The sequence below is a fragment of the Nothobranchius furzeri genome, chromosome 13 (genome assembly GCF_043380555.1).
Source record: "Nothobranchius furzeri strain GRZ-AD chromosome 13, NfurGRZ-RIMD1, whole genome shotgun sequence".
In the NCBI taxonomy this organism is placed as follows: Eukaryota; Metazoa; Chordata; class Actinopteri; order Cyprinodontiformes; family Nothobranchiidae; genus Nothobranchius; species Nothobranchius furzeri.
The window spans coordinates 45,767,003-46,239,502 of record NC_091753.1 but is presented as its reverse complement, the minus strand read 5'-3'; the positions used below and the strand labels follow the sequence as shown (position 1 = coordinate 46,239,502).

The window sequence follows — 472,500 nt, the reverse complement described above, 5'->3', positions numbered from 1 at the left end:
TGCCGAAACAGTGGAGGTGATGGATCTTTATCACGTCGTCTTGGGCTAAGACTAAAAACCACAATTTCACAGCCTGATGTAGGTGCTAACAAAAATCTTTCAGGTTTCTTCCTTTCTGTGTTCATGCAGCTTCGCAGTGAACCGTGGCCTTCGCTAATTGTAAACCCAATGAAGCATTCTTAAACAGATGCTGGTGGAACGGCTCCATTAGGTCTTACAGGCGGGCTGTCATCCTCATATCAAACCCATGAAATGTCAAACTGTCATTATCACCCAGCTCCAACCCCGTCTATCCAGCCGGCAATTTAATTCTTATTAAATGCACATTACAAGTGGAGATGGATGGTCTTGGTCCAGTGGAGATGGAGCTTTGAGTGACTTTTTGGAGAGCGAGAAGTCAACACGATGGTTCTCAAAAGCCAACTTTATCCAATAATGAAAACAAAATTTCACAAGTGATGGAAAATTTGGGATGTTTTTAATTAAATAAATGAATTCAAAGTTGCTCTGGTCTGTGCCGAGGCCCTCATGAGACTTTTGCAGCTCTGCTTGCTTACATGACAGCAAGCAGGCGTTGAAACGCCGAGGTTCAACCACATGCCCCCCAAACCACAGACCTTTATTCCCGTGTGGCTTTACATTTTACACAAACAGAGGTTTAATTAACGCTTCTTAAAAGGCAGAAGGACCTGCATTCAGAAGATAAATCTTCTGTCATGGCTGACCCCTGAGGTATGGGGTGTGTGGCAGATAAATAAAAAAGAAGCAAAACACAAATTAGCACATTTTCCTCTCTAATCAGCAAACGCACACAATTAGTCCCGCAAATTTCCAAAAACCTGCGAGGGGCGAGTATTAAATGCAGTTATTTACTGCCTGCTTACATGATTAATTAATGCACTTTGCACACTAATTAGCATGCAGTAATCACTTTCAGTTTCAGCTGTCCAAAGCTAATCAAAGTGATTATAAACTTCTTTGTAGTGTGTGTGTAAATGTCATTGTGTTGTCTTTGCGTCCTCGTTTGCGATTCTGCCCACGTGGCGTCCCTGAGTCACCTGTGAAGAGGCCTCTTCATGACTTACAGCACCGGCGGTATTTTAAACTGCTGTGATAGTGACATGGTGCGACGCACGCCTCCCAAACGCCTGTAACAACAAGCAATCTGCTCCTAAGGGACACTCCTGCAGACGGTCCCTGTTGAATATTCATGAAGCACTTTTCCAGGCACACAGACACACACACTCAATGATCACAAACAATAATGCTCCACCGATCAAAGGGAGCTCATTATCTGCCTGTAAAGCTGTGAAGTTCTGTTGAAATAACCAATCAGTTAAAGCTTTTAGAGCTTGGGTCTCTTTCTGCCCGTCTCAGCACATCAGCTCCTTTAGCTTGGCAACACTTTAACTAACGCACATCTGATTTTCTTCCTCTCACCCAACGTTGATTCAAGAGTCTGCTCGGAGAGAGGCTTTTGATTGCATTAACAGTAAACGAGAAAGTGTTTCTGATTTATCTCTAGTGAGGTGTTTGATTCATCCAGGATGATTTCTGGATGATAATCAGCCTCTCAAAGTCAGTGGTCGATTCTTTTTTTTCTTTTTCTTCGAGATTTCCTGTTTGATGTGTGGAGAGGAGAGCGCTGGTGCATATGCAGTGGCTGTCTTTGAGTGAGAAGTGGGAGATTTGACCCAGATTAGCCACTTTTGAATTGCAGTGATAATCATAAAGCAGATATGTCAATTGACCCTTTCTCTTGTCAGAGAAACCTGCAGTCGATATGCTCATGATGACACCCGCAGGCAGGCAGGCGGTTTTCTTTTTTGTAACAGCAATTTAGTGACGTCTTGTTCCCATTGTCTGAGTTTCAGAAAGAGAATGTAGAATGTGAATCACATAATCAAACAGGCGACATATAACACACAGATTTAACAGAGTTTATTAAAGTGATAATGTGTATTTTCCCTGTTGACTGGGGGCAGTACGTACCTAAATCTTTGCAAGCAAGCAGTATTTTTGTGTTCGAGGCAAGGGGTCACCCCCCAAATCCAGACCTGCAAGGAACAATCAAAGATTGCAGTTCTACCCTCATCCACTAGGGGCTGGCACCAAAACAGAGCAAGTTGTTATTGACTCCTATGTTAAAAATGCTAATGTCACAGCAGAAATAAACATATAAATCATATTTCTGTAGTTTATTTTACTGGTAGAATGAGGGGAAATGCTGTGAATTTAACTTGAGACTGCTTGGTCAAAGATGGGTTGAAATCTAACGTATTGGTTAGGCCGGCTGGCTGACTGGGTTCCGAAACTCTAAGCTGACCAAAACTAACTAACAGAGGCTTTAGGGCTTCGCTGGTCCACTACAGTCGCCGCTGCAGAGAGGTTTGCTGAGTGTCTGTAACGCGTCCGGCAGTCCTGCTATCAAAGATCCGCAAATCTGCCACTTCATCCTTTGGAGGCAGCCCAGCAAGGCGGGCGCCCGGCGTCTCCATCTCTCGGCTGGGAACAGCTGCTTCACACAGGCTGCATGCTCCCGTCCCCCGAGGGTACCGCCGAGACGCGCCACGTGTCCACCTGGCTTTCATGCCAGGCTGTAGTTGTGCTGCTTGCCTGTGGAGCTCTCTGAGGGAGATTACAAAAGCACAGCTGCTCTTTGAGTTGGTTTTGGAGTCACTTTACCGCGTTTCTCACTAAAAGCACCTGAAAACCCTCCGTTAACTTGAGTTAGCATGTAGCTAATTTCCTGGGGCCTCATTTATAAAGCTTGCTTACACACAAAACGGGGTCGGAAAACTGCGTAAGCAACTTTCCACGCAAACTTTGGGATTTATGAAAGAAAACTTAGCGGAAAAGTGTGCACAACTTTAAGTTGACTAAGAACCTGGCTTACGCACATTTTGGACATGGAGAGCACCTGCAGTGCTGCTGCTGAGAAGGATAAAATTATGAATTCCAGCAGCATCGTCACTTGTACTGCTTCGTGTGCACACAAACCCCCCCCCCCCCCCCCCCCACACACACACACACACAGCCTGACGCAGAATACAGAATACAGAATATCAGCAGGGGGGCAATGACAGAATGTCATGCATCTGTGACAGTGTGAGCGTCCTTCACTGTGGCCCGATTGATGATGCGCCCTGGCTATTTGGTCAAGGGAGATGTCCATTTGGCTGACTGATTAGCATGTGTGACTGTCACTTGGGAGTCTGGGGATTGAATCCTGATTGGACCATTTTTTTAATATCCGCCACAGATCTCTCTGAATAACTCACAACATTGACGGCTTCAGCAACGCTGTGCCACTCCATGACTTTTCTCTTATTTGTTTAGCAAAAGCACTTCCTTTCATTTTTCCACCTCACCCACAAGTACATCAATTTCTGCTTTGGTGAAGTAGCGATTCCTTGATCTGCCTTGATCTACAGTCACCATCGTTAACAGTGGAGTGTTGCAACGAGCTGGCTTATCTATATGCATGAGATCCACAAGGCACTTTGCATTGACTCTTTATGGCAGAAAGTGGGCGTTTTGAGGGCGGGATGTGATTCAGAAACACCTGAGAACATTTCTAGGTAGTTTGTAATTTATAAAGCAGAGATTGCGTGAAGCTGTGCGTACTCCATGCTTTATAGGTCACAAACCTACTTGGCGTAAGTAAAATTATTTTTTTAATATCTGAGCTTATGTATGGTTTTAGTAAGGATTCTACGCAATGTTTTATAAATGAGACGCCTGCTGATCTCTAACCCGCTCCGACCGAGGCGGAGCATGACCTCACATAAGCGGCCAGGGTGCCCGGCTCTGATTGCAGCAGTCTGAGACTCTGCTTGTATTGTAACAGTCCAAATAACAGCTCCACAGGCGACCAGCAGGACTACAGCCTCGCATGGAAGCCAAGCGGCCACACGGGGCAGCTACACCGTAGATCCTTCTTAGCATATTGGGTTAGCTAAGTTAGCTAGTAGTTACATTGGTTCATTTGTTCCAATTGTAACAGCCCTACCCTCATCTCCACCTCTTTGGCCATTTTTGGATTGTCTGGGCGTGACAAGACGTGTGATGTGGTCAAAATGGTGGGGGTGGGAACCTCCCATCTTATATTAAAACCATATTAATCGAGCCAATGGGCATTATCTGTCCATGTATACACATGTCGATGGCTCGAGAATGACTTTACTAACAGAAAGCAATTAGGGTAAAAAAAAAATCCCTGCGTGCGCAATTTTCGAACAATTTCTTCATCAGATAACAAATATATGGGTCGCAAAATAACAAGCTCATCAAAATCACTTTCATCACTGGCAACGAGTGAAGAGGTAAATGGGTAAAACAACAACATTTATGAATGGCGAATGCATTTTGTCCTCCATGTAGTAGGAAACATGGTGTCTGTTATGCCATTGACTAGCGACTTAGACCCGCTCCCATGTATTTTAGACCAAATGTTTATAGTTATATGTTACGAAGCCACCAACATTTTTAAATAACCGTGTATCATTTAATTCATTTTCAACTATTCGAGGGATATTTCCAGAGATTAATGGTGAAAACTACACACTGTATCTTTAAAAATTATGTTTCGATTAAGAAATAAGTATAAGAAATAAAATTCACGTACAAACCAATTTCCTTTACAGGAATGTATTTATTTTCTTAAATGCCTACAAGAAAAAGTGATTATTGGGGCCTTCCATAGAAACACATTGCGCCATGGCAGATAGTGGTAACAACACAGAAGATCATCGAATGTCCTCCCACCGACCTGATGGTCATCTACACCACCTGCTGACCTGACAGAGATAAAGAATATCATCAACGACAGTTCCCACCAGGGCCATGACCTGTTTCACACGCTGCCCTCAGGAAGGCATTTCAGGACCAAACAGACAGATCACCACTGTAAACTCAAACATGAGCTGAAGAGCTGTTTACTTTGTAATATTCAGTTATGTGCAATAACTCCATAAATCAAACACACATCATTTATTTTCATCAAAATTGAAGTACAACATATGTGCGATCCAGGGCGCAAGGCAAAGCAGATTAGAACATAGCTCTTTTAGCCCCGTTGACTTGCACTCCTTTTGTCGTCCTTCCAGTGACCAATGAGCCGACTGGAAAGGGAAAAGACTCCTTTAGGGCAGCAGTTTGGTTTTGGTGTCTCAGCTTCTGCACGCCTACTCTTATATTTGCATTGCCTTCTCAGGAAGACATACACGGCTGCAGAAGCTTGTTAATCACTCATTCACTGAAAAAACTATTCAGATAATAGTTTGTTCGGTCACTCTCTACTATGGAAGTGCAAAATTTCCACACATTTTTCTCCAATTCCAATCAAAAACTAAAATATTACATTATTGTTGCAAAAATAGCTGCAGAAATGCTATTTTCTCAACATTCACAAAATATTAAGACATCAAAAGCTAGCAGCAAGGAAGCTATTGTAATGTATTGTAATGTAATTTCCCTCTGGGATTAATAAAGTATCTTTGATTTGATTTGATTTGACACAAAAATAAAAAACAGCAATAGTCCTCAAATATTACATGACCCCTTTAAAAATGTCTAAGTCAAGAACCAGGAGTCTGAGGTGGTGGGGCTGCGCAACACCAACATGTGCAGCATGGCAGATAAGTGACAAATGTGATGTTTTTATATATATTTAGTGACATTTTAGGATTTCTACCAAGCTTTTTTAAATACTGGGGTAGCTGCTGTAACATTTTATAAATAGATTATTTTAGAGAAAGAGTATAACAAGGCATAACTGAAAGGAGGCAACAGACTGGTATTATTTTTAAAATGTCAAGATTTCAATAAGTGTTCAGAGTTTAGAAGTGGGGTAAAAAAAGAAAGAGTGGAGAAATGAAGAGGAATTTGTCAGTTGTAGATTAAATTTTTTATTTTTAGTTGAAATTGTCTAATTAGTCTGAGACCAGATGTAAAACGTTTTATTCTGCAGCATTTTTTTAAACCAGTTATATTATATAACACCTAAAGTCATGGCTTAGGATATCAATTCTCATTTTGTTGCTCTTTGCATATAATTTCACACCTGGTGGTCTCGAGGGACGAAACCCTGACTTAAGCCTAAACCCTAAATTATTTTAGTCATTTAAAGGAATAAGAACGATGCACAGAAAATACTAAAATGCATAAAAATTACATGCAAAAGGTGCTTTGCTACTATATTCAATAAACAGGTGGAAATGCTTGCTGCACCGCACGGTGTTCAGGATGTGGGCTATGGTGGCTGCCACCTGAAGGACCAGCAAACGTCCTTTAGAGAGCAGATAAATTATAATTGGATATAAATATCTTATCTAATTCCTAACAGGAAGAGCCAGAACTACAATTAAAAACCAAAAATTCTGCTTTTGGACCTACAAAGGAAAAACTCAGAGGAAAGTTTTCTATGAAAATAAGATAACCATGAAACCATTTAAGGGGAGAAAGAAAAAGAACAAAACAGCGATGCACCGAGACAAAGAGCCCTCCGAGGTCATCAATAACCTCAACAGTGACCACGGCAATCTGAACATTTCAGCCTACCTAAACTATTATCTCCAGGCTGCAACATCTACTTGGAGACCCTCCCTTCAAAGTCGATTAATATTGATTGTGCATTTGAGTAAGCATGTGTGTCTCTTCAGGTGGAACCAAATTACTTCGCTTGTGGGAGAATACTGAAAACCATTAGCTGACTGGACTGAAAAAATAAAACTAAATTAAGGCAAATAAACAATAATAAAAAGCTTGCTGTTTCAAAAAGGCAGAGAATTAGTTAAGAGTAGCCCTAAAAAAGCCTGAAGTCATGTAAAATACCAGATGGATGCTTCTGTTGGATTAACTAATGTGACTTTCAGTTTCTACTCATGTGAACCAATGAAAGTGAGTTTATGCCTCAAACACACATGCAAAGTTTCTGAATACGGTTTATTGAGCATGACTCAATGAATTAGTAAATGTGTCCGTTTTTTTGTAGACTTCCTGTTTGCCATTTTGGAGAAAACAATAGGCTGATAATGGTTGATAAAGTCACCCTTTTTTTGTTTAATCAACGCACAACGCCAGATGTTTGTACTGATGTCACAATCGGGGAGGTTCTAGACTAACACTAGAGGGGGCTACAGACAGGGGTCCCCTGCTCTGTTAGAGAGGCACAATAGTAAGGAAACATTACAAACCTGTCTTAAATATTTAAAATACTAATCCATTACTTTCGTTTATTTTTTTTTACACATCATCCTCTAATGCCTGTGTATAAATGGAAGTGATGCCACCAACACCGGCTAACTCTGACGATGGCTAGAAATACTACCCGAAACATTCAATTCAATTCAATTCAATTCAATGCGATTCAATTCAATTCAATTTTATTTATATAGCGCCAAATCACGACAAGAGTCATCTCAATGCACTTCACATAATAAACATTCCAATTCAGGTCAGTTCATTAAGCCAATCAGAAAAAATGTTTCCTATATAAGGAACCCAGCAGGTTACATCAAGTCACTGACTAGTGTCAGTGACTTTACAGCAATCCTCATACTAAGCAAGCATAAAGCGACAGTGGAGAGGAAAACTCCCTTTTAACAGGAAGAAACCTCCAGAGGATCCTGGCTCAGTATAAGCAGCCATCCTCCACGACTCACTGGGGATCGAGAAGACAGAGCAGACACACATACACACACACACACACACGCACGCACGCACACACACACACACGCACGCGCGCACGCACGCACGCACACGCACACGCACACACACACACACCAAGCAATGTTTCTATGGTTACATTGTGATTTCTTAGTAAATATTCTATTTGGTGAGAGATAAACTTTATTGTATTTATCCTAGTGAATCTATATTTAAACGGGTAAACTAGTAGTAGCACATTCAATGTCAAGGAAAGCAAAAAGTTATTATCAGGAGAGGGAGAATGTTTAAGTGGTTAGCAGCAGTGTGCTAGACGATGGCCCCCTCCATGAGGCCACCACAGCTCAGCAGAACATCATTGTAGCTTCTTCTGGGGAGAAAAACACTTATGGAAAAAATAAAGTTAACAGCTGAAATTGCAGAAGATAATACAGTTAAAGAGTAGATTGTAGAAGAAAGTAGTAGAGTGTGGAAAGTGGTCAGTGTATCCTCCAGCAGTCTAAGCCTATAGCAGCATAACTACAGAGATAACTCTGGATAACCTAGCCTTTTTAGATGGAGGCGTGTTGGACGCAGGGCAAGGGAGAGCCGTCTTTACCGACTGTACACTCCACCTCCCTCTACTCCCCCACTTTTCCAGATCTAGGCTAACATCAGATTTTAACCATAGGCCCTATCAAATAATAATGGTTAAAGCCTAGTCTTAAAAGTAGACAAGGTGTCTGCCTCACGGACTAAAGCTGGGAGTTGGTTCCACAGGAGAGGAGCCTGATAGCTAAAAGATCTGCCTCCCATCCTAATTTTAGATATTCTTGGAACCACCAGTAGACCTGCAGTCTGAGAGCAAAGTGCTCGGTTAGGAACGTATGGAACAATCCGATCACTGATGTATGATGGAGCTTGATTATTGAGAGCTTTTTATGTGAGAAGGAAGATGTTAAAATCTATTCTGAATTTAACAGGTAGCCAGTGTAGGGAAGCTAAGACAGGAGAGTTATGATCTCTCTTTTTAATTCTCATCAGCCTGTGCTCCACCTGGTGGAGATACCTGTCGTAGCTGTCGTCACACCAGCTGACAATCCTCTTGTTGCTGGTGCAGCTTTTCTTTACTGGTTAAAACAATCTGTTCCTTTATTCATTTTAAACAACATTAATATGACTTATGAGACAACATGTAAGGAAAAACATTATTTTTTACTAAGCTGTGTAAAAAAGAACAAAAATAATGGATTATAAAGTTACACACAGAACTAACGTACAAAAGAGTTTTTCAAACATTAGTTTAGAATTAAAACAAAAATAATTACAGCAAATCTGTTTCAGTTAATTTAGAGACAACCGATTTCAATTAGTTTTGAAATAAGACTGTTTTACAAAAAACTGTTATTCATCTCAGTGACGACATGGGAATATTTTTCTGTTTACTTTCTATCCTGCATGATTTAGGTGTTTCCCTGCTGCCACACACCTATTTAAGACAATTCTGGCCCTGAAAGAATGGGAAGCAACTACCTTTTAACATTTGTGTCTTTCTCATGTAGAAACAACATGCTATGGTTTTAAATATTTAAGGCAAATTTGCTCGTATTTCTAATACATTTGCATTCATCCCAAGTAAGAAAAAAGCTCTGGTGTGCCTGTTTGAGGACATAGAAGTCAGCTGGAGGATGAAGTGGCAGCAGACGGCAGGATTTGGTGTCTTATTTTCTGATATTTGAGCCTTTGGTCAAAGTTACAAGGAGCCACATCAGATGGGTTGAAGTGCTACATGTTGCTTCAGGTTTCAGACCTCTGGTCTCCACGTAAAACAATAATAATAATAATTCATTGAACTTATATAGCGCTTTTCTAGACACCCAAAGGCGCTTTCACACACTCTCACATTCACACACTGCTAGTGATGGTAAGCTACTTGTAGCCACAGCCGCCCTGGGGAGGTCTGACAGAGGCGAGGCTGCCATTTGGCGCCGTCGGCCCCTCTGACCACCACTAACACAGGCAAGTTGGGTGAAGTGTCTTGCCCAAGGACACAACAGCAGGATACCCCTGGCGGGAGCTGGAATCGAACACATGACCCTCCGATCATGAGGCAGCCCGCTCTACCACCTGAGCTACTGCTGCCCCAGTAATGGACACATCTTTTCCGATTTCCCCACTTAAGTAGCAAAAAGATTATAAAACGTTATAATGGTACATCCCATTTTGGTTTTTGAAGCCATACCAGATGATTAGACATTACAGATTTTTTTCATCCAGGACAAAAAGTCATCATTTAAGTATTTTGAACCCCAAAGCTGAGTCAGGAAGTGATGGCCTTTAAGGTCATTTATTCTGAGGGATGGAGTTTTGAGGGAAAACAGCAAATCGCATATCGATCCAGATGCTGTAGAATCAGCTGAAGGAGAGGTCAAATCCAGGTCGTTCCAGGAGAAAGAAGAGGTCAATAGTTTTAATGAAAACTTGAACTGTAACGCTTACACGGTGAGCTGGCCAAACAAACTGCAGAGGGCAGAGCGCGGTCTAGCATTGAGTAGTAGCAGATACCGGATGTATACGGAAGGAGAAGAGATGACTGATGATTCACAGCTGAGCTTGCGTCGTGGAAACCAGTTCAGAAAGCCTTTAGAAAGAGGGAGGGGGAAGGAGAAGACCAGACTTTCTCATGGCTCCAAGAAGACATGCTTTATAGATTTAAAAAACAATCAATGTTCACCACAGAGAGAAATTCACAGCCTGACAGAAACTTCAATAGCTCATACTTCAGGGTGGCCAAATAAGATGTTATGTTTAGATTAACAGGTAGGTCTGAGCTGTCTCCTTCAGTTCTTGCAAAACAGTCCCTTTAAACTATTGATCTTCCTGTCAGGAGCGTGCCGACACCCTCTCCTTTGTTTGGGAAGTGGTGACAGTCCTCCTCTGACATGTTCCACTTTAACGCACCAGAAGTCTGTTATTAACAGAAAGTGAAAATAGAAAACCAGAACACATCCCCGGATGAGATTTAACCCAGGAAGAATATTCTCAGGGGTGGAATTTTCTTTCTCTTTCCCAGTGCCTTGCTCAGAGGCACATAACTTTTACAAAGCAGTGAAGGATTTAGCTGAGGCACTAACTTGGATTTTTGCTCTCAGTCTGCAGCAGATCTGAAATGAGGATTTCTTTGGGTTGTGGCCCACATTTCTAACCTTTAGATCCAGGATTTCCAGGATTTCTGAACAGGATTTTTCCACTTGGCATGGCACTCGATGCTTCTGTTATAAATCACAAAGAAACATTAACTTGCATAATATGACCACAAAATAGTACATTTTGTGTTTTAAAATGTTTCCTGCTGACAGTTATAATTAGCAGTTAGTTGGGCCCCTCTTCTCTCTTTTCCCAGATCCAGGGCCCGTGTGCCACCTGGTGGAGTTACCTGACGTAGCTGTCGTCACACCAGCTGACAATCCTCTTATTACTGGTGCAGCTTTTCTTTACTGGTTAAAACAGTCTCTTCCTTTATTAATTTTAAACAACATTAATATGACTTATTAAAGAACACTGGTCATCCCTGGGTGTGGACAGTGGGGTGGCCAGCAATTTTCCACCACTTGGGGGCGCCACTGCATGTCACACTTGTTTCTGTATATCTGACCGAGACTATCAAACAAGTTTCAAAACCAGGATGTGTTCCGAGTGGTCCCTAAATCCTTTCAAGTGGCTCGTAAGACACCACACAAGGTAGGGAGATCTCAAAAGATGATCTTAATAGCATCATTGTGCATAGATCTAAGATTGTCAAGCAGGGATGGGTGGGTCAAAAATCAACATGATTGTCCTGCCAGGCTCTATTTGGGTCCTTGGATCTCAGGATCTAAACCTGCAAAGAAACAAGTTTCAATAAAACATTAAAGGACACTAAAATATGTCAAGCTACTTTTAAAATGACCAACAATTCAATACAGTGAAATGTTTTTTATGTACTTACCAACTTACTGTGACTCGTCGCTGGTGATCTAATCTTCTGGCGCTGATCCGTAGCTGACAACAGTTGCTCAAAGCGGACTCGTTTGTTTTGAAACAGGGACTGCAATAACCACATTTCACCACATTTGTAATTTTTACTTCATGAAACATTTAAGTGCTTTACAGTCAACACATTATTTTACAACACATTATTTTACTAACAGTTGTAGCTTTAACCTGCTTTTATCATTTACTTGTGGCTCTTAATGTGATAACTGTTCATCCTTCCTGTAAAAATGAAACCTGACCTGCTTTTTTGTGTCAAAAGTTGAATATTAATTTTCCCTCCGCCAAATAAACACTTAGATCTCCAAATGTCTGCCAGCCACATCCTGACAAATTCCCATTTAGCGCAGCACAACACGTCAATGGCTGAAGCTTGTGATTGACGGGTCGGATCCATTCAGGAACCTCTCAGAGCCTCCAGCTCTGTCGACAGGTGAAGGTAAAATCCTGTCACTCAACACTCCAGCTTCCATTACTGATTCAGCTCTCCTGCATTTGGCTGCTGCAAAGGAGGGGAGGATGAACCCCATTAATGAAGCTATCTCTTCAGGATTAACCACACGTGGCTTTCGCTTCAGATGCCACTACCTAATATAGATCTTTACTGTAAAATATTCCAACGTCCTCAAACCTAAATTCATGTCATCGCCGTGGAAGAATGCCTGGAGGATAAACGGCTTCTCCTGCTCTTTAGGCAAAGCTTATTGGTCTTAACATTTGTTTCAAGATGAGTCAGTCTGCACAAGACGCAGAAAGTCGGAAGTGTCGGGGTGGAAGCTCGCAACCTTCTCAGGGATGCATGAGTTGGGTGTGATGTAGCCTTGTGTTTGTGCTGTTTGTGTGAGATAAGACCAGGCCAATTTCATCTTTTTACCCAGTCGACAGGAGCTGGCAAGTTGAATTTCTGCTGTATGGTTTGGCAATAGTTCATGTGTCAGAAGTGAATTCCACTTGGCAAAGAGTTACCAGCTTACAGTTTATTTTCTCTTTGGTTTGGATTCTTCATGAAACTCTTCTGATGAGGAGCAAATCTAGCGTCACCTAAATAATCTACACATAGGAGTTACAGTAATGACACAAATGCAGGAAATTTAAATTTTAATGACACAATGTTTTTATGTGAATTATAATGAAATATTTTTTAATTAACACCTGAAACTATGAGCTGTTAATTGAGAAAAAAATATGGCTTGTTCTTCAACTTTAAAATAAGAAGCTGACGAAGAATCTTGCATCTTATGAAATGTATACAGTTGTTTAAACATCCGCCCATTTGACCATTTCATTCAGACATGTATTAAGTGCAGCCCGGGGCCCATTTGTGGCAGCCCAGTAGGCTGCTCGTGTACAATTTATAGTTTGACATTTTTATGGTCAATATGTACCGATATCTTAGGTGAGTTCTTGCTGTGTCGTATTTCTAATTCCATGCTGTAGTTCTTTTTTAAAACACAGAACAGTTTTGTTACCTGTTTTCCCGCTACGTTTCGTTTGCGGCTGCAAACGTCCTCAGGCTGACGCGTCAACGCGAAAGGTAGCGTGAAAACGGGTAACAAAACTGTTCTGTGTTTTAAAAAAGAACTACAGGGTGGAATGTACCAATATATTTACTTTAGGCCAAAATAAAAAAGAGTACAAAGAAATAAGGCACAATATAATAATTTCGGGATTTAGAGATGGCCTACATTTGTATTTTAAATAAGTGCTGTGGTCTCTCATATGAAGGATTATGAAGGAATGCCTTGTTTTCTGTAAAAAAAAAAAAGCTCTGGCGCTCTTGTTTCAGAGAGCAGAATTATTACATATTGCCTCTGATTGGCTAAAAGCATTGCGACCCAGTGCTTCCCAGGGCCGATAGCATCCAGCCAGCAGCTAAAAGGGGTGTTTTGTTTTGTAAACGAGAACACCCCCTTCAAAAACAGAAACGCCTCTTTCTTCCTATTCGCTCCTGAGCTGTCGCACATCCGATATTTCCAAAAAAGATATTTCTTCTGCTCATCTGTCTGTTCTCCATCTCCTTTCATACATTTATTGATACTCTGTGCTCACCCTACCCTTTCATTTTGTGTTGCTGGTTTGATGTGAGCGTGCTCCACGCTCTCTGAACTCGAACCTGCATTTAAGCCCCGCCTCCTGCTTTATCCACAGTTTACACAAATGTTAAACTCGAAATGGGTGACTGTCAATAAGTTAGGACACAGGCATTTCTCCTCTATTTTGGACTGTCTCTCATGAGAAGTGCACCCGAAGCACTGCAGCTAGAAAGGAAGAAGCCAGTGGCTTTTCAAAATAAAATAAAATTTAAACATTTCATGATATTTAAATTAACTTCAAACTACGATCATGGTTAGTATAAGTGCCATAGAGTAACTGGTTACGATTTGTTAGGGTTGGACTTTTATGTTGAAGGGGGTGTTCTTGGCTGGTTGCGTGTAAAGTTTTGTTGTTTAGAAAGAGAAAACAAGATCATTTTAATGGAGATTGTTGATGTTGTTTTTCATGGACTTAAGACATGGGCTGCGCCAACGGTAACCCGGAATAAAGATCCGAAACGCAAAGAACAACTTGGAGTCATTACAATGTCTTAACAAAATGAACAATAGGTTATTGTGTGGCGGCACGATACGATCAATTAGTGTAGATTATCATTTATGTCTTGCAGGGAAAATTACGTATTTTGATGCCCATTCTGATTGGTTGGTGAAAAGCTACAGTAACCCCCACTAGTGTATTTTTGTTGCCCAAGCAGTATCACCCTGCGGCTGGCTGGACCCTGCTCTCCAAGGCTATAGTAGCTGTGTTGAAGTTTATCACCACCAGCGCGTGAAAGTGTGTGTGTGTGTGTGTGTGTGTGTGTGTGTGTGTGTGTGTGTGTGTGTGTGTGTGTGTGTGTGTGTGTGTGTGTGTGTGTGTGTGTGTGTGTGTGTGTGTGAAGGACTGTCTATATCAGGCGTGGGGAACCCTGGTCCTCCAGGGCCGGTATCCTGCATGTCTATGCTCCAACACTTCTGATTCAGTGGTTGATTCACCTGTTCAACAGCTCATCGGGATCTGCAGAAGCCTGTTAATCACCTGCTGATTGAAATCAGGTGTGATGAAGCAGGGTTGGAACTAAAATATGCTGGATAGCAGCCCTCCATGGACCAGGGTTCCCCACCCCTGGTCTAGATTTTAAAATGCCATGAAGGGCTGTAGAAGCATAGAAGTCACTATAATAAATGCAGGCCATTTTTGTGTTTTTAGCTGTAGCCATTTTTCCGTTTGCTGTTGTTACGATGTCCATAATCAACTGAGTCTATCAGTTGTAGGTGTGCATTTAAAAAAAGTTTAAAGGTGCTTTATGAAATGTTTTGCACTAATAGACAAACGCAGATGAAAGTATGATCAACTGTCCCTTGTCTTTGGGCAAAAAGTAAATAAGAAAAATATCTAAGTCTAGATCCTAAAATAATTAAAAACATTAGTGATATTTTCAGATGCAAACTTAAACAAAACAAATATTTGCACACTTTATATTTGATTTGATTAAAACGCAGGTTTACTCAGTGTGGTTAGATGCACACTGACCGACATCTACGGTAAGTCGATCCAGGTCGATTGTATTGCAATAAGATGAGAGTCTTTATCCTAGTTTACATGCGCATTAGAAAACCAGCCTCTCAAGTAAAGCTCATTCCACTCTGGTACAGTAGGTGGCGACATGTCCCCTTTTATGTTGGCATTCTTCCGGTTGACTCTTAGCAACAGAATGTAAATGGTAAATGGCCTATATTTGTATAGCGCCGTCTTGAGGTTCTACAACCCCCCAATGCGGTTCACAACGCTATCAGTCATTCACACATTCACACGCTGGTGGGAATGAGCTATGATGTAGCTAAAGCTGCCCTGGGGCACACTGGCACCACCACCAGCAGGCAATTGTCTTGCCCCAGCAACATCAGTTAGATTAAGGTGTTAAAACCACAAACGTAACAGCGAAGAGGAGAGTTTCAGTTTCAGGACAGTGAATTAAAGGTTTGGTTTATTACATGTGAATTAAAGGTTTGGTTTACTACATTTGCAGTGTTCTCTAGTGTAAATCAATACCTTATAAGTCATTAAAAACAAAAATGCTACGATGCTCCTCATCTGAGATGCAGCATGTTGCTGGTGCAGAAGTGGGCTGTAAGCAGTAGGGTTGTTCATTATTATTAATGTTATGTACACTCCTCAAAACGCACACTGGTCAGAGCCAAGATCGAACCTGCAACCTTCAGATTACCGGACGACCCGCTCTACCTCCTGAGATACTGCTGTCCCCAAGAAGCAGGAAACAGAGGCTGGTGGGGGTGAAGCAGATGGAACTGAAACAGGATACGCACAATGGCTGAAGGCATGTACAACAACAACAACGCTGCAGCACATTGTTTAAGGTAGGTACTGTCCTGTTTTAAGGTGTGATGCGTGTTGCTTTGTGATGATGGTCTTGTCACTTCCGGAACACGAGCATCCTACCGGTTTAGTTTGGCTGACGTGTTTACAAGCACATTGCTACTGCATTAACTCGGTGCTGCAGCTCGATTTGAACCAGCTCACCTTCAACCAGACTAAAGCCTGGTTTATGCTTCTCCGTCAGCTCCGCAAGGGACAGACACGCACGGATTGACGGAAGCGTTTTGCTCTCATACTTCTCCGTCTCCTATGGAGTGTTGCAAAGCAATTGCCCGGCAGGACAGCAGAGGATGTAGCACTGTTCTGTGGTATCCTGTCATGTATCGGTCCAAGATCGTATGTTTATATTGTGTTTTTTGTGTATAAGAGACTTTTAACACGGACATATTTGTCTCTCATTCTCCCACCGCTTCATGCGCTCCCCACCTCTAAACCCACGTTTCCTGTCATTTCTGTCCACAAATAAAACGCTTGCTGTGCATCTTTTCACTCCTCCATTCACGGAAGGATGAAACGTTCATATTTTTAGAGTTTTTTCGCGAGGTATTCTTCAAGCTTCTCCGTGTCTGCCGCTAGTTATCCTCGGCTCTCTTTGCAATGGCGGCGCTGTAAACAACAGCGGCGTCCTGACCAATCACAAGCTTGCGTAATCCGTTTCGTTCGACGGATGTTTAAAAAAGTGGGCTAGACTCCGCACGTACTTGCGTGCCCTACGCAAGGACGGATAATGGCGTTGCGTGTCTCCGCACTGACGCAGACGGAGAAGCATAAATCAGGCTTAACACGTTTACATGCAATAAAAAATAAAATAAAAAACTGACATGAGTCTTTTTAGGGCAATATTTCGGTTTTCTGATGTGAATGTAAACTCACTGACTGAGGAATCAGTTTTATTTATTTTTCAAAACGATCGCTTAGTGAGTTTAACACGCAGGCTGAATGTGGCAATAGTCTTCTACACATATTTCCTGCATTCATTTAGAAAATGGATGGAAAAACGTTTGGATCTCGGACAGATCTACGTCACACTGTCCCTTAACACTCATAGACTCACCCATCTTGGCTCGTGATGGGGAAGGCTGTTGTTGGTTTAGTGTCCAGGAAACGGCAGGGAACAGAAAAGCTAACCATTAGCGTTAACAACTTCACCGCACAGCATAACTCCTCCAGGCTTGTGCTATTTGTGACAATGAAAGATCAACGCTGCAAATCAAACAGAGGCAGCCAATTAGAGGAGAGATGTCCAAGATTCCAAATCCTGATGTCTGCTTCCACTTTCTCCGCTAGTTGACTTCTACATCCTTAAATAGAAGCATATGAGCTTTTTTTCTCCAAAGAACGACTTACAAGCAGAGACAGACAGGCAATCTGTGAGTTCTGGAGAATCTCAGAACAGCCTCCCCCCGCTAATGCACGCGTGACCGGACAAACGGGCTCAGTCATCATCCCAGTCCGCCCCTGCTTACAACGCATTCATTCCTACTAGAGGTAACTTCAGATGTATTAAAAATTGGAGTAAATATTAGCAGACAAAAAGGAAAATAAATGCATTTTGACACAAGCTAAAAGCTGATCAATGTTTGCTTGTTTAATTTTTCCATCCAAGTAAAGACAATGAGGAACCAACATGTTCTAAATTAGCATTCCACATCAAGGCCTTGCAGATTTTCAGTAAACTGAAAAGACGCATGCTTCCAGGAATCCGAACATCCTCTTTTGGTGCAAATATGTGTGCCTTTTGCTGTGTTTGGCAGGTGAAGCTGCGGTCTCGTTAAGCCTTTGCAGTGTGTCTTCTTGCTGGATCGGATTCAACACCTGTAAGTAATCATACGAAGCCACGCACAGCAGATGGGTTAAGCCTTCAGTTTCATCAGTAATTGCCTCAAGGTTGACAGTTGCCAATCTGCTGTATATTGTAAATAATAATCTCCGTAAGCACGTTTGCGTGGATTCGGTTTCCTGTCAGAGAGGCTTTAAGGGTGCTCCACGCACCTGTTTTGGAAAATTTGTCTCAGCACTCAGCAGCCGCAGCACTGCCCCTGCTGCCTGACAAGAAAGGAAATCGTTCCACATTCGATTCAGCATGTATGAGTGCATCATTCGTTTATTTATTTTTTTGATCAATGCATCCATTCATCACGCTGCTGTTGGTTTGTATAACTGAGATCTTTAAATGGCATCTGTGGTTGACACTCCGGTTCTTCGTTATCAGTTGATGCTCACAAAAATCCCGAGAGCAGTGAACCTTGCATGCAGCTTCAGTCAGGGGAAAGAATGAGATCCTATTTCCTTTATCTTATACATATTTCCATTTTTTAAGGTTGAAGAAATTACCTCCCAATTCTGAGTAAATGTGATGGAAATGTGAAATTGCTGCAAAGTCGTCGTGTTCTTTTGACTGTAGAGCCAAAAAGCTAAACAGAAATGGGCTTTTCAGAATAAAACACTGATTACATGTTTGGGAGAGCAGGTAATTGACAGTCATGGTGTTAAACCTCCTTTATGCACTGTTGAGTTAGTTTGTTGACTGTATTTCTAATGAGGAATATTGTTAACTTGAGATGCCAAACTGACCGACACAACACCCTCTGATGCAGACCCAGGCTGTGCCTTTCGCTCATGCAGGAAGATAAGCCCTCGTGGGTTGAGGCTGCTGACATAGTTACCAGCAGGAGCTTTCCAGGATTACCGAGTCTCGCTGTCTTCTGTTTGAACTGACCCAACGAGACCTCGGTAAAATGGTTTGATCCTAAAACCGGACCTTTCATCGCTGACGTTACTCAGACTGACCTCCAAGCTGAGTGTCTGTGGTACCTTTGGACATGCAGCAAAGACAGGCCTGAATTACAGCTCAGACAGTGAGGGCCAAATGTATTATTTTCAACTCTGGCACTTGTGGGTTTCGTTATGCATTCGGATGCCCAAATGGACGCGTTTCTGGAATTTAACCAAACGTGATTTAAATGAAGAATTGGAGTCTTAGAATGAACTGAAAAATTTTCAAGAAGAAAAGAGGAAAATGATCAAGCTTCACTGCTGAGTTTTTATGCAACAAGAGATGGGAACAAAGTGACTATTTATTGAGCCTAAACATGAATTCAAACATGCAGAAAGAAAATGATTTTTTTCAGTTTTACACAAAAACAATTCCTTAAATTAGTTATTTGAAATCGAGTGTGCTTGTTTGTGAAGATCAGAGCAAATGTGCAGTAAGAGATTCTCAAAATTCCAATTTCTCATTTACTCCTACTTACATATTCTCTCCTGTTTTATTACAAAACCAAAGCCTTCAGCTTTCTGAACTTAACAGAACACTTGGCAGTTTTGGCTTGCTTGTAGCACCCCCGTCATTAAAGGTGTGCTTGACTGAAAAGCTAATATTTAATGATTATTTCTGATTATAATCAGTCACTCTGAGTTTTTCTTACAGGGTGAACATCTCCTGCGTTAGTTTCTGATAGAAAATATATGGTGAAATGCTAGGATTTGAATATCCTTACACTGTGATGTCAAGTGTGAATTAGCATTAATGGTCTCGCCCATTTGAAGGCCTTTTATATTTATTTTTAATTTATTTTAATTTTTTTGCAGCAAGTAGAGAGAGTGGAAAGTGTGTTGGTGATGGCTATGTAACATGACTGAACACATTCTGCTAGCCAATCAGAAGTGAGGAGTGTGCATTTCATCAATAATAATGAACAACCCTACTTTTTTCAGCCCACTTCTGCACCAGCAAAATTCTGCATCTCAGAAGAGGAGCATCGTAGCTTATTTGTTTTTAATGACTTATAAGGCATTGATTTACACTAGAGAACACTGCAAATGTAATAAACCAAACCTTTCATTCACTGTCCTGAAACTGAAACTCGCCTCCTCGCTGTTGCGTTTGTGTTTTAACCCTCTGGAGGCAGGCGTTGCAGATTTGCAACGGTAAAACCTACCAACCTGGTTACTCCACATGCGAATTTCATGAGCATTTTTAAACTCAGAAGTACCCCTGAAGGACGTGGTTGTTCGTCCTTTTATCAAATCTTATTTTGAGCCTGAGAGGGTCAGCACCTCAATCTAACTGCTGGAATGTCTCCTCAGCCTTCATTAATTTCTACTGGAGTGGTACATCTCTAAATGAAACAAATCATTTGTTCACAATTTAAAACACACAGGAAACATGCTAGAAGCAGACTAACCCTAGCTAAAACAGGTTGCACATAAACATCTGTCACTGAAAATGTAAACATTTCCACAATATGTCTCATATTTGGTTTTCTGTCTCTTTCCTCACAGCTTTGGCTTTTTGAAGGAGCTTCTTTTGTTCCCAAATGCTTGATTACATGATTTTTTTCTTCTGATTTGTAACCATGAAATCAAATATCTGCAAATGTATGAGCTGGTTCTGATATTATACCATTCAATAATATGAATTAAGTGTTTTGCAGTAACAACCAGCAGAATCTAAAGCTAAGCTTAAGACTCGGAGTCATCTGGCTTGTTCTGTGGCAGTCCCAGATTGTGGAACAGACTTCCTGCAAATATTAGGGCTGCCTAGACTCTGATTAATATTAAAACTTAATTAAAGACACATTTTTTATGAGCTGACTTTTAATTAGGAACAGATGTGGTGTTTTCTACCTCTTTCTAACTTTGATTCTTTGGGTTATTTTAAAATGATTTATGATGGCCAGCTTTTAGGAGCCAGCTTTTATCAAGTGGTGCACTAAACATTTTATCTTACCATTAAAATTTTAGTTTGAATATTTAATTCTAGTAATTTTGTTCTTATTTCATTTTTATTAATGTGTTATAATTTGTTCTCCATGTTGGTAAGCACTTTGGTCAGCAACAGCTGTTTAAAATGAGCCATACGAACAAAACTGTTTTTGACTTTAGAGACTAAAGGAAGGTTCTAAAGGTTCTAAATCAATCGATAATTATTATAGATCAGGAGAGATGTTGAACTGGTCTGTTCTCATTGGACATCTTTGAGTGGATTATCTCATTCCCAAATGTTCGGAGCAGACACGAAGATTGAAGATTTCACTCCGACTGGACTGAGGTCATATATAGCATTTCACAGCAGTCGGACCGATTGACCAGTAAATTGAGTTTTACTGATAGCTGAGCTCTTGATATGATACTTTCAACAAAAGGCAGTTGAGCCACCTCTCAGTCCCTTGGTCCTGTTTATCACCATATGTGGAGATGTCACAAATAGATGTGAACTTCTTCACTTCAGGCAGCAGCACACATGGGTGATATTGTCCAGTTGGCTTCATCGGACCGTGAACTGTGATGTGCAGTGGAGGGACTTCAAGCTGCGGAACGGTGCATCTTGAAACGAAGAGCTGCACCTCGATGTCTGAGACTTTCTTACAAATGCCTGCTGCAGTTTTGTAAAACACAACTATTGTTAACAATCCCTTTTCAGCAGTTCTGACTATAAATATAACGCAGTGGGTGCAAGTTGTGCTGCATTCCTTTTCAATTTTTGCAGGCAAATGTTACAAATCACCAAAGATGTAAATTCTCAATATATAACAGGTAAAGGTGAGGTCACATATTTTTGTTTTAACAGAAAATACAAAGAAATTTACAAAATAAAAAGCAAGCCAGTTTTTCCATTTCCAATGATGCAGTGATGAAAGGCCTAATTTAAACATATATAATAATAATAATAATAATAATAATAATAATAATAATAATGATAATACTTCGATAATACATCAAACTTATATAGCGCTTTTAGGACACTCAAAGACGCTTTCATGCACTCTCACTTTCACACACTGCTAGTGATGGGGAGGCTGCCATTTGGCACCATCAGCCCCTCTGACCACCACCAACACAGGCAAGTTGAGTGAAGTGTCTTGCCCAAGGACACAATAACAGGATACCCCTGGCGGGAGCTGGAATCGAGCTCGTGACCCTCCGATCATGAGGCAACCCGCTCTACCTCCTGAGCTACTGCTGCCCCAATAATAATAATAATAATAATAATAATAATAATAATAATAATAATTTAGCCCGTTTTAATGAAAATGACACAACACCCCTGTATTTCTTGAACCCAATAATAATAATAATAATAATAATAATTATTATTATTATTATTTAGCCGGTATTAATGAAAAATGACACAACACCCCTGTATTTCTTGAATTTTGTCAACAAGATTCAGCCTAATCTGCAGTTAAAAAAATAATCCATCTTAGATTTTAAATCCATCTGGCCACTTATCCAGGGTCAGGTCGTGGGGATCAGTAGCCTAAGCAGGGAGGCCCAGACTTCCCTCTCGCCAGCCACTTAGGCCAGCACCTCTGAGGTGATCCCAACATGTCCCCTGGCCTGCTGAAAGACATAGTCCCTTCAGCGTGCCCTGGGTCTTCCTTTAGGTCTCCTCCTGGTTGGACCTGCCCAGAAAACCTCACCAGGGAGAAGTCCAGAGGGCATCTGAGGGCACTGAGCCCTTCTGGATGACCGAGCTTCTCACCCTATCTCTAAGGGAGAGCCCAGACACCCTGCATAGAAAACTAATTTCAGCCGCTTGTGTCCGCAATCTCATTCTTTTGGTCATTGGAAAACATTTTGGAAGTTCTGCCGTAGTTGGGAAATGAAGTTCCTTCTGACAGGAAACTCCACCAGACATTCCGAGCAAACCCACACAATATGTTTGGGCCTGCCAGGTCTGAAGATTTTACATTCAGTCTTGTGCAATAAGTTAAGCATCATACTTATAGTGCAATGGAGTTTAAGCAAACCTCCAAACGGCCCCCAAATCTTGAAACAACATGGATTGTAATACATTACTCCAAAATTTTACATTCCAAAATTCCATGTTTAGACATGTCTGCAATTTTGAACTATCCCGGTCAAGCCCCCAATGGATTGGATCACTCAAGTTGTTGGGTATCAACAACCAGGAAGGGTGTAATCCAGACACTGAGTGTAACAAACAACTAAAAACATCATTGTGTTGATTGTTTCAGTTTGTTGCCATAGAGATTACTAACTAGGGATGATTTTGTTACTTGCAGAAGATCCATGTGGCACATCTTCTGAACCATGTAACACTGTATTTATGTCAATAAAAATTCAGAGAAGTCACTATTTTGTCATTTATTCAATTATGATTTTTTAGTATAGCGTGTGTTGTTTTTACTTCATACTCTTTAAAAGAACTCAAGGATTGACAGCTAGGAGATTTCTTGGTTATTTCAATGGCAGGATTGTGAAAAACACATTTTCATAATATTAGGAAACACCTTGACATGTTTTCCCTCGACAGTTAGACATTGACTACCATTTGTAAACATGACATTTTCAATGGCTCCTCTTGGACAGGAGTCACCAACCCAAGTCCTTAAGGCAGGCTGGGATAAAAATTAGAGGACCCATGATGCAGGATTTACATCAAATTATTATAAAACTATTTCTTGTGAGTACTGGAGAAACGAACATGGAGTGTAGGGAAAGACCACCAGGTCACTGATTTAAGGCCACTCTCTCAAACAGCAACCTGAGAACTACCACTGCATTAATCTGATCAATTACCACTGAGGACAACAATCAGCCCACCCACCGAACAGCAGCAAAGAACTCCGTCAGCTGAAGCACAACGTTTGTTTTAAAGGGATCAAACCTGCGTCTTCATTCTATTCATCTTTATATCTGTGTCTTTGAGACACATAAATGACATCATCAATCCATTAAAGAGATGCAGTGCCATTCAGACGCTGGTCACTTTTGTATTAATGTTTGCCATACTTCATTCAGGCTTCCCCACGAACACAGTGGTGCGTGAATGTCCCATTGAGGTTAAAATGAACTGTACGTCAGGTGAAGTGTAACAGCGGAAGTCCTGACAGACCCACGGTTCTCTCATAACGTGATTCTTCCGGCTCTTGGAGAGTACAGACACTTTTTTCTCCTCTCCCTCTGTCCTTGTCCCAAGGCTCTTTGTCCTGTCTGTGCATGGCGCTTTCTGCATTTTTTTCTGAAACTGGAAATGATTAAAAATGGTTCTGGTCAGTTGGTCTCTCAACGCGATTGACAAAAATTTTTCAACGATGAGAACGAGAGAAGGGTCTCCCGGATGCCCCTCTGGGACAGAGCCAGCTGGGTATATCATGGACTCCTGGAAAAAGTGGAACCTGATATGCCTCTCTCAACTGTCTGTAGAGGATTCTGAAGATGTTTGGATATTCGTCGTTTTGGTGTCGGGATTCCTGCTGTTTGGCCTGAGCGGTTACCTGGCTTAACGGAAAATTAACGAGCTTTCGAGGAATATTTGCTCAATCCCAGAGCTCAGGGATGGAATGCTTCGTGCTGTGAACTCACAAACTCATATAATTGTCGAGATGAGTCATAAGCTTGGAACTTTGGCTGAGATTCAGGCTCTGGTACAAAAGGTGGATACCATCAGGGAGCGAATGGACGGATCAGCACGGATTGGGATTGATTAATTACGCCATTATTGGATCTGGAGGGGTTGTAGACCAACAGAACACTAAGGCAGAGAGGAAATTATCTCTGTCTGGCCCCAAAACAATTTTTATCTGAATCTGGTGCCCTTGGAGCCTGTGAGGCTGAAGTGATAACTCCCCCCTCAGAAGAAATGTGGAATGCTGTCGTTGCTATGGAAACTCTTTCTCCCTATCCCAGTCTGGGCGGGACTGTGACCGGTGAAGGCCGTGGAACCGTATCTAGGAGTCATTGTGCTCTCTAACCCATTATCTCCCTCCCCTGTCCAAACAGAGGTGATGAGCACTGCCCCATGCGGCTGCACGCACTGAAGTGAGGAGAGTCCCAACCATACCTCCCCACCTAGTGGACACTTATGTTGTGTAATGTCTGAAGTCTGTGTGCATATCTGTCTGAGGTGTTTTTTTTTTTTTTCATAGCAAAGCTTCCCTCTGTAGAGGGTAATTCTGAAGTGCCTTTTTCCCCCCTCCCCCTGACTCTATCCTCATATAAACCCTCTTGATCTATTATGGTAGTGCGATTCAGGTTGCGAATTACCACAGTCACCAATTCTTGTCATGTGTCTATGTATGTATGTCTGATATCAGAATTGTGTGTACTGAAACTCTAATTTCCCTCTGGGATTAATAAAGTATTTTGAATTGAATTTTAATTGAGTAACAGTATACATTAGCATACCTATTGCTTGTGTAAAATGGGTGGAAGGAAGCGCTGACAGGACACATGCCACAGACATCATCCGAATTATTTTCCCTACTATAATAGGAACTGTGGTATTCATTGATGAATAAATCACTAAAGTACTCCTCAGATTGTGTCTCTTCCCTCATACGTGACACAAAGCATTAGAACCACTAAATATACATTTATGATACTTAAAACCTTCTGTGAGATCTCAAAAATTTAATAGTCATCAAAATCCTTTTTTTAAATTCCTAGTGACTTTAACTGGTACCCATTGTAAGCTTGATGATGCCTTTAGGTGTTCAGTTGTGTGTAATAAATAATTAAAAAAGCTCTCACCAAAACTGCCTGGAGTTACTGAATATACGATCGAAAGCCTGTGGCTTTCTACAGGAGGAATAAATTCAGGCTTTCCCTGTCAGCTTGACTGCTTGAGATAAAGCTGTACTTTGAACTAACTATGTTCTACTACATTATATGATCTTTCTGTCTACAGATATGCTGAAACATTGTATTTAAGTGTATTTTTTTGGTTGCACAAGGACATGATTTGGGTTGAGAAACAGAAACATGTGAAAGAAACATAGGTGCTTTCACCTGCCAACGTTGGAGATATTTCTCATAAAAAAGCCCCTTCCATCAAATCGGATGTATGTCTGCCTGATTGTATGTGAGTTGAGCTACTTGTGTTTTTCTGTTGCTTATTTCTAAACAAGCAAGCCGCTCCAGAACAACTTTATTTTGACAGCTGTTCCAGTTGTTGCTGAAGAAATCTACCGAGAAGCTGAACAGCGAGATACTGCTGGAGTGAAGTGCAGGGTAATGCTTAGTTTAAACGTCAGAGCTTCAGTTCTGCACGTCATTCAATTCAATTCAAGTTTATTTACATTGCACCAAATCATGACAAGAGTCGTCTCAAGGCACTTCACATAATAAAACATTCCAATACAGGTCCGTTCATTAAGCCAATCAGAAAAAAGTTTCCTGTATAAAGAACCTAGCAAATTGCATCAAGTCACTGACTAGTTTCAGTGACTTTACAGCAATCCTCACACTAAGCAAGCATTTAGCGACAGTGGAGAGGAAACCTCCCTTTTAACAGGAAGAGACCTCCAGAGGATCCTGGCTCAGTGTAAGCAGCCATCCGCCACGACTCACTGGGGATCAAGAAGACAGAGCAAACACACACATACACCAACACCAGCCCACCCCCACACACACACATCTACACACACAACTAGGGTTGGGCATCGAGCATTGATTGGAACTGTTTCCACCTGTTAGTTTTTCCCGGAATCGTTCAGTGTTTTATTTTTTTTTCGATTCCTAGAATGCAGATGGAAGAGGAATCCGCGGCCGATATCCGTGAAAAATAAACATGATCTGCAAATTATGATCAACGCTTTTCAGAGCTGATCACACCAGCTGTCTGTTGGCCCAGTCATCAGCGATCCACTCACAGAAGGCGGCATAAGTCAATCGGCGCTGCCTGCCCGTCTTGGTGAACGTGTGTTCGCCATCAGTCATCCAGCGCTCCCACGCTGCTCGGACATTCACTTTGAAGGACCAGTTCTCCGCGATGTCCAGCGGCTGGAGTTCTTTGGTTAATCCACTTGGTATGATGGTGAGCTTTGTGTTCATCCTCTTCACCTGGATTTTAACGGCGTCAGTGAGATGGGCCCGCATGGAGTCGCAGATCAGCATGGCTGGAGACGTGTGGAAGAAGCCGTCCCGTCTTTTGGTGTACACCTCCCGCAGTCACGCCGCCATCATGTCCTCATCCATCCAGCCCTTCGGGTTCACCTTGATAATCACGCCAGCAGGAAACTTTTCTTTGGGTAAAGTTTTCCGCTTGAAGATGACCATCGGTGGCAGCTTCTGGCCATCAGCCTGGTAGGCGTGCATGACGGTGAAGTAAGACTTCTCTTGGCCGGTCGTCCACACAGACACCGTGCTGGTCCCCATTTTCTCCACGGTCCGGTTCACCGGGATGTTGAAGGTAAGCGGGACCTTGTCCATGTTGGTGATGTGCTGGGACGGGATGTTTTTGTCTGCCATCTTCTCAGTGTAATAGGAGCGGAACAACTCTAGCTTCTTAGCTTCACCTTTTATTTGGTGAGGGTGGGTGGTGCTACGGGCCGGCTCTTTTTTTTCCTGTGGACGTAGGTGTGGCTGGCTTCACTTACGTCCTTAATACATGTAAAAAAGGCACATCCGTATTAAAAGGCGCACTGCCGGTTCAGGGGAAGATCAAAGGTTTTTAATAATGCCTTATGGTGTGGAAAATACGGTAGTAGAGTGTGGAAAGTGGTCAGTATGCCCTCCAGCAGTCTAAACCTTTGAGACACATAAAGGAAGGGCTTTAATGCAAATACATTTACAGTCCAGTAAAACTACTTTGCTAAGTGCAAAAAGCTGAATGAAATAGGTATAAAAATTCATATGACTGTCGTACAGTTCCTTCTCAAAAAATTTGCATATTGTGATAAAGTTCATTATTGTCTGCAATGTACTGATAAACATTAGACTTTCATATATATTAGATTATTACACACAACTGAAGTAGTTCAAACATTTTATTGTTTCTAATATTTATGATTTTGGCAGACAGCTCGTGAAAACCCAAAATTCCTATCTAAAAAAATTAGCATATCATGAAAAGGTTCTCTAAACGAGTTATTAACCTAATCATCTGAATCAACTAATTAACTCTAAACACCTGCAAAAGATTCCCGAGGCTTTTAAAAACTCCCAGCCTGGTTTATTACTCAAAACCGCAATCATGGGTAAGACTGCCGACCTGACTGCTGGCCAGATGGCCATCATTGACACCCTCAAGCAAGAGGGTAAGGCACAGAAAGAAATTTCTGAACGAATAGGCTGTTCCCAGAGTGCTGTATCAAGGCACCTCAGTGGGAAGTCTGTGGGAATGAAAAAGTGTGGCAGAAAACGCTGCACAACGAGAAAAGGTGACCGGACCCTGAGGAAGATTGTGGAGAAGGACCGATTCCAGACCTTGGGGGACCTGCGGAAGCAGTGGACTGAGTCTGGAGTAGAAACATCCAGAGCCACCGTGTACAGGCGTGTGCAGGAAATGGGCTACAGGTGCCGCATTCCCCAGGTCAAGCCACCTTTGAACCAGAAACAGCAGCAGAAGCGCCTGACCCGGGCTACAGAGAAGCAGCACTGGACTGGTGCTCAGTGGTCCAAGGTACTTTTTCGGATGAAAGCAAATTTTGCATGTCATTCGGAAATCAAGGTGCCAGAGTCTGGAGAAAGACTTGGCAGAAGGAAATGCCAAAATGCCTGAAGTCCAGTGTCAAGTACCCACAGTCAGTGATGGTCTGGGGTGCCATGTCAGCTGCTGGTGTTGGCCCACTGTGTTTTATCAAGGGCAGGGGCAATGCAGCTAGCTATCAGGAGATTTTGGAGCACTTCATGCTTCCGTCTGCTGAAAAGCTTTGTGGAGATGAAGATTTCATTTTTCAGCACAACCTGGCACCTGCTCACAGTGCCCAAACCACTGGTAAATGGTTTACTGACCATGGTATTGCTGTGCTCAACTGGCCTGCCAACTCTCCTGACCTGAACCCCATAGAGAATCTGTGGGATATTGTGAAGAGAAAGTTGAGAGACGCAAGACCCAACACTCTGGATGAGCTTAAGGCCGCTATCGAAGCATCCTGGGCCTCCATAATACCTCAGCAGTACCACAGGTTGATTGCCTCCATGCCACGCCACATTGAAGCAGTCATTTATGCAGAAGGATTCCTGACCAAGTATTGAATGCATAACTGAACATAATTATTTGAAGGTTGACTTTTTCTTTTATTGGTCGGATGAAATATGCAAATTTTTCTAGATAGGAATTTTGGGTTTTCATGAGCTGTCTGCCAAAATCATCAATATTAGAAACAATAAAAGGCTTGAACTACTTCAGTTGTGTGTAATGAATCTAATATATAAAGTCTAATGTTTATCAGTACATTGCAGAAAATAATGAACTTCATCACAATATGCAAATTTTTTGAGAAGGACCTGTATTTGTTTTTCTTTCTTCTAAAGTAATAAATAAAAAAGAAAATCAGGAAAATTTGTAGTTTCAACACAGAAAGAAGTCACCAACACTTCAAATTTATTTCTATAAAAATGGTCATAACCAAAGATAAAATGTTAAATGCCACAGGAAAAGTACAAATGTGTCTATTGACCTGTCACTGATATTGTTTTCTGATCTCAGGTCAAACCTATCTGACCATCTGAAGGCAGACATATTTCTAGTATTGTCTTTTCTCAAGGATCTCTAACCCTCTCAGACTCAAAATAAGTTTTGATAAAAGGACGAACAACAAAGTCCTTCAGGGGTACTTTAAAATGCTCATGAAATACGTATGTGGAGTAACCAGGTAGGTAGGTTTTAACGTTGCCAATCTGTAACGTCTGCCTTGAGAGGGTTAAAACAGATAAAAATTGAGGATTAATAATGTATATGTTAATATCCAAATATCCAATGCATATATTCTAGGTAAATTGAATCTATTCATCCACCGAGTTCTGGGTTTGCCTCTGAGTCTCCTCCCAACGGGACATGCCTATATAACATCCAGTAGAAAGGCAGCCATGAAAAAAATCTAAGTGATGTACTTAAAACACCTCAGCTAACTCTGTTTTTTGGGTCTGCAGCCCTACTCTAAACTTTTTTTAAATAGTAGACCTGCTCAACTTGTAGCCAGGTGCGTCCCCAAGGTGGGACCAGGGGTGGCCACAACCAACCGTTTGAAATTTTTTTTGCCACCATAATGTCCCCCATCCATGGATATTCACACACACTCACACATGCACCAAATACAGTCAGTGATGCTGACCAATTAAAAAAAAAAATAAAACAGTAACTGATAGAAATTGCATTATTTTTCTCCTGAGGTGTTTATGTTCTTCAATTTTGAGGTATCTGTGTTTAGTTTTTTAATGAAAAAGAATGAAGGAGCAATGCAATGCACAGCTACAGGCTAAACTCTACCTGAGTTACTAAACAAAACCAATTTGGCGTGCCCCCCTAAATTTTCACTGGCCCCCATGAAAGTTTTCTAGGTGCATCACTGCTTGGACATGAGGCTAAACCTGACCACCCTACTGCACACTGGAAGCAAAAGCGGCACGAAACGGCAGTGGAAAGGTTTACGCGTGACAATCACTGCACTCAAGTGAACACTGGGAGAGTCTCAGCAGCGAAGCGGCTTCTCTGCCGTGCTCCTCACTTGACTCCCACTAACCTCCTCATGAGATCACAGGATCTCTTGAGACTTCAAAGGTTATAGTTTGTTTATGCCGTCCGCCATTAAACCAAAAATAAGGGAATCACGTTTTATCTGTTTGATGTCATATATGATGTTGTTCCTCTGTACTGCCAAGAATAAAGCTGTGAAAAACACGCCGCTGCACTTCTGGAACAATGCTGTGAGTAAATAAGCCGGTAGGTCACTCGTAATTGCCTCATATGTATGAAATTGCATCACTGCAATACTTTTATTTTGAAAATTACTGGGGGATTTTACACTGAAACCATGTGTGATTTCCTGTCTAGCCCAATGTTAACTGCAGAAAATGATGCCTCCCAGAAGCGGCTTGCGGACAAAACAGAACCCGATCCCATCTTTAGCAACACGGTGTGCCACTTCTGGGTTGTGCCTAAAAATTGCCGCGTCGCGACTGGTTTGTTACACTCCATAGACTATAATGTATTCTATTTGAAGCGGCGCCGTTTCGTTGCCATTCCGCACCGCTTTTGCTCCCAGAGATTAGTCATTTGACTGGATCCCCCCATCTCTACCAGACGTGCCAGTTTGACTCCAGCCACAAGCGGAAACAAAGATTTACTTTAGCAAAATTTGTAAGGAAGTTGTTTGAAAATGGAACAAAGTCATATTACGTAGGCAAACCTGATAAGCTTTTCAAAACTGAAAAAATGTCTCATTTTAGTTTTTTTCCCCTTTAGAATTAGATTTAACAGTCAAATTTGCCAGTAGTAATAATGTTATGTTTGTATTCCTTTAGAGTTTTCCACCAAATAGCCCTTCCATTTCAGAAATCTCTTCCTGTGAATTAAACACTTTGCTCCAGTGATCAGCAATGCATTACACGCTGTTGAAGGAAATGTGTTTTTCAGATGACAATTTTGGAAAATGAGTTTCCCCTCTTTGTTTACAAATATATGATAAAACAGAACAAGGCAAACATAACAAAATAGGGAGACAGGATGGAAATAGCCTGGTGTCAAATTAAAGGCATCAAGCAGTTTTCTGTTCAGATTAATTTTCATTCTAATTTCCAAAAAGCATTTTCTGTCACTGTTTATTGCTTCAACATTGATGAGTGAAATCGCTTCAGGTTTTGCTTTGTTTTTCTGTCACTTTCTTTTGAAGCTGTTCAAAAAAAGGACAAGAAAGTCAGATTGCAGCTATTTTATTTGTCACATGCATGAAGATAACTGTTTAGTATTAATAACTTATTAAAAATACAAACGTCTAAAAACCTTGACCATATGTCTTGTGAATTGTTTCATCTGAAGGAGCACAAAGAGCTAAAACAACAACTTTTCATCTCGAGCTTCTCTCTATCATTGGTGACAAAATACCTCCCCTAAAGTCTCAGGTAGCTAATAAAGCCTGACAAACTATCCCAAAAGAAAAAAACACGTATTTTACGGAGGTGGAAATGGGATCGTTTTCGTTTGACGGTGGTGCAGTTTTCCTGGAGTGAGGCTTTGGCTGCCATTAAAAGAAATGCAGCTGCAGAAGTTGTCATTTGCTTGAGACAACTAAATAACATGTCGTTTTCTTTTTGCCTTTCTCTTCTGAACTTTGAAAGTGACAGTCACCACTGTAATTTAAGTGTGACAAATAAGAGTTTCACTGCTGCAAATGCAACTTTTGTGGCAGCCGGTTCTCATTAGAGTGCAACAGGAGGAGGACAAACACTCTTCATGTACAAAGTTGTCTGTATTTTTCTGACTCCCCACTATGTTTTACTGTGGTAATCCACAATCGATGGCCTTTTGCATCAAAAGTGGTGTAGTCTTTCACCTCTGATTTTCACATAATGCTGAAACTATATTCATGAAAAATGTCATCTCTCTACGTGATTTTGCAGAGCTGGAAATGAATATAGATGAAAGGTAACGATGAACATCCAGAAGAAAAAAGTGCAGGAAAAGGCTTAAATCAGATTTCAGTAGAGGTAAATGTTGTTTCTGTTGTAGTTTATAATAGAATGTGTTTAGACAAGTAAATGATCAGTTTCATTGTCTATTTCCAGAAGCTAATGCAGGAGATAGGTGTAGGAGATCTGTTCAACCTGCATGAATAACTCAGAGTGACCGATTATAATCAGAAAAAAACACAAAAAAATGTTTTTTTAATGAATCACACCTTTAAATAAAAAACATTACTCTCTCACTACCGTTATGTGAGTTTCATGGCTGTTGCCTGTAGAGGATCAGTACCAGAAGATTCTAGAAGACACGCACAGAGGAGTCATACACAGTTAGTTGATGGGTAGATGCGTTGTCTCATTTGTTACGGCACTCATTGGGTATTTTACAGTAGAGATCACTTACTTTACTTATTACTATAGGTTGTGTCTGACCTTACACCAGCAGTGCTGGTGTTTGCTGTCTTGCTGTTAGCTTTCTGCAATAGTGCTTAATGACTCATTAAAGGAAGTAAAACGCAACAATTGACTCATTATTCACTTCACACACACATTTCACTGTAATATCGAGTTGTTTGTGGTGGAAAAAGTCGCTTGAGACATTGTTAGAGCACACTATTTGCTTCTAATTTACCATTAGCATTGTTAGCACAATGTTAGCCTGTAGCCTGTTTCCCCCGATATTAGAGTGAAATAGAAATATGCCGTGGCTTTTTAGGGGTACAACAAATAACATCTTTGTTTATGTTTATGTTTATTTATTTGGCAGACGCTTTTATCCAAAGCGATGAACAATTGTTAACCTATGGGGCATCTGTTGGGGAAACCGGAGTACCTGGAGGAAACCTACGCATGCATGGGGAGAGCATGCAACTCCACGCAGAAAGACTGCAGCCAAGTTTCAAAACTGCAACCTTCGTGCTGTGAGGCAACGGTGCTAACAATTGCGCCACCATGCAGCCCTTCCGGGTCACTCCTGTTTTCTGCCTGTGGTTCTTTTAAAAACTCTGGATCTTTTTACCTGCCAGTGTTGAAATATTGCCAGCGTTGGCTCGCTGCTGATTCGACAACCTCGCACACTCAAAAAGTGTAAAAAGTAATAACGTCTCGCTTAAAAAAAATTTTTTGAAAGGAGAAAAAATGACAACCGCCCCTGCCGGCTAAGAATGAAATCTATTTCAGTATTAAATTCCTTCCAACATGACTGAGACATTAAACAGTTTTGAGATTATTTCACAGTAGAATTCTTACAAATTGCACCTTTAAGGGTAAAAAAATCTTTTTTTTACCTCATCACACCAAAAATAATTTAAAAATGATAATAAAGAAACACATAAATCCTTCCCTACAAGATAGCCTCTAGCTGGATTACATCAAACACGACAGAGAGAGTGTGCATTTATTAAGTAAAAGATTAGTCCGCTTCCTGAATCACCACAGCCTTCAAGCATTTTTATGAAACTGACAATGTAATTACTGCTGCCACTGATGTCTCCACTGATATAAGAGCCAGGGACAGATTCTGTTGCTCTCTTCTCTTATTGCAGCAGTAATACACCCCAGACCTTTTCTTTTGTGGGGTATTACAGAGCCACGCTTCAAAGAAATGAGTCATTTTACTTCATATCTGACAATATGAGTCCAATAATAAACAGAGTAAGAGTGGAGATGGAGCCATGGGGACACATCCCACACACAGCTCAAGGCTGTTCTATCACAACAGACCCACGATGCTTTGGTAACAGTATGATGTGTATTTATTGGGACATCAAAACACTCACATAAAACGCAGTAAAAACTTTGACAGCTAAGCTCTGTCTTGCTGGGTCTGCGGATACAGAGAAAATTCAAAAATGTTTTGCAGAATTAGCTTCCAGCTCTGTGATTATTGTGCACATCACAACGGTCTGCAGCACAAGCCACAGATATTGTTGACTGTTATATTTAGAGGATGTCTCCAAGGACAAATCGTCTTTTTTTCTGAGCAGTGAATGAAAAATGCTTTAAAGTGTGTGTGTGTGTGTTTTTTTTAACTGCAGCTCTGTGGGGAAGCCCCCCGCAGGAACCGAGGCTGCTGGGCTGAAAGCAGAAGGAATACATGATTAGACTGATGATCTGATAAAAGGTCAGGATCTGTGGTAGGCCAGAGACAAACACAGATGCTATCGGGATCTTTCTGGAGAGCAGTGATAGTCCTCCAAGGCTGACTGACAATACTGTCACTGCTGTCCCAGCTGGAGATAACGGCTAATCGATGATGCGAGCCACATTTTCTCTGCTCAGCTTTAACCCTCTCAGGCTCAAAATAAGTTTTGATAAAAGGACGAACAACCAAGTCCTTCAGGGGTACTTCTGAGTTAAAAAATGCTCATGAAACACGTATGTGGAGTAAGCAGGTAGGTAGGTTTTAACGTTGCAAATCTGCAACGCCTGCCTCCAGAGGGTTGAATGTAAATGTTGTGAATTTAACTAAAAAGACTCAGAGGTTTGATAAGAAGCTTCCGAACTACAAACTGGGTCGATTCTGGGCATTCCTAGCTGGTTTATGTCAAAACAATTAAATTAACAATTAGAGTAAGTTAATATGGTTCAGTTAAATATAATCCTGTTTAATTTGTTTCAGTTAAAGGTATCAAATTCTGAGCTTAAACGGGTACAAAAACATTGATTGAACTAAGATATAATAAAAAATTTTGTTATTCAATACGGTGTTGATATTGCAACAATTTCACAAAAATGCAACGTTTCTCCATCCACATTATTATGCACAGTATCCTCTTAATACAATCCCAGAATATCTCCTGCAGAGCTAAACTTCTGCAGTGTTTTAAAAAGGAACAAATATAACCTGCAGAAAAGAACGTCTGAGAATTCAAACTTTATTACTTCAGCAATTTTCATAAACATGAGAGTAGAGATAATGTTCCGATTACAGCTTTGGGTCAAAAATCAAACGGAGAACGACCAATTTGCTTTGTGTAAAAACGGTTTCATTAACAATAACATTTCCCCACACACATGTCAGCATTATGCCTGGGTCATACAGAAGGATTTTAAATAGCAAAGCAAGAGAGACCACATAGAGATGAAAAAAAAAATCAAAGATACACCAGCTCGCTCGTTCTCCGACACCACTTTGACCTTGGGATTTGTACCTTTTCTACTTATTTACTTATTTCAATGTGATTGCACCGAGACATGCATCAAATTATACTACAGACAGATGACATTGGCTGTGAACTGGAATTTTATTAAAGTAACACTAGATAGGTTTTGGGCTGTACAGTGGTGCAGTGGCTAGCATTGTTGCCTTGCAGCAAGATGGTCCTGGGTTTACATCCCAGCCTGGGGTCTTTCTGCATGGAGTCTGCATGTTCTCCCTGTGCATGCGTGGGTTCTCTCCAGGTACTCTAGCTTCCACCCACATTCCAAAAACATGACTATCAGCCCCTCTATAAGGCCGTCTCTAAGTTATTTGGCGTGTGTGTGTGTGTGTGTGTGTGTGAGTGTGTGTGTGTGTGTGTGTGTGTGTGTGTGTGTGTGTGTGTGTGTGTGTGTTTGTGGTACAAGGCAACTAGTAGCACTGCATCTACAGAAAAACTAAAAATGGTCCGAGTGCAGGTCATCCAGATCATTTTGAAAGCATCATTAACGTTTCATCATCATACGTTCAGTTTAGCTTGACTTTTGCTAAAAAAAAGCATCAAACTGCATCCATAACATTTAAAAAACAACATCCAATGATTTTCTTTAATTTCTGTTTAGTCTGAAAATATATATGAATGAATGAATGAATGAATGAATGAATGAATGACTTTATTTACAGAGCACATTTCCTGCATGGTAACAACTCAATATGCTTAACAGTAAGAGAGACTAAATAAAACAATCAATTATAAAATTTGTACACACTTAAACAGCAAATGGTGTTTACATACACAAAATAATTCCCAACATATAGGAAAGTGATGAGTTATCTTCCATCTCATCAGAGAGGACAGCTACTCGCTTGACTTTGGACAAGGACATACAGAAACAGACCAGCGCCACATGGGACATGTGGATTTTCACACTTCTCGACACCCGAGTGTAATCGACAGCGACAGGCAGTGAGTGACGGCATCAACGGCAAGCCTGAATACTCAGGTGGACAATGATTCCTCAATCAGGGCTGTGACTGGAACCGATCGTCGTCCTCTCTACTTTAGTCACACGAGTTGGACCGGAGTCCCTTTGGTGGATTTTGTGTCGGAACCAAACACGTTTACTTTGTTTATCAGGAGCTGGCAGGTTATTTAGCAGACGGGCAACAGCTGCATGGCGATGATAAGGTTTTCATGAAAATGGGTCCACATACAATCACAACCAATAATGAAACATCTCTTCTCATATATCACAAGAGAGGAGGGGTTAACCTGATCAAAGTTACGGGGATGATAGCCTCATACATTCACAAATAAAGTGCATCTGGAATTATATTGAAAGAGATTTGTATGTTATACATTTATTTTGGTCACAAAACAAAAGCTTTATTGCTGATAAACTAGAAGTTTTTCAGCAATGTTTTACACTGGGTTTTTATCAGGGATATTGACTGATATTGACTTTTTCTTTACCAATATGCAAATAGAATCTAACTCTTAATTTCCAATACAAGAGAAACTGATACAGATAGGTGCTCCTAAAACAAAGAAAATTAGATTAACATCACACATCTCCATACTTGAACTTTAAAGGTGCATAATCAATCAATCAATCAATCAATCAATCAATCAATCAATCAATCAACCAACCAACCAATCAATCAATCAATCAATCAATCAATCAATCAATAAATCAATCATCAATCAATCAATCAACTTTATTTATGTAGCGCCTTCACATGGCCCAAGGGCCAAACAATGCACTGCACAACAAAAGTGACACAAAATGACATAAAGAGTAAACTATTTTAGAGCTATTAAAAGAACAGACAAAAACTTGTAGGTAAAAATCCGGGTGAGACGCCGCAAGGATTCAGCAATTCCCCATTAACTAGACTCTTTGTCTGCAAAAGCCATTGAATAAAGGTGTGTTTTAAGACGGCTCTTAAAATAGCTTAGCGAGGGGGCCTGTTTGAACAAACAGGCAGCTCATTCCAGAGCTTCGGCCCCAGTATTGAGAAGGCACGATCCCCTCGTGATTAGTGTCTGTGCTTGGGCACAACCAACAGTCCCTGCTCCGCCGACTGAAGAGGCCTTGCTGGAATGTGAGTATGAATCAGATCTGATAGATATCTTAGAACCAACTCATTTAAACATTTAAAACCAAACCATAAATGAAATTCTAAAAAAGACTGGAAGCCATTGTATGGATGCTAAGATAGGCGTGATGTGCTCAGACCTCCTGATACTAGTCAATAACCTGGCCGCCACATTCTGAGCCATCTGAAGTTTTGCTATGGAGGCCTGTTTGATGCCTGCATAAAACAAGTTACAACAGTCCATTCTGGAGGTGATGAAGGCGTGGATGACAGTTTACAAATGTTTGTGTGGAACAAGTGGCTTAATTCTAGCTATTCCCCTAAGATGGAAGTAGCAGGATCTAGTTGTTCTATTGACCTGACTGTCCTGTCTGAGCTCCACATCCAACTTCACACGCAAATTGGTGACCACCACCTTCTCAAAAGGTGCTAATGACAGAGAATCAACCCCTTGGGCACTTCCATGTCTGCTTGTCGGGCCAAACCAGATAGTTTCAGTTTTTGAAGCACAGAAAATACAGAGCCATCCATAATTTGAACTCCTTCAAGCGGTCCAAGAGTGGTTGAAATGAGCCGGTATCATTGCGTGTTACTGGTAAATAGATTTCAGAATCATCCCCATACAAGTGAAACTTGACATTGTGCCCACAAAACAATTCACCCAACGGCAGCAGATAGAGGGAGAAGAGGATGGGGGCCAGGATGGATCCCTGGGGTACTCCTCAATGTAAATCAGCAGTATCAGGTGTATTATGGAAGAGTGAAGTAAGAATTACATTCTGTGGTAAAATGTGGGTACTGCAGCCCATTTTCAAGGTGAAACAAATGACTGTCTGATTGTCATTGATAAGTAGATGAACACATTTTAATCTAATACCAAGTCATAGGCAAAAGAAAAAGTATCTTGAGATACTTTTAGAGCATTATCCATATTAGCAGTGTTAGCCTCTAGCCTTTTTAACCTTCTTTAAAACAAAAAGACACCATGTCTTCTTGGAAGTACAAGAAAAAACTTCTGGGTAGGCTCCTGTTACTGGCTTACCCCTACAGCAAACGGACCCCGGGACGGATCCACGGCAGACCTACCGTAGCCTCCGGAACAGATCAGCAAAACGGTTCCGCAGCGGGGTCACTATAAGCGGCGCGTGGAATCTGGAATGGATCCAGGTCGTGGATCCAGATAGGGTCCGGACCGGGTCCGTGCCGGATGTAGTCAGATACAGTCTAGTCCTAAACTGGTCTGTTTCGGATCTGCCCGGGTCCAAAACGAATCAGTTTTGGATCCAGAACGGGTCCGTCACTGATATAGATCATTTCTCTCCACCCCCAGGCCACCCATTCATAGCCATATATATATATATATATATATGTATATATAGAGAGAGAGAGAGAGAGAGAGAGAGAATATATATATATATATATATATATATATATATATATATATATATATATATATATATAGAGAGAGAGAGAGAGAGAGAGAGAGAGAGAGAGAGAGAGAGAGAATTATATATATATATATATATATATATATATATATATATATAGAGAGAGAGAGAGAGAGAGAGAGAGAGAGAGAGAGAGAGAGAGAGAGAGAGAATTATATATATATATATATATATATATATAGAGAGAGAGAGAGAGAGAGAGAGAGAGAGAGAGAGAGAGAGAGAGAGAGAGAGAGAGAGAGAGAGAGAGAGAGAGAGAGAGAGAGAGAGAGAATTTTTTTTTTTACTCAAAATGCAATATCCTTAAAATACCCATTACTAGTCCACATGGTGGAAATACGGTTACAGCAGCATCAGCATGATAAGTAGCACATTTGGAAATAAAAATTGTACATAAGTTACCATCTGGGAAAAATAACACCAAACTGTTCAAGATTCAAACATTTATTCACATGTAGGCACATGTCAATGCAATTTCCATTAAAACAAACAAGCAAACAAACAAACAAACAAACAAACAAACAAAAACAACAGGATGAATGAATGATAATGTAATTATAACCAGGGGAGAAAACTATGTGGAAGGGAAAAAACCTAATACTTCAACAGAAAAAAATTAGGGAAACCACAGTCAAAACTGATGGGATCCTAACAGTTAAAAATTTTTTACATCATTATCCCGTGCCAAGCTCACATACCTGATTTGACCATAGACATTTGTTGGCTATGGTTAAAATTTACAACAGGAACATTCAGCGTGCAAATGAGGTAGAAACAATTGTAAGTAATAGCAGTAGCAGGAGTGAATACAATATAGTTCCATGTATTGAGTAAATGGGCAAATCAAGACATGAAACTTACGGCAGTTGCATAAAACCAAGACAGCAGCAGGATTATTACTCTATCCAATGTGCAAACATAATAGCAGGATTATAAATATTTAAATTACACAAGTCCAATGTGCAAGTTTGCTCATAGTTAGACAAGCATCCAGTACAGAGATTACTCTCAGGATTGTAAACAGTTCTTTGGTTGTAGTTTGCTGGAAACAGAGATGATTTTGCATGGATGATTTAAAAATGAGAGCTCCATGAAGGTTCCTAAAATGATGCGCTGTCGTCAGCTGGTTGAGCTTCTTGCAACCCAGGACGTCTCCTTGCGACGCCCCTATCTGCAGCCAAGTTGAACCAGCGGATCGCGTGCGCGTGTAAACACACACACACACACACACACACACACACACACACACACACACACACACACACACACACACACACATACATACATACATACATACATACACACACACACACACACACACACCTGAAAAAATTATGAAAAATATGTTCTGGACGCTTGAGCTTTAATTGTATTCAGGTATTCACAATTTGATAATGAATTAATTTAACATTGTTCTATTGTTGGGAGGTAAAGTCTGTAAAATTGCTTTAAACGCTCTTTTACAAGTGTGCCTCTGCCACATGCAATGAAGATGTTTCCACTAAGACTCTTGTTTATGAGAAGATCAGCCATTTTGAAACTGAACTCCCAGAAAAACATCTCACCCCCTCCTAAGCCGAAACCACCCCTCACCCCCGGACCCCTTTCATTTATTTTTTTTTTATTTTTTTTTCAATGGAACTGAGGCCTAGTGTTGCCTACTGTCCTTAACGCCCATCTTCATTTCGCGTATGAAAGTTACCTAACCACCGCATTAACTTTGACCATAGGCCTTTCTAAAACTGGTAAAGCTACAAACGCAAACATATTACAATACAAAAAAAAAATGCACCCATTATACAGTTTAACTTTGCATGAAAACCAGAGGACAACGTTAGTATTCTCTGGCATGGTTTCCATTGTTTACAAGTACGCCGATATTTTAAACAATAGGCCCACACATTTAAGTAACATGATATTTCCCAGAAACTTTTTTGTAGTTATTACCATGCGGGGTGTTTTAAACTATGTAAAACATATTCTATAATGTGTCAAACCGAACAATTCGCTAGGGCTAAGCTACATTTGAGCTAGCACGGTAGCTAATGTCGCTGGGCCATGCGTCATCTTTATCATTCTGGCTACACCCTACAATGGGGGATACTTCTCAGACAATTATCTAGTTAATATTATGCTAGATTTTATTAGATAATGTAAAATCTTTGGTGAACCGTAGTTTGGGCTGAATGCGAGTTACATTGCAGGCTTCGCTAGCTAGCAGGCTTAACTGGGCCACGAGGTCTTTATCAACAAGCCAGAGACAACATTGATAAATAAGAATATAAACTGCTCTACAGTATGTTTATATGTTTCATCTGCAGAAACAAAGTACATTTGAAGAGTTTTAGCAACTACTCACTGTGAAAGATGGGTTCTGTTGCTGGGATCCAACGGGAAAACGACAACAACAAAGCATGATCTGTATGCATGCAAGCTCCGCTGTGGGTCCGGATTTTGTGGGGGGTGGGGCCGGAGGTGGGGGGGACCTATAGGCAGAACAGGGGCGCAGGTGAGAAATCCGCGCCCGACATGCGGATCTGAGGCGGCTTTGTGACGAGTCAGAATTTAGTTTGGGAGGAGGGGTGAACCCGTTAGCGGATCACGCGGACCTGAGGCGGATGAAGGCAGATACGCGACGGAATCCTCTGCTGTCTGGGTAGGGTCTTTTGAGAACGCTGCTGTATTTTGCCGACCTTGTCGAATTGCAAATATGGGCGCTGCAGCTCAGACTCAAACCTGCAGGCTCACAGACTGTAAACAAAGACTCATACCTCTTTAGCTTTTTTGAAAAGAGAAAAACTGAGAATCCCCCAACCAGCTTGTTAAACCAAACAAACTAGGTCAGTTCAGTGATATTATTGTGATTTATGACTTCAGCCGGTCACCAACAGTTGCAGAAAGGCCTAGCTGAATTTTGAACCTGGAATCATTTGCCAACATGCAGCCTGCAGTTTTTGACATTTTTAACGGACTGATTTTTCGTGCTCAGTTTATTCACAATGTGTCATAAATGAAAAGCAAAGAGGCTAAGAGAATCAACTGGTCCAAGCAGAAGTGCAAAGCGACGCGCCATTTAGAAGGCAGCAAGTGAGACCAAAATCAATTTAGTCTTACCTGGTGGAGCATGTCTCTCTGTTCTATCCTTTCTGCTGTTTACCAGCTGCTGCTGAGCCAAAAGATGCCAATGCCACAGTTCTCCATGACAGCACTGCCTGGTTACTAGAATTTACAGGATATTATGAGATGCTTCAATTGGGATCCTCGACACTGACAGTGTTAATCTGTGAAGCATCTCTCATGTTCAACCTAATATGGTGAAATAAATCGAATGCCAGGTTTAGATGTTCATACAAAAGTAGAAAAAGCATCAAAGTGACCTCACAAGTTTTGGGGTCAAACTCTTGGATCGGGGGGAGTGTTTTGGCAGCTTCACCTGTTTGAGGTCTGGGAATTTGTCCAGAGCTTTTGCCCTTTAAACACATCTGTAAATAAGCTCACATAATATTGGTCCTGAAATCAAATTAAATCAGTAAAGTAGTTTAAAACAACAAATTCTTGTCGGTTGCCTACTGGGTTACAATCCAAAGCTGCTGGAAACTCACAGAAAACAAAGTTTTGTTAGTTTGTGCTTCCAAAAGGGACAACGAAAGGCCTTTTTTGCTTTCAAACTAGTTTCAGAAGGTCAATAAAATACAAATGAATCAGTCTAAACCTGACGGGGTGGGGGTGTAGACCCTATATTGGGACCCCTTATTAGGGGTCTATAACCCTAAGCCTTTGTGGACAATGTAAAGCCAATGGAACTCAATGGTAGCCAATAAAAGACTCCAAGTGTGGCATGTGCTACCCCAGGCATGGACACACCCCTTCTTGATGGGAATTGGGAACACCTCCTGGACCCTTTTTGTGGGTCAGAAAGTCAGAATTGTATTTGTTGGCATTTACAGGTGCTGGCCAGTAAATTAGAATATCATCAAAAGGTTGAAAATATTTCAGTAATTCCATTCAAAACGTGAAACTTGTACATTATATTCATGCAATGCACACAGACCAATGTATTTCCGATGTTTATTACGTTTAATTTTGATATTTATAGGTGACAACCAATGAAAACATCAAATCTGGTATCTCAGAAAATTAGAATATTCTAAAGGCCAATGAAAAAATGTTTGTTTCTCTAATGTTGGCCAACTGAAAAGAATGAACATGAAAAGAATGTGCATGTATAGCACTCAATACTTAGTTGGGGCTCCTTTTGCCTCAATAACTGCAGTAATGCGGCGTGGCATGGACTCGATCAGTCTGTGGCACTGCTCAGGTGTTATGAGAGCCCAGGTTGCTCTGATAGTCGTCTTCAGCTCCTCTGCATTGTTGGGTCTAGCGTATTGCATCCTCCGCTTCACAATACCCCATAGATTTTCTATGGGGTTAAGGTCAGGCGAGTTTGCTGGCCAGTCAAGGACAGGGATACCATGGTCCTTGAACCAGGTGCTGGTGGTTTTGGCACTGTGTGCAGGTGCCAAGTCCTGTTGAAAGGTGAAGTCTGCATCCCCATAAAGTTGGTCAGCAGCAGGAAGCATGAAGTGCTCTAAAACTTCCTGGTAGATGGCTGCATTGACCCTGGACCTCAGGAAACAGAGTGGGCCAACACCGGCAGATGACATGGCACCCCACACCATCACTGACGGTGGAAACTTTACACTGGACCTCATGCAACGTGGATTCTGTGCTTCTCCGCTCTTCCTCCAGACTCTGGGTCCTTGATTTCCAAAGGAAATGCAGAACTTGCTTTCATCAGAAAACATAACTTTGGACCACTCAGCATCAGTCCAGTCCTTTTTGTCCTTGGCCCAGGCGAGACGCTTCTTGCGCTGTTTCATGTTCAAGAGTGGCTTGACACACGGAATGCGACACCTGAATCCCATGTCTTTCATGAGTCTCCTCGTGGTGGTTCTTGAAGCGCTGACTCCAGCTGCAGTCCACTCTTTGTGGATCTCCCCCACATTTTTGAATGGGTTTGTCGTCACAATTCTCTGCAGGGTGCGGTTATCCCTAGAGCTTGTACACTTTTTTCTACCACATTTTTTCCGTCCCTTCGCCTGTCTGTTAATGTGCTTGGACACAGAGCTCTGCGAACAGCCAGCTTCTTTAGCAATCACCTTTTGTGTCTTGCCCTCCTTGTGCAAGGTGTCAATGATTGTCTTTTGGACAGCTGTTAAGTCAGAAGTCTTCCCCATGATTGTGGTGCCTTCAAAACAAGACTGAGGGACCTTTTAAAGGCCTTTGCAGGTGTTTTGAGTAAATCAGCTGATTAGAGTGGCAGCAGGTGTCTTCTATATTCAGCCTTTTCAGAATATTCTAATTTTTTGAGATACCAAATTTGGAGTTTTCATTAGTTGTCACTTATGAATATCAAATTTAAATGTAATGAACATTGGAAATACATTGGTCTGTGTGCATTGCATGAATATAATGTACAAGTTTCACGTTTTGAATGGAATTACTGAAATATTTTCAACCTTTTGATGATATTCTAATTTACTGGCCAGCACCTGTTTTTAGCAAAAGGCAACAGATTTTTTTGAAAAATCTTATTAAAAAATTAAAGAGGATCTAAGCAGTTTTGGCTGAAATGTCTCCCCAGCCTTCATTAGTGTCTATATAAGTGGTTCATGAATAAATTAAACAAATCAGCTGTGTTCATAATCTAAAACATGCAGGAAACGAGCTGGAAGCAGACTGCAGTGACAAGTATGTCAACTAAACTGGGAAAAATACTTTGAACAACAAAGTCTTTTTCAAATTGCATTTTAAGACACACTAAAGCACAACTTTTTCTACAATGCATAAGTGTAAAAAACCTGCAAGGAACATCCAGGAGTTTCAACATCATATAATCTCCTTTTAACCAGTTTAATAAGCTCAAAAGAGTTTTAGTTGACGCTGAGCAAAAAACCAGGAACCCCACTGATTACCCAAGTACTCATTAATTTAAAAAGACGTGCTGCAGCTCCCCTCATGAAATATTTCACTTTAGGAAAATTACAAATTACAGCACCAAGTTTAATACTGATAATTGAACAGTAGAATAAAAAAGACCTGAATGCTTGTGCCAATCAAGATGTCAAGACTCAGACCAGCAGCAGCTGAAGCAGCAGAGACGCAGAGCTTTTGAAAGATTTACAGATTTAAATTGATGTGTTATGGGGCTTGAAATGGAGGAGGAAAATGGAAAAAGTCAAAACTCTGGAGGAAATAAAGTGAAGCACACTGGCCAGTATGCCCCTAGTAATTCCCCACCATTGTCTGTTTACATAGAGGGGAAACCGTGCGCTCACATGTTGGTTTCTGAAGAGCTGAATTGAAGCCCAGTGGTCGGTTCCCACCACTGCCATCATGGCCGCCTGAAGTCTCTCGTCATTCTCGGAAAATACAAAAATGGAGCTGAGGGGGGGCTGTGAGTGTGGGGGCAGATGACTGACACCCATCAAACTCCAAGCCGAGTAGCTAGGAGCTAACCAAAGCTTACAAAGTTTGGCAGACTCTTTTAAACAAAAAAAGCCATGGTTGAGCATACCGTAAATCCTCTAATACAGGCCCGGGCCTGTATTTGACTCAAGCTCATCAAGCTCCAGGCCTTTATTGGAAGGAGGACCAGAATTAGAGGCGGGCCTCAATTTCTATTTGAGCAAAATTAACTAATGGTTCGCTGGAGTTTTTGACAATTAAGATTGCGCCCACATTTTCAAAGTTAAACACATTTCTTTTAACAACGGTAGTTTCTGCTTCAGCCCTCTCCCCCCTCCCCCTGCGCAGCAGCCGCAAACTCACTGATGCGCCTGCAGCCTCTCAGAGTTCCTGCTGCTCTAAACATTAAAATACGGTAATTATTTCATTTTCTGTTCCTCTCTTCTGATTACCTTCAATGGTGTCTGTTTGTTGCAACCAGCAGGTACAAAAACTAACTTGTTTTTATTTGACTATTTTTCTGTCCTGTCTGTTTATTATCTTCCCGCATCTCCTCTCAATCCTAAAGAAAAACTGCTACCTGGGTTCATATATATTCACCTTATGAGTTACCTTTGAACTGCAGTTCTAAAAGATCTACCGACCGCAAAAACAGCGGAGTGCTCGCTGCTTGCCGGCCGCACCAGTGGTACTTCACCGGAGGACAAAACAGGTGATGCGCCCCGCTTCACAGCAGCGAAAAGCATCAAGTAAAAGACAGAAAACATAAAAGGAAATGAGCCGACATGAACGATCGTGTGTTAAATTAGTTTTTGAGGTGGCGACACCTGATATGATAATGTTACTGTGGCCGTGCTCAGGACGCAGATGTCTGGAGCGCGTCAACAATCAGAGCTTTGTATACTCAAGCTGGTTAAGGTTAGGATGGGGGTGAGGGGAAGGTTAAATTGCAAGAGGGTAAAGGTCACAATTTGGTTAAATGTCCGTCTAAAGGCGTGTGCCAGTACCGACGCTCTGGCACAATGCGTTGCCTCCCGATGCGCAGGAGCTTGTCACCTGCTGACAGCAGGCTGCTGTCTTTTCCGTGGACTGCATCTTGCCGGTCATTATCACGTGACAGCGACTAGTCGATGACAGGCATAAAAAGTCACTATAGAGCGGTGAAGTCGACTAGTGACTGGTTCATACAACCCCTACTGCTCCCCAGAGTGTTCTGCAGCATAATCAGCACGTTCTCTTTAAACTTGATATCAAATTTTCGCCTCCTCTTTGTCTCCGCACGGTTAAAGTTACTCTCGCGGTCTACCACTGACAAATCAAAAGTGAGACGGATGACACAACCGCCTGGCCACAATAAAAAAAAAAACGGCCAATATTCACCTCCGCCGACTCCGACCAAAATGTGATACCCGGCCGTTAATTGAATACAGGCTAATATTAGAGGATTTACGGTATGTTGGCTTGACTCACTAGAGTCCAATGGGAGGGCTCAAATGCAACAATATCTTCAACAGCTGTGCTTAATAGCAGAAAAACTCAAAAACAAGTTTGAGTAGCTGTCCGCTGTAGTGACCGTTATGTATGAAAGAGTTAAAATAATCATGACTTTTAAACTTCCATGGAAGGTGGTAGGTGAAATGGATTACTTGAAGCAAAGCCAGGCCTTTAACTGGGGTAGTTTTTAAAATTAAACCATTTAGTTTTATTCTACTCTCACTTGGCCTGCAGGTTTGGGATCAACATCAGGGTTAACTGTTTTTAAGTAAAGCATTGTTTGTGCCACTCGAAACGGACTTTTAATCTCAACAAAAGCTGTGAATCTCATTTTTAGAGCAGCCCTCAAGAGATATCGATAAACAAAACAGCAAAGATTGTGCAGTGTCGTGACAGATTTTCCTTTACTTTATAAATCATTTCTTTTTCAGGAATAACACAATCCCTTAAAGTTTCCAATTTTTTGCTGCAAATAAGAAAAATTATCTGGGTCTAATCAATAAAAGCAAAGAAAAGAAAAGTAAAATCACTAAATTTCAATTCAAAAATCATCAAAAGAAAAGAAAAAGATTAGAAAAAGAACATTGTGTGTTTTTCCCGCTGAAGTAATGATAAAAGCAACCAGAAAAGCAGGTAAACTGTTGACAGGTTTAAACCTGCTGGCCACACAGCTGGTCAGCAATCTCAGAGCCACATCCTTCCTGTTGTGAGGAAGTAAACTTAACCACCACACAGCACATCATCAGATGCTGAGAATCCATTTTCTCTCTTAGTTTACAACCAGTTACAAAACATTCAACTGACCCAAAATTATGTTGCAACATCTCCAAATAAAAATGATGAAATTTAGTCTAGAAATTGGATCTAAAAACATATTTTGTGTTGCTTACATTAGAGAGGAAGAAAACATTTTTAAACATGTTTAAACTCCGGACCGTTTTGATTGTTAGAAAGCACAGGGACGTTCCCGGTGGACATTGTGTCCTTCAGGAGGGACACGGGGGTTAAGTGGTGGTGAGAGTCAGTATTTTGACCTGCAGGAACGAAAGGCTTTGAGAGTGGAGAGAATGCAGCTGTGTCTGGAGAGCTGCTGGAAGCAGCAAATAGAAATGGTGAAATGGAGGTAAAACTCATTTGGACTATTTTCCAAAAAGAACTGCTGCTCTTGTGCTGCCAAACTTTTCAGCTGAGTGCTGATGTCATCTGTGAAAAGGCAGCAGAAGACACTCCGCCACTGTGGCAGCGCTATTTTATAGATGCCATTTTGTGTTGCTTGCTGCTTTCAGTATGCATGCTTTGTTTAACACAGCTCTTTTGTTCAACTTCAGATTCCTGTCAAAACATCTTTTGCTGATGCCAACGCATTGTGGAGCTAAATGCAATTCTGCACCAAGCACTGAAGAGCTTTTTTTTCAGACTCTCACTTGATTTTCCGAGTGTGAAGGTTGAGTTTGTTTTATTGATCGTGGCCTCCTTCAAACTACATAAAGATTGCACCGTGACATAGAAAAGGTCAGCCAGAATATGACTGGCCTCTGCATTGCTTTGAGGAGGTTTTCATCTGAATGTTGAAAATGGGAAAACCTCACAATTGTGTGATAAAGCATTATGACCACAATGATTTGGGGCATGCACAATGAACGACAAACAATAACCGATGCACAAGAATCTGCTTCTAGATCTGCAGAAGGAGAGAGAGAGAAAAAAGGGCGCACACAAAAAAATGCAACAGAACCAAAACATCACTGCGCCAACAGCATGAAAAGCACACCGCAATAATTCACAGTGCATTTAGTGCCAACCACAGCCCTAGGTCATGTGTCAAAAACGCCTGAGTCCATACTTGTGAGGGCACCATGCTGTGGTAGCTTTTCAGAGGCAGCATTCTGTGTTGAACCATGAGGGAGTTTAGTGGCAGCCTATCCATTAAAGTGGGTCGAAAAGAACCATTATGCTTTAAACCTAGTTTACACTTCTCCATCAGCAACTTTGTGCTCACACTCACATGTACTGATGGAGACATTTTCCTTTTGTACTTCTCCGTTGGTGTGTCAGTGTTGTAAAGCAATTTTCCACCAGGACTGTAGAGGGCGTAGCACTTTTCTGGAGTAACTTGCCATCATTTTTAGTCACATTTCTAGTGTGTTCATATGATGTTTATGCATTTGAGAAACTTTTTACTACAGTCAAATATGTCCTCCACCTCTTCATGCAGTCGCCACCTCCAAACCCACGTTTCACATCATTTTCAGACACAAATAAAAAGTCACAATACTTTTCTAATTCTGTCAGACATGGTTGCAATAACGTTGTTATCGTTGGACTTCTTCCATGAGCTGCAAGATATCGTCAGCTCTCCTTTTACTTGTTTAAGTGGGAACGGCGGTGCTCTTGATGAAGTTAAAGGACGAGGAGTCCCAACCAATCAGGGGCTTGCAGTCTCCAATGCTTTCAACGGATAGTTAGAACACTGGTCTTCCAACCCTGTCGGAGAGCCTTTGTGACCACAGATTATGGCCCAGGCTGTGGAAGAAGAAAACTTCATTTTAATGATTTAGAAGATTCAGTTTTTTACATTTTCTCATGCTTCTTCTTCTTTATCTGTTTCATTCTATTTTAGTAGATTTACACACTTAGATTTATTTGTTGCAGCTTTAGATTTACAGATGTGAGGATGAGGATGAATCAAAGGAGATTTTTCCTAACTATCCTACATCCATCCACATCCTGATGGGTCATGTAGGTCATGGAGAGCATAGAGCAGTCCTAATCCAGCATGGAGAAAGCTTCAGTCTCACTATTTAAGCACATGCATGAATACTGTTATTTTTCTCTTTTTCATGAAACCCAGTTTTCACTCGGTGAAAGTATAAAAAGTTCCAAAGGAGATGCACGCTGTATAAGACCAGATTATCAGCCGTGATATGTTAAATAAAAACTGGAACAAATCAAGTAAGAGTCTTTCTGGTGTTCCATTGAATATTAATTGGGGGTAATTAACTGAGGTGAATTGCTATTTAGAATGTAATTGGTGATGAGATGACATTTGAAGTTCAAACAGAACTGAAGTGCAGTCACCCTTAACCGTATGTTAATGGAGTTTCCAAAATCTTCAACTTCATTTTTTGAATAGATTGGATTTTACTGTCCAATTAGTTTTGACCAAACATCCTTTGAGTCGGGGATGGAGTGTAAGTGCTGCTGCATCATCATGGCAAGATGAAGGGAGGTGGTATATATGAGTGGAAGGAAACTGCAGGAAAAGTGCAGAGAGCAAATACAACGCGTGTGCTAACCCGCACGGGTGCAAGCTTTTACATTGTTCGTGATTGAAGACAATCATAGAGAACGGATCTGCTGTTCTGTCAAAAGCGTTCTCTGTTCTCAGGATTTAGGCCCAGAGAAAAGAGGTGGTTGTCTGTTCTTTTAGACTGTAAAGTGGTCACTCCAGAATAGGAATGACTTGATAAATAAAAATTTTTTCTCCTGAGAGGACAGAATATAAACCAGACAGATATTTTGTAGTTGACTCCCTGATTGTGGACCTGTGGAAAGAAATAAATGAAACACGGGACCAACAATGATGAATACCGAACGCAAATTTGAGACAAAGCAGGTCTCACACTCTTTTTAAAATATTAGTGCAGTATTTTCTGGTATGAATGAATGTCATGTGATTCATTTTCTGTGAAAAAAAAACAATAAAGCTCTGGCGCCCCGGTTTCAGAGGGTAGACATCTGTCCCGTTGATATCCATGACATGCAAAAGATATTTGTGTCTGCTTAACTTTCTCAGTGGCCGCCCAGTGACTGGGAGATCGGGGTTTAAATCCGCTTGGGTCATACCAATGACTAAAAATGGAACCCAATGCCTCCCTGCTTGACACTCAGCATTAAAGCCTAATTTTACATCACCCACAATGCAATTATGCGTTGATGCAGCAGGCCTGCGGAGGAAGACAGAGACATGTCCCAAATTTTAATTATCCATCGAAAGATACAGAGACTGCAAGCTTGTGATTGGTCAGTGCGCTGCTTCCTGTTTTCATTTGTCTTTCCCACTTCAAACCATAAAGAGATATTTAGCAGCAGACACGGGACAGATTGAAAAATGCATCATGGAAAACATCTGAAAATATGATCGTTTATTCACCCGTGACTGAAGGAGTGCAAAGATAAGCAGCAAGTGTTTTATTCGTGGACGGAAAAGACGAGAAACGTGAGTTTAGAGGTGCCGATCGCATGGAGAGGTGGAGGGGAATTAGGGACAAATTTGTCCATGTGAAAAAGTCTCTGAATTACATTTAAACAATGTAAACATGATAGTAAATACACTATCGTGGGCTGACTACATGACTGTGATGGTGAGCACGAATGCTCTGGACGCAACGGCGTGGTGAGTTGAGCTGCTGCACTGAACACGTAAAAATACGGCTAAAGTAAAACACGCTACCGAGCGAGGCACCGTAAGATCCGACACAAGCGGAAAAGGCCCAGACAGAGCTAAGGAGCTAAGATGTCTGAGCACGGACTGTTGTGCAGGGCGTCCTGAAGGGTAAGCGTGATGACCTGTAGAGGCGGAAACCGGTGGGGAAATGCTGGGAAGTGGAGTTCTAGGTGTCTGATGTAAAGTGGATGCCTGAAAGGCTGGAATCATGATAACTTGGCCTTTAAGAATTAGAGATTTTATCACAGATAACTGTATGTTTTTAACAAGATAAAAGCTTTCCTTTTGTTTAGAACAAATTGAAAGCATGAATTGAAGCAGAAACATGTTTTACTAGCTCAAAATCTAAGTGCATGTTTATTTCTCCTGCTATATGTTTTACTTCAGAAATGGGTTTGCGGTACTTCTATCTCTGATGATGTCAATGATGAGAAGAAAGAGGCTGCAAATAAAGATTTGTTTCTTTTCAGCCAGCGAATAACAACATTCTCTTTGAGTGCTCTGGAACAGAAATACATGTTCGGATGATGCCTTGGCATTTCAGATACACTCGATGATTTTGTCCTTTTTAAGAGTCCCTGCATGGCTGAGAAAGATAGAGAGGCTGGGGCAGGAGCGGGGGCTTTATGACGCAAGGCACAGCCATTTCTTCTCTAACATTAACTTTCACAGAAGTGATGCCTTAATTAGGAAAAAAAAAAAAAACACCTGACGTTGTTAGCCTTGTGTGCACAAAGGTGCCAGATAGTTGGATTTTAATATGGTGGGTTAATTCTACTTCCAGAAGAACCAGGAGAGACAAAGATCTGCAGCTTCGACATGCATATGTTACTCGTTTTTGTTACGTGTTGTTTTAAGCATCTTTAGAAAATGAAAAACAAAGATTAAAAAAAAGCATTCAAGACTTTTTTTGGTAAAGTTGCACTCTGATAGAAGGGTTTACAACTCTCTCACCAAAAGGAAGGAACAGACGAAGGCATCCCAGTAACTGATGGTACACCGACCTTTGTGAAAAGACATAAAAAGCTTTTAACCTATAATGTATTAATCCTAGCTCATCATTCTATCACATACATGAAATTTGAAATGAAAGAAGCAGACATTCTCAGTAAAAGCTAGACAAAAATCATGAAACAGAGTCCATTTACCTGAATTCTTTTTTCCAAGTGCTCCTCTGAAAAAATTCAAGTACCGGTAAACTCATATTAATGTATTTAGTGCAAAACCAGAAAACACCATTTTCTGTTGCTCCAGTTCTTACTTTGTACGTTTACCTGCAGCTGTTCGTTCACCTACTTTTGACAACACTCACTGCCCAAGCAGTCGCAACATGCTGAAAAAAGATAAAGGTATGTAGCTCTCATGATGCATGTTTTCAATTTTTTGAACCAGTTAACTGGGATTTTAACGGTTAAATGCGGTCAACTAATGGCTAACAGAGCTAATAGGGCTGAAATATTGAAACGAATATTCAAATGGTTCGAAAAAAGTCCTTGAATCGTTTTTTACTGATTCAAACTAGGATTTGTTAAATGCTCACTGCAGCCTGTTGCCTGCCTGAACAACAACAAACACATGTTGATCATGTTCACATAATAAATAAAACAACTCTACAAGCAGAAGAAAACACCCCAGTCACCACTAACTATTCTGTTTATTTATTGCAGATGGCTGCACTGATTATTTTTTACATGATTTGTTCTGTAAAAGTTGGTATTTTTGGTAGTCTACAGTTTTTTTATGTCAGTTTAAATTACAATTTCAGAGGCAATTCTAAAATATTATGGATCATGAGATCTATTGGAGATCTACCCCAACTTTTGGACTGCTCTGCCAGTCACTGTGGCTCAAGCTGAGAGGAGCTTTTCAAAACTTGATCAAGTCATACCTGAGGTCACCTATGTTTCAGGGGCGGCTCACTAACCTGGCTCTGATTAGTATCAGTCACTCAGTAGGGGAGCAGATTTCATGTGATGACATTATTGATGACGTTGCATCAAGGTTAGGTTTTAATTTTAGTTTGTGTTTTCTGTTCTAAGTGCAATGCTGTAGTGATTATCTTTAGTTTGTTATGTGTGAAACATTTTTGCTATGTAGAATATTTATTATCTATTATGTTCATATATTCTTAATATTTAGTTATTGTTTGTTTTTGTATATTTGATTCTATATATTTTGATACAGTATATAATGTATAGTGCTTTACATTCTGACAACTTCATAGTAATTAATGTAAATATGTGCAACTTAGAAAAATGAATGTTCAATAGTCGTTCTAATAAAACATGCCTGTTTGTAGAAAACATGCGTGTGTTCATGCAGGTGGGGTGGTGTGGTGGTGGTGGTGGGGGGGGGGGGGGGGTTGGGGGGGGGCGCTCAAAGGGGGCCTCGCCCGGGGAGTAATTCGATGTAGAACCGCCACTGACTGACCACCTCCAGCAGGAAATGTGGGTTACGTGTCTTTCCCAGTCACATGACATCGAAAGACTGAGCAGGGCTTGAGCCTGCTACCTTCCGATTACAGGGCGGACACTTAACTCCTCCACCACCATCGCCCCACTTAAGAGTTCAATACATTTTGGTGTAGGTTAACTTTACAGTTCCCAGAGTGGGAATTATTGGAATCACAACTTTAAATAGATAAAGCAAAATATAAAAACATGAATCATGACTCAACTTCTTTACAAAGTGATCTGTTCAGCAAACAAGAAGCAATAGCAATAGACCAACCCCTATTTCACACTGGAATCCTCAGGAATGGCAGCGGAATGGTTTCCTCACGAGCTTCAATGCGGTCCAGTACACACACTCTGGCTGCAGAGCAGCTTATAGATGTACATAGATATGAAACGGGATCACTGTAATAGTCTTTTATTTTGAAAAGTAACAGCAGTTTTCCACTGAAACTGTACATGATTTCCTGTCTAGCCCTATGTTAACTGCGGAAATTGACGTGTCCCAGAAGCGGGAGCGTCCAAAATAGATCCCGGTCCTATCCTTAGTAGCATGGCTGGTTTGAATCAACCCCACATGGATTCTATTTGAAGCAGTGATGCTCCACTGCCGTTCCACGCCGCTGATGCTGCGGTTTGAAATAGGGAACAAACAGGTCGGTACACCAAGAAGTATAAACATAAAAAAGTTGAAATGGAAAATTCTATTGCAAACTCAATGAAATGTTGGTGCTAGAATTTATGGAGCCCTAATTTGCTCATTGATCGGCCTTATTGATGACTGAAGACCAGAAAGAATGAACCTTAACCAAACCCACTTTAATCAGCTCTGACTACATTCAGAAACCCATCTTGTGACATTTACAATTAGCACTTAGTCTGAACTGATGATCCATCTGCCTGTCAGCACTCACTGGAGGTGACTCAGCCTGCACACAGATCCTATAGAGTCACCAAAGTAACCGTCTAGAAACGAGACATTAATTTCCAACATGCTCTAGAGCAATAAGAAACACACACGAGTCATGCTGTGTGGATGAAATGAAAAAGTGCATACATCTAAAATTAGTTTTATCACCTTTTTTTTTCTTTTCAGAGACTGAAGGAGACAAGATCTCTGAGATGGAGGACGTTAAATGAGGCAGCAAATTATGCTCGGGCCCCTGATACCATCAAAACCCTCCTTGATTATACACAGCATAATGTTGAATTCTAAATGTGTGAGGTGTCACTGCAGGGCAAAAATCACCTGCAGTCCTTAATTATTCATTAAACCCATGTAAAGTATTCCTGGGTGCCTGCGAAAGTGAAAGTCCTTGCCTTTGCTGAAAGGCCCTTGGTAGTTTCCAAAGCATCAAAGGTTTGCTGACTGCTAAATAGCAGCTGAAATTATATTCCATCGTATACTTGTGAAAAGGAGGTAATTAACTACCCATTTAATCTGTTTGTTGTCTGTGTTTCATTGGCTTTGTGCCACACATGAAGCAGAAATAACGCTTCTTGTGTTTACAATGATTTGACTGTAAGATTTGATCTATGAACGTGTGAGGTAAAGCTTCACAAAGACCAGTTAAACACACACGTCCCAGTTCACAGCCCCACAGGTCCCTGTCGAGTGCCCTGCTGAGATTAAAGCAAATTTAATGCAATTCTCTTCAAACTACACACAGATTTGTCTTTGGATGTCCTAAAATATATCTAAAAATCCTGCATTTAGATCAAAACACTGAAAACATGTTAGCTGACTTAAACACATGCACACACATACAGGACTGTGCAATTTTTAATCAGGTGTGAATGCTTTCAAAAATGGAAGTTTTAATCATTTATTTTCACCTACCAACAAAAAGCAGAGGGTGAATAAAAGAGAAATCAAATCGACATCTGGTGTGACCACTTTGCCTTCAACACAGCATCGGTTCTTCTAGCTGCACTGGCACACAGGTGTTGAAGGCACTAGGTTGGTAGGTTGTTCCAGACATCTTGGAGAACCAACCACAGATTCTCTGTGGATGTAGATTTCATCACATCCTTCTCTCTGTGTGTAATCCCAGATTAGGGCTCTGTTGGGGGCAGGGCCATCACTGCCAGGACTTCTTGTTCATCTTGTTCATGTTTGGGGTCAGTCACTTTGCATTTAGAAAACTGTAAAAAAAATACATATATATATATCTGAAAGCATTTCTTGGTTTACACCATTTTTTGGCACCTGACTAAACTTTAGCACAGTTCTGTATGTTTTCAAATTTACAAAAATTGTGTTTCTGATAATATTAATGCACATTTCATTGGAGTATTGCAGCTAAAATGCTTTAAGAGCTGCTAGTTCATGGATTAATGACCTTTAGTTGCTTATTTTAAGTTTAGTTTGAATGATAAAACTTCTGCTAACTATGTAATCCCAGGGGTAAAGGAATGCATAGTGAACATTTGTGTGCTCCTTGCACAACAGTCAGACGGTTGTTTCACGGACTGCCAGTCGGTTTAAAGTCCAGCAAATGTCCAGATTTAGAGATGATGCAGTAGAGATGAAAAAGGGTCCCTAGAGATGCTCGTTTGAGTCCAGCGAGGGACCGGTTTAGTGCGTTTGACCGTTTCATTGCTTTGGTTTTTGACCACAGTGGAGTTGGTGCTGATGTGAGGATTTCTATGATCCCAGGCGGCTATGTCTCACGGAGGTGACAAAGCTGCTGGAAAAGGTGGTGTTATGGAACAAATTCCTGCACATCATGTAACTGTTCTTGTTATGAATGGTTTAGCTGAACTGAAGTGTCAAATAACAACTTTTGTCAGCAGGAGTTAATTAATAACACAATGTTGAGTGTTCATATTTTTATACTCACACTGAGCAGATATTACATGAAACATTGTGTCATGAAACAGAAATAGAAAAAGGTTCACAGTATTTTTGAGGGAAAATTGCTAACAAGCTCCCTGGTTAAGACAACGTGGTAAAGCTGAGCTCCCTCATGCTGTATGGGAAACAACACACCTGCAATATATCTGAGACCAATTACGCTGCTGCACTCGAGGCATCGAGTGTGTGTACAGGCTTTAAAGAGAAACCAGACAAGAGTGACCAGCAGCAGGTTAACGGGACTTGATGTGATTTCTCATTTTCTGTTGTGTTAGAAGAAGCAGAAAATAAGCATCTATAGCGACAAGTGTTGAGTAAATGCATAAACAATCCCATCTCATTACATTCTTCGATAATTTGCACGAGGCAATTTCCTTTGAAAGCTCAGCCTTTAGACAAGCATATTACCGGCGTCCGTTTTGCTCTGCACCTGCGCGCGCGCGCGTGTGTGTGTGTGTGTAAGATGACTATTTCTGCATCATAAAGCAGATTTCTACTTTTACCTAAAACTACAGCCGTCAGAGTCAATTCAGCCGGTGTGGAAACTGGGACCTGGACAGGTAGCGAAATCCGTGACTGAGATGGGCATTACCGTCATTTTTTCTCATCACTGCTCTGCCACATTTTAGAATTATGTTAAGCTCATTGGGATGCATAGAAAAGAGGGGGGGGGGGGGGGGGCTGAAATGAAACTGACTGATTTCCTGCCCTGCACAAATGGAAACAAATTCTATGTGACACTCCTCAGCCAATGGAGATGAGCTCCTTCCACACAAAGGTTGCAGCCAATACAGCACAGTGAGTGCAAGACGTATCATATAAGGTCCCTACAGAGACGCATGTTTCCTTTTCCTTAATGTGTGTTATTTGTTGGCCCCGTAGCTCAGATGTTTTAAAATGTATTGTCAAACATGAAAATGGTGAGTTGCAACCCAAAAAGTGGAATTATTAAGGTTATCCGAGTTACTCAAAATATGGTTCACTGTTATGGTGACTCTGCAGAAAAGCTAGGTTTAGAGCAGAAATGCTGTAACGGAAAACTCACCCCCACCTTTGGGTATGTTCCTTGAAATGCTTCTGTCGGAAACTCAAACCTGCAATGCAGGAAGAAACAAGATAGTGCTAAACACCAGTCACCAATTTTTAGGTCCAAACATCTTTAGTTGTCCGTGTCTTCAAATGATGTTTTTCTTCTTGGGACTCTGGTAGTTTGTACTAAAGTGAAAGTGGTAGCTGCCGGCTGTTTCTCCTCTGATATTTCTGAGCGGAGAGCATCTCACACCAGTGGTGTTCTGTTGCTAAATATGTGAGTGCGTCATGAGTGAAGGACCCAGGGAAGTGCAGCGATTCGGTGAGGCCGGCAACCAGATGGTCCAATGGTTGACTTCAGTCCAAAACATGTCCTTGGCAAAGGTTTTTAGACAAATGCAAAAGAACCACTTCATTAAATGTTTTCATTTTTTTTTTATCTCCACAATTTATTTATGGCTATCCCTTGTTATAAAATTGCTAAGAGGCATGAAAAAATGTTTTAAGTGAAGGTTTTTTATTGAATTTGCCATTTCAGCCAACAAAACAAGTAATATAAGTACATTTTATTTATACAGCACTCATCACAGACAGAACATCCCAAAGTGCTTCACATAGTTCAAAACAAAACAAAACAAATAAGGAAATCATAAAATCATAATGATCTTAAAACAAAAATGAATTAAAAATCAAAAAACTAAATCATACAATTAAAAATACCATAAACAAATGAAAGATGATTAGAAATTCAAGTTACAAACAAGAAAACAAAAGATTTAAGTAAAATAATCAGAATCAGAAAAGGTTTATTGCCATTGTTAGTGAACAAACAATTCACAAACTAGGAACTTGCTTCGGTACTAACGTGCTACATATAACATGAATAATATAATTAAAAATTAAAAGCAGCTGTTTTTTAAAAGTGTTCAAAAGCGCTCTATCACTGCCTCAGTGCATTTCTCAGTCTGCCAGGCGACGCCTCATTCAGAAGATTTTTCCTAACAGGAAGTGTGGATGAAATAAGTCTCCACCCATGCCTTGAATCCCACTTTAAGCCTCATTTATACTTTCCGTCTGCGTCGGGACAGACACACGCAAGAGACCTTGACGGACTTGCGGAGAGAGACGGAGACATGCCCCAAATATTAACTATACGTGATTGGTCAGGACCTTGCTTCCTGTTTTCATTTGTTGATGTAGTGATGAACCACTCCCATGGACACCAATGAAGACCAAGCAGTTAGGTCAGGGGTTGGCAACTTTTTCCCATCAAAGAGCCATTATTACCTTTTTCCCACAGTAAAGAAAACACTGGGAGTCACAGCTGCCACGGTGTTGTGGGTGGGCCTACCGGGCCTGGGCCCACCCCGGGCCTGGGCCCACCCTAAAACAGCCGAGAGCTGCCTCAACCGATCACAGCAGGTGACAGCAACCAATACCGTTCGCTCATGTGCATCAAAGTTATCTTACAACAGAAGATAAGTAATTAAACTATTTGTATAAAATTAATCCAGAAGTTGTAACCCGTCTCTGCCTACAATGTTTTGATATCTTTCACCCTATTAGTGGTTTTGAGTTGAGCAGGTGCTGATTTTTGACGTGTCGCATATGTCTCCATTTAAAACACTTTTAAACTATTCAGAATACAAATCCAGGTTCTGCCTTGTTGGCAGAGCCGGATTAAATAAATGGACTACACTAGGCAGGCTGCATTTTTAGACCCCCCCCCCCCCCCCCCCCTCCATCGATGTTATGTAATGAATTGAAATCTGAAACTTACAAAATTTACTTATAAAAGTTCATTCACATTTTACATAGCCTAGTTTTTGGTTACAAATTGGTTGTTTGTATGCCAAAATAAGTCAGGTGTTGTAGGCTGTTGCCTCTGCTGAATCAGAAATTCTGTCAATTTTCTGAGTGTGAACTTATTGTTTTGCTATTTGAACATTAATAAAATTATTTGACAAATAATTAATAAAACCAGCAACACTTACCAAGGAAACCATTTAGCATTATCTACTCCGGGATAATCTTCAGCCTTCCAGCATCACATGGCCTCAATCACAGCAGAAACACGTCTAAAGAAATGTTCCTTGGTTAAGCTTCGGTTTATGTCTCCAGATTTCCTCTGTGATGCAGAAGAATATCCAATATTTTGAGAGGGATAGTTTAGTGCAAAGTACTCATCAGTTTGGTACCACTTTGCAGGATCAGATGGGTAGCTAGTTGTTAATACCCTGTCTGGGTCTAGAGGCTCCTGTAAGACTATATTGGGCTCACTTCTGGCTGGCTGCTGTTCTTCCAGTTTGTTCTTCTGTGAAGGCGTTGATGTTGACGGCGTTGGCGCTACATCGTCTTCCGCCGCATCTTCCACTGCGTCTTCGGGTTGTGTCTCCTCCGGGTCTGACTTGGGCCCGGCCTCTGGCTCTGCTGACTCCAGCATGTTCACAGCTGTCGGACGGCTGCCCGAGCAGCCCGACAGAAACTTCTGTAAAGTCCCCCGGCTGTCTCTTCTTTAGTTCCTCTTCATTATTTTTTTTTTTTTACGTTTTGCCACATCCGAAAGCATCGTGAACGTTAGCCTACTCAAAAACACCTGCTAGCTTTGTTGTGTCCCGCTCTAACTCTGACCGCTTCTCTGACGTCCTTAATTGGGTGGCGCCTTAACCCTCTGGGGTCCAGGGTGTAATTTGCCGTGAGTTTCCCTTTGTATTTCCAAAATAAAAACCATAACCACTGCCTTATGTGGTATCAATCTTTTCAGCACAACCTGGACTTTATGAATCTATACTTATTTTTTATATTTGGACATAAAGGGGTTGCATATTAAACCTTAAATCGCTCAAAAACATAAAATCTGAATAGGAAAAAAGTTGTTTATTTTACTGTGAAACCAACAAACATTTATGACGAATGTTTTTTATCATTTAGACTGGTAATCTAGACTGTACATTTATAAAAAATATGACTAAATATAGCAAATAACTAATTAAAAAAAGTATTAGCTCTCTGGAATCCAGAGTGTAAATCACCGTTTTTGACTCATTTTGGTTTTTCTTTTGTATTTTCTAATAAAAACAATAAATATTGCCTTATGGGGTATCATTAATTTCAGGACAACCTGGACTATCTGAATTTATACTTATTTTATTAATTTGGCAATAATATACATGGATTTTGGAGAGAGAAGAGTGGCTCCGTCTCACGCCGAGATCTGACAGTTGCGCGGCGCCGCCCACTCCTCTTGTTGGATCTCTGAGGAGCTGGATCTCTGCCTTCATCCTCTACCTCATCATGACCCAACTCTTCTATGAGGAAGGATGGATTTGCCACATCGTCATCAACATCCTCGCTGTTTGCCTCAGACTCCGGCTGTGAGTCTCCGTCCACTTCCTCTGCTTCCAGTTCAAAAAACAGCCGTACTATCTGAACTGCCTGGTGGACATTTATCCTTCTCATCATCCTTTATATAAGCCTAATAAAAGCCTACTAAACTGCAGAGACTATATATCTGTCCGGATCACTTCAAAATACAAAGTTTACCGTCAATATCTGTCTAAATGTTTGTTGTTACTCTGTTCGCGCCACTACTTTCCCTGCGAAGCGGCTCCTTTTTGCGCACATCTCTTTACTCGTGCAGCCTTCCTTTCTCTCTCTCAGCTACATAATGATGCTTTTTATCAACTGAATATGTGAGACTTCCACCAACAGCAAAAGGATCTCATGTTTTTGTGGGTTTTTAATGTTCACAAGCACATTCCCGCTCACGGATTACTAAACTGCTGTTTTGACAAGTTATCAGATTGTCTAAAAATAGGTCGTTTTTTAGTTTAGTATAACTCCGCTTTACGTTGCCTATTAACAAAATTTAAAAACTGGGGTGTAGTTTATAATCTCCTTTTTAAAGCCGAATTGAAACCGAAACTCAGGGAGGCGGAGTCTTGCTCCCACAGCGTCCCAAATAAGACCTGTTCAAAAGACGCGTATACTCGTCCGTGGACCCCAGAGGTTTAATGTGACGTAGCCAATGAAACGGTCTATGGTTATGATAAACATTGTCACTATTTTTAGTTAATTAATAAATATTGAAACAAATTGTAGATAGGAGTCCTAGCTACAAATTCTATCATAGGACATTTGTACATTTAATTTTTAATTTATTTATTTATAATTTTGTTCCTCTGTCTGGGCCCCATCCAGCCAATCAGGCCCTAGGCACGTGCCTACTTTGCCTTTGCGTTAATCCGGCTCTGCTTGTTGGATTGTTGTAACTAAACTTTGTACTGATTGAAACTTTACAGTAAACAATGTTGAAAAGGTAAGAAAAGGTTCAGATTAAAACATTTTTCCCCTCATTTACAATGCCAGAGCTAACGGCGCAGTGTGCATGGCTCTGGAGTTAATCAAGTTTAATTGTCTCTATTTGCAACAATCTTCACAAGAAGGCCAAACAGTTAAAGTATCTTTCTGGAGTTTTCCCCTTTCAGGAATTATGTATGATTTTTCATAAATCCTTAAAAGCGAGGAGAAACAGGAAGGGGTGGGGGGGTGGGGGGGGGGTGGGGGTGTTAAATCACAAAGATCACACTTGGAGAAAAGGGGCCTGCTACAGTGGAGGGGGAGTTTTGGTGCTGCAAAAACAAAATATCAGTCTTCCTGTTAAGAAGTTGATCTTTGATTAGAGACTGTGATACAAAGAAGAAAAAATAAACAGCCCAGAAGAATGAGAAATAAATTATTATGATGCATTTGACAGATGCTTTTATCCAAAGCGACATACAATTTTTAACTTGTAGGGCATATTGTGATCTGTAGGGGAAACCGGAGTACCCGGAGGAAACCAACCAATCAATCAATCAATCAATCAATCAATCAATCAATCAATCAATCAATCAATACTTTATTAATCCCAGAGGGAAATTAGAGTTTCAGTACACACAATTCAGAGAAGAACTGTGGTCATTCGCAACCCGAGTCGTGCTACCTTAATACACATGCATGGGGAGAACATGCGACTCCACGCAGAAAGGCCACAGCCGAGTTTTAAACCTGCAGCCTTTTTGCTGCGAGGCAATAGTGCTAACAACTGCGCCACCATGCAGCCCCTCAAATCATTTACTTGAGCCAGTATGTGCTAAAATGACCCCCACCACCCTCCGTGGCCAGAACACCACACTTGCAACTTCAAACTACCGGTCTGGTCTGTTGAATTTAGAAAAAGATTGAGCTGACATACCTGGCGCTGCAGTCTGCTTCCAGCACATTTCCTGCATGTTTTAGATCATGAACTCAGCTGATTTGTTCGATTTAGTGATGAATCACTCCTGTAGACACTAATGAAAGCTGAGAGATATTTTAGCTGTAAGGTGTTAAAAAGACAAGAGAAAAGCGCGGAGATGGGTTTTGCTTTAGGTTCTACTAAACTGACACTAAGGGGGGCTAAAAGCAGGCAAGTGTCAAGTGTGCCTTTCAAAGCTAGAAAATAAAAACGTGAACAAACGAGGGAAAATAACAGAAACCAATGGAAATCAAAAATGCAGAAGACACACAATCAAAACAAGAATTTCAGAAAACAAGTCATTTTTCATTGATTTCTGTGTTTTTGTTCTATTTTGTCCAATTATGTCATGTGCTTATGTCTACTACAATTAATAAATAGTGCTGGATTTATTTATAATTAAAAACAACTATATTCTTGTACTTTTTACCCTCTTGCATTAAATTCCATGATAAAATGTATGGTTTGTAAATGCGTTAGCTTTTAAATAATAAATCATTTGTTGAACATGTTTAAACTTCATGAACTCAAATAATAGGTTATTTGCATTTTGCTTGTTTTATCTTAAACGGCCCTGAAGACTGACAGTCAGGGTCAGAGCTGCAGACGAGAGAGTGGCAGGAAATGACACTTCCATAAATTTTGGATCATATACCCATCTCCACCGGGATTTTCTGACAGGAGAGGGGAGAAAAATTGCTTTAACAGAAAAGCCACAGAAACTAATTTCTATGAGATCAAAAGCATGAAAAGTACTTCTGTGGAGAGATGATAAGCCTTCAAGGCCTCTGCCAGAGCCACAGGACTGCACTCAGGTCTGAGCCGTGCGGACGCCATCTCCTACCACCTGTGTCCATCATTGTCCAAGAGACAAATCATGGAATGCCTTAGCAGAAATGCCAGAGAAGCTGATAAACAGAGAGCTGTGGTGAGAAGGCAGATAAACAAAACACACTCAGAGATAAGGGGATTGGGAGAGTGATGCACGCTATCGTGTAAAAGTAATTTTCATACATTACTCTTCAAAAGGCCTAATCTGTGTGTGTCTGTGTGTGTGTGTGTGTGTGTGTGTGTGTGATATTTTTAGCTATATAAACTATTAAAAGTTCAAGATGTTTTAAGGTATTTCACCTTTTCCCGTTGCAGTTTGCATTGAATAGACATAAAATATATGGATGCTGCATCGTTTTCTAACTGACGGATGCTGTCTATGAACACATATACGTCATATACATAGATGCGACGAGGACCGGCACTAACTATTGGATCTGGTGCAACAGCGAGTCGCCATCTTGCATGGGTCTCTAATTACCCCCGGTGCATTCATTTCCACTGAGGAAGGAGTTTACCCAACTAAAAAACACATTTTATTTAGCTTTCCACTAAATCAGACACATGGTACAACATTTTAAAATAAATGAAAATATAAAATCCCAACAGGTAGGCTAGAAACGTTAATAGCAATCCCATGTGATCTATTATAAATAGAGCACAAAAACAGGCATAGTTGCTCACCCTGTGTTGACTCCAGTTGGGTTTGGGGAGTAAAGAACCCATCCAATATGGCGGTGATGCTGTTATGTTCTCCACCACCCAATGGCGCATCTACATATTCATGTATGTATGAACATTTAAACATAGGAATGAAATGTTTATCCTGAAACCATACAAGCGTCTGCCCTTGTGGCCAGCTCCAGTAAATGCTTTCATTTTTGTCAACAGTTGGTCCCTTACAATAAGTGGCCTTTATTTGTCCAGCGCCTTCTAGAGTCCAAGACTTGTCACTTTGTCAACTAATTTTATGAATTTTCTTAATTTAAATATTTATTATTCATCAACTCAAACCACTTGCTTTCCCATTCATTTCAATGGAATTTTCTTCCAGTCTATGGAATTCCTGAAAAAGACAGAAGTGATTTGAATTAGGGGTAGTAAAAAAATTTATCCTGCAACATGAACATGAAATACTAATTTTGAGCTTTGAATTGCTGCTTATGTGTGTGTAATTTATCACCAATTTACGGTGCTTGAAAATATTAAAAAGTTGAAAAACACTTTAAGAACAATTTCTACAGAGAAAAACAATTGACTTGGTGACCAAATACAGTACATACAGGTTATTAGTTTAATCTTAATCAAAAGTTTATTAAAAACAATTAACTTCAAATTAATGAAGTACAATTTCAACTCATTTCATTATAAGACAATTCAATGGTTTTAATTACCTTTTTAAATATCTTTGTCATGTTTTTCTATTTCTTAATCTTGGTGTTTAATCTCTGCTTTTTTGTGAAGCACATTGTTTTTCTGTAAAAGATGCAAAATAAATGAAATCAGTTTAAATTAGATTTCAGTTTGAGTCAGTTTTTAAACAAGGCATGGCTATATTTTATCTAAATAAACAATGGACCTAAATACCAACCCATCCGTTTTCATTGGTTTATCCAGGGATGGGTCACGGGGCAGCAGCCTAAGCAGAGAGGCCCAGACTTCCCTCCCACCAGCCACCTGGGCCACCTCCGCTGGGAGAATCCCAAGGTGTTCCCTGGCCAGAAACATGGTCCCTCCAGCATGTCCTGGGTCTTCCTTTGTGTCTCCTCTCAGTTGGACATTCCCAGAAAACATCACCAGGCAGCCACCTCAACCAGTTCCTCTTGATGTGGAGGGGAAGCAGATCTACTCCGAGCCCCTCCCGGATGACAGGGCTTCTCACGCTATTTCTGAGGCAGAGCCCAGACACCTTCTCATTATTTTAGTCACTGTCCAAAGCTCGTGACCATAGGTGGGGGTTGGAACGTAGATCGACTGATAAATCGAGAGCTCTGCTTTCCGCACTAGAACGCTAATGTTAGAAAATATAGATCTGCTTTGAAAAAAAAATCATCTTTTATATATTTTTCATCAAACCCATTCGTAACATTCAAGCTCAAGGGTGTATCGTTGCAGAGGAGTACCTTTTTAGGTTACTTCTTTATCAAACTGACACTTTTTGTCTTTTTTTGTGTCAATCACATTTTCTCTTTTGTCAAATTCACCCGTCAGTCATTTTCACTGATGATCTGCAGAATTTGCATTTTCTACATGTTTTTCTGAATCACGAAGAAGCAACCAAGGAGGCCTTTTGACCAAATGTTTAAAATGTTCTTCTGTGGCATGTTCTCAGATGTGGTGGCGGAGTGACGCACTTTCATACAGCACAAAATGACAGCAGCAGTAGGGAGTCCACACAAAGAAAAATAATTCAAAAATACAGAAATATTTGATATTTTCTTATTTTTTCCCCTTTTCTAATCATCGTTCTGTTCCGTTTTACCAGACCAACCACTAGTATGCAGAGGGGGGAAAGGAGAAGTTACAGAGCCCACTGATCAAATAAACTTCCTCCTTCAATCTATCTGTTTTGATGCACAGCTCCGTGCACGCTCTGCAGGAGTCCCAACTCCATCAACCAGATTCACAACCGCTTTCATCAATCTCATGGTTTTATTTGAAGGTGAAATGAAAAATCTTTTTAAATACGTCACAAATATCCAACTTGTGTCATGATTAAAAAGCTAAAACTGTCTGTATAATGAAGCGGCTAACTGCACTGTAAGTCTTGATCAAGATATTCACTACAGTTGATGTAATCCATAAAAATCTGCTGCAGATGCAGCAGTATTTTTAAATGAAACAAAATAGTTTTACTGTTAACTATAAAAAAATAAAAACACACAGCTCGAGACCTGGATGTAAACCTGCCACAAAGTCATTGAAAAAAGTAAGATAAAGCAGAAATCATCACATTTCAATGAATTTATCCGACTCTCAGTTACACAGTGGGCATAAAGTGATTGCATCATTAGACATACACTGTAAACCTTTATAAGTTCACAGAACTCAAAGTTTACATGAAATAAAAATCACATTTGCAGTTGCCTTAAATGATCTCAGTGTTATCTTATAAATATTGATGTTCCTCAACTTATAATTAGGGAGTAATTCACTTAAGATTTTCAACATTTTTCAACTCATAATATTTGGAAAATATACTCAAAATGCTAATGGTTTTTAACTCAGTCTTGATCAGTTGATATAACTCAAAAATATGTTGTACTACACTAACCAAGATAAGTTGCTCTCAGCATATGATTCACTCACCCAGCCAGTGACAGTGAAGCATCCAAAGCCAAGTCAAGAACATCCAGTGTGAACCATGACAGTATTTATTAAAGTAGAATGGCACAGGATGGTCATTCAATTGACCAACCTCCTCACGTATGGTGCCAACATGATACCAACAATAACTCCACATTTTCAGCACTGAATGAAGTAATAACTAAGAACATCAATGTCCCACAATAAACATGCATAAACACCCCACAATAGAACAAAATAACTAAAAACATGACTACCCACAATCCGCCTCACCCACCAGTTTTTTGTTGTGCCTGAAATCCACCAGAATTGCTTGTTTGTGTTTGTTTTTTTCCTATAGATCCACAAATATGTTAAGAAATATATAAGTCTGTTTATCAGACACACTTTAAGTTGACATAAAGATTAATAGAATAATATAGAAACATAAAATAATAAATGGACAATTTAGTTCATATTCCTCATTCAAGTTAAGTTGGGCTATAGGAATTAGTCTGTGGCAGTATTCCTTCTTATCCCTATTTCGGTTTTTAAAGCTATTACAATTTATTTAAGAGTCATTTAACATTGAACATTTTAGCCTTTCCACTATATTTCAAATGTGAATGGAAGCCGGCTAGGTTAACTTAATTTCAGACCAGCCATTGACCTGCTGGGACTAAATAGATTCATATCTCCCTCTTTTTTCATAATTTCTACAAATGGAAGTCAACATTAAAATTCCACAGAGACTTTTGCTTCCTATCAAGGAGCTAAAATGGACACCGCTCTAATCTCAAACTAACTTTAGCCAATACAGTTTAGCTAATATAAGCTGATTGTGTTAAAGTTGTAGGTGTTAAATTAAACTTGTCCTTGTGTTAAAACCATCTTTTAAAAGGTTTCATGACACTGCATCAGCTCTTTTTATAGCCACCTTATTACTTACAGTATCTGCCATGAAACATAATGTAGACTTAACATAATTGGTAACAGGAAACCAGGGGGTTTGCGGAATTGCATTGGACATGCATTCATGTTCATAACCTTACACTACAACAACATTTTTAAACAACATCCTGTGAGTCATCATTGAGAGGTGAGGTTGTGCTGTGACGTGAAGCTTTTGTCCTTAATGGCATTGTTTTGACTTACATTACTTTTTCTTTAATACTTTAAGTAGTTTCGAAAAATATACTTTTAAATGTTAGAGTAAAAAGCTTGATTTGATACTTTAGCTTCATTAGTCTTTTTATCTGTACATCTCCCTGAGGAACAAAGGTACACCAAAGTGTTGTGTGATGAAGCATAAACAACATAGACAGTCATAAGTATAATCTAGAAGTAACAACTGATAGGAATAAAAACAGACAAAATAAATGTTGTGGGCCTCATTTTTGGGACAACCAAAAGCAGCTGGTCCCCTGATCCTGATCCTCAACCATGACAAAAGCTTGTGAATGACTGTAAGAGGAGGAGGATCATTCAGGCATTTAAAAAGAAAGATGTTTAAGTCAGTTCTGTGGCTCACAGGGAGCCAGTGAAAGAGGAGCTGGTGAATTGTGCTTGTGTCTTATGTGTTACACTTAAAACATGCACTGCAGAGTTTTGAACAAGCTGGAGACAGCACATTAAAGTAGTCCAGACAAGTTGTGATAAAAGTATTTTAGTATTATTCTCTTTAGGTCTCGCCTCGTTTGGATATCAGCCTTAACTGAAATAAGCTTTTCTACAGAACAAAGCAGATCTGTTTAATATTATAAAGTCTGGATCTATAATCAACCCTCGTTTGATGTGTGGCTCCAGACAACCGAGGTTAGCAAAAGGAATAAATATATGAGAATAACTCAGTGAAAGTGTCACCCGGTATGTTTCTGATATAAATGTCTGGTTAAATGCAAAGTTTTCTTCAGGATTTGTTTTATTGATATACTGATAAAAGTATGTGATCTGGGGGTAGTGTAAAACGCTTTGGAGTCCTCTGACTGAAAAAAAGTATGCACTTACCTGTGAAGCCTCCATAGCTGCAGTAAACAGAGCAGGAAATAAACCTGACCTATCTAGATACATGCAGGGGCGTGTCCAGGGAGTGGCCTGGGGTTGAACATACCACCTACAAAATCTGATTGACCACCCCACTATAATTTAAATTTACTTTACATTGTCCATAAAATACTTGGTGTTATAAACCCTAAATTAGTAGATGGTTGCATGTAATTTTACAGTTTTTTTCCAACCTCACCCTACAGAACAGCCCTGTATTAGTTTTATTCCTTTTTATTTTTTCATATTGACAAATACAATCCCAGTCCGAGTCCCACACCAGATGGTGGCAGTAATGCACCAAGAAGAGGCTTGCTAGCCAACACAAACAGCTAGAAGACGAAGAAGAATGATTTGCACCCTACGTGATGTACATGACTATTTTGGCTTGTGTTTTTTATTTATTTGTTATATTTGCAGTGCTTTGGTCTAGAGCCCTGCACGGGCCTAAAATCTGAGCCTGTGTCCGGCCTGGCCCGAGGGGGTGGAGCCAAAAACCGACCCGGTCCAAAAAGGTTTTCAGGATTCTCTGGCCCGACCCGAGCCCGACTTTTTTTTTTAACCTTTCATAATGTTTTAGCGCGATAGAATGCTCCACATTCTACTTATCTGTGAGAAGCGTTCGGCAGTAAAAAAAAAAAAAAAGAAAAAAAAAAAAAGAAAAAGAAAGAAAGAAAAACAGCATCAATGCAGCTTTTTTTTCTAACAGAGCGTATTTTTCAAGCGGCAGATGAAATTTACGAACACTATATTAATTTGATGTGTATTATAAATTTAATCTGCTCTGAAAATGCGCTCTTTGTTCTCTTGTTCGCTCTTCCTTCTTCCATCTCAGGAACATTGCTAAGCTGAGTCCCATTCTGTCCCGCTCTGAACTTGAGACAGTTCTCCACACCTTCATCTCCTCACGCTTAGACTACTGTAACTCTCTTTTCACGTGTCTGAGCAGAACCTCCCAGAACCGTCTACAGGTGGTTCAGAATGCCTGTGCTCGGCTTCTGACCAAGTCCTCCAAACACACCCACATCACCCCGCTTCTCCTCCAGCTTCACTGGCTGCCAGTCAACTTCAGGGTTCATTTCAAGATCCTGGTTCTGGTCTATAGGGCCTTACATGGACAAGCACCATCTTACATTGGTGATCTTCTTAGTCCCTACACCCCCAGCAGGTCCCTGAGGTCCAGTGATCAAAGCCTACTGGTTGTGCAGCACCAGGCTAAAGACCAAAGGTGACAGATAATTTGCTGCTGTGGCCCCCAGACTCTGGAACTCTCTGCCCCTAAGCCTGAGATCAATGGACTCAGTGGTCTCCTTTAAAAAGCAGCTGAAGACTCACTTGTTCAAGCTGGCTTTTGTATGACCTTCTTCATCACTCTCTTTATTCTGCTCTCCCCACCTACTCCACCTTCCTCAGGATCCACTGATTTCCCTCTTTCTTATTCACTCTCTCTCTCTTAAGAGTTTTTCTTTTAATCCCAATTGCCTATTTTTGCTCATTTTAAATATATTTGTAAACATTTTCTAAATGCTTTTTTATATTTTAACAATTTTTTTTTGTTTTTGTGAAGCGCCTCGTGATTTTTATCTTGAGAGGCGCTATAGAAATGATATTTTCTTCTTCTTCTTCTTCTTCTTGTGCGATTAGAAAAAAAAGGAGCATTCTAATTTTCCAACTGCAGAGCGCATTTTCAGAGCGGCAGATTAAATAAACGCCCCCAATTAATATAGCGTTTGTAAATTTAATCTGCCGCTCTGAAAATGCACTCTCCAGTTATAAAAAACCCAGCAATGAATGCTGTATTTTTTAACTGCAGAGCGAATTTATTCACAGAAAAATAGAAAGCTGCCGTTTTCATGAGAATAAACGAATGGTTTCTGACATATCAAAGTGGACATAAAGCGGCATATTAGAATAGGGGCACATGTTTCAATCAGCAGTTTGAGAATTTGTTTATATAGGCGCATTTATAAACCGCACAGACCTTAACTAACGGGTGCCGGTGCGTGAGAAGCAGGCAGGTGCTGCTGCGTTTAAGTGTTTCAGTTTTTTTCAATGAATTCGATTAAAAATAAAGGCGCCCGGCCCGGGTCCGAGGTAATTACACAGTTGTTGGCCCGAAGTCCGGCCCTCGGGCCGTCCCCCGGGCCTAGGGCTCCTGTGCAGGGCTCTATTTTGGTCGGTTGTAATGCCGTGTTAAAAATGCTCTACAAATAAAGTGGCATGGTATGGAACCTCAAACAAAAGCATAGCTGTTGTTGCCACCCACTCATAAGCAAGTGCCCTAGACACATGCTGTCATCTTTCTTTTTGCTGATTATCACGTGAAATGCTGAAATCAATCATGGTTTTGCAATTTGCCTAGAATTTTGTGACTTTGCGGGACCAGCTGTGTGGAACGTTCTCGCTGCAGTTTCACGTCTGAAACGCTCCTGGTGGAAAGGGAGCTTGTGGGTAAACGACACCTATTACATGCCTATTACACGCGTATAGGCTTTTGCAACCAGTGGAAATCTTGGGTAAGAAATATTCAATATGAATATAAATGCATTTTGATCATTAAATCAGGTTTTCACTCTTGACCTAAACACTGTTTCAGGGATTAGATTGAGACATGTCAGCTCATTTTTTCTTAACAGAGTAGATTCTAAACAAATTGAGGAGCAATTTTTTCTCAGAGTTTTATATATATATATATATATATATATATATATATATATATATATATATTGTTTATTTTCAAAGATGCAGTGTGATGAACCATTAGTTATTTTAATAGCACTCAATTAACGAGAGCTTGATTTGAAATTTTGTAATATAGGAGCTATAAATGTGGCGCTCATTACGTCCACATTAACACTTGATTTCGTTCATCGATGTCATGTCCTGAGGTGCCACGGTGGAAGGGTCACATAATGTGATGGGTTGCTAATGCTGCCATTTGAGCCCATTTCTTTGTAGGCTGAAAGAGCACAGTCGCAACACAAGAGCCAATATCGAGGCCTTTCAATGTTCCGCTGACCGGATGTCTGAGAGAGGCTTTTAACGTTGTTGCTCCAACTATTTTATTCACAGCAAACAGCTTTTTGTCCACAAACTGTGCTCCTTACAGACTTCAGCAGGTAGCCGAGCACACGGTAGCCCAAGAAATCCCAGCCTGTCTGGAACTTTAGGGAATTTTTTTACAAGGCTTTTTAACTTAGTTCAGACTTGAACTTGTTATTGTAAAAACAGAAACCTTTCACTGACAAATGATGTTAGAGATAGTTTAATAATTAAAATTTGAGCCATAATTCTACTTGTTTTGGTTTGTTTAGACACAACTTAAATTAGCTGTCTGTAGTTTTTCTTTTATCTGATGGCTAGTGGCTGACATGTGTATTACATCATGACCTACTTTCATTTCTGTATTTAAGGCCGAAAGCAACGCCTATCGTTCATGAACACACTCCTCTAGCCACAAAAACAGAGCTAAAACATATTGTTTTACAATTGGTATGCTCATGTTATGTTGTGTTTTCATATGTTTATATTTTAAAGACTTACTTGTCCATGAGAAATGTTGCAAGCGGTAATCCAATGCTATTGATTAGTGCTGACCAGCACTCATTTCATATTGCATTGAGCTCTATGGGGGCAAGCTTACCAAAAAAATTGCCTTTACCTACACTATATCACAGTACATGATAAAACAACCATTTTCATGTATTTCTGAAAAATCATACATAACTCCTGAAAGGGGGAAACTCTGGATAACAACTTTAAATGTGTCCTATATATTAAAAAAAAATTTAAAAAGTCATTTTTAGATGGACACAACTGGGTCTAAATTTCAGTTATTATGAGTTAATTTTGGTAAAAATTAAATGTCGTGTTAGCAACCATTTAGACTTTTCTGAAGAAACAGCTTTAAAGGTACAGTATGTACAATGTCTACAGTGAAATAATCACACAACTCAACCATGATGGAAGGAAGTTTGTACTAAAACAGATTTAAATCTCAGCCGGCTGGGGGGGTTGTCAGTTTTGCTTTTTAAAACAAATGAATACAATAATTAAAACTAAAGATGGCTGTATACTGTTAACAATTGTTGAGCTTGTGAGGTTGTCAGGTTTGTACTGACTCAACGCTGATATGCCGGCGTTTGTGATTCGACACCATGCAGGTAAAAAGCTCCAGTTGTTTAAAGAGCAAGTCACCCCCTACAAGAAACTTAATTCACTCCCACTTCATGTTTGAAAAATGCAACAAATGCTGTTGCTTGGCAGATCAAGAGGGCGGAGCCGCTAACAAATACACACACACACACACACACACAGGCTCACAATGGCATTATGACATCATAATATACCAGATGACATCATAGCATACCTCTTAGCCAATAGCGGTGGCAGATTTAAATTCAAATACAGTGCAGAATTTTCCCCTGACGACGGCGCAACACTGACAGTTTTAGGCAGAATATTTGAATTTTAACCAAGATGCACTGAACTGCCAAATTATTGACTACACGTGTCTGTAGCATGATTAGACACTCCTTTATATAGTTTATCAGCAAAAAAAATGTGATTTGGAGGTGACTTGCTCTTTAAAGAACCGGAGCCAGTAAACAGGAGCAGCCCAGAAGTTCTTGTACCCTTAAGAAGCCACAGAATTATTTTGTTTTACTCAAATATTGGGTGAAGCAGGCAAGAGGCTAACGTTAAGCTAACAATGTTAATGGGTGAATTAGAGGCAAAAACTGAAAACCTGGGAGTTTTTGAACACATGTCAGGCGTGGTGTAAAATTTTGTATTTTAAAGGTCTCAAAAAATTGCAATAAAACTAGCTCTACAGCGCCCCCTACAATGTGAAAAATACCCCCTCTATAAACCTTAGTTTGTCATACAGTTATAAAATTTTGTACACTTGTAGTACTCAACAGTCTGCACAGAAAAGCCTCTTGCAACCATGGTCAACATATAACAGGAAGTCGGCCATTTTGGTTTGAAGTGGTGATTTTGACCCTGTTTTGACCATTTCTAGGGTCCGCTTTTGATTGATTTACTCAATCACTTTTTGCACAATCATCTTGAAAGTTGTGGGAAATTTCTCAGAAGGTATGGGCGATCAAATAGAAAAATACAACTGACTTTTCATACATGCTGGGGGGCGTGACCAGGCCTCAAATTTCGACTACTCGTTAAAAATATAAATGGCCATAACTTCATACTCAAATAGAGTAGAGTTACAAAAATGTCTGTGGTCATTTAACATCCAGCCACAAACTAAATTGAATGGTCGGATGATGACATCACACAAGCCCCGCCCCCTCAGGACCAAAAAGGTCAAGTTTTACTGTGATATGTGCCAAATCACCCCATTTCACTTAATCACCATAAATGTGTAGCTGGTAACTCAAGATAAGTGGGTGTTTCTTGGCGTCACTTTATGGGAGTTTTCAAAAGACTGTGGCGGCACGCCGAAGTCAGGCGTACCACTGTGGCCATACGTTTGCCTCCCATTTCGTAATTTCTAAAGATATCACCACAAAACTTCTGGTGAGTGATCCTAGTATGGCCCCCAAAAAATCTTATGTGAAAATCCGGTGGGCGTGGCCTAATTTCTTAAATAGCACAAAGCTATGCTTTGACTGAGGATTACGAAATTTGGTACACTAATGTAGTGTCTCAGGACCTACAAAAAAGTCTCTTGGAGCCAAGGTCAATGTTGTCCAGGAAGTCGGCCATTTTGGTCCAAGTACTTGATTTAGTGGTTTTTGCACACGTCTTTTGGAAAGTGATGCCCCATCGCCCTTTACACCAATCCCCTTCAACCTTCTGCTATAGACTCTTAAGAAATAGGGGAAAAATTCAACCGTTGGATTTTTCAAAAGTTGAAAGGTGTGGGCGTGGCTAAGCCTCAAGTTTTGACGTGTTGCCACGCCACTCTTTTTTTTCACAGCTCCCTATTGGACTCATTTCACCCAGTCACCAGCAATCTCTGGCAAATAGCAGTAGACAAGTTGAGGTCACTTGGTCTCCAGTACTGGCAGGTTTCGAAAATAGGCGGGGCTTTGGGAGCATGGCGAAATTCGCCATCACGCCATGGAAATACATTTGCCTCTCATTTCCTCAGTTATCGTGATATCATTACAAATTATCTGGTGAATGATCCTAGTCAGACCACCAATAGAAATAATTATGGCCTATTTTCTGAAATAGCGCCACCTAGGACCATTAAAACTGTCAGCCCCAAGCCATGCTTTGACTGAGGATTACGAAATTTGGTACACTAATGTGGTGTCTCAGGACCTACAACAAAGTATCTTGTAGCCAAGCGCAAAGTCGCACAGGTCGGCCATTTTGGTCCAAGTACTCGATTTAGTGGTTTTCGCACACGTAGTTTGGACAGTGATGCCCCATCGCCCTTTTCACCAATCACCTTCAAACTTCTGCTATATACTCTTAAAGGAGACATAACATGAAAAACCCACTTTTTTATCCGTTAACACGGTGTGTTTCACATTTTAAGTGTCTAAGTGAGCAAAAAGGCTTATATTATTCACTGGAGTTGCTATTTAGATATTTAATAATTAAGTTTTGGGCATATTTGTCCACCCGTTCAGTTTTTCAAATTATCTATTAAATCAGTAATTTATTTCGTCAGGATAACTACCAAATATGGTAATGGCCCTCGGCTAAACACAGAGCCAATCCGCCATTTTTTCATCTCGCTAAGATTTTTTGTAGTCCTATTGGAAAAATGCAGAATGTCTGGTTATTTTAGCCATACATAGCTCAAAACTGTTCCTCGTTTTAAGGAAGGGTGGTGTGGCAGTATTTAAACCCAGGAGCTGATGACACTACTGCTAAAAAAAACAGAAGAAAAAGTAGTGTGTGTGTGTGTGTGTGTGTGTGTGTGTGTGTGTGTGTGTGTGTGTGTGTGTGTGCGCGCGCGCGCGTGGTTCGTTCGTGTCTCCTGGCTAGTAAGTACTGAGGGCTTCATCTATCTAAAAGGAGTCATTAATGTGACAGCACCGGGACACAGCAGCAGAGCGGTAAGCTTCATATCACTCTAAAATGTCGACGAACTTTACTTTAGGTTTACGGGCATTAGCAGCACTAAAGCGTTAGCGTCCGGCTTGCTATCGCTAGCACAGTATGCTAGTAAAGTTAGCACCCAGATTAATGTGGATTTGGCTGATTTTCGTGGAATAAAACGTGATTTCTGATCAACGCCTTCTTTTACACCAGATGTACATCCACTGATTGTAGCAGCAGAGAGCCTGTGTGTTATTTTACGTGAGTGTGATGTAATCTTAGCATCCAGTAAATAAAGTCCCATATCAGCTAAAATGCAGCGTGACAAAGTCATTAAAGTGCGTCAACACAGTGGATTTAATAGTTTTAAAGAACAATCTCTGAGTGAAGTGAGGTTAGTTTTTTGTCTCACTGCAGATATAAAAACTAACTCTGCATCAGTCAGACGCAGCAAAGCTCACCGTCTGTATGAGCGTGAGCATCGGAAAGCTGATCAAATCGGCTGTAAATTAATTAAAACAAAGTAAAAATGTTCCTTTGCTTTTTAGAGTCCACATCCAGAATGCTGGAGCCGTGTTTCACTGACAGGCTGTCAGACTAACGCCCTGATGAGCTCAGCTGGGACAAACTGGTCTGATGTTTAGGTAAGTGAAGATCTGCTTCTCCAAGTCCTTGAGATGCTAGTAAAAATAATTTAGCCAGCTTGCTAATGTTACTTTTCTTCTCCTCTAAGGAACACAGAACGCTCAGATGTTGGAGCTCACGTCACCTACTGAGGAAGGAGACCCACCAGTAAAGAGACGGTCTGGACCAGACCAAAGTGAGTGATGACACACCTCAGCCACCCTCATCATTAAGAACACCTCACCCCCTGAATCCCTCCGTCTGATGACAGCAGAGTGATTTATTTGATGTTTTACTTGTTTAGTCTGTTTAGAAATTATTGAATTACATTATTTTCTGTAATCGACCATCTGATCTGGATGTGTGCAGAATAACTTTCCCCAAATTCAGCAGCAGCTGGCCTACAAAAACAGCTGCAGCATGTAGTAAGTCTGTCTGCACTGCTCTCTAATGAGCTTCCTTTCATAAGGAATCATTTGTATAATTTTTGTGTTACTATTTTATTACATTTGTAAGAATATGAAGTCACTGCAGCAACACAAACGTGACTATAAACATGAAAGCTAAAGAAACAACTTTCCTAAAGCTGCTTGTAAACAAAATATGTCATTAAAGTTATCGTCTATCATTGCAGAATATGGCGATGACATCATGGAAGTGGTCTTTGGAAAAGTTTTCCCTGAACCAACTCCGTTTCTAGATGAGGTAGAGAAGATCTGCATCTCACCAACTCTCTGGTCTCAGTATTCAGACAACGGAGGTCTCCCACTGTTATCCAGGACCAGTTTGAAGCCCACATACTTCCCCTCCCTCATCATCAGGAAACATCAATCCGTATCCTGAGGACAACAGAAGACGGCAGGAGGACAGGAACTCTGAGACCTAGACACCACCAGCACCGAGACACAAAGCACCTGTGTGCACGCCTGTTTAACTACTAAAACCTGTTTATTATATAGTTCTACTTATTTGCTGTGAGGTTAATACTTAGAAAATTTGTATATTAATGTAAACAATAAAAAAATCACTGATTGTATGCTTTCTTTTAGATGTAATGGTCCAAACTCCGCCTTGTAGACATTTATTGCATCCTGTAGGTAAATACACAGAACAGGCTCAGATCCAGGATGACCCAGCATGCACTTCTTCCATTCTGGCTGTTAGGGATTGTATCAATAACTCAATGCCTACTGATGTTTCCACCTAACGGTATTTATTTAGAATGCAGGTAAGATTTAACTATATTTGTTAGCAAAGCAGACTGATCTTGGGAATTTCACTGCAGCACTGATGTCCACCTCTCTGTACACATTAGAGAGAATTACCACTTTACAGCTAAACACATTTAATAAAGATATAGGCTATGCATTGCAGACAATAAAAACAAAGTTCTAAGCATTAGAATTATAGTGATCATATTAAAGAACATTTGGAGGAATGTTCTTTATTTTTGACTAGAATCTCAAATCTTTAAATTAAAATGTAACTGCTTTTTATCCATTTTCAGCCATTAAGACACCCAATATTAAATACGACTACTTATAAAATTATTTATAATTATATGTATGTATATATATAGATAGAGATCTTAATAAAATATATTTTAATGGTGTTTTAATTAGCTGTATCATTTTTTAAACATTTTTTATAGAAATAAATAAGCAAGCAGCATTCCTTGTGTGTGTGCGCGTGCGCGAGCCTGCTCGCTTGTCTCGTCGGCCGTGACGGATGTGTGTGTGTGTGTGTGCGCGCACGTGCCTGCTCACTTGTCCCTCCGTCGGCCGTGACGGGTGTGTGTGAGTGACTACAGACAAATGCATGAGAGAGTTAGCAGCCTTGGAACAGCTTGATGAACTACTCTCCCCATATGTTTTAAAAATGCTAATATGCTATGCTAAATTTGCTATGCTAAATAATGATTTCTCTATAGAACTACAAAGTCCGACTGGGGGAGGAGAGTACAGGTCTGCACTATGGAGGGGGGCGGAGTTTACAGCTCCTCCTCCAGTTTAAAGAGACAGTACCCAAAAACGGCTCGTTCTCAAGACTCTCCTCAGAACAGGGGTAGATGAGGGTCTGTAGAGCAACAATAATGAGGAAATCAGACCAAAGAACTGCAGTTCCACTGTTTTTAGACCCCCAACTGAAGGATTTAGATGTAAAAAGGAATAACTTAAAAGCATGTTATGTCTCCTTTAAGACATACGGGAAAAAATTCAACTGTCTGCTTTTTCAAAAGTTGAAAGGTTTGGGCGTGGCTAAGCCTCAAACTTTGACCTTTCACCATTACATTACTTGACGTAATAACTCCCATGTGCATGATCAGATCCATATCAAACTTTGTCTATGTGATCACTGACCACATCTCAAGACAGTGACAATGTGTACAGCTGACATCACCTAAGCCCCACCCCCTGACAACAGGAAGTTGATTGTTTGATGGTGAAATGCCCATATTTGTCCCCTCTAATTTAGTCAACATGGCACTAAGGTCATGCACTGACTTCATGATGCTGTAATGACCATTCAGTTCTGATAGCTTTCCAGAAAGGGAGGGGCTTTGATGCCATGGCGAATTCTGGCATGACGCCGTGACCTTTCGTTTGACTGTAACTTCCACAAACAGCCTCCGATCTGCACGAGACCTAACATGGCAATCAACAATCATGCCCTTTAGCCAATGAGGCACAAACGATTGGTGAACATTGTACAATATCACCACAGTATGCCATCACACAAAGGCACCCAACACAATCCTGTGGTCATTGGTTGATATTGCTTTAGCTCCGCCCCCTGACAGATTTTAGGCCCTGAATAACACATGCATGATGCAATTCATACCAAACTGCACACAAATGATTGTTGTCAACCTACAAACTGCTTCATGGAATGTTTCCTAAAATTGGGACGGTACCCCCTAGATACAATAAAACCTTTGTAACTTCTGCAAAAACCCTGCAAACTATATCAAACATGGTGGGAGTCATCACACAACTGCAATCAACACATGTATGTGCTCACTTGTTCAAATCACTTTAACTCCGCCCACTTACAGCCTTTTGGCTCTAGATGACCCATGCAACTTTTGATTGATGCCAAATTAACAGAAAGCCATCTTTGATGACCAAAGATGACCTCTATGGGATTTAGTTGTAAATGGCCACAGCGTCCCCTAGATAGGTTCAAACTTTATCAACTTCTGAAGACAAGGTCAGAATGGCATTATACTTGGCTTGTGTCATCACGTGACTGCACCAAACGCATTGATGTGGTTGTTGCTTCAAATCTCTTTAGCCCCGCCCCCTTTCAGCTATATGGCTCTAGAAAGCACACACAACATCTGATTGATGCCAAACTACCACAAAACCATTTTTGACTCCCTAAGAGGACCTCAATGGAATTTTTATGTAATTGGTCTCAACGCCCCCTAAATAAGATTAAGAGTTAATTACTTCCTAATATAAGGTCAGAATGGCATTAAACTTGGCTTGTGTCATCTTATGACTGCACCAAACACATTGATGTGGTTGGTGGTTCAAACCCTTGTAGCTCCACCTGCTTTCGGCTCTCTGGTTCTAGATAACACACACAATGTCTGATTGATGCCAAAATAATAGAGAACCATGTTTGTCAACCAGAGCCAACCTCAATGGGATTTTTCTGTAGTTGGTCACAGCGCCCCCTAGATAGTTTCAACATTCAATGACTTCAAAAAACGTGGTCAGAATAGCATTAAACTTGGTCTGTGTCATCACACCGCCAGTGTGGTAAAGATAGAATATCCTCTAGTGGTTAGATGTATAATTTAATGGTGGACTCAGAGAAGATGCTGAGTCAGGGTGAGGTGCAGACGAGGAGACCGTTCGTGGTTTCTGGTGTCGGGGTGGTCGATGTTTATGTTCAACAGACGTGCCCGGGTGCACCAGACTGCCGGCCAGGCCGGAGCTGCCCGGGGCTGTGAGGGACGAACGACGCTGCTTGCAGCTTTAATTTTTTAATTTTGTTTCAGGCAATGGCTCAGAAGCCGATCCAGACATTATTTACCTGACATTGATCATTTATTGCTGAAGCTTCTGTCTCAAAATGTTGGAACAATTTGCAAACATTTCTTTGATTAGAGATACAGAATCATTGATGAGATGAAATATATGCGTCACATTCCACTTATATATCGTCGTCGTCGTCGTCGTCTTCCTCCGCTTATCCGGGTCCGGGTCGCGGGGGCAGCATCCCAACTAGGGAGCTCCAGGCCGTCCTCTCCCCGGCCTTGTCCACCAGCTCCTCCGGCAGGACCCCAAGGCGTTCCCGGACCAGATTGGAGATGTAACCTCTCCAACGTGTCCTGGGTCGACCCGGGGGCCTTCTGCCGGCAGGACATGCCCGAAACACCTCCCCGGGGAGGCGTCCAGGAGGCATCCTGACCAGATGCCCAAACCACCTCAACTGGCTCCTTTCGATCCGGAGGAGCAGCGGTTCTACTCCGAGTCCCTCCCGAATGTCCGAGCTCCTCACCCTATCTCTAAGGCTGAGCCCGGCCACTCTACGGAGGAAACTCATTTCGGCCGCTTGTATCCGCGATCTCGTTCTTTCGGTCATTACCCAAAGCTCATGACCATAGGTGAGGATTGGGACGTAGATCGACCGGTAAATCGAGAGCCTGGCTTTCTGGCTCAGCTCCCTCTTCCCCACGACAGATCGGCTCAGCGTCCGCATCACTGCATACGCCGAACCAATCCGCCTGTCGATCTCCCGATCCCTCCTACCCTCACTCGTGAACAAGACCCCGAGATACTTAAACTCCTCCACTTGAGGTAGGACCTCTCCCCCGACCCGGAGGTGGCAAGCCACCCTTTTCCGGTCGAGAACCATGGTCTCAGATTTGGAGGTGCTGATCCTCATCCCAGCCGCTTCACATTCAGCCGCGAACCTACCCAGCAAGAGCTGAAGGTCAGAGCTGGATGAAGCTAGGAGGACCACATCATCCGCAAAAAGCAGAGACGAGATTCTCCTGCCACCAAACTCGACACACTCCACACCACGGCTGCGTCTAGAAATTCTATCCATAAAAGTGATGAACAGAACCGGTGACAAAGGGCAGCCCTGGCGGAGTCCAACCCTCACTGGGAACAGGTCCGACTTACTACCGGCTATGCGGACCAAACTCACGCTCCTCTGGTAAAGGGACTGAATGGCCCTTAACAGAAAGCCACCCACCCCATACTCCTGGAGCATCCCCCACAGGGTGCCCCTGGGGACACGGTCATAAGCCTTCTCCAAATCCACAAAGCACATGTGGATTGGTTGGGCAAACTCCCATGCCCCCTCAATATAACTAAACAAGAGGACTATGTTAGCTTAAACGAGTCGACTCCTTCAAATTATTTAAATCATCACATTGCTCGAAGTACAGGGCGAGGAGGAGGAGTGGCAACCATTTTTCATTCGGACTTATTAATCAGTCCCTTACAGATTAATAGCTACAGTTCGTTTGAACATCTTATTCTTAGTTTTCCTAATCCAGATTGCAAAACTGTAAAACCACTCTTGTTTGTAGTTTTATATCGTCCACCAGGCCCTTACTCTGAGTTTTTGGATCAGATCTCTGATTTTTTATCTGATTTGGTGCTAAATACTGATAAGGTCATTGTAGTGGGGGATTTCAACATTCATGTGGACATCGAAAATGATTGCCTCATTGTAGCCTTTAGTAATATCTTAGACTCAATTGGTTTTACTCAAAGAATACATAGCTCCACCCACTCCTGCCATCATACATTGGACCTTGTTCTGACTTATGGCATTGAGTGTGAGGAAATAACAATCTTTCCACATAATCCAGTCCTCTCGGACCACTTTCTGATAACTTTTGAGTTTTTTATAACCGAGTTCTCGAGACATGAAAGTAAATTTCATTATAGTCGGTCTCTATCTGACAACGCTGTTGCATCTTTTAAATCAACTGTTCCATCTTTACTGTCCTCAGCATCTCAGAGGCATGTAGCAGAGGGCAATATTTTCAGTTCTAGCCCCTCACAAATTGATGCCTTAGTTCATCATGTGAATTCCTCTTTACGTGTGGCATTAGATGATGTTGCCCCTTTAAAAAAGAAGGTAATTAGGGACAGGAATTTGGCTCCCTGGTTTAACTCTCATCTACGAGCCTTAAAACAAAACTCTAGGAAATTGGAGAGAACATGGCGCTCTACGCACCATGAGGAGGCCTACCTGTCCTGGAAAAATAGTCTTGTGCTTTATAAAAATAAGCTTCAACAAACTAGAACTGCTTATTTTTCAGCATTAATTGAGGAGAATAAGCATAATCCTAAATTTCTTTTCAGTACAGTTGCTAAACTTACACAGAATCGTAGCTCTGAGCCATCTATTCCCTTAGCCCTCAGCAGCAATGACTTCATGGGATTTTTTACAAGTAAAATTAATTCTATTAGAAACAAAATCTTTAGCATCCTCCCTAATGCGATTTCTTCTTCCTCAGTGAATGAGGCAGCTTCAGAGGTGACTCTAGAACCTCATCTGTGCTTGAACCGTTTTGATCCAGTTGAGCTTTCAGAGTTATCTAAAATATTAGCTTCATCTAAACCTTCAACTTGCATTTTGGATCCAATCCCAACCAAATTATTTAAAGAAGCATTTCCTTTGGTTACTGCCCCCATTCTAGATATAATCAATCTATCCTTAGTAAATGGGTATGTACCACAAGATTTTAAGGTTGCTGTAATCAAACCTTCACTTAAGAAGCCTTCTCTGGATCCAGATGACCCAATGAATTACAGACCAATATCTAACCTTCCATTTTTATCCAAAGTCCTGGAGAAAATAGTGGCCATCCAAGTATGTCAGCATTTAAACACTAATGCTCTGTTTGAGGAATTTCAGTCTGGTTTTAGAGAGTATCACAGCACTGAAACTGCATTAGTGAGAGTTACAAATGATATTCTTATGGCCTCAGATAAGAATCTTGTGTCTGTTCTAGTCTTGTTAGATCTCAGTGCTGCCTTTGACACAGTTGATCACAATGTTCTTTTAGAAAGACTTGAACATGTTGTAGGGATCAAAGGAACAGCGTTAGGCTGGTTTAAATCCTACCTGTCTGACAGATTTCATTTTGTAAATGTACATGACAAATCTTCTTCATACTCCAGGGTTACTTGCGGAGTACCACAGGGTTCAGTGCTTGGACCAATTCTTTTTACTATATATATGCTCCCAATTGGTAAAATCATTAGACAGCATGGGATAAACTTCCACTGTTATGCTGACGATACTCAGTTATATCTATCCATTGACCCTGATGAACCTAATCGGTTGGGTAGATTACAGGCTTGTCTTGAGGACATAAAAAATTGGATGACTCTTAACTTCTTGCTTTTAAATCAAGACAAGACGGAAGCTCTCATCTTTGGACCAGAAATCCAGAAAAGGAAATTGCTTAGCCAATCGCCTGACCTTAATGGCATTACATTAATCTCCGAGAACAAAGCAAGGAACCTTGGTGTTATCTTTGACCAGGACATGTCATTCAAATCCCAGGTTTCACAAGTTTGTCGGATTTCCTTTTTCCACCTTCGGAATATTGCTAAGATTAGAAGCATACTTTCCAGGAGTGATGCTGAAAAACTAGTTCATGCATTTATTACATCAAGACTGGATTACTGTAATTCACTACTCTCAGGAAGTCCACAGAATGTAGTTAAAAGTCTTCAGCTTGTCCAAAATGCTGCAGCTAGAATTCTGATGAGAATTAAAAAGAGAGATCTTATCTCTCCTGTCTTAGCTTCCCTACATTGGCTACCTGTTAAATTCAGAATAGATTTTAAGATCCTTCTTCTCACATATAAAGCTCTTAATAATCAAGGTCCATCATACATCAGTAATCTGATTGTTCCATATGTTCCTAACCGAGCACTTCGCTCTCAGACTGCAGGTCTACTGGTGGTTCCAAGAATATCTAAACTTAGGATGGGAGGCAGATCTTTTAGTTATCAGGCTCCTCTCCTGTGGAACCAGCTCCCAGCTTTAGTCCGTGAGGCAGACACTTTGTCTACTTTTAAGAATAGACTTAAAACATTTTTATTTGATAGGGCTTATAGTTAAAATCTGATGTTAGCCTAAATCTGGACAAGTGGGGGATTACAGGGAGGTGGAGTGTACAGTCGGTAAAGACGGCTCTCCCTTGCCCTGCCTCCAACATGCCTACATCTAAATAGGATAGGTTATCCAGAGTTAACTCTGTAGTTATGCTGCTATAGGCTTAGACTGCTGGAGGACACACTGACCACTTTTCACACTCTACTGCTTTCTTCTACAGTCTGCTCTTTAACTGTACTATTTTGTGCAATTTCAGCTGTTAACTTTATTTTCTCTGTAAGTGTTTTTCTCCCCAGAAGAAGCTACAATGACGTTCTGCTGAGCTGTGGTGGCCTCATGGAGGGGGCCATCGACTAGCACACTGCTGCTAACCACTAATACATTCTCTCTTCTGATAATAACTTTTTGTTTTCATTGACTTTTGATGTGCTAACACTAGTTTATCCGTTTAATTATAGATCAACTAGGATAAATACAATAAAGTTTATCTTTCACCAAATACAATATTTACTAAGACATCACAATATAACTATAGACACATTACTTGTCTTTGTGTGTGTGTGTGTGTGTGTGTGTGTGTGTGTGTGCGTGCGTGCGTGCGTGCGTGTGTGTGTGTGTGTGTGTGTGTCTGCCTGCTCTGTCTCCTCGATCCCCAGTGAGTCGTGGAGGATGGCTGCTTATACTGAGCCAGGATTCTCTGGAGGTTTCTTCCTGTTAAAAGGCAGTTTTCCTCTCCACTGTCGCTGCATGCTTGCTTAGTATGAGGATTGCTGTATAGTCACTGACACTAGTCAGTGACTTGATGCAATTTGCTGGGTTCCTTATATAGTAAACATTATTTCTGATTGGCTTAATGAACTGTGAATTTCAATGTTTATTATGTGAAGTGCCTTGAGACGACTCTTGTCGTGATTTGGCGCTATATAAATAAACTTGAATTGAATTGAATTGAATTACAGACAAATAGTGTTTTGATTGTTTCCATATATTCCCATAAGAGGTTTTGGTTTCCACTCGTTCCTTTGATAAAAACTGTCACAACCCAATTAAGCCCCGTCAGGTTGCTCACCTCCTGTAGTCGTTTCCTCCCTCATTATCCCTGACTTGTGCCTCTAATAGTGTCACCTCCTGGCTAAAAACAAAACTGCCTCAGATCTGACAGCAATTAACAACGTTTAGAAGATGTTAATGTGTCAAAATCAAGACAATCAACAACTTTTTTCTATTGTTCTTTGTTCCATTTGCCTCCATTGAGTCTCACATTCAGAGTCAGAGAAAATCAGGTCTCTATGGAGAGAATGTTTATTTAAACAATATTACAGCCATCTTGTTTTATATGCAAAATTACGATGTGGGAATAAAGATGAAATGGTTGGATGAATAGATACAAAACCCAAATAAGTTGTAAAATTTGATAAAGGAAGCTTCTCATAACAATCAATCAGTTAAATTTAACAATAAGCAAGATGTGTCAACATTTTCATCCTCAACAGGGTCTAGATGTAATGAATTGGCTGCCGCTGTGGGACATGTGTGTCCCAAATGTGGACCATATGGACAAACTGTGAGACTTTGGACATTATGATCTACTCTTGGCGTCTTCATCAGCTGGTGTGAGCCAGTAATGATTTTCTGCCTTTTTCATCAATCACTTGACTAAAATATTCCTAACTTTTTCCTGATGGTTTAGACATGTGGGCTGACAGGTCCTTGAGCTTTTAGGGCAGATGCATTTACTCCTATACATCAAATCATATATACTGGAGCTTACTGCCCATGCTCGCCACAGACCCTGAGCAGTGCAGATGTAATGATAAACATTCTGAGAAAGCACAATACAACAAATAAAACTGCAATAACACCGCATTTGGTTACCACATTTAAACACTTTAAACTACAACCCCAAATCTCTGAATAACTGAGACTTTCAGTGGCCACAAATGAGGCCCAGGTGAGTGTTTATGCAGATCAGCACAGGTGTGGGTGATCACGTAATTAGGTCAAGAGTGCTGCAAACAACAGAGTTCTGCATGCGCTGCACAAATGTGACATGATCAAACTGCCACACACACAAAATTGGTGACAGAGGAGTTGAGTGCCTATCTTGTAACCGTAGGGGTGTGGGATCAAGTCCCACTTAGTCTGTCGCAGTCGTGTTCTTGGGCAAGATACTTCATCCTCCTTGCCTGCTTGTGTTTAGCAGCCTTACTTTTGTCAGTGCGCCCCACGGCAGCTGCATCACTAGCATATGAATGTGTGTGTGCATGGGTGACTGATTGTGTTGTGAAGCACTTTGGGGGGTTGTAGAACCCTAGATGGTGCTATACAAAAACAAGCCATTTACCATTTACCAAAGCAGACTGAGGTGTTTACACATCTTTTAGTACCCCCCAAAAGCAAAGTGACTAGATATGGTAGCATATGAAGTGCGAATCGACCTGCTGCCTTAGATATTTGTCCCATTCTGAATAAAATTTAAAAAAGGGAAATTAAATCAAATTAAGAACCATGTGTGGATTAGAGTATAGTAAATGCCACTTGGATAAAGAGCGAGTTCACTTAGAAACCATTTTTTACAAATTTTCTTTTAAATAGTCACTCAAACTCAAAGGAATAGATCACTCCATTATTCAGTACATTTGGAGTGGTCTCTAGTAGGAATGTAAGTCAGGTGTAAAAATATACCGGTGCACCATTTCCAGGAACTAGAAGTGAGCCCCATCACAGCTGAGCATCAGACGGAAGGTTTTGGAGTCTTTTTCCCTGATACTTGGACATCTTTCTTCGGACTGGATAACAGGAACACAACTCTACCACGGCCTTGAAACATACCATACCACTTTACTTCTAGAGCGGTTTTAACACGGCATTATAATAATAATAAAACAACACAGGCAAAAATAGACAAAGGGGATAAAAACAATTAAAAGAATGTGGATATTTTGCCTCCACAAATAACATAAGCCTGGAGGAGCATCTGCCATGTGTTGAAGTTGCTAATGCTAACGGTTAGCTTCTATCCGAGTTGGTCGCTGCTGATTCCTGGACGTTAAAACAACAACAGCCTTCCCCGTCGTGAGTCAAGATGGGTGAGTCCATGGTTGTTCTGTGACAGTGTGACGTAGATCTGTCAGGCTTTTCTAATCCGAGCGTTTCACCATCTATTTTCCATCAGAAGCTAATGCAGAAGATTGGTGTAGGAGACTATTTTCATGTTCAGCCTGCACGAAAAACTCAGAGTGACCGATTATAATCAGAAATTAAAGCTGCAAGCAGCGTCGTTCGGCCCTCGCAGCTCCGTGCCGCTCCGGCCTGGCCGGCAGTCTCGTGCACCCGGGCACGTCCGCTGAACATAAACATCGACCACTCTGACACCAGAAACCGTGAACGTTCTCCTCGTCTGCACCTCACCCTGACTCGGCATCTTCTCTAAGCCCAGCATTAAATTATACATCTAACCACTAGGGGATACTCTAGCTTTACCACACTGGTGGTGTGATGACACAGACCAAGTTTAATGCTATTCTGACCACGTTTTTTGAAGTCATTGAAGGTTAAAGTTATTAGGGGGCGCTGTGACCAACTACAGAAAAATCCCATTGAGGTCAACTTTGGTTGACAAACATGGTTTTCTGTTATTTTGGCATCAATCAGACATTGTGTGTGTTATCTAGAGCCAGAGATCCGAAAGGGGGTGGAGCTACAAGGGTTTGAACCAACAACCACATCAATGTGTTTGGTGCAGTCACGTGATGACACAAGCCAAGTTTAATGCTTTCGCTGCTCGGGCCTAATAATCATTAAAAATGCGTTTTCAGTGAACCACACCTTTAACATGCAGGACATGTCCAAACCATCTCAGTTCAGCCTCTTTGACTTTATCTCCATAACATCTCCATGTCGCTCTGATGGTCCTATCAGTCTCCGTCACACCCTTAAAAACTGCAACAATTTTGCAGCCTCCGGTTCTGCATCCTGTCTTTTCCTTATGGACACAGGCAACATGGTTGTCTTCTAAACTTTTCCATTCGTTTTTGCTGAAACCCTTTTATCAAACATCACACCTGACACTTCTCCACCCATTCCAGCCCGCTTGCACAATGCAAGCGCATCATCATGTGGTTTTTTTACATTGTGCCATTAACCCTGACACAATCTACAGATGAAAAGCAGCGTACATGGCTAAATCTGGCACAATTAGACTGAGTATGGTAATCATAAAACAATTTCTTGTTGCCTTCTACTTCTAGACAAATCAACTCAACTTAAAAATACCTGCAAACTTGATTGTTCAGTGTGTCATTCCTGATTACTGTGGAAACTTTGAAGCTTTATTTCCACATTTTAGTCGTATTTTTGTCACATGGCATGTGTTCCATTTACTAAATCAAAGTTTCAAGGAAGACAAAACAAATAAGCATGGTAGGAAGAGCCTTGCACACCTGTTGAAGTCAACCAGGGGTTCTCTGGAGAACATACCTCCGACTTTACACGCGTGTGAAAAAAACATGGCAGCTTCTTACTGGGTTACTTCCACCAAAAACTCTCTGGAGTCTTTGGCTGTAAAGCAACTCTCTGAAGCGTTTTATGGGGCAGCAGCTGTTCAAGTGAGGAGCAGTGGAGGCTGCTGACAGCTCTCTTGACTCTTCATCCTCTCATAGACGGTTGGGTTTGATTGACTGAATGTCATTATGTCATTTGAATGGCGAAACATAGAAAGGAAAGGTCTGCATCTACATTTTGTGTGATTTCATCTTGTTGTGAAATGTGAGGGTGTCGCCTGCGATGACATGTGAGCTGCTGGAGGTGTCACACATCATTTTGAATAAAAAGCTGCCAAGGGAGATGGAGAAAAAAAAGCGCATCAGGGGAGTGTGAAACAACATTACGGGGTGTCAAGGGAGTAGGAGAAAGATTTTAAATCTATAGTTTTGTGAACAGTTTTTTAAATATAGATGTTTAGAGCAGGGGTGGGGAACCCTGGTCCATCAAGGGTCGCTATCCAGCATATCTTAGTTTCAATCCTGCATCATCCCACCTGATTTCAATCAGCAGGTGATTAACAAGCTTCTGCAGAGCCTGAAAAGCTGCAGAATGTGTGAATCAACCGCTGAATCAGAAGGGTTGGAGCAAAGACATGCAGGATACCGGCCCTCGAGGACCAGGGTTCCCCACTCCTGGTTTAGAGGAACAATTTCACATTCAATCACAACTTTAGTGCTGAGAAAATTATTTTAGTTAACTCTGTTGATCAGAGACAAGGTGAGGTTAACCTTATTCTCAATATAATTTGATACTTTCACCAATACAAGAGTTATTTTTCAGCCATTGCTTTCAAACTGGTTTGAATGGTTCTAGAGCCAGAAACTTGAACAGCTTCATATTGGACAGCACCATCTGCTGACCAGAAACTGCACTGTATAGTTTCGTAGTTTGGTTAAGTTCAATAGTGGGAGGTCTCTTCCTGCTTTACAGCAACAGCTGTTTACTGTGCAGGTAGCTAACAGAAAGCTAGCAGTTAGCTTTTTTCAGTTCATCAATCAATTAAAAAAAAAAAAAAACAAGACGAAGAAAAACAGGTTTCTTCTTTGTCTGCATCATGGTGGAGCCTGAAAGCAAGACAATGATGTAGTGAATTCAGCCAGGGGTTGTCATCTTTGAGTCAGCTGATGAGTACGCTCTGAATAAAGGCTGCCTGAGGCAGACTCTTTGACATCAGAAATCTTTATTAACAAGTCCAGGTCATTACAGGTTAGATACACCAGGAACCAGGAGGAATTCAGGCAAAAGAAATCCTCCAAACAACCCCCAAACCTTCCTTTTATTTACTTTGGGGTACAATGTTCCACTCCCATAGGAGGGGATAGGATCTTCACAGATACGGAGAACCAATACCTTCACCATATCATCTTTAAATAGCTAAAGTCTCTTCTTCTATAAAAGGCAAACTTTCTGCCCATAAGGAATGTTTACGTTGGCCAGAGGGACTCCTTCGACCACATATAGTTACCAAGTTCTGCAGCTGCAGTGTTTTCTTTAGATACCAGAATGTCTTTGGAGGTGAAGCAAAGAGCTAAAACCAGAATAACCATCGGTGCGGCCTGCACTAGTTTGACTGAGCTACAAAAGGCTACGAAATCACAGCCTGATGGTGACCTGGCTTTGTTGCTTCTGGACTTATACAATTTTTACTTATGTAATACCATTCTCACTCCCAGCGCGTCAAAAACAAACGCTTGGTCAGCCACCCTCCGCCTCAGACCCATGAAGCCAAAAGTGCCTTTTTTTGTTACTTATGTGCGAAAAGGGGTTTTTCCCTTATTTGACTGCAGATCCCAATGCAGCGTTACACTGACGCGGTGGGATGTCTGCAGCCAGGGCACCAAACAAGCTCATTGTACCTCACCTTAAACTTATCCTCTTATTTAACCTTCCCCTCACCCCTATCCTAACCTTAACCATCTTGCTAGCGAACACGTTAGTGATGTGTCGATCGCTCTAAAAGCCGGCTCTATGAAGTGAACGGCGGGAGCCGCCTCGTCATTGGTCGGGTTTGGACCGAGCCAACGCGAGGGGGAGGTTTCAACTACCAAGGTGGAGGTTAAAAGTAGAGGGTATTTGTAACCTCCCCCTCGCCAGATGGTATGTTCTAACGTTCCCCTTGGGCGGCAAATACGAAAATTGACAGTCAGACTGACTGTCAGAGTCAGAATGCATGGGAAACAAACGCTTGATCACAGTGAGAGTAACGTTTTAGGTAGCAAGAGGGTTAAGGTTAGGATGAGGGAGAGGGGAAGCATATAAATAGTGAAACGTTAAGGTTTAGGTGTGGTTAAACGAGCTGGTTTGGTGCCGCATCAGCGGATATCTAATCACGTCAGTTTTACGCTGCATTGGGATCTGCAGTTACAAACGGGAAAAACCCCTTTTTGCACATAAGTAACGAAAAAGGGCACTTTTGGCGTCAGGGGTCTGACGTGGAGGGTGGCTGACCAAGCGTTTGTTTCCGACGCTTAGGGTGTGAGAGTGTGAGGGTCGAGCCAACACACTCAAATGTTCTGTTAGCTCAAACACTGACCTCACCTACCTGGATTGTAACATCGAGGAACTATTTTCTCCCAAAAGCTTTAGATGAAAACACGTACTAACATAAAACTCTGGTTTTTATTTTTCTAAATGTTTTATTAGAGAAGCAGATGGTGATAGAAGGCTAGATTATCCAGAGTTTTCTCTGTAGTTATGCTGCTATAGGCTTAGACTGCTGGAGGATACACTGACCACTTTCCACACTCTACTACTTTCTTCTACAATCTGCTCTTTTACTGTATTACTTTCTGCAATTTCAGCTGTTAACTTTATTTTCTCTCTTAAGTGTTTTTCTCCCCAGAAGAAGCTACAACGATGTTCTGCTGAGCTGTGGTAGCCTCATGGAGGGGGCCATCGTCTAACACACTGCTGCTAACCACTTAAACATTCTCCCTCTCCTGATAGTAGCTTTTTGCTTTCCTTGACATTGGACGTGTTACTGCTAGTTTACCCATTTAATTAGAGATTCACTAGGATAAATACAATAAAGTTTATCTCACCAAATAGAATATTTACTAAGACATCACAATAGAACTATAGACACATTATTTTGTGTGTGTGTGTGTGTGTGTGTGTGTGTGTGTGTGTGTGTGTGTGTGTGTGTGTGTGTGTGTGTGTGTGAGTGTGTGTGTGTGTGTGTGTGCTCTCTCTTCTTGATCCCCAGTGAGTCGTGGAGGATGGCTGCTTATACTGAGTCAGGATCCTCTGGAGGTTTCTTCCTGTTAAAAGGGAGTTTTCCTCTCCACTGTTGCTGCATGCTTGCTTAGTATGAGGATTGCTGTATAGCCACTGACGCTAGTCAGTGACTTGATGCAATTTGCTGGGTTCCTTATATAGGACTCATTATTTCTGATTGGCTTAATGAACTGTGAATTTGAATGTTTATTATGTGAAGTGCCTTGAGACGACTCTTGTCGTGATTTGGCGCTATATAAATAAACTTGAATTGAATTGAATTGATTGTTCAAAGTCGGGTTCTCTCGATGTGTGCGTTGCCCTGAGTGGCGTTTAAACACAAAGCTGTGCTGTTTTGGATATTATGCCAAATTGTCACTGAGATGTTGTTTTGTTGTTTCTGTTCCACTTTGATCTGATCCTCCCCACAATCAGCCAGGGTCAGGTTTCTGTGATGTGTCAGAGAACATTTAACACAAAGGTCCGCAGCATTTTCTTAACACTCACTTTGAGTTTTGTCCACAATACAAATAACCCAATGGAGATGGGTCAGGGTTAGGGTGTGTTTTTTATTGATTGAATGCACTAAACAGCTGAAACTGTTCCCTAAAAGTATTCCCTTCCATACTTCTGTGGCATTTGTGCTTACATGACTTGCATGCTTACATGACCAAATATTTAGGACTCCCAGTGGTGGTCCTTTTGTTTAATTAGGAGATGTTGGTTCATTGTGTCTGAACACTGGCTGCTAATTATTTGTCATTGTGCATAAACAACAAAATAAAAGCAGGCACATTTTCATTAACAACAGCCTTCAAATGCCGCAGCTGTGGAACAATGTGCGTGATTACCTGCAGACATACAGAACATTATTTCTGTGTGAAATAAGAGCTCTTACGGATATCATTTCTGGAGGAAACGCAAGGATGAATAAAGGTTTATTTGAATTTGCATAAATATATATTTGAAGAAGTTGCAAACCAAACTGATACAGTGCTGTGATTGGCCAGGCACTAGATGGCCAGGGCTGCAGAGGTTCTAATGGAGCATGGCTAGACCATCCCTTTCCTTCGGGCAAACTGATGAAGGGCCGGTATCCAGCATGTTTTAGTTTTAACTCTGTTTCAACACACCTGATTTCAATCAGCAGGGGATTAACTCATTCACTGCCAATGACAACAAAAGTCGTCCTTTTAAAGCCAACCGTTCACTTAGCATTGTTTTAATGTGAGGGCGTCGGAACGAGCCCCCGCTCCGTGAGAACAAACATCCCAACTCTAAAGCTGATCTTCATCCGCATACGCCACACGTCACATGATCAGGAAGCAGAAAATCCATGTGTTAGGAGATCGTTTTGGGCCGCTGCTGTAAAAAAATTGAGAAGCGAAACAGAAAAGCGAAAGAACGGATAACGCTCGAAACGCACAGATCCTTCCCGATGAAAGAGGTGAGTCTCCACTTTGGAGACTCATCCTAACCCTAACCCTAACCCATCATAGCGCACAACATTCTGTGACTCTTAAAACAACAGAAAACGCTGATGGTGGGCGGTGGTGTTGGTTTTGCTTAGCGCTGTTGGCGGTTCATTACACCAGCCCTCTATGTGACAGCAAACCACCCGTTCGCTCGCCGTTCGGGGTACGCGCGGGGTCTGGGGACCACGAAGAGGGGGCTCGCGGGCCGCCTATGAGGACCACTGCCCTACGCACTCTGGCCCATGGCTGGGATCACGCAACTGAAGGGCACAACAGCAAATGGTTTCAGCATTCCCCACTAGTTTTAAGATGTGCTAGAAGGACTTTATATTAGCTTGTTTTGATAAAAAGCTCACAAAGTTTTATATCTTCTTGGATAAAATCTTTTTTTCCCACAGATTCTTTGCCTTTTCATTCAGATTTTTCAAACAAAGAAATTCATTTACATATTCTCCTGACATTTGTGTGATGGAAGAGTCTTTCATTGGTGAATATAAAAGAAGGCAACGCACTTCCTTCCTGCCAGCAGTGTAGCAGATAATACTGAATAAAACACCAAGGAATAGTGTTCTTTTGCATCCATTAAAGCTCTTTCTGATCCCTGACGTCCGTCTTCACTCCAGGCTCCATTGACAACAAGTCTCTGACTCAGCTCACACCAACCTTCAATTACATACACATTTGAACAAGAGCTAGATGAAAAGCCAAAACCATTTCTTAAGAGGTCCTTTTTTAAATTTCCTCTCTTGCACGAGAACAAAAAGTGCCGTGTCCGTCTCTGGATCTGCTGTAAAGCACAAAGTCAAAAATCTGAGCTCTCGACAAAGTTTGAGACTAGTTTCAGGTATTGATCCGAATCTGAACCAAACATGTTGTGCTGATAAATAGTTGTTACATTGCTTTGGACAGTAAAAATTTAGCCAAATGCACTTTTTATCAACTCTGTGACACAAGCGGAGGGGATAGTCGCAGTCCAGATCTCCAGATGACAGATTTCCAAGCATAAGCGGCTGTGTGAGCAGAGCAGAATGTCAGCGACACTGAATCTTCTCACATGTTTGACTGGATAAATGCATTTTTAAAGCCTTTTCAAAAAGCCCCACGCACAATAGCTCATTCTGAAGCAGCAATCTGTGGGCATATTGGCCGTGTCACCCAGAAAAATGTGGTCCAGAGAGAGATGATTTTTTTTCTTCTCCTTTTGTCTGTGGTATCAGGGATGTTGCACAAAGCATTTCATCTTTTCTATCCTTAAAGGAGATATTGCACTGCATCATTGTATTCCAGCCACCACATCACTGCAGACTATTTCCCTAAATAATAGGCTTGTCAAGTATATCTTTCCTGTTTCCCTCCCTTCACTTCATCCCCAGCAGAAGCTTGTACGCAAAACAACCCAATCCTGCCAGTGGATGCTAGGTGCTCGAGGTTAATGCACTTCATTAGCGGCTTGGTTTTGCATGTACGGCTTAATTTAACAGGCCAGAAAGCCTTGGGACAAATCTTCTGACATTTCAAGAATGCCAAGTCCTGGCAGAGGAGGCTGACGTTTGTTTGGAACTACAAACAGAAAAAGAGAAAGAGGTTGTGAGAGGCTATCGGCTGCCTGTTAATATTGATGTCGAGCCTTGGGTGGCGGCGCACAGTCGGACTCATGGAGCACCCAGCTGTAGCAAGGGGACCAAACGCAGCCATAGGTGTGTCTGTGTGTGTGGTGGTGGTGGGGGGAGGGGGGGGGGGGGTGTCACACCTATATTCCCCAGCAGCTATTCACACAGTTTACTCTGAGAGCTCTATCTTTGTAATACAGAGCATAATCACGCACAGATCAAAACAACAAATTCAACTCTATTTGCTGTTTTCATACGCAGCTCAGAAGCGGGACAATTAATATTTAGTGACGTGACAACTTTTTATTTGATATTTCTTCAAATCTGGCACATTTAGCTGTGAAATGTGTGCAGCGTTAAATTATGCACAGTCATGAGGGTTTTCAACTACCAAAAGAGCTTTGATAGTTTACTGTGACGTTCTGGAAAAGACAGGATGCGTTAATGTAATGGGCTTTGTCTGCGCCCCTCAAAACGTTGCTTTTGTTTAAAAATGAAGCAGAAAGATTTGTTAACATCAAAGCTGCGAGTCTTGACCGCCAATGGGGAGCCTAGAGAATCAGTTGGAAAATAGATGGTATATTTAGTGCAGATACAGTTTAAATATATTTAAATGCATATTTGCTAGAACATCTTTTAAAAATGGACACAAAAAGCCTTTTGTTGCTGTGAGATTGGAGAAGACCTGTTGTGTACAGGGTTTGAAATTAGGCTAAAGACAAGGACTTCACATTGATTTAGGAAACAGCGTTTTACACAACAGGATTATAAACCATCTCCAACAATGATTCTCTCTTTTCCTTGTAGCATAACCGATATGTTTGATAAAAAAAATGTCTGCATGCATTGCACTATGTCTACAAACTTGTGATGGAATATTTAGAAAACCATGAATGCTAATTCTTAATCTAGCAGACTTTTTCTAATCTGAGCATTTTCTATCAGCAGCGAATACAGGAAATAGGGGTAGAAGACTGTTTTCAATTCAGGCTGCATGCGAAACTCAGAATGGGAATCATATTTCAAAAATAAGTGAAAAGCAGTTTGTCAGTGAACTTGGTCTTGATAACAGGATATGACATGATTAAAGGGATGCTAGAGACTTTTGCTTGCTTTTAGCACCCCCTAGTGTCCGTTATTAATTATCTGTGGTTAAACCAAAAGTGAAACTTATCTTCTCAGTGTGCATTCATGTTCTTAACACCTTAATCTAACTGATGAAATGTCTCTGCAGCCTTCATTAATTTCTACAAGAGTGATTCATCACTAAATCAAACAATCCAGCTGTGTTCATGGTCTAAAACAGGGGTCCCCAACCAAAACAGCAAGAGGTTCACTACCTCCATCACCAAATTTATCCTGAGTCTGAAGATTTTAAATCAATTGACAATTTTTTTCTTTCAGTTTTATTCAACATATGTGATTAACAATATAGATTTTTGTCTCAACTTAGAACAATTATTCATATGCTTATTAAATAATCTGGCTAGCTGAAAATACCATCTACTGGAATCAATCAATCAATCAACTTTTATTTGTATAGCACTTTATCCTACAATACATGCAACTCAAAGTGCTTAACAAATTAAAAAGGCCCCGCATACCCACATTCCCTCCCATCCCCAGAATTTTAAAAACAGTCTAACAATAAAAACCCCTTCACAACACCCATCCTCCGGCACACACGCACACACACACACATGCACACACACATACATATATGCCCCCTTCCCCATTGTAAAAAACACGACTGACTGAGATCAGATGAGCCAGACCAGCTAAGATAAGGAAACACCATCAGGGGAGCCATCCGCCCCGGCAGCAGCAGATCCACAGCAGCAGCCGAGGCACTGACACAGGGCGCCCAGGGCAGGGAGAGCAGAGACCCCCACCTCCACCTAGGCACACCTAGAAAGCACCCAGGCCACCACAGCCGACCACCGCCGCCGGGGCAGAGGGCTCCCACAGAGGAAGCACTGGAAAAAGGTTAAATTAAGGTTAAAATATAAAATCAAAAGAGCTAAAATGAGAATTGTAATATAAACATTTATATAGATATTAAAATAATGTTGATCATAAATCATGGTAAAAAACTGTTTAAAAAGCACGTATAAAGAAAGAATACATTAAATAAATAAAAAAAGATAAATAAATAACCTAAGTAATTAAATCATTTAAAAAGGGAGAGTATTCAAGCTAAGCTAAAAAGATGAGTCTTGAGCCTGTTTCTAAAAACATGAACGTTCTCAGCAGCCCTGAGGTCCCCTGGCAGCTCGTTCCAGAGGCGAGGACCGTAGTACTGGAAGGACGCCTTGCAGTGAATATGTGTCCTGACTTTAGGGATGACAAGGAGACGGCTGCCAGAGGAGCGCAGAGACCGCGTGGGTTCATACGGTAAAAGCACTTCTGAAAGATAAGGAGGCCCAAGACCATTAAGACACTTAAAAACTGTTAAAAGTATTTTGAAATCGGAAAAACTAATAAGGAAAAGAACAGGTGACATTGAAATTATTACATTGAAATTTCACCAGAAAGGGATTGTTTATGAAAAGTTGAAGCTGATCATCCAAAACAAAGCCATCAAAGCGATCCTTAAAGTTTTCAATCAGTTTTGTACAAATGCAGCATGTGAGGTGATGTTGGCACCCTGGATCACATTCACTGATGGAAAATGTGTACAGTCCTGCTGGAGATCCTGTTTTAGAATGTCGAGTTTTCTCTGAAATGACCGGACTGTTATTATCAAGTCACACACACTTTCCTTGTAATCTCAAATTCAGATCGTTGAGATGCCCTGTGATGTCAACAAAAAATGCTACTTTGTCCATGTTTTTCTCATCCTCCAGAAACTGCAAAAAAACACTGGCTTTGTGACTTTCTTGTTGTGACAAAAACTGTTGTAGTTCGTGTCGTAGACCCCAGAAGCGTGCAAGCACTCTGCCTTTGCTTAGCCACCTAACATTGGAATGCAAGAGTAAGTCATTGGCCTCTGCATTCACCTCTGCTAAAAATTCTCGAAGCAGACGATGGTGATGAGATGAAGAAGCACGGAGAAAGTTTAGTGGCTGTGTTCATTACCTCACCATATTCCTCTGAGAGGGAGGAACACAGAACAGACATATGAGTAATACAGTGATATGACAACAGGTCCGGTTCGTCCTCTTTTATTCGACTAACTGCTCCTTTTTCTCGTCCTATCATTGAAGGTGCCCCATCAGTAGTAACAGAGACAACATCTTTTGGATTAATCCCTCTTTTAATCAACATTTCTTTAATTGCTAAGTAAATATCCTACCCTCTGGTGTGTGTTTTTAGTGCTGTGATGCCTAAAAGATCCTCCACAAAAGCTTTACTGTCCTCATGATAGAATCTGACGTGTACCAGAAGCTGGGCATTGTCATTCACATCTGTTGATTCATCAGCTGCTAACGATATGCGTGGAGCACTCTGAATAGCACAGTCAAGCTGGGTCTGCACATCTTGGGATAAAACTTCTGCTCTCTTCGTTGTGCTTGTGGCCGACGTGGGAATTTGCCTGACCTTTTCTTTCAGTTGTTGTCCTTCTTTTCCATCCAGAAGTGTTTCTGCCACAGCTTCCATTCACTCCTTGATCATTTCTGAATCCGTGAAAGGCTTTTAATGTTTTCCTAAAATCTACTCGCAGTGAACACTCATATGCTCGCTGTCGTGCTGTAAGAGACTGAGTTATTAACCGAGTAGCTCTCTCATACTGTCCCCGCAGTTCATTTATTCTCCGTGTCCTAACCTCAGACCCAGGTGGAAAGTTCTGGTGGAAGTGTTTATGTTTGGTTTCGTAATGTCTCTTCAGATTTCCACTCTTTATTAGTCCGACTGTTTCAGAACATATAAGGCAGACTGGCCGTACAACTGACGGAGGTAAAATAAAGGCATAAGCTTCAACCCATTCATCTTTAAATGTCCGATTTTCATAGTCCACTTTACGTATTTTTGACAAAGCCATCTTCATTTACTCACTCGTGTTTGCAAGTCGTCCTCATTTTATTAGCAAGTGTGAGCATCCAAGCTAGTTACTGAGCAAACAACTTTAAATGAAACGTCTATGCTGTTTACTACTGCCACCTGCAGTCGCTGATCTGCATAGCAGCCTGGTGCTGACAGCCACTGCAGCCGATAGGAAGCAAAGCAAATAAGAAAAGGCTTTGAGGTCTGGACAAAACCCTCTTGGGGTCCGGATTTGGACCGGAGTCCGGGGGTTGCTGACCCCTGGTCTTAAACATGCAGGAAACGCCACAGCTCCTTCCACCAGCCTGGCAACTCTGAAGTTGCAAGTGCGTTATTCTAGCCACAGGCGGTGGTGTCTAAGTAACATCTCATTAATCTTGTAAAGGGTCATTTTAGCACATACTGACTGAAGAAAAGTATTTAAAAACATTCAAAAGCAGCAAAGTATCCCTTTAAATGGATATTTCATTTGCATTTTTTTAAACATTTCTGTAAATAAATTTATCTACTTTTGCAAACAAATGCTTCAAATTCAAAGACGCTACACATACTTCCTTTTTATTTTAATGGGAGAACAAAGAAGTCTACAAGAAATGGCGTTCAAATCTGGATGTTTGGTTTGGGGTGAAAAAGATCAAAGACTTCAAGGTGAAGAAGAATCAGATTAATGGACTCTTGGACCGAGTCAATGAGTTTGACACATCTTCCAGCAGGTTCTACTCAGGTGAAGTCTCCAACCACACACCAACCTCCTAACCTCCCTGAACTCACAGCCTTCCTTTCACGCTGCTACTGCAACAACACCTCCTGCTGCTCCTTCTCACCTGCTGAAGAAACCCAACTGAACGGGTGCAGAACTAGCCAGATTTGTGTTCTCTCCATTGAGCAGCTATGTGAGACTTCTACCTCATCTCATCGACCTTAAAATCATACATGGGTGATGTTTCAGGTCTGCTGAGGATGTTTAATCTGTTCCTTAGCACACAAACATCTTATTGACCTTTTCTTGTTAAATCTAAAAAAGTTAATTTGACATTCCTCCTCGAATCACCAAGAAAGCTTTTTTTTTGCTCATTTAGAAAAGAAAACAAAGACCCTATTGGTATCTGACGGGGGAAAATAAACAATGACCCAGATCCAAGAGACTGCTAAGACAGGTTTGTTTTATTTTCAGTTTTCTAATTCCATTTGGGATAATTTACTAAGAAGAAGAAAATATCATTTCTTTAGCGCCTCTCAAGATAAAAATCACGAGGCGCTTCTCAAAAACAAAAAAAAATGTAAAAATATAAAAACAATTTCTAAAATGGTAAAAAATATATTTAAAATTAGCAAAAAAATAGACAATTGTGATAAAAAATGTGAAGAAAGAGAGAGAGTGAATAGGAAAGAGGGAAATCAGTGGATCCTGAAGAAGGTGGAATAGGTGGGGAGAGCAAAATAAAGAGAGAGTGGTTGAAGAAGGTCATACAAAAGCCACTTTGAACAAGTGTCTTCAGCTGCTTTTTAAAGGAGACCACTGAGTCCACTGATCTCAGACTCAGGGGGAGAGAGTTCCAGAGTCTGGGGACCACAGCAGCAAATGATCTGTCATCTTTGGTCTTTAGCCTGGTGCTGCACAACCAGTAAGCTTAGATCACTGGACCTCAGGGACCTGCTGGGGGTGTAGGGACTAAGAAGATCACCAATGTAAGATGGTGCTTGTCCATGTAAGGCCCTATAGACCAGAACCAGGATCTTGAAATGGTCTCTTAAGTTGACTGGCAGCCAGTGAAGCTGGAGGAGAAGCGGGGTGATGTGGGTGTATTTGGAGGACTTGGTCAGAAGCCGAGCACAGGCATTCTGAACCACCTGTTCAGGTTCAGGGAGGTTCTGCTCAGACACGTGAAAAGAGAGTTACAGTAGTCTAAGCGTAAGGAGATGAAGGAGTGGATAACAGTCTCAAGTTCAGAGCGGGACAGAATGGGACTCAGTTTAGCAATGTTCCTGAGATGGAAGAAGGAAGAGCGAACAAGAGAACTGACATGAGAATCCAGGGTGAGGGCTGGGTCAAAGGTCACACCAAGATTCCTGACAGAAAGTTTGGTGTGAGAAGCAAGCTGACCAAGAAAGTCTCTGACTTTGGGAACCAGCTTGTCTGGGGTACAGATGAGGATCTCAGTATTATCTTCATTCAGCTGTAGAAAGCTCCCAGCCATCCAGGTTTTACTGGATTCTAAGCAGGTACCGTACCATCCTGACGTACCATCCTGTTTGTTTACCTGAGTGGCACGCTGGCCCGGAGCCAAACGACGGTCCCGACCTGCGCACCTCCAGCAATGTTTGTCCGTTCCCGGGAAAACGTCGGAGGAAAAGAGGTAAACGAGCAGGAATCCAGGTGAGAATAATACTTCTCTTAGAGTGTGGTTTATCTAGTAAACATCGGCGTGATCTTCTAGCTTTTCTTCCTTTGTTTGGCGACTTAAGCGCCACTTCCACATTTCCGCCAGGCCGCTGTAACGTGAGGAAATAGCACCACCATTGTGACAGAAAACCCATATTTCCTCACGTTACACCGCTTTGCGATGCGTTTCATCCGTCCAAGTTTTTTAAGGTTGGTTTATCCTCATTCCTCAGTGGTTTCTCCTCCTGTTCCCTCCATAAGTGGTTTTTATAAACACCATGGATCTAACCCCGCTAATTTACGCCCACTAACTCCAGCTGTTTCTGTAGTTTCTGATTCCTCCACCTCACTCAGCATGGCTCTATTAAATGCCCGCTCTGTTAACAATAAGTCCTTCCTGCTCAATCATCTAATTCCCTCCAAAAACCTGGATTTTCTGTTTCTGACTGAAGTTTGGCAGCAAACATCTGATTATTCTGGTCTGATTGAACTTTGCCCGAGTGGTTATTATTTTCTTAGCCAGCCTCGGGGTTCTGGTCGTGGTGGAGGCCTAGCTGTTGTTTTCAGAGACCATCTTCCATGTAGCTCTACAACCTCTGGTCACTTCGCTTCCTTTGAACTGCAGCTGACTAAAGTCGGGCGTAAGGACCCGTTCTACTGTGCTGTGGTTTATCGTCCACCTGGTCCAAACAGTTCTTTCCTTCAGGAGTTTGGTGATTTTCTATCCTCCACTGTGAAGCTGTCCAGACTGGTGATTGTTGGTGACTTTAACATCCACGTTGATGATCCCTCTGATCACTTTGCCATAAATTTCTCCAGCCTTATGGACTCCTTCAGCTTAACCCAGCATGTTTCTGGCCCCACACACACCAGGGCACACACTCTAGACCTTGTTTTTACCCTGAGTCTAAATGCTGACAGTGTTTGTCCTGAGGACTTTTATATTTCAGATCACCATTGCATTTTCTTTAACTTGTCAGTTTCTGTGTCCCCATCTCCTGCTCGCCATATGGTTAGTTCTAGTTTCCTTAATGAGAGCACAGCTAGAAATGTTTCTGCTGCTTTTGATCCACCCTGTTCTTCTGATAACGACCCAGATTCCTTAACTTCTCAGTTTAACGAGCACTGCCTCTCCATTCTGGACAAGATCTGTCCTATCAGAACCAGATCAGTTCCTGCAGTGAACCCTACTCCCTGGTTTAATGACAGCCTTCGCAGCCTGAAGCGCCAATGCAGAAAAATTGAGCGCTTGTGGAAGAAAACCCATCTCCACGTCCATCTGCTGCACCTAAAGGACATTCTTAACTCTGCAGTCAGAGATGCAAGGGTTTCCTATTTCTCCAACCTGGTGTCCCAGAGCAAAGGAAACCCCAAGGTGCTGTTTAACACCATCAGCAGCATCGTCTCTCCTGCCTCTCCTACAGCATCCGTCCACTCTGTTACAGACTGTGAGAACTTTCTGTCTTTCTTTGTGGACAAAGTCAGTAAGGTTAGTTCTAGCATCTCTCCATCAGCCTTATTGCTGCCTCTCCCGACTCCAACCAGGCCCATCATCCTAGATAGCTTTGCTCCTGTTTCTTTGCCTGAGTTAACCAAACTAGTTAACTCTATGAAGACCTCTGCATGTCCCCTCGACATCTTACCCTCATCTTTGTTTAAAAGTGCTTTTCAGTCCATCGGTCCAGCGTGCTCTATATGATTAATGCTTCTCTGGTCTCTGGTCAGGTCCCTGCTTCATAGGTCTTCATAGAGCTATGTCATAGTAACTTTTGTCATTCTTAAATGTTGTTGTTTTACACCTTTACCTCTTCACTTGTTGCCAGTGATAAACAGGAGTCTGATATGCTTGTTATTTTGCTAAAGTTTGCACTCTCCAGGGCTTTTTTACCCTAATGGGCATCCATTGGTAAGGTCTTGCTCCAACACAAAAATGCTGCTAGCTTGCAATAATTTAGGTATCTAGTGCCCCTTTTCGCCAGCGAAAATACACACTGTCACTTTAAAGAAAGCCTTTGTATTGGCGATGGAACAAACACTATGGTTAAGGTTCAGGGTTCACTTAAGAAATTCAAATATAAAGCTAATGCTATTTGTATTATATTTGCTACATAAGTTCTTAGACCTCTATCTCATTGACATGATCAACATTTGTGCTAAAAAACTTGTTGTATATAATATGATACATGTACTCTACCCCCTACTGGATTATTATGCCTCTACAAGCAGCTTAGGTTTAGTTTTGATCATTCCCAACATGGCTGCTCCCAGTAAGTGATCCACTTGTCTTTTTCAGGTAAATCATTACTAATTTTTGAGAAGTTATGGTAAGAATAACATCAAAAGTCTACATAATTTAGAATAGAATAAAATAGAATAGAATAGAATAGAATAGACTTTATTGTAATTGTTCATGGCAATTAAATTACAGATGGTCCGCCATCAACAGTGCACAAGACAATAAATGTCAATAAATGTCAAAAACCATAAAGGACTAAAAACAATTTAAAAACATTTAGCAAACAACAAGAAAGTACAACCAGTGATTCAGATCTGCTAAAACAACAATTTAAAAGGATTTAAAACAGATTAGTCCACATTACTGATGGGGATGTTGGGGGTTGAATGGTGCTGTTGTGTTGAATGTTCTGATGGCCCAAGGGAAGAAGCTGTTGGAAGTCTGGTGGTATGTGATTTAACTGACCTGAAGCGGCGCCCTGAGGTCAACAGGTCTAAAAGGCAGTGGGTTCTGGAGTTGGCCTCCAGGGATGGCAGGGTGCAGCCAGTAATCTTCTGGGCAGTGTTTATTGTCCTCTGAACAACCTTCCTGTCCTCAGCAGTGGCACCTGCATACCACACACTCAGAGAGTAGGTGAAGGTGCTCTCCACGGAGCAGTGGTAGAAAGCCAGCAGCAGTTTCTGATCCAGGCCACACCTTCTCAAGACCCGGAGAAAGTGCAGCCGCTGCTGAGCCTTTTTAACCAGAGCTCTGGTGTTGGCAGACCAGGACAGGACAGCAGAGATGTTGGTGCCAAGGAACCTGATGGAGGGGACACAGTCCACACGCTCTCCATTTATGAGGAGAGGGGCGTGTGTGTGACTGTGTCTTCTGAAATCCAGAATAAGCTCTTTTGTTTTTTGTATATTCAGAGTGAGGTTGTTATCTAAGCACCACCTTGACAGATTACTGACCTCTGCCCGGTATGCTGCCTCATCTCCGTCTGTGATGAGGCCGACCACAGTGGTGTCATCAGCAAACTTAAAGATGGCAGTGGATGGGTGGGATGCGGTACAGTCCGATGTGTACAGAGTGTACAGTAGGGGGATTAGTACACAGCCCTGAGGAGAGCCAGTACTGAGCAGGATGGAGGAGGACAGATGGGAACCAAGTTTAACATGCTGTGGTCGATTTGTGAGAAAGTCTTTTATCCAGTGGAGGGAGGGATCTGAAGGCTCAGCAGTTTTGAGATAAGAATGTCTGGGATGATGGTATTGAAAGCTGAGCTGAAGTCAACAAAGAACATCCTGACGTAGCTTCCTCTGGTCTCTAGGTGGCTCAGTGTTGTGTGCAGCGTCAGGGCGATGGCATCCTCTGTTGAGCTGTTTCCCCGGTAGGCAAACTGAAGGGGGTCGAAGGAGGTGGGGAGACAGGCTTGGATGTGATTGGAGATAAGTCGCTCCAGACACTTTGTTATTACAGGTGTGAGGGCAACCGGCCGATAGTCATTTAAGCAGTCTCTGGAAGATTTTTTGGGGATGGGAATAATTGTTGCAGACTTGAGGCAGCTTGGGACTGAAGCATGAGACAGGGAGAGGTTAAACAACTTGGTGAGGATACCTGCCAGCTCATTGGCACACTCCTTGACCACGATCCCTGGTATGCAGTCTGGTCCGGCAGCTTTCCTGAGGTTTACTGCTCTCAGTGTTCTTCTCACCTCATGTTCCTGGAGGATGAGAGAGGGAGGAGTGGGGTTGCTCACGTTGTGGGGCGGTTGAAAAGTGGGTGGGCAGTGGTTTCAAAACGAGCAAAGAAGTTGTTTGGCTCCTCTGCCTGTGTTCTGCTGCCGCCAGTGTTGGACAGAGTGTGGCCTACATAAGTAGTTTAACTATTGAAAGATGGCATTTTTATTAAGTAGCTCATTCTTTATATTACAATTAAATCATGTTAAAATGTCTGTATCAAATTTGATAGTGCAGGTATAAAATGTGCTAGTTCCCGAACTGTCATTTTATAATTTAATCTAAATAATAAAATACAAACACACTCTATTTTGATGACCTAATTATTCTAATGATTCACTGAAATTACATCTTTAAATACAATTAGAGTATTTCCACAAAAACACTTCCTCAGAAATAACAATGCCTATGCTATATTTACATATATATCTAGTTTTAGATGTAAAACATGTTGCAATATTTCAGGTTCAAATATTGAATCAATATATTAAAGCAGTGTATAGATTTTTATTGAGAATTTACATGAAAAAACAATTATTTAGTTCGCTTTTGTTCTTCATTTCAAGACCAACTGCTAGGTAGCAGGTTGTAAAAGGTTTATGTGAAAAAGAATAAAAGAGGAAAAGCTTTAAAATGCATTCTATACCTTCAAAAAGTTACAGAGAAAAGTCTTTTTTTTCTCTAAAATGAACATTGTTCTGAATAAAAATTTGCCAAAAACACCTAATGTTTCAAATGTGATACAAAAAATATATAATAAACAACATGATATAGGTAAACAATTGTGGATTTTGTTATAAAGATTCATATTCATCTCAGTTCCCAAATATCAAAATTTTCTGGCTATTATTTGATGGATCGGGTCTTACAGGGTTGAGTTCACAGAAAACTTTACTTCTTGAGGAGGTTGAAGCTCATATCTGGGATGAGATTTGTGGAAACCAGTGGAACAGCAAATCTGAGACATTTTATTCAAATAAAGTGTAGAATTCGCACCACATTCCAGCACGTTGTGATATTTTTCTTCTTTTCTCAAGTTGGCTTGTTCAGATTCGTGTGACGTTCTCTTCTAATGCCTTATCACTAGAGGTGATAATAGGACAAAGCACAGTTACCAAAATAAAGTGTAAAGCCTTCTTCAGATAAAGAACTTTCCTCGGGTCAGTTATATGACCTTAGGCTTTCTACGAGAAGACAGAACACTAATTTACAACAAAATGGAATAATCGACTTCTGTGGCTTCTTGTATTTATTTATGTGCTAAAAGGTGAGGGGAACTTGTTTAATGAACATTTGCAGTGGTTTCTGGAATGAATGCGTTGTAAGCTGTACTCAGGGTCAAGGTTGCCACATCAGAGGAGAGCTTGATACGACAGGATGTGGACTCTTATTTCCTGATATTTGGACATTTTGCATCGGATTGGATGACAGCAGCACAACTCTGCCACTAACTCTGCCTGCTCTGCGACATTGATGCTTTATCTCCACAAATGACATTGATTGGAGGAGCTTCTGCCGTGTGGTTGAGTTGTTAATGCTAATGTTAGCTTCTGCTAGCCGAGACCTTCCCTGCTGATTCTGGAGGCTAAAACAACAACAGCCTTCCCCGTTGAGAGCCAGTATGAGTGAGACCATGGTGAGACCATGCGATTGACAGATGTAGATTCATCAGGCTTTACAAATCCTAGAGTTTCATCGACTATTTTCTATCCGAAGCTAAAGCAGGAGATAGATGTAGGAGACTATTGTCATGTCTGGTCTGCATAAAACACTCAGAGTGTCTGTTTCTAATCAGAAATAATCATAAAAAAAAGATTTTCAGTGAACTACACCTTTAAAATGAACTCATGTTGTTCCAAAAACATGAACCTTCTTTCATCTAGCTTATCTTAAATATTTGAAGTACCAGTTTTGGAGCAGTAAAAGGAAGAATTGTGCTTTTTTTCCCCTTTAATGCATCATAAAAACTCCCCTCATGCTGATCCTCTGCAGCAGAGGTCAGGACACTAAATGGTTCACTGCCTCTCTTGATAACCATCAGAACCATATCTAATGTTTTTAAGCATCAATTTCAAAATGATATACGTTCTTTCCATCTCATTGACCAAGATTAAAAATAAAAATACACTCCAAGCCTTGAAGTTTGCACATCTGCCCATGCTGCTTATGAATGAGTTAGGTTAGAATTGGTGCACAAGAATCCTTAAAATGAGGTTGATATAAAACACACACACACACACACACACACACACACACACACACACACACACACACACACACACACACACATACACACACACACACAATCAAACCATTAAAGTATTACACAGTATAGTAAAAAAAATGGCTTTCAGTAGTAATGGAATGCATTAATTTAAAATCAAACTGAAGCTAAATGACATAGTATAAAATAGATAATAATGCGGTTTTTTGAGAATTACCTACAGTCAGATTCCAACTGGGAATCTTTGGGATTGTTGCCAAATCTGGTAAAGAAAAAGCCAAAAGGATGTTTGAGGACAATGACCGGAGATTTTTTTCTAATTTTAAGTCAAACAAACATGAAACAAATCTGCTACTACAACGTCATCATCATGTCCCCTAAACACAACCTTTACAGCCTGCTAAACATAATTATAAGCTGAATTTGAAAGTTTCGAGGTGAAAACCAACCCTACGACCAAATGACACCAGAACATTTTAATCATGGTGTGATGTCACGTTGAAAATGTGTTTCAGACGTAAGGAAAACAGCGAAGTTTTCACTGAGCACCAGACTAAACACAAATCCACTGAACTTAAACCTTTGAGGAAAATTGTGGCCTGAGTTCTGGACGGGTCAGGTAAGTTCTGCTTCATTTAATCACAACACAGGCCCAAACATTCAGGTCAGTCAAGAAGAAAATTATAATCCTCAGTTAAGTGCGGCACCCTGATCCATTTTTCTTCTCCTTTTTCACCTCGCCCGTTGCTGCTTCAGTCAGACTCTCTTTAGGAGGATTTTCTTTTTTCTTTCTGTAAACAAAACACAATAATAAATCAACAAGGTCGATCCTGATTTCCATTTGCTTTATTCACTGTAGTTTATGAACATTTTGATAAGACGGCACAGAACAAAAAGCCGGAGTAGGAGTTTTACAAAGACGTTTCTGATTCAGGTGAAGAAGAATTTTTGTAATCTAATTTATTTAGATTTTCTTACATAAACTAAATTCTTAAAATAAATTGATTGTATTTTGTCAGTTTTTTTTGTGTAAAAAAATCGTATTCCGTCACTTTTCCTGGTTTAGATTCCTGACTGGTCCAAGTTCAGAGAAAACCAAAATGATGTTTAAAGGTGTGGTTCCCTGAAAATCATTTTTAATTATTATTTCTGATTAGAATTGGTCACTCTGACTTTTTTGTTGAGATAAAACATCAACGCTGCAGAGCAAACAAAGTCAGTGTTTCAGTTATTCAGTCCAAGACAAGATGTCTGAATTTCAAGAAATAAGAGTCCTACTTCTGTATGTGGCTCACTTCTAACTCCTCAAACAGGTGCACTGGTGCTTTTTTTCTCCAAAATGTGACTTACAATGCATTCATTCCTGTTAGAGACCACTGCAAATGTGTTGATTAAATAAGGGTTCACAATGATTCACATTTTAAAGATTACATATCGATCATAGTTCCCTTCTTACAAGCGCTGGGAATTAGTTTATGAATTAAAAAAACATTTTTTAACTCTTGAGAGCAAAGGTAGGCACAATATATGAAAAAAATATTACTGTTGGCACTATTTGGATGTCATATATCCTAAATATGAGGTATTTTTGTCAGCCTGAACTTATACCCTATATACTTATACTTTTAGCAAAGCTCTGCCCATACCCTCAAACACACCTACAACAGCGTCTTGGGCAAAGCTGTTAATCTATTGGGTAGTGCAGTGGTTTAAGCAGCTGCTTTGGCTCTCTAACTTCTGGACTACCACGTCTGTTACAAAATATCCCGAGCTGCCCAGTGCATGCATCTTTATATACAGGACACAGTGTTTTGTCCCCAGTGCAGAAGCAATTTTCCAGAATATCAAAAGAATGTCCAGGTTTCAGAACCGAGACCAGAACAGGTTCAGAGGAGGAGAAATACCTGGTGACGTAAGTGGGCTACTTTCTCCTGATGTTGGAAAAATCTTTACATGGACCAAGTAGAAGCTGAGGCAGGAATTTTTTTTTTGTTTATGTTTATGTATTTAGCAGACGCTTTTGTCTAAAGCGACTTACAGGTAATCAAGCCATCAGATTGACCTTGAGGCTAACAACAAACACTATTCAGTCAATCCTAGGCGGCAGTGAGGCAACATAATCAATCATAGAGGGAAGCGAATATGGAGTGTGTATTAAAGTGGCGGACGGGTGCAGGGAGGTTGCTAGTTTAGGAAATGCTTTCTGAAGAGCTGGGTCTTCAGAAGTTTCTTGAAAATCGACAAGAAAGCCCCTGTTCGAGTAGTGCTGGTAGGTCATTCCACATCTGTGGAACGACACATGAAGAGTCTGGATTGCCCTGAGTGTGGTGTAGGCACTGCTAGCCGACGATCCATCGGTGACCAGAGCGGCCGGGCCGTGACGTAAGCCTTTGCAAGAGGATTCAGGTAAATAGGAGCCGTACCATCCAGGACTTTGTATGCTAGTGCTAGCAATTTGAATTGAATGTGTGCAGTTAGCGGTACCCAGTGGAGCTCAATGAACAGAGGGGTGACGTGTGCTCTTTTAGGCTGATTGAAGACCAGACGCGCTGCTGAATTCTGGACTCAGCTTCTAGATATCTTTTACCCTTTTTGTATAATTAGTCAGACAGCAACCAAGCCCAAGCATGAGGGGTTTCAGTTCTGGTCAGAAGGAAGAAGAAGAAGAAAGAAGAAGAAAATATATTTTCTATAGCACCTGTCAAGATAAAAATCATGAGGCGCTTCAGGGAAGGAATGAGGGAATGAAGGAAGCAATGATTGAATGAATGAATGAATGAGTGAACGAATGAATTTTACAGAAAACCAAGACCAGAACCACTCACTCACTCACTCACTCACTCACTCACTCACCTATTACTCATCCATAACTCACCCATCACTCTCACTCTCAACCCATTAAATTTTCTGGTTTATTGCATGCAATGGGGGTTTTGTCTCATCGGCAGGATGCTGGAATGCTAAGGGGTTAAATGTCCCACAGTCACCTTTATGTTTGAATGCTAAAACATATGCTGCTTAAGTCACAGTTCAGCTAATTGTGAAAATATTACTACCTAGTCCTACTCAAACACCAGCTGTTTAAACTTGTCAGCTTATTAGTGATTTGTACTTCTTAATCTTCAAATACATTCAGCTAATTATTTGCTTAGTTTCAACTTTAGTTAAGCTATTCTGCAGCTTCAGCTATAGATTTCGGCATCCAGCATTCAAACAGCATTTCTACAAGAAATGCATTTTATCTAGTCAATTATGACTTTCACTCAGAAACAGACTTCAAAATTACTCAAAAAGTATTTTTAATGGTAGAAATTTTAAAAAGGGTACATTTACTGTTTTTTAGCCAACCGTGTGTCACTCAGCTGTAACTATTAATTTATATAACTCACCACACAGATGGATTTATGGCTATATTGACAGTTTTATATTTATGAACAATTACATTTGTCCCATCTGTTTGAGAGCAACTGGGGCTACGGTCTCTGCAGGGTTTGCCGGCCTCTGTCCCACATCCAGAAGACATCTCAGGTTTAAATCACCATGTTAACAAGACCAAATCAGACACCTTTTTCCTGCATACGCCTCAGGCTGTTCTATGTTGTTTATTTGGGTTCCATTTCCATAATGTGTCCATTAGAGTAGTTCATCATTGTGAAAAGTAACTTAACAGTGAAGAAAGTCACCTCTACTCTAACACATAAAGAGGGAAATTATGTTGTTTTTTATGCTTTTCTGTATTAATTATGTAAGTTAATGCATTTTGGAGCAAATCTCATCAAAATAGGTTCGTTAGTCATTCTGTTTACAAGTGACATGTTGTGTCCCCTGTTGAGTTGGGAGATCTGTCGTAAACCAAAGGTAGTCAAATGGAGGCAACTGGACTTATTTGGTTTTTTTGGAGACGTTTCGCTTTTCATCCAAGGAAAATTGCAGTTTCTGGCTGGAATATGAGAAGAGTAAAGGAAGTTATCTATGTCAAATGGGAAAACCCTATATTGAACAGAGGAGGAGGCCTCAGGTCTCACTTTTCCAGCACCTGTAATGCAGCTCTGAACCTAATTCTGAAAAGGTTTTAATTCGGGTCATGCTATCCTGCATCTAATCAAAACAACCATTCCCACACAATAGAGGGTAATGACGCCAACGACTCCTCAGGCGTTAGGGAGGAGGGCTATTCATAGGTAGCATCAGCTCGTTCAGCAACAATTGACAGCTACAATTTATACGCTTGGTTCTCCCATATTCCAGTCAGAACTGATAGAGCTCTTCGGATTTGAGTCAACAGGTAAGTAACAGGCTTTTGGGGAAGATAAGATGAGGACATGCTGAATTAAATAGCCAAAATACATCTTGAAGGCATTTTTGTGAAGCACTTTGTGATTTTTACTCGAGAGGCACTATAAAAGCAATTCTGCTGCTTCTTCTGCTTCTTCTATTTTGTGGCTTTAATGGTCAGTGTCTGCTGTTTATACCCCCCCCCCCCCCCCCCCGGCTTGCTTACTAATGGACTTTTTTCATTGCTTTTACCCAGTTATTTATTTATTTATTTTGCACTAATCCAGGTCTGATGAACTCTCCTGTGAGCATTGGCAGGAACTTGATCCAAATATAGCCCCTGGCAGTCCTGGCGGGGTCCAATGGACACCATGTATGCTGTTTAGAGTTCTGTCAAATTCTAGTCCTGCAGCCACACCAACATGTTACTCTACAAACCTCCGGTTAAAAAACTGATTTAAATATGTTTAATGAAAAAAGAATCTGCTCTGCAGATGCTTGAAGGATTTACTGTCTTTTAATTAATGTAAAACAGATAGCAACCGACTAATGACCTATCATTTTTGAATCAACCACTTAACAGAAATTATTCAACAGAAACAGCTGCCACTTTATTTTCACTCATTTAATATTTGATACCAAATTTTAGGTTCAGTTTCACCTATGAAATGGTGAATTCTACAGGATCAGCGAGCACTGAATGTTAAAAATGTTTATTGTTTAGTAAATCTGACTTTGGTGATATCCATGTTCCACAGCATCTCTTTCCTAATAAAAGTCACTGCTGCTGTACAAAGAGATTTGTTTACATTTGCTGCCCCTGTGGGAGTATTACTGGGGTTCCAGTACTCAGAGGAGAACCTCTGGATGCCTCTGACCTCTGATCTCCATCAGTGTCACCCCCAAAGGGGGGCCAGGGGTGGCCATGGCAATCCCTAGAAAAATGCTGGCCCTCCAGGGAGGACTAGTGTTAATAAATCATATTAATGTTCACTCAAACTATAAATTCTTCTCATTTATTCCAGACATAAATGTAAAACCTAATTATAATTTATACAATTAATGAGAAAAGAAAAAAAATCAGAACAAAAAAAGTATACATGTTTCTGCTGCTCGGTGCTCACCATTTAAAAAAATGTTTCTCCGTTGTTGTATTATTATTTGTGTGTGTGTGTGTGTGTGTGTGTGTGTGTGTGTGTGTGTGTGTGTGTGTGTGTGTGTGTGTCTGTGTGTGAATTAAACATAACATTCTAAAATAGAATTTGAAATAAAATTTCAAATACCTAAAAAAAATTCTGAAATGTTTGTGTTTCTCAAAATGGAATCATGTGTTTTGGACACATATAATTTTTTTAATACAAAAGAATAAAGGAGCAATGCATCGTCACATGCTGGACTCTCTTAGGGTTACCACAAGGACCAATATGGTGTGCCACCCCAAAATTTTCTTTGGCCCTGTCTGGCCACCCTTACCAAAAATTTCTGGGGGCACCCCTGTCCTCCAAGCCTTTCATGGGTCTTGGGAGGCAGGCCGGTGGCCCCTCACTCACTACTGGACATTCCTGTAGAGAAATTGTACCAGCACTTGTACGCACACAGGTGCCCACATGGTATTTCAAAAGTATGGACTCTGGTGTTTGCCACATTAACTTAGGCCGTGGTTGGTATTACATGCACCGTGAATTAATTAGCCTGTGCTTTTCAGCAAACATTATAACCGTTGTTCGGTGCTGTGAAATCTCAGTTGTGTTGTATTTTTGTGTGTGTCTGCTTTTCTCTCCCTTTCTGTGGGCCTAAGAGTGGTTTCTTTTATTATTTCTTTTTGTGAGCTCCCACCTCCACACCCCTTCCTTAATTGTTCCTCCGTTCTCTTTCATTGTTATCTCTGTGGCCGTTGGGACAAATATATATATATTTTAATTTTAATAAAGTACAGCTTCAGCTGTAATGCCCCGCCTGTGAGAGTTAAACTGTAATGCTTGTTTTGACACCTAGACAACAAACCTGATTGCTTTACAGCCGAACAAGACATAGGGGTATATATATATATATATGTATATATGTATGTATATATATATATATATATATATATATATATATATATATATATATATATATATATATATATATATGATGCAGTCAGGATAATCCCAGTAACACATCTGATTGGATTGAAATAAAGTTAGGATTATGTGTCCAACATTCCTTTCACCATTCCTTATTGTCACTTGCTTAGTAACAATATTGCTATACCTCAGAATAAAATTTGCTAAAGCAAAATGCCATGTCATGGATGCTTGTCATGCTGACAGTTGTTTAATCTGTTGACTTCTGCTACTGAGCACCTGGAACAGCCTCCACCTTGCTTCCTGCTCGCCATCATGCTGCACTGAACACACACTATAACTATATTTTTTTCAGAAATTTATTACTTGTATGACAAGGGAAATACCTTCTGATGAGGATTCTTTAAAGTAAATTTTTCTTTCTTGGCATCAAACCGAGGCAGAACTCATGTTTTGATTTTACTCGGCACTGCAGCGCTCCATAAAGCCTCACTATCACCTTCTCTAAAAACATATCACAGCATCTCACACCATAACAACTCAAATTCAATTCAAATTCAAAGATACTTTATTAATCCCAGAAGGATAGTGTGTTTAAATGACACATGATGCCCCTGCTGAACACATGTTACAGACTGCATAACAGAACACTGCAGTGGGACTGGGATGCTGTAGCTGCTGTGGGACCCAACGCAAATCTTGTGGGAACAGGTTGTCATGACGCTCCTGCAGGTGGGAATTGGCAGTCGTCAAGCTGCTGAAGGAGGCAAAAAATACGGCACGTCCCAAGATTGCTGATGGTGGACAAATGACACTTGCATCGAGACTGCAGTTTTGGGACTGCTGTGGGTGACTAAAAATAAAGCTCAGGTCCCAAGATTGTCATTCAGGTGGTAAGTATAATTGAGGTTCGTAATTAAATTAGGACTTGAGAGTATTAAATGATGAAAAATCTGAAATGCAAAAGGGTGGTCTGCAAATAAGCATAATTGATAATGAAATAGTTATTTTTGCTTATTTTAGTTAACATGTATGCAGGTGGGGACAGGTGGGATGCAAATACCGCCAGCACAGGTAGTGATGATCAGAAAATAAGAGGAAGTAATATTATTTTTTAATTGTCCTGTGCAGGTCAGAAACAAAAACCTACAGCATGCATTTTCATTCCCTTAAAGCTCTGCTTGGTCAGACAGAGAACTAGTAAAACTCCTATAAATGGTTTTCAATAAACATATATTTGTATCTTGCAAGTTTTTATAAACTTTCAGTCATTTCAATTTTAGGAAAGTGAAAAATATATGTAAATGTGGCCATAGGCTTGAGCTTTAGCATCACTAAGCCGAGAATATAAGTTAATGTCGCGGAGGCAGGAACATCCATAAAGTTCATTTAGTAGTTTACAATTTGGGTTTGTTAGTTGATCCAACCCTGAACAAACTGACACCTGAGGGCAAAGTGTTTAGTTTCCAGTCACAGGATGATTAGACGAGACAGGGCAAAAGAAATCTGCACAGTCACTTCTCTGTGTTTATGTGGTGTGAAGAGCAAATGGAAGGCAAGAAAGGATTTTCTACATCAAAAGCAGTAAAGAAAACTCGGTTTGCCCATGGTTTATGGCTGTTCAAAGCTACAAATCACGAAGTTTTTATCAAGAAGCTACAGGGAGCGGGGAGAAGGAAAACGCTCCACAATAAAAAAGTTTCAAACTTTTATCACTTTGAGTTTCATGCTCTTTGTTATTCATTAAGCTTCATTAGAAAGAGGGTTTTCATATTTTGCACCAGCAACTCAGATCCTCGCTTGGTTGAAGAGTGCATTTGTTTAAAAGAATGAAATGATAAGGCTTTGTGTTTGTCTTAGCACATTTCTGCTGCACACTTAAATGACCAACTCATCTCTCTGTTATTCTGCTGTAACCCGTACTTTTTAATGGAACTATCAGTCTGATCAAACGTGCACTGTTAAGAAAACGACAAGGGTATCAAGAAACTCTTAAATGTTACATATTTTTGTCGGTCAATGGAAAAAAGTGTGTGTGCAAGTTCAGTCATGGTTTAGGTACACAGGTCAGCACTACCTCCTTCCTGTATGAAGGTCCATTTCACAATGTGTGGATTCCATCCAAAATGGCAACGAGGATAAAAAGACAACATCTACACTGACGGAGTTCTACATGACAATGACATGGTTTTTGCTGCTGTGCCATACCCACCCCAGGCGAGCTGAGTATACTGCTGGAGAGGTGGGAGAGAATGTTCCAGAATTATTTGTTGGTGCTTGCTATGTCGAAGACAACTGACCATGGGACAGAAAAAAACTAAACAAAAAAAAAACGCTTGCCCTGCCTCAAGGTAATAAATGAAGGATGTTATTAAGACTTTGAATGCTCACTTAAATGGAAGGCTGTTGCTGAGCACCATTTCTTCAGAAAACGGGTCAAAGCACAGACTGAAACTATTATGCAGAGTTTTAGCTTCAACATGTGACTTTGAAGGTCACCAGGATGAAATGATACAGGACCAACTCGATGTGCAAAGTCAGCGTTAACATTAGCGACTGTTGCTGGAAGCTGATTTTACACCTGATAAAGTGTTACTCTGGGAACACAACTAAAAGCAGCCACAGAGCAGCCAAGTCACCTGTTCCGGCTGTCCACAGAAAACCACCAGGTGTCCGACAGCAGTTTTCATATATCTTTCTTCATTTCTTTGGGGGCTCAGCCATGATGCTAACGAGACAGTAAATGTCAACAATCTTTACCTTGTCTGTTCTGAGATACATATTTGTATCCCGGACAAGCCCCCATATATTGCAACCCAGGTGTGTAGGGGACCTGGGGTAACACTGAGGACGCATGACACTAATGATAAAAGGTTTTTAATTTCTTTCTACGTGTTTCCTGTTCCTTTACAAAGGTTCAAACGACCAAATGAACGCTAAACATTTAAAGTATTTTGTTAGTCCTATTATTGTGTGTGTGTGTGTGTGTGTGTGTGTGTGTGTGTGTGTGTGTGTGTTGTTTATATTAGGCTTGTGCTGGCACTTTCTTCTGTGAATGAAGTTCCTAACAAACAAATTAAGTGGATTTTAATTTGACTGACTTGATACTCTTCCCCATGGAAGAGCTGGCCCAAGTGGCTGGAGAGAGGGAAGTCTGGGCCTCTTGACTTAAGCCACTGCCCCCACAACCCGACTTCAGATAAGCGGAAGAAAATGGATGGAAGGATGGATGATTTGATGCTTCCAATTTAAGATCCAGGGTGCAGAATATTAAACCTTTATGTAGTCTGATTTCTGTATATTTTAACCCTAAAATCTTAGGTTCTTTTAATATTTTTGTAATATTTGACAAACATATTAAAGGACAAGCTAATTTCAAAATCTTTATTATATTCCAGGTGTTGATTTTCAGCAATCCAACTCATCTGATACTGACCTTTTACTGAAACTCTAATTTCCCTCTGGGATTAATAAAGTATCTTTGATTTGATTTCATTATAAATAGAATGATTGATTTCTGCCTTAATCTGTTTTAAAAATGTGAATTTTTGTGAAAGCTCGATAAAGATGCCTTACTTTTCACTGAAGGAGCTGTCCTTAGTGCTGAAATGCTGCATTGAGCCTGAGTGCTGCTGCTTTTCAGACATGTGTTAATTAGACTCACAAAGCGTCATGATTGTAAATTGTGATTAGAAATTCTCAGGTGAATTGAGCCTTTGAGGGACAGAGTGAGGACATAAAACTAAGAGAGAAATTACATCGCTTTTTAATGTCAAGAACAAGATTCTTGTGAGTTGTGTTGGCTAAAATCCTGGGAAGAGTGTAAAACAGCTTTATTTTCAAGCATTAATCTATTTGTTTTTAGGACAGCCAGGTGTGGCATCACTGACTTGACTCAAATCTTCTTCAGAGGCTTCATGTTTAGATATTAGCAGTAATCAACAGAAGGACACTGAGGCCATGGTCCTCATCTGAAGTAAGGTGGAAAGCTCCAGCAGTGTCTTCAAAACATTCTGATAAAGAAAAGTCTGCAGAAATGAGAGAAATCCTCCGGACTTCAAAGGTTAAAAATGAAATGAGTCCGTCTGAGATCTTTGATGAAAATAACAATTTTCCTTGTTAGAGTGATGATCTCCATCTTAGAAGCAGAGCTGCTGCTCCTCCACATCAAAGGGGTTGATGTGGTTTGATGGTTTGAGCATCTAAAATCCTGTGAATTATTTCTGGGCTCATCCCACTGGGAGGAGACCCCAGGATGAGCTTGTAACTTTCCCAGATACCCAGGAATCCTCCAAGAGGAGAGAGAAAGACCTCAGATGGCTAAACAACTGACAGATTTGTTTGTGAGTACTGTCAGGTTTACCTTCCTCTGTGGTTGGTTTAACCTTTTGAAGAGCTAAACACAAATATGATATTTAAATATTTAAGCCGAAAGAACCAACGACAAGCTGGATTAAATCTTTTGCATGTTCCACCTGCTGCAACGGTTCCTTCAGAATAAAAGCTGAACCCTCACGACCCTTCAGGGTCTCGCTGATGCCAATAAACTGTCGTGACCTTGGAGTATCTCAAGACGGGACTGGTCGGCAACTGCGGCTTCGGTTCCAGACAAGGTCCAAGCTGGACCTCAACACCTCCTGATGTAAACGGGGACTTCCGCTGGGTGCGTAGGCCGACAGATGGCATCTCAATGTGTGTTATAATCTCAAACCAAAGTTTAGAGCAAAACACCATTTCACCCCCACTCAGAACTAATAGTCTCTCTGGATTAGCTGGTTCTGAACATATTTCACACACACACACACACACCATCCTCAGTCTTACTCTACCTTAGTTCATCATACACATAGTGTTTAAAGTTAGTCTTGTTTAATTTGTTTAGAAATTAATCTTTTAACTTTTTAAACCTGACTCTCTCTTTCTTGGAGTTGATACGAAGTGTTGCTCAATCCCTGCAATAAAAAGATCCGATCTTCTGGTAAAATTTATTCAAAGATCCATTAAGGTGATATTTCATATTTTATGATATTTCACATTCCATGGTTTCTAATTAAATGTAAGAACATCTTCTCTACATCAACAACGCTCAAAATTCATTCTTACAGCTTTTATTTTCTTGTGTTTCCTTATTTGATTTTGCAGCAAGCATAAGTGGCTTCATTTTTCCAGAATCTGACCTAAAAGAAGACAGTGAGCAGAAAGCATTGGCTCATTAGCTGTTCAATGTTATGAGAATATTTCTCAAGAGCAGAAATATTTCTTTTAAAGTGTTAATTAATCAAACTCACAAGCTCCTTAAATGTTAAAGATTTAAACAAATGAAGGCTGGGTGACATAATGTAGCATTTTTGTTTGAAATAAATGCAGTAATTAAGTGTTCCATTACTTTAGGTTAAAGTTCAAACAAATTAGAAAATGTTCTGTCAAAACTAATCTCTTTAGAAACGTGGAAAAAATAAACACTCATCTTTTTTTAGTGACGGTGCTTGCTTGTTCTTGTCCAGTGTCACCTAAGAAACCAAAGACAAAGCCCTCAGACGGACACTAATTACTCAAGTGTAAATGACCTGAAATATTTAGTGTCACTAAGCCAATATTTAACAATGTCAAGGCCAGTTAAATTTACGAGACCATTAGACTTCACAGCCAATATGATGGATTTCACCAACCACAAATCTTTGGGCATGAGAGAGTAATGAGTGTAATTAGAAATCCTGGAAACATGGACATGTTGACAAAGATCAGACAACGTGACAGATCTACTGCCTTCATTAGGAGATTTTATCCATTTCTCACTATCAGAAATCCTCGTGCTTTAATCTGCAGCTCTACAAGGAAATATAAAAATCTGAGACCATGGATGGCACTGAAATGTATTTAAAACTATTTATTTTAGCAGCCTGGTAAACGAAGGAGTTACTGTTTACATTCTGTGAGTTTGTGAAGTTGCCAAATCTGTCGCGAGCAAACACTGCAGATGCAGATTTCGTAATTTGGCACCAGCAGGTAAACGGTTCAGAGTTGTTAAAAGAACTGAAGCCCATAAACAGGAGCGACCCAGAAGTTATTTCTTGTACCCCTAATGAGCCACGACATCTTTTTGTTTTACTCTACCTTCTCAGTGTCTGCCCAGGGACTGGGAAATCAGGGTTCAAATCCTTGGTTGAGTCATCCCAAAGGCTATAAAGCTGGGAACCAATGCCTCCCTGTTTGGTGAAGCAAAATACTTAAATGGCTCTAAAAATATCTCTTCTTTTAATTACTTTTTTAATCACCAAAAACTCTGTGTTACAGTGAAATGTGTGTGTGACGTGAATAAAGAGTCAATCGTGGTGTTTCACCTCCGTTAAAGAGCCGTTCAGAACTACAACAGCAATCTAACAGCAATACAGCAAACAACCACACTTCCTGTTGTGCCAGAGACAAACTACCGTAATAAGTGTGGTAAGTGCTCCCTACTGAAAACACCCAAGAGTGCTAACACCAGATGTAATGGTGTACTTACTTATCAACTTACTGTGTATGACTCCTTTTTGCTTTTCATCTAGAATCATCTGGCGCTGAGCCGTTTCTGGTGACCGCCATAACGCATCAGCAGTGAGATGGTAACTTTTTGCTTAGATAAATGTCCTGCAGTACAAAAATTTGACTACAGGAAGCCAGCTGTACTTTATTTTTACAAAATGCACTTTAAAGTAATAATGGACCATAACTCGGTGTGGCCCCATCTGGAACTCCATCACGTCAGAACTCATGTCACCCAGTTCCGCTATATATATATGAAAGTCAGCTCATCCACTCCTTCAGTCATCGATTCATTCAATCCATGCGGAGAGTTCTGAGCCTCATCGCTCACCTACCAGTCACTAAAGCCTGGAGTACACCGGAGACAGACGCGCCACGCCCGTAGAAGCCTATATAATAAATGAGGGGGGCTACACGGAGAGCGCCGCGCCGCGCCCCAGAAGCGCCGCCAGTTCTATTTCAAGTGCTGCCGCGCTTCAGCTGTTTACAACATTGTGGAGCACTTTACAACAGACATTACGACACAGAACAGGTTTAAAGCACAAATCCAACTGCAGTTTTGATAACTTTAAAGTACTATTGATCTTAAAATGTTCTAATAAATAGCGTGCTTTTCCATTTTTAATGAAGTTGAGTCACAAAACATGATGGCAAGTCTGACCATGTATAAACATAGAGTCACATTCCACTTCCTGTTCTCAAGTCCCGCGGGATGTTTTGACTATGGCATGACTTTCCAAGGAGCGCTCAGCAGCGCCGCGCGCCCTGTGTGACCAAATGAATTCCCAAAACTGCAGTTCGTCGGTCTCCGGTGTGCCCCAGGCCACCAGTTAACCAGCTGTTTACTCTTTTCGCAACAGCTGCACATGTGTTTCCCTTCGAGAAACGTACCAGCAATCCTAGGTCTGCAGCTCCCAGCGCTCATTCCTCCACGCTCGGGTCTCACCAACACGTTACAAACAAACTCGTTGGTCCGTCTCAGTCCACTTCCAGAGATACTTTTGTTTTTGTTATTTGATCAACTCTCCAATAAATTCTCCACAAGAAATGATCTCTGTTTAAAATGCTGGTATATAAGACAACAAAGAGTCTTCATTCCTTCCTGCAGAGAATTTAACTGGGTCGTTTTTTGTTATTTTTCCATTCCATTGTTTTGTTTTTCTGAATTGGGCCACAAGTTATTTAGATATCCAAAGGGTCACACAGCTGCATGGGACCTTCATGTGTGTGACTACAGAGCTCATCTTAAATCTCACATTCTAGATGCACCAACATTCACATCCAAGCTTAATTTAGGTCCCTGTTTTTGATTTGACTTTTTAAAATAAACTGTCTTTTATAACATTATTGCACCACTACATTTCAGGTATTTTACTCCAATCAGCATTAGAATGATCAATCGTTTCAATTAACCATCTCCCGTCTTCATGTCTGTTCCAAATTGAAAGCCGGACCCTTGAAAGTATTCGTTTCTGTTTTCTGGAGCCAATATTGTGACTGTTGACAATGGCTGCATTGTGTGCTTGGCTGAGTGCTATGATTAGTGGACTCATTATATTGTCATGCTCTGATGCTCTTTGGTCCCCATCTGGTCACGCACAGAAAGCTGTACGAACTCACAGAACTCATCAGCACCTCTTAAACACGTCCAAGAAGTAAACGGGATCGAAACACTAAGTGAATTACATCTAAGGTTATTTTTGTGGATTTTTTAACATTTTTATTTCATTTTTTTTATCAGAAGACATCATAACATAAAAGCATTTCTTCTTGTGCAAACTGTTCTTCTGTGTACAAAAAAAGAGAAGAAAAAAACAGATTAACAAAAACTATAAAGTATTGAGCAGCCTGCTCTTTTGAGGGCTGTTATGTTTGGTAATTGCTGACTGTAACAAGGCCTTCACTCTCCATTACACCCTGTGGATGCTGTCTCTTCAAAACAGAGTAGGTGTTGCTCACACCCACTCCCTTCTTTTCAACGATTCTCTGCTTTACTCATCTCATTTTTGCTATGCTTTTCAGTTAGCCCTGATCTTATTGTTGCATGCTAATTTGGATAGTTTTAATTTTTGTTGCTTTCTGGAGCTGCCTCTCCAAAATAAATAAATAAATAAAATGCACAGAGAAGTAGAGGCAGAGGGCACAGCTGCAAATACTTAACCTCACTTTTAGGTACGAGTTTTATACTCTGAGTGGAATTAATTTGAGATGATGGTACATAATTTGAGCCTGCAGTTGTCTAGATTCATTTGCATGTGCAACTGATGTCCTTTGTGTTGAACTTTGTGATGAAACAGATGAAAAAAAAGTCCTTCTATAAACGCAATAAAACACACTCACAAAGATCATTGCACTTTTTATTCTATGACACTAAACCTTACTGCTGCAGCAATGAAGGAGGAACACACACACACACACACACACACACACACACACTCACACACTCACACACACACACACACACACACACACACACACACACACACACACACACACACACACACACACACACACACACACACACACACACACACACACACACACACACACACAAAATGAGAGATCCCATTGTTTAGAATGATGTTAGCTGAGCTGGGGGCCAAAGCTTTTGCCGATGATTTATCACTGAAGCGTCGCCATATTTGCCAATAGGCAAACACTTTCACAGGAGCCAGGAGGATACAGAGATGGATGAGTAAAAAAATGTAATAACATTTCTTCTGTGCTCACATTACAATTCCTCCAGTCCTCTCTATTTTTGCAAATAGAACCCTCCCAAAAATTTATTCCTTTTGTGCACGTGCAGCTTTTTTGCAGATAATTTAATGCCATTGTTGCATCTGGCTGTGTTGTCTTTCAGGTTTTCTTCGTTCTTCTGTGTCCTGCTGGGTTTCTGGATACAGTGCTCTCAGACCAGAGGTAGAATCTGTCCTGGGTATTTGCAGCCGATCTCAGCAGTGAAGGCACCAGAGTATCACTTCCTTTTCCACTCTGAAAGAAAATAAGAATCCTCTGATGTCGAGAGTGGCTATTTTTTATTTTATTTATTTCTTCTTTATTTATTTCATTGCCTCCCCTGTTTCCTGCATTCTAGCAGCCTCTAATTCATACATGTGGCTGTTTGAGTGTGATGTGGGGTTGTTTGTCCAGCTGTTTCCACTGAACATAATCTACTAACCAGAATTCACCACACAAAACGCAGACAGAAAAGGAAAGACGCAGGTACAAAAGGCAAATTACAGTGATGGGACAGTCATTCATATTCTTTTCTTTTCATCAAGGTACTCGAGGAGTACAGACGCTTCTCTCTTTCGCTCCCTTATCTTTTTTTCCCAAGGCTCTTTGTCCTGTCTGCCCACAGAGCGCTTCTCTGCATTTCTTCTGAAAAGCTCAACTTTTTTTTTTACTAACCATGGATTTGATGAACTGGTGATTCAATGCGATCGATAAGATTTTTTCAACAATGAGAACGGAGCAGGGGGCTCCCACATGTCCACAGGGAACACACCCGGTGGGATATATGTTGGATTCCTGGAAGGAGTGGAAGATCATTTGCCTCTCCCAGCTGTCCATTGAGGACATCGAAGACGTGTGGATATTTGGCCTGATGATCACTGGATTTCTCCTGATTGGAGTGGGAGGATATCTGGTTTTCTGGAAATTTGGGAAGACGGGAACGATTGGAAGGCGACCCGCACCCACAGAAAGCACCGTCCGTGTGGAGACTTCTCAGACTGGGACGTTGCTCAAGGTGAATTGTAAGCTGGACAATGTTCTAGCTGCGATAGAGGTCTGTTATGTTTGGTAATTGCTGACTGTGCGCAAAATGGATGTCATCTAAGAAGAGAGTCACCGGACGGTATGGACAAGCTTAAAACCCCAAATTGGCTTCACTGAAGGTCTGGAAATGATCAGTTTGAAGACTGAAGGCAAAGAGGAAAATTTTCTCAGCTTGACCCAAACAAATTCTTGTTATCTGAATCTGACGCCCTGGTAGCCTTGAGCTGCAAGCAAATAAAACCCCCCCGCGAAGGAATGCAGGCAGATGCTGTGAAAACCCGACCTATCTGTAGGAGTCAATGTACTCTTTGCTTCTCCCAAGATCTCCCTCCCACCAGTGACTGTACAGTAGATGAGCGCCGTAGATGGCTGCTCTCATGGGGGAAACAGGATTCCCCCCCCCCCCCCCCCCACACACACACACACACACCTTCCTATTGGAGTCTCATGTTATGTTGTGTTGTCTGAAGTTTGTTGCATGTCTGTTGAGGTGTTTTTTTGCAGAGCAAAGCTGCCCTCCTGGTGGAGGGTAACTCTGAAGTGCCTTTTTTTCCCTCCACCTGAACTAATCCTCATGTAACCCTCCTGTCTCTATTAAGGTAGCGCGACTAGGGTTGCGAATGACCACAGTCACCAATTCTTGGCATGTGTCTTGCCCATGTATATCTGATCTCTGAATTGTGTGTACTGAAACTCTAATTTCCCTCTGGGATTAATAAAGTATTGATTGATTGATTGATTGATTGATTGATTGATTGATTGATTGATATAAACACAAAAAGAAGGGACTGAGATGGATTGCATTGTGTGTGTTTATTATGACAATTCCTCACTGTGCAAAACAAATAAATTACATTTACAAGCAGCAAAGTGATTAAATTCTGAAACTCTCACAGTTTCCTTGTGTTTGTCTCATGAGAGCAAAACGATGATGCATCACAGTGCAAATATTCTACAAATCTGGTTATAACTACAGCAATGAAAAATCACCCAATAATCAGTTTTATTTTTATGTGATTGGGGGCAATTTATGCATTAAAGGTGTGGAACACTGAAAAACCCTTTTTTAATGATTATTTCTGATTATAATTAGTCACTCTGAGTTTTTCATGCAGGCTAAACATGATCCTACACCTATCTCCTGTGTTAGCTTCTGATAGAAAGCATATGCTGAAATGCTAGGATTTGAAAATCCCCACACTGTGATGTCACACCGTGAATTTTAATTTGCATTCATGGCCTCGCCTATCTTGGCTCACGCCCACCCACATGAAGACTGTTTGAAAAAAATGTTTCCAGCGAGGAAAGAGCCGAGAGTGTGTTGGCGATAGTGACTTTGCGACATGGCTGAACGCGTTCTGTCAGCCAATCAGAAGCGATGTGTGTACATATCGTTTACACTATAGAACTCTGCAAATGTATTGAATAAATGAGTAAACCACACCTTTAATCAGGGCTAACTTGTTCAGAAAGTAGGGCTGAAGTTTAAAGGTAAAATATAGCTAATTAAATGATCTATTTTAAAAATAGAAAAAACTGTAAATGAATGAAATTCAAAAATCAAACACTCCGCACAGACTGTTTAATCTACTCCAAACTGGTTTCCATCTCTTCAGAAATAAAAGTGGCACTTGTGGCAGCATTTCTATGGAAATGTGGCATTTGCTTTGTTTCCAACCATCTAATGAGCCAGTTAACATTCAGTTGTTTGCCCTAATTGACTCCTGCACTAACCGGATGGAGGAACAGAACCCCAAATAATTACTCTCTTTATGAGCAAATGTCTAATGAATTTAAGAGGCATATTTACCAGCTGACTGAATCTGGGTAAAAAAATGATTAAATGAAAAGATGTCTGCACTCAATGAAAGACTCGTTCGCTTGTCTGCAAATGTGATTTAGAACAAAGTCTAGAGAATTTCTGATTACGCTTTATGACAACATAATCGAAGCCTTTGGTGTTTTTCTGTGCAGCTGTAAGGTAATGGATATGTTGTCATTTTGTCATCTGCATTAATGCAACTTGACAGGTAAAGCACAAACAAGCAACACCCTGATGTCCAACAGGAGGAGAAATAAAGGATTTTTTTTAATAAAGAAGCAGAGTTTTCACAGAAGAAAATAAAAATCTGAATCAGAAGGTTTTATTTTCATATGTGAAAATCACAACATTAGAAAATGTTGATGTATGGTAGGGTTATCACTGGTTTTGGTTCTTGTCTTTCTGGGTTTCTGGTTTTTTTCTTTCTGTTGTTTGTTGTTTTCCGTTGTTTATTGCCTATGTCAGGTATCCGCAGGTCTTTAACTTGAATAACACTGACGACACAGGCAACATAAAGTTCACATATGAGTCAGAAATAAAAGGCAGTGCAGCATTTATGGACATGAAAATAACCAGACAGGCAGACGGGACCCTAAACATAAACACAACTAGGAAATCAACACACACAGACCGATATGTATTATGAACATCAGAACACCCTACCATACACAAAATGTCAGTAATTAGAACATTAAATCACTGAGCAAACTTGATAACTGAAGAATGAGAATGTAAATAAGAGGACAAACACACAAAACGCTTTAAAGACCTGCAGATACCCGACATGGGCAACAAACAAAGGAAAACAACAAACAACAGAAAGAAAAGAACAACCAAAGCAAAGAACCAGAAACCCAGAAAGACAAGAACCAAAACCAGTCATAAGCCTACCATACATTAAAAAGAGATAACAGAAAAAACAAGAGCAACAATGAAAAAACACAACATAAACACACCGACAAAACCATACACGACAGTTAGAAACAGACTAGTACACCCAAAAGACAAGATACCAGCTGGACATAAATGTGGAGTCGATTACGAAATCCCATGCAAACTTTGCAGTAAAACATACATAGGAGAAACTGGACGCCAACTCAACACACGAACAATAGAACATAGAAAGGAGTGCGAGAAAGAGGCAAGCAAACGACACACAAGAGCAGCAAAACAAGCAGCAGAAAGTGCAATAAAGAAGTCAGCTGTAACAGATCACTTCACAAGAGAAAACCATATAATGGACTGGGACAACACAAGGATCATAAACACCGAATAACAAAAATACAAAAGATGGATAAAGGAAGCCATAGAGATAAGGAGACGTGGATGTGGGACCATGAACAGAGACGATGGAGTTTACTCGTTGATCGCACGAGACTGCATCATCAGAGAGGGGAGAGTGGGCAGCAGAGGGCGATAACGTCCTCTGCTGCCCACAGATAAATGGAGTAGGAAGTGACGCCACCATTAGCGTCAGCTCTGAGGAAGTCTGCAGGCGCGAACGAAGCGTCAGCGGCAAAAAAGAAACCTTTTCTGTGTTTTAAAAAAGAACCAACAATGCAGTTAGAAAAGCAACACAGCAAGAATATACTAAAGATGAATTACTGCAGTACGTGGTGCAAGAAAAAAAAGCAAAATTAGAATTAAGAAATAAACACAATGAAATGATAATAATATAGAGAGGCAATAATTAGAGAAGCAGTCATTATGTACAAGTCAGTGTAGGAACTGGTCAGAGCGGATCAGTTCAGGTGCAAACACACCACAGGGTCATGTGACTGAAACAACTGGAGTGGGTAGTTCTACGATTGATATTCATGAAATCGACTGCAGAGGAGAAGAAACAGTTTCTGTGTCGAGAGGTTCTGATCCGAATGGATCTGAGCCTCCTGTCTGATGGAAGCAAGTCAAAGAGACTGACTGTGTCCAGAGTGAGACAGGTCAGCTGTGATCCGACCTGCACGCCTCAACGTCCTGGAGGAACAGAGTTTCAAACTGAGGTTATCTTCTGCTGAAAATCAACAGAATTGTGTTTGTTTTGGTCAAATCTTTCAAATAATAATCTCATGCAGCATTGAGGAATTCCATGCAATCTTTTGGCAGTCAGAGTCCAACACCCATTCATTATGGATGAGTAGCTGTTTCCAAACTTTTGACTGGTTCAGTGTTTGTTAGTGTAGCATCATGAAATGTCCTGTTTTTCACCTAAAGGTCATGATCTGCTGCATTTGCTCGAGTTGAGGCATAAAGTCTCTGACACAGGCCTAACCTACATGATATATTGGCCAAGGTCTTTCATGCCCTCTGCATCTGAACTGCTTCACCTCTGTTACAGCTCAAGATGAACACGAAGAACTCTCTTGATAAATACATAACCAAACAACTTTGTTGTTACCAATAATAATGTGAGCTCAATGTTCAATCAATCTGTGAAATGACAACGTTATTACTTGATATTATAATCATGTGATCAGTAGTATTTTAAAGTAATTATAATCTTGGACAGCTGCACTAGACACTGATGACACAGAGTAATGCTAAAGTCACAAGACACATTTCCTTTTGTCTGATCCAATCAGAACCTTCGTTTCTGACGCGATGCGTGGTTTTCTGTGGTGTTTGTATAAACCCTCTTTTGCATGTCAAATTCTGATTCGCCAGTAAACCAAAATATGACAATTATGAAAACTATTCCACGCCACCTTTTCTTTAGTTCAAAGCGCTCTAGAGAAGTCTCGGACAGGCCATCCGGGCTTCCTCTTCAGCCAAAAGAACCTCGAAGTTACACCTGACCGCAACGGTTCCTTCAGAACAAAAGTTGAACCTCACAACCCCTTCAGGGTCTCGCTGACACCAATGAGAACCTGTCATGACCTGGAAGCATTCCAAGACTAGTTTGGTTGGCACCGCTGCTTTTCTACCGGCTTCGGTTCCAAGGAGGGTCCAAGACAACCTTGGCATTCTGGATCTAAACGGAGGCTTTCCCTGGGTACGTAGATGACAGATGGCGTCTCATGTGTTATAAATCTCCAACTATAGTTTAGAGTGAAACATTCACTCCCACTCAGAACTAAATGCTTCTCCGGATCCGTTGGTTCTGATAGCCACATTCCACACATACACCATCATCTCACATCTCATTCCACCTTAGTCCATCAGTACACAGAGTGTTTAAAGTTAGTCTTGTTTAAACTGTGTAGAAATAAATGTCTTAACTATTATAAACCTGACTCTCTCTCTTTCCTCGGAGTTAATACAAAGGGTCAAGCAATCCCTGCAATAAAAAGTTCTGATCTTCTGGTTAAAATATTCAAGGATCCATCAGATAGATATTTCATATTTCTATGGAATCTCACATTTAATGGTTCATAAGTAAGATGTAAACTACCCATCGTTACATTAGCTACTACACTGGTATCTGTAAATTCAATAGAGTTTTTGCCAGTTTTTTGTGTTCACCAAGTTGATTTGGCTGTAGCAGCCATCTTGAATGACAATAACTCTAAAATGTGTAAAACCAGTGAATACGAACAGTTCCTAGTAGTTTTGTAAAAAGCCATATGGTGGATCATGAGATATTTATCTAAACAGACAAATGGATAAAGTAGAAGTAAATACTTGGCTGTGTCATAGCACACTCACAGGACGTGTTCTGATTGGCTCTCAGCCACTTTAGAGACCCATCACCTAATCATGTAAAGCCCAGGTCACATGGCAGGATCATTGTGTGTGTGTGTGTGTGTGTGTGTGTGTGTGTGATTGTTGCGCACCAATTTTTGCACACTGCACGCTGCAGGATCAAAACTAATGTAGCCATGATTTTTTATCACTAGGTGTGTGGTCTCTGCTGTGTGAGCTGGGCTTCACACAACACAAAATTGTCTTGGTTTATTTATGTATTTTTTATTTTTTATTTTTTTTGTAAGGCCAGTTGGTTGAGGTGGCCATCTTGAACTGGATTTACTTCAAAAATTGATGAAGTACAAATGAGGAGCTAGTTATTACCTTATGAAGTTTCATTAAATCCAGTGATTTATGATATATTTCACTAAGACCACACACACGCACACACACACACTCACACGCACACTCACACGCACACACACACACACACACACACACACACACACACACACACACACACACACACACACACACACACACACACACACACACACACACACACACACACACACACACACACACTTTTTGCCTCCAGGCTAGAAAACTAACAAATCATTACAATAAACACTTCGTTGGTGAAAAGCACGTACTTTACAACCAGACCTAGAAGCCACCTGCTCTGCTCAAGTGTCCTTGAGCCAGGTATGACTTGTCCACAAAAATCTATGAATCTTTTTCTGTTGCTATTAAATAATAACATTCTTTAGCAGGCTGTGAAGGACCAGAAAAGGGAAAAAATGCTAAAGAAAAAAAAAACTTCTCCATAAAAAAAACCTCTGAGATGAAATAAATGAATTATTTGTGCAAACATTCCTGCCTTTTTTTAAATTAAAACAAGACACGTTATTCTTTAATAGATTCCTGTTGTTCTGATGTTGTACTTATTGACATGAGATAAGTCCAAGTTGTCTCTGAAATGGTCCCTTAAGGAAAGACCCTTTACTAATTAAAGCTTTCCTCCAAAACTGAAACAGGAAGCAAGTGTGTCGACTTTGATGTAGATATGAATTAAAACTTTAAAGGAGAAATATAAAATTCCCAAAGGTAGAAATTATTAAAACATTACAAGAGGAATCCTATTTACCAAGCCTCTGGCCAGTCAGCACTGGCTGAATCAGACCACTGATCAGGTCAGATGAATGACTTTTCACTGACCTGTATACTTCAAAACTATTTATATTTCACAAAGGTCTTTGCTGCAGCTTTTGAAGTCATTACTGCACACTTTGCACTGCTGAGAGGGAGACTTTTTTAGATGAGCCTTTCTAAGCATATCAGAGGATCCTGTTCATGCTCAGTAAAATGTTGAACAGAGAAGTGCTGCTTATTCCCAACGTGCATCCGGCTGGTTCAGATTTACTGCAGATTATCAGCAGTCAGGTCTCTGCATGCTAACGGATTATTCTGTCTGTCCTTCATCAGACCGCCAATCACACTGTTATCACAGGTGGAAGGCTGATGGTGCAGAGTTACTGTGAGAAGGCTGGAGACTAGTGGGAAACTCATAGAAATAGTATGTGTGAAACTTTCATGAGAAGCATCTGCCCGGGTCACTTAACAGGACTTGATGGTTTTGTTCACATATTGAAACATTTTATTGCTGCAGTTTAGTTGCAAAGTGTTCACGTTCTTGTCAATTTCTCAAACTCGTGTTTGAGTTTTAGCACAAAACAGAACGGATTAAAAAGAAGCTTAACAAGCATGGCTGACCAGTTTGCGGGAGACATGACTGTACAATGCTCAGATGTGATGCACTCTTGCCGATAATTTTGAAATGTGAAAGAAAATGCCAACATTATATATTTGAGTTCATATTGTTTACCCGTGTATTCCTGCTGATATGCTAGTTTGACGCCAATCCAAAGTTCCTGGACTCTGCTTCCTGACTGGAAGACCGGTGGGTTTGAAGTATTCTGTCCACCGATCCACAACATCCCGAGTAGAGGTCAGCAGCACACGTCACCACTGTAAACAGTGTTGGTAGCACACTGCTCTCCCCTCCTGAGATGCCGGATGGTGGACCAGAATATCCTCGAAGCTCGAAGATACGTGAAGTTAGTTACCTAAAACTATTTCGTTTTTCTTTTCTTATATGAGGGGGGGGTGGGGGGTGGGGTGGGGGGGGGGTTGCACACATTCATTTTGGTATCATAGATTGAGAGTTAGACTATAAACTGATATCAAACATTTCTAATAAAAGTGCAAATTGTTTATTTCAAAGTAAAACCTGTTTTGTGTGATCAATGATTCTGGTTTTTGAGTTTGCTTTTGTTTCTTTTTGTTATTTTGGTAAATGGTAAATGGCCTGTATTTGATATAGTGCCTTCTAGAGTCCTGGAACCCCCCAAGGCGCTTTACAACACAATCAGTCATTCACCCATTCACACACACATTCACACACTGGTGGAGATGAGCTACGATGTAGCCACAGCTGCCCTGGGGCGCACTGACAGAGGCGAGGCTGCCGAGCACAGGCGCCACCGGTCCCTCTGACCACCACCGGCAGGCAACGTGGGTTAAGTGTCTTGCCCAAGGACACAACGACAGCGACAGACTGAGCAGGGCTCGAACTTGCAACCTTCCGATTATGGGGCGAGCACTTAACTCCTGTGCCACCGTCGCCCCGTTCTAACTCTCCAAGTTCAGCCTGATTTCCTCATTTCTCCAGTTTGTGTTCAGCCACTGTCCCCTTTTTGTTTAATTTCAAAGCTCTTGATTATTGTCTTTCATCCAAATAGTTTTTAACGTCTGGATTTCAGCCTTTTGATTGTAATAAACCCTTTTGAATTTTTGTTCCTCGTCTTGTTGTTTGCTGAGATGATTTTGTTCAACGTCTTATTTTAGATGTTGTTTTTTGTTTGTTTTGTAGCTGCTGCTGGATTTTGTTGTATGTTGTTCTCTACATTGAACCACATTTATGTTGTTGTTTTAGCCTCAATTATTTCCATTGCACAAGGATCCTTATCCCTTTGTTACATCCAAGACACGATTCCTGCCTCTTTTAATAAATTATTACTGACCAAAACTGCTTTTTCTACAATAAATATGAAGAAAATACACAAATGCTCAGGCTGAATTAGAAAATATTCACATGCATCCATGTGAAATATGGTATCGTAACACATTTCTCTTTTTGTCTGAACGTTCTGTCGGGTTGATGTGATACGTGCACTATTCCCTCCTGGGAAAGAAAGGAAAATCTATGTTCTCGTGCATCTGAGCTTTAGCAGGAAGACGAGAAGAACCGGCCAAGTCAAACATCTGAGCATGCATTGTTATTATTAAAGTAACATATGAGTAGAGTGACTGAGTGGCCATATCACTCAAGGCTTTTAGAAATGAACTAGTTATCAGTGCTGAAAGGTAAATCTTTGCGATAAATGGCTCTGCGGCTCAAAGGTCATCCAGACACAGAGCGGTGTGGTGAGTAGAACCAATGAGCTGTTGGCTTTCATGTTGGAGTTCAACACTCTAGTGTGGAAGCTTTCAAGCAACCCGATCAGACATGCGGGTCCTTTATTCACACTTATTGAGTGAGTTTTACAGAAGCAGGCGTTGGATATGTTTGTGAAGATAAAAATACTTTGATTAAAATGAGATTAAATCTTTCTTGCAAGAGGATTTCTAATCCTGAAATATCAGTGAGCTCCTTTTTCTTTTGACAACATGAGAGATTTGGTGAAAGAGAGGAACGTTGTGAAGTAGCTTTTGACAGTTTGGTGTTTATTAAGGTTACACTAACTCTGATGTAACTCTGATGAAGACGCATGGGGCCGAAACATCAGAAGCAGTTTCTATTTGAAGCTAATGAACACACACTTACCTAGGTGCTCCAGCCTCCCACCTTCATATTGAAACATACTGTTGGGGCGACGGTGGCACAGGAGTTAAGTGCTTGCCCCGTAATCAGAAGGTTGCAGGTTTGAGCCTCACTCAGTCACTGTCATTGTGTCCTTGGGCAAGACAACTCCCCTTGCCTGCGGGTGGTGGTCGGAGGGACCGGTGGCGCCAGCGCTCAGTGGCCTCGTCTCGGTCAGTGCGCCCCAGGGCAACTGTGGCTACATCGTAGCTCATCCCCACCAGAGTGTGAGTGAGTGAACGACTGAGGGTTCCGGGACTCAAATACAGACCATTTGGTTAGTTGTTCTTGTTTTTGGTACAAATGTTCATCTCGTTTTTCCTTCTGAGTTTTTACGTCATGGTTTATTTCAGCGTTAGTTAAATGGCCTGTGTGTGTTTAGCACCTTCGTAGGGTTCTACAACCCCCCAAAGAGCTTCACAACATACTCATTCACACCCTGCTGATGGTGAGCTACATAGGCCCAGCTGCCCTGGGGCGCACTGATGGAAGCAAGAACGCACTGGCACCACTGGTTCCTCCAACCACCACCAGCAGGCAGGGTGGGTTAAGTGTCTTGCCCAAGGACACAACAGCAGCATTCTCTGGCGGGAGCTGAGATTGAAGCTAAAATCTTCTGATTACTGGAAAACCTGCTCTACGTCCTGAGCTACTGTTGCTCCCATTAGTTAACTCTTGTCAGTGTTAGCTCGTTGCTAGCACAAGCTACAGCCGGCTACAGCAGGGTTGTTTCTGACAGTTGTAACTCCACTTTCAACCAGTAGGGCAGAGGAGCAGGAAACTCCTGTTACTTTAAAACAGGGGTGTCAAACTCAAACTCACACGGGGCCGAAATGAAACTCTGGGACGGAGTCGAGGGCCAAACTTAATATTTTTTGAAAAAGTGACGGCAAATTTGCACATTTTCTTTATCAACATATATGCAATTTTGAACCTTTATATTTGGAAACAAACTTATTTCTGCATTAACACTGAATGTGGAATAACCAAATTACACACGAGCAAGTGAGTTTTAAATAAAACACATCAGTGGTATTCATTACTTGTGGTATATTCAGCATTTTATAAATCTATTCAGGATTTATGTTTTCTTGCTTATTCATTTTTCTTATTTTTTATTCTCCTTTTTTCTCCTGTAATACGTGTCATCGCTGCTGTGACGTCTAGCTTTCCCCACTGAGGAACAATAAAGGGATTTTCTATTCTATTCATCTATCTGCAGCCTTTCCACTTCCTGTTTACTGTAGGTTAAATCTTTTCTCACAGGCCAACAACTAATAAAAATGTAATTTTATCTTAAATGAAAATGCAACATCTCACCTGTTAACTTTCATGTTTTGGAGCAGAAAAAGAGCATAAAACCAGCATATTTAAAGCTCAGTTTGCTCCACTGGTTTACTGTGATGCTCACCTGTTCCAGCCAGGTACCTGCATCATGGGGTTGATCTGAGCTGAGGAGGAGACTCCTGTTGTTTTGTTCATCTTCATCATAATAATGACAACATTAGATGACAACAGGTGCTCACATAGGTTTGTGCTGATGAACATGTCTGAGCAGCTTGACCACGTTGTTGTGTGTCGGGGAGGAAACACGACGACAGCAGCCACAGAGTCATGCTGGTTTGAGCGTGTCGCTGTTCGCTGGAGTTATATCAGCTCTGTCTGGACGTTAGTTGGAAAACTTTCTCTTTCAGTCGTGAACACATTACTGAGCGGCTAGAATCTCCGTTTCTGGGCTTCAACGCCAGAAAATAGCTGAGTGAACTTGGCGCTGAGTGAGAGGAGTGTAATCTGTCCGAGACAGCGGAGCTGCAGACACTCGGCAGCAGGCGCTGGAAAAAACACAAAGGAGGGGGCGCGTCGGCTCCGCGCTGACGCCGCAAAGCATCATGGGAATTGACGTCTTTGCGGTAAAATCGGCCAGCGGGCCAGTTTTAATATTTCTTTTGATATTTATCTCGCGGGCCACATAAAAATGCTCCGCGGGCCTTGAGTCTGACACATGTGCTTTAAAACATCGACTACGTCTTAGATTATGAACAAGCTGATATGATGACATATACATTTTGAGTAGTACCGTTTATTGACACCTTTTCACAATGTAATATTTATTATTTAGTACTTTATTTATCTGTATCTTGATCATTTGGTTCCAAAGCTTAATAAAAACAACCACTCTATGCCTCTTTAAGGCAGACTGATGGAGAGAGCTGAAGTCCAGAGACCTGTGGAGGTTAACCAGCAGAAACAGCCAGGCCCTGTGCCTTTTCTAATTACTTAGAGGCCGTCTAAGCCTCCGTGTCAGCACCGACCTCACACTGATCCAGTTTGACCCCTACGGCCCAAACAAGAAGGTCTCTGGTGTCTGAAGGAGGTCACTGAGTCCCACCTTGATACTCTTCAGTTACAGACCATCACCGAGGAACTATGAATAATCCCCATCATCTCATTTACAGACAGGCCATGTAACCTCAGCAGGAGGATAATAGCTTGTTTCATCATATAAAAATAAATAGGCTGCAAAAACCTCTGCACCAGGGAAAGAAACGATATTCCTTAGTCTTACTCACTTTATCTTTTTGTCAGAGATGAACCTTTGTGATCCGTTATGAATTAATCCCACACCTTTAATTATGTACATGTACATAAAGTGGATTGTAAAGTTCTGAGGGTTTAGCATTTTTGATGAATTACATACTGGAACACAAAGTATAAATCAGCTCAAATCTTAAGATAGACACACACACATTTTAAAATGTTTGATACTTAAGTTTTAAACAGTATCCAATATGGCCGAACACGTAATTTCTAAAACCGATACAAATTGATATCAGTATTTGGGTGGACACTACCCCTCATAAAAACAAAACTGAATCATTCTAAGTAAGTGACATCACACATCACCTATCATTCATACGCAAACTTTTCTAATACTTCAATTTGAGGAAGGCCAGATGTGCCAAATGAACAAAACTATCTCAAAAAATAAACCTCAGATCTGCCATATTGTGACTTTTGGAGTTAGAAGAGAAGTTGAAGAGTTTGATGAATAATATGTCTGTGGTATAAAAAAGCTGTTATTAAAATATGAAAATCAATACCAATCATTTCCTATATTACATTTTGATAACAATAACAGCCAACAGTATGTGATATCTCTGCTAAAAATACATTTTCTGAAAAGGGTCCTGAAATCAAGTTTGGTGAATCTTGTACATTATGAGATTTATTAGGAAAAAATAAAAATACCAGTGTTAACTGAACTTAACTCAATTAAATAGCATATGGATATGAGGAAAGGCATGGTAACGTTTATATAACGTCATTACTGGAACATTTTTAAATGTATATAAAGAAAACATTGGACTTAAATCACTAATAAGGGGAAGTTCTTCTACTCATTTTATTACTTTTCTTTTTCTATATTTTCCTTCATTTCTTTTGCTTCTGCAACAACTTCTTCTTGTTCAAGTGTATCTTGTGATTACTAATATTACTGCAACTACTTTTCCCTCTACTCTTTATTCCACTTTTACTACTACTACTACTACTACTACTACTACTTCTACTACTACTACTACTATTACTACTACTTCTACTCTTTCTTCTTTGACTACTAACTACTTTTTCTTATTCTACTACTTTTTCTTCTACTACTACTGTTTTTTGTTATACTCTTCATTTTTTATTACTTCTGCTACTACTACTATTACTACTACTACTACTACTACAACTACTTCCACAGTTTTTCCCAATTTTTACTACTGCTACTATTTTTATTTTATTACTTTTTCTTCTACTACTACTATGACTACATTTGGTAACACTACAATCAGGGTCCCTTTATTAACATTACTTAGTGCCTTATCAAGCCTTAACAAGCAAATGATCGCTTTATCAATGTTCCCAGTATTGTTAACTATTAAGTGTCCTTAAGGTTAGGACAAAGGCCCAGAAGGGGTGTCTGCTTAGTAATGCATTACTTAATGTTTGCATTAGTATTAAGCAGTTGTTAATACGTTAATAGATTATTAATGCTTAGTAATGCACTAAGTAACAGTAATAAAGGGACCATTATTGTAAAGTGCTACCCAACTTTTTTCTGGTTCTAATAATACTTCTTGTTCTTGTCCGTCTTCGTATTCTTGTTTGCACATTTACTGCCATCCCTAAATTTGCAACACCCCAGTGCATTGTTACCACATGCAAGCGTAAGCAAATGCTGTTCTCTCATTCACATTTGTAACAATGTTGTTAGTAAACTTCTAGTAAGTCCGGGAAACCCTGACAGTAAGGCTCGTAAAAAACATCTAAGATCTCTTTACCAAGTGAAGGCAGCAGTGCACCGAGTCATCCACAACACCACCAACTCAAATAGTAGCTTTTACTTTAGAGACAAGTTTCTTTTTCAGTTGACTGAGTTTAGAGATGAAAAAGGAGTTGAGGTGAGACGGCGCTGGAGCCGCACAGAGACCAGTCCCCTGAGAGATTCTGGTCCGACTCAGTTCTGGGACCCATTCAGAGTTTTGGCACTAAATGAGGTTTGTGCTCATTTCATGTATTTCTGTGAACCTACAGTGCCGTAATGTGCCACAGAGGTGATACAAGTACTGAGGGTAGTTGAGATGTTATTGTACAAGATTGCAGTATATAATATACCTGTTCAGGCTGCTGACTTCATTTATTACTTTTGATACAACATTTCATCGACACAACTTGCTCCTAAAGCCACTGGGGAGCATGGTCTAAAAGAACAAACAAACTGGTAGAGCATACCTAAAGTGTGAACCTGCAGAATGGTTCTGCTGAAATCTGTTGTCCTATGCCTGTTAAACAACAGGAACACCTTATTTAAAAGGCACAATGAAGCATTTGTTCCACCAGTCTGCAATCAATCCAATCAAGTGGGCTTTTCTGGATGACTTCTCTAGTGATTTTTTTTCATCCTTCAGTAAAAAGAACTTGAATTAACCTGTCCTTCAATAATGAGGAAATTCGTTATTTTAGTAACACAAGTATAATATTTAGCCTTTTTCTGCAGCTCTTTTTATTCCTGCCCTCACTTTGCTTTCCACACGGAAGCTATTCAACTCTAATAAAATAATTTCATGCAAAACATTGCTGAAGGGAAATTATGCTACAATATAAAGTTAATATTCACTCTGATACATTTGGAGCCTCTAGTGTTTATATTTTGTCATTAATGCACAAATTTTAATAGCATGTGTTTTGGGGGACAATGCATTTTCTGAGAGCTGATGCACAAATTGGTTGCAGGTATCTCTCAGCGCGTGTCTTCTTTTGACACGAGGTATGCAAAGATGAACAGGACTAATTGGAAGCTTTGTGCATTTTTGCATTGATAACAAATTTACATCTAATTCAAAGTCAGACATGTTTGCATTAAAACAAGATTTAATAACCAGGGTAAATTACAAGGTCTTGTCTGCAGCTTTACTCCAACACACGATTCCCTATCAGTTTAATGCAACAGAGGCACACTGACCTGAACAAGAAACTACCAACAATTCCAAAAGGAAGGTGTTTTCTTCATTTAAGGCACTATTCTGTGTCATGGTCGGTGGTATATGCCTAACCCACGACATACAGAATCAATCCACAAGTCAGAATTAGAGTTAAATAATGATTTATTATAAAGGAGAAATGGCAGGAACAAAATGTCAGGCTGTACTGCTGGGATCCGGTGGGGGGAGTCTGAAGGACGAAAAAATGTCAGGACTGGTTGCAGAAAAATGGGAATAATGGATCAGTTAAGACTTACGGTCTGAAGGTTCAGTTAGAATGTTCGGGAGAGGTTGGTTGTCTGGTCTGGGGGTGAAGCAGATGGCTTACTGAGTTAGAGGAAGCTGAGAGTCCAGGCGAGGAGGGAGCTGAGCAATTACTGAGCAGGAGATCCAGGAGGAAGGTGGGGAGCTGGCGTGGGGGAGACCATGGGAGGACGCTGAGAGGCGAATGGCAGGTTGACCAGGTAGTTATTGTAACAGGATGTCTGGGTGAAAAGGTAGGAAGACAAGTGGTCAAAAATCATGAAGAGCTCAAAATCCAGATAAAAGTCAAATCACTAGGAGATACAAGTTGTTCGGCTGTTAGTTGAGTACCCAAGTAGAGTTAATCATCCAGCAAAGTGAAGCCGCTTCTCAGGTGCTTAAATATCCCCTGGCAGGTGATGAGTGGATTGCTTGCAGCTGCTAGCAACTTCCCCACAACCGGACACGCCCACCTGCAGAGGAAAGGAAGCTCAAAAAGTAAATCAGAGAAAGATGACACCCCCAGACCGTGACATTCTGACCCACATTAGGGATTATTCATTAGCACACCTCTAATGATATTGTAACTGAATAACACTTTTAATTTAAAACCAGTGAATAACAAACACAGACCGTTTCTTATCACTTGTTGTCAACTAAATGTGTGAAATGAATTGTGTGCTGCTAATTAATGTGCATTTAAAGATAAAGAGGTGGTTAAAGAGGGGAAGATGAACAAAATTGGGACACTTTTTGTGTAACAACATAACACATTCTGTCGCCTCATAGTACAGGGATTTTTCTCAAACCATTTAAATGTTTTTGTTTATTCATATCAGTGAAAAAACTGACTTTTAACCAGATGAAAGCTAACATGTATTCAAAAACGGTGTCTTGTGTGTTCTAACACTCTTTTACATCTAACCTTGTTTTTTTTTTTCGACTTAGTTTTTACAAATAAACAGTTTAAACCTGAAAGAAAGGTTCATAGTTCCGGCCTCATAGTTGCGTCTAACCCTTCATTTCCACCTTAAAGGTGTGTTCCTGTAACGGCGTAACGGCCGCAAAACAAACTTAGCAGCAATTAGCCACATTTGTCTTTTATTTACACTTTATGCTTCTACAACGCATCAACTCCAGTTTAGATCAGGTCAGACAGGAAGTCAAACATGAAGGCAGTGGATTACATCGAGAGACTTTCAAAATAAAAGTCACATGCAGCTTTCAAGTTGCTTCACTAGTAAAGAAACCTGTGAAACCTCTGTAGCCGAGGTAAACAGAACAGAAAATAAACCACAGACCCTTTTTGGATACATCTCTTTCTCCTAGCTTGTTGTTGTGTGAACTTCCATAATCATGCATGGTGTGGCAACTCTGCTGTGATTTCGTGACCTCATGGGACCAGTCGCGTGGAACACTTTTACTTTCATTTCACGTCTGAAACAATCCCGATTGGAGCAGAGCTCGTACGTTACGTGCCACTACACATCCAGTGAGGGTTCGAGTCCTGGAACTGCCAAAGACACCTTAGAACACAGCAGTTATCTTCAGTAGGCATGTGAATTAGGTGTTGCGTTTAGAATAGCTGTAGAAAAGAACACATTCGATTGAAGTTTGTTCAATAGCTGTAGAAAAGAACACATTCGATTGAAGTTTGTTCAACAGGAGCATTTAAACATACGTAAAACGAAAATAAATATTTGAACAGATGGTTAATGACTGCCCAACATTTGTTCTCAACCATGAATCCAAACCTAGAAAACAACAAACTGTAGTCTTTAGGATTGTGAAAGTGTTGAAAGACAAGAAATGTTTTCTAGATCGAATATTTGAGTTAGTTAAACTAATGCAATGCGCCCAAATTACTGATCAAAATAGTACTAAACAAACCACACACAGCAGGGATATCTGATAAGATTATCTTTAGGCAAACAGGAGCAGACTGTTGGAAAAGGTGAATCGAGTCAAAAACTGACTAAATTATCTTCCCACGTGTAAAGATTAGCAGCAATTTTGCTGTTGATTCCAAAAATGTCTAGCAAAACTTAAACAGACAATAGAAAAGAAAACAACAAGCATAACTTGGGTAGTTTGTGAAGTTTAATGTTAAACTGCATGACTCGTATTTTTTTTATTTTATTTTTTTTAACATCAGATACATTATTAATATTTACATCAAACATAATCTGGAAAAAAAATGCAAAACAAAGTAAACACAACACATTGTTTCATTGTTTCAACCTGGGCAACAACCGAACTAAATAAATAAACAGAAAAAAATCTCACAAGCCAATTTTTTGTTCTTGTCCTGCCGTCGATATTAAAATAAAAGTGCTGTAGATTTATACTGTGTGTATGCAAAAGGTAAAAAATAATAGAAATTGAATGCTGTGGTTTTACAAAAACACCAAACAAAACCGTTCAGGATGAAAAAGCCGAACATGGCCATTATTTTACAACATTTGAAAGAAACGGAAACATTAGTACATGTAAATGCCTGAGTCGGCATCTTCTGCCGCAGGACATAGCACTTACACATAATAATAGTAACAACGAGAATCATCAAATAAAAAAGAAAGAAAATATATGTCATTAACATTAATTGTGTCACAAAAAGATGTGTTTAAGTGTTTTTTCACACAGCAGGTACAGCACTAATAAACTCCTTCAGCGGTTCAAACCAGACTAAATGCTAGGACACAAATCGAGCCGATGCAAACAACAAGGTGAGCGCAGGAGAAAGTCTCACGAGCTTTAACTCTGTCCCACTGACCACCGCCATTAAGAGTAAACACTAAAGTACCTTTCAACATCTTCAGGATTTATTTTTTCACATCAAGCACAAACACAACACATCTCCTTTAGTTATTATTTTTTTCCCAAACATTTATATTCAACATGGCAGAAAGAAAATGTGAACTTTCAGTTGATGCTAATTTGCTGTGTCTGGAGGGCTTGTGTGTAGGAGGCAGTATCCTGAAATCGGCTCATTAAACACATTAGCTTATGTATGGTCTGAAATCAACAGTCACTATGTAACATGGACTCTGAAAATAAGTGTTTCTGTATATCGTTAAGCATTCTTTCAAAAAAATACAGTCACAAGCTTTTATTTTCATTTGTCTTCTAGACGGATTTGAAACTTTTATTATAACAAATTATTTTCATAAAATACTAAATTATGTTAAATATGTGGCTGCCTTTGAAGAAAAAAATTTGGGGATGTTTTGTAACAATTTTGAAGTGTTTTTGTGTAAAAGTTGTAAATAAACCAGATCTTACAAGTTTTAGCAAGTTCCCCGTACTGCCTCAGCGTGGGGAAATGGAGAGTATGTGCAGTAGGAGCTGCCTCTTCATACCCAGAATTTCCTTTTTTTCCTCTGATGTGCTTAATTTTTCTTTCTGTCCTTGACCCAAAACATTAGACTCTGTCTTAATGGCATTGACCCCCAAACCTCAACCCCTCTATATAATGGTGTGACACTAGCCTGGCAAGCCATCCTGTATTTGTAAATATATAGTTTGGCTATGACTCATAGACAGAAATCAGTCGTGTGGGTGGAATCTATGGCCTAATCCCAATGCTCGCACTCAAACTCATGCACTCTTCAATTGTGCGTTCCAGTGCAGTGATCCTAGTGCATAGGGTGTTCTGGTCGTCAAGTGAGAAAGTTGGCCACGCCCCTTTTGCACCCTTGATCCACACTTCTCCTAAGTCCCCATTGATGCAAATTGGCCAAAGGGTACTTTGAGATTTTTGATCCAACAATGGCTTAAGTGCCGTTTCCTTAAAATGTGCATTTTCAAATGACAGAAATACTTTAAGACGATTAATCATTTTTATTCATGCTCTGAATGTTTTAGACTAATATTGAATCTGGACAGCAGTGAATGTAAATTTTGTCAACTGTTTGAAAGTTGTCAATGAAGATTCTTAAAAAAAAAACTTGCAAAAACAGCAACCGGCATCCTGGCAAGTGTTGTGGTCGATGATGCAACGCTCACTGTCCCAATTCGGAAATTATTTGAACACTCATGTACTACGCACTTGAAGCCTTACCGCACACTTCCTCCAAGTGCACTTCACAGAGGACCGTAGGGCCCAGTGCGAGCATTGGGAGCATGGTCTTTTCAACAGTCTCGTCACGCAGCTGCCATCTTGGTTATTTTGCTCTGCCGTCATTGTAAAATAAGAGCTCTGCTGTAACGGTGCTAAGCCTGGCCAACGTCTCTCTACAAACAGAGCTCTGTGATTGGCCCAGCCTAAACTTGCCAATGATTGAATTGCTGAAGGTATAATGGAGTGTGGGTTAGGGTTATTTTGCTACTAGGGTTTGTCTAGATTTCTAACATGATACCAGAGTGTCTTCACGTGGTCCGCCCATCAAACACAATCTTTCCCTCAGGGTTTCTTTTTCAGTTTACCAGAGTGACTGCAAAGACGGATGCACGTTGTTGCAAGAATTAGCCCAGACACACTCTGGTCTTGGTTTTGCTTGAACTAGTCGATAGCTTATCAGTCCTAAACAACATAAACTCCATTTCCCCAATTTGAATCCATTCATGAAGTCCTTTACAACATGTGGGATATTATTTTTTAAGCTCTAACACCAACACTTCAAAATTACCCCAAACCTTTTAATACCATATTTTTTTTCAAAGGGCAAGCCCAGCGTGTGATTGTCTTCACTTAATACACCTGCATTTAGAAAAAATCTGTTAGCAGATAACCGTGCAAATGCAAAGATACAAAACGAGCATCAACAAATGTTGAAAACTATAGTTTTTTTGTGTGTGTTTTTCTCTTTTGCATGAGGACATGGAAAATGCAACATGTGGTAAATAGGATTGTTGAAACCGGGATAGCAGAGCACATGGCTATAGTTTATTTCCTACTTGAATGTAAACTCTGGCAAGAAAGCAAATGAACGAAAAAACTGACAAAATGAATGTCTTTGGCAACTACTGGTAGATAATAAACATTATTGATCTGCATGTAGAATGAAACATGGAGGATGAGAAGAAACTAGATGCGGTTGGTGTTCAAGCCCTTTGATTGTTTTGTCTTTAACAAGGATAACATTCTCTTCTAATGGTCCGAAATAGTTTAACAGCAAAACTCTTGTGAACATTGTTGAACTGTTGCCAATTCACACAGCAACCCTGTCATTAACTGCAATTAACGGGGTAGTCCATGTCACTCTAGATGATTGGTTTTAAAGATGAAATAGCATTGAATTTGTTTTTTTTCCCCACAAAAATAACCTGATCACAAATACATTTTAGTACTTAAGCAAGCAAAAATAACAACAAAAATTAAGCAACAAAAATAACAAAAGAAGCACATTCCTATAGAGGAGTGACTTATGGGCCATTTCCATCTGTACCGGGTCGGCCCGGGCCGGGTAGCGTAGGTTGTTTACATATCTGGGTGGCCTGGTATTTTTCCGGGCCAACCAAGGCTCATTCTCAGCCCTCTTCTCGAGGGGGTCTGCTTCAGGCCGACCAGGGCCAACACACCCACTGCTGACAGCAAATTCACACCTTCCATTAGAGCAAGCCTCTGATTGGTGGGTAGAATCAGCCCACATGGGCTTAAGACAAGGATGTGTGGAATCAACCGGGCCAGGCTGGGGCCGACTGGGGCTACCCGGCCCGGGCCGACCCGGTACAGATGGGAATGGCCCATTACAATGTTTAAAATTGTTAAAAAAAAAAAAAGAGCCAAAATCTTGAGTGGAATATTCTGTACATGATGAGATGGTTGGCCAAAAAAAATAATCAAATAAAATCCAAAGGTGAGGAAGCAATCAAGAGCAAACAGGACATGTGGGCAAATTAAGCAGGGTGGTGGATGCAGGTGGTTGGTGGCGGCTACGCTATCATCACAAAGGGACCAGGGTCCTACAGCTTCAGTGGAGCAAGCGGCGCACAACACACGGGAGACCGAGGGACACTAGAGAATAAACAAAAGCACGGTAGGGGGGGTGGATGCACATCTGTTCAGCACAGTTTCAATTTCCAGAAACATTAGTGGGGGCTATCAAGTATTGAGATAGTTAGGTGGTATGTCACACAGATTGCTCTTTGGGGAAGGTGAACGTAGCTCGAGGGGCTTGGGTGGGAAAGCTGGTGTTGGAGTACATGGGCTCGTTGGAGGGGTGCTGAGAGTAGGGGTGCTGAGGCAGGAAAGTAACAGGAGGATAAGCAGGAGCGGGCTGAGACTCGGGGACATGTTCCACATTGCAGGCGCGTTGGTAGCTCATGTACTCAGCTGGGTTCAGCAGCTCTTCTGGATGCTTCCCAGATTCCTGCAAAGAGGAGACAAACCATGAGGACAAGGAATTAAAAACACTTAAGAATGATTGTGACTGGACCCAGAAGTAGAGTGGCTTCACACCGGCTCATTTTACAAACACAAATTCAACATGGTCTAATTCTGCATCTGTGAACTGAGTAACTGTGAATCTGGATGATTTAGTTTTAATATCCCTAATCAGTGTTCATAATAAGTATGGGGGCTGTAAATTGCATTCAATTAAGTTTATGTTGCAGTAAAAGGATTATTGTTCGAGCAAAATCACAATAAGCCCTGATGTGTCGTTAGATGTTGCATACGTGCACAAACAGTTTGCTCTTAGGGGCCCGTCCTCCATAAATTCTGAAAGTATAGATACAAATTAATGAGTACACTGGCTAACGTGTCATCCAAGTGCGTTTGAATACAGGCTGGATGAATCGTTTGTCCAAACTTGCTTGTATCTAAAAAAAAAACTAATCAGTTATTATTAGGCCCGAGCAGCGAAAGCGCTGCGAAGGCCTCTTGTTTTTGCTCTGATTATTATTCTTTCATTTTTTGTTATTCCGTGCCCCCTTTGAACGGCTTTTTGGGGACCTTACATACCCCAAAACTCACAATATTTTGCAAACTTCTCAGGCCTGGTGAAAAATTTGATATTTTAAAGGTCACAAAGAAATCGCAAAGAAAATGGCTGAACAGCGTCCCCTAGAAGGTGAAAAATACCCCTCTCCATAAAGCTTAGTTTATCGTACAGTTATGAAATTTGGTACACTTGTAGGACTCAACAATCCGCACAGAAAAGTCTCTTGCAAGCATGGTCAATATCAAACAGGAAGTCGGCCATTTTGGGTTGAAATGGCGATTTTTAGCCGTTTTTGCCGTTTTTAGGGTCCGTTTCTGACTATATTGCTCTATCTTTTTTCGCACGATCGTCTCAAAAATGGTGTAAAATTGCTAAGAAGGGATGGGCGAACAAAATGAGACAAGGATTCTGAGTTTTCGTATATGTTGAAGGGGCGGGGCCAGGCCTCGAAGTTTGACCACTCGCCAAAAAAATTTAAACTGCTATAACTTTATAATTGAATGGAATAGAGTTACCAAACTTTCTGTGGTCATTCGTCATCCACCCACAAAGTAAATTGAATGGTCGGTTGATGACATCACACAAGCCCCGCCCCCTCAGGACCAAAAAGGTCAAGTTTTACTGTGAAAGGTCCCAAATGCCCCATTTCACTTAATCACCACAACTTTGTAGCTGGTAGCTCAAGACAAGTGGGGGTTGCTTGGCGCCACTTTATGGGAGTTTTCGGCAGAGGGCGGGGCTGTGGCGGCGCGGCGAAGTCAGGCGTACCGCCGTGGCCTTATGTTTGCCTCCCATTTCGTCGTTTCTAAAGATATCATCACAAAACTTCTTGTGAGTGATCCTAGTCCGGTCCCCCAAAACATCTGATGTGAAACATCTGGTGGGCGTGGCCTATTTTCTGAAATAGCGCCCCCTAGGTCCAGTAAAACTGTCAGCCCCAAGCCATGCTTTGACTGAGGATTACGAAATTTGGTACACTAATGTGGTGTCTCAGAAACTACAAAAAAGTCTCTTGGGGTCAAGTGCAAAGTCGTACAGGAAGTCGGCCATTTTGGATCAAGTACGCGATTTAGTGGTTTTCTCACACGTTGTTTGGAGAGTGATGCTCCGTCGCCCTTTTCACCAATCTCCTTCAAACTTCTGCTATATACTCTTAAGACATAGGGGAAAAAATTCAACTGTCGGATTTTTCAAAAGTTGAAAGGTGTGGGCGTGGCTAAGCCTCAAACTTTGACCTGTCGCCACGCCACTCTTTTTTTCACAGCTCCCTACTGGACTCCTTTTACCCAATCACCAGGATTCTCTGGCAAATAGCAGTAGAAAAGTTGAGGTTACTGGGTCTCCAGTACTGGCAGGTTTCGAAAAAAGGCGGGGCTTTGGGAGCATGGCGAATGTCGCCATCACACCATGGAAATACGTTTGCCTCTCATTTCTTCAGTTATCGTGATATCGCTACGAAACTTCTGGTGAGTGATTCTAGTCTGACCCCCAAGAGAAATAGACAGCTGAAGTTTGTGGGCGTGGCCTAATTTCTTAAATAGCGCCCCCTAGAGCCATTAAAACGGTTAGCCCCAAGCCAAGCTTTGACTGAGGATTACGAAATTTGGTACACTAATGTGGGGTCTCAGGACCTACAAAAAAGTCTCTTGGAGCCAAGCGCAAAGTCGCACAGGAAGTCGGCCATTTTGGTCTAAGTACGCGATTTAGTGGTTTTCGCACACGTTGTTTGGAGAGTGATGCTCTGTCGCCCTTTTCACCAATCACCTTCAAACTTCTGCAATATACTCTTAAGACATAGGGGGGAAAATTCAACCGTCGGATTTTTCAAAAGTTGAAAGGTGTGGGCGTGGCTAAGCCTCAAACTTTAACCTTTTGCCACGCCACTCTTTTTTTCCACATCTTCCTATTGGACTCCTTTTACCCAATCACCAATAATCTCTGGCAAATAGCAGTAGACAACTTGAGGTCACTTGGTATCCAGTACTGGCAGGTTTCGAGTAAAGGCGGGGCTTTGGCAGCATGGCGAAAATCGCCATCACGCCATGGAAATACGTTTGCCTCTCATTTCTTTAGTTATCGTGATATCGCTACGAAACTTCTTGTGAGTGATCCTAGTCTAACCCCCAAGAGATATACACAGCTGAAATTTGTGGGCGTGGCCTATTTTCTTAAATAGCGCCCCCTAGGACCATTTAAACTAATAGCCCCAAGCCATGCTTTGACTGTGGATTACGAAATTTGGTACACTAATGTGGGGTCTCAGGATATACAAAAAAGTCTCTTGGAGCCAAGCGCAAAGTCGCACAGGAAGTCGGCCATTTTGGTCCAAGTACGTGATTTAGTGGTTTTCACACACGTTGTTTGGAGAGTGATGCTCCGTTGCCCTTTTCACCAATCGCCTTCAGACTTCTGCAATATACTCTTAAGACGTAGGGAAAAAAATTCAACAGTCGGATTTTTCAAAAGTTGAAAGGTGTGGGCGTGGCTAAGCCTCAAACTTTGACCTTTCGCCATTACTTTACTTGACTTAATAACTCCGATGTGCATGATCAGATCTTTTTCGAACTTTGTCTGTGTGATCATTGACCATATCTGTAAACAATGACAATGTGGACAGCTGACATCACCTAAGCCCCGCCCCCTGACTACAGGAAGATATTTTTTTATGCTGAAATGCCCATATTTGTCCCCTCTAATTTAGTCAACATGACACCAAGGTCATGCACTGTCTTCATGATGCTGTAATGACCATTCAGATCTGACAGCTTTCCAGAAAGGGAGGGGCTTTGATGCCATGGCGAATTCTGGCGTAACGCCGTAACCTTACAATTCAATTTAATGGTGAGCTCAGAGGGGATGCTGAGTCAGGGTGAGGTGCGGACTAGGAGGCCATTTGCGGTTTCTGGTGTCGGGGTGGTTGACGTTTCTGTTCTGCCAGACGTGCCCTGGTGCCCCGGGCTGCCAGCCAGGCCGGAGCGGTGCGGAGCTGCGAGGGCCGAACGACGCTGCTTGCAGCTTTAATTTTAGTTGTTTTCGTTGACTCGCTCATTTACATTTTTCACTTGACAAGCTGTTGTTTTTCTGCAATCTTCCTTATACTTTTGTAACTTAAAACTAAAACCTCCAGGAATGCGTTTAAACCTTGCCTCGTAGAAAATCATTTATTAAGTAAAAATGTAGCAAAATATTTGGATATTTTTTCATAATCAAGAGGTTCTCTGATCCAAAAATACTCATGTTGAAACCTTTATCTTGCCTGACTTAAAGGGGCAACACACAACAGTGAACACAGGTGAAACAATCACAAAACAGTCTAACGTCTCAGTCAAGTTGGATGAAAGGTTGCATTGAAATGGATTTCCTTCAGGGTTCAGTTATTCTCCTTTCAGAAAAACAAAAGCGGGACATAGTCACTATTTACAATCTATGAGCCTGCAAGGGTGCAGAGTTTTCGCCGAGGTAACACTTAAGCGCCGGCATTTGTATTTCCACACCGGCAGGCCAAAAGCTCCAGAGTAGAACCGAAGCCAGTAAATAGGAGCGACCTAGAAGTACTTTATTGTACCCCTAAGAAGCCACAAAATCCTTTTGTTTTACTCCAACATAGCCGAAACAGGCTAGAGGCTAACATTGAGCTAACAATGCAAACTGTGAATTAGAAGCAAATAGTCAGCTCTCTATATAGCTACTTCTTCAATCACCAACAACTCAGTATTACAGTGAAATGTGTGTGATGTAAATCATGGGTCAATCGTGTAGTTAAACTTCTTATAATGAGTCGTTCAGAACTGCTACAGCAAGCTAACAGCAACTCCCTCTAATGCCGGGGGCGTACTCCCAAAATAAGTGTATTAAGTGCTCCCTACCATAAAACACCCAACAGTGCTAACACTACATATTGAAATGTACTTATCTATTTATCAACTTATTGTTTATGAGACCTCTTTGCTTTTTATCTAGAATTTACTAGTGCTGATCTAAAACTGGCAACAGCCATAAAACTCACGCTACAGTAGTAAGAAAGTGAGCTTTTGTTTAGAAAAATGGGCAGCAGTACCCAAATTTGTCCACAAAGATGTCATTCTTACTTCATTCTTACATATTGTACCTTTAATTCTATTCATTTTAAAGCAGGGGTGGGGAACCCTGGTCATTCAAGGGCCGCTGTCCAGCATATTTTAGTTTCAACGCTGCATCATCACACCTGATTTCAATCAGCAGGTGATTAACAAGCTTCTGCAGAGCCTGATGAGCTGCAGAACAGGTGAACCAACCACTGAATCAGAAGTGTTGGAGCAAAGACACGCAGGATACCGACCCTCGAGGACCAAGGTTCCCCACTCCTGTTTCAAAGCATAATTTGGTTCATAAACTCTCATAAATAGCAATTTTAACTCAAACCCAAAGTTCACAGCAAGGCTAATAATACATGATACATGGTATTGAAAGGGACATGAAAAACACAAAACACAATGATAAAGCTTGATTCTCCCAAATGGTAAAACATGAATAAAGTAGTGAAAGAAATTCTATTACATTTTGCATCTTTCTTTTTTCTGGAATCATGAACAAAAACACCACTTTTGAATTCAGAGAAAACACACAAAAAGCAGGATTTAGCATGACAGGTTTACAGATGAGGACATTGCGGTGGTAATGACGAGAAAGGGTTCGAAACTAGGAGATTAAAAAAACATAATCTGGCTCAGATGCACAAAGAATGTTGAATTTCATTCAATAAAAAATATCAAAACACATCACTAAATCCACGACTTCAGGTGTTCCAATAGGCATGATGGGCAGTTATGAGGAAGAACTGGCCTGACCTCCACTTTATAGAAAACCTTTGAGATTATTCAGAGCAGAGACCGTGATTCAAGACCAAACTTCCCATAAACACACTCCTAAACCTTGGAAAGTCTTCCCAGAGAGGTTAAAACGGTTATAGCTGCAACTTAAACCCGAGAGATTAAGACTGGGGTGTCATTGAAGTTCATGAGAGCATAAAGGCAGATATCCTAGTACTTTTGAAAAATATTGAAGATCAAGATGAAACATCTCAAAAGTGCTTTGACAAACTAAAACCAAGTGAAGGAAAAATAAATCGTCATGTATTTTCTTCTCAAAGTCTAATTATAATGATTTTTTCTTTAAAATGCACAACTTTTACAATCAATGTTAGCATGCATTATGAAAGACCTATACACAAATAAAATTAACAAAAAAACATAATCACTTGTTGTTTATGTATAAACTTTAATTCTATTTGTTTACACAATCAAAATGAAACTCATTTGACTTCCCGGTGTTATTTCGTCCCTTAGCATTTCCTCCACATGTAATTATTGTTGTTTAGCATCTAATACCAGACTTAGTTTTGTATTTTTAAACCACTTCTCCTGCAGACGTTCTTTCTGTGTGGTTTAATGCAGCCTGAAGTGTTCATTGTTGATCATTTCAAGCAGCTGGACCTCATTTCAGAGCTTTAATGAAGCCGTGTGTCATCCCGGTTCTCGTCTCACTAATAAATATTGTTTAAACTCTGACTTCTAACGACTTACTTCAACTTGAGGACCTTAGTAAAAGTCAGCTGTTTCAATTACACACAGATTTATACTTTTACAGTTTAAATTTGTTTTATTTTTTCTAAATTCCAGCTATTCCCATTCAAGATGTGTTACTCCATATTACTCTTCTTAAATCCATTCCAGATTGTTAGAAGATTAAAATCATTCCCAGAACATCCCATCATGTGTACATATTAGACTAATATCAGTAAATACTCCCATGCTTACTGACTTTAATCTAACATGTACAGGGATGTTCTGGGAATGATTTTAATTATTGTGTTTTCCACATTGAGTCAAGCACCAACCTGTGTTTCAGGGGGGTGGGGAGTCAAGTTTCCAACATTACATTTGTATTTTGTGATTGTTTTTGTTGACATCATTTGGCAGATTTGTAATGGCATCGATATTTGAGTTCTTTAATTTTTTTTCTAAATTAGAACATAATTATTCAAACACTGACTGTGAAAATAGATTAAACCAATTTATGAATGGGATTTCCACATCTTCTCAGAAGCTGGCAAACATTTCCTTCTCCCTTGGCCAAAATGTATAAAGGTACATCTAAAGGTACATTATTTTTGTTTATGGAACAAAAATCATTTATCTGACTGCTGAACGGTTAGACACAACAAGGCAGTAAGGGGAACACAAACAGGGCTTATAAGAAGATGACACTTGCATTGTTTATCCTGTTTAACTCAAAGCTCGGTTCTATTTCCACCTGTACGTCCATTAAAGCGTGCCACACACCCGCCCCTGTCGGCAAGGAAAGAAATCTACACCTCCATGTTGATCCGCTGTGTTTGTCTGTTAATTGCCAATAAACAGAGAAAAAAAGCAGCAAAATAAAATCTATTAGCATGGTGAACACATGTAGAGCTGTAGGCTGCACAAGTAGACAAGAGGACAGAAGTTATTACAGGTTTTCAGCTGATAAAATACACAAAGGCCAATTCTAGTGGATAAACCATCCATGTCATGGCAGTTAAAGTCTCATCGCAGAATAAAAAAGTCAAATATCTGCTTCACATGTCCAGACACGAACAAGGTATAGCCATCTAATGGCTTATGTGATTTGTTCTATCACTATGTGCGACTGCAGGGGTGAAGAGCTGGCCGGGGGAGAGCCGACCACCCGAGCACAGGCAGCAGCAGGATGTGCTGCTAATCAGTCCTGAGAAATAAACGTGTGTGAAAGTGACACTGCCGGTGTGGTGTGTAGTTCTGTGTGTGACCCGCGGTAACGGTGTTGTTACAATAATTACACAAAGTGAGTTGTGTCATTCGTGTTCCTGTTTACGTTGCTCAGAATAAATGGAGCACCCAATAATCTCTGAAGACAAGCGATGATCCTTTAGGATTGACCTGCAAAACGTAGAAGAGATCCGGTTACACCTTCGGTTTAGCTGTAAAGTCCAGAAGGTCGGTTCTGAGAAGGGCTGTCATCCCCACACCTAGCTATTTCAAACGTGGATCTGGAAGCTTTATGCTAAACACTGTTAGCTTTCAGATGTTTGTATTCTTGATCATCAGCACAAAGATGATCTAGGGATGAATATCTAAATCCCTAGGTTTAATTTTGTTGGATTAAAACATGGAGATTCAGCTCTGCATAATGGCCGGAGACGGGCCTTCCAACGTGTGTGGATGTGTGCAATTACCCGGATGAAAACAATAACTTTCAGTGGGTTCTTAGCTGAGGTTCTTTTGCACAGATGTGAACACATCAATCTTTTTGGCAAATTAAAGTAGCTATCCGGAGTTTTCCCCTTTCACGATATATGTGTGATTTTTCAGAAATCCATAAAAGTTAAGTCTTATTGTGTGATGTGATAATCTAGGAAATACGCCATCTTTTGTTTTATTTTTATTTTTTGCTATGCTTGCCCCTGTCCCGTAGAGCTCCATGCAATATAAAATGAGCGCCGGTCAGCATTAACCAATAGCAAAAGACTACCGTTTACGTACAGATGTTAATCACAGAGCGTGCTTGAGCGTTTGCGGATGTACCTCAATTACTGCAGAGGTGGCGACCTTTCTCGTGGACAAGTAAGTCTTTAAAATATAAATATATGAAAATGTGAATAAGAAAGCAATGTATTAGTGTGATATGCGTGTCAGCCACTAGATCAGGGGTGTCAAACTCAAACTCACAAGGGGCCGAAATGAAACTCTGGGACGGAGTCGAGGGCCAAACTCAATATTTTTTGAAAAAGTGACGGCAAATTTGCACATTTTCTTTATCAACATATATCCAATTTTGAACCTTTAAATTAGGAAACAAACAAACGTATTTCAGCATTAACACTGAATGTGGAATAACCAAATTACACACGAGCAAGTCAGTTTTAAATAAAAGGCATCAGTGGTATTCATTACTTGTGGTATATTCAGCATTTTTAAAATCTATTCAGGATTTATGTTTTCTTGTTTATTCATTTTTCTTATTTTTTATTCTCCTTTTTTTCTCCTGTAATTCGTGTCATCGCTGCTGTGACATCTAGCTTCCCCCCTGAGGAACAATAAAGGGATTTTCTATTCTATTCATCTATCTGCAGCCTTTCCACTTCCTGTTTACTGTAGGTTAAATCTTTTCTCACAGGCCAACAACTAATAAAAATGTAATTTTATCTTAAATGAAAATGCAACATCTCACCTGTTAACTTTCATGTTTTGGAGCAGAAAAAGAGCATAAAACCAACATATTTAAAGCTCAGTTTGCTCCACTGGTTTACTGTGATGCTCACCTGTTCCAGCCAGGTACCTGCATCATGGGGTTGATCTGAGCTGAGGAGGAGATTCCTGTTGTTTTGTTCATCTTCATCATAATAATGACAACATTAGATGACAACAGGTGCTCACATAGGTTTGTGCTGCTGAACATGTCTGAGCAGCTTGACCACGTTGTTGTGTGTCGGGGAGGAAACACGACGACAGCAGCCACAGAGTCATGCTGGTTTGAGCGTGTCGCTGTTCGCTGGAGTTATATCAGCTCTGTCTGGATGTTAGTTGGAAAACTTTCTCTTTCAGTCGTGAACACATTACTGAGCGGCTAGAATCTCCGTTTCTGGGCTTCAAAATCAGAAAATAGCTGAGTGAACTCGGCGCTGAGTGAGAGGAATGTAGTTTGTCCGAGACAGCGGAGCTGCAGACACCGGCAGCAGACGCTGGAAAAAACACAAAGGAGGGGGCGCGTCGGCTCCGCGCTAACGCCGCAAAGCATCATGGGAGTTGAAGTCTTTGCGGTAAAATCGGCCAGCGGGCCAGTTTTAATATATTTTTGATATTTATCTTGCGGGTCACATAAAAATGCTCCGCGGGCCGCATCTGGCCCGCGGGCCTTGTGTCTGACACATGTGCACTAGATGGTGCCATCAGACAAAATAAATACAGACATCAACTTTAAAGCAAAGCCAAACAACAGGGAAGGCACACAAATGTCAATAGCTACTGAGAAGCTTTTGGCTAGCAGAAAAAAAAAACTAAAGGCTCACTCGATTAACTAGATCAATTATCTCACTGATTTTAAGGCAGATGACAAGATTCATCCAGCCTGGCAAGCCTAGTTTGGCCATGACCTATAGACAGAGCTCGGTCGTCGAGCAGAATCCATGGTTGTCTTTTAAACTGTCTCTGCATACAACTGGACAGCACAAGGACCATGAACAATGTGTCATATTTATATGGAAATCAGTCCATCTTACACCACCAAGAAGACGAAGGAAATACATTATTTTTCCTAATTTCCCATGTGTGAATGTATGTGTATGGGTGAATGAATGATTGTGTTGTTACGTTCCTTAAGGTTTGTAGAATCCTAGAAGGCGCTGTCAAACAAAAGCCATTTCCCATTTACAGGCCAAATAAATGATGTAATTTCCTCTACCTGCTCACGTCTCAAAGAGCAGCCCATATCTAAACAGTCCAAAGTTGACGCCAAAGCAGTTTCAAATGAGCGCCGTTCCTGGGCCGACGCCATCTTTGTGATCTTTATCTGTCACTGCCCCGGCGCCAAGCCCACACATCGTCTCTCTAAAAACACAGAGCGCTGTTATTGGCTAGACAGAAATGTGTTCAGACCAATGGTAGACCTGCTGAGGCTACCATTGAGTGGGCTAAACCAACCTGCTACAGGTGGTCAAGATTTCTAGGCTACGATTTATCAGTTTTGACTCCTGAAAGCATTGAATAGTTCAAATTAGACCGCTCAGGTGTAGAGGGCTAGACAGTGTTTTCAACCAGTTTAGGATTAGAACACAGATATTTTAGTATTAGTTTTTAGTAGCCCCGCCCCATAATGATCTGACCATTCAGCACACTAGATGTTCTAACCTGGTTTGTTGTGATGCATTGCAGTTAATTATTTGTTGTTAAAGTGACAGTGTGTATTTTCCTGGCGATAGGGATCAGGAGATACCTGAGGCAAGCAAGCAGTATTTTTGTGTTGGAGTAAGACCTTACCAACGGATGCCCATTAGGGTCAAAAAGCCCTGGGGAGTGCAAACTTTAGCAAAATAACAAGCACATCAGACTCCCTTTCATCACTGGCAACAAGTGAAGAGGTAAATTAGTAAAACAACAACGTTTAAGAATGACGAAAGTTTTGCAACCTCTCGTCACAAATCAGTGAATGCATTTTGTCCTCAAGGGCTCCCGTAGAAGGAAACATGGCATCTAATATGGCGTCGTGCAGAGACTTAGGCTACGTTTACACTGCAGGCCTTGATGCTCAATTCTGATTTTTGAGTAAATCTGATTTTTTTGTGTGGCTGTTCACACTATGACTAAAATGCAACACCAAACTCTCTCCAGTGTGAACGATCCACGGCACCAAAGCGACCCGCATGCGCAGAAGACAAGAAGTCACTCTCAGTGGAGCTGAAACCAGGAGGGGCGGAGCTGTGATGTAATCCTGATCCTGTGGATAAACTATCAGTGAAAACTTTCACACCTGTTAATTCTTCCGTTTTTAAAACTGTAAACTATTTTATTTCTTGCTCCCGCCGTCTTCCTGAATTATTATTCACCGAAAATGTTTCGGTATTACTTCATTCATGAAGAATCCCCCTCTCACAGAGACAAACCCCCTCCCCCCTTCCTTCACGGAGACGCAGATCGGTGAGACGCTTTGCACCAGCAGCACCTCCAGCTCCTGTTCACATTCGTTCTTGAATTTTTGATTCCAAAACCTAAAACAGGATGTCCAGACAGACTCCAGAAGCCTTCTGTCAGCGCTTCTCCTCAAGAACATCCACACACAACGCTCGCCTCCGCTGACTCAGTGACGCAGGAGACTGATTTAATGCGACATGACCGTTCAGACTGCAGTCGCATTCACAAACATCAGATATGTGTTGGAATCAGTACTACATATTCAAGTGACACGGATCACATTTGAAAAAATCAGATCTGTGCATTCAGACTGTCATTAAAAAATCAGATATGGCTCGCATGTGGGGAAAAAAGCAGATTTAATGCACTTTGCCTGCAGTGTGAGCGTAGCCTTACACCCCTCCATGTATTTTAGACCTGATTTTTATGGTTATATGTTATAGAGCCCTGCACGGGCCTGAAATCTGAGCCCATGTCTGGCCCAGCCTGAGGGGGTGGAGTCCCAGCCCGACCCGGTCCGAAAAGGTTTTCAGGATTCTCTGGCCCGGCCCGAGCCCGACTTTTTTTTAACCTTTCATAATGTTTTTGCGAGAAGCGTTCTGCAGTAAAAAAAAAAAAAAAAGAAAACAAAAGAAAGAAAAACAGCATTCAATGCAGCTTTTTTTTCTAACAGAGCGTATTTTCAGAGCGGTAGATTAAATTTACAAATGCTATATTAATTGGGGGCGTTTATTTAATCTGCCGTTAGAAAAAAACCAGCAATTAATGCTGTATTTTTTTAACTGCAGAGCGAATTTATTTACAGAAAAATAGAATGCTGCCATTTTCATGAGAATAAACAAATGGTTTTTGACATATCAAAGTGGACATAAAATGGCATATTAGAATAGGGGCACATGTTTCAATCAGCAGTTTGAGAATTTGTTTATATAGGCGCATTTATAAACCACACAGACCTTAACTGAGCTAACGGGTGCCGGTGCGTGAGAAGCAGGCAGGTGCTGCTGCGTTTAAGTGTTTCAGTTTTTTTTAATGAATTCGATTAAAAATAAAGCCGCCCGGCCCGGGTCCGAGGTAATTACACAGTCGTTGGCCCGAAGCCCGGCCCTCGGGCCGACCCGCGGGCCTAGGGCTTCAGTGCAGGGCTCTAATATGTTACAAAGCAGCCAATAGTTTTCAACAACTGGGCATCGTTTAATTCCTTTTGAACAACATTTTGATGGATATTTCCTGAAATAATGGTAAAAGCTACATGTTGTCTCTTCAAGGAAAAACAAAAACAAAAAACTGAACCTCTAACAAGAAAGAACAACTAATAATCAACTACTGATGTATTTGGACCTGAAAAACCAAACTACATTTGTGAAAACTTCATTGAATATTTTATTTTTATCAGTAAGACTCCGTTTAACACAGGATGATGATAACACTGCCATGTATAAAAGAAAGGAAAAACATCTAGAACAAAGTATCTATGTGAAGTCTTAATGAAGACGACTTTGGCATTCGGCGGTTGTCCTCAGAAATAAGAACCAATTCCTTGTTTATTCCACAAAATGTTGAATAGTCATAATGTCCATGAGTGGATCCAGACTTAAGTGGAAGACTATTTTAGGGAGGTTTTAGGGGAATTATGACTCAGGTTTTGTGAAAACACTTGAACTAAAGTCCTTCAGTTTTTGCAGCCCCCAGTGAGCCTAGATTAAATCAATACACTCAGCTTTGGGTACAAGTGAAACAACAGTGATAAATGGCAGCCATGCAAACATAACAGTGAAATGAAACTCACGAGTTTTCCTCAAGTATCTCTACATCTACGAAAACGATGATCCCAACTCTGAAAATGTTTGGTGAGGCATTAGAACAACAAGAAAAAATAACTTTAGCTTCCTGATTAAAAATAAAACAACATGGACAAACGCAGACATTATGTGGACACATATAGGGAAGTTGCTAAGGGAGAATTAAAGGGAGTGCTAAAGCAAACAGTGAAGCTGTTCATTGATTAAATGCTGGATTGTACATTTTAAGTCTCAACAAACAAAGAGTCCAGATGCTGGTGAAGGTCCTCAGAAGAATCTGGAATACCAAAGGAATGCTGAGAGATTAAGAGTGACGTAAACGTGGTGAATCCAAAAGACAAAAGTGGGAAGTAACTATTTGTGAAGCTGAATTGGTATTTTCCCAGCTGGGGACACATACGTTCACTTGTCCTGATATGAACGCTGTGTTCACTGACTGAGGTCTAAAAGGCTTATTTGTTCCTGAGCCACTCAAGCTGCTGAAGATTTTTTTGTCACCTTATTAATGCCCCTGCTCTCTGAGAAATCCTCAGTGAATGTGAGAAGAAACAAGCTAGAGTGTGTTGATCAGGTTCTATATTATCCTTTATTGTCTGCTTATCCAGGGTCACGTCGCGGGGGCAGCAGCCTAAGCACGGAGGCCCAGACGCCTGGGCCAGCTCCTCTGGGGCATCCCAAGGCGTTTCCTGGCCAGGAGAGAGACATGGTCCCTCCAGCGTGTCCTAGGTCTGTCCTTGGGTCTCCTCCTCCTTGACGTGCTCGAAAAACCTCACCAGGGAGCATCCAGAAGGCATCCTAACTAGATGCCCGAGCCACCTTAACTGGCTCCTCTTGATGTGAAGGAGCGGTGGATGGCCTCTGAGCCCCTCCCGGATGACTGAGCTTCTCACCCTATCTCTAACAGATAGCCAAGACATGAGATAACTCATTTCGGCCGCTGATATCCGCAATTTCATTCTTTTGGTCATCACCCAAAGCTCGTGACCAAAGGGAAGGGTAGGAAAGTAGATCAACCAGTTAATTGAGAGTTTTGCCTTCCAGCTCAGCTCTCTCTTCGTAACAGTACTGGTTCAACACCCGCATCGCTGACGAAGCAGCACCAATCCATCTGGTGATCTCCCGCTTCATCTTTCTCTCACTCATGAACAAGACCCAGAGATTCTTAAACACCTCTGCTTAGGGCAGGACCTCATCCCTGCCCTGGAGACGGCATTCTACCCTTTTCTGATTCAAGACTCATCCCAACAGCTTCACACTCGGCTGCGAACCGCTCAAGCAAAAGTTGCAGATCATGGTCTGGTGAAGCCAGCGGCACCACCTCATCTGCAAAAAGCAGAGATTTGATCCTTAAGCGACCAAAACGCGACCGCCTTAACACCTTGGCTTCACCTAGAAATCCATAAAAGTTATGAACAGAATCCGTGGCAAAGGACAACCTTGGCAGAGTCCAACTCTCACTGGGTATGAGCCCGACTCACTGCCAGCAATGCTGACCAAGCTCTGACACTGATAACAGCTCTGAGGTTCAACTATCTGATGGACCCTCCTCTCCAGAACCACTCAATAGACGTTAATAGGGAGACTCAGGAGTGTGATCCCCCTGTAGTTGGAACACACCCTGTGGTTCCCCTGTTAAAATAGAGGGACCACCACCTTAGTCTGCCAGTCCAGTGGAAATGCCCCCAATTCTAAATATTTAAACTGCAAAACTCCTCACTGAAGAAATATAAAATTACACAAAACCTGCATCAACTGCCCAGTCTAAAGACCTTTTAAGGACTAAACTCCATTTAATCCACATTTTACATCCCTTAATCCTGGGCTGTCCAAACTTTTTAAGACAAGGGCCAATTAGTCATGTTTAACCCTCCCACTGTCCTAATGGGTGTGACCCCGTGTGGAAAGTTGACCATTGAGCAGAGTTGATGGTTTATCCCTTGGGTCCATGCGGCAGGGGTGAGGAGTGAGCACCACCTCACCCCTGCCATATGGACCTCAAGCGATAAACCATTAATCCTGCTCAATGGTCAACTTTCCTCGCGGGGTCACACCCATAGACAATGGGAGGGTTAAAGTCCTTTTGGGCCACAAAAATGTGACATTCATAATTTTAAAAGATGCAATCATCATTTCATGTACGTAATTGTAATACTTGTAGGTCCAAAATAAGTAAATAAATAAGAATCCAAATATAAAAATGTTTTAAAGTATCTATTTATGTCAACAGCCTGCTGGAGAGATAAAGCTCATCATTTTAGAAATTTAAGTGTTGGACACAAACAAGTTCATCAAACCTTTGTGGGTTTTTTTTTATTTTTTATCTGAGCTCCTTAATTGAAGGTGGACAGATTTTTCATCCTCCACAAAAGGAAGGACCAACTACAAATACAAGAATGATTTTCTCCACTCACATATTGTGTGGGAATGGTCAAGTAGCCATTGACTTAAATCTTAATTTAGTTAAATCAAACCTTCATACTTGTTCTTATTTAGGTATTTGTTAAATGTTTTAGCGCTAAGCCTTAGCCCTTTTTCTCTTCATGACCTATTTTTGTAGTTTGCATTCTGGTCAGTTTCATTTTGTTTAGTTAAGCCTCGTCTCCAAGGAAGAGCTAATAAAGACAAAAACAGGAGGAAAGTAAAATCTTTATGTGCAATAATGTAATCAGATAAAATTTTACAATAGCAGTAAACTGGTATCTGCAAAGCTTTTCCTGCAGGGAAATGAAGTGGAATACCAGGAAATAAAAATACTGGGAGTGGTTCATGAAACAGATTCAGCGGTGTTTGCACGTGCCTTCATGCACGTATAACATGCATTTTGCTGCTAGCCGCATTGCTTCAATGCCTGCATTGTCCTGTAAAAAAACAAGTGTTGTTTTAGTTTTCCTTTAAACTCTTTGCAGGAATAAAAATGCAGCATCGGCTTCAAAATGTCACATTAGTCATTTATAAAACTGCAGCTTTGCTAAGATAAACAGAACTATTTCATATCTGCAGGAAATGTTGACATTTCAAACATGGCAGTTTTTCGTCTGAGACACACATTTATTTATTTGTTTATTTATTTATGTACTATGTTTCATTTTGACAGTGAAATCATCACCTTTAGTTGCATTGATTATTATTATTATTATTATTATTATAAATATCAATTTCAAAGTGCTTTTTAAACATTTTTGTGGCTATCCAGTTTTTTTTAATAATTTGCTTAATACAGTACTTTGCTGTTAATTGATTTGAGCAGCAAAACTGGCCTTGTTGCAATCACCAATGTTAAAAACTTGACTAAAAAAAACGGATATTTTATTATATCCCATCATTATTTTGATGAGCAGAAGACTAAATAGCTTCAGGTGTAGGTAATCGGAAGGCTGCAGGTTCGATCCCGGCTCCGGACAGAGAATTCTGCTGTTGTGTCCTTGGGCAAGACACTTAACTCACGTTGCCTGCTGGTGGTGGTCGGAGAGACCGGTGGCGCCTGTGCTCGGCAGCCTCGCCTCTGTCAGTGCGCCCCAGGGCAGCTGTGGCTACATTGTAGCTCATCACCACCAGTGTGTGAATGTGTGTGTGAATGGATGAATGATACACTGTAGTGTAAAGCGCTTTGGAGTCCTTACTCTGAGAGGCACTATACAAGTGCGGATCATTTATCATTATCATTTATGTGCCCAGCATGTCTTATGCTTTTTACCACTGGTTTTCAATAATAAAAGCATATTTTTGCATGGTAGTTGTTAGTTAAATTCAGGTGTAACATTATCTGGACTTTTGCCATTTTTTTGAATGTTTTTCTTAAAAATGAAAAAGGTTAGCATTTGATGGGTGAAACATCAAACCAGGGAGGTAAAATCAGTGGATGTAATAGGAATCAGTATTTTTTCTTCCATGAAAAAACTTTTAAACAGCAAAAGTTAGAATCATGGATGCCTTTATGTGAGCACACCTTTTCTATAAACCACTAACAGAAAATAAAAATCTAAATATTTACTAACTAGCTTGATTTTTGGTCCAAATTTTGCGATTGAAATTCAGTAAAATAGTTAACGTAATTTGCATATTGGTTTTGTTTTCAATTTTTTGTTTGTTGACATGAAAATAATTTGAAAGTCTAAAGACTCAGTCTGACCTTTTCTTTTATTTGCATCAGTAAATTTTCTCTTGTCCTTTCCACCTCAGGCTGATCTCATGCAGATGCATTTATTTATTGTATTTTTGTGCATCAGAAGCTGGCCTGTAAGCCCAGTTTGACACATCAGGTCCATCAGACATGCACAAAATAACAAGCTGGTGCGACATTTAAGGCATAGTCCACTCCTAAGTTAAAAAGTCAAGAAAATAATTCATTAGTGATCCTAATTTTTCTTGATGACCTCAATAATCATAAAGACAGCAAATGAAAGGAATTACAGGAGCCAATTCAGACTATGTTGGAGCTAAAAGCTGTGTTTGTAAGGTCCCTTTCCTGGTTTTGCAAGGCTGACGTCAGCAACATATTGAAATTGCCTCTGATTTGATGTGAGAGAGGCTTTTTTGAGGAGGTTCGGCCGAAGGCTCTCGGCAACCCGCTGTCCTAAAGAACTTGTTTGTATAACTGAAAATAAAGGCCCACGCTGTGACAGACAATTGTCTAATCTTTAGTGTCTTATTGAATCCATAAAAGGATCCCACAACTACATAACAGCAAATAACCGCTGTAAGGACACGGGGCAGCAGCCCCCCCAAAAACACCTACTTTGTCTAACATGTATTTGGCCATTTTTTATGTTACATTTTTTTTTCTTTCAAAAAACTGTAGCAGTTTTAAGTCAGTGGTCCAGCCTTTGTGTTTACGGTGTGTTTTTGAATTTGAGTGATAGAAATGCTAGCTGTTACCATTGACTTACATTGCTTATGCTAAGCTAAAGCTAACAAATCACTGCAGGATCAGGAGAATGATGCTCTCCCCCACTTATCTAACTATGGAGAATGTGGCAACAGACTAAATTTTATTTAGGGGGGAATGTCCCTTTAAAGGTTTTGCAGGGCAAAGCTCAAATATTTATTCAAATTTCGAGAATAAACCAGAATGAAGTGGGAGTTTTGCTTATTGTTGTTATCTTTAAAAAGAGTAAATTAAACCAAGGATCAAAAATAGGATGACTATAAATGATTTAAACACACAAAAAGTCTAAAGATTAAATCTCCTGAAGGGTAATGACTGTTTGAGTCTCTCATACATAAAGACCTTGTCTCTAAAACTAAATATTTCACTGAAATGTTCACTGACAACCTCTTTAATTAGCTGTCAGGTTTAAAATAATGGGTCTGGTCAGAGTGACAGCTTTATTACAACGTTTTAGAGTTATAATAAAGGACTTACGGTAGTTCTTGGTGAAGGCTGGGGAGAGAATATGTGGTATTAATGAACGCAGCTCCATTTCTTGTCAGTTATGCATTCAAACACTTTCAGCTTTGACTTATTTTCTCAGTACTCCTTCAGTTAAATCCCATGTATGTAAAAAGGGTCGGTGTGGGAAAAGCCTTCATAACTTTGATTGATGAAATAGAAAATCAGTTTAAAGTTATTTTAAATAGATAGAATTAAACATTCACTTAATCAGTGTTTCCCAACCCGTTTTGATTCGTGGAGCCATTTTCTCATACCACGGGTAGCCTCTTCGTCAGTCGTGTTGACAATTTCCCAAAAGTAAAACGTACAACTTTGTTTCTGCCTTAACTGTTTGGGCCAAAAGCAACTTTTCTACCCTAAAGGCCTCACATCCACACACTCTTACAAAATGCCAACAACAACGGATTTATGGTAGCGTATAACATAAGTGCAATAAATAAATAAAAATGACATAAACACAGTATCTTGTAATGACGAGAACTTTTTTGTTAAAGCAATATTTATATTGCATTGTAAAGAGAAATGTTCTTGTCAGTCGCCTACAAGGTTACTGCTTCCATGTTTTTTGACAATAATAAGCTTCCATACATAAAGCTTAGTGAACTCAACAACTTTGCAAAGTTTGTACCATTTAACATAAAACTAGAAAAGTTTTAGGATTTCCATTCAACATTGTACAAAGCTAAAAAGAAAAGAATCATACATGCATACATTTAATAGCAAGGATTAATCTAAATGAAATCTGACTCACCTTGAAGCCATTTTAAGCACCAGTATATTGAGTTGATAACATAACCTTGGGGAGGTAAGGCTCAAATAAGTTTTCATATCAGATAATGTAATAAGTCTGTCACAGCCAAAGGATGCAGGTAAAATACATGATTTAACATTGGCTGATTCATTTCACTGATTACTTTGGAGTCACAGACTAAAGGTTAATTTCTACTTCCTGCTTTTCTTGCAAAATATGTGAATTTTGTCACTTTGCTTTAGTGGTTCAGAGTTTGGTTCAGTAAACATCACGGACGGTGTAGAGCCGAACAAGATCATAACCGTTACAAATACTGACGGCTACAAATCCAGATGTTCTTTCACATTTTGGTCACAAAAAGCCATAAAAGTTGATGTAAGAATAGAAAATTCAACAGCTGATTTGTTTTGCTTTGTGTCGATTGGAAAAGTTTGTATCAGCTTTGACGTCATATTTCTGCTCAAAGGTGAAAACCACTAAAAAAAATTTATTTTGAAAAAAATAAGCATTTTATATATAAAAAGTCCCATAAAGATTAATTAACGTCTCATATTTAAATAGCAAAAAGGCAATTATGGATCTTTTTGACAACTTCCACCCACATGCAGATGCCAAAGGTTTATTATCAGATATAAAAATTGAATATTAATGTAGAGAGTGTAAATGCTGCTGCTCTCTTAAACTATAATGCAGTAAACAAAAATATTCATATTTTACCATTTTTTTGTGCCAGTCTGAGTATGTTAGGTTGGAAATACATGAATATTTGTTATATTAACTGTATAACATTGACAACATTTTATAAGTAATTAAGAGGGTTCTGCTTTGGAGGTCACTTGGAGCCCTTTTTAGTTTATAATTAGTGTTATGGAGTCAAATAAAATATTAAATATGTTTGTTTGTGTGAATAATCAGTCAAGTAGTTTTTCTAAATTTTTGTGTGGAGTGGCACATAAAGAATTATTTCGTATTTCACATTCTCTCTTTGTGGAAATAATCATAATTTCATTTAAAAAGCAAATAAATAAAAAACTAAGATACAAAACAAAAAAAATAACATGCTGTATAAATATAATTGTCTATTGTTAAATTGATGTAATGTTTTTTTTTTATTGTTTTATAAGTGGACAATTTTAATAAATTTGCTGTGGTCTCTAGTAATGAAAGCCGCATGAGTAATTTTCTGGGGGAAAAAAAGCTCTGGTGCTTCTGTTTCAAGGAGTAGAAGTTAGTCAGAGAAGTGGGGAGCAGAAATCGGCAAGATGTCTTACTCACTAATATTCATGTTATGCAAATGTATCGCCTCTGATTGGCTAACAGCTGTCTGACTCTTCCACTACTTTTGTTTGCGTGGTTTTTTTGAGTAAAAAAAGCTACATTGATGCTTTGTCAGGACTTCATCATGCCCAACTCTCGCTACTGGGTAGACACCACTCACCGCTTAGCTCAGTCATTCTTTCCTCATTCTTTCCGCTGCAGCGCTTGAGTTTGCCGTCTTAGCTGATTATGTTTAAAAAGCAAAACTGTGTTTTCTGTCATTTTCAACACAGCTGCCGGCCGGAACTCGGCACTAACTCCCTATGTCATCTTGACACCTCCCTCTGTTGCACCAAGGCACAATTGCCATTTATATGACAATTACCGCAATTTTACTACCAAGCAAGGTGGAATGAATGCCGCAAAATTCGTGCAACGCCATGGCGGCTTGGCGCCTTTATAAGACACGTTGTTGCGGTAATATTACGCTGATTTGCCGGCCTGCGTGCCTCGTAAAAAGAGCTGCAATGAACCTTACTGAACTTCTGCTGGGTCTATTCCGGATGAACTACTGTAATGACATGTACCAATAAATCCAAATCAGTATTGTATTGTTGCAAAAATTAAAGGCTCTGATCTCCAAACATTTCCAGCAACTCATGTGAAGTAAAGTTACAAAGCCATTTAGGTGGAATTCTGCAGTAGAATCACTATAAAGCTGTTTCAAAGCCACAAACAGCCTAGTTCTACTTTAACAGGTCTCCATACATATGTGTGTGTGTGTGTGTGTGTGTGTGTGTGTGTGTGTGTGTGTGTGTGTGTGTGCATGTGTGTGTTCTGCCTGCACATGGATCGTAGTGCTCTTCTGCAACAGGAAGTTGTGTATCTAAACTGTCAATGCTCTTGATATCCCCATTAGAATTGGAAGACGATGCTTGTCTGCTAATTTGTCGAACCGCTACAACAGATTGGAGCTTTCACAGCTGTGGCAGCACCTCACATGTAGGTTTTAATTAGCCTTCTTCACCCAGCCTCCACCTGCAGAAAATGACATTATTCCATCACTCATTAGCTGTGGCGGCCTGTGCTTTCTGTGGGCTCACTGCAATGCCACTTACTCTTTTAAGACTTTATTTAAAAAAAGATTAAATTTCAATAATGGTTACTGTTTTGCAATTATATGGACTTAAAATGATAACGAATGTTTGTTTTACCTTTATTGCCACGTTAATGCTTATGTTTATGTATTCAGCAGATGCATGTTGCCCTTGAGGCTAACAACAGCAATAACAAAGTTAATGTCAGGTAAATTAGTTTCTTCTCTAACTTTAACAAGATGTGCAAAATGAAAATCTTAGACTTATACCTGATCACTTATGCACACATTACAATCAGTTCTAAAGACATAACAATACAGATCCGTCAACTTTACTCATAGCTTTAAAACATTTGCAGCGGTATCCAGTAGGAATGAATGCCTTGTAAGTTGTTTTCTGGGGAAACAAGCTCAGGTGCGCCTGTTTGATGACGTAGAAGTGAACCGGAGGAGAAAGTAGCTTCAGATGACAGCATTTGGGGTCCTATATCCTGTCATTTGGACATCTCACCTATAGTCCTGCTTTGCAACGCTGATGTTTTATCTCCATAAAAAACACACGCCAGGAGGAGTTCTGGCATGTGGTGGAGTTGCTAATGTGAACGATTAGCTTCTACTAGCTGAGACCTTCTCTGCTGTTACCTGGACTTTAAAACTAAAACATCCTTCCCCGTTGTGAGTCAAGATGGGTAAGTCCATGAATGCTAAATGACAGTGTGACGTAGGCTTTCTGAACCGAGCGTTGTTCTGCCTATTTTCTATCATGAAATAGGTGTAGGAGACCATTTTCACCTTCAGACTGCATTTTAAACTCAGAGTGACTGATTATAATCAGAAATAATAACCAAAAGACGGTTTCTCAGAGAATCTGCTCTTTAATAAAACAAAATGTGCACGAAATTAATTCCTCAAAGACACACATCTTTAACTGATGATGTTTGAATTGTTTGTGCTGCTTTGAAAACAAAATGCTGCATGCAAGTTAGCTGACTGACACGTGTTTTCTCTGGTACCTTGTTTATTATTTAGATCCTCTGAGGAGGAGGATATCATTATTATTCCTCATGTGTGTTGCGTCTTTTTTAAACAAACTGACTTATGTACATGTCTTCATTATTAATAGCACGGAGAGGAATTTTAAATTTATCATTGCTGTAAGGTTGGATGAGCCTGTCGTAAAGAGTGAATAATTAGAACCACTGTAAGTACAAACTGTCTCCTAGCAACCAGCTGCTTTGTCTGCGAGGAACTGCTAGTTTATTCTCTCCGTTTTGTTTTGGAGCAAAGCATCACAATGTTGCAGGCTGTTTGTACTTACTAGAGCATCAGGTTGGATCGTTTCAGGTTTCGTATCAGTTTTAAACAATATCTGCTGATGCAACCTGTTACTGTTGGTAAATAAATACATGATGGGGTTTTATAGTGTGTGTGTGTGTGTGTGTGTGTGTGTGTGTGTGTGTGTGTGTGTGTGTGTGTGTGTGTGTGTGTGTGTGTGTGCAAAACCTGCAAATAAGCTCAACACTGACTATAAACTTGTGTCTCTGACATCAGCTACCGTTTTTATTTAGCTCTGAGTCAATTAGAATTTGTTTAATACATTTTACAGTCATATCTGGATGTTCTGCAACTTATCAAATGTTTGTACTCTATAGAAGAGGGTAATAATGTTTTTGCCTGCATCTGTGTGTGAGCAAGAGAGAAAATGATTAGGAAAGAGGGAAATCAGTGGATCGTGGGAAAAAGGCAGAATAAGAACAGAAGAAGGAGAGGGTGATGAAGGTCAGACCAAAGCCAGCTTGAACAAGTGGGTCTTCAGCTGCTTTTTAAAGGAGACCACTGAGTCCACTGATCTCGGGCTCAGGGGGAGAAAGGTCCAGAGTCTGGGGGCCACAGCAGCAAATGATCTGTCACCATTGGTCTTTAGCCTGGTGCTGCACAACCAGTAGGCTTTGGTCACTGGACCTCAAGGACCTGCTGGGGGTGTAGGGACTGAGAAGATAATGTGAGTGTACATATACTGGCCCTTCGCACCTACGTCACCTGATGACGTGGGTCTACCATGAGGGCAAAAACATAGTAAACAGTGAGTGAAAGAAGTATCGAACAACGGGAAAAGTAGCACCTTAGATTGTTTTTTTAGTTGTTGTTTTTTGCTTTTTGCAATGTTTAGCATGGTTTCAACTAGTTTTGAGCCCAGTTATGTTATCAGCAATAGTAGTGCGCCTAGGTGGGGCTACAGTTAATTACGGGAGTATTGAATGGAGAGCAAACGTTGTGACTGAGGTTGTTTCTTTCCCAGTTTAGTTTGGTCTCTACTGGTTCAAGCCCAGTTCACTTATGGGAAGGTTTAGCAAACCTATATGAGGCTCACAGAGACCAGCATTTACAAAAATCATGTGTTTATATCTGCTTACGTTCTCCCTGCTGCTGTTCATCAATGTAACAAGTTGCTGACTTTGCCAGAGTTCCCCGTGCTCCAGCCTAAAGCCCAGTTTATGCTTCAGCGTCTGAGTCAGCGAAGACACGCGACGCCATTATCCGTCCCTGCGAGGACTCTCAAGCAGGCTCGCAAGGACACACAGTCGAGCCCACTTTTCTAAGCATCTGTCCAACGAGACGGAGAATGCAAGTTTGTGATTGGTCAGGATGCCAAATTAGTCAACAGCACTGCCATTATGCCCTCAAAAAAAATATATATATATATATATATATAAATAAAAGAGTTGAAGATATTTAGTGACAAACACCGAGCAGCCTGAAGAATACCTTGTGGAAAAACTGTAAAATAGGAATGTTTTATGCACCAGTGACTGGAGGAGTAAAAAGTAGCGCAGCAAGAGTTTTATTCGTTTATGGAAATGACGGGAAACGTGGGTTTAGAGGTAGCAAGCCCATGGAGAGGTGGAGGAAGGTTCTGAAATACAAAAAACACAATATAATCTAGAGTAAATGCACTATCCTGGACCGGACACATGACAGGATACCCCAGAACAGCGCTACACCCTCTGTTGTCCTGGCGGGGAATTGCTTAGCAACACTCCCCAGGAGACGGAGAAGTCCAACAGCAAAACGTTTCTGTCAAAGCGTGTGTCTCTCCGTTGTGGAGCTGGTGCAGAAGCATAAACTAGGCTTTACTCCATCAGCCGGCCGCTAATGCAGGGAATCGGGGTAAACACTATTTTCACGTTTAGCCTGCATTATTTACGCATAAATAACAACAAGCTTTCTCAGGGAACTTGGTCTTTACTCGTGCTTTTACTTTGTACAGTGACTCCCCATAAATTGTGACAAGGATTTTCTGCAAAGATCTCTTTTTTTTCTTGCATTTGCACCATAATACATTACCAGCTATAACGGTCAGCTTCATGGATTACCATAGAAACCAATGTCACCAGTCTAGCAACACAGTGATTTCCACTCCCTTACACCCCACTTTTCTCTGTTTATGATGACAATTTCAAGAGATGTGTGTGTGTGTGTGTGTGTGTGTGTGTGTGTGTGTGTGTGTGTGTGTGTGTGTGTGTGTGTGTGTGTGTGTGTGTGTGTGTGTGTGTGTGTGTGTGTGCGTGCGTGTGTGTGTGTGTGTGTGTGTGTGTGTGTGTGTGTGCGTGTGCGTGTGTGTGTGTGTGTGTGTGTGTGTGTGTGTGTGTGTGTGTGTTCTCCAGACTCTCTCCTGTGGGGTTCAGATGACATACCAGAGTACAGTCTTTTAGACGAGAGTGTGTTTTGCTCTGCTACCAATCAAGGCTGACGAGAGGTCAATTGAGAGACTCGTTATGGACATTTGTGACAGCTCACATAAAAACATTGGGCTTGTGTTTGCAAGCCCAAAAGTGATTTTGAGATTTTCTGAAGCATCTGTAGAAGCAACATTTGTCTAAAATGCAGAGTCAAGTGGCAAATCCCCGCGTGTTATATGAATCCTGTTTAAGTCACACAAGCTGAAAGGAATCATAAAAATAGGATCAAATGTGAAAAAAAAAGATAAAATACTTGCTGGTAAGCCTCAATTAAATACATATTTTATGATTTTACTAGAGGACTTGAATGGCTGACCTCAAATCTCTCTCAATCCATCCTGTTTCTGTTGCACCAAAGAACTGCACGCCTCTGCTCGAGTGCTATTGTGTTTGATAAAAGTCTGGAAAAAATCTCTGCTTCGATCAAATGTTCGGCACGGCACCAAAGAGGGAAGGAGGAAAAGGGGGAAGCATGTGGATCACAGAGGGGGAAGTCATTGCATGTGAACAGGGGATGAACGGAGGGTTGGAGTGCATCGGTCTGTGTACCTTGAGGCCAAAGTCTGAGGGGAAAGGGCCTACAATGGCATGCGTTAGTGTGAGCTAGGCTGGATGGTTGCATACTCGACAAGGTCCCCAGGGCCAGTTAGAGCAGAGCTTCGTGGGCTGGGAGACGAGGCCAAAGCTGCAGTATCCAGCTCCGCATACTGGACATCGCAGTCCTTGTGGCCAGAGTTCTGGAGACAAGAGAGGTGAAAGGTGTGTGAGGAGTGATGCAGCCAAATAATGACATAGTGAGAACGACAGACAAGCAGACAGAGAGCGGGATCCAGACAGATGAGAGACGTCTTGACTGAAGGTTGGACTGGGACAGTCTGAGCCCCCGTGTCAGAGAACAGGGTGCAGAAAAATGTGCTTGAATGGAACATGCACAGAAAAATAAAACACATGAAAATGATAGAAAGTGACAAGTCAACAGGAGGATGGGGATGTTAGACTGAAAATCACAACCCAAATCAAAACTGAGTGTTAAAGAAAAGATGGAGAAGGGCTGTGTTTACTGGGTACGTCGACATGTTTTTTCTTGGTTTTGAATAACAGAACAGTTTAACTCAAGTGTTTGCACAAAAAATTAATATGTAGTCACAGATGTGTCTGCAGCCTAATGTGCATTTCTCCGAAATTATGCAATGTGCAGAGTTGAGGGGTGTGAAAAATGGAATGAAACAAAAACAAAAGTTGTGGCTAAACAAACTGGCTGCGTGCAGCTCAGACGCTCGGATTATGGTGAATGCATGTCCACACGATCTTTTAAAGAGCAAGTCACCCCCTACAAGAAACTTACTTCACTCCCACTTCATGTTTGAAAAATGCAACAAATGCTGTTGCTTGGCAGACCAAGAGGGCGGAGCCGCTAAGAAATACACACACACACAGGCTCACAATGGCATTATGACATCATAATGTACCAGATGACATCATACCATACCTCTTAGCCAATAGCGGTGGCAGATTTAAATTCAAATACAGTGCAGAATTTTCCCCTGACGACGGCGCAACACTGACAGTTTTAGGCAGAATATTTGAATTTTAACCAAGATGCACTGAACTGCCAAATTATTGACTGCACGTGTCTGCAGCACGATTAGACACTCATTTATTTAGTTTATCAGCAAAAAAATGTGATTTAGGGGTGACTTGCTCTTTAAACTACACGTACTGCAAGCAATGCATTCAGATCATTATGGGGTTCTAGATTACGGTTGTTAAGCATGGATACTGCAACACACACAGATGCACCTAGAAACATTTGAATGAAAATGATGGGATGTTTTCTGTTATAATCTAAAATATCAGTGTGCATGGAAACCATGCAGCCTCTGATCAGTCCAGTGATTGTTTAATTATTTGACTTGATGAGTTATTTGGCCTGGCTAATAACAGGCAAATCATTTTAATTAGAAGTAATAATAAGTGACAAAAATGATCTACGCCTAACAATGATTTTCTTAAAGTCTTCTCAGGTTGTTGTGGTTTTTAATGAAAAACTTGTAAACAAACCAAAGAAAATGCTATTTCATGACAATTTACACCTAATTAAAACAAGCACCACCGCCCTAGAAGGCCCCTATTCACAGCCACCCAAATGGATAAAATTATAAGGTGCTTTGACAGGAAAAGCCTTTTCAATAATGTCCCTGGATGACTTTTGGCGCTGGTCAGTGACGTCACTCACAGCTGAAACGATCAGGATACGCTGACGTCTTCGCAAAGTCCTGAAAGGGCCAATAAGAGGGCAGAGCCATCGTATTTTCCCTATCACCTTTCCTCCTGTCAGAAATTTCCCAGAACTCCTACAGTGGAAACACAGCTTTTAATAAATAAATAAATAAATAATTAGCTTGTAAAATGAGTAAAGTTATGCTTGACTTTTTTTGTTACAGATCCAGTTTAATTTGTATATTGTTTACAAAAACACACCAAAAGGACTAAACGGGACCTAAGATGGGAGACAGAAGTGGAAAGACCGAGACGGGACTGAACGCAGCTGCTTTAATTCAAACATATTTTCTTTGGTGATGAAATCCATGTAGCAAAATGAGAGAGGTATGTAAAAATAAAGTAGAGACAACGAAGGAGAAGAAATCCTGTATCTGTCTAGGATGAAGCCCAGTTTTCCACTTGAGAAAGAAAAACTCAGAGGAGATCACAGCTTTGGCAGGAAGTTCTGCTATTATTTAAAATCTGCATTGCAATCTTACTGCCGCCCCACCCTGCACACCCGCTGGATGTTTAAATATGTGGAATATCTGTCATGACCAGAGTGCAATCAGGGGGAAAATTACAGCCACATCGCCTTCAAATTTTTGCACACTGTTTTCTCCCATGAGAATTGTCATTAGTAACACTCGAAGCCGAGCAGTCAGTGCATGTCTCTCACAAATGGTGTTTTGAAGACCTCAGTCACATCCTACTCATCTTAAGTGCAGCCCCTAAATTTTTATTTGACTGGAATGTTACAGTTGATGAAATGAATATGATCTCCGCTCTGTGTCCATGGACGATCGGAATTAAGCATTTAGCCCCTTTGAGGAAACATTTTAATAAAAACTGCACCAAAAAATCAAAATCAACTCGCCTAAAGATAGAATAAATAATAAAAAAGAAAAGAACAGAGTTATTGCTGCAGGTTTGCAGAGATGGAGGAGTCATTTATAAAATAAATCGTCGATTCAAAGCAGCTTTAGCAAGCTTGACTGATGGGCCGATAAATGAAGCACAATATGCACTTCAGCAGCTAAGTAAAGCACATAATTAGAAAACTTAAACTTTATTTTCTCAGGGGGTATTCAGATATTATTTATTAAAGAAAAGCAGCTTGATTAAGCGCAAATAAATTCCTCTAAATTATTCATAGAATACACTTCTCAGATCAAGCTGCAGCACACTTTAGTTTAACCTACACACTTACAGAAAAACATCTGCTGAAGAATAATGAACTGGTAAACCTCAGAAGTGATAATTAAAATTTAAAAGATCAGTTCAAGGTTCAGGACTAAAAACTGTTTACGAATCATTAAGTAGAGAATGCAGTCGAGTAAAACAGAATCCCACCAACAAGCAGCACGTTCTACATTAATGAAGACATTATATATATATATATATATATATATATATATATATATATATATACATATATATATATATATATATATATATATATATATATATATATATATATATATATATATATATACATATACGTACATATATATATACATATATATATATATATACATATACATACATATATATATACATATACATGTATACATATACATGTATACATATACATATATATATATATATATATATATATATATATATATATATATATATATATATATATATATATATATATATATATATATATATATATATATATATATATATATGTATATATATATATATATATATATATATATATATATATATATATATATACATATATGTATATATATATATATATATATATATATATATATATATATATATATATACATATATGTATATATATATATATATATATATATATATATATATATATATATATATATATATACATATACATATATATATATATATATATATATATATATATATATATATATATGTACATATATATACATATATATATATACATATACATATATATATATATATATATACGTACATATATATACATATACATATATACATATACATACATATATATACATATACATATATACATATACATATATACATATATATATATATACATATATATATATATATATATACATATATATATATATATATATATATATATATATATATATATATATATATATATATACATACATATATATATACATATATATATATATACACATATATATATATATATATATATATATATATATATATATATATGATTCAGTCTGGTGCCCCGAGGAAAGAAGCAGCTATAAAGTTTGTCAGAACAACAACAGCAGAAAAATCAAGTTGTTGCTGCTGAAACAAACCTCCCCTGGCTGATGGAACAGATGTACCTCGAGGGCTTAAGGTAGCATTTAGCATCCTGAAGTTTCGGGAAAAAAACTACGGTTGTTTCTCATCTTTCTATAACATTTTTGACATTTATGGCAGTTGCTTTATTAGCAGCTCATTTAGGGCGATGTGTAGCCTAGTGAACTAGACCAAATTCTTGCTTTGCAAAGTTTGGTCTAGGAACGCTCCACTGGAACCTCTGCAGCCCCAAGCAGCATTCTGGCTGGCCAATCACAGCTCTCTAGAGGGGTTTCAAACACATAAAGAGCTGTGATTGGTCCATAATGGTGGGCGAATCATAGTGCTCTATCTGCTTAGTGAACAAATCACAGAGCTTTATCGGCTTTGTGGGCCAATCAGGGCACTCTATATGCATGGTGGGTGGGATGATGCAACAGAATGAAACAAGATGGCGACAGCTTGTTTGAAATGGCTTTTACATCAGTTTTGGACTATTAGAACTTGGGCTCCATTAGAATCAGGAGCAGATAGATGTATTTAAGTGCTTTTTTTTTTTTAGAAAAAATGATGTTTTCTCCTTCTTCAACTGCAGACCACCTCATTTACCGATAGCTGTTGTGGTAAGTATGTCACATTCATTGTCCAGTAGCATGCGGAGATCATTTGAAAGACAATGGTAGAGCCCACCCCACAACCGAGAGCCGACAATGGAGCGTTGCCAGGCTAGGAGATGTGGGTTTGTGTACCACCATTAGCGATCAGTGTTAAAACTTCTAACCACATTCAAAATAATCTATCGTATAATGCTGATTAAGGTGGATTATGGAGTTATGATAAATGATAAATGACCCGCACTTGTATAGCTTGTCTCAGAGTAAGGACTCCAAAGCGCTTTACACTACAGTTTATCATTCATCCTTTCACACACACATTCACACACTGATGGTGATGAGCTACCATGTAGCCACAGCTGCCCTGGGGCACACTGACAGTTCCACAAGGCCTTGTGTTAGGAATAAAACTTTACATTTTTTGCATGCTTCCTTTGGTAAGCTTGGGTGATAAATAACATTTAAAACTGTATTTCTTTTTGAAACAATAAAAATTTCTTATGTTTTTTTTCTAATAATTAAAAGTTGGAGTAGCGTTTTGGGGGTTTGTGTTTATTTAACCCTCCCACTGTCCTAATGGTTGTGACCCCGCGAGGAAAGCTGACCATTGAGCAGGATTGATGGTTTATCCCTTGAGGTCCACGTGGTAGGGGTGAGGTGGTGCTCACTCCTCACCCCTGCTACATGGACCCAAGGGATAAATCATCAACCCTGCTCAATGGTCAGCTTTCCTCGCGGGGTCACAACCATTAGGACAGTGGGAGGGTTAAAGGTGTAGAACACTGAAAACCCATTTTCAAACTTTATTTCTGATTATAATCAGTCACTCTGAGTTTCTTTTTAATGGAATTTGTCATTAAACCTATTTTTTAAAATGAAGGTCAGAATATGATGGTTGTAAAAACTCCAATCCACTCAAGGAGCAATGGCCGACAGAGACAGTTTTCACTGAGCTGGAAGTGAGTAACCTCGAGGAACAAAAATGTTTGTTACAACTAATTCAAAAAGAGGAAAGGGAATAACAGCGTCAGTGGAATGTCTGTCCTCCACCACCGCGGTTGTTGGATGGACCAATCACAGACATGTGCTTTTCTGTCACGCTTTGAGTGATCGGGCTCTTCTCTGCCCTTGCGCGCCTGTCAGAGAGCCCTTGCATCAATGGATAATAACGCTGCGTGTGTCCGCACCTCCACAGTCGTAGGAGTACAAATAAAGCTTAAGACGAGATATGAAAAGCTCAGAGCTCTGAAATTAAATTACAACACTATATTTTGTATAATCTGTGTTTTGACAAGGCTGCGCAGTGACGCAGTGGCTAGAGCTGTTGCCTTGCAGCGAGAAGGTCCTGGGTTCGCTTCCCGGTCTGGGATCTTTCTGCATGGAGTTTGCATGTTCTCCCTGTGCATGCGTGGGTTCTCTCCGGGTACTCCGGCTTCCTCCCACAGTCCAAAAACATGACTGTTAGGCTAATTGGTCTGTCTAAATTGTCCTTAGGTGTGTGTGTGTGTGTGTGTGTGTGTGTGTGTGTGTGTGTGTGTGTGTGTGTGTGTGTGTGTGTGTGTGTGTGTGTGTGTGTGCATGATTGTTTGTCCTGTGTGTCTCTGTGTTACCCTGCGATGGACTGGCTCTCTGTCCAGGGTGTACCCCACCTGATTGCCCACTGACCGCTGGAGATAGCACCAGCCCCCCCGACCCTACGTGGACAAGCGGGTTCAGAAAATGGATGAATGATGTGTTTTGACAAGCTTCAAAATTAAAATGTAAAATATCACCATTGTCTGTATTTAGTGTTTGATGTTTGCAGAAACAAACTAAATCTAACACGCAAACCAATCAAATATAAAAAGCTCTCCTTGCTCTTAAGTTAGTAATGATTTTAATGATGTGGGAGAATAAAAACAACTTTGCAATGCTTTCTTTTGATTCTTTTGTTGTTTGTGTGTGTGTGTGTGTGTGTGTGTGTGTGTGTGTGTGTGTGTGTGTGTGTGTGTGTGTGTGTGTGTGTGTGTGTGTGTGTGTATGTGTGTGTGTGTGTGTGTGTGTGTGTGTGTGTGTGTGTGTGTGTGTGTGTGTGTGTGTGAAATTTTCACTGACAAATGTGTACACTCATATTTAGAGATTTTGACCCAACAGTCTAAATATGAGACTGTTATGTGTCTTCACACTTGCCTGCTGGATGAAGTCTAACCTTTTTATCATCTGTAGTTCCAGGAAAAATCTCACCTAATCCAATTATGAAATCTTCTTTTTTGTACATGTGGAAAATAATATAAAAAGAGACTACTTGACTCTTTGAAATCACCTCCTAATTATAAATCGTTAACCGGCTTTAAACTACACATGTACTAAACAAAAATAGGATATTCTAGGAAACCCTAAATCACTTTCTGCATAGATAAATCATGAACTTTGTTAGAGCAGCAGATGTTTGTTGCATGGCACCTCCTATCTTTGTTAGCATTGCAAGGAGAAACACCAATTCAATGAAAACAGCTATTGCTAGATTACGTAAGCAGAAGGTGCTCCCATTAACCTGCAACGTGGTTGAAGACGTTCCTGCTGGTTTACACTGCAACATACACACACAAGACATGCATTTTCGCCTAAAAGCACTCCAGCCAAAGCAATTGACCACTTAACAGTTTCAGCCCATGCAGCTGCGGGAGGCGTGACCACAGCTAAAGACAGCAAAGGCAACAAGACAAACACTTCATAAACAAATGGTAACTTCCAGAAATGGTGATGTTCGTTTGACCATCATGTAGTTCTAGCAGATAACATGGAATGGGGGGGGGGGGGGGGGGAGCAGGAATGGTGGGCAATAGGGGTCAGGGCAACAGACAGAGAGAATGCTGATCAGCCATGGTTTACACTACAGATAGGAAGCGCTGACGTAAATGGTGACGTAAGAAGCACAGCCGAAAGCACCCTGTGGATTCACAAGCCAACACCAGGCAAGCAAAAACTAAAGAGCCTCTCGGACGTCACGGCAGCTTTGTGAAGCCCCATTCTCAAGCACCTGCAGTAACAAAAGCTTTCACCAGCAATTACACCTGACCGAACATTGCAGCTGTGAAGGCCCTCTCACAGAGACGAGCCTGTGACCCGATCGTGTTACTCACCGGTTTATCAGTGAAGGGGGTCGACTCGGAGGGTGCCATGTCGTAATAAGGGGGCTGAAGAGGAAGCTTCTGAATCTCCTCATCCTTGTCGATATGAACCACCTGCAGGAGAAAGCGAGAGCTCAGCATGACAGAAGCTCCTCTGCAGGTTGACTTTGCAATTAGCCCATCAGTGAAGCCTCCACCTTTTTGTTGTGGACATTTTAGTTCAAAGCAACAGCCGTTCAGAAGCAGCAGAAAACATCATGCTAATTGTTTATGACTTATTTTGATCACGCTATTATATTTTTTAGTGCTAATGAGCAGAAGCTGGCATGACTCATCTCAAATCTGACGAGGCTGCTTGGCAGTTTAAACTTTGACTGCTAAGGTTGAACTCTATGTACACCCAAGTTATTTAGTCCAATTAATCACTCCCACATCACACAGATGCATGATGCAAACCTTTGAAATAGCTGAACAGAAATGCTAAATCAAGTGTAAAATCTGGAAAAGAGTTGCACAGCACGGCCACGAGGATCCAATCCCACACCTAGAGGTGAAAAGTGATTGAAAAAAGACACACGGTGAGATATTCAGAGCTCTGTAGTTCCAGGTTTCTTGCATCCGTGTGTTCATTCCCAATTAATATCAAACGTCTTGAGCTTTCCTCAAATAAATTGAAACATGTTTAAGTATTTACACATAAGATTTGTTTTGACTGGTTGATGTAACTGAACTAAAATGATGTAAAAGCATTTTTTTTCTTATCACTGTTATAGCCAAACATGTGCTGCACCGGATTTAAAAGATGCATTAGTGTTTTTCTAATTTATTTGTAGAAAGGTAAACCTAGAATTCCCCATTAACAGGCCTGGATAGGTAGAATTTTTGGAACCAGAGTCTGCAAATCCAGGATGTGGGGCTGAAAGACAGGGTTGGTGGATCCACTGATTTCCCTCTTTCCTGTTCACTCTCTCTCTTCCTTAACATTTTTTAATCACAATTGCCTATTTCTGCTCATTTTAATATTTTTTAAAACATTTTCTAAATGCTTTTTTATATTTTTACATGTTTTGTTTCTGTGGAGCACCTCGTGATTTTTATCTTGAGAGGCGCTATAGATATGATATTTTCTTCTTCTTCTGCCTACTCACCTGCACTTACTCATGGGGTTTTAACTCTTAAGAACCCAAACCTTTGTCAGATGGAAAACAGAATGGAATAAATACATCAAAATGTAGAAAAAGATCAAATTAAATAAATAAGTAAAATAATTGTTGATATATGCATGGATAGAATGTCACATGGGGTTGTCAAACTTGCAGAAGCTTGAAATGTGCTGTGACACCAGTATCGCTACAGGGCCGGGGTAAAATATCACATGGCTATAACTAATTAGAGCTAAACATATTAGAGCAATGGAAGTTGAATAGTATTTGAAGACAACTGATTTAATTATAAAAGCCTCAAGTTTAGAGATTAAAATGTCCTTTCCACTGCATGTGAAAGCGTCACGAAGCGGCTGTGAAACGTACGTCAGCAATTAGCTGCCGTTAGTGCATGAGCTCCTTTCCACTGGCAGAGAAAGAGTGAGGTTTTGGATGCGCCCCAGAAGCGAGGGCATGCTATCGTTATGTTTCGAGTCTTTTATTGACGCTCTATGCCAAACTCCGCAGTTTAGATCGCACCAGACAGGAAATCAAACACAAAGCAGTGTAAAATGCATCTGAAAACTTTCAAAGTTAAAGTCACATGCAGATTCACGGGGGAACTATTTTTCACTCATCATTTTTGAAAAAAAAACCGTTCACTTTAAGGTTAACATGCAGGCTGAACATGAAAATAGTATTCTTCGCTCGGTTCAGAAAAGCCTGACAGATTTATGTCACGCTGTCACTAAGCACTCATGGACTCACCCATCCTGGCCCCAGACGGGGGAGGCTGTTGTTGGTTTATCATCCAGGAAACAGCAGAGAACGCCTGAGCTAACTGTAGAAGCTAACTGTTAGCATTAGCAGCTCCATCACATAGCAGACGTGTGGAATTTGTGGAGGTAAAACATCGTTACATGTCAAACTGAATCAGTGGTACAGTCCGTTGCTTTTAGCCAATCAGAGGCAAAATGTCAGAATATCAGGAAATAAGACTGAAAATCCTGCCATCTGCTTCCACTTTCTCCTCCAGCTGACTTACGTCCTCACACAGGAACATCTGAGTTTGTTTTTCTCAACAAACTCAACAACTCACAAGCGCTCACAAGGCAGCCATCACTACTAGAGATCACTGCTAATGCACTAAATATACAAGTAAAGTTGACCTTTAAAACATAAAATGCAGCCATCCACTAGGGGGAGCGTGTTTAGTTTAACAGAAACTAAACGCTATTCTAAAAGTTTGAAACGGCAAAAACGAAACAAACTCCTTTGAACTAAAGTTCAAGCCTTACGTTTTTCATGTCTTTGTTGTCCCTCAGAAAAAAAATCATTAGATATTTTAAAAATTATGTAGCATTATGGAAATGTTTGATAAAAATGGTCACATATGACAGTTTGTGCAGAAATGAGTCTTTTGCACATCATCACGTTGCATTTTTGATTGTGTGTTATATTTTGCATAGTCTAAAAATATAATTTCTATTCAATGTTGATAAATCAGTACAATTCTAAATAATTATAAGACAGTAATAGTAGATTTAGTTATTTTTGTGGAGAGCTTTTATTTGTGAAAAGAGCTGTATAAACACATTTCTTCTTGTTTGTCAGTAAAATATTCTATGCATCTGAAAAAAAATCTGAAAAATACTTGATGCAAGACAAAAGCAAAGCCACATAAATGCAGTATATTTGACACTAAATGCTGAGTCATGTTGTTAATTTTGTTAGTGTATTGAAAGCAATTTTTTAACCCGAGTGAAGGTCTTTTTTCTAAAGACAATGAAGAAAATGATCCTTTTTAAATCTAAATAATGTGACTTTGTAACGTTTTTTTTATTTATTTTTAGGGATGCCAGTCAGGTCTCCCTCCTGACGTATAGCATGTTTTAATAAATAAAGGAAAACCCGCTACACAAGGACATATATTACTAGATATATACAACCTCGGTGCTTGGTAAGAAAATTTAAACAATCGTTCTTTGCTTTCCAGCTCCTTCACAGCATGCTGCTGCTCGCAGGAGACTGAGAGAGATGAGCGAGACAGGTAGGCAGTTAAAGGGCGGAGTGGAGTAACACAGGTGCGCAGGGAATTGCAATCAGGATGGTGGCTTGGCGTAAGTGCTGGGAGGAACCGTGTCGTGAGGTGACAATCGCAGGTTGTTACAAGTTTTCAGAAGACATTGGAGGTTGAGTCATACACCTGCTGCTCTCTTTAAAATTCAATCTTCAGCTGTTTTACACGTGACACAGCAGAAGCAGAGAATGCACAAAAGGAACACATAATTTTCCCTTTTCAAGATGTTGTCCATCTTAAATTTCCCCCCCAGCGTCGTGCTAATGGCTCCATCACCCTGCAGAGTCTGAGACCTCTGACAGCGAAGGGCTTTTTAAGGGTTTTAAGGCCGTGCACTCACAACAGGCTCTCAACGAACACGGTGACAGGGAGGCATTAATTATTATTCTTACAGCTCCCAAAACCTCTATTGAATAATTGTCTTAAATTTTCTGTGAAAAGTGAAACTAGGGAAAAGGAGAAGGGAAGAAGTCAAAGAACAATAAAGTTTTCAGAAAAAGTTTGTCACATAATTGTATTCGAACAATGAATTTGTCGCTCTACCACAATGTCCCGTTCAATTTAAAGGATCAAAAGGCCGCCCGGTGGCCTTTGATTTACTTTTTCTTCCAGTCAGCAGTGGCTTTTGAACTCCAGTCAATACACACTCGGGTACCAGGAACCTTTTTCACGTCAAATGGAGGAGAATTTAATGCCTGAGTGGTCATACAGGGAGCTGAGCCACCAGACTTCAGTTTCAATTAGATGGAGGTAAGACTTGTTCAAACAACAAATGCTTCGGCCTTCTGGATGGACTTGGTCCATTTGGCTCTGACAGCAGCGTACATCCAGGCTGGTTACATGCTTTCTGCAGCAGGTAAAAAATTTTCATTTTGGATCAGCTGCACCAAAGGACATGCCACTGTCTTTCACTGAGACCTTGAAAAGGTGGGAATCTATCTCATTGTCTCATACACTCGTTATTTAAAGCCATACGTTGCAACTTTTTCATATTTTTGTCATGTTCTGTGTCCCTGTGGTCCCCAGCCCCTTCCAGGTTCCCTCATGTGTCCCCTTGTGTTCTCCATCCCTCTCTAGGTTCCCCTTATGTGTCTCCTTGTGTTACTCATGTGTCTCCTTGTCTGCGTCCCCCCTCAGGTGCCTCCTTGTGTTCCCCAGTCCACTCCAGGTTTTCCCCTTAGGGGTTCCCCTTAGGTTTCTGTGTCCTTGTGGTCCCCAGTCCCCTCCAGGTTTCCTCTCAGGTTCCCTTCTATTCACTCCCCGTAGTTTTCTATAGGTTCAGGTTTTCAGTAGTCTCATTTAGTGTGTGTGTTTTCCTTCTCCACTTGTTTACTTCTCCCTCACTCCTCGGGTCTTTAGTTATTTATATTTTGGTTCTCCTGTGCCCTGAGTCTTTTAGGTTTATTTATGTAGTCTCATAGGTTACGGTTAGGGTTGTGTATAAAACCCTGTCTCGTCTCTCAGTGTGTGTCGGTCCATTGTTGTTGTCAGTGTTGTTCTGTTCCTCCTCGTGAAACTCTAGGTTTTGCTCATCAAAGAGCTTTTTGTTTTTGTCAGTCGGGTTACTGACTTTAGGCTTGGCTTCCTGCCCCTTCTTGGATTTTTGGACATTGACTCCTAATAAAATGATTTGTTTTACTACGCTCCTGGTCCCACTGGACTGGCAGACTGGGGTGGTGGTCCCCTTATTTAAAAAGGGGGACCGCAGGGTGTGTTCCAACTACAGGGGGATCATACTCCTGAGCCTTCCTGGTAAGGTCTATTCAGGGGTTCTGGAGAGGAGGGTCTGTCAGATTGTTGAACCTCAGATTCAGGAGGAGCAATTTGGTTTTCGTCCCGGCCGTGGAACACTGGACCAGCTCTATACCCTTAGGGGGATCCTGGAGGGTGCGTGGGAATTCGTCCAACCAGTCTGCATGTGGTTTGTGGATCTGGAGAAGGCGTTTGACCGCATCCCTCGGGGGGCCCTGTGGGGGGTACTCCGGGAGTATGGGGTACCAGGCCCACTGATTCGGGCTGTTAGGTCCCTGAATGACCGGTGTCAGAGCTTGGTCCGCATTGCCGGTAGTACATCGGGCTCGTTCCCAGTGAGAGTTGGACTCGGCCAAGGCTGCCCTTTGTCACCAATTCTGTTCATAACCTTTATGGACAAGATTTCGAGATGCGGCCAAGGTGTGGAAGGCATCCGTTTTGGTGGCCTGAGGATCAGGTCTCTGCTTTTTGCAGACGAAGTGTCCTGTTGGCTTCATCAGAATGTGATCTTCAGCTTTCGCTGGAGCGGTTTGCAGCCGAGTGTGAAGCAGCTGGGATGAGAATCATCTCCTCTAAATCTGAGACCATGGTCTTGATTTGGAAAAGGGTAGAATGCCTTCTTTGGCTCAGGGATGAGGTCCTGCCCCAAGTGGAGGAGTTTAAGTATCTCGGGGTCTTGCTCACGAGTGAGGGAAAACTGGAGCGTGAGATCGATAGGCGGATTTGTGCTCATCTGCAGTGATGCGGGCGTTGTACCAGTCTGTCGTGGTGAAGAGAGAGCTGAGTCAGAAGGAAAAGCTCTCAATTTACCAGTCGATCTACGTTCCTACCCTCACCTATGGTCATGAGCTTTGGGTAGTGACCGAAAGAACGAGATCACGGATACAAGCGGCCAAAATGAGTTTTCTCTGAAGAGTGGCTGGGCTCTCCTTTAGAGATAGGGTGAGAGGCTCGGTCATCTGGGAGGGGCTCAGAGTAGACCCACTGTTCTTCCACATCAAGAGGAGCCAGTTGAGGTGGCTCGGGCATCTGGTCAGGATGCCTCCTGGACGCCTCCTTGGTGAGGTTTTCCGGGCACGTCCAACCGGGAGGAGACCTAAAGGTAGACCCAGGACACGGTGGAGGGACTATGTCTCTCACCTGGCCAGGGAACGCCTTGGGATTCCCCCGGAGGAGCTGGCCCAAGTGGCTGGGGAGAGGGAAGTCTGGGCCTCTCGCCTTAGGCTACTGTCCCCACGACCCGACTCCGGATAAGCGGATGAAAATGGATGGATGGATGGACTACGCTCCTGCCTTGTGTCATTCTGGGTTTCTGCATCTTGGGTCCTGACCTCTTCCTGGCTCAAACATGACAATTTTAAATAGTTTTCTTGAGCCAGTATGAGCTAAAATGATATTTTACAAAGTTAATAAAATGTCTCTCAGACCCCTCCACCCCCTGTGGCCAGAATACCACATTTGCTACTTCGGACTGGCGAGCCACTCTGTTGAGAAAATTGAGCTGATATGCATGGTGCTGCAGTCTGCTTCCAGCATGTTTCCTGCATGTTTTAAATAATGAACAAAGCTGATTTGTTTAATTTAGTGATGAATCACTCCTGAAGGCACTAAGTAAGACTGAGGAGACATTTCAGCAGTTAGATTAAGATGTTAAAAGTTGAAAGCACAGCAAGGAAATAGGATAAATTTTTGGGTTGACCACAACGAATAATAACAGACACTAGGGGGTGATAAAAGCAAGCAAAGTGACCAAGTGTGACTTTAAATATATCTGCTGTGGTCTCTAATATGAACAAATGCCTTGTGAGTTGTTCTCTGTGGAAAAAAAAAAGCTCTAGCACTCTTGGGGGGTGGTCAGAAAATGGCAGAATTTAGAGACTTACTCATTAATATTAATGATATTCAAACATGCTGCCTCTGGCTGGCTGACAACAATCAAACTCTTCCACTGCCTTCATTCGCTCTTCTTTCTTGGGTAAAAAATGCAACATTGATGTTTTACCTTCACTAATAACACAAGCATGAAGGAGATTTGCCATGTTGTCAAATTGCTAATGCTAACAGTTAGCTTCTACTAGCAGAGATGCACTCTGCTCTCTCCTGGAGTCTAAATCAACAAATCCTTCTGGGATTGCAAATCAAGGTGGGTGAGGCCATGAATGCAAATATTCCCCTTTGATGTTAAAAGAAACGGGCTTTTCATGACCCGAGTGTTTCTCCAACTATTTTCCTTCTATGGCAAATGCAGGAAATGGGGACAGAAGGCTAATTTCATGTTCAGCTTGCACATGAACTGTATTTAAAAAAGAAAAAAGAAATTTTGGGGCTTTGCAAAATGTTCATGCTGCATGCACTCAGCAGGAAGTGTGATTTATGTCTCACAGGATACAAAGTAAAATAGAAACCTGCAGAAACTGCATTCAGGTATTTGTAACAAAGTGAATAGAGATGTTGAAGCGTTGGCTCTGTCACCACTTTGCTCCATTTCTTTGACATTGATAAAGGATAATGGCAAAAGCATAATGCTGCCAAAACTCTGAAACCAACTTGTGCTCAACGCTACTGCATATGAAGTCCCATCGTTTGACTTAATGAAGAGATCTTTTTCTGCCTTTGAAGGTAATTAATTTTACACTGAGTTTCTGTAACATCAAAACAGATGACAGGTAAAGTGAGCAACATTAATCTTGGCTTCTTGCATTCATGTGGGTTTTGTTTTGACATGTAACACCCACTGGAACACTGACAGTTCTGATAGGCTTATGGCCTTTTTTACCGTGTGCAGGGAGAAGTCTGAAGCTGTGATGGTGGCAACAGGAAGATCTACATAGCTGGATCTGAAATGCTGAGACCTGTTGTGCTCACTGAGCACAGATAAAATGAGGCAAAGATTCCTCTTTGATCTTTCAAGAAGGATAAAACAAAGTTTTTCTGGGCAAAACCTAAAGTAATTTGAAGAAGTACAGCGAAGAATAATTAGAAGTGTGTCATTACAAGAAGCCTGGTGGCTGTGCAGATGCTGATTATCTCCGTGTCGTTTAAGGAAACTGCTCATCATCATGACTGACAGGATTTGGGGCAGGAAATTGCCCAGCTGAGAGGAGGAAATCATCTCTAAAGATGTTTTTTTCTGATTTCATATTTAAAGTTGTTGCTCACATACCCACTTCATTCATTTTAGTTTCACTAAAGTGGTGGATTAGATTTTTATTTTTACAATTTTAATGGCATCTATTGATTTTTGCTTCCAACATCTATTTAAATCTCACCTAAGCGTTTATGTTGTTTCATCAACAGTCATCTTGTATTTATGCAGAATTCAAACTAAATGTAATTAATCTGCTGAAACAGTTTCAGTTTGTTGTCTTTTCTTTTAATAAACACAAGTCCAACAATTCATGACCAATTTAATCCAGTAGAGCTTCGTCATTGTATTAATCACATCATTGTCACTCCAGCACACAGTTAAGCAGTCAGGACTCAGGTCCTGTAATTCTTTTCTACATCATTAAGTGTCCTGATTTCTGGCTGTTTGACTTTATAACCTAAACTTTAAAAATGTTCAGAAACCTGCTTCTTAAAGTCAAAGTTGTGTCACTGAATACATTTCCAGGTTCTAATAGCATATTATGGAAGAAATACAGTTTCACCAGCATATGACTATTTTAGACATTGAATGCATGACATTGAATTTAGATTCTGTGAAATTGGGCATTTGATTCATTTTTTACCAGATAATTCAACTGCAAAATTTCATTTTCAAACATTCAGCAACATAATTTTAGAGTAAAAATTCCATTAGATAAAGTTCAACAGCAGATATTCAGCTGCACCATAACTGTTGTACTCCTCCTAATCACTAGGTGTCACTACTAAAAAACAAAATTTGCTGTTATACGGCAAAGAGACAAGACGCCACACAAGTTTTTTGTTGTTGTTGTTGTTTTTATCTGCACAAGCAAGGCATTGGCTGTATTTCACTCTCAAGAAGTTTTAGAAATTTTTATATTATTTTTGTAAAAATTCATAGGTTTTGTTTAATTGTAGAAGTTGTTTTGGTGGGAACACCAGAAGATTTGTGGTATGCAATGAACAACAATATGCAAAGATCAGGTGGTGCAAATCAATCACAGGGGAAGACTTGTGATGTCAGTTTTGAAGCTGTCACACGCTGTCCTGTCTCCCTGTTTAGTTCAGCTTTGTCTCTTTAATTACCCCCACCTGCCTCTTGTTTCCCAATCACCTTAGCTCACGGTCCTCCTGTATTTAAACCCCGTCTGTTTTGTGTCCTGTGTGGAGTCATTGTTTCAGTGTCCAGCGTGTCTCTTTAATAAACTAATGTTAAATGGACTGACCTGTTCGCCTTCTTCCTCCCTGCGCTTGGATCCTCCTCTGATCACCACCTCGCTACCTGGCAAGCTCGTGACAGAAGCAGCACTAACCCCGGGTATCCACGGGAGCCGTCAGCAGCACGTTACTGCAGCAGCACGTCTTGCTCGCGTAAGCTGCTGCTTGGCCCTTCCCACGAGACGCGAAGCAGCAGGGGAGCAGCTGTCACCGACCGAGCACAAAGTCACACGAGTGACTTCGTCAGTAAACACAACAACAAGCAGGAGAAAACTACAACATGGTTTGTGTTTTATGTTCTGTCCGTTTTATAATCGCCAATACGGACCTGAAAAACAAAGGAGACCGCTAGCTAGGTGATAACTTCTCACGGGGCCGCACAGTTAGTAACCTTTTTTAAAATTAAAGCAACCGGAAGGCAGTACGTTCTTTATTCTGAAAATTTCGGGAGCTTCTCTCCATTTCCGCGTCCGATTTCCTGTCTTTCCTTCCCCAAAAATGTCGAACTTGACCCGTTTCAGAGGCGTCACGCGTAGAAAATGGAACCGGCGCGTAAAGGCCGCGACATGCTGCTCCTGAGACGCGGCCGACTCGCGCTGCTGACGGCTGCCGACGGCTCCGGTGGAAAAGGTTCTGTTGACCACAGCGGTTCCTATCAGCAGCTATGACGTGCTGCTGCAGTAACGTGCTGCTGACGGCTCCTGTGGAAAGCTGGGGTAAATCATTTTCAACACGTTAAGCTATTGCTTTCAAAATGGTTTTAGTTGTTTTTGAGCCAGAAACTTGAGCAACTTCACACCGGACAGCAATCTGTAGCTTTCTGCTGACCAGAAACTGCACTTTACCTTTTTCTGGCATGGGCAGAAACACACGTGGAAAGTCTGTACCTGCTTTACGACAATATTTGTTTACCGTAGATGGTAGCTAATATATAGGCTAGCAGTTAGCTTTTTCAGTTTGCTGACTGTCAATAAACAGCAGCAGAAGAAGAAAAATAATTTTGCTTATTTTCTTGGCATCATGGGGGAGTCTGGAGTTAAAAGTGAGAGTAATATATTTGGAGGCGGAGCAAAGAGCTAAAACCAGAGTGAACATTGGCACAGCCTAAACTAGTTTGAGGGACCTATAGGAGGCTGTGAAATCATGGACTGATGGTGACCTGGCTTTGTTGCCACTGATTTGTAAGTAATATTTTTATGTCCAACAGTGTGGATCTTTTTAATTAATGGCTTATTTAAGTATAATTTGGCTGCGGCAGGGTCGTTTACGACAGTTATAATTCTGCTTTTGGAGGAAGAAGTGGGACACTGATTAAGAGTTGCTTTAACATGTTTTCATTTAGCTCAAAAACAGCAACAGCATAAGTGTGACCATGCAAGCCCTTGGATTTTAACTCCAAGTATCAAACAAGTAAAAAATAAACAACACTGTTTTATGGGTATTTTGTTCATCATGGAATCATTTACAAGTTTGCTTTATTTTTCTCAGAAATGCAAATTTTGTTTCAGCTGAATGCATTTTTAAATATCACAGAGATACAACCCCTCCACGTTTGTTGTGTCTTTTCCAAAGGGAACAGACTTGTGAGTTTTATTGATCTGTGTCATCCTGTGCAACCTGTTTATTCAAAATGCAAATAAGTAACCAAACCAGTGGCAGCAACAGGAAGACGAACAGACAAGTTTGCACAACCACTCGAGCATCTGCATCCAGAAAGAATCCCTGCCAAGATGTGAACAAGAGTCTCTGCTGTGTGGGCGAGTGTGTGGCTTGTTTTCCACATATTAGTACTATGAAAGAAAAAAGACGTTTTTTTTCAGCAAATTTTTCTCACACAACCTCTCAGTGTTGACAATCACTGTGTGTCTGATTACCTGTTGAGATGATGAGGTCTTGAGGTTTAAGAAAAATGGTGAAAAACAAAGCTGTTTACCAGACCTGAGTGGTACTTTGGTGCTGATATCGCTCACTGATCAAAAATTAACACATTTTATAGGAATAAGGACTGCAGGATGTATTAATGCTGACCCAATTTCAATTGGAAATTAAAGCTGCTTTTATCACAAGAAAAAAAAACGATTTTTTTGCCAAAAAATTACAAGCATTAACTTACTAATTAGAAGGGAAACGAACTGGTGTTAGAGCTCTAATTATTCAAGTCATTGCTTTGGCTTCAGAACAACATGTTTCTGTTTTAAAATATTCAAAATTCGCAGCTAACTGTGCTGCAACTAAACTTCATTAGAAAGACATCTGCAGGACTAGAAGTGCCCATGTGGCCGGGTCGAACTTTATTGTGATTAAAGCACCAGCTGGAAATATCCAGATGACTCAACCCAACAGAACATTTTGAGAAAATAGAACATGAAAGACTCACACTGCAACAACTGATTTCTAAGAAAGTCATACAAGTCCATTTTTTTGACATTGAAATTTATTTTGGCCTAAAAAGAAAATCAGTTCTTCTCTAGAAAAATAGCATTACTTAAAATAAAGTATATATTCTTAAATCTGATGCAAATGTTCTTGTTTTGGGTAAAAACAAAACAGACAAAAGTTATTTGACTAGAATTCCTGAAACTAGCTAATAAACCTAAAAGTAGATTGTTTTGCTTTAAGATTTCTAGCAACAACAAGATTAAATGTCTAAAAAATTTGGATTTCTTTCACTTTCTTAGAAATCATTTTTGCTACGTGTTTGTTTTATTGCATGAAAACAAACTTGCATTGATCCGATTTATACTTTTGCTTTTAATTTCGGGTAAAATTGTTCTCCAGAAGGTGACGATTCAGCCAGGACAAACAGCATAATCTATGAAAATGAGGGCATGAGTCTCACCTGGATGTCATCAGATGCCAGGTGACCCTTCATGTCACTGTTCTTCTTTTTGGGAGGGGGCGGGGCTGGCTTATGGGCGGGTGGGAGGTCAGTCCTGTTAAGAGAGCAAAAAGACAACGTGACACTCAGCACGGTAAGGGATGGCCACTCTTAACGTCCCTCACCTTCTACAGCACTCTATCATGAGAAGTCCTGCCTGCACTTGCCTTTTTTCACTCTTTCCTTGGATTTTGAAAGATCTCGTGTTGGTGGCTTTGCTGCAGCGGCAGTCATCCCTGCCCTTGCAAAGGCTCTCGCTGGAGAGACACTGTGCTAATGAGAGTGGGCTGTAATTGGACACTGAGGTGAGGAGATGGGAATGGAGGGGGTGTAGAGGGCAGGGAGAAGGGCATGTGTGAGTCAGGTCCTCAGGACTGAATCTCATCCAGAGCGCCACGTTGGATAAACACCCTGCAGACCGTGCAGCCACTGTTTGTTTGACATGTCATCGTGAGCTGTGACACAGAGAGCTCAGCAGGTACCTCCTGCTCTCAGCCTTCCTCTGAGTCACCAGCACTAACATCGTTAATCCCACTAGCCCCGCCCCTCTGACCGTACACCTGGGGAACAGCGAACCCTCATCACCTAAGCTCCTCATCCCCCAACATCTCAACATTTTAAATCCTGTCCTCAAATGAACAATAAAAGGAAAATGAAATTGTGAAAAGGAATGACGGCTTTAATTTATGTTGAAATGGTTCGAAGTAAATCTGGGTAATTATTTCAGACGGGCTGCTGCCGCAGAACGATTCAGTGGAAAATCCCTTCCCTCAAACGCGCTGGCAGTCAGATGTCATCTGCTGCACTCTGACATGATATCAGGAGTGATCAAAGATAATGAAGTGCAGCACAGATACTAAGCTGTGTACCTACACGCATTATCTCCAGCCTCTCCCGCCTCCCATTCGCACTGGTTCACGTCCTTATTGAATAACATGACCTTTCCGCAAGGCCATGCTGGCGTTTTAATGTGCAGAAAATTTGTGCATGAGTGCACCTCTTAACTCTTTCTTTCACGCTCATTATTTCCAGTCCGTATCACCTTGTCTCCAGACAGGGCCGCCGTGCCGCTGCCAGATTCATGTGGCACCCTGTTCAGTGAGCCTGCAGCAGCGAGGCGCGGCAAACGCGCAAGAAGGCAGCGAGCAACACATTACCTTTTCTACACGGCAGCACCTACCGCTTTCTCTGAGGAAGTTAATGATGGTGTGTGCATGGGGAGGGGGGGTCATTTGTGCAGGGTACAGCAGTGTGCTTATTGAAAAAGTACTTGATGTCACTGCTAGGTATTGATGGAATATTTTGTAAAGTGAGAAAAATGCATTTCACAAAACAAATGTTTCATCTTCTATTCGTAGATGCGGTGAAACTGAAAGTTATGGGTTTTTTCAGAGTAAAAGACAACTTTTTACAATTTAGAGAATGTAGCTATAAACAAACCCTCAAGTCCACAATGGAGGCAATCAGTGGTGCAGAACAGCAGTGGAACAGCTTACCCACATGCTCTGCAGCATCAATCTATATCGGGGGAGCAGCTTCTCTGCCGTCCTCCTCGCTGGACTCATGAGGTCACAAAATCCCTAGAGACCTCAAAGGTCATGGCTTGTCTATGCCTAGCTTTAGCTGTGTGGCGCGGCGAGGCGAGCCGCTTCTGAGACGCACCTGAAACGTTCCGCGCCGCTGCCGACGTGGATCAGACAATCAACTATCATGAATTCTATATGAAGCAGAGATGTTTAGCTGGCTGTTGCCTTCTCTGTTGGGCCACTTCGGATTTTCTATCCACTTGAAAACGTTAGCATAAAAACATGTTCCTCTCAGAACATTGACAGTGGCATCTGAAACTAGTCTTAAACCTTTCTCAATCTACTTTCTGAGAATCAGAAAAAGCAAAAAAAGAAAAATATGTGAGACCGCTTTGGGAGTGGTTGGTGACCAAATTTCAATTAAAATGTGAAATGGATGTTCTAAAGCATCACATGTTTCACAAGACCTAATCATGTATTAGGCTTGTTGTAAAAGTGTCATGCAAAGCTAATCCGAGTGATTTCAGCAGAAAAATTATGCATTTTCTCACATTTCTGTTTCCACTCACAGCCCAGCGAGATCGCAGGCTTTGAGTTGACACAGTTTCTGCATGTTTTTAAATAAATATGTTTGGCTTCATCAGGACTGAGCAAATATATTCCAGCAGGATGGAACCATGCAATATTTATGCAAGTTGCAACTTTCAGTTCTGCTTCCTACTGCGTTTCCTAATTTATATTAGATCTCAAAGCTCTTCTGATTATTACATTTTGTTGCGAGAAGCCAAATAAGTTTGCTCAGAGAGGTTTATTAAATCTGACCAAACGTGGAGATATTCACTCATCTCACGATTCCCACCCCCATGGCAACATGAGTTATCGTGTTACACATGTGAGCATCAAGAGAGCGTCGTCGATGCTGCTGATGGCGGGCGGGGTCCTGAGAGGAGGGGGACAAAATTTACCAGCGGTGCTTGATCAAGTGCTTGGTGTGCAAAGTGTACAAGCTGGTGGTGGGGATGGTGCTCAGAAAACCAGCTGCCAAGACAAACACAGTCTTATGTTTGTAACTAGAGTAACGTTTCAACTGCATGCATTCTCAGTTGGATATATATATATATATATATATATATATATATATACATACTGTGAAGAATTTTAGAAAGTCAAATAATCTATGATGTTTTGTTTTTGCAGATGCTGAGATCCAGCTGTTTACGTGTTTTAGATGCTAGTTGTGTCTAAAAACTTTTAGAGGGTGAATGTCTGCTAATATTATGAAAATATGTTTGAAATGACAATGTTGTGTTAATGCTTTCAAAATATGTTGTTTCTCACAAAGGGCGAGAGAACCTTTGTGAATAATATCTGAAAACAGAAATTATGTGTTCAATTAAATCTCCCAGCTGTCAATCCTCGAGTCATTTGTTTAAATATGAAGCTGCCACAATGTTAACAGCTTTGCTTTTAATGCTAATCCTAGAACAACTTTGTTTTAGAATTGGAAACTCGTGTTTTAATTTTTACATATCAAATGAAACTTTGTTGGGGCTCAAAATGGCCCAGGAGCCTTGATATTTGCCAATATAAAATGAGCTGCATGCTGATTGGCTGGTTAACCTTGATGTCTCTATAACACTGCCTGAAGCTAGAAATTTGGTGTTTATCTGGAAAACTCAATAGGTGAGCTACGGATCCATCTGGCATCCATTCATGTTCTGGATATTCCCAGTACTGGAATATTACACGGGTGTTCCGACATTGTTTTCCTCTCGTCCAACAGGGACATTAACAGTAGCTCGGGCTAGCATTAGCAATATCTCAGGCTAACGTTAGAGGTGGCCTGGGTTAGAGTTAGCAGTAGCTCATGCTAGCATTAGCAGTATCTCAGGCTAATGTTAGAGGCGGCTCGGGTTAGAGTTAGCAGTAGCTTGGGCTAGCATTAGCAGTATCTCAGGTTAGCATTAGCAGTATCTTAGGCTAACATTAAAGGTTGGCTTAGGTTAGCGTTAGCAGTAGCTCAGGCTAGCATTAGCAGTATTTCAGGCTAGTGTTAGCAGTATCTCAGGCTACCATTAAAGACTGCTCAGGTTAGAGTTAGCAGTAGCTTGGGCTAGCATTAGCAGTATCTCAGGCTAGCATTAGCAGTATCTCAGGCTAGCATTAGCAGTATCTTAGGCTAACATTAGAGGATGGCTTAGGTTAGAGTTAGCAGTAGCTCGGGCTAGTGTTTTTCTGTAGTTAGATTTAGATCGGCCAACATTTATATAATGCTGATGTTAAAGTGGGTTGGGCCTTGCTTTTTTAAGGTGGTATGTCCAAGCTTATAACCAGTTTTTCTCAGAACAAACCGTTCCTCAGCGGCCATTACAACATCAATAAGGGACATGGGAAAGCAGGTCACACACACACACACACACACACACACACACACACACACACACACACACACACACACACACACACACACACGCACACACACGCACACACACACACACACACAGGCTTTTTGACACATTTAATTCCCCAGGCTGCCCTCATTCAACAAAAACAAGGTAAAGTGGTTTTGAATTCCAGGATCCCCTTTAATGTAATGGGCAAAGCTTTCGATGAAGACATTTTAATGTAAATTTTTGGAGTCATTTGTAGATGATTAAATTAGGTTTCACCATGAGTTTCACAGAATTACACTAGTATCGTGCTGCACTAAGTAGCAAAAAAGCTCCCAGATGATCAAAAGACAAAGAAGCCACCAGTTTAGCTTTAGTATATTTTAAAAAAGAAGCTTATTTTACGTGATATCTGCGCCTTATTGGGTCAAGTACCTTATTGGGTCAAGTAACGCTTTTTGGTAATAACTATTACAAGAAAGAAGGCCATAATGATTAAAAAATGGTCTGAGGTCTTATAAATTGAGAAACTAATGACATTTTTCTTATTCAAAAATGTTCCAGAGACTTTAGAGGCATGATAGGATTTTTAAAATGTACTTTTATGCTTTTAGTTTTCAAAATTCTGCCATTTTAAAAGGTCAGCATCTTACATGTGAGTGCTCAGAATGTAGAAGCATTTTGACCCAGAGTTAGCAGCACTTGCAAAACACTGAGAAAATAAACTCACATGAACATGTTGCACTAATTAGAGCTGGACTTGAATGCATACTGTTTTATAGTCTGAATACATCATTAGAAAGGAAAAAGGAGGTCACAGGGGGCATTTATGGTGTAATTTAGATAGTGCTAGCTTCACAGGCAGTCACTCATAAAGAAGTGTAATGGTTACAGTGTGTTGGTGAGCACTATAACAGGTGTAGATTGGAAGAGTTCACTAATTATTTTGGCTGCAGCTTTGGTGAGAGAGTCTACTTTTTTAGGAATGTGCCATGTGATGAAACTATGTGCTGATGTTTTTGATCGCCAAGCAAATGTCGGGTAATGGGATTTGTAGTGCTGCGTTATAGTCTGGACAGTGTTAGCTGCAACAAGACACTGATACCATATCTGCTGCCAAAACCACAAAGTATGTTGGGTGCCAAAAGCAGGTTTCTGAACAGATCTACCCAAACAAGATGCATGTGAGAGGAGGTGTAGGAGATCTAGAGCAGCACGTTATCAGGGTTTTACATTAGGACTAAAACATCTCCTGTAATCTGCGGAAGTTGAATCTTAGTTCTGTCCAGATTGAGCTAATTACCCCAATAAGTGTCACTTTGATCATGTTCTCTGTATTCTTCTCCCCTTTTGGTTCTGGTAGATTTCTAAATGTTTAATTAGTTCAAATACTAGCATTTTAACACCAAATTAACAGTATGGGGGATGCATTTCGTTCTTAAATTAAACTTTTCTAAAGAGATTTCTTTCTTTAACTCATTCACTGCCATTGACGAAAAAGTCGTCCTTTTAAATCCAAATTTTGAAAATTGCTGGCAGCAAAGGGCTTTACTGATCAGCAAACGTCTGGAAGTGAATGAGTTAATAAACACAAATGTAATGAACACATGCGCCATAAACACTGAACAAAGGCGCAATGAACATGCTTAAAAAAACGATTTATTAACATTCACTGCCATTGATTACAAAAGTCGTCATTTTAAATCCACATTTTAAAAATTGCTGGCAGCAAAGGGCTTTACTGATCAGGAATGTCTGGCAGTGAATGAGTTAATCTTCTTTTTTGGGGTCAAAATCAGGAATGCACTTCACAGATTTGCAAATTTGCCAGCGTGTTTCCCCAAACATAAGGATTAGCCGATGCTGACAAAAATGTGGGGTTTTCACAAAGGAAAAAAAAATTGTGAAATTTGCTAATAAATTGTCAACTTTACGGTGGCAAACAAAAATTAAAATCACAAAATTTGACCTTTACATCAAGAATTAATTAGCGTGTTGTTTCTGGTTTTCCTAAGAGAAAAATGCAGATTTGATGCAGCTTTAACACGCTGTGGTAGACTCCTACAGCTACAATCCTGGAATCAGCTTCAGCTGTGCTAAATCAGCCCATGGCATGATTCAAGACAATATGTTTTTATTTAACCATTCATTGAGCAATACTAATAACAATTTTCTATCATTGCATGGGACACATTTTATAACAGAGCCTGTTTTGATTTTGGTTTGGTTTATTTTACTTGTACTTTTAGTTTATTGGGTTCCATTTTTCCTTCAAATTGCTCAATTTATATCTGTATTTCTGTGATTTTCTTTCCCCATCAGCTCATTCTTGGTCATGTTTCTTTTCTGTTCAACTATTTTCACGTGCAGTGGTCAGATCAGAGTCCACTCAGAATGCAGGTATGTTGTGTTCTGCTGCATGCATATGTCTCTGCTCTGCCTTGTTGGGACTATGAAGTCATTGTCAGAAAACAAATTGTGACAGCAAGGGAAGGCTCCACCCAAATGACCCACAACCAACAGCTTATGAACTTATGAGTGAAATCAGCTAAGACAAAATCTAGAACTATATTTTTCTGTGACCAAAGCTGGAATTTGATCCCAGGCAAAGAAAGGTGAAGATGTGTAGATTAAATTTCAGAAAATATTTAGAACATATGCTTGTTGAAGCAAGGTTTTTTTTCCTATGAAATCATGTCAAAAGCTTTTTGAGATAACGGATGTCAAAGCAGTAGCACATCTAAGGGGTGGCCAGGGGTGGCCACTCAACTTGGTGCCCCAGGGGAGACCAGTGCTGTTTAATGAATCATATTAATGTTCACACAAACCATAAATTCATCGTATTTAATCAATACATTAATGTAAAACACAAAGAGAAATATACAATTAATGAGTAAATAAACAATTAAATGAAAAACATGAATATAAGTCACTGCTGTTCACCAGTTCAAAATAAAACTGTAAAACTTCAAAGTTTGTGTGTGTATCAAATTTTAGGTAAGCATGTTGGATGCATTATTTTTTTTAGTGAAAGATGAAAAGAGAAAAAAATGCAAAGCATCGCCACAGGGTGAACTTTCCCAGAGTTACTACAAGGACCAATTTGGTGTGCCACCCTAAATTATTCTCGGGCCCCATGGGCATTTTTTCTGTGGGCGCCACTGTGTTAAAGCCCTTTTCCCTCCTAGCCTGTAGTTTGACCTTAAATATTTCAAAAGGGTTCCTTACCCATAAAAATCTCTACGATTTTGCACCACAGGTTTCCATCGGTTATTTCGGCTTCAGTGATGTAGCCTAATGCGTGAGCTTGGTCATAATTTTAGCTCCATCAGTCATTCGTCCGATTCAGTGACGCTGTCCTCAGCACGATCACCTCATGCGCATCTCAGCTGTGTGATCAAACAGACTTCCTCAGAGCTGAATGTGATTTGGCACCACGGGGGCGTTGGCTCTGCGAGGTGCGGACATAAATGAAAGCTGACAAGCACCGCAAGCCTGTGGGGAGCAGGAAGCAGTGGGCAGGGAACCATAAGCTACTATCCAGTTTGCAGCATTTCCTGCTCAGACATCCACCTTGAAGACCTTTCTCCTCCTCGCTCGGCTGGCTACAAAAGGCTCAGGGCAGCTTAAGGGGAGATTTGAAGGGGATAGTGACGAGAAAACATAACTAATCCTTAAACTGAGCAGAGTAATCTGTGAGGGAAGATTTACAGCCAAGAAAATAACTTTTACGACGGAATCACAAAGAAAGTGACCTTCCTATTAAAATTGTTGTCTTTTTTTTGTGTGCGGTCAGAGTAAAGCCGTTTCTCACTGTGACAGTTAGAAAACACTCTTTGTCCCTCCTGCAGGACGAGAGTTGGTAAAGCGTTGCATCCCCAGAAGCGTTTGGATCACAGAGCCACCTCATGACTGCAGCCCTGCCCGTTCAAAACAACCTGAAGTCTTGGAGCTGATCCTCGGCGCACCCATTGATTTCTGTTGATCACAATCTTATTTGGCAATTTAAATGCTAATGATACTTTTAATTGCAAGACGGGATAAATGTGATTTGATCTTTAGGAGGCAATTACTTTCATGCTTTGTCTTGCGCTGATCTTTCTCAAAAAGGCAGACAACAATTACTCTGCAGAGCTCGGCTCAAGGAATCAAAGAAAAAGACCAAAACAAAGTGATGCTTTTTTTGTTGTTCTTTGACAAGTTTATGAAAAACTATTTCATTTGTTGGATGAGTTATTTTCTTCTTTAAACATTTACTGTGCAATCATTCAAAACCAGTTTCCAAACCTTTCTCAACACTTAGGACATTGTACTCATATACATACAAAAATCAAGGGAACACGGTGAATGCTACAGACATTTATACTGCATGTTTCATATTCTGTACAGAAAAAACAACAAAGCACCATTTGTACTTATTAAAATAAAAGCAAAAGACTCTAATTCACATCCTGTACAAGAACAGTTCATGTGTGAAGTCTAGGAGTCACATTAGAGACGATGCTACTTTGGTTACAGCCTAAAGCAAGAAGGTGTCCAACAAGAACCGTACATTTATCACATTTAAAAGGTCTCTATACAGCAGTGGTGAAGGGAACGGTGACAAGAATCTCTCTCTACATTTCACTTCTGCCAAACTGCGATGCTACAGCAAACAACTTTTGTCCACCTGTGATTTTTTTAAATTTTAATCCTGAAGAAAAAAAAGGTGTAAGGTTTAAAGAGCTCTTTCACTGAGAAGCCATTTATTACCTATTTTTGAAAATGATCTGTCACTCTGAGTTTAGCATCAGCAGAACAGAAAAATGGTGTCCAACACCTTTTTCCTGCATTAGCCGTGTTCACAAAAATCTTTGAGACAAACTAGCAGAAGCGAGCGTCTCATGCAGGACATTTTTGGACCATGTATCTTTTGAAAAGTAGGTTTTGTAGTGGCTGCTGATATTTTGATATTGCACATATTTAGATTGCAACAATAATCTGTTAAAAAAGAAACATGAATGTGATTTTCAACTAAATGCTAAATATGTTTTAGCATGAGGTTTAGACAGACACTCTCCTCAATAATAATAAAAATAAACTACAGCATTGTTCAGAAATGTATTAGAGATCATCATGTAATTATTATGAGTTATTATGAAACACCAGAAAACAAAGAATCTAAATATAATCTATTATCTAATATTGTAATGTTGCCACCATATTGGGTGGGTTCCTCACTCTCTGAACCCAACAGGAGTCAACGCAGGATGAACAACTGTTTGGTTTTGGTGCAGACTAAGGTTGCAAGAACCGGCGTACTATTGAAAACAGTTCACGAGGGATTTCTATTGACTTTTGTAGCCTCTATTGGAACTTTATATCTTCATTTATTTTGTTTAATTATATTTACATTTTAATTATATAATAAAATGTGGGTTTTGTTTAGGTGGGTAAACACCTCCTCCAGTAGAAATAAATGCACACGGGGTGAATGGCCTGCTGCTACGCAAGCTCCAGTAGGCTGTGCCAGACCACGGGGTGCATACGTCGTATAAGATGACTGTGGTTTGTACTAATATTCTAATAAAACACTTAGAAGAGCTACGTGTCTTTCTGTCTACTGTTGTAATAGTGCAATAATAAGACATTATCCTGATTCATCTCACTTTTGTAATGCAGCTGCTGAAAACTTCCAGTGTGCAGATCCAAGTAAAATGCTCAAAAGAACGTTCTCCTGCAGGCAGAGACCAGAGATGATCTCTGATGGATTACTGAACAACATGTCTTTGTCACGGACGCAGAGCAAATTGTCAACAGACAGTCTGCCGTTTGTGGTCTTCAGGAAGTTAATTTTAGTTTAGCAAGGTAACAAAAGACATACGTCGGTCAATATTTACAACAATTTCAAGTTTTTTGTAAGACATTTTTGAAACACGTTGATAAAACTGTCTGATGTGTTCCAGCAAACACTGATTAGCTTTTGATGGAAATAAGACAGTGAAACTAGGATTTGAAAGATCTATGTCACACTGTCCCTTCACATTCATGGACTCACCCATCTTTACTCAGTTGTCTTGCGTCCAGGAAACAGCTTGTAGAAGCTAACCATTAGCATTAGCGACTCCACCACACAGCAGAACTCCTTCAGTCTTGTGTTAATTGTGAAGATAAAACATCAACGATGCAAAGCAAATGGCGTCAGTGGTAGAGTTGTTGTTGTCCAATCCGAGGAGAGACATAAGACTCCAAACCCTGAAGTTTATTTTCTCCTCGGATTAGGCAGTCTTCTAGTTCCTCAAACAGGAGCACTGGAGGGGTTTTCACCAGAGTAAGACTCACAAGGTATTCATTCCTACTAGAGACCACTGCAAGTGTATTAAAAACATGAGTGAAGGATATCTTTAAAGAACGATTTTTTTTTCAATACAATTGCATTTGCAATACAATGTCTCTGTGGAAAAAAGCTCTGGTGCCTCAAAATAGACCAAAGTTGAAGCTAAAGGCGTTTCAAACGAGCAGTCGCTGACTCGCCATCTTTATTTTTTTTTCCAGTGACATCCCGCCTACCAAGAGCTGTGATTGGCCCACCAAACCAATAGAGAGCTATGATTGGACTGCAATGGAGACTAGGGCCTCAGGGATTAACCGGTTTTACTATTAACCCCGGTTAAACCCCTGTAAAAACGTCTCCAACGCCGCTTATAAAAAACAAAGACAACAGTGTGACCCCGCATGGACAAACACAAAAGTGAAACGCGCGCACGCAGCAGAAGCAGGACCAGTGACAACAACCATCAGGACGGCTCTATTTTCACTTAGGAAGCGGTTGAAGTCTCCTAAGTGGGAACATATGGAATACATCTGAAATATTCCCACACCGGAGACTTCAACTGCTTTCAAGGTGAAGAGGGAGTCTCAGTGGTTGTTGTCACTGGCTCTGCTTCTGCTGCGTGCGTCAAGTTCCACCTTTGTTTTTGTCCATGCGGGTCGCACTACTGTCTTTTTGTTTTTTATAAGTGGCGTTGGAGACGGTTTTACGGGGGGCTAACCAGAGTTAATAGTCAAACCAGTTAGGGATGTGACCATCTTGGGTCTTGGTAACATCCTGCCCACCTGGCTGATGGAGTATGGCGGGGTATGGGGGCCAAAATTAAGACTACTGCCCAGCAGCAGGAGGCTATATAAATTCCGAAGCAAACTACTGATCTGATTAATGATAAGCTGGCGCTGGTAACTGAGAGGCTGGCGCTGCTTACTGAGGAATAGCACTTTTACCGGTGTTACTAATAGATACGCTAGGGACTAGCAGCCCTCGGCTGGTCATTGACTGGTTCACACACTCCCTCTGCTGTCTATTAGCATGGGTAGGCTAACGTTAGCCTGGACGGGCTGGTGTTAGCATTGGAGAGGCTTGCCATTAGTGTGCCTAGGCTGGCCACTAGATGGATTTCCTATCTCCTCGATGGACCATTAGCATGGATAGGCTGGCGTTAGCATCGGAGAGGCTAGCCATTAGCGTGCCTAGGCATGCCACTAGATGGATTTCCTATGCCCTTGACGGACCTTAAGCATGGATAGGCTGGCATTGGCATAGGAGAGGCTAGCCATTAGCATGTCTCGGAGAGTCACTAGTCAGCTGGTGGCCAGCCTAGGCATGCTAATGGCTAGCCTCTCCGATGCTAATGTCGGCCTATCCATGCTAATGGTCCATCAAGGGGGTAGGAAATCCAGCTAGTGGCCAGCCTAGGCACGCTAATGGCTAGCCTCTCCAATGCTATTGTCAACCCGTCCAGGCTAACGTTAGCCTATCCATGCTAATAGACAGCAGAGGGAGTGTGTGAACCAGTCAATGACCAGCCGAGGGCTGCTAGTCCCTAGCGTATCTAGTAGTAACGCCAGTAAATGTGCTATTCCTCAGTAAGCAGCACCAGCCTCTCAGTTACCGGCGCCAGCTTATCATTAATCAGGTCGGTAGTTTGCTTCAGAATTTATATAGCCTCCTGCTGCTGGGCAGTAGTCTTAATTTTGGCCCCCATACCGCACCATAGATGGAGCTCTGTGGTTGGCCCACAAAACCAATACAGCGTTGTGATTGGATTGCCTTGGATATCCGTCAATGGGGCAGTCTGCTATTACATTGTATAAGAAATACATAAATACTTAAAAAATATGTAAAACAACAAATATTTTTTCTAAATAAATGCGCTGTGATTGGTCTGCAATAATCCTGGCTGTGCTTGCAAAGGTTCCAATGGAGCATGCCTAGACCAAGTGCAAAGCAAATGTATTTTGCTTCGGCAAATGACGGTCTAGATTCTAGACTAGGAACTATTTTCATGATTAGCTTGCATGTTAAACCCAGAGTGGCCGATCATATTTCAAAAGTAACAAGTAAATCACTGTTTCTCTGTGAACTTGGTCTTTGAATGATAATTTGCCCATTCTGAAGATATTTTATCCTGTTTAGAGAACAGTTTATGTCCCACATGACAGATAGCATGATGGTCAGTTTGAGTTCAGCCAAGCCCAAACATAATGATCTCCAGCTCCACAGCTCCACTCTCCTAGCTTTCATACCACTTCATTTTTCAAACTGTTGTCAACTTTAGACTACATATGAAAACTTAAGATAACAAAATATCAACTTTAAAGTTTACTTTCTTTAACTTTTGTTCATAAAAAATGATATTCAAGATCTCAGTTCAACAGTGACCTGGGCCAGATGCACAGCAGCTCAGTCAACTCTGTACAACAACACGCCATACAGAGACAGCTCACGTATCACAAAACTACATATAAATGTCATTTAATACATTAACTAACTAAATCACAAAAAAGATATGTTCAGCATCTTTGAGGAGCAGTCCTTATAGTCGACAACAAACAATAAGTCAAACAATTTATAACCAGATTTTTGTCCATTAAAAAATAAATAAATAAATAAATAAAAACCCGCACTTGTATAGCGCCTCTCAGAGTAAGGACTCCAAAGCGCTTTACACTACAGTGTATCATTCATCCATTCACACACTCATTCACACACTGATGGTGATGAGCTACGATGTAGCCACAGCTGCCCTGGGGCGCACTGACAGAGGCAAGGCTGCCGAGCACTGGCCCTCTGACCACCACCAGCAGGCAAGGTGGGTTAAGTGTCTTGCCCAAGGACACAACAGCAGAATTCTCTGTCCGGAGCCGGGATCGAACCTGCAACCTTCCGATTACTGGACAACCCGCTCAACCTGTTGAGCTACTGCTGCCCCTAAATAGTTTTTCATTCATATTCAAAACTAGCATGTCTCTGAAGGGGGTTTTGGATGGGTTAGAGTTAGATTCCAGGAATGAGAAGCAGATCGTTTCTTTTCTCTGACTCAACACAAGCCCTTGGTGCGTTCAAAAGGATAAAGTCATGCAAAAAGGTTGCTATGAAATTCATTAGTTTAAAGCTGTTTTAAGACGGCAGCTATCTACTTCCACTAGCTGTAAGCTAATCAGTCATGTGGGATGTAAGCTCTCTTTCATCTAATTGAGGCTGTTCACAAAGCTATATAAACTTGGCAAGCAGCTGAGTTATTATAACTTCTACACAGAAAAACACTTCAAAATGTGCAAAATATCGTTTTATGCCGAAAAAAAAGTTCTTTACATATGTTTAATAATCTATTAAAATTTCAGCTCAAAAGTCAAATAAACATTTTAGAAGGTTGCCGGGGTTTTCCTCTGTGTTGTTGGAAATACGTCCAGTAAGTTGGCCTCAAAGGAACATACACCAGCAAGCGCGGACAACTGTGAACTCCAGCTGTTGTCAGGAACACGGAACAACATTCTGGTACTTTTCAGGATTTTGGAGGTCATACATCATGCATGGGGCAGGAAAACAGAGCAATGAACACTTTATTCTGAGAAAGTCCCCTCTGACAATGCCCATCTATTTTGATAATCAGTTGACTATTGTGCATGTGCAGCCTCTAAAAGGGGCTGGTGATTTATTAGGATTGACCAATTTTGAGTCACATCATGTGCTGCTTTGTGAGGGCAAACAGAGGCGTGACTGGCAGTGCAGTCAGGCATGTTATCAAATGCCCAAGCTTGATTAACAGCTCATCAACATGCAGAATTAAACAGTCTGGCTAAACGCTTCCCGCTTTCACCTCCACGTTACACACTCATGGAAACATCTAGCGCATTTGAACAAACCCAACACATTCTCTCATTGCAACGTATCACATTACTGGATATTTCAATTCAGAAGTACACACTTTCCTTATAAGACGCTGAACAAGATTAAATGACGAGCCACAGAAGACGGACACAAAAGCTCGGATTCACATTTCACTATATTGAGCATTCCATGCTGAAAAGTGGGAAACAATAACACAACACTGACACAACAACGACTCTTGTCATGCATATTTGATGAGAATCGTGCACAAAAGGAGAAAAAAGAGCAAGAGGTGGAGGAGAGAGGTTGGACAACATGATCTGTTGATAAAGATGTTTTAACCAAGTGTCAGCTTAGGTGATTCAAAGCCTCTTTAGTGTTAAAGAACTCTTGATTTACGTCTCAGTCGGCCTGGTGTGTTGTGTCCAAACTCCCTGATTCTGATAAAGTGGAGCTGGATACTGTAAATCACCAGTTTGTTTCAGATTAGGTTTGATAAATCCTGGAACTGTTTTAATCCAGACTTTTTTTTTTATCACAATCTTGTTTATCAAAATAATGCATTGTCAAATATCATTTAAACCCTTGTCTCACTGGGCTGCAACTCTTGGCAACAACATGCGGACAGGAATTCTGAGGAGGTTCTCAAAATGTTCTGAAACATTTGCAAAGGTTTTCTCAAATGAGCTGCAGGGCATTACTTATGTGTATCATTGAATATTTGAACATGTTAAAAACATCTGCGAGGGAAAAAATCTCTCAGAAAAGCCACAAAGTCTTTGTAGGAATCCTGTTCCTGTCTGAAATCCATCTCAGGAAGTCACTGCATTGTGACTGGAGCTAACAGATAGTAGCACATGATCAAGCCCTTGTCTACAGAAATAACAAATTTAAAAGTAAGTTTGAAAAATTAGATTGTCTGTTACTTTTGGATCCTCGATCACAACTAACACCAGCTTTCTCATGGACATTTAAAGTTAGCGAATCATAGAATGCAGTGAATAGCTGCTGTTATAGCCAATAGACGTGTTTTCACCAGCTGTGTTATTAGAAATGTCCCAAAAAGGAACTTATTTTTTTTACGTGTTACGCTTCCAGAACTCATAAATCTCAGCAGTTCAGAACTATTAAGTTACGTGCCACATACGCATCCAGTGGAATCCTGGGTAAAAATACCAAGATTTCCAGATTCATTTAAGTAAAAACCTGTGTCGCTAATGCCTTCGGATAAAATCCCCAAAAGAACAGAACTGTTACCAGTGCTGCTCTGTTTGTATCTCTTTTGATAAATAGGCCATTCCCATCTGTACCGGGTCGGCCCGGGCCGGGTAGCGTAGGTTGTTTACATATCTGGGTGGCCTGGTATTTTTCCGGGCCAACCAAGGCTCATTCTCAGCCCTCTTCTCGAGGGGGTCTGCTTCAGGCCGACCAGGGCCAACACACCCACTGCTGACAGCAAATTCACACCTTCCATTAGAGCAAGCCTCTGATTGGTGGGTAGAATCAGCCCACATGGGCTTAAGACAAGGATGTGTGGAATCAACCGGGCCAGGCTGGGGCCGACTGGGGCTACCCGGCCCGGGCCGACCCGGTACAGATGGGAATGGCCCATTAGTTGCCTTAACGGTCCTGTGTCATGTAAAACCCAGCCTTTGACCCATGCTACATTGTTATTCCTTCATGAACAACACCCCAAAACAGTTGCTGACTTCATGCATGCATTTTTCTGTCTTGGCTGCTTCTGTCCTAACTGAGTTAAGCTATTGCAGACGTCTGGATGGGGCCGGATTTGTATCATCATTGCCCTGCTCCTCCCGATAAAGGTAGTTTTGAGTCTGTCTCTAACTTCTCCCTGGACTGTAATAACTAACGCCCAGTCCCTCCGTGTAGTTAGCAGAGAGTTTTTAATGGGGAATCACTGAGTGGGACATGTCAGCTTGAATCTGGAATAAGCGTGAATCTGTGGCCTCCAGGTCTGCAGCTGGTGGAATTCACATGAAGACATGGTTTGATCAAATCCAAGCGTCCTTTTGTTGTATGTTGAAAGAATGGCTCATGCAAATAACTTCGATTAATAGAAAATTACATCTAAATAGTGCCAGTGGTAATCTATCATCTTGTATGGGGCTGACCTTTGCTTCAGAAGGTGTAAAAAAGCATGTCATACGTGTCTTTTAAAACTTTGGTTCTGCAACAAAATGGAAAATAAAAGTGAAATTGTGAAAAAAATTTGAGTTTTGGGAGAATATGTAATCAATGTTTTTTCTCTATATTTCAATGTGCTGTTTTAGATGCTCTTGCCCTCATGGTTAGGCAAATTTGAATAAACATTTCAATAAATGAATAAAATAAATATACAGTAGTGTTGATGAAGCCTACAATAATTCAAGACTAAGTTTAAGAATTTATGAAATTTGAATAACAGTTGTAGGAAGTCCAACTGAGATTTCTCCCATTTTTTACAATTTAATGTCTCCAACAGTTGTAGTCCAGTGAGTTCAACTTCAGTTTAAAAGTTTCAAGTTTAGACTTTGATCAAAAACAAAACCACTGCAGTTTAAAAATTCCATTTCTTTTCAGACATCAAGTCCAGCGCTTCAGACTCATCATCGATGAAAGTTTGTTGCTTTCATTGTTCACAGCGGTGTGCTTAAGTATGTCACTTGCAGGCCACCATTACATGCAGGCAACAGAATAGAGGATCCAGGAGAACAGGGATCAGTGGGGGACAGACTGGGATCAGGTGCCTCTACTTTCCTTGTGGGGGACTCTGGCTTCTCTGGAGCCTGTGTCACACAACTATCAGCAACAGCAGCAACAGCAATGCTGAAGGGGTGGAGTGGGAGACAAAGAGCAGTTACTTTTGGCATCAGAGAGAGAAAGAAAGATAGATTAGCAAGGAAGGAGGAAGAGACAGAAAGCAATGGGAGCGGTAAGAGCCTGTGTGATTCATCTCTCTTGGAAAAAGCACAGCTGAGAGTTGGTAGAAAAGAGGTTTCTGGGTATCTGTTTAAACCTGCAGCAACCAAAACCTCAAGGTAGGTGGAGAACAAGAACCTGCCAGAGTGGCGTGTCACTGCTAGGTGGGATTTCTAATATATTCACTTCAATCTTGGTAAAGGCACTTGTGCACCCTTATCTGGATTCTGTAGCACCCTAACCTAGTGATTTAGATAATTTTCTAAGCTCTTACCCACAGATGTATAATTTCCAAGAGAGTTTTGAAAATGCAGCAAAGCATCATGGTAACCTCGGCAACCAGTGAGCTATTTGTTGTCCTTGTTTCATCACTCCTTTCAATTTTCAGTTTCAGCACATTTCTTTTACATGTTCCTAAACTTTTGTGAAAACACAAAATGCTCATTAAGATTTTTTTTCACGGTTTTGTCGGTCCTTGGTCTGCACCCAGTGGCCATTTTCTTTTTCTTTTTTTCCCCCACTCCCTCGGTGTGCGGGCAGCAGCTGGCAGAGTTAAAAACTGTCATGGGGCTTGAATTGCAGGCACAACAAAATTACCGAGCTGGCTGGAGGTGAAGTTGCAGAAGTAAACAAAACCAGAGTTAAAAGTTCCCTAAATCTGCCTTCAACAGCAGTTTCACAGAAGTACTGCGACAAAGAGGAATCTTGTTTATTTTATTCTCTAAAAAATGATTAAACTGTTACATTACTGTATGTGATTCATACAGAATTTGATCGATATTTTGAATCCATCATTTCAATGCATTGAAACTGTGTCTTTGTTTCCAGATTTCTTACAGATTTCTAACTAATTCTAATTCCATTTATCTTCTTTCTTCCCAGAATTACATTTAAGAAGCTGTGCAAATAATGCAGCCTGAATGATGATAAAACTGTCCAACATGGATGAATCCCATGGTGTGCAAGTTGGAAAGTAGTGTTTTAGTTATTTAGCCTGTCACATGAAAAAAATGAGAGTTAATTTTTCTAATTCATATTTTCAGCATTCATACATTTATAAATGTTAAAGTTCTCAATTTAATGTTTAGTTTGGAAGCTGAATATTCAAATTAGATTTAAATGTTTGTTTTACAAACTGTTTAGTTTGCAAAATAAATATTTAATTCACTGAGTAAATGTTTAATTTGAAGCTAAAACTTTAGTGCCAAATTGCTAAGTTTTCACAAACAAAATCAATATTTAGGTTTAGGTTGTAAACTAAATATTTAGCTCTAAATTAAATATTTTTCTATTCATCCATCCACCCATCCATCCATTCATCCATTTTCATCCGCTTATCCGGAGTCGGGTCGTGGGGGCAGTAGCCTAAGGCGAGAGGCCCAGACTTCCCTCTCCCCAGTCACTTGGGCCAGCTCCTCCGGGGGAATCCCAAGGCGTTCCCTGACCAGGTTAGAGACATAGTCCCTCCACCGTGTCCTGGGTCTACCTTTAGGTCTCCTCCTGGTTGGACGTGCCCGGAAAACCTCACCAGGAAGGCGTGCAGGAGGCATCCTGACCAGATGCCCGAGCCACCTCAACTGGCTCCTCTCGATGTGGATGAGTAGCGGGTCTACTCCGAGCCCCTCCCGAATGACCGAGCTTCTCACCCTATCTCTAAGGGAGAGCCCAGCCACTTTTCAGAGAAAACTCATTTCGGCCGCTTGTATCTGCGATCTCATTCTTTTGGTCCCTACCCAAAGCTCATGACCATAGGTGAGGGTAGGAACGTAGATGGATCTGTAAATCGAGAGCTTCACCTTCTGACTCAGCTCTCTCTTCACCACGACAGACCGGTACAACGCCCGCATCACTGCAGATGCAGCACCAATCCGCCTATCGATCTCACGCTCCAGTTTTCCCTCACTCGTTAACAAGACCCCAAGATACTTAAACACCTCCACTTGGGGCAGGACCTCATCCCTGACCTGGAGAAGGCATTCTACCCTTTTCTGATTCGAGACCATGGTCTCAGATTTAGAGGAGCCGATTCTCATCCCAGCTGCTTCACACTCGGCTGCGAACCGCTCCAGCGAAAGCTGAAGATCACGTTCTGATGAAGCCAACAGGACACTTAATCTGCAAAAAGCAGAGACCTGATCCTCAGGCTACCAAAACGGATGCCCTCCACACCTTGGCTGCGCCTACAAATCCTGTCCATAAAGGTTATGAACAGAATCTGTGACAAAGGGCAGCCTTGGCGGAGTCCAGCAGACACTTTGACGCTCCACCTCAGAGTAAATCTGTAAGGCTTGTTACCAGCATTCAGACATCAATTCTGTTTGCTTCACAGCCAGCCAGGACACGGTGAAAAAAAAAAAAAAAAAAAAAGTTACGAACAGAATCTGTGACAAAGAGCAGCCTTGGCACAGTCCAACTCTCACTGGGAACGAGCCCGACTTACTGCCGGCAATGCGGACCAAGCTCTGACACCGGTCGACCTAAAAGCCAGAATCAGAGGGCCTGGTACCCCAATCTCCCGGAGTACACCCCACAGGGCCCCCAGAGGGATGCGGTCAAACGCCTTCTCCAAATCCACAAAACACATGTAGACTGGTTGAGCAAATTCCCACGCACCATCCAGGATCCCCCTAAGGGTATTGAGCTTCTCCAGTGTTCCACGGCCAGGACAAAAACCACATTGCTCCTCCTGAATCCGAGGTTCAACAATCCGACGGACCCTCCTCTCCAGAACCCCTGAATAGACCTTAACAGGAAGGCTCAGGAGTGAGATCCCCCTGTAGTTGGAACACACCCTGCGGTCCCCCTTTTTAAATAAGGGGACCACCTCCAATGTCCACGCGATATTGCAGAGCCACGTCAGCCAACACAGCCCCACAACATCCAGAACCTTCAGGAACTCTGGGCAGATCTCATCCACCCCTGGAGCCTTGCCACTGAGGAGCTTTTTCACCACCTCAGTGACCTAAGCACCAGCGATTTGAGAGGCCAACCCAAAGTCCCCAGACTCTGCTTCCTCCCTGGAAGACGTGTCGGTGGGATTGAGGAGGTCTTCGAAGTATTCTGCCCACCAATCCACAACGTCCTGAGTAGAGGTCAGCAGGACAACGTCCCCACTATAGATAGTGTTGGTAGCGCATCCACCCCTGGAGCCTTGCCACTGAGGAGCTTTTTCACCACCTCAGTGACCTAAGCACCAGCGATTTGAGAGGCCAACCCAAAGTCCCCAGACTCTGCTTCCTCCCTGGAAGACGTGTCGGTGGGATTGAGGAGGTCTTCGAAGTATTCTGCCCACCAATCCACAACGTCCTGAGTAGAGGTCAGCAGGACAACGTCCCCACTATAGATAGTGTTGGTAGCGCACTGCCCCCCCCCCCCCCCCCAACAACCCCCCCCCCCCCCGCCCCACCACCCACCCCCCTCCCCGAGGCGCCAGATGGTGGACCAGAATCTCCTCGAAGCCGTACGGAAGTCTTGCTCCGTGGTCTCACCGAACTCCTCCCATGCCCGGGTTTTTGCCTCGGCGACCACCTGAGCTGCGTTCCGCTTGGACTGCCGGTACCGGTCAGCTGCCTCTGGAGTCCCACAGGCCAAAAAGACATGACAGGACTCTTTCTTCAGCTTGACAGCAGCCCTAGCGGGTTCGGGGGTTGCCACCACGACAGGCACCGACGATCCTGCGACCACAGCTCCAGTCGGCCGCCTCAACATTGGAGGCACGGAACAGGGTCCGTTCAGACTCAATGTCCCTGCCTCCCCGTAACATTTTGGAAGTTCTGTCGGAGGTGGGAATTGAAGCTCCTTCTGGCAGGAGACTCTGACAGAAGTTCCCAGCAGACCCTCGCAATGCGTTTGGGCCTGCTTGGTCAGACCGGCATCCTCCCCCACCATCTTAGCCAACTCACAACCAGGTAGTGGTCAGTTGACAGCTCCGCCTCTCTCTTCACCCGTTAATATTTTTCTAGTGAATAAATATTAGTTTTACAGACTAAATATTTGGTTTGTAAAATAAATATTTAACTCTAAATTAAATATTTAGCTTGCTAACTAAATATTTAGTTGTTATAAATGTATATATGTCTTTGAAAAATGAACTCCCATATTTTTTCTGATGATATGATACCCAAAATTCTGCAGTTAAATAATGACTCTTTGGCTTTACAAATGACATTCCATAGAAGTTCTCCTAAGAAAAACTGCAGTTCATGTTCCTGCAATCAGCCGTGATTAGGACAATAACGTTTCAGTCTCAGCCCACATTACAATCTGGAAGCTTCTTAGTAGCCATAATCATCGATTCCATGTGCTCTCGACAGAGAAGACGATGCGTTTTCGTCCCAAATTTTTAATACAGGTTCAATTACATTATTTTTCACAGAGGGATGTAAAGGAAATGAGAATATCGGCTCCCAGAATTGATGAGAATAAGGAAGGGGAATTGTTTGATTCGTTTTCTGTCTCCTGACAAAAATTGTCGTTCTTATCAAAGTGTTTTTCTCCTGTGGACTGACAAGAGTGCACACCTAATCTCCCAACCTGTCCAGCCCCCCTGCAATATTGTGTGGTGGTGGCTTGGTACTCACAGGTCATTATCTGTCTCTGTGCGAGTCTTCTGCTGCCGCCGATGGACCATGAAAACAGTAACAGCCACGCCGATGATGAGTCCAATTGCAACAACACCTCCAAGGATCCCGACAACACCACCCGGGGGACCCTGCGCCATTGGCTTCTCTGCAGACAAGACAAGAAACAACAGTGTCAGTCTTGGTGCTCTTTTGATGGTGTTGTGTTGTTATATATTTTTTTAATACAATGAAGAATCCCACAAGAACCACCAGTGAGAAAAAAACAGCATTTATTATTGTTGCAAAATCATTTTAAAGCTGTGTTTTTAAGTTTTAGTCCATTACAGAAAATGTTTATTAAAGCTGCAGTCCATAGTGTGACAACACCAAGGAGAGGAGGAGGAGTTTGGTTCGCTCCCCTTTTGGAAGGAGCTGAAAGCTACGCCTCATACCGTGCACGCACACTACAGCCTTGTAGCACTGAAAATGTTTTCAGTATGTTCCTGCTCAGGCACGCCTGATTGTAACTGGTGAATTATCTCATCAGCCTTCATCGGGTTCTGCTTATCAGTCGATTCAATCAAATCTGCAGTGTTCAAGCAGGGAAACGTATAAAACCAGCAGGAAACAGGCAGCCGTGATAAAGCTAATGCTGCAACAAGCTAAAACAAAAGTTTGATGCAGCGAAAGGCTGAATGCTACGCTAATTACTTAGCCCCAGTGTAAACAAAAGATAAATCCCTTTTTGTTCCCCTCCCCCTCATTCCACAGTTAGGTTAACACACTGACATTAAGTGAATGCAGGTTGAGATAGCGTTCAAGCTAGGTTGGTGTGCTAAGCTATCTGAGGCCATGGACATCATATCCCCATAGACTGGCGCAGCCTATTGCAGCTATATATATATATACATATATATTGATCTCACACGACCTGTTATCAGTAGTACGCCGGTTGTAACTACCTACCCAGTTTTAATGTAAAAGTATGGTTCTTCCAAACTTCTTCAACATTAAAACCAGGGGGATTTCCAACAAAACAACAGAGTTCTGGGAAAGGAAAAAATACAATTTTTAAACCATTTGACACAGCTTTTCCCTGGCATCAGACTTTCTGTCATAAAACACATTCAAATCCATTTTCCAGAGCCTAATTTCAGCGTGAGCCCATTGTCCTGTCTGTCCTGGCACCGCATGAATACCACACTGTTGTGGTCACGCTGCAGCTGCTGCCACTGTTGCATTTTTAATGTGCGCTCCATCAACCATTCAAAAGGAGCCCAAATTGACTTGGTTTTGACAGCGAACCCAAATGCACTCTTAAGAGCATGTCAAGGCTAATATATTCAGAGCACCTTGCCATCATTATGTAACAAATGTAATATATTGTAGGTTTTTCAGCTCTGCACAGAAACAATTTGCGTCATTTTGCTGATAACAAACGTGGAAAAGTTAGTCTACAAATGCTACTTTAGCTGACTAATGGAAGAGACACAGAGGTCCAACTTGACACAGAAAACACTGAAGATTGCTCATGTTACTCTTTTCCTCTACAGCTGATAAAAACACTGAGGGCATTTATTTTAAAAACTGACTCAGGGAATGCAGTTAAAGGTGTGGAACACCGAAAAACCATTTTACAATCTTATTAGGCCCGAGCAGCGAAAACTCAGGAATTTTTGCACACATGGTGTAAAATTTTGTATTTTAAAGGTCCCAAAAAAATCGCAATAAATCTAGCTCCACAGCGCCCTCAGAATGTGAAAAATACCCCCCTCCATAAACCTTAGTTTGTCATACAGTTATGAAATTTTGTACACTTGTAGTACTCAACAGTCCGCACAGAAAAGCCTACTGCAACCATGGTCAACATCAAACAAGAAGTCGGCCATTTTGGTTTGAAGTGGTGATTTTGACCCCGTTTTGGCCGTTTCTAGGGTCCGCTTCTGATTGATTTACTCAATCATTTTTCACATGATAGTCTCAAAAGTTGTGGGAAATTACTCAGAAGGGATGGGCGATCAAATAGAAAAAATAAAATTGACTTTCGTATATGCTGAGGGGGCGTGACCAGGCCTCGAAGTTCGACTACTCACCAAAAAATATAAATAGCTATAACTTCATACTCGAATAGAGTAGGGTTACAAAAATGTTTGTGGTCATTTGACATCCAGCCACAAACTAAACTGAATGGTCAGATGATGACATCACACAAGCCCCACTCCTTAGGACCAAAAAGGTCTAGTTTTACTGCGATAGGTCCCAAATCGCCCCGTTTCACTTAATCACCCCAAATTTGTAGCTAGCAACTCAAGACAAGTGGATGTTTCTTGGCATCACTTTATGGGAGTTTTCAAAAGAGGGCGGGGCTGTGGCGGCACTGCGAATTCAGGCGTACCGCCGTGGCCATACATTTGCCTCCCATTTCGTCATTTCTAAAGATATCGCCACAGAACTTCTGGTGAGTGATCCTAGTCTGGCCCCCAAAAAAATCTGATGTGAAAATCCAGTGAGCGTGGCCTATTTTCTTAAATAGTGGCCCCAGGACCATTAAAAATTGTCAGCCCCAAGCTGTGCTTTGACTGAGGATTACGGAATTTGATACACTAATGCAGTGTCTCAGGACCTACAAAAAAGTCTCTAGGAGCCAAGCGCAAAGTCGCACAGGAGGTCAGCCATTTTGGTCTACTGTAAGTACACGATTTAGTGGTTTTTGCACACGTTGTTTGGAGAATGATGCCCCGTCGCCCTTTTCACCGATTACCTTCAAACTTCTGCTATATACTCTTAAGCTATAGGGGAAAAATTTTTACTGTTGGATTTTTCAAAAGTCGAAAGGTGTGGGCGTGGCAAAGCCTCAAACCTTGACCTGTCACAACGCCACTCTTTTTCACAGCTCCCTATTGGACTCCTTTCATCCAATCACCAGCAATCTCTGGCAAATAGCAGTAGACAAGTTGAGGTAACCTAGTGTCCAGTACTGGCAGGTTTCAAGAAAAGGCGGGCTTTGGGAGCATTGCAAAATTCACCATCACACCATGTACATATGTTTGCCTCTCATTTCCTCAGTTATCATGATATCGCCACAAAATCTCTGGTGAGTGATCCTAGTCTGATCCCCAATAGAAATGGATGTGATAGGTTGGTGGGTGTGGCCTATTTTCTGAAACAGCGCCCCCTAGACTCATTAAAACTGTCAGCCCCAAGCCGTGCTTTAATTGAGAACTACGAAATTTGGTGCACTAATGTAGTGCCTTGGGACCTACAAAAAAGTCTCTTGTGCCAAGGTCAATGTTGCACAGGAAGTCGGCCATTTTGGTCCAAGTACTCGATTTAGTGGTTTTCGCACACGTCGTTTGGAAAGTGATGCCCCATCGCCCTTTTCACCAATCACCTTCAAACTTCTGCTATAGACTCTTAAGACATAGGGGGAAAATTTCAACTGTCGGATTTTTCAAAAGTTGAAAGGTATGGGCGTGGCTAAGCCTCAAATTTAACCTGTTGCCACGCCACTCTTTTTTCACAACTCCCTATTGGACTCCTTTAACCCAATCACCAGCAATCTCTGGCAAATAGCAGTAGACAAGTTGAGGTCACTTGGTCTCCAGTACTGGCAGGTTTCAAAAAAAGGCGGGGCTTTGGGAGCATGGCGAAATTCGCCATCACGCCATGGAAGTACATTTGCCTCTCATTTCCTCAGTTATCGTGATATCATTACAAATTATCGGGTTAATGATCCTAGTCAGACCACCAATAGAAATGGATGTGATAGGTTTGTGGGTGTGGCCTATTTTCAGAAATAGCGCCCCCTAGGACCATTAAAACTGTCAGCCCCAAGCCATGCTTTGACTGGGGATTACGAAATTTGGTACACTAATGTAGTGTCTCAGGATCTACAAAAAAGTCTCCTGGGGCCAAGCGCAAAGTCGCACAGGAGGTCGGCCATTTTAGTCCAAGTACTCAATTTAGTGGTTTTCGCACACGTCGTTTGGAAAGTGATGCCCCATCGCCCTTTTCACCAATCGCCTTCAAACTTCTGCTATAGACTCTTAAGACATAGGGGGAAAAGTTGAACTGTCGGATTTTTCAAAAGTTGAAAGGTATGGGCATGGCTAAGCCTCAAACTTTAACCTGTTGCCCCGCCACTCTTTTTTTCACAACTCCCTATTGGGCTCCTTTAACCCAATCACCAGCAATCTCTGGCAAATAGCAGTAGACAAGTTGAGGTCACTTGGTCTCCAGTACTGGCAGGTTTCAAAAAAAGGCGGGGCTTTGGGAGCATGGCGAAATTCGCCATCACGCCATGGAAGTACATCTGCCTCTCATTTCCTCAGTTATCGTGATATCATTACAAATTATCTGGTTAATGATCCTAGTCAAACCTCCAATAGAAATGGATGTGATAGGTTTGTGGGCGTGACCTATTTTCAGAAATAGCGCCCCCTAGGACCATTAAAACTGTCAGCCCCAAGCCATGCTTTGACTGGGGATTACGAAATTTGGTACACTAATGTAGTGTCTCAGGATCTACAAAAAAGTCTCCTGGGGCCAAGCGCAAAGTCGCACAGGAGGTCGGCCATTTTAGTCCAAGTACTCAATTTAGTGGTTTTCGCACACGTCGTTTGGAAAGTGATGCCCCATCGCCCTTTTCACCAATCGCCTTCAAACTTCTGCTATAGACTCTTAAGACATAGGGGGAAAAGTTGAACTGTCGGATTTTTCAAAAGTTGAAAGGTATGGGCATGGCTAAGCCTCAAACTTTAACCTGTTGCCCCGCCACTCTTTTTTTCACAACTCCCTATTGGGCTCCTTTAACCCAATCACCAGCAATCTCTGGCAAATAGCAGTAGACAAGTTGAGGTCACTTGGTCTCCAGTACTGGCAGGTTTCAAAAAAAGGCGGGGCTTTGGGAGCATGGCGAAATTCGCCATCACGCCATGGAAGTACATCTGCCTCTCATTTCCTCAGTTATCGTGATATCATTACAAATTATCTGGTTAATGATCCTAGTCAAACCTCCAATAGAAATGGATGTGATAGGTTTGTGGGCGTGACCTATTTTCAGAAATAGCGCCCCCTAGGACCATTAAAACTGTCAGCCCCAAGCCATGCTTTGACTGGGGATTACAAAATTTGGTACACTAATGCAGTGTCTCAGGATCTACAAAAAAGTCTCTTGGGGCCAAGCGCAAAGTCGCACAGGAGGCCGGCCATTTTGGTCCAAGTACTCAATTTAGTGGTTTTTGCACACATAGTTTGGAGAGTGATGCCCCATCGCCCTTTTCACCAATCGCCTTCACACTTCTGCTATATACTCTTAAGACATGGGCAAAAAAAATCAACCGTCGGATTTGTCAAAAGTTGAAAGGTGTGGGCGTGGCTAAGCCTCAAAATTTGACCTTTCACCATTACATTACTTGACGTAATAACTTCCATGTGCATGATCAGATCCATATCAAACTTTGTGTGTGATCCCTGACCACATCTCAAGACAGTTACAATGTGGACAGCCAACATCACCTAAGCCCCGCCCCCTGACAACAGGAAGTTGATTGTTTTATGGTGTAATGCCCATATTTGTCCCCCTGACAGATATTAGGCCCTGAATAATACATGCATGATGCAATTCACACCAAACTGCACACAAATGATTGTTGTCAACCTACAAACTTCTTCATGGAATATTTCTTAAAATTGGGACAGTACCCCCGAGATACAATAAAACCTTTGTAACTTCTGCAAAAAAAAGCTCCAAACTATATCAAACATCGTGGGAGTCATCACACAACTGCAATCAACACATGTATGTGCTCACACGTTCAAATCACTTTAACTCTGCCCACTTACAGCCTTGGCTCTAGATGACCCATGCAACGTTTGATTGATGCCAGATTAACAGGAAACCATCTTTGATGACCAAAGATGACCTCTATGGGATTTAGTTATAAATGGTCACAGAGCCCCCTAGATAGGTTCAAACTTTATCAACTTCTAAAGACAAGGTCAGAATGGCATTGTACTTGGCTTGTGACATCACGTGACTGCACCAAACACATTAATGTGGTTGTTGATTCAATCCCCTGTAGCTCCACTCCTTTCAGATCTCTGGCTCTAGATAACACACTCAATGTCTGATTGATGCCAAAATAACAGAAAACCATCTTTGTCAACCAAAGTTGACCTCTATGGGATTTTTCTGTGGTTAGTCACAGTGCCCCGTAGATAACCTTAACCTTCAATAACTTCAAAAAACGTAGTCAGAATAGCATTAAACTTGGTCTGTGTCATCACACCACCAGTGTGGTAAAGCTAGAGTATCCCCTAGTGGTTAGATGTGTAATTTAATGGTGGGCTCAGAGAAGATGCTGAGTCAGGGTGAGGAGCAGACGAGGAGACCATTTGTGGTTTCTGGTGTCGGGGTGGTTGATGTTTATGTTCAGCGGACGTGCCCGGGTGCACCAGACTGCCGGCCAGGCCGGAGCGGCGTGGAGCTGTAAGGGCCGAACAACGCTGCTTGCAGCTTTAATCTCTGATTATAATCGGTCACTCTGGGTTTTTCATGCAGGCTGTACAAGAAAATAGTCTCATATACCTATCGCCTACATTAGCTTCTGATAGAAAATAGACAGTAAAACTCTAGGACTTGATAAGACTGACAGATCTACATCACACTGTCACGTAACACTCATGGATTCACCCAGTGTGACTCATGAAGGGAAAAAGTAAAAGACCAGAAAACAACAGAAAACGTCCCGGCTAGAAGAAGATAACTGTTAGCATTAGCAACTCCACCACACAGCAGAACTCCTCCAGGCTTGTGTTATCTGTGGGGATTGAGCATCCACATTGCAAAGCAGTGGTAGAGTCACATTGCCATTATCCAATCCAGTGAGAGATGTCCAAATATCAGGAAACAAGACTCCAAAACCTGCCGTCTGAAGCTCAGCTGTGATGTGGATCATTTCTAGATCCTACAAATGGTGCACCGGTGTGCCCCAAACCCAGTACGACTTACAAGGCATTCGTTCCTACTAGAGACCACTGCTGCTGTATTGATTAAACAAGTGCTCCAAACCTTTAAAGCAGCTGTTTTCTGTGGCCTGCATCAGTAAACAGCATCAGATGCTCACAGGAAGAAAATGAGTATCTTTAGAGGCCAATCTATAATTTTCTCTTGTAACTACATTGAACTAAACAAGATATGTTTTATCATTCTTTGCACAAAGGTACGTTGGTTTTATTTTAAGCCGTATGGACAATGACTGCTTTATTTGATCAGAACATCAGAAAAAATAACATCTGTTGTCACAGATAAAAAGCTAAATTACCACAAGCCTGTGAGAATTCCTTTTGCTTTGTTCCTGATGATGTCAGGTACTACTGAAATAGAAGGGTTGTGCTTATTTAGATGCATTGTGATTTTTTTAGGAGGAAAGAAAAACCTGCTGTGTCGTTTTTCGTTGACAAGAGTAATTAAAGCTGTCGTTTTAAACACAAGCCAGGAACTAATCAATGTCTTTCAGCCTGTCCTGATGGGACGCTGCAAAACCTCACTATCTTCCAATTTGAAAAGAGAAGCCTATCTCCTGCCCTCATGATGTCTTCATTATTATCTGTATGTCCCTCCCCATAGTGACAGGACAAGGCCTCAGTCCCAGGGGGGCTGCTTCTCCACCCCCCTCCTCCAGCTCAGCTGATTCACTGCTCATAATGATGGATCCACAGAGGGCCGCCACACAATAGAAGCATGCTAGCCCAACACGCACAAAGCACTCGCCGCCTCCAAGTCAGCAATTAGACGTCAGCTCTGTCAGGTTGTCACGTCACGGTCGCTGAAGCTGATCAGATGTTCTGTCTTCTCGTCCCTAAAAGTCACACAGTGTCAACACCTTTTCTCCAACAGGCAGTAAATAGAACTTTTTTGCAGCCGCATAACATTTTTCTTTTGATGCATTTCAATATGATTCCTGTGGAATAGCTCTAAAGAGCGAGCGTGACGCTGTAGTGACGAGGGTGCAGATAAAACCTACTCTTGTCTCATCAAGCTGCAGCGTGAAAGCCAGGGGGCTGAATTTCATGGCCCTAATGCAAATGCCAGACACAATAGTGTGTTGTGTAACACTAATACATAGAGGAGTGGACTGGATCAGAATGCAATTTCCCCTGTTGTGGAGCCGTAGGCTCAGGATTTACACTGTCACCTCCTCACACATAAAGTTGGGTGAGCCATCTGCTCCACAGTCTGAGCGCTTTGGCTGCTTCCCGTGTGGCTGGAGAATCGTCAAAAACCCAAGCTTTAATTTTCCCTACATGAGTTTTACATTAAAGCGTCCCACATGCCGCCACTCTTCACATATTTGTGCCGTTTGGTTTTGGCTCGGTTTGCAGAATGCTGCAGTCACAGGTGCGGACGACGAGTTTCGTCCGTGGTGAAATGATCATTTACAGTGCACGGACCGTTAGGCTCGGAGCATCTACAATTATGCTGAGCTGGGGTAATTTTATTGCAGAAGGGAGAGTATGTGCAGCCAACAACACACCTTCAAATTCAATTAGCCCAAGAACGTGGCGTTAACTGTACCTGGTAACTGGTGCCTGACCAGTAAATTAGTGCACACAATCTGTTTAAGGGAAATAATTATGTGAATTATAACCCCCTGTGGTCCAACTGCGAAGGTCAGTTTTGTTAAATAAAACTTGTGAATGGCTCATGGCATGATTAAATTCCAACATGCAAGAAACTCGTGAACCCGATTTTCAGATGAAAGCAATTAAGGAGAAAAGTCCCTGAGACTAGGAGTGAAGTTAAAGTGAAGTGAGTCACCGATGTGTGTTTTTGACTTAACTTCTTCTCTGCATTATAAATTTGATCTTCTTTAGCATTATCGTGTGTGGATGGATGCAGCTGGAACACGTCGGCAATTGACGTTCTGGAGAACATGGAGGAAAGAACGTTCTCCCATCTCGACACATTTTGACGCTTGGTCAGGCTTCAGCTTTGACATATTTTCCTGCTTCTCTGAATAAATGCAGTCATTTATTTTCATCTGGTTTGGATAAAAAAACATTTTTTATGTTTATTTTTAACAACAGAAAACTGGAAGTGATGTGTGATGTGTTTCCTGAAATAAACAAAACCACCAGTGTATTATCTTTTATTGAGAAAGTACCAGAAGTATTTGTTTATGCCGGCCCCAAGCTTCCTGTTACCTTCATCTGTTGTGTCCAGCCTGACACTATTTCAGCTCGTTTTCATTAAACTGATCCATCTGAAACAAATTTAAGAGACCAGTGTGTGTCCTGCTTCCACCTCAGCTGCTACACCTGTGGGGAAAGCCTCTCACCCTGCTCCCCCCACCTGTGAGGTCAGTCTACCGCCAGTTCAGTGATGATTAAAATGGCGTATCTGGGGAGATTTATAAAGAAAGAACCAAACTCCAGAAAACACTAAACAACAGAGGTGTGGACTCGAGTCACATGACTTGGACTCAAGTCAGACTTGAGTCATTATTTTTGTGACTCTGGCTTGACTTGATAAAATCTATAAAGACTTAAGACTTGACTCGGACTTGAAAGCCTACTTGCTACTTGAATCAACTTGACCATCTGTTGACTTGATGATGACTTGAGCATATTTGATATTGTAGCACAAAAGTGGCACGACATGGACAAAAATCATAAATCATTCTTCGTTCTGGGTTTGATCTTGTTCTGCTAAATGCAGCAGCACTTTGTTTATAATCAGTTTCAGTTTCTGCTTGTTTAAGCAAATAAATTAAGCTTTAAGAAGCTTTATTTCTGGAACTTATTTGTTATCAATGTCATTAAATTAAAGTTGGGCAGATGACTTGATAATGACTTGAAAATTCAAAGTTAAGGACATCGAATTCCACATTATTGACTTTGGACTCGACTTGGACTTGATTGTCGTTGAAATTGACTTGACTGGACATTCTTGTGACTTACTTGTGACTTGCAAAGCAGTGACTTGGTCACACCTCTGGTAAACAAAGCTTACTGCACGTAGCATGACCAAGAACAAGGTTGTTGCCAGAAAACCATTTACCACCACATGCAGTTTGCTTAATCAAAAGCAGAATGCACAGTTTTTTTGGGGCCAATGACAATATAAGCACACCAAGCGACTGACACATGGACCGTCACAGGACATGGTTATATGAAGCTGCTGTCCATGGTGCTGAAAGAAAAAAAGACCAGGGGCTTCATTTCTAAAACTCTGTGTAGAATCCTTACTCAAACCAAACTTAAGCTTAGCAAAACATTGTTATGCAAACTAATTATCTAAACTATAAAACTGCTTATGTACAGCTCCACGTAGTTTCTACTTTATAAGTCACACCTGTCCTAGAACCATGACAACCGAGATGGAAGTCCAGGCATTGGGTCTGATGTAGACATAAAAAATATGTTTTATATCCTTTGAGTGGCACCGTGCTGCTACAGCGGTAAGCTTTGGAGCAGCAGAGCGATCAGTGAATGTAAATAAACAAATAAAAACATTTTTAAAATGTGGTCAGATGGAGTCTAAGTTTGCAATAACCAATCACACTGTCAAAAAAATCATTTTAGGAAGGACCCAACCTAGATCAAGTACTCACAAGAGTAATACCCTTAAATTAGGACGTAGCTATTACCCTGGACCTGCTGCTTGGATGCAACATAGATATAAACAAAATGCAACAAAAGAGGAAAGTTGAAAGTTATTAGAAAAACTAAAGATAAAAGTCTCCTTCACTTCAGCTGCTGATGACACAAACTATAATGTGAAGCCACAGAAGACCTTAATTGCAAGGGCACTTGTGTTAGCATTGCTAATGCTAATTAGGTGTGCAGAAATTTGTATTTTATGTTATGTAGATCCAAAAAGTATCACAATTTAGGCTAAGTCATGTTAAGATATTTAAACGAATAAACATGTTGTTTTAGAAACAAATACAAATAGTTACAATAAACAACAAATCTAAAGACAAAACAAATGTAAAATGAAGAACTGCAGGGAAAAACCCAAAATAAAACAAATGTGAGTTGGAAAATAAGAATGGAAGAGCAGGGCTGCATGCATGTTCTTCACCGTGAGCACCACAATGATAAAATTCACTTCTGCATTTGGTATGAATCTACTTTATTCTTTCACAGCATCCAGAAGTGCAGCAACTCACCCAGCCACAGAAGCAAAAACAACTAAAATGTACAGTTTTTATCTACAACCACACACATACAAAAATAACAATTTTTTTTCTCTGTTCATTCAAATTTGAACTGATTTGTATTAATCTCACATTATTATAGGCAGCTATCATTATACTATTGCAGTACTGTAAGGATTTGAGAAAGTCTGTGCATCTTTTATTGACACATCACCAAAATAAAGATTATAACAGACCAAGACCTGTCGTTCGCCTGCGGCACTGAAATCCAGCTCGAAAGATTGTTACTCAGCCTGAGGCTTCAACCAAACCTCCAAACTAGAAGCTACTCTCTTGGTTTGGTTCGGAGGTACCTGTGTAGCATCATGTAAAAGTTTGTCATCAGTGGCTTTGGTCAGAGTAGCTCTGCTTGTCTCTTCTGTTCTGCTTTTGTTTTACTTCATGTTAAAAAATAACAATTTTGAAAATGGTCCTTTTCTTTAGTGCATATTTGGAAAGAACTAGTATGACATTTCTCCTGACTAGAATAGGAGATAGAGAGAGAGAGAGAGAGAGAGAGAGAGAGAGAGAGAGAGAGAGAGAGAGAGAGAGAGAGAGAGAGAGAGAGAGAGAGAGAGAGAGAGAGAGAGAGAGAGAGAGAGAGAGAGAGAGAGAGAGAGAGAGAGAGAGAGAGAGATATGCTCCAATATCCAGGAGGGGCTCAGAGTAGAGCAGCTGCTCCTGAGAGGTGGTTCTATGCAAACTACCCCCTTTATATGGTTTGATTACTTGTGGGTGCTTACATTCATTTTTTACAGCATGAAATAAATAAAAAAATACAAATTAATAATAATAATAATAATAATAACAATAATAATAATAATAATAATAATAATAATAATAATAAGACAGATTGGAGGCAGAGGACTTACACAACTTGAGATGGCTTACAAAACAACAACAATGGCATTGAAAACCTACCTTGAAACAACAGACGATGCCCTACTGATCCTCGTTTGTCAACATGAAGCTCGAAAGAAGCTCTACTCTGTTACAAAAGAAGCTATAAGATATGCACAGGAACTAAACATCCCAGAGGTGGCAAGAATAGAGAAAGAAACAGTGACAAGCTTTGCCAAGAGGACCAGAAGGGAGGCAAAGAAATGGGCACAAAAAAGGATGAGAGAAACATGGGAGGAAAAACCAATGCATGGACAATACCCCTTGAGAGTAAAAAAAAAGCTGATGTAGAACAAGATCATACTCATCAGTGGCTACGCAGTGCAGGACTGAAGGCAGAAACTGAAGGATTGTTGATAGCAGCACAAGACCAGAGCCTGTCAACGAGATCATATCACCACAAGATCATTAAAGACGGAACAGACCCCATGTGTAGAATGTGCAGCCAATATGAAGAAACCATTGACCACATTGTCTCAGGCTGCCCCACTTTAGCCAGAACTGAGTACATCCACATACACGACAGGGCAGCAAGCTATATCCACTGGAAGATTTGCAAAAATTTCCATCTACCAGCTGCAGATAAGTGGTATGAACACCAACCACCAACAGTGACTGAAAACAACAACATCGCAGTGTTGTGGGACATGCCAATCAACACAGACAGAGAAATCATGGCCAACAGACCAGACATAGTCATCAAAAACAAAGAAGAGAAGACCTGCCTCATGATTGATATGACCATCCCATCTGAAAAAAATGTCACCACCAAGGACCAAAGTACAAGGACCTGGAAATAGAAGTCACAAGAATGCGGGGGATGAAGACAACAACAATACCCGTCGTAGTGGGTGCACTTGGCCTCATCAAGAAGGGACTGGAAAAGAGAACAAAACAGATTCCTGGAAACCCAACAGTCCAAATAATCCAGAAGATTGTTCTTCTCGGAAGTGCCCACATCATCAGAAGGACGCTTTCCATAAACTAACCCTGAAACTGCCTTAGAAGCATGGATTGATTCTGGCACTTCAGTGAAAGCATACAAATATACAAAAAAAATATAATAATAATAATAATAATAATAATAATAATAATAATTTTTTAAGACGGAACAATCTAAAAAATATTTTTTCAAAAAAGTTTAAAGAAATTTTTCTTGAAGAAAAATGTATTTGAATAGACTAATAACATCTAAAAGTTAACACTACAATTCTAAGTATTTAATTTAGTGCAAGAGTTAAAAAATAACTAGTTAATGTGTGGGCTGTATGGTGAACCAAATATATGGAGAATGAAGCTGTTCATGATTCGGACTCTTCAGTGACGTAATAGCTCGAATCAGAAAGCAGGTTCAGCAGCTCAGAAATGGGATGTGAAAGGTTTTTCACATCAAACATTATCAAAACCTTTCTGAAAATAACCTTCTTTGAGGCTGAATGTTAAATGAATTCATCACTTCACTGATGTCATTAATAAAACCTTCATTATGATTGGAATTGTTTCTGGCAGCAATCATAAAAACACTGCGATGAAAAATCACCAAAGATGATGTAGTGAAGTTCTTTTTACAAATGCTGGATGTTCTACACCCTCACATTGTAATGCAGAACATCAGAATTTAGACAAAGGCAAATAAGAAAGCCTGGAATAAACTCTAATTTTTCACCACTTATGAGCAAAATATAACATGAAACTATTTGTTATTTGATAGACATTTGTGCATTTTCCAGTTTCGAGCTCAAAACCATGTTGACAAGTTACTAAAACCTCGCAACAATATCTCGTCTTTATTTTCCTATCTACGGTAAGGCATTCTTACACAAAGCAATGTAAGAACATAACTTTCAGGACTAAAAACAAAAAGCTTTGTAAAGTTTCAAATTGCTGACCAGGAATGGCACAAAAACAGTCTTATATTTTAGAAAAAAATGGCCATTGTTTCACACAGAGGTTCTTCTAATTTACAAACCAATTCCTCTGTTAGGGCTTTAAACTAAAATGAAACACACACACACACACACACACACACACACACACACACACACACACACACACACATTTAAAAAAAAAATAAGACTGAAAATAATACAAGAAGGGGAAAAACAAACAGCTGTTTAGATAAGTTAAACAAGACACATTATGACTTTTTAAAATCAAAAACATGTTTGTGAAGTTTTGTACAAAATCCCTCTCACATAAAACAATTTCAGCTGTTTTATTCTTGACATTTTCAATACCTTCCAGAATGAATTGTTTTAGGGCTCTGTCACTTCAAGCTGTTACTGGCCCCGCCCACTCACCCCCCACTGAGGCTGCTATAGGCTGTGAAGCTCTGATATCCAAGATGGGGCTAGGAGTAGAGCCGCTGCTCCTGCAAGATGTTTCTGTGTAAATTACCCCATTTGTGATGTCACAATCTGGAACTTTTAGAAATGGCTCGTTTTAGGTGCATAATTTCAAAAACCAAGCATTGACAAAAAAGATGGAAGGACTACTCTTTTTTCACAATTGGAGATACCCACAAAAGGATGCAACAAGTGAGTTTTGCACCTTTTGACAAACTGACCATTCTTTTTTCATTCCACAAATCTGACCACATTAAATGACATTTGCTGTATGTTTTGAAGCTGCCACTGAAAGACTACTATTGATTTACTATAAGTGAGAAGCATCCATGCAGTCTCTCTCTCTCTCTCTCTCTCTCTCTCTCTCTCTCTCTCTCTCTCTCTCTCTCTCTCTCTCTCTCTCTCTCTCTCTCTCTCTCTCTCTCTCTCTCTCTCTCTCTCTCTCTCTCTCTCTCTCTCTCTCTCTCTCTCTCTCTCTCTCTCTCTCTCTCTCTCTCTCTCTCTCTCTCTCTCTCTCTCTCTCTCTCTCTCTCTCTCTCTGTGTGTGTGTGTGTGTGCTGCCAGCCTACCTCTGTGGTGAATGTAAGATGACAAACATGACCTTGGGTTTTTGTAGCTGCAGCTCTCTCTGATGTGGTGGTAACTTTTGTTCTCACATCTACTCTTCGGTGTTCATTCAGCAGCACCAGGTGTATGTGCTGGTGTTGTGTTTTGTCTACTGCAGTGTTCAGACCGACTGGAGTCTCGGGCCTTCCTCCAGTCCTCTGTCAGCTTTGATAGGCTCTATAGAGTTGGGATTTGTTGTCAGCTGGTGGCTAACTGGGAATCAAATTTCCCTGACTATTCATCAAGGCATCATTGACTGAGCGCAGCGTCTACGCAGCAGGTTCTTCTATTTTCTGCTGCACTCAGACATGTAGCCAGTCAGAGCTCTCTTGGGTTATGTAGAGAGGAAACAATGAATAAGTGTTGTGTGATGTTTTTATTCCCCAGGCAGACCCTATGGATTCTAATGCACGGCTTCAATAGGGTAGGAGATGTGTGAGGGCCTCACGGAGAACACACAACTGATGAGGAGCCCTAAAAATCTGTAGCTATCACACTTTCAGGCCTTTTTGAGTAAATGTGCACCACATGTGGACTGACGCCGCAATCTACCATCGGGCTGCTCCTGTGTGTGCAAAACAGTTAAATCACAGGCACCGGTGGCAGACAGGACATGCGGGCTCTTGTGTTACGTCCCCCCATGCATGTTAGTCACACATACCAGAGCAGGAAGAGTTCAGGTGGGAGGTCAGAAGGTTGATCCTTTTCCAGCTGGAGAGGACCGTGCTATCTCCAAAGCCAATCTGTCACAGAATGCAGGACTTAAATGGAAGCAGGTTTATTTCAGGGGGATCGCTGCCACGTACCTGCTGTGGCTCAGTGTGCATCATCAAGCGCTGGCACAGTGAAGACAATTCACAGCTTAATGATGTCATTAAATGTAAAGTCACCCCTGGCGAAATGATAAAAGACGGGAGAAAAAAGGGAGCGTATTAAAACAGAGGCGTCACACTGATGGAATTAAGAGGACATTTGTGTGGCGGCGTTTCGTAAAAAGCAGTCCAAGCATTAGTCTGATCGTATTCCAGGAAGCGCTGTAGCTCCTGGCGCTTTTTCTCTATCCCATCGGAAATTGTAATTGCTATCACCTCCATGGGGGCCAGAAAACTTTCCAGCCATGCTGGGGGAGTTTTCTGGTGGACAGATTGAGAGTCTGGCTTCTAACCCATGCCAGCTTTACACCACCGATGCCCGTCTGAGACAACCACCTGTTCCAAAGACCACACTGACTGCCTCCCTGCCTCAGCACAGTGTACCAGTCGAGCTTGCTTTTATCTTTTTATTCATGAGTTTTTCAAGCTACCTTATGTTGAATAAAACGCCCATGCTGTTAGTCGTTTATCAGGGTGAGTTATTTTTCCCTCTTTACTAAACATTTTTCCACATTGGGTAAGTTCTAGGCTCAGTTTAACGGAGCCCATAAATCTATGTTTCGTGCAGCCAAATCCAAGTGGTGCATGGCGCTTCGCCTCCCCCCTTACACACCCATGCCAAATACGTGATCTCGTTAAATTTCAGTGTTCCCAGATCTTTGTCCTGTTGGGATCTGGAGTTCCTCCACAGCAGTCCACCCTCTGGAGAGGTCTGCATCCAAGTCCACCTGAAACCCCACTGATGGTCTGTTTCATCACCAACTACGTTAGACCAGAAAAAAGGGGGAGGGTGGGTGAAGCAGAAAGAAGCTGGGAGATTGTGATTTGAGGTGGGATTTGCTGTTGGGCATCACTCCACAGAGGGCAGCACTTCATTAAGGACAAATTGTCAACACATGGGGCGCTTGTGTGAGCCGAGATGGAAGCGAGCTCTTTATAAACAGAAACACTCCGCGCTCCCGCTGTGCTGCCATGAAAACCACCTGAGCTACATGACCTAATATTGTTTTTGCTTTACCATGTTTTCCAGCTTTACTTACATTTTCACTAATCGTGACCGACACTTGAAGCAAACAGAGTTACGGACGGATGTCATTGTGATGGCTGAACGAGCTCCCGCTGAGCCGCTCTGTTTCTATTTATTGCCGCTCCCCTTCCTGTGTAAACATTTTACGACTCAATGACACCTTAAGTCAATCTATGGGAGTAATCACCAGCCTTCAGTAAATGAGAAAAAAAACACTTTTTCTTTTGCACCGAAATTCCACGTGAACCTTTTGGTTTACCTCCGAGTCGGCTGAGGGAGATGAATCGGCGACATCCAAAGCCCCATCGGTGAATATGAGATTGCAGGATGCCAAGCTGATACCGACGCTGTCACGAGGTATTACCTCCTGTGACAGCTCAAATAACAACAGCTCTAATTAAAGAACGATTGGAAGGGGTGGACCACTGCCTCCTAATGGGGGAATAAACCGCAACGTCGCTCCAGGAAGTGGATTGCATTCATTTATTAACTTGGGGATGCCTGTAGCTGCTGTCAGGAGGTAATAGCTTATTTTAAAAGCAACATAACTTTCCATTCATTCTGCCCATTGGTCTGAGCACACATTTACCTAGAAAACAAAAAAAATACATGAGCGTATTGTAGCAGATTATTGGAGTCTTTGACGTTTGCATCGTTAACTCCGGCTTCTTAAAAGGATTCGGCCCTGCAGCGCTGCCTCTCGGTTTGCTTTAGCAGCCACTCTCACGCTCTCCAGCCCTTTTATGCCTCAGCTGACCTGCTGTATGTGTTGAATGTTAATTTAATGGCTGCTCGCAGCTCTACACATCACGAACCGTAACGCTTGTGTCGATCTCTTCTCTACCTTCTTCACTCTGCAAGCAAAATTACTCCGGTCTCTCTCTCTTGCAGCAGCCATGAGGTCATGGCTGTAATTTTCTTTGCCTGGTTAAAAGCTGACAGAGCAATGCACCCAGTCGGTCTGGACATGTTCAAGAGAAGGTTTTTCAATTTAGCAACTCTCTGTGTGGAGGGAATCTGCAGATGTCATCCTAACGGCTTTCCCCTCTTACCACCCCTGCTGCTAAGTGAGCGTTTCATCTCCAGACTGTATTCAAATAATCACTGCAGGCCTCAGCATTTGATCTGAAATACGATATATTCATATTCCTTGACTAGACTGCTTGTGTTCTCTCTGGAAAATTACCATTGATCCGTGATGCACACAGTAGACCGCAGGATTTCAGGACAGGAATATGAATTTGCTTTTCAGCATTCATTTGTGAAACTCCTCCCTGTTGTCTGGCATTCCAACGTTTAATTCTTGATCAGAGGGGTTTTCTCAGGTTGACTATCATCAACTCTCGTGTATTTGCATTTTAATGTGTAGCTATTTGTTTTAGGGGTTTTATACTCTGGTATTTTCAATGCTTATGCAAATTAACACCATTAACAAGGTGACACTCTACAAAAATGACACCTGCATGCAAATCTTACCTTCAACACAACTTCAAGACCTTTAAAACTTTTATCGTTTTGTTGAGACTCTTTTCTGTAGGTTTGAAATTGTTTTGCTTTCCAACCAGATAATTAAATAATAAAATGTAAATTCATTATAGCAGCTCTGTGGCGTTCTGTTGTTTGTATAAAAATAATCAGTGAACTGTAATTAATTGCAAAGTTCCCTTTTTGCCGAAAAATTGAAATTAATCCCCTTTCTGGAAGCAAGACCAGGACCAGCTCTGACTAAATGGTAAATGGTAAATGGCCTGTATTTGATATAGTGCCTTCTAGAGTCCTGGAACCCCCCAAGGCGCTTTACAACACAATCAGTCATTCACCCATTCACACCCACATTCACACACTGGTGGGGATGAGCTACGATGTAGCCACAGCCGCCCTGGGGCGCACTGACAGAGGTGAGACTGCCGAACACTGGCGCCACCGGTCCCTCCGACCACCACCAGCAGGCAATGTGGGTTAAGTGTCTTGCCCAAGGACACAGCGACAGACTGAGCGGGGCTCGAACCTGCAACCTTCCAATTATGGGGGCGAGCACTTAGCTCCTGTGCCACCATTGCCCAACGCTAGACTATTGATCTAGCGTTGTGCAGCAGAGCTTTGTTAGGTGTGGGCGCTTCTGCAGCACAATGAGGAGAACATTTTTGAGGATGGTCTGGCCAGAAGGACAGAAAAGAAGCCTTTTTTTTGTTTCTCTAAGACAAACACCACAGACAGACTAACCACCTGCTAAAGGTCCAGGTGTCTGACAGCTGAGGATTGAAGGAAAGTAAATTTTCTGATTGTTTGTGGCATTCAGAAACAAGTTGGGTGCTACCATCATTCATGTGTCCTGTCGAATGTAGTGCATCCACAAGGAAGTAGGCTCACTAAAGAATGGTACCGAATGGTACTCCAACAGGCACGCCTCCCAATTATGAAATAATTATGAAACGCCTGGCTCTCTCCTGATCTAAGATCTGATTGGTTCATATTTTGATCCAAACATCCGGTGGTTGAATGCAAAATGTTAGTTGGTCACATGTATTCTTTAAATCATGTAATGTTGATGATGACACCTATATGGGCCATAAAGAGAAATGTGATTTGTGTTATTTCGTCACGTTTCCTATGAGCACACTAAACCTACAGCTGTTAACCTTTACTTATTATTACAGTCATGTCTCCATATATATTATATGATATCCACAAGCATGTGAGGATGTGTTTCCGTTGCTAACAGGCACCAGAATTAAAATAATTAATTAAACAAGTATGAACGCTAACACGATATCTTCATCCGTCGTCACCCGTGGGCTACACATGTAGGGAAATCTGTCCGACTTAAACGCCGGCTTTCAGCCACTCCCCCTGCTGCGTCTGTCTGCTCTTGTCCGTTTTCCAGGCGAGGTGCTGCTCAACTCGAACAAGGCCTTTATATCTGAAGTCTGTCAATCAAGCCAATCGGGGCAGAGCTAGTTTGTGATTGGCTGCTAATTCAGTCATATATGAACAATCAAATACGAAGTATCGAATACTCTTGTGCGCAAATGACCAAATTGGTGTCTGGCGAGCCGATATCCAGGAAGACTAAACGATGTTTAAAGATTAGCCAATATTTTTGCTCGTCATACTCACTGTCGTGATTGACAGACTAAAACATTCTGCAGAAAAATGTCATTGTGAAATAAATCAGCCTACTGAAAAATCTCCATTACAAAAATCAAAACTGAATTTCTGAAAACAACGTATGAACACTTTGGAGCTCCATAGTTAATTAAATCCAACAATTATTGTACGTTTCAGAAGGATTTAAAATTGTATTTTCTCGTCTTAAACCTGCAGATGACTTTCGAATTCTCCAAACATAAACTCATCCGTCTGAGGCTACAACAGGGTCTGACTTGTAGAAATGAAATGTCCCTTTAGGCTGTTACTTTTTCCCTCTTTTCAAAACAAAACAAGTTAAAAAATGCTTGTACAAACACTCAAGAGATGACCGTTTCGGAGATAACCATCTTGTCTGTCTTTGTAAGTTTAGAGAAGAAACAGAAACAGAAAAACACTGTCGGTTTAAACAGGAGGAGACCTGTCTGCAGGTGATTCATCCTGTTTGACTTGGAAAACAGGAGAATTTCTGGAATGATGTCTACCTCAAGTTAAAATTTCCGGTTCCGGTTGAGTGAACGCTGGCGCGTCTCGCTGCCGCTGCTCGCTGGCAAACAAACTTTTTGTATTTTTTTTTCTTCTTTTTCACCCTGGTCACATCCCTGTGTCGGTGAAAACTCATTTTCACCTACCTGCTCAGCTTGCGTTCTGGTTGCACATCACCACCTCCCTGCTCCACTCCATAATGTGGTCCAGCAGGATTTCTGTGTGCCTCGCACTGGCCTGGATCATCCTGTCGCTCATTCTTCTGTCCGTGGATGGCCTTCTCCAGTACTCGGCGGCGGAGCTCTTCAACCTCCGCTTTCGCTACTCCGGATCTCCACCACCAGCTCTGTGCCTCTTCCCCGACATCACCTTCCAGCCTCGCCGTCGGTATATCCATCGGGGGTCCCGGCGGAACCTCCATCTCGACGGCTCCAAAGGAATACCCTCCTTCTGGTCCACGACTAGCCGGCGGCTACCCAGGAATACCTGCCGAGCTGCCGACTCCAGCGTGTTAGCCCGGCTGGCTAGTCGGACTAATGCTCCTGTCGCCAGGGACTTCCGCACTGCTAATTTTGGTCTTCTCAACATTCGCTCCCTCTCTGGTAAAGGACATCTCCTCCAAGATACCATCAGTGACCATAAGCTAGACTTTCTTTGTCTGAACGAAACATGGCAACAACCCAGCGATTTCTCACAACTCAATGACTGTACTCCTCCCGGATTTGTTTACCTCTCCAAACCCCGTGGGTCGGGCCGCGGCGGTGGTCTCGCGATACTGTATCGCGAGACTTGGAAGGTCCTTCCCGTAAACCTTCCTCCTCTCACCACTCTGGAATGCCTCGCCTGTCAACTCTCCGGCCCGACCCCCACAATAATTGTCACTGTTTATCGTCCCCCCAAGTTCAGCCCTGAGTTTTTAAATGAACTCTCTGCTCTTTTATCCCATCTGTCCGCCCTTTCCCCAAATGTAATTTTACTTGGTGATTTTAATATTCATATGGACAATATGGCCCTCCCCCTCAGCAAAGACTTCTCCTCATCTTTGGACAGCCTCAGTTTTCATCAATATGCCAATTTTCCCACTCACATTAAAGGTCACACCCTGGATTTAATCTGCTGCTCCGGCCTGACCCCCTCCAACTGTACAGCTGACCCGCTCCCTTTCACGGACCACTTCCTCATCTCCTTTTCTGTTCCCCTCCGTCTCTCCATCATCAAGTCACCACATATCATTTCTTTTCGTAATATTAAGGACATTGATCTAGCCTCCCTGTCCTCCAGTTTTGCCACCTTGACCCCTAATTTGTCCTCTACTCCCGATGATCTTGTCATTCAGTACAATAACGGTCTGGTTTCTATCCTTAATTCATTTGCTCCCATCAAATCCCGCTCTGTATATTTTACTCGGTCTGCTCCATGGTTCACCCCTGCCCTTCGCTCCTTGAAAGCTACCAACCGGAGGCTTGAAAGACTCTACAAGAAAACCGGTCTCACCATCCATAAAGACTTATATTCTGCTCAGATTTCTCTCTACAAGGACTCCATCTCCCATGCCAAATCTCAGTATTACTCCGGTCTCATCTCGTCCAACTCCAGCAACACTAAAACATTATTTTCCATCATGAACAGCATTTTTCAGCCTCCCGACTCCTTACCCATCCATCTTTACTCTTCAGAAACCTGTAACTCTCTCCTTCAGTTTTTTAATGAGAAGGTCAATAGAATCCATCTCTCTTTACCTCATTCCTCCCCTCCCTCTCCTGATTTATTTGAACCCACCATTCCGTTCTCCTCCTTTGAACTTCCCCATCCCTCAGAAATATTAGATTACATCACCAAATCCAAACCTTCCACCTGTCAACTGGACCCTATTCCAACTGTTTTAGTTAAATCCTGCCTTTCTTCTCTGCTCCCTTTTATAACAGCCATTATTCATTCCTCACTATCCTCTGGTACGGTCCCATCCCTATTCAAATCCGCTTCAGTCAGCCCTATTCTAAAAAAACCTGGTTTAGATCCCAATGATTTCAATAACCTCCGTCCCATTTCCCATCTTCCCTTCATTTCCAAAGTCCTTGAGAAAACTGTTGCATCTCAGCTCCATTCACATCTCACCCGCAATAACCTTTATGAACAGTTTCAGTCTGGCTTCCGTCCCCACCACAGCACAGAAACAGCACTTATTAAGATCACTAACGACCTACTCATTGCTGCTGATTCTGGTTTAATCTCTATTCTTATTCTCCTCGATCTGAGTGCGGCCTTTGACACCATTTCTCATCCCATCCTCCTTAATAGACTCTCTTCCTTAGGCATCACTCACACCCCCCTCCGCTGGTTTCAATCTTACATTACTGGCCGCACTCAGTTCATCCAGTTAAAATCCTTTACCTCAGAACCCTCCCCAGTCAAGTCAGGTGTGCCCCAGGGCTCTGTCCTGGGGCCCCTCCTCTTCATAGTATATCTCCTCCCTATCGGCAAAATCTTCCGCAAATTCAATATCCAGTTTCACTGCTTTGCAGATGACACCCAGCTCTACATTTCCAGTAAGCCCAACTCAACTCTCCCACCATCCTCCCTTACACTCTGCCTCTCTGAAATCAAATCATGGTTCACCTCTAATTTCCTCAAACTCAACGGCAATAAAACTGAACTTCTTCTAGTTGGCACTAACTCCACCCTCTCAACATCTGACAGCTTTTCTTTAACTATTGACAGTGCCACAGTCTCCCCCTCACCTCATGTCAAGAGTCTGGGTGTCATTCTCGACAGCTCCCTTTCTTTTCAGGCTCACATTAATAACTTAATTCGGTCAGCATACTTCCATCTACGTTCCATAAACCGTCTTCGTCCCTCACTGACCCCTCACACTGCCGCCATTCTCGTCCACAGCCTCGTCACCTCCCGTCTCGACTATTGCAATTCACTTCTTTATGGTCTCCCCAACAAACTCCTTCATAAACTGCAACTGGTCCAGAATTCAGCAGCCCGTATTATCACCAGAACCCCTTCCTTTCACCACATCACGCCGGTTCTCCAGCAGCTCCACTGGCTCCCAGTTAAATTCAGGCCCATCTTCAAAATTCTCCTCCATACCTTCAAAGCAATCCACAACCTCTCTCCTCCATATATCTCAGACCTTATAAGTATTCACACCCCGTCCCGTTCACTCAGATCTTCTTCTTCCATCCATCTTGCGGTTCCTTCTGCCCGTCTCGCTACCATGGGGAGCAGAGCTTTCAGCCGCTCTGCTCCTCGACTCTGGAACTCACTTCCCCCAGACATCAGGAACATCGACAGTTTTACCCTTTTCCAATCAAAACTCAAAACACACATGTTTAAATCTGCCTACAACCTCTGATTTTATTGAAATGTTTCTCTCTGTTTTTTCTTCTTTGGGTTTTATTATTGTTTTATTGTATTTTATTACGTGTGTTGTGTAAAGTGACCTTGGGTGTCCTGAAAGGCGCTTTGAAATAAAATGTATTATTATTATTATTATTATTAAATGGAAGTTTGATCCTCATTTTAGAAGCAGAAATAGCATCTTCATAAGACCTCATTAAGGCAGCTCATGACATGTAGAGTAAAATATTTCCTGAATTTTTCACAGGCTCAGTGCAATCTAACATATTAATGGTGTTGCCCTGGAAAAAAATTCACCCCAATTCCATTTTCAGAACTTTATATCAACTGTTATCTGTGCAGAAGTCTTGGGTGCTTTAATGACCCTCAACAACTGGAAAAAAAGTGACATTTTAAAATATTAACTCACCAGTTATGACATTTACCATCCGGGTTTTGCAGGAGATATTTTAATTTGTTTATTAAGAAGTAAATATTTGAAGTGGGACAATAATCCATGCATACATTAGCAGATGGAGCGAGGCGCTGTTTGTGGTCCCACTTGTGGTTGAGGAAGAATGCAGCTAAATTCAACAGAGATGGGGAGACTTGAATAGTTTTATTATAAAAAAAGATGTTGACAAAGTATTTATAGCTAGAGCACATGACGATGATTAAGAATCAGGATTTGTTTTGTTTTTGTGTGTGTGTGTGTGTGTGTGCTTTTAAACCTTGCAAAATTGGGTAGATTTCAAATGAGCTATAAAGCTTTTGTACACCATGTGCCTAAAATATTTAGTCCAGAACTCCGATTGTCTTTGATACCTTTTGATATGTGAGAAATAATCAAAAGAATCTTTACAAAATCAACCTCGCATGAAAGCAAAATAAATCTTCAAGAATACAAAAAGTTTATTACTTCCAACTTTTCCCAGAACTTCAACTGTGAGATTAAATTCCAATTAAAATGATGTGAAACGTGTTGAGATTGGTTATGATTATATAGAGCCACCATAAACCACTTGGATGAGCATGTTGATCACTTCTGCTAGGTTTAGATACGAGCAAATCTGTGAAAGACAGACATCTGTGCTGATTGCAGTAAAAGAAACGATCCCTTCATCTTACAAAAGAGATCTTCCTGTGATTTAGTTGCAGGTTAGTTTACTCAGATTATTTCTAAAGGAACAACTGTGCTTTTTAGGGATGCTCCAATCCCATCATGTGATCAAAAATCAGGTGTGATTTTTGAATGATCAGAATTAGGTGGAAAAGACCGGATTTAACCTTAAACAACAAGAATCATCTTATAAATTCATCCTAAGTTAGAGATTGCTAAATGGAAGGACAATGGCTTAGTGACATGGCTAATGGCTCAGTTCCACTACGTCATTATTCACGGTTGCGTACAACAACACCATAATTTCACACAGTTTGCCGCAAGCAGGGATTTCAGTCAGGAAAACGTAGCTGTTAGCTAGCAGGCTAATGCAGCTAATGCGTCGCCTCAGAGGAACAAAACTATTAGCAGTTTAGAAGTAAAGCAAACTGTGAACAAGCAGAGCTGCGTTCAACACTACAAATCTAATACACCACCTTAAAAATAAACATCTTTCTCTTTGGGCTTATCCTTATAACGAATCGTTGGCCACCTCAAAAATACCGTACTCCGAGTGCACAGCAGCAACTCGGACAAAAACACAGTCGGCAGACTTGGATGACTCGGACTGGATCGGGGACAAAAACAGATCAGAACACTCCTAGATTTATTTTTCTCTACAAACTACTCAGACTCAAGATCCCTAAACTTTCCCTACACTTAACTCATTCACTGCCATTGACAACTAAAGTTGTCAACTGCGTTTTTTTTTTTAATGGAGCAGGCGTGGAAACAAGCTCCCGCACCTCTAGAGAAAACATCATGGCTCTAAAGTTGTCAAGCCGTGATCATGAAGCAGATAATCCATGTATTAGGAGCTCTGCTATGCCTAAAGCAAAGCGCTAACCGGAAAAGCTTCTAGAGCTCACACTTCAACAATGGATTGTGAAAGAATGGAAAAAAGCTAGAAACAAACAATTCGCCCTGATGTAAGAAGGGAGTCTAGTCTTTCTTTTGGTAGTTTTTGGTGTTTACATGTTCATAGAGGGCAGAATTCTCATAGTCATAACGGCTGGCAGTGAATGAGTTCAATCAACTTTATATTAGCATTGTACAAAATATGAGCTTTAACTCATTCACTGCCAATGACAATTAAAGTCGTCATTTGCATTTTTTTACTGTTCGGGCATCGGAACGAGCGCCCGCGCAGAGAGAACAAACATCTCAGCTCTGAAGCCGATCGTCATCTGCATATGTCACATGTCACGTGATCAGGAAGCAGAAAATCCATGTGTTAGGAGATCGTTTTGGGCCGTTCCTGTAAAAAACAAAAGTGAGGCGCGAACCGGAAAAGCGTCTGCCGATCACAATTCGACAACGGATTATGAAAGAACGGATAACGCTCGAAACAAGCAGATTCTTCCTGATGTAAGAGGTGAGTCTCCTCTTTGTTTTGGTTGTTTTTGCGTCAACATCATCCTAGCGCGCAACATTCTGACTCTTAAAAAAACCTGTAAAAACAGTAAAAATGGCGAGAAACGCTGGCAACGAAGGCCTTTAGCAATCAGGAAATGGCTGGCAGTGAATTAGTTAATTATGACACATCTATTCATTTTGCCACACTTCTCTAACTGATCTGTGTTGCTATGCTAACTGGATGCACGGGACACTTAAAATATCCCATCTCTAATGAGTTGAATTTGCCAGGAGTTTCTCTGCCTGCCTCACATCTTACATTCTTAAACAACATATTCCATCAACATTTTTCATAATCACTCGTTTTTACTTTATATTTTAGTGCGTTGTTTTCAAACTGAACCAGAAAATCTACTTTTGTTTTCAGCTAATTGGTTTTAAGATATGTTCACAAACATTGTATAGTAGGAAAATTACTGGCAAAAGAAAAAAAAAAAAAACCTTGCATTGGAAGTCTGTTGGGGAGTTGCTTCAGATGGTGCAAATGTGTCCTCAAACAGGCCCTGCTTTCCATACCTGGAACAATGTGTTCAGGATTATTTTGCAAAATTAAACACTTCCAGTCACTCAGACTTCTGTAGCTAAGATACTGGTCGAAATTTCATCCCTAATAGCCACATTGCCTTTGGTTAATTTTATTCCCTAATAAATAACACATTTCACAGACTGGTGTTAAATTACCTTTTGCTTGAAATCTGATGGTTTCATTTTTAAAGTAACAAAGGAGGCAACGATTAAAGGACGTACAGATGAAAGAATCATATAGAATTAACGTTGAGTGACTAATATTGCTTCTCTTTGCCAAAAAATCAACCCGCTAACCCTAACGCTCCTCATGAAGGTCACCAAAAGCTGAAGACTGAAGCTCAATTAGCAAAATATAAGAATAATCAAACATAAAGCATAATATATATTGATCCTAACTGTTGTGCCTATTGATGTATTCCTGCTTTAGCTTGGGTCACCAGGCCCCCTCATTTGTTATTTGAAAGGGTCTTGAAATTCTGTAGAAGTTCTTGAAGACGGTATTCTTTTACAGATGACACTTTTGCTGGTGTATTTCTAAAACGTAAATTCACAGAATAAAAATTAAATGTCTAAAAAAATCATTTTCTGGCATTTGTTCCATAAATTCATGCTATCTGATTCTACAAACTGGGGCTATCTCTCCCAGGTTATGACTTCTGTTGAATCGCGTGGTTCTAATCTTGCTTCTGCATGTTCATTGTGTCGTTGTTCTAATAACATTAAATGTAATTGCTTACCTGACTCTTTAAAACCATCTTGATTGTGTTCAGGATACATTTCTACCCCAGAATGCACAGAATGTAAAACCTAAATGAACCCCAGAATGTACAGTTGGATGTTTAGAATTATAACGTGGCTGTTCTTAAAATACAATAATTTCAAAAGCATCTTGCAGCAGATTGTGAGAAGAGGATACAAAATGTTTTAGCTCTGTCATTTAGCAAGATGCTGGTAGTCGGAATACGCCAGAACATTTACAGAAGAACATTTAAACTTGACATTAGGGTCATTCTTAAAGGTGTGGGACACTGAAAACCCATTTTAATGGTTATTAGGCCCGAGCAGTGAAGCTGCGAAGGCCTATTGTATCTGCTCCGTTTCTTCTTTCTTTCTTTCTTTTTTCTTTTTCTTCCGCGTCTTTGGATGGTCTTTAGGGGGTCTTAGCATATCCAAAAACTCACCAAATTCTGGCCCAATATAGAAAGTGCGTGAAATTTACGTATTTCACTGGCAACGTGAAAGTTGGTAAAAAAATGTTTCGACAGCGCCCCCTGGAAAATTAAAAATACCCCTCCGCTTTGACCTTTTTTCATAGTAGAGTGATGAAATTTGGTACACTTGTAGAACTCAACAATACGCACAGAAAAGCCTCTTGCACCCATGGTCAATATCAAACAGGAAGTCGTCCATTTTGGACTAAAGTGGCCATTTTGACCCCGTTTTGGCCATTTCTAGGGTCTATATTTGGTTGAACAGTTTGGTCATTTTTCGCACGATTGATTCAAAAATAGTGTGCGATCGAACAGAAGCGATGGACGAATCAAATGAGCAAATAAAATTGACTTTTCGTAAATAGTGAAGGGGCGGGGCCAGGCCTCAAAGTTCGAGCACTCGCCAAAAAAATTCAAATTGCTTTAATTTCATAAATAAAATAATTACAGTTAAAGTAATTATCTATGGACAATTGTCATCGCCCCCCGAAGACAAATGAATGGTCGATTGATGATGTCACATAAGCCCCGTCCCCTCAGGCCTTAAAAGGTCAAGTTTTACTGGGAAATTTTCCAAAATTCGCCCTTTCAAATAATCACCCCAAATTTGTAGCAGGTAACTGAAGACAAGTTGGGGTTGCTTGGCGTCACTTTATGGGAGTTTTCTGCGGAAGGCGGGGCTGTGGCGGCACGGCAAAGTCAGGCGTACCGATGTGGCCTTACGTTTGCCTCCCATTTCGTCACTTCTAAAGATATCACCACAAAACCTCTTGGGAGTGATCCTAGTTCGGCCCCCCACAAAATGGGATGTGAACATCCGGTGGGCGTGGCCTATTTTCTGAAATAGCGCCCCCTAGGACCATTAAAACTGACAGCCCCAAGTCATGCTATGACTGAGGATTACGAAATTTGGTATACTAATGTGGTGTCTCAGGACCTACAAAAAAGTCTCTTGGAGCCAAGTGCAAAGTCGCACAGGAAGTCGGCCATTTTGGTCCAAGTACTCGATTTAGTGGTTTTCGCACACGTTGTTTGGAGAGTGATGCTCCATCGCCCTTTTCACCAATCGCCTTCAAACTTCTGCTATATACTCTTAAGACATAAAGGAAAAATTTAACCGTCGGATTTTAAATAAGTATAAAGGTGTGGGCGTGGCTAAGCCTCAAACTTTGACCTGTCACCACGCCACTCTTTTTTTCACAGCTCCCTATTGGACTCCTTTTACCCAATCACCAGCAATCTCTGGCAAATAGCAGCTGACAAGTTGAGGTCACTTAGTCTCCAGAACTGGCAGGTTTTGAAAAAAGGCGGGGCTTTGGGAGCATGGCAAAATTCACCATCACGCCATGGCAATACGTTTGCCTCTCATTTCTTCACTTATCGTGCCATCGCCACAAAATGTCTGGTGAGTGATCCTAGTCTGTCCCCCAATAGAACTGGACAGCTGTAGTTTGTGGGCGTGGCCTATTTTCTGAAATAGCGCCCCCTAGGGCCATTAAAACTGCCAGCCCCAAGCCATGCTTTGACTGAGGAGTACGAAATTTGGTACACTAATGTGGTGTCTCAGGCCCTACAAAAAAGTCTCTTGGAGCCAAGAGCAAAGTCGCACAGGAAGTCGGCCATTTTGGTCCAAGTACTCGATTTAGTGGTTTTCGCACACGTTGTTTGGATAAGGATTCTCCATCACCCTTTTCAACAATCACCTTCAAACATCTGCTATACACTCTTAAGACATAGATGAAAAAATTCAACCGTCGGATTTTAAATAAGTATAAAGGTGTGGGCGTGGCTAAGCCTCAAACTTTGACCTGTCGCCACGCCACTCTTTTTTTCACAGCTCCCTATTGGACTCCTTTTAACCAATCACCAGCAATCACTGGCAAATAGCAGCAGACAAGGTGAGGTCACTTGGTCTATAGTACTGGCAGGTTTCGAATAAAGGCGGGGCTTTGGGCGCATGGCGAAATTCGCCATCACGCCATGGAAATACGTTTGTCTCTCATTTTTTCAATCATTGCGACATTACCACACAATTTCTGATGAGTGATCCTACTCTGACCCCTAATAGAATTGGACAGCTGAAGTTTGTGGGCGTGGCCTATTTTCCGAAACAGTGCCCCCTAGGACCATTAAAACAGTCAGCCCCAAGCCATGCTTTGACTGAGGATCACAAAATTTGGCACACTAATGTAGTGTCTCAGGACCTATAAAAAAGTCTCTTGGAGCCAAGCGCATTGTCACACAGGAGGTTGGCCATTTTGGTCCAAATACTCGATTTAGTGGTTTTCGCACACGTTATTAGGAGAATGATGTCTCGTCGTCCTTTCCACCGATCACCTTCAAACTTCTGCTATATACTCTTAAGACATAGAGGGAAAAATTCAACCGTCAGATTTTAAATAAGTATAAAGGTGTGGGCGTGGCTAAGCCTCAAACTTTGACCAGTCCCCATTACGTTACTTGACTTAGTAACTCCCATGTGCATGATCAGATCAATTTCAAACTTTGTCTGTGTGATCACTGACCACATCTGAAGACAGTGACAATGTGGACAGCTGACATCACCTAGCCCCGCCCCCTGACTACAGGAAGTCTACTGTTTTATGGTGAAATGCCCATATTTGTCCCCTCTAATTTAGTCAACATGACACTAAGGTCATGCACTGTCTTCATGATGTTGTAATGACCGTTCAAAACTGATAGCTTTCAGAAAGGGTGGGGCTTTGATGCCATGGCAAATTCTGTTCTGGTGGACGTTTCTGTTCCGCGGACGTGCCCTGGTGTCCCGGGCAGCCGGCCAGGAAGGAGCGGCGGGGAGCTGGGTTTGGAGAGCATCGGGGATGGAGCGGAGGGGGTGCGGACGGAGGGCGAGCAGCTTCGCTGCGAGGGCCGAACGACGCTGCTTGCAGCTTTAATTTCTTATTGTAATCAGTTTGGTATGCAGGCTGAACATGAAAATAGTCTCCTACACCTATCTCCTGCATCAGCTTCTGACAGAAAATAGGTGGTGAAGCTCTGGGATTTGAAAAGACTGACAGAAATAGAGCACACTAACGTCACACTAACACTCAACATTCATGGATTCACCCATCTCGACTCGCCACGGGGAAGGATGCTGCTGGTTTAGCGTCCAGGAAACAGCAGATAACGTCTCGGCTAGTTTAAGCTAACCGTTAGCATTAGTGACGCCACCACATGGCAAGACTCCTCAAGGCTTGAGTTATTTGTGGAGATTAAACATCAGACCACTGCAAATGTATTGATTAAACAAGTGCCCCACACGAGGGCTGCACAGTGGTGCAGTGGTTAGCGCTGTTGCCTTGCAGCAAGAAGGTCCTGGGTTGAAATCCTGACCTGGGGTCTTTCTGCATGGAGTTTACATGTTCTCCCTGTGCATGCGTGGGTTCTCTCTGGGTGCTCTGGCTTCCTCCCACAGTCCGAAAACACGACTGCTAAGATCATTGGTCTCTCTAAATTGTCCTCAGGTGTGTGAGTGTGTGTGTGCTTGGTTGTTTGTCCTGTATTTCTCTGTGTTGCCCTGGGATGGACTGGCGACCTGTCCAGGGTGTGCCCTGCCTGCATGCCCGGAGACAGCTGGAGATAGGCACCCTCTCTTGCTCAAATTAAAGTAGCTGGAGATGTGGCACCCATCTTTATATCTAATGCAGTTTCTTTTTCAGGCATGTGATGTCAAATGTTGTAAACTTCAACAGATTTTCCACTTGGAAAAAGAAAAAATTAACAAAAGTGGATCAGGCAGGTCCTAACTATACTAAAGACATTAAAAAACTCTGCTGACAGTGCAAGGAATGGTTGCTGAGACCAACGTTGCCATCGCCACAAACCATGATTTTTATAGCTTAAATGTTAAATGAGGAGGAGAGCTACTTGAGAAGATTTCTGTAGGAAGGGCAGCCAAATGAAAATCACTGACTAAGCTGAACAGGGAATTCAAGTTTCCTTAGATTCACGATGAAAGAAAAATCCACATTTCTCTACAAGAGTTGATGAGAACACAAACCTGACCCGCCTCCTGGTCTCAGGCACAAGTTAAAAGGAGGCGGTGAATCCTCTTCACCGCATTTAGGAGAAACTGCCTAACTGAAGCTGCCTGACCTAAGATCCGCCACAGACCGTGTAACAGGGGCGACGGGTGTGATTCTGCACGCATACCATCACCCACTCACCCAGGTCGGACGCAGCTTTGCTCCCAGCATTCACCGCTTAGACTGACACCAGCGCCAGAGTTTCAAAGGCGTTTTATCAAGCTGCTGAAACCAGTTAAAGAAATCCCACCGCTAAATACTGCAGGCAAATCTCAAGACGCTGCTGCGGTCGCTTGGAAATGATCTGTGGTTGGAAATCAGTGCAGAGAAAGAGCGCACGTGGAGGAGGTGAAGAAGAAAATGAGACAATGATTTCAAGGTTACGCAAGTCATCAGAAAGAAAATGAGAGCATTTGTTTCTTCATCACTGTTGCACGAGCTGCCGCCCCTTGCTGAGGTGACATTTGAGATGTTTACCAGGTTGTTTTGACACAAATACAGTAAACTTTTCAAAAATAAGCTCATGCATGTGCACACAACTGAAAATCTACCCGTTTTAAATATTTACTATATTTGCATTCCTTGGGCTAAGTTTGTTGCTTTTGGAAACCACTAACTTGTGGCTGGAGAGACAAAGGAGAAAAAATAAAAGATGTCAGCACAGCTCAGTAAAAACACTTCATTATTCTCCAAGCACCACCGACTCATGCAGCTCGTTCCTGAATCCAAAGCAAACACGTCTAACCTTAACCCTACCTTGGCAGCAGCGGAGCAGTTCAGGCAAGTTCATCTGCACTGAATGAAGATTTGAAGATTTAGTCAGGACTCCTCACATCACAGCTTTCTTTTGAGAAAGTGTGTTTTTTTAACCTTTTTGCTGCTTTTGCGTGTGCATAACAATAATCCTGCATCTTGATCAGCAACGTTTAAAGGAGGGGTTTACTGAAAACCCATTTTTTAAAGAGTCAATGTGTAGTTTTTAACCATTATTCTCTGGAAACATCTATGAAATTGTTTATAACCATAAAAACCAGGTCTAACATACATTGGAGTGGGAATAAGTCTCTGGGCAACACCATATTAGACGTAATGTTTCCTTCTACGGGAGCCCATGAGGACAAAACATTTTTACTGATTTGTAAAAAGCGGTTTCTCCATTCATAAACATTGTTGGGTTAAACATTTACCTCTTCGCTTGTTGCCAGTGATGAAAAGGAGTCTGATATGCATCATTTTGCTTGAGGTTGAACAATCTGATGAAGTACCCGTCTAAAAATTGCACTCGCAGAGATCATTGACCCTGATGGCCATCTGTTGGTGAGGTCTTACTCGAACAAAAAAATACTGCTTGCTTGTAATGATTTAGGTATGCACTGCCTCCTATCTGCTATAAAGCACATCGAATTGCCTCTGTTTGAAATGTGCTATCTAAACAAAGCTGCCTTGCCTTTAATTAGGGAAAATCAATCAATCAATCAAACTTTATTTCAGACAAGGGATATGTCCATAACAAGAATATAAAAAAATAAAATAAAATACACATTCTAATTACAAACCGTATAGGCAGTTGTTCCAATGTTTAAAAAGGACTGAGGAGTACCTTGTGTCACTGTAAGATAAAGATGACAGCGCTCTAACAACAGCGTTAGCTGACAAACTCAGTCGGCGGATGAATTTGTACATGAAGAGCCTCAGAAGCGCATGAAAAGTAGGGATGTTACTCACAACAAACATATGACTTGCCGAAGTCCATCTAGGGAGCTTCATGAGGATTCTAAAAGCATCCTGATAAGCCACTTGAAGCTTCTTCATTACAACCTTACTATAGTTGCACCACAAGTGGGCTGTATAGAAAGGAGTACAAAAGGAACGGAAGAGGGACACTTTAACGGGATCTGAGCACATACCAAAGTTACGTGCCAGTGTGTTAGCCTGCATGTAGGAAATGCAGGAAAACACACACAGTCCCTTTAAAGATTATTTCTGATTACAATCGATCACTCTGGGTTTTTCATGCAGGTTGAACATGAAAATAGTCTCCTACATCTACCTCCTGTATTAGCTTCTGATTGAAAATAGACGATGAAACTCTATGATTAGAAAAACCTGACAGATCTTTGTCACACTGTGACTTAACATTCATGGACTCATCCATCTTGACTCACGATGGGGAAGGTTGTTGTTGTTGGATTAGCATCCTGGAAACCGCTGAGAATGTCCCAAGTAGTTTAAGCTAACCGTTAACATTACCAACTGCAGCACACTGCGCATGCGTCCAGGCTTGTGTTATTTGTGGAGATAAACCATCCACATTATAAGTCAGTGGTAGAGCCGTGTTGCTATTCCGAGAAAGGATGTCCAAATATCAGGTAATAAGAGTCCAAAACCTGCAGTCTGAAGCTCAGCTGTGATGTGGGTCACTGCTAGTTCCTGGAAATGGTGCACCAGTGTTACCCCCCTCAGTACGACTTACAAGGAATTCATTCTTTTTTAGAGATCACAGCAAATGTATTGATTGAAAGCAGAAAACAGATCAAATGACACCTCCATCATGAAAAAAAATCGCAATGGCTTTTTTTAAACCGACCAGTTTTTCTGACACTTGCAGCAAAACCTCGCTGAGGATTAATGCTTTATTTCATAGAGTGACTTTGTGCGATTTGACACTGGATTAGTTAGAGATCAAAGTGATGCCACTAACCACAACGCCATGCTGTGAGAGGAGACGACAACACAAGACTGCTAAGTGAAGTTGTGACTTCCAACCAAGTGAGGATCAGAGGAACCAATCAGGAGATGAGTCGCTAAATGGCTCCATCCACAAAACGTTTCCACATGGAGGTTTCCAGCGCCATTTACAACCAAATGTTGCTTTGTTCAGTTGCCATGGAGCTGCAACTGTGTCATTTCATAGGGGCTTGGAGGCGAGGACGCTGGCAGGGAGCAGATTTTATTAAACCAATGATCCGTCTAGTTCAGATGAATATTTTCTTTGAGGTTTGCCTTTGTTTGTGTGGAAATAATTGCTCTATAAATAGTTTTAACAAACATGGAGACATGATTTTTCCCCCTCAGTCCTAGTAAGGTGCACGATAATTTGTAAATGTGTCAAAAACGCCCCAAAAAATATATTTACCTGCTAATATATGGGGAAAAAAACTTTACACAGAGCACCAATCTTAATTAACACGTTGTCAGTATAATTTATCAGACAGTGACACACAAACAAAGCAGCTCATGCAGAAACTGTGTTTCTCTGTAAGATAAGTGTTTTCTGCACTGCGCTGTTCTGATATGATCGGGGATGGCTGATCTATTTCTGCCCAGCAGCCTGAAAGGATCTTTGTGTTGTTCACTGAACAAATCCATGCTAACGATGTTTCAGGGTCAAGCTAGACACTAGTTTTAAGTATTCAAAGTCTGGTCAGATTGCAATGTTTGATCTTCAGTGATCTGCAAAAACGTGACGACTTTGTTGCTTCTGCTGCTTTTGTGTTCTGCAGCTTCCTTAATAGGTAACATGACACAAAAATCAAAGTGTTTGTCCACTTTTTTGTTGTGAAACTGCACTGCTCTTCAGGACACGCATTTCAGGAGGTTTTGTTTGTGTCTGCACTGCATTTGTGTATTTTGCAGAGGTGGTAGAATTCATCACCCAGTGATTCAGAAAACGCTGTTTATCCACATTTGCTAGCTGTGGCGAGGTACCCTGTTTAGAGAAAAATCAGCTTTTCCATAACCTTACTGACTTAAACCCCAAACCAAACAGTATGTGAAAGTGGAAATAAACTCTGACTGAAAACAAAAGCAGGGTCTAAATTGAAATGAAGTGTGAAAAGTATTGGACCAGATGGGAGCTTCCCCTCCGTGCCCACACTGTTCAGAGTAAAACTGAAGTTTTGGCTTATAGCAGAACTAGTAAACCATCTTTTTTGACAAAATGACATCATGGTTTTGGCTTAAACATTGCTGTTCGTCACTCCTACATGTCCCCAATCCCTCATTATAGCTGCTGAGATCGACTTCATGATCGATGACTAGTTCTCCCCCCACATTGCTAAGTCTTTGAACCACCCTGCCTTTCAAAACATGAGACAAACTGGGCCAAGTAGAAACCAAGTTTCCCACCAAATCTTGTAACGGGCCATAGTTATCCTCAGCATATATAACAGCAACACATTTTGAATACAAACAATCAGAAAATACTCCATTTCTCACTGTTCTCCACTGATTACCATTGACCCCCCCCAAAGCAAATTCAACTCATCCTGATGAACTCAGTCACACAGACCTATGAGTTGCTGTCAGGACTGGCATTCTTGAGCCAGTGTCCGTTACACGTTTGTTGTTCTGCTTCCAGAGCAGGACTGTCCCACTAAACCACTAAATACCGCTAAAGACTCTATTTCTAATTTATTTATTTATCTATTTATTTATTTGCCTTTTTCTAACAGTCAAACATCTTTTGACTAGGGATGGAGACATTCACTGTTCTGATTCTGTGGTTCGTTTACGATGTTAGCAACGAAACTGCACCGGTAGCTTCAGCGTGACGCTAAATCACAACGTACCTTTCCGTGCGTGTCTAGTTTGTAAAAAAACATGGTTACATTGATTACTTCATAGTTTCTGTTATGCCCTTGTTTTTTTCAAGGTGCATCATCAGTATCTTTTAGAGGAAGCTAGGTGGTGTGCAGCTGCATTAGAAAAAAACAAACCATCGTCGGACATATTAACCTACAAACGAGTTTCCTGTCTTAACTTGCCAAAATTAAATAAACTTTGTGAAAACCACAAACTGCAGACTCTTGACAATTTGCACACAGGGAGTCTGTGACACAGCATCTGGTTTCTGCCGCAGCGTGTTGTTCTGAGTGAGTTAATTAAAGATAAACATTTATTAGTGTAACAGTTGTAAAACTAAAAACAGACAAAATGACATTTTGCTCGTAACAGAAGAAACAAACTTAAATCTTCCTGCATCTCCAGCATTAACTTTCCTCTTAAAGGAGCAGTAGCATTAGACCACAACAGCTTTTACAATAACGGATTGTTACTTTATTTAGAAATATTTACAGATGTCGTCTTCCTCCGCTTATCCGGGTCCGGGTCGCGGGGGCAGCATCCCAACTAGGGAGCTCCAGACCGTCCTCTCCCCGGCCTTCTCCACCAGCTCCTCCGGCAGGACCCCAAGGCGTTCCCGGACCAGATTGGAGATGTGACCTCTCCAACGTTTCCTGGGTCGACCCGGGGGCCTCCTGCCGGCAGGACATGCACGAAACACCTCCCCGGGGAGGCGTCCAGGAGGCATCCTGACCAGATGCCCAAACCACCTCAACTGACTCCTTTCAATCTAGAGGAGCAGCGGTTCTACTCCGAGTCCCTCCCGAAGGTCCGAGCTCCTCACTCTATCTCTAAGGCTGAGCCCGGCCACCCTACGGAGGAAACTCATTTCGGCCGCTTTTATCCGCGATCTCGTTCTTTCGGTCATTACCCAAAGCTCATGACCATAGGTGAGGATTGGGACGTAGATCGACCGGTAAATCGAGAGTCTGGCTTTCTGGCTCAGCTCCCTCTTCACCACGACAGATCGGCTCAGCGTCCGCATCACTGCAGACGCCGAACCAATCCGCCTGTCGATCTCCCGATCCCTCCTACCCTCACTCGTGAACAAGACCCCGAGATACTTAAACTCCTCCACTTGAGGTAGGACCTCTCCCCCGACCCGGAGTTGGCAATACTGATTTTTACAGATGTTTCATAATAATTCCTAATGATGATCGAATGATTTTCTGACTGTGTTGGTTTATTTTTCTGAGCAGAGCAACTGTCTAAACCTCATTTCAACCCCTTATTTCAATAGACTATTGTAGCAATAAAAATATGTACTTTATGTAAATAACACTCATGAAGTGCATTTTCTTTTCATGTTGAATTTATTGATCAATCACAAACAAAGGATCAAAACACCCTTCACAGAGAAATAGAGAGGGAACAATAACTGTGGTGTCGTTTAAAAATCAGATGCGGGCGTGTAAATTATTTGTGTTGAATTGTTTCAAACCGCATCATGAATTGTCTCAAATCAAAAATTGAATCAAAAGCCACTTCAAACAGAGAGTTTATTTATATTTATACTTATACATCCAAAAAAATCCATTCAGAGTGAAGTGATCCTTAAAAATTTCTCCCAATCCAAACTTTGGGCCGTTGACATTCCGAGAGCACCGTCCTGATTAATCCCAACAACAAAAGAACAGATAGAGAAGCTACAGTATGTTCCAATTAGCTTTAGCACTCACTGTCTCTCTCCCAAACAACTCGACCGCTCCTCCTGGATTATCTCCTGGATGTGAGACCACGAGAGCTTGATTGTGTGAACCTGTGTGCCCAATGTGCATGCAAGTGTGTGATTTAATTAAAGTTTGAGGCAGACTGGGGAAAAGTTTGATTCGGCATTGGCAGGGTGAAAAATTGTCTCGTTTTCTTGTCTTCGTTCCTGTGTCGTCTCTTATCCTCCTTTAAGCTCGGCCACTGCACAGGTTATCTCCAAATTACAAACAGAACTCATTTATTCTTCAATTGAATTAGGTCCTGCAGAGAACACTTGCACAACCGTCACTTCTTTAAAAAACAACCCACAACCACTGGCTCTCCACCGTTACAATGATTAAACTGCAACACGGCCTGGATCAAATACCTCAATCAGGAAGGCTGTGCTCGTTCTCGTTCTTTGTCTCTCTAACCATTCTTCTTCCTCTCATCCTTCCCCCCTGAGCCTTAGCAGCAACCAGATCAGGTTTTTACAGAATGTATTCCAGTCTGCACAATGCACAGCTTAACAGAAACACCACAAGCATACAATATGTTTGTTGTCATGTCACATATGGTTTTTCTTCAGTGGTGAAAAGATTGATTGGGAAAAAATAGAAACTGTTTTGTGAATATTCGAGGAAAAGTGTAATTTGTTTTGAAAAATGTGTGCTGGAAATACAACAATGTTCTGGTCAAATGTTATCATTTAGAAGGATGCTGTTTTGTTCCTCCGCAACAATAAACAGTTTATTGTTTACCCATTTAATGTCCACAACAAGAAAAATTATATATTTACTTTCTTTTCTTTCTTTATTTATTGCATTTTTATTTGTGTGTTGGAACAAAGGTTAAAGCATTATTTATCTAGGGACATGTTCTTATACAAATATATCAAATTAAGCATAATAATGAGTAAAAAGTCACTTTTAGTGATGTATTATTATTTCATCTCATTTTTTATAATATTTTCATCTTTTCCAGTTGCCTTCTATTTTTCACAGACATAGGGACTCAAACATGCTCTATATAGAGAGAGATAATCTGATTTACTTTGCTTGGAAAAAAGTCTGGTCAAAGATAAATAAGCTTTGTTTATTGAAGAGAAATTTGGGGGAATTTGTATATTTTTGTCTTACACCCATTTTTTTTCTTTTTTTTTCCAGTAAATTTGTTGAGGTCTCTAGTTTGAAAGAATATGACTGGAGTGGGCTGGTGGGAAACGGCAGGATTATTTATTAATATTCATCTCGCTTCTGACTGGTTAACAGCAACACAACTCTTTCACCGGGAAAAAATGCAACATTGATGTTTTATCTCAACAAATTGCACACACCTGAAGGAGTTCTGCCACGTTGTGGAGTTGCTAATGCTAATGGCTTCTACTAGCTGATTTCACTATGTGACGTAGATCTGTGTGGCTTTTTTGACACAAGCGTTTCTATGGCTAGTGCAGGAGGTAGGGGTAGTTTTGTGAACATTTTTATGTCCACAATCATAATTCATAAACACGTATTATACGTTTCTCAGTGAACCTCTGCTTTAAAATAGCACTCAATAGTTTGTTAAACTTTAAGCTAGCGCTTTAACATTGATCTCGGTGATTGTTGAGTTAGACCAGCTTTATTTCTGACACCACTCTGCAGCCCTCTACTGGCCAGATACTGCACTTAACAGTTTTGTAGAGTAGTTATAGGCTCTTTACCTACTTTAGGGCTGTTAGCTGTTATGCCAGCAGTTAGCATTTTCAGTTTGCTGACCGTCAATAAAAAACACAAGAAGAAGATGAATTTGGCGTTTTTTGTTGATATCATGGCGCAGCGTACAAGTACAAGTAAGGGGGTAATGTCTTTGGAGGAGAAGCAAAGAGCTAACACCACTGTGAACATCAACACGACCTACACTAGTTTGAGGGAGCTAAAGAAGGCTACAAAATCATAGACTGATGGTGACCTGGCTTTGTTGCTACTGGGCTTGTAAGTAATATTTTTTGTCCAACAGAGTGGATCTTTTTACTTCATGGTTTATTTTAGTATTAGATGGTTAGTTAGTGTTAGCTCGTTGCTAACGCTAGCCACAGAAGGGTTGTTTACGACAATTGTAAACACACACACACACACACACACACACACACACACACACACACACACAGAATGAGCTCAAGTCAGAGAGGCCTGGAGGCCATAAAAGCAAACAGAACATCTAAATTATCTTGGTTCAAATACAAGCTGAAAGACAAAACAAATCTCTTAGACTATAATCAATGTACAATTGTGGATTTATGGTTTTTATATTTGAACAGGAGTTGAAATACAAAAACCATTTTATGAAAACTTCTATATGCCAGCAGCACTGACATACAAACAATATTAAATATGAATCCTCCCAAGATGCTTATTTTTTTGTTTATACCATTATTTCCATCCTCGTCGTGTCTGTCGTTCTTCCTGCTCATACACCGTGGTTAAAACAGGTAAGTCCTATGAATAAGTGTTGTCTGGAAATGAGATTTATAATGGCATTCCTGAGACCATAAATAATTCTTTATCACATTGCTAGCTGGCTCCAGAAAAGATGAATCTTTGATATTTCACTGAAACATGATTCTTTATTACAATGGAAATTAGCATTTTTCCATCAATTGGTCGTGAAGTTGAACATCTGCTGTCCCTCCTGAGTGAACGCTTGTACGAGTAACACAGTTTGATTCCCCCTTGCTGTCGTTTTTTATTCTTTTTAGGAATAAAGTCCCTGATTATCAGGTTTTGTGTCTCTTCATATTCTCACAGTTAATGAAAGGACACAGCTGTGACAGATCCCTGCTAAATGTGACAGAGCCAGAGAAAACCGAGAAGTCTTTGTGTTTAAAAATGTATGTTCGAAGACACTGACGATCGCGAGGAAGAAACAAAATCTAAATAATGAATTTGGAGAATGTTGGTGGAGAAGAAGAATACACACTCAACATTTTCAAGAGAGTATGAGCCGTTCAAAAGCCACTGAAACAATCACAAACCTCTGAGGTGACCTTAATTTAACTTATTTGAAAAGAGATCTTTTCAACAATAAGTCCAGGTTACAGAGCGTGTTCTTTCTCTTTCGAGGATTTGATTTTAAATTCATCTTGGTCTATATGACTGGTTGCAACTGATTTTGTATTATGTCCATAAAGGCCAAGTTTACTCCTTTTTTTAAACAGATTTGTAGTGGTCTCTAATATAAATGAATGCCATGTGAGTCAAGCTCTGCAGGCAAAAAGCTCCGGTGCTCCTGTTTCAGGAAGTAGAATTTGGCAAGAACAGAGTAGAACATTCAGATTTGCTCTTCACAACCACAAATGCTCATTGCTCTCCAAATGAGAATTCTGCATCGTGAAGAAATACCACAGATAAGATTAGCATCTGCCTTCACAAGATTAAAGCCAAACAAGTTACACAGCCCATAAACAGGTCAAACGTACAAAAGTGTAAACACACGTATATGTGTTGTTACCGTTAGCTCCTAGCTTAGCATATTAAACCAGTTTTTGTCTTTGAAGATGGCGGTTTGAAATGTTTCACATTTAGTCTGACTGAAAGGCAGGGGTGCCTCCGGAAACCTTTCAGGGTGGTCATTTGGGCCAAAGAAAATGTTGGGGTGGCACAATTGGTCCTTGTGGTAACTCCGGGAGAGTTTAGCCTGTGGCGAAGCAGCGCATTGCTTCTTTATTCAGTTTATTACAAAAATAAAAAATAAAATGTTATGTCAAATTTTATTTTAAAATACATTTTTTTTGTTTAAATCAACTGTCGCTGTCTTCACAAAATGCTAACCACTTGTTTAATCAGTACATTTTCAGTGGTCTCAAGTAGGAACTAATGCCTTTGAAGTGGTACTTAGAGGGAGAAAAACATTAGTGTACCTTTTTCAGGAGCTAGAAGTGAGTCACATCACTCCTGAGCTTCAGACAGCAGGATCTGGAGTCTTATTTCCCAACACACTCTCACACCCGAAGCGGCTGAAACTGACGAAGCGTCGGGAGGCGAAGCGTTATGCCAGAGCGTCGCTTCCGACTCCCGCGGTAAAATGGACATTTCAACAACTTTTAACCACTAACCTCTGGCGATTAAACCTTCCCCTCACCCCCATTCTAACCTTAACCTTGTTTCTCGTTCTAAATTTCCCATTAACCGTGTTTGAGAGGAATGTTACAACTAGAAACAAAGTTTGCATGCGCAAGTGAGTTTAGGTTAGGATGGGTGTGAGGGGAAGTTTAAATTACAAGAGGGTAAAGGTCACAATTCTGTAAATCTTCATTTTACCGTGGGTGTCAGAAAGCGATGCTCTGGCACAGCTCATCGCCTGCCGACTTGGGGCTTGTAACGCATCAGAAACAAACACTTGGTCACCCTTTGTCAGTTTTAGCCGCTTCGAGTGTGAGAATGTGTTGTATTTTCTGATATTGGGACACCTCTCCTCTAAGTGGCTAACAGCAACACAACTCTACCACAGACTCGTTTTTCTCTGCAATGCTGATGTTTTATCTCCACAAATACCACAAGCCTGGAGGAGATTGGCCATATTGTAGAGTTGCTAATGCTAACCGTTAGCTTCCACTATCCAAGATGTTCTCTGCTGTTTTCCTGGACGCTAAACCAACAACAGCCTTCCCGTCGTGAGCCAAGATGGATGATCCATGAACACTAATTTACAGCGTGATGAGCAGTTTATGTATGTATGTTCAAACAATTAAAAAGAGTTATGACAACACTTTAATTTCCCTGTGGGGATAACACAGGTTTTTTTTTTCTATTGAATTTAACTCTTGTTTTGAATTGACAGTCTTTTATTCGAAACTTTTCACTGTCTAATTTCTATTGGTGGCTAATGCAGGACATAGGGGTAGAAGACTATTTTCACATTTAGCCTTTATGTGAAAATGGATCAAGTAAAAAAACTGTTTTCTGGGTGAACTTGGGCTTTAAAAACAGGTTTTCCTATAGTATGATTTGGGTTTTTGACATGGAAATAATTAAGTGAAACAAACACTTCTAAACGAAGAGAAAGAAATAATTGTCTTGAAGAAAATAATATTATGTGAAATGTTTTAAACTCCAGAATCTGCAAGAACGTACGCTAAATTAGCACACTTTTATTTTTATATAGAGATCCAGGATGGAGGCGTTATTATCATGTATCAGAAAGATGTATACAAGTGGGAAAAGGAGAGAAAAATCTCTTTCCAAAGTGTGAAGGACAGTCGGTGAGGGCATCTTCGGTTGAGGCCAGTGTGTTCTTTCAGTTTTGTAAAAAGGAGAGATTTTAATCCTCACCAAGATTCAAGTTTTTTTGTTGGTCGTGCTCCAACCTTTCAAGTATTTTCATCAAAATTGGTCTTGTAGCAGGTTTTAAAGAGATCCTATTAAAAAACTTGACAAAATTGTGTTTTAAAAGGCAATTTTGGCTTCTTGGTGAAACAATATTTACATTTGCATTTTTGAAACTTGTAGGTAGGCGACGCTGCATGAAATGTTAATGGGAATCTTTGCCGTTTTGGCTTGCTGTTAGCACCCCCTAGTGTCTGTTTTAATTCCCCATTGTAAAAACGATACAAACTCCACTTGCTGCGTGCTCGTACTTTTAACATCTTAATCTAACAGCTGAAATGTCTACTCAGCCTTCATTAGTTTCTACAAGGGCAGTTCAGCAAACAAACACATAAAACTAAACAATCCAACTGTGTTTATGATTTAAACCATGCAGGAATCGTGTGTCTGAGCTCTCACGGTTCAGAAAACTCCCGATGTTGACTTGTCTTTGACTCCTATTGTGGTCGGACATTATTTATTTATTTATTTGTTGTTGTTTTTTTTAGCTTGAGCGGGTAAATCTTTTGTCTCTTCTGAGGCTTCATGATAAACACGTTACAATAAATGCTAACCAGGTATAACTTGTCTATTTTGAGGTGTAAACACAGGTTATCGTAAAGCGTGACTTCATGAGACTTTAGGGCAGTGGTCCAGAGAGGCTGAAGTTGCGGGGTACCACACTCACATAGAGCAGAAGGAGCTGAGAGTCTGTTCATTCACCCTGTAGTGTCATTTTAGCATACTGGCTCGAGAAAAATATTTAAAAATATGGAAAAAAGTTGCTTAATCTGCCTTTAAAGCTTGGGTCCACTGTTTATAATGTTCACAGTAACTTTAGAAATGCTTACATTTTACTATCTGGCCCTGTTCTATAATATAAGGTAACACATTTTTCATAATTTATATTCCCCTAAGTCCTTCTCATAGACCTCTACAGTAAAATGAACCATTTACACAAGCCAGGAGCGTTGACTCATATAGTTGTGTATCCACAATATCAACTAGATCAACGAGAATGTGCCCCAGTTCCCAGCATGAACCATGGACTGACACTGGAAGAAGCTGGAAGTTTGCAGTGGAACAACTAAATCAACTACAAAGGTTTCAGATTCCACAACTGCCTCCTACTTTTCAAGGAAAATTCTAACTGTTCAAAACTCCTTTTGCAAAAGTCGTGAGACATTTATGACAGACGCGTAGAATTTAGATTGAAGATGATTTTAAAAGTTGGAGGGTTTTGACCACTGTAGTTTAAGCGCAACGCAACCTTTACCGTCATATTTGTGTATCCCATTTCTCCTATTCCCATTTTAAAATGGCTTTGGGCTTCATTAAGACTTTAGGCAAATATTTTTGGGTTTTGTCAACATTACTCTGAAAAAGGGCTGCATGGCGGCACGGTTGGTTAGTGTTGTTTCTTTGCAGCAAGAAGCTCCTTGGGAGACTCCGTTTGGGGGCTTTCTGTGGAGAGTTTCCCCCAGTGCGTGCACTGGTTTTCTGCAGGTACTCTGGTTTCTCGCCACAGACCAAGAACATTCCTGTTACTTTAATTGGCAAGGCTAAATTGGCCCTTAGTGTGAGTGTGTGGATGGTTGATGTTCATGTTCAGAGTGCACCCCAGCTTTTGGCCAATGACTGCTTATGGTAGGTACCAGCTAACGGCGACCCTGCTCAAAAGCGAAGAGGTAAAGAAAACAGATAGATGGATAAAGAATCTGCTGGATGTTGCTTCCTGGAAACGTTCAATTCAGTGTCATGAAAACGAAAAATGAAGCTTGAACCTACTACACTTTGGCATCGTTTCTGTCCTTCACTAATCGTGAATTTGAAAAGTTTTGACTCCCCGTTTATTCAAGAACCATGAACTCACTGGATACAATAAAACTGAGCAACTGAGGGCTCAAATGTGAGTTGAAATTGCAACACTGAGACAATCCCTGTGGGTTCATCAGTTTAAGCAATCCTATTCACATTACACACTGTCATCCTGCCAGTACAGCAAACATCATTCCTTCTCCTCCCATGTAATTATAATATAAGTGGGGCTTTAATGCAACTTGGCTTGTTAGCCAGAAAAACTGTGGTTGTCGAGCCTGGACCACTATGTGTTTAGCTCAGCCAATAAAAGTGTTTGTGCCTCGCGAGAAATGTTTGTGTAGTTTAAACCCCACTCGCCTGGTCGTTCTCCGTAGCGCGCATATTCCTCCATAAATATTGCTTCAGATTTTCTCCTACAGTATCTGTTGCCTAAGAGACCTCTCGTCTTTGATGATTGCCTCTCTCTCCCCTCTTCAGCCCCTCTCCCTCTGCTCCTACATCTGCTTTCATTTTTCTCAGAGTGTATGACAAACAGCAAAGAAATTCCAAACTGTGGTCATCGTAAGCCAGCAGCCCCTCCTCTCCGTGCTTTCTCTTGGCAGGATGGCTCGTGTCTCACATTTAATCATGAATGCTTGGCCAGGCAGCCAGGCCTGAGGGGGATTCGGTGGGGGAACTGTGGAAACCCGATCCGTTAAAGCAGGCGGCGTACAGTTAAACCTTCCCATATAGACCCAAAGCTCAGGCTGCAACAGCAGCATCGTTGGTAGATTTGGCAGAAATGAAATAACATCCAACACCGTTTTGGGTTTGCAGGATCGAATTAGCAAAAGGTGGGAAAACAGGCACACACATTTGAGGAGAGCATCAAATTCTCTTTCAAAGGCTAATTAATTGAACAGATGGGAAAATAAAATGTTCTTTGGGCATGCTGTTCTTGTTTTTTGCCTTATTTTCCACATGAAGAATATGACTCTTTTCTACTGAATGAAAATAAAAACATTGCCAGGACATATGGATTCTATTTAGCTTTCCAAATTGAAAGTGCCACTAGTGGCCAGCCCCACATCACAGTGTCAAACATTCTCATTCACATCCATTCTGTATAATTTCATCCTCAAAGACAGAGCTTTAAGGGAACAGATAATTGAGTGCCACATGAACCTAATCTTTTCTGCAGAGTCTCCTGAGGGCATTGGGAGTGACAAACTCTTTATCTCTCCAGTCTCAAAGGAGAACATTTCTCTTAATTTCAGTCTGGACTCAAATCAGTCAGTCCTCTGGTGGCTGAAATCTCCTGCTTTTTGGCTCATCACGTCCGCTCTGACTAAAGGAAATCATGTCTTTGGCTCTTGTAAAGTCAGCCACAGATGTCAGAAATGTTCTGAAGGTTCAGTTTTACCCTTCAGTAACATCTTGGCAGTGACACGTGCAAGTGCAAAAATACATGTTTAGTCAACAGAAGCAGCGCTGATTCTGAACAGGCAACAACTTCATGCAGTTGCAGGCATCTACGATTTCAAACCCGTTCCCCAAGTAACTAGAATTAGCTCTGGAAATAATCATATTCAAATATATTTGGCACATGAAAACAGTGAAAAATGGTCCAATATTTTCCGAAAAGCCTCAAATCTGAATTTTACTTTTGAACATTTACAAGTAACTTACAGTAACAATGTCCACTAGTGAGGATGCAGCTGTGCAGGGTCACCTGCTAAGCCTAGAAAGCACATTTTAGCAGCCTGCGTCACAGTCATCATATACATAGACATGATGTGGACTGGCGCTGCCTATTGGAGCTAGCATAGCTGTGGGCCGCCATCTTGGATGAGTCCCCATTCGCCCCCAAGTGCATTTATTTATACTTAGGACGATGCTTACCCAACTGAAAAACACATTTTACTATGCTTTTCACAAAGTCAAACATACGATATGGCATAAATATAATTAAACAAAATTAAATAAAATTTTTAATCCCAACAGGTAGACTAGAAACATCAACAGTAATCCGACGTGATCTGTTTTCAAAAGTGAGCAGATTGTTGCAACCGTAGACTGCACAAAACACGGGGCATAGTTGCTTCCCCTACGTTGACTCCAGTTGGGTTTCAAGAGGGAGGAACCCATCCAATATGGTGGCAATAATGTTACACTTCTCAGCATCAAATGGGGTGTCTATGTTCTTTTGTACATTCGTTCCATGCATGACATCATAAAGTAGTGGTAATAAAGTAATGGGATGTCTATGTATTCATGCCGATGGCCTGCATGCTATGCCGGAGACACAGTCTTGAATAGACTTATGGACACATTGATGTTAGAAAATATTTTAGCCTAAAAGTACAACAAAAGAGTGGGAACAACAGCTGTGATGATTCAGGCTCGTGAATCTTGTTTTAAAGTGTCAGTCAAGTTGTGCTACAGAGGAATTGAATTATAGCAAATTAATGTTATGTAGGTGGTTTAATGGGGAGAATCCACACAAGCTGGGATAATTATAAACGTGAATTAATAACACAAAAGCTGAGGCTCTCTGGATGACTGAGTAACAAGTGTAAAAGAGCAAAGTAGATTAATACATGGAAAAAATCAAATGAAATGACAAAATTTAGTATTTAGTTCAGAATCAGGTTTTATTGCCATATAATAATAATAATAATAATAATAATAATAATAATAATAATACATTTTATTTCAAGCGCCTTTCAAAGCTCTCAAGGTCACTGTACAAGACAAAATATAACAAGTAAGCAATACAAACAACTAGAAATAAATGCTAAGAGTAATTCCCAAGGGTAGAGTCGGAGCAGTGCAATGGATAATAGACTAAAAAGAGTAGATGGAAGGAGGACAGTTACAGTGAGTAAGCCAGGTGGAACATGTGAGTTTTGAGTTGAGACTTGAAGGTTGAGAAGCAGTTTATATTGCGGAGGTCAGGCGGTAGAGTGTTCCAGAGTTTTGGAGCTGAGTGGCTGAAAGCTCTGGCTCCCATAGTACAGAGACGAGTGCGAGGAGCAGACAGGGAAGGTGAAGATGATGATCGGAGAGAGCGAGTGGGAGTGACCATGTGGAGGAGATTAGAAAGATATGGGGGAGCGAGATTATGGACGGCTTTAAAGGAATGAAGAAGTATCTTATAGTCAATTCTGTATTTGACAGGGAGCCAGTGAAGTTGCTGCAGGACAGGGGTGATGTGCTCAAAAGTGGAGGTCTTGGTGATTACCCGGGCAGCTGAATTTTGGACTAACTGTAGCTTGTTGAGTGATTTGATATGTGCGAGAATCACAACATTAGGAAATTGCTGCAATACTTGGTGCCAAAAAAAAGGAAGATAAAAATAAGATATAAGACAAACAGGAAGTAGGAATATAATCATGATGAGATAATTATTAATGGAATGATAAAAATGAAACAAATTTGAGGAGTAAACTATAGAAGCCTAACCCCCGCAGCCGCTCGCTTCCGAACTCAATTTTTACTGGTACCCACTCTACAACGGCTCCGCTCCGGTGCGGAGACCTGAGGTGGGCAAACAAGCATGCGCAGGATTTTCGAGATCTTGCGATACAGTCCGAGCAATAAACGCGGAAGTTAGATCCAAGCACCCGTAGTGTGGGAGAAGCATCGGCATGAACTGTTTAATCTGCCCATCATTTGTGTTGAGAGATCAGCAGTGTTTGGATCAACAAAGTGTGACTACTTTGATAGTAGAAACTGTATTTATGGCTTACTTTTGTGCCTTTAAACTTCAGCCGCCATTGATAGTTGTTAAAAGTTGTTAAACCTGTGCATATGAAACAAAAAACTCCTTTTGTTTATCGATTTATTGTGAAAAACGGAAAGTGTGCTAGCTCCTTTTCCTGTTGGACGGTTGTGATTTCTGTCCATTTACTGCGGAGGTGCTCCGGCGTCCGGCGAAAATAGGATCGATTCTATTTTTGCCGGACGCCGGAACAGAGGGCGGCGCCGCACTGCCGGAGCACAGCCGCAGTAGTGGAATTGCTCTGATTGACTACAACGGGACCGATTTTGCTCCGGCGTTCGTGTCGGAGCAGAGCGGAGGTAGTGGAATTTGGGGGTAAGTCACACCCATCTACTTCCAGACCATGGATCCTCAACGGCTACGAAAAATTAATGAGATTCTATGAGAGGATAACATTTTCATGATCCTGTGCTATATGTGCCATGGATTTAACATATGGTGTCCGTGAATTGGAAAAATGCAGTTTGATGCCAAGAAAGCTCTTATTTTCAAATGGCAGCAACAGTTATGTTAGGTTTCATGTGAAAATTCATAGTAGACTGCAAATGCTTGTCTCACCAAATTGATGTCATCGAACCAGACCAGATGCAACGTCTGTCTTGTAGTTATTTGTATTATGATTTTTTACAAAGTAATAAATCCCAAGATACGTGACACAAATAGTCAAATTTAAATTGAAGTACAACATATGTGTGATTTGGAGTGTAAGGCAAAGCGGATTAGAAAATAGCTTTTCTAGCTCCGTTCACTTCCATTCTTTTTTTCTTTCTTCTGAAGACTCATGAGCCGACCGGAAGGGGAGGATTATTATATCATCATCTCAGTTCATAACCATAATCCAGTGCTTTTTGTCTGCTTTAATGTGGTCAAAATTAGTAAAAGAAAATGTATCATAAAAAATAAATAAAATTATTTGCACATGCTAAAAATTCCATCACTCATATGGGCTAAGCCCTGGATCTTTTTCCATCTTACATCCACCCCTGGTCACAGCTGAACTGAGTCTAAAATTAGACCTATGCAGTTAAAACTGTTCTGTCTTTTTATTCCTAATTTTCTCGATAGAAGGCTGCAAATCAGTCAGTGTTCCTGTCTGCACCAACGGAGATCATTTGAGCATCAAAACTGGAACACAAAAGGAAGGAAAACATGAGCAGGTCTGATGGATTCACATCTCCTCTTACATGTAGCGGACAGACAGGTCTGCATGCATCACTTTAATGGAGCAGAAACGGCACCCGTATGCAGCACGAGGGGAAAATGAGCCAGCGGTGAGGTGGTGGTGTGATGAACTGAGAAATATTCTGAGAAATCTGAGGTCCCGAACTCCAAGTGGACACAAAGACCTGAACATTGATGCTGAGGAAATACATGGAAACTGTTTTCCCTCATGGCAAGGGGTCCTCTAACAGAAGAGAAATCCTCCATGCCACACTGAAGAAATAGTACTTGGAAGAAATAGTTTTAAAAAAACAAATGAAAGGTTGTGGTGGAGCGACTTCACAACCTCACAGAAACAAGTCATATTTATTTAAACCGATCATAAATCTGCACTCTCCAAATCATAGGTTTACCATTTTACATTGCAGTCAAGTGGAAAACACTGATTCCAAAATCTAGAATATAATCAAAATAATTACTTTTAACTTATAAAGCTGTCAAATATGAAAATGTATCATATTAAAGATTGTATTGTTCCAATTTTTCCCAACAAAGCACCTTGCTCTCAGGCTGCAGGCAGAGGCACCATGTGCCAGCAGGCAGGGCAGACAATTGGTTGGGGCCTCCAAGCCACAAGGGCCCCCCAGAGAGCTGAAAAACGTTGAAGTCAAAATAAAAGAATGAGCAAAAAGCTGGAATTTGACAGCACCGTTGGCCATCTCACACTCCCTCACTGGGGCCCTTTCCCTCTCTTTAATTGTAGAACCTGCACCACCACACACACACACACACACACACACACACACACACACACACACACACACACACACACACACTTCCTAGTCTGTGCTGAGCAGCAGGTCTTTTGCTAAAGGGGCCCCATGACAGTGCCACTGACTGCAGGCCCATCCCTTTGGTTATGCTAAAAGCTCAGACAGCTGGAGGATATACTGACCAAGTTTACGTTTATGTTTTTAGCAGACACTTTTGTCCAAAGCGACTTACAAGTGATAATCGGCTTGTTGCCCTTGAGGCTAACAACAACAATAACAACAACAACTTGACATCAGTCTGAACTCAGCTGCCTTTCCTTCTATACAGTCCATGTTCTGCATGCTTGTATTCAGTTATTGCTTCCATTTACTCTTTTTTTCAGTTCATCTTCCATAGAAACATCGCACAGTCCTTCAGTGTTTGTGTCTCTTTCTTTAATTTGGTGATGCATGTTTCTCATTTTCTAATGTCACCCATTGTATAGCATTGCTCAGGATACTGGATTGCACTTAAGTCATGATTCACTGTAACTGGCTGGTTTCCTTAAATGCAGCAATATTTAACAGCCATTCTATTCCTTTCTATTTCTAATGAAATTGCCTTGAATCTGGGACTATTTTGACTGAATTAATCTGAAAACAGCTTTAAAGCATTGATTTTGTCCCCCCTTGTAATACTCTTTAAAATGCAGTTCAGTCATCTGGACTACAACTTTGCAAATGAAGCCTTGTCCAGTGAAATTAATTAAAACTGCTGGGCTCTAATGATTGCCTGTCATGACTTATAAGGGACATCTGTCGTAAGCATGAAATTACTCACTTCTGCAGAACTTGGAGCAGATACTGTGTTGGTACCATGTTGGCCTGATTTGGCATGGTTTATGTTTAAAGTGTGAGCCTGAATTATGATCAGGCATCATCCTAACAAATGCCGTGTCATTATATGAACTCAACTCATTGGTGGTTATGGTGTAAAAATGACAATCACCAAATGAGAATTTTTAATAGCAACTAGAGAGATAAAGCATATTTTAAACAGAAAAGCAAAGAAACAGCTCATGTTGTTTGACATCTTTCTCTATCCCTCTATCTATCTCATGCCTCTTTTTGTCTTTGGCATCTCAAATGTTAGCAAACACCCATTCTGAACTTGGGAAGACATCATGTAATAACTGGGATTACATCAGTCTACAAAACATGTCACTGAGCCACTTTTCTGGTTGACATTTGAAATAATTTGTGAAGAAAATAAAAAAATACTAAAAGAAAACTGGTTCAGCTTGCTCTGATTAAAGAAAAAAATGTTCAGACGTTTATGATTCGTTAAAAAAACTGTATTGTTACTGCAAGTTTTTTGTTTTCCTGAAACAATCCCATATGAGGAAAAAAAAGGTATCAATAGGTTTGGAGGGATTCAGAAATTATTGAAAAATTCTCTGGAAAAATCACAACATCCATATAATATTGATGCATTTTTGAATAAATGAAAAGGTCTTTTTGTTTTTCCCGGGTAAGACAAATTTGCATTTCTTTCCAAAGTGCTCTGCAGCAAAAAAATCACACCACAGGACCAAATCTCACCTAAATCATCGTTGTGCTTTTGGTTTTCCGCTACCCATGACTCTGTAAACAGAGCCTGTTTGTATTTATGCTTCGACTCAGCACTCTCCACCTGATGAAAACAGGCACTGACTGACAATTGCAACGAATTAAGACGTACAAAGTCCTTTCCCAGTTACAATCCGCTCTTTGAAACGAGAAGTGCATTCACCCTCGCCTACTTCAACTCATCAGTCAGCAGGAGCATCGAGGGTAATGTTCAGATCCAATCCAACTCCCTTTGCTGATCCCCTTTTTCACCACAGTACAAACGTTCACCAAATCTTGACCCAGAGGCTCATTTTTTAACAACTATTACAAAAATATAAAATAAATATGTAGAGACATAAATGTGTGGATATGGTGAGGTTAGCCGTTTTATATATGTAAAAAATATGGTCCTTGACCCACAAACCGAGCTCAGTTGGTTGTTTATCAAACTGTCTCCACAAACAATTAGACTGCTCTAGGATCAATCAGGGCAATGTGAACGGGGCAGCCCACCAGTGTTCATTTTGACAAAAATCTTTAATTTAGTTTAGTCATTTGGCTAAAATTCATTTATATTTTAGTCACAATTTAGTCATCCAATTTGTTTTAGTTTTAGTCGTATTTTAGTCGACTAAAATAAATGTGTTTTTCTTTTTAACTACGGAAAACTGTAGCAGTAGCTTGTCCAAACAGTGGCTGGCTCCGGCCTCTGGTTGGTTCTTTTCTCGTCTAGTCCCACCTCTTCCATTGGCTGACTGGTTATTTTTGCTGGTCGTCCATCTTTTTCGTTTTCTGATTGGGTTTTTGATCCTGTCAATTTTCATTGTCGTCTTTAATTTATCAGCAAAACTGCTGTAACTGAGGTTACAACAGAGCAAGACTAGACTAACCAGCAGAGATCTTTTTTTTTGCTTCTGCTACAGTTTGTCTACGGTGCAGTTTTAAAGGAGACGTAGTGTGCAAAACACCTTATTTGCATCCTTTTTTGCTGCCATGTGGTTCTCTACCGCCTCTATAAACACCCCAAAATATGAAAAATATCCTTCCATCTGTTCTCTGTCAGTGTTTGGTTTTAGAAATGATGTGCCTAAAACAGGTCATTACAAACAGTTCCGGTTCAGGCTGGCTATGAGAGGAGCCACTCCATGGTGCTCCATTGCAGATGGGAGAAGACAGAGAAAGGGGGTGATATCGGGCAGGGGAGGGAGAGTAAAACTGGCCCCGCTCCCAACCCAACAGGATTCAGAAAAAGCACCTCAAACATAAAAGCACATTTTCAGGCATTCACAACGTAAATCCACTAGTAGTGAGTGGGAGGGGCAGGGATTACCTTTGCAACCGAGAGGGTTTGCACCCCAACCTCCGCTGCTTGGGTGTGAGAGAGATCCAGGGTGTGAGAGAGAGCATCGAGTCCAAGGTGGTGTGTTTATATGAGGCTTGTGAGGGTGTTCGTGCATGCGTGTTATGTTAGCGATTCGTGGCCCTATGAGCTTTGTCCTAGATCAAGTTCCAGTTTGTAACATCACAAAAGGGGAAATTAACACTACCTCTCACCAGAAGGCAAGCAGGTGCTGCTGGAGGAGCAGTGGCTTTACTGTTGCCCCTCCCAGATATCTGAGCTTCTAAGCTAATAGCAGCCTGAGTGGGGGATGGGTTGGCATGAGTTTGTGTTCTTAAAGTGACAGAGCCCTGAAATGGCTCGTTCTACTAAAATAATTGAACTACAGAAAAATTGATCATAGAATTATTAATAAGCTTGAAAAATCATAATAAATCATTTTCAGCAGATTTTTTCCCCTTTGTCTTTCAGTTCTTCCATTTTCAATCTGGGTTCACTTACAATTACTGAACGAAGCTTTATAATCATAAAGTCTCCTTTTGTTTTTGAAAAAATCGCTTAAGCACCTCATGATCTGTGCAAGAATATTGGTGTAATATAAATTCTGTAAAAGCCAAGTCTCGGGCTCAGTGGACCACCTCATTCTGACACATAAACTGGCAGCAAAATCATTATGAAGCAGAACCCCTTGTTTTCCATCATGGCTCCCTCACATCACACTATAATGTACCCCGCAAACTTTCAATACCTTTGTTGCATCTGCTTTTTTTAGCTAGTCGGGAATTCAATAGAGAAAGGTCTCTTTCTAACACAATCCATCACCTGATTGATGGCCATTTCTGAAAGAGCTGCCAGAACAAAACAAGACCCTCAACTCCAATTCCCTCAGAGGCGATGAGTTTTGTCGGGTGTCAAAATGAACAAAAAAAGCTAGCAGAAGCTGATCCATTCAGACCTGAAAATAGGAGACGGATGAAAACGACGGGAAGAGGAGAAACACACGGCGGCACATGAGCCTTGTGAAAATAAAACAACACCTGATGAACAGGCATTTAATTAAGAGGCACACGAAATTGCATCGAGCAACTCGACAATAATGTCCCCCTAAAACATTATTGGAGCTGTCAGTGTTCAAATGGGCTCATCTACTTTGATACACGTCTCTGTCAGTCACACAAATAACAACATCTAAGAACACATTTCAAGAAAACGGCAGCAGCAAAAGTAAATTGCAGCGTTTTACTGTATTTGGCTTTAAAGCTCTCTTACATTTTCTAAATATAACTATTTCATATGAATCTTCTATGATTTTGGTGCTTTGGTCACACTGAGTCCGTAAACCTCGCCCACTAATCCAAATCTTTGACTTTGTTTACTTTTTTCTGAAAATGTTCAAGCTCAAATAAACAAGTTTTCTCCCTAAGTGGCTTCACTTTTCCAAGTGGACGCCACGCTGGAAGTCAAGTTAAAAGAATCAACTTCACTGTTGAGGATGTTTGTCTCAAAAGGTGATTCCATTTCATTTCTCTTTTGTTTGTATCTCCAGTGGAGCTTTTCCTAGTCCTGTTGGTATTTCAGACTCTTCCTGCAGCTTTGCTCACGTGCAACCACTTTAGCTTTCTGATTTATTTATTTGTTTGTTCATTTTACTGATACTGGAGAGAGCAGCGTGGTTTTTATTTTAATGAATGCGTCCCGAGACTTCAGTAAAAAAAACTGCTCGGTTAGAAATGAATATCAAAGTTTTAATTAGTCAATTAAAATCAAACAGTTTAAAGTCATTATTTATCTTCTTTATTCTTAATTCTCTCCAGAAGTATTCTGTATCCAGTGCAGTAATTCTGTCACATTACTGAAAAACGTGGATGTAAATAATTACAAACATACAAGTTCATATTTCTCTTTATTACTTCTCTCTACATTGTTTAAGACTCATACTTATCAGTGCAGGTTCACTGAGAAGGCGTGTAATATTTGTTCTTTTCAAAATACGATTGTTCTCTTTTAGTTTGAAATTCCTGCTCAACATGAAAATGGTCTTCTACGCCAATTTCCTGCATTAGTCACCAAAAGAAAATAAATGGGGAAACACTCGGGTCGGACAAAGCCATTAGCATTATCCACTCCACAGCAGCCCAACGTTGGGAATCCTCTGGTGTAAAAACCTGGCAGCAGGTCTAGCAGGTCAGTCTAGCCACACTACGTTACAGCCTCATAAGGTCTACCATTGGACCAACGAGCAACAGCGCTCTATATTTGTAGAGACACTAAAAGAGCTTAGCACAAGAGCTGCTTCAGAGAAAAATTACCAAGTTGGCATCAGCTCAGGACTGACGCTGGTTTAAAACGGCTTTGGCATCAACTTGGGAGGATTTAGACTTGAGCTTTTCTTTGAGACACGAGCTGATAGAGATACATAAGTCCTTTATTTTGAAAATGCTGCTTCTTCTTTGATGGTGTATGGTGGAATGCTTGTTGGCTGATTTCTGCAGTGATGATGTCACGTTGTTTGTTGCTCTGATTGGTTCCTGTGCTGTCCAATTGCGTGCAGGGACAGTCTGAAAGACAACCATAGATTCTGCCTCACGACTGAGCTCTGTCTTTGGGTCATGGCCCGACTACATATTGACATATATTGGACGGCTTGCCAGGCTAACACTTAATAATTATTGAAATAATGTGTATGCTCTCTAAACAATAATAAATATGCCTATATTCAAGCGTAACCTAAACTCAGCTCACACTCTTGGCCTAACCCAACCCTGAACTCAAATATAACATAAGACCATATTAGAATCAGGCTTTGGCTCCATAGGGACTATTGGTCCTGACAAGGTAGGCGATTATGCCAGAAAAAGTCGAAGCAAAATCAAGCACCCACAAAGACACAAATTAAGAACGGTACACAGGTCAGTAGTCTACAATGCCAAACAGAGGCAGAATGAAAACATTGCACTCACAGATTTTCTGAGCTAACACCACAAAACCTGCAATTGTTTCTTAACCTGTTGCTGATAAAAAAAAAATAAAAATCTAAAATATCAATGCTATCCTCCAAGTTCTGCATCAGTGCAGCATTTAATCAGATTCCAAAGTTTATCCAACTCAGGACCACAAACATCCCCTCAGGTATTGTAAAGAAGCATCAATCAAACAAGCTGTGAGTCTATTAAGCAACAAAGAATTCCTCTGAACCAAGTTTCCTGCAAGTCAAACCACCGTGTTTGCTTGTGCCCTGAAGGCTGTACTTACTGAGTATCACTGCCTATGAAAGATGTGTTTAGCTGATGCACTCTTGTGTACCGCAGCGATTTTGTGCACGTGAGGATAAATGTTTATCGAACACAAATATTTTTTTCTGTCATTGCAGGGTGTTGCAGCATGAACCCTACACCCACCACCCCCTTTTTTGCCAGTGAGCATGAATATGAGTTCTGTTTCAACAAATCTGGTGTAAACAGTGAAGGAATTGTTCTGCTATTGGAAAGCCATACGTGTCAGTTCTGCAGGAACAATGTCCATGCTTGTGTTAGACAAATGAAGGATGAGTTAGATTCTTTCAGTTTAGATATAACAACATTTGTATCAGTGTGTAATAATTAAGATTAATAATTAGAAAAAATAGCATGCAAGAATTTTACCCCCTTCCACTTATGTTACTGACTGAACAATTATTCCATCAAAAGTTTTCTTTATTATTTAAAAAAAAGGTCAAAATAAGTCGGATAAACGACATTTGACACAGTTGGCTCCAGAGGAAAGAAACCTGATCCTCCTGTAAGACTTCACCCTAGCGATTTCTCGTTCACACTTTAAAGTGGAGGTCATCATTCTTGTGCATGTTGTTAAAAGAACAACTGGGCAAAGACACTTGTGAAGCAATCAGCCAGACTGCTGGTGAATGCCTTCTCTTCAAAGAGGAAGCTTTTACACCACACGGCTATTCATTAGAAGAAGGAAAACCAGTTAAATCAACACCGCGGTCTCGTATTTCCCATTGATACTTTAAGCCAGGAAGTCCTTCAGTCAATACCGGCGCACGTTTTAGTGACTCATTCTTATCTTTTGTTCTGCTTTCAGAAAGACGTCAGGGTGGCTGTGTGAGAAAGTGCATGGAAAGTTCCTGAGCTTTCATCAGAGGCTGCTTGGTGTTATTTATGTTGGTGTCGCAGATGTCAACATTAGAACTGGTGGGGAAATGGAACTGGAGGAAGTGTTTAATGAAAAGAACAAACGTTTTAAATTAGTTAGTATGTGCGGGACACTTGTTTAATCAATACAATACACCGGTGTGCCATTTCTAGGAAATAGTAGTGACCCATAATACAGCCGAGTTTCAGACGGCAGGTTTTGGAGTCTTATTTCCTGATATTTGGAGATCTCACCTTGACTAGATGACAGCAATGTGACTACCACTGACGTGCAACGTGGATGTTTTATCTCTGCAAAACACACAAGCCAGGAGGAGTTCTGCTATGTGGTGAAGTTGCTAATGCTAATTTTTAGCTTCTGCTAGCTGAGACGTTCTCTGTTTCCTGGATGCTATTCCAACAACAGCCTCCCCCGTCATGAGTCAAGATGGTTGAGTCCATGAACGTCAAGTGACAGTGTGACGTAGATCTGTCGGGCTTTTCAAATCCTAGAGTTTCGCTATCTATTTTCTGTCAGAAGATAACAAACTCAGTGACTGATTATAATCAGGAATAATCATTTTAAAAATGGGTTTTCGGTGAACCACTCCTTTAAAGGATCCAGCCTAACCCTCAAACTCCAAAGCGAAATTTAGCGAAATGTAAAAGTAAATTTACATCTGAGTACAGAGAAAACATCAAATAAAACTCCAAAACACTCAACATACACATTGAGATTCATAAATGAAGTCTGACAGAAAGAAAAGTTAATTATAGATGCTTTTCAAGGCTGCGTTTTTTGCCAGCTTCTCAGCAAAACAAGATGGCAATTTTCTACAGAAAAAGGCTCAAGTGATTATCAATGTGCGTCTTTTTAACCTTCAACAAGAGACGTAAAGAAACGTGTCATCATTGAGCATTAAATTAGGCTGGAACATTTCGAACTTTCAACAGCAATTTTAATCAAAAAAAAAAAAAAGAAAACAACACATTAACCAGAAAAATCAAGCATCTGTCTTGGAACTGTTTGTATTTTGGAAAATGTGTTCTTCCTAAGCCGAGCTGGTTTCTAAAACTGTGGCACTGATGGTTATTAAATGGTTTGGCCACACAACTGTATCCTCACAGAAGCCGCTCAACAGAGGGCTGTGCATGCAATGCTAGAGGCAACACAGTTTCCTCATGGGGTCTGTAAAAGCTGTAATTGGCTTTTTGTGTTTTCTCATACAAGCTTCTGTTGCTGGAAGAGATTATTGATGGTGAGGAGGATGCCTTCAAAGAAAACAGAGGCAGAAAAAGTAGCTGCTTTTTGCACTAACAATCCTAAACAAAGAAAGAACGCTTATAAAGGGGGAAAGAGAGTGTCCAGATGAAGCAGATGTGTTGTTGTTCTTCTTACTTAGGCATTGGTTTGGTTTAATAATAAAATAAAAGAAGAACATAAACTAAAACTGGACCTGAAGCAAAAAAAAAAAGTCTCATGGAATGAAGAGGAGGAAGAAAATATCGCCTCTCAAGATAAAAGTCACGAGGTGCTTCACAAAAAATGTAAAAATATATAAAAGCATTTAGAAAATGTTTAAAAATATATTTCAAATGAGCAAAAATAGACAATTGTGATTTTAAAAAAAGTTAAGAAAGAAAGAGAGAGTGAAAAGGAAAGAGGGAAATGGATCCTGAGGAAGGTGGAATAGGTGGGAGAGCAGAATAAAGAGAGAGGGGTTGAAGCACATTAAGATTCAGAATTTCTACAGATAAAATCTAATCACACTTTTTTTCATGACATCCAGCACAAGATTGAATCTAGAGCTTTCATTTTACTTGTGTACTGTTAGTGTTTGTTACAGATGGGCAGCACTTTCACTCCACAAGCCAGAAATTACAACACAATACAAAACGATCTATTTAAATCTGGGCTGTGATTTCTAATCCTTACTAAATACAATGCATGTCTAAATTCATTGACTATGAAAATGTGTGCCTTTGCATGATACTTTGTGAAAAATGTGTCTAATTTTTACTGTTAAAGGGGTCATATCATGGAAAATCCACTTTCTGGAGTTTTTTTTAATCATGTCATATTGTTATTTCCTCATTAAAAAACAAACAAACCAATTTTTGGCTGCATTCATGCATTTTCCTGTTTCAGCTGCAAATGCTGAGTTTTACTTTGAAAATTCTGTAAGTGTCAACCTTGTCATCAATCAGTCAACCAGATTTATTTATAATGCACCCCCCACCACCTTATCGGAGGCCCAAGGAGCTGAACAGCACATAAAAACAAGGATAAAACAACACGGTAAATAAAAGAAAGTAAAATTGCTAAAATATAAGTAGAAAAGTACAAGTAAAAGTAATTAAAAAGCATACAGTACAAAAAGTAAAAATACAAAAGCCAGGGTCAACGATGTTGGAGGAAGCTAGTAGATACAAGTGAGTTTTCAGGCGAGACTTAAACTCCTGTAGAGAAGGAGCTTGCTTCACTTCCAGAGGGAGCTCATTCCATAGTGTAGGGACCATTACTGAGAAGGCCCAGTCCCTCCTTGATGAGTTTAGAGCGGGGGACTTCCAGCAACTCCTGCTCAGCAGAGCAAAGGGCCCAAGTGGGGACACGCTGCTGCAACAGTTCAGCAAGATAAGCGGGAGCACTACCCTACAGCACCCTGAACACATATCTTACCAGATAAAACACTGGGAGCCAGTGCAGAGAAGCTAGCACTGGCGTGATGCGGTCATCAGGCCCTGCTCCTCTCCCAGAAGGTAGTCTCTGGTCTGAAACCTGCCTCCCCTGGCCCGCATGAGATAAGTGAATTAGGTGACTAGTGTCCCATGACAGATTTGGAAGTCCAGTGGTTAGAGTGCTCAAACTTATGCCTTAACCACTCAACTACCATAGCCATTACAACAACTGACTCACCTTGTAGGTGCGTGTTTGTCAGAGCAGGTGTGGGCAGAGTTTCACTGAAAAAGACCGTTTTCATTTTTGGTATAAATTCAGGCTGACAAAAATAACTCGTATTTAAAATAAATGACATCTCAATAGTGCCAACAGTAATATTTTATCAAATATTGCACCTACCTTCGCTGTTAAACATTTAAAATTGCATGGAACCTTTAGGTGCCATATAAATGTCAGTGTGGAAAGTTGCGTGCAGCTTCTTCTCCAGTCATCAAAATATATTACAAACCAAACATTTGCATTTAAAAGGTAAACATTACACATCAGTTAAAAAGAAGAGGCAATTAACCTCGGGAGTGAAGTTGAAAAATAATTGTCTTTAACTATTTTTATTGAAAAATCATAGAAAATACAAAAAATAATAATAACATATGAAAGGAGAGTAGTGAGGTAAGAAAATAACAATAAAAACTAACTTACAGGGGCTAGAATGAAAAAAAAAAACGCACAAACATTCAGATTCATAGTTGCAGTGGAGTTGCTTCCTACATGTCTAAAAACATGTTCTAGAAAATCTGAAGTGGGTCATTAGCCAATCATCATTTGGTGACAAGAAATCAATTGGCAAGAGCTTCTGTACTTCCAAACATGACATTGACATACTTGCTGTTATAAGCATCAGCTTCACCGCAAACATTTATTCAATGGACTGAATGAAAATGCATGTAATTAGATTTAGATTGAGTCGGGAAATTTGTATTGCACCCTGATATGACTTTGGTTGTGTGGCAATGCTATATAAATAAACGGGTTTGTAATAAATGGTATGACAATCAATAAAAAAAGAAAATCTATGTAATTCTAAGAAGTAATGTCCATGAAACAGCATTGGGTTTTAAATTGTGTTTCTATTTTAATACATTTAGCCTTTATATGAATCTTAAGTCCCTCCATGGTACGTGTCACAATCTCAACCATGTAGATGTTTTCTTAACCCAATCAGATTTTTAATTGGACCAATTTGTATGAAGAAATACATGAAATTTGTGTTTCTCCACATCATCCATGCATGTTACAATATGTTGTGTTACACCAAAACCCAATATGTTTTATTAGGGCAACGGGGCACAGGAGTTAAGAGCTTGCCCCGTAATCGGAATGTTGCAGGTTCGAGCCCCACTCAGTCTGCCGCTGCTGTTGTGTCCTTGGGCAAGACACTTAACCCCCCTTGCCTGCTGGTGGTGGTCGGGGGAACCGGTGGCACCAGTGCTCAGCAGCCTCACCTCTGTCGGTGCGCCCCAGGGCAGCTGTGGCTACGTCGTAGATCATCCTCACCAGCGTGTGAATGTGTGTGTGAATGGGTGAATGACTGATTCACTCTGGTTCCAGGACTCTAGAAGGCACTATATCAAATACAGGCCATTTACATTTATGTTTGATCCTAACAAAACAACAATGCCTACCCCATTTCTTGCCAAAATTTAACAATGACATCCTTTGGTACTGAAGTTAATTTGGTGAAATCATGAACATAAACCCATGTGATACTGGAAGTGATACTGTGTGATTTATTTAAGTCTTAAAGGTACACTAATGCCAAGTCCAATCATAAATACAAACAAGCAAAACTAATCAGTAAGTTTGTGGCTTTCCAGTGAGTCTGTGCCGCCCAATAACTCCAGTGAGGATAAACCAGAAATTAAAGTGATGCCTGATAAGAGCGTAAACTGCAGAATTTGGCTGAGTCAGGTGACTGATTTCACCAGCTCTCCTCCATCTTCCAGCCCCTGAGTGTGGGGCTGTTTACTGGCTGATAAGTGCAGCATTTGCGTGGGATAAGCCAGGCGCTTATGCTTGTTGAAGGACTATCTGTGGAAAAATGTTGACTTTTAAACATATTTGGAGTTTAAAAATTTTGAATTGCACACTAAATAAATCAGCAGTCTGAATCGTTTGTGTAATTAAAATAGGAATAGCTTCATTTTTAGAGCTTTTTGTACTATTGATATTCATTATTCAATATTATCCCCTCACACTTCTGGGCATTTACATCAAAATTCTTTAATTCAACTTCTTTCAGCCTCAGATTCAATTCACGTTTTCTTTTTTAAAATAAGATTATATTTGGGGCAGCAGTAGCTCAGGTGGTAGATCGGAGGGTCATGGGCTTGATTCCAGCTCCCGCCAGGGGGATCCTGCTGTTGTGTCCTTGGGCAAGACACTTCACCCAACTTGCCTGTGTTAGTGGTGGTCAGAGGGGCCGACGGCGGCAAATGGCAGCCTCGCCTCTGTCAGACCTCCCCAGGGCGGCTGTGGCTACACGTAGCTTACGATCACTAGCAGTGTGTGAATGTGAGAGTGTGTGAACGCGTCTTTGGGTGTCTAAAAAGTGCTACATAAATTCAATGCATTATTATTATTATTATTATATTTATGTTTTTACAAAAAAAGGCAATACCTGCCTCCATGTTGTTGACTCAGTGGCTAACTCTATGTTTGAGGATTGAAAATTGCCGCTGGTGAAAGCAAATCCTACTGAAGGAGCTAACCAGTTGTGACGCATGAGATTTAAGTAGAAATAGTCACAAGAGGTGGTGTTAGAATCAGTTAGAGAGCTGTTTATTTATTTATTTATTTTGCATGAATCAGCATTTCAGAGAAGCTGCACTGTAATCCGATCAATGGGCTGTTCTGCATATGCATTTGTAGCTAATTAAGAGCTTCGTTAAACTTTCAAACACCAGAGTTTATAGGAGAGCGACATGGTTCAACCAGCTCACAGGTCAGAAGGTGTAAAAAGTAGAACTTTGGACTCAGTTAAAAGTTTTTTGATTATTTCTGGTGCCACAGAATTATTGAGCGGTTAAGTCAGCAGCAGCTACCTGCTCATGTCTCTGCTGGTGTTTAATCGGATCCCACTGCTTCCTTTTACCTCCACTTTAATCTCTTTGTCAAACTTTTTTTGAGTTATTGTAAAACATTTCCTAAAGGTGCCAAAGCACAACCACTGAGGCACCCCAGTTATCCATTATTCTCCTTTTTCATGGTTTTGTCACAATTTTAGGTTCAGATCTTTTTCCACAGATTTAGGAAAAACTAAAAAAAAATGCATCTTAAATGGCAAAGTTGTGCTATGATTTTTGATAGAAGTACATCTTTTTTCACAAAAAACCATCAGATTTAAGCAAACGGATAAAGAAAGTCACATTACTTCGAGTTTTATAGACAGACTTTACAGTAGAAACTTGACTGAACAGACAGGTCTCATATAATTAAACTTTTTGGGGGTCTAAAATAGCATTTATTTCTTTTTTAGAGTTTTTCCTCAGTCAAGTTTGAACTTTTGGATAATTAACAAAGATTAAATATTGTGTCAATCTCATGAACTTAATTGTTATCAAATAGTTTCTATTCTTACCACATTCTGGACAGAGATAATGCTAAAATACATCTGCTTATGTACAGATGTCAATCACAGAGCGTGTGTGCGTGATTGAGGCTGTACCTAGTCTGATGCAGAGTTGGCAACATTTCTTTTGAACAAGTGTCTTCAAAAATATCTACAAAAATATATGTATGTGTAAACAAACAGCCTAATGGGCTCGACACACGGGAGGCGACAAACGACCGCGATCAGCGAAATTTGTCGCCGTCACTTTTATTACCTGACACACGGGAGGCGATCCGCGGCAGCGACCAGCGGCAAAGCCGTCTACGCGTTCTGTTCCATGGCGAAATCGAAACTTCTGTTGTTTTGTTTGACTGTGTCACGTTGGAGGGAATTAAGGCGGTTCAGAGTTAATAAAGTGGTAGATATGATGTTTCACAAGGTGCTGCTAGAGTTATGTGAAATCTTACTTGTGATTTTACTTAATAAAACATAATAATAATCAACTTATCCTTCATGTTTGCTCGGAGATGTACGGAGCACCTTGTCCGCTCATTGGTCAGTGAATGAAACCTCCGTTGATTGGTCCTCGTCCGAGCGACAGCAATGAAAAGTTGAAAATGTTTCAACTTTCTGGGATCGTGTCGCTGGGTCGTGCCGTGCACGGCACGTGCACGAGTGCAAAATTTCACACGCACGTTTTTCGCGTTTCGCTTAGTAGGAGAGAGACCCGCGATTATCGCTTTGTCGCGCATGTCTCATTGAAAATGAATGGAGGAGAGGCGATGTCGCCTCCGGAGTGTCGAGCCCATTACAAGGGAATAATAGTTGTAAAACAAGGTGTTTTTGCCCTGTTGCCTGGCTAAGTGTGTGATCACGAACAAGTGGTGTTGCTTCCAGCTGTAATCCCAGAAGTAGGGAGAGGGGCTTAAGGTATAATTCACTTTTTCCACCTTTAGATGGTGCCCACAAAAAAACAAATAAATAAATAAAAAACTCTGGATTTCTACGTTAAGACACAATTAAAACTACAGAGTTGCACAAATAAAACAATTAGAAGCTTTCCCTCTGATTAAGAGAAGAATAAATGTCTGACATGATGCAGTTCAATAACCTAAAAAATAAAACTATAGATAAAACTCGATATAATTGACCAGCCATATTTGCTTAGTTTCCAGTGATTGGAACAAATTGAAGTCAGTATGAGAGTGTATTATATATATAAATAAATAAATAAATATATATATATAAATAAATATAAATAAAAAAAAAATATATATATATACACACACACACACACACACACACACACATGTTGTGTTGAGGATGGTCTCAGATCCCTGTGCACCGGACAGGACTGCCTCCCCTTGGCTGATAAGGATTGTTTCTGACAAAGGGTCATTGGCTCCATGTGACGACAGACATGCCTGCACACGCTGATGGGCTGCCTCTTCTTGCACGGTTTGTCTAAATGCAGACTGGCACTGACTCTAATGTACACTGATGAAGCTGTGAGAGTCAATCGTCAGGGAGAGAGAGTGGGGTGGGGGACACGCTGCATTCTTAATTTACCCCATTTGTCCCATTTGTCAGATACTGGACCCCTCTGGTAACAGGGTTGATTAATCATTCTGGAGGTGCACCAAAGAGCTCTTTGGTCAGTCCACCCGGTCAGTGACTGAACAGGTGAAGGTTCATGCGATTTCTGCAGGGAAAGGAACTTTTGTATTTTATCTGACACAGTGATGCAGTGAGATTTGACTCAGCTGATGATGCATTATCTTTCCCAGAGGGAGCTGCAGGTTTGTGTTGGATTATCTCCCAAAAAAGAAAAATGTGGATTTAGTTTGATTATTCAGAAGAAACTGAAGAGATCTAATCCATGCTTTTATTACTAATATTACTGGCCAATTTTGACATTAAAATGTAATATCAAAAATGATCGGTATTGGATTTTGATGACACAACTTTTACATACCATGCACACTTTCTACACCAAGCTCTTGAGCTATGTCTCCTCCTATATGACATGTTTGAGGTATTTTTTTAGACGTTGTTTTATTAGCACAGCTGGACTAACTGTATGCACGATAGCAGATGCCATGTTAATTGTGTAAAACCATACAGTTATCTTTATAAGGTGGGGGACGTTGCATTTACTGGTATCGGTTTATACCGGCTTCAGAAATGAAGAGTTATAGACCCCATATATTTTATTGTTTACATTCAGCTGTGGCGTGATGAATTGTCCATTTCTGACCTAAAAGGCCCTGCTCTGATTTGCTTTGCTCAAAGCAAAACCAGAAGTTTCTGACACAAACCTAATCTGCATGAGATATTGCTCAAGGTCTCAAGCATCTGCTTCTAAACTGTTTCCTTTCCAGCTCAAGAGAAGAATGAAGACAAAGGACTCTTTCTTTTAATAAATCAGAAGAACTATTTTTTAACAAAGCTAATCAAACAAAGTGTTAGTCAAATCATAAAATGTGAACCAATCTGTCAAATGAAAATGTTTATATCAGTAGTTATAATTAGTAATATAACTTTAAATGTTCCCACTAGAGACTGATCCACGTAATGTTAAGTCACATGACACATTTCCTTTTCTGATCCAATCAGAATCTTCCAGATCTGATGGAGGTGTGGTTTTGTTGGTGCTTGGTAAATCTGTCCCTTTTTGATTCGATCGTAAATCAAAACATCCAAATGATAAAACTATGCCCACGTCATCTTACCCCCGCTCCGCTCCGCTGCGGTCCGCCCCCGCCTTCCGCAGCCGCTCGCTTCCGAACTCAATTTTTACTGGTATGCGCTCTACAACGGCTCCGCTCCGGTGCGGAGACCTGAGGTGCGCAAACAAGCATGCGTGGGATTTTCAAGATCTTGCGATACAGTCCGAGCAATAAACGCGGAAGTTAGATCCAAACACCCGTTGTATGGGAGAAGCATCGAAATGAACTGTTTAATCTGCCCATCATTTGTGTTGAGAGATTAGCAGTGGTTGGATCAACAAAGTGTGACTACTTTGATAGTAGAAACTGTATTTATGGCTTATTTTTGTGCATTTAAACTTCAGCCGCCATTGATAGTTGTTAAAAGTTGTTAAACCTGTGCATATGAAACAAAAAACGCCTTTTGTTTATCGATTTATTGTGAAAAACGGAAGTTGTGCTTTCTCCTTTTCCTGTTGGGCGGTGGTGATTTCTGTCCATTGACTGCGGAGGTGCTCCGGCGAAAATAGGATCGATTCTATTTTTGCCGGACGCCGGAACAGAGGGCGGCGCACGGCGCCGCACTGCCGGAGCACGGCCGCAGTAGTGGAATTGCTCTGATTGACTACAACGGGACCGATTTTGCTCCGGCGTTCGTGTCGGAGCGGAGCGGAGCAGAGGTAGTGGAATTTGGGGGTTAAACTTCAGTTCAAAGCTTTCTAGAGAAGTTGTCGGAGTGGCCAATCCGTAACTTTCCTCTTCAGCCGAAAGAACCAACGACAAGCTGGATAAAATCTGTTGCTTTTCCACCTGCTGCAACGGTTCCTTTCAGAATAAAAGCTGAACCATCACAACTCCCTTTTGGGGTCTTGCTAGATGCCAATAAAACTGTCGTGACCCGGGAGTATCTCAAGACTGGACTGGCCGGCAGCCGCGGCTGTGCTACAGGCTTCGGCTCCAGAAAGGTCCAAGCTGGACCTCTACACCTCCTGATCTAACGGGGACTTCTGCCAAGGGTACGTAGACGGCAGAATGGCATCTCAATGTGTGTTATAAATCTCCAAACCAAAAGCTTAGCGCGAAACATCATCTTCACTCCCATCAAAACTAATCGTTTCTCCGGATTTGCTGGTTCTGAACATTTCACACATTCACCATCTTCAGTCCTACTTCACCTAGTTACACCATACATTTAGTGTTTAAAGTTAGTTTAGTTTTAATTTGTTTAGTAATAAATCTTTAAACTTTTAAAACTTGACTCTTTCTTTTGTCTCCGAGTTAATACGAAGTGGTTGCATAATCCCTGCAATAAAAAGTTCCAATCTTCTGGTTTAAGTAATCCAAAGATCCATAAGATTGATTTCATATTTCCTATGGAATCTCACATCTTATGGCTCATTAAATAAAATGTAAATTTAATCATTACACAGCTAATTGTTCACATCTGCTCAGAGCTGGGGGGCAAAAAGACCCTCTGCAGCTGCTTTCCAGACCTGCGTCTCTGCGCCTTAAGCTAACAAAATATAACCTAGGGATACAGATATTACTATTTTAGATCATCCAACACATCTTTGTGCATATGATTACAAAGTTACATCTCAAAGCTAACTGTGTTTAGCGCAAAGCTTACAGATCTGTTTGAAATAGCTAACGAGCTGTGGGATGACAGTCTTCAGAGCTGGCTGCTTGTACGGGACTATCTACAATTATTTCATTAACACACCAGGACTTTCACACAGCTGAAGCAACGAAGGGTGTGAACGGATCTTATCGCAGTGTGTGGATTAACGCTGAAGGATCGCCGTGACGTGGTGTGTCTACAGGTGCTCCGTTTATTCTGTGAACAGATCCTGTTTATTTTGATGAGCTCAGTAAACAGAAACATTGGCTATTTTACTTTTTATTCTGTCATGAGTTTTTGGCTCCGACGAAACCTTAATGCCTTCGGTGTATTTTATCATTGGGAAACCTGTAAAACTGAACTTAACTGTCCTTCTTTCATCTACTTGTGCAGCCTACAGCCCTACGTGTGTCAACCATGCTGATGGTTATTCATTTGCCGCAACTTAACTCAATTTATTGACAACTGACAGATAACGACAGTGGTCAGCGGGGGCTTGGGTGAATGATGTCACTGTATCTAATATTCATTAAAAAGTTGATACTGAACATCCCTTCAAATAATGTGAAATTCTAGTGTTTATAGTGCCAAAATCCTCGTATGAAATAGAGTTTGTCGTATTTTAAGCAGAAAAAAGCATGTTGATTTTTTTTGTTTATTTTGAAATGTAATTTCTACTTTGCATCATATAGCAAACCTAAGGGATGTAAATCGCTCTTTAAAGCAAACAGCATTAGAAAATGAAAACAGAGATGTATCATGCCGTTGTGTGTTAGCATCTCTGTTTTCAGAGAAATTCCAGTTACATTTAGTTCTCACTTAAATCGTTCATGTTCCAAAAGGTTTTTAATTCTAAATTTCAACAAGTCGAGCACAAAAACAAAACCCACATTTTCACAAGTCTGACAAGCACATTTCAGGAGTCTCTTGTGAAATTAACAGTCAAAGCAAAAATTCCATGAGTCAGAGGTCACTCAGACTCAGTGAAGATGTAATAATAACAAAGAGATGAAACCTCTCCAACCAACAATCACTCAGCACTTTGATGCTTCGTTAAAAGGGACAATGTGTTCCCAGTGGGACTTTACAGAGTTGGGTCGTCAGCGCTTTCTCACCTCGAATGTTTAAGGCCTTTCACTCGTCTGTGGGACTCTGGAGTTTAATAGAAGGATGTTAATGCACAGCTGGACATCAGAGTTTCTCATTTCATGACTGACTCATTTAATGTGTGTGTGTATGTGTGTGTGAAAGCACGTCCGAGTGTTTGTGTGTCCCCACGCGGCATGCATCCCTCAATATGCCGACAAATTTATTCATAGCATCCGAGCAGTTTGTTTGGGAGCTGTCTCATTTACAAAACAACAGGCGATAATAATTTCAGCGAGTTGATCCTGGGTTAATCCAAATAATTGCCAATTCATTATAAGTTCACATTTTCTGGAAATCGCACTGACTTGTTCTGTCTATCAGCAGGGAATGAAGTGCATGCCCAATTGATCAAGCTACACTGTATGCAGAATGTTTTATGAAACAACGCCAAAAAACTGAGCCGACAATGGCAGGAAACATTTAGCACAATGGGAAACAAATTGGAAAATGTTTGCCTATGTCACAGTTTGACTGTGAATTTCTACAGAGTCCACTGAGGGATTATATAGCTACAAATGATAAATTGTACATAGAGCTGATCAGAGAAGAATCATGTCTTTATGATTTTGTGCTCATATTTGGTTTTGACAGATTGTCAGGAGAAAAGCAACATGATCTGCATTTTCTTTCATACATCTATGTTTTGGGAATGACATGAATGTTAAAGCTGCAAATTTGCAAAACACATTAGCCTAAAACCTTTTTTCTCATGCCTCTTAAGTTCTAACATAGTGTAGCTATAAATATATTATGGAGATTAAAAACATTTGTAAAGTGGTTCTCTCACATTTGTCTAAAAACCTCCACCAATGCTTTCAGACCCGAACGCAACCATTGAACCATTCGGTTGTCGGTCTCGCAGAACCTCCACGCTTCATTGGGTCTTGTTTTCATTAGTATTCTCACGCATTTAGCAAAACGCCACTGGTGTGAAAGGATCATGGCTCAATAATATCAGAAAAGGAGTAACAATCAGCTTCTACCACAAACTACCAGAGTCCCAAAAAGAAAAACACCATATGAAGTCACGGACAACAAAAGACGTTTGGGCATAGAAAACTGCAACCGGTGTTTAGCCCTCTCTAGTTTCCTCCGGCAATGTGGGTTTCTGGTTCCAGCAGGATCTCAAGGAAGATACCCGTGGGGAGGGATGAGTGTTCTGTAACCGTGTTTGCGTTCAAAACCTAGCTTATTCTGTAGATTTGCTATAGCAGCTTTAAAGAAACAATGTGTAGTTTTTACCGTTAATATCTGGAAATATTCAACAAAATGTTGTTAAAAATTATTAAATGATGGTTAATTGTTGAAAAATATTGGTGGCTTTGTAACATATAACAAAAAAAAGGAGTCTAAAATACATGAGAGTGGGTCTAAAGGTGTTTCTCTATATCAAGGCGCCTGGCCTCGCAAGACAGGAGCCTTGCTTACAAGGACACGGTCCTTCTTTGGTCAACGAAAATTATTAAATGGAACAGAGTTGCATCACGTGACCACGGCTTCCGCAGCGGCCACGTAACATCACGAGACACGGGAGATAACGTTATATTTTACACATACAGTAAATAAGTAAGTAAGTATATTTTATTTGTATAGCACTTATCACAGACATAGAATCAGAAAGTGCTTCACATAGATCAAAACAAAATAAAACAAAGTCATAAAATCATAAAAAGATTAACATCATAAAATCAAAATGCTCTCAAAACAAAATTAGATTAACATCAGAAAAAATTAAGTAATACAATTATAAAATTTCATAAACAGATGGATGATTAAAAATGTGAGTTAAAAATAAGAAATTTAAATATTTAGTTAAAAGCAGCTTTAAATAAAAGGGTCTTTAGCTGTTTTTTTTTTTAAGTGTCCAGACTGTCAACGCTGCATAAGGATAAAGGAAGATCATTCCAGAGTCGGGGTGCAACAGTCTGGAAGGAGCGATCACCTCGACTTTTGTATCTGGTCTTTGGAACTTCTAGCAGGTTCTGGTGTGTGGACCTGAGGGCTCGGGTTGGAGCATAAGGCTTTAACAGTTCAGTAATATAGGGAGGAGCTTGACCACGTAGAGCATTGAAAGTTATATAATCAGGATTGTAAAATGAACTCTAAAGTTTATGGGTAACCAGTGCAGAGACATTAGAATAGGAGTGATGTGTGCTCTTCTGTTTGCTCCAGTTAGGAGCCTCGCTGCAGATAAATGTCACAATGAGAGTTGGGAGGAGGTTAGGACCCAAGATGCAGAACCAGGATGACACAAAGGCAGGAGTAGTGTAAACGTAAAATCCTTTATTAAGGGGTAAATCCAAAGGGGCTGGAAGCCGAAAAGCAAAAATCCAAAAGTTCAAGAGGCAAAAACTGGGAACATCCAAAAACCACAAGAGACCTAGTGAATATCCAAATACCTAGAGAGGGGGCGGCGAGACAAGGCTGACACAAACAATGGACAAACACTACACTGGACAGGGTTATATACACAGAGGGAGACAATCAGAGAAACAGGTGACAGGTGTGTGGGGAGTGATACGAAGGGATCAGGTGAGACTAATTAGCTGAGTGGGGAAAACTGACTAGGTAAAATAAATCTACAGAGAAACTACAGATAAGTGAACTCTTAAAACCTGAAAACAAACCTGAAAACAACCATAAGAAAAATCAGGGATGAATTTCTAAATCTGAAAACACTACGGGGAAACCTGAGGAACACCTGGAGGGAGCTGGAGACCTAAAGGGGCACAGAAACCTAAAAAGAACACCTAAGGGGAAAACCTGGAGTGGGCTGGGGAACACAAGGAGACACATTAGGAACACAAGGAGACACATAAGGGAAACCTAGAGAGGGATGGAAAACACAAAGAGACACATGAGGGAGACGCAGGACGCAGACCATGACAATAAATTTCAATATAAATATATAACGAGCCTTTTACATTTTAAATTGTGTTTATATTTGTAAAATTAAATATGTAAGAAAGTTACTAACTGCTAGCCACCGAAGCTGCAACTACTAAGCTAACTAACCAACCATAGAGAACTGCTTTGGATCTAAAAAAAAACATACATATTTCATATTACCCCAATAGCTACAATTAGTTGACTTACATTTAAACTTGAAAATTTCCCCTGAAGTAGCTGCCGGCTTCTGATCCGCCATCCTTTAGAAAATATTGCATGTATTCTGGGAAATTTTTGACCACGGCTAGGCTCCAAGACACCTAACCCTAACCCTAGACCAAGTTAAAAATGTTGTGATTTCCCCAATACTCACTGATTTATAATTTAACACAATTTCAACATATATTTATTTTATTTTGAGCACTCTGTGGGTGGGGTTTATTGAGCGAATCAAATGTTTGAGAATCGATATATAAGTTGGAAAACCCTTTCCTGATGTGAGACAATATGAAGTAATGGCATCCGTTTGCAAATGCTACATCAGGTAGAAGAAAACTGGTAAGGGACCGGTTTAGTTCATACAGGCTGTTACCATGGTGATAGACTTAGATTCACTTACTTCTTCTTGTTAATGGTAACACATAATCTAATTTTGGGAAAACTCTCTTAGTTTTGTGCTCCAGATTAAATGTACATCATATTTCAAATGATTCAAATGATTACTCCTGAAATGCCTCAAGTAAAGACCAAATTTTGAACCGAAAACCTCAATTTTAGCTGTATTTCACTTACATTTTATTTAATAAAAAACAGGATTTGTTTTGTTGACAAGTCGAGCTGTTTGAAGGTTTGAAGTCAGCAATTTGTTACAGTTTAAGGGGGCACCGAGTTGTAAAGGTTATAATTCTCACTGGAATACAGTCAGATGACTGTAATTTTAGCAGCCTTTGATTTAACTTTGCTTGAAACCTGGAGGGATTCAAAGTTGTGTGCTGCTGTTATAAGGTCTCTGGTGAGAAGGCGTCTCAGGGGAAACAATCAGCTCCCCTGGGACTTATGTAAGATAAGCAGTAGGATTCACAAGGAAGAGGAGGAGGAGGAGGGATGATGTCACTGCTTCTGAACGACTCCAACGGGCAGTCAGCTCAGTCTGACAGCTGAAATGTCTCTCTTGTGGCAATGCTTCACTGAGATGACAGGGTACAGCTTCACGAGACGGAGGGGCAGAGAACACAAAACGACGCGCGGGAACAGAGACAACGAGACGACAGATACAGATTATTTCGAGCCATCGTAAACACAGATACCGAGAGATTAAATCGGCTCTAAACTCGATAAGAGCACTCGGCCAGGTGTGAATGATTTAAGAAGCAACACCTGGGATCTATTCGTTTAGCTTTCATCAGATCATCCAGTCAGCTGCCGTGTTATGAAATTTAAAGCAGGCTCTTTGTCGAGAGCGCTTAAGAGGATGGAAAGAACAGTGTGGGCTTGTTCTGAAATGTAAAATTGCCTTTCTCTGATTTCGTTTCATTGGTTTGGTCTTGGCAGGAATGTGCCTCGGTGGTTTGGATGGCACTCAATGTGAAATGTTTTTTCCCTTTGTCGCTCCCTTTTTTGTCTAAAAATAGGATTAAAAACAAAAACCATACAACCAGAACACCAAGAGTCAGAAAAAAGGACATCAGTTGTGTTTTAGTAGCTAGAGTTAGTTTTGTTAGTAGGCAAAAGAGAGATACCAGATCAGGGTCCATTTCTGGGATTTAAAACTGAAAATATGAACTTCTTATGGTTCAGGTCACTTTTGTGCCTTGAAATTTCTTTTTTCACGAATCTCGCTAATGAAAAATGTTTGTGTTGTTTTGCTAACTGTGGTTACCGAATGCATTCCAGAACAGATCCAAAGCTGTTCTGCCTCTTTAATCGGTGGTTCGTCCCCTATTTATTTTGACTCACACCGTTATCAGTCTCTTAGTTTTGTAATCACACTGTTTAACAGTCTGTAATTGTTGTTTTGGAATTTGACCAGCAGTACTGCAAGTCCCAACTGATGCAAAGCAAGACACAATTAGAGCACATGAATCACAGCAACATGAATCATAGCAACACCAATATTTGACACATCCATGCATTAGAGACAAGGTGTCAAAATACTTCTTTCAGTATTTGATGGAACTGCTGGAAAATTGTTTAAATAGGGAGGCTAAGTCTACTTCCGCATCATGGGTCCCCAGAAGAACGGAAAAATGAATGCAAGTCAACGGGGCTAAAAACGCTATTTTCTAATCCGCTTAGCCTTATGCCCTGGATCGCACATATGTTGTACTGCAATTTAAATGAGAAGTAATGATGGGTGTTTTGGCCACGCCAGTCACGCACTTTGAGATTTATCAACTTGTAAACGTTCATAATTAGCATGACTACAAACAAGAAATCGGCACGTCGCATTTGTGACATCACCACATAGTCTCCTCTCCCCTAACGTAGCTGCTACTTACCAAATCAATTCAATTCAATTCAAATTCAAAGATACTTTATTAATCCCAGAGGGAAATGAGAGAATCCCAGATCCAGATTCATGGTGGTTCTTTCCTCCTGTGGGAAGTTTGCTGAACTTGCAGCCTTTTTCCCTCAGTTTTCTCCATGTCCGGTTCGATGACGTCACTTTCGTGAAGCGCATTTGTAGTCCTGGACTTATTTTCACACAAAACCTAAAATAGCGTTTCCCCCTGTTTGAAAATAAGTGCGTTCTTGGTATCAAAATGTGTTTAAAATTCAGGGAGATCAGATGTGAAATCTATGGCACAAAACAAGCAGAGTTGGAAAATAGCGTTTTTAGCCCCATTGACTTGCATTCATTTTTTCGTTCTTCCGGGGACCCATGGTGCAGAAGTATGTGGGTGTGACTTGGCTCCCTATATTGAGGGATTAAACTCTGGAATGGGCCCTGCGCTGCTGCCACTGCAGGCTAAACTATACCTTTCTCAGTCCCACAAATAGAGCACATCTTGTATATTTTCCTAAAATTAAATGTAAAACCAACCAGTTGGATTATCAGGGGCAGCAGCTCTGGTTGTTCTTTTCAGATGACACATTCTTCAATTTCATATTTAAATTTTTTGAGAGCTTTAAATTGTCCCGCACATCAGGTACGCCAAATGGTGCAAAGTGAGAAGGTTGGATTTATTAGCAAATGAAAAACTCAAAAATCTTTAAGAATCAGCCTACCTACTTCCAGCTGTAATAGCAAATCTGTAAAACAACCTACACAAACAAGGTCATGGAACACTCAGCCCCCCTGCTCGCTATCATCCCTGGTCCACGTCTACCTGATACCAGAACCTGCACTGCCAGAGGAAACAAATTAGTGCTTAACACCTTTCACCGTTTACTAGGGCCAAGCATCTTTAGTTGTCCATGACTTCAAATGGTGTTTTTCTTTTTGTGACTCTGGCAGTTTGTCCTGAAGCAGGAGTGGTAGCAGCCGGCTGTTTCTCCTCTGATATTATTGAATGGAGAACCACTAACACCAGTGGTGTTCTGTAGCAAAATGTGCGAGTGCATAATGAGTGGAGGACCCAGGTAAATGTAGTGTGGTTGTTCAATGAGAACAACAACCAGTTGGTCCAATCGTTGCTTTCAGACCTAGCCATGTTATTGGATGAGGTTTTTACATGAATCCAAGACAAGCACTTTTTTTTCCATTTTATTTTTTACCTCCACAATATATGTATAGTTTTACTATGTTAGAACATTGTCAAGATGCTACGTTGTAGCTTTAAGCCTTTTATTGTCTAAGTGAAACTCAAAAATTTTGAATACGAGAAAAAGGTAATTTATTTCAGTAATTGAACTTGAAGGGTTGCCCTGCGATGGACTGGCAATCTGTCCAGGGTGTACCCTGCTTGTTTGCCTGGCAACAGCTGGAGATAGGCACCAGGCTCCCCATTGCAAGCCTGTGTAGAAAAGCGGGTATAGAAAATGGATGAATGAGGTATATTTCGGTCCAGTTAAGTTTATTTGGTATAATTGTGGTGATTATGGCTTACAGCTTATGAAACCCCAAATTCAGAATCTCAGGCAATCAGAATATTGTGAAAAGGTTAAAAGTTTCACACTATAATCAGCTAATTTACCCAAACACATGTAAAAGCTTCCTGAACCTTTAGATAGTCTCTCAGTCTAAGATGGATTACTGAAAGTGGAATTTTACACCATATTCTAATTTTTCAGGTTTTGACAAACTAGACAAGATAATGGATTTAAAAAAAAGATGTGTTTAGTTTACAATTTTTTTTACTTGGTAAGCTGTAAAATAAGAATTTGAAGCACCTTAAAGAAGAACAATACACATAGAATGATTGTTATGCCCCTTCATGTTGTTCAAGGACAACACACTGTGACATTTTAATTAGACTGCAATGGCCGACCACTACGACAACTAATAAATTCATTAATAATATAGCACCTTTAAATAAACACGTGTGTGCCTTTATTACTTTTACTTCTGGTATCTTACATGCCATTTTTTTAGCCTGTTCAAGTGTCATTACTAAATGAGGAGTAATGGGTTCAAAGCAGCAACATTTAGGCAACACGCAGGTTAGTTTAGAGCACATTACATTATAACATTACAGCATATCGTCTCTCGAAAGTGTCCAATAAATCTTACAGGACACACTAAGTAGCACAACACTCCTGCTTGTGTGGAGTTGGCAGCATATTACCAAATGTGTTGCTATGGATATTTTTAAACATGCATTATAATTTTAATATTGTGGCCATCAGCACGGTGCGCCGCACAGAATTGAGGTCACTTTATGTAGATTTATGTTTCCCACATTATTTATCTTCTTACTCATTAAAACAACATTGGCAATGGCTATTAGTTTTGATTATCACTAGGTGAAGTAAACAAACAGATATGATAAGTCAATTTAACGATGGCATAAGGACGGCACTTAGAGCCTCGACAGGAGGATTTCTGCTTTTAAATCAATTTGTGGCAAACATATGTTGCTCTTGTGACAATTACATTAAAAACAGGTCACAGGCAATCGTTAAATTGTATTTGACATTCAGAGATCATCTCAGGAAATGTACAACACACGATGGGTCTGACCTCAACTTTGGAAACCGCTGATGCAGAAAGTCCAGGTTTGCTTTGGGAAATATTTAGTGTCGGTTGGAGGGGCTACACTGCTGAAAACCATGAAATGTTGCAAAACAGTATTAGACAGATGATCAGAAAAAAGTAAAAGATGAAGTTAAATAAAAACAATAACTGGCTGTACAGCAAGTACGACCATCCCAGGGCTGTTAGCAAACTCAGCTTTTGTTGAAGCAGAAGGCAGGCTGTTTCCTGACATTTCAAAACAAATCACTCTACCTCAGCTTTGGAATGACATATTCTATCTTTTAACATGCGAGGACTACATTAACTTTTCAAGACCTGTAGGGAAAAACATATTAACAGAACCTTTTATGATGGTGTAGTCGATTAAACGCTGTCTTCTGTGTCTGTGTGCGCGACCCCGAGGTGAAATGTTTGGGAACCATGAGAGAAAAATGCCATTTCTTTGCCTCTAGGATGACTTCATATGAACCAAGCTGATGCAATCTTATAGTGTACACAGTAGGAACAAGATTTAAAATAAAAAAGCATATTTTTTTTCTAGAAGCCATGAACAATCGGTTTACCCAAAGAAAATGTTATTAGAGTGAACAGGGGTACAGGGGTGACAGAACACCGCACTGCCTCCGACACCGGCGAGTTTCAGGGTTTTTGACAGTGAGAGCATTTAATAAAAAAAACATTTCATAATGTGACCAAAACAACAGAATTGACTTAACACACAGCATTAGTTAAAGATATACCTGCTATTTAATTAGTTTTTAAATCGGTTTACATATCCTGCCAAGTGAATCAGTATGGGGTGCCATAAAGTCAAACAGTCATAATTTAACAGCAGTTTTTTGAGTTATTTGGATTAGCACAAGATTTTAGAAAACAGGAGTTACATTTTCAAAGTCATATTTTCACGGTGTTATTCATTCATTTTTAAATGTTAAAGTACCAAACTAAATATTTAGTTAACAAGCTAAAAGAAAAATAATCTCTATATTAAAAGCTAAATATTAAGGTCAGATCTAAATATTTTGTTTTTAAAATAATTACTCCATTTACTAAATAATTATTTAGTTTACTAAATAAATATTCAATTTGGAGTAATAACATCCAAAATAAATATTTAGCAGGTATTTAAATTATCATCATCTTCATCATCTAAATCAACCTTTATTTATAAAGCACATTTAAATGGCGACAACGCCAACGCTGTACAAGACAATACATCACCAAAATAGATAAAACAAATAAAAACTAGTAAAAGAAATCCCCAGGAAAAAAACAAGGGTTACACAGTCTCAGCTGGGAAGGCCAAGGAATAGAAATATGTCTTCAAACGTTCTTTAAAAGTGGGAAGGGAGGGAGCAAGTCGGACCGTCAGGGGGAGTTGGTTCCAAAGTTTAGGTGCACAAACTGAAAAAGCCCGTTCACCACGGGCCATATAGCGGGCAGGAGGGACAAGCAGAAGGTGCTGGTCAGAGGACCTCAGGGTTCGCGCTGGAACATAGGGACTCAAAAGATGTGCCAAATAGGAGGGGGCCATTTCATGAATAGATTTGTAAACCAACAGGAGAATTTTAAACTTAATCTGAAACCGAACTGGAAGCCAGTGTAAATTTGCCAAAACAGGGGTGATATGCTGCCGTCGGTCTATGCCCGTAAGAAACCTTGCAGCAGCATTCTGTACCAACTGGAGGCGTACCACTGAAGAGGAGGGAATACCATATAAAAGAGAATTGACATGGTCCAGATGTGACGTTAAAAAAGCATGAACAACTGACTGAAGATCTTTATTGTTCAGGACAGATTTTAGTTTGGCCAGTCGGCGAAGATGAAAGAAGCACGACCTGACTACCTGATTTATCTGTGTATCCATTTTAAAAAAAGCATCCAGAGTGACCCCCAAATTTGTAATTGTCGGCTTCACCAAACTGACAATAAAGGGGGCAGAGATGGCTCCACAGCAGAGGGGGAGCAGGGGCAAAGAAAATAGCCTCCAGTTTGGAGCTATTAAGATGGAGAAAATTAGCCGAGAGCCAGGACCTGACTTCACTCAGGCAGTCAGTCAGTGGTTGCACAGTGTCAGCAGATTTTAGGGCCAAATAAAGCTGACAATCGTCAGCGTAGAGATGAAAATTTACCCGGAATTTTCTAAAAATGGCTGCCAAGGGTAAAATATATAGATTAAAAAGAAGCAGACCTAAAACGGACCCCTGGGGAACCCCACAAAAACTCTAGAGGCGCAGTTTCCCAGGGCAACATTAAAACAATAATAGGATTATACATATATATATATATATATATATATATATATATATATATATATATATATATATATATATATATATATATATATATATATATATTGGGGGGGGGGGAATAAATATTTAATTTGAAGCAAAATATTTAGTTTGTAAACTAAATATTTAGCTCCCAAATAAATATTTAGTTGGTAAATTAAATATTTATTTTAGAACCTAAATATTTACGTATGACCAAAATATTTACTTTGTTAAATAAATATTTACCTCTAAATTAAATATGTAGCTTTCAAACTAAACATTTAGTTGGGAACCATGACATTTATGAATGTATAAATAACATGGTAAAAATATGACAGTGAAAAATTACCTCCAATTTTTTGTCTTATGATAGCCTGTATAATTTAAAATACTGCTGCTAAGTTATGACTGACTTTTCAAATGGCACCCCATAAATTAGGTGTGCAAACATAAAATGACCATTAACCATTCAATCACTGTAAAGATTTGTAACATTGGCAGCAGGAGATCACCTTTTAAGTCGTTTGGGTGGATTATCTTTTGTTATATTGGACATTGGTCAGTTCACATCAGCAAAAATAGTCCTGCTAGAAAAGAAGGACCCTCACAAATTTAAATGTCTAATCAGTGAGACGTTCCAGCATAAAAAACCTCTAAGTGATTTCCAGAGAGAAACACAAAATTAAATGGCAACGTGATTCACTCAAAGATTTATTAATTCATGGGGATTGATATTTACTCACCCGTTGTTTTAATACCCGTCTGAACTCGCTAGCACCACAAACTATGAAAAGTATGCCCCAAAAAACTCATTTACATAATTTGTAGCAAGTGTGGTAAAGTAATTTCAATGTTGCTTTGTGGGCACTTCTATCTTCGGCTGTGTGATATCACCATTTGTATTCTCTGATTTCACATGGCAAAGTAAAAATCACACACGCTGCAAGGTGCTTTAACAAACTTGCTTTTGAATTTACGGCCCAAAATGGGTACATTTTAAAACAGAAAGGCTCCAGTATTTTATCCTAGAGGGACTTTGATGGAGAAAACGTTATAAAAGTCTACTCACGGATCTGTAAAGCAGGAAAAAAATTGAGACGGCCATGCATGTTAAAAGCCTATGTGCCATCAAAGGCCCTTGGGCTACAAAGGGCTCTTATAGCAAATGGATGGCAACAGCTGCAAACTCTGAGCTGTTCCTTAATGCGCGCCATGCAGATGTCTGCACTCCAGTCCCACAGTCTGAGACTGATCTGTCTCACTCTACATTGAGCTATGTCTTACCATATCGCCGCAGCTTCATTAATGTCATATCAACATCTGGTTGAAAGTTTTTGACTCTCCAATTAAAGTAATAAAAGAGACATCCATTCCCATCAAAGTGACTTCTTACAAACTGTATGTATCTCTCAGTCTTAACATTGTTTTTCTCTCACAGACATTTTAATCCAACATGAGTAACTTTCCTCTTAGACAAACTGTATTACTGAGGGGGATAATATGAAATAGACTAATTATATGACTTTTAAAAAGTTCACATTTGTTTGTGTTTGTTTAGAGACCTAAGAAGCAGGGACAACAATCCTTAGCACCACATTCTAAAACGTGATTTTAAATGCTGCAAGAAGAGAGATCATTATTCTACGTTCTTGTCTTTAGGTGCATAACACTGTAATCCAATAGAAGTACCTGCATTAGGCCAGTATCTCACAGGGCAGCGACTGTTGGTGACAAATGTCGATTCACAAGGGGCTTTGCATTAAGTCTTCAAACATTCTCAAGGTGTCTCGATGAGGTTTCTCTTGCATCATTGGAATTTTGAAGCAATCTGAAATTCGTGCAAGACTAAATGTGGCTCCAAATCATCATGGAGTTGTCGTTTGCATCTGGAACCTGTTGCTAATCCTTCTTGATTTAATTTTTGTAAGAAATGTGAGACAACGTTTGGAGCAGTTGGTGACTTAAGCCTGCAATGACAGATCTACAAACAAGCTAGCTTTTAAACACAAACACGGTCATGGAACTCTCACCCTCCCGTCGACTATCATCATAGGCCACTTCCGTCTTATTACCGGAGCATGCATTGTCAGAGTAAATGAAAAAGCACTAAACACCAGTTACCGTTTTCCAGGTCCAAACATCTTTTGTTTTCCACAACTTCAAATGATGTTTCTATTTGTGGGATTCTCATGTTTTATCCTAAAGTTAAAGTGGTCGCAGATGACGATTTCTCCTTCTCTAATATTATTGAGAGAATCTCTCACACCACTGCTGTTCTCTTGCAAAATGCACGAGTGTGTAATGACTGGAGGAACCAGGGAAATGCATTGGTTTGGAAAAACTGACAACCGAATGGTCCAATAGTCTGAGCTGTTATTTAGACAAATTCAAGAGAACCACTTCATTTTTCCCCTCCTTTTTTGCTATAATATTTTAGAATGTTGGTAAGAGGCATGACAAAAATGTTTTTAAGCTAGCTTGTTTTGCAGATTAGCCAATTTAGCTTTGAGTTTGGTTCTCATGGCGGGATTTTTAAAAAATCGGCTGTTTTGGTCCTGCAGTGTGTTCTCTGCAGCAACTTAGTAAGTATAACACACACTACACACTAACTGCTTTCACTCACAGAGATTTCTTGCAAGATAAAAGAAAATGTGGTGGAGGACGAGCGTAAATATGCTTCTGTCACCTTCCTTTTTAGTTTGTCCCAAAAAATCTGCCAAAGAAAATCAAACATATTTCAAGTCCTGGATTTATGATCCGAGCGGTCCCTTTGGCACATACAAGAGTGCTCGTAACACACGTCACACTGTAGGATAATCTGATGAGATAATCTCTAGAGCCATTACGGTAATCATGTACAACTTTAAGACTTGCGTGTGTCTTACAGGGGGTGTCTGTCAAATTTTACTGGAACATCTAAAGGCATCCCTCAAGGTTCTTCCTTGGGACCTTCATTGCTTCCTATTTACTGTATGTTAATGTTATGCCCCTGTGCTGCACAGACTGTAATATTCATCTTTATGCTGATGACACAGTTATTTATTGTAGTAAGCCAACTCTCACTGAGATACATTTTTCGCTACAATGACTCTAATTCTATTCAGCAGTGGCTGTTGGCCAATAAACTTCTTCTTAATAAGTCCAAATCACATTCCTTACTGTTTCACAAGAAAGCCCTAGATATTGGCAAAAAAAAACCTGAAGCTTTGTTTTCTCGACGCCTCTCCTCTGGAGACCACGGAGACCATAAAATATCTTGGTGTTTGGCTGGAACCTGATTTATCCTTTAAAACACAAATACAATCAACTACAAAAAAAAAAAAAATCAATTCTCGTCTTAAAATCCTCTATCAAGCTGTTAATTGTTTTAACTTTCTGGTTAGGAAAGAATCGCCACACAGCTGCTTCTGCCTGTTCTGGTCTATGCTGGCATTATCTATCAGAACACTTCATCCTCCTGCTTACACTCTATTGATGTTGCCTGCCGTTTTGTTCTTCGTTGTCCATTTAGGACACATAGAAGTGTGATGTATCGACAGTTGTCCTAGTTCGCACCTGCTGTCAGGAGACAGTTTCACTAGTTTCAGTTCATTTTTAAAACTTTTTACTTTAATTATCTGGATTATCTTAAAATACATTTAATTCCCTAAAGTTCACTTTACAGCCTACGGCATAATGACCAGCTCTTTTTTGTTGTTCCTAGAGTGAAAAGAGAGATAGGGAAACATGTACTACTACATGTACTACAGTTGTAAGTCGCTTTGGACAAAAGCGTCTGCTAAATACATAACCATAAACATGCTTTTGGTTTTAAGGCTCCATGTGATTGGAATAATCTTCCTTTATCTATTCGTTCTTTATCATCATTCACAACTTTTCGAAGGGCTCTGGTCGATCATCTTCGGAATAATTGCCTGTTACTAATTGTATTTGTTCAACTGGCTGTTGATTTTGTTTTTTCCTTGTCAGTTGGGGTCGTGTCATGTGGGGTGAAGTATTGTGAGCCTTTGAGGGTGTGTGTGTGTGTGTGTGTGTGTGTGTGTGTGTCTGTAAATGATTGTTGTAATGTTTTGATTTAGATTTTTGCTCTGCTGTCTTGCTCTTAACTTTTTTCTTCTTTTTGTTGTAAAGGAGGACCCACTCGAAAACGAGATGTTTCATCTCAAGTGGTTATTCCTCCATATAAAATTATGTTTAAATAAATAAATAATCATGTACAACTTTAAGACTTTTGGAAGGGGTGGGGCTGGTCAAATATTAGCATGATTATCCTGGGGTGACTGATTAGAAACAACAATAAAATTTGAGATCTAGGTGAAAATACTGAACAGATAAAGGGCTTAGAAGGTTCTGATATGAATTCCACGGTGTGAAAAGGAACACCAGAACCGCTTGAAGTGCTAACCCTAACCCCCAAACCCTGACTCTAAATAAATAAACCAATGAGAGCTTAAAATAGTGGTATTAGTTGAGTGGTTAAATGTATTTGATCTAAACTGTGTTGATAAATAAAGTTGCTTTGATCAATTAGAGCAGCTGTTAACTCCTTATACTAAATGTTGCTGGAAATTTCATCTACTTAAATAAAATGACAACAGAAAATAAATAAATATGACTGAATTAACCTCCTGAGACTCTGTGTCCTCATGGGGACTTTTTGCATTGTAATCTTTTACCCTGTTTAACTCAGACTCTTTCATTTATACCTTTTTAATCCTTTATATAATTTGAGATTAAATTATCTGATTAAATCTTGTAAACATTTTGAAACAAGGTATTTTTTATGTTTATGATGTCCTACAAATCCATAATAGCTAGGTCAAAGTAAAACCAGAGGTTAGAACACCTCATGACTAAAATGTGGTGAAAAGAATATTTGCACGATTGTGGCAAAAAGTGTCAGAATTTATTTGAAGCTTGACATATGTAGAAAGATCGTAAGCATGGATTCAGGGTGATTCAAGATAAAAATGTGTACGTTTTCTTGCAATTGTTTTGCAACAGTCACAGCCCAATGAGATACAGGATTTAGACAACCATACATGGTAGATTAAATTGACCGGGCAACAGTTGCAATTACTAAATTCAGTACACAGAGATTAGTAATGAATCATATTCAATCATATAACAAACATGTATCCAATCAGTGAACTGGGACAGACTGTTGTTGACTATAGAACTGATTTAATGCTTAAAACAAATACAAGTTACTTTACTGGGTCATCACAATTGAACAAGATTTTTTTTTCAATTTTTTTTACATGTGTAACACCCTCAGAAATATACATTCACATGGCTGCATACAAAAACAGTTTCTCATTTTAGAGTTTCGTTCAATAACACCGTCATCGTCACACCCGTGTACGACAGTAAAAGTCACTATCGGCATGTTGAAAATGAACCAGGGAGCCTTTTCTGGTGTGACTTTGGAAAACGAAGCGAGCTTCATCTATCCATCATCGAGTCTCCATGTTTGCAGACAAAATAAGGTGTATTTTACACGACAGCCTCCCAACACAGATGCCCCGAAATAAAACCCACACTATAATCTCATCCTTATGTACAATATTTACAGTGGAATGTTGAACATACTGGATACAAAACGTAAATTAGGATGGAACAAAGTTACACTCACATTTTATAAAATAAAATTTAAAAAATGATAAAACCCCAGCATTATGAAGGCAATGTTGACCCGAAACTGAAATGCTTTTTCTTTCTCTCTCGCTCTCTCTTGCACCATGATTAAGAAGCAAACATGGCAGTGGTTTCATAACGATTGTGGCAAAATTGTCAAATAAAACCTTGTGTTTGTGCTTTCAAATGAGGGTAATGTTGATTAATTTAGATGTACATGTTAAATTCATTGGATTACTGTTTCGACTGTTGTGCTTAAGAAAGTCAGCAATGTGTGACTAATTTGTAGAAATTAGATCTCTTTATGACCTAAACCCCTCAATATCGAGTGCTGCGTCAACATTTAGCCATCATTTGTTTGAACAGTAACAAATGCAGCTTTTAATTTGATTTAACCATGAAGTGTAGACGCGGTGTTAATAAAGTGCTGGAGCAGGGATGGACTACGCTAACTCAAAACGCACTGCATGTAAACAACTGTCTGAAATTTCACTGGGTTTGCTGCCTGTTTATATTCAGCTCTGTTTATTTAGCTATTCGGGGCATGAACAACTGGAATGATGGGGAAGTGACTGCTCAGACTACCTAATGCCTCCCTACTCTGATAGGCACAGAATGCAAGAAAACAAAAGATTAATCCGTGCTTTTGTGTCAGTGATGTTGTGGTGCAAACAATCTGAAATTGGAAAATTCTAACAAAGCAGTCCCCTCTGCCTGTGAAGTATAGATTACAAAACTCTAACCCCTTCTCTCCACCGGCCGTGAAAGCGGTGACGTAACGTAATAGTAGCGTTTTGCCCACGCGCTCATTCCCAACTGGGAACAATTCTGACACGAAACGGGAGCGAAAGCGTTCCACACAGCTGATCCCAAAAGATAACAAAATCACGGGAGAATAGCAACACCACGCGCAAATTCAGAAGTACACAATAATTAGCAAGGTGAAAGACAGCTACGCATATCAAAAAAAAGTCTGCGGTTTATTTTCTGTTCCGTTTACATCAGCTACGGGGTTTTTTACAGGAAATGATGTACCGTAAATCCTCTAATACAGGCCCAGGCCTGTATTTGACTCAAGCTCATCAAGCTCCAGGCCTTTATTGGAAGGAGAGCCAGAATTAGAAGCAGGCCTCAATTTCTATTTGAGCAAAATGAACTTATGGTTCGCTGGAGTTTTTGACAATTAAAATTGCGCCCACATTTTCAAAGTTAAACACATTTCTTTTAACAACGGTAGTTTCTGCTTCAGCCCTCCCCCCCCTCCCCCTGTGCAGCGGCCGCAAACTCACTGATGCGCCTGCAGCCTCTCGGAGTTCCTGCTGCTCTAAACATTAAAATAATTATTTCATTTTCTGTTCCTCACTTCTGATTACCTCAATGGTGTCTGTTTGTTGCAACCACAGGTACAAAAACTAACTTGTTTTTATTTGACTATTTTTCTGTCCTGCCAGTTTATTATCTTCCTGCATCTCCTCTCAATCCTAAAGAAAAACTGCTACCTGGGTTCATATATATTCACCTCATGAGTTACCTTTGAACTGCAGTTCTAAGAGATCTACCGACCGCAAAAACAGCGGAGTGCTCGCTGCTTGGCGGCCGCATCAGTGATCGGTGCGTTACCGGTGGACAAGGTGATGCGCACCGCTCCACAGCGAAACGCATCAGGCGCAAATAAAAGACAGAAAACATTAAAGGAAATGAGCCGACATAAACGATCGCGTGTTAAATCCGTTTTTGAGGTGGCGACACCTAATTTGATAATGTTACCGTGGCCGTGCTCAGGACGCAAATCTACCGACCGCAAAAACAGCGGAGTGCTCGCTGCTTGGCGGCCGCATCAGTGATCGGTGCGTCGGAGGACAAGGTGATGCGCCCCGCTCCACAGCAGCGAAACGCATCAGGTGCAAATAAAAGACAGAAAACATTAAAGGAAATGAGCTGACATGAACGATCGCGTGTCAGTACCGACGCTCTGGCACAGCGCGTTGCCCCTCCCGACGCGCAGGAGCTTGTCACCTGCTGACAGCAGGCTGCTGTCTTTTCCGAGGGCTGCATCTTGCCGGTCATTGTCACGTGACAGCAACTAGTCGATGACAGGCATAAAAAGTCACTATAGTAAAGTCGACTAGTTCATACAACCCCTGCTACTGCTCCCCAGTGTTCTGCAGCATAATCAGCACGTTCTCTTTGAACTTGATATCAAATTTTCGCCTCCTCTTCGTCTCCGCGGTTAAAGTTACCCTCACGGTCTTTCACTGGCAAATCAAAAGTGAGACAGATGACACAACCACCCCCCGTACTTGCTTGTTACCACATTCCACCCAGCCACAATAAAAAACCGGCCATTATTCACCTCCGCCGACTCCGGCACCGGCCAAACTATGATGCCCGGCCGTTAATTGAATACAGGCCAATATTAGAGGATTTACGGTATGTTTACCTGAATGTGATGTTTATTTGGAAAGTTTTGGGATGTTTTACATTGCTTTTGTGATTGACTTCCTGTCTGGCGTGATCTAAACTGTGGAGTTTGACGTGTTTTTGAAGCGTAGTGCATTAAGAAATAGACTCAAAACTCAATTATATTGTCCCTTTCCTTCTGGGAAGCGTCCAAAACGTCATAATTTGCTGCCGGTGGAAAGGAACTCATCTGCTATAACGGCAGCTACTTGCCGCGTAGTATGTTTCACCCCGCTTTCATGTGCAGTGGAAAGAAGGGGTAAGGCCTGGAATAGACTTGCTTTTTAACCTCGCGTTGATGCAGGCAGCAAGCCGTGTCTTTGTTCACACGTGCTACTGCACTACATGTAGTACTGGAGCTTTCCACTAGGTGGTACAGTAGAGAAATCAGACCAGTTAGATAAGAGTCCCAGGTTTGTGGGTGCAACCCAAACATTGCATCAGTGGAAGATATCAGTAACTTGTTACTTCTGAGAACACGACAGAACCTCTAAACCAGAGACGGAGTGATCATGGCGAGTGTGTCTCTCTCGTTTGTCAACTCCACCTACTGGTGACTCTTATATTGCAGCATGCAATATATGAGTTGTGACATACAAGTCACGGCGCATTCATTTGCAGGGACACGCACAAGCAACACTTCAAATCAAGGCAAGTTACGCAAGGCAGCCATTTTAAACACACGTATGAGTCGATAAAAGCAAGTATATTCCAGGCCTGAAGTTCTTTTTGTCCAATGAAAGCAGAGTCCCCGCCATCAATTAGGTTCTTCTTGACTTGAATTACAGTACAGCGGAAAAAAAGGCCACAGAAAGATGACATGGAACAGAGCTAAACTCAGTTCTACGGACGTTGAATTAGATTTTTTCACCCCCGTGTTTAGATGCTAAATTGTGTTTATTATACAATATATTCTGAGGCTCATGATTAACATGCTCACCTAAAAGCATACAATAGACAAGCATGGACTGTAAAACATTCACATTTGTGAGATCTGTTCCCCCAAATGTGTTTTTTTCATCATTATTATTTAACATATATATTTATACACATATTTTCTGTGTTGACTGCAGAATTGTCGCTGCGTACCGAAACTCGGATCTCTGTCAGTACCGGCGACAAAAAAAGTGTCACCTTTTAAGCTGCAGATGAAGATACACACACTGGAATTGAATGAAAAAAAAATTAACAAATGCACTTCCACTCCCACACACGAAACATGCATAAAATAAGGCTTAATACAGTTTTTATATTGTTCAGAGCCAGTCAGATATGTTGTTTACATCCACAGATTTACTAAAATGCTTCTCTTATCTCAGATTTTTCACATTGAGCCTTTTTTTTATTGGAAGCAAATACATTTTGCGGTCTGCTGCTGTACTAGCATCCACTGGCACCTTTTACTGACAATTTAAAAAACATAACACCTGCAGACATGGCCGTCGTGTCCGTGTATGCAGATCCAGATCCCAATAAAGAAATGGCATTATTTCTTTTTTTTAAAAATCACCAGAAAAGCAAATAAAATTCATTTAGAAAGTAGAAAACAATAAAAGAAAGTATAATAAAAGCATCGGTTGACTTATTTGCGCCACTTACTTAATATGCGGCATGGCCACCAGTGCCTTTTCAATTCCCTTTACTTGTTAAAGTATTTCCTGTTGGCGTAAATACAAGCATCAGTTGACATTTCCCTCTCATTCGAGTCCTTTCTGTCCACGGATGACTCATAAGGAGAAAGCAGCTGATGTGAGCCAGTTCTTCAGTAAACAGTCACAACTGTAGAAGAAGAGTCATTATTGGGAAATTCCTCAGACACTTTTCACGGACATCCGTTTGATAAAAAATAAAAAAGTGTGTGTGTGTGTGGGGGGGGGGGGTGTGGGGGTGGGGGGGGGGGGTTAGGAACAAAACGTAATCATGACAGCTCAACACACAAAAATACCCCAGACGTTTCATTATAGTGGTAATATTTCCAGCGTGTGCACACAGGTCAAACTGTTCAAGTCGAGAGACAATCATGACATTTCAGCGCATTATTAGAGAGCTTCCTGTGAGACTCACCGAATGTCTCATGGACATAATTGTGATGCACCACTGAAAAGTTGAAATTGTTGTTTACGACAAGTTCAGCCCTTCTCTCCCCTGCTATTCCGAATCACTGATAAGGGCAACTGCTTTAACAGGTTTTTGTAAAAGGAAAAAAAAACTCGTATTTGCCACTGCCATGTTTATATGGCTCAGTACACTGACACCCTTTTAGTGAGAAAACAAATAATGCACATAAACACAAGGGGCCAGGAAATATGCATCGTCTTTGGAGAACAGAGATATACGGCGCTGGTATGTACAGCTTCGTTTTTTTTTTTATTCTGAAACATTTGACCAAAGACTTCAAATACTCCACCTGTAACAACGCCAGACACTTAACACTCTGCTCACTTAAAGGTCAAATGGAAAAGAGGTTATAAAAAGACAAAACTGCAATGCTGATAGAAACGAAAAACAAACCATACATCCAGTGTAGGACTTTCACAAATGTGCTCAGCAAACCCTCAACCTGCTTTCCTGTTATTTTTTTTTTTTTTTTATACATTTAATACATTTATAACATAAACAAAAATACACAAAAAGAAGAAAACACCAGTATTAACCAATCACCGTTCTGGCCTCGGAGCCACATAGAGTCAATGTACATACCTTGGTTTGTATTTTTTCCGTTCACTGATGGAACGTTTCCCAATGCTGATGTGGATTTTCTTAAATAGACCCTTGCCTTTCTAAGTGGGATTATTGGATGGGGTCTAATGTGAGGGGAGTGAGGGGGAAAGGGGCTGTATGATGGTGTAGTTTGACATGTAGGATGGAGGTGGGGGGTAAAGTTAAATGCAGGTGAGGAGGGGGTGGGGACAAAAGGTTGGTTGGTTGTTGCATGCCCCTACACATACCACTCTTTCTTAGAAATGACAGAACCATCAGTTTGAGAGATCATATCATCGGCTATTTCAGGTTCTGGGTCATATTGGAAAGCCAGAGTCCGCTCGTCGTATTCTCGGCTCTCCCCTTCGTCCACGGTGAAGTACGGTCTCTTCAAGTCCTCCGATTCGGCGTCAAAATTGCGCTCGCTCGCCTCAAACCCTGCGGTGTGGCCGATCTGGGCGGGTTTCTTTTCGTCGTCCGAATCTTCCTGGTACTGCAGGTTCTTGGGGATGGGGGGATGGTTCGGCAGGCCGCCGGCCTTGCTGTACCCGTTCCCAAACACGTGCTTCTTCGTGCTGTAGTCTCCCTTGAAGGTGCGTTGGCGGCGGTGTAGAAAAACAAAGAGCAGTACTGCCGCCACGGCCAACAGGACAACTCCCCCCACGGCGCCCCCGATGGCAGCACCTGTGGTGTGTGGACCCGGTCGGGGGGTTGCGATGCCAGTTGGTAGGGTGGCAGGGAATTCTAGGTAGGAAAAGACAGATGGAAGGGACTGTGTCAGTGCTCTGGTGGGAAGGAGGTGCATTTGTGCAGGTGCTTTTTTTTTTAAAGGAAAGATGATGTAAGGGAGACAAGGACGGAAAAGCAAAGGGGAAAGGAAGGACCTCACCACCCCCTACTCCCATGACAAACCCCACCCAATCCCTCAAGAGCACTTGGTGTTTTCAGCCACTGCATGCAGTCTCACACGACGACATGACAGGCAGTCCACCACGGCACAATCAGAGCCGACCGAATAGAGACATACAGGTGAAGGTTTATCAGCATGCATCAAACTGTTAACGCATCAGCTCAGAAGGTGATGGAAAATGAAAACGGTTCATCAGAAAGCAGAAGAATGTCAAATTTTCTGTTAATCATTTCAGAAAGCACATTTAATGACTGAACGTAGCACGGTCCAGCATAAAATACAGCACATCTTCATCATTAGTGTTGTGGAAATGAAATGAGCGAGCACCATCGGGGATGATTATCAGCAGCCAAGCGTAAACAGACAAAATGCATCGTGAGAGCAGATTAACATGAAACTCGACCGTTCGGGCAGCAGAGCAGCACGTTGGCATGGTAGCATATGTTTAAAAGAGCAAAGTAGAGGCTTGTTTTTTTAAAGAATCTCACATGAACGTCTGCTAATTTAGACAGAAACTAATATGACTGAGAGCCCAGTCCAGAAAATAACCAGTCAGACTGCTAGGATCTCGTTTTGCGAGTACGAGAATAATAGAACGGTTAAGCAGTAAATCAGGAAACACACAAGAGCAGACAGTGAGCTTGTTTAGATGCTGCTTACTGCATGCCTGCATCAACAACATAAACTCTGCAAAGTTCCCTCCAGCAACCAGACTTGTGACCAAAGTGTTGACAGCTTGGGTAAACCTTCAATGGTGAGGTGTGTTTAAATTTATTTATGAAGAAGAGATAAAACAACTACATCTAGTACAAAAACAGAGTGGGATCTTTTGCTTCGTGAAGGGGGAAACCAGGGTCTCGTTTACCGATTCAAGAAGAAAAAGTCAGAGATAAAAATAATTAAAGATTTACCGTTTTTGATGCGATTACAGCTTTTGTCTCACTTTGATATCTACTGCTTTATTGCCAGCCCATTATGAGACATCAAAATGCAACTGGGATGGATCTTAACACTGCCCATATGTTCATCTGGATCTGATAAACACGAGTGCTGAAAGGGTCCGGAAGTCAATCCGTTAACAAACAACATGATGGCGCCTGATTTGCACCTCTTTTCAGCGTTGCCTTAAGCGGGGATGATAATAAAGAAGCTCATTTATTCCCCATCATCACCGAACAAAACTGTTTATAATAATCGGCCCTGTGCAGCTACTGAGCAAAAATCCTTACATAAGAAGAAACTCTTAGCAAATGATCAACCTGAGGAGCTGGAATAAATTGGTTTCACTTGATAAAAATGGCTTCTAAGGAGAAGTGGTGAATCCCAGAGCCTAATTCTGGTATAAAAGGATGGCACTGAGCGAAGTTAAGAAGCTACTGAAGCCTTCCTCCCTGCTGTAATTACAATGACACTCCATCAGTCCAAAGGAGGGACCTCCCAAACACAGCCAGCCGCTGCCTTTCTCCTAGCGTCGACTGCAAAGCTCTCCATTTTCTAAAGCGGTGCCAGGCACGGTCTCAAATATCAGCTCAGGTTTTAATCTGACCACCTAATGGGATTATTCAGACACAGGCCTTCATTACACACATCAATGGGAGAGCAGAGCCAGGTCACCCCTGCTAGAGAACGCATCCAAGTCCAAAGAGGAGCGAAAATCCAGATGATTGAAAGAGAAAAAAAAGGGAAAACATTCAGCGGTAATCCTCTTCACTTGCCATTGCTGCCCTCCTCTGCTACGACCTGTTTAGGCTCTCAGAAATCCTCGCTTCAATCTCAATCAAGAAGATACTTTCCCTCTACACAGCCGTGGCTGCAAAGATGCCACTTTTACTACCGTTTAAAGAGGTGAAAGACAAAAGGGCGGCCTGTTAAAGTGCAAAAAAGCAGCAGTGAGAGGTGATACTCTGAACCTTCGAAGATGCCCTCTATCACCTATATCTCTATAAATAACTGAGTGATGCCATTCTTGACACCTGCAGTTAAAGGTGTGGAACACTTGTTTAATCAATAGAAACAGAAATTAGAAGTTATCCACATCACAGCTGAGCTTCAGACAGCAGGTTTTTTAGTCTTATTTCCTGGTATTTGGATATCTCGCCTCTGATTGGACAACAACAACATGACTCTACCACTGATCTACAACACTGATACTTTACCTCTACAAATAACACAAGCCTGCAGGACCTTCTGCCATGTGGTGGAATTGCTAATGCTAATGGTTAGCTTCTACTAGCCAAGTCGTTCTCTGATGTTTTCTGGATGCTAAACCAACAACAACCTTCCTTGTTGGGAGTCAAGATGAGTGAGTCCATGAATGTTAACTCGTTCACTGCCAATGATGACTATAGTGATCATTTTAAATCCAACCATTAAATATAAAAGATGACTAATGTCGTCATTTGCATTTTTTTACTGGGTGGGCGTCGGAAAGAGCCCCCGCACTGTGAGAACAAACATCCCAGCTCTAAAGCCGATCTTCATCCACGTACGTCACACGTCACGTGATCAGGAAGCAGAAAATCCATGTGTTAGGAGATCGGTTTGAGCTGCTGCTGTAAAAAAGCGAGGCACGAATGGGAAAAGCTTCTGCCGATCACAATTCGACAACGTATTATGAAAGAACGGATAACGCGCAGATTCTTCTTGATGTAAGAGGTGAGGCTCCTCTTTGTTTTGTTAGTTTTGGCATTGACATCATCATTGAGCGCAATGTTCTGTGAATCTTTAAAAAAACTGTGAAAATGCTGAAAAACGCTGGCAGAAAAGTGCTTTTCTGATCTGTCAGGATGGTCACATCCTAGAGTTTCACCATTTATTTTCTATCTGAAGTCAGTGCAGGAGATAGGTGTAGGAGACCATTTTCATGTTCGGGCTGCATGAAAAATTCTGAAAAATAATCATTAAAAATGGTTTTTCGTTGTTCCACACCATTAAAATGACAATGTGTTGTTTTACCGTTAATCTCTGGACATATTCATTGGAATATTGTTGAAAATGTATTAAGTGATGCCCAGTTACTGAAAAATATTGGCGGCTTTGTAACATATACCATAAAAATTGGGTCTAAAAATAAATGGAAGCGGAAATCTAGGTATGTCCTACTACGGGAGCCCGTAAGGACAAAATGCATTTACTGATTCGTAACAAGGGGTCACACATATGTTGCTCTTTATAAATATTTTATACATATACCTCTTCGCTCGTCGTCAGTGATGAAAGGGAGTCTAATGTGCTTGTCATTTTGCTAGAAGTTGCAATTCCAGGTTTTTTGACCCTAATGGCCTTCCGTTGGTAGGGCTTTACTCGAACACAAAAATACTGTTTGCTTGCAGCGATTTAGGTATGTACTGCCCTCTATCGCCAGGGAAATACGCACACTTTAGGAACATGAGCATCAAAAACCCAATGGTGACAGTTTTCCTACAAAGTGCAGATATGAAAGCAGCTCTAAATATTCAGGTGTGTTCTCGGCGTTACCACAGAAGAAGCCTTAGAACTGGTCCTGTCAAAAACAAAAAGGTACAAGCTATCGAGGGTGTTTTATTCAGATGGCTCCAGTGAGCTGTAATTGAGGTACTTTAGAAAAGAGGGGAGCAGTAAACCACTGGGCAACGCTCATCAGATCCTCTTAGTGCGGCGCAGGAACACTGCCTTTTATTTCACAGCAAAAAAAAAAAAAAGTGTTTTGGCCTTCTCTTGGTATTTTATCTTGCCTACTTCTGCTCTGCTTTCATCCCTCCACAAGGTCACTTCACTGGCCTTGCACACATCAAGATAGCAAAAAATATATAAATATATCTCAAGCAGAGCAGCCCTGTCTGTCACATTCGCTCACATAGTAGTTGTAAAATGGCAGCGGCTGTGGCGCAACTTAATCATATTTTGGAAACAATAATTTTACAAAACTACATTTGAAATGGGATATGGAGGTAGGGAGGAGGGAGTAGGGACGCCTTCGCTACCGGGAACACCTGCCAACAGGCAGATAAGAACGACCTCGGAATCACAACAGAAGCTCTGATGCTGCTCAAGCCAACAAAAGGAAGAGTCTATTAGCGCCGCAGTGGAAACATGCAGATAGAGGCCTAACTCTGACTTACAACGCCTCGAACACGCTGCCGAGATTAATAGTAGGATGCATGCGCCGTGAAAGGCCATAATTCAATCCACAGGCATGACGGCTATATGGAGGTTATGAATAAAGGAAATGCTCCCACTATTTCACGTACCACAACCACGCCGTTTAGGATCAACCATGCTACATCCGACATGATCGAGCGGATGATTTACTACGTCCAAACATTTCACAGACAAAATCTATTTCCTTTACAAGAGGATGAGAGCCTGTCATCTATGGACTTCGTGTGAAACGGGCTTTAAAAGAGATGAACGATAAACAAAGTGCAGAGCCAATCAGTAAAGAATGATGAATAAAAACGGTGGAGATGATTAGTGGCTTTTGAAGGGAGAAACCGAACAGAGGGCTTCACTGGAAGACACGGCACAGAACAAACAGCAGGAGCAGCACACGCTCAAAGATTCGGAAGGAGCAGCCTTCATTTCCCAACCCTGTCTCACAGGTATCGAGGTGTGCACCGGTCATGTCCGTACACGACAGAGACTAACATTCCGGAGACTTAGCAACAATCCTTTAAACAAGGTTATGACAGGATGGGAAAATGAGAGAGGATTTCAAAGTGCAGAGCAGGGAGTGGCGTGCTAATATGAGTAATCGAGGAACAAGCATCAGGCAACAAGAGGGCGAAAAGACATCAGAGGGGGACGTTTGGGAGTGGCGACGAGGAGGAAATAAAGACGGAGCCTTTGAAACGTTGGCGAGAGACAACGGCAAAATAAAGAATGGCGTAATGAGGGAACGAGGACGGGGACAATCAGAGCAGGCACGTTCATTTAGTGGTTCCAGAGATCCTCATTACTCCCCTGTCTGAATTCGCCGGTGGATGTGAAGTTATGGAAATGTAATTCTGCCACGACGAATAAAAGCTCATCACTGACAAGAATTAAACACACTTTTAGGGGAGTCGCAGCTGAAGCAATCCCTTCCTCCACTCTCTCAGTTCACACCTTTCTGTTTGCCTTTCTCTTTTTGTTGCTATCACTAACACTCTAACCCTACTCATGATCGGTAAATACCAGCAGCAACACTAAAACCTTTAGAGAGGGAAAATCAAATTGAATCTCCTTTCAAAGGCCAATGGATAATGAACACGGGAGAGGAAATAAAGCCGTGCAGCTTCCTTCAAACCCCCTGGTGACATCATCTGAGGCAGATGTGGGCAAACCTGAAGCGACTTGCAGGACTGCTGCTTTGTGAGGAATAAAAAAATGCGTTCAGCTGCTCTCAGCTGAAACGACTCATAAAAAGTTTTATTCTCAAAGCTTTACTGCTGATTTGAGCCGGATGGTTTGATCAAACGCGTTATTGCTGCATCGCTTAACATCAATTTGTTTTTCTACAAGTATAAGTGTTCAGCTATTGAATATTTAGCTACACACTGCTTTTGACTTTCCACACTGCAGAAGCATAAAAACACATCATCCCTCTGTGGCTACTTGTAAACAGCAAGGAGAAAATAAAACGGAAAGGTTTAGTGCCATGAAAACGGTTCTTTCTACTGGATCTGGGTTCTACCGAGTCCAGCTGGGAACACGAGTTCATTTTGCGAGATCCTGGGATTATCGCCTTTTCACATTTGGAAGATCTGCTTCTCTTGGCCATGCCGCAGAGATCCAAGGATGAGCTCATGATCATAGATATTGTGACGTTCTACTCAAGAAAAGAACGAGTCACTTGTTCCAGCTCTTATCGTGTCTTTAGCTCGTTTCTTATCATTTCACTGAAAATCACAAGTTAGAAGAAAAAAACGCTGAACAACAGATGCTTACCCTCTTTAGTGTCCTTGATTTGTGTTCCCGCTCTTGCTCTCTCCTGGTTCACCTCTACACACACACACACACCTCTGTTATCATGGCAAACTACTGATGGACAGCTTCAGCTGGAAGAAACACAGTCTCATGGCGGTTTTTAGACATTCCATTTAAGACATTTATTTTTTATTCAATGACATTATGTATTTAAGTACCGATAAAAATGTCATCCTAAAAAATCATCAACAGAATTTCAACATAAAAATTTCAACACTAAATGATGTGACCTCCTGGTGACCCAAGCCAAAGCAACGGTAGAGCGATCGAGTCGGCACCTCGCCGGTGTCACGTGATCAACTCGACTCGATCGAGTTACGATTGCTTTGGCTTGGGTCACCAGGAACATTTACAGCTGAAATGTTTATGTTGAAATTCTGTTGATGAAGTTGTGAAGATGAAATTTTGCAGTTAAACTGGTAAGAATGGAATCTTTGCTGGTGTATTTTAAGTTGAACCTTTTCAGATTCACGGGGAAAAAAAGTCAATGCCATAAACTCAACATGTAACAAAAAGAGTCATACTCTGGTGAGACTGCATTCTCCATAGCTGCAGAGCACAGGTTGCATTGAAATGCATCAAGAACAGCAACACCAAAAACACCCACACCTTTCTCAACTCCAAACGTTTCCCAGACACAAAGAACCAGATATACAGACCCCAAACAGAACATCCAGTCATCTACACTATTAAACCTATGCAGGCTTTGTTTCTGATGATAATAAAAGAAAGTAAGCATTGCTGTCTTGTTGCTTCTGTGTTAATTCACCTAATGTTTTAAAGAGTACGTCACCCTCCAACACTTTAAGCACCGCAAGAAGACATCGCTTGGTGGACTGAGAGGGTAGCGAATGACAGACTGCACTGTTTGGCCAATAGCAATGGCTGATTCTAAGTCAATGTAGTGCAGAGTTTTAACCTGAGGAGGGCGCCACACTGATAGTTTTAGGCTGAACTGTCTGTGTGGCGGTGAAATGCCAAAATAGTGACTACACATGTCTGGACTAATAGAAGCTCATTTATACAGTTTACTAACAAAAAAGTAGATTTTGTGGTGACTTGCTTTTTAAAAGGAGACTAGGCAGATTTGACTTGTTGTAGCACCCCCTAGTGTCTATTTAGTAAGACCAAAAGCAAAACCCATGTCCTCGCTGTGCGTTCGTCTTTTTAGCACCTTAATCTAACAGCTGAAATGTCTCCCCAGCCTTCCTTAGTGTCTACAGGTGTGGCTCATAACTAAATTAAACAAATCAGCTGTGTTTATGATCTAAAACAAGCTGGAGGAAGACTGCAACGCTACGTGTGTAAGCTACATTTTTTTCTAAGTCCAAGACTGACACTCTGAAGCTGCAAGTGGAACAGTCTGGCCACAGTGGTCGATAATGGTTGGGCCCTGTAAAGCAGGGGTGTTCGATTCTGGGTCTGGAGGGTTTTAACTCTGTTTCAACACACCTGATTTCAATCAGCAGGTAATTAACAGGCTTCTGCAGAGCTTGTTGAGTTGCTGCACAGGTGATTCAACCACTGAATCAAGTGTGTTGGAGCTGAGAAACCACTGACATGTGCTGGATACCGGCCCTCCAGGTTGAATGCTCATGCTGTAAAGGGTCATTTTAGCACATACTGGCTCAATAAAATGATTTAACAATTAAAAAACGGTTGCATAGGGTCTCTTTAACCGAATGTGTTTGAGATACAGAAATGTGAAATGAGTGATGGTGAGTTATTAACTTTCATTTGGATTTTTGCTGAATAGGGAAATTAAGAGTGATCAGCAGTAAACACGGTTTTCACATTTATGTGAGAAATGTATGAGTTATTAGTGCAAGGAGACTCGGTCGCTGCAAAGCTTATTCTGACCTGGTAGTCTAGGTTGACTTTGCCCCAAAAAACAGATATTTCAAATGAAGCAGGATCCTAAATACGGTACATGCATGTCCTTATGTTCCGGCTAACCCTAATCTGTAGGAACAGATAATAATGTTTCCACCCACGTGTCACACGTCGCTCTGCTAACATTAATGTATTGATTCTTCATCATCAACTTCGTTAAATGATGGAAATTGCATGATTTCCCCCACAGTGGCCCTTCAAATCCAACAAGTATTGATTCTCCAGTTAGTATTACAGTATGTGTTCTTCAGAGAACCCATGCTACTGTATGGCAACAACCAGCAGCAGACCTTTAGACTTTTAGTCATTGTATGATACACACACACACACACACACACACACACACACACACACACATATATATATATATTTATTATTTTTTATAATCTAAGCAAATTCCAAACTGCAAAGATTATTCTGATGGATCTTTAAGACATTTCTCTCTATCGTCCTTTTCCAGTTCCATTCTGGGTTCAATAATCTACCAAAGCTATCAGGCCAGCTAACCAGCCAGTGTTCTGCACTCACAATGCTACATTAAAGTTTGGTTTAAATGCATCAACTCACCAAGACAAAATAAATATTCTGGTGCACCAACAATCTTTTAAAAACCATGCATTTGTTTTGGTTTTAATAAATCCACTAACGCTTTAGCCTTTCTGTTACCATGTTAGTTACCCTCCATGCTATGTAGTATATCAGTGGAGATATACAGTATGAATAAATTCCCAACAAAGACGGTGTATTAGGACAGATATGCCACATTAAGACTGGACATGCTTCATTCTGTTTTATGCTCTTGGAGATAATCACGTAGTGCTACTGGGGCTGTTGTAATCACTTTAAATGCACTTTTAATGAGCAATGAATATTTACACCAGCATCTTAACACCAAGGTTCTCTTAAGTACATGTTTGCTCATAAAGTAGCATTATTAAAAGCGCCTCACTATGTATTAGTGACCTGCATGTGGCTTTAGCACTAAACGGAAAGGCCGTTATTGGGTCAGCAGGCATGAAGTAAACAAATCTGCATGTTGGGATTTATTAAGCTTGAAGAGGTCGCTACGCTGTTTGTTTACCGCGCTATCCTGCTCTCAGCGTTTTCATTCTCCAGTTCTTTCTTTTTTTTTGGGCTTCCTGTTATTATTTTGGATCTCTGAATGTAATTAGTGAGTCACCACACAGAATCTGCAGCAGCAGTTGCAACTCTGGAGCCAGTGGTCAGACCCAGGGATAGCATGTGACCTATTTCATCAGGCTCTCTGGGAGGCGTGACAGATCCAACAGCACACGGCTGGACGGCAGGGCGGAGGAGGAGGAGGGTAAAAGAGGTGAGTTGGGCGAAAAGGATCAGCCAATCCCCTCCTTGCTCCATCTGTCTGCCACATCCCTCTCCTATCCTCCAGAGAGCAGAAACAGCAAGCCACGCAGAAACAAATGTTAAGATAAATCGCTTCGATCTCAGCTGCTCTGCTCTCACCGGTGACATCTGCATGTTCACTCTCCAGTCAGGTTATCTCTTCTTCAAATTGTGAAAAATAAAGGTTTCCTGACAAAAAAGAGAGCACCTCGCTCCTCCATTTTACGTAAAATGGTTTGCAGCCCAATGTCTTCTCCCTCAGTGCTTTCCTTGGCACTGAACAACAGCAGGGGCTTTATGGGGCGGCCTATGCTGTGTGAGCAACAGAGGAGCTCATCCTAATGTCTCATTGGGATAATGAGGTGTGATTTTGGCAAGAACTGAAATGGAAGCGACCCCCTCCCTGCCTACCCGTAGTGACGATGTGGAGGGAGAGGAAGTCAGTTCATCGTGCTTTAGATGCTAACGCTTTCAGACTGTAGATGTCAGAGCAGAAAGTTCAAAGGTGAAGAGAAACACACCGGGGGGAGAGGAGACCAAGACAACGATTTCACACAATGTGTTTCCACTCGAAATGAAAGTCTAATAATAAACAAGATGCACACACGTGGCCTTTGGATCTATGAATAATGCAGGTGGCGATGTGAGAAGGCGAAAGGCACAATATGGTATAGAACACAGACTGAGGCAGATGACAGGCTAACACAAACAGCTTTCACATTGCAAGGGGAGCCTTCGCAAAGCCGACATCATAATGTCTCTTGTCTTTGTCAGAGAAGAGAAGGAGATGCACGGCTGCAAGGAGAATCACCGCTGTTTCATGTCAGTAATATATGGTGCGTCGCTTGCTTTATTCAAGGATGTTCTTGTTGCAGTGGTGCAAGTTTAATCACACGCAGTGATGGGTGCACCATCACCCCAGAAAGAAGAATCACACCGTAGTTAAAGGGAGACCACGGTGCCTGTTTAAAGATGATAAAAATGAACACAGAGGTCGTAAATGGAGTTACGACGGCAGAAAGGAATAAAGGCTTTAAAAGGTGAATTTCAGGCAATTCGACTGAAAGTGACTCTGATAAATTCGCCACCTAATTCTAACAAAGCCGTACCAGTAAAATCTCTGTGTGATCCATAGATGACAAATGAAACCCCATGAACTTCACAGCGAGTTGTGTTTACACTAGTAGGGGGTATTTTGCTCGCACTTTCAGCTCCTGAGTTCTTTTTAATCACATAACTGATCTCTTGCTAAATGGAACTTGTTTTCCACCAAAGGAGGCATCATCTTTGAGACAACCAGCGGTCGATCGCTGAGGAAAAGGTCCAAAGACCAAAAACATTGGTAAAACAAGCCTTTATCATTTTTGACGGGTTCTGCTCTCAGTGTAACCAGCGCACCATGTCTAATAGAGATGTTTAGCAGATCTTATCCAACAAACCCCTCTGTGTTTAAATGAGACAGAGTATGTTTCTGGAGAATTCATGGCTTTCAGATCATTTCCATCCCATCATATCTTATCTTGTTGCATTAGTGGTATTTACAAGTGTGAAATGTTCAAAAATAAGGGGAAAAAAGTATAAATGAACAGGGGATCTCATGGATTATATATTTTGAGTTATGATTTGGGAGTCTGAAGCATATATACTGCTGTCTAAGCCATGTAACAACAGGCAGTTATGGACCAAATAAAACAAGCTTTTCTAAACTATTTCAAATAAATAAATGGAACTACATCAGTATATGTTCTAGAGTATATAAATCAGTATACACATCAATCTGACAATATAAAATCCAAGCATTACCTGATAAAACCTTACTTTAAGATTGTTTTGGGTGAAAAGCTGTTTAGTTTCAGTGTCAGATCTGATCTGTAACTACTTGGTCATTGTTGGCATTTTTTCTTTGAGAAAACAAGCATTAAATTTATATTTTTCATTGGAAAATTAGAGATGCACCAATATCAGATCAATTCAAACCGAGTATGAATACAAGTACTTAACTTTGTGTAGATGCCAATGCTGAGTATCGATACGAGTACTAATGAATGCAATTACACTCCTTGGAAATTGTTCCATTTTGTGGGGAAATTCTCACTTCTTTTGAAAATTATACTTTTACAGAACTACCCTTCCAGGGGCTTTTCTAGAGCTTACAGAATCACTCAGAAGAATATCTTACACGAGGCAGCAGCACATTGGTCCGACACATCTCTCTCTCTCTCTCTCTCTCTCTCTCTCTCTCTCTCTCTCTCTCTCTCTCTCTCTCTCTCTCTCTCTCTCTCTCTCTCTCTCTCTCTCTCTCTCTCTCTCTCTCTCTCTCTCTCTCTCTCTCTCTCTCTCTCTCTCTCTCTCTCTCTCTCTCTCTCTCTCTCTCTCTCTCTCTCTCTCTCTCTCTCTCTCTCTCTCTCTCTCTCTCTCTCTCTCTCTCTCTCTCTCTCTCTCTCTCACACACACACACACACACACACACATATATATATATATATATATATATATATATATATATATATATATATATATATATATATATATATATCAGTTGTCCATTTAACACTAAACCACGGCAGGGCCCGTGTGGTCAATATCGGTTGTGTAGTATCTCGGCAGTGTTTACCACACCTGTATCAGTATCAGTGCAGCTCTATGAAAAATGCCATTAAATATACTTTTGCATGCACAGTCTGTCTGATGATTAGTAAATGTTAAATATCTGATTGCTACTTTGCAATTAATTCCATGTTAAGCATCCAGTAATAGGATTCTAGGGCAATTATAATGCCATGTTAAATGAACACCCTCTGCTAAATAATTAAAATCAGCGCTGAGCATGCTCTTGATGCCACTTTGACCTACCCAAAGGTGCTCTACTGCTGTCGCTGTAGCACACATTCTGAATCATTATACCATTAAAGAAACCGTTACTTCTCTTCACATTGACCTCATTTTCATCATCATCATCATCATCATCAAACTTTATTAAGAGACACAAAGTCCAGAAACAAAAACAAAAGAAAGAAAGAAAGTAGTGTCTAAGTGCCTTAGGGTGGCATCATTTTTTTTTGTAAGTCTGATTGTTTAATTTGTTGGATCTGCTCAATATGGAAAATCAAAAAAAAAAATTCAATAAAAAAAAGACAACATTACACACACTATGAACTCAAAGCACGCCACTGTACCGATGATGCCACAGTGCTGACCGGTAGCAGGTGGCACTACCTTTGATATTCATCAAATTCCAAATAATTACATTCCCACATTTGCATTTCTAACTGATAAAATACCTGATTAATAAACAGAATCAAACCAAAAACCCAAACAGTTTTGAAGGAACATCACCTACACCCTCATCACGGTCTTCCTGCCTTCACGTGACTGAATGGAAGGAATTAGAAGATAGAGAGGGTGACAGCCCTCAGAAGTTGTTACGTAAAAGCATGTAAACAGGCTTTTTGCCCTCTGTTCCACCTCTGCCTCAGCTCCATTCCCAGATGCTGCCTGCCTCACAGCTTATTTATGGCATCCACTTTCCCTACTCCACTAAAATCCCCCAAATCAGACTCACTGGAGCATCTTTCTCAGTCACGTGGATCTGTTTATTTATATTTCTCCTGCACTGTCTGCTCTGTTTGTCTCATTTTCAACACGTGACTCTTTTCCACCTCTTACTCGTAAGTTGATTTTCTCAAACTGGAGCCAGTTATTGCTTGTTCGGGCAAGCGTGAACAGATGTTGGCAGCGATAGCTCGAGCTTACGGGAGGATCCGTCCTCACGGTTTGTTGCTAAATTGAAGAGAACGCTCTCGCTCCATCCAGTTTAACCCGGGTGGTAAAGCCCTGTAGCAAAACTGACTGCATCTCGCTCGCCAACGCCGCTCGACTCTGACAAAGAAGCATGAAGGTTAGCGCGTTGAGCCATAAGCGGAATCTCCAAAGGCTTCTTGTACGATTTGACCCCTAACAGATCTAATATCGCTCTCCACAGCTGATCCCACTAATACAGCCGGAAAAAAGGATCACTTTTAAATAGTTCAGCCCAGAACCCAGAAGGATCAACCTTTTAGTTTGGGAGAAAACATCTTAAAGTAAACAAAAGTAGTCAAGAGTATACATGAGAAAACGTTTTCCCACACGTCACTATGCTGCTAAGAGCCAAGAATAAAACCACACATCTCCTTCTCAGGGGTGATAATCACATAATTGTAAGGCCATCCTAACAAAACGGCCATTCATCACGTCTGTTTTATGGGCTGGGAAGAAATTTAAGATGGCGGCATTGATTTGTTTGAACACCAAAACAGAGCGTGATGGTGGAAAGCTGATTATCCTAATGAAAGACTGATTCTGCTCCCTTAAGCTGGGGAGGATCTTTGAGGTTTAACCGCTCCATTCAGCTCTCTTCCTGTGGCTTTCACCACCACCGGACCGACTGAGTGACATTCCTATTAGACACCTAAAAGCTGCCGAGAAGGACTCCTCAAAAATAACTTCCATTGTGAGGTAGTTTAATTGTCTTTACTTTTTAACACGGCCTCTGATGCCCAGTGGTAATAAGCTGATTAATCATATCTGACGACCTGTCAAACTTTCTCCCAGGAGATTTCTGAACTGCATGTAAATGAGCAAGGCATTTACTAGGAAGACCATCAGATCCTCTCCCTCCCTCACTTCTGTCTCCCACTCAGAATCCCGCTTCCACCTCTTTTCCTGAACGTGGGCATTGATTAAACCCTGGGAGTGGTTCATTAGACTCTGACAAGCGACGCCATATCTGCAGAGCCCTCGTCCTTGGAGGAAAGCTGTTTACGCCCATGTGACTCACAAACTCTGATGCCGTCTCAACTGCAGACAAACTATCCCCAAACTAATTGAAACAAGGTGCTCTGTGGCCCTGAATGTGCCGCGGTGACTTATGTGGCATCCACAAATCTTTCTGCAAAAACTGAGGAGCTTGATTAAAATCCGCTTTCCTTAAGTGCTCCATCAGTGGTGCGTTCCATGGTGAGAGAATTGCTTTTCAATCAAACGAATAAGTTGTCGAGGGCATATTATATTGAGACAGGTGGCAGGGCTCGCTTACCGACAGGTGTGCTGTTTATTACTCGTGTCATTCGAAAAACCAAAACAAAGAGCTTTACGCCTCAAATCCAGACACAATGAAGACAGTAACGCCGCATTAGCGCAAATCGAAAACCTTCTCAGTGGCCTAGTGGTGAAGCGTCTTCCCCAGGACTGGGGCCGAGTTCAAATCCCGGTCGGGTCATACCAAATGCTTTAAAAATGGGACCCAATGCCTCCCTGCTTGACACTCAGCTTTATGGGGTTGGATTTGGGGGTTAAACTACCAAACAGTTCCCGAGTGCAGCCACTGCTGCAGCTCACTGCTCCCCTCTATGGGGATGGGAACATGCCGAGATGGTTTCACCAGCGTGATGGCGACCAATGGGACCTTAACTTTATAACTATGAACACCAATGCTATAAAGAGCTGACTGAGTTCCTGAATGCCATTTTAAGAGTTACGGGCTCTGTTATGAACTCTTTGGTGAGGCTTCAAATCATACGATGCAAAAATGTTTCTTTACATGTTTCCCTCCGGTTTATCCCAGCCAATCACTGAACAAATGGGTTGAAGCTATCGCCTTGTCACCTCCTTCCTTTACTGAGATAATTTACGAAGTATTAGTTAAGCTGAAGGATGCAGCCTTGAAGAGCAGCCATCACCTTCCAGGTTTAAGCTAAGCCTCTCTGAAGCTGCTGGGGGACGCAACGATGCTCTCTGAAGTTAATGAAGCATCAGCATATTCTTTAAACCTTCATTATGCAGAGCCAAAGTCAAGACTGCACAGAGCACTTCAGAACTGTAGCGAGAAAGGCGGCGGCCACCCCCAAGTTCACCTCTAACAGCTTTTTATTCATGCCCACCATCCGGAGGGTAAATGAAACATCTTTAAATGTGAATCCGAGTGTTGGCAAAATGCACGTTAAGACACACTGATATTCCACATCATCAGCAAGAAGCAAGCATCGCAGGAATACCGGAACATGTTTGTGTTGCTCCTGTAGAAGACACAAAAAACTGTTCCAATCAAACGCTCTAGAAACTGTTTAATGTTTCGGATGAGCTGCAGACATTTTATAAGCTGCTGTGAAATCTGACGGAGCGCCTCGTTGGAGCCGAGCGTCTGAACTGCGCTTCAGGAGGAGGTGAGACTGCCTGTTCTCCCTTTCACTTGACACTGTTGCCATGGGAACCGGCAACATGCTTTTAAGGCTCGTATGGTCCCCCCCTTTGGGAAATTCAGTACTTCTGCCGTGTAACATTATGGAACACTTGCAGCTTGTTTTGACGACCAGGTGCTCTGTGATATTAATATTCAGGTTGTTTTTTTTTAGTATGAATGCAACTCCAGACATCAGGGACGGAGCTCTTTCAGTGCTATCAAACTGTGAAGCAGGAAAAAAAAACACTTTGCTCTAATGTCGAATTATATTGACCTGAATGAAGCTTTATTATTCATAAATGGATGTTCGACATCAGCTTTTTTACCGATATCTAATATACCGTTTTGGTCTAACTCTTAATTTCCAATGCTGAAATAAACCGATACCAAAGTTTATGATAAAAGAAAGACAAACAAAATCTTTTTAGGTAACTAACATCATACATCTCCTATCAATTGCACTTAAACTTTAAATACTATCTGTGCAAAACACAACAACTAATTCTGGTGAGTTTTTTTAAACAAACAAAAATATCTTAAAAACTAAGCCTCGGATCTGTCGTGTTTAGATTTTTCGAGTAAGACGAGAAGTAGCTGAAGAGTTTGATGCCTTAAGCGGGCTGGTAGAAAATGGTATGTAGTACCAGAACTTCTCATTTTCCCCTCTCAACGTACCGGGACGTTTTACCTAGGGTACGGAGAGTACCGGTAGGTTTTCTGGTCATTTCTTAGTCGAAATACATGAAATTTCTGAGAAATATACAAAAAAAGTAAACACCGGCCATCCTGTCCGTCCCAGCACTACCGCTCCCATTACGCAATGTGTTCATGGTAAGAGTTGCATCATTAAAAGAGTAAAAACCAATACTGATCATTTCTGATAATACATTTCTATACCAATATCAGACGATATGATCAGAAACTCCTAGAAGTCATTTATTGATTAACAGAGAATATTTAGAAGGAAATTCAACAAATTCTTGGTAATTTCTCAGTTGTCCCAAATGACAGGAGACAGAAATTCCCCGCCAGCAGCTGAATACATGAGATGAAGAAACACTACTGATCAGAAATAATTCCAGGATCAAACCATCTGTTGTTAACAAGCGCTGCAGTCCCTTCTCCTTATTCTCTCGCGTCTCTATCTACAGGCTCTGTCTTCATTCTGCTTCTGACCTGCATCTGTTGAGCTTCCTGGCCAACTTTTTGGGGAGTTTGGCATTGTGTTTCTTCTATCACTTGGGCTTTGGAAAGCTCAGTGAGCTGCTCCTGCATGTAAAAGTACATTTTCTTTCTGGCATGCCTGACTATCATAGATGGTAAAAAGCAACACAGACTCAATGCTGACTGAGAATAAAGACAACTCTCCTCAGGAGCATAAAAAGGAAGACAGAGCAGAACTAAAACCAGAAAAGGCCACCACTAAAGCGCCATTCTAGGATATTAATAGTTGTACCAAGATTACATACATCTACTTTATTTTAGGGAATCTTGTAAGCTAACGGTGCACAAAAACACATGATTTCTTTCAGGTTATAAACCGGTTTCTTTAAAGACCAAGTTCACGCCTCTTTTCCAACACATTTGCAGTGGTCCCTAGTATAAATTAACGTTGTGAGTCGATCTCTGTGCTTATGGTCTTGTTACTAGAAGTGAGCCACAGCAGAGGAGAGCTGAACAAGGCAGACTCATTTCCTGATATACAGACATCTCGCCTCTGATTGGCTAACAGCAACTTGACTCTACCATTGACTCTATTTGCTTTGTAACGTTGATGTTTTAGCTTCACAAACAACACAAGCCTGAAGGAGTTCGTCCATATTGTGGATTTGCTAATGCTAACGGAGGCTAAAACAACAGCCTTCCTTGTCATAGCGAGCCAGGATGGGTGAGTTATGAATGCAAATTTTCTGTGTGACATAGATCTGACTGGCTTTTCTAATCCGAGCATATTTCCGTCTATTTTTTAATCAACGGCCAGTGCAAGAAAGAAATGTAGGAGACTATTTTCACATTCAGCCTGCATATTAAACTCTGAGTGATTCATCATATTAAAAAAAAAACAAGTAAAAAAACAGTTTCTCTGTGAACTTTGCCTTTAAGAGCACACACCAATAATACACTATCTAATCTGATTTGTTAAGGTACTAGTCCTAAAATCTGTGGTCTGTGATGCAGTGGCTATTTTTCTCCGTTCCCTGGAGTTCCACACAAGCTGCAGAGCAGGAATTATGCAAATATTCTTCACAGTTAAATCAAGTCCAGGAGGAAAAGCCTTGTAGTTCCAGGCAGCTCTGGAGCAATGTCTCCAGCAGGAAGGAATGACTTTATGTTTTGGACTTTGAATCTCACTGGGAAAGTTCTAAAATCACACTAAAGACTCTTTAATGTGCAGTTGTATGACTTCTAATTGTTTGATGTGTAAAAGCAGAAAGTATTTATCAGAAAAATACACATTTGTAGTCAGAGCAACACCCTACGACGACGAACCAGGAGCGATTGTACAGCTTCAAAAGCAAAAAAAATCCTATTACCTGCAGCTGAACAATCTGCAAGCCTTTAAACAGCATCGAAAACTAAAAACAAACAAAAACTCTTATATTTTTGTGTCTCGTATGAAGACAAACACTTAAGTCGTGTACCCACGCATTGTTGATTTGGCTCACACAAAGAAATTATGCAGACGAATGATGAGAATAAACAAACAGACTACCGGGACAAGTGTGTAGTGGTTTGTTAATTTAAGCGATCAATGAAAAAGCAGGAATGGAAAATGACTTTGGTGCCTTTGCTTTGTTTTATCATAAGAGGTACAGCGCTTTATGCCAAACAGCTCATCCTTTGGAGCACGCTTAGACAATACGCGCCTGTGCACGGTGATTTCCTGACACAAGATTACGTCTAAACCTTGTTTCAGCTGCTTTGAGATTTCTATCACCGCACCGCTAGCTCGCCTATTTCTGATTGCACGTACTGTCGTCACATCCTGGAGCAGCTTTTTTTCGTCTTTACACAAAGAAACGGTAGAAAGAAGGAGAGGAAACAGAAACAAATGATACTGTATGGAGCAGCTGTTCGCTGCACAACAAGCATGAGACACGAGTCGGCATGCAAAGCGATGCAAGTTAGAACACGCCAGATTCCCAGAGAAAAAGCAGCTTGAAGAGAAAAAAGGAGGGGTTTGCGAGTTTTTCCAGTTCAACCAGAACAAAACTGAGACGGTCTCCCAGTACCGCGCGCACACACACACACAGCTGCTACCAATCACAGGAAGATCTTCCTAAACGTAAAGCAAGATCTGTGTAATGATCCAGCGGGGGCTCTGAGTGCGCCGTACGGTCCCGTATGGATTGGGACCGCTGGGAACCACAGCACATGTGTGCCAGCAATTATGTGGGAGACTGAAGGAGTTTTGTTCAGCATTTTGTTTTCCCAGAAATACAAAAGACAAAGAAGGAGCTGAAAGCTCAACTGCAGCAGAGGCATGGGCTGTTTGGAGAAATGGGAGCGTGATGTGAGCAAACTATGATCAATACAGTACCCTCACCTCAAACCCCCAATTTCCTTGATGTTATTTTAGGCGCAGATAATAGATCTGCGTTAGTTTGCTCCCACACGTGTGCTTGGATGTGCAACGAGGCTGGATGAGAGCAGGCGGGGAGCTCTGGTGCTCGAACAATGAGCGGATTTTGTTTCTCTACTTGGGAACAAATAACAGGCCTCCGTATTGAAAACACACAGGTGATTTGCTGCAATCATCTGGTCAGTGGAGAGGGGGTACTGTAATGATGAAACCATGCCGGAGTTGCCAAAGGAAAAAAAGAGCGGAAGCGACAAGCGGAGTGCACCTACCTGTGATGTTGACGTCCACGATGCCGGTGCGCGTCCCGATGCCGTTGGTGGCGTCACACACGTAGGTACCCGCCAGGTCGTAGGTCACCGGCCCCTTGAAGAACAGGGTGTTGTTCTTGATCTCCACATTACTGGGAAGGGAGCCGTTCAGGCTGTGGAGAGAAAGAGAGGCAATAATGTAGACCACATAAAGAGGCAGAATAACTCCAGACCACAGGAAAAATTTAAACTCCCAAATGCTGCAAAGGCAATTCAAAACACATAAAAAATACAGTCTCTGGTGCAAAACAACCCTGCGTGTGGGGGTGAGATAAATACCCAGAATATTTGACAGCACCATATTTCAGCTGTCATCCATCAAGTCCAAGCAAAATTATGAGGACAGGGAATCCCAACAGGCCCAAACAGGTAAGATATAACTGATGCGTGAGGACAGGCCGTTTCAGCAGGAGGAATACAAAACAGGTGGGGGTGGTGGGGGTGAGGGTGGAGGGGCTCCTTCCTCATCTATAGCAGGGCTCACATGGCTGAACTCAACTCTCAAGGGAGCTGTCAGGAGAGGCAGCCGATCAAGCGATAAACACGGAATCTAGCAAAACGCCGCACTGACGTGGATAAGGTGCAGCCCACCGCTCCTGCGTGAGGTGTTTATCTGTATGGTTCCCTATCTGTGCCGCATTCAGGCTCACCCGTGTCCTTTGATCGGGCCGACCCACTCTGAGGTCACGGATCATGAGCACAGCACCTCTCCTCTCCACTTAAAGGTTTCAACTTTCATGACAATTAGCCGTTTCCTGCCGCCTTCCACTCGATCAGCTTCATCAGCTGCTCTGAATGGGTTCAGCTCAAGTCGGGTCACACACACACACACAATTGTGATCACACTGAATAGCTCTCCGGCTCCTGACTGAGGGGACAATCAGGAGGAGACGGTGATATTGTTTAGTCACCTGGGTCACTTTGAGTGGAGCTGGTGTGTGAGGACATTAAAAACAATTTGGTGCTCCGTTTATTGGAGCGAGGAAAAGAAAACATGAGACTAACGATGTCACAAATCAGACATTTGAGCTGTAACAAAGCAGGCCCTTAACAAGGAGTTTCAGTGTCACGAGGAGAGTGAACAATGGAGAAACAAAAAAGAAAATTAGGTTCTTTTATTATGACAACAATAAAACACTGGAGGACAGCTCAGAAGGGGGAACAATACTAAAAGAAAAACTAAGCGTGAGTGGTTTTTCCCATCGGCCACCTCAGCGGAGTGATCACAATGGATCTACAAAACAACCCTCAATACAGTATGGCACGATTCAATAATCAGTTACCTCTATCAAAGGCTGAGTTCTGCAAAGCCCAATTGATTTGCTGCAGAAATGAAAGGCTTGCAAACTGCGATTCACCACTGGTTCTGCCTTGACCAGTCCAGCGTGTTCTGCATTTGTGTGGGACTTGTGCATGACTGTTGTGTGCATGAGTGCAGCCTTAGGGGTAGATAGACTAACAAACAGCTCGAGACTGATACAGATTCTTTGAAGACCAGCTGGAATCCTCGTGTATGCAGTCTTTGTCTGGAGGCTGCATCTGTACAACTTCCTGGTTTCAATGGATACGTCGAGATGTTAAAGGAGATAAAAGGTGAATTTGGTTTAAAATGAGGTACATTTAATTTCTGAAAGATAATGGTAGAAGTCTTCAAACACTCTGTAGCTGGACTTTATTTATACAGCAATGTTTTCCAAAAGGAAAAGATCATAGACCTTAAAGCAACAGTGAGCTGTTTACTGCACCTCCACCCACCTGGTTGACAGTGGAATTACAATTGTCATAAACAACCGGCTGTAGCTAGCGCTAACAACGAGCTAACACTAACATGAGCCAACTAATACTAAAATAAACCAAGAAGTAAAAAGATCCACACTGTTGGACAAAAAACATTATTACTTGCAAGTTCAGTAACAACAAAGCCAGGTCACCATCAGTCAGTGATTTTGTATCCTCCTTTAGCTTCCTCAGACTAGTGTAGGCTGTGCCGATGTTCACTCTGGTTTTAGCGGCTTCCGTGGCGGCCACGTGACATAACATTATATTTTATACTTATAAGTTCCAGTATAAATATATAACAAGCCTTTTACTTTTTAAATTGTGTATAAATTTGTAGAGTTAAATATGTGAGTTACTACCTGCTATCCACCGAAACTGCAACTTCTAAGCAACTAACCAACCACTGATAACTGCTTTGGATCTAAAAAAAAAAATAAAAATTTTAGATATCAGCCCGATAGCTACAATTAGTTGACGTACATTTAAACTTGAAATTTGCCCCTGATGTAGCTGTCGGCTTCTGGTCCGCCGTCCTTTTGAAAATACAGCGGTGTATTCTGAGAAATGTTTGACCGAGGCTAGGCTACAAGACACCTCCCGTGTGTCTTTGCTCAGCTAGCTAAACGGCTAACAGACAGAGAACATATGCCTCGGTAGAACACGAACATTGAAAAACGACTTGGCGGTTCCTGATAAAGTATCTCCTAGGCAGCCGGGGCGGGACCAAGACATAAAAGCAAGGTTCCTTGGCATTGAGAAACACACTCTGACTTTTACTTCTAGGCTCAGCCATGATGCTAACAGAAAACTTATTTTTCTTCTTGTGTTTTTATTGATAATCTGCAAACTGAAAATGCTACCCGCTAGCATTACAGACAACAGCCGTAAAGCAGGTAAAGAACACCCCTTAGGACACCTTCTCGCTCCACAACACTATCTTGCATTGTTTTAATGGTCAGCAGAGGGCTGCAGAGCAGTGTCAGATATGAAACTGGTCAAGTTTCTAACCCAACAATCACTGAGATCAATTTTAAAACACTAGACAAATCAATTTATTAATGTGAATCAAATGCTTTTAATGCTAAAAGGTGTACAGGGGACAGCATAGGCAAAATGGGGTGACCAGAGGGTGGCAGTAACGGCAATAAAGATTTTTGTTTTAATTCAATTATGTAAGAAACAACAGCAGTGAACTTCTATAAAAGGGGGGAAAGAAACAGAACAGAAATAACTTTTATCTTCGGGGATATCTGAGCAGAGATGTGCCAGCTCACACTGAAAAGAGCTTGTGAGTCATTTCATTTCAAGCTTTGCCAGGTCAAATGTAGATCACAAAAGTTATTTTCATCTCCACTAGTGTGCATCAAGTTGTTCTCTGTGTACTGATACCACCTTGAACATCCAAGAGCATTGAGGCCCACAGAAAATGCATAAATGCAGGCTCAACAAGAAGTCAGAGGTGTTCAATGGACCTCTAAACACCAGATACAGATCCGATGGGGTCAGGTTATGTCTGATGGGTGAAGTCAGTCTAAAACGACCCAACTCTACAACCCACAGGGTCCAAAGAAATAAACCCACGCTCCTGGAATCCAACGATCACAGAAACCAGAAATCATCTTGTTTTCTTTTCTGCTGCATGAGGAGGTCCTGGTCAGTGTTAAGATGTGTAGTCATAATGTTACAGACAATAAACTAAAGGTACAGGGCTAAAAAAATAAAGATTATGATGCTTGAAAATTTGGTAAACATCACTCAACAAGGGCTTTCTTTGTCAACACTCAAACAGATGACTCAACTGTATGGAAGAAATTAAATAGGAAACCACAGAAAGTATCCCTGTGGGGCATCTTTTCCATGGAGTTGTTAGGGTTCCTAAGTTCCCCAGAGGACAGCATCTTCCATGTGCTTTTCACTAAAACCCTTATAAAGACCTACATTGATATTACTCACAAAAAAGTGGTTTTGGACCATTTAGGAGTTTGTTTTGAATATTTACTGTCTAGATACCCACAGAATGTAGCCTAGAAATCTAGACAGATGGTAAAATAAGCTAAATGATTTTGCTCTGCAGGCCGGTCTAGCCACACTTCATTAGACCCTCAACAGGCTCAAACAGCATCTTTTCAATCACAGCATTCTATTGTTTTGGTGGACCAATCACAGCTGTATATCGGTTTGGTGGGCCAGTCGCAGCATTGTATCGGTTTAGCGGGCCAATCACAGTGCTAGATTGGTTTTGTGGGCCAATCATAGTGCTATATCAGTCTTGTGGGCCAATGACAGACCTTTATTTGTTTAGTGGGCCAATCACAGTGCTATATCGGTTTTTGTGGACCAATAACAGCACCGTATTGGTTTAATGGGCCGATCTTAACACTATATCAGTTTTGTGGGCCAATTACAAACCTCAATTTGTTTGGTGGGCCAATCACAGTGCTCTACTTGTTTGGTAGACCATTTACAACTCTCTACCAGTTTGATTGGCCAATCACAGCACTCTTATCAATTTGGAGGGCAGGATGTTACAGCAACTTGGCAAAACAAAAATGGCAAAGGGTTGTTTGAAACAGCTTTGGCATCAACTTTGGACTATTGTGCTTTTCTTTGAGTCAAGAGCAGATAGAGGTACTTGATTCCTTTTTTTAGAAGAAGGAAGTATTTGTGTCTTCTTCAACAGCGTAACAGAGACATCACAACTGAGCTCTGTCTATAGGTCGTGGCCAGACTATTGACATATGTAGGATGGCTTGCCAGGCTGAATGGAATGGGCTTTGTTCAGTGAAACATTTTGCATTTAATTATCATTTACATATGATAGTTAAATAAATTGGTGACAAGCAACACAACAAAGCAATCTACAAGAAAGATCTGTCTTTCTTTCTTATTATATCATACTTCCGGCACCAAAGAGTTGAATAAAAAGGGGTGCAGTCAGGATTTTACATGCTGCTGTGGACTGGCTGTAAGTTCAACCCAAATGGAGACTTTGAAATTTTAAAACGATTAAGTATCTGTGAGTTTCATCCAGAGCTACTGGCGAAATGAACCAGCAGCTGTCTGTATGTGGCCTTTAATCAACATGACTAATAGAATCTCATTTTCACAATAAAGATAAGCAAGCTAGCTAATTACAGAGGAGTTTGAAGTAATCACACTGTGAAATGCATTAATAACAAAATACAGATTCTTATTTATAGAAGCCTTTGACTTAGCAAAACTGAAAATGCATTTTGGTTGGTGATAAGCTTTCCATGTCAGAAAGGAAAATAGCTTTTCCATTAAATATAAAAAAAGAAAACCCAAGTCTAAATCGTATCAAAAGTAATTCAGTTGTGAAGTGATAAAAAAAACAGCTATTGAGTCCTCCTACACTACATTTACTCTGAAACTATAGCATGAGCCAAGGGTGCCGCAGAAACACAACATTGTGAAAACAAATAAAGTTCAAATAGGATCAAATTTGGGGTTCTTTTATTAGCGTATTTGCTGTTTCAGTGAATCCGCTCATTAAGTTGTTTTTGAGAGGCAGCTGTGGAATTACACACACACACACACACACACACACACACACACACACACACACACACACACACACACACACAAACTCAAACAAGCTTAGATGATTTCCTTAAGGGTTGTTTATGTTGAGAAGAGAACAAAAATATATGATGAAGTATTTGTGGAAGATAAAAACAACGGCATGAGGTGGCACAAGGATCTGATACAAAAACAGCTGATCGTCTTGGAAAAAATACAGATTTGTGTTGGAGACATGACTATGGATCGGAGTTGGCTGCATGTGTTTGTGACGCGGTCCTGCCAAGCGGCTCCAGAACGTTCCATCACAGCCTTGTGCTGACCTCCACAGAGGAGCCCAGGGGAACCTTCACAACACATTTGGCATCTCATTTTCAGTGCAGCAATGGCCGTCCTCTCCTATCTGTCAGCACAGTGCTCTCATCTTTCTAGATCACATCTCCTCAGCCGCCTCCTCTTCCCTTCCTATCTCGCCTTGCTTCAGATAAATTAAAAAAAAGAGGAAAACCAAAAGAGGCTGAATATTCTCCAGCTTCTCCCTCAGCTGCTGTGTAGACATCCATGTTCCTGCCATGAAAAATGTATAAAAGCACCTGAAGAAAATGGGAGAAATCAGCCTGTGTTCTGTTAAAGTCTAGTTAGTGAATGAAAAACAGCTAGGTGACATTCAGACGACACAAATCTCAGCCTGACCTTCAGCAAGCAATTAAAGGAGAAACGTATCCATCTATCTTTTAGAGAAAATGAGAATATAGTGAATTTAATATAAATTTCAAAACAAAAGTCATAAAGAACTAGAATCTTGAACAGATTCAGTTTGAAGAAAGTGTTAAAGGTTTTAGTTATGTTGGCCAATTATCAAGTTGAAAATCTACAGAAATCTAATAATCTTTTAATTAAAAATGATCAAAATGTGGTTACCAAAAGACACATTCTTCATTTAACTGTACGTTTCATAGGATTTTTTTTAAATCTGTTTAATTTCTTTCTTCCTTTGCCAGGTCTCACGTCAGAAAACATTTCAGTATTAATCCTGGCTTTCTACCAGATGCATATGAAGCGCATAATGTAAAAAGCGTATTTTCTCTGCAAGCTCATTTGGCCAAAAATCCATTCCACGTAGCTGATCTCGCGAGATGACAAAATCACAGAGAATCTCAAGATCACACGTGATTTTGGCCGTTCACGCAAAAACAAGCAAGGAGACATGTATGTATCACAAAAGGTCTTTGTTTTGTTTGTTTTGTTTGCCTCAGCTATGGAGGTGTCACCCGATAACCAACTGGAAATCTGCATGTGCCTTTTATTTTGAAAGTTGCCAGATGTTTTACTCTGTCCTCGTGTTTGACTTCCTGTCTAGCTTCATCTGAACTACAGATCCTGTCAGAAAATGGAAGCATAGCACATAAAAATAGACCTGAAGCATACATTTAGCAGCCTGGTGGCGCAGTGGTTAGCACTGTTGCCTCGCAGCACGAAGGTTGCAGGTTCGAAACTCGGCTCGGCTGCGGCCTTTCTGCGTGGAGTTGCGTGTTCTCCCCATGCATGCGTGGGTTTCCTCCGGGTACTCCGGTTTCCCCCACAGATCACAACATGCCCCATAGGTTATAAATTGTGAGTCGCTTTGGATAAAAGCGTCTGCTAAATGAATAAACATTAACATAACATATTCTGGCCATGACCCATTGGCAGCTCTCAGTTGTGGGGAAGGATTTATGGTTGTCCAATATACTGTATTGGACAGCAAACAACATGACATACTCACCGCTATGGATGTCAGTCAACGAGGCAGTCCGCCATAAACCGTATTAGTTTTGTTCAGTCGCAGTAACATTCTGCCCATCAAACCAATAGAGCTCTGTGATTGGCCCACCAAACTGATAGAGCACTGTGTTTGGGCCGCTATGGATGCCAGTCAATGGGGCAGTCCACCATGCGTTGTTGAAGAAAACACAAATACATTATTTGTTTCTAAATAAAGAGCTCAATACCTCTATCTGCTCTTGACTCAAAGAAAAGCCCAAGTCTAAATAGTCCAAAGTTGATGACATAGCCATTTCAAACAAGCCGTCACCACCTTTTGTTGCTCAGTCATGGTAACATCGCGCCCACCAATGGGGTGCTGTGATTGGCCAGCCACCAGACTTGCCAGGGCTGCAGTTTCCAATGGAGCGCGGCTAAAAAGACATGTAGAGCCAACTCATTTTGTACCAGGAACTGACGGCCAGAGCCGTGTCCAGGACTTTTAAAATGGGGTGGCCCATGTGGGGCACTTGTTTATGCATGGGTGGCACCAATGGTTATGCTTATTTATTTATTTACACAAATTGTTTATTTATTTATTTATTTATTTATTTACTTTCTAGTGAATTTTGGAGTTTCACATTGCACAATCACCATTTTTTTTTGTTCATCTTCTAGTTTTGCGGTGGTTAGCAAGTCACTTCTTGTTGCATTATTGCCACCAACTGGAGTTGAGTGGGGCTCTAAATACTATTTATGTGAATATGAAAAATTAATAAATAATATTAATACTATAAGGTTCTATAGGCCTGGGCTAGAAGACAATGTTAAAGGTGCATGCTACCACACACTATTTTTGGAGTTTACAACTCAAGCCTTTTGTCGACAATGTAAAGTCATTTTAAACTGGAACTTAGTAGGGTGGCACCTGGGGTGGCCAATCAGATTCTAAGGGTGGCATGTGTCACCCCAGGCCACTCTCTGGACACGCCCCTGCTGACGGCCTAGATTTCTTGGCTATAAATTGTACAGAGTGGTGCGAAACAGTGCTTCTGGGATGCGTCGCAGCCGTTGACAACAAACCCATTGACTTTAATGTCGGCTGTTAGCTGCGTACTACCCTTCGCAGACGTTGCACAATGCATGCACATCTGGTAGAAAGCTGAGTTAAGAGTCCTCCGGCTTCCGTCACACATAAATGTTTTTTTAATTATTAATAATCAGAGATTAGTTTAATTTGCAGTCAATAAAACATTCTCGCTGAATCCCTCAAAGCTCATCAGCACTGATAACGTCTCTTATTAGAAGTCAGATACACTCATGTATCTCTGCATCTCTGAGACAAGCGTGCTGCTGGCCTTATCTATGACTCGTACTTCAGCTTCAACCGTCTCCTTCCTGTGTGTCAGGAACAAACGGCTGCCCCTATTCTTACCACGACACTAACAATAAGGCTCTCTCAGCCCTGTAGTTGAATGCTAGCCCTATAGACTTCAAAGCAAAACAGCAACCACAAAGCAAAGTGTGTTTGCATTTATCTCACAGTCTCTGTGACCATCAGGCAGATAGAAGAACGTGTTGCAACTGTAATGGACCTATTGTGCTCTGCCTCAGATTTTATCTTCATTACAAGTTTTACAATAAAACAAGAGCCTCGTCTTTGTGGAGAACAAAGGGAGTTGGTGTGTTTCTGTCTTTGGTGATTGCTTTATTGTGTATAAAAATGTTGCGAAAGTGTGCATTTGTTCAGCATTCTTAATCCGTGAAATTACCTTCCTGTTTTTTAATACCACTTCTACAATAACCTTTTCCCCCTCAGAAATCTAAAGAGAGAGAAACGGCACGTACAAGGCCATCTCGTCTTGGGAGCTTTAAGGGCTTTTGTTTCGGTTTAGTCAGACTCACAGCTTCCACTGGTAGATCGTGACAGGGGGGTTTGCATCAGCCTTGCAGGTCAGCTGAACGTCCTGGCGGTTCAGGTACCAGTTGGCATCAAAGCCTTCGATCTTCACCTCAGGTTCATCTAAAATGAAGACAAACAGATGTCACTCATCCTTTTGGGATCATAAAGCTGGATTTCACACACGGAGTGCTGCATAGTTTTAAAATTCAAGTTTTAAATTTTTTATTTATGGTTTTTAGTGGTCGAAAGTTACAATACTAGCTTACTGCCTATGTGTATATACATGCACCATTGTTATTCTTCTTCACATTCTTCTCGTAAGTGTTTGTGCAGCTGTAACGAGTGAATTTCCCCACTGTGGGATCTAATAAAGTCTATTCTATTCTATTCTATTCTGTCATTGTTGAATATACCCAATGAAATATTCACGGGACAATTGTTAGTTACGTATTTCTATGAATCACTTACCTTAAGACATAAAAAAATGCTTTGATAAACATTTCCATATTAAGGCTATTGTAGAAAAAAATGTACAAAAAATAATTTAAAAGATTTTAAAAAATTAAATAAAAACTGCTGGTGAAGGTTCTTAGTCATCCAGGTCATGGTAATCCAAAGGGTTCATATGAATGCGACTGAACTTTCATCCGAGTAGCTTTATTAATTCAGACTGGCATATGGGAAAGTCAAGCTTATAAAATGTAGTGCCTGTTGTTCCTTGACAAGCTGAAACTACCTACGAATACCCTCCTCCCTACACCCAGAGGGGTCAATGATGTCGTTAAGACCTATTGTGTTTGAATCATTTTTTTTATTAGGGCCATTCAGTCCCTTTACCAGAGTAGCGTGAGTTTGGTCCGCATAGCCGGTAGTAAGTCGGACCTGTTCCCGGTGAGGGTTGGACTCCGCCAGGGCTGCCCTTTGTCACCGGTTCTGTTCATTACCTTTATGGACAGAATTTCTAGGCGCAGCCGTGGTGTGGAGTGTGTCGAGTTTGGTGGCAGGAGAATCTCGTCTCTGCTTTTTGCGGATGATCTGGTCCTCCTAGCTTCATCCAGCTCTGACCTTCAGCTCTTGCTGGGTAGGTTCGCGGCCGAGTGTGAAGCGGCTGGGATGAGGATCAGCACCTCCAAATCTGAGACCATGGTTCTCGACCGGAAAGGGTGGCTTGCCAACTCTGGGTCGGGGAGAGGTCCTACCTCAAGTGGAGGAGTTTAAGTATCTCAGGGTCTTGTTCACGAGTGAGGGTAGGAGAGATCGGGAGATCGACAGCGGCCGAAATGAGTTTCCTCCGTAGGGTGGCCGGGCTCAGCCTTAGAGATAGGGTGAGGAGCTCGGACATTCAGGAGGGACTCGGAGTAGAACCGCTGCTCCTCCGGATCGAAAGGAGCCAGTTGAGGTGGTTTGGGCATCTGGTCAGGATGCCTCCTGGACGCCTCCCTGGGGAGGTGTTTCGGACATGTCCTGCCGGCAGGAGGCCCCCGGTCGACCCAGGACACGTTGGAGAGGTTACACCTCCAATCTGGTCCGGGAATGCCTTGGGGTCCTGCCGGAGAAGCTGGTGGAGAAGGCCGGGGAGAGGACGGTCTGGAGCTCCCTAGTTGGGATGCTGCCCCCGCGACCCGGATAAGCGGAGGAAGACGACGATGACGACATTTTTATTAGATGCAGGAGGGCGTGTCCAGTTGCCTTTACTTGAACCCTTTGGATTGAATGATCACCAAAACTGAAAGCTAAAATACATCAAATTTACCTCAAGAAAAGAAAAGTTCTTTCAGTATGAACAGGAGAGTAATCTCTGACCCTATATAAATGTATACATTTTGCTAAAAAAGAACTCAAAAATTTCAGGAAATTAACAATAAAATCTGAATGAAGAGAGACAAGTAATTCTAAATATTAACATGGGTGTATATTAGTTAGAGAGATTCATGGGTGGAATAATAGTAAATAGGACTTAAAATGTGATTTTTGCTATCTGTTTGAATATAAAAATTATGAATATTGATTAGTAAACAGAATATCATTGTTTTCTATACCAGTTCTAGTTTGTTGCTTTCATTAACTACCATGTCATGTTTCGGAGAAAATGTTAAAGAAAGATGCTGAATTTTGAACATGTGTATAAAAGTGAAGTTAAAATAGGTTTCTTTTATTAATAGCTCGAGAGACACATGTCTCTAGAAATCACTGAAATCGTAAACAATCCTGAAAGATCTCAAATTATTCCTGAAATTGGTAAAACAATATATTTTACAATTTTATCAAATTTAGAGTGGTTTTCATCAGAACCTTAACGAAGTTGAAATCTTTACCTGATAAGAGTGAAAAAAGTTCATTAAAAAGTTTGTCAGCCAGTTGTGTTGAACCAAAAACATAAACATCAACAACTCGTTACGTTAAGTACATTTCTTACACTGCACATTGAGCACAACACTCTCCGAAATCCTCTCATGGCGGTACGTCACGATGCACGTGAGCTTCTGCTTGTGGGTGTCCCGGCTCGGTATGACCACAAAGTTGCTCCGTACCGTCACCGTCCCGTTCTGGTTGCGGGTCTCCTGGTACGTCGCTTCGCCTTTCAACCTTGTGTCCCATTTGATGACGCTTGGGGGCTTCCCATTGGCTGACACACATGTGGCGACGGTCATCTTGCGCCTCGGAGCCCTGGCTACGATCGTAGGAGTTGTCAGCGTCATCCGTGTCAAAGGTCGAGCTGTGGAGGAAGAGTGAGTTGAAGGTAAAATTTACTAAGATTTTTAATACATTTACAGTCATTTCTAGTAGGAATGAATGACATGTAAATTGTTCTCTGGGGAAACGGCTCGTGCTTATATGTTTGAGGCGTTTTTTTGCAAAGTAAAGTTACGCCCTGCCGGGAGTAACTCTGGTATGCCTTTTTCACCCTCCCCCAATTTATCCTCATGTAATCCCCTTTTCATCTAATTGAAATGAGCCCCGTTATGGCTGCTCTCGTGGTCTGCCTGTATCTGTTCTGTCTACGTGTGTGTGTGTAACCTTGGTCAGGCTGTGCTGTGGAGTCAAGTTCCTATGCTCTGGTTCGCTGGAGCGCTGGCAATAAAGCTTTTCTGATTCTGATTTGCTTTGCTACATTGATGTTTTATCTCCACAAATAACACAAGCCTGAAGAAGTTCTGTCATGTGGTGGAGTTGCTAATGATAATGGTTAGCTTCTAAAGTTAAGACATTCTCTGCTGTTTACAGCCTTCCCCGTCTTAAACCAAGATGGGTGAGTCCATGAATGTTAAGCGACAGTGTGACATAGATCTGTATAGACATAGACATATAGATGTTTCCATCTATTTTCTGTCAGACGCTATTGCAGGAATAGGGGCAGTTCAGCCACATGAACTGTTCATTTTTAAGCTGGTCAGCAGTAGCTCAGGTGGTAGAGCAGGTTGCCTCATAATCGGAGGGTCATGGGCTCAATTCCAGCTCCCGCCAGGGGTATTCTGCTGTTGTGTCCTTGGGCAAGACACTTCACCCAATTTGCCTGTATTGGTGGTGGTCAGAGTGGCCGATGATGCCAAATGGCAGCCTTGGGCGGCTGTGGCTACAAAGTAGCTTACCGTCACTAGCAGTGTGTGGATGTGAGAGTGCATGAAAGCGTATTTGAGTGTCCTAAACAAGTGCTATAAAAGTTTGATGGTTATTATTATTATAAAACTGGATTCTCAGTGAACCTGCTCTTTAACACACATTTTAACAGTTTTTTTTCTGTTTCACTCTACAAGAGAAATTCCGCCACAATAAAGTATTTGAAGTAGATTAAACTAAAGGGCTGAGATGAAAACAGGGTGAACTCAGATAAAGTTCTGCTCCTTTCTCCCCTCAAAGCCAAAGCAGTTGTCAAAACTGTGAGATGTAGAAGCCTCTTGTCTACCTAAATACACATTCACCCAAAGTGAATCCTTTGTGAGTTGCCAATTAGCAATCTACTTTTGAAACATCAAAGGCGGACTTGAGTTGAGCAAACGCACAAGTGAAAGCGAGCTATGAAGAGGCCTCTTTGAACGCTGCCGCTTGGTTGTCTGAACACAAGTTGTCGACGAGCCGCTTGCAGCTTGAAATGTCCTGGGAGGCTAGGTGACAGAAAACTCACAGCTGAAAAATAAACTCTCAGGCTACAGGAACTGCTCACGCCAAGAGCTGATCTTTTTTTTTAACAGAGACCTAATGAAAAACACCAGCACTTAATTTCTAATTAACTCCCTAATCAGAGCTAGCCAACAACCTTTTCAAAGCTGTTTTCAACATCTCAAACACTCATTTTTTCCCCCTACAAAATGAGACAGTTTGACCCAAATTACACACTCTGAAGTGGCCTTATTGATTTCTGTCTCACCTTCCATTTGTATTGACTTCTATCTGTGGCAGTTTCCTGTTGTATAATCCGGTCGTGGTGTTAAAATGCTGCCATCACATAACGAGTGGGATTTTCACCACATGTGCAGCGCGTTCCGGGGGAATGAAGGCCTTGGAGACAAAATTGTGCCGGACAGGTCGGTGGTTCGGTTCAAATGTTTACCGTAAACAACACCGTTATGCTGAGAGCTGCAGCAAGCAGTGGGAACGCATCTGGTTTGAGGTGCATGAAAAAGATTCAGTGCTCTTTACCGGAGAGCCTGTGGCAAAGTTAGAGCTGTAAATGTGTTTTCATTCTGTGTTTTCACTTAACTGGGGGATGTCAGCCTGACCCGGGGTCATCTGATTAACAAAAATGCTCAGTTGCTGTTTTCTGTCACAGGGGAAAAAAAAATTAAGTGACAGTTTTCTATCAGTCAAAGTGATTCACCAGATAAACAAAACAACACATTTGAAAAAAAAAAACGGCTTCTTAATCGTTGTTGGGAAGTGAAACCTGTTCCGTTTTCTGACAGTAGATATGCGTCACCATTGCACAATCCGTACGGTAGAATGGGGCTTTTGTTCGGCTACATGTAGACACATGCAGGGATGATTGGGGAAAGCATCAGTAAACTGCAGCAGTAGTCAGGTTGTGGTTTGGGTGCGTTTTCTCATTCATTATGTTCTTTGTTTGTGCTCTTCCATCACATTAAGGGATTCGGAATTTTTCTTTTCAAGTTTTATTGTTTGAGTTTGAAAGATTTACTGTGGCTGTGAGATCTCATCACTCTGCAAATGTGCAATTAGGCAAAGCAGAAGCAAATGTTAAAAAAAAAAGAAAATACGTCACCATCAATTAGACAGCACAGCTAGATGAGAGACAATTGTGTCAAACTCAGCCATTACAGAAACACACAGCAAGTGGCTAAAGTTTGGGTGATGGTATCTGTTGTGAGTACGGATGTAGCTCTTGAATGGAATTATTTACAGAAACTAAAACCATTTTCTCTGTAAGTGACGAGTTTGAATCGATCTCAAAAAATAAACTACAGGAACTTTAAATATTCTTCTACTTAAAGGAAAGTGGTTCTGTTAATTTGAAGTTGATGTCTTTGAAACAAATTCAAAGACAAACATTTTATGAACTGTCTTCGTTAAAAATAAATACATAGAAATGAATTTCATTTGAGTTTTAAAGCCAATTTCAGTTACATAAGCTTTAAAAACCCAAACATCAACTATAGTTACTGACACATCTGTAGTGACAACCTTGTTTTTTTGCTAATACTTTAGGGAGTTTTAGAGCAGGGACAGTCAAGTAAACTTCTTAAACATTTTAATCACATCTAAGTTTTGCTTGATCTTTGTGCTTTAGTCACATCATATCCCACTAATTCATAGAACTCCAGAAAACATCCCCTTCCTGTGTTGGGAATTCTCCAGTGCAGGTCATTCATCAGCAAGGAGACCTGCTGAAACAGTAAAAAGTTAATAGTTCAAATGCAGTTAGTGAGTGGTTAGAGACAGCAACTCCATAGGAAAACATGTTTCTGGAACAAAAAAAAAACAATGTTGGGTCTGAGCAGGGAGTAGTTTAGGGTTTTAAGTGGAAAGGCCTCAATTACACTGCAAAAAATGATTTCTAAGAAAGCAAAAAAGCCTAATTGTTAGATACTTTATTTCAGTCTAAAAAATGCATCTTAGAAAAACAGAATTACTTAAAATAAGGTAAATATTCCTAAATATATAAAAAAAATCTTCCTGCTTTGAGTAAAAAGAAATCTGCCAATGGGGTAAACAAAGGTTTCTTGGATCGAATTATTAAAACTAGAAGAAGATGTCTTTTATATAGCGCCTGTCAAGATTAAAATCATGAGGCACAACAAAAAATGTGACTTGTTTGCTAGTATTAAGAATTCTAAGAAACTGTTGCTTGCTGTTTTTCTAAATAAGGTTTTTGGACCAAAAACAAGATAAAATGTGTACAAATTAGGCTTTATTACTTAAAGAATCCGTTTTTGCAGTGTAACTAAATATGTTTGAATTTGTTTGACTTTCTGAGAAGGAAGAAAAGGGTTCAACTATATTGGTGTGTCTGACATTGCTGAACTTTTAGTTACCATGAGAAAATCTCACATACTCTATGAGGCCATAATGTTGAATATCTTTAGTCACTAAAGGAAAGTCCGTTTCGGCTCACTTTCAGCTCCCCTAGTGTCTATTTAGTAGAACTAAAAACAACACTTATCTCCTCGCTGTGTGTTCGTCTTTTTAACACTGTAATTTGAAAGGAGAAATGTCTCCCCAGCCTTCCTTAGTGCCTACAGGAGTGGGTCATCACTAAATTAAACACATTAATGGTGTTCAGGATCTAAAACATGCAGAAAACTGCAGCGCCAAGTAGGTCAGCTCCATTTTCTCCTAAGTCGAACTGAGCAGACCGCCACTCTCGAGTTGCAAATGCTGCATTCTTGCCACAAAGGGCTGTGGGGGTCTGAACGACATTTCATTGACCCTGTAAAGGGACATTGAAAGGGATTTAAAAGGATGAAAAAAGTTATCCCTTTATTGATTGGCTAAACCCAGATTTGAAGACATGACCACACTGAAGCCCTAAAACACTGCTACTCACCATAAACAGTGAGGTTGACCGCACTCTCCCTGTTACCGGCCGGAAACGTGGTGTACTCGCAGATGTACGCGGCTTCATCAGACAGCTGTAAGTTGTTGAACTCAATGGTGGTGTCCTCCAGTGAGGGTGTGCTGCGGCGAACTGCATCCTGCGTGAATCTGACCCGCTCCTTGAAGGGCGGCAGGACCGACACGCCGAGGGCCGGGTTGGCGATGGCCACGTTCTGCTTGGTGCCGTTCAGCAGCTTCTGCCAAGTGACCTGAGAGATCTTGACTGGCGGGTTGCTGTTGATGAAGATGCAGCGCAGCTCCACTTTAGAGCCCACAAAGCCTGACTTGGAGGAGTCCATCTCTACCCTCTGTCCATCACCGGCTACAAAGAATAAGAGAAAACAGAAATGAAGCATGATTAAAAAAATAAGTTCAATACCACAAAAATCCACTCGATAGAAAGTGGAGTGAAAGGTGTGAAGTTACGTTAGCCACACACACACACACACACACACACACACACACACACACACACACACACACACACACACACACACACACACACACAATCCATCTTAGATTTGACATTGGCGAAAAAGTGCTGGCTGGTTGTGTGTAAATGTTAGGGGACATGTCTTGAACTTAATGACCACATCCATACAGTCACATCTTTGTGCAGGGACCATTCCTGATGAGATGGGAGGACCAAGCGAGAACCAGCGCATCACTAATGAATAAGTACATGGGCAGCGAGTCAGAGCCGAAGCCATCGACTGCTGCGGGCCCCTCCACCCACCCAGAAACACACCAGGTAGCCCATTGTGATTTTAATTACTTTTTACTCACAAATACCTCAATGATTGCCTACAGCTTCCATTAAAAGATACAACGTGTACGCACGCACGACAATGACAACGCACGCATTAGCTGTATTACAAATGCAGTAATTACACACCTCTTTCATTACTATCTACTCCTGCAGGAAGTTTATTAAGGACAGAATAAATAATACATTAAATAAAGATCATTTATTCAGGACGGAAAATTAACCTTTATGGTCTTCAATGCATTTATATACTGATCCAATGCTAAACTAAACTGTAAAGTCCTTTATTATTAGTTATCACTTTTAATTTAAAGGTAAAGTTAGAACTGGTTTCATGTTTTCTCTCCACACAGGTAGAACAAAATTCAGCACATTCCTTAATGAAGCATGCATATAACAACACCAGAAACAAAATTGGATGTTTGAATTGAGAGATTAAAAAATCATTATCTCACTACCTTGAGGAATTTCTTATTAATATTTATAAATTGTTATTAAGTTCCAATAAAACTCTGTTAACTTGAAATAATATAATGAAGACAATTTTATTGCAGTTTTTGGCATAATATTAAGTTTCGTGTCCTTCATATTATTAAGAAAATAGGTATTAAAAATATTGATGCACTGAAAAATCACAATATTTTGTGTTATGATACTAAATAAAAATTTAGAGCAGCTTTTCGTTTTTTAAGAATTTAAATGCAACCAATTACTGGTTTTCTTTTGTGGTGCAGTTCAACCTCTGACTTCTAGATGGCAGCGGTTTTTACCGCCTTCACTCTGACAAAACAATGAGATCATGTGATGACAATTCAATTCAATTCAATTTTATTTATATAGCGCCAAATCACGACAAGTCATCTCAAGGCACTTCACATAATAAACATTCCAATTCAGGTCAGAATGGACTGGATGCGTTTTGACTGAGTTGTCCAATTAAATTCAGTCTGGAGTATCACAATATATTGTATTGTCTCCTTTGTATTGCGATTCATATCGTATCACCAGATGAAAACCAATACACACTCCTAGTATAGGCATCCTAAGTCACCTCCGCCTAATGGGTCCCCAAAGATCGAAAAAATGAATGCAAGTCAACGGGGCTAAAAACACTATTTTCTAATCCGCTTTGCCTTACGCCCTGGATCGCACATATGTTGTACTGCAATTTAAATGAAAAGTTATGATGGGTGGTTCGACCACGCCAGCCACATACTTAGAGATTTATCAGCTTGTAAAAGTTCGTAATTAGCATGACTACAAACTACAAATCGGCACATCGCAAATGTGACGTCACCACATCATCTCCTCTCCCCTAGCGTAGCTGCTACTTACCACATGACCAGATTTATGGTGGTTCTTTCCTCCTGTGGGAAGTTTGCTGAACTTACAGCCTTTTTCCCTCAGTTGTCTCCGTGTCTGCTTCGATGACGTCACTTTCGTGAAGTGCATTTGTAGCCCTGGACTTATTTTCACACAAAACCTAAAATAGTGTTTCCTCCCATTCGAAAATAAGCACGTTATTGGTATCAAAATGTGTCTTTAAAAGTCACGGACATCACATGTGAAATCCATGGCACAAAACAAGCGGAATTAGAAAAGCATTTTTAGTCCCTTTGACTTGCATTCATTTTTTCATTCTTCTGGGAACCCATGATGCGGAAGTGACTTAAGGTTGGTTTATGCTTGACGCGTCTGCGAGGTCCGCACGGCTCCGTGTGGAAAAGTTGCGTCATTTTGCGTCATTTTAACAACCACACCTCCGCACGGCCCAGAATTTCTGCAACGCGCACCTCGGAAAATTTCTAACCACGCGGACGGACGGACGCGGAAAAACATGGCGGACCGGCAAGAACTAGTACGGCAGAGGTTCGTAAATACAGACATTTGTATGATTCAGCTCTCAGAGATCACCGTGATCAACATGTTGTTAATAATTCTTGGAGAGAAATAGCTCGCACTGTCTGAAAAGATGAGAACGCTGTTAAAAATGCTGAAATGCCGTGTTGTAAACAGTAATTTCTACTTCTACTACGGTGTAGTGTTGGATGTTTGCTGTAGAGCTCCATGCTGCCCCGTTCAGTTTGGGAGAATATTGGCTCACCGCAGAGACGAGCCGCATGAACCATAAACACTGCGAGTTGTGAAGCGCGTTCCATCCGCGAGCAGCATCACCACGCGGAAAGTGAATGTGTCAAGCAAAAACCAAGCTTTAGGCTGCCCATTTAGTGACTGTGAAAATATTCAGTGGTATTAAATTCTAAAAATAACTTTGATCTCTGCTTAAAAGCAAAAAAAAAAACAACAAAAAAAACACAATACTTTGGTTTCTTTTATTAACTTCAGCACGTTTAATTTCTCATGTATGTATCTAAGTGTGTTACTTCAGTATTTTTGTTTGGATCTGACGCGGGGTCTGCAGGAATCTGCACAGTTGCGCCACTGCAGGGCCTCTACATCCTGTCATCTCCAACACGTCTTTGTTTTCGCAGACTCTGATTTATGTCTCTTTCTAGGTGAACTCTGGTGATGTTCCATTTCCTCGTCCGACAACCCCCCGGCTCAGCTCGTATTTACAACCATCCGCACCTATAATTATCTCCTTTGGATGGACCCACAGGAAAAAAAGGCTGAAACTCCTCCGTTAATCACACCAGGCTCATAAAGCCACCGGTGAATCTCGTCATGAACAGGGAGAAAAATATGTTGTTGTCTCAAGTGAGGAGCTGGGGCCTGAGCGTGCTGGCCGCAAACTGAGTTACTCTTTAACACTGAGTAACTGCATCACTCTGATGGGTAATCGCAAGTTCCCAGAGGGAGGCCGTAAAATATGTAAGAAAACATGAAAGAGATTCATTTCTGCTAAATCACCCACTGAATACGAGATTGGATACCCTGAGCTTTAGAGAAGTACGAAGCAGAACGGGGGAGGGGGTGTGCGATGTGTGCGTGAGGCCTCTAACTATCTCAAGCAGCGTCAGCGGTTGTTGTGTTAAGATTTTACTTGTAAAAACCGTAGGAAGTCAGCCGAAGGACATCGGGGTGTAATACAGTCACGGAGAAAGGAAATGGTGCAGACTCCGGGTGGAAGACCATTAAGATTAACAACGTCAATTTTTGTTTTCTTTCGCCATCTTTCACAGCGGGTGCATAACCCTTACATGGAATTGCTTATGCTGGAGCGCGCTGCATTATGAGCGAGAAGCAATTTCAATCTATTGTTATATGCTTTCGCTCAAACGCTGCCTTTGCTGCCTACTTCAAAATCATATAAAAACAAAATGACAACCTTTTGAAGCCACTGAGTACACATCAACTTTCATTTCCGTCTGAACAGATCAGAAAGGGGCTCCTGTTGACAGATTGATTCACTAACACAGTTTGACAGAACGAACTGGTACCTTGTCATCTGTACCTTGAGGACCACCTGTGTCCTCGTACAGCCCAGGGCATCGCTTTAGTCCCTTTTATCACAGCTTGGATTAGCAGTGGTGGCAGCTATGGTGTGATACTTCCTGAAACAGCCAACTCATTTTACAGCGGGGGACAACACTAGTTAAAGTTTAATCTCAAGTTGCGTGAGCTGCACACACAAAGCTATAGCACCATCCTTCCGTCCGTTCTCCAATCCGATGCTTCCAATTTAAATTCAGCTAAGTCAACATTAGCTCATGAGTGGAAACTACAGCTACAAAAGTCCAAATCTCCTTCGTGAAGGACCAGAGACGCTCACGGCAACCACCTCCACTTCAGGGCGATAGACGTCCTTGGCTGTGCAAAAGCAGAGCTGTAATTACCCACCGCATGATGACATTACAAAGCCTTGGAAGAGCCGTCACGTACGGGTAATGCAAGAGGCATTAATACGTGAGATTTCAGGAGGGGTTTGTGAGCTACTGGTGCAGAACGGGAGGTGGAACTCACACAGAGAGAGAGGGAAAGTAGCAGAGAGATGCAAAACTGGAGAAAAGGCAGAGGCGGAGCTTTAGGGAGATTTGTAGGTGCGCTGTGGGTTTGAGCCTGGCCGGCATTATCGTTTGTGCTGCTGGTGCTTTGTTCTCGCACTGACAAGAGGGTGACTGTGGGGACAGTCATGCTCTAATACACCTGAGGCAAGACTCTGCCTAAAGAGTTGCCAGAGAGAGAGAGGGAAAGAGAGAGAGGCATATTTCTGGAAAGAAAAGCAACAGGACAAACAAACAAAGCAGAAAATATGTCCAAGCTGGCAGAATATGAAAACGCCAGGCTTGATTCACACCAGGTGAGCTGACTTGGATCAGAGGAGACATGAGGGGCACCATTAAAACAGCTGCTGCACCGTCTGGCCCTGCGCTGATAGCAACGGTGTCCAAAGGCCTTGACACAGAGCTGCGCGCAGAACGCTCAACTGTAATAAGGCCGAGTCCGTCGAGCAGCACGGAGAGGCATGTGCTTTGTGCTGTTTGCATACGGCACATTGCACATAACAGCCTTCAGCTTTCTCATGGCATGTGGACAACGTCCAGGAAAACCTACGACCGGCATGAGTTCTGATCTCAAAAGCCTGAAGGTTGAATGGACTGAAATTAGTCCCATTCAGAATTTTTACACCAGCTGGGGGAACAAAGATAAATCATAGAACGGCATTGAAAAAGAAAAAGAATCACTTGAAGCCTTATGTTTGTTTATGTTGCCTTATGTTTTTATCGCTGCTCTAAGAAACAACACAGTGCACAATACTAAAATCATAAAACTGCAAATTAAAAACCATCTTCCAAATTCTAAGACGTCTCTGTTTTTTTTATAAACCAACTTTTAGTTGGCAACACCTGCTGATGCACAAAGCAAGTGTCTTCATTTTTCTAACAGAACTGGCCAACAATCAAGACAAGCATTGGCTTTTGTAGCAACGCTCGTCCGGGGAAATCACTCGCGTCTGACTCAGATAAACTTCAGAATAATTCACCTCCAGCTGCTGCAACGTGAGGAAATGATTAAACAGAACTGTTTTTTTTCTATTTGCAAGAAGCTCCTATTAATGTTTTCTATTTAAAGCTCCACCAGCCAACTTGACACACTTAAAGGCAGCGAAACGTCTGTTTGAAGTCTGTCGACTTCTGAGCCTCAGGAATGTGTAACGTGATGTTAGGCGGCACTCGTCTTGGCCCTTAATGTTGGAATTGTGCGTGGGTGAAAGTGAAAAGGAGTTTCATTTCTCCGTGCAAGGACCAGTTAACTGCCACTTCCTGCCATGAGGGGACCTTTTTGTTTTTTCTGTTCCTTTCAGTCAGTTTAGATAAATCTAACTTGACTGCCTCGTCTACTGTTGCCGCTCCACTAAAACATCTCGCCAAGTGCAACTTTGAAGCTCGTCACGAGAAGATGTATCGTCTCTTCCTCTTCGTCACCATCTCCTGGGCTCTGGTTACTTCGCTGAGTGGGATTGCTGATAGATAAAACATGGCTTGAGCCACTTGGGATAATTACTGTTTAATGTAGTCCCAGTTCCCACGGCGATGGCACAGGCCTCTGCTCTCCCCCATTCATGACCACACATGGGGTGCTTAGGGGGAGTCCAAATCCACTGCCTCTTAGACAAAACCTCTCATTAGCTGCTTTTTATTCCCACAAATCTTTTCTTTTTTGTTGTTTTTTGAGCAATTCAGATTTCATCCGGTGGCATTTTCCTTCTGTTTTATAATAACCAGAAGGGTTTCATTGTGATTCTCATAATAAATCGACTTTATTTTATTCTGAGTGAGACGTGGATGACCCCAGAGAGAGACTCATCGAGGACGAGCCGCCTCACTCCACGTTTGATGCTGCTGTATTTTGACTGAGTCCACCTTGTTTGTTTGTTATTATTATTTTGGTTTTATTTTTTTGGAACAGAACGTGTCAGAGAATCCGTTTGAATCTGCACTCAGTCACTATTAGATGGTGCTTGAGCCAAGTCTCTCGGGTAAATAACGGCGTACCTGCCAAAGCAGCCCTCTTTACCCTCTGTCTGTCTGAGCAAACATTCAACTGCAGAGGCAAGTGAAACCTCGCTGGAACAGATGGTTAGTAGACCTGCTCCTAATTTTCCACTATCTGGTTCAAATTTGAAATGCTCTTTTGTACAACACACTCGTTCATTGAGGACAATGTAACATCTGCTGCACTGTAAATGTTAACGATTATCGGGAATATTTATTATGTTAGGCAAGTTCCCAATCTGCAATGGCTCCATGAAAGCTGCTGTGAATTTCATTAGAATTGCTGGCATGATGACTGGTTTTTTTTCCTTGAGTAGGAGGAGAGACGTGTAATAACCAAACACTATGGGACAACTTTCAGGTTGGCAGCTAGTGCCAATTCCCGTTTAATGCTCTAGGCTTCAGGGTGTTCAAAGCACACGTCCACACACACACATGCACACACACACTTCCCTCTCAAGCAGCTTTTAGGTGATTCAAATGTCAAAGGGATTGCATTAGTATACCTGGAAGAAACCTTTTCATCTTAGTTTCTTGATAATAACTGATCCTTGAATGAAACACCTCCCCACTGTTCAAATTCAAAATCCAAACTAAAATCTACCTCACTGTTCTGTTTTCGAAATGTAACCAGATGTGTGGCCAAAGAGGGGGCCTAGGGGGGCACAGGCCCCCCTGCAAAAAGGCTGGCCACCCCAAAAAACAGAGAGAGTAAAATATCTAGAACATACAATCAATAAAAACATAAAATATAAAATGTAAGATGACGTTTGGAAGGGTATTATTTGTTTTAAGTTTTAATATTTTCAGCATTAAACTGAACATGGTTCATGCCCCAAAACATTTCTGAAATTCAGATGATGAGACTATTGGGTTCAAACAAAAGAGCAAACCAGGCCAGACATTTCATTTCCTGTTGTTGGTGTTATCTCATTGGTATTTTTCATTTTTTATTGATATTAGGTTTTAAAGCTCACATGTTTCTGTTTTGTTTGTAAATATTTACACGTTTTGTATTTAGCTAATTAAGAAAATATTATAATGCTTGCCCTCCTCCCATTTCTAAAAGAATCCCGATTTTACAGTGTCAGAGAAAGTCCCAATTTTATTATAATTACTGTGTGCATTTATTCATGGAAACATGTCATTGATAATTGCTGATAAAATTGCATCATTGGTAGTGTGCTTTGACTTTATTTTAGTTTTTAGTAGCCAGTTAGATTATGATTCATGCTTTGTAATTTTGTAAAAAAAAAAAAAAAAAAGATTTTTTTAAGATATGAGCCATTTACATGTGCAACCCTTGTCCCAATTTATGCCCCTACCTGGCCACCCCAAATAATTTGTCTAGATACGCCACTGGGTGTAACAAATACACAAACTGCCTTCAGACTTAATTCTAGTATTTTATTTTTATTTTAATCTAATAGAAAATATCCTAAAAGGGATCCGGCATTCCAGTTGTCTTTGACTATGGCAATGACAAACAAAACTGGGTTGAAAAACAAGGCTTTTGCCCTGCAGAGACAGAGTGAGAAGGGGAAAGATTGTACGTTTCGAGTGTAAACACAGCTTCGGCGAGCCCTGACCCTCCTCCCTCGCCCAGCAGCTTAACTAAACAAGGCCACCATGGTTTCAGCTCTGTGACACAAAACAAACAAGGGTGACGTTACCTGACCGAATGACGGGATGACATCACCGACTGATACCTGAGAGCGGGTAAATGTGGGTAAACAAGAAGCGTGTCCAAGCAAAAGGGGAGGCATCTCCCCCCGTCTGGTAAATGAATGACTAAGTCAGTTTGTTTGACTGAAACTTGGACAGAGACTACAGGAACTGAGGTGATCTAAGCGTCAACGTGAAATAAAAATAAAAATAAAATGTTGGTGCATTGTGAGTGCAATAACCGCCAGATAATAAAATACTTTATCAGAGAGAACTGCAGCCAAAACACTGGGGAGCACTTACACAGATGAAACAATTAGTCAACAAAGCATCACATCCATGGAACGGGCTCAGCACACACTCTGATGTGCACCGGTTCGTTTTCAATAATGCAAAAGTTTCCCCGGGCTTTCCAGCAGGAGCATCTGCAGGATGTCTTAATAGAAATGGCTTCATCAATAAATAAAAAGAGGGCCAAAGGCGTTCTTCAAAGTGATGCATTATCGCGCCAGACGGGCCGAGTCCTACCGGCGGCAGGTGCAGGCTCGGAGTGCGGAGGAGTTAACAGGTGGGGCCGCATAAATGTGATGTAGAGGATTTTAGGGGGGAGTTAAGAAGGAGAGTTAGCAGTGAGAGCGACACGCTGAGGGTCAGCCATGGTGAGCAGATTACAGCACTCAGGATATTAAAGTGGAGGGGAAACGACGCTGCAGGCAACAAACCGCTCGTGGATATTTCAGCATTAGCACGGGGTGACGAGGAGGCCATGTCCACATACGCTTCGGACATAACTTCACAATGGCGCAGCCGCAGAAGGCGAACCCCTTTTTAAGTCATAATAATTACCTATCCGCTTTACTCAGGAAATTAATTCTAAGCCCTGTCATACCTTGAAGCATTACATCCCAACATTGACATGAACAGTGACATATTTGATAACCAAGGCAACACATTCCTGGTTTCAACATAAAAATACACTTAAGAACATTTACTTCCACAAATACAACATGCAGGTCCACATCCCTCTCTGCTGTGCTTCAGCCCTCCCTTCAGAGCAGGCTGTCATGCCCACAAAGTAGTAACAAAAACCGAAATGTGGCATTATTTGTCATAATACTTTATTCACCTGTGCTTCATTAAGCTCTGGAGTTATTTTCACTCAGGAACAACAGCTTTTTGTAAATAGGAGAAACTGAAAGAATGTAGTTAGTTTAACAGGCTGACCCAAGTGTCACTTTAGAACAAAAACAGTTTGTCATCTAAAATATAATTTTCTAATTATTCATTAAGCCTTTTGTGGAAATTATGTCAAAATTTTCAGATTTTAGATTTTTTTTCTACTCCAAATTCTTGGTTGAATAAAAAAACTGTCTGAAGCCATCACCTTGAACGGTAAGAAACATTTTTTTGACTTTTTATAAAAAAGGTTGATTAAAAACTACGTTTTGAGAATCGTTTCAAAGGGATAATCAGTTGCCGCACCTCTAATCACCACTGACTGGGATGCTTGCATTGGTATTGATGTTTTCTTGTCTCAAAATATGAAATGTGAATATCTGCAGCGAACAATGAAGCGCAGATGATTTTCCGTAAAAATGGCTGTGGAGTGGGGTTGATAGGACGGGGCTTGCTGTGTCTGAGAGAGTACCACAGCAGTACCCTACACCTCCGCTAAGCACTCGGTAAATACAGCATGAAAAGCATGTAAAGTCCTGCCAAAAAGTGCTGAGAAAGAGTCTGGCCCTGGACAATCATGCATGACAAATCCCTCTCTCACACCATCTGTTCCATTGTCCACAAGTAAAGATAAGTCTTGCAAAGAGTACAAACACTGAATATTTCCATATGATTATGCCAACCACTTGTGTTGGATACATAATAAAACATTAAATTCCAACAACTGTTCAGCTGAAACTGGATAATCAATTATTTGCTGTAAGTAAGAATAGAAATGGGCATGTGGAAATCTGCATGGCCGGTGAAAACAGCACAGGATGTGTGTAGATCTATACACCCGTGCAAGGTGACCTTTAGAAATACTCGGCGAAGGCCTGGAATATCGTTTTTTGGTGTCTGACCTCTATCGACCTTTGCTAACAGAGTTTTTTCTGCCTTCTTTTCCTCTAGACAAAGGCCAGCTGCTATCTCACAGTTACCTAGAATGGAGGACGAATTTGTGGATAAATAGGTCCAGTATACGCACACCAAGGAGCACCGTAGCATGACTAGAGCTTTATTAAGTCATAAAAAGAGGCTAAGTAATCAATAGTTGATTAAAGTTACTTGAGTGTTGCTTTAGCCAATTCTGCTTTGAGTTATATCGCAGTGAACTCTGTAAATTCCTTGCGATAAATACTTGTGTGCATATTACCACACATTTTTATAAATGTGTAAGGTGAAAAGAAAAAAACTTTTCAAAGGTATGGAACATTAAAAACCCATTTTTAATGATTATTTCTGATTATGATCGGTCACTGACTTTTTCAAACAGGCCGAACATTAAAATAGTCTCCTACACCTATCTTCTGCATCAGCTCCTGATGTAAAATAGACGGTGAGACTCTAGGATTAGAAACGCCTGACAGATCTGCGTCACACTGTCACTTAACATTTATGGACTCACCCAACTTGACTCACAACAGGAAAAGCTGTTGTTGTTTTAACGTCCAGGAAACAGCAGACAATGTCCCGACTAGTATAAGCTAACCGCTAGCATTAGCAACTTCCCCACACAGCAGAACTCTTCCAGATTTGTGGTATTTGAGGAGATAAAACATCCACGTTGCAAGTCAGTGGTAGAGGTGCGTTGTTGTTATCCAATCCGGGGCGAGATGTCAGGAGATAAGACTCCAAAACCTCCCATGTTGAGCTCAGCTGTGATATGGGTCACCGCTAGTTCCTGGAAATGGTGCACCGGTATAATTTCTCCCAGGAATTCATTCTCACTAAAGACCACTGCAAATATGTTAATTAAACAAGAGAACTGCACCTTTAACTGCGCTTTTATATAAACAGGACAGCAGAGGTGAACTAAGAGTTACTTCTCCAACCATATTGGAACTGAGCATTTTTACAGCAGATTCATTAACATACAGGAGAGGGAATTCACACTACAGCTAGAGTGGGCAGTGGGCTGAGGCCCCTGTCTGCTATCAATTAACAAGCACACTTAGTATGTGTCTGAGTCACAGTCACCGCAGGGCTCGGAAAACCATGTGCATTTGCTCTAACGCAACATCACAAAGGTTGTTTATTTTTAGCCCATTACAGCCCCGGTATCACATCTTAGAATCAGATATACTGTCACAAGCCAGTCAGCTATGTGCACATGCACAAAGAATTAAGTACAAATGAACAGGATTAGGAGTTTTGCCTTGCAGTCACATCATTTGGGCATGGATTAGTGTCCTGATGTCACCACTGGAGGAATGAATGTGCGTCGTCAGTTAAGCTGATAACGTTAGATAAGCTACACACACTTTTCCCCCTGAACGTGTCATCTTATCTTGTTATGGAAATTATCTTTCACGTTGCTAATGGCTGTCCATTTTAATAGGCGTTCTCTGCCGGGTTTTAGCGCAGATGTTTGCTCCGCGGCAACTACAAGGTTTGGAGATCCATTTCCGTGTGCTTTTTGCCTCTTTATTCTCTTTAAGTTCATGAAAAACGACAAAATATAATATCAGAGATTACGACAAGCTCCTGCATTAATCATGAAGTCTGCCTTTTTATGAGGACGCCCCCCCCCCCCCCCCCCCCCCCGCGCTTTTTCATCCAAAGTGCCTCTGAAATCCATTGGTTCTCGGCAGAACTCCGAAACCAGGCTTGAAACATTTCCTAAACCATGACCACAGACCAAATTTCCAAGGCCAGCGAGGCTCCATGTTCCACATACATACACGGGTTGGAATGCTCACCACATCTCAGGACTATACGGCCACATTCTGCTGCATGTGCTCTCCAGCTGTGATCAAGTATTGTCTTTCCCAGCAGCCTCTGAGCTCCATCACACAAAGCATTTTCTCACAGCTCCATATGTTCCCACATGGCGTCTTTCTATCAACCGTCTAAATATAAAATTGTGAGATTGTGGTCAAGACATCAGTTTTACTATTTTTTTTATAAAAGCAGCCGTTACGTGCAAAATAAACAGCAAGTTCAGAGCAAAATACGCAACAACGGCAGGAAAGACAAATTTTACAGAGACTGATTTTCAAGCTTCCGTAACTTTCAGTCTCCATGTTGTGACACAGTTGATGGAAAGCTTTTAAAGGAGCTTGTGAAATAACAGGATTCAAGAGAAAAGCAAATGGCACGAAGACACGACCCACAAGGCCACAGAGAGGGGAAGCAGCCTGAAAACTGAATCCAGCCTCCATCGCTCCTTAGATGTCCGACAACGTCTTTTGATACAGAGACCGGGACGCAAACGCTGTTCAGTAAATTTTCATTGTAAGAAAAAAACAGAACGTGCTCATAAGATGTGACGGCAAAAATGAAAGAACAGCAGCGGTAATCAATCAAATGATTATAAAAAACAGTGAAATGACTCTCTTGGTTTCATTTGAAAACATCTCAGTGGGTGGGCTTGGGTTTAAAATAAATGACTCAGGAAATGGACTTTTATTCTTTCGAGTGCAGATGATGCTGTCGAAACTTGAAGAACTTTCATTTGCAGTAGGTGTGGAAGTGATATGATCAAAGTCAATGGGAATAACGATTGTTTGCTACACATCTGTGCGTTTAAATGTATGAATGAATACCAAATAACACCACAAGAAGACATGGAAGATAATTGCCCGGTACCGTGCAATTTCACTGTGGTCAAATTGTGACTGTGTGACTGCTGAGTGACTACACTGCTGACAGCTTGAGCTATTAACTGCAATCAAACCAGCGCCGTAATTACCCTCCGTGTTAAAAGATATTCTGTAGTTAAACCTGACTGATTGGAGGAGAATGCACAGGCAAAATGGAAGAATTATGACTTGTAGGGCTTTGACGAAACAAAGACTGAAAGTGCAGCCAACAGACTCCGATGGTGTATTTCTATTGATCAGCGACTGGGACAATGAAGTGGGCAGCCACAAAAGGGAGAGGTGGCCTAAGTTAGCTGTCTAAGTACTGGAACTGGAGTCAACATGGATTTTATTCCCACTTTGTTCCCTTTTGTAAATGATCGGCGTTTGAAACACACTGATAGTTTATTCCAGGGGTATGCAACCTTTGCAAACCCAAGGGGGCGTGATTGACCTTTCTCTGGCTAGAAAACATTTTTAAGAGCTGCTAAATAGACGTAAAGCTCTGAATAAAGATAACAACCTTATCATATTTTAATAAATATGTAAAAAAATTTATGTCACACCCTACACGGGTGGTCTCATCCTTCCAAGCCCGGGTCCTCTACCAGAGGCCTGGGAGCTTGAGGGTTCTGTGCAGTATCTTAGCTATTTCTAGAAATGCACTTTTGTGGACTGAGATGTCTGTTGTTTTTCCTGGGATCTGCTTTAGCCACTCCTCCAGTTTGGGGGTTACCGCCCTGTAACCCTGGGCACCACCAATGTCTTCACTCTCCAGGCTTTCTCAAGTTCTTCTTTGAGGTCCTTTTTCCCGATGTTGCCATCACTTGGTATCGCCAAATCAACCACAACGGCTGTCCTCTGTTGTTTGTCCACCACCATAATGTCCGGCTGGAAGTCCCACGGGAGCTTGGCTATATATATAGATATATAATCAATGACCTTTAACTGTATAGTATTATATAGATAAAAATCTACATATAACTGCAATTTCATTGTAAAATGTAGCCATATCGCTCACCCCAATTATCAAACACTTTATTTTATTCCTACATATCATGGCTGGAAAATATATCAAAGCTGTATTAACAATTCAAGAGCCTCTAATAAACTGCAGTCAGATGGATCTCCACTGATGCCCACGTCCAATCCGTGAAATGTTGAGAGTATTCTGACAACAAAATAATGGGTTTATCTCACATAATATTCAAAAATATTGCAATCAGATGTTTACGAAACTCCAAGCCATCTCGAGCGTTTGTTTTTGTAAATGTGCAAGGTGGATTATAGATAAAGATCACAATGTCCGGCTTAGAGTTGGATTAATTAAGCGGCAAACAAGATAAGCTATTAAAGCTAACTTTAGCTCCTTTGTTCCGTTATGACACTTTTTGGACAGGCAGGAATTTTGCAAGTCTAATATGGTTATAAGAATATGTTTCAATGCTATGTTTGGTCAAAGCTACAAAGAGGGGATGCATGGCCCCAGAGCCACAGGTTACAGAGCCATGGCTTAGAGCAAAGCCATAGCAACAAGGCTCCGTCTAGCGGGAGTCCGGGTGAAACAGAATCACTGTGCACTTCCAAGTTTCTCTTTCGGGCTGAGGGAGTATTGTTTGCAGCTCTTACTCTCCCGAACTGTGTGTAGACTCTGGGCTGCTCATTGTTTGACAGGATTGACAAGCTCCCTGGCAGAGCTGATTAAAAGCTTTAAGGTCAGAGAAGTGGGACAGATATCGAGCGAACACCTGTCTCCTCGCTGTGAGCCAGTCCCCTATTGGGTGTGTCCTCTGCTGGCATTGGATCAATGGCTCCATTAAGACCCAACCTGAACTACTACTTTCCTTTTTTTTTTTTTTTTTTTTTTTTTTGCAGTGCAGCTTTGGCTTGTAAAGAAAGAACTTCCAGATTTAACTTCCTGCTGTTTTCCAGTCGTACCAAATAGCAAATGTGTTATTCTGTTCACATGCTCATGAGTTGTTAGCGGTCTCTGATTTGGTGAAAAGGAGATAAACATTAAGCACTAACCATGTCAAAGTTGTCTTTATTTTGTAGGACTTCAGACGTAATTTTATCACATATTTCCTCATTTTGTTAAAAATAACCATGAAAGCAGCCGCCCACTGAAGATTTGCCAAAGGATTATAGATCATTAAAGAGATGTTTGAAGTTCACTTGAAGCCTCTCCAAAGATGTTAGCCTGAATCCGAGTTAATAGTGTCTCAGCCTGGTGTTTTTGTCTTCTTCTAAATCGAGGTTCTCACAAACCAGAACAGCAGCAATATGGAGTCCAAAAAATGAACATTTCAATTTACCACAAGTAAATGTTAGACGGTGGTGAATTAATTCTCCTGTGGAAAACCGACCAATTCCATCCCTTTTGTTTGCAGAAGAGGAACGCTCTTCTTCTGACGCTGCTTCACAATAACCTTTTAAAAACAAGCCAGAGGTTTTAGCTGTGGCATCAACGGTTGGGTGATTTTTACCTAAGAATATATGTGGAACTGGATCCCATGAACACCACTTACTTTCATAATCTTCACCTCACTTCTGTTTTCACAGGTTTCCGAGATCCCTCTTCCCCAGAGTCACCTGGCTGGTCTTTCCTGAAGCACAGAGTTCCTTCATCACACTAGCATGTTTTTATGTCTTGTTCTAATTTCCATCTGAAAAAGCAAAATCAGTGACTAAATTCACTTAACAGACAGCGAAGCACTGTCAAACAGAGATTATCAGAGTTGGACCGGCTCACTTCCACATTCATTATCTGTCTCGCAGAAAGAAACCATCGCATCCTACAGTCAGTTTTATGTCGTAATTTCATTGTTCATGAGAAAGACTGATAAGAAACTGTTGGTTTGTTTAATTAAAACTGATAAAATGTAAATGCTCCATTGATCAGCTCTAAATACACCCCCTTCTGCTTATGAATCAGTTAAAGATGAATGACATCATGTCATTTAGGACGTATTTTGATTCTGCTGAATGTTTTTTATCATGTCGTTTCCACATTTAGGTCTTTTATTGATGTCGTGGAGCAACAGGGAGGTGAAAGAAGCCGCTTCACAAATTCAGTGGTGTTTTGAAGTTGGTGTGGTGGAGACTGAAGTGTTGGGTCACAACTCCATTTGCTGCATCTCTTTTGCCCTTTCATATTTATGAATTTTATCTGATAAAAGAAGCTGAAAGGAAAGGGTGATGCAGAGAGGGGCTTGGTTCAGGAATAGAATTTGTGCTAAGAGGTCGATTTTATGTGTGAAGCGGTATCGAACACTGGAACGGGTTTAAAGCCATAATGTGCAAATATTTCATATTTTAAATCATTTTCTTGAGCCAGTATGTGCTAAATTATGACCCTTTAGGGGTTAATTAAATGTCACTTAAACCCCACCAGAATACCGCATTTGCAACTTCAGAGTGCCAGTCCGGTCCAAGTGAAGAGGTAAATGTGTAAAACAACATTTGTGAATTGTGAGCATTTTGTCACAATTTATTACAAATTAGTAAATGTGTTTTGTCCGCACTGGCTCCCAGAGAAGGAAACATGCCGTCTAACCTGGCGTCCTCCCAGAGACGTAGACCCGCACCCATGTACTTTAGACCTGATTTTTATGGTTATATGTTACGAAGCCGCCGATATTTTTCAACAACTGGGCATCTTTTATTTTATTTTCAACAACATTTCCATGAATATTTCCAGTTTGATGGTAAAAACTACACATTTGTTGACTATTGGAGATGTTCCTAATGTAATGCTGGTGTCCAGGAGTTGTCTTAGATTATCTCTAAACTGCAAAACCTATCTAACGTGTATTATTTAAAACATTCAGATACTAAAAAGCTCCAAATAAACAAGGAATGCGATCCAACAATGCAAAGAAAACTGAATGATGTCCACTCATAATGTCAATGAGTCTCTGGGTGTATATTAATAGTGCAGTTAAGAAAAATCTGCTCAAAACTAACAAAGCAATTAAACATTAGTTTTAAACAGTTCCTGTTTTTTCGAAGCTGAGCCAGGTTCATGCTCTGATTTGTACAACACAGTCCTCGTTGACCCATTGGAACTATGCAATCTATTTATATCTAAACAACCTTTTTAGCATTTTTTTTCTAGAAATTGTTGCTTAAAACATTTTTAGATTGAGAAAATGAAGACAATTTAGCACTTTTTGTGTGCCTCTTCAGCGTATCTATGTACAAGTCTCTATTAGGATGATGGCCTTTCCTTTTACAGCACACTGTCACCAGGATTGTAAAAGCTCATGTTTTTAGCTGTGCTGTCTGTTGGCTGAAATCTGCAGCCTGGTGGTACATTTCCCATCCTTTCCATGCCCTCCACAGATACAAGGGCTCCCATTGCTCTTACCCTTCGATTCAAACTCAAAAGGCTGCTAGGAAATGTTTGAGCACAAATGAGCCCAGCGCGAGAGTCTGGACGACTGACAAAACTGCGTGTGTGCCCTCACAATGCGTTGCTGTGAATGGATGACAGACTAGAGTTAGACACATGGACCAGCACATGCCAGAGTGCAGGACGCGGTGAAATAAAGGCCAGTCAGCTGTGGCAGGTGTATCCCTAGTGGGCATGAGAGTGTATTCAATCTTAGTTATGCAGTTACTTGTTGTGTGTTGTGCATGTATCAGTCATGCATATCGGTGTGATAATTACAGCAAGCAGGAAAGACAAATATGTGGACTGGAAAGGAAAACAGAAAATGAATAATGGCGTTAATCATTCAATTACTGTTCTTCTTGGAAGAAAAACAGGAATTTAAGGAGACAGCGACGGTACAATAAAACAGTTTAAAAGTGCTCAATTCTCTTTCACACACAGACACACCCCCTCTCATGGAGGCTGCTGGGATGAACTTCAAAGCTCAATTTATACTTCTCCGTCAGCTCCGGTTTGGAGTCGTGCACGCATACTGACGGAGATGTTTTCCTTCATACTTCTCAGTCACCTGGGGAATGGTGCAAAGCAATTCCTTGCCAGGACAAAAGAGGGCGTCTTTCTGGGGTATCCTGCCACCATTACAGTCATGTATCTGATTCACAAAAGTGTATTCATGATTGTTTATTTATGTTATGTTTGTGTATTTCAGAGACTTTTTCATACGGACAAATTTGGCCCTCGTTTCCTCTCCACCTCTTTATGCAGTTGCCACCCCCAAACCTGCATTTCCCATTATAGGGGGTCTAAGTCACATCCATCTGTACTTCCGGACCACGGGTCCCCAGAAGAACAAACAAATGAATGCAAGTCAACGGGGCTAAAAACGCTATATTCTAACTCTGCTTGTTTTGTGCCATGGATTTCACATACAGTATGATTTCCATGAATTTTAAAGACACATTTTGATACAAAGAACCCACTTACTTTCGAACAGGGGGAAACGCTATTTTAGGTTTTGTGTGAAAATAAGTCCAGGACTACAAATGTGCTTCACGAAAGTGACGTCATCGAACCAGACACGAAGAAAACTGAGGGAAAAGGGCTGTAAGGTCAGCAAACTTCCCACATGAGGAAAGAACCACCATAAATCTAGTCATGTGGTAAGTAGCAGCTATGCTAGGGGAGAGGAGATTATGTGGTGACGTCACATATGCTATGCTATGTCGTGCTAATTACGAACATTTACAAGCTGATAAATCTCAAAGTACGTGACTGGCGTGGTCCAAATACACATCATTACTTTTCATTTAAATTGCAGTACAACATAAGTGTGATGCAGGGCGTAAGGCAAAGCGGATTAGAAAATAGAGCCCCATTGACTTGCATTCATTTTTTCTTTCTTCCGGGGACCCATGGTGCGGAAGTAGACCAATGCATAATGGCATTGCATGTCTCCGTACCCACACAGATGGAAAAGTATAAATTAGGCTTGAGTCAGCAGATTTCCAAACGAATAATTTGGATAATTTTCCACCACAAAGTGTCAAAAGATTAGAAAAGTTGCTATTGACAAAGGTTAGCATATAGCAGGATTAGCTGCTGGTCTGCACCTTTGAATGCTACCTTGTACTTGTGACTGTTACTGAAAAGCATCTGAATTATACAAATACTATTGTGTTATATTAAAATGATAAATTTCATTAAAGAGTCTGTTCAGTTAAAAACACTGATGATGCCACTCAGTAATATGCATCAAACATTTCACAGCTAGAGGTTGAGATGTACAATGGCCACTTTTATTATGATGTTAAAGTCCTGATCTTGATACTCCACTTGCTCTGACTTCGAAAGACTGTGCTCATAATATTTTAGCTGTTTTCAGATGCAGAACATTAGACTCCCCTCTGTTATAAGCTATCAATTGAACTGGACCAGTAAAGAGTTGGCGCTGCTTTTTCTGGCCAGAATCTTGGCAGTCAAAACATAAAAAAAGGATGGTTTTAAGTAAAACCACTAACATGAAACCAGAACAGCTTTTGGCAGAATGGAAATGCTAATTCAATTTGAAAAAGGAAGGAGGATTACTATATATATATATATATATATATATATATATATATATATATATATATATATATATATATATATATATATACATATATATATAATTTTAATATTTTAATTAATTAATTTATTTTTACAGCCATTCCAGATTGCAGTAGCATTGGATTGCAGGCAATAAAATTTCTAATGTCTGTACAGATGAGCCACAAAGAGCTGTTTTGGTTCATGCTAGAAACAACAATGACCACAGAACAATAATATAATAAACAGCCATTAAAGTATATTTTTACTTGCATTATGATTACTGGTGGTCACTAAACACGTGGAGAGAACATCGGCATGGCCTACTCTCACGTGAGGGAGCTAAAGGATGCTACGGAACCAAGGACCAATGGTTACCTAGCTTTGTTGTTGCTGTAATACCTACACGGAGTAAATAGCTGCTTCTCTAATTCTTGCCACTTTTTACATTAATAATTTTATGAGTGTTTTATTAGTTCTTATATTTGCTTATCTCTTAATTATTTTTTTTCCATCTTACCTTCTGCACCAAAATACCGCAGCAATTTCCTAATGTTGTGACTTGTCACACATATGGCAATAAAAACTTCTGATTCTGTAAGTAATAATTTTTTGTCCGACATTGTTCATCTGTTTATTTTGTGGCTTTTTTACTTGGCAGTTGGCTTGTGTTAGTGTTAGCTCGTTGTTAGCGCTAGCCACACCAGGGTTGTTTATAACTGTTGTAATTCTGTGATTAACCAGTAGGGGGAAGAATCTGGAAACTTGTCAAGTGTTGCTTTTATACCCGGTGTGAGCAACAGCGAAAAATGCTGGTTTCACCCTAAAAAATAATGCTGCAGCGTACATCAGTAATGTCTCTGACCCATCTTTAATAACACGTGTTGGTTTCTGTGGACCTGCACATGCTCAAAGCTTTTTGTTGTCTTGGGTGTGTTTTACTACTCAGCTGCATATCATACCATGTTGTTTACAATCATGCTAATAATAAGGAGTCCCGATAAAGAGAGCATTAGACATTGTCTAATTAGAAAAAAAGTATAATGATAAAAAATACAATCTGACTGGTTTTAATTGTATCCTTCTTGTCATTCATTCATGCACAGTTTTGAATTGTGATTTTATGTAAATTAGTTTCTGTTTATAGAAGTTGTAAAAGACTCAGCTGGTGTCCCGATCAATGGCAACACACATATGCAAAAACACTGAAATGATTTAAATGTATTAATCATGATGTCACACTCAAAGCACAGTTTTTATTAACATTAAAGCTCTTTGTTTCTAATCAAAGTGGATTAACTAACAAACCAGTAATAATAGTAGATGCATTTGGATTTAACTGCATTTTTTTATTCCAGCAGTGAAGACCTTCATTTCCTGAGAGGTGGGAACATCATTGATGTGCAGCAATTACCAGTGCATTGTCTTCCAACTCCCCAAACAGTTAGCGATTATCATGCTCATGGTAATTTAGCCGTACTTTTCAAATGCAATTTACTTTAAGAATACAAATGTTGCTCTCTTTTTAATCCTGTTGTTGTGGAGAAGAAAAAAAACATGAATAAAAGAAACTGTTAAATATTAATAGAGCCATTTTCTGGCTACAAGCAGATCGCTTGGCTGCACTAAAATGAAACTTATTGTGACCCAGTTAGAGAAGAACCCGTGACAAGACCGCGCCCGCCCTCCATCCCTTAGACCAGCCAAGCAGAAACGACCATATCCAGAACGGGGATGCACTTGGATCCTTATTGACTGTTTGTTAGCAGCACTCAGGGCGGCCAGGTCTGTGCCCTACTCTTTGGCTGATTAGCTGAATGAAGGGCAGATCCTGGCTGCTCAGGCTCTGCGTTGCTTTTGTTAATGTCCTGCCATTCCTCTGCAGGATGAGCAGGCAGGATGAGCAGGCCCGGACAAGCAGAGGTGACGCTCCCTTCCTTCCTACAGCTCAGATGGTTCGACTCCGCTTGGCTGGCGAACTGTGACGAGACGCAAGTCCAAGGTTATGTGTGCTGTCCATTTATTTATTTATTTTAGTCACAAAAGCCAATCAGACGAGAGGTGCGAGACAATGCTGAACCTTGCTGATGGCTCTCGACTTTCACATAAGCTGGCTCGGCTGCTCTCCCGTGACACACTCCAGCGAGCACCTGAAGGATTCCCGCTGTCAGAATGTAAGAGTTGCTGCATGCACAGCCAGCTGCTTGTGTGTCAATGCAAGAAGAGCATAAACAACATCAGAAACCTGCCCAGACATGATTTACTGTGCACACCTTGAAATGAGTCAGTCCTGTGACTGCAGACAACAGAGCACTCAAACCCTTGGGAACTTGTTCAACAAATCAATCTAAACAAGACTTCTGAGCCCCGTGTGTGTGCAAGGAGATTGCTTTCTTTGAGCATTATTATTCAGATCACTTCTATGGGCCATTTCTTCTTAAACTAGACAACCGAACATCGGCGTTTGTGGGTCTCAGGGCCCTCTGCAAAGCATTATGTTGGTAGTTTTGTGAAAACTCTCCCACTCTCAACTGAGACATTAAAAAATGGCTCCTTTGTGTTCGAGGGAGGCTAGAAATGCTGTTTTTTCACCAACTCTCAACTAACATGAACTGTACATAAAGAGTCCTTCAGGTCTCCTGAAACAGAATCCCACAGTGACTTTAAAAGCTCATGTTGTTCAAATCTGCAATTGCAAGCGTGAGACATTTGTACATTTATGCAGAATGCTTCAATAAATCTTAGCAGGGATGCTGTCACAAACCCTGCAGCATCAAAGCTGCTTTAAATGCTGATCAGTGGGAATTTGTCCTCATGTTAAAGCATGGGCAACATTTTAACCTGCCTACTGAAAAGGCAGTGTCTACTTTCTTTGCTATGCCACCTTTTAAAACATGACATGCCTAATAATAGCACCCTACACTATTTTTTTTATTACTACGACTAAACTACAACTGTTAGGAAACCAAAAAGGTTGCAATGCAGCTAGAATTGTCAGTTTGAAAGCGTGTTATGTCTATATAGATCTTCACACGTTCACATTTGTCACACCTCCGTTACTTGAAGGGAGTGAGATGAAGAGAAAATAGGCGTTCGTGTTGAAGGTGTGAAAAAAAACTTTCTGCAACGCCAAATCTGAGGAAAATCAAGTTTTATCTGATCGTCGGTCACTGAAACCCAACAGGCAGACAAATAATTGGATTATGTTCTAGCATACAGATTAAGCTGCAGTCTGCTGTTTAACAGCACAACCGTTCTTCTAGCTTAGCGCTTCATCCACCTGAATTAGTGGTAACTCCCTCCAAATACCCAATGACAGGTCTCTACTGGCCTTTTGTTTCACCTAAATAAGGGTTGGATTTCCGTAAGTTGTGTTATTTTTATTTTATTAATACTTTTATTGAGAGATTATTTAGCCGACTGATCGTGAGTGGCTGTCGGGGGGGATTATGAGTCCAGAAGTGTGTTAGTTTGGCAACGTAAACCAATTAAGCCAGAGGAACCACAAGACAATTACCTGTTGGATGGATCGTAGCAAAACGAGACAAGGTGATTGGTTGGTTATCGCGTACACAGGTACTGCAGTGTTAGAAAGTGCAAACCAGTGCAAAGATCCATAAAGATATGCATGAGTTGTGTTTAATTTGCAATGGAACTTGAACAAGCATTGATTTTTGTCTAACCTTTCTCCTGTTCATGGTCAAAGGTGACTGGAGCCCTAACCAGCAGATTGAATGGCACGAAGGGCACTCCCAGAACAGTTAAGCAGTCTATCGCATGACTAACAGCATGCATACAGAGGTTTATTCAAACTGCCAATTTATAACCCCCCAAACAGCTTAAATGCAAGATTTTCTGCTTTGTTCAGAAGAAAATGTAACCAGGCGTAGATAAAATACAGTCTCCCAGGAAGCTTAGAAACAGAAGCTACTTATTTGTGATGGGGTGGTGTTAAGTATACACTAATAAGCTCTAACACAAAAAAAGAACAGTGAATAAAAATGTCTACACCTGTTTCTGAATCATTAAAATATAGCTGTGGAGGTCTTTTATTAGAAATGCCATTTCCATGCAGCACTGCTTTACGAGTCTCTTAGATGTGACAGCTTTGACTTGTATGTGATTATGAGAAAACCCCACAATCTATTAGCAGTTCAAGTGCATCAGAACAAAATCCACCGAGCAAAAACGACTTAAGAAAAGAGAGAAACGCTGTTGGTATGATGGAATACAAAAGGCTAATACAGGAGAGTGAGAATAAGGAGAGTTTGATTTGAACAAGCATCAGCTGTTGCTTTGAAATAATCCAGATTTTATAATGAAATAAACTTTAAATAACAAACTGGACACTTTATTTGGTACACCTTGCTAGTGCCGGGTTGGACCCCTGTTGCCGTCAGAGCTGCCTTAATCCTTCGTGGCCTAGATTCAACAAGGTACTGGGACATTCCTCGGAGGTTTTGGTCCATACTGACATGATAGCACCACGCAGTTGCGACATATTTGCCGGTTGCACGTCCATGAAGCGAATCTCCTGTTCCACCACATCCCAAAGGTGCTCTCTCGGATTGAGATCTGGTGACTGTGGAGGCTTTTTGAGTACAGTGAACTCATCGGCATGTTCAAGAAACCAGTCTGAGCTGATTCAGGCTTTATGACATGGTGCATTATCCTGCTGGAAGCAGCCATCAGAAGATGGGTACCTGTGGTCATAAAGGGATGGACATGGTCAGCAACAATACTCAGGTAGGTGGTGGCGTTGCAACGATGATCAATTAGTACTGAGGGGCCCAAAGTGTGCCAATAAAATGTCCCCCACACCATTACTCCACCACCACCAGCAGCCTGAACCACTGATACAAGGCAGGATGGATCCATGCTTTCATGTTGCTGATGCAAAATTCTGGCCCTACCATCCAAACGTCACAGCAGAAATCGAGACTCATCAGACCAGGCAACATTTTTCCAATTTTCTATTGTTCAATTTTGGTGAATCTGTGTGACTTGTAGCCTCTGTTTCTTGTTCTTAGCTAACAGGGGTGGCACCACGTGTGGTCTTCTGCTGCTGTAGCTCATCTGCCTCAAGGTTCAACGTGTTGTGTTCAGAGATGCTCTTCTTACCTCGGTTGTAACGAGTGGTTATTTAAGTTACTGTTGCCTTTCTATCAGTTTGGACCAGTCTGGCTACTCCCCTCTGACCTCTGGCATCAACAAGACGTTTTCACACACAGAACTGCCGCTCACTGGATGTTTCCCTTTTTCGGACCATTCTCTGTAAACCCTAGAGATGGTTGTGCGTGACAATCCCAGAAGATCAGCAGTTCCTGAAATCCTCAGGCCAGCCCATCTGGCACCAACAACCACGCCACATTCAAAGTCACTTAAATCACCTTTCTTCTCGATTCTGAAGCTCGGTTTGAACAGCAGCGGATCGTCTGGACCATGTCAACATGCATAAAGGCATCAAGTTGCCACCATGTGATTGGCTGATTAGTAATTTGTGTTAACGAGCGGTTAGACAGCTGTACCCAAGAAAGTGGTCAGTGAGTGTATATTGCATCATCTCCCTCGTGTTGTGATATATATCGTATCACTAAATTCTTACAAAAACACACCTCTGTTCATCTGCTCTCCATCAAATAAATAGTTACTCTAAAGTTTTTATTCCACCTTTAGAATTAAATGCTACAGAAATCGTTAGAATTGCAAATTTATCATTGCATTATATTAACTGGGTTCGTATTTGTCCCCGAGTAATAGAGAAGTCTGATCGGTTTGAACTTTGCGCTCTCTCACAGTTTTTTGGTGAACTATGCAGTCCTGTACATGCTCACTAGGCTCTGGGGAAAATTTCCCCAAACCATCTGAAAAGCTGCAGCATTTGGAGCTCACCCTCCATCCGAGGCAACAATTTGACACCGACTGAGCTGACACTTTTATTTTAGTCACACTGACACTTAAAAGTAATTAGACGAGTTCATGTCAAGCACTCGTCTGACACTTCAGCGCCTGCACATGCGTCATCCTTATCAGAGCAGCAGGCCTTGAGCTGAGAAGCAATCATTATTAATTTTTTTTTCTCTGTCCTTTCTCAGAAAATTGTTGCAATTTGTCTTTGAAGATCCAACAAAGATGTCCTTGACCAACCAGTTATCTGAAAAAATGGCACAGGAGTCAAATTCTTTAAGAACAGAGAAAAGTTAGCTGAAAAGTTGTTTGGATAAAACACACACACACACACACACACACACACACGTGAAAAATGGTTGACTCTGTTTAGGATTCATTAAACCGGCATGTTCTCATTAATTCAGAGGTGCTGATGAATAAATACGAGAGCCAGACACATTTAAATTTTCATCTAGCAGAGATATTCAATAAGTTCAACCTGCAAGAATAAAACAGTTCAGCATTATTGCAGGCTAAGGTGTGTGTGTTTGGGTGTGTGTGTGTGTGTATGTGTGTGTGTCCTTGCCTTGAGACAATAAAGTCCTTGGCTGACATTGCTGAGACAATCACCCAGAGATTTACCCAGAACATGTTTACACTGACTGTGTGGCCTTCTCTGAGAGGTTCTCACGTAGCACATCGTCTTAAGAGAAAGAATAAAACACCAAACCTGCCCGGTTTTCTTTCCAATGACTAATCTATAAAAAGATCTTTGTTTGATAGCTACAAACTCAAGGGTTGGAGGAACCACGCTACTTTTCTACAGTAAAGAGAGGGTGTGCAGTGGCTGGCGGTGGGGGAGTTTAATAAGCGAGGCAAGGAGATATACAAAAATAGGCAAACAGTGGGATGGGGAAGTGAAAGACGGAGCCGAGCGCGCTCATTCCTCTGAGAATCATTATATCAGACAGCGCTTCTATTTGCTTTTATGCGTTTAGCGAAACACTGCTCTCCACCTCGTGAATGTACGACACCCACACTGTAAACAATAAAGTTCCAGATGAAGGAAGAGCGGCGCAGCACAGCGGGCGTTGAGGGGGAACTTTACAAAGTCGTTTCAAAGAGACTTCACACACAGTTTACCAGGAATAGCAGGGCTAGGTTTTCGTACCGTCAACGCAGAATGTTCCATTTTCATTTGTGACTGGAAGCCAGCGGGCAATGCTACTGAAAATCAATAGCAGGGGAAAAACATCATAGTGCAACAGAGGCGGTGCATTTTAGCACAGAAGAGCAGATTTCCCCAGGTAGTTTCCTAAAAGTGCACAGGAACCACGTTCCTGTGCATCTGTGATTCATGACACCTAAAAGGGCAGTCAAGGGTAAATCTTTCATGAAGAGAAGACACAAGCCCCACACTGGCTCCTTTAGGAACCGAGAACCGCCACAGAGCCGGACATAAGCCTGTGATTCCTGTTCTGTGGCACTTTTGAGCGAACTGAAACCGGGAAGGGCGAGGAAGCTGGGGAGGCTTAAGGAGAGGAGAGGATGGAGAGCGGAGAAACAGCTGGGGCGCCAGATCAAATGGGAGTGCAGGGGCGGGGCTTGTTTTTGCCTCAATGCAGCGATGGGGAGAGCCAAGCGTGTAGTGAATCAAATTTTCATGTGAGCATCAGTGCACAGCTTAGAACTGCATTATAAAACCAAAAAAGGCAGAAAATATCCTGGAGGAGCAGCTGAATAAAAGTGTGGCATATTTATGGAACCGTGAGGAGAACGCATTTGTCTGATTAAATTAGGCTAATTAAAGGACAGTGAAGGAACACCAAGCAGAATATGCATTTATATTGTAATGTGCATGTAATTATTCTGAAATGGGCCACATAACATCCCAACGCAAGCCCATTCATCTCCATGTACATGTCAGCAATTCATAAGCACGATAAACTCATAATCGATAAATAATCACTAGTTTTAAATGACTTTCTCAATCCTGTTTGGCAACCAGGCACCAGTTTAAGCTCCAGTGTTGTGTAAACATGCGCTGGGACCCAATCCATGGGTATTAGCGCTCCGATGCTCTCATAAAGTGTCATGTCAAGACAGGGAGTGTTGTTGATTGTAAACAAAGCAAACAAAGTGTGGTCCTGGTAATGTTTAGGAAAAAGTCAGTAAAATGGATTTATTTGATCTTTCTCTGTATAAAAGGCAGAATTTGTTAAAACTGTTCATTTCTGACAGTTTTCCAAACATTTTACAGTTAGGAGCTGATTTGATGTCATCGCACAACAACGATGGACGGCATGAGTTGTTTAATTAAAAAGATGAAAGCATTTGTTGCTCCATCTTTACTAGGGCTGTAGCGAAGCCTCGACGAAGTCGACGGCTCGATTCTAAAAATTTGTCGACGTCAGATCCGGAAGTCGACGCACCGCGCCCACTTGTTGCATCCCCAGGAGTTTGTAAATAGAGGAGGAATCTGCCCGTTTTTCCTCTAGTTCGCCCTCTTCTCCGCCTTCACTAACATCTCCGCCAAATACCGAAGACCCGGAACAATGTCCGTCCACTACTAGATTCCTTTCCTGTTTTGCCCGCCTTCGTCTCCCGGCAACGGTAAAGCTACTGTTAGCATCTTCGCTAACAGCTTCTTGCGTTGGGATAAGCTGTTACATTTTGGTTTAGAGTTAATCTTTTTTGTGGTGTAGATCTCCCTTTTATTACATTTAGAGTGTTGTGGGTTTTCGGTTTAGTGTAAAATATCACCTGAGTTTGGTTTAACCCGTAAGACCACTCGCCTCACGCACATAAGTGACCAAAACAAAGCAGCATGGAGACACTCCATCTTCTACCACCTCTCAGGCAGCAGCCTGCACTCCCAAGTTCTACACGTCATCAGAACATAACCAACCAACACAATAAAAGCAGTGTCATACAAAATGGAAGGCCTGTAGTGTTTATTCTCTTACAGTAAGAATTTATAAATTTTTTTGAGGAATTTATTTGAGATTTTCTGGTTTTTGTTAATTGTGCAATAGAAAAATAATCATTAGATTAGTTTTCTAAATAGTCATTAGAATAGTCGACTATTCGATAAAATAATCGTCAGAATAATCGTTTTAAAAATAATCGTTTACCCCCAGCCCTAATCTTTACACAGGAATCTGAATCTCCTAGCCTGTGGTACCTTGGGACAGGTTTTAGAAGGTCTAATAGGGGTTTCACATCTGGTACCGCTCGGCCCGGCCCGGCCCGCATTGCAAATATTGCTTCCATATCTGGGTGGCCTGGTACTTTTCCCTGTCCAACTGGGCATTTTTTCAGCCCTTATCCTCTGGTGGTCCGCCCAGGGCTGGTCCAGGCCAACACACCCACTCCGACTGATTGGCCGGGTCAAATGCATGCCTACCGTTAGAAAGAAAGAAGTAGGAAGATGTGCGTTTAGTGTTAAAGTTCCACTGGATTGGAACAATCTACCCGTTCAAATAGGCTCAATTTCTTCTTTTCAATTTTTAGAAACAATGTTTATTTACATGTCTTACCCATATGCAACTGTTTCTGAATTGTTTTAATAATTTTTTGTTACTCTGAAGATATGTGAGCTTGGCTAAGTTTCTTTTGTTCATAGAGTTTTAGAGTTTTAAAGTTTTAAAGTTTTTATTGTTTATTTATTTGGTGTTTGTTTTCTCAGTTTATATATATATATATATATATATATATATATATATATATATATATATTCTAGTTCTTTTACTAATTGTTTTCAGCTACTTGTTGTTTTGCTATCTTGTATATTTTTTCATGTTGTATGGACGGAGGACCCTCTCGAAAACGAGATTTTTCATCTCAAGAGGTTTTATCCTCCAACAATAGAAGTAAATAAATAAATAAATTACACACATCTACCGTTAGGGTGAGCCTCCGATTGGCTGATAGAATCAACCAGCGGGGTCGTCCCGCATGCACAATTCATTACGTCACCCTGTCTGAAGCTGCGGCAGCTTTGTCTCCTTCTCACTGCTGTGAGGAGCACAAACACACACACACACACACACACACACACACACACACACACACACACACACACACACACACACACACACACACACACACACACACACACACACACACACACACACACACACACACACAGCCACCACTGACTTTTCTGCGCGTTCTTTGCCCCGCCCACGTGCTCTGAGATTTCCCCTTTTCTGAGAAGTGTGTGTGAACAAACCCTGCCGGTGCGATAGTCAGGCCCTGTCCACACGTAGCCGGGGATCTGCCAAAACGTAGATATTTTTCTACATTTTGGCCTGTCATCCACACGAAAATGGAGTTTTTTCACACGAAAACAGATCTTTTTAAAAACTCCGGCCAAAGTGAAGATCTGCGTTTTCTCCGTTTTGGGTGTCTGCGTGTGGACAGACAAAACCGGAGTTTTAAGGTCCGCAACGTCACTTTCCGTGACAAAAAAATGCTGACATCATGTGTGCGACCTGTGTTTACACTAGCCGACAGAATGGATGCCCTCAGAGCTGCGCTCGCTTTATCAGTTGTCCAAGCGCTTTTTGCTTGTTTGTTTTTGCAAGCAGAATTACTGCTCCTTGTGGAAGACCACAGATGAAGGACGAGGTTAAGAACGGGGCAAGTACTGCCGCCTACAGGTCTGGCATGTCCTTAACAACGTATGTATCCGGGACGTGTGGACAGATTTTTTTTTAAAATGAGGTGGTGTGGATGCAAGTTTTTGGAGGGGCGGATATTCGTTTTTAAAAAAAAACCCGGCTACGTGTGGACTAGGCCTCAGACCGATGCCACCCAGCCCGTTCTATGCTGGCCCAGATGGGAAACTGCCATTAGTTTTGTTTCGGGACCGACTGCTAGGTCTTAGTGGGAGAAATATCTTTCAGACCAGGGAATGTGGAGAAAACAAAAAATAAACTGGTGATAAAGTCAAACTCTTCATTTCAATGAATCGCAGGTGGTCTTACGTTGATATCAAAAGTCTTGGTCTTCCTCTGAGGCCACACTCATTTTTTTTTATTTTGAGCTAATCTTGAATCAGTCAAAACGTTCTGGCCCGTATTTTTTTTAAACTTGTTTTAAATTTCAGCCAGTGTCTCGCTGGGCTGCAGCTGTTGCTGACTATCGTGGTGATGTAAGATTATATTCAAATTTCAAATGGGATTTTTTTCAGGAAGTTTTTACACAGGAGTCCAGGTAAGAAGAGACAGATGATGTAATTGCAAACAAATTACAAACGTTACGTGGCTGTTGTGCAAAGTTCATGAAAATCACCATATGCATTCACCAAATACATATTTGTTGCACAAGGAAGCAAAACTGAGAACTGTTCTGGATCTGCATCTGCACAATTGTTCAAAATCCAAGAAACACATCAGAAAGGCCCTGAAACAGCTGCAGCTGGCTTCAGATGGTGTGGACCACATGACCGATCCGGACTTGAGTCTGGCTTCTGGGTATGAATCTTGAACCTTCTTTAATTACGTTAGTGACTCGCCATGGTCCATGTTACTGATGTTTACCATGACTTCATTCTAATGAAAGAAGCTGAAAGCTTCATTAATTAATATTCATGTGTTGTGTTGGTTTTAATTCATGCAAGTAAAAAAAATGTCTTCATCATCAAGCACTAATTAAATGTTCTCATGATGACTACAAATACAGCTTCAGAGGATGGGAAGCCACTTAGATAACAGGGTCTGCATTGTTCTGCCAATTAGCGATGTGGTTAATTGCTTTATTTTGAATTCTGGTGATGTGAAGCGGACGGTATGCTTGGTGGTCCGCCGTGGTGCCTCACAGGAAGGAGGTTTCTGGTTCTAGCTGCAGGTTGTGCCCAAAGGGTTTGGACATTATCAGTGATTGTATAGACTTTCACATTCTTCCACTTCTTCCCTAACATCCAAAGTACATATAAATTAGGTCAATGATTATAATTAAAGGTGTGGTTTCCTTGTTTAATCAATACATTTGCGGTAGCATCTAGTAGGAATAAATGCCTTGTAAGTCGTACTCGGGGGAACAAAAGCACTGGTGAGCTTATTACAAGAACCAGAAGTTCCTGTATCAGCAAGGTGAAAGTCAGTTGGAGGAGAGACGTTTCAGCCAACACATTCTCACACCCAAGGCGTCAAAATATGACGCGTGTGACCAAACCTCAATATATGACGATTCGGGACGCCCCAGTGCATCAGGAGACGACGATCAGGGTTACGCTGGGTCACGTGGCTCCGCTGGCGTCACTGTTTGAGACACGCACGGTCACACGGACATTATTCGGCTATTTAAACTTCCCCTCACCCCAATCCTAACCTTAAGGTCCATAAACTGTGACCTTAAGGTTAGGGTTGGGGTGAGGGGAAGGTTAAGTAGTTCACAAGTAGTTCTAATGTCCGTCTCACCACCAGCGTCGGATACCGACGCTCTGGGACGCTGTGTCAGCTGTTTGTCCCTGATCGTCACCTACTGACGCGCTGGGGCGTCCCAAATCATCATATATTGAAGCTTGGTCACACGCGTCATAATTGGACACCTTGGGTGTGAGAATGTGTTGTTAAGGCGCTGAGGAGATACATTTCATTTTCGGTTTTTAATACCAAACTCTAGGAGGTGCTAAAGTTTACCTTTAAAAATGTTTCTTCAGTGTCCCACACCTTTAAAGGGACTATATGGAAGTTTGACAGCCAAAACATGTATAGAAATAATAAATTTCTTCTTCATACATTCTCCTGCACTGCCCTGGTCCTGTAGAACGAGCCCTGGCATTTTTACTGTGATTGCCTGTTTTTCTGTAAAATCACAGAAAAAGAGAGCTGCTCGGGTCGAGCAGGCTGCTTCATGCACGTTCACGCTCAGGCACAGCCCGTAGCATTTGCTATCCGTAGCTTTAGCAGCAGAGAGAGAGGTAGTGCCAACTCAGCGACTTTGTCGCTGTTCCTAGCACCTAGTGATGAATCTAGCTACATTTCTGAGGACCCTTAGCTACTTTCTTCTAGATATGTCCTGCAAATTAGCAACAAAATAGCCATTTTCGCTCCGAACTGTTCTTTGAACGTTGTTTCAGCTGTCATCAAGAATATAAATGTTACAGATACAAAAGACGTCATTGGTGCTTTAGCTCACCTAGTAAGATGTCAAACTCTCGTACGGAAGACCCGGATTCGATTCGGGATGTGAACATAGTTTATTTATACTTTATTTTTTACATTAATTGTATGTTTTTTTTACAGTAAGATGCCCAAATTTTTATTTGAGACTCGCCGAACGGCATTGAATTCACAGATACAAAAGATGTGGGTTCAACTTTCATTTAGGAACAATTTTTCAAGCAAGGGAAGGGAATGATCTGAGCATGCAGGAGGACTGACCCATCATAAACCTTTGTCAGCTGTGCTGAAGAGAAAGGTACAGAACCAAATTGTTTAATTAATTAGCTGCACGTTCTCCTGTCCTCTGTCCTCTGGGACACACACACACACACACACACACACACACACACACACACACACACACACACACACACACACAGGACTGTCTCAGCTGTTATTTTCGTTAAGGAGTGTGCACGTACAGCATGCGCGCCTCGTGCATGAGCCTACTATTGAAGCTGCCGTTACGCTTTTGGCCTGAGGGGGCAATCGCGAGCATAAAAATTCAAAACTCCGTAAAGTCCCTTTAAAACAACACATTTCCCAGCATAAATCAATATAGTCCCACTAACCTACATGTAAACCAAGAACAGCATTTAGTTCTGGAAATAAATCTATTTTTACTTAGTACATTGGAAAAAAATACCATAAGAACTTTTTATGTCTTTGTACAAACACAAAAGTATGAATGCTCCATATGGAGGTAAAAGAATAAGATAAGGAAAATCAATCTCGCAGACGTATTCTGCTAATTTTCCCAATCTGAAGCAAAAACCATTCATCTCCTTGGCAGCGAGTCATCTGGATAACAGCGCAGAGCTAAAAAGACGCACAGTCATCTGTGAGTGAATGATGCTTCTTGCCTAACAAATGAGGAGGCTGTGTGTAATACTGAGGTCACGTTCGACAGCACACCTGCTCTGCAGCCTTGGCTCGGGCTTCACAGAAGCAGTAAGCAGATGTGCCATTGAGAAGAAAACGGCTGACTTAACGTGGGTGTAAAAAGCCTGAACAAACAGCCCACAGGATTACTACATTCACAGTCATAAAACAAGCTCGCTGAGTTTTATCAAGGCTGTTTAATGACTGCAACAAAAAGGAGGATGTATGTCCAGTTGTTTAGTTATGTACATTTTTATTTTTCATTGTTCATCAACTTACAATAACTTCAATAGACGGTGTGGGTCAGTCAAGCTGTGCAAATAGAGCTGGAAGACAGAAGATGACAATGCGACCATTATGTGTGAAGAAAAAGGTCAGAAACCAAGTTTAGAAAGTGTAGAATGACAGAGGAGCAGAAAAAATCTATCAGAAATTAGGCTGAGCAGATGTTAGCTTGTTTTATGGTCCAGTTGTAAAACTTGGGAACTTCCAAAGTGGTGTTATAGAAGAGAGATGCCAGTGCATCATTGTTATGGGACGTAAAATTCCCATCGTCTGCACCACATCCTGACGATTTTATTTTATTTAAATTTTTTTCTTCTTCCCGTGTCCTGTCTGGCTGTGAAGCAAACAGAATTAATGTCTGGATGCTGGTAACAAGCCTTACAGATCATGAAGATTTTAAAGGACACTTCCTTTCATTTTCACAAGTTGAAAGACATTTTCCAATTCCAGGTCAATTCAAGTTGTTTTGTTATTTTAAAAAAAAAGTATATATATTTTTTGGATTAAGTAACAGCGCATCACTACGCCTTCACACTTTGACACATTAGTGACACATTTAGCAACAATGGCGTCCGCTTATGAAAAGTCGGTCATGGTAATCCTCAGATTTCAGTGTCTAAATAATTGTCTTTAACAACTTCTCCCAAAAAACAAACAAATCCCTAATGGCTACACACACACACACACACACACACACACACACACACACACACACACACACACACACACACACACACAAGTGCATACTCCCTTTTTAGCACGTACACACATAGACGGAGGACAAACCACCTGTGGGTGACTTTAACGGCTTTCCTGGATTATGTCTCCATCCACAGACCGGTTCAACTGCTCAGTCCACAGCTGATGTCACCCATGCTGCTTGTTTCCTTTTTTCTGCTTTTGTGAAGACATGTGGGCAAGCTGGGTGTGGCCCGCCTCCGCCGCAGCTTACTCTCTGGCTACAGCCACGTATAATTTCCACACATTTCCCCCGACCACGACATAGCCAATATGAGCCGCTTGAAACCCTCCATGCGCTGCTGCCAGCTCTAAATGCCTGTGTCGCTGTTTCGTGCAAACAAGCTTCAAGGTTTGACAGCCACTCACAACCTATCCCCCCTGCCATTATCCATGTGGAGCCGTGTGCCTGAGAGGCTGTAAAAATGGCCAAACCACACACGGAGTTCCAAGATCTTAACCAAGAGGACGACCTTCCTTTTGCCTTTCACCCACCTAGTTTGTCCAATTTGTTCCAACTGAAGTCATTTTGGGGGGACAACGGTGATGAGTCCCACTATCTTCCTTAAAATCTGTGACCTGACAGAAACCAGTATCACGTCATGTGTAAACATTACGAGCTGATTAGGATCAACAGTGAATCATGAGTGGAATATTCACATGGAAGCAGCTGAACAACGGCCCTATTGAGCGTGCCGAGCCCCCGGTATTACGAGCGCTTGTCTCAACAGTGGCTAAGACACGGTTAGTTTGTCATAGGAGCAGGTTGGGACTTGTCCCTAATGTCTGATCTCAAACTTGAACTTCCTGGTGATGATGGTGTGCGTGCGTGCTGAAGGCTGGAGAGAAGGCAAGCCAGTCAGGTTATGAATGCATCTTGTGATTATAGATTTGAAAAGAAAAAAAAAACGAGAGACACGTTGGCAGCGTAGCATTCTTAGGAAGGGAAGGGCAATCAAAAGAGGGAAAAACAGGACAAAATGGTGGAAAATCTTCAGATCACTGAAGTGTGAGGTCACTCTGACGTGTCACATAAATAACACTTAATAAACTATATAAAATAAACAATATTGACCCAATTTAACCATCTACTTTATAAAATTTGAGATGGATTTCATTCGTTGGTTTGCTAACCCTAACAAGAATTCAGTTTATTCATAAAGCACCGAAAGACAGCAAAAGTCGTCTCAAGACACTTCACAGAGCCTACTTCTCAGTGCACTGAGGCCTAGTCCACATGTAGCCGGGTTTTTTAAAAACGAATATCCGCCCCTCCAAAAACTTGCATCCACACCATCTCGTTTTAAAAAACTCTGTCCACACGTACCCGGATACATACGTTGTTAAGGACATGCCAGACCTGTAGGCGGCAGTACTTCCCCCGTTCTTAACCTCATCCTTCGTCTGTGGTCTTCCGCAAGGAGCAGTAATTCCGCTTGCAAAAACAAACGAGCAAAAAGCGCTTGGACAATTGAGAAAGCGAGCGCAGCTCTGAGGGCATCCATGCTGTCGGCTAGTGTAAACACAGGTCGCACACGTGATGTCAGCATTTTTTTGTCGCGGAAAGTGACGTTGCGGACCTTAAAACTCCGGTTTTGTCCGTCCACACGCAGACACCCAAAACGGAGAAAACGCAGATCTTCACTTTGGCCGGAGTTTTTAAAAAGATCCGTTTTTGTGTGGAAAAACTCCGTTTTCGTGTGGATGACACAACGTAGAAAAATATCTACGTTTTGGCAGATCCCCGGCTACGTGTGGACAGGACCTGAGTTAATTATGCCAATTAGTTAAAAGTTTCTACCTAAGGAATCTCTGAAGAATGCATCAGGTCACTGTGTCAGTGACTTAACAGCAATCACCATACCAAGCAGGCATGTAGCGACAGTGGAGAGGAAACCTCTCTTCAAACTAAGATTTATGAGATAACTCAAAACCCAACTGCATCAGAACTAGGGTTCTTCTGACCCGCGGTGCCACCTTGTTGCATTAAGTTGTTAAACCTTACATTAGTAAAGCATTCAGCCTTTAAACATAAATAAAAACCTGTCATTTTAATTCTAAATCAATCAAATGTAACCAAACTTACCCCGTTTGAATCAGGTTTTGATGCATTATTGAACAAAACAAGGTTTTTGAAACAGAGCAATCCATAAAAGTGGAAACCACATTCAAGGGTGAGAAACAACTTTCCTGTCAGAATACGTTCTCATCCTTCTACAATGATCCACTTCTTCAGTGAAACTGAGCAAAAACACACACGTGTGAATCCTCACATCCTCTGTTACACCTGTTATGCGCATCCAGCACCAGAACAGGGTTAGTGAACTATGCACACATCGATTACTTTATCCCCACCTTAATAAAATACTATTTAATTAAAAAGATGAAAGAAGCACTGGTCCGAAATTATAAAGGGGTGTAACGTTTAAGTATAATTCAATAATTACTTCAATATTCAAATATTCTTTTGAAATCGCCATCTGTTAACTGGGTTTTTTGTTGTTTCCTGAAGAAAGTTAACCTCCAAACCAAAGAGCTGCTTTTTTTTATCCCTTCCTTCTTTGGTTCTCTCATGTTCTGGAACAAACTACACCCTTTTTAAAGCAGTGCATGTGGATTATCTATTGCATATAGAGAGCTATAGCTTTTGGTTTTATGCCTTTCAAATGCACATATTGCAGAATACGTGTTGCTCCTAATCCTAACCCTTTATGTATTTAGTTTTGCTAGCTTGAGCACAGACCTGCCTGCCAGTGGGGGGGCTGCATGGTGGAGCAGTGGGTAGCCCCGTTGTCTCGCTGTGGGCTTTCGGCGTAGCGTTCGTATGTTCACCCCATGTATACACAGGTTTCTCTGGGTACTTCTGCAAAACTTGTAGTGTTTATTTGTAAGTTGCTTGGGTGAAACGTGTCTGTGACATGCACAAACATAATCTGCACCAGTTCTGTCAAAACCTAAAATAAGTCCCAGTAAACCAAAGTGAGATTAAACAACTAAACTAAAACGCACATAAATCATTTTTACGCCTTTCGTATGGCTTGTCTGGTTTGCCAGAAGCAGATTCAAACGTGACATTTAAGTGATCCATGCTTCACTTCTTCGTCCCATCTGAGCTGTTTGTCTGAACACAAAAGGTCTCCTCCCCTCGGCTGTCACCAATCAGGAGAGTCTGGAGAAAGCATTATCCCCACGTCTGCCGTCAACACAAATTAGGGCGTAATTACTACCGAAATAACCATTCACTATTGTCTCCCTCCGGAGTCCTCCCCTGCGCCTCACCATCTGCATTACTTCAATAATATTTATCTTGTTATCCTGCGCCCATCTCACATTCCCACAATGCCCTTTGCTAATAAGACCCGTCACCCAAAGCCTGCTGTGTGCGGATAATTTCCCAGACGTCCCTTCCGGTTTATTGTCTCATACTGTACTCCTGATCCCGTAGGCAAATGACCTCCTTTTTTACCCCCCCTAGCCCTAACAACCTCTTCATAATGCTTTGCCAACACTTCTGTGTTCCATTAGCATCTGGCATTCCACCACTAATTGCATGAAACTTGGTCTGCAACCTCTTTTACACCCAATCAGTGGGGGACAGAAGGGTTCCCTCTCTTGATTATATGCCGCAGAAGCCACGTAGCGGCGTCGCCGCTGATTAGACGAGTAGCTCTGTGGGTGTGGTGAGGTTGGGCTCCTCTTACCTCGCTGTGTCACTCAGTTTGTCGTCACAGCAGTAGTAAAAGGGAGCGGGGAGGTGGGGGAAAGGGGGGGGGGGGGGGGGGTGATGAAGCCAATTATTTTCACCTATCTGCTGCTCCCTGCCAGCGGACATGTAATCTTAAACGGTCTCGGTGATCCCTGGGCCGGCTTTGAGCCCTTGGAGAATACGGTTTCACAGATGAAGCTGTCAAAGGGAACAGCTTGTGTTCAGCAGCAGGCGCTGCTGTGGCTCCTCACCTGTCGATTATTCGACTGTTACGAGCGGAATTTGAAACATTTCCACGTTTCCTGAAACAAATGTTTTGTGAAAGATGTCATGTAATCATCTGTACTTTTGTTAAATAAACAAGGTTTTATGTTCTGCTCTTTCTCTTTTTTTGCCTTTTAATGCAAACGAAGAGCCGTGCAGACACACACACACACACACACACACACACACACACACACACACACACACACACACACACACACACACACACACACACACACACACACACACAAGATAAATCGGCCTCAGAGAAATCAAGCTGGAATTTCAGCTCTGCTACAGAGAGAGATGATGAGGAGGAGGGATGCTGTTACAGGTAAAGATGCAGGTGATGCAGGCCGACAAACTCTCTCCACGTTAGAGAACCTTTCTTGCGGTGAACATATGAGACACTCAACATTTTTCTTTCCAGATCACAATGGCAGCACCCTGTGTATCCAGTCATCCACTGAATTAACCCTAGAGTTCACAAAGTTAAGCAGAAGAGGCTAATGATGAAGAAAATGTCAGACTTTTGAACTCCTAAGAGATAAAGCTGACGCTCTTTCTGCCCCGAAGATGCTGAGACCCCCCCCCCCCCCATATGCCGAAAAACTCTGCTGCATACTAATCCATATCTTTCTGAACAGCGAATGTGAAGGACCCTTTTGAACAGAAACAGAGCTGCGTTATACCCTGAGATGGTATCAGAATGCTGCTGTTAAAAGGGCAGAGCGCTGTTGTCAAAGAGGGAAAAGACAAAGTAGGCTGACATTCCACCAACGCAGACGCTGCCTTTTAAGAGACAGCTAAACCCATTCAGAACAGAGAAATCTTTCTATTTGAGCTGAATTAAAACTCCCTGTTTTGTGAATGTGGCCGGTTGGATAACGAGCGTTGCGGACATCAGTCTTGTTTTTTTTTTTTTTGAGATTCCAGCTTCAAAAAGCTCAGGACCTCTTCTTAACAAATGGTTTTTGGCACAGAGTGGTCATTCACAGACCATCCGTCAACAGGAAGCTGCAGCTTTTCAGTTGGTTTAACCTCCTCTCCACTTAAATCAAGCTTGGCCAAACTTGGTCGTCAGCAATTGCAGAAATAAAATAAACGACTTAAGCATTTGGTAAAGGGGGAAATCTGTGTTTTGTTTTTGCAAGAATTTTAAGTGCATTTAAAGTCTAATCTAGTGAAAACGACCACTTTCTTAAAGTGTGCGTTTTCCCTGGCGATAGGGGGCGATGCATACCTAAATCATTACAAGCAAGCAGCATTTTTGTGTTAGAGCAAGACCTTACCAACGGTAGGCCATTAGGGTCAAAAATCCCTGGGAACGCAATTTTCAAAATAGTACTTCATCAGATCGTTCAACCTCCAGCAGAATGACAAGCACATCACTCCCTTTCATCACTGGCAACAAGTGACAACGTTTATGAATGACAAAAGTTGTTTTTTTTTAACCGCTTGTTACAAATCAGAAAATGCATTTTGTCCAGACGGGCTCCCACAGAAGGAAACTTGAGCCCTTTTTTCAAGACACACCGTGCCGGCAAATCAGCGTAATATTACTGCGACAATGCGTCCTATAAACGCGTCGTGCCGGCATGGGGACGTGCAAATTTTGAAGCATTTGTTCCGCCTCCGTTAATAATAATGTTGGGTAATTGTCTGTCTCGTAAACGGCGACTGCAGCCTGGCGCAACAGAGGGAGGTGCCATGATCACGCTTATTTTGTAAACAGAATCAGCTGAGATGATAAAGTGGAGCGGCGCAGCGTTCCTGGAGCTTTCTTCATTGAGGCTGGAGGTCAGATCACCAGAGACTGCACGGGGACTGTGGAGGACACCTTTAGGAGTGGCTTGTTAAAAAAACCTTAATGAGCGCAGCTTCAATCGCAATAAAAACCAAGTTATGTTCAAGATAAACGGAAGTCCGCGGCAGCGCAGAGACCGCCCCCATACCCCCTTTATGCCGCCATCTCCTAATCTTTTGTGAAAAGGACACAATTGTGCAGCATTACCGCCACGGTCTAACCACTTATAGACGGCCTCATGCTCCCAGATGTTGCTTTTGCGTTGTGGCAAATTGACGGCATTAATTTGTAAAAGTGGTTATGGCATCACACAAAGACTTAGATCTGCTCCCATGTATTTTATACCCAATTTTTATGCTTATATGTTACGAAGCCGTCAATATTTTTCAAGTGGGTATCAATTAATTTGTTTTCAGCAACATTTCAAAAGATATTTCCAGAAATGAATGGTAAAAACGACACACTGTCTCTTTAATGCAACCTACAGATGCCTTGGCCTTTAAAAAGCTAGTCTTGTGGGTAATTTGCTCATAATAAAGTTGTTAGTGATTGAGTAAAGCCAGGAGGGATGCAGCAGAGAAACATCTGGCTGCAGCTGAGAAATGAATGTTGACAGAGGTGATTAGATTATCTGTAACCATTCATTAGGTCTGGAGAAAGACTCTGTTTTTAGTACAACTGTTATCACAATGTCCAGCCAACCATTTGTCTCCTTCTACCCTGCTGGAGGTGGGTTATCCATCTAGCTTTTGCTTTGTGGCAGTCCAGCTTGAACCACAGATGGTTTTCACGTCCCAGAGCTGAACCTTCACTCACATCACTGCTACAGGACCTGAATGAAAGGTTTGTTCTGCCGAGTGGAAGGCACGCTCTACTTTACAGTGGATGGTCTTCAAAAATAAAGTAAAAAAGCGTCTTATTGTCCTTTTTAGACTCATTGTTTTCATTCTTCCAATTCAATTTTTTTCAGCACAAATTTGCCGTTCATTTTGTTATTTCTTTATAAATTAGTCATATTTTTAAGGCAGCCCAATCATATCATTGTAGCCTAGCAACAGTCAAGACATCCTGCTGGTGTCAGGGTCTTTGTGATACTATCAGGTAACGAGAACACACTGGAGGCGTGTGCAACATTGGCTTTGAGTTGGCTGCATACCAAATGGACTAATGATCCTACAGTTAGGTTTGTATTTGGGCTGAATGAGATTCTGTGGACCAGTTTTACTCTGCAGGTGTTTTCAAAGCTCCAAATCTGATTCTGAAATATAGTCAAAGGTCTCGAACAACTCGTGATAGATCTGAATGATCTGTTTACAAAATACACAAAACTCATACACCTCCTAGCTTTAGTAACTAGAGGTCATTCAGAGCAGAGGTAGGCAGCAGGCGACATGATTTGGAGCCTGATTTCCTGATATTCGGGCATCTGGCCTCTGATTGGCTAACAGCAATGCAACTCTACCACCGACTCTGGTTTCTTTGCAGCGCTGATGTTTTATCTCCACAAATAACGCAAGTCTGAAGGAGTTCTGCTGTGTTGTACAGTTGCTAATGCTAACGGTTAGCTTCTGCTAGCTGAGACACCATCTGCTGTCTCCTGAATGCTAAATAAGCAGCTTTTCCCATTGCGAACCACGGTGGATGAGTCTGAATTAACAATTGCTAATTTTTTATTTGACATGCTAACTTGGCTTTTGTAACCTGAGTGTTTCCCCGTCTACTTCCCATCAGAAGGTGATGCAGGACATAGGGTTAGAAGAGTATTTTCATATTCATGCTGCATATTAAAGAGTGACCGACCATATGTTAAAAATAGCAAGTAATAAAATTTGTCTTTATTAAATGAGAAAGGTTTCAACCCCCCCAAAAAAGCGAACTTTGTTTGCCTTCCTGGTTTGAAACTTTGATCAAGTTTGGCTCCATTGCTGACAGATTTAACTCAAACATTAACAGACTTTTTAAAAGCTTTTAAAATTGATGATTTCAGATGTCTTGCTAGTGAAAAAGTGACTCCAGCCCAGATGATGGCCTGGAAATATCAGACCTGCATCAACATGTGGGTTCAAGGTGGATATTCTGTCACGTTGGATTGTGTTACACTGCATGTCCTTTTGCTCTTTGCTTTCATCCGTATCCTTTTCACTGATGGATTCAAAGATGCACATCCTACTTCAGATCTATAAATACCCAACATTTCTCTTTTGCCTATTTCACTAGAGGCAAATGTAGGGAGCCCTTTTCCTTCCTGCTAATGGATCCCACACAAAGAGACTGACTGGACATCAAAGTTTGGTCCAAAGTGCTTTGAAATTAACCCATCAGTAAACTAGCTCCTCTACGTGCCAGGTCGGGGGCGGTAAACCGATGTGAACGTCTGACAATCAGCAGAAAAGGAAAAAAATAAAAATGGTTTCAGTTAACTGAAAACTCTCGTGAGAACATTAGAAACTGGGAAGGTCATTTACTAAACACCAATTCTGCAAGATTCAGCTGATAAACCACCCACATGTGCAGAAACACAACAGATTTCAATCAAAAGCCATTCCTGACACACCCGGGCAGAAGTCAACTTTGAAGGACTCTGTAATCCGACTACGATTGCGGGATGCGTGCGAGTATCGACTTCCCAAAAGCGTACAGGGCTGCAGATAAGGGAGTGTATTCAGCGTTTTAACAAAAGGATTTACAGCAGCGGTTCTCCTCCGAGGCATCGGAGGAAAACGAACAAATCCGAAAAACACAGTAATGAATATCATTTACTCCCGAGGCAAATACTCCAATCATGTGACTATAAATAAGAGTCACAGTGGTTCAGTTTCAAGCTCAAGGACACTTCAACGGGATTAACAGTTTGTGCTACAAGTTAAACGCAATCCTACAAAGGTGCCTCCACTGCACGAACGGAAGCATCAAGTGTTTCACATAAATACACTTGATTATAAAGTTCAACCAACACAGAAGGAGAAAAACATTCTAAGTGCTTTAGTAAACTTTTAACCATTTCCCAATGAGGCGGAATATAAACAGAAAACTGGGCTAAAAGGGTGTCAAACGCCTAGCTGTGATCTGCTTTTAGGTTGGGCCTTTTGAGTCAAGTCGAGCCTCTTCTGTATGGTAAACAGCCCTGTCAGGACCTGTGTGGAGGGCCCCCTCTTTGTGTCACTGTCATTTAGCATCTGCGCTGGCCTGTCAGACAGAATGCCACCCTCACACGGGCTGCTAGCCTCCGTACGAGACAGGATGCTGAGCAAAGGCTCTGGGATGATAGATGATGTTATACAACAGCCACTGTTTTTGTCAGGGAATGGGGGTGGTGGTTGTTGTAGAGTTTGACCTGACATCTATTGATGGATACGATTCTGAAAATACGTGCTGATGAAGCTATCAAAGAGAGCAAAAAAAATAAATAAATAAATAAGGCAAGCAAAGTGAAAGTGAGAGGATCAGCGAGTATCTGTGAAAGTCAGCGGGTTTAGAGTGAGATCTTTGACATTTTAACTTATGTAAATGCTGCTTTTGCTCTTTGTTCCTTTGCACAAGTCAAAAGTGCCATAAAAGTTTTCCACATTTGCCATATTCGCAGATCTAAACAGCTACTCTTGGGAACAAACAACTCTGCAGCAGAAAGTGGAAACTGTTCAAGTCTGCAAAAGCACCAAACAATAGAAGGTAAACAGGAGTACAGTCACGCTCCCACAGCCTACAGCTAACGCCGGCTAACATCTGGTTCGTGTTTCCTAAAGGGACGGGTTCTGATCAGCATTCAAACACGGGTCAAATGACTCAGTAGGAGAAACCAGTGGTTTTTGGCTTCGGCTTTTAAAAGTACTGATGGGAACATTAAACCAGAGATATTGTTGTGTTCCCCTGAAATATAAGCAGCGAGATTATGCACAAGCTAGATATAACAGCTGGAGCATGACAAGCAGAGGCCTTCAAGCCTGAATCCCACTAGGTTGGAACAGTAGGAGACACAAATATTCATCAATTGAGAGTTCCCCAATTAGAATCACTCAGAAGGGATGCATAAGTCTAAACTGCAACATTTAAGAAACATTTATTTGTAGTTTCTTCTCACAAAGTATCTAAATTTGTTCGCCACGTGTCCTCTTAAAATGTGCAAGTTTGCATTTAACCCTTTGATGCATAATGGTCACTACAGTGGACAGGTACTTAAAATTGTTATTTATTTATTTTTGCTATTAAGCACAGCTGTTGAAGACTTTATTGCATTTGAACCCCTCCATTTGTACTTCAGTAAGTCAAGCCAACATATTTCATGTTCAGATTGCACATTGTCCACTGAGGTGGACATATAATAAATTATTTGTAAATTACATTTTACAAAAAATATGTAAATATGAAATTTGTTTCATTCACACCTAAAGATGAATGAAAAAAATTGTTTAAAAAATCATGATTGAAGATTTCATAATTCCTGCATCAAAGGGTTAACCCCCCCCCCCCCCCCCCCCCCCCCCGCACCTTTTTTGGACTCCAAGCTCCCAAAGTTGTCTCACATTTCACTTTCTGATGAGTCTTGCCCTTTTAGAACAGGATGGACATTTCAGCTACAGGACAGTGAGGCTCTGTGACTCATGCAATGAACGTTGTTCTCAATTAGCTACCAGCACCGGGAGCGGCGTGAGACGCTGGTTTGAAACTAATCACATAAAAACAAAGAATCCATTTTACTAGATTCTTCTTAAAATCTCAAATTCTAATGCTGAAATCAAAAAACATCCTAACCCAAAAAATGTTGGTCAGCAGCTGCCGTGTGTTGACAGCTGTTTGCCATCCCTCTCTGCAGGCATGTCCCTGGGAGGAAGAAGGCCCATCCGTGTTGAAAACAGCGTGCTGACATGTCATGTTGGAAAAAACGTGCACATCCTTGCTAATTTTGGCTAAAATCAGCAGCTGCTGTGACAGTGCAGAAACACCGGAGCTCATATGTTGTGAGGAGAAAACTGTCCCGAAAACAACTTCATCAGCTCTGTTCATGCGCGCCCTCTCCCTTCCCTCTAACGCCACCGCCATTCGCCCTTTCTTTTCCTTTTTGGTGCATTCAACTTTAAAATACTGTGTCTTCTCCTCGGCGAGCTCCAGGACCCAGAGGGTTCATGTGTGAGTCATTGCCACTGGCGGGCCTGATAAACAATGACAGACCAGGCCTTGGGCAGACAGAACAAATGCCATCACGCTACACTCAGCTCACAGCACTGCAGCAAAAAAGACAAGGCCATTAGCTCTCTAAGAGATGCACTCGGGAGGGAGAACTGTATCACACAAATGGAACACTTGAAATACTCCAAAACATGAAAATATACCTGAAACCGAATCTGCCTTGTGTTCTGACACGGTATTGATGTTCTCTAAAAGTCTGGAATTTCATTGTAAAGCGAGCTAAATATGCAAAACACTGATGCTGTTTGATGGGTTACTTTCCATTGTTGATGCAAATACAAACAAAAGATAACCTAGACATCTAGATAAACCGTCAGTGTGGCAAAGCTTCTGCTCTGCAGGTCGGTCTAGCCACACTCCATTGTAGCCTCAGCAGAGCAGTTCCGTGTCTTGCCAGTCACAGCGCTCTACTTTTGCTGGGTGTGCCTTGCACCAGAACTGCCGTGGAGAAAACAATGGCGGTTCTGGAATGGCACTAGTTCGAAAGGCTTTTGGCATCAACATTGACCATTTTGAACTTGCGTTTTTCTTTGAAAAGTGAGCAGATACAGGTACTCGAAGGTGTGGAACACTCATTTTCTTCGATGCATTTGCAGTGGTGTCCAATATCAAAGTCAAAGTCTAAGTCAGTTTAATTGTCACTTCTGCCACATGTACAGGACATACAGAGAAATGAAATTGAGTTACTCTCAACTCTCGTTAGATAGAAAATAAACATTTAGTTTAAAAACAGTAACCAAGTTCAGAGAGACTGTGGGGGAAAAGAAAGGAGAGGTGGGAGAGCCGGGAGGGAGTTTAGCTTCCTAACTGTCTGATGGATAAAGCTGTCCTTCAGTTTGTTGGTCCTGGCCTTGAGACTCCGCAGTCTCCTCCCTGACGGCAGCAGCTCGAAGAGGCTTTGCATTGGGTGAGTGGGATCAGCCGCAATGCGAAGGGCCTTTTTTGTGAGGCGGGTGTTGTAAATGTCTGGTAGGGAGGGGAGAGAGACCCCAATGATCTTCTCTGCTGCTCTCACTATACGTTGGAGGGTTTTAAGGCAGGATACGTTGCAGGCTCCGAACCACACAGTGATGCCGCACGACAGGATGCTCTCGATGGTGCGTCTGTAGAAAGTGTACAGGATGGGGGCTGGTGATCTTGCACTTGTCCAATATAAATGCCTTGTAGGCGGTACTTGGAGGAAAAAAGCTCTGGTGCACCTGTTTCAGGAACTAGAAAAGAGCCAAATCAGAAATGAACTTCAGATGACAGGATTTAAGTCTTTCTTTCCTGTTTTTTTTAGACATCTCACCTGGGATTGGCTGACAGCAATGCAAATCTACCACTGTTGCTAATGCTAATGGTTAGTTTCTACCAGTCAAGACATTCTCCGGCTCACACTGTCACTTAACATTCATGGACTCACCCATCTTTACTCGCAAGACGAGGAAGGCCGTTGCTGTTTTAGCGTCCAGGAAACAGCAGAGAACGTCTCGACTAATAGAAGCTAACTGTTAGCATTAGCAACTCCATCACACAGCAGAACTCCTCCAGGCTTGTATTATGTGTGGAGATGAAACATCACTGCTACAGAGAAAACAGAGTCAGTGGTAGAGTTGTGTCGCTGGTAGCCAATCAGAGGCGAGATGGCCAAATATCAGGAAATAAGACTCCAAATCCAGTCGTGTTCAGCTCAACTCTAACTTGGATCACTTCTAGTTCTTGTAACAGGCTCACTGGTGCTTTTGTTCCCCAGAGTAAGACTTACAAGGTATTCATTTCTACTAGAAACCACTGCAAATGTGTTGATTAAATGAGTGTTCCACACCTTTAAAGACAACCGAATAAAACCGTATAAAGGGTTGACAGAAAACAAATCCTTACAGGCATTTTGATGCACGTGTCCAGCCACAGAGGTCTGTCACCTGCAGCACTGTCTGAGTTCCAGTGTGAACATGAAAAAGATACATTCTGCAAAAAATAACTTCATTTCTCATAAAAGCGTTGGCAGCTTTTGCGGATTGTTAAACAATCTCTGAAAGGTTGCGTGAACACATCTGAGTACATAATGTGGAATCAGGTTTGAACAGAAAAAAGCAGCCAGAAACACGTTTTGACACAATCTAATAACACAGATACGGTTTGTGAAAGAAATCCAAGCTGGTTGTGAGAGTCGTCGTCTGCCACGCTGGTATTTTGCCACTGTCGTGCAACAGAAGTCGTCCCTCAGAGATGGCGATTGTGAGTCAGAGACTGCTCCCATCAAAACAAAAGCAAACTACTTGAAGTGTGCCATGACCACTTTACTATTTCCTTCTCAAAATAAACCTCCTCGCTGCTTCCAAGGCCTCTGAAATGTTAATGTAATTGTTTATTTCACTTTCCTTTGCATTTTCCAGCAGGTCCTTGCAAACTTGGCATTTAGGCCGAAGTAGATTCCAGCAGAACGTTGAATAGATCAACATGGTCTGAAAGGCTGAGGTCAAAGAGCGGCAACAAAAAGTGAACTTTAAAGGTGGCACACCTGGCAGCAATGGCAGACCTCTCGATGAGTGTGATTAACCCTGTGGCCTGGTAGTTTTGTTTTCCCCTGCCAGCACCTGGTCCAGTAAAGTAGCACAAGCTGCAGGAGTTAATGTACCAGCGAGGAACGCAAGCCAGCTGCAACCTTTGAAGGTCCAACGGGGGGATGCGAGGCTTCCAGGACGGCGTAAGATGGATCTGCCTGTCTCGGCCTGCGCTGACTCGAAAACACAGCAGGACATTCGTGCCAACATGTCCAACCACAGGGCTGCAGCTTGTAAATAAGACATTAACCTCTGTGTTTACAAAGAAGCAATGTGCTTTCCTCGTTGCAAAGAGCTTTTCCACAGCAGCACAGTGCTACTGTATAGCTTTCAATAAGGCCTGGGTGAGGAGGGGAGATGATGCGAAGAGTAATAAAGTGTGTCAGCTCCTTTCCAGGGATAAAAATATTAAATCTTTCCATTTTTGGAGAAGGAGTCCATTTTCATTTTTCACTTGCGCGGAGTTGAGCGGATGAAGAAAACTGTTTCAGTCTGGGGATATTTCTGCCAAAGAAATCAATCAATTAGCTATAAGCACAGCGATAAGTCACTATCTCATTATGTGCGGGGAAGCTGCACGCTGATGCTGCACATTGCATTTACCCGTGCAGACAATGAGGTCGGCACGTGACCCCTCCCAGCAGTGGCGACAAACACAACCCTTCTGCAGAGCTCTGGGCAAATCGTCGAGGACCATCTGACTGAATCCCCAACACGTCGCCGTCCTGACACATTGCATTAGAAACGTGGAAGGCTGCAAGTTGCTAAAAATACTTTTGCACACGCAAGATCCACTGGAGGATTGCATACAGTACCACATCTCCTGTGTTTGTGAGGCATTACTGTGTGAAAAAGAAGCCTGTGCAGTTTCTGTTGTAACACACGAGTTGTGGTCATGCTGCCTGAGCTCATTCACTCTCTTTGACATGTTCATTTCCTCTAATATTTAAGACATATAATAGGAGGAGGAAGCATAAACAGCTTCTTCTAATAAACCACAAAGTGTGTCCGCCTGCAGAAAGGTTACACATTTCTAAAGGGATTCTTTGTTTTCATCATTGTGGGATGTTTCCCTGCTAACCCTTTGATTTAGAAGCACATCAACTGGCTCTTGAGTTTCGAAGCCTTGCTGATTCATACGAGGCTGACAGCTCCTGACAGACAGTCCCTCTAAATATTAATCATATATTTAAGGTTCAAGCCAGGCTGCTGAATAATCTGAGAGACACAACCAGCCAAGAATATTAATTAACTAAAGCTAATGAATCCTGTAAATTAACTAGTGAGAGGGGGGAAAAGTCTTGGCTCCCTTATGAATGCAAGTCTTGAAAAAGAAGCACACAATCCTTTTATTTTTTTACAGTAAGAATCATGCAAAAGGCAAAGCATTGGAATTAATTAAGTTTACAGGATTTAATTTTTAATTATACCTCATTTCAAACCAGAGAAATCAAACAGGAACCAAGTTTGCTTTGCTGAGGAACTTGGCAAGCTGAAATGGAAAGGGGGGAGGGGAGCAGACGACGTTTTCATGCATCAAACGTGCGGGATCAAGTTTTCGACTCAGCAAAGGTAGAGAAATAATCAAAAATTGTGTGGATTAGAATAAACTTACATCATCATGAAACAGTAAAGCCTGTAATCCCCCCATTATTCATAAAGTCTATACTTTCACATCCGCCACATGAAATTCAGCACGGTCACAAGCCAAACAAATGAGCCTACACATGCAGCACAAAGGGCTCATTCATGCCCGGGAGATCCTGCTACCCATCCTTGAAATGCCTTTAATTCAAAATATAACACATCCTTTATTGGGAAGTTTTCACTGGTTTGCTCCTTAGATTTGAACAGATTTGTAGGATGACAACTCCAACAGAGATGTGTGGGAAGGCAAACATCGGTGTTGCAGAGAAAAGCCTCTTCCAGCTTGGCTTCCTATTATGTTGCAGGTAATTTTAAAGCTACAATCCTCCTTTTTTCCTCAAAGCATTTGCAAGTTAAAACCTGTCGATACTGTGTGTTAAATAAACCCAACTTTTGCATTATACTCTCACACAGACGGCAGACCTTGCCTAGCTGAAAGCACTGCAGGTGTTCAAACACTTTTCTTGGCCTGCATCAACTGTCCTTCATCTGTCTGGCAGTAAAGACGGTTCTTTTGCTTTTTAAGCTGACGGGGTGCGATTCTTGATGTCGAGTTGACACAAAACTGTGAGATAAATTGCAAAAGAGCCTTTTTATGAGCAAATACGTTTATTTATTTATTTATTTATTTTTTGTTTCAGGTCACCAATCCCTCCCAAAGATGTCCTACATCTCCCACACATTCTGAGTCACAGAAACAAAAAAATAAGGTTTGGTTTCAGACTTCTAGACTTTTCTGAGAGAAAATATTTGTCAGATTTTGTGACCATGCTCAAAACTCCAGTGACAGTGGAACAATCCTGTAACTCACATCAGGAAACCGGTATTTTAGAAACAGTTTGAGACATTTTGTAAACTCGCACACAAATTTAATTCACTCATTCAGTCGCTCTGTCACTGCTTAATGAGATCTGTTCACAGAAAATGTAAAATTGTGCTTTGACATTTGCTTTTTCAATACATTTGCCGTGGCTTCTAGAGTTAATAAATGTTTGAAAAAAAAAGCTCTAGCGCTCCTGTTTCAGGAAGCAAAAAATATTAGGAGGAGTGGGGAGCTGAAGTTAGCAGAATTTGGCATCTTATTTCCTTACAATCTGACATCTCACTTCTGATTGGCTAACAGCATTGTGACTCTACCACTGATGTTGAACTGTTGATGTTTTATCTCTACAAATAACACAAGCCTGCAGGAGTTCTGCCGTGTGGTGAAGTTGCTATTGCTAACAGTTAGCTTCCACTAGCTTAGACATGCTCTACTCTCTCCTGGATGCTAAATCAACAACAGACCTCCCTGTCATGAGCCAAGAAGGGTGGGTCCATGAACACTAATGCAGGAAATGGGGGTAGAAGACTATTTCCACATTCAGCCTGCATGTGACCAATCGTATTTTAAAAAAATATATTTCTTGTTCTTTAAAGCATATTTAAAGCACAACTTTGGTAAAAGTACTGCACCACAAATCCACACGTTGTTTTTACAAAAAAATTACAAAAAATGAACCTCTTTGCATGCATCAATACAAATCAATAGGATGCCCACTGGCTTAGGATTCACAAAATAATATTATCATGCATGCTTTCAGCTCAGGATAAACTTGGAATGTTTTGTTAGTCAGCGCATATGAGAATATCATCACAGTTCATGTGGGTGAAAACACATCAGCTTACCGTTTAAGGTTCACTACCCTGTTGTCTGTGAGTCAATTATCTTGTACAATCAAATAAAACACATCAGTGAGGTGTGTCTGCTTGAGCAAACAACATCGTCCTAATCCACGTGGTAAATTCTCAAAAGGCAGCAAGTCTCTGTTTGGTGAATTTTCTGGGCTCACAGCGTGAAATGTAGTTGTGGATGCTGAAATTCCCCTAATGCCCATTCACTGATGATCAATTTCCCATCCTGCATCTCTGGCCTGCCCTTGCACATCAGCATCAAGCAGACACAAGTAAATACAGTAGGTGGCTTAATGCATTTGGCTCTCCTGGGATTCTGCAGACCAAAGTGGCATCAAGAAGGTAAATAAATATAAAAATGCTCTGCAGAGTAAAAGGAGGTGATTGCATTTCTGCTGAATAGTGAGCTACAATTTTTTCTCCCACTGTCTACAAAGGAAAATTATTATTTCTATGTGTTAGCTTACATAAGCACTCATGCACAATGCTGCAGAGGGGAATCCATAGTTGAATTATAGTAAAAATGTGAAAAAATACTCAAGTTAGATACAAAAAAAACCCTGAAGTTTCCATTTCTATACATTTAGAAGTCCCAATACTATTAATTAACTATTTTACTCGTTTACACCAAAGTCTTTTTGAGATGTGGTCTGCTGATAAGACGTTTTCCATTTCTTTCTGATAATATGCTTTAAAAGGTATTTTTTCTATTTTTTATTAAAACTTAAATCAAAGTTATTGTGTTAACCCTCCCACTGTCCTAATGGGTGACCCCGCGAGGAAAGGTGACCACTGATCAGGGTTGATGGTTCATCCCTTGGGTCCATGTGGCAGGGGTGAGGAGTGAGCGCCACCTCACCCCTGACACGTGGACCTCAAGGGATAAACCATCAATCCTGCTCAGTGGACACCTTTCCTCGCGGGGTCACCCATTAGGACAGTGGGAGGGTTAACTGTATTTTTTGTCTTAAGGTTTCAGCATGACACTTGTATTAATTGCTGGTGGGAGTCGTCATATTTTTTAACAATTTTATTGGAGTTTAAATCATTATTTAAATTTCTTTTCTGATATTTTTAGGATGAATTTGTAACATTTGTCCAAGGCCAACAGATGGAGAAAAGCTATTTAGTTCATTCCCAGAAAGGTTCCTTACTGCGGGATGTCCGTGTTAAAAAAGCAAATCAACTAAAACGAGGGTAAAATGCCTCCTCCAGGTCAGGGACGAGGTCCTGGTTCAAGTGGAGGAGTTTAAGTATCACAAGGTCCTGTTCCTGAATGAGGGGGAAATGGAGCACTAGATGGATAAAGCCAGATTGGTGCTGCATCTGCAATGATGCTGGCGTTGTACCGATCTGTCGTGGTGAAGAGAGCTGAGCTCGAAGGCAAAGCTCTTGATTTACCGGCTGATCTACGCTCCTAACCTCATCTATGGTCACGAGCTTTGGGTAGTGACCTAAGAAATGAGATTGTGGATACAAGCGGCTGAAATGAATTTTCTCCACAGGGTGTCTGGGCTCTCTCAGTCATCTGGGATGAAACGGATGGATGGATGGAAATAAAAGTAAATATTAAATTTTTAATAAGACAACTGATGTAAAGCAGAAGGAGACCTTCTCTAAAGGAGATACACTTACTGTAGGTGGTTTGCCGTACACCAGTCAGCAATAAGGATGTGTATTGGTGAAATTCTGGCGATATGATACAAATCACGATACAATATATCACGATGTATTGCGATACATTCAGGCAGACAATATTAGCGATTTCTCAGGCTACAATCCAAATTGATACTGTTTAAAATTATGTATCTGAACCATAATAAGAGAAATTTCCATTTCAGTGGTGGAAACAAACCCATGGCACACTGCTGCCAACTAGCGGTCGGCGTTTGAATTGCACCAAAAGATAAGAAAATACACAAATGTCTGCATTTAAATTCTTCTCCAAATTAGATACACAGCTTTTGAATATCAATATAATATTTCAGGAAAAAAAATCACGATATATAGCCATATCGATATTTTCTTACATCCCTCACCAGCAAAAACCCAACTCCTTCATTCCTGTTGAAATCGGAAACAGCAGGGTCATCTGCAAACAACATAATATAATTTCCAGGATTGAGGGCATCTTTAAGCCTTTGGAAGTGGCTATCCTTCACTTTAAAGGTCAGTGGTTTGAACTAAAATATTAGCATCTTTTGGTGAAAGGAAGCTTCATGTTGGGCAAAATAAAAGGTTCTGCCGTCGTTACACATCACCAAGGTTGGAAACCTGCATAGTATTTTTATTTTATGAATATAAATACTATCAAACCACTCTAGCTTCACCAGATGTCCTCTGTCCCACTTCCCACCTTGCTGGTTTATATCACTGAAGCATTATAACTAAAGAGTGGAGTTGCCATCTGCCAATGCTTCGCCTGAAGTCTTAACCCTTGCTTTTGACACCATGTGAGATGTCGGTTACTGTTTTTTTTTTTTTTTTTTTTTTTTTTTATTTTTTTTTTAGTTTTGAATTATTTTAGCTGTTTTAGTGTGTTTCAATGCTGTTTTTATCTAGTTTTTATTCTTATTATTGGGCCGTTTTAATTTTATGTCTCTTGTGTTTTATTTATTTCTCTTTGCTGCTTTCTGTTTATTCTATTGTTTTAATGTATTTTCTGTACAGCACTTTGTTCCTGTGCTGGGTGTTTTAAAGTGCTTTATAAATAAATGAACTGAACTGAACTGAACTGAAGTCAGTGACGGGCGCCGTTTTAATCTAACGTAAATAGCAAACAAACATTGCACAACTAATAACGATAGGTATTTAAGATTGACATTAATAATAATGCTGGTAACACGCACTGAATTGTTCAGTCAAGTAATAACAGACAAGTGACAGGATGTGTTTGATCAAACAGCACCTCGTGTGATTCGAACCTTCTCACCACAGACTGGAACAAGCCCTTCAGTCATGCCAATTAACAGATAAATGAAAAACGTTCAACAGAACTCCAGTTTATCAACAGATGATTCTTGAAACAATCCTCGTCTTTCATCAACGAATAATCGTTTTAATCAAATTAAAACTGAGCTGTTGCTTTGACGACAACTGCAGGGACAAACAAAACGGACCAACTCTTGTTGTGGTGAAAATACTCTGCTGGATGAAAACTAAACTTCCAGAGAAAAACAAACAATTTGATTAATCTCTCCAAGCACATAATCTAGTCTGCTGTTCAGGGTGCACAGCCCTCCTCGCCCCACCTCTGCACAGCAGATGCTGGCTAAGCTGCGATCGGACCAAGGGCACATACAGCACAACACACCCAGCACTCGACATCATGACCTTGACTGAGGAGCGAGCTGACAGACAAGTCTCTCCATCTTTCCACAGAACTGGAAAGGGCTCGGTCCAATTACAGACACTGGGAACATTGTCTTGTTAACTTAGCTCCGACTGTACATTTGGACAGCTCAGAGATCAAGTTCTCACTGGAGTTTAAATTGACAGAGCTACCTTTTTCTGCTGCCACAGTCTTCCGTATTACTCCATCACCGGTGGGTGATGGAAGAGCAAGAGAAAAGGAGCTGTCTGAGACATCTATGCAGATATTGACGGCATCAAAGCCTGCACATTCTGACAACCCGACTCTTGTTAAGCAGTCGAGTAAAAACACACTATAACGACAGGAATGCTCACAAGAGGTGGACACCTGCCATCATAGCTTTTAGTCTGACTGTCGGGACATGTGGGCTACATTAATAGCTCAGGCAGTTACCAAAAACACCATATTTTACACTCTCAGCTTCAAAATCTGCAAGACAATGAACAAACTTAACACAGTGATCAACAGGAGTGTGTATTGCCACGAATCTGGATAAAATATTTATCCCAATACAGGGGAGAAGACACAATAAATCACAATATAAACTATCAAACATTATTTGTGATTTTTAGGGCTGAATTTAATCGAAAACTCAGGCCAGACACTTTCTAGACACACCCGGTGTTATCACGAGATCCCATTGTTCCGTCAGAACGAAGGCAGTAAAATCAGTTGCCACACACAAGACACACAACAAATGTTTGCATGTAAACTCAACAAAAGACATTGATATTTTGAAAGTAGCAATAGATAGTTTTCACAACTTTAAGCTTTAATATTGATATCAGTGATTGTTGGGTTAGAAACGTGACCAGTTTCATATTTGACACCAATCTGTAACCCTCTGCTGACCAAAAACTGCAGTTGATAATAGTGTCCTAGAAGGCATTCTTTACCTGCGTAATGGGTGTTAGCTGTAATGCTAGCAGTTAGCATTTCCAGTTCGCCGATCGTCAATAAAAACCACAAGAAGAAAAGGAAGAAGTTTGCTTTTTTCTGTTGCATCATGGCAGAGCCTGGAAGTAAAAGTAAGAGAGTGATGTCTTTGGAGGCAAAGTTAAGAGCTAAAACCAGAGTAAACATCGGCACAGCCCACACTAGCTTGAGGAAGTTAAAGGAGGATACAAAATCACGGACTGATGGTGACCTGGCTTTGTTGCTACTGGACTTGAAATAACATTTTTTGTCCAACAGTGTGAATCTTTTAACTTTGTGGTTTATTTTAGTCTTAGTTGGCTCGTGTTAGTGTTAGCACGTTGTTTGCGCTAGCTACAGCAGGGTGCAGCAGGGTTGTTCACAACAGTTGTAATTCCACTTTGAACCAGTAGGGCGGCCGAGCAGGAAACTGCTCACTGTTACTTTAAATATTAATTCAGTATCATAACATAAATGATTGTGATATTTGAGTGTATCAATATTTTCTTACATCCCTTGTGATCAAGAATTATCTTATGGATTTAAAGGAATACTAAGCAGTTTTGCTTGCTTTTAGCACCCCCTAGTGTCAGTTTGTAGAAGCAAAACATATTTGTCTTTTTAACACCTTAATCTAACAGCTGAAACATCTCCCAATGTTCCTAAGTGTCAACAGGGGCGATTCATCACTAATTTAAACATGATCTAAAACACGCAGGAAACGTGCTGAAGCCAGACAAAAGTGTCGGGTAGGACGGCTCAACATTTTTGGGTCCCAGCAGACCGGAACGGCAACTGTGACATTTCAAGTGCGATATTCTGGCCACAGGGGACGATAGGGGCTGGGTGGCCTTCCATTAACCCTGTAAAGTTCCTTTTAGTGCATACTGGCTCAAAAAAATGTTTTAAAAAATATGAAAAAGTAGCAAATTGTCCCTTTAAAATGTATTCCTTATTGAGTCAAATAAAACATGGCAGGTACTACAGAGGAGGAATGCCCATTAATGCTGGGCTCTGTGGCACAGACAGGACAACAGCCACATTGATCCAAACTCCACCTGATTACTAATAAGGTACTGACCTATAAATGGCTCTTCAGAAATGACAGCTACCAATATTGACCTTTAAAAGAGGAGCAAATATAAAAGTCTCTCCCAAAGCTCAGTCCCATTCTCCTGCCAAGAGGTCAATAGCAAGACTCCATTAGGGACGTTTAAGGAAAACAGCCTGCAGGAGTAAACACATTCTGCTGTTTGTGTCAAACAACCACAAGAAGCTGAAACGGAGAATACGATGCACGCTCGATGACGGCGCGGCCGCGAGAGGCGACCTGACCGTCTGAGGCTCTGAAATACGTCCGAGTGTTAATTGGAAACGCAACATGACTGCTTCCTCACTCAGGCGTGTCATTGAAAAGGAAATAAGCACAAGCAGCAAAATATACAAAGGCCTTCAAAAGGATAACGGAGCACAGCTCAGCATGATTGGAGCAGGCAGACGAGATGAAGCTAAATATACCGGCAACACTGTAATCTTAACACAGACAAATAGCCTTTTGTCTAAAAGTGTCCTTGCAGCAAAATCCAAGTGTGTAATTTGTAGCATTAAGGCATCTGTTGTGTCCTTGGGACTCACAAGGAAATTTAAATTAAATGTAAACCATGAATCTGAAAGCAGTAGTAAGTGTTTAGGTGTTTCCTGCAGCTTTTTCTTGTTGAAATAATCATTTTTTTCTTAAGTAAACTGAAGGATTAACTTGATCTGCAGATTTCAGGAAACCTCAGGGTTCAGCGGAAAAGAAAAATCGATAACAAATCCTGGAAAGCCTTTTTAGCAGAGATTTCATATAGAATTAAAAAAAGGCACTTCAAACTCAATCTGATGGCTGTTCCAGGTGTGCTTTTGCACAACCAACGAAACAGCTCTGGGACCCCTGTGGATGCCCACCACCCTGCCCCCCATCCCCTGACCTCCATTTCCCTGTTGGTCAGTTCACAGCAAATCCGTAAAGCCTCCCGCCATCTCCATGGTGACAGGCCTCAGTCGAGCAGATGGCCTCAGTGCGCTGCGCAGCAATTAAAGAGGGAGTGACGAGCGGGGAAAAGAAAGTGGGTCAGGATCGGGGGGGGGGAGCAGGGCCGGCAACGTGAAGCTCCCTCGGCCCGAAGCCTGCACACGGACGTGCGCATTTGTGCACTCAGCCGTGCACACACATGTGTGTTTATGCATCAGTGCACCCCTTCCCGGGGTCTTCTCAACAAAAACAAATACACACCCGACGCCGGTCACAAAGCATTAGTGGTGTGAGAATGAAAAGAGGAGTTGGGAAGACATGGGAAGTGCAGCGCAGATCAAACTGACCCCGAATCCGGTCAGAAAAACTTCCTCGAGTATCACGTGAACTACTAGATCAACAGAATCAACCTTCTGAAGCTCGTGCGCGATTTACAAACCCACCCCACTCGTTTGGCCCCTGAGCATCACTAACCGCGGAGAATAATTAACCAAAATCTTAAACGGGCATGAAACACCGTCTTGGAGATAGATATAAAAGAACAAATCCACTTTGTCTCAATCCCAGTAACAATTCAACACGTCTAATGAAGCTTGTTCCATTTTAACTTGGGCCAACCTTTTAAAAGAAAAAAGTCTGCTTGAGCCTAATTGTTAAAATGAAGACTTTCATTAAGCTAATCTGACTGATGAAGTGATCTTTAGCCTATTCAAGAGCTTTTAATTGGATTGACATGTTTTAAAGTGAAGTAGTATTCTCATAATTATGGAATGCGTTAGTTTGGAGATAGCTGTAATGGATAATATGAGTAAATTGGGGGAAGGGGGGGGGGGGGGGGGGGCTGGCTTCCCGCGTAGACGGAAAAAAGGAGCTAATGAGCTGTAAAGAATTGAATGAACTTTTTATTTGCTCAAGTCTTTTCTTCCAGCGAGCAGACCCAAAGAACCTAAACAGAACTTCAGCCAAGACCACTATTTCATGTCGGAGCAGAATTGGAACGTTGCCCTCAGGAACAGCACGACTCGCTACTTGCTCCCATCCCCCCCAGGGTCTACATGTAAATCTTGTCTCCAGTTCTCCTTTTAGAGTTCAGGCTGTTATTTTCTCCGGCCACTTTTGTTTCCACGACTCAGGACAGAAGATGCAACCTTCAGCAGAACAGAAACGCTGCAACCTGAGGGTTTGTTTGAGTCTGCAGGCTAGGAGGGGACGTTTCCGAGTCTGACATTTGCTCCTTTTTAGCTCATATTTCCAGCTTCATAATCCCGATGAAGGCTGTGCTGGGAGAAGAAAACACTGCTTCAATCTTAAATAAATGCCTGCTTGTTCCCTGTGTGAGCAGAGCATTACATGGAGAAACGTCGGACTCCGTCACTGGCAGGAATTGCACCCTGCACATCTGTCAGACTGTGATCTATGAGGGCAGTGGGTTAGAGAGTGGGTGTTGCAGCCTCTTGTATCAGCATAACTTATCATCGTATAGTTTGTACATATGCTGGACATATAGCTGAGAGAGCGGGGCATCCCGGACACCTTCTGTCTTCCTGGCCTGACGTGACATTTGGCTTTTTCACGGTTGAACTGACAACTGCTGTGCACTGCAAAATGGCCCCTTGTGATTCCCTTACTGGTATCAAAGCCCTTTTCCAGATTCCTGACTGGTTAATTCCACTCGCTACCCCCCAAAAGCCAAGGAAGACGCTTGCTGCCAGAGTGGAGGCTCCCATGTGGAAACCCCAGGCAGAAATTATTCAGCTGGAAGACATAAAGTGAAGAAGAGGAGAGGTGGATTAACTGGGGTATGGCAGACATTTTTATGTGCAACTGTTCTGCATTTGAAATATTTACCCTCAAGGAAAAATGGCACAGTCACCCAGACGAGGTCAAACTATTAAAGTACAATGAGAAAAACAAATAAATCAGATTTTATTGTCACTTGTTTAGCATCAGTGAGAAAACACGAGTTCCTGGGTGACGGTAGGATGAAGCAAGACATGGATCAGGGATTTGACTACAGTAATGAGGGCGTCGCTCTGATCTGTCGCAGTAAAGAAGGACCTGAGCCAAATGGCAAAGCTCTCAATCTACTGGTCAATCTGCTCCAAATCTCACCTATGGTCACATGATTTGGATAATGACCCCAAAATACACGATTCTGGACAGAGGCAGCTGAGAAGAGCTTCCTCCATAAGGGGGTCTAGACGCAGCCTTGGAGATAACATGAAGAGCTGAATCATCCTGGGGAAGTGCTGGTTACTGATTATTTGACGCTGTTCTGAACCGTGCACCCGTTTTACTTAGAACTTGCGGGACACTGACCATTTTCCCTTCCTTTGATTAGGAAGGCCTCCCCTGGAAAAGATGGATTTATGGATGAATGGAAGGGTGAGGGATGGGAGTGGGAGGATGAAACACAAATTTAAAAGTTTGATTAGAATGCTGCTAATCTATGCATCAAATAACTTTTTTTTCCTGTTCAGTCGCTAAAGATGTGGAACAATGAAAACCCATTTTTAATGATTATCTCTGATTATAATTGGTCAGTCTGAGTTTTTCATGCTGGCTGAAGAATTAAATAGTCTCCTACACCTATCTCCTGCATTAGCTTCAGATAGAAAATAAACGGTGAACTCTAAGATTTGAAAAAAGGCTGCTGTTGTTTTAATGTCCAGAATCAACAGAGAATGTGTTGGCTAGCAGTAGCTAACAATTAGCATTAGCAACTCAATCACATGGCTAAAGCTCCTCCAGGCTTGTGTTATTTGTGGAGATAAAACATCTCTGAGTGGTAGCGTCACATTACTGTTATCCAATCTGAGGCAAGATGCCCCAATATCAGGAAGTGAGACTCCACATCCTGCTGTGTTCAGCTCTCCTCTGACGAGGCAGACTTGTCTGTGCTGATGCAGACGTTTCTGGGGTTTTGTTGCCTTGAGTACAGCTTGCAAGGCATTCATTTCTAACAATGACCATCACAAATGTATTGAATAAATTAGTGTCCCACAGCTGTAATAGTTTTTCATTTTTGAAGAAGTTACTGTATATTAGGCATTATATTTAATCATAATGAAAAGCGAATAACTGGAAACCCTGCTCCGTATCTACAACTAAATGGAAAAGTAAACCATGTGCATAAATGATTCAATGTTTGAAAAGAACAACCCTAACAACTTCTACCACACACTGGATCAGTAGACCTCATTTGTACATGTGTGTTCATAAATCTTAATATAAACTGCTTCTATCGGGTAGGAAAAGGAGCAATGTAGTCCTATTTCTGTGATGTACTGTATTTATGATTTAGTGCTGTGATTTTAGGTGAGTAATGCTATGCTAGCACCACGCAGACCTCAGCTTTGAGATTATGCATAAAAGAGTTTAAAAGGTGCAGAGCTGGCATGTGCAGATAGGAGCTGCTGCAGCTTCACACAAAGGCATTTTTTCCCATTTTTTGCTGAAGCATGTGTGCAATTATTACCCACCTACATAGCACCATTTTTAACATGTTTTATCTTCTTATAGGTAGATATTAAGGAAAACTAGCTGAAGAAGACACAAGCAGGATAAAGCTGTTTGGCACACCTAATGTTAAAAAAAAAAGCAACACATGGGTTTCCGTAGATTTGGTTTCCCTAGAATAAGTGTGGGATTGTCATCATTAGTATTGAGAAAACAAAGTAATTGTATTCCTACTAAGATAAAACAGAAAAAATGTGAAAAACTCAAGTTGTCTTTTTTCCAACTAGGCCTGGGCGGTCTGGGCGGTATGGCAAAAATGTCATATCACGGTATTTTTAAAATTAAATCGTTTTTACAGTATTTGACGGTATTTTTCACAAGGCCGTGATTACCCGTGATTAGGGGCGACATTGGCACAGGAGTTAAGTGCTCGCCCCGTAATCGGAAGGTTGCAGGTTCGAGCCCCGCTCAGTCTGTCGCACCGGTGGCGCCAGTGCTCGGCAGCCTCGCCTCTGTCAGTGTGCCCCAGGGCAGCTGTGGCTACATCGTAGCTCATCCCCACCAGTGTGTGAATGTGTGTGTGAATGGGTGAATGACTGATTGTGTTGTAAAGCACCTTGGGGGGTTTCAGGACTCTAGAAGGCGCTATATCAAATACAGGCCATTTACCATTTACCATTTACCCAGATTATTTTAGTAAGAAAATAATTACTGCACTAGATTGGCCTTAAATAGCTCATTTTACCCTCATGTGCAGAATACCAGTTTTTCCATGTCCAGTCACAGGTATACGCAGAAACCCCCTCAAAGTATCCTTGTCAAAAGAAAGCAGTAAAGAAGAAACAACTGGAAAGATAAAATACTGCAGTCAAAATAAACTATTTTTATTGAACACATTTTGCATATAATCTGTGCAGTTAACCATCTTTATGATTTTACTTCCAGCGTTATTGCGTTGGTTATCTCGACCCACCGCTTGCTTTTTTTACATATACAGTCCCTTTAGCGAACGCATCTTTAATGGACGTCTGACTCTGACTGCTACTAGCCGTTTCAGTCTTGGAGGTGGAGGGTGCAGATCGAAACTTGAGACATGCTTGGTATTCCAAGATGTGTTTTCGGCTGAGGTGACGAAGCAAGTTGCTGGTCTTACCCCCGCCGGCTACCACCGTTGCTCGACAGCATTTGCATCGTTTGCTCCACGTCCAAACTTTTAAACCCGAAAAACCTCCAAACAACAGACGTGGCACCTCTTTTTGGAATAAGTTCTTCTGCGTTCGAAGTTTTGATGTCGCTGTACAGCTCCCGCCAGTCGCCATTCTTGGTTCCACCACGCTGTGGTGTTTGTGTGTAGCAGAGAAATGGGTCCCCACTGAAACACTTTCCTACTACGAATGTTCTGTACGTTGTCTAGGCCATTCACTGGTATAGCGGTATGTAAAAAATTCATATCATAACCAAAATAAACACCGTTTTTTAGTATGAACTGGTATACCGCCCAAGGCTATTTCAAATCACACCTCTAATTAGGAATATCTTATGAAAATGGCGTTTTTGGAAATTTTATTTTTCACACACAACAAAAAATGTGAGTAAAACTCATTTTTTAATATTAGAATGACTTGTTCAACACGCTCAGTGGTAGAGTATCTGCCCTGGAACTGGGAAATCGGGGTTCAAATCCTGGTCGGGTAAGCTTTAAGTGGCTGGATTTGGGTATAATATTGGGTGCAACCGGCTGTGGATTGCCTGAATGAGGTGAAGGGCTGGCTTTATAATAACTTTTTATATTTGAACAAGTCTAAGATGGAGGCTCTTTTATTTATTCCTTACTCTCCCACTGCAGTTAGTCCTGTCCTGCCACCCTGGTTTTGCAGCTTAGTGAAGCCAACTATCACTAACCTGGGGGTGGTTTTGGATCCAGTGCTGCGGATGGACTATCATATTAGCCAGGTGGTTAGATCCTGCTTTTTACAGCTTTGCCAGCTATCAAAGATGAAGTCCATCCTGACTAGATGTGACCTGCACACAGTGATCCATGCATTTGTGATCTCTCGCTTGGATTATGCGAATTCCCTCTTTTATAGATCTACATCTTCCTCGGTTGTGCGCCTACAGCTGGTGCGGAATGCAGCGACCCGCCTTTTGACGGACACTAGATGGAGGGAGAACATTACTCCTGTTCTGGCCCAGCTGCACTGGCTCCCGGTGCGCTACCACATCCAGTTTAAAATTGTACTTCTTGTTTTTAAGTCACTCTATCTTTATGCGCCTCTGTACTTGACTCAGCTGGTTCAGCCCTACGTACCTGGTCGAATTCTTTGGTCAGCAGACCACCGCCTGTTACAGGTCCCAAGTGTTCAGGTGAGGATACGAGGAAAATGATCCTTCTCAATCTGTGCGCCTCATCTCTGGAACCAATTCCCTCTAGCAGATTTTAAATCACGCCTGAAGGCTCATTTTTATTCCTTGGCTTTTACTTCAGCCTACTTAGCATTGTACTATGTCTCTGTTGATTTTATAGTAGTTACTGTACTACTTTTATTACTTTCTTCCCGTGTGTTGATTTTTATGCCTTTTTTTTACTGTGTAGCACTTTGGGTGGCCTCGGCTGTGTAGAAATATGCTTTATGAATAAAATGGAAAAATGGAAAATTAAACCCCCGAACAGTTCCCGAGAACAGCCGTGTCTGCAGCCCATTGCTCCCCATGGGGGTGGGTCAAACGCGGACAATCTTTGCCACACAGCAGTGTGTGTGACAAAGATGGGGCTTTAATTCATGTCATTTCAAGTGAAGTAATCACCACACCAGAGTTTTCTAGAAGAAAAGAAATTACACATCAAGTAGAAGTCGCAGTGTAGCAGCTGCTTGAACCCTGCATCTGTAGTTGAAATTTTAATAGATTATTGATTAGATAAAATTTGAACACACCAATTTGTTGGAGTCAGCTCCGCGTGCAGAATAGAGATGCTTTGATGGTGCTATTCAAAGGGAAAAGACAAAATTAATGGGCCAATTTATTAGACATTATTTCTTCAAAAGGGAACGAAAAACACGTTAATGAAGTGAATCACGCATTTTAACTACAATTTTTACCCATTTACAAGTTAGCGTGAAATTAAATGTAACAAAATCACAAATATGACAAGAGCCGAAAATTTTGAAGGACCAAGGGTAAAAGAGAGGTCAGGATCTGAACTTGAACACTCATGTATTGAGGTCAACCTTACTCATATTTTTAATACATCTGCAGTGGTCTTTAGTAGCAATGAATGCCTTGTGCGTCATCCTCAGGGGGAAAAAAAGCTCTGGTGCACCTGTTTGAGGACGTATAGACGAATCTCAAGGCATTCCCTGGGCAGGTGTCCTGGGTCCCCCGGTTGAACGTGCCTAGAAAACCCCAGGCGTCCAGGAGGAATCCTAGTCAGATGCCCAAACCAATTCATCTGGCTCCTCTTGATGTGGAGGAGCAGGATCTACTCCGAGCCCCTCCCAGATGACCAAGCTTCTCATCCTAATTCTAAGGGAGACCCAGCCACGCTGTAGAGCAGTGTTTCCCAACCCTGGTCCTCAGGGACCACTGGCCTGCATGTTTTCCATGTTGCATTTTCAAACACCAGTGTTTCCCTGCTGCCACACACCTGACTGAAATGAATGAGGGATTAACTATTATCTGCAACACTTGATGTCCTACTGAGGAGCCAATGTAAATCAGGTGTGCTGAAGCAGAGACATGAAAAACATGTAGGACAGTGGTCCCTGAGGACCAGGGTTGGGAAACACTGCTGTATCGTAAACTCATTTCAGCCTCAGTCTCATTATTTCATCACTACCCAAAGCTCGCGACCCTAGGTGAGGGTTGGAACATAGATCAACCGGTAAATCGAGAGCTTCCCCTTCTGGCTCAGCTCTTTTACCACAACAGATCGGTATAACGCCCACATCACTGCAGATGCAGCACCAATCTGCCTGTCGATCTCGCGATCCATCTTTCCCTCACACGTGAACAAGATCCAGAGATACTTGAACTCCTCCACTTGAGTCAGGACCTCATCCCTGACCCGGAGAAGGCATTCTATCCTTTTCTGACTCAAGACCATGGTCTCAAAATTAAACAAATGTTCCTAATGTTTACAGTTTGTTCTAATATTACTCCATTTGAGCATCCCGTTGTCTCCCCTTTTCCTTACTGAGTAAAAGAGACTCATTTGAGAAGGGTTCCAGATGTCTACGAGAACTCTGATGAAAATGTCAGTAGGATGCGAACCCAGTGTGAACCCTATGCTGTTTGCCCTTGTTAGTACCTCATAGTTTGTACTAAGTCATTCCTATAACTCTTATGACAAACTCCAACTTCAAGACAAATGGGGACCCTTAAAGAGACAATGTGTAGTTTTAACTGGAAATGATGCTGAAAATGAATTAAATGATGCCCAGTTGTTGAGAAATATTGGCGGCTTTGTAATATATAACCATAAAAATTGGGTCTAAACTGCATGGAAGTCTCAGGGTGACGCCAAATTAGATGCAATGTTTCCGTCTATGTGAGCCTGTGAGGACAAAACACATTAACCTGATTTGGAGCAAGCAGTTACAAAACGTTTGCTATTCATAGACTTTTACCTCTTCACTAGTTTTCAATGATGAAAGGGAGTCTGATGGAGGTTAAATAAGTAGTTATTTGAAAATCCGCTCAGGGATTTTTGACCCGAATGACCATCCGTTGGTAAGGTCTTACTCGAATACAAAAATAATCGCTTGGGCAAATGTTGTCTCTTAAAAAAGACATCAAAATATATTTGATTCCAAGATTATCCAACTAATCTTTTGTGAAAAACACTAGGGATGAACCGATACTGGTATCGGTATCGGTGCAGATACCGATACGATACTGGTATCGGTAAAAGTTAACCGATACCAGGAACCGATACCAACGCAGTTTCTTAGAAATGGCTTCATTGTAACTTATTTCACTTCACCTAATATTTTAGTTTTGTGATGATTTCTATTCATATATTTTACTTTTTATCTACCTCACAGTCTTTTCCTGTTGAAAGCAGAGAAGAAAATACAATCTGTATTCCAAATCATTGCATTTTTTTTGTGTGGTAGAAGTATCGGTATCCGGTATCGGCGAATATTCAGATCCAAGTATTGGTTTGGAAAAAAGTGGTATCGGTGCATCCCTAAAAAAACACTTTCAAAAATAACTTTGAGAACTTAATATGATATCTTCCGCTGAAACATATATGCTCTTCTGACGTTAAACTTTAATCTTTTAGTTCCTATAGGAAACCCAAATGTATCTGTTAGGTACATTGTTACACTGAAGTCCGATATTCAACCCTAGAGGGTTCACACATCCAGATTGTTGCCTGAGGGCAAAAATGTTCTTCTGTTGTCTAATTCTCGACTGTGCAGGGAGATACTGGTGTTCTGTGTACCCTGTAAACAATACCAGGGAAGAAAAAATATATATATTTTTCTTTCTCTTCAAACAATGCTGTTTTTACTAAATAAGTAAATAAAAGACAACCAACAAGAAGAATTCTCGTCACTTATGTGGGTTAAATTCAATCTCACTACCGCCGGAAAACCCCCGGGAGCCGGGTGTCAGGTGTGATGAAAACTGAAGAAACAAATAAATATTCACGTGTGAACAACTGAACTCCTCTCGTACTGAGAAATTGCATGTAAAGCTGATGACAGCGTCGACCGGAGAGACATGCTGAGAGAAATATGAGCTGACCTGTTATCAGTCATATTTCACTAGTCCTCCTCCACAGGACGAGGGCACTAAGGAGCTTTGCACCAAGCCGCTGCACGTTGGGAGCTCAGCTTTATGTCAGGGAGAATAAATAAACCTGTGTTTGTGTTTTATAAGACACTCCCCACCCCTTTCATTCACCCCCACCCACTCCCGTTTACAACCATGCTGAAGCTTTGAAGCGCACTCGGCTCCCAGAGAGTTATCAGTGCAGAATATTAAATGAGCGAACACTATCGCTCGTTAAAAAGGGAAACATTTCATGAAACAAACCCCTTTTTGTGGCAGACGCTCACCGAGCCAAAGCACAGCGCACACACCGATCTCACAAGCAGGAAACCAGAGAAGGAAAAGCAATGAGAGGGGCACGAAAATGAGTCAAATGTTCAAATGTGGCATGCAAGCTTTTGCAGGAGATCAGCTCTGAGCTCCTCATGTGAGCCTGATTAGGCCCGTTTCCACGATCTGAACGTCTGTGTAATTTTACATCACCTTTGCGGTATGCACGGGTCTCCATTTCATTGGGCTGGCTCAAATGGACCATTTCCTGTGGCTTTTCAGGGACCAGTTCAGTAGCTGAACTAGGATATGTACCCGGAAAGGCCTAGTAGAGAGGCTGGGTGGGGTGATATCGGCAGATTTCGCCAAAAAAAACGGCAAAAAAAACGGCATTCGTATAATAAGAGTTGATGGTGAAGAATAGATGGGGGAAAAAATAGCTGTTTCTAAACTTCCGACTCGATAATGCTGTAATTAGCACCACTTTCTGGTCTCCTAGACCGTCTTAAAGAACAACGCTCCTTCTAGTCATTGAACACTGCTTTTTACATCCCACTGCGGACCTCCCCGTCCCCTGAATGGATGAAATTATGACTTACTTTGACAGAAATTTACTTTTGGAATATAATTTATGTCCATGGATGCCTTTTGGTGCTTATCAGTGATGTAATTCACTGTTGAAACCATCACGGTATACTGACGTCTTTGCAAAGTCCCGAAAGGGTTGATTTTTATTTAGAGACACGACTGACAGGACTGAGCCATTGTATTTTCACAGGTCACCCTCCCCCCTTCCAAGAATGTCTCTAAACCTCTATTGCATGAAACACGGTTATTGATGTGCAAGGTGGGAGGAATATTTCCAAATTTTAGACTTCTTCAATATTTTTATTTTTATTTATTTTGCAACATGTACATTTATATCAGCTTTACCCCGGAGATAAAGTAGCTGGCACCTTTCGGTGGTAAAGTTGGACACTTTTTGGACACGCTGATTGATAGAAATGATCTTTTCTTAAGGCAACGTGGATGATTCTCTCCATCGCTGGACTCGGCTTATGCAAACATTTAACTTGTTGGAACTTCTATCAGAAATAATGCCTAACGAGATTATACTACAGACGAAAGAAAACAGAATCACTTTTATTGTTGCATAAAAGCAATAACTGCTCCAAACATGCAGTGAAGTTTAAATCATCTTCCGGCACTTCATGATTGTACAAGACAACAATTCCTTCTGCACAAGCACAAAAACACTCCCTCGCAATTGGTTGACCAAGAGCAATAAATGCCGTGTGTATACGTTCTGCTGCCACACAGAGCTGCTCTTTGTTTCATTTTGTTTGCAGTTCACTTGCTTGTATTTTATTTGCTGTCATGTTAGATTAGTGCAGCTCTGACACAATGAGTGCAGCACAGTGAGAGCAAAGATGACTTACTTACCTTCTGCAACACTGGCTTCACACACAGCACACAGACAACAACACGACCAGTTTCAGCCATTCTAGAGATCTTATCGCATTTGCAAATGTAATCTTTCAGTTCAGTTTTTAGATTGAGCTTCAGTTTTAAAGCGGCAATAGTTAACAGAATTAATCTTGAGGCCATTTAAGATGAAATTATAATTTAACTCAATCATATCAAGTTTGATGCAAATAAACTCAGTCCTCATAAATAACTGGACAAAGAAATATACCACAAACAACGATGAAACAAAGTGTGCCCTCTAGTGGCTGGCTGCAGTCTGTCGACCTTCATGTTTATAAATATTTCCTTGTCCCTTGCAAGAAAAAAAAACTGAGGTAACACGTTGCAACAGGGGCCCCTTTATTAACGTTAATTAGTGCATTATAAAGCATTAACAAACAAAGGATCCCTTTATTAAAGTTAGTTCATTATTAAGCATTAATAAACATATAATCCCTTTATTAGCAGTACTTAGTGCATTAATAAACAAAGGATCCCTTTATTAAAGTTATTTAGTGCATTATTAAACATTAATCAACAAAGGATCCCTTTATTAATGTTCCTGATATTGTTAACTTTTAAGTGTCCTTAAGGTTAAGACAAATGTCCAAGAAGGGGAGATGTTTGCTTAGTAATTCACTACTTAATATCAACATTATTATTAAGTAGCTTTTAATATTTAATTAAATAGTTTATTAATACATAATAATGCACTAAGTAACATTCATAGAGGGACCCTTATAGTACAATGTTACCAAAACTGAATACATAATTTTACCAGCTTCCATAATTTCTTTAACTTCTGAACTTGCTGCAACATGTTTGCGTATTCATTAACATTTTAATTTGCAACATGATATTTGATGCTGATCAACACCATGACCACATGCATAAACTCAAAAACAACATAGTAGCACCTATAGAGGTAAACGGAAACCTGCTGCCTACATTCATACATGGTAACGATACAATTAAATCCAATTAAGTACAGAGTATCTAGTCCAATCATGTGAGAACAATAAATTAGGATAGTTTGGTTACTATTTATTAAAAAAAACACAAGTGCAGGGTAATTCAGTCCAACTAAATCAAATTAAACCAATTCATTCTAAATACATACAATGCAATCAAAGCCAATTTATTTCAGTCAAATCCAGTCAAGCCAGTTCTAATTTAATGCTGTTTAATTCAGTGTAATTGGTAAGCTAATTAGGACAAACCATGAGGCTGCATTAGGTCTTCATTTTGATTCCCTTTACCACTTAGAAGAATGGAATTGTGGTTAAATGCCACATTTTATTGAGTTTTCACTATTTTAAATCCAGTTTAGATGCCGCTAAATGGCACCAAGCCTTTAGCTGTCATGCTGCAGTCCGATAACGCGTTTTTAAATCAAATTAGAACAGATTTACTCTAATAAAGGTGGGCTCAAAATCTCACTGTTATTTTAATGTGAAATATCTAGTCTGTCAACAGAAAATGATCAACCGGAGGCAAAGAAACAAGAGCGAGTATTGTTCTCAGGGAGGATGTCGGGTCTAATGTTTAATTTACAGCCAATGCTGGTCTACTTTGTCAGCCAGCTGAACTGATTCATCAGTTTGACCCAAGATGGTGGAGGCTGAGCTGCGGGCCAGCTCTTGTCAGCAAACAGCAAACGTCAGCGCCAAATTCTACTGAGACAAACAGCAAGAGACACGGTAACAACATCAACTAGTTAATCAAGTTTTAAAATGAGTCCGCGTCAAGCAGTCGACGAGGCAAAAGACACGAAGGGAAAACAGAGGTGTTTGTCTTATCGAGCGGGCCCAAACCCACGCAACAGAACTAAACTTCACAACCCATTCTGTCCGTTTAAAGAAACAAGTCACGCGTCTCGTCGCGTAGATTGGTACGTCTAATGTCTACAGCTCAGTTCGAAAACATCACACAACCATCGCTTCACAGGATCCTTTTTTCCTCTAGACTCAGCGGGTTGCTCACAAAACGACTCCCTAGTTCTCTGCTGCGCCTTTATGAGGAGGGGGACACATCAGTCCAGTTTTCTGTAGTAAATGGACTTTTTCAGAGAAGATGGAGCTCCACTGATCAGATCTGCTGCCTAGTAAAAAGGTACACAGCCTCAGTTGAAAGGCCAAGAATTATCCAGTCTCTCAATCCTCAATCAGCTCATGACTAAATGCCCCAGTTGTAAAGAATAGTACACCCATATGGCTTCTTCTCTTGAGCCAACGAAGCAGAAAACACAAGAGGACTGCAGGAAAAAAAGAGCTGTAAAACGACGCAGTGAAAGGGTATTTTATTTGCACGGCAGCTCGGAAAAACACAGAAATGCATGCAGCTGTGTTGAGGAAATAAATACTGTAAAATGTGCACTTAACCAATGAGCAGGAATCGAGAGGCTCGATGAGTTTTCTGCAATCCCAGACGATCTGACTATCAGGGTCACTCCTACATGTGGGATTATTTACTTTTTCGTCCGAGATTTACTCAAGTACCAAAAGAAATCCAAGCTTTGATGTTTTACAAAGTATCTGACTAATGGAAAGTAAAATATGGAAAAGCGTAGTTTGTCGATTCAGTTCTCATTCTCAGGAGCAGCAGAGGAATTTAACTATTTAATCTCATGACAAGGACCGGCTACATCAGAGAGAGTCTCGACAGATTAATGCCGAATCAGAAAAGCTCAGGGTTACATCGGAGCCTGGTTATTGATTTTCTTTGCTGATGCTGCGATTTGAGTTGAAACAGAGACGAATCTCAAGGATTTAAAGTCTAAAATTGCAGCTGTAACTTGCTGATAGATGTGTGTTTCTTCGTGATCCGACATGATGGCTGTCTGATGTGGAGACGGAGAAAGGAGCATGGGAGGACATCTGACAGGCATTACTTTATAATGGCCAAAGACAAATCGTGCATTTGATACCGAACTGTGTTTTCTGACTAGACAAGCGATGTGGTAACTTTAGACAGCCGCTTTCTGGAATACATATGGCTGCTGGTATTGTTACATATGTCCAAATATAGTTGCAAATGTTGATGGAAGGTGTGAATAATATCTGTTCTTTTCATTTCCATGACCTTAAAGAGCAAGCTCACTGAGAATTATTGTTCTGAGAAATGATTGGTCATGGAATTTTAACATGCAGGCTGAAGGTGAAAATAGGGCTGCAACAACTAATCGATAAATTCGATGAAAATCGATTACTAAAAGCGTTGGCAACGAATTGCGTCATCGATTCGTTGTGTCGCACAACTCTTCCAAAAGCGCCCCCCCCCCCTCCCGCCCGCCGTTGCGCGCAGACCAGAGCAAGTCAGATCAGCGCGAGGGAGAGCCGCAGATCAGCGCGAGGGAGAGCCGGTACCAGCAGATCAGCGCGAGGGAGAGCCGGTACCAGCAGATCAGCGCGAGGGAGAGCCGGTACAGGCAGATCAGCGCGAGGGAGAGCCGGTACCAGCAGATCAGCGCGAGGGAGAGCCGGTACCGGCAGATCAGCGCGAGGGAGAGCCGGTACCGGCAGATCAGCGCGAGGGAGAGCCGGTACCGGCAGATCAGCGCGAGGGAGAGCCGGTACCGGCAGATCAGCGCGAGGGAGAGCCTGCAGACTTGCGCTGCTGCGAACCGGTTCCGCATTGTTGCGCTGCGATCCAGGCAGCTGCTTCCAGCGCACGGTCAATTCTCAAAGTGGCGCAACCAAAAAACTATAATTAGCACACGATCGTTCTTGTCTGCACATGTTCTCTATTTTCTGTCTTATTTGTGCCTGAAGCGCGCTACTGCGGAGCTCATCACCTGTGCTGTGGTGATGTCACCTCACACAGCATCGAAAACGCGCTCTGCGCTTTGCGGTCAGGAGATCCCTTTGATCAAAAGTAACTGATGAGGTGAAAAGGTAAGAATCCAGGCAACAGATTTTCTGGAGAATTATGAGGAGATGCAGGAAGATGAGAGACAGACAGGACAGGAAAATAGTTAAATAAAAACAATAAAACAAAACAAAGTGTTGAAAAGTAAAATGTAGGTAGATTTATCTCCACAACACGTTTTTACCAGTAAAAAAACAATAAGTTATACACATGTCATATTTATACATCTGATACAATTCAGATCACCTTCAAAACTCAGTCACACACCCAGGGCCGTTTCAAGACATTTTGGGGGCCAAGGCAAAATGCCCCCTCAATAACTGGGCTCCCCAGAAGCCTCTGTGTAATTCATACCCTCTCCAGTAGTGTTAGTTATACGGTGTTTATAAAAGCCCCTCAGACATTACTGACATGTTCTAATATTATTAGATGAAAAACTAAATTATCAGACATGCTGTCTCATCTGCTTCTTTTCTAAACTTGCAAAAAGTAACAAAACCATTTGAAAGCCACTATTTGTGGATTCTCTGAAAGTTTCCATGGAGTGTGTGACAACTTATTTTATCATTGATCCTATCGTCTAATCTCCCAGCTGAAACAAGCATCCTTAATAATCTGTGCACAGGAAGCTTACCGATGCTGTAGTAAAACAAAAGGTATAATAATTTATTATTAATAAAACCTTGTTGCAGCACTAAAGCAGAAAAATTAGATTTTGCATTAAATATGCAAAATATTTACATATGAATTGTTTTAGAGCCCTTTTATTGGCAGAATCTGATATTAATTTAGTTCTTACAAAAAATGGGTCCCAACATGGTTTGTGTGGCGTTGCCATAGTGTGACGTCATAGGCACAGATCCCCTGTCCTCTTGTTTGGAAATGGAAATATGATCACCCTATATTAAACAAACTGTCCACCCGGGCTTTTGCACTGCACAGAGACGCTTCGCTGCCTACGACTTTGAACGTCAGTTGAGAGTCAGTCTCATGCAGACTGATCAATGAAGAGAGGGCCTCAAGTTAAGACCGTCTCCTCATTGGTCAGTCCACACGAGGTGGGTCAAAGGTTACTCTGGGCGGGTTACGTGTTGTCAGGCATTCAAGTATTGAGTATATTTACTGCATATTACAGTAAAATATTCTGTATGTGACCACATTATGGTGATCCTCGGGTCGTGATGATGGAGCCCTTGAATATTGTTGCCCAGGGTACAACAAAGTGTTAATCTGGCCCTGGTTCCGCCGTCACATTCCCGCAGAAACTGGTTGATCACACCGGGGCCAGACTACTAGCATGTGGCTTTACAACCACAATGTCCTCAGAAGCAAAAACGCTTTTAAAAGGGAGGGAGGAGTCCTAACTGTTGCTGCAGGCGTGTTGTGTGAGAGTGCAGTTATATACTGGTTAATATATTTTTGGGTTCAGTTGCTTTCATGTGGCCTAATGTGAGTCTATTTGGGATCATTGGAATGATCAGCAGCATTTCTTGATGTGACTTTATGGCAGTTGCCCAGGGCATCATCGCAAGGAGGATGGCATTCATTTACTTTTGTTTTATTTGGTATTTTTTCAGTCATTTTTGGAAATAGTGATCAATTTTGATTAATTCACAGCCTATGTTTAATTACATTTAAAATAAATGTCAACAGATGAGATCAAACAAAACAGATGAGAATTGCCCTTAAGCTGTTTAACTTGGACCAAGCATTTTAGGTCACAGATAGATGTAGCTTAGGGTCTCTGTCTATACACCTTATAAGACAATTTAGGTGATGGCATGTTGTTTTTCTGCTATTGAACTGTTTTCTAATAATGTTGTGTTAAATAGAGTGAAGGAAGGAGAGAAATAACGTTTCCCTAGCAGTTTTTAAAAATTTCCCCATGTAATCCGATTAATCGATTAATCGTGTCGAGACCCCATCCGATTAATCGATTATCCAAATAATCGTTTGTTGCAGCCCTAGGTGAAAACAACCTTCTACCCCTATTTCCTGTATTAGCTTCTGGTAGAAAGTAGACGGAAAAACATGCAGTTCAGAAAATCCTGACAGATCGACGTCACACTGACACGTAACATTCATGGACTCACCCATCTTGACTCACATGGGGAAGGCTGTTGTTGGTTTAGCGTCCAGGAAACAGCAGCAGAAGCTAATCGTTAGCATTAGCAACTCCACCACATGGCAGAACTCCTTCAAGCGTGTGTTATTTGTGGAGATAAAACATCTGTGTTGCAGGCAAACAGAGTCAGTGGTAGAGTTGTGTTGCTGTTAGCCAATCAGATGCAAGATGTCCAAATATCAGGACATAAAACTCCATATCCTGTCATCTGAAGTTGGCATCTACAACCAGAAACAGGCGCACCAGAACTTTTTTTTCCCCCACGGCCAGAGACAAATGCAGGTGTATTAAAAATATGATAGGAGATAAATGAGCCACACTCCAAAGCACCTGAATCAGGAAGTGCAAGTCACCTGGAGGAGAAGGTAGCTTCAGACGGCAGGATTTGGAGTCATATTTCCTAATATTTCTTGCCATCTCATCTCTGATTGGACAGCAGCAACACAACTCTACTCACTCTGCTTTGCAACATTGATGCTTTATCTCCACAAAAATAACACAAGCCTGGAGGAATTCTGTTGTGTTGTGGAGTTGCTAACGCTAAGGGTTAGCTTCTACTAGCTGAGATGTTCTCTGCTGTTTCCTAGAGGCTAAACCAACAACAGCCTTCCCTGTTGTGAGTCAAGAAGGGTGAGTCCATGAATGTTGAGTGACAGTGTGATGCAGATCTATGAGGATTTTCTAATCCTAGAGTGTCACCATCTAGTTTCTATCAGAAAATAACGCAGGAGGTAAGTGTAGGAGACTATTTTCATGTTCAGCCTGCATGAAAAAGTCAAAGTGACAGATTATAATCAGAAACAATTGTTAAAAACATGGAGAGCGTTTACATGCAGCCAGTAACCCTTTTAAAACCCGAATATTCACAATAACCCGGTTCCGCAGGTCCATGTAAACACCACCAAAAACCCGGATATGCTCATAACCGGGTTTTTAAAAACCCGGTTACTACACCTGGGGTAACCCTTTTCTAACCCGAATGTTTGGTCGTGTAAACACATATCGGGATATCCCCATCAAAGCGTGTGTTCTGCGCATGCTCTGTTCGCAAGGAATCTTGGTCTTTTGAATAGCGATACGTCTTGTATGCGCCAGAACACCGGAAGTAAACAACAAGTTGGGAGCAACATGGCGAGTCGCGGCACAGCACCACACCTTTGGAGTGACGAGAAAACCTGTCTTCATCGGTCTGGTGAAAAGTATGAACATTATGTCTTTTGTTGACGGCCAAAAGTACAGAGACAGTGAAATATACAAGAAGGTAACCGCATATTGCGTCTTGACGTAGTCCATACGTCCGCATTTAAATTGGGTTATGCAAGTTAGGGGTAACTCTTTCTATTTATGCTTGTAAACGCGTTATTCTGATCAACTCAGAAACCCGAATACCGACCTTAACCCGATCATAACCCGGATATTGGCTGCATGTAAACGTAGTCATGTTTACAGTGTCCCACACCTTTAATTGTACATGCAAAACACAACCTCTTAACAACAGAAAAGGTTAAATGAATTTAAAATTCATTTTATCTTTAATCTTGCATACTGCAGTCTTAAATTCTACAGATTTCCACATGCAAGGAACACTTTGTTTTGTCCTAACCTTTCTATTATTTAAGCTCAGTGGTTTTCTCCATGTTTTATTCATCTGTTTAGTGATACACGGAGACCAGAGGAGCAGCTGATGATAGGCTTTATGAACTTGAACAGAAAAAGAGAGGAGCCTCTTTGATCAACTATTTGAGCTCATAGAATGAAATTTAACAGAGAAGAAGCGTGTCTCCTGATGTTAATGAACAGCCACTCCATTTCTACAATCGCTGCAGCCTCAGAAACGAATCTAAGCTTTACAGAGACGTTTCACGTGGTGCTCGGAGGAGGATTTGCTAAAGAGCTGACAGTAGAAACACAATGAGCTAAATGAGATGGAGTCTGAGTGGCCTAGTGCCACAACCAGCTCCCAAAGCAAAAGGCGAAGCTTAATCTTCTGTCAGCTCCCCTCAAGCTAGTCTCCCAGGACTTGGGAGCGCTCTCACCCATCCATCACCCCAGCAGGGACCAACGTGAGACTCCCTAAAGGACTGGGGATGAGAGCAATTTGCATTCAAACTAAAACCATCAAGACCAAACAATCCCTTAGTGACACTCTCCATTTCATTATATCACAACTGTCATCCAAGTGAAACACAAAATGTCACAGAGCAGCAATTACAGTTTCCTCCTAAAGAGAAGCAAAGAAAGAAAAAAAAAAGAAAGCAGATGAAAGTGAAAATGACAATTACGATGTTGGTGTTTTGTCCCTGACATGCAGGCAGGTGAATAATTAAAGGAAAACCCTGAGCACATGCCTGGAAAAACAACAAATGCAGGTGTTTCCACACAGGTGCACTGCATGCTACAATTATGCTATTAGCATCCACTCATGCGCTGTGGTTTGAACGGTATGAAAATACAGAATGGGACACGTTGATTGAGAGCGAGTCGAAGTTCGACGTTGGAAGAGGGTTTGTTGTTAGAAGCACACATCCAACAATCTTTTGAATTTGATTGGTGGATAATGTCTAGATTTACGGGGAAAACATCAAATCAACAGAGCACGACGCACAATGACAGATTTTCATGCCATGGTGGGATTTGTGTGGGAAAAAGACAATTCTCAGTAAAAGGGTGAATAGTTCAGCTACTCGGGAGGAACTCAGAGGAAATCTGCTGCTCCTCCCTATTGAAAAGACAGGGAACATGGTGAGAATGCCCTCTGGATACTTTCCAAGTGGGGTGTTTCAGACGTGCCCCACCAAGAGGCGGCCTCGGGGCAGACCCGGGACTCACTGGAGAGGTTTTATCTCACAGCTGGCCTGGGACTGCCTTGGGGGTCCTCCAGATGAGCTTGTAGGAGTGGTGAGAGGAAGGTCTGAGGGTATCTGCTTAAACTTGCCCCAACGCTGTTCCAGATAAGACCCAGAAGATGTATGGATGGACATATCCCAACAGGCTATAATCAGAGTTTTAGCAGCTAAAATAAAGCCCTCAGCTGGTTCTTTTCTTAAAGGTGTGGTTAACTAAAAAAAACATTTTTTAATGATTGTTTCTCAGAGTTTTTCATGCAGGTTGAACATGAAAACAGCCACCTACACCTATCTCCTGTGTTAGCATCCAAAATAGATGGTGAAATGCTAGGATTTGAAAATCCTCGCATATCTATGTCACATTGTGAATTTGCATTCATGACCCCGCCCATCTTGGCTTGAGCCCGCCCATATTAAGGCTTCTTTTTATAAGTTTTGCAGCGAGCAGAGAGAGCGAAGAAAGTCTTATAAAGTGATAGTGACTTTGCAACATGGCTGAACGTGTTCTGTTAGCCAATCAGAATCAAAGTGTGTGCATATCAATAACTCATTCACTGCCATTGACGACTAAAGTCGTCATTTTAGATCCAACCGTTCACTGCCAATGACGACTAAAGTCGTCATTTGCATTTTTTTACTGTTTGAGCATCAGAACGAGCCCCCGCGCTGAGAGAACAAACATCTCAGCCCTGAAGCCGATCTTCATCCGCATACGTCACAGATCACATGATCAGGAAGCAACATATCCATGTGTTTGGAGATCGTTTTGGGCCGTCCAAGTGAGGCGCGAACCGGAAAAGCATCTGCCGATCACAATTCGACAACGGATTATGAAAGAACGGATAACGCTCAAAACACGTGGCTTCTTCCTGATGTAAGAGGTGAGTCTCCTCTTTGTTTTGGTTGTTTTGGCATCGACATCATGCTAGCGCGCAACGTTCAGTGACTCTTAAAAAACTGTAAAAACAGTAAGAAACGCTGGCAGCGAAGGCCGTTAGTGATCAGGAAACGGCTGGCAGTGAATGAGTTAATAATAATGTGTAACCCAGCTGTTTTCAGCCCACCTCTGCACCACCAAACTTCTTCAGAACAGAACAGGAGCACCATAGCTTTTTTTATGACTCATAAGGCATTTATTTACAGTAGAGAACACTGTAAATCTATTGAATAAACAAGTAAACCACACCTTTAAGATGGAGCATTTTAATAGCAACACTTTATCCAAGATGTTGTGCATGGTTATCTTTAATCTGCGGTCAAACATTGTCCAACCTAAGTGGAGTGGTCTCTTTCAAGCTTTCAAAGGTTCAAAGGCACCTTGAATCAAACATTCTGCCTTTAGCAGTCGCCAGATCCCAACCCAACCCAACACCAAAGGCGTTGGACTGAGATCTCCAGCACCATCATCAAAAGCAAAAAAACTATAGAGAAGGAAAAGATGCATCATCCTTCCAGTAGAGTTCCACACACTTGTAGAATAAATGTCAAAGTGCACCAAGTTTTTTCAGCATCTTGCTCAGAATTCCCACACCGGGATGGTGTTCACCATCAAACATCTATTTCAACAAAAATATGCTTTCAAATGTTCTCAAAGCCCCCCTCGACTCCACAAATCAATAAATCCAGCCCCGGTGTACCACATTTCAAACACAGAAGTGCTTTATGTTCTCCATGTTGCTGCAAAATAATAAAGACACTTATTGCTGCGGCGTTACACGTGACCATTTGTTACAAGTCAGAATTGAGAGCAGCTTCGTCGACAAGCTGCTGAATCCTTAATCGGTGGAAAAGCAAATCTTTAAATGAAAAAGCAGAACAGGAAACATCCCCTGTGACTGGCTGCACCTGGGTTGTGGAACTGCTTGACATTCAGGAGGATTTCATTTAGGAGACTGTTGAACGTCAGAAACGAGCAACAGTGTTCTACAGAGGAGGCTTTGGCTTGTTTACATGCTGCGACATGCTCGCAGTGGTGTGGACACAACATCGTTTCCAGTAAGAATTAAGAGCATGATGCTGTTTAGAGCTGATTTCATAAATGTTAAGCTGAACTAAGATGAGGTATTAGAACAGGAAAATCTCCTTACACCACTCCTCCATACAAGCTGCTACAGAACCCACGGCTGGATGGATCCACGCCATGGATAACCACCTGGTTCCCAACTCAATTCACACTCAATTAAATATCAGTGTTGAATACAGGAGAGACTGAGCACTCGTACAGAGCTGCTGTTGTTACTCACAGATCCATTATATTCAGTGTTCCTTTTATTTGATCAGCTATTTGGCAAGCAGCTCAGAATTTTTCTGTTCGTGATTTGGGCACTGCTTTGTTTTTTTTTTTTGTTTTTTTGCAAAAGGGCCATGATGATCACAAATGGTTTCCCCCGAGGATAACGGCAACAGGCGTTTAGCTGCTGCGCGTCCTCTCTCTCTCTCCCTCTTGTTTGTGCGTTGGTAATGAGGGAAGACTCTGGGACATGCTGTATATCAATTAGGCCATCAAAGACAGGCAGGCATTTATGCCAATGCCCTTTGACCTCAGGGGGTGAAAGACCAAATTCTTGTTTTTGCATGTCAAAAAGAAAAGGTCAAAGCAACAACTGTAGCAGAAAAAAAGGATGAAATGTCTGAAAAGAAGAATTGTGTCATCACTTTGCTTCCAAATATAAAAGCATCAAATGTATACAGGTGGAGGACACTAGTTTAATCAATACATTTGCTGTGGTCTCTGGTGGGAAGGAATACCTTGCAAGCCGTACTCGGGGCAAAACAAGCCCAGAAGCGCCTGGATCAGCAGAGACAAGTCTGCTGCAGCAGAGAGGGGCACAACACGACGGGTTCAGGAGTCTTATTTCCTGATATTTGGACATCTCGCCTCAGATTGGATAACAGCAACACGACTATCACTCACTCAGTCTGCTTTGCAACGTGGATGTTTAATCTCCACCAATAGCACAAGGCTGGAGGAGCTTCCGCCATGTGGTGGGGGTGCTAATGCTAACTATTAGCTTCTGTTAGCCAAAACGTTATGCTGTAGATCTGTCAGGTTAATTAGAATTAATCATTAAAAATGTTTTTTTCTGTGTTCCACACCTTTAATACGATGTCTAATTACGTTAAACATCAAACCCTGCTACATTCAATAAGAAGTGTCCCAGGACACTCGAAAGGGCTCTTTTGGAGACTTTTTCCACACACTCGATTGAACCGCTTCAAACGACTCCTCCTGTGAACCCCAAGGGAGTGAGTTAATCCTGATCTTCTCCACAACCAAAGGGATCATCTCAGTAGAAATCAGACAGGGCGTTTGATCAAAGTATTCAATCAGTTTTAAACACACAACCTCACAAGCAGCCTCACAGCCAGCAAGGTCAGAATCTGGGTTGTTCTCAAGCTCACAAAAAAACAAGAGATTTATTCGACTTAAAGTGGAAAAAGCATCAGTTAAACACGCCCAGACAGCAGCCTGTCACAGACAATGAGTCCATCATAATCAGCCCAAACACCATCTGATATTTCTTGACCACACTTGACCCTCTTACAAACACAACTTTACCATCTGTGATGTAAACAAGCCAGCAAACTCCCTGCTTAAGATGCCGCCACATAATGGAGCCCAAACACGTAGGCCCATGTGTCCTTGCCCGTTTTGTTTTCCAATTAGAGCTCATCAATAAACCTGAATAATGATGCCCTATCCAGTGAGTCAAATTAGCCTATTAGGCGCATGTTGAAATAATCACATCCACTTTGTGGGGGGGCAGCATTAATATCAGAATGATCAATGACAAAATATCACTCCATTCATCAACCACCCAAAGACATCCAGCCTGGCGTCAGTGTGTTTGGGATGAAAATCTCACCACTGCTTGACTCGTTCATCAGAAATATTATCAAATTCTTAGAAAAAAACAGCAAGACAAAAGAAAATGTTCTTGAATTTAATCATTTCAGCATCCGATGATGTGTTATTGCTTGGCAACCCGACAGGATGCAGTGGCATGTTTTAATTATCCTCTGAGTGTGTCTGAGTTGCCATTTAAATGAATTATTGGAAAACTTGAAGGCTGCTCTGTGCAGCAGGACTCGCAAATAGCGCCCCCTGCCTGATGTCCTGGTAAGTGCGTTTCTGGCAGCTGAATAAGTATTCTGCAGCCGTTTGAAGTGGGTTGGATTCTGACAGAAGGAAGAAAAACCACTTTCCTATTTCCTTGTGTTTGCACACATTGTTGCAAAAGACAATGCATGCAACCAAATCGATCCACACTTCCGAGCCAAGTATCTGTCGTTATGGGAAAAACATGATCATCATCATCATCATCATGCACGCACACACACACACACACGCACAGAGCAGAGGGTGAGACGAGGAAGATGATTCCCTGCTGAGGTCTGTAGATAACTGCGGCTTACCTTGGATGTGCAGCGCCAACAGGAGTGCCCATATCCCCGCGCGCACCGCCATGGCACCGAAACTATCCGGATCTTGCGTAAAAACCTGAGAGCGGACGGGCAAAAGGGCTCGCGCGCATGCAACTTCTGAAAATCCCACTTCGACACAAGCGAGTCTTCCTCCCTTCACTCTGAGCTGAAGAAGACTTTTGCAAAACTACAGGATCGGCGGCGCGCCTCTCCCGTGCCAGAGCATCAATTTTAACGTCTGCGGCGGTTCCTTCCCCCGGCTGGAGTGGACAGTTTGCTGCTGAGGCACCAAAAATAAAAATAAAAAATAAAGAAAAAGAAAAGCCCTGGCTTGCTCCCTGAAATGAGATCCAAGCTGCTGCAGAGTTGCTGTTCGGGTCACTTAGAGGTTTATAAATAATCAGAAAGCTCCTCTCTGCTTAACCATCCAGCCTTTTGTTGCTTCATCAACCGCAGCGGCTGCTCAAGTCTCTCTCCCTCCCTCTCTCTCCCTCTCTCTCTCTCTCCGCCTTCCAGGAGTGTGGATCAGAGGTAAAGTGGGCGGGAGGTCTTCGATCGATGCTCCGCTGGGAAGAGTCCAACACTACAGGAGAGTTACTCCGAACCACCGGTTCCAGTTCCGCAAGTTCCCGATCCCTTCTCCTGTCACCAGCCTTCTCCGGTGGGAGAAGTCGGCACACAAAGCCAGAGGAAGTTGCTGAGACTTTAGCGAGAACTAATGCGTCTCCGAGACCCCCCCTTTCTGTCCGTTTATTATGGTTTTGGATGAAAAGCAGCGTCCCGCTTCCCACAGCGCCCCGCAGATCTGCCACCACAATGCGTTGCTGCTGAGTGCTTTGGGAAAGATCGGGATGGATGACGTTAGGAGGGAGGAGTCTGGATTGTCCTGCAAAAAGAACCGGGAGGGCTGTGCACGTTCAGAGCTGATGGTGCAATACGTGCGCAAGTTAAATAAAACATATTTTTTCTTCTTTTTAGTAAATGGATGAGTTAGTTTATTAGACAGAGAACGGCCATGCTGAGGTGGAGTTGTGTCGTTAATGTCCTCCAAAACTAAACCACAACGTTTTAATCAGGTTTTCATTTCAATGAGGGGATGAAATTAGAAAATAAACCAAAATAAAACGTTTTGATGATTTTCTTTAGAAAGTTTTAGGATGTAGAAAAATGTTTGCATCCGATTTAATGCATATGAAAGTGTTTTAAACACTCGTGAAATGACTTTACATATCCAGGCTGGAGATTCATTCAGTTTAAAGAGCAAGTCACCCCCAAATAAACTTTTTTTATTGCTGATAAACTAAATAAATGTGTGTCTAATCGTGCTGCAGACATGTGTAGTCAATAATTTGGCACTTCAGTGCATCTTAGTTAAAATTTAAATATTCTGCCTAAAACTGTCAGTGTTGTGCCGTTGTCAGGTAAAAACTCTGCACTGTATTTTAATTTAAATCTGCCACCGCTATTGGTTAAGAGGTAAGCTATGATGTAAACTGGTACATTATGATGTCACAATGCTGTCGTGAGCCTGTGTGTGTGTGTATTTGTTAGCAGCTCCGCCCTTTCTGTCTGCCAGGCAACAGCATATGTTGCATTTTTCAAACATGAAGTGGGAGTGGAGTTGGACTCTGGTAGGGGTTGACTTGCTCTTTAAAGAACAAGTCACCCCCTACCTGAATATTACACCACTCCCACTTCCTGTTTGAAAAATGCAACAAATGCTGTTGACTAGCTGACCGAGAGGGCGGAGCCGCTAACAAATACACACACACACAGGCTCACAACGACATTGTGACATCATATGGTACCAGCTAACATTCTAGGGTACCTCTTATCCAATAGCGATGGCAGATTTAAATTCTAATAAAGTGCAGAGTTTTTACTTGACAACAGCACAACACTGACAGTTTTAGGCAGAAAATTTAAATTTTAACTAAAATGCACTAAAGTGCAAAACTATTGACTAAACGTGTCTGCAGCACGATTAGACACACATTTATTTAGTTTATCAGCAATAAAAAAAGTTTATTTGGGGGTGACTTGCTCTTTAAAGAACTTTAAATAAAGACGTAACAAAACAATTATCTGCTTAAAGGTGCAGTGTGTAAGAATGTAGTGAGGATTTTACAGTTAGTCATTTTGGACAATGGCACCCCTAAGAACATTGCTTTTCTAATGCTAAAGTTTTACAGTCTATTTTCTGTCAGAAGCTAGTGCAGGATATAGGTGTAGGAGACTATTTCCATCTTCAGCCTGCATGTTAAACTTAGAGTGACTGATTATGATCAGAAATAATTACTCAAAAATGTATTTTCAGTGAAGATAATCTTTAGACATGGTGGATCAGAATTTTATAGATACAAAGATAAAGTGGTTTGGACAAAATTAATTTATGCAGTTATGTTACAGATCAAATTGCAGGAAGTTACTGTAAGGATTTACTCAAAATAGAAAGTGTAATCACAGTTAGAGTATCCCTCAAATGTCCTGAATGTGGTTTCAGTCGACCTGGAGAAGAACGTGCTTCACTTAAACCTGTAGTGGCCCATTTGGAAAACAAGTTAGCTTACAGCCTTTTGTTTTTCATGCCTCCTAACAATGTCCCAACATAGCACAGCTATAAATATACACACACACACACACACACACACACACACACACATATATATATATATATATATATATATATATATATATATATATACATATACATGTAAACCTCTGCCAATGACACGGTTCAGACCGCTGCTCGTTGGTTTCATGAACCGCCACACTTCTGCACTTCCCTGGGTCCTCCATTCATTACAACAGAACACCACTGGCGTGAGGGGTTGGTGGCTCATTAATACCAGAGAAGGAGAAACAGCCAGCTTCTACCACTTCAGTCCCCAAAAGAAAAACACAATTTGAACTCACAAAAAAACAAAAGATGTCTGGACCTAGAAAATGGCGAATGGTGTTTAGCGCTCTCCTCTTTCCTCTGGCATTGCGGGTTTCCGGTTTTTGGGAAGATACCCAAGGGGAAGGGTGAGTGTTCCGTGACCATGTTTGTGTTCAAAACCTAGCTTGTTCTGTCGATTCGCCATAACTGCTATAAGACAAGGAATATTTACATTTGCCTGATCAGACAGCACTGATTTGTCACTTAAAACTTACAGAAGCAAAAATGAAAAATCTTTTCAAAAACAAAATGTTATCTGATTGCAACAAATCTACAAATTTGCCACGTTTGGATGTTTTTCTCCATTAAATCTGTTAGAATTTGTTATAAAAGCATCACAAGAATCCACTATAAAGCATTTCTCATTTTTCTAACTTTTCTGGGCTGGTTTTCTGGCAGTGAAACTTACAAGACGTCTTCAACGATCATTAAATCCTTAACTTCTAATTGATTAGGTAATTGACAGAGAGTATATTTTTTTGTGTGAGCAGGGAACAACCGCAGATCCCCTCAGTGGCGCCTGCAGCAACCACAGTGTGAGAGCTCATGTGAGCCACAAGCCTAATAAATAAGTCAAGGGCAGAGACGGCTAATTTATGATCCAAGTGGTTATACATTTCCACTTAAGTAACATTTTGCAAATTGAATGCAGAGGAAGTGATACTGTCGTAGAAAAATGACTCATTATGAGTGTTTGTGCATGGGAGGAGATATATTTTACCTCTGAACCATTTGTGAGTGCACTAAATATACATCACCCACATTTTCCTTATTTTCTTCCCATTTCTCAGCCAGCTCATCCTTCTATCCTGATGCACCCAGGCAGGATCAAGACTGAAGGTGGGAGGCAAATGAATGGAAGGATCAATGTGATAACACTTCCCTCTTGTGGACGGTGCTTCTGCTGGTAATTCCAAACACCCGGGTGCTTAGTGCTGCTGAGCTGCTCATGAGGCTTGTCAAATTCCTGTCGCTGGTCACCAAATGTGACAAAAACCACCAAATTATCCAGTGAACAGCAGAAGAATTAGAGTGTCGTGCACGGACTTAAGTGACATAAGACCAGAGACATCCACACAGAAAACATGCAGCTAACCGCAGCATTTGGCATTCTGCTTTGTCGAATGGAAACGCGGCGAATGTAAAATTGCTTGAAATTCTACGAGCCCGTCCCAAAGAAATTGTTTAAACAAATGTTATCATGTCAACAGAACGTACCTTGCAGCCAAAATGGACTTTTGTCTATTGACAAGGCTCATACAGGGAATGGGAATTCACACGAGATAGCGGAACTAACTTCTGGGGTTATGAATAAAATATACAGTGAGAATAAACACTTCCTGCATTTCATCATTTGGGAAACAATCAATTCATTTTATAAACCTCGAAAGGTCAGAGCTGCTGTAGGTTGATGTGCTGGGAGACAGGAAGTAAATGGGAAAGACCTGGAGAATTTGAATAAAAACTTCCCTTTCAAGGGCAACTTCCTCAGGTGTGCCCCTGAGCAATGCATTCCACGAGGGGCACGGGGCTCCTGGCTTGGATGTAGTGGCCGGCTTGAGAGCTGCATGTGCAGCTGAGGAAAAGCTTCCAAAGCTGGGCCAAACATCCTGTGACAGATAATAGGTAAAAAGCGTCAGGTTTGCCCCTTGCTTTCTTGTGCATTAACTCCGTTGCCCCCTTCATCGAGCGGCTGAGGTGATTGATTTACAGGCAACCTGATGAAATTTGATACACTTGCTCTGAACTACTGACTGTGCCAAAGCTCAAGGCTCAGGCCTGAGCTGCTGTAGAGATAAAGGAACCCTCCTGCATAAATAACAATGCAGGCAGGGAAAAGTAAAGGCTAAATCATAAAGTTCCAGACAAAAATAAATCCTCTGATTTCTGCTGTTACAACAGTTTGAAAGTATAGAATCACTGCCCCCGCAGGTAGAATATTCCCTAAACTAATTTTGAGGTGAGAGAGGAGAAAGGTTTCAAGCATCCTAATATTTGTGAAAAGATACCAGAACTTGTTCTTTTTCACTTGAATCTTCACTTTAACCAATGCACATCTATAGTGTCTACAAATATAGTTATAATTACAAAATTGCTCTATGTTTTTTTGCACCAAAGCTGTAGAAATATTAGTAGAGAGGCTGTTAAATCACTCTCCCCCACCACAGTTCTAAGACATGTTTATGAAGTTCTTTTCATAAAATCCCTCTCACATAAAGCAATTTCAGCTGTTTTATTCTTGACAGTTTCAGTACCTTCCAGGATGAGCTTTTTCAGGGCTCTGTCACTTTAAGAAAAGAAGCTAGAGCTGGCCACACCCACCCATCCTCCACTCAGGCTGCTACCTGAGAAGCTTCGTTATTTGAGAGGGGATTGAAGTAGGGCTGCTGCACCTTCAGCCTAGAAGTGTAAGAGGAAGATATGTGCAAATCTTCCCGTATGTGACGTCACAAATGGGAACTTTTTGAAACGGCTCATATTACCCCAAAATTCCACTATCTCCGCTCCGCTCCGGCACGAACTCCGCAGCAAAAACGGTCCTGTTGTAGTCAATCAGAGCTGCTCCACTACTGCGGCCGTGTGGCGCAGTGCGCCGCCCGCCGTTCTGCCATCTGGCAACAATAGGATGGATTCTATTTTTGCCGGACGCCGGAGCACCTCCGCAGTCAATGGACAGAAATCACAACCGCCCAACAGGAAAGGGAGCAAGCACAACTTCAGTTATTTCACAATAAATCGATAAACAAAAAGTGTTTTTTTTTGTTTCACATGCACGTTTAACAACTTTTAACAACTATCAATGGCGGCTGAACTTTAAATGCACAAAAATAAGCCATAAATACAGTTTCCACTATCAAAGTAGTCATCCTTTGTTGATCCAAACACTGCTGATCTCTCAACACAAATGATGGGCAGATTAAACAGTTCATTTCAATGCTTCTCCCACACAACGGGTGTTTGGATCTAACTTCCGCGTTTATTGCTCGGACTGTATCGCAAGATCTCGAAAATCCCGCGCATGCCTGTTTGCGCACCTCAGGTCTCCGCACCGGAGCGGAGCCGCTGTAGAGCGGGTACAGTATAATTTGAGTTCGGAAGCGAGCGGCAGTGGAAAGTGGGGGCGGAGCGGAGATAGTGGAATTTTGGGGTTAGGCGTATGCTTAAAAACACAGATGGATGTGTTTTTCCCTGGAGTTGTTTATAGAGGCAGTAGAGATCCATATGCCAGCATGACTAGAATGTAAAATTTGAGTTTTGCATATGTAACGTCCAGAAAGGGTTAATTTTCACCTACATATTGACCTACACAATGTCCGGTCATCTACAGACCTAATTCCACTATCTGAGTGGAGTTTCTATTCTGTCTTCAATAGCTCAGAAGATTCTGCAGTCCTTCTTGACATTTCAGGGGTAACAAGATGTCAGCCTATGTTCCCAAACAAAGCCTTCTTTTGGTAAGACCACGGGATTGCACACTCTCATAAAAGAAGTACTTTTACAACTCACAAGTTAAATAATCATTAAATAATAATATGGTTGAATGAGCAAATGTTATGTGAATACCAATATTAATGTTTGAATAATCTGTGCTTAAATTACTAAGGTTGAAATAAATTTTAATATTACAATGAAACATTTTGATGTTATGATCAGTAGTGTTTGGTTTAACAAGTGAACCATTATCTACATTCAGACACAATGTTCATTAGAGATAAATTAAAGTTAAAGTAATTTCATGCACATAGATATGTTCTTACCCACAAATCAGAGAACCTTCTATCTGAAAGAAGACGTGATGTTCTGAGGGTTGTTTGTTAACACTTCTTAACATGGCACGTCCCGATTTGCCAGGTAATCACAATGTGGGAAACTTGCTGAGTGATTCAGTTAGTTTTTGAGCAGAATTCCGGACTGACCACCGGGGGAAAACTCTCTAACCACCCCATCTCTTGACAAGCCGTCAAAACCTACACGCTACAGCTGACACAGCAAAACGGTTACTTCAGCTATTCAGAAACAGCTGTTCTAGACGCAAAACGATTTCATCTATCTGTTGTGATCCAGGAGACGACTCTGGACCAACCTGGTCATCAGGGGCGGATTTAGGACTGAAGAAGATCCGGGGCTTACACACACACACACACACACACACACACACACACACACACACACACACACACACACACACACACACACACACACACACACACACACACACACACACACACACGTCAACATCATATATATTTGTCTTGTACTGCATAATTTTTAATCTGAAGCTACATATTAAGCACATTCACGGCAGAGTATTGTTCCTGTTAGTATTTAGTGTGAGATGATAGTAAATATTCCCTTTCTTTCTCCAACAACTTTACCTGATAGTAAGCTAACTTTAGGCAAACCAGCAGCACAACAAATATTTTCAAATAAGACTCACAAACCTGAGTCAACACCAGTATCATCAAAGCTGGGGTTCTGTTGCGGTGCCTTTTGTCTAAAAAACTTCCTCATTTCCATCTTCACACATGCATTTCAGGGAGAGTGTAGAAGAAGCCAGGCACTGCAGAAGAAGCCGGCTGCTGAAGGGCTTCTTTTTCAGTGGTGGAGGTTCAGGCAGGCAGTATACAAACTACTGCCAGCTGCTCCCTCTCTGTTGGACTTTGGTACTGCATGTTACTTCCACATTTTAGATCCGGGGCTTTTCATAAAATATTCGGGGCTTGAGCCCAAGTAGCCGGGCCTAACGCCGCCCCTGCTGGTCGTACTGTGGTCTTTTCTACGAACTTCGGTACCCGGGGTCACCCGACTCCCCAACATCTCGGATCTGAAAGAGAGTCTCCTCAGGGGTACGTAGAACACAGCAAGATTGCGTCTGACGCTGTTTTGATAAGAACCAACTTCATAGTTTAATGCAGACCAAATTCTTTTCACACCCAGAACTCAGTTTCTTCTAGATACAAGGTTCTGATAAACACACACCATTCAATCATCATACATCACATTCCATCCACTTATATTCATTCATCACATTTGCCTTATTTAACTTGTCTTGTTTTTAATTTGTTTAGAAAATAAATGTCTTACCTTTTATAAACCTGACTCTGTCTGAATTGATACGAAATGTGTTTGATCACTGAAAAAGCAAAGAATCCTAGAATCTTCTGATTAAACATTTAAAGACCAATAAGCTGTGATATCCTATATTTATGTAGAATATCACAGCTTATTTGTCATAAGTAAAGTTAATTTATTAAGCTTAAAAGCAACATATTTACCCCCACAACACATAATATGTCCCTTTAAATAAATAAATAAATGCTCAGGTCTCTTGACAGTTCAAATCTACTTCCATGCAATCCATTCCAGCCAAACAGAATCACCCTTAGATGTGATCCAAGCTGAAAAAAAACATGAACTTGCTGAAAATATTCTAAGATCCCACAGGAAACATAACGTGTTTTGCACACTCATTTCAAAGGTTTCCCTTTCAGTTTTATTACGAATTCACACATAAAATATTAACTAAACATTTTTCCCTTTGTAAATTAAGTTCCTGTAGTTTTTCTGTAAGGGATTTAGGCTCAAGTCTAATTTCATTCAGTCCAGGTCAGTTCGAATACAATTTATAACAGTGGTCCTCAAGAGGCAATAAAAACCAGCAGATTCAATCCAATATTTGCTTTAAAATAAACCCCCCCCCCACCCCCACACCACCACCACCACCACCATGCAAAGGGCAGCAGGTGACAGAGGAAAGGAAGGATTACATAAAAGAAATATCTCACCAGAATATGACTTTTTTTATGTATATGAGTCTTTTTTCGACATTTGAGCATTATCATTTTGTGAAATTATCTATTTGAACAATTTTTAGTGAAACTACAGCTGCAAACATTTCATCCATAAAAATTCAACTATAACTAGGTGACCTCCCCGTGACCAAAGCCAGGAAACTATTGAGTAAAGTTGCTTTTAGCCAATCAAATTACACTTATCTGATCATGTGACAGCGTTGAAGCGTTCAACTCCATCAAGTGATGATTGCTTTGGCTTGGTTCACCAGGAGGTTCCCTCATTTGTTGTTAAATTGTTGCTGTTGAATTTCTGAAGTTATACAGATGTTATACTTAAGTTCAGGACTGTTGTATTTAATTGTGTAATGGAGATGAAATTGTATCAAATAACTCATAAATGACACAAACCTAGGGTGTTTTAGAGTGCTGGAATCCAGAGGAAAGCCAAAGAGCAGAGACACCAAAATAACAACACCAAGTAAGTTATTCACACATGAAACTAACGTGTGGGACAATGTCATCTCTTGTTATTTTCTTTTTTGTTTCCCAGTGGATCAATGTCCAACCCAAAACGTTTGTTTTATATAACAGAAAAATGTTCTAGCGAGTGGGAAAACTTAGTTTGAGTTCTGGGTCCTTAAATGTGAAAATGACTCAACACATTCATCCAGCAACACAAAAAGTAGAATTGAAAGGGAAAGGGTGCAGTGACCAGTATGAGTGCTGACCAAAATAATGTTAAAAATCTTTTAAGAGAGCTTCGGTTTACCATTGTAAACCAGCACAGCTGAGGCCTGACATGAGCTGAATACAACAGTAGAACCAAAATACACCAAAGCGTCCTGTAGTTGTGTTCACATTCATTTCCATTATTTTTTTAAATAATCATATTTCAGTAAAATATATTGACTATAAAGAAATAATTAATCTCGTCTTAAATCTACACATGTGTCTTTTCTCATCCGGTTCAGTTTTACATGTTTTGTTCCCATCCTTACAAATGATCTCTAAGCTAACATCAAATTCAACGCTTCCTGCTCACACTTGTATGGAACAGAATTTAAATAAAAGCCTAACTCATTGCAATCCATTTAGACCCAACTGGCCCATTTTCTACCTTAAAGCCATAAAAATGCCAGATTTAACTAAACTGTGCCCTATATCACTAAAACTTGTGACAGGGTCTGAGTCTAATCTGCTTCAGTCTCACATTCTGGCATCTCTCCGCCGGAGATGCAAACACTGATTTACACAACATGACATCTGTCGTACTGGTGACCTAATGCGAGCTGTCACAAACTTGCAATTCTAAGCTTAAAATTTATGGCAGAACTTTGGCTAAGTGCTGCTGAACAGAACAGAATCCAGGATTCTGAATGAACATGAGGTCTGTACTGAGTAGAGCCCTGCACTGAAGCCCTAGGCCCCAGTGTCCAGCTCAGATGTTCAGATAGGAATCATTTTTCGGGTGATTTAGCTACATCTGCGATATGCGTAGAATAAAATGTCAGTTCGTCTGCGTGCGTCGGGGTAATTCTTTCTATTCTTTCTCCGTCAAAATAAACGGTCAAATACAGGAACTATACGGTCAACACAACACAAGCCCTGCTTTTGACTGTTCTGTTTTCTTGTGAAAATTGTTGGAAAGAGATCAAATTTAACTTGATTACCACCAGAGCCAGTGTGCCGTTATCTCCGTGACGGTAAACGAGGGAAAAACAAATTGATCGGATCCTGCACGTCTTTTAACACATTGGTCAGGATTGACGCACTGTTTTCATTTAGTTGGTTAAAAAAAGTTGGGCTCGGGTCGGGCCAGAGAATCCTGAAAACCTTTTCGGGCCGGGTCGGGCTGGGGCTCCACCCCCTCGGGCCGGGCCGGACACGGGCTCAGATTTTAGGCCCGTGCAGGGCTCTACTGTACAGTAGATGAGCGCCGTAAGTAGACCCGCTGCTCCTCCACATCGAGAGGAGCCAGTTGACGTGGCTCAGGCACCTGGTCAGGATGCCTCCTGAGCGCCTCCCTGTTGAGGTTTTTCGAGCACGTCCAACCAGGAGGAGACCTAAAGAGAGACCCAGGACATAAGGGAACGCCTTGAGATACCCCCGAAGGAGCTGGCCCAAGTGGCTGGTGAGAGGGAAGTCTGGGCCTCTCGACTTGGGCTGCTTCCCCTGCGACCCGACTCCGGATAAGCAGAAGAAATTGGATGGATGGATGTTATTTATTTTACTTAAAACAAATAATAATAATATTGGTGACAATTCTCTAATAACAAAATACAGTTTTACTCTAATGAAGGAATTACTGATTGTTGCATTAAACTGTATTCAGGGATCCATAATTACGTCAGTAAATATTCAGCCTGTTCATTTAGTAACATTTATTTCACACAGGGGCACAGATGGTTATAAATCGTTTGCATACTAAAGTACTTCAACAAAAATAGATACATTTAGCAACTTTGAGAAATCTGTGCAGCTCATTATTAAACCAAAGTTTAATTTGTACATCCTTACTGTAGGTGGAAATTATTTAGAAACACTAACAAGAACTTCTCCCGAGTGTGAACTTCAACACAGGAGATTCTACAAAGGCCTGTGGTGTTATGTTCACGTTGCCACAAAGACACACATCAGCAGCACAGCATGGAAAAGCCCTCGCAGCACAGAGAACCCAACGCTGAACCCTAAGAGGCAGCTGATCTCCTCCACAGTGAACAGATTTACATGAAGGTCTCAGATTATTAAAGCTGCTATAACCTTACAGTGTTTAATGACAGTGTGTTATCTTTTGCTTCAAATAAAAACCAAAGGTACAGAAAAGGACTCCAACATAAAAAGAGAAGAAAAAAACAGGAAATCAAAGGGAATCCCGAGAAAAGCTCTAAAATGATGAGCTGGAGTCTGTCTTCTTATAGGAAAATTTAGGACAAATTAAGATCATTTAAAAAGTGTTTTTTACATCATTACAGCATTTATGTAAATGAAATCTGACCTCGACTTACAATTTATGCTTCAATAAGCACGTTTAACCAAAGATTTTGAAGTGTTTTGTTCTGTGACCATGTTTGATGACATTTCCTAAGCTGGCTTGTATGGAATAAATAACTCTAATAAAGGGAAATGAATCAGAAGTGAATGTAACCTTTATCAAGGCGCTGCATTCTTGCAGCTTCGCTTTCTGCCTGATGGAAGAATAAACAACTAAAGTCCTGAACCTGTAGCTATTTAACATCTTAATGAGACATCTTTGGTCTTCTAAAGTAATTATTGACATTTCTATGTAGTTTAAAGTGTAACAGACTCTCTTCCATGAGGGAATTATAGCGTTCACATTTGGTAATAAAGTCTCTTTTCCAAATGTCATCGGCTTTTGCTTTTTTACAAACCATTCGAGGGGCTGAAATACACCAGTAGCCTTTCACTGATCAGCTGGGCTGAAGTTCTGTCATAAACTGAAGCAACATTAGGAAAACAAACAAATTCCCAGAAGAATAAAAATGTATTTTTTAAAATTAATATTAGATAGAAACACAAAACTAACTGTTAGCCTTTCAGATATTATGTCCTCTATGTTTAATTCTTAATCTCTGCCAGTCAGAACACAGTGGAAGATCAAGGACATGCGAATTTCTGTCAGTGCAGCACATTATTGAACAGAGAAGAATGATTTGGGATAATGGGGATGCACTTAAAGGAAATGACACAGATTTCTACGAAAAGAGCAAACCAATCTGGAAAGTTTATTCTCCGTTTTCCTTTTACAAAAAAACAAGACGACTAAAGCATGCATCTTTCAAAGGGATGCATCCTGTCATTTACAGACGCTCAGAAACGGGTCTGAAGGAAGTTGTTTTAACCTTGAGCGTGAGATGATGACTTCATTTTTGTCGTGCCGTGTTTCACAAGCAGGAAAAGTGAATTCAGCCTAATCGCTGTGTAAGATTGCCTCTTAACATAATGTTTTTGATTTTCCAACATCAAACGCTGCGCTAATCCTCTCACCCCTGACTTTACTGTCTCCCAGCTCTTGCTGAAGCTGTGCGGAAGGGTGTGCTTGCATTATCTCTGCAAACGTGGATCCAGCCGCTACATCTCAGCACAAAGGCACTTTTGCAGCGGCAGCAGGATAGAATCTCAACTCAGAGGATAATGAGATGGATCACATGCACGGCAGCACTTGCTAAGTTACATGGTTTTAACTATCTATCAGCACAGCCATTTTCAAGCCACTTCACCCTCCTATAGCTCAGATAGGCGGCTAGATTCCACTTTGGAATGAGGACATGTCTGCTCTCTGATTGAAGCTACCAGGCTTCCCACTCACAAAACCAAATTATTATTCCGATGTTGCTATCAGGCGTCACTAGATCACTCACGGTTTCATGATTGCAGCACCTTCCTGATGCCAACAAGCAGCATTTATTTAACTTGTCAGCTCTAAAAATAGGGCAAGTTTTGCAGAACTGTGCACTGCGAAGCTGCAGATGGTGAGCCATTGTCATTAATGTCCATGTGCGTATGTCAAGGATGAGCCGCTTTCATTCCAATCAATTTAAATTGTAAATAGAAACTGCCTCATTTGCTAACGTCTGAGCATTCATACTGTTATCTTTTGGTTTGTTAGGACAACCTTTTCATGTCAAAAGCTTTTTATTCTTTTGAATTTTGAAGAATATTAATTCTTGCTGAATTGACTGCAAAACTGATTGGACCCAGTTTTTGTGGCAGCAGACAAAAGCTTCAGTTCAGCATGTGCATTTCGCAATTTGGGGCAGAAAAATGCTTCAGGTCTGTCCCTGTTTGATAAATAAACCCAATACAAACAATGATGAATGTTGGATTGACGTTTAAGACAGTGGGTGTGTTTCCACGGTCAGAACTTGAAGGTAATTTACCCAGAACTTCCTGCCATTCATGGTTCTCTACTTAGGGGCGACCAAATGGACAATTTTCTGGGCCATTTTCAGGAATGACGCTGTTTGGTTGTAACTCAGTGGGAAAGGAAATCAGCAACCACAACACGCAATTGTAGAATTAGACGAGTTGTTGCTGAAACGGAAAAGGAGAAATGAAAAATAAGCAGCTTTCTGGCTGCTTTAAAATTGCCGTTACTAAACTCCCAACACCAAAAAAGGCTGCAGAAATCCCACAAATAACGTAAATTATAGAGATTATTTTATTTATTTTTTGTCTTAAAGAGCAACATAAAAACAGCAGTTTTTCAGATCACTGAATGCTAAATTTTTACATCACACAGCCGCTTTCCTGGTCCTCTGACTCAGTTAAATGAAGTAAATAAATAAACTCAAATAAATTTACTTGCTCCCATCTGGCAGGAGGCTCCGATCTATTCGGACCAGAACCTCTCACCACAAAAACAGTTTCTTCTCCTCTGCGGTCGAACTCATGAACGACAGTCGGGGAACTGCCCACTCCAGCTGCTTTGTTTCAGTCACATGACCCGTTGCGTTTGCACCTGAACTGACCCGCTCTGACCAGTACCTACACTGACTTGTATAAACTAGCTGCTTCTCTAATTATTGATTCCTTATATTAATATCATTTAATTGTGTTCATTTCTTAATTCTAATTTTGCTTAACATTTAATTTTTCTTGCACCAAGTACTGTATCAATTTCCTAATGTTGTGATTCTCACACATATGACATTAAAACCTTCTGATTCTGAAATTACGTCATAATTTAACAGCTTAAAACAAGGCTCAAAGTACACACCGGCTTCCAGGGGAGCCTCTTGATTATGCTGTAAGAGTGAGGGGGGTGTCGTCCATCTGATCACCTCTGTTAAAATTGGGGGGGGGGGGGGGGGGGGGTTTCATCTGGATCATTCTCTGGCCTACCCCTGGATGTGTCAGTTAAGGGTTTTGGAGGAAGCCCATCACCCTTTCGGGGGAGCCATGCTCCCCCTAGCTCCCCAGTATTTCTCACCCTGAATAAAACTTTTAATAGTATTAATGTCTGTGAGCTTTCTGACACTGATCAGTGACATCACTCACTGCCGAAGCAGTCTTAAAGAGCAAGTCACCCCCTAACAGAGTTTTACTCCACTCCCACTTTCTGTTTGAAAAATGCAACAAATGATGTTGCCTGGCAGACCAAGAGGGCGGACCCGCAAACAAATACACACAAACACACATTGGCTCACATTGTGACATCACAATGTACCAGCTAACATTATGGTGTACCTCTTAGCTAATAGTGATGGCAGATTTAAATTCAAATGCACTGCAGAGTTTTTACCTGAAGATGGCGGAACACTGACAGTTCTAGGCAGAATATTTAAATATCAACTAAGATGCACTAAAGTGCCAAATTATTGACTTCACATGTCTACAGCATGATTAAACACACATTTATATAGTTTATCAGCAAAAAAGTTGATTTGGGGGTGACTTGCTATTTAAAGTCTTAAAAGAGCTGAATATTCATGGGGACACATTGGCTGAGAGGAATGAGTCATCGTATCTGTGGGTCAATTTTCCATCTCCCAGAAATTTCTGGAAACTCCTATAGTGGAAATACGGCAAATGAGAACACCTTTTGTGCTCAAGGGATCTTTGTGGAGAGTGAACTAAAACTTCCTTTTTGTCTTTTCCAATCCCAGAAACACTTGATTTGTTTAAAAAAAAATCACATAAACTCCATATCTGTCAAACAAGGAGTGGACCATTCCATTCGGGCTCCCCGAAGGAAACTCAGAGGTGAGACATCTGTTCAGAAACCGTGTTACAGTCTCAGTTCTCAGAAAGCTTGATGATTCAGCATCACGTAAACAACTTGTTTATGTAATCCTGTTGTCTCTCATTTCCCTCGTCACCTCAGCCAGGATAATTAAATCCAGCCTCTCATTTAGGGAATGATTCCAGAACGATGCAACCCCCCCTCCCCAACACGCAGGATGTACATAAGAAAAGTGTGTGTTCATGGCAGGCTGCCATCTCTGTGCTTTTGTAATCACACACTCGTACTTATAAACAAAGTTGATAACCTAATAAAGAAGCAAAAACCTTGATGATGACAAGAAAAATGGAAACAGATTGGTTTTTTCCCTAGCACTATATAAATTATTGCTAAGCTAATATACAGAAACATAAATTGGACTATTTCAAATGCAGACTGTGTTGCATTCAGGCTATTCCCGACTATCGCCTGCAGCTGTCGATTTCATTTCCTTGTTTCAAAAGAATACATCATTAGAAGTGTTAGCTGACAGACACATGCTTTTTGTGGTGCCTATTAACTTCATAATTTATTTACCAGAAGCTTATTAGCATGAATTTATCAGAAAAGGGGCGACACTAAAAAAGCCACGGTTTGCATTGCCTTATTAAAGCAAAGCTGGCAGTTGTAATTCAGATCAGAGCAACAAAACAATCTTTTAACCAATCAAGGTTGGATTTCATGGTGGAGCTGAGTCTGTTTGGAACCAAAACTACAGTTAAGAAGTGCCTGATCAAACCACGGACTTGTTTCATACACAACACGGATGATGTGTATGACCAAAAATACACTTTTTGATACTTTTTTATGATTAAATTTTGAAAATTAGATAATAAAAAACCAAAACAATTAAATGTATTCTAAATAAGGTGTCCAAAAATTTCTAATGATTAAAATCATTTACTTTAAATTCCTTGTGGGCCAATTTTTTTTAATTGTTTTATCTGAAAGATGAAAATGTTTTTTTTTATTTTTACTCCTCAAAAATGTCCAAAAACATGCATATTAGTAATAACTTGCCTATAAAAATGTTAGAAAGTTTCACTTTACATTGACAACCTGCTGGAGAGTGGTGATCATGAAAAAGTGCACCAAGGCTCAAAAATGGCCCTAGGGCTGAACTTTGGACATGCCCACTCCAAATGTCTAGGGTGGAAAAACACAAATATACATGTAACTTATGGAGTTAGCCTGGCAAGCCGGACTAAATTAATATATTATTTAAACTTTGCAAAGCAAGAATTAGATCTAGTTCACTAGGATAGCATGCAGTTGCACAAATAGTAAATTTGATGGGGAAACAATACGTGTTCAGAATCTCAGCACTCATTCACAATCACGCAGTTAAATACGCCCTAAATCGCCTCTGTTGCTCTAATAATTTGCAGTTTGATTATTTAGCATTTTGCAAAGAGAAGAAAATAAAATCAAATTCAGAAGATTTGTTGATATCAAAAATCAGCTATCTCTCATCAGGTGAAATCTCCTGAAATCTTCTAAAACGATGTGATAAAGCTGCAGATTCTCATGTTGAAGCCTTTGTAATGATAAAACTGTGTATCCATATGTGAAATCTTCATTTACTGTCAATAATCCATTCTGTTCTCTGTAAGCTGACACTTCTCCACACATTTGATTAGACCATCTCGGCTCTCGGCTCTTTCAGAGGAAGAGGCGACTGCGATCATGAAGGAAATCAACATGGACTCACTTCTCACCCTCATTTCTGGTGTATGAAACCTCTGGTGTGACCTTTCTTTTGTACTGTTGATCAACTTTGTAATCTGTAAATTAGGACAGTAAAACAGGATGGGTGGGGGTGATATTAGGTATGACGTTGTGCTGATGCTCATCTTTGCCTTTCTGCAAAGCATGGTAAATGGCCTGCATTTCATTTGGCTCCTTCTAGGGTCCTGGAACCCCCCAAGGTGCTTTACAACACAATCAATCATTCGCCCATTCACACCCTGTTGGGGATGAGCTACAATGTAGCCACAGCTGCCCTGGGGCACACTGACAGAGGCAAGGCTGCCGAGCACAGGCACCACCGGTCCCTCCAACCACCACCAGCAGGTAAGGGGTGTTAAGTGTCTTGCCCAAGGACACAATGACAGCGACAAACTGAGTGGGGCTCAAACCTGCAACCTTCCAATCACGGGTTGAGTACTCAAATAAATGATAAATGACCTGCACTTGTATAGTGCCTCTCAGAGTAAGGACACCAAAGCGCTTTACTCTACAGTGTATCATTCATCCATTCACACACTGATGGGGATGAGCTACGATGTAGCCACAGCTGCGCTGGGGCGCACTGACAGAGGCGAGGCTGCCGAGCACAGGCACCACCGGTCCCTCTGACCACCACCAGCAGGCAAGGTGGGTTAAGTGTCTTGCCAAAGGACACAACAGCATAATTCTCTGTCTGCAGCCGGGATCGAACCTGCAACCATCCCATTACTGGACAACCCGCTCAACCTGTTGAGCTACTGCTGCCCTAGGGCCATTTTTGCCCCCTCAACTCCTGTAACACCGTCGCACGGAGCAGAGTCTGTGTACAGGAAGTTGTGGATAGGTAAATGTGCACTGGATGTTGGGGAGAATCAAAATGCAAGCTGCAAGAATATAAAAGAAAGAGAGAGTCTTCATTCATTACCTCCTATTTCAGCTGCTGGTAAGAACCAGCACCAGGAGAGCCAACTGGACAGGGCGTTCAAGCCTCTGTCCAGAACCCAAATAATACCGATACAGAGAATCGTGAGCTCACCGTTGTCATCCTTCACATGAAGGTGGAGAGTCACGGAGGGTATTTCCTCTGCAAAATTTTCTGAATAAGCGTTTTGACGATGTTATTGCTACAGATGACATTTAAAGACTCAGCGCTGCCTTGATTTCTACTTTATTCACACATTTAAGAGGGCTTGCCAGGCTAGCTCAAAACTGCTTGCAGCTTTGAAATGATATTTGTTTAAAATCATCAAAGAGTGAAGATGTTTTAAATATGTTCATATTACTTCTTAATTTGTTTTTAATGAACTATTTAAGTTTATAGTGCAGAGGTGCAGTGGTTAGCACTGTTGCCTTGCAGCAAGGAGATCCCGGGTTTGCATCCCGGCCTGGGATCTTTCTGCATGGAGATTGCATGTTCTTCTTGTGCATGCGCGGGTTCTCTCCGGGTACTCTGGCTTCCTTGCACAGTCCAAACACATGACTTGTCAGGTGTAGTGGAAATCCACACTTTATATCCTCAGATTTACTTTGTTTGGATTTACACGGAGAAGAACAATAACATTTGCACACAACATCTGGCTAACTCCTACATCTTCTCCCAGGAGCGTAAATTTTACCAAGTGACTTGTTTGTTTCCCTCCTTAAGTAATTGAGAAGTTGGACATTATCAGGACTTTGTCTGTCTTACCTCAACCTGCCAAGAACTGACTCTCCCCAAGGCCGGGTGCTTGTAAAACTTCTCAAGGGTCATTCTGGAAGATTCCAAAACCCTGGTATTTTTCTGTTTATCCACAGTCAACAGGTGTTTTAGGTTGTTCACCATTAAAATTCAAGGTGTTCCAAGTAAATGTTTAAACTTTTATCAGTTACAAACCTAAACTGCTTGTGCTGTTTTTTATGTTAAACTTCTGCCGTTGTGTTTCACCAGTTCAAAACCAGCTAAAAGTGATACAGTCAAGCTTAAGACCTGAAGTTAGTTCTTCTCTGTTTAAAGTAAAACTTTTTGAGGCCTTATTTGGGAAAAACTTCGTTAAAATTGTGAGCATGAATCTCTCATGGTGGTAAGACTGGGTTATTTGAAAGAGCCACAGTGCTATCAAGTGGTTAATGAGTGAAATACATGTGGATGTGACCAAGAAGTTTATAAAACCAGAGTTCAGACCTCGTGGTGGCAGGAGAAAGAAGAGAAAAGGATGCCTTAAGCACAAATCCCTACGGGCTGTTTCCATCTGGCCCAGCAGAACCCGGCGCTTTACAGTTGTCAAGTAATTAGCTTTCAAAAAGTTACGGTAAAACAAAAGCAACTCTGTTTTGTTTTGACTTCCTAAGTGAAACCGGAAGTCTGTGTGTTTGTTCGAGTTCTCACATTAAGAGTGAAACCCAATTTGGAACTGTTTCTCTGATTCAATCTCGTTTTGGATAATTCAGACTCACGATCTGAATTCCGTGTTTGGTGTAGCTGGAGGAACCGAAAAGTCAAGCCACGATCGAGGATTACCATATCCTCCCCATTCCACGACCGACGTTGACCGACCAGGGAGCCAGCACCATTTAATCCAAAAAGGCCACAAGCCAGGAACCCAAGGCTGTTGGAGCCGCTGACCACCCTTCCAGCGATGAGAAGCAGGTCTGTGAGCATTTCTATCTGGCTGGTTTTCTGCCATAAGCCAATTCGTGAATTCAGATTATTACATTTCTTTTGTGGCGTGTTTTATTTCAATCCCAAATTCACGTTGAGCTCTCAAGATCCCCTTCCTTCTTCTGCCATAACGAGCCACACACACACACACACACACACACACACACACACACACACACACACACACACACACACACACACACACACACACACACACACCCTCCTTTCAGGAATTTTTCCTAATATTTACTATAATCCTTTGTCACCAAATTTCCACTTTTATTACAGACTAGTTATGTCATAGCACTACCATAAAGCTTTGGGTTTATTCACTTACTTATTCTCATGCATGATGCTGTGTTTGGTTCTCTTTGTCAATTGTCACAACTGATGTTTGTAATGAACTCACAAAACATAAATAACGCCTGATCATTGTCTAGCAATTCTCGGAAATAATCGGCGCATTCTGTCAAGGATTCATCCTTTAGATTAATTTGTGGTGTTAACTCAGAGACTGATTACATTGAGACGATAAAGATTTCCAACGGTCCAGTTCCAAAAACAGGTGCTGCCCTGATTAATTAATATAAGATTATAAACAAGCTAAATCTACGCCACATTTGAAATATAGATATAAATCTATATTTGTCGCTACACAGGTTAACAGGTCTCTCAAAGTGTGTGAGTGTGTGTGTGTGCTTGGTTGCTTGTCCTGTGTGCCTCTGTGTTACCCTGCTTTGTATGACCTTCTTCACCACTCTCTCTTTATTCTGCTCTCCCCACCTATTCCACCTTCCTCAGGATCCACTGATTTCCCTCTTTCCCAGTCACTCTCTCTCTTTCTTAACATTTTTTCTTTTAAATCGCAATTGCTTATTCTGGCTAATTTTAAATATATTTTTAAACATTTTCTAATTGCTTTTTTATATTTTTACAATTTTTTATATTTTTTGTTTTTGTGAAGCGCCTTGTGATTTTTATCTTGAGAGGCGCTATAGAAATGATATTTTCTTCTTCTTCTTCTTCTTCCCTGCGACGGACTGGCAACCTGTCCAGGGTGCCCAAAGAATGCTGGAGATTGGCACCAGCCCCCCACGACCCTGCATGGATAAGCGGGTACAGAAAAACGGACGGATATTTGACTTTACCATTGTACACCCCCCACTCCTGAAATAATGTTACATTCTTAATCGTCTTATCTGTAGAGGTTTCTTGAAGAAACTTTTTATTGTTGTTTTGCCCTTTGAATAAGTAAACGACTGCTCTCCTTCCTCATCTACAGCCATGACACGTGCCCTTGTGTCAAAATTATGCAGTTTTGTCAAGGTAATGTAAATGTACTTTACCAAAGGCAAACTAAAACTGTCTTCAGATTTGCTGCACTGAAATATTCAGGGTATGACAACATCAACATCCTCCTGATCGGTGTTCAGCATGAAGCAAGGACAAGACTTGACGTTTTGGATGAGACATCTTGTGATCTGTAAATGTAATAAGTAAGACAGACAACATCTGCAGTCCATAAAGCTTTTAATAGCACAGCAGGACACGTAAAGTAATTTCACTGCTTGTATTTCTGAAAAATTTCAATGTAATATTCTTCAGGGCCATAAATATTTACAATAATAAAAGCCATCAGATGTGCTTCCAAATTCAATCAATAGCTGCTATATTAGGCTGTTAGAATAAATATCCTGCCTGCAGATCGTTTCCTATGTGTTTTCATTTGAATAAGATTAAGATCTGTGGTGTGGAGCACAGATTTAGAAGCAGCAAAAGTGGAAACATTTAAGAACTAAAACAAACCAAGAATTTATGATGAATAGAAATCAGTCATGAGAACATCCATCGTGCTCTTTGTAGCATAAATACTGGGGTATTTGTTGAAAGAAAAAAAAAAGGTCAGTGCACATTCAGGCACAGTTTTGTGAATAAAGAAGTGACGGTTTTTGCACAATTCTGCACATAAAGCAAATTCTGTGGAGTTTAACAGCTGAGCAAAATGGAGAAAGAAGAGCAATGCTGCAAGGGAGGATTCTATCTGGAGATCTTTAATTTCAGTCCTGGGCTTCAAAGGCCGGCGTGGAGAAAATGAGCGTGTTGGTGAGTGACCAGTGGGCTATCAGCGAGCGGGTGGGCAGTGACACGGTGCTCATCACACGGACCATTATGGGGGCACACGCGACAATAAATTACTCCGGATGTCTGAATGAACTCCAGCTGCAGGCAGCAGTCAGATTTATCCCAAATATTAGGAGGTAAAGGAGCTGAAAGAAATAAGCCTCAGAACTTACATGGTTATTATTTCTAACCACTAGCAAAACTGCAGAGAAACAGAGATGTAAAACCTATAAGGGTAACATCTCTACTTTGTGAAAGATCAAGAGAACAAAAGCAGTTTGATTCTGTTCTCTTTGACAGTCAAAACGCGAGTGCAGGTTGTTTATTTTTATACTATCGCAGTGGGGGGCACAGAATCACCTCTAGATCAATCCTCTTTAATGCTCATGTGAGAGAAACATCTGGGTTTCAATTAGATATTTAACAAGCCTGCAACTCGGGGCAACCTGAAAGCAGAGGTAGTGTCAGCGGGCCTGCAGTACTGATGCGGCTAATCGACCGGCGCGTGGATGGAGAGGCCGGCCTGCTGCACAGTCTGAAGATAGCTTGGCACGTCTGTTTCTTCTGATAAGGTGAAATCTGATTGAAGCGTGTTGCTGGAATATAAGTCGTCTATCGGAAAATAAACCCCAGTCAACAGCCCCAGATTAATAAATCCACACAGACATGATCCTGTCATGTTGATCTCATATTCCTGTTTGAAGCCCCGCCTGTTCAACAGTCTATCTGCTGGCTTTTTGCCTGCATGGGTTTGAATAATACCCTGTGAGCATGCCAGGGGGTTATCAGCTTTCACCTCCTGCTAACAACCTGTCTTATAAAGTTGTTGGGGGAAAAAAAAAACATTTTTGCAGACAAGGTAGTTGCATTTGACAATGCAAAGATAGCTGCGATGCATAAAAACGTAAACATATATCTGCTGGAGCTGATAAGACCACCGGATGGAGAAATTGATTACAGGCTGTTTTCCTCTGCATGTGAATTCTGCTGATGATGCTAAAATCTGCCGAACGATAGTGGAAGAGGAATGGATTACACTTATAATATCCTGTAATAGTCGAACAGTTCTGGTCAAGTGCCACTTTGGGACGAGATGGGAGCTGCTGGCCAGCTGACAAAACTCAAGTCATCCCAGCAGCAAGCGACCCAAACTGCAGTCTTACCTTTATCTTTGAAGAACACAGCCTCGTGGAAGATGGATAGCAACCTTAAACCTCTCATTGCACACGTGTCTGGCATGTATGGTGGAGAGGAGTGACCCGTGTTACCCTGACGCTAACACATTCGTCCTTTGTGACTTCGAGGAGGAGACAGAAAGCTACTAGATGCTGAAATGCAAGTCAGCACCATCTTTCTGCTGATCCATACAAACTGGTCAAAGCTTTTACAAGTGAAGGGCTGGATCTGTCGACAGAGTGATTTACAAATAAATCAGAGTGCCTCTCCCTTAAAATAGTGAGTGTTTGGAGTGACGGCTTTACGGGATTCCACCAGATAATTCAGTATTACGAGCTTTGTCAGAAGGCAGTTTAACTGCAGAGGAAGTTGGTGTAGAAGCTGTAAAGAGAAAAACAGGTGAGATTATAAAAGGTGGTGAGTTTAGACAAGTTTACATGACGCTCAGCCACAACCTTTCAGGTCTCTTTAGGGTAGGGTTAGGGTCCAGCATACTTCAGAGGGCGTTCAGAAGGTATTCTTTGCAGACGTCCAAACCAGCTCAACTGGTCTCTTTTAATGAGGAGGAGATATACCTGTGCTCTGAGCAGTGGTGCCCCCAAGAAGTAGCCAAGGGGGGTCATGGCCACCTCTAGAAAATAGCTGGCCACCCCAAGGACCACCCATGTTCTTTAATAAGTCATATTAATGTTCACACAAGCCATATCTTATTTAATGATGACACATTGGTAAAACTTGAAAAATTAGCTCAACTTTTCCAGAGTTAACACAAGGATCATTTTGGTGAGCCATCCTGAAAATTTCTCTGGCCCCATCACTAACCCTATGAATTTTTTCTAGGGGCACCACTAGCTTTAAGTTCTTCCCAAAAAGACAGACCCCTCCTTACCACATCCCCTAGGGCAGGGTTATTCAAATCTGGGCCTTGATGGCCGGCGGGAACTGGCAAAAGGAGACAAATTTACCTTGGCGTTGGATTTATTCTAGTTGAGGACGATGACTTCAGTCAAGGAAATACTGATCTTAATCCCAGCTGCTTTCCACTTAACAGTGGATTGACCCACTGGAAGTCCCAAAGGGTAACATCATCCACAAAAAGTAGTGGTGCAATCTGAAGCCTGCTGAAGATGTTGCCTAACACATTTTCTGAAAAAAGCCCAGTGGTGTCCAAATTTTAGAAATTACTTTTACCAACAATGTGATAAGAGCCTTCACTCTGACTGTACAGAAATCAAATCCCTCATACCCCATACTCCCATATTACGACCCACTGCATGAATGAGGTATCTTTGCAATGGTGAAAAATCTTGTCCAGTCTTCTACAACCAAGCAAAAACCCAATGTGTCGGTTTCACATCTAAGAAGTCACAATAGCTGCATGAATGTTCATTTTCACTCATGTTGGTGTAAAACAATAATTAAAACTAACATCTATTATTTAATATGTGTTTGAATGCAAATACATGCATGGTCATTGTATTGTTCATAGTACTGTTGTTTGCCTGGTTAATGAGCAAAACAAATTCCTCTGGTGTTTTGACTTGCAACTGGAAAGTGGTTGAGTTGGGTGCACATCATTTGAAGACCCAAGCTGCAACTTCCAACCTAAAATAACTGCAATTGAATTGCTCATTGGGATCAATAAAACTGTCTGATTATCAGAAATGAATGCAGCTTAATAAATGAGCACGTCCCCTTGATCTTGAACAAAGTTAACATTGGCACAATCCACAGAGAGGCAGCTGCCGTGTTTACGTGTTTGGAAGGAAACCAGGTTTCATTTGATATTTCTTCACATAGGTAGTCACATTTTCCAGCTTCTTTCTCCTTTGTCAGAACAGACATCAACGTCTGAAGCCCAGCTGTCCCACTGTGATTTCCATGACTGTCTTGCTAATCAGCCAAGCAAAAAGACTTTGAAAAGAGTGACTGAAACCAACAAAGGACTTCCAGGGCTCTTTGTCTTTAAGTAAAACATCCCACCCAGGACTCTGCTGGTGGATGTCAAGAGGAACATTCCACCAGTGCATGAGATTATTGATCAAATCTTCTGCAAAGCACTTTAAAAGGAAAACTGGTACAGCTTTGCAGCAAAACTCAAACTGACTTTTGATGGGAATTTCGAGACAGAGTCACATTTCATCATCTCTAATTAATGCAATAATATCTTTCTTTAAATACCATTTAAAAACCAGACGTTATTTGACAACACATACGAATAAATATAAAGAAACAAATCTATCCCTTGCCATGCAGAATGTACGTGCATGTGTACGTTGTGCTGTATACATGCACCCCTACAGGGCTGTGATGCATGCTGGGTCTGGGCTCCTGTTGATGCTAAGCTGACCTGACAGTGTTTTTACTGTCCCCAAGGAGGCAGGAAGAAACATCCCAATGACTCCATCAAACATGATCTCAAACATCATTTTTCTTTTCTTGTGAAGAAAGAGGGCTCGTATGAAAACAAAATTCTCATCACGACATTTCCAGACAGAAAGGCCTCACTCTCAAAAGGCATGAGTCATGCGGGAAAAGTAATAAAATAATATTCCATTTTACTTTTGGGGATAAACATGGAATTGTTCAAATGTAAAATTGACTGTGATAACTCCTCATAATTTTGTGCTGTTTTATTTAAAACTAAAAATTCTTAAAATGGCACACTTATTGCCTATTGCACACTGGAAGCAAAAGTGGCAGCGGAAAGGTTTACTCGTGACAATCCCTGCACTCAAGTGCACGCCAGGAGAGCCTCAGCAGTGAAGCGGCTTCTCTACCGTGCTCCTCGCTCGACTCGCGAGATCACAAAATCCCTCGAGACTTCCGACACCCTCCTCGCGAGATCACACGATCCCTCAAGATTTTAAAAGTTACGGTTTGTTTATTCCGTCTGCCATTACACCAAAAAAAGGAGATCACATTTTATATTGCTGTTTGATGTCATATGTTATGTTGTTCCTCTCCACTGCCAGGAGAAACCATGAATTTCTGGAACGATGCTGTGAGTAATTAAGCCGTCACCCGTAAGCTTCATATATTGCATTGCTGTAATGCTTTTATTTTGAAAATTACCAGAGATTTTTCACTGAAACCGTGTGTGATTTCCTGTCTAGCCCCATGTTAACTGCGGTAATTGACGCATCCCAGAAGAGGCTCTCAGAAAAAATAGAACCCATCCTATCTTTAGCGTGCCGCTTCTAGGACGTGTCTGAAAATGGCCATGGACTATAATGGATTCTATTTGAGGCGGTGCAGTTTCGCTGCCGTTCCACGTCACCTTTGTTCTAAGATAACGTAATCTTGCGAGTTGCAATTTTTTTTAATAAATAATTTTAATTCATTAAAATTTTTGAAGGTAAATGGTAAAAGGCTTGTTTTGCATAGCACCTTCTAGGGTTTGACAACCCCTAAGACGCTTAACACATCTTTGGTAAGCTGTCAAAACCTGTTGCACGCTGTAGTGACACAGAAACTTCCTTCTTCAGAACAAAGCTGACACAGCCAAGACTCCTTCAGAGTCCATCCGTCTTAAACCCGATTCATGCTTCTCCGTCAGCTCCGCAAGGGACAGACACGCACGGATTGATGGAAGCGTTTTGCTCTCATACTTCTCCGTCTCCTGGAGAGTGTTGCAAAGCAATTCCCCGGTAGGACAACCGAGGATGTAGCGCTGTTCTGTGGTATCCTGTCATGTATCTGGTCCAAGATAGTGTGTTTATATTGTTTTTTGTATATAAGAGACTTTATAACACAGACAAATTAGTTTCTCATGCTCCTGCAACTCTTCATGCGCTCGCCACCTCTAAACCCACGTTTCCTGTCATTTCTGTCCACAAATAAAACGCTTGCTGCGCATGTTTTCACTCCTCCAGTTACGGGGAATTAACGTTCATATTTTAGAGTTTTTTCGCGAGGTATTCTTCAAGCTTCTCAATGTCTGCCGCTAGTTATCCTTGACTCTGTTTATGTTTTTGAGGGCGCAATGGCGGCGGTGTAGATGACATCGGTGCCCTGACCAATCACAAGCTTGCGTTCTCTGTCTCATTCGACGGATGTTTAAAAAAGTGGGCTCGACTCCATACGTACTCGCGTGCCTGCCGAGGCCCTACGCAAGGACGGATAATGGCATTGCGCTTCTCCGCACTGACGCAGACGGAGAAGCATGACTCAGCTTTAAGATGCAACCAACCTTCACGCTTTTGTGACCTGGGAACCACTCGAGACTGATCTAGTGGTACTGCGGTTGATCCTGTGAACTTTGGTACCTGGGGGTCCACACAGATTCCCGACATTCCGGATCTACCGCGGGGGTTCCTATCTGGGTACATAGGCATGACAACATTGCGTCTGATGCCATTTTGATAAATCAACTCTTTAGCTTATAACAACCACAAATTCTTTCACATCCAGAACTCAGTTTCTTTCAGATACGAGGGTTCTGATAAACATCACATTACACATCATCACACATCACATTCCATCCACTTAGATTCATCCATCACATTCGTCTTATTTATAACTTGTCTTGTTTTTAATTTGTTTAGAAGATAAATGTCTTATTTTTTATAAACTTGACTCTGTCTGAATTAACACGAAGTGTGTTTATGATCTGAAAAAGCAAAGAATCCTAATTCTTCTGATTAAACATTCAAAGATCAATAATAATAATAATAATAATGCATTGAACTTATATAGCGCTTTTCTAGACACCCAAAGACGCTTTTCACACACTCTCACATTCACACACTGCTCAATCAATCAGGTTGATATTCTATATTTATATAGAATATCACATCTTATTGGTCATAAGTAAAGGTAATATATTAAGCTTAAAAGCAACATATTTACCCCTCTTTACAATACACAAGTACATAGTTGTAAATTTGAATAAAGCATGCACTCTAATATACACCTTCTCTGTTTTTGTTGTGTAAAGGTGAAACATGTAAGAATTCTACAGTGAAATAGTCACAAAACAGTCTGATGTTTCAACTATGTTGGAAGGAAAGTTAAACTGCCAGCTGGGGATGTCCATTTTTCTCCTTTCATAAAAATCAAAGCAGTGATGTCATTACTGTTTACACTCTTAAGTCTGTAAGGCTGCCGTGTCTCTGTCGAGCTAACGCTGCTATGTCGGCATTTGTAATTCAACACCAGCAGGCAAAAAGTTCTGAGTTGTTTGAAGAACCAAAGCCAGTAAACAGGAGTGACCCAGAAGTTATTTCTTGAACCCCCGAGAAGCCACAACATCTTTTTTATTTTATTCCAGTTTAGTCTAATGTTGTGCTAACAATGCTAACAGTGATTTAGAAGCAAAAAGTCGCCTCCAAAAATATCTCAAGCTATTCTACCAGTTACCAACAACTTGATATTACAGTGAAATGTATGTGAGAAGTGAATCATGAGTCAATCGTGGCTTTTTACTTTCTTTAATTAGTTGTTCAGAACTATAACAACAAGCTAACAGCAATACTTCTAATGCCAGAGACAACTACCGTAATAAGTGTAGTAAGTGCTACCTACTGTAAAAACACCTAAAAGTGCCAACACCAGATATGACAATGCATGCATCTGCTCATCAACCTGCTGTGTATGACTTGTCTTTGTTTGTGATCTAGAATCGTCTGGCACTGATCCGTAACTGGTAACAGCCATGAAACTCACGGGAGTGAGAGAGGCAGGTTTTTGCTTAAAAAACGGACTGCAGTAACTGCTTGTGACCACATGATGTCATTCTTAGAAATTGCACATTTAAAGTCATGTGCTGAAAGGATTTTTGCACATGGTTTATGTTGGATGTTGTTTGAAGGAAAAAAAATAAAAACAGAGCAATCTCAAACAATAAAAGAAAATGTAGGATGATGAGTGAAGGCTCTACTATTTGGCAACCAGAACAAGAGTCTGTGTTTGAGGTGAGAAAACATTGGAGCTGTGCATAAAACAGGCTTCGTCTTCTAGAAAACTTCTTTAATCAGCCTGATGCGCTTACTGAGAGAAGACTGTGGGAATTGAAGTGAAGAAAGTCAGGTCAGATAATGAGACTTACATCTGTAGTACAGAGAATGTGATTTCCTCGGATTCAGAAGTCGAAAAAGAAAAGCTCATTATTCTTATCACTCCTCACAGAGGCAAGATATCAATATTATGCACATTTTCTAAAGCTCTAATCAGAAATTAGCAGAATCCATCCCTCTTTTTTAGGGGGGGGGTCATGTTTGATTTGTCCACTTTCACATTTCATCCCCGCAAAATGTGTGGGGCCACCGATTCAGTGTGTCGTTGGACTTCATCAGTACGCTTTGTTTTTGCAGCCCTTTCAGCTGTTTCTGAGAAAGCTGACGGTTAATTGAACAGATGGATGATAATCACGTCTGTTGCAAACTCTCCCCGGAGACCGTTCTCCACCTCTGGCAGGGAACAGCCCAGTTTTATTTTTCTGTTCCAGCATCTTACCAAACACAAAATAAACAGAGATGGGTGTGGGCAGAGAGCTTTCTCAAGCCATCAGAAGACGTTGCAATCTTGTATAATTTATCTGACACTGATTAGCACTTAGAGTGATTGCTGCAGCAACTTGAGCACCATTTCTTTATTTTTCATCAAACCTTGTCTCATTTGAGAACATTTCTTTACAATAATTAGTTGTAAGCTTGCCCAGATTTTATTTTTGTATATAAAGAAGATAAGTGTCAGATGGATTTCTTCAAAAACAATGCAACAAATTTTCAACTGGAAGCCCGTTTCTTTTCTTTCCCTTTTATCCTTTTTTTCCAAAAAATTGGTGTGCCATTCTAGCCTACAGAACTCCTGGTATGGTTTAAAAGTCTCTCCGCAGGGAAAGATGGCAGGAGCTTGCAGACTTGCTGTCAGAAAACCCAAACTTAATTTTGGGAATCGTCTCTCAACTTGCTCCAGTGCAGATTTGCTGAGAGGCGGGGACGGAGAGAAAGAAGCAGACAGTGTGACAGAAAATCTCTTCATCCCAGAAGAACTAGGACCATAGTAATGTTTCACATTATTCTAACAAAGAAAACTTTCAGCCTTGCTCTTTTATTATTATTATTATTATTATTATTATTATTATTATTAATACTATTTTTGCTATTATGACACAATATGGAAAAGAGGAGTCAAATATGAAAGTTTCACATTTATAAACTGCTCTCATGGTGCACCAACGTAACATCTGGTATCCAAATGGATCCACAAATACAGTCATTGATTTCACAGACTGGACAAGGCCTAATAATAAAAAAAGTCTAAAGGTTTTTGACCATATTATTCATGCATCATTTCAACATCCACAGAGCAAATGTCATGAAATTCCCATAAGGTAATAATTGGATTTACATCTAAAACTGGTTAACTTTTGAATTCAACCTGATGCAAAATGAACACAAATAACTAATTGAAAAAGGCAAATACTAAAGTGGCTTTAAATCTACAAAGGCAAGCCTGCAAAACAAGCTAGCTTAAAACATTTGTTCATGCCTCTCAACAACATTCTAGCATATTGTAGCTACAAATATTTAGTGGAGATAAAAAAAAAAAGAATAATGAAACTTCAGCCAATAGCGCGACTGGACCATCCGGTTGCCTGCCTTAACGAACTGCAGCACTTCCACATTTACCTGGGTCTCCATTTATTCTGCACTCGCGCATTTTGCAACAGAACACCACTGGTGAGAGAGGTTCATGACTCTATAGCATCAGAGGAGAAGAAACAGTCAGCTGCTATCGATTCAGCTTCAGGACAAACTAATAGACCCCCCCCCCCCCAAAAAAAAACAAAAAAACAGACAAGGAAAGACGTTTGGACCTAGAAAACGGCGACTGGTGTTTAGCACCATCTCGTTTCCTCCGGCATTGCAAGTTTCCGGTTCTGGCAGAAGCTTCTCAGGGAAGTTACCTGAGGATGGCGGTGAGTGTTCTGTAACCGTGTTTCTGTAAAAGCTAGCTTGTTTTACAGATTTGTTATTGCAGCTTTAAGACAATTTTACAGATAATGTTGTAAACCTTTTTGTGATTTTTTATTATCCATTAGATCATATCAGTTTACCGTCTCACAACTTTTGCAGTTTTGACTTTGTGCCAAGTTAGTCGGCCCATTGGGGGCCCCTGGTGGTCTGGGAACCCCAAGCAGTTGCCTGCCCTGCCCATCGGCATGTGGCGCCTCTGAGACGAAATAAAAGCTTTAAAATTAGAACCATAAATTTTTTTGACAAAAAGATTAAATCTAAATAATAAAAAAAACAAGAGAACCCCAAATCTGGTAAATGAGAATACACCCAAATAAATGAACATATTTATTAGACCCATGTTAGAAACATGCCCAGTAACTTAAAGGTTTTAGAAACAATAATCTGCATGTTGGTAAATTCTCATTTCCAAAGAAAAAAGCCCCCACTCATCTGCTTTTTGCTTTCTGCAAAATTTAACAGGCAATAATGAGACTTAATAAAAGCTTTAAGTGTCTGCTTTTACATTCTTTTGTTTGCAGATGAAAAAGTATCTGTAAAGTAATCAGCACTGAACGGTTTAAACAAAGCGAAAGCAGCTTAAAACCAGCGAAGTGTGAGTAAAATGGGTTACCTACATCAGCTATGACTGAGCAATAAGCACTGAATGCATCTGGTTCCCACAGAGTGTTGCCTTTAAAACCTTTGACGCAAGAAGGTCATTTGTTTCAATAATGGAAACAAAAAATAAAAGCACAGACAAGGTTGAACGCCAGGACGTAATTTTGTCCTAAACAGAGGTGGGATGCTCATGTAGCTGAATACTGGTTGGATCCAGACGTCGAGTTCCTATTAGCGTTGCATAAGAGATGTCAAGGCTGGCTCTGTAAACACTCCCCATGATGTTACGAGTTACTCATGCATGTTTTACACCCTGTTATGCTGCTGTGAGATTGGTCTGCAGAATCTCCGGAGGCTCCGAAGTCACTCCTTGTGTTTGGGTCAACGCATTCAGTCTCCTTTTCAACACACTAAGCTGCAGAGTATAAGGATAGCTTGCTTGTGAGCAAGTGCCTTTTTGGCTTAAACATCAAGAATCTCACAGGGAAAAGGACGCACAGCACCTTATTCAGCTTCACTTTTGCTGATAACAAATATTTTTTATTCTCTGAAAGACGCAGAAACATGTTTTTTACCCTGCATATATTTAAAGTTTTGCTCTTTGTGTGCATCGATGCATGATGCTCCCACTGCAGTCACATGGCCTGTTTTGAAAGAAGCTTGAAAGAAGAATATTTAGATTTAAGAGCTTGAGCATATCATCTAGGAAACGCATCATTAGTCATTCAGCCAAGCTTCCGTTCTACTGGTCAGATCTCTCTCTCTCTCTGTGTGTGTGTGTGTGTGTGTGTGTGTGTGTGTGTGTGTGTGTGTGTGTGTGTGTTCTATTTGGAGTAGTGATGCAACAGAGTAGCATCTTTTTTTTAGATCAGCTCTGAGCCGAGGACCAGGGACTCATACTGTGCTTGTTTAATGTCAGACATGCCTGAACTGATGCATTTCAACACATTCAAAGTTTTGAATCTTTATTATTCCAGCACAGAGAAACTGTAGAAATTAGTTCATGAACTTTTATTCTCACTCTTGTGGGATTAGATTAATTCTGAGTTGTCACTTTACCACTGTGGAGGAGTTTTAATGTGGGGGTGGTGGTGAATCAGACCTTTGCAGGGTCTCCCATGGCAAAACAGCCTCAAGGGAAGGAGTCAAACAGTGAGTGACTCAAAGGCTTTGATGGAAGATGCATCACATAAATGAGGCTTCCAACCTGGGTTTAGGGAACCAGGTCATGGGCCCGGGCATACGCTGATCCCTGGCATCACATGTCACAGTGATTCAGTGGAAATGGTTCAAGCATAAGGATGCCTCAAGGTCGACTTCCTTTGGAGGTGTTCTGGGTAGAGCCAAAACCTGCTGGTGGGATCATATTTCAACTCTGGGCTCTGAACACTGGGATTCCCCAGGAGGATCTGGAGAGCGTTGCTGAGGAGACAGACATCTGGGTTTTCCTCATGGGCTCCATTACCTCTGTGACTTGACTTTGAATAAGTGAAAGAAATTAGGATAACCTACCACCAGCATTAACATAGTCTATAGGGAACATTTAGCTTTGTTTAACTGTCTCTGCCTTCTAGATTGTAACACTTTTAAGGTGAGGCTGATGCCTTCCCTGAAGCAAGTAGGAGGGCAGGCTGCTAGTGCTAGCACTGACGGCTCAAATGCTACCTGCCGTGCCCCTAAGTATTCATCATTTCAAACTTTAATTACATCTAAATGGATGAGTTACAAAAATCTGCACCCTATTCAGAGTTGTCGAGACTGAAAAATTGACCCATTAAAGCTGTTTTAGTGAACCTGCAAACAAATTAGATTTTGAATGCAAACATGGTGACGGAGCACTCACCCCTCCCCTTGTATTGAGGAACATGCTAGAGGAAACAAGATAGTGCTAAACACTAGTAGCCGTTTTCTATATCCAAACACCTTTTGTTGTCCGTGACTTCAAATGGCGTTTTTTGTTTTGGGACTCTGGTAGTTTGTCATAAAGTTGAAGTGGTAGCAGCCGGCTGTTTCTCCTTCTCTGACATTATTGAGCCACAAACCTCTAACACCAATGGTGTTCTGTTGCTAAATGTGTGAGTGTGTAATGAATGGAGGACCCGAGGAGTGCAGAAGTGCAGCAGTTTGCAAGGTCAACAACCGGATGGTTTACTTCTGGTCTGAAACGTGTTATTGGTGGAGGTTTTAAAATAAATGCAAGAGAACTACTTGAATAGTTTTTTGTTTTAATTTCTAGAATATATTAATAGCATAACTAAGAGGCATGCAAAAATATTACTAGCTAATTTCCAAATTTGCTATAGCAGCATTAAGCCTGAAATGTTTTTTTGTGCGTTAGACTGCAAACATGTTTATTTCTGCTTTGAAGTTAGTTTTTTTTAGCATTTTTTCAAACCTGCAACCTGTGGTGATGCAACAATGCAAGTAACTTTGCCACTGTTCAGGTCTGAGTGACTATTTAAAGCATCAGAGGCTTTTAAAGTGACAGTGTGTATTTTTTTCTGGCAATGGGGGCAGAAGATACCTAAATCATTGCAAGCAAGCAGTATTTTTGTGTTGGAGTAAGACGTTACCAACGGATGCCCGTTAGGGTCAAAAAGATCTGGGGAGTGCAAACTTCAGCAAAATAACAAGCACATCAGACTCCCTTTAATTACTGGTAACTAGTGGAGTGGTAAATGTGTAAAACAACAACATTTACGAATGGTGAAAGTTTTGTAATCATTGTTACAAATCAGTAAATGCATTTTGTCCTCATGGGCTTCCGTAGAAGGAAACGTGACATCTAATATGCCGTTGCCCAGAGACTTAGACCCGCTCCCATGTATTTTAGACCTGATTTTTATGGTTATGTTTCAAAGCCGCCAATGTTTTTCAAAAATTGGGCATCCTTTAATTCATTTTCAACAACATTTTGATGGATATTTCAATTAATGGTAAAAACTACACATTGTCTCTTTAAGGCTTTGCCTTGTACACTATCATGTTACAATTGACAGTTTTTTAAATACGTTTATTTATTTTATTATTAATCAATGTTCAAAAGCAAATGGAATAAATGAAAATTAAACTAAAAAAGATGATAGTTCTGTTGGTGAAATACACGCGGTAGGAACATTGTTTTCCTGTGCATTGTTCCACAGCACTACTTTTATGCTGCTTTTTTATTTTAAAAAAATCCCACGTATTTGCAGACGCAGATTATTTTTAGAGATGAGGTTAGTGGGAGGGCCCTCATGCAGGGATGTGAGACAGCAGACAGGTGATGGAGCACTACAATTATTTACAGAAATCAAACACTCTGCAGAGGCAAATGATTGAAAAGAAGAGGATTTAGAGCAAAAGCAACAAAACAGACACAGAAGCACAACGATGAACAGCAACACACATCCAACAGAGAATAAAGAAAACAGAGAAGTATTTATTAGAGGGAAGACAAAGACTGTCACGTTGCAGGTGGATTGATTAGCAAATTAGGACCAGGTGTGAGAAGAATGCAGCCTAACAAGTCAGAAAACAAACTGTTGAAACACTAATAAAAAACACAAAAACCTAAATAATTCAAACAGATTTTAGCGAACAAGCAGAAAGCTCCATAAAGACAGAAAAAAACACAGAAAGTACAAAACAGTAACAGTTTATTTATTAATTAGGCGTGATGTTTGACTGCTTTTGGCATCTAATAGTCATCATATTGCAATAAATCACAAAGTGTTCTTCGATCAGTGTTGTTGTGCAAAGTTATCAAATAAAAAAATCAATATGTTTATTACAAATTACCTGAGTGAGGAGTAGAAACAGATTACATCTGCATTAGTCAGACCGGATTATTGTGCAAAATGTTTTTCCTCGCTTCGTTATCGGATTTATTTCCTTTTTAATCAGTTCCACAATTTACAGCCAACATAAAAGTCGGCGGCAACATCTGCTTGGAAAAACACAAATATGCTGTTAAATCTGGACATAAGTGAACATTTTTAATACCTGTGACAAACTAAACATCAGTTTTGTTGACAACAGCTTGTGTTGAGGCGAAGGAAAGCGCTTTAGTATTTGTGTGTGACCGCCGCTCCCCCCTCCTCCACAGAGAGCGGAGTAATTTTATGCTCCAATTCTCTCTTTTAAATTACGCAGGAGGCATAAAATATGAAAACAGGGAGATATTTCAAGGGGTCATGTGATTTGTGGCATGAATACTTAACACGCACTTGAAATTAAACATTTTTATTATGTCATGTGTGCAAATAATATTCAGCTGTAGCTTGATTAAAGCTGAGAGTGGTCTCTAATGTCTTCTTGATCCTTTATTTACCCGTGAAATAAGATGTGATGCAGCCAAACAATAATCTGCCAGCCAGTTTTGCGTTAATCTGGGTGTAATGCAATATGCAATCCCTCCCGCTGCGATTGTTTCTGACTAAACCTAATCAAGCATAGCGAAAGACTAAAGGTTTGCTTCTGTTTAACAAACGTCGTTTTAGTTTTCATGCTTGTGTTGAAGTTTAGGTTCAACACCTCGAATGGAGCTTAGATTAACACCAATATAACAACTTCAAATTAATTTTTAGGTTTCCGCCTGAAATTGACCTTTTACCTGAATTTGCAACTTAAAGATCACTTCTTAGAGCTGTGGCTTGTAGTGTGACGTCGTCCATCCTTTGTCGACTGCTCATCTGGACTCGGGTCATGGGGTCAGCAGCCTAAAGGTTGGTTTATGCTTGACGCGTCCGCGAGGTCCGCACGGCTCCGCGCGGAAAAGTTGCGTCATTTTGCTTCATTTTAACAACCACGCCCTTCCACCGCGCCTCCGCATGGCCCAGAATTTCCGCAACGCGCACCTCGGAAAATTTCTAACCACGCGGACGGACGGACGTGGAAAAACATGGCGGACCGGCAAGAACTAGTATGGCAGAGGTTTGTAAATACAGACATTTGTATGATTCAGCTCGCAGAGATCACCGTGATCAACATGTTGTTAATAATTCGTGGAGAGAAATAGCTCGCACTGTCGGAAAAGACGAGGACGCTGTTAAAGATGCTGAAATGTCATGTTGTAAACAGTAATTTCTACTTCTACTATGGTGTAGTGTTGGGTGCATGCAGTAGAGCTCCATGCTGCCCCGTTCAGTTTGGGAGAATATTGGCTCACCGCAGAGACAAGCCGCATGTACCATAAACGCTGCGAGTTGTGAAGCGCGTTCCATCCGCGAGCCGCATCACCACGCGGAAAGTGAATCCGTCAAGCATAAACCAAGCTTAAGCAGAGAGGCACAGACTTCCCTCTCCCCAGCTACATGGACCAGCTCCTCCGGGGGAATCTCAAGGCGTTTCCGCTGGCGAGCCGAGAAACATTGTCACTCCAGCATGTCCTGGATCTTCCTTTAGGTCTTCCCCCAGTTGGACGTGCCCGGAAAACTTCATCAGGGAGGTGTCCAGGAGGCATTCTAACCGGATTCCCAAATCAGGACAAAAGAGGTTAAGAGGTGTTAACACACAAACCTCAGAACACACACCTTTTCCAGTTATAAAAGATGTTCTAATTCTGTGGATAAAGAATCTTTATGTGCAGTGATGTTGACTTTAATTTATATCTAATGAACATTGTGTGAGTGTAGATAATGATCCACTTGTTAAACCAAACATTACTGATCATAACATCAAAATGTTTCATTGTAATATTAAAATTCAACTTCATTGAATTAGGCACAGATTATTCAAACATTAATATTATTATTCATATAACATTTGTTCATTCAACCATATGTTTATTTATTGATTATTTAACTTATCAGTTGTAAAAGTTCATCTTTCATGAGAGCGTGCAATCCTGCAGTCTTATCAAAAGACATCTTTGTTTGGGAACATAGGCTTGACATCTTGTCCTCCTGAAATGTCAAGGACTGCAGAATCTTCTGGGCTTTAGAAGACAGGATAGAAACTCCAGTCAGATAGTGGAATTATGTCTGTAGGTGACCAGACATCGTGTAGGTCAATATGTAGGTGAAAATTGACCCTTTCTGGACGTTACATCAGACACACCTAGTTTAACTCCTAAAATATCTCCTCAGCCTTCATCGGGCTCTGCAGGAGCTTCTAACCACTCGTTTTATTCAAATCTGCAGCGTTCAAGCAGGAAATGTTGTAAACTGACTGAAACGTCTGCTTCACCCAATAATGCATGCTGGGAACTAGGGCCCCATGCTCAATGATTGGAAGCTTCCTCTTGTGAATATGCGCATCTATTGGTCAGCGCTCTAGGCTCGAGTGAACGAGCTGTAGAACCCAGGGACCTAAAGGAAATGCAAATTCTCAAAGATTACCTGCTTCACATTGTAGAACAGGGTCAGGAAGTCAAAGTCAAGCATTTAAAATAACTTTAATATCTTTACACTACGTACCTAAGCTTGAAATCTTTGAAGTTTCATTGAATACATCATCTTTTTTGATGTGTTGCTGTTTTGACCTGCCTTACAATGCCTCACATATTCATTCTACATTATAAGCAGTGTGTTGTTAGGAATAAATTAATCGCTGTCAAGTCTACATCATCTTTGCCTTATCTACCAACATTTATAAGCTGATGTTTCGTTCGTGTTTTAGTAAATTGCATGCATGCAATTCATTTCCCCAAGGCACCTTGTCGTTTTTCTCATCTGAGCACAGTGACTGGGGCAGCGAGCTATACGGCGGGAGATATATTAGTGTCCAAGAGCAGCGCACCGAGGGGGTCGGCACCGTCTGGGTGATTTATTCCAAATTCAAAACCCCCGCAGGAGTGTGTTGTCATTCCCATTGGCAACACCTTGGGGTCACATGAAAGGCTGAGATGCAGAGAAAACAAGATACGGTTGTTTGCAGACGTAGCTGGCTTGTTTTAATGTGAGAGGAATTTAAATGTAAACTGAAACTCCGGCAGTTTTAAATATGAAGACGAGTTGACAAGTCTGGGAAATTTAAATGGCACTTTCTTGGCCTGAAAGACAGGTGGGCATCATGGTAAAACTGATGAATAATGATGAACTGCTGCTTCACATAAACAACAGGGTTTATGTTGATTTATTAAAGGGTATGCAATGTGTGTATGTGTGTGCGCACGAGCGTGTGCACCTTTGTAAGAAGGACTTATTTCAGGACGAGCAACAGGATGTAAATATGAAACACTTATCATGAGCTAGCAATGCAAAACAGGATGGTCCGTTCCAAGTAAGAGTCACAGCTTGCTCCAGAATCCTGGTGTTGGTTAGATGAGTCATCACTTTTACTGCAGCAGTGGTGCCCACAGGTCCATAGGTGTATTAATCATCACAGACAATATAACAACATTACATTAGCATTTCTCCCACTGATGCCAGCGATCTTCATGTTTAAAAATAAATAAATAAATAAATGAAAGGGCTTTATTTAAAATATGTTCTTACTGCTTTTTAAAGTGGATTATTTTAATTAAGTGTAAAAGTAAAAAAATGTAAAAATGATAGAAAATCATTATTTTGTCGAACTTTTCCAAACATAAAAAGTAAAATTAAATTTCATATTGAAACAACAGTTATTAGAATACCACCTTTTTAGGCAAGACTGACTGTAGAATACAGTTTGTGATCTTCTTTTGGGAGGTGGGGTGGGGGAGTCTCATTTCCTGATATTTGCACATCTTGTCTCTGATATGCTAATAGCAACGCAACTATCCCACGGACTCTGTTTGCTCTACAGCGTTGATGTTTTGAAGGCAGTGCTGTCAATCATTGTCTCAGTGACATTGTCGCGGTCCTCTAGGCAAGGCCTTTTTCCTAAGGTATTTTCCCAACACAAAGTCTGGGTGAAATAAGTTTCCACCCATGCCTTGACTCCCACTTTAAGTAAAAGTGTGACATAGATCTGTCAGGCTTTTCTATTCCTTGAGTTTCATCATCTATTTTCTATCAGAAGCTGATGCAGGAGACAGGTGTAGGAGACTATTTTCATGTTCAGCCTGCATGAAAAAGTCATGATTAAAATCAGAAATAATCATCAAAAAATGTATTTTCAGTGTTCCACACCTTTAAAACTCAAGATGGCCAGTCTCTCCATCTATGCAGATGATATATTGTTATGTTGCTGACGTAAAGGTGGTAGATTGTTGAGGTATTTTTTCATATTTTCAGAAACTTCTCACTGTGATACAAATGTGCATTTTTCCGATGCTTTAAAGATATTTTAGTGAAACTTGCAAGAGTATGATAGTGATCACGGACAGCCTGCTTGGTGCGATAATAGCAGAGGAGTTTTGTGCCCGCCTTGTAAGTAAAAGGTTGCAAGTTTGTGCCAAGTTCAGTAATTCCCAGGAAAAACTGAAAACTGAAGTAAATGGCTTTTTGCTAAAAATCTAAATTTTGACATGTTGAGAATGGGACTTTTATGTTATGCAAAGCTTATGATGGGAGTTAAAAGAATGAGATTTTAAAACGTATGCAGGAAAATGTATGCACCCCCACCACCAACAACAACAAGACCCACCAGCAGAGATCATCCTCACATTCACATCCATGCTGTGATCCCAGTAGGGAGCATTCATCCCAGTTTGATTTAATCATTCAGACAGGCAAGTGCTCCATGCATTATAAATAGAACGGAGCTCTCAGCCTCTGAGGGTCGGGCTGTGTCTCAGCAGTCGCTACAGCTTTGGGTTTTGAATTGCTGCAAACGTGAAGTCGGTGACGTAATTCAATCTAAACGACTAGAAAAGTATTTTTTTCCACTTTTTGAGTCATGGGGCAATCACACTTAATTCGACAATTTGTCTGCTTGTACATCCCCATACTTAAGCCAAAACTCTAAATGTTTACTGCATCATAATCAGAGAAGATTTGGTGTAACGTTTTATATTCACACCAACTTGATCGGTGACGCGCTCTTCTTTTGCTTACAATGACACGAAGGCCATTAAAAATTGAAGCCATCCTGGATGCTGTCGGCAGTTTTCCTGGCAACGCTGCAACCTCTCAGCCCCTGAGTGGAAGTGACTGACTCTGATGCACATGGTCGCTGTCCTTCTAATTTTCCTTTGCTACTAAGGAAAAGAAAGGGCAAAGAAAATGATTGGACTCCAACGCAAACCTCCCTGCCCCGAACAAGAACCTCTTTGATTATTTAAATCCAAACCTGTTTCTATTTAAATAGAAAAATCTGGTTTTAATCTTCGAGCATATTCCATTGGAATGGCTCCACAACCAGGACCATCCTTCTCTATCAGACCTTCAGACCTCTCAAAGACTCCTTTGTGCAATTCTCTCTGATTTCAACTTTGATACAGAGTCAAACTGATTGCACCGCGAGGAACCGAAGGTGATTATCCTGATGGACTAGATAGAAAAAAAATGTAGCCTATTATGTGAGGTGAGAAAAGGTTGATTAAAATGAGTTTCGAGTTAATTCTGCCTCCGTTTTACTAAAACCCCCAGCTCCGCCTGACCGCGTACCGCCCGAGGCCGTCGAATACGTCTGAAGCTGCCGGACACTATATTTGCAGTTTGATCATTATGTCATCAGTTGGGTTTCAGATCGTCGTTGCACATTTCTTTTGGTTAAATGTACATTTTGTCAAATAAACAAACAGCATATTGTTCAAGGCCAATAAAATAATGTCTCTGCCTAAAATAAATAAAGTACAATGAAAACACCCAGAGAAATTCCTGATGTCATGTAAACATGATCCACAGCTAGATGGTTCCTTGAGCTTTTGAGGACAAACTGCATAGAGAACAAATGCCGCCCGTATTTAAAAAAAAACCTCATATTTATTTGGTGCCTTTTACCAGTTCTGACCTCCAGCTGCTCCCTGGAGTTAGAATCAGTTTTCCAAATGTCTTTTTCTACATTTTAAATGATAAAAATATGTTATTTTCTCTCATTAACCCATCGGTCAAGGTAATTTTTTTCTTTCCTTCCTCATGTCTTTTAATTTAGCCCAAATAAACAAACAGAGCTGAATGCATAAATAATCCTAATTATATCAACTGTCTAAAACAAGCACTCCCCTTTTACTCTGCACATTTTTATTAGCTCATTTTCATTTGGCCTGAGATAAATAACAGCCAAAACACATTATAGACATTTTCTATTGTGAGTAATCCTGAGGAAGTGCTGCCCGCAGCAATGTCAAAGTAAGTTACAGTCATCCAGAAATAGGTACTGAGAATAGGAGGTGAACATGTCAGCCCGGCTTAGGTCAAGCCAACAGGAGCGCTGCAGAGGGAACAAAAGCAGACTAACTGCTTCCTTCAGCCACAGAAAACCTTTGTTTAATGCAGCAGCAGCAGGCTACAGTTTCAGCTCACACACTCTCCAATCAGATCAATGCGTTATCGCCAACCACAGCGAGGAGGTGCGGGTTATTAATACGCCTCTGATGGCAAGAAGGGCCATATCATTTTCAGACAAATCTCAATTACTTTCCATTCTTGGCACAAAAGGTTAAAGAACTTTAAGACAAATAATATCTTGTTTCCACAAGCTCTCTCTCTCTCTCTTATTTTTTCAAACAGGGTTGCATGATTGCATCATCAGTCTCCGAGCACCCAGAGCCGACAACATGATAGAGGTCCACAGAAAACAACTGTCCACACACCCGGATCAGAAAAAGATACCTGAAAAGAAATGTTTCATGTTGAATTTAGATCAACGGCTGAAAGATGAAACGCAGCTCGGGCTGAGAGTGGGCAGCCAGGGAAAAGGTTAACTTGGGGATTTTCTCCTGTAGCTCTTTCTGCCCAGTATGTATTTCGTCTGAGAGCTACGTTTGTTGGTTTTTCAGGTTGTGTACTTAAATTATTCCTATAAAAACAGACGGTGTGTGTTGCCTTCCAGGACTCAATAGATTTTGTCACAGAAGAAACTGTACATGCAGTAAAAAATACAGATACTCACAAGTGGATGTGGATGCTGTTTGATGTTTGAAACCACACAGATGAGTAGGAGTGTGTGTGATGCAGTGTCTCGCTGTTGGCCCTGAGCGGACTTGTGACCTGTACATGTTGTAACCCCCCCTCCAGCCGGATGACTGAGACAGGCTGCAGCCCGCTGCCAGCCTGAACTACAGAGGATGGATGGAACCGGGTTACTATTGCATGTTAATGGCAGAGACAGTGGTGTTAAAATATAAAGAGGTTAGTGATGCAAGAGCTCAGGATTTTTCACATTGTTTTTATTTCCACTTGATTTTAATTTTATTGTCAGACATTTTTCTTTCTTTATTTTGCTTTTCTTTACTCAAAAGAAGCATTAAATGTAGTTTTGTGGCTACTGTTGCTAATATGTCAGGCACTTCTCACTATCCTTGGAAAGTTGGTAAGATTGCATCATATGAGGGTTTTTCTTAAATATTTTGAAACATTTAGAAGGGCTTCTGCAGGGTGTTATGAACCTGCTCGAGCAGCGTTGTGACCCAGGTGACTAGGGTACCTGGGCTAACATGGAGGACGGGTGACACAGGCTAATCAGGGAACTAATGAGGACTTAATTTGTGACTCGTCAGACACTTTTAACGTCAATGATACACTTTCACACACACACACACACACACACACACACACACACACACACACACACACACACACACACGCACGCACGCACGCACGCACGCACACACACAAAGTGCTTGGCAAGAACTGAACCGGGCATGATGAAACAAAATTTTAAATTGTTTATGGACTTATCTTTTTTCTTATAACCGGGGACACTGCTCTGTCCAACCAGGGACATCCCCGCTTCAACTACACACCAGAACAATCTAAACACTTTAAACCCAGTTCTAAAAAGGATCTCTTCTGTGCTTATCCTCTTCCTACAATAAACCTAACTCTGACTCTAACGGGGACTCCCCCTACAATGCTACACCTGAAAAGACCAAACCCTCACCTGAGGACTCAAAAGTCTGCAGACGAGACAATAGGCCAGAGAAAAGGCAGCTCGAGTCTGCTACTCCCTGAGAATCTGCTTCAAAAGTATTTTTGTGCTCTTGGCGTCCTCCTTAGCTGCCATTTAAGATTCCTTTTAGCTGGCGGTTCAGGGCGGAGCAAGGTAGTGGAGGATGGGGTAGGCTCGGACTGCAAGGTGGAGATGTGTTGCTGAAGAACACACATGAGGTGTGGCAGACTTCAATCCTCACTTGATGCTCAGCACCAAAACTCAAAGAAGCGGGAGGAAACTACACAAAGAAATTCTATTCATCAAACTGAAGGAAGTGAAAATAATACATCTGTTTAAGATTTGCTTTGTTGATGTTTGATAAATAAAAAGAAAGCACAGAATAGAGGCTGTGGTCGTAACAAGCAGGTGAAACAGAAGCAAGTTACTATTGATTTTAATGTAACGTAATTTGTTGATTAGTGCAGTTTTTTAATTAAAGGTGAGAATTAAAGCAAATCTATACAATTATAGTATGTTGAGTGTAAGACTATTGATAAATCTGTGATGGTCAATGTGGCAAGGTCATTGATCCAAAAGTCAATATAATTATTTATCAAATGCACTTTATTATTATTTTTTTCTAAATAGCTTTTTTTTACATTATTCTTTGTTATAGAACGGACTTTTTTTGCAGTAGAACAGACTGATTTAAATGCCTGAGCTGATGAATAAAAACATTGAATGAAGATCTAGTTGCTTTAAGCAATTTCACTTTTAATGGAAATTATTGTGTTCAATCACAATATTGTTTATTATAGACTGTGGATCCTAAATTAGATGATCGTGACTTAATTTGATTTATAAATCCATATATCCATATTATATATATATATATATATATATATATATATATATATATATATATATATATATATATATCTCCATATATTATATATATATATATATATATATATATATATATATATCTCCATATATTATATATATATATATATATATATATATATATATATATATATATATATATATATATATATATATATATATATATATATATATATATTAATGTGGGTAAAGTAGGAAAACAAAAAAAGGAGTTCCAGGACTTTTTCTTTTACAATACCATTTTTTTTATTACAAAATCATGTTGGCTAGTTTATAAATAACATTTATGACATGTTTGCTATACTGACTCATTGTTTTAAAGAAATCCAGTTACTGATTTTTTTCTTTATGTTTATGTGCTTAGCAGACGCTTTTACCCAAAGCGACTTACAATTTTTTTTAACCTATAGGGCATGTTGTGATCTGTGGGGGATACCGGAGTACCCGGAGAAAACCCACGCATGCATGGGGAGAACACGCAACTCCACGCAGAAAGGCCGCAGCCGAGTTTCGAACCTGCGACCTTCGTGTCGCGAGGCAACAGTGCTAACCACTGCAGCACCATGCAGCCCATGTTTGTCTTTAAACAAACAAACCAGAACAATCATGAGAAATAGTTCATAGCGTATAAATTAAGAAAAGCTCACATTCTCTTCCCAGACACTGATGGAAACTCCCCGGCCTCAAACCCGCTGCTGGCAGCTCTAATTACGGGGTGTGAAAATTTGTTCTGTTAAAATCGGAACAGTGGAGCTTTTCAGACGGTTTGGTCTTTCTCAGGCAAACAAGCCGATTTCCTTCTAACACAAAATCAATCAAATCTATTAGAAGCAAATCAATCTCCCTCACAGAATAAATTCAGCTGAGGCAATTTTTTTTCTTGTTTTGTTTTGAGCCACAATAAGCCGTTGAAAACCTCTTAGGCTGCGAGCAATGGGCCTCCAATATGGCTGTTAGGAGTGCATTAAATCACCCAGAGAACTGCCAGAAAAAGGAAGAAATGCCAAGCTGACTTTGTTCCCTCCTAATGTTGTCGAATATAATCTTCCAGCTGTAAGTTATTCAGCTGGAGAGTAACAGGCGCGTGATAACACACCCAGACCCGGTTTCTCCTCTCTGTGCCTCTGACAGCACAGATGCTCACACAGGCTGGGACTGGTCATACGGTGTCACTCACAATCAGTCTCTCAGCACCAAAGTGCATTCATCCAGAAAATGCCAGATTTCACTATAATCATTTTTTTTCTTACTCTATCTCAGTCTCCTCGTACCTTGGCTATCTCAGATTCTGAGAAGGAGCTTTTGAAAATCCTGACCTTCAGGACGACAGTTACCGCTGCGTGGAGATTTATATGTGTAGCGAGTTTGTGAAGTACAAATCTGAGTTGTGGAGGCTTTGCAGAAACCTGTAAAGATGTTTAGCTATGTTTGACAATTTGGCTCAATATTTGAATAATGACTACTAGCAAAACATCTGTTATTTATTTTAAAGGTGTGGGACACTGCAGTGGTCTAGTAGGAACGAATGCCTTGTAAGTTATAACTCACATTATTTCCAGGTACTAAAATGATAAATGATAAATGACCCGTACTTGTATAGCGTCTCTCAGAGTAAGGACTCCAAAGCGCTTTACACTACAGTGTATCATTCATCCATTCACACACACATTCACACACTGATGGTGATGAGCTACGATGTAGCCACAGCTGCCCTGGGGCGCACTGACAGAGGCGAGGCTGCCGAGCACTGGCACCACCGGTCCCTCCGATCACCACCAGCGGGCAAGGTAGGTTAAGTGTCTTGCCCAATTCTCTGTCCAGAGCCAGTATCGAACCTGCAACCTTCCGATTACTGGACAACCCGCTCAACCTGTTACTGTGAGCCACATCACAGCTGAGCTTCAGACAACAGGATTTCGAGTGTTATTTCCTGATATTTGGACATCTCACCTCTGATTGGCTAATGGCAATGGGACTCTACTACTAACGACGTTGATGTTTTATCTCATCATCATCATCATCATCATCATCATCATCATCATCACTTTATTTGTACAGCACCTTCCAACTTCCCGAAGGCAAACCAAAGTGTTGTACACACATAAAAACATCACAGACCCATACAATGCTCATCAACAATAGACATAAAAACAAATAAAAAACAGATAAAAGCAGGAGATAACAGCAAAGAATGATAGTAAAATGAAAACAAGGTAACTAAGTGCAACCAAATTGGGATCAAAGTTAGCTAAATTACTTTAAAAATATGGCTAGCTCACATGCTGAGGAAATGTCACAGTAGCAAAGTGCGTCTTCATTCCACTCTTAAAAATTGGGTGCTTGATGGATCTCAAGTAAAAGACCATTCCATAGCTTGGGGCCAAAACTGTAAAGGCCCCGCCTCCTCTAGTTGAGCATTTTGCTCTTGGAACAACTAGTAGGTCTTGCTGTGAAGACCTAAGTGCACAGGATGGTTTATTACAGGGGAGTAACTCAGTTAAATGTCTTGGAGCACGGCCCTGCAGACATGAAAACAAAAACAAGTATCTTGAACTGAACTCTGAAAGAAACTGGAAGCCAGTGCAGATTGGCGAAGACAGGTGTGATGTGTTCCCACTTTCTGATGCCAGTCAGGAATCTCGCAGCAGCATTTTGTGCAACCTGGAGTCGATCAAGTGTAGCCTTGCTATCTCCAGCATGAAGGGAGCTGCAGTAGTCTAAGCGAGAAGTAATGCAAGCATGGACTACGGTCTCTAGCTATGAGCTTGTGACACTAGCGGCTTGATCCTGGATAAACGACGAAGATAAAAAAGGCAAGAATGCACCACTCCATTAATATATGTCTCTAGCTTTAGTGAAGCATCCCACTTTACACCCAGATTAGTGACTAGCTCTTTTTTAAAAGGGGCCAGTGAAAAGAGATCAACTTCCTGTTTAGAGGCATAACTAGCGCTTGGACTAAAACAATTACCTCCGTTTTACCGTCATTAAAACTTAAAAAGCTGGAGACCATCCTTGCTCTAACTTCATCTAGGCAATCCAGTAGTGACTGAACTGTGCCTGTAGAGCCCGCTCATTGCCCCCATCTCCACCAATAACAAAACCCTGGAGGAGTTCTGCTGTGTGGTTGAGTTGCTAATGCTAATGGTTAGCTTCTACTAGTCAAGACATTGTCCGCTGTTTCCTGGACGCTAAACCAACAACAGCCCTCCCTGTCATGAGTCAAGATGGGTGAGTCCAGGAATGTTAAGTGACAGTGTGACGTAGATCTGTCAGGATTTTTAAATCCTAGGGTTTCACTGTGTATATTCTATCAAAGCTAATGCTGTAGATAGGTGTAGGAGCCTATATTCATGTTCAGACTGTGTGGAAAAACTCAGAGTGACTGATTATAATCCAAAATAATCATTAAAACAGTTTTTTCAGTGTTTCACTCCTTTAATATCCAAGCCCGTCAATCATTGTGTTGAATAATTTTCAGTTTTTATCCAGTATTACATATTTTTAATTTAAATATGCAATTAGATGAGCAATAACAAAATATCTGCAGCAAAGATAATGTGTAGAACATTTTATGGCACCTTTCTTCACACAATTTTTACAAGGACTTAAAAAAATAAAGGAGTGAACATCCTTTACTGTTATTATGAGCAGGACAGTGAAGCTGCTAGGCATGATTTGCTGCTTCTGACTGCATCAGCACCACTGCAGGACTTCCACATCTTTTGCATTATGCAAAGCTTCGCAAGGCACAGTTACTTGCTGACAAGTTGTTTCAGAGAAAGAATAAGAAGAATAAATTACTAGATGTGTTTCCTTTGCTGTGATCGTATACACCAAATTTATGTGAATGCAACAGGTGGATAGGCAGAAAAATATGTTTTTCCACGATTATCCTTTTTGAAGCAAAACATAATGAGAAATTCTCCTGTTTTAGGCCTGGCCAAATATATAAGACGTTAAATATTCTGCAGAGGGAGATCATTTTCTCCTGCAAAATTCCATTAAATGCATTAAACCTGAAGCCAAAGACATTGTAGATGATCAGGCCTCTGTCATGCTTAACTGGACATCGAGGATGCACAATCCTCTGTCTGATGCCAGAAAGCAATCCTGTAGCAGGTACCGGCTGCTCTGATGATGCCAAGTGCAAATTTGGGGCTGAATATCTAATAGGAATGTGGGAATAAAAAGCCACGTCTATGCCTCTAACCCAGGATTTGATCAGCATATTAATACAAAATAGTGATTATACTCTGTTGGCAATACCTCAAGGCTGGACATTTAATGAAAGACCGCCGCTGACCTTCCAGCCGAATAGCATTACACCTAAAATGAAAAGTTCACTATCAGCATTAAATCTTTAAATGAACTCATATTTACATAATTAGAATTCTGATATCTGAAGAAGTCCATGTCTGCGCTCTACTGTTTAGTGAAGTGTGCTGCGGTGCATCAGAAACTT

The 472,500-nt window shown here is 41.1% G+C and overlaps 1 protein-coding gene and 1 long non-coding RNA gene across 6 annotated transcripts; one reads left to right on the top strand and one right to left on the bottom strand.

Moving 5' to 3' along the window:
• The first annotated feature begins 76,940 nt into the window (after positions 1-76,940).
• On the top strand, positions 76,941-78,503 carry LOC139062399 (uncharacterized). Its single transcript, XR_011515967.1, has 3 exons — positions 76,941-77,020; positions 77,110-77,196; positions 77,635-78,503. It is a non-coding gene; the product is annotated as an uncharacterized lncRNA (long non-coding RNA).
• Positions 78,504-142,361: 63,858 nt separating this feature from the next.
• nectin1b (nectin cell adhesion molecule 1b) lies at positions 142,362-424,385 on the bottom strand. 5 transcript variants are annotated; one of them, XM_070543218.1, is made up of 10 exons: positions 423,518-424,385; positions 341,476-341,847; positions 336,892-337,191; positions 334,478-334,595; positions 325,472-325,623; positions 213,917-214,064; positions 209,148-209,243; positions 192,319-192,412; positions 180,171-180,272; positions 142,362-146,590 (listed from the first exon to the last, which is right to left on the bottom strand). In XM_070543218.1, the coding sequence occupies exons 1-10, from the start codon at positions 423,567-423,569 to the stop codon at positions 146,351-146,353; spliced, it is 1,674 nt and encodes a 557-aa protein (XP_070399319.1). In that variant the 5' UTR covers positions 423,570-424,385; the 3' UTR covers positions 142,362-146,350. The 5 variants fall into 5 exon arrangements, with proteins under 5 accessions (XP_070399319.1, XP_070399315.1, XP_070399317.1 ...); XM_070543216.1 differs by lacking the exon at positions 209,148-209,243 and adding an exon at positions 172,433-172,620 and having other exon boundaries at positions 146,458-146,590; positions 423,518-424,383; XM_070543214.1 differs by lacking the exon at positions 209,148-209,243 and having other exon boundaries at positions 423,518-424,384.
• Positions 424,386-472,500: the final 48,115 nt, after the last annotated feature.

What these genes read in the sequence shown, in the direction of transcription:
- nectin1b (XM_070543218.1), bottom strand. Translation starts at nt 423,569, where the DNA reads ATGGCGGTGCGCGCGGGGATATGGGCACTCCTGTTGGCGCTGCACATC. An exon ending in GTTGGCGCTGCACATCCAAG is followed by an intron (nt 341,848 to 423,517) that starts GTAAGCCGCAGT and finishes TATTCTTTGTAG; the next exon opens with CCGGTGATGGACAGAGGGTA. An exon ending in CGTGGACGTCAACATCACAG is followed by an intron (nt 214,065 to 325,471) that starts GTAGGTGCACTC and finishes TCTTGTCTGCAG; the next exon opens with AGAAGCCAATGGCGCAGGGT.